The sequence below is a fragment of the Mixophyes fleayi genome, chromosome 10 (genome assembly GCF_038048845.1).
Source record: "Mixophyes fleayi isolate aMixFle1 chromosome 10, aMixFle1.hap1, whole genome shotgun sequence".
In the NCBI taxonomy this organism is placed as follows: domain Eukaryota; kingdom Metazoa; phylum Chordata; class Amphibia; order Anura; family Limnodynastidae; genus Mixophyes; species Mixophyes fleayi.
Window position 1 is genome coordinate 62,556,049 of NC_134411.1, and position 576,716 is coordinate 63,132,764.

A 576,716-nucleotide genomic window follows, 5' to 3' on the forward strand; every position below is an offset into this window, starting at 1 on the left:
AGCAGAGGAATGAGCAGTCTAGAAATGTTGACAGGAACACTGCACTTGTAATGCAGTCAGGAACAGTGCACTTTGTAATTCTGACAGGAACACTGCACTTGTAATGCAGTCAGGAACACTGCACTTGTAATGCAGTCAGGAACACTGCACTTGCAATGCAGACAGGAACACTGAAGCCAAGAACTATCCTCTGGAGAGAAGTGTGTTGTTCTGGCAATGAACAGATCACAGCAGCAGGTTTAAATAGGATGTCCCAAACAACTATTGGCTGATCAGATCATGTGATCACAGCTTCTGAATCTGGTTGGTTTGGAATGATCACCTGACTGCATCCAAGATGGCCGCGCCCATGCAGCAGGACAAACAGTATGTGTTTGTTTACAAATGAAGGTGTGGAGAACGGGAATGCTGCAGATGACCAGAAGGGACCCAGGTAGCCGTGATATGACAGCGGCGGATGAGGTAAGTGCGGTTAAGATCCCGATTTGTGACATTAGTAGAGGCAGATTCATCTCTGTCTCTCACCCTCCTTACTCTCTCCTGGTGATCAGTCCTCCCGTTCCAGTAGTGGATGAGTAGATTTTCTTTTTGTTTTGCGATATGCTCCATTTGGGCATTCTGGAGCTGCTGCTGCTGTACTCTTTGTCTATGCAACTCTTTAAAATTAGAGATGATCAGGCTTGGTTCCCCGAGAACCGAACACACCCGAACTTAGCAGATCCGAGTACCGAGCTGAGTACTTTCACGCACCCTCGGAATTGAAAACAAGGCAAAACGTCATTGTTACGTCGTCGGATCTCGGATCTCGCAAACTTTGGACTCTATAAGTACCACCCTCCACGGAGATACAGCGCCATTTCACAGAGGGACACAGAAGGGGTAGCACAGTTCTTGGTAGTCTCTAGTGCAGTTGGGCAGTGTCATAGGTAGAAAAGAAAGAGCAGTGTTCTTTAAAGTCTTCAGTAACATTCAGGAAAGCTCCATTACTAACTGTCATTGCTGAAATACAAATAATAGGTCTGGCAGCTTGGTCTTCTAAATCTGCAGTCTTTGTTTGAAAGTGTATGAAAATAATATTGTGACCATTGAGGTGGTCAAAATTGACTGCAAATGACTTCAAATTAGTGTTATTGAGGTTAATAATAATGTAGGGAATAAAGAGCAAAATTATGTGATTTTAGCAAAAAAAAATAGGGATTTTAGGGAAAAATAGGGATCCAAAACCAAAACAAAAACACGCAAGGACGGTTTTGCCATAACCAAAACACAAAGTTAATCCAGATCCAAAACCAAAACACTGGGGTCAGTGAACATCTCTACTTCTAATTCTTCAGGCAGGACATGACTTGATACCTCATCTGACACCAACTTTTAGTGGGTTAATGACAAGACACCAGACAAAGTCTTAAGTCAGTGTCAAACAGGATGTTTATTGTGAGGATCCACAGCATACACAGCAATACAGATGAATATCATCATCACCATTTATTTATATAGCGCCACTAATTCCTCAGCGCTGTACAGAGAACTCACTCACATCAGTCCCTGCTCCATTGGAGCTTACAGTCTAAATTCCCTAACACATACACACAGACAGACAGACAGACAGACACACAGTCTAGGGTCAATTTTTATAGCAGCCAATTAACCTACCAGTATGTTTTTGGAGTGTGGGAGGAAACCAGAGCACCCGGAGGAAACCCATGCAAACTTGGGAAGAATATACAAACTCCTCACATATAAGGCCATGGTCGGGAATTGAACTCATGACCCCAGTGCTGTAAGGCAGAAGTGCTAACCACTAAGTCACTGTGCCGCCCCATAGCGAACAATAGAAAACCAATGCAGAAAGTACTGTATATATAGGCTCTTTTCAGTAGAGAGGTATCAAAAATCCAATCTTCCCAACTTGGACTGAATTTGAGCCTTTAAATAGGCCCAAACTCCGCTGCTCTGTGGAATGGGTGGGACTTCCTTCTGACTCCCAGGAGGTTAACCCATTCATCAGATGTGGCAGTTTCTCACCCTGCCACAATAAGCTTTAGCATTTAAAATAATAAACAAAGTCTAAAATGAATAAATAAGAAATTAAATCTATAAAATGAATGAATAAAAGTCAAGAAAGAAAGAGGTCGCCCTGAGTGTTGTGTGGGAAGTCCACAAAGCCACTATTCAAGGTCAGCTCATTAGCAAAGCCTCACAGACTAAACGAATGGCTGCCCTAGAAATATCCTCTCTTGAGCAACGCATCTCCTCTAGAGATGGGCGGGCTCGGATCTGAATTCATCCGAATTTAGCCTATCCGAGTACCGAGCCGAGCACGCTCGGTACTCTCCCGCCCATTCGGATTCGAAATGGAGGCAAAACGTCATTGTGACGTATTCGTATTTCTGAGCTAGGTTATCGCGAGATTTGAAAAGCATAAATACCAGCCTCCACAGCAATCCATCGCCATTTGACAGAGGGAGAAAGCAGGGTTAGGTCACACTGGCTATATCAGCGCAGGGACAGAGCATTAATTGGACACATTCTTGTTTGTATGCAATACCATTGTAATCTTAATACCAGTTGTTACAGCAGTAAGAGGAGGATAGAGGAGGGTTTTTTTGTGCAGTTTCTGGCACTCCAAGTGCATTAATATCTCTGGCTGTCAAAAGTCATATCTGTCAGCAGTCTAAAAAAATAATATTTAGCACTCCAAGTGCTTTTGGGGTGTCCCGCAATCTTTTGCATTCATTTTTCTGTCTGTCAAAAGTCATATTTGTCAGCAGTATCTAAAACAATTTGTAGCACTACAAGTGCTTTGGGCTCATAATGGATTCAAAGCAGTCCACATATGAGCAGAATCAGCAACCAGGTTCTGTCACCAGTCCTGATGGTAGTGTTCCCAGTATGTCATCTGGGAAAGGCGATGTCAAACTACACAGTCTTTTGAAATCAGTCAAAAAAACACACACCCCAAAAAAATGTACTGTGCTGAAGCAAAAAAGAAGTGTGAATGAGGAAAAGTTAAGTGCCGATAAAAAAAAATTACCAACATGCCATTCTACACACGCAGTGGCAAAGAGAGAATGAGGCCTTCACCTTTGTCTATTAGTGGCAGATCAAAAAATGTTACCGAGCCTACAAGTGGTGCACAACTACTTTTACGCATCAAAGCCGAGCTGCAAGATAACAGTAAGGCATTAGAGGATAATGTTTGCTCTGAATCACAAATGACACCAATCCCTGTGGAGAGTCCATCCAACAGTGGGATGTCTAATCGTGAGCATTCTGTTAGTGTACCCATAAAGAAGGGCCCTTTCAGCAGTTCTGCTGATGTGTGCCTGGACAGCCCGAGTGTAGCCGGTGATACACCAAGTGAGGATGACACTTTGGAATTAGAAGAGGATGAGGGGGAGATTTGGGTAGCCGACGAGGGCGCTGATGAGGATGCGGTTGATTGTGTAAGTCCTGCGCCAGTGGCAGCAGAATTCTGGCACGTGAGGTTCTGGCACCAATTTGCACTTTCGAAACACAAGCAGAGATGGCGCAGGTGGCAGACCACAACAGTTTGACATATCTGGGCTGGTTTGAAGGATTTGACAATAAAAAGAGTTATTGATTCCTCTGAAGAAAGCGTTAGTCCCACTGCTGCTGCTGTTTCTGTTGCTGTGGGTGAACCGTCCGCCCAGAGGAAGGCCAATAAAAATAGCAGTCCTACATTTCAACAATTAACTGTGAAACAATCATTTGCTAGGGGAAGCAAATTTGACAGTAGTCACCCAGTCGCCAATCGAATCGCAGACGCCATGGCTCCAATGTTAGTGTTAGATCTGCGTCCAATATCCACAATAAACGCTGCTGGTTTTTCACAGTTAATTGAGGTTTTGTGTCCGCGTTACAGATTTCCATAGCGACACCATTTTTCCCATAAAGCTATTCCACAACTCTACCAAAAAGTGTGTACAAATGTAGAGATTGCGCTGAAAAATGCCATTCTGCCTACTGTCCACTTAACCACAGATATGTGGACAAGTGGAAGTGGTCAAACCAAAGACTATATGACTGTGACAGCCCACTGGGTTGGTCATTTACCTTCACCAGCAGGAACAGCAGCAGCATGTACACCACTACGTAACATTTGTCACAGGCAGGCTACTCTTTGTATCACCGGCTTCACTAACAGGCATACAGCTGACAATTTGCTTACGCAAGATGTGATTGATGCATGGCTTATACCACTTGGACTCTCCCCAGGATAAGTAATTTCTGATAACGCCAATAATATAGTGCGAGCATTACAGCTGGGTGATTTCCAGCACATTCCCTGTTTTGCTCACACCATCAACTTGGTGGTGCAGAGCTTCCTACGAAATAACCGTGAGGTGCAGGAGATGCTTTCGGTGGCCCGTAAGATTTCAGGCTATTTCAGGCATTCGGCCACAGCATGTAGGAGATTGCAGCAGCTCTAAGAGCAGTTTAACCTGCTCTGCCATCAACTTAAGCAGGAGGTGGTAACTAGGTGAAATTCCACCCTGTACATGCTGCAGAGGATGGAGGAACAGCGCAAAGCCATCCAAGCGTATTGCACAAGCCATGACATTGGGAAAGGAGGGGGCACGTATTTCACTCTTGCACAGTGGGGAATCTTTTCAGTGCTGTGCAAGGTGCTGAAACCATTTGAAGTTGTGACATGTGAAGTGAGTGCAGATTCTGCTAGTTTGAGCCAAGTCATTCCTTTAATTAGACTATTGGAAAAGCAGCTTGAGAAACTGAAGGAGGAGATGAAAGCAAGCAATTCCGCAAAGTATGTTGGCCTTGTCGATCAAGTACTTAATTCGCTTCACAATGTTCCTTGAGTTATTAAGATCTTGAACTCGGATCAGTACGTTTTGGCCACTGTGCTTTATCCAAGGTTTAAGACCTACATTGAGTCTTTGCTTCAAAATGAACGAGATGTGAACTTTAGCAAGGAGCTATTGCTCAGCAAGTTGTCCGCTGAACTGGGCCTTGGCTTGACAACGTTTCCTCCTTCAGTTTCTCAAGCAGCTGCTGCTCATAAAAAAATTAAATTTTCAAAAAAGAAGCAGGGAGGACGCAGAGGGCAGACCAGAACAGTTTAACATCTGGGCTGGTTTGAAGGATTTTTCAAAAAAATCTGTGACCTTGCCCATAACTCCATCCAATATGATTATTAACATGCAAAGGATGGCAGAGGATTATTTTCAAGAGGTAATTGATATGGAAATGTCAGACAGTCCCTTTCCTTACTGGGAAGAAAAGCAGGCTATTTGGAAAACCATGAACAAACTTGCTTTGCAATACTTAAGCTGCCCACCCTCCAGTGTGTACTCTGAATGAGTGTTCAGCACAGCAGGGAACTTAGTCAGTGATCGCCGTAGAAGGATACTTCCCAAAAAATGTGGAGAAAATGATGTTTATAAAAATGAACTACATCTTCCACGAGGAAGGCCTTCACCATCCAAGACATCCAAGCACTGACTGTTCTCTAGTGGCGGATTCAAGCGGTGATGAATTGATAGTCTGTGATGATGACGTACACACTGATGAGGGTGAGGATGAAGCTGAAGATGATAACGATAACATCTTTTTAAAACTTTCTATGTAAGTGTAGGGTACAATCTACCCCAAAAGAGGAAAGGGACTTGTGGCATTTCCATATCACGTACCGTCTTGAAAGGCTGCTGTTTGGGCAATTTCTCCTTAAGGGTAGGGTGTCATACACAGAGTGACCCCAAACTGTCTTTTTCCATTTCTCTTAATATTGTACAGTCTATAACAGCTGAATTTTTTGGTATTTTATACAAGTGGAGGGGGGCCTAGAGAGCCAGAAAACAAACTGGCTTTGTCCATTTCAATTAATATTGTACAGTCTATAACGGCTGAATTTTTTGGTATTTTATACAAGCGGAGGGGGGCCTAGAGAGACAGAAACCAAACTGCCTTTCTTCATTTCAATTAATATTGTACAGTCTATAACGGCTGAATTTTGTTGTATTTTGTACAAGTGGAGGGGGGCCTAGAGAGACAGAAACCAAACTGGCTTTCTCCATTTCAATTAATATTGTACAGTCTATAACGGCTAAATTTTTTGGTATTTTATACAAGTGGAGGGGGGCCTAGAGTGACAGAAACCAAACATTCTTTCTCCATTTCAATTAATATTGTACAGTCTATAACGGCTGAATTTTTTGGTATTTTATACAAGCGGAGGGGGGCCTAGATTGACAGAAACCAAACTGCCTTTCTCCATTTCAATTAATATTGTACAGTCTAGAACGGCTGAATTTTGTTGTATTTTATACAGGTGGAGGGGGGCCTAGAGAGACAGAAACCAAACTGGCTTTCTCCATTTCAATTAATATTGTACAGTCTATAACGGCTGAATTTTGTTGTATTTTATACAAGTGGAGGGGGGCCTAGAGAGACAGAAACCAAACTGGCTTTCTCCATTTCAATTAATATTGTACAGTCTATAGCGGCTGAATTTTTTGGTATTTTATACAAGCGGAGGGGGGCCTAGAGAGACAGAAACCAAACTGCCTTTCTCCATTTCAATTAATATTGTACAGTCTATAACGGCTGAATTTTTTTGTATTTTCTACAAGTGGAGGGGGGCCTATAGAGACAGAAACCAAACTGCCTTTGTCCATTTCTATTAATATTGTACAGTCTATAACAGCTGAATTTTTTTGTATTTTCTACAACTGGAGGGGGGCCTAGAGAGACAGAAACCAAAAGGCTTTCTCCATTTCAATTAATATTGTACAGTCTATAACGGCTGAATGTTTTTGTATTTTCTACAAGTGGAGGGGGGCCTTTAGAGACAGATACCAAACTGCCTTTGTCCAGTTCTTTGTATAGTTCCACAGTCCGTGCAGGCTGCTTTTTTTATATTCAACTACAAGTGGAGGGCGGGGGGGGGGGCATAGATAGCCACCAAACTACCTTGGTCCATTTAATTTTACTTTCTAGTTCCACAGTCTGTGCAGGCTGCTTTTTTTATATTCAACTACAAGTGGAGGGCGGGGTGGGGGGGGGGGCATAGATAGCCACCAAACTACCGTGGTCCATTTAATTTTACTTTCTAGTTCCACAGTCTGTGCAGGCTGCTTTTTTCATATTCAACTACAAGTGGAGGGCGGGGGGGGCATAGATAGCCACCAAACTACCGTGGTCCATTTAATTTTACTTTCTAGTTCCACAGTCTGTGCAGGCTGCTTTTTTTATATTTAACTACAAGTGGAGGGCGGGGGGGGGGGCATAGATAGCCACCAAACTACCGTGGTCCATTTAATTTTACTTTCTAGTTCCACAGTCTGTGCAGGCTGCTTTTTTCATATTCAACTACAAGTGGAGGGCGGGGGGGGGGGGCATAGATAGCCACCAAACAACCGTGGTCCATTTAATTTTACTTTATAGTTCCACAGTCTGTGCAGGCTGCTTTTTTTAATATTCAACTACAAGTGTAGGGTGTAATATACACCCAAAGACGATGGCTACATTGCCAATAATCAAAGATGGAGGAGGTAGACAACCAGGTTTGTCTGTATAATTTGCAGACAAGTGTTCGAATTAAGAAAGGCCTACCAGGGATTAAACTGTTTTTTTCATAATTTATTAGCTTTAGAATTACCTCACTTATCTAAGAAACTGCTGGAGCACTAAATTAGGTTATTTTAATTTGTATTTTTTTTTTCGAAAATAGCAAAACAAAACCAAATAAAACCAAAACCAAAACCAAAACACGCAAGGGCGGTTTTGCAAAACCAAAACACGCAAGGGCGGTTTTGCAAAACCAAAACACGAAGGTAATCCAGATCTAAAACCGAATACAAAACCAAAACAAGGGGGTCAGTGACCATCTCTAGTTGTTAGTGACATTTTGGGCAATGAGGTCGGTATGGGAGTTGCTGACAGCTGTCTGCTCGCTCCTTCCTCCTTACCCTGCCACCAGCTGGAATAAAAACTGAGAAAAATAAAGTAATTTTTAAAAAATGAATTACCTGGCTGGGGCCTAGGCCCCTGTAATTTGTACATGCCCCCCTCACTCTGCCCCTGGCCCTGCCATAATGACAACCAACCCCAGGCTGGTAAGCACCTGGCTGGATTCCCTAGGTAGATTGGGCCTGCAAAAAAATTAGCTCTAATAAGATCTAAATGATGGTACCTAACTGATCCTTTATCAGCACATGTTCCAAACACCCTAAGCCCCCAGGATATCCTCATTAGTCCATTAACAAGCTAGGACACTTGAAATAAAGGAACAATATATCCATAGATAAACTATTTAAACTGATGCACAACCACTGGAACTAGAAGTAGAAATATTATGAATACAGATATGTTTATGGGATGGGGTACGGTAGAACGGCGATGTCAAACACGACATAATTTTAAACGAGCGGGAGAATAACGATGGGTGTAAGCCCGACAGTAATAAAATCGGATTTTACAGTAGACAGTGATTTAAAACTTCGGAAAAACCTCATGTCTCATATATGGTAAGTAGTGATTTTATTTCTGTCAGGCTTACATCCATCGTTAATCTCCTGTTCTTTAAAGCGATGTCGGGTTTTACATTGCCATGCTAATGACTACTACCGTGTTTATGATATGTAACAAGAGAGCTAAAAATATAAAAATACTCACACAAGAGACTGATAGCCAAAAATTTTAATTATGTGGATAACAAACTATATACATAACTCAACTATCAATACTTATTTATTTAAAGAAAAAGGTATCCTAATACCCACTATGCAGAACTAAGAGAAACAAAGTGCCAAATAGTGAGGCTGACATTAAGCTGCCAAAGTAAACATTCATAAATATTTGTGCTGATATCCATATTGGGGACTATATACAATTCTATCACTTAAATCTACTTAATTCATTGGATATCACTGTAATCAAAGTTTGTTTTTATGTCTATCATATTATATAAAAACAAGATAATTGAGAAATAAGCAATTGTGATAATTATAAGAGATTTAAAGACAATATCTACGATATATTGCACACCCCAAAAAAAACGCTAAATATACAAATCTTTTCTATTTTTCAATACTTTTATGTTTTGGAAGATCCATTCAGGGAAATCTACATTTAAAGAAGGCTATTTGTGCACCCCTACTACAAATATTAGACACACAATACATTGCCAGAGCATTCATTGGTTGCCAAGACCAAGGCTTTCATTACCTTGCTGTAATTTTATAAATAAATGAGGATGCTGAGAGAGGAATGTGGCATAGACCCCAACTACAAAAATGTAAAAAATAGGCACACAATACATTGTCAGACTATTCATTGGTTGTTAAGAGCATGGCTTTTATTACCTTGCCGCTATATAAATAAATGAGGATGCTGAGAGATTAATGTGGCCCACACCCCTACTACAAAAAGTCAAAGATTAAGCATAGAATATATTGCCAGAGTATTCATCGATTGCCAAGAGCATGGCTTTCAATACCTTGTTTTACTTATATGCTCCATGCGATAATGCTGCCCTTCTGAATCAAATCAGGGGACTTATGTGGAGGGAGGAAAAATTATTCCCCCAGGATAAGCTTTGTCCAACCATAGGGTAAACGGGATTGCCGAGACTTGCAGCTGAGGTGGTCCTCAAGACCCATGTATATAAATATGGAATGTATATATATTATATTTATATGTTCTATTAGTAACATGTAAGAAATATGTAAAAGAGACAGCTCAGATAGGCCAATATCGCCCTTCCCACACATGCAAGTTTCATACATTGGTGCAGATTTGGTTGCCCAAACCATGTCTTGACAAAGCAATTGAAAGTCCACAGTCTGAGAAATTAACAGGACAGATGTTGGACCTGCCAAAGAATATATGTATAGATAGAGATATAATGGATGAGGATTTTATGTGATGTGATGGAGTTAGAGAAACATAAATTATGGTTAGTTATTTTTAGACTTGAATTGGAGAAAACAAATGCACTGGTGGCAGATTTATAAAACCTTTCATTAAGACAACAATGGACAACTATGGACAGAGGCATTAGTAGACATTTAAAAGATGATGAGAAGACACAATGTTAAGTGGTGCAAGTAAACATGGCATTGTCCTTGGATTGAGGTACATCTGTGCCATAATGCTGCTCTTCTGAATGAAACCAGGGGAATCCTAAACATTTATGTGGGAGTGAGGAAATATCATTGCCCTGGGATAAGCTTCATCCAACCCGGGGTAACTTGGACTGCCTGAGACTTTCAGCGTGGAGGTCCCCAATAAGGGGTGCAATCACTCCGACACCAGAGCAACCGGGAAGCCTCACACTGCCACTGCATCTTGGCTAGTGTAATTAAATTAACAGGCAGAGGTCATTGGATGGACAGTGGTATGAGTTAGATATTTTGGAAAGTAAATCATCGAAGGTGGCCTGCACCCATAATAAAAATTTCAAAGATCACCTCCTATTCTATCCTGCCCACCTTCTGTGGACTAACTTATCTTCTCTGTTTCTACCCCTTTCTACCTTCAAAGTAAAAATCTGGTCAATGCCTTGATTCGTCTCTATGTTATATACTGAATGTACTAGTCCCTGAATACGCATAGTTTGAATGTATCATAACATGTTTTGGACTATTTGCAAAAATAAAATCTTAAAAAAAAATAAAAAAATTCAAAGATCAGGCACACAATACATTGCCAGAGCTTTCATCGGTAGCCATGAGAAGGCTTATATTTTTACTTATATTATTATCATGTGCTATAAATATAGTGTCCCTAATTCCACAGCACTGTACAGAGAACTCACTCACATTAGTCCCTGCCCCATTGAAGCTCACAGTCTAAATTCCTTATCATAGACACAAACACAGTACGAGACAAACAAAGGTCAATTTAATAGCAGCCTTATATGCTCTGTGCCATAATGCTGCCCTTCTGAATTAATCTAGGGGACTCATAAACATTTATGTAGGAGAAAGGGAGGAAGTAAAAAAAATCATTGCCCTCTGGTAAGCTTTGTCTAACCCCGGGGTAACAAGGACTGTCCAAGACTTGCAGCATAGGCAGTCCCCAAGAAGGGGTGTACTCACTGCGACGCCAGGGCAATCGGGACACCTTACATTGCCGATGTGTCCTGGCTAGTGACAGGCAGGAATTAAATTATTGCTGCCTCTTGAGTGGATGTAGGGGACGTGTTCTTAGCCCCATTTCTCCTATCTCCATGCTACCGATTCCTACTCATAAGCTTTTACTACATTGAGTTAAATCCTGGCGGCATCAGAGTACCTGTGAGTGCGCCCAACTCTACAGGAAAGGCAGCTGCTATAGGTAAAGACCTCTCCTGCTAGTACTAAAAGCTTATGATAGTTACTAGGAAGCCGTAATATCGTAAAAGATTATATGCTGGAACCAGTGCTATAATTATTATATTATTATTTTTTCAATTGAATCAGAGAAAGCAAATGCAATGATGGCAAAGTTACAAAGTCCTTCACTAAGACTGCTCACTGCAGACTTTGGCCAATATTGGTGAAATTTGGGACTGTTAGAATGGGATCATTAGAAAATAGACTGGAAATGGCTGGAAATTAATGTTAATGCTATAAATAGTAATATAGGAGAAAAAACAGCTCAAAATTACATTATTTTACCTATTTTTCACAATTTACAATTAAATCCCAAACCAAAACCTTTTGTGTTTGACAAAACCGGTAGCAAAGCGGAAACACAAAGTTGGGTTACACCCGGCACCGTTTTCTAAACTGAAACACGAGAGTCAGCATACATCTCTATATATCAGCACTTAAGAAACCAGAGACACAAGATTTCATCTCCTGACTGTGACCGCTCACATAACAGCCTCCAGGATCCTTAGTGGAATATGCTATATACTCAAAAGATAATACGATAAGGCAATAGAATAAATGGACTCTGACACAAATGTCAAATATCTGAGCTAATATATGAACTTTATTTCTATATGAATTATGACACTTTGACTTAATAATACAGTGTCAATAGTGTTTTAAACGAGATCTGTTAAATTAGATTTTTTAACACACAAAGTGCCTGAACATTACATCAAGCAAAATTCTGCATACACGGTCTCAAAGAACAATGCATAGTGGTAGAGAGAACTGCAAACATCATTCTAGTGTGAGTATAATATTAATTACAAATCACGCAGCCACCTCATAGGGAAAACTAGAGTGCAAATTATATTCCTTTATCTCCCACCTAGGTTCTCAGCCTCATACTGAAAGCACTAGGGCTCTTTCCACACCCCTGGATAGTGGGTATGTTGTAATATTAATTGTATAATGCATAAAAACATTTTGTCCATGGTGCACAGTGTAAGGGATGCTAAAAAGGGAACAAAGCACGCAGAACAATTCCCTATCCCACACTCCAGTTTCTCACTTCATCCTGAGGCAACACTATGGAACACCACCTCCACTGTCTGCGAACCCTGGATCTGAGGCTCGCCTTGCTCCTCCCCCTCCTGCACGCCACCGGTATGACCCCTGCAGGGGAAACAAACATGAAGCTCTGCTACCCTTCGAGGGAAGGGCAGTGTCCAAGGTGACAGCTATGAGGTAGAGACACCCACTCTACCCCGGTGACCAACACCTTATTTTGCTGTGGGCTACTACTTCGGTGACATGAGTACAATCCCACCCAAGTACTCCACCCACCAACAGTTGGGAGCCCGTTCAGACAAATGGGACTTAGTGTTATACTCACCGGATCACTCCTCCCCTCAGCTCCTGCCTCTGTGCGTCTTTTTGTCATCTGTAATGACACTACCAAGCCTCCCACCAACTCTAACCGTGAGGCTATTGTGGGGCACCAGGGACCTGCCCCCAAACCAACTAGGGGTCAGGGAAAGACTACACTAGGGGGGTCTACACTAAACCCAAGTTCCGGGGACTTATCAGGGAGCAGGTCTCCTCTCTAGGGGACCATGCACAGTACCAAGACACATTGGTGGAACCCGCAGAAACCGTGTGCCACCTGGGCAGGCGCCTCCGTGATTGACTTCTCCGTGGCGTCAAAATTCAGATGACTGAGCGGGGAACTCTGATTGATTACTCGTCCCGGTCACCTGCATGTGTGCCGCCGGGACTTTCACTAAAGTGTATGGGCATGCTGGCGTTTGTAGTACTACAAGCATAATCATACCTATGGCTGCAAGGCCATGCTGGGCATGCAGTGTCTCAAATAAACATCTAAATAAAAAACAGACACACGTGTAAACATAATTTTTATTGAAATAAATATACCAATACACAAGCCACATATACCATCTTTATTGCTCACCTTCATCTAGGGTCTTTTATCTGTAATACATTTCAAGATTCTTTGGGTGAGGGGGGGCTGCTAGACGTTGTTAAATCAGCTACTACGAGCTCTGCTGCAAAGTTAGATCAAGCATCAATGTCCCTATTTATAACAGGCTGGCAATACAAATGCATTGTGTACTAAAATGTACGTATGTCCATGATAGAGATGCTCACTGACCCCCCGTGTTTTGGTTTTGGATCTGGATTACCGTCGTGTTTTGGTTTTGGTTTTGCCTAACCGCCATTGCGTATTTTGGTTTTGGTTTTGTTTGGTTTTTTTTTGCAATTTGTTAAAATTTTTACATTTTTTTGGATTAAAATAACATCATTTAGGTATTATTTTGTACCTACATTATTATTAACCTCACTAACACTAATTTCCAGTCATTTCCATTCAATTTTGACCACCTCCTAGGTCACAATATGATTTTCATACATTTTCAAAGAAAAATTGCTGCAGTTCTTGCCAGTGATAAGAAAAAGGGCATTGTCATGCCTGGGCATAAGACCAAAAATCCACCTCTTAAGTGTGGAATTATTTTTACAGAAATCCTGACAACAGTTGTCTAGCCATTTGTAGCGTTTTTAAAGCCACACTCAGTAGAGGTAGGGACCTTAACCATCTGGGATCCTCATCCATGTTGCATCATTTTTCAGCGAGTTCTTGGAAAGCTGTTGGGAAAATCAGAAACTTAGGTTAAAAATAATAACAACAAGCAATCCAGCATCATCTGCCTCCCTTCTCTCATTTACATCCCAGCACCTGCAATCTACCCCCCCCAGCACCTTCATCATCAATATCCCCAGAACCAATAATTTACAGTTAAACAATCCTTTGCAAGAGGGAGCAAGTATGAAATCTGTCACCCAGTCGCAAAGCAGATCACAGACGCCATAAGGACTATGCTAGTATTAAATCTGCGTCCAATGTCGATTATTAATGCAGCTGGTTTTAGACAGTTACTTGAGGTGTTCTGTCCCTATTACCAAATTCCATCATGACACCATTTTACTAGAAAAGCTATTCCTCACCTCTACCAGAAAGTTCTTAAAAATGTAATCATTGGGCTACAAAATGCCATTCTACCCACTGTACACTTAACCACAGATATGTGGGCAAGCGGAATTGGGCAAAATAAAGATTATATGACTGTGACAGCCCACTGGGTTGGTCATTCGCCTTCTCCAGCAGGGACAGCAGCAGCATGTACCCAAGTATGTCACAGTTTTCAGAAGTAGGCTACTCTGTGTATCAGTAGCTTCACTAAGAGGCATACAGCTGACAATCTGTTCCAAAAGCTAAGGGATGTCATTGAAAGATGGCGAATCCTACTTGGACTCTCCTGAGGATATGTCATTTCTGATGACAATCCCAATATTGTTCAAGCATTACAGCGGGGTTGAATTCCATCACATTTCCTGTTTTGCACACACAATCAACTTGGTGTTACAGAGCTTTTAAAAAGTGACATGCAGGAGATGCTGTTTGTGTCCGGAAAAGTTTAGGGGCAATTTCTGTTTTCTGCAACAGCATGTAGGAAAAGGCAGCAGCTGCAAGAAGACTAGCATTTGAGGGGAATGTACTTTAGTCCAGCGAAGTAGTCACCTGTGAAGAGAGTGCAGACACGGTTTGCTTGAGTCAAGTGATTGCCTTAATAATACATTTTGACAAGGAGCTACAGAAATGTAACGTGTGACAAAACAAAGTAAATGTGGGAACTATATTTTAATTGTAGACGAAATACTTAATTTGCTTTGCAGGGATCCAAGACCTATCAACATCTTGTTTAGACGTCTTCTCCTTCAGTTTCTCTGGCAACTGCTTTTTGTACAAAAACATGCTTTCCCAAGACACCTAGTGGTGATGCAGATGATTCTGCACAACATTTTGATATTTGCTCTGCTGTAAAAGAATTGGCCAAAAATCGTGACAGCTCTGGCCTAAAATGAACTACTAATTCCATTTCGAAGGCCATTATTGGCAATTACATCATAGTACACAGACTTCAATGATGGTGGGATGAATTAGTATTGTTTGAGGAAGATTAGCACTGAACCCTGCCACCTCTCCTGTTTCTGAGTGAGCTATGGTACAATAAAATGTAACTGCAGATTTAGACCAAGACTGTCAGCCCTATTATTTCTACTTCAGCAATTACAATTAGCAATGGAGCAATGGAGCTCTTCTCTTTGGGTGTTAACTACATAGCGCAGTAGAATTTGCCTGCAAATTCTACAGACAAGCCTGCTTGTCTTCCTCTTCATCAATGACTCTTAGCAATGGAGCACTCGACTTTGGGTGTATATTACACCCAAACCGTATTAGTGCAAATTAGGAAAAATACAATTTAATCCCTGTTAGGCCCTCCACCATCCTTTGCATGTTAATAGTAGAATTGGTTGGAGTTATGGGCAAGGTCACAAATTTTTTTGTCAAGTCCTTCAAACCAGCCCAGATGTCAAACTGTTGTGGTCTGCCACCTGCGTCATCTCTGCTTGTGTTTGGAAAGTGCAAATTGGTGACAGAACCTCACGTGCCAGAACTGCTGCCACTGGAGCCACCCTGCTGCCACTGGCGCAGGACTTACACAATCACCGCATCCTCATCAGCGACCTCGTCAGCTACCCAAATCTCCCCCTCATCCTCTTCTAATTCCAAAGTGTCATCCTCACTTGGTGTATCACCGGCTACACTCGGGCTGTTCAGGCACACATCAGCAGAACTGCTGAAAGGGCCCTTCTTTATGGGTACATTATCAGAATGCTCATGATTAGACATACCACTGGTGGATAGACTCTCCACAGGGATTGGTGTCATTTCTGATTCTGAGCATACATTATCCTCTAATGCCTTACTGTTTTCTTGCAGCTCGGCTTTGACGCGTAACAATAGTTGAGCACCAATTTTTTTTTGGTGTGTGTTTTTTTCCCTGATTTAAAAAGACTTTGTACTTTGACATCGCCTTTCCTAGATGACGTACTGTGAACACTACCATGAGGACTGGTAACAGAACCGGGTTGCTGATTCTGCTCATATGTGGATTGCTTTGAATCCATTTTAATGAGGCCAAAGCACTTGTAGTGCCAAAACTGTATTAGATAGATACTGATGACAAATATGACTTTTGACAGCCAGAAAAATTACTGTAAAACACTGGGGAATATGGGACACCCCAACAGCACTTGTAGTGCAAAATATTGTTTTAGATACTGCTAACAAATATGTATTTTGGCAGCCAGAAAAATTAGTGTTTCACAATGGGGAATATGGAGACCCCAAAAGCATTTGTAGTGTCAAATATTGTTTTAGATACTGCTGACAAATATGACTTTTGACAGCCAGAAAAATTACTGTAAAACACTGGGGAATATGGGACATATATATATACATATATGTATGTTTTTTAAGTTATTACGATGTTTAATAAACAGATGATATATACACGAATTCATCAATGTGTATGCATATGGATACTGTGATATATCGTATTGTAGTATTTTGTATTCCCTGCTCTAGACACAGTTGTGTCTGTTTTACAAATAATATTCTGAAACAACATGTATATATATGTATTAGTTTTTATTTATTTGTTTTTATATTGAGATTTGGCTCATAGTGACCACAGGTTTTAAATTTTGTCAATTTGAATACTGCATTCTGCATATGGCTGCTAATTACTTAATGAGGTTCCTCCCATTTTCTCTATAAATGACCAAGTGGAGTGAGAGTTAGCTTATAGCTTGAAAAAGTCTGCTTGGACAGACGAAACGCGTCGCTGCTTGTCATTTATCCTATGGAGTATTTACCACTGAATATTGGCTCCGTTTAGCCTCATTGATTGTGAAGAATTTGTTACATCATCTCCAGAGGCATCACGCACATCGTGTCCTCAAGAGGACCCTTTCTTTGCTTTCCGTGTATTAGTCCGGACGTAATTTGGTGGTGCGCACCACACAAGACACATTCTGGAAAACCTCAAGCCGTTCGAGCCGCTCATGCGGCGTTATGGGGATTCGGACATGCATTTCCCTTAACGGGTAAGCTCTGTATGGTTCATTTACTTACCAACTTGACAAATAACATCGGCTGAACTGATACCATATACAGCGGACCAACTTCTTTGCATTTAAGCTCCACTACTAATATTTCACCATACAGCTGATATTATGGAGTTATACATCTGACATCATATACACTTAGTTTGTGGGAATTTGTCATCTGACTCAGTAGCCGGACTCTGGTGAAATAGAGCTCGTTTTTCATCTATATTTCTACAGAGCTACCACTCTTTTGGTCTTAGAGACACTTTGTTGTATGCAAGTATTCATGCTCTTTCCATTGAGATATCTGTTTAAACCTCCACATATATAGGTCCCTATGAGCCTGTGGACCAGTCTATGTGATCATTGATTTTATTTATTTTTATGTACTGCATTTATTTGTTCATTTAGTAAACACTGGTACAAACATATATGAGTCATTTGTATATTCATTTTCTCATGTATTTACCTTGATTAGAACATCTCATGCGCATACTGCCTTTTGGAATATGGGACACCCCAAAAGCACTTGGAGTGCAAAATATTGTTTTAGGGCATAAATAACTGTTTGAACTTAAAACAACCTCACCACAAATACATCTGCATGTGCCTCTGGCTAGTACGGTGTTAACAAGGAGATTATTCTTTAAAAGAATTGTAGAGTTAGTAGGACTTTTTCATAGCTGAAAAAGTCCTCACATAGGGGACGAAATGCGTCGCTATTTGAACAGCTATCTGAACACTGGACGATTAAGATATAATTGTTTCCATACCGATGATTCAGACCGTTCACTAACACCACTTAACTACCGGGTAAAGACTGTCTACTGTTAAAGCGAAACTTATCTGCGAAATCATTAGTACTACACAGAAAGCTGAGAGGAGCGCACCTCACTCCGATCGGGACTTTTGACTGCAGAGATGCCAGAATCGAGAGAGACATCTCCTTCTTATGTGTACACTTCAAAACGGCAAGTAATCTGCTAATATCCACAGTTTGGGGAATGTATCACTTAAATGCAGTTTATCTAATTGGATGAAGAGTTTGCATAATTCATTCCATTTGACAGTCACCAATTGGTAAAAGTACCGGAGTACTACGGGACATATCATCAATTGATAGTTATATGTGGTTATTATTGGACACTTTGATTTTCAAAGGTCTGAGAGTTTCATGAAATCGGTATCTGTATATGAAGCAACAACTATATGGTCCTTGAGTTCTAAATCCCATTGGTTAAATTGGAAAACAGATTTAGGTTGTATGATGATTTAGTGCATATATGACATATTTCGATATTTTATATTTTATACTTGATACAATAAAACAATATGGCTTTATAAATTGTTTTGCAATCGTTGTGGAGTGCATTATATCCCAATATCTGTTTATTTGAACATTCCTTTTGATATCCTCACCCTATGGAGATCTTTTCTTCGCGCTGTCATTTATAGTTTGATCCTTCTTTGAAATACCAAAGCAATCATTCTGCACTCCAGCTTGTACAATTAACATGTGCCATGAATTAATATTGTTTTGTAATAATAATTTGTTGTTACTTAAATGATCAGAGTGTTCAAATTATCGTGTTCATTTTGCATGTTTTGCACATTAACTAATTTCCCAACATTTGACTGATTGATTCTTCTAATGTAATTGATCTATGCATTTTTTCTCACTTGTGAGTATGAATTCTTTGTATGCAGAACAACAATTACTATTGACAGTAATTCAGTCGAAGGATCTGGGCGACCTATACAGGGAGTGTCCTGCACCATGCTGTCATGTAGGATGGTCTAGTGATTAGGGTGTTTCATATACATACCTTTTTTGTTGCAAAAAGGTACCATTGAGATTTCATCTCAGTGATTGAGATATGTACAGGAGCCACAATGAGTGGAAATTTCAAAAATCTGATGGTTTTTAATACTTTGCAAACTAGAGCATAGTTTGTGCACTGTGACACATTTTAATGCAAGCTCTGGGATGTCATGTCAATATTGACTTTTTTCATTGGGGTGTTTGGAAATGATTCACCTGGTTGGCATTACAGAGCATGTTTATGAACATACCCAAGTGAAGCTAAGTTTGCATTAGGATGAAAAATGATGCAATTGTACCAAATAAGACCTGCAACCTTGCCATCTGGTAAAACATAATGCATAATGTTGCAAAAATTGTTACGTCCAACTACAGATTAAAGTTAACCTTTATTTTCATATGTTAACAGTAGAAAACAACAGCCTTATATGCATGTTAATAGGGTAATGTAATGTTTACTTAAATGTGTTTCCTTAAAAAAAATAATTTGTAGCCAACAACATTTGCCATCTGTGTTTGTCCAAAGCAACATTAGTGAAACACAAAGATTATATTCATATTTAATATAGACACATATCTGTTTGTTCCTTGCAGATTATTTTTTCAGCAATGATTAAAGCAATGCTTAAACTCCTTGGTGTGTTTTTAAGGATAGAAGCATATTAAGGTGACCTGCTGTGCCTCTTTTAAGGATGGCATTTTCCTCCCCTTTATTAAAGGTCAACTGACTTTAGATTATCCAGGCAGCTCAAGTGCGAATGCAATCTGTCATAGGGACCAGATATGTATCTCAAATCTAGCAAAATATAATCTTTAGGAATCATATTCTGAATACTGTTTTGATTAAAAATAGGAGCTTGGAATGATTCTAAACTAATATGTTAAGAAATGGCTCCAGGAGATTGAATTAACCCTGTCAAGTCTGGTTACCTAAAAGTAATTATCCAAAAATAGGTAACTAGACAAACAGTTATAAAAAAAAAGTACATAATTACATATATACATATACTCATAAAACAGCTCAACATTTCAGAAGGGACAATTGAGATTTTCTCTAAAAAGGCACTCTTTGATGTGTTCTTAGATATATACATGCACCTTAGTAGATTATTGAAAGCAAATAAATCCCATCTGGATATACACAGCTTCAAATACCACAAAGCACTAAAATATATAAGGGCTCATTTGGATCTGGATGCAATGGCACATCAAGTATTCGTAGGAAAAGGCACACATCATAAAATGCGTATGGTGTATATGTGGACTAGGTCACAACTCAATGTGCCTAGGTCACAAACAGTAACATTTGCACCAGACGTACTCTGGCATATGAGGTGTACATAGTTATGTCTTATGATAGTGTAGAGATGTGTGGCTTAACAGTGTAAGTAGTAAATCCCGAAGTCGCTTTACCATCTTTGTACTCATTATAATAATATATGGAAATGTCATTTACACAAAACATTATCTTGACAGTTTTTAATACATAACATGTAACTAAATACAAACACCTCCACATCTGTTGGTTTCCCATGTAAGAGATCACATGGGAATCTTCTTTACTAAAACTGTCTAAATAGAAATCTAATTTGGTCATGTCTTCATAGAATATAGTCATTACACTTTTGAAATAAGTACCATCAGCTGAAGAGATCAATACATAATCAACCAATTAGAATTAGCTAGATAGCACTGCTGATAGTCATCATCATCATTGCATATCATTGCACCCTCTCTCCAGTACCGGCAAGAGTTACATGTCCTATAAATCATATCTGCTGATCAGAGCCTGATTATCCAATAGGCTGACTAAGCTGCAGCCTAGGATGCAAGGCTTTTGAGGTGCGCAAGATTTTCAAGGGTGCAAAATTGTGACAGAAATTCATTTTAAAATACAGTATAAGAGAATAGTTGATCTCCAAAGAAAAGAGAAAGCATTAAAGAAAAATGTAGTAAAGTTTTAATCTTGACATATTCCAATGGTAAATGCTGAAGAGAATACTCAGCAGGCTTTTAAGAATAAGCAAGTAGGAGAGACAAGGATGGAGATAGACACAGACATAACAGATTCTCTTCCATCACATCTGAACCCTCAGTTGTGCTTTTTCATGTCTCTGTTCTGCTATACAGGTCTGATTTTAATTAAACCAAAATGAGTCCCCAAGAACGCCATGATGTTTTTAAAAAAATTAAATGGAACTGACACAGGAATATAAACATTGGTGTGTGGGGAGGAGGGTGAATGAAGGAAGCTGGATTTTATATTAAGGACAGGCTCGTTTTTACCTACTGCGTATTAGCCTGGTGTGGAAGGCAAGGGGCGCTAGGAGTTTATTAGCCTAGAGTCTTAATCAGGCCATGCTGCTGATGCATCCATGTTTAATTATGAACACACCCTTACTGTACTCAGGCTTAAGGGTTTGCATACACATTTTTGGTATGCAAGCGCAGTACAGAAATGCATATCTTACACAAAAAAAGATGCACATTGAGCTCTAAATGAGCCAATAATAAACAAGGTGGGCAATATTATTAATTGTGGTGCCATTAGACATCCAACTTACTATTCACATTTTTATACAAAATCTAAATGATTGAAAATTTGGTGAATATTCTACATGTATACCAAAATATACAAAAAGTCAATGACACAACTGTGAAGTTGCACTTAACAGCCAATCACGTTTGCTCTTTTATTCTAACATTTACTATATTAATCAAAGGTAATGACTCTTTGATAGCCTTGGGTTTCATAGTCATCATCATCATCTATTTATATACTGCCACTATTTCTGAAGCACTGTACAGTGAACTCATTCACATCAGTCCCTGTTCCATTGGAGCTTACAGTCTAAATTCCGTAACATACAGACAGACATTATGGTAATTTTGATATCAGCAAATTAACCTACTAGTATGTTTTTGGAGTATGGGAGGAAATCGGAGCACCCAGAGGAAACCCACGCAAACACAGGCCATGATCTGGAATCGAACTCATGACCCCAGTGCTGTGAGGCAGAAGTGCTAACCTCTAAGCCACCATGCTGCCCAAGTTTCAGAACATTTACACAATGTTATTAAAACATTTAAACAAGACAAATATTGCAACACAGTCATATATAGACCCCATTAACATTCACTTATTGATCTCAATAGTTGTACATTAGGAGCACCATAATCAAAAATAGTTAATGGAATATCCTTAAAATAAGAATACAAATTCCAATAGCATACATTTAAGAGCATATAGTTATTTTTTTCTAGAGGAATTGTGCAGTAAAAATATTATTAAACAGTTATTATTGCATGGTAGAGGTCAATTCATTATTTCTTTATCTTATACCATCAGCCTCAATGTTTTGTTACTTTTCATTGTCTCATAAATGACAATTAGCAGTATTAAAATAATGAACTAATACAGTTGTCCACAACTCACAGAGCCTAAGGAAGAGCACTGGTATACATACATAGACCATACATACATAGATCACCAAATGAAACTGTTAGAGATTAGCAAATCTACTGAGGCTCTTTTCAGAAGCTGTTTTGGTATTTAGCAACACTTATATAGGTATATTGTGTCATTTCATGTAGAGTGTTTTAATCTGCTGATGAAATTTCTTTTTACCATTGGCATTATTTGCAACAACATTATAGAAGCTGAGCATATGATTTTCTAGTATAGTTACTGAACAATTAAAAAAAAACCATTGACCGAACTCCAGTTGTATCTGTTAAATCAGCAGATTTAATTGCAAAGTTGAAACAATAGTACTAATAGATATTTTGAACATATCAAAAACATTTCTACTACATGGTCATGTAGACGCCGGGGACATGTACAAAGTAACTGCAAATTAATTATTTAAGAAGTATTGATTTTACATTTAGTTTTAGCAACACTAAATGCAGCATGTTGCTCTGTAACAACGTCCAATAAAAATAATATATTTTTGAACATGATACCCTATTGATAATGTATATTTAATGTGATTTACCAATTAATTCATCCTTACAAGTTGATTTCTGCATGTAACACTGTTGATTTATTATTTCATATTGGAAAGTAGGTAACAAGGGCAAGACCTAATCATCCAACTGTCAACAAAATTGCACAGAAGGATCTGATGGCACCAGTAAATGGGTCAACAAGAGGGCAAATTATGTTTTTTGGAAAGGTTTTGTTGTCTTTGTGATGTGAAGTCATTGTTTCCTCCTCATACTATGCAACTCAAAATTATCATTGGCAGCATTAATTAACAGGACATCAATGGTCCAGAAATTACAAAAGTTGTAGAATGATGTTGAACAATGACAAGCACACATTATGTTGCTTGTCAAAGAGATCTAATGAAGTGTGCACATCACCTTACCATTAACATTTGAACTCCAGTCCTCTGGCATATAAAATTGTTTTATAAATTTCCCACCACACCTCTGGATGCCTCAATCATTGGCATAGTTCAAATCTGAATCTTGTTAGTCAAGATAAATAAAATAAATAAGGGGAAAATATGTATTTGTACTAATTGTGACAACAAAATTAATACAATATTGTCACACATAGAACTTCTGAAACTTGAGAATTGCTGAATCCAATCTAGTAGTTTTAAGAGGTAGTGTTATATCTGGGCCCTTTTTTTTCCTAATGACATAGGGAAATAGGATTAGATTACTCCCTATAAGAATGGAAGCTTTCAAATCTTGACAAAACAAAGAGAGCCATCTTGTATTAGTAACATAGTAACATAGTTGATGAGGTTGAAAAAAGACACCAGTCCATCAAGTTCAACCTATTTTGGATCTCCTGCGATCCTGCACTTATATTTGAAATTAATCCAGAGTAAGCAACCGCCAATCTGTTTCAATTGTGAAAATCCCCCCAGACTCAATATTGCAGTCCTATTTTTACCCTATATCCACTACTATCCTTCATTTTAAATTAACGGTCGTATCCCTGGATACACCTTTCCGCTAAAAATTTGTCTAACCCTTTCTTAAACATATCTATTGAATCTGCCATCACAACCTTCCCTGCCAATGAATTCCATATCTTGACTGCCCTTACTGTAAAGAACCCCTTCCTTTGCTGGTTGTGAAATGTCCTCTCCTCTAACCTTAGGGGATGACCACGTGTCCTGTGTATGGTCCTTGGGGTAAAAAGTTCCCATGATAGCTCTCTGTATTGACCCCTAATGTATTTGTACATAGTAATCATATCTCCCCTTAGACACCTCTTTTCTAAAGTAAACATGCTGGCTAACCTTTCCTCATAACTTAATGACTCCATACCCTTTATCAATTTTGTCGCCCTTCTCTGAAGCCTTTCTAGTTCCAAATTATCTTTTTTATAGAGTGGTGCCCAGAACTGTACTGCATATTCAAGATGAGGTCTTACCAACGATTTATACAGTGGCAAAATTACACTGTCTTCTCTTGCATCTATGCCCCTTTTTATGCATGCCACTACTTTGTTTGCCCTTGCAGCTGCTGCTTGACATTGAGCACTATTGCTAAGTCTACTGTCTACGAGCACTCTTAAATCCTTTTCTATTATAGATTCTCCTAAATTAATTCCATTTAATTTATAGATTGCGTTCTTGTTTTTGATCCCTGAATGCATAACCTTACATTTATCTGTGTTAAACCTCATATTCCATTTGGCCACCCAATCCTCCAGTTTATTTAAGTCCCTCTGTAGAGAAGCTACATCTTGCTCTGATCTTATTACCTTACAGAGTTTAGTGTCATCTGCAAAAATAGAAACTTTACTCTCTAAACCATCACCAACGTCATTAATAAATATATTAAAAAGGAGTGGTCCCAGCACGGAACCTTGAGGTACTCCACTTAAGACTTTTGACCAATTAGAAAACGTTCCATTTATCACAACTCTCTGTTATCTATTCTCTAACCAGTTTTCGATCCAAGTACAAATTTTGATGTATAAGTATGATTTCAAAGAACATGTGGAAAACTATCTCGACCTTTTAACCACAGCAAGATAAGAATCAAAATATGAATTCCAAGCAATTTTAATGATATCTTGTTAGTTATCGTATTACGTTTTTTTTACATGTGTTGTTTTTCAAATCCGGGGAGAATAAATGTTGTGACTGTAATAGTAGTATTCCTAATTGATGTGCACAATCACACTGGAATGTAGACAACTAATTTGCAAAGCTATTAATTTTTTTTAAAGAAGACAAATCACTCCTTTACACTCCTGAAAAAAAAACCAAAATAAAAAACAGCAAAACACATTGGTGTCTTTAAACCATTATATATGAATTTACTAAACTGACTTTTTAAAAATAAAAATTGTTCTTTAAAATATGAATTTTCTTCTGGGAAGGTCACCGTTTGCATGCGTTAAGAAATGCCAGCCATAATGAGTTAATGCTAAATTGTAAAATAGAAAAGTGACTTTTTCAAATATTTTTTTATTCATAAATCAATTTTAAATCCTTTTATTTACTATTTAAAGAAAATCCTACTAGTCAAATAAATAAAACAAATAAAGCTGGCTCTATCGGAACTTCAGATTTTTCAGTGACAGTATTCCCTACTCGAGGAGGGGTATCCTCATCCTACCAAGGTTTAAGGAAATTGATATGGTATATTTGTTCCTCCCTTCTCCTTGCAAATTGATGAACCCTGTAATTTACAGGACCAACAGCGTCTTAAAATTCATATGGTCATTACCAGTGTGTGAAAATTTTACTTTTCTTGGTTGAAACCAAGACTAGCATGCTTGAAAGATCGCATTTTTATCATTTACCATTTTAACTTCTCTTTTGCAGTTTGTGAGCCTCTTTTACATGTTGTTGCACAATGGGCCCTATCTTTCCCAGCCTCTCATACATTTGGAACACAAATTATACCAGATTTGGCTCTTTGGGCCCTTGCTGCTCTGACCCTTCCACCAACATATCCAAGATTCCCCTGGCATGTCTCCTAAACAATAACTCAAAGCGACTGAAACCTGTTAAGGCTTGAGGTACCTGAAGGATGGAAAACAACAAATATGGGATAAGAGTGTCCCAAACTTTTTTTTCCTATGCCATGGCTTTCCTCAGCAGCTGCTTCAATGTGTGGCTAAAGTGCTCCACAAGCCATCTACTTGTGGATTGTACACAGAGGTGTGAAGAGTCGTCACTCCTAAAAACTGGAACATGTCCTTCACCAACTTGAACATGAATGGAGTGCCCTTGTCCGTGGGAATTTCCTTGGGAATTCCCAAATTTGTAAACATCAATACAAGCTCCTTAGCTATGGCGCTAGATTTTATTTTATGTAGAGATACTATCTCTGGATATCGGGTCGCATTGTCAAGCACCACAAGTATATATTGGTGCCCATGTGCAGATTTCTACATACAGTGGCCCCAGAAGTTTCATAGCTATACATTCAAAGCAGACTTGTACTATTGGTATGAGAGGGTTTGGGACAGGTTCTCTGACAAATTTGACATGACCGGCAATATCTTTTCCCTTCCAAATGTACAACAGGCCAGAAAAAAACTGAGCAGAACTCCTTCCCGTGTTTTATCTTCCCCCAAGTGTTACAAACAAACATGTGGAAAGCAAAGTGGCTTAGTGGTTAGCACTTTTGCCTCACAGCACTGGGGTCATGAGGTAAACTTCTGACCATGGCCTTATATGTATGGAGTTTGTATGTTCTCCCTATGTTAGTGTAAGTTTCCTCCAGGTGCTCCGATTTCCAACCACTTTCCAAAAACATTCTAGTAGGTTAATTGGCTGGTAGCAAATTGACCCGTGTCTCTCTCTGTCTGTGTGTATATGGACTAGTGTAAGTGAGCTGGCTCGGTACTTTCCCATGCCCTCGGAATTGAAAACGAGGCAAAAAGTCATTGTTACGTCGTCAGATCTTGCGAGTTTTGGATTCTATAAGTACCATACTCCACAGCGATCCAGCGCCATTTCACAGAAGGGGTAGCACTTTTCTTGACAGTCTCTAGAGCAGTTAGGCAGTCTTATAGGTAGAAAAGAAAGAGGAGGGGTAGCAGTGTTCTTCAAAGTCTCCAGTGACATTCAGGAGAGCTCCATTGCTAATTGTCATTGCTGAAATACAAATAATAGGACTGGCAGTCTTGGTGTAAATCTGCAGTCACATTGTACTGTGTTATATAGGTAACACAAAAAGAGGAGAGCTTGTTTGCTCCATTGCTAATTGTCATTGCTGAAATACAAATACTATGGCTGGCAGGCTTGGTCTTCTGAATTTGCAGTCAAAGTATACTGTGTTATATAGGTAGCACAGAAAGAGGAGAGCTCCCTTGCTAATTGCCATTGCTGAAATACAAATAATAGGGCTGGCAGTCTTGGTGTAAATCTGCAGTCACATTGTAATGTGTTATATAGATAACACACAAAGAGGAGAGCTCCATTGCTAATTGTCATTGCTGAAATACAAATAATAGGGCTGGCAGTCTTGGTGTAAATCTACAGTCACATTGTACTGTGTTATATAGGTAACACACAAAGAGGAGAGCTACATTGCTCCATTGCTAATTGTCATTGCTGAAATTGAAATACTAGGGCTGGCAGGCTTGGTCTTATGAATTTGCAGTCAAATTGTACAGTGTTATATAGGTTACACACAAAGAGGAGAGCTCCATTGCTAATTGTAATGGCTGAAATAGAAATAATAGGGCTGGCAGTCTTGGTCTAAATCTGCAGTTACATTTTAATGTACCATAGCTCACTCAGAAACAGGAGAGGTGGCAGGGTTCAGTCTTGAAGCAGAAATTGTAATAATAGGGCTGTCAGTGCTCTTAAAATTCTCCAGTGACATTCTACTGTACCATAGCTCATACAGAAACAGGAGGGATGGCATTGCTCTTGTCACTCCCCAGTCTCAGTCATGATGATACTAATCCCTCTGCCTCATATGCTAAAGTCTATGTTCAAGTGCATAGTGGTTTTAAGTCAGGGAAACAAAAATGTAAATAAAAAGCTTGTAAAGAAAAAAACACTTCTCTAATGAAGGTGAAAGTTCACTGTAGAAAAACATAAAATTGCCAACATGCCATTCTACCCAAAATATTACCAAGCACACCAGCATCAGCTAGCTCCATTCTCTCAGCTAGATCTCAGCACCTGGAATCTACACTGTCATCATATTCACCCTCATCAGTGTGTACCTCATGCTCAAACAATACAAATTCATCCCCGCTGCAATCCACCATCACAGAAGTCTGTGTACTTTGATGTAATTGCTGGTAATGGCCTTCCTCATGGAATTTGTAGTTAATTTTACGGAAGAGCTGTCACAATTTTTGGGAAATTCTTTTAGAGCAGACCAAATGTCAAAATGTTGTGCTGACTCATCTGTGTCATCACTGGGTGTACTGGGAAAGTTTATTTTTTTCCTAGCAGCAATTTCCAGAGAAGATGAGGGAGAAGTCATTGTGTCATTGCATTTCTTGAGATCTGGGTCAGTTGGAAAGAAAGAAAAGACATAGCTCTTAAACCTAGGATCAAACGCAGTTGCCAAAATATAATGATCCAATTTCAAGATGATAACTCTTGGATCCTGGCGAACCGAATAAAGTACTTAATCTTCAAGACCAACATAATTAGCGGAATTGCTTTGTTTCATTTCCTCCTTCAATTTCTCTTGCTGCTTTTCAAAAAATTTAATCACTTGACTCAAGCTAACAGTGTCTGCACTCTCTTCACAGGTGACTACTTCGAGTGGTTTCAGCACCTTGCACAACACGGAAAGTATTCTCCACTGCGCTGGACTAAAGTACATTACCACTAAATTCTATTTTTTTTGCAGCTGCTGCATTCTCCTACATGCTGTTGCAGAATCCCGAAAATGACCCTAAATATTTTGAGACACAGACAGCATCTCCTGCATGTTATTGTCATTTTTTTAAAATTTCTGCACCATCAAGTTGATTGTGTGAGCAAAACAGGAAATGTGATGGAATTCCTCCAGCTGTAATGCTCTAACAATATTGGTGGCGTTATCAGAAATCACATATCCTTAGGAGAGTCAGCAGGATAAGCCATATTGCAATGACATTCCTTAGTTTTTCAAACAGGTTGTCAGCAGTATTACCTCTGACCTGCGCCTTGTCTCGTCTCTGATAACCACCTTTCACTCCCACCTTCAAGACTTCTACCATGTTGCTCACCACTTATGGAATTCCCTAGCACGCTCAATTAGACTTTCCCAAAGCCTTCAAATCTATAAATGCTCTTTGAAAACCCATCTCTTTTTTAGAGGTGACCTTATCCTCGGTAACACTATTTACACTAATGCACTCACAACTATCCTAGTCTTCACTCTGAGCCACACTCGCTCCTCTTGTTTCAGCTGTGCCCTGTTCCCTTTAGAATGTAAGCTCTCTAATGAGCAGGGTCCTCCATATTCTTTGTTTTCATGTGTCCATTCATTTTGTCTGCCTTGTCTGTTCTTGTTTTACGTATGTCTTGTTTTATGTATGTCCTTGTCTTCCCTACTGTATGGTGCTGTCGAGTACTGTGGTGCCTTACAAATCTACGTAATAATAATAATAAATAATAATAATAATAATATGCCTCTTAGTGAAGCAAATGATACACAGAGTAGCCTGCCTCTGAAACTTGCGACATTCTTGGGTACATGCTGCTGCTGTCCCTGCTGGTGAAGGTGAATCACCAACCCAGTGGGCTGTCACAATCATATAATCTTTAGTATGCCCAGTTCCGCTTGTCCACATATCTGTGGTTAAGTGTACAGTGATTAGAATGGCATTTTGTAGCCCAATAATTACATTTTTATGAACCTTCTGGTAGAGATGAGGAATAACTTTTCTAGTAAAGTGGTGTTGTAATGGAATTTGGTAACGGGGACACAGGACCTCAATTAACTGTCTAAAACCAGCTGCATTAATTGTGGATATTGGACGCAGATCTAATACTAGCATGTTTGCCATGGTGTCTGTGATCCGCTTTGCAACTGGGTGACACCTTTCATACTTGCTTCCTCTTGCAAAGGATTGTTTATCAGTCAATTGTTGTAACCTACTAGTTGTCTTCTTTTTGGTCTACTTCAAGAAGCAGCTGTGGTCACAATTGTGTGATGCTGTGAATGCGGTGGACCCCATTATGTGTTCAATAGAAAACTGCCACAAAATAATTAGTGACATCAAGCGCAGAGTGAAAAAAAAGATGCAGAGGGAAGAGCAGCTGCATGAACTGGTGGTGGGCCTGCTCTGGTAAGGAGCTACACATTGTTCAAGGAGGAGATTAAGTAGCTCATCCTATTTGAGCTCCTTTAGGGCATAAATGTGTGGGACACTGGCAGACCGGTGTCACAACTTAAGGCTGGTGAGTAATGTATAATGGTGCAAATGTTTATCTCTTTATGTTGAAACGGTAATACAGCATGTAAATGTTTGATTTTTTCAACATTGCTACAGAAGCCTTAACATTTGTAAAATATGTTTTTATTGGGCTTTTTTGGTGAATGTTTTTTTGCACATGAAAAATATATTAGTATCAAACCTTTGAATTTTTTTATACACAACCTCCAACCAAAATCAGAAACCACCAACACCAGGAGGATGGTGACTCCTTAGAGGTAAATCCACCTACAGTATATTGTAGTTGGGGTAAAAGAAAATGCTATTAACCATTAGACTGTAATGAAAAACACCTGTAACTGCTTTAGCCCTGATAATGGTTATTAATTTATTTTCCCATTTTCTAAGGAACATCACATTGTGCGCGGGAGGTCAATTTGGAGGCACCAGATGTGGAATGTGAGCAGGTCACCACCTTAGAGATTTGCCAACATTCTCTGAAGTTGAGGAGTCTGTGCAGGCTGCACCAACACCCAGTTCACCAACTTCAACACCCACCCAACCTCGACCTGCAGCACTCAAAAATTTGGCTGAATCCATTCAGCATTTTAGTAGGGTTCAAGAAAATTTGGTGGCATTCTATCAAAACTCCGAGAGGAATTCATTGCCAGCTCATCAATGGCTTTAGATGTAAGATTATCAGCAACAGATGTCTACTTCCCTGGAAAGAATTGATGTCAGTCACACCGGACTAATTAATCGCACTGGGGCTGTTCGTGGACTGTCCAGGAATTTGATCTCTGTATGTGGGAGATTATTGGCACGGCTACCGGTGCCATCATCATCAGTTGGCAGCACCGTAAGCACTACCCCATGCCTTTCATTGCCCGTTACTCCAGTGTGTAGCAGTGGAAGGATCAGGGGTGGCAGACGAGCATCCACCAGTCGGGCCAAGTCTTCTGAGGCCGCAGCCAAGGAAAAGAAAAACAATTTAATGTTTTTTTGGTATGCATTTATGACAAAGTGCTTTTTTTGCTCTGTGCAAAACAGACAAGTGACATTGTGCAGACTGTGTTATTTATCTTGATTTTCATTTAGTTAGAAAATGAATTCCTTATGCACATGGTCTTTACAAAGTAGATTGTCCTTAAAATGTTTACATGAGTAACCTGGGTAAACTTATGATATTGTTTTCATCTTTCAATGATGCTTAAATGGTTATTTCAACAAACACATACCCTTAAAATTAGAGATGCTCACTGACCCCCGTGTTTTGGTTTTGGATCTGTATTTTTTGAAAAAATTGCTAAAATATGCTAAAATCAAATTATTTTGATTTTTTTTGTTCCTATAATATTAATAACCTCAATAACACTAATTTCCAGTTATTTCCACTCAATTTTGACCACCTCACAGGTTACAATATTATTTTCATACACTTTTGGACAAAGACTGCAGCGCGCGCAAAAAATGGCAGTTCACAGGACATCTAGGAAACATTGCCACACAGCAGTAGCAGAAAAAAAAGAAAAGTGGTGCAAGATGGAATTGTCCTTAGGCCTTCCCACCCAGTCTTATGTAATTGTCATGCGCCTCCTGGAGCTTCCTATCAGCTGCTTCCTGTATCTATTTAACCCTGGCTCTGGTGCCATTAGGGTGCCAGAGTAACAGGTTCTACCTAGTGTTCCTGGTTCTCCTGTCCCTAGTTTCCTGTTGGTGATTCCTGTTATTGCTCTCCCATTGTGACCCGGCTTGACGACCATTCCTCCATCTGTGTGACCCATATTGTTCCCGCGACTTCGGGTTGTTGATTATTCTTCTGGATTCTCCCTGGTACCTTGCATTCCCAATTGGCTTGACCTGGACCGTCTGACTCTTCTACACTACACCGGTAACTGGCTAGTAGGACCGCGACCTGCGTACCCTGTGCAGCGAAGTCCAAACCTCCTTGCGGGGGTCCCTGGCGAATACCAGGGATACGTTAGACTCCGCACCTGCTGGTTTAGTAGTGCTAATACCGGTTATTGTCCTGCTCTCTGTAGTGCTCTATAGGCCATTGGCCTGACAGTTTACTCTGGCCATTACTGACGGCTCTGGGGAATCCTCTGCTCGAGATCTCCTCCTCCATTTAGGGCAGCAAGTGGAACAACAAGAATCTAACCAGGCTCAACTCCTGCAGTGCATACAAGGAGTAATTTCCCATCTGGATTCCCTGAATCTTCCTTAGGCGGCGGCTCCGGTTCCTCCTTCTCCTCCTAGTGTGAATGTCGCTACCCCTAGGACTCTACGGATCCCCACTCCTGAAAAATATGATGGTAATCCCAACGGATGTCGAGGTTTTCTTAACCAATGCTGCATCCAATTCGAGCTTGCAGCGGAGAATTTCTCTTCTGAAAGAGCTAAAGTAGCCTACATTATTTCTCTTCTCACTGGACAAGCCCTGGCCTGGGCCTCCCCGCTCTAGGAACGAGATGATGCATCCCTCTATAATTCGGCTACTTTTATAGAGAATTTTCGAAAGGTATTTGATGAGCCCGGCCGGGTGTCTTCTACCGCCTCTAGTCTTCTGGCCCTTCGTCAAGGTTCCCTCTCGGCTGGTCAATAAGCTGTACAGTTTCGTACCTTTGCCTCTGAACTAGGGTCGAATGATTAGGCGCTGACAGCTACTTACTGGCAAGGATTGTCTGATCCTATTAAGGACACCCTCGCCTCCCGAGACCTTCCCACCAAACTTGACGAATTGGTATCACTTAGCATCAAAGTGGACATCCGTCATCAAGAACATTCTGCTGAAAGAAATCAGGACCGCCGACTGGTTCGTTTGGCTCCTCGCTTTCAGTCTCCGGCCCCTCCAGCTGGGAAGCCTATGCAGAATGGGCGTTCTCGTTTGTCTTGAGATGAAAGGGAACACCGGCTCAGGAATCGCCTTTGTCTATATTGCAGGGAGTCCGGTCAACTCGCCCAAAGAGGCCGGGAAACTCCACCTCCTAGGCAATGTAAGGGAGGTTGTCCTAGGATCCAGTCTCCATACTCCCTACTCCCCTAAGGATACCAACTTCCTGATGCCCGTTACCCTCAAGTCTACGGATATATCTCTGGAATGCTCCGCCTTTGTGGATTCTGGATCCGCAGCCTTTGGTTCTCACCGCAGTTGACGGTAACCGTGTCAGCAACGGTTCCATCACCTGTATCACCTGTCCAGTTCGGTTGCAGGTAGGGGTTCTTCACAATGAGTGGATTAGGTTCCTGGTAATTTCGCAGTCCGTTAACTCCATCATTTTGGGTTTACCCTGGCTCAGGACGCATTCACCGCAATTCGATTGGCGTCATGCCCAGGTATCCTCCTGGGGTACTTCATGTTTCAACCGGTGCCTTTCTAATGTACTCCCACCCACCCGCTTACCTTGTCTATCTCTTACCTCCCAAGTCAAACTTCCGGAGCCGTACTTAGAGTTTATTGACGTATTTAGCAAGACTGCCGCTGAGAGTCTCCCTCCACATCGTGCGTAGGACTGTCCCATTGAACTCACACCCCGCAAGACTATTCCTAAGGGTAGAGTTTATCCACTTTCTCTACCTGAAACTAAGGCAATGTCTCTGTATGTCTCTGACAATCTTGAAAGAGGATTCATCCGGAAGTCCTCCTCTCCCGCGGGGGCTGGATTCTTTTTCGTGAAGAAGAAGGATGGCTCCTTAAGACCCTGTATAGATTAACGTCGCCTGAATGCAATCACTATCAAAAACCGCTATCCTCTCCCCTCTATTACAGAACTGTTCGATCGCATTCGGGGTGCTAAGATCTTCTCCAAATTGGATCTCAGAGGGGCTTATAATCTGATACGCATTCGGAAGGGTGATGAGTGGAAGACGGCATATAACACCCGCGATGGGCACTACGAGTACCTAGTGATGCCCTTCGAGCTCTGCAATGCTCCTGCTGTTTTCCAGGATTTCGTCAACGAGATCTTCTGTATCAATCTGTGATTGTCTACCTGGACGATATTCTAATATTCTCATCCGATCTGTATTCTCACCGTCTTCATGTAAAGACTGTCCTCTCCCGTCTCAGGAAACATTACCTATTTTGCAAGCTGGAGAAATGCCTCTTTGAATGTTCTCAGTTTTCCTTCCTCGGGTATCTGGTCTCTGGCACTGGTCTCCAAATGGACCCCAAGTGTAACAGATTCTGGATACTTCTACTACTTATCTTGATTAGCGCTGGCTTACCTGAGGTGCGGAGTCTAACGATCTCCCTGGTGTTCACCAAGAACCGCCACAAGGCGGGGTGGGCTTCGCTGCTAGGAGTCGCAGGTCGCGGTCCTCAGGTTCGCCCCAAGATGTAGTACAGCGGAGTGGAGCGGAGGTTGCGGAGTCAGACAAACCAGTTCGGTACACAGGAATGGAGGCAGGCAGAATCAGGAGGCAACTCGGAGTCAACAAGCCAGGTTCGGTACACGGGTCACAAGAACAGAGGAATGGTCAGCAAGCCGGGTCGGTACACAAGGATAGGAAAGCCAGAGTAGTCAAACAGGCAGAAATCAGCACACAGGAAGACACAGGAGACTGGAAGACACAGCAATCCATGAAGCACAGGAGCCAGGAACAGGTAAGTGTTGCTCTGACACTCAGCGAGTGTCAGAGTGAGGTTTTTATCCTGACAGGGATTCAAAATCCCCGCCTCTAGGTTGTGGTCACGTGGTATTGGATGCGGAAGTGCGGCTTCCGGAGCGGCGGAGGTAAGTCCGTTACAACAAGAAGGTAGAAGCCATCATCAACTGGCCACTTCCCGCTGGTCTGAAAGCTACGCAACGCTTCTTCGGGTTTGCCAACTATTATCATCAGTTCATTAAAGGATTCTTGTCTATCATCTCTCCCATCACGGCATTAACTTGCAAAAGAGCCTGCTGCAAACCTTGGCCTACTGAAGCAATTATGGCCTTCAAGACCCTTAAGGAGGCATTTATCGCGGCTCCCATTCTCAAACAACCAGACCAGGGGAGACCCTTTCTTCTTGAGGTTGACGCCTCGTCTGTGGGAATTGGGGCTGTCTTGTCCCAAAGATCTTCTTCCGGTATTCTGGAGACTTGTGGATTCCTTTCTTAAAAAAAATTCCGTTGGTGAATCAAATTATGGGATCGGAGACAAGGAGCTCTTGGCTTTAAAGATGGCCCTAGAACAGGGGTAGGTAACCTGCGGCTCTCCAGGTGTTGTGAAAATACAAGTCCCAGCATGCTTTGCCAGTAGCTAACCAGCAGATAGATGGCAAGGCATGCTGGGATTTGTAGTTTCACAACACCTGGAGAGCCGCAGGTTGCCTACCCCTGCCCTAGAAGAATGGCGCTACCTTCTCAAAGGGGCCTTACACCCCGTAACGGTGATGACGAACCACAAGAACCTTACCTACCTCCAGGAGGCACAACATCAGGCTCGCTGGTCTCTTTTTTTTTTTCCGGGTTTCAACTAATCCTTACTTTTCGTCCTGGTTCCAAGAATTGTAAGGCCGATGCATTATCCAGATCATTTGATAACACGGATTCCCTGGCTTCCTCATGCAACAAAACCATTTTGAACCCTATTCAAGTGGTGGCTATTACCAACTCCTCTTCCGTTTCTTCTCCTCCTGGACGCTCCTTCGCAGAGCCACATCTCCGCCCCAAACTATTGTGTTGGGCACACAAATCTAAATTTGCAGGCCATGCCGGCTTCAAGAGGATGAAAGAATTCCTTTCCAGATACTACTGGAGGCCTTCTCTGGGTTCTGACGTTCGTAAATTCGTCTCAGCATGCTGTATATGTGCGCGCCACAAGACTCCTAGACAAAGCACTTCTGGGGGTAAATGTATTAATGTCCGGATTCTTCAACTCCGGCGTGTTCAGCGTCTTCGGCGATTAAATTTAAAGTGGCGCTGCATTGTAAAGGGAAGTTTCCCTTTACAATGCAGCGCCGCTTTAAATTTAATCGCCGAAGACTCTGAACACGCCGGAATTGAAGAATCCGGACAATAATGCATTTACCCCCTGGTCTTCTCCTTCCCTCAGAATCCACAACACTTTCCACATCTCCCTGCTGAAACCTCTAGTCCTCAACAAATTCTTCAAAGAACCTGTCTCTCCTCAACCCATCAAGACTTCTCTGGGGGACGAATTCGAAGTAGAGAGAATTCTGAAGATCCGCTTTGTCCGAGGCAACCCTCAGTATCTGGTGCATTGGAAAGGCTATGGTCCTGAGGAGAGATCCTGGGTCCCAGAGGATGACCTTCATGCTCCTCGTCTCCTTGCCGAATTCCTGGAGAGAACCAATCCTTCTTTGACAGGGAGGAGGAGAGGGGGGTACATTCACGCGCCATCCCCGCTGATCCCGTCAGTCGGGGACAGACGCCTGCCCCCCGTGCCGCAGCGCTCTGTTGCTAGGCAACAGACACGCTGCAGCTTCCGGCCAGCTCATTGTCGGGCGCATGCGCCCTGCCGCCGTCCCGTTGCCTATCAACGGGACGCTACTTGGTTTCTATGCTTCTGCCTCCTGGAGCTTCCTATCAGCTGCTTCCTGCATCTATTTAACCCTGGCTCTGGCGCCATTAAGGTGCCAGAGTAACAGGTTCTACCTAGTGTTCCTGGTTCTCCTGTCTCTAGTTTCCTGTTGGTGATTCCTGTTATTGCTCTCCCGTTGTGACCCGGCTTGGCGACCATTCCTGCATCTGTGTGACTCATATTGTTCCCGCGACTTCGGCTTGTTGACTACTCTTCTGGATTCTCCCTGGTACCTTGCAGTCCCGATTGGCTCCAGCCAGACTGTCTGACTCTTCTACACTACACCGGTAACTGGCTAGTAGGACCGCGACCTGCGTACCCTGTGCAGCGAAGTCCAAACCTCCTTGCGGGGGTCCCTGGCGATTACCAGGGGTACGTTAGACTCCGCACCTGCTGGTTCAGTAGTGTTAATACCGGTTAGTGTCCTGCTCTCTGTAGTCCTCTATAGGCCATCGGCCTGACAGTAATATATTGAAAAAGACATGTTCAGTTTTACAAACCAAGCACTCTAGCGACAAGGAGTGCCACTTTTGTGTCTGAAGTGCTTGGCTTGTTCAGGCCTCCACAAAACAAGTAAAAATAGCTTAACTAGCTTAAGCCCAACAGAGGGAGGATGATAAATATTTCCAGTTTCCAGAATAGCTAAGACACTTGAGAAAACAAATGGGTGTGTCACCAGCCCCTGCTGACGAAGATTTGGAAGATGAAGATGAGGATTTCGCCGTCACCCAGAGCACACAGTGAAACTGAGAATGGCTCATTAAATCAATTATGGTTCCTTTGATCGCTCCATCCGTTACTTGGATAACTGCAGTAATTCTATGGCTAATACATGGCGACGAGCGCTGACCCCCCTTGGATGCGTGTATTTATCAGACGAAGACCAATCCTGGGTGCCCCGACGGGTTGAAGATGGTGAACCCAGTGAAAAGGGAAGTATGTGGTCACACGTACGAGAGAGAAGCAATTGAAAGGATGATTGAAAACAAACTTTATCATAACATAATATTAATTTAACCCCACAGGAAACTACCATTACAGAAGTCTCTGTAACATAAATGTCAAAAACAAAGATGTAAATAAAAGCTTTACCTTTTTAAAGAAAAAAACACATCTTTAAAAAGGTGAAACTTTGCTGTAAAAATACATAAAATTGCCTACATGTCACTTTACCCAAATATTAATAAGCATTTCAGCATCAGCTAGCTCTCTTCTCTCAGCTAGATCCCAGCACCCGCAATGTACATTGTCATCATCCTCACCCTCATCAGTGTGTACATCATCATCACTCAATACTAATTAATCCCGGCTGGAATCCACCATTACAGAAGTCTCTGTGCTTTGATGTAATTGCCTGTAATGACCTTCCCCGTGGAATTTGTAGTTCATTTTATGACAGAGCTGTCACGATTTTTGCGCAATTCTTTTAAACCAGACCAAATGTCAAAATGTTGTGCTGACTCATCTGGATCAACACTGGCAGTCTTGGGAAAGCTAAGTTTTTTCCTAGCAGCAGTTGTCAAAGAAACTGAGGGAGGATGAGTCATAGTGGTATGTACCACTTGAGCTGTCAGCTTGCTGACCAGGACCTCATTGCATCTCTTGAGATCTGGATCAGCTGGAAAGAAAGAGAAGACATAGCTCTTAACCTAGGAACATGCACAGTTGCCAAAATGTAGTGATCTGATTTCAAGATGTTAATAACTCTCAGATCCTGGCAAAGCGAATAAAGTACTTGATCTACAAGTCCTACATAGTTAGTGGAATTGATTAGTTTTGCCTCCTACTTCAATTTCTCTTGCTGCTTTTCCAAAAGTGTTTTGCGTACGCGCCCGCCTGCCCCTAATTCCGGGATGCAGCGCTGTATACATAGAGCATGAAACAGAAAGTGACGTCCCAGTCATCACGGAAACGGCCGGGACACTTCCTGTCGGGCACAGAGAGTCACGGCGGCCTGAGCCACCGCCGCTACTCATAACAGTACCCCCACTTGAGGAGAGGTCATGGGACCCCGACAGCCAGGTTTTTCAGGGAATTGTTTAAAGTATCTCCTGAGCAGTCTGTCAGCGTGCAGGCATCTCTGAGGAACCCAAGAGCGTTCTTATGGACCGTAGCCCTTCCAATGCACCAGGGAATGGGTTTGCCCCTGGACTTTTTTTAAGTCGAGAATTTTCTCTACAGCAAATTCATGAGACCCATGCACATTGACTGGTCGAGGTTTCGATGGTTCTTGAGTTTCAAACCTGGATGATGAGAGAACAGGTTTCAAGAGGGAACAGTGGAATGTATTAGGGATTCTTAAGGAAGATGGAAGCTTGAGCCTGAAGGCAACAGGGTTAACTTTCTTAATAATAGAGATAGGTCCAATGAACTTAGGTCCCAATTTTTTGCAGGGTTGTTTGATGCTAATATTGCGGGTGGACAGCCATACTTTGTCTCCTACTTTAAGAGATCTGGTCCTGCAGTGACGATCTGCAAAAAATTTTGCTCGAGTGGAGCCAGGGTGGAATACACCTTCTTCCAAATACTTCTAAGACGAGAGACAGTTGGACGTATACCAGTAGAACCAGAAGAATTGATTGCAGAAATGGAATTGGCCCTGGGAGGAAAGCCAAAATTACAAATAGAATGGAGATATGCGGGTGGAAAAATGACAGGAATTGTTGTAAGCAAATTCAGCCCACGAGAGTAATGAAGACCAGTTGCTGTGAAATTTGGAAATTTATAATCGAAGGAATTGTTCCAAAGACTAATTGACTCTTTCTGTCTGACCGTTTGACTGTGGATGGTAGGCAGATTATAGACTGATATTGATGCCCAGGTGAGTGCAGAAGGATCTCTAATATTGAGCGATGAATTGAGACCCGCGGTCCGAGACAATATCCTCCGGCAAGCCGTGGAGACGGAAGACATGGTGGATGAACATTGATGCCATGGTCTGAGCATAGGGTAGCCCTGCCAATGGAATAAAGAGAGCCATTTTGCTAAACCGGTCAACCACCACCCAAATTGTACTGTGACCAGATAATCTGGGTAGATCCACAATGAAGTCCATTGAGAGATGGGACCACAGTTTAGTTGGAGCGGACAAGGGCATGAGTTGACCCGATGGACCACTTCTAGCAGACTTGTTCCTGGCACAATCCTTACAGGATAGAACGAAATCTCTGACATCAGAAGATAAGGTGGGCCACCATACATAACGTGAGAGAATTTTGGTGGTCTTAAAATTCCTGGAGGACCAGCACTTTTATTTTCATGGGCTTCAGACAACACAGCCTTTCTGAGGTGAACTGGTACAAACGACTTGCCTGACGGAGTCTCAGGAGGAGCAATTCTCTGGAACCGGCTGAGAGATGCCCCTAGATCCTGAGTCAACCCTGCATGGATAGAAGCTGGAGGAATGATAGGAAGCGGAACAGTAGGTGGGGCGTGCAAAGAAATTAAACTTCGAGAGAGAGTTTCTGCTTTAGTATTTTTGGAGCCCGGTCTGTAAGTGGTAATGAACTTAAAGCGGTTATAAAACAATGCCCAGCGTGCTTCCTTGGAATTTAAGTGTTTAGCAGATTCAATAAACAGTAGATTCTTGTGATCCGTGAGCACAGAGATGACATGAACAGCCCCTTCTAGCCAGTGTCGCCATTCCTCAAATGCCCATTTGATAGCTAAGAGTTCACGATTGCCCACGTCGTAATTAATCTCAGCAGAAGAGAATTTTCGTGAAAAGTTGGCACATGGGTGTAATTTGTGGTCTCGAGGATCCTTCTGGTCGTCATGGAGATGGTCGGGACACTTCCTGTCGAGCACAGAGAGTCGCGGTGGCCTAAGGCACCGCTGCTGCTCATAACAAAAGGTACAAGCTTTTATTTTACATTTTTACTTCCCTGACTTAAAACCACTGTGCACTTGAACATCATGACTGAGACTGGAGAGTGACAAGAACACTGCTTCCCCTGTTTCTGTGTGACCAACGGCACTGAGACTAGAGAGTGACAAGATTTTGGTTGATAAGCTCAGTTACTCGAAGAAACAATAACTTCCTGATGTGGGAATGTGATAGGATGGACCGCCTATGCCATTCTGTCTGTTGCTGCATTACATGCTGTTTAAAATGTTCAGAAAGGTTTGAACACTCTGGACAAAAGGCCACACAATAAAGCCCCCCTTCTGGACCTTTGGCCAGAGCAGGCATTTGACACTTCATCAAAAAAGTTATTTAGCATTTCCTGCTATCAGACTCCCTCCCCACATATGCCTAATTAGAGATTTCTTCTAGCAACCTTACAAACCCAAACAATGACGCTTCCATACAAAACACATCCCAATGTAACACAATAAGTGCATTTCAAATTATACATTGGTGTCTGCACCTCTGATTGCAACACATTTCTACATGTCTACATGGCTTGTCTTTGTCATAGTGCCAATCGTGATCATTCTGAGTTCGGCCTGGCCCCAAAACCCCAATGTGAACCAATATCTCAGACTTTAAGCAAGGATAGAGGCCCTATCCTCATCCAGATCCATATAAGCTTGCTGAGCTTCGCCAGTTAGATATGATGCCAGCCTCTCAGCCCAAACTTCAAGAGGCCAATTTGCCCTTTTTGCACTCTCTCAAAGGACACCAGATACACTTCTATGTCATCAGCTGGTGACATTTTCTGCAGAGTCGAACCAGGTGTTTCATTTCTGTCATGCCTTACCTGGACTAACTCTTCTCTTATGAGACTGGTGTTTTCCTCCTGTGCCTCTGCAACTTGCTTGCCTCGGCCACATTCACGAGGGCTCTTAAAACTTCCTCCATGTTAATGTCTATGTGGGTTGAGTATCAGAAACTTGCTTGCCTAAGCATCCCATTTCTCACACCACTCGTGACACAGATAGCATACATCTGGTGCTGCACACATGAACACCTTCTTGCTTTTCACTTTGCACTTAATGTCAGGATGACAAAGTAATGCATAACGTAAAGTTGCATGCACTTTCTTGTTACCCTAATTCTAAAATAACAGAGACCAGATACCTAGACACCAGCCACTGTCCGGCATCGGTCTCACTGTACAAAATAAAAAGACAGGTTTAGACTCCTCCCACAGCCTTAACTTGATGGACATATGACACTCTCACCTTTCCTTTAAACAAGGAGTTTTCTGCTGGTGTTCTATTTGATTGAGGACACACTTGCTGCTAGTTATGGAAAAAAGATGCTTTCAAACCGCTTCAAAATATGTAAGGTAAATCAGTCTCTACTATTCTTATTTACAATTATTTTGTCACATATATGCCCTCCACCTGTATCTCTAACCTAAGTGCAATACTATACAAATGCAAAACTCTGTTTACAGCCTTGCTCTGCAGATTGGCAGCTAAATACCTAACTCCTCTCTTAGAAGCCTGTGGCAAACCACTCCCTTTGTCATAATACATATATGTTTCATATGCTCTGCTGCCCATCTATTGGCCATCTGTCTGTAACAAAGTTACTATATGTTTAACAACGCCCTGTAAAGCAACTCATAACTCAAAGTTAAATTCTTGGTATCCCCCCCCCCCCCCACATAGATCTCCTGCATTACTGCAAAAGGAGTACAGCTTACATTTAACCTACTCAAAAGATTAAAAAAAGTGGAGAATTCTGAAATACATTTTTCTCTCAGCAAGACAGACAAACCCCAACTTCTAATTCACCCCCTCACCTTTGCCACATGTAGATCAAGATGATAATTCTGACGAGACGCCAGCTACAAAAGAATACTGTAAATGAATATACTGCCATACTTGCCTTATCTCTTCCAATGTCTCACTATTCCCTTCCCAAAATACATACTTCAGTCCCTGTAGGCACATTATAATAAAATATTCTTATGGGCCAACAAAAAAACTCTCTGTCTGAAGGTCATCTCTATCTAAGTCACCAAACTTTGGAGGTCTCGGTCTACCACTGCTAGACATATACTATTAGGCTTCACAGTTGTCTTCATCAGGAAATACCATCAGCTTTTCATGCCCATGGCGTAATACAGGTATCAAACATTTTCTTAATCTCTTGGGTGACTTTGCCCCCCCCCCACCCCAACCTTTGCCGTTTATTGTGAGAAATATGGGTTAACACAATCATCCGTGTTCCAATAAACACAAATGAAAAATTTCATCCAGTTACAGATAAATCTCCTAAATTGACACAATTAACCCAAATAGAACATACCTGTATTTACTCATGGGTAAATCGCCTGATTTCCATTCTCTTCAATTCCATATTTTGTCAGGGCCAGCAACATTTTGAACCTCATGAAGCCAAATGGGATAAATCTGAACACCACTCTAAAGACGAAGTACTGAAACTGCATCAAACTCAGAATAGCTAACTCCTCAACTACTTTAAGTACTAAGTTCTGAGAAAAAACACATAGAATATATATATCACATGGTACTTTGTTCCTTAAAAATTGCAGAAGATGTATCCCCTGTCCTCTGACCTTTGCTGGAGGTGCTGCATAGGTGTTGGCAGTGGCGGAGCTACCATTTTGCAGCAGGTGCAGTGCACTGGGCCCAAGGAGATAATGTGGTCCACTGCACAAGGAACTAGTGAGCTGTGAGTCCTGGTTCCTTCCACTCTGCTTCCCTGCACCGGGACCCACAGCTCGCTAGTAACACCTCTGTGTGTCGGGACTTTTTTTCAAATATCTGCCCAATTTTGCTAACTTAATCTATCTACCTGCTGAAATACTCTTAAACCAATCGCCTCACTTAACAAACATGGGGACAGGTTCATATCCCACATAAGTCCCCATGTTTGCATGTGTTTTACACGTTACAGATGTTCTCTGTACAGTGCGATGTCTCCTCCATGGAATATATATCCAGCCTACTTAGCCAGTAGGGTTACTGAATTCCATTGAGCTTGGAGCCTTTGATACCAATATCATGCCTCCACATTCCTGGGAACTGTTTCCGTAAATACTACCTCAAGCTTCCTTTCTGCTAAACCCCCCTACCCCCTCCCCTTTTACCTTCCCTAGTCCAACACGTACCTGTTACCTCCCTTAAAAAATTTACAATTATGTGGGTGAATAGTAATTGAGGGATTGTGTCTTTTTTCACTACTCATCGGTTTTCAGTATTCCAATATTTGTGTTATAAATTATTAGTTGTTTTGTTATCTGTTTTTCTACAATGTTTTATTTAATTCTACATTTGTATTATTAGTTTTGTATTCACCTACCTGTCGATTTCTATAAAAAAGAGATTTCTAAAAAAATTGAGAAAATGCTCTATTGTATACCGTTCAACACATACCGTCCAGTATCACTGAGCTAATCAGCCTGAGTTATATCTGTCATTAAATCAACCAACACTGAGAAATACTTGGAAAGTAAAATTTAATTGACAAAATGCTTTCTCACCTGCTTTGCTATGAGTTCAGTAAACTTGCTGTTTCTAAAGACTTGAATATTCTTTCACAAGAAAATTGCCATTAAACTTTGAACCAATAGTTTCATTACTCCTGAAAAAAATAGCCCTCTCTCTGCTAAAAGTTTTAAAACTTCTACAGCTTTACATTGTAGTTCACACCAGTATTATCTTCTCTCCATGATATGACATTTCAAATAAATGTCAGTTTGACCTGAATTTTCACAATGTTCCCGGGCTTGCAAAATGCAGTATTAGTGTGCATCATTATCATCATCATCATAATCATCGTCATGACTTTATTTATGTCTTTTAATCTTTCCTTGTGCTTTTTTCCAATAAGAGAGTTCATCAGCAAGGGAGAACTTGTCCATTTCACTTCCCATCAGCATACAAAAAGGGCAGTAAATTGATATATTTGAAGAACTGTATGATATCCATTTTCTGTGATGGACTAGTTCAGTGTCCATAAAACATGGTTTCTATTATTATTATTATTATTATTATTATTATCCTTTATTTGTTAGGCACCACAAGAGTTCCGAAGCGCCGTACACAGCTCAAACAGTAGACTAACCAAGGTGAAACATTACACACAGTAAACAAAAAATACCAAAACTTCAGAGACTCCAGGCAGGCTAATGCAGTAAAGACGGAGCAGAAGAACAGGTATGGAGAACAAAGGGAAGAGGGCCCTGCTCAAATGAGCTTACATCCTAAGGGAGGGTAGACAGAACACAGGCACACAGGGAGCAAGTTGAAGAAGTGGGGAGAGAACAGGGGGACTGGGAGGAGAGAGGGGGAGAGCAGGCGGAGGAGATAAGATGAGGGGGTTAGGTGTAAGGTTGGTAGGCTTTTAGGAACAGGTAAGTTTTGAGTGCCTTCTTGAAGGAGGACAAATTGGGAGAAAGACGGATGGAGCGAGGGGAGGTCGTTCCAGTGAAGGGGGGCAGCACGGGAGAAGTCTTGGATTCTGGAGTGGGAAGAGGTGATCAGAGTGGAGGAGAGGCGACGGTCATTGGCCGAGCGCAGGGGGCGGGCAGGGGTGTGAATAGAGAGGAGGTTAGAGATATAGGGGGCGGTAGACTGGGAGAGAGCCTTGAAAGTGACGGTAAGGAGTTTGAAAATGATTCTGTAAGGAATGGGGAGCCAGTGTAGGGCAAGGCAGAGAGGGGAGGCAGATGAGGAGCGGCGAGAAAGGAAGATGAGCCTTGCAGCCGCATTGAGTATAGAGCGGAGGGGGGCGAGATGGGAAAGGGGAAGGCCGGTAAGAAGGAGGTTGCAATAATCAAGGCGGGAGATGATGAGTGCGTGGATGATAGTTTTGGTGGCATCTTGGGAGAGGAAAGGCCGGATGCGGGCAATGCTGCGTAGCTGGTAGCGGCAGGCTTGGGCAAGGAATTGGATGTGGGGGGCGAAGGAGAGAGAGGAGTCGAGGGTGACGCCCAGGCAGCGGAGTTAGGTGACAGAGGAGATGGTGGTATTGTTAACAGTGATAGAGCGGATGTGGTGGGAGGGGAGTCTAGGGGGAGGAAAGACAATGAGTTCAGTTTTGGAGATGTTAATTTTGAGAAAGCGCGAGGACATCCAGGAGGAAATGGCAGAGAGGCAGTCAGATACACGAGAGAGGAGGGTGGAGGAGAGATCGGGCGAGGAGATGTAGAGTTGGATGTCGTCAGCGTAAAGGTGACACTGAAGACCGAAGGAGGAGATGAGAGCCCACAGGGAGGAGGTGTAGAGCGAAAAGAGTAGAGGGCCAAAAACAGAACCCTTAGGGACACCAACAGGGAGAGGGGAGGGGGTTGAGGAGGAGCCAGACGTGGATACAGAGAAGGAGCGGTTAGCGAGGTATGAGGTGAACCAGGCGAGGACAGATCCAGAGAGGCCAAGAGAGAGAAGTGTTTGAAGCAGGAGGGGGTGGTCCACGGTGTCGAAGGCCGCAGAGAGGTCAAGGAGGATGAGCAGGGAGAAGTGACCCTTGGATTTGGCTAAAAGTAGATCATTAGTGACTTTGGCCAGGGCAGTTTCGGTGGAGTGGAGGGGGCGGTAACCTGATTGAAGAGGGTCGAGGAGGGAAATGTCCAAGAGGTGTCTAGTGAGGCGGCTACAGACAATCCTCTCAAGTAATTTGGAGGCAAAGGGGAGAAGTGAGATAGGGCGATAGTTAGCAAGAGAGGTAGAGTCAAGATTGGGTTTTTTGAGGATGGGAGAGATAAGAGTGTGTTTGAATGAAGAGGGGACTACACCAGAGGAGAGTGATAGGCTGGAAAGGTGTGCAAGGTAAGAGCAGGCAGTAGGAGAGAGAGAGCGAAGGAGGTGAGAGGGGATAGGGTCGAGAGAACAGGTGGAGGGTGGAGAGGAAAGAATGAGGGAGCGAACTTCTTCACCCGACGTGGGGCAGAAGGAGCACCAGAGTTGTATGTTGGAGGGAAAAGGGATGAGGGCGGGCGAGGGATGGGAGGAGATGTTCAGTCGGATGGTCTCAATTTTGGAAGAGAAAAAAGTGGAGAAGTCGGAAGCGGAGATGGAAGGTGGGACAGGAGGGGGGAGAGAGGAGGGAGTTGAAAGTGGCAAAGAGGCGGCGGGGATTGGAGGACTGAGAGGAAATCAGGGACTTAAAGAAGGATTGTTTAGCCAGGTAGAGGGCGGAGCAGAAAGAGGTGAGTATAAATTTGAAATGAAGGAAGTCGGTCAGGGAGCGAGATTTCCTCCACAGGCGTTTATCAGTGCGAGAGCACTTTTGGATGGAACGGGTGAGTTTGGAGTGTCAGGGTTGGGGAATGAGGCGGCACTGGCGAATAGAAGAGGCCGGGGCAAAAGCGTCCAAGGCACTAGAGAGGGAGAGGTTGTTGAGAGAGGATGCCCGGTCAGGGCAGACCAGGGAGGGAAGAGGTGAAAGGAGAGTGTCAAGAGAGGAGGAGAAAGAGGTAGGGTCAATAGCCTTCAAGGTTGCGCCTAGTGAAGGTAGCTTTAGGCGAAGTGGGAACAGGGGAGGAGGACAGAGTGAAGGAGAGGAGATGGTGGTCAGAGAGAGGCAAGGGAGAGTTGGAGAAGTTGGTGAGATCGCAAAGATGAGAGAAGACAAGGTCCAGGGAGTGACCAAGACAGTGGGTGGGGGAGGAGGTCCACTGAGTGAGGCCTAGGGAGCTGGAAATGGCGAGAAGTTTGATGGTGGCAGGGTCAGAGCAATTGTCAATAGGGATGTTAAAGTCGCCAAGTATGATGGAGGGGAGGTTGGAGGAAAGGTAGTGGGGGAGCCAGGCAGCGAAGTTGTCAAGGAAAAGGGAGGTGGGGTCGGGGGGACGGTAGATGACAGAGATGCGGAGGTGGATGGGGGAGAAGAGACGGATGGCGTGTACTTCGAAGGAGGGGAAAGAGATGGAAGGTTCAGTGGGAATGACCCTGAAAGTGCAGTTAGGGGATAGGAGAAGGCCCACTCCGCCACCCTGGCGCTCATCTGGCCTGGTGGAGTGGGTGAAGGAGAGGCCCCCATAGGAGAGAGCTGCAGGTGAGACGGTGTCAGAAGAGGTGAGCCAGGTTTCAGTGGTTTCTAGTTCAGATGTCCTTGGAACTGCATTTTAATGGTCAATATATATAATAGAAAAGGACAAAGATGGCGCTATTGATATCATCTAATAAAAAACAACAAGTAGGTAAAAGTACCGAATGAATAGTTCAATGAAAAGTCAATAAAAGTCAATGAAAATAAATCTTGATGATGGTTTTCACCTTAGATCAAATCTTCTTGATTCCCACATCCATCCATTGATCATAAAAGGAAGGAAACATCCAAAGAATATGTCTTAGAATGATTTATATCAGACATCCAAGTGCTTAAACTCGTTATGGTCTCTCTATTCACCGGTGAAATCTAACATGTACCATGCAGCACCCCGTGATAAATATTTCAGATGGGGAGAGCATGTAAGAAACATCAGGAAGGGATATGAGCAACACTCCCTGTCCGCCCACTTCAAAGAAGTACATGGATGTAATGTAAATGCCATAAAATTCTTTTGTGGAATTAAAAAAATTATGGGTGATTGGAGAAAAAAAGATTCAAAAATAGAATTGGCCAAGTGTGAAATGAAAATGATTTATTCCATGGGGACCTTAACTCCGAAAGGTCTGAATAAGGACTTTGAAGTCAAATGGTTTTTAGAGGAATGAAGAAGGAAAGGGTTAAGCAAATTAAAAAAAGATATACAGAGTTCTAAGGATGTGATTTAGGTTATGTTTCAATGTTTGATGTTTATATCGATGTCTGTGTGTCTTTCGAGTGATCAATATTATACTTGAGAAGGGGCATATAAAGGAGTCTGAAGCTTTATGACATGGAGTTATGCTTGTTAGACCCAAATGTAAAATTATTGTAATTTATTTCATTTGTTTTATTTTTGATGTAAATAAGAGCCGTTTAGTAGATTATGGGTATTCTCATATCACCATTTGATTGGGTTATGTTATGTGAACAAACGGCTATTATATAGGAAGTCAATTAAGAGGACACTATTTAAGATCGGGAAAATGTTCGCCTACTATGCCTTGATAGAGATTTAATATTCGAAACGCGTTGGCAAGGAGTAGGTGACATCAGAAGTACGTGCAGGGGAACTCCCTTCCACCCAGCAACAGCGGGATCCATGAGTGATCAAGCCGGCGGTCCGGATTCGGACATTAACATCTCCTTACATGCCCGTTATTTTCTGAGTGGGGGTAAGAGTCCACCTTCACCTGATGGTCGTGTGTTATATGTTATCTGTTTTTATGTTTTATCGGGACGTGTGCCCATTGTTTAAATAAATGTACCAATGATTTTACACATGAGGAACTTCCCCTTTTTTTCCATATCGGAGTAATTATTGACTTCAGTAAAGGGGGAGAAACTATCCACTGGATCCAGCAATCCGTCTTTCTGTGTAAGTGCATATTTGAAAAGACATCAAATATTTATCACGGGGTGCTGCATGGTACATGTTAGATTTCACCGGTGAATAGAGAGACTATAACGAGTTTAACCACTTGGATGTCTAATATAAATCATTCTAAGACATATTCTTTGGATGTTTCCTTCCTTTTATGATCAACGGATGGATGTGGGAATCAAGAAGATTTGATCTAAGGTGAAAACCATCATCGAGATTTATTTTCATTGACTTTTATTGACTTTTCATTGAACTGTTCATTCGGGACTTTTACCTACTTGTTGTTTTTTATTAGATGATATCAATAGCGCCATCTTTGTCCTTTTCTATTATATATATTGCTCAAACTTGGAGCACAAAAAGGGGGTTTGTGCTTAAAGGATAAAGAGGCTGCATTTGGTTTTGTGCGCAGGGGTTTCCATAATATTTGATTTTGCATTTTAATGGTGTCTAAAGCATAAAGGTCATTGTAGGCCCTGTATACAATGAGGTGCCCTTAACGCTGGGATACAGGCTTAACTGTTTTGGTCAAAATATGAATTTATACCTCATGTTTTCATTTTGCTAGATACACACAAATATGTAGTGTTAAGGATAAGCGCTGACAACACCTGTCTTTTTGTTTTGTACACATATATGGGCTATTATATTGTCATGCAGCTGGTACCATGTATAATATGGGATATATCGAGGAAGGGATTATTATTTTTTCTTCTTTTTCAAATTGTCTATTGATGGTGCTGCTATTCATCTATTGATTTTTTTTTTATTCCACTGATCTACCTCTCTAGTGTGCCACACATACTGTCTAACATTGAGAATTACAACTAAGCTCATTGTCTTTTTCCCTCAAATGTACTTCTGGGTGGGGCCCATCTTGGTCTAAAATGTCTATTGATGGCACTGCTATCTGTCTAATGAGCTTTTATCACTGGCGCTGGTCTATCTTTCCAATGTGTCACACATTCTGTCTAACTATCGCATAATGCCCCAACACAAGGGGCTCGATACTCCCCGTTTTCAACCTCCTACCGTTCCTGACGAGCCAATGCAAATAGGGAGAACTTGTTTGGCCCCAGAGGAAGGCGAGTGAAGACGAAGGAACAACCTTTGCATCTATTGCGCAGAATCCAGGCATTATCTCAATTCATGTCCAAAGAAGTTGGGAAATGCCAAACCCTAATCTGCTTTCAGGAGGTCAGATTGGGGACATCTAAATATCCCCATATTTCTGGTTCCTGCTCCATTCCTGTTTCCGTACAGTCTGCTTCTATCAAGTTTAACTCTTCAGCCTTATTTGACTCCGGAGCAGCTGGAAACTTCATTTCCCATTCCTTGGTCTCTCGGTGGTCATTGCCTACAGTATCTTTGAAGATTCCTATTATCATAACCGCCATCGATGGTTCTCGGCTCCCCAATGGGACCATTTATATACATGAAACAATACAATGAACATACATACAATGAAACCAGTCACCCTTCAAATTGGAGCACTGCACTCTGAACAGATCTCGTTCCTTGTACTGCCTCAAACTACCACGTAAATTATCTTGGGGTTACCGTGACTTCAACACTCTACAGATATGGATTGGCACTCTTCTCAAGTTCTGGCTTGGGGTCCCTCCTGCCCAGGGCCGGTGCTAGGGTCCTTGGCGCCCTAGGCACACTTTTACAATCCGCGCCCCCCCAGGCACACTTTCACAATCCGCACCCCCCCAGGCACACTTTCACAATCCGCACGCCCCCCCAGGCACACTTTGAGAATCCGCTCCCCCCTCTCCTCACGTCTTTCCTTACCTTTACTTGCCTCCATCAAGCTGCTCCTCTCTGCTCCGTCTCCTCCCCTCCACTCACTGACACTGTCGGGCAGTGATGATGATGTCACGCCCGACAGTCAGTGAGTGGAGGGGAGGAGACGGAGCAGAGAGGCGGCGGTGGTGATCCATAGCCCCTTCCCCCTCCTGTGGATTTATCGAAAGCTGTGCGGCGGCCGTGGAAGGTATGGTCAGCGGTTGCCGCACAGTTTTAAAGTAATTTTAATTCTGTGGTGCCCTCCAGAGCCTGGCGCCCTAAGCAATTGCCTAACCTTGCCTAATGGGAGCGCTGGGCCTGCTCCTGCCACTCTCATTGTCTGGCTCAGATCAAACCACTCCATGTGTCTATGGTGTTAACACGCTCTTCTGCTCCAGAATTACCTCCTCAGTACTCCTCGTTTTGTGACGTCTTTGACGCGCCGAGCTTCTCCTGCCTCATCACCCCTGGGATTGTCCGGTAGATCTCCTTCTGGACAAGCTCCCCCCAAGGGTCATGTTTATCTCAGCTCATGAGACTATTGGTGCCTACCCATCGCTCCAATGTAAAATAATTTGTGGCTGCCTGTACTATCTACGCTCAACATAAATCCTCCCATTCTCTTCCTATTGGTCCTCTTGTGCCTCTACCCTTGCCAACTAGACCGTGGATACAAATCAGCATGGATTTTGTAACAGACCTTCCACCCAGTCAAGGCTTCAGTACTATCTGTGTTATTGTAGACCGCCTATCTAAGATGGTACATTTTGTTCCCTTAGTTGGTTTACCTACTTCTCCAGTTCTGGCACAGCATTTTATAAAGGAAATCTTCTGGCTTCATGCATGCCCTCTAGAAATTGTATCAGAGTCCAATTTGCCTCTCTGGCAAGCACTATGCAAGGTACTCAAGATTCAATTAAATCTCTCCTCAGCATATAACCCGCAATCTAATGGCCAGACAGAGAGTGTGAATCAAGACCTTTCTCAGAATTTTTTCCTCTGCCAATCAAGATAACTGGTCCAAACTCTTCCCCTGCGCTGAGTTTGCCAACAACAATCTGCTTCATGAATCTACATCTGCAACTCCGTTCTTCATTGTCTATGGGTTACACCCCTCTCTACCCAAATTCTCAGACCTCCCTCCCACCCAAGTTCCTGCTGTGGACATCCTTCAGCGTGATTTCTTCTCCATCTGGTCCCAAGTTTTTACCTCACTCAGGAGAACGTCTGAGCGTTACAAACACTTTGCGGGTAAGAGACAACGGGCGGTTCCTGCCATCAAAGTGGGAAACATGGTATGGCTCTCTACTGAGAACATCTGCCTCAAAGCACCGTCCATGAAATAAATACCTAGTGGATTGGAAAGGCTTTGGCCCCAAAGAAAGGTCATGGGTCGATGCTTCAGATATCCATGCCTGGGCTCTTTTACGGAAATTCCACTCTAAAGCTCTTCAGAAGAACTTTAGATGTCCAGCTGCCACCTTTAAAAAAGAGGGTACTATCACATATCGCCCCAACACAAGGGGCTCAATACTTTTGCCTGCTAAATGAGGGGATCCACGCCGGAGCCGGGCGCCACGTCCGTCCGATGGCGGCGGACATCTTGATTCCAGGTCTGCGCATGCGCTGACCAGTCCTGTCAGATAGAACGCCTCCTCTCTGCTTCCATTCGTCCAGCCTGTCATCACCTCACTATTTAAGGCACCTGGGCCAACAACCGGTTGCCTGTTCTTTGTTTGTCAACCCTGACTGTCTTAAGACTTGGCTCCCTGGCTCCAGCTTTCCTGTTCCTGTATCTCTGCATGACTGACTCAGCCCTGCCAACTCCTAGATATCAACTAACCGAGTTACCATCATTCCCAGCACCTCAGCTCAGCTGCTCATTCCTGGATATCAACTCACAGAGTTACCATCCTCTCCAGCACAAATACAAAAGTGGAAGCTGCTCAAATCAATTTATAGGCCATAACAGGTGCTTGAAAGGGTGGGGTTATCCTGCAAGGAACATACACACAACATTTTTTCCCCCAGCACACTGCTATAGCCAGCAACAGATCTGCCATTTCTACTGTAGATAAAAATGCAAAAGTCTTTGTTGCACACATTTGCAAATGTATGTTTAAGCCATCCGCCACGCCAAGGCGCTTTTGCTAATAGGATGGTCCTACTCTAAACAATGAGAGTCCCATATATTTGGGCCATACCTATGTGTTTTTAAATTGAGAGCCAACTTACCAAAGAGGTACCCCAGAAGCCTCCAAACAGCAATTCTTTGTTGCACACGTGTGCAACAAAGACTTTTGCATTTTTATCTACAGTAGAAATGGCAGATCTGTTGCTGGCTATAGCAGTGTGCTGGGGAAAAAATGTTGTGTGTATGTTCCTTGCAGGATAACCCCACCCTTTCAAGCACCTGTTATGGCCTATAAATTGATTTGAGCAGCTTCCACTTTTGTATTTGTCTGAGAGGCATGTTGGTGTCAGTAGCTGAGAGGGGGTACTGGCACTGAATTGCTGTTTGGAGGCTTCTGGGGTACCTCTTTGGTAAGTTGGCTCTCAATTTAAAAACACATATGTATGGCCCAAATATATGGGACTCTCATTGTTTAGAGTAGGACCATCCTATTAGCAAAAGCGCCTTGGCGTGGCGGATGGCTTAAACATACATTTGCAAATGTGTGCAACAAAGACTTTTGCATTTTTATCTACAGTAGAAATGGCAGATCTGTTGCTGGCTATAGCAGTGTGCTGGGAAAAAATGTTGTGTGTACATCCTCTCCAGCACCTCAGCTCAGCTGCACCAGTGTGTCTAATCTGCAGTTCTCAGCTCACAGAGCTCTCTTACCCGTTTCTGTTTTTCCGCATGTTTGACTCAGCTCTGCTTATTCCTGGATATCAGCTCACAGAGTTTAACATACTTTCCAGCATCTCATCTCTGCTGTTCAGTGTGACTAATCTACAGATCTCAGCTTACAGAGCTCTCCTACCAGTTCCTGTATTTCTGCACATCTGACTCAGCTCTGCTTATTCCTGGATATCAGCTCACAAAGCCTACCATCCTTTCCAGCATCTCAGCTCTGCTGTTCAGTGTGACTAATCTACAAGATCTCTGCTCACTGAGTCCCCCTACCTGTACCTGTATTTCTGCATGACAAACCCAGGAACCATATTCCCTGCCGTGACTCATGACACTAACATTGAAAATAACAAATAAGTTCATTGTCTCTCTCCCACCATATCATTTCTGGCTGCAGCCCACTCTGGTTTATTTTTTTTAAATTTCTGTCTAATGAGCTATAATTACTGCTGACCTCTCAAATATGTCACACATGCTGTCTAATTTTGAAAATAAAAAATAAGTATAATGTCTTTCTCCCATTTCACATCTGGGTGAGGCCACCTTGGGGTATTTTCATTTTAAAATGACCATCCTATCAGCCAGTGATCTTTCTGTATGTTATAAAGGTGTTCTTTATTTTATTAAACTGCCATCCTAATGCCTCTGCTGTATCACTATGTTTCATAGTAATCACATATTTTTTTGAAACTGCCATGGATCTGTGCCTCTGCTCTGTCACTTTGTTTATCCAACCAGCTGGCTGCTGACTTTGGCCTATATTAATGAAAATATTGACAATTGTGAGGTGGTCATTAGAAAATAGACTGTAAATGAACATTAATGATATAAATACTATTGTAGAAATAAAAACAACTCAAAATGATATGATTTTACCTGTTTTTCACCATTCTTAATGAAATCCAGGATCAAAACCGAAACACATGAGGTTTTTCTTTGCAAAAAAACCCAAAACACAACATGCGTTTTAGAAATAAAACCAAAACATATGGGTCTGTACACATTTGTAATACATACGCTACATGATCAAAAGTATGTGGACACCAGAACCTTAAATATATATGCGCTTGAAAGACATTTGATTCCAAAACCATGGTCATTAATATGGAGCTAATCCCCTTTGCTATTACAACAGCAGTTACTCTTCTGGGAAGGTTTCCACTAGATTTTGGACCATGGCTGCAGAGATTCACAAGAGCATTAGTGAGGTTGGGGACAGATGTTGGTAGACTAGGCCTGGTGCACATTCAGCAATCTAATTAATTCCAAACACATTTAATGGGGTTGAGGCCAATACTTGGTGCAGGTAATTTAGGTTCTTCCACATCAAACATGGGAAGCACTTTTGTGATGGTCCTCACTTTGTGCATGGGGCATTATCATGCTGAAACAGGAAAGGGCCATTCCCAAACTATTGCCACAAAGTTGGAAGTACACATTCTCTAAAATATCATTGTGTGCTATAGCATTAAGATTTCCCTTTACTTGAACTAAATGGCCCAGGCAACCAAGAAAATCTGCCCCAGTCCTTTATTCCTCCTCATTCAAACTTTACAGTTGGCAGTAGGCATTCAGGTAGGAAGCGTTCTCATGGCATCTGCCAAACCCAGATTTGTCTATGAGACTGCCAGATGGTAAAGCATGATTTGTCACTCCAGAGAACACGTTATCACTGCTCCACAGTTCCAATGGCAGTGTGCTTTACACCACTCCAGTCAAGGTTTGGCATTGCGCATTGTGATCTAAGGCTTGTGTGTGGCTGCTCACTCATGAAAACCTAATTCATGAAGCTGCAACAAAAAGGTTCTTTTAGCTTCCATAGTCAGTTTGGTAGTGAGTGTTGCATCTGAGGACAGACTATTTTTATGTACTATGTGCTTCAGAACTCAATGGTCCAGTTCAGTAAGCTTGTATGGCCTACCGATTCATGGATACAAACACTAGCCCGGCGGATCCCAAACTGTGCGCCGCGGCTCCCTGGGGTGCTGCGTGCCAGACATAGAAAAAAGAAAGAAAACAGGAACTTACCAATCCGCCGGGCACCGAGACCCAGCAGACTCCTCTCTCCCGCAGCTGTCACTGAATATCGACGTCAGTAACAAGCTGCGGGAGAGAGGAGGCTGCTGGGTCCCAGCGCCCGGCGGATTGGTAAGTTCCTGTTTTCTTTCTTTTTTCTATGGCTGGCGCCTGGCGCAGGGCAGAGGAGGGGGACAGATGGCAGAGGAGGGGGACAGATGGCAGAGGAGGGGGACAGATGGCAGAGGAGGGGGACAGAGAGCAGAGGAGGGGGACAGAGAGCAGAGGAGGGGGACAGAGAGCAGAGGAGGGGGACAGAGAGCAGAGGAGGAGGGCAGAGAGCAGAGGACACCAAAAAATAATTATTTGCTGACCGGCGCCAATAAAACTAGCCTATCTACAAAATAACACAATACAGTATCCCAAAAAGGAAAAAAAAAAAAAGGTATAGAAAAAAAAAAAAAGGAAAGAAAAAAAAATATATAATAAATAAAAGAAAAATCCAGAACATAAAATGTACTAAAAATACTGTTGTTTCAAAGAGGTAAACAAGTCCATGAAGTTCATCAATGTCTCTCAAACTTGAAGCGTGGACAACTCTTCAAAAAAGTTCCAAGTACTTCATACTCTTCTCATATGCATGTAACAAAGAAAAAACAAAAACATAGTGCAACCAGATCCTATATATAATCAAGCGTCTATGTCAAACAAGCTGTTCCACATAAAGTAGATCTTCCAAAACGAGATTCCACTTAAACAAAGTTGGTCCCAAAAAGGAAAGAAAATACTTGATAGTATAAAAACATTAGACACTTTTTTGGAAAGATTAAAAAACTTCCTAACATAAAATCGCCAGGTCAAACCCGTCAACGGGGAAAGATGGACTCTTACCGTCCCGACACTTGCAATAAGTGTGATAAATGATGGTATTTGAGTGAACTGTATCCCGGGCAGACACTCATATATGCTCCGCTCAGTAAAACAAGCGACTGGTCAGCTCGAGGAAATCCCCCCGCTGAGAGCGTCTGACGTCACAATCCCCCGTTACCCAACGCGTTTCGGCTCACTCGGAGCCTTTGTCAAGGTGCATGAAGGGGGTTCCAAAACTTGGGCTTCTTATATACAATAGATTGAATTGTCACCACTTAATAAATAATCATCAATAAAAAACTAAATATAAAAACACACAACAACGTATACAACAAATAAATACATAAGAAAATTACAACTAAAATCTCAAATAAACAACTCAAAATAAAAAGCTCATCATAGAAGTCCCCCATCCACTTCTTAACCGCACACATTCCTGCTTAGCTTACCAGAGGTAACTCCTGTCTAACATAGTCAGGTAAACTCATATTCAGAAGAACACAAGGGATTAATCATCCATAAGGAACCACTTGAGTTCAAAGTCTTGATTCAGACCTCCTGGGGCTAAAGTCCCCAGATTATGAATCCATCTCATTTCACATTTAGCAAGGGCTGTGGAAGTATGTTTTTGTCTCCAATTACCTTCTATCTTTTCTATTGCTAAAAAATTGGCCTAGAAGAGGGGGACAGATGGCAGAGGAGGAGAACAGATGGCAGAGAAGGGGGGACAGAGGGCAGAGGAGGGGGGACAGAGGGCAGAGGAGGGGGACAGATGGCAGAGGAGGGGGACAGATGGCAGAGGAGGGGGACAGATGGCAGAGGAGGGGGACAGAGAGCAGAGGAGGGGGACAGAGAGCAGAGGAGGGGGACAGCGTGAGAGAGGAGGGGGACAGCGTGAGAGAGGGCAGAAGAGGGGGGCAGCGTGAGAGAGGGCAGAAGAGGGGGCTAGCATGAGAGAGGGCAGAAGAGGGGGGCAGCGTGAGAGAGGGCAGAAGAGGGGGGCAGCGTGAGAGAGGGAAGAGGAGGGGGCAGCGTGAGAGAGAGGGCAGAGGAGGGGGGCAGCGTGAGAGAGGGCAGAGGAGGGGGACAGCGTGAGAGAGGGCAGAGGAGGGGGACAGCGTGAGAGAGGGCAGAGGGGGCAATGTGAGAAAGGGCAGAGTGCCTGGATGCAGAGGGGGCAGAGTGCCTGGATGCAGAGGGGGCAGAGTGCCTGGATGCAGAGGGGACAGTGAGCCTGGATGCAGAGGGGGCAGTGTGCCTGGATGCAGAGGGGGCAGTGTGCCTGGATGCAGAGGGGGCAGTGTGCCTGGATGCAGAGGGGGCAGAGTGTCTGGATGCAGAGGGGCATTTTTGCATACAAATAAATAAGTATTTCTGTCGTGACCTAAATACTTATTACAATTTTTTGACCCAACTACTTCTAAAACAGGACTGCTCAGTAATTATTTTGGAGGGGTGCCTTGAAAAAATTTGGAGACTCTAAGGGTGCCGCGAACTGAAAAAGTTTGGGAACCACTGCACTAGCCAATGCAAATTGGCGATGATGTCATAGGAGAAAGATAGGGTTGTGATGTAAATGGAGGTCTGCACTTTCCCCACCAGTATTCCAGTATTGCAATTTTGAAGAGGTTCAAAACCAGAAAATATTCAGAGAAGCTGAACTGTGGTCACAGTGATAAAACAAAAACACAGTTACATTACAAAGCAAGTTCTGTGTTAGAATGGAAGTTATCCTTTGCTTTGCCAAATTCACTGTTTAAATTAGTGAATGTTTTCAGAGGGATGTTCAAACAAAATTTAATGCACTTCACCTTCACTTTTTGAGCAATGGGATCATCTTCAGCTGTATGAAGTAGAGTGGGTAGGAAATACTTTATTTTCCAACAGAGCTACTGTGGAATGTCAGGTTAACAAAGAACAATGTATTTTGCCATAAAGGTTCATATCTAAACACTTCAATTTTGGGGCTAGTGGTCCTTAAATCTGAAAAAAAAGATTTCCGCAGTGCCGTACAGTAGACTATATAGGGTGAAACAGTACTGAAAAATAAACAAAAAATACCAATACTACAGAAACTCCAGGCAGGCTAATGCAGTAAAGATGGAGCAGAAGAACAGGTATGGAGACAGGGGGGAAGAGGGCCCTGCTCATATGAGCTTAAATTCTAAGGGAGGGGAAGCAAAATCAGGCACAAAGCGAGAGCCAGTTGAAGCATGGTGGAGATTAAAGGTGGCCTGGAAGGATAGAGGGGAGATGAGGGGGTTAAGTGGATGGTTGGTAGGCTTTGAGGAACAGGTGAGTTTTAAGTGCCGGTTTGAAAGAGCACAGATTAGGAGAGAGATGGATGGAACGAGGGAGGTCGTTCCAGTGAAGGGGGCAGATGAGGGTATTCAAATAATTTGTTTTCCAATAAGCAATGTCTAAGCGATTTGTTTTTCCAAAGCACAAAGTAATTTATTTTGCAGATGCAAAATTTAGCAGTTTAATACATGAATAAAATACAGTACAGCCGATACCAAATATATATATACATACATACCGCCGCGCCCTTCGCTGCGCTAAGCTGCGCTCTGCTGGTACCAGCTTACAGTACTTCAGCCCAGAAGACTGTGGTCAGAGAATGACTGAAACCAGTACCAGCTTAACTGTATTATATACACTCAGTGTTACAGAGAAAACAATGCAGATGACGTGGCTTGCTTCTATAGGTCCAGGCTTCAGGAGGATCCACTGTAAACAGGTCTATAGGCTAGTTCAAACAACTAAGAAAATGTAATAGTACTGTATGTGTGTATTCCAGTGAACACACAAATCTGTGAGTTAGCAGCTCCACCATTTTGTGAGTGACAGCAATCTCACTCCATGATAGTGCTGAATCTGCAGTTAACCACAGGATGTGATGGCATACCATGTCTGTATTGCGCAAGGAACACGTCCATTAAGGTTTCTGCCTTAATCGTCATAATTTCATTGCTTTTTGGAGTTTGAATTCAAGAATTCCAATATCTTTCTTACGTTTTAGATGGTGTGTAAGGAACCTTAATCGGACTTGTTAAACCGAAAGGTTTTTTGTCTATAGAATTTCATTGCTTTTTGTAAAGTTAAAATATTTATTATTTGAAGTTTATGAACCTAGAATTTCACGGCAGTTAAGAACCACTTGGCGCATATAGTTTCTAATATTTTTCTTAATCCCTAATAACCAAACATATTTATATTGGTCTATTATATTAGCCAATATCACCTCTGTTACATGCCCATTCTACCTATCCCCTACTGTTTTGATAAAGTAATTTTCCTTAGATTTTCTCTAAACCTACATTTCCAATGCATGTCTTTTCTCACACACAACCCACTGCCCACTAGCTATGTGATCGCATGCACACATGCCACCAACAAGTGCACCAGTTTTTTTCTGCTGTGTACAAGTCTCTCACATGACACCCCATTCTCACCAGCTTTTCCTTCACATGTAACCACCCTGCGCACCAGCTTTATTTTCACTTGTCTCCTCCTTTGCCACCAACAAGTGCACCAGTTTTTTTCTGCTGTGTACAAGTCTCTCACATGACACCCCATTCTCACCAGCTTTTCTTTCAAATGTCACCCCCTGCGCACCAGCTTTTATTTACATGTCACTCCTGCTTTTCATTACATCGCACTAAAAACACATCACCCACTTTTCCCTCACATCACATGGTACGATTTTTTCTCATGTCACCGCTGCACACCAGATTTTTACACATACCACCCCTATGTGCATCAACTTTTTTTCTCATGTCGCACCCTGTACACCAACTTTTTTCCTATATCAACCCCTGCGCACCAGTTTTTCTTTAACATGTCACCTCCCCTTTCTTCCAGATTTTCTCACACGCCATCATCCCTATGCACAGGTACTACAATCACATGCCACCCCTTTCACACCAGCGTTAGAGTCCCATGTAACCCCCCTGACCACCAGCTTTTCTTTTACATAGCACCCCCTGCGCACCAGCTTTTCTTTCACGTCACCCCCCTACCCACCAGTTTTTCCAGCCTCTGAAGATTTGGGGCACAATGTGGATATCAGTCAAAGAGGGAGCAGATCAATATAGACTGATGCCAGGTCCCACACACCTTCAGCAATACAGTGCTACGCAAGGCGTTAAGAGGAGGATTCCAGTGACAGCAGCCAGAGTGAAGATGATATATCAATAGCAAAGAAATTGCCAACAAGGAACCCATAGACGCATAGAGGGTACACGTTTGCTCTGGATGTGGGAAGTGGTTTTCCTGCAGCCCTCTACCTGTCAGAGACCCATGGAACAGCGAGCAGGTAGACTGAGGATTGTATTAGTGTGCAGTTCAGGAAGAGTAACTGAAACACTCACCGGGGAGAAGTTGTTGGTGGTATCTCACATGCTGTGTGCAGTCCCTCTCACTGTTCTTTGCTCCCGACACTCAACATTGCGACAGTTGACACAGACCCTCAGTCTAGCCGCTCCTCTCTCTCACTGATGCCCCAGGTACATCACCGGAATTCCACGAAACAATAATAAAAAGAAACCAAATCACTTATACTCCGAATACTATATTATATAGGAAATTGTGCACATCTATAAAGCTAGATAGGTGTGCACAATTTCGACTGATGCATGGCAGGGGTGGGGTGATTGATCACCACCGCCCCCCCCCAATCCTGGGACATGCTATCTCCTGCCCCTCACTGACTGTCGGAGAGGAGCAGAGCATGGAGAAAACTCCATGGTAAGTACAGAAGTGAGAGTGTGTGTCAGAGAGTGTGAGTTGGGGTGGAAGAGACAGGACAAGGGTGCTGCAGAGGGGGGGACAGGACATGGGTGCTGCAGGGGGGGAGACAGGACATAGGTGCTGCAGGGGGGGAGACAGGAAATGGGTGCTGCAGGGGGGGAGACAGGACATGGGTGCTGCAGGGGGGGAGACAGGACATGGGTGGTACAGGTGGGGGGGACAGGACATGGGTGCTGCAGGGGGGGGGACAGGACATGGGTGCTGCAGGGGGGAGACAGGACTGTTGAAATATGTACAACAGACTATGGGTTTGTTTATATGCATGTAGTTACCATGGAGGGTCAGCAGATGGCGCTGTATTCATACAGAGGTGTATTGTTTGTCTGCTGTATATGCATGTACTTGTTTGTATATTTCCTGTCTCAACTCTCTGTGTTCTAGAAGAGACTCTCCGGGAAAAGGAGGTGAGCTGAGCAGCTCATGTTACTGATATGTTATGTTTAGAAGCAATTACTGAAAGCTGTTGTTATACTGATCCTGGTACTTAGTACTATATAAAGAAGATATACATCTCAAGACTCGTTCTGTCTGAATATAAGGTAACTCCTGAGGTGATTCTTCATCTATGAGACCTCCTGCTGCACACCTATGGTATCATCCATCGCAGAATGCCAATAGGTTATGGGCCCAGACTGGAGTCTATACAAGATAAAGTTATCAGGAGTGCATCCTAAGCAGCATTCAGATCACGAGCTGCACTGCAAGTCCCAGCAGGCACAGACAGCAGACTGTGTAACGTACACAAGAAACACCCAGGAGAACCTTGGAGAGAAAACTGTGAGTAAAACAAGTTTAATACCACTGAAGAATAGAGAGATGCATACAAGGAAGGGTTATGGCCAATTACACAGATCTCAGACTAGCTGCTAGCAAGCTTTCTAATGAGAACTATCAGACATGGAAGTTTAAAGTAGAAATGCTATTAACCAGAGATGATTTATGGGAAGTCATAAGTGCAGACAGACCTGAAGGGGAGGATCAGCAGTGGATTAAGAAGGACAAACAGGCAAGAGCCACCATAAGTTTACTGGTGGAAGATGATCAGCTTATACACATAAGACAAGAGAGTACAGCTAAAGACATGTGGATTGCATTACAGAGGGTGCATGAAGGATCAAGTTTGAACAGCAAACTATTCCTATTAAGAAAACTATACCAAATGAGATTTAACAAAGGCAAGACAATGTAAGAACACATCAGTGCACTACTAGAGATAACCATACAGCTCAGGTCAATGGGAGAAGAAATCAAAAGCAACCACATAGTAGCTATCCTCCTGTTCAGCTTACCAGATACATACAGTGCACTAATAAATGCACTAGAAATGAGACCTGAAGCAGAAATCACACTAGACTTTGTGAAGAACAGGCTTATAGAGGAGTATCAACGCAGAAAGGAGCTTGCAGAGTGCAATACTGAGAGTGACATAGAGAAAGCACTTAAAATGGTGGACACTAAGCCACACACCAGGGAAACAAGAGCATGTTTCAGATGTAAGAAAATGGGTCACCTGAAAAAAGATTGCACCATATGGAAGACAGAGCAGCACAAACCACCAGAAAGATTACACAAACAAAGAGCCAAAGCCACACTTACAGATACAGGAGCACACAATTGGAATGGAACATTTAAAACGACAGTAACCCAATTGTCGGAAAAGTGGTATGTAGACTCAGGAGCGACTAGTCATATGACAAACAACAAGGACTTCTTTACTGAACGTGATTTGAACCATAAAGAAACAATCTACCTGGCAGATGGAACAAATATCATTGCAGAAGGGAAAGGGAATGGTCAATTCCTATGCTCCAAGGGTAATGGCAGCTATGCAGAGATACCCGTAACAGATGTGCTATATGTTCCCAAGCTTGAAGGAGCACTGCTGTCAGTAAAGAATCTATTAGAAAAAGGACTTACTGTAAAGTTTCAGAATAATAATTGTTTTATCCAAAATGGAAGAGAAACGCTAGCTACAGCCAGAATAAGAGAACATTTATACTGTCTGGATATCGCAGAACAGCAGGCAAAGCTGAGCGCACAGAAACACGCTAACTGTATTCACAAGTGGCATAGAAGATTAGGACATAGACACCCAGATAGCATAAAGGAAATGCAGAGGAGAGACCTAGCCAGGGATCTCACAGTGCCAGACTGTTCGGAAATGATGAAATGCCAATGCTGCATAAAAGCAAAAGCAACAAGGATGACAATTCCTAAGAAAAGTGAAAACAGAGCTTCCAGACCACTAGTTCTGGTACATAGTGATGTATGTGGACCTATGAAAACGCGAACCGTAGGAGACAAAAGGTATATGCTGACATTCATTGACGACTATTCCAGGTTCACAGTCACTTATCTAATAGAAAGTAAAGATGAAGTCTTAGAAAAGCTGCAAGACTATGTGACCATGACCGGAAACAGGTTCAAGAGGAATATGCTCACTCTTCGCAGTGACAATGGAGGCGAGTTCACAGGCCAGAAAATAGAACAGTACTTAAGAGGACTCGGTATTGAGCATCAGAAGACAGTACCATATACACCAGAGCAAAATGGTTTATCTGAGAGGAAAAACAGATCACTAACAGAAATGATAAGGAGCATGCTTACAGATTCAGGACTACCTGACAAATATTGGGGTGAAGCAGCAGCGACAGCCACCTATCTTCAAAATAGACTACTTTCCAAGGCAGTAAGGAAGACACCATACGAGCTGTGGCGTGGTAAGAAACCCAGCTTTAAGCACATTAGAGTTTTTGGATGCAGAGCCTTCGCCTACATTCCCGCTGAAAAACGAAGCAAGTTGCAGAACCGAGCAGTAGAGGGTGTTCTAGTTGGCTATAGTGAACATTCAAAAGGCTACAGAATCTTAAATCCAAAAACTGGAAAAGTAATTATAAGCAACAGTGTGACTGTTATGTACTTGCCCTTAGTTTTGCCCTCATTCAAGATGGCCGTGATTGTATCATGAAGTTTCCATCTTGGATCTCTGTTATGAACTTGCCCTTACAATAGCCCTTATCCAAGATGGCCGGGACTGTCTCATGAAGATTCCATCTTGGATCCCATTTCCTGTTTGGCCTAGAAAAGGCACTTCCTGTTATGAAGCCTTTGCACGAGTATTGTGTTTGTATCTGAACTAGATGCTTCCACAGAACCTTGCCTCCTTGTGATTTGGACTACAAGTACTTGATACTTCCACCAGACCTTTATACTCTTGTTACTTTGGACTTTATTTGTTGGACACTGGAGATTTATTTGTATACCAAAATAAATCCTTTTGAATTCAGAAATACCTGGCTATTGGGTTCGTTTGTGATACCAGAAGTGTGACAGTGACATTCATACAAGAAACACGAAATGATGTCATAATTCCAGTAGACTCTACTGAAGAAGAAAGTACAGAATCCAAATAAACAGATGAAGTAGAGATCACTCAAGAAGTTGAAGTACAACACAAGACAGATACCAGCGACACTCGGGAGTATACATCCGAGGGAGTGAGACGCTCTTCAAGAGAAAATAAGGGAAAACCACCTGCACGTTTATCTTACAAAGCAAAAGCTATTAACATACAAGAACCTACATCATGGGAAGAAATTGCCAATTTTTCAGAAAGAGAAGCACAGAAATGGTTAAGAGCCGCAAAGGAAGAAATGGAATCAATGGAAGACAACCAGACATGGACATTGACCAGACTACCAGTAGACAAAAAGGCCATAGGATGTAAATGGACTTTTAAGGTCAAGTATGATTCTGAAGGAAAAATAGAAAGATACAAGGCAAGACTGGTCGCTAAAGGATATTCACAGAAATTTGGAGAAGATTATGATGAAACGTTTGCTCCAGTTGTGAAGCACACTACCATTAGAACCTTACTCCTAACAGCAGCCATAAAAGGTATGCAAGTGAAACATTTCGATGTAAAGACGGCTTTCCTACATGGTGAACTAAAGGAAGATATATACATGGAACAACCACCAGGCTTTGTGATTTCTCAAAACCCAGATCATGTATATAAGCTTAACAAGAGTATATATGGTCTTAACCAAGCAGCAAGAGCATGGAATACAAAGATAAATGGAGTTCTGACAGAGAAGGGATTTGTCAGTAGTAAAGCAGACCCATGTCTCTATACAAAGTTGGCAGAGGAAAGATGGTTCTATGTATTGATCTATGTGGACGATTTGCTAGTTTGTTTCGAACAAGAAGGGGACGAAATTGAATTGCTACAAGAACTAAACCGTCAGTTTGAAACAAAAGACCTCGGCCACATAACACATTACTTGGGAATGCAAATCTCAAGAGAAGATGATGGAACATTCACACTAAGTCAGAAATACAAGATTCAGGAAACCATTGAGGAATTTGGTATACAGGAAGCAAAGACAGCAAGCACTCCTATGGAGACAAGTTATGTAAAGGAACCAAATGATCAGAGCAACCTGTTACAGGATAACAATCTATACAGAAAGGCCATAGGAAAATTGCTATATATTGCAACCATCACTAGACCAGATATCTCCACAGCAGTCTGGATTTTAAGCAGAAAAGATTCTAAACCAACCAAGATGGATTGGAATGCAGTTAAGAGGGTAATTCGTTACTTAAAGGGAAAGATTAACAAGAAGCTTAAGCTCTCAGCAAGCACAAGTGACAAGTTAACAGGATATGTTGACGCAGATTGGGCTGGAGACACAAGTGACAGAAAATCCACAAGTGGATATCTATTCTGTATCGGAGAAGGATTAATCAGCTGGACAAGCAAGAAGCAGTCTTCCGTGGCACTATCTTCTACAGAGGCTGAATATATCGCGGCAGCTCACGCCAATCAAGAAGTGGTATGGTTAATGCAACTACTATCAGACCTAGGAATGCCTCAAGAAGAACCTATATGAGGATAATCAAGGATGCCTTGCATTAGCACAAACAGAAAGAGTGAACCCAAGAACCAAGCACATTGATGTCAAGCATCACTTCCTGAGGGATCTACAGGAACAAGGTCTTATAGAGTTGAACTATTGCCCAACAGAAGATATGACAGCTGATATCCTGACTAAGCCTCTTGTCAGAGAGAGACATTGGAGACATACGTCAAAGATGGGTCTAACTGAAGAAACCCAGTCTGTTGAGAAGGGGTGTTGAAATATGTACAACAGACTATGGGTTTGTTTATATGCATGTAGTTACCATGGAGGGTCAGCAGATGGCGCTGTATTCATACAGAGGTGTATTGTTTGTCTGCTGTATATGCATGTACTTGTTTGTATATTTCCTGTCTCAACTCTCGGTGTTCTAGAAGAGACTCTCCGGGAAAAGGAGGTGAGCTGAGCAGCTCATATTACTGATATGTTATGTTTAGAAGCAATTACTGAAAGCTGTTGTTATACTGATCCTGGTACTTAGTACTATATAAAGAAGATACACATCTCAAGACTCGTTCTGTCTGAATATAAGGTAACTCCTGAGGTGATTCTTCATCTATGAGACCTCCTGCTGCACACCTATGGTATCATCCATCGCAGAATGCCAATAAGGACATGGGTGCTGCAGGGGCGGGAGACAGGACATGGGTGCTGCAGGGGCGGGAGACAGGACATGGGTGCTGCAGGGGTGGGAGACAGGACATGGGTGCTGCAGGGGCGGGAGACAGGACATGGGGGCTGTAGGGGGGGAGACAGGACATGGGTGCTGCAGGGGGGGAGACAGGACATGGGTGCTGCAGGGGGGGAGACAGGACATGGGTGGTACAGGGGGGGGACAGGACATGGGTGCTGCAGGGGGGGGGACAGGACATGGGTGCTGCAGGGGGGGAGAAAGGACTGTTGAAATATGTACAACAGACTATGGGTTTGTTTATATGCATGTAGTTACCATGGAGGGTCAGCAGATGGCGCTGTATTCATACAGAGGTGTATTGTTTGTCTGCTGTATATGCATGTACTTGTTTCTATATTTCCTGTCTCAACTCTCTGTGTTCTAGAAGAGACTCTCCGGGAAAAGGAGGTGAGCTGAGCAGCTCATGTTACTGATATGTTATGTTAAGAAGCAATTACTGAAAGCTGTTGTTATACTGATCCTGGTACTTAGTACTATATAAAGAAGATATACATCTCAAGACTCGTTCTGTCTGAATATAAGGTAACTCCTGAGGTGATTCTTCATCTATGAGACCTCCTGCTGCACACCTATGGTATCATCCATCGCAGAATGCCAATAAGGACATGGGTGCTGCAGGGGCGGGAGACAGGACATGGGTGCTGCAGGGGCGGGAGACAGGACATGGGGGCTGCAGGGGTGGGAGACAGGACATGGGTGCTGCAGGGGCGGGAGACAGGACATGGGGGCTGTAGGGGGGGAGACAGGACATGGGTGCTGCAGGGGGGGAGACAGGACATGGGTGCTGCATGGGGGGAGACAGGACATGGGTGCTGCAGGGGGGGGTGACAGGACATGGGTGGTGCAGGGGGGGGGTGACAGGACATGGGTGCTGCAGGGGGGGAGACAGGACATGGGTGCTGCAGGAGGGGGAGACAGGACATGGGTGCTGCAGGGGGGGAGACAGGACATGGGTGCTGCAGGGGGCGAGACAGGACATGGGTGCTGCAGAGGGGGGAGACAGGACATGGGTGCTGCAGAGGGGGGGAGACAGGACATGGGTACTGTAGGAGGAGGAGACTGAACATGGGTGTGCAGGGGAGGGGAGACAGGACATGGGTGCTGCAGGGGAGGGGAGACAGGACATGGGTGCTGCAGAGGGGGGGAGACAGGACATGGGTGCTGCAGAGGGAGGTAGACAGGACATGGGTGCTGCAGAGGGGGGAGACAGGACATGGGTGCTGCAGAGGGGGGTAGACAGGGCTGGGGGGAGGACATGGGTGCTGCAGGGCTCGGGGGAGGACATGGGTGCTGCAGGGCTCGGGGGAGGACATGGGTGCTGCAGGGCTCGGGGGAGGATATGGGTGCTGCAAGGCTCGGGGGAGGACATGGGTGCTGCAGGACTCGGGGGAGGATATCGGTGCTGCAGGGCTTGGGGGAGGACATGGGTGCTGCAAGGCTCGGGGGAGGACATGGGTGCTGCAGGGCTCGGGGGAGGACATGGGTGCTGCAGCGGGGGGAGAGGACATGGGTGCTGCAGGGGGGAGAGGACATGGGTGCTGCAGGGGGGGAGGACATGGGTGCTGCAGGGGGGTGAGACAAGGCATGGGTGCTGCAGGGGGGGGAGACAAGGCATGGGTGCTGCAGGGGGGAGGAGACAAGGCATGGGTGCTTCAGGAGGGAGAAGACAAGGCATGGGTGCTTCAGGGGTGAGACGACAAGGCATGGGTACCACAGGGGTGAGACAGGGCATGGGAGCTGCAGGGGGGTGAGACAGGGCATGGGTGCTGCAGTGGGGGGGAGAGGGCATGGGTGCTGCGGGGGGGGGAGAGGGCATGGGTGCTGCGGGGGGGAGAGGGCATGGGTGCTGCGGGGGGGAGAGGGCATGGGTGCTGCAGGGGGGGAGAGGGCATGGGTGCTGCAGGGGGGGGAGAGGGCATGGGTGCTGCAGGGGGAGAGGGCATGGTTGCTGCAGGGGGGGAGGACATGGGTGCTGCAGGGGGGGAGAGGACATGGGTGCTGCAGAGTTCTTTGTAGTTTCAAGAAAAAATGATAATGGCATTTAAAGCAGTATGGGTGGGTAATTTTATATTAACTTCTTTTAAAACACAGAACATACAAATTCGTTACAGAGGAATTAGCATTGTACTGTAAACTGCATTACCATTTTTACAATATACCATATATGGGTTAACACGGCGGTTCCCAAACTGTGCGCCGCGGCTCCCAGGGTCACTGGGGTGCCGCGGGCCAAGCATTGAAAAAAAGAAAAAGCACAGAAACTTACCAATCCGCCGGGCGCCGGGACCCAGAAGACTCCTCTCTCCCGCAGCTGTCACTGAATATCGACGTCAGTAACAAGCTGCTGCGGGAGAGAGGAGGCTGCTGGGTCCCGGCGCCCGGAGGATTGGTAAGTTTCTGTGCTTTTTCTTTTTTTTCTATGGCTGGCGCGCGTCAGAGGAGAGAGGGAGCGTGACAGCTGGGGCAGAGAGGGTGACAGCTGGGGCAGAGAGGGTGACAGCTGGGGCAGAGAGGGTGACAGTGGGGAAGAGAGCGTGACAGCTGGGGCAGAGAGGGTGACAGCTGGGGCAGAGAGGGAGCGTGACATCTGGGGCAGAGAGGGTGACAGCTGGGGCAGAGAGGGTGACAGCGGGGAAGAGAGGGTGACAGCTGGGGCAGAGAGGGTGACAGCTGGGGCAGAGAGGGTGACAGCGGGGAAGAGAGGGTGACAGCTGGGGCAGAGAGGGTGACAGCTGGGGAAGAGAGGGTGACAGCTGGGGCAGAGAAGGTGACAGCTGGGGAAGAGAAGGTGACAGCTGGGGCAGAGAGGGTGACAGCTGGGGCAGAGAGGGTGACAGCTGGGGCACAACGGGGCAGAAGAGTGTAACAGGGGTAGAGAGGGTGACAGCTGGGGCACAATGGGGCATAGGAGTGTAACAGGGGCAGAGAGGGTGACAGCTGGGGCACAATGGGGCAGAGGAGTGTAACAGGGGCAGAGAGGGTGACAGCTGGGGCACAACGGGACAGAGAAGTGTCACAGGGGTAGAGGAGAGTAACAGGGGGCAGAGGAGGGTGACAGCTGGGGCACAACGGGGCAGAGGAGTGTAACAGGGGCAGAGGAGGGGGACATCGTGAGAGAGGGCAGAGGAGGGGGGACATCGTAAGAGAGGGCAGAGGAGGGGGGACATCGTGAGAGAGGGCAGAGGAGGGGGGACATCGTTAGAGAGGGCAGAGGAGGGGGGACATCGTTAGAGAGGGCAGAGGAGGGGGGACATTGTGAGAGAGGGCAGAGGAGGGGGACAGCGTGACAGAGGGCAGAGGGGGCAGTGTGAGAGAGGGCAGTGTGTCTGGATGCAGAGGGGGCAGTGTGTCTGGATGCAGAAGAGGCAGTGTGTCTGGATGCAGAGGAGGCAGTGTGTCTGGATGCAGAGGAGGCAGTGTGTCTGGATGCAGAGGAGGCAGTGTGTCTGGATGCAGAGGGGACAGAGTGCCTGAGGGCAGAGTGTCTGGATGCAGAGGGGGCATTTTTGCATACAACTAAATAAGTATTTCTGTCCTGACCTAAATACTTATTACAATTTTTTGACCCAACTACTTCTAAAACAGGACTGCTCAATAATTATTTTGGAGGGGTGCCTTGAAAAAATTTGGAGACTCTAAGGGTGCCGCGAACAGCAAAAGTTTGGGAACCACTGGGTTAACAGATTGAGACAGGTAGACTATAGTTGCTGTCAAAGATATTGTATCATTTGCTTTACCAGTATCAAATATTATTATATAAAACATCATGCCAAAGTATAATTCTAGAAGGTGTATATATATATATGAACCTGCCTTAAACACCCCAATGTGTTTTGTGCTGTGATAGTGAGAAAACTAACAAGTCCCACTTGTGATTTACCAGGAACCAGCAAGCGAATCATAGCTTGCTCTCAGCAGCCAGACAGGGAAGATACTCTGAAGGAACTTCATCCTCCTTACTGAATTGCAGTCCTCCTCCCCCATCCTTGTGTTAAACAGCAGACAGCATCTGAGGTCACTGCTATTGCCTTACTGTAAGGGCACTTACAAGCCTTCCTGCTCCTTTCCTGAGTCCCCCTCCCCCTCCCTCAGGAACTCCCTGCTCACCTTGTGTATGTATCTGCTCTGCTAAGAGATAACCAGTCAGCTCCATTTCATGTCAAAGGAGGGATGTGAACTTCAATTGTTCTGCTTTCCAGACGGCTCCCAGCATCAAATTGATAAGAGTTGTGGGGATGTCAAACAGCGGTGTTTGAGTAAAAGCACACACACATATATATATATATATATATATATATATATATATATATATATATACCAGTTATAAATCCTCCTGTTTAACACTTCATTATACACGGAGCTCCTAATGTCAAACCCTGGAGGCAAAGCCACAGATATCAACTTAGAAGACAGGAAAGTGTTACCTTTCCCCACTTCCACTACCTCTCTCCCTCCTTTAAATGATGCCTCTCTGCTGATTGAGTGAGGTCCCTGGGACAAGGAGAGTGTGACAGCAGGAGAAGGAGAGGGAGGGATAACAGTGATCAGTGCAGAAACATTAAAGCAGTTTTAAATTTCCCGCCCCCCAACATCAGTGCAGTGAATAATTTAACTGACGTCACTGAGGGGCGGGAAGTTAAATAAACGGGCTCTGTCACACAGCCGTTCTGGCACCAAACTGTGAAATAAGAGTGGTGCTAGGTCCAATAACACTACAGGGTGCCCCCTCTCACTCCCAAAACAGGGCTCTGTCACACAGCCGTTCTGGCACCAAACTGTGAAATAAGAGTGGTGCTAGGTCCAATAAAACTACAGGGTGCCCCCTCTCACTCCCAAATCACCAAACAGCCCCCGTGTACCAGGCAAATATGTCTAATTTCTTCTGCTCACAGAAGAAAGTTTCTAAGCGAGAGGGTCAATCAGCCATGTTTGTGCTCTCAAGTGAAGCCATTTTCAGTACACCCAGCACAGGACTCTATCAGACATGCGCATTGTTATGACATTTTATGAAATCCCCTATCTTTAAAATGGGGCATGTTTTACCAAATTGTAAAAAACCTGTAACTTTCTCAAACTTGTGAACCCTCAAAGGCACTCCTCAGCCCTAATAGCTTTCTAACAAAACTTACCACGTGTCTTTAAACGCCCTGTACACTCAGGGCCCTCTTAAGAACATCTTGGGCCCCCGGGCACAGCAGTGCTCCGGGGCCCCTATATATATATACAAAAAAAAAATAATGATTATATATATGGGCCCTGCAGCCCAGGGGGACCCGCCGGAGGCAGCACAAAAAAAAAAAAACCTGGAAAAAAAAAGAAGAAAATACCTACATATCAGTCAGCTGGCGATCCGGCTCCCTCCCTGGTGGTGACATCACGCCCGACATGCACTGCCAGTGCGACGGAGGAGGAGACCAGGGAGGGAGCCGGATCGCCAGCTGACCGCAAGGTAAGTATTGTCTTTTTTTTTTCCAGGTTTTTTTTTTTTTTTGCTGCCTCCGGCGGGCCCCCCTGGGCTGCAGGGCCCCCGGGCACCTGCCCATTGTGCCCAATGGGAAAGACGGCCCTGTGCACACTGAGTTACGCTCCCCCAATAAAAACAAAAAACTGTGACTTTCACGAAACAGGAAGTGGAAAAAAACTGGACAGATTTTGAACTTTAGATTGTTCCTAAATTGTCATTTTTTATTCTTTTTTTCTGAAATTTCACATGCGGCACCAGTGGACAGTTCTCCATTTGCATGCCAAATTTCAGTCTAATAGCTTTAATACTTTTTAAAATGTAGACCCTCAAACACCATGCCCCCCTCTCACAAATTCCTTATGGCAAAATTACGGTTTTTAGATGTAACCTTAATATAAGGGCACAACTGTGCCCTTATAATATATAACTATAAACTAAATACCATCTGCTCATAAATCACTGTGGAATGGAACCATTATAATATGAAATATATAAATAACTAAATGTTAGAGTGTGAGTGTGTGCGTGCGTATTTTATCGCGTGATCGCGCCATGCCACGTGTTACGTGGCATACTAATTGCAATCGCATGGTAAAACAATATTAACCAATATACTTTCGTTCATCCAATTATACGACTTCGACAAGGGTAACTAAACACGTCATCCCCATTCTGGTGGAATACTCTAAGAAGGCATACTGTGCAATAGTGAAAATGTCAAATAAAAGTCCAACCTCCTACCACTTTAGAACGACCACTTTTATTAAATGAAACTTTACCTACTTTCTACTAATATACTGCCTATTTCACCATTTGGTTTAAAGTAATCCTAAGGCTAAGGGGATATTGTTCTTTCCTTTTGTTACATCTAACACATTTGTGTGTTTACAACTTGTCTGTAAATTGGTCAGAGTATGCCTAGAAAAATGCTTTTCTACAAAAGAGCAGCTGGAAAGTGCATTATGCCTGCTATTAATGTACACAAGCCCCAATTTTCTTCAAATATGATTACATTATTGGAGTGAGAACGTTTGTCTAAAACAAGAAATGCCACTTAAAAAAATGTCACTCTACACTCCTTTGTCTTGTTTTAGTAATCTCACTCTGCAAAATGAAATCATGTTTTTGCAGTACTCTGCAAAATGCTCTCTTGTTTCTCCCAACTCGTCCCACCAACTGATACAAAACTGCGACCATCTTGTACTGCAAATAAATGTACTTAGGTGAAAATTTAGGCCATACACTGCTGGAATTTCCGGGAGGACCCTGAATTTTAGGAAGTCCTCCCAGACTCCCTGAAGAGCAGGCAATCTCCCTTATCCTTGTGGAGGGGTAGTGTGGCGACGTTGTCACGTCCCATAGCCCCACTCCTATGAAATGCCAAAATTCACGGCATTGAAAAGCAGAGGCGAGGCTTAATGGTGCGATCGCTTCATTAATCCCCATCTCCACTATTCAATGACGCAAATTTCTGCATTTTATAGAAGGGGTGGGGCTATGGTTATGCAAATATGTCACCACGCCTCCTCTTACCCCCTGTCACATGACCTGTCCTCCAGTATTACCCGAAGAACAGGTCATAGAAGTCTGATTTAGGTGCATCAGAGCAAACTGAGAGGTGTAAAATTATCAATGAAAATATTTGCTCTACTCCTCAACCATTTGGTACTTTGCAAATGAGTTCCAGAGGATCCCAATAAAGAATCACATTCATCTGAGACAGAATGGAAGATATTTTTAAGTAATTCAGTGCTAAGGACTATTCCTCCACATATAGCTCCTTCTACTCTTGGGCCCAGGCTGCCTGTGCCTTTCTTTTTTGTTATCCTGTGAAAAACACAAATAAAATATTTTAGGAGTTGTTTACTTTGAAATCAGCTGTAAAAAAAAAAAAAAAACAGCAATTCACATGGTGCTTGTTCTTTTATGCTATTTTTAAAGTAGCTGACATTACACCTGGAGCTAACTTTCATAGGAGATAACCATAAATGGGAGGGTGAGAAACTACCACATCTGAGGAAAGGGTTAACCTCCTGGAAGTCAGAAGGAAGTTCAACCCATTCCTCAGAGAGGAGCAGTTTTTAAGAGCTGAATTTCAGTCTAGGCTTGACTGGTGTCTGGGGAGGGTGAAAGTCTCACACCTCTCCACTGAAGGAGCCTATATATCCTGAACTTCCTGCATTGCTGTAAATTGCTGTTCACACGTATTGCTGTCTTATGCTGTGGATAATAAAGCTCCTTTTTGATCCGGAATTAAACTTTTGGCTAGTGATTTTTGTCAACTCACTACTCAATAGTAAATTAGTGACAATTAATAATCCTAAATAATTGTGTCTCCAGTTGTGTCTTTTTTTTTAGTTGACTTACAGATTTTGATCTAAAACTTAACTATTAATAATATACGTATTTTTTTGCATTTTATTTTGGTGAGAGGGGTGGAGGATTGCTATCAATCATAATATATAATTCTAATTACTATTTTCCAGACTACTCTAGGATGTTCTAGTAGGACCTACTTTGCATATTTTAGAAAAAGTGTGTTTTATGTATTAATTAATAATTTACACCTATACCTATTATTTGTAGTTCCCTTAGTGTTGAATGCTGTGAAAAGGTCCAAGATTAGTGTGGAGGGGGGTGGGGGTGAGGGAACAGTGTTTACCAGGACTGAACAGCCTACTGAGTTCCACTTTATGTGGGCAAATATTTACACCCAGGCAGATATCCAACTTAAGCAATGGCAGCTTTTATTATTGGAACAACAACAACAGGCACAAAACCAACATATGTACAGGAGTAATAATTACAGGTATGCTCAATAGACACGATGGTAGTACATACAATATAATACAATATAATACTGGTCCTATTATGGGCAATCCCCCGGGTCTATATTTTAATTCACTTATTTTCCTACTTTTTCACATTTTTTTTAAGATAATTCCCCTATCATCAATGTATTTATGAGTGCTTTTTAAAGGTTACCAATAAAGAATAGTTTTAATTTACATCTTTTGGATAAAGGGGTGGAATGCTTCATTGCTTAACCCTAGCTCTTTCAAACGAATCCATACATGGTGAAAAAAGCACCCCCTCATAACTGGACACATTAATCTGAAAATGTGACCAGTGAGGTTGGTCCATCACCTGGTGCGGAGCCAAGCTCCCCTGTTTCATAAGTACACACTGGCCTGATGATTGCACGAAAATCTCCAATCAGCCGACATCCGACCGTTTGGTCAGATATGGTGTGAGTGTGTATGCACTCATGCTCACAATCTCCAAAGAAATTTACAGAGTCCTGTTCTTTTCAGCCGATGCAAGCAATGAATGTCCCAGTGAATAAATGTAGAGAGTGCTGTAGAAACAGTAATTCGTTAGGACATGTGTATAGCTATAACAAGGCATTTTAATCTGTGTCACAATGTGACAAGAATGAATAAATGAATATTGTGCTGTCATTCTCTGAAGACTAGAGTACCAGATGAAGTACCAGATGAAGAGCACAGATCTGAAAGTAAATAATGTCAGTGTGTATGCATGAATTTCCAGACTGATCAGACTTTCAATCGTAGGTACAATAGTTTGAGATAAGTGGTCGGTCAAAAAATTCCTCAGTGTGTACCTAGCCTTACTTTTTGGGCATAACTAAACAATAGGAAGCCTTAAGACTAACATGAATACCTCACCTACAGTGTGTAGGGGTGAGCACAGACATGCTATGGAAATGAAAACACACATACTGAATACCCAGTCTTGGGGGTATAATTACTAAACTGCGGGTTTGAAAAAGTGGAGATGTTGCCTATAACAACCAAACAGAATTTAGCTATCATTTTGTAGAATGCACTTTACAAATGATGACTAAAATCTGATTGGTTGCTATAGGTAACATCTCCACTTTTTCAAACCCGCAGTTTAGTAAATATACCCCTTAATGTGTGCTAGGGCAGACACTCTAGGGGAACATGGGGATAAAAAATGTTCAACAGTACAGGGTGTACTGATTCTTGATTGTTAATTAATTTAGCCACCAATGCAAGGTCTTAAGGAAATGTCCTTCTTTGCTTTAAGCTCTCCAGAAAAAAGGGGGTCAGGTTCATTGTTCATAATCAGAAAGCAAGTATTTCCTGCACCTCAAGGTCTGAACACTCTGATTAACAATTGATACTCCTTGTGCAGCCCCCTTATTCCCGACTTGGTCTACTCACCTTGGGTTATTGTACATACCATTGCCATTCTTGCTGGTTGTAGGCAAGTGTTCTGGCATGAGATGCACACAAGCTGTTTTGTCCACCAATTGATCACTGGGTTGTGTAAGTAGAATGAGGGATATCTCAGGATTATTGGGGTCTTGGGGGTGTGGATGGTATTCAACGAGATCAGATCCCATTAGTCTCATGTTAAGAAATATGATGATCACTGCAGCACGCTGGATAAGTTGCCTAGCAACAGTAGCCAGAGTTCTTTCTCGGTCAGGCAACAGCGTATTTTACTCTGATGTTCCATGTATGTAGTGATCACCACTGCATACCAGATCTGTTACCACTATCCTATCCCTGTCAGGTGACAGAATGTCAACCGCTACGCTCTGGAATAGTTACCTATCAACAAGAGTAGCATCCTCTCCTTCCATGGAGCTGGTGCCTCATTATTTCAGTTCGTTGTTATGTAAATATCAAGCAGCATCTCTTAATCTTTCAGTCTAGCAGCTCTGCAATCATCTGCTGCACTCATGCAGCTAATCATCCTGCTGCACTCATGCAGCTAATCATCCTGCAATATTTCATTGGTTCTTCTGGCTTTATAAAACTTTTCTTGTTACCATACCAATGCTGGAGCCGGAAGTGACGTCCCAGTTGTCAAGGAGACGGGCAGGACCCAGGGAGAAGAGGAGTTAAGCAACCCAGACACACTGGCTTCCTAGGGAATTGTTTGAAGAACTCCTTGATAAGTCTATCAGCATGTAGATGCCTCTGCGGAACCCAGGAACGCTCCTCCAGACCACGGCCCTTCCACTGGACCAAAAAGTGAATCTGCCCCTGGACTCTCTTTGAATCAAAATATTACAGATTCAACATGCACACCACGAGGATGCAGCCCCTCTTCCTCAATGTGTTTTCACCCAAAAAACACAATATATAATGAAAAATCAATAAAAGGAGGATGAGGTCCGGCACTTCCTTTAAGAGTAAATATGGATATATCACTACTCGCTATTATAAAGCAACAGTTTCCAGATAAGCTTTGCTAATCCCAATCCTAGGTACATACATAAAACCATAAAAATAATAATTTGATCACTAGACCATGAGATGATCTCCTCGTAAAAACATTCTGTAAGTTGTCCACAGAGTATGATTTTTCTTTCGATCTGACATCCAGAGACCTTTATTTATAAGTTGAGTCAACACCTGATTTCAATAATGAAGGACGTTCAATTATCAGGATTTCTTATGTATTCATTTAAAGCAACTGTGAACTCCACTCCATATACGTATGTGATCATGCATAAAAAAGACATAGGGCTAGATTTACTAAGCTGCGGGTTTGAAAAAGTGGGGATGTTGCCTATAGCAACCAATCAGATTCTAGCTATCATTTTGTAGAAGGTACTAAGTAAATGAAAGCTAGAATCTGATTGGTTGCTATAGGCAACATCCCCACTTTTTCAAACCCACAGCTTAGTAAATCTAGCCCATAGTGTAATCCCGTCTTGAAAGCATGAAAAGTGTACTCTATTTAAAATAGACTCTAATTTTATTAATACAAATAAAAACAATGGAATACAACTCTGTGAGATGATAAGCTCATAACAGATGGTAAAGGAAAAAAACATCCAGACATATAAACAGTAAGCACCCAGAATGCTGCCATCCTACTGGACTCCTCTTATGGGAATCAGATCACAGGTTCACAAATTTGCCTGCTGCACACTGACACATTTCAACTTGTAAAATCTTTTTCAAGGTGATGCAGGGGCAGGTTAAAACAGCCTTTATATTCTATTTGTGTTAATAAAATGTGAGTCTAGTTTAAATTAGAGATGCTCACTGACCCCCGTGAACTGGTTTTGGTTTTGGATCTGGATTAGCTTTGTGTTTTGGTTTTGGAAAAAAAACCCTCATGTGTTTTGGTTTTGGTTTTGGATCTGTCTTTTTTAGAAAAATTGCTACAATATGCTAAAATTATATAATTTTGATATTTTTTTGATCCTACATTATTATTAACCTCAATAACACTAATTTCAAGTTATTTGCAGTCAATTTTAAGCAACTCACAGTATATTATTTTCATACACTTTCAGACAAATATTGCAGCGACCTGGCTTGATGCTAAACGACAGAGCAATGACTCAAACATACGGCAGTTCCTAGCACATCCAAAACACATTGGCACACAGCAGTGGCAGAAAAGAAAAGTAGTGCAAGATGGAATTGCCCTTGGGTCTTCCTACCCACCCTTATGTTGGATCTGAAAAAGGACATGCACACTTTAACAAACCAAGCACTTCAGCCACAAACGTGCCACTCCTTGTGGCTGAAATGCTTGGTTTGTTTGGGCCCCCACAAAACAAGCTAACAATGGGCTTAAGGCACCTAAGGTAACAGTGCTGTTAATGAACAATACTGTGGCAATATGTTGTTCTCATCATCCTCAGCCTCATCCTCACCCTCATCAGTGTGTACATCATCCTCACACATTATTTATTAATCACTGCTGGAATCCACCATTACAGAAGTCCAATTCCAAAGTGGCATCCTCAATCAGTGTATCACCAGCTACACTTTGGCTGTTCAGACACACTTCTGCAGAAATGCTGAAAGGGGCCTTCTTTATGGGTACACTATCAGAATGGTCATGATTACACATAGCACTCGTGGATAGACTCTCTTCAGGGATTTGTGTCATTACTGAATCTGAACATACATTTTTCTCTAATGCCTTACTGTTTTCTTCCAGCTCGGCTTTTACATGTAAACATATTTGGACAACACTTTAGAAGTCCAAATGACAAGGTCTTACTTGGTCAAGACTGACCTTACAAGAAGATGCTTCAGTGACAATTGCAGAACTCGCATTCATAGAGAAAGGCAAAGGCCTCATTCTTTCTTTGCCACTGTGTGTGTAGAATGGCATGTTGCCAATTTTATTTTTTTCTGCAGACAACTTTGCCTGGATTACAGGTCTTTTTTCTTGACCAAAGTAGAAGGTGTTTTTATACATTTTTGTTTCCCTGACTTAAAAACACAATGCACTTTTACATAGGCTTTACCAGATGACATAGAGGGATTACTATCATCAAGACTAGTGCCAGCAGCTGCTTGGTGCTCCTGGTCTCCTCTTTGTGTGTTACCTATATAACACAGTAGAATGAGACTGCAGATTTACAGTTTTATACCAAGCCTGACTGCCAGTATTTGTATTTCAGCAATGATAATTAGCAATGGAGCAATAGAGCCCTCATAAATGTCACTGCAGATTTTGTTGAACAATGCTACCCCCTCCTCTTTCTATTCTATCTAGCTTGCTGCCCAACTGATCTACAGACTGCGCTACCTCTTCTGTGTCCCTCTGTGAAATAGCACTAAATCTTAGTGGAGAGCGGTACTTATAGAATATGCTAAGTTCGGGTGTGTTCAGTTCTCGGGGAACCGAGCCTGAGCCTCTCTAGTTTAAATAAAGTACACTTTTCATGCTATCAAGATGGGATTACACTATGTTCCTTGTATCTATTTTTTTTGCATATTCACATACGTATATGGAGTGGAGATCAACATTGCACTAAAAGAATGCCTTTCCCATAGAGCTTTATATGCTCACAGGTACTTGGATGCCCCCAGGTCTTAAGCTCAGTTTAGTAAAAGCTCATCTGTGATGGCCGTAGCGCAGGTGGAAATCATGAAGCCCACAATAAAAACATCTACAAGTCTCTAGACAGCAATCTCACTTATCCATGTGCTACAAAGACCTCCCAAGCCGCATGGGCTGTTCAAATCTATCAGTTGGGGTGGCTGTGATTATCTGTGGCTAGTGAGCTGATGGAAGATAGTGAGTAGATATGTTTTTCTTCTGAAGTTGACGCTGCTTAATTCAGGTGTTACGCAGAATGTACATGGTGGTGGGAAGGTCCCGGCAAGTGAGCTAATCTTTAATGAGATATGCTATTTTTTTTCTGAAAGAAGGTTAGTAGTGCCTCATCTGCTATCTGGTCTGGAATTCGAAGGCATACTGGACAACTGAGCAACCACATTACTCAATCTGGGTCCAAGCATTGGCGCTGTGACCAAGAGAGTCAAAGATCAGTCTCAATGTGGCCAGAAATTCCTTACTGTTTCCAATCAGCAAATCAAATTCATGTATTTCTGAATGGTTTTGCAAAGTGTTACAGTGCAGCTATACCACAATGTAGTCCATGTTTGGAAGGTGTAAAATGTCACAGTGCTGGTAACTCCGAGGTAAGAATCACTTGGCACATCTGGACAAGCTGTTTAGTCCTGAGAGGACAGGGTGTGAGGTACAAGCTGAAGTCAAAGGAATGTAGAAGGTATATAAGTGTTGAATGAAGCCAAATTCAAGGAATTGGAGAAGGTAGACTAGTGGGGGATGAATTTGGGGTCAAAGGATTGGTGTTATGCCTTCAGCAGTTATGTATTTACATATGTATGTATTCTGTGCAAACTCCATCTAGTGGTCAGCCTGGTATTAACTTAAATTGAACTCTCAGAGCCTCTGTAGTTTAGTTACCAATGCACTATGGGTAGCTACAGGTCTCCATTTTAGATATTACATGCTAGAAGCAAGAGGTGCAGTATATCTCTCCCCTTAGCACAGCATCAATGGTAAGATTGCTCCCTAGTTATGCACTTTTGCCATGTGTTTTCATGTTTGCATTATAATACATTTGTTCATGTTGTGAATGTATTTCCTTATTTCTGTATTACAGTTTTACCATTTGAATTATAACATTCTTAACTACTTGAATAAACAACATTGAAGTAGGAGTGGTTATGCTGTCTGTCTGATTAAATTCAGGCTAAAGAGAAGATTATAGTGAAGACAGAACAGTAAAACATTGGCTGTCAGCAAGTGGAACACATATATTCTGATTAACAGACCTGCTACACTGCCAACTCAGTTATCTGCATATGACAACTTAGCAGTTTCTACACAGTCTGCAACACAGTGGCCACTCAGCAAGAGGAGTACAGCCACTTGACTTCACAGAAACCTACAAATTGTCAGTGCAGCCATCCTGATTCAGCAATAAAGCAGTTCCTGCATAGTCAAGCACCTCCTTAAAGGAGCCAACACTCTGACTTCTCAGAAACTGGCACTCAGTATATGCAGTTACCTGTATACTGCAATATAGTGATCTCTATACAGTCAAACACCTACCTCTCAACATCATGTCACAGAAAACGACATCTTCATACAAAACAAGGTCTCAAACCTGTGGTTCCTCAAAACCTTCATCTGTCACCAACGCAGCCATCATTGCCCGCGCAAAAGCTGTAGCCGCGAAAGTACGCTCCAACTTTGCAGAGCAAGAAATGCAATTGAAAATAGAGAGATCACGTCAGGAGGCAGAAATGACAATAGAGAAATCACGTTTGGAGGCAGAGAAATCACGTTTGGAGGCAGAGAAATCACGTCAGGAGGCAGAAATGACAGTAGAGAAATTACGCTTAGAGGCAATTATGGAAAAGCTTGCTGCAGAAAAAGAAGCCACAGCTGCCATTGCTGAAGCAGACTTCTTGGAGACTGCAGATCGCCCTGATATAAAAGGCACCATCAATGTACTTGATTCAGTGCTCGGATCCCAAGATCTACTGCAACGCACATCAGAATATGTTCATCAAGTCTCCAAAATGAGTAGCAACCCTCCAGAAGCACGAGGTATGCAAACAGACTTTATCAGTGAAAAAAGTCTAACACGCTGTACAGTGCAACCACATGTGAACAACAAACCGCAAATTTACAAGCAAGAGAATTCTACACAAGGTGAAACCACGAGGGACATCCCTCCCCCACTCCAAGAGTTTGAGTCTGTAAACTACAACAAAGGCAGCCTACCCTGACACAGCCAGAGGCATTAACCCCATAGTTCAATAGCTACCTTACAATCTGCAGGAACAATGGGTCACCCATGGCTCCAAATACAAACAGCGGAACAATGTGCCATTTCCCCCATTCTCTGTTTTTGTGGACTTTGTACACCAGCTAGCTAAGGTCAGAAACGACCCTAGTTTTGCCTTTACCCTATCAGGTGCTACCACAACGCTACCTAGCCCACGCAAAACACCAGTTGCAGTTCACAAGACTAATGTGTATCCTCCAGATTCCTTCCACAGGTCTTCCAGATATACCAGTCAAGAGACTAAAGACAAGGATCCTAGCAAACAGTATCCTCTACATCGGAGACCACATCCTCTTCTGAAATGCAGAACCTTCAGAGAGAAGTCCCTGGAGAACCGCAAAGCCTTCCTTCGAGAAAACGACATCTGCTACAAGTGGTGCTCTTCAACATCCCACTTCGCCAAGGACTGTAAGGTCAGTGTCAACTGCACAGAGTGCAACAGCACAGATCAAAACACAGCTCTACACCCTGGGCCTCCCCCATGGACTTTATTACACGGTCACAGTGACACCGAGCATGGCGGGGAGCACAGTGGAGAGGGAAGGAACACTACTACAGTCACACCAGAGATCACTTCACAATGTATTTAAGTCTGCAAAGAAGCCATAAGCGGCAGATCTTGTTGCAAAATCTGTTTAGTAAAAGTCTATCCAAAGGGCCAGCCAGACAAAGCTGTCAAACTCTATGCAATCCTAGACGATCAAAGTAACAAGTCTCTAGCCAGATCAACCTTCTTTGAAATCTTTAGTTTTAAAGGCCCCAACACTCCTTACTCCTTAAAGACTTGTGCAGGGAGTTTTGAGACAACAGGGAGGAGAGCAACTGGCTATCAAGTCAAGTCCATAGATGGAAAGACTTGTCTTCCCTTACCAACTATCACTGAGTGCAACCAGATCCCAGATAACAGGTCTGAAATTCCTACACCAGATGCAGCTATTCATCATGCACACTTGAAACGTATAGCACACCTGTTACCAGAACTGGACCGTCAAGCCCAGATAATTCTACTCATAGGGAGAGATATCTTAGGGGTCCACAAAGTCAGAAGCCAGATCAATGGTCCATACAATGCACCTTATGCTCAACGACTAGATCTGGGATGGGTCATAATAGGAGATGTATGTCTGGGAAACGTACACAGACACGATCCACATAGCTCGGTCATTTAAAAACGCCACACCTGTAAATGCAATTGGATGTAAGGGTTGGCATCACTGTCAAAATACTTACATAGTAACAGAGACACAACAATCCAAGAACCTCATTATCCGTGTTGTGCAACATCAAGCCTATACTAGAGAGATTCACTGTATTACCAGTGGAAAATCTATACCTAGAGACAGCGTCCTGAAGAAGCTAGACCCATTCCTCGACAAGCATAATTTGCTGAGAGTAGGAGGTCACCTTGAAGAGGCGAACTTAGAATCCAATGAGAAACATCCATTAATCATTCCTGGAAGTCACCACATTACTTCTTTAATTGTGCAACACTATCACAATGAAGTCAAACATCAGGGGCGATTATTTACCGAAGGGGCTCTACGATCAGCTGGGTTCTGCATTATTGGAGCAAAACGACGTGTAAGTAACATAATCTTCAGATGTATCACTTGTCGCAGACTTCGTGATACTTCTCAAACTCAGAAAATGGCCAATCTTCCAGCAGACAGGCTTAGTACAGAACCTCCCTTTTCTAACGTTGGTCTTGATGTATTTGGTCCCTGGACTGTCATCACCCGACATACAAGAGGGGCGAATGCGAGCAGTAAGCGCTGGGCAGTTGTATTCACCTGTATGGCTATCAGAGCTGTTCATATTGAAGTCATAGAATCAATGGACACTTCAAGCTTTATTAATGCTCTTAGACATTTCATTGCCATCCGTGGTCCTATAAAACACATCCACTTCGACAGAGGTACTAACTTCGTTGGAGCAGCCAAAGAACTACAAATTTGCTCGAACATCGACATGAAAGGTGTGCAGAGATACCTTAGTGAACAGGGTTGTGCATGGACCTTCAACCCACCTCATTCTTCTCATCTGGCGGGGACCTGGGAGAGAATGATCGGCATAATTCGCAGAATCCTTGATTCCATCTTCCTACAAGTAGGAACTGCAAGACTCACTCACGAGTGTTTAACAACCTTCATGGCTGAAGTCTCAGCTATTGTCAATGCTAGACCCCTGACTTCAGTTTCTAATGACCCAGAAGACCCATTCCTGCTTACTCCTGCCACTCTTCTTACCCAGAAAGCTGGGACTATCCATGCTCCTCCTGGAGAGTTCAACACCAAAGACTTATATAAACGTCAATGGAGGCAAGTACAAAGTCTTGCAAACACCTTCTGGGACAGGTGGAAGAGACAGTACATCTCTACGCTGCAATCAAGGAACAAGTGGCAAGTTGCCAAACCTAACTTAAACCTGGTGAAATTGTGCTCGCCAGAGATTGTCAATCACAGCGCAATGAGTGGCCTTTAAGTCTTGTCACTAAAACATTCCCAAGCAAAGATGGGAAGGTCCGTAAGGTCGAGGTCAAGATTGGCAAGCACGGAGAGACTAAGTTATTTCTTAGACCAGTATCTGAGCTGATCTTGTTGTTACCTTCAGAGGACTTAAGTGGTGGCATCAATTGAGACCAGGCGGGGAGTGTTATGCCTTCAGCAGTTATGTATTTACATATGTATGTATTCTGTGTAAACTCCATCTAGTGGTCAGCCTGGTCTTAACTTAAATTGAACTCTCAGAGCCTCTGTAGTTTAGTTACCAATGCACTATGGGTAGCTACAGGTCTTCATTTTAGATATTACATGCTAGAAGCAAGAGGTGCAGTATATCTCTCCCCTTAGCACAGTATCAATGGTAAGACTGCTCCCTAGTTATGCACTTTTGCCATGTGTTTTCATGTTTGCATTACAATACATTTGTTCATGTTGTGGATGTATTTCCTTATTTCTGTATTACAGTTTTACCATTTGAATTATAACATTCTTAACTACTTGAATAAACAACATTGAAGTAGGAGTGGTTATGCTGTCTGTCTGATTAAATTCAGGCTAAAGAGAAGATTATAGTGAAGACAGAACAATTGGAGACGGTAGAATTGTGATGTACAGTCAAACAAAACAAGTCTTATTCAAAGCACAAGCATATAATTCTGAAACCAAACTTTGCTCCTGCAAAGGTTTGGTAAAACTAAGGGACTTTATAAAGGCTGCAAACAGCTGAGTAAAGTATTTAGATTCATTTGATCTTCTCATTGAAGGGCTGATTGCAGAGTAAATTAGCTAAGCAGAAATCCAGGTGAGGAGATTAGCAAGACTTCTGTTCTGAGCAGAGTGCTGATTAGAGAAATTTGAGAGGTGTTGTAGCTAATTACCCATTCTCCTACACAGTTGTACTTGTTCCATACTCATACATTTCAATTTACTGGCATTATGATGTTGTTCAGCAATGTATCTATATAATTAATGTAGTTGTTTACCAATTTTTATATGTCACTAATGTTCTGATATGCACATAAAAAAAAACTTTGAACAAATGGTCAATAAAATGTATATCGTATGGATAGAATAACTTATTGTATACACCACATATTTTTAATTACACAGAATCATTATTATTATTTATTTAGTTATTTATAAGGCGCCACAGATTCCGTAGCGCCGGATACAGAACTAAGTTACAAATAGATGGGGTAATACATGTCAGCAGCACAGATGAGTGTGAGTAATGCTATGGGGACCGACACAGAGTGCAGCACAAGATGTGACAGGATGTACAAGGGACAGGATACAAACATGGGACAATAGGCAGAGAGGACCCTGTCCGCAAGGGCTTACATTCTAAAGGGAGGGGTGGTGAGAGACAGTAGGACCAACTGGGAGAAAACATTTAGATGGGACACGAGGAAGAAAAAGGTGATGGATATAATGGTTAAGAGGTGGTAGGATAGGCAAGCTTAAAAAGGTGAGTTTTGAGTGAGCGTTTCAAGGAGAAGGTTTGGGGAGAGTCGAGTAAGAAGGGGTAGGGAGTTCCAAAAATTAGGGGCAGCACGGCAGAAGTCTTGGAGGCGAGCATGGGAGAAGGTATGGAGGGGTGAATTGACCAGTGAGAAGGAGGCTGCAATAGTCGAGATGAGAAATGATGAGTGAATGGACCAGGATTTTGGTTGTTTCCTGAGAAAGGAAGGGACAGATTTTGTAATTTTATGGAGGCAGAAGTGTCAGGATTTGGTGAGGGACTGGATATGAGGGGTAAAGCTGAGGGCTGAATCAAGGGTGACTTCAAGACAGGAGGTTTGGGTGACAGGAGAGAGAGTGATGTTGAATTTCAGAAAGCTCTGTGACATCTAGGTAGTTACAGCAGAGAGATAGCTAGATACCTGGGTTAGGACAGCGGGAGAGAAGTCAAGGGAGGAAAGATAGATTTGCGTGTCATCTACATAGAGGTGGCATTGGAGGCCAAATGATTGAATGAGTTCACCAATAGAGGTGGTGTAGAGAGAGAAGAGCAGAGGTCCAAGAGCCTTGTGGGACTCCAATAGAAGGGGGAAGAGGGGGGAGAGGAAGAGCCAGAAGCAGAAAAACTAAAAGTGTGGCCAGAGAGGTAGGAGGCAAACCAGGAGAGCGCTGTTTCATGAAGACCTATGGAATGATGGTGTTAAGAAGAAGAGAATGATCAACAGTGTTAAAAGCAGCAGAGAGGTCAAGGAGTACGAGAAGGGAGAAGTGACCATTGGACTTAGCTGTGAGCAAGTCATGTGTTACTTTAGTGAGGCAGTTCCAGTTGAGTGAAGGAAATACGGAAGCCAGACAGGAGAGGGTCAAAAAGGGAGTGGGAAGAGAGAAAGTGGGTCAGACGATTGAAGAGAATTTTAGAAGCAAAAGAAAGCAGAGATATGGGGCGATAAGATGAGTGATAGAGAGGACAGTTGGGGGGAGGCAAGTCTGACAAGAACAGATATCATTGTGCATAGAGTCAATTTTGTCTTTGGAGTAGGTGGCAAAGTCAAGAGTGGTGATGGATGAGGGGAAAGGAGGTGGAGGAGGCTACAGTAGAGAATTAATGGTAGAAAAGAGGGGTCAGGTTTTATTGGACAGGGAGGAGATGAGGGAATTAAATAGGTTTGTTTGGCAAGAGAGGGCAGAATAGTTGGAAGAAACGATGAATTCATAGTGGGTGATTTCAGCAATGGAGCGGGATTTCCTCCATTGGCGTTCAGAGGAGCAGAACACTTTTGGAGGAGACAAGTAAAAGGGGAGTGCCAGGATTGGGGTTTAGATTGGCAGGGATGAAGGGGGTGGCAGGGACTGCTGTATTAAGGGCAACAGAGAGTGTGGTGTTGTAAAGAGAACAGCAGGGTTGGGACATGATAGGGAAGAAATGGTAGCAAGTAAGGGTTCGAGAGAGGACGCAAAGATGATGGGGTCAATGCTGTTGATGAGACGCAGCATGAGAGCAGCTATGGGTGGGAGAGGTGGGGCAAGGGGTAAAGGAATGGAGATTCTGGTCAGCGAAGGGGAAGACAGAATTGGAAACGTTGGAGTTGTCACAGAGATAGGAGTACACTTGGTCCAGGGAGTGACCATCAGAGTGGGTGGCAGAGAGAGTCGGTAGGGATGTTAAAATCCCGAATAATAATAGTGGTAAGGTCAGAAAAAAGGAATGAGAAATCCAGGTGGCAAAGGTATCAAGAAATTGAGAGGATGAGCCAGGGGGACGGATAGATGACTGTAACATGAAGGTGGAGAGGGGAGAAGAGGGGGATGGATTTAGTTTTAAAGTAGGAGAAGGAGAGGGAGGGTTCAGGAAGAATAACACTGAAGGTGTAGCCAGGAAAGAGTAGGACATCTATACTACCTCCATGGCGGTCCCCAAGAACGGGACTATGAGAGAAGGAGAGCCCCCCTTCGGAGAGTGCAGTGGGGGAAGCTGTATCAGAGGGGGAGATCCATGTTTCTGTAAGGGCTAGGAGACCAAAGGAATGGGAGAGGAAGAGGTCATGAATAGGAGTAAGTTTATTGCACACAGATCTTGCATTCCAGAGTGCACAGGACAGGGGAAGGTGAGTAAGAAGAGTGATGGGTATAAGGTTGGCAGGATTAGATATTTGGGGTAGACAGGGTGATATGTGGTGGTAGGGGGAGCGACAGGGGATAGAGGGAATAGGCTTGGGTCTGTAATATGGAGTAGTGATGTGGGGAGCCATGAGGGGGAATGGGTGGAAGTGCTGAATGGAGAGTAATAAGGTACAAAAGATGTAGTAATTGAGACCTTGCAGAGTTATGAAATAGAAGAGAAATATTGCGTGGAAAAGACAAATGAAAGTATGGCAGATAGTAAGGACTGAGTCAGGTTACAAGTGAGGCAAGGAAAGAGAACAGGACAAGTGAGTAAAGTGAGAGACTGTAGAAGTAGTAGGAGAATGAAGAGGAAGAAAAGATGTAAAAGGATCAGCAAGGGAATGGGAAGTAGTTAGGACACTATAGATAAGGGGTGAGTGAGTAAGAAACAGTTAGACAAGACAGTGACATAGGACAGGGGTGGAGAGAGATTATAAAACATTAGCCACAGTGTAAGGTGCACTGAGGTAGCTGTGTATGAACAGTATGCAAGAAGGAGCAGGGGCGCCACTTAGAGAATCTGGGTAAGTGTGTTATGAGCCGCAGCGGTGCCTTAGGCTGCCGCGACTCTCTGTGCCCAACAGGAAGCGTGCCGGCTGTCTCCCTGATGACAGGAACGTAAATTCCTGTTTCACCTCGGCCGTTACCTAGACAATGGTCGTGATGCTCTATATATACAGCGCAACGTCCCGTCATTAGGGGCAGTCGGGCGTGTGTGCAAAACATGGGGAATCACTTATAATATTATTCACCTCCTGGGGATTATTAGTTGGCTGGTTCCCTCCCTGCTTGCCATTGGTCAGTAGTTGTATATAGGGCAGGGAGGGCTTAGCCATCCTGTCGGTTATAGTTCCAGTTTTCTGTGTACCTAGCCTGCTGCTGTGTGTGAACCTATATCTCTATTGGACTTCCGTGTATGACCCCTTGCCTGTTCGTTTGGATTTTAATTCTTGCCTGTTGCCCTGACCTTTTGCCTAGTGACCCGGACCTCCTTTGATTTCTGCCAGCCCTGACATCTTGCCTGTCCCTCACCTTGTTGCCTGCTTCTGACCTACAACCTTGGCCTGTTTCCTGACTATGCTAGATTCTACTCCCTGCTGCCCTGCGCTACGGTACACTCATACACCTGTACTACCTTGTGTATAAGACCAGGGGGCATCCGAGTACCTGTGAGCATAGCAGGCTCTACGGGAAAGGCGACTGCTATAGGTGAAGACCTCTCTACCTGGTTCTACGGGTTTATGTTAAGACCGTTAGCCGTAACAAAGTGGAGCAACAAGTGTGTTTTAAAGGTAGGAATACAAGCAACAGCATAAGTGAAACCAACAAGTCATAATCAAACAGCAGATGCAGGAATTAAGGTTGAGAATCAGATCAACAGGGTGTGCAGGCAGTGCACAATGCAGGTGGTGGTGAATTTCAGAGTTCACAGATGATTGTTGAATGTTTTCCTCATGTAGCAGTCTTTCCAGATAGAATATTCTCCTTTTGTTCAACTCTTGTGTAACTCTTAATATGCTATCTAAATTTGAATACACTTGTAAAAAATCCTTACATAGAAGAAATCCTCACTATCTAATACAGCCTAACAGACTTAAACAGCCTATGACTGCTAGTTAAATAGGGTCACAGAGCCATGTGATCACTTTCTTAAATTAACCCCCACTAATCACACTTACTACAAAGAAAGTACTAAAATTCTAAAAAAAACAAATAGAGGATGAGCATACCATATAGCTAATAAACAATTTTGCACATTTGGTCCTTTACAGATAACGGGTGCAGTGGCTGGTTCAGATATTTACCTGCAGATGAAACAGAGGAATTATGACCCTGATATTACAGCATTTGAATCCCCTACTATGGAAAAAAAATCTCCAGTCTTACTAGGACAAATTTTTACACATGTTACAATTCAGGCATATTGGCATATCATATAATCTTATTTGATACTGTAGCAGTTAGTTGCTGCTTAGGAGTTGTTGTTTTTTTGTATAATTCTTGTATTGTTGGTGGTATTAGCTTTGAGTATTATTTCAGATCGTAAAATTTACAAATCATAGTAGGTCTAGATTTTAGAAGTTGGTATATACCTGTTTGTTTTACTTCATTCTTAAGTTTTTACAAGTTATTTATATTTATAACCTGTATTTCTGAATCTATTGGGGCAAATTTATACATATTACAATTTATGCATATTGACCATCAATGTCTGTAATAATTGTCTGCAAATAGGAAATCTGTGGAGTCCTACAAATAAATAAGGGTGGTTATAATGATGATCTGCTTGTTTGTGAAATCCACCTAGTACAGTTGTGTCTTATTTAATTGTATTGACCTTTTAAATTGACCTCTGGGGATAGTTCTCAGCCATTTTTGACTATGTCCACTTCCTGAATGTAATTATGTGTTCTTATCAATCTTTTTGAAAAAGCAACTAATGTTAATTTTACCTTAATGAGGATTCACCTGTAGTTGAAGATCACTCCCCACTTACCTAAAAATAGGTTGCCCAAAATGGGTTCAAAAGCTGTTTCCATTGCCACACCATTGATCTGTAAATAGTAATCCTCCTCATATTATAAGGGCCATGCCCTTATATTAAGGTTGCATCTAATGAACGACATTCCGCCATATTAAATGTGTGAGAGGGGGTACATTTTAACAAGTATTAAAGCTATTAAACTAAAATTTGGGATGCGAATGAAGAACGTCCATAGGTGCCCCATGCCAAATTTCAGAAAAAAAGAATAAAAAATGACAAATTAGGAATAATCTAAAATTTCAAAATTTCGCCGTCTTTTTCCACTTCCTGTTTTGCAAAAGTCACTGTTTTTCTGGGGAGAGCGTAATTCATTGCACAGGAACTTTAAAGACCTGAAGTTTGTTTTATAAGAAACCTATTAGGGCTGAGGAGTGCCTTTAAGGGTTTCAAATTTTGAGAACGTTTTTTTACAATTTGGTAAAATATGCCCCATTTTAAAGGTAGGAGATTTCCTAACGTTGCACATGTCAGTTAGAGGTGTGTGCTGGGTGTACTCAGACTGGCTTCACTTGAGAGCACAAACATGGCTGAGTCTCTGGCTAAGAGATTTTCATCTCTGAGCTGAAGAAATTACCCCCATTTTCTAGCCACAGAGGTTCTGGTTAGTGTTTTGGGGATATGGGAGGCACACCCTGCAGTACAATTAGCCCAGGCATTGCACTCAATTGAGAGGTTGATCTCTCCCTGAGGTGCCAGAGACAGCTGTTATTGAATCGATTATAAACCTCCCACCCCTCAGTGACATCAGTTAATTTGTTCACTGCACTGAGCTGGGTGCTGGAAATTCAAAAGTGTTTTGTGGTACTTGAACTGATCACACTCAGTGGTGATCACAGCAGGGAGTAGATGTGAGGTATCTGGACATTAGCATCTGACATGTTCCTCTTTACAAGTGACATGTACTGGAGAGAAGCTGCAGATAATCTATACACACCCACTTCTCGTTGCCTGCTTAAGGCTGTGTTTTACTCATTGGTACGTCAGCAGAATGTAGTGTTTTCACGCACAGTGCTCTTTCCCAGTGTTGTGCTGTACTGCTGTGTGAGAACTCTGCTGCTGAAACCATAGAGAGTGTAACTCACAGCTAATCTGACAGTTCATTTCATCACTTCCCATCTTGGAGGACTTTTCTGTGAGAATCTCTATAAAAGTCTGCCTGCTTTCACTGGTGATCAGCATCAACAAGGACTCAAGTTTAACGACTGGGGTAGGTGATTACAGTGCTGCAGGTGTTGGTGGGAAGCTCATAAGCACAATGTGGTATATACTGCACCACATTGCTGACTGCCAGAACATGCATGCATACATACTGCACGCCGCCACTGACTGCCAGAACATGCATGCATACATACTGCACGCCGCCACTGACTGCCAGAACATGCATGCATACATACTGCACGCCGCCACTGACTGCCAGAACATGCATGCATACATACTGCACGCCGCTACTGACTGACAGAACATGCATGCACAGATAGTGCACGCTGCCACTGTCTGCCAGAACATACATGCATACTGCACCCCACCACTGTCTGTCACAACATACATACTACACCCTATCACAGCCTGCCATAACGAACATACGTATATGCTGCACCCCATCACTGCCTGCCAAAACCTACTTACATATATACTGCACCACTTTGCTGCCTACAAGAACATACATTCTGCACCCCATTACTTCCTGCCAGAACATATACATACATATATTCTGTACCCCACCACTGTCTGCCACAACAGACAGACAGACCCTACCAATGTCTGCCAGGACATAGATACTGCATCAAAGGCTGCCAGAACATACATACTTCATTCCATCACTGCCAGCCTGAACATGCATACTGCACCCCACCACTGTCTGCCAGAACATATATATATGTGTACCAAATCCTGCCAGAACATACTGTGGCAAGAGAGCGCTACTGCAGAAGCACACGCGTACAACTTCTTCCTTTTTATGGTTCTTTATTGTCAGAATGGTAATAATGTTTTAACACCGTATACTTGCACAGCAATTATGGAGACCCTCAACGCTTACTATACATAGTCCAGCTCTCTGTCCAGATCAGCCAGCTAGCCCAGCGTTGATCTCCCTGAACAATGAAACAAGCAGGGTTTTATACCTGACACTCCTCGCACAGGCCTAGCTTGATGGACAGGTGACACACCCACCTTCTCTTTAAAAGGAAACGCCCATCCCTGGCTCTGTTTAGACTATCAGACCCACCCTGTCTGTTTGCTGAGAGGAAGCAGCTTTTAAATCATGTAAGTAAACCAATTTTAAACTACACATACAAATAAATAGCAAAGTGGGTGTGGTTGAATTTAGTTACATATCACTCCCCCTAGCGTCTCCAAGTAGGGGGACGCGGACTTCGTGAGAAGCGCATATTTTCGTGACAACGCATCTGCATTTTTGTGTAGAATCCCAGGCCTATGTTCTACTGAGAACTTGAAAGGTTGTAGTGCCAAGAACCAGCGGGTTACCTTGGCATTTACCTCCCGGTTGTTCTGCATCCATCTTAATGGTGCATGGTCTGTTATTAGGGTGAACTCTCTGCCTAGGAGATAATAGCGCAGAGCTTCTGTAGCCCATTTTATGGTGAGACATTCTTTCTCCACAGTGGCATATTTTTGTTCCCTTGGAAGCAACTTACGACTTAGGTGCAGGACAGGATTTTCTACTCCATTCTTCTCCTGTGACAAGACTGCACCTAAGCCAACACCAGAAGCATCAGTTTGGAGGAAGAACCTCCGGGTAAAATCTGGTGCTTGTAGAACTGGAGAGGAACAAAGAGCTAACCGAAGATCAGACCAGGTGGTTTCTGCAGAGTCAGACCAGGTTAATCTATCTGGACAACTTTTTTTTAACATGTCCGTAAGTGGAGCAGCTCTAGTGGCGAAGTGGCGTACAAAACGCCTGTAGGAACCTACTAAGCCTAAAAAGGTTCTTAACTGTGACTTTTTCCCTGGTCTTGTCCAATTTTTGACTGCCTCCACTTTGTCTAGCTGGGGTTTTACATGCCCTCGACCAACAATGTACCCCAAATATTTGGCTTCTCTCATGGCTATGGCATATTTCTCGGGGTTAGCTGTTAACCCTGCGGACCGTAATGAAGCTAAGACCGACTCAACTTTGGCTAAATGTGATCCCCAGTCTGGGTTATAAATCACTATATCGTCCAAGTAAGCAGCTGCATAAGCTGTGTGAGGTCGTAGCAATTTATTCATAGCCCTTTGGAAGGTGGCAGGTGCCCCATGCAACCCAAAGGGTAGGACTTTATATTGATAGAGACCATCAGGGGTGGAAAATGCAGTCTTTGGCTTGGCCGTGGAAGTCAGGGGAACTTGCCAATAACCCTTTGTTAGATCAAGGGTTGTTAAATAATTGCTACCAGCAAGATTTTCCACTGGTTCATCCACACATGGCATCGGATAGGCATCAAACTGCGACATACTGTTTAGGCGCCTAAAGTCATTGCAGAACCTAATTATCCCATTGGGTTTCGGGACAAGCACAATGGGACTATTCCATTCACTAGTGGACTCTTCAATTACATCCAACTGGAGCATCTTCTCGACGTCCTTTCTCACGTCCACCCGTCTGGCTTCTGGAATACGATATGGCTTCTGCTTGACAATGACTCCTGGTGCAGTGACAATGTTGTGTTCGATTAAGGTAGTGCGCCCAGGAATGGAAGAGAAGACATCCCTGTTCCGGCGAATCATTTCTTCAATCTGTTGTCTCTGCTGAATGGACAAGGCTGGCTCTATGGCCACTTCAGACTTTTCAATGGCAGTACTCACTACCTGAGGAGAGGTTTCCTCATCATGCCAGGGTTTAAGGAGGTTGACATGATATATTTGCTCCTCCCTTCTGCTACCTAACTGGTGGACTCTGTAATTGACAGGACCGACAGCCTCTAGAACTTCAGATGGACCCTGCCAATGGGCGAAAAGTTTGCTTTCCTGGGTAGGAACCAGGACTAGGACCTTGTGCCCAGGCTTGAAAGATCGAACAACAGCACTTTTGTCATAACTTTTCTTCTGTCGTTCCTGAGCCTCTTTTACATGTTACTGCACAATGGGCCCTATCTTTTCTAGCCTCTCATACATTTGGGACACAAATTGTACCAGATTTGGCTCCCTGGGAACTTGCTGCTCCCACCCTTCTTTTAACATATCCAAGATACCCCTGGGCTGTCTCCCAAACAATAACTCAAAGGGACTAAACCCTGTTGAAGCTTGAGGTACCTCACGGATGGCAAACATCAAATAGGGAATAAGAGTGTCCCAATCTTTTTTCTCTTGAGCCACTGCTTTCCTGAGCATGTGCTTTAATGCGCGGTTAAAGCGTTCCACCAAGCCATCTGTTTGTGGATGGTATACAGAGGTGTGAAGCGCCGTAACCCCTAGCAACTGGCACATGTCCTTCATCAGTTTAGACATGAATGGAGTACCCTGGTCTGTGAGAATTTCTTTGGGTATTCCCAAGCGTGTAAACATCAATAAAAGTTCTTTAGCTATGGTGCCGGACTTTATGTTTCGTAGGGGAATTGCCTCTGGATACCTGGTTGCATAGTCAAGCACCACTAGTATATATTGGTGCCCACGTGCAGATTTTTCCAGGGGCCCCACAAGGTCCATAGCTATCCATTCAAAGGAAACTCGTACTATTGGTATTGGAATGAGAGGTGCCCTGTACATGGGTTTGGGACAGGTTCTCTGACAAATGGGACAGGACCGGCAATACTTTTTCACTGCCATGTGTACACTGGGCCAGTAAAACCTAAGCAGAACTCGTTCCCGTGTTTTATCCTTCCCTTGGTGTCCCCCACAGACATGTGTATGTGCTGCTTTTAACACTAGGGTTACATGGACCTGAGGAACCATTAATTGTTCTACTTTTTCCCCCTGTACATTAGCAAATCTATACAGGAAATTATTTTTAACAATAAAATATGGTATACCTTCTGCAGCCTGGGCAGCTTTCGCTACCCCATTTACCTCAGTCACACTTTTAAAGGCATGTTCCAAAGTGGCATCATTAAGTTGGTCTCGAGCAAAGTCCTGCAGAGGAAACAAAATTGGTATTGCGGACCAGTCCGTATCCTCACTGACAGGCGGGGTGGGCTCATCTGCGACATCACCGACCAATGCTAGTTTGGACTGTCCATGTTTCCCCACAGTTCGATGCTTTTGTGGAACTCCTGCTGTGACTCCCAGGATGGCATTCCGGTTTGGCGGTTCCCAAAGATCGATGTCCAGATGTTGTGAAATCTTAGGCGGTTCCTTTAGGACTGGACTTCCGACCGTTGCATCAGTTGCCAGCATGTCCGGCCGGATCCGCTCACCGAGGACATCATTAAACAGTGGGAAGTCTCGCCCCAAAATGATTGGATAGGGGAGTTTAGGTGCTATGGCAGCTACCACCATAACAGTTTTGTCTTTGAGTGTGACTGGTAGTATTGTTCTTTCATACTCCTCTGTTGTGCAATGTACGCAAAGAACTTTCACTTTGGGCAACCGAGAAGTTATGGTTTCGGGTAAAGCAGAGCTGGAAACCAATGAGAGTTCACTCCCTGAGTCAACCAAGGCCTGAACAAGGTTTTGGTTGATTAGCACAGTCACCCGGAACAAACAAGGACTTCCTGATGTAGGACTCATGGTAAAACAGCTTGGAAATGCAGGTCCAATATGTGCTACAGAACAGTCCATATCAGTTTTGCCATTGGGCCTTGTGGCAAGGATTGTCTAACCTGGCTTTTGGCGTGGCAGCGGCTTTGGCGCAAATGCAGGTTCTTTAGTCATTTGCTGTAGCGCACAAAACCTTTCTATCACAGTGGCAAGCTCTTCATAAGTTTGTGGGTCTGATTGCAGAACCCACCTTTGCAAATCGCGGTTCAGCCCCCGGATGCGGTGATCTATCGCCAGAACTTCAATAATCCGAGAAGGCGAATTCTCCTCAGGCTGCAGCCATTTCTTTAAAATTTTAGAAAGATCAGCCACTTGCGCTCTGACCGGTTTTTCTTTATCATAGCGCCATTGGTGATAGCGCTGGGTTCGGCCTGGCCTGGAAACTCCAATGCGAGCCAATATCTCAGACTTTAGACACAGATAATCAGAGGCCCGTTCCTCATCTAGATCCATATAAGCTCGCTGAGCTTCACCAGTCAGATGTGGCGCCAGTCTCTCAGCCCAATCTTTAGGTGGCCATTTTGCCCTTTTTGCAAGTCTCTCGAAAGACACCAGATATGCTTCTACGTCATCATCTGGTGACATTTTCTGGAGAACAGGACCAGGTGGTTCATTTCTGTCATGCCTCACCTGGCTTAACTCTTCTCTTAAGAGCCTTGTGTTTTCCACCTGTGCCTCGGCGACTTGTAGCATCTGAGCTTGCTGCTGTTGCTGCGCAGCGGCCACATTCACGAGGGTTCTCAGTACTTCCTCCATGTTGACATCTGCGCGGGTTGGGTAGCGGAAACTTGCTTCCCGGAGCATCCCACTCCTGACACACTTGTGGCAAGAGCACGCTACTGCAGAAGCACACGCGTACAACTTCTTCCTTTTTATGGTTCTTTATTGTCAGGATGGTAATAATGTTTTGACACTGTATACTTGCACAGCAATTATGGAGACCCTCAACGCTTACTATACATAGTCCAGCTCTCTGTCCAGATCAGCCAGATAGCCCAGCGTTGATCTCCCTGAACAATGAAACAAGCAGGGTTTTATACCTGACACTCCTCCCACAGGCCTAGCTTGATGGACATGTGACACACCCACCTTCTCTTTAAAAGGAAACGCCCATCCCTGGCTCTGTTTAGACTATCAGACCCACCCTGTCTGTTTGCTGAGAGGAAGCAGCTTTTAAATCATGTAAGTAAACCAATTTTAAACTACACATATGTTTTTACCTGGTTTAATCTCCACCTAGGTACATAACTGTGCCAATGTTTTACTCTACTTCCTTGCTTTCTCTGCATATTGCCAGCTAAATGCCTCCCTTTGTTACAATACATACTTCATCCCATCACTGCCTGCCTGCACATACATACATGTGTGACATGTGACAAAAGCTGGTGCGCAGGGAGTGACTTTTGAAAGATTTGCTGGTGCAAAGAGGGTGACAAGTGAAAATAGAGCTGGTGAGAATGGGGTGTCAAGTGAGAGACACTGATACACAGGAGGTAACATCATTGATTAAAGCTGGTGCAATCGGCGGTGACGTGTGCATGCGGTTACAAAGCTGGTGAGCAGTTGGGGATATGTGAAAAAAAGACATGCACTGGAAATGGATGGTACTAGGTTCAGAGGAAATCTGAGGACATATTACTTTATCAAAACAGTAGGGGACAAGTGGGATAGGCATCTAACAGAGGTGGTAGAGGCTAATATAGTAGAGCAATGTAAACACTCTTGCTTATTAGGGATTACGAAGAACCACTTGGCCCATCTAGTTTCCACTATTTTTCACTGCTGTGAAATTCTAAGTTCATAAATTTATTATCAATATTTTTACATTTACAAAAAGCCATGAAATTCCATAGACAAAAAACCTTATGGTTTAACATCTCCAATTTAGGTTCCTTATACACAATCTACAATGTAAGTAAATGATTGAAACCCTTCAACTCAAACTGCAAAAAGCAATGAAATTACGACGAATAAGGCAGAAACCTTAATGGACGTGTTCCTTGCGCAATACAGACATGGTATGTCATCACATCCTGTGGTTAGCTGCAGATTCAGCACTATCATAGAGTGAGATTGCTGTCACTCACAAACTGGTGGAGCTGCTAATTCACAGATTTGTGTGTTCACAAATATTATTATTACTAAAGGTAATGTGAAATCATGACTGAAAGTTGTGTTACACTAATTTATGTTATAAATTATTTTTTGTCAATGAAATACAACACTATGTAGGCTTCACATTATTTAAATATAGCTTAATCTAATTAAAGCACTTTGTCACTCAAATAAATAGCAAAGTGGGTGTGGTTGAATTTAGTTTCACAGACTTATCATACCATTGTTTAAAGCTTCTTTTTCAAATATGCAGAAGGTGCAGTTGAAACTATTTCAAAATAATTAATGTACTCAAAATGATAAAATAGTATTTAAAAACTAGATATATAACTAAGAAAGAGAATCTTGTAAGCAATAAAGACAAAGTCTCTGTAATGTAATCAATTATTGTATTTATTAACATAATGTAAATTACTTTCAATCATCAGCATCATCATCATTTATTTATGAGGCACCACAAGTTCTGCAGCACTATACAGTCAGCAATACACAAACAGAACATAGTACAAATAAATAAATGAAAGAGCAAACAATGGCAGAAGAAACAGCTTAGAACATAAAGAAACATTTACAAGAGGACAAGGAATGGAGGGCAGGAGATTGGGCATACAGAGCGCCCTGCTTTTGAGAACTAGCATTCTAGAGAGGTGAAGAAATAAACAGAGACAATAAAGGTGCTGCTAAATGAGTAGAAGTTGGGAAGTATTGTGAAACTAAAACTCAGCAACGGTCATGTGACCACAGCGGAAACTGAAAATACCCGTCTGGAACTTTCACCAAGGACCAATCAGAACAATAGGGAACATCCCTTGGTCTTTATAACCTCATGATTCTTCCTCTGCTGAGCCACTCCGTCAGTCTCTACAGTGATTGCCTCTTTTTCAACGAGTCCAATATAAAATTCTTCTACTAACATACAAGACCATCAACAAAAATGCACCGACATACATCTCCTCACTTGTCTCAAAATATCTCCCAGCTCAACACCTCTGTTCTGCACAATATCTTCGTCTCTCTTCCACTCTTATCACATCCTCCCATTCTCGGTTACAGAACTTTTTGCGGGCTGCACCCACTTTTGTGGAATTCCCTCCCTCGCACAGTAAGACTTTCCTCTAGTCTTCCAACCTTCAAGCATTCTCTGAAAACCCACCTTTTTAGACAAGCTTATGATATTCCTCAACCAGCATCTAAATCTCCCTAGATTACCATATTACCACCCTCTACACATCTAACACAAAACAGCAAACCTCTGACCAACATTGCTATGTGACTGATCATACAGCCCACTCAATACTTATTACTTTTGCATTCTAGCTGGCTCAATGTGCAATGCAGCACGTGCCCTTGTGTTTCAAACTCCCATTGTCCAATAGATTATAAGCTTGCGAGCAGGGCCCTCTTACCTCTCTGTCTGTATGCATTACCCAGTATTGTTTTATTAATGTTTGTTCCCAATTGTAAAGCGCTACGGAATTTGCTGGCACTATATAAATAAATGTTGATGATGATGATGATCCACCATAGAGAACTTCACTTGCACTTGATCCCTGAGGAAGGAATTGTGGTATATTCATCTACAATATTGAAATAAATGAATTGGTTGGAAAGGTGGAACATGTGGCATAAGTATCTACAATATTTATATTGATTAACCAGTTGCTAATTTTCTTTATAAGTTAATAAGTTTTTAACGATCACAGATACCCTTTGCATACCCCTTATAAGGTTATCACAATTAGTTATCTCAACACTACATATGGTAATTTCAAATTTGCATTTGTTTGCATACCCAGATTATGCTGTGGAGATATTAGTAGGTGCAGTGCTATGTAGTTGTGACAAAATTTGATCGAAGAGACTGGGTACTTCTCCACTATAGAGGCTCTTGACTGCACACTAAGAACTAATTTGATAGTGGCAGTGAGTGCCTTCCCTTTTTCTTTTTTGTAATCCCACCAGCAGCTTCATTGTGAGCAGTTATTTTGTGTGCAACCAATTGTTTTATAATTTGATTTTAATAAAATCTTAAATCCACTCAACTTTCTTTTTGTTGCTCTGATGTATCTGCACTTTATACACTTTTTGTTGTTGCACTGCCAAGTTTATTGTATAGTTTTTGTTTCAGTGACTATTGTAATGGGATAGCTAGATTGTAATTTGCGTTGTAGTTTTACTGTTTGAGGTTTTAGTACAAGAATGTTGGGGTTATTCTGTTTCATTCCTCTGAGTAAAAATCGTTTATTGCTGTATTGTTTATCACATAGAACAACAAGACCTTCGTCTGTCTCTCCTGTTTTACACTGTGCCCTTCATGCTACTTTTTCTCCCGTTTCACACTGTGCACTCCATGCTGCTTTTGCTCCCTTTCACTTACCTATATATTGCCTTTTTTCTTCTCTTGTCTTTTCTTTTCTTCTTTTTGTGGCTGCTCTCTTGTGTGCTCCTCACTGCAAATGTTAGGTGGGATGACGTCATTCCCGAAATTCAGTGCGAAAGGAGGAGGGGAGGAGGGATGTCAGATATTTTTATTTTTACTGAGCCCTGTCGGGGCTGCAAAAACTATGTGTTTTGGCCGCATGTGACCCAAAGGGTGCATGTTTGACACCCCTTCTCTATATGATTCATTCAGTGTAATGCACATAATGTATATATGGACTAGGTTGGGTACACATCTATGTAATGTATATGGGAATTCCAATTCTGTATCTTAGTTGGAATTCGACTGCATGTTAGTAATGTCCTTAATTAATCAGTAAAAAACAGCTTAACTTCAAATAGTAAAATACTGCTAAAAGTAATAAACCGGATTGATTGTTCTTTCAGGCAGAAATGCCCGACATATGCTGTCTTTTGACAAACAGGTGCATCTCCCAATATTGCAGATCAGAGGATCATTGATAGAGTATGCAAAAATATGGAAATGTTTGTCACATTCAGTTCAATAGATTGTTGATAAGTATGCTCGTACTTATATCTAGGTTGTTGTAATCCTGATATGTGGGTGTATTAACAGGGAAAGCCATCTCGCTTGTTCGTGGTTTCAAGTGTCCAATTCAAAGTATGTGTCTAGATTTCACTTGTGATTTCAATCTTTCGTTGTATAGTCGATGAGAGTTGTTCTCTCACCCCTGTAGCTGTTATTGGATAACCAGACTCCTTGCTAGATTTGCCTCAGTCATGTGATGTAATCATAAAGAAAATCGTAGCGATGTATGTTAAAACCAGTAGCAATTTTAATGACAAAAAATAATAATTATACACTTACATCCAAGTGTAGATAAATACTCTCAGTCTTTCATTATGGCAGAGCCGATATATATATGTAGTGAGCTCAACGCATTTCCCTCCTTTCCGAACTTTCTCAAGAGCATAGTGAATAACTTGTTTAATGAAGAAGCTCCTTTATAAATGCATGTTGTTAATTGGTGAATAGGCAATATGCCTTATTGCACTTATGTCTGATTAATAAATGTCCAATTCCAAGTTCTAAAGTACTATACTACAAACTTACTAAAATAATCATAATAATAATCATGAAAACATTAAAAACACTTGTACAGAGTGACTCATATTTTATACACATAATATTAATTAATGTACTGAGAGGGGAGTTGAGTTTGTATTAGATGCAAAGCAGAAGGGCTGATAGACTTAAATAAAGAATGAGAAATGAGGGCTGTATTTAAGCTCGAATGAATTTAAAAGCTAAGGCTGGATCATTAAAATATAGTTAGTACTCTGGGGTTAATAGTTTAACTAAAGGGAGTACGTACACCAATCTGTTGTCATATGGGAGGACCAGGCACAGCACATAAGTTAGATGGGTGAAGAGTTAAGCAGTCTCTTGGCTTCTGGACGTTGGCCACCCACCCTCCCTGGTTGCATGACATTAGGGCCTGCTGGGGAATGCAGGCTGTTTCTATAATGATGGATTTTATAGGATATTGTTCCCACATTTCATTAAATGTGTGGATGATGCATAAAACATTATCTAAAAATGACAAGGGTGGGTGGCATTGATGAGACACCCACCTTACTTATTACAGTAATGATTTTATATCAAAATCCCTGTGGGTGCTAATGCCTATAATGTATGAATCCAAAAGCCCTCATTCTTATCTATTTTTTTTATAGAAAATCACCTCCTCTCCAGTTACTCCCTACTTGTTTGATCGCTTAAAATTTAAGTCTTGTTATTTTGCTATTGTGAAACTTTGTAAAATGGTGAGAAATGCTATGTAATTTTAAGTCTTTCTTAATATTTCTTACATGATCACTAATCTTAATCTTGAGTTTATGCGTGGTCCGTCTTACTTATTGAGTTCCACATGGACACTCTAATAGGTAAATGACATGCGTGTATCACATGATAGATGCTGTTTTATCTTAAAAATTTCTTGAGTTTGAGTCTTCTCTGGGTATATTTTTAGCTTCTGTAAAGGCCTTATCTACCATAATTTTATTGTAGTTCTTTTTCTGAAAATTTGTCCTTTAGGGTTTCTCCTTGTTGGATATATTTTGTAATATCTGTACAATTTCTGTGTATTCTTCTAACTTGGCCTGATGGTATATTGGCCAATGAATTAGGACAGTGATGACTCTCTGCCAGAATATACCCGTTTACATCGACTGTTTTGTGGAATGTTTTGGTCTTAATGATATTCTGTTCAATATATATTTCTAAATCCAGATATTCAATTTTTGCTTTACTAAACTTTGATGTAAACACTAAATTATTCGAATTTTTATTAATATATGTTAAGAAATTGAAAAGAGTATCCTGCTCCCCCTTCCAAATTATCAGTACATCATCGATGTACCAACACCAGACCTCTTGCAATGCAAACCTAAACAAAGAGACAGAGCAGGTGATAACCAAGATATCCATTTCATAACACAATACTCTACGACTGCCAAAATTATTAATAACATTTTAAACACGCATTGGCATATATTGCAAAAAGATCATATATTAAGAGATATTATACCCACAAAACCAAAACTCGTTTTCCGAAAAGGCTCTAAATATCAGCAGCAAAATTATTACAAATCACATACCAGTTCAAGCCTCTAAAAAGACTTGGCTCAACAACCATACACGTACACCAGGCTTCTTCTGTTGTGGTGCCTGTAGTAATTGTAAAAATCTTAATTACGCAAGTACTAAGCTAGTGAATACATTCACTTCAAATCAAACTCAAGAAATGTGTAAGATAAAACAGCATCTATCATGTGATACAAGCAATGTAATTTACATATTAGAGTGTCCATGTGGAACTCAATATATAGGACAGACCACGCATAAACTCAAGATTAAGATTAGTGATCATGTAAGGAATATTAAGAAAGACTTTAAATTACATAGCATTTCTCAACATTTTACAAAGTTTCACATTAGCAAAATAAGACTTAATAAGACTTAAATTTTTAGCGATCAAACAAGTAGAGAGTAACTGGAGAGGAGGTGATTTTCTTAATAAAAATATAAGGGGGCCTTTTAGATTTATACATTAAAGACATTAGCACCCACAGGGATGAATATAGATTTTGATATAAAATCATTACTGTAATAAGTAAGGTGAGCATCTCATCCATGCTACCCACCCTCGTCCATTTTAGATAATTGTTTATGCATCATCCACACATATAATGTAATGTGGGAACAATATCCTATAAACACCTAATATTGTATGCTACTAACCTTGCAACTAAATAATATTTATTATAAATATAAAATAAAAAAAGTTTTATTTTATTTATTTATATATATACAAAGTGAAGTGTGCCGACTATACATAATATATGCACTTAAATTCTACTATAGATGCAAATTAACTTTACAGTTATCATTCTTTGACTACATATAGATTGTTTTATTAAATATATTTTTTACATGAAATAGGTATGCTTTTATGGAGCCAATATAAATTGTTTACTTTGCTTTTAATGTGTAACATAAATAATACTAACGGAAGGTGAACGTTATATAATTCATTGTACATTAATCAATATTATGTGTATAAAATATGAGTCACTCTGTACAAGTGTTTTTAATGTTTTTATGATTATTATTATGATTATTTTAGTAAGTTTGCAGTATAGTACTTTAGAACTTGAAATTGGACATTTATTAATCAGACATAACTGCAGTAAGGCATATTGCCTATTTGCCAAATAAAAAAATCAGAAAATGGGCAACAACATGCATTTATAAAGAATCTTCTTCATTAAAGAAATTATTCAGTATGCTCTTGAGAATGTTCCGAAAGTAGGGAAATGCGTTTTTTGTCATTAAAGTTGCTACTTCTTTTAACATACATCGTTACGCTTCATTATGATTACATCACATGAATGAGAAAAATCCAGCAAGGAGTCTGGTTATCCAATAACAGTTTTGGTTATGAAATAACAGCTCTCACTGACTATACAACGGAAGATTGAAATCACAGGTGAAATCTAGACACCATGGAAATACGCTGAATTGGGCGCTTGAAACCACAAACAAGTGAGGCGGCTTTCCCTGTTAATACACCCACATATCAGGATTACAACAACCTAGATATAAGTACGAGCATTCTTTTCATCAATCTATTGAACTGAATGTGACAAACATTTCCATCTTTTTGCATACTCTATCAATGATCTTCTGATCTGCAACATTAGGAGACCCACTTGTTTATCAAAGGACAACATATGCTGGGCTTTTCTATCTGAAAGAACAATCAATCCGGCTTATTACTTTTAGCTACAGGTGTAGAAATTAGGCTTACTTGGGCAATATGAGCTTTCATTTCAATGTTTTCAACATGCGGAGGGAGTGGCAGTGGATTAGCATGAGGAGGAGAGAGACAGTTAATACAAAAGCATAGATGGATATTGTAGTAAGTATTTGGAAATGTGACTGCTGCTTGTGACATCAGCTATAAATGGAAGTGATTTAGTATTGTGCAATGCTGCTCTGTAGCTTGTGGCAGTCATTCACAATTTTGTCTCGCTCTCTCCTTTACTGTAGGAGTGTGTCACTGTAAGTGTAAATTGAAGAGTTTTTAGATCATTGTGGGATTTATTCCAAAGTTATTGCATTCTGCCTTCAGTTACCTTTTGGATCTCAAGTATCATATACTTTTGGCTTTCTAGATGTTGTGAAACTACAAGCCCCAGCATGTTTTACCAGTAGATAGCCAGTTGACAGCTGACAAAGTATGCTGGGACTTGTAGTTTCACATCTAGAGAGCCACAGGTTGACCAAGCATGTTTTTCTAGATCATTTTCTCTTCACCAGAAATTCACTAACTGGTGCACAACTGAAAATAATAATCAACAAAGGCTCAACTCTTCATTAAAGGATATAATTTACTTTTATTATTCAAGATTTACCAAGTGTACAGTACAATGTTTTGGTGTTCTCAGTCCTTCATCAATTGAGCAAAGGAGGGCATACACAATCCCACTAACAAGTGAATAGGAATCCAAAAACCAAAAGGGTGGTTTTAGGGAAAGGGTAAAGGGGTTGATGTTTAAATCAATACATATTTTTCTAAAGAAAAAATTGATAGTACAAATTCACAGATATCCCATACTATTGTATTAATGGTAAAAAATTAACAACTTATATAATTACTAGAGAAACAAAATTGTCTATAATTATTCTCTACAATATGTCACTAAGGCTTAGTACCTAGTTCCTTATTTATAATAAGATAGAAAACAGCAGTATATCAATCTACATTGTAACATTTACACAAATTAAATAAATCAAATAAATCAAAATAGCTGTTACATAATAATAAAACAAACCTAATAACAGTTTATGCCTAAATATATATGTTACCATATAATTTATATTTATTTAATATCTCCAAAATAATAATATTTAAACAGGTAATAAACAATTGTATGAACTAGTTAAAGCTGAACTGTTCATTTAGCCCTTTGAGTTTCCTCATATTCAATTACTATATACATTATTTCTACATTGATGTCATACTGTTTTAAAACCCAAGGTAAAATTAAATGTCAGTAACGCCCATGGAACAGTTTGTGTAATGACCACATTATTATGGAAAATGGTAGAATTCTTGACTAGTTGTACAAAGCAATATATTTGAACATGGCAATTTTCAGACATGCTAGCAACATTGCATTGTCTTTTTATGAGGGACATTCCCACTTTTTGGCACCAATCCTCATATTGCTCCTTACTTCTAAATTGTCCTCTATCAGATATGATGTATGAATCTGTATGGATAAATTCCTCTGGTTAGTTTCAAAATGGTTTCTTGACAGTATGTTAATATAAATATTATGGGCCTGATTCATTAAGGACTTTATATGTCACATATGTATTGGGCATATCTTGCAGTGTATTGTCTGTTAGAGCAGAGAAGATCTAGAACCATATTCATCATGTCAGCTTTACACCTGCTGCTTATAGGGACATGCATTTGGTTGATTTATGTGTGTTTTTAAAAAAACTCACAATACATTAGTTTTGTGTGCCTTAATCATACTTGCCTACTCTCCCGGAATTTCCGGGAGGCACCCGAATTTCGGGGGGACCTCTCTGACTCCCGGGAAAGTAGGCAATCTCCTGGATACTTGTGAAGGGGGGTATGGTGATGTCACTATAGCTACGCCTAAACTTAAAACTCCAAAATTCATGGCATTGACTAGCCGGGGTTGGGGCTTAATGGTGTGATTGCATCATTAAGCCCCACCCCCAGTATAGTCAATGCCATGAATTTCAACATTTTACAGTAGGGGCAGAGCTATAGTGATGTGACAATGTTTCCACACACCCCTACCCTGTCACATGACCTGTCCTCTTGGATCTCCCAGAGGACACGTTGAAAAAGTAGGCAAGTATGGCCTTAATGAATCAGGCACTATTTTTGTTAGTGCTTTATGTTGTTAATAGCTGTAAAGTCTACTGTTACACATTTTCAATATCTCTGACTATGAATCATTGAGTAAAGCCCCTTTTTTTGTTTCTGTGAGTCAATGCGATATTTATGCAAAGGGGAGTTGCTATTCATCTAAATACTGGTAATAAAATAAATATGCTTACATAAATATGCTTACATATATGCTATTTATCAACAAATATCAATTGGTCCATTAAGCAGCAATTAAGCTGAGCTTTGCTTTCAATACATGTATTTACAAACAGGAGGCTACGGAGTAAAGTGGATTGTGCATGGAACTGTGCTTAGATGTGTGCTCCAAGGTGTAAGACTATACATTTTTCACATGATGATGGATGGCTCTGGAGGAATTGGTGGAGTTCATCACTCGTGCAGAATAGGTGTAATTTTGTGACTAACTGTGAAAGAATAAAAGAGAGATGTTTGCAGGGTGAGATATTTAAAATATATGGAGATGTTGGAGAGTTCACAGCTTAGAGGTTGTAGAAATCTGTACTTTTTTCTACTTGATGTGGATGGCTAAATGTGATAGTAAGGAATATTTAGCAGGGGGCGCGTGTACATGTAGATCAATATAGGTAAGCATAATTGTGCAGATATGGATATCTTGCCCCATGTAAACATTGCTCTTTATAAATTACCAGCATTGTTGAATTTTCGCTAGATCCGCCAAAGCTGATTACTGAATAGTTGCTATGGGTGACAGCACATTTTAAATTTTGTACTTTGTTAGTAAAAAATAGTTTGTTGAGAAAAGTACCTGAACCTCTTTATTTAACAATGGATAGCACCAACTACTTTAGCAGCATTCACATGTTTCCTGCATCTGTTTATCAAACCCACACATTGCCTAATTTGACCTATTCCACTATACATATGTGTTTCAAAGTAGATCACGTTAGGTAAATTTTATGGGGATTACCATACATTTTACAGGGATCAAAAACATTTTCTCACCACTGTATGTATAAAGTTTTCCATAAAACATCTACTATGGTGAAAGTAAAGACTGGATGCTGGATGTGTAAAAAACTTCAAGTTTAGTGAATATTTTGAAGCATACAGAAACATGCATAAACAGGGAGTTGCTTGTTCCATCATTTTAAACATATCTCATATGGCCATTGCTAAAATACTATATGCAGTTACTTAGAATATAACATGTCATAACCCTCTCACCTCCTCATAACTGGTCTGAATGCTGTCCTTAGCAAGTCATTGTCATCCATTAAACTGGTTTGCCTGTATTCTGAAACTTCTTTGCTTGTCTTCATAGCCCTTTCAATCCCTGTGAGTAGACACACTCAGAAAATTGTGATTTCATGGCTTGACTTTCATAAAGTAGAAAAAGGCTTAAACACTTGCAAAGTCTCACTGTGGCATATCTTTCCCCTACCAATGAAACATTCATCATTATGATCATTATAGCAACAGATATTTAAAGTTAGAGCCAAAATCGACATTTTCATACAAAATACATTAAAGTGTACTGTCTGATGACTTTCAATTGCAACTTCATTAAACACTAAAATATCTCCTTCCACTAGCAACATTATATCTATCTATCTATCTATCTATCTATCTAGTGAAATCTCAGGACTTTCCATCAATGATTTGATCAAGTTCTTTGGCACTCCGGCATTCTGCATATAGATATATATAGTATAAAGAATTTGTGTACTGATCAAAGGAAAGGAACTAAACAGTAAGGTTCCTATCCTTTACAAATGTATCCATTAATAATGGCTAATTGGTGAGAAAATCATTGGGCATTTAAGACCTAGACCAAACCATGGTCACAAAATCTGTGATTGCTCTAGTTATGCCAATGTCATTTATCTAGCTAAGCTGTTTCAAGTCAAACAGTGTATATATATGAGGGAACATAAATGTTGCATGTTCCTTATCTGCCATTCATTTACACAAACTGTATTGAATATGGTTTATTTGTTTAACATTTGAATCAATATTTCATATTTTAATTTTTATTCAAGCTTTATTCATCATCCATTAACATAGAGCAGTGCGCCACACTTTGGGCACTTATGTTAAAATGCTTCATGACAACAAGCTCTTTGCTGCTTTAGGAAAAAATGTCCAGTGTAAAATATGGTGAAAGTGGTTGCAGGAGCATTTCTGTATGTCATTGCTCTCGATAGATCTGGGTAGCTCTGAAATATGGATGTTTATGTCTAAAAGTGTACTATGTGTGTTTCTGTTTTCATGTATAATATTCCAATATATTTATTCCATCTAACATACAAATGTGTTTTAATCTACGGAATATAGTCTTAAGAAGCACCAACTAGAACTTTTAAAAAGACTTCTGTCAACTAACAAAGTATTACAGGTGGTTTGCTTTAAAATGTCTATTTCCATTTATTTATTTTTAAATCTTTAACTGATGAACTGGTAGATTAATATTTTTGCAGTTGCTACATCCTTGACTGAATGGTGCACAGTATAAGATTCTTTAAATAATTTTAGGATCAGAGTACTAATATTCAACTATGGGGTGCTGTTTACACAAGTCTTCCCTTAGAGCAAACTAATACATAATGTAGGTTGGAAATCACACCCTTGCAACTGCTGCCATATTGCTGTTTGAGCTTCCCATCATATTAATTTATATCAGCTACTTCTGCAGGAGAGCTGATGAAATCACCACAGGAGATCCAAGTAGGAGAGTTATCATTTGACACAATAGTGACAATAACAGCAATAACTGAATGGTATTCAGGTTAGGAAGCATTACACTATACACAGTGCTTATGCTGATCACTGTGTGATGAAGCAGGAGCACCAATTAACTTTCTTTGAATAGGAACAAAATAATGTAATTTTTTTCAGAGTTTGTAATTTTTTCTTAAAATTCATAAGTATAGATTTAAACATTGTCAAAGATTGTTCTTGTCATGGAGTTGAAGACTACGGGCCTGATTTATTAAGAATGCGAATGCCGATACGTGCTGTATTTTGCGTGAAATCACTCTACACATGCCCAGTAACGAACCATACACCAGAGAATGCAGCAATGTCCAATTCATCTTCAAGAGCAAAGGACCCTTACTACAGCCTACAAATTCAGGAACGGAATGGAAAGGGGACTGGTTGTATGCATGTAGTCAATGTAATCTAAGAAATGTGCCAAGCTCGAGAATGCAGCAGTGTCTGGTCCAAGCTTTGGGCATCTCAAAGGTATGTGTTGTTTAGCCATCTCACTTGCACCAGCTACAAGTTTGGTGTAAATGTCAATTGCTAGTGACGACGGTCGCATTTGCAAGCTAGAACATGTGTTTGCAATCAGGACCAACTGTAAAAATGCATTTTATGTACAGTAGACAGTCATAACATCCTCATAAATGTATTTTGTGGAAGAAAACAATATTTTTTATGTTTTACTGTTTTGTTATTAATGACTATATTCTTAACAGGTGATGTTAACTGTAAAAAAAAAAATTCTGTACGTTCTTCTGGAACTTTGTATTCCACATATGTATGTATGTATGTATTGTATCATACAGTGTATTTTCTGTTAGAACAAAAAAAGAGATCAACGATATTAACGCTATTTATGTCACTGGCAGATTAAGAGTCCAGTAAGGGAGCAAAACAAGTCCCACTAATCAAAACAAATTACTTCAAAACAGTTCATTTGAACATTAAATACATATTGCATGTTTCTCTTGCTATGGGGTCAGCTGTAAAATATGTTTTTACAACAATGAATCTTGACTCCAGACATAGTTTATCCATCAGTTTCAATTGCAGTTCACATTCATATGTAAGTGTTCCGGTCACTAAAAATTTACATTTTCTGCATTACTATCTGAAACTATACATTTGTTCACATCATGTTTTGGGTATTTTAAGATGTCTCCTCCATCTTCTTTGCAGCTCCAGCAAACATTTAATATTGAAGCAATTGAAGATGCTCATTACCATTGTTGTGTCAAATACATGAGTAAGGTTATTATACCAAAGTACCTATATGTCTTTAACACCATGAATATGCTTTTCTGTTTTGTATCAACATTTGTGTAATTTTTATGCACAAAAAACAGGTTTGCAATAACCGTTAAAAGAACATAGAAAAATAGATACCTTCCATTCCAGAAGCATATTCACATGTTTCTCCCAGAACAGGGAATGGGCAGCTGAGCTGAAATGACTGTAGGTTGAAGGTTGAAGTTCTAAATACTTTAGCTGATTCAGACATTTCTTCATAAGAACATTCTGTTTGAGTTTGACTCTTTATGCTATGCAAGGACCTCACCTCACTGCATAAGCCATGAGTAGAGTGTCTTCTTCTTACAAAAATACAGTCTGGGCTCACGGATCTGCTATCACCACTTTCAACATCCACAATATTGCTAGCACCCGCTGTATGAGCCAAAGACCAAATTCTGGGCTTTTCAGTCTCACAACTGATTATATGTTCACTGTATCTTTGAAGGCTTTTTTTCCCCACCACTACTCCTAAAAAGTCTTCTGCATTGTCTTTGTTGCATGGAAAGTTGTGAGCATTGTCATTTGGTGTCAAACTGCATTCACTGGTCCCTGATGCATAGGAACTAGATATGGCCCCCGTAGGATGGCATTGTGCATTCGTGCTGTCATTCTCTAAGCCATTAGACTCTTCTTCAAGGTCAACCAAGTCATTATGCTTAAGCTCCTTTTCATTTTTGCATATTTTTTTATCTGAAACATGAGTTTTACAATATAGATAAATAATAATAGTTATTTATTAACCGAATTGTAGGTTTCTGTACAGGAAATAAATTATTTTATGAGTTTTATTTCAAAACACTAAACACACTTAAAACACACTTACAAGTCATTATTTAAATTTAATACTGATTCAGCATTTTTACTGATCGCGACCATATCATAAATGCATAATAAATAAAATTAATTTTACATTTTTCATTTTAAATCATCATAATATAAGCTGGTTGGTTATTGATTTAGCATTTTACATTTGTATTTTAAAGTCTAACAGTTAATAATAATTTTTCTGGTTACCTGGATCATCACTATCTACACTGTATTCCTCTACATCTTGTCGTTCTTCTTTCTTCTCATCTCCAGCTTTGTTTTTTGGAGACCAGGTCATCTTATTCTCCTTTTTCAGCCTCCTCCTTGCATTAGCAAACCAGGTAGACACTTGAGTAAGAGTCATCTTGGTGATAATCGCCAGCATAATCTTTTCTCCTTTTGTTGGGTAAGGATTCTTTCTATGCTCATATAACCAGGTTTTAAGGGTGCTTGTGGTCTCTCTGGTTGCATTTTTACGCCTGGCAGACACTGTAAAATCCAATGCCCCAAACCTTTCAACAGATAATTATTTGAGAAACTTTGTTAGACTTAATATAACTGAATTGGCATCTAAATTCCAGGTGGTAAAACCAATGCACAAGAAATTGGGGGTTAAACACGTTTTACAAAGGAAGACTTAAGAAATGAATTATTATAAATTTATTTTATTTCTAAGAAACCAAACTAAAAGTTGTGAATCATAGCAGTGAGAATATATCTGATTCTACACGCAATCCTGCACACGAATATAGATTAAATATGTATTAATTTGTTCATGCCCAGTACTAACAGAAATTCAATAAAAATTTGTGCCACTGAATTGTTTTTTTTCTCATACACCAAAACTTGCAATTGAGGTTAAAGTACCAACATTTTCAAATTAGTTATTTCTATGGTATAATTTTAGAGAAATTTGCATGTGTCTACAATCCCTCCCTGGAAGCAAATGGTGAAAATGTAAGGCTCTTGCAGTACCATTTGTGGTCATCAGGCAATTTTCCCAAGACTTATTAAAGGACATAAGTAATGTGTTCAACCCAGTAATGATAACGTAAATATGCTGAGATACAGTTTAAAAATTTTCATTTTCAAGCATACACAGAATTATGTTAATTTAGAATTACCATATTGTGAAATTTTGAAATCAACATGACTTGTACACCAAAATATGTTTATAAAATAGATGAACCAAGTTTTTATTTATGTTTAAACCAAAAAAAGTTGTTGATCAGTATCTACACACCCACATCTAAAGTTACAGGACTATAGAATGTGTTAAAAAAAATGCCTGGAGCGTGCCATCTGAAACTGGAGCCGTCAAATTTCTGTTTAAATTTGTTAAGTTCAGCCATAGAGACTTAATCTATGTAATATATATACAGTTGCTTATATATTCAGGCTAATAAGTACAAACCAGCTTTGGTGCCTCTGTGCCTCTTCCCAGTAATCCTCATTCAATGCTCAGTTTCCCTTCTCAACTTTATGGATTCAATCACTGAAAGGATGTGGATAGGAGTAGGCTTGAATATAGTTCAGAACCAAACATTTAGTTCTTGCTCATTGTAAGGGGTGTGAGAGTGGGTGGTCTACAAAACTAAGTGGCCCTGGGTGAACTTCATAGTCACACCTTGCCTCAGGAAATAATGATGATAATGATATACATATACAGTGATTTGAAGTGGCCAGGTCTAAAGTGAAGGAAGCCACCTGTCATGAGTTGGATAGTCACATGGACAAATATTTTTAATATTGCCTTCCTCCACTAGGCCAAATATCAAATATAAAAAGTAATTTCTAGCACACATGCCCAATATAAATAGATTCTTAGCAGTAGTACTCTTGAACAAAACAGAACACTGGAGTCTAGAAACTTTCCATGGCGAATGAACTGCTTGCACAGTAAAACAATGTGTAATTTTAAGTTTCACGTAAAAGTTATATCGAGGGGTGTGCAGCGCATCAGCCTTATTGAATGGGCATGCACACTTAAGTGTGGCATGTCCTAGAAGGTGTGGTCTATTCAGAGTAGGCTACTTCTCCAAGCACGAAGAGGCATAAAGCTTGTGGCTAAAGTCATGTGTTGCTGCTACTGATGCTACATAAGCACATATCTTAGCTAGTGAAGAGAATAATAAATCGATAAATGTAGATTAAAGCATATCTTCATTCTGACATTAACTTTCACAGTATTTCAAGTTGCATGTATTTTAAAATAGGCTTTGTTCAACTCAAAATATGTATGTTAGGATACAATTTTGTGACCATATTTTTTATGGGTTTTTTTGGGTCACAAAATTCTGGCCTACTGAAACATTAGGCCTGAAATGTACTTAGTTTTGAAGCTAAATAAAAGTCTTTTAGTGCAAGAGAAAGGTAAAAAGCTCATTCTTTTAATTTATTATTTTTTTATTTAACAAACTTTGTTGATCTGATGTATTTTTTCAGAAACTAATACTGTAGAATAAAAACATTTTTTAAAGCTTATTGACAAACCTATTGCACAAAATACACATAAACTATTCCAATACCACATTCTCATTAACACAATACCTACCTTACAATCTTCTCAAACACTAAACAAAACAACAACTACAGCAGCCAACTAACTACACATCAACAAAAATAAACTAGAAGCTACTCAACAATAAACTAAAATGACCTAACCACTCACCAACTCTCAAGTGGGAAACCAATATTATGAAAAAGGCAGGAAAAGTTAAATGGTAACTCCTATATACATCCCTGCATATAATATAATATAAATTGGGAACAGATGAGGGTGCTGTCATATGATGTGGGTGCAGATAGATTGGGCTGCTAGTGGTTGGCACTGGTATACTTCAGTTGTGTAATCTAGTGGATAACCGGCTGTACCATAAAGCCCCATTAAGAGGTAATGGAATTTGTGCTGACATACCCACAGTGCACGACCTCCAGCTTTACCTCACTTACAAGGAAAGGAAACGGAAAACACTGACAGGACACAAAAAAGTCAGAGAAAGGCAAGGACATACACCATGGTCATAGTCTGAAAAAGTTCTAAATATCAGACAAGCAGAGCTTTGGAATGCTTAGAGAAGGAGTCGCTTCAGGTGTAAAAAAACCGCATTTAGCACATTGTAATATTCTCTATAGTCCAAACAATGAATAACTCGTTGAGAGATGACACTCTGAGTTTAATATTTTCATTGGAGAGTCATATCTTCTCTAAAGGGTATAAAAAGTATTATATTTATTGGAGTATGTCTGATAACAAACAAAAGACTCATGAAAAGCATTATGAGGAAAGGAAAGCAAATTGCTACTGGACATCTAAGATCTGTACCAGTGTCAATAAAATACAGTTTTCCACTTGTAGATTTATTAATCTGATTGTTGTAAGCAAATTATATCCAAGGGAGTAGATTGTCCAAATTTACTTGCAGAGACAAGAGGAAGTGGTCAAGGATCTAATTGGCACTTCCCGTTTGTCCATTTTTATGGGGATGGAATACAGAAGAATAGTCCAGTGTTATATAAAATTGATTGCAGAAGGCCCTCAAAAATTTGTAAGCAAAGGTCTAGATCACATACCATATGAAAACAGAAGACCTCTGTAACAAAACATTTTGTGAAAATAAATGCAGATGGCAACATCATAAAAGGAATAAATTGGATCATCTTAAAAAATTAGTCAATCAGACCTCTGATGACTATGAAATACTGAGGAGGAAGAAGCCTGGTAATGAAATCCAAAGAAATATAGTGCCACAATTTTACTGGCAGGAAGATGAACAGGAAGACCATGTGGAGCTTGTTGAGGAGTTTTTTATTGTCAAATGCAAAACATGCTAACCCAAAATCAGGCATGTCTTGTTTTGGATTGAACCACCAATAGCTACCAGTAATCAATTCTACAGTTTTTTAATTACAACATGACTCAAAAAATGAAAGAGCAAAGCCGAGATGTTTAGGACAAGATTTGCAGCAATTAGTGTTTTCCCATTAGGAACTGTTAATGTGCCTATGGATAATGGAGCCACAATAGGGAAATGATGGCTCTTGTTCTTAGCTTAGTGGATTGAAGGATTCAGCAAAAGTATAAGGTCAATAAGAAGTCAAACAGGGAGAATGGTACTCATTATTCTTAAACTGTGAGAAGATACTATATGTTTTAGGGTCTGTGAATTCACTTTCATTGCTCCAAGGCAAGCATAGCAATCAAATGTTCACTTTCCTTGATGAAGTTTTTTCTGCAACAGAATATTCATGGGAAACAAGGAGTGAAGTTTAGTATGGTGGAATAATGGTGCCTCAACACCATTTGAAAAGGCATCTACTTCAAGGAACAAAAGTAGAGTTGTACAGTACTTTTAGATGAATTTTACTTAGCCTTGAGACCTATAGGTTCTGAAAATACTTTTCCTTGATCTATTTGTAGACAAGATACAGAAATAATATTCCCTAAAAGCATACTTTGCGAACTTATGGCAAGTATGATCCGGGAGTTGCTGAGGGAAGGTGGGTGTGCGGGGCTCTGAAAATCGCATCATTTTGGTCCACCCCATGACGTAATGATGCAAATGTGTCATTTTACAGCAGGGGCGGGGCCAAATGCCGCAATTCGCCTTGGCATTTTGGACCTAATTCTGCCTACTTCACTAGGAAGTGGGCAGATGCGGGAGATTGCCATACTCTCCTGGGAGTCCGTGAGACTTCCCCGGGCATTCCGGGAGAATTGGCAAGTATGCCTAAGAGTGGAACTTATGATTGCTCAAAACTAGAGATGGTCACTGACCCCGTGTTTTAGTTTTGAATTTGGTTTTGGATCTGGATTACCGTCATGTTTTGGTTTTGGTTTTGCAAAACCGCCATTGCGTGTTTTGGTTTTGGTTTTGGTTTTGTTTGGTTTTGTTTTGCTATTTGTTGGAAAATAAATGTTTTTTGGCCTAAAATAACCAAATTTAGTGCTCCACCTGTTTCATGGATAAGTAATCTAATTGTAAAGCTAATAAATTATAAAAAAAACTGTTTAATTCCTGGTAGGTAGGCCTTCATTAATTCTACACACAAAACAGATTGTCTTCCTCTCCATCTATGCATATTGGCAATGCAGCCATCGTATTTGGATGTATATTACACCCTACACTTATAGTTAAATATGTAAAGAAATGAAAAAAGGCAGTTTGCTTTCTGTCTCTCTAGGCCCCCCTCCACTTGTTGAAAAAAACAAAAAATTCAGCCGTTATAGACTGTACAATATTAATTGAAATGGACAAAGCCAGTTTGGTTTCTGTCTCTATAGGTCCCCCTCCACTTTGAGAAAATACAAAAAAATTCAGCCGTTATAGACTGTACAATATTAATTGAAATGGACAAAGCCAGTTTGGTTTCTGTCTCTATAAGCCCCCCTCCACTTGTTGAAAATACAAAAAAATTCAGCCGTTATAGACTGTACAATTTTAAGAGAAATGGACAAAGCCAGTTTGGGATCACTCTGTGTATGACACCCTACACTTAAGGAGAAATTGCCCAAACAGCAGCCTTTCAAGACGGTACATGATATGGAAATGCCACAAGTCCCTTTCCTCTTTGGGGGTAGATTGCACCCTACACTTACATAGAAAGTTTTAAAAAGATGTTATCGTCATCATTTTCAGCTTCATCCTCACCCTCATCAGTGTGTACGTCATCATCACAGACTATCAATTCATCGCCGCTTGAATCCGCCATTAGAGAACAGTCAGTGCTTGGATGTCTTTGATGGTGAAGGCCTTCCTCGTGGAAGATGTAGTTCATTTTTATAAACATCATTTTCTCCACATTTTTTGGAAGTAACCTTCGACGGCGATCACTGACTAAGTTCCCGGCTGTACTGAATACTCGTTCAGAGTACACACCGGAGGGTGGGCAGCTAGGTATTGCAAAGCAAGTTTGTACATGGGTTTCCAAATGGCCTGCTTTTCCTCCCAGTAAGGAAAGGGACTGTCTGACATTTCCATATCAATAACCTCTTGAAAATAATCCTCCACCATCCTTTGCATGTTTATACTCGTATTGGATGAAGTTATGGGCAAGGTGACATATTTTTTTGAAAAATCCTTCAAACCAGCCCAGATGTTAAATTGTTCTGGTCTGCCCCCTGCGTCTTCCCTGCTTCTTTTTGGGAAATTAATTTTTTTACGAGCAACAGCAGCTTGAGAAAGTGAAGGAGGACACATAGTCAAGCCGAGGCCCAGTTCAGCGGCCAACTTGCTGAGCAATAGCTCCTTGCAAAAGTTCACATCTCGCTCATTTACAAGTAAAGACTCAATGTACGTTTTAAACCTTGGATCAAGCACAGTGGCCAAAACGTACTGATCTGAGTTCAAGATCTTAATAACTCGAGGATCATTGTGAAGCGAATGAAGTACTTGATCAACAAGGCCAATATACTTTGCTGAATTGCTTGCTTTCATCTCCTCCTTCAGTTTCTCAAGCTGCTTTTCCAATAGAATAATTAAAGGAATGACTTGGCTCAAACTAGCAGAGTCTGCACTCACCTCACACGTCACAACTTCAAATGGTTTCAGCACCTTGCACAGCACTGAAAGGATTCCCCATTGTGCAAGAGTGAAATACATCCCCGCTCCTTTCCCAATGTCATGGCTTGTGCAATATGCTTGGATGGCTTTGCGCTGTTCCTCCATCCTCTGAAGCATGTACAGGGTGGAATTCTACCTAGTTGCCACCTCTTGCTTAAGTTGGTGGCAGGGCAAGTTAAACTGCTCTTGGAGCTGCTGTAATCTCCTACATGCTGTGGCTGAATGCCTGAAATGGCCTGAAATTTTACGTGCCACCGAAAACTTCTCCTGCACCTCACGGTTATTTCGTAGGAAGCTCTGCACCACCAAGTTGATGGTGTGAGCAAAACAGGGAATGTGTTGGAAATCACCCAGCTGTAATGCTCGCACTATATTGTTGGCGTTATCAGAAATGACATATCCTGGGGAGAGTCCAAGTGGTATAAGCCATGTATTAATCACAACTCTTAATTTGCGTAACAAATTGTCAGCTGTATGCCTGTTAGTGAAGCCGGTGATACAAAGAGTGGCCTGCCTGTGACAAAAGTTACGTAGTTGTGTACATGCTGCTGCTGTTCCTACTGGTGAAGGTGAATGACCAAGCCAGTGGGCTGTCACAGTCATATAGTCTTTGGTTTGGCCACTTCCACTTGTACACATATCTGTGATTAAGTGGACAGTGGGCAGAATGGCATTTTTCAGCGCAATCTCTACATTTTTACACACTTTTTGGTATAGTTGTGGAATTTCTTTACGAGAGAAATGGTGTTGCGATAGAATTTTGTAACGCGGACACAAAACCTCAATTAACTGTGAAAAACCACCTGCATTTATTGTGGAGATTGGACGCAGATCTAACACTAACATTGCAGCCATGGCGTCGGTGATTAGCTTGGTGACTGGGTGACTGCTGTCATATTTGCTTCCCCTCGCAAATGATTGTTTCACAGTTAATTGCTGAAATGTAGGACTGCTCATTTTCTTGACCTGCCTCTGGGATGACGATTCACCCCCAGCAGCAACAACAGCAGCAGCAGTGGCACTTACACTTTCTTCAGAGGAATCAATAATAGTGCAGGAGTCATCCAGCCTTAATAAGTGGGATGCAGGGCTAACCCCGAGCGCTACTGAGGATATTGATGAGGAGGGTCTGGTGGGTGTGTTTTGTAGCCGTCGGGATGTCGGTGACCGGAGGGTCTTAGCTGATGATGGAGTGCTTGTAATTTTTATGGAAGAACTTTCAGCTTTTCCCAACACTTTGCCGTGAACTCTCGTTAAATGGCATAACATAGACGAGATTCCAAGATGGTTAAGGTCCCTCCCTCGACTGACTGTGGCTTGACATACACTACAAATGGTTATGCAATTGTTGTCTGGATTTGGGTAGAAATAATTCCACACATAAGAAGTGGATTTTATTGTTTTATGCCCAGGCATGACAATGGCCTTTTTCTTGTCACGTGCCAGAACTGCTGCCACTGGTGCAGGACTTACACAAACAACCTCATCCTCATCAACATCCTCATTAGCGCCCTCGTCGCCTACACAAATATTCCCCTCATCCTCTTCTATTTCCAAAGTGGCATCCTCAATTTGTGTATCACCGGCTACACTCAGGCTATTAAGGCACACATCAGCAGAATGCTCATGATTAGACATCCCACTGTTGGATGGACTCTCCACAGGGATTGGTGTCATTTGTGAATCAGAGCAAACATTATCCTCTAATGCCTTACTGTTATCTTGCAGCTCGGCTTTGACGCGTAACAGTAGTTGTGCACCAACTGTAGGCTCTGTAACTTTTTGGGTTCTGCCACTAGTAGAGAAAGGTGAAGGCCTCATTCTCTCTTTGCCACTGCGTGTGTAGAATGGCATGTTGGCAATTTTTTTTTAACGGCACTTAAATTTTGATCATTTACACTTCTTTTTCGCTTCAACACAGTAAAAAAAAATTTGGTGTGTGTTTTTAGGAGTGATTTGGAAACACTGTGTAGTTTGACATTGCCTTGCCTAGATGACGTACTGGGAACACTACCATCAGGACTGGTGACAGAAACTGGTTGCTCATTCTGCTCATATGTGGACTACTTTGAATCCATTCTGAGCCCAAAGCACTGGGGAGTGCTAAAAATATTTGGAATCAGAATATTGTATTCTCTGTCCCTGCTCTAATCAGCCTGTGACTACACCCTGCTCTCTCCCTCTGTCAAATGGCGATGGATTGCTGTGGAGGCGTGTATTTATAATCTTCAAGTATCGCGAGAACCGAGCCCCGAGATCCGACGACGTCACGATGACGTTCGGCCTCGATTTGGATTCCGAGCAGGCGGGAGAGTACCGAGCCTGCTCGGCTCGGTACTCGGATACCCAATGTTCGGGTGGGTTCGGTTCTCGGGGAAACGAGCCCGCCCATCTCTACTCAAAACACACTTTTGCTGAAAACACACTCGTGTATAAACAGTTCTGCAAAAAGTGTTAGGGAGCAGACTTGGTAAGAATTTGGTGAAAACCAGATCTGGAGAGTAATTTAAAATATAATTTACATAGACTAAAGTAAATTGCTAAATATAATGTGAGAATTTTTTGTTGAATAATTGGCAATACATTTTATAATTCAAATCATAATACAAGATATTAATAATAGAAATAAAGTGTGTTAAATAAGGTCCTCCACTCGTCACCTTTTTTAATGCAGATAAGATTTTATGTGTCCCACAAATCAAGTTTTAAAAAAATAGTGGTTTATTCAAAAAAATAACTCCAAGATCAAAGGAGGTTGTTTGTGTTAGTTTTATTAAGGCCCTTGTAGTCACTACAGCATCTGAGAACATGGTATTTTGTCTCATCATAGACACAGTTCCAGTATTGCTTTGGTGTTGTATTGAGTAGCACAATTGAAAAGGCAGTTTGTGGAAAAGTTTCAACTTTGTGCCTACAGAAAATTTCAGCAAACTGTGAATATTTTAAAGGAAGGTTTCACTGAAGAACAAAGAAATAACTTGACTGGACCTCCAAATGTATGCCAGAAATGTACTATTGGAGCCATGGTAGCCCTTGAAGAACCGAATTTAAGGAACTTAAAATTACATCTAAAGAGTTCCATTCCTTGTTTAGGACCTTTTTTGTGAAGGTTGAGGGGAACAGTTTTAAAATACTCTTAACAAAGAGTCAAGAGGAAGGCCTAATATCTGGAACTTTTAAAAACAAAAAACTTACTGGCAGTCCCTGAATTCAGAAAAGCAATAGAATAAAAGGACACCCCAATGATTAGGATCAACACAGGCAGGCTCAGTTTGTATGGTTGTAAAGTTGTTCCTATTGTCCTGAAGGGCCTCACCAGAAATATTTGCTCTGGGGTTTATCATTTTTGGAGAGAACTGGCTGATAAAATGTTCCATGGGGAGGGAACTAGCCCAGAAATGTAGCTTTTTCTTGATGTCTGCCAGAAGGATCATACCCCAGATTAATGTGCCTCATGGTGTTGAATAGAGTGGAATACAATTTGCTTAGAACTTGGGAATACTGTTGTGTGTTCTATTTCTTGGGAGAGGGTTATTGTGGATAATAAGAACATACCCCACTTTCACCTTTTTAAGAAACTAGAGCTCAGGCTCATTAAGAATCCATGAAATTTGTGAAAGAATTGGATTCATTTCTATTGCACTTGTTGCAATTCCTATTTGTATTAGGAAGTCATAACAGTTAATTTGTATGTTATTCTTAGATGAAGGTAATGTTTCAGTTTATTTTAGATATTATGTTGGAAACTCCATTCCACTATCCATCCCTCCATAATCACACCCCTAATGACACTTACAGAGTGCTTTCCAGATCTTTAGCATTAGCTGCATGTCTGGTGTGAATTCATTCTATATTATTTAAAACAACTCATACTACTATAGAACTTTTAATGTATGCATATTTAATAAGATATTTCCTAGTTTATACAAGTATATGTGTCCAAATTATATTGACTTATGGAAAAAGATAGCAGTGGAAGAAGAATACACCAAAATCTTAAAACACAGAAAAAAGTGAATTATATCTACCTTACTGGCTGTAATAAAGTAGGACCTTTAAGGTTCAATTGTGTCATATTGAAATACAGGTGTTGTTTAATACATAGATAGATAGATAGATAAATAGATAGTTTTGAGAGTAATTAGGATTATTTTCAATATTTACATGCTTAACCTGTGCATAGCTTTGACTTAAATTTGCATTAAAAATGAATATTTTTTTTTAATCTTAGTGCATATTCAGTTGATTTAATATTTAGATGGTGAATTTCAAATAAAATAATCAACATTATTTGATTGATACTTGTGGTGCTTAAACAACCAGAAATTCAATCTAACATAGTTCTTAAAAAGCAAATGCATGTAATGTAGATAATTATAAATTAATAACAATGTTTTTATAGATCCTGTCTAATGATATATCTCAATATTGAAGCTCGTACATTTCATGATATCTTAATGAAAGTAATACTGTAGTATTAGTCTGCATTAGCATTCTACAGTGGTGCTTGCTTAGTTGATAAGATTATAAACATCTTTTTTGTTATATGCTTGCTTTGGGATTCATCATATGTAGCGGTAGTCCCTTGGAAATGGTGTGGTTTGATGTCTGTTGAAGCATCACAGACAGAACATTAGTTATTCTTATTGATCAAAGAGAATTTTACCTGTCGTACTGGTACTGCCCCAAGGAGTGATCATATGGGTAGTATGCAGCAGGCTGAGCTATCCCTGGGTGCAAAGAGCTGGTACCATCCTTCATTTCATACTGTGAGGTCTTGCATATATATTAAAAAAAAGTGAGCTATTAAAAATCAACATACAATTCTACACTTAATTCAACAATGAACATGATAAAATAATATGCAGTACTGGAAATTCAAAACATCCAAATGGGCTAATATGCTATTCCATATTTAAGCATTTAGTCATGTGGCTTTAGTGTTGTCTTTCTCACAGAAGTTGTGAAACTGCATTCACAATGGCAGCGCAAGGGTTAATTTGGAAAAGAAAGAGGATTCAGCAACACAAAAACAAGCCAGGAAATAATTATGTCATGACAGCTCCTTTTGATTAAGTAGATGCAACATGTATATATCTGGTTGTCAGTGGTATGTAGCTTTGGGACATGTTATCGAATATTAAAAATCAGGAAAGGGACTTGTGACATTGTTACTCACCAAACTGGGATATAAGGTTGTTGGGTCTGCGCTACAAGGCAGGTAACTGGTATAGCCTGGGCTGGCAGTGGTGTACGGAGAGTTATACACCCCAAGAGCTGCATTGAGATCAGTCCTTGTGCTGACCAGCAGCCTGTTCTCATAGGAAGGACAGCAGATGGCAGGGGTCTGGGCAGACGTGGCAGAGACCTCAGGATGAGATCTGGGTGCAGAAGAATCATAACACATTGTGCTGGGATTTGCGGAAATCAAATACTGCAGACAGAAAAACACAGAATCTGCTGAAACTCATGGAGTAAAAAATGCAAAGTACTGCCCTACAAATTAATTCTGATCATAAAAGACTCATTCAGTGCTCAAACATATTACAGAGCTTAGTATTGTCATTATTGTAATTGAGCAAGCCTTATAAGCATAACATACACTTGAATAACACTATCCATAACTATATACGTTTGACTTAAAAAATGGATTTACAATGCATCTTTGCTATTGACCTATTAGGTATGCCGAGTGTTACTGAGTAGAGCTTTAACACATAGTTAAACATTCATTAGTATTGTAGATAGAAGTGTCTGGAATTTGGTTGCATTTGCAAATGAAATAGATTTACAAATCAAGTGAAATTAAACCACTATAGTGTCTGTAGATTTTACATACGTTCACAATATTCTGCACAGATTTGCAGTATCAGAATCAAGGCACAATTGACATTTAAAAAAGCATTGTGTGTGTGTGTGTGTGTGTCTGTTTGTTTGTGTGTGTGTGTGTGTGTTTCCCCTAAATCTTATGTAACTATTCAAAGGAAGCATTTTTCAGTATATAAGAGCATCCATTAGAACTATTTGATGCTGTTCATAAAACAATTATGAAGTAAAGGAATTAGTCTAGCTATTAACATTCTATATACATATAAAATGATAATTTACAATTTGACTTGCAATCATAGGAAAATTGCTATTTATTACAATTTTTTTTGCATTCAAAACAAAATCACACATAAGATGCCTGCTCATGCAGTGATACTCCTCATGCCTGTGTAATAGGACTGGTGAATAAGAGGAGGGTACTGCCACTTACCTGAGAGTTGCCGTTGTACGGATATCCAAACTGAGAAAATGACATCTCTACTCCTGATTTTTTTATGACCATAGACAATAGATTACTCGCAGATCAGTCGTAACCAAAGCAGAATCAGATGCACATTCCAAGTATAGGCTTTTTACTTAATTATATATGATTGCACTTAACAAGAAAAGCATCTTCAGCTTGCAGGACAATGCTAGAAAGAGGCTACGCTTCCTGTCAGAATAATAAATCAGGAATACTGAGTTTAGCAGGCAAGAGTTTCAAAAAATGAATAAATCTTGCAAGATATGAAGACAGGTTGTTGTATTATTTGCTTATCCATAGTTCTTTAGCATTCATCCATGGAAGAGGAGGAAAATTACGTCACAATAATCCCAAAGCCCAGGACAGGACAGGATCCCAATCATATTCTGCATCTGATACACTGTAATTTGGTTTCATATTGTTTTAACCCCATGAGCTCCAGATGTTGATTGCTATCTAGTTGCAAAGTTTAATTCAGAATTCTTTGACAAAAGATGAGTTAAATATTTTGTCATTCAGTTTCTATTGCCTTATATGCATCAGATGAATAAACATTTTCTGTTGTGTATAATATATACATTTAACACCTTCAAAAGCTGTACCTTTACATGTCAAAATAAACAAGATGTCAGATGTTTCTTTCCCCAAATGTAAAATAGTAATTGCAATGTAAATGTTACACAATGCAAGGAATCTTGTCTGCCCAAATTCAAGATTGAATTTATTTATTTCACAAATTCAGTACATTTTAGTATTCTAGTTTTCTTCTCACTCTTTTTATGATTTTCAATATTGATTATTACATTCATGTTTCAAAACAATGCTTATAATGCTACCTGTTACCTGCCACAAAACAATGCATACAAATGTGCCTGCATTTTCCCTTTGACACAAACCATTTTCCTATTTTGTTTTTAATTCACATTCTGATATTTCATTACATTATTACAGTCTTCATTTTTGGTCTTGGTTTAATAGTACCCAGTAAAGGCAAATAAAGGAGTCTAAAAAAAATGGCATGAACACCAACTAATGACATTTATCTAAATAACCTGCAAAAAGTAGATGTAAATATTACATTGTGAACTAGTTATAATGAGTATTTTAAATTAATATAAATAACCTAGTAGAATAATCAGAGCATTCAGTGTCATTTTCAATCGCAATAATACAATATTAGATAACATTTTTACTCTCCAAAGATGTTCCAATAAGATTTTTTTTTTTTTCATATAAATCAATCAATTTGCAACACCTTTCGTGTAGTGGTTGTCACTAGGATCTATTCTTTTTTTCACTTTCCAACATATAACTTTTTAATTTTCAGCGGTGCATGTAACATTTTATGAATTATTGAATGGCAAAACCTGGAGAAAAATCGGTTGACAGTCTGAAATTAATCTTGTCTATTTCAATATGCACCCAAAAAAATTTCTATAAGAGCTGGAGAATTTTACAAAAGCAATGCCAGTAAATTTCAATTACCTACTAAAAAAAAAAATCTGTTTTAAAATATTTTTATTTTTCTTCCAGCCCCCAAATTCCCTTTGCACATTTATGTGATGCACTATACAGTTTGTCTCAAAACAATGTTCTCTGCGGTATGAGCATGCAGATGACATCTTTGTAGATTATTTGGACAGTGGGTGGAATTAGACATCCATGGGCCTGATTCATTAAGGAACGCAAAGTGAATTCAATTTGCGTGTTTTAAAAATGGACAGGAAATGCATATGTATATATAAAGTCCCATCAGACTGCACAGAAATGAAAAAAAACTTAAATACATTAACATCTGTTAATAATATATTAAGTACTGAAAAACATTAAAAAATATGTAAATATTATTTACATTAAATACATTATCAGGATCTTAGTAATGCTTATTGTACATAAAATACATTTTAATAGTTGCTCTTGATTGCAAACACATGTTCTAGCATAAGCTGCTGTCATCACAATCAAGCGGCACTTACACCTGCCGGCACTTCAAATACCTGAGAGATGCGCAGAGCTGGAACCGGACGGATGTGTGTATGCTCAACCCTGGCACACTCATACTCTATGCATATGCCCTTTCAAGTCATAAGGGGACAAATGGGTTTTGTGCATACTTACCATCATCATCATCACCATTTATTTATATAGCACCACTAATTCCGCAGCGCTGTACAGAGAACTCACTCACATCAGTCCCTGCCCCATTGGAGTTTACAATCTACATTCCCTAACACACACACAGACAGACTAGGGTCAATTTTGTTAGCAGCCAATTAACCTCCCAGTATGTTTTTGGAGTGTGGGAGGAAACCGGAGCACCCAGAGGAAACCCACGCAAACACGGGGAGAACATACAAACTCCTCACAGATAAGTCCGTGGTCGGGAATTGAACTCATGACCCCAGTGCTGTGAGGCAGAAGTGCTAACCACTACGCCACCGTGCTGCTAACAACTATTCACTCTTTCCCTCTGGGAGATCCCTGAGGGAAGGTGAAATGCGAGGGCAGAAGAGGGCAGAAGAGGCCCGGGATTGGCAATTTGCATCATTTTGTCGCAGGGGACCGGGCCAACATGGAGCTATTCATTATGAATCATGTCATGGAGGCTCCTATTCTGCCTACTTCACCTAGAAGGTGGGCAGGATGCTGGAGAATGGCATCCCAGAGATTCCAGGTGAGTGGGTAAGTATGGTTTTGTGTCATTATTGTGTCTGATTTTATATTTTTAGGATTTTAATTTTGATTGTGTTCTCCTATTTTTTTTAGATATTTTACATTGTGTTCTCTATCTTTCCCAAGTGCTGTGATTTATTTGGTCTCAAAATGAAAAAGTAATTTTGTACTACCTAAGAACAAGTATAAAATTATTGGCTGTGTGTGCTCTGACAAACCTTTTTGACAGCTTGCAAACAAAGACTACACAGAATTTATTGACATATCAACTGCCTTTGGATTTTTTAACTACAACTCTTACAAAGCCACCAGTTTGTTTTTGTGCTTTTGCATATGGTCTGCTCCTCTGACCCTCCTATTATCTAACTACATTACATGTGTGACCACAAAACTACTATTTACTTATCCATAGATGCCATCTTTGAATCACAAGCAGATGCTAAATTCAAATGTAGGTACAATGATGTCACAAAAACTTTTTTTTATATTATTTGTTCATACATGTTACCCTGGTCCAGCAAGTTGTTAGGCCCACACTCTTCTCTTATTATCAATATTTACATTCTCCATTTGAAGCTGAATGCATTTAAATCAAGACTAATAGTTTTCATTTTCTTTCGCCACTATGCAATTTTAGAGTTTGGACTGTGCCTCTTTTCGCATATTGTAGACACATGTAACTATAGTGACAGGCACATGAACTTTGGTACATTAATAAAAGTGGTCTATGTAGTTTTCATTATTTTTCTTTTACATCATATTTACCAAGTGTCTGACAACATTTTGTATTCCTTGATCCTCCCCTCGGACAAGTGCTGAAATTCTAATGTAATTGGTGTGAAAGCAGATAGTTATGACATTTACACTGCATGCAAAGAAACATTGCACCCTTAAGTCAAAAAAATTGTTCCTGTAAAAACAGTAGTAGACTTACATAAGTCTCTGAAGGTAATTGTCAATCTATGATGAAGATGTATAACTTTTTTTGTGCCTGGACCCTATGTATTTTTTTGTAAATATGTGTGATTCTGTGACAATTTCAAATTAAATGTTGTTATTATTATTATTATCACTATCATCATTATTATTATAAAGCAGCCATTGGCGACTGGAATTTTTGCTCAGCCATCAGTATCGCGGTACAGTTAGAATGAGGAGAGACAGTGCAAGGTGCAGACATAACCCATGAACTAGTCATTGTAGAAAGCTTAAAACTGTTAGCAGCTGGCAAACTTGACTTTCCTTCAGAGCATCTTTCCTCTTCTGGCTGTCACTTATGTGCTGCATGGGCACTTTTGTGGTTATCTGCCAGGTTGGAGTAGCTGGATGTAGTGTGGATTTTTCTTTAGCATCATACCTGCTACTCTAAACAGGACACTTGTCCCCCCTATTCTGTGACAGCTGCTGCCACCAAGGAGGGAGTGTAGATTATTAAAAGGGGGAACTGAGGTGGCAAGAACATTGATGGTTGAACTCACTGTGTCCAGCAGCTTAACTGAAATGGCATGCAGTACAGGATGAAGTCACCCCCCTGATTTAATTAAAAAATACCACTGAATTTGAGGTACAGGGCATGTTGGCTGTACTTTCCCCAACATTACATTGCTGTAGTAACTAAAATATGATGTCTACCACATTGTGTGCAATACGACAATCCTCGATTGTGCACTGAAATGTGAGAAAACAAATTGGGGGGTTTGCAGTAGACACAGTAAGAACAGTTTCAGATAACGGCACATAGATGTTGTTCTACACAAGTGAGCATCACACAAGACTTATTTGAAATGTATTTAATGCTTTTTGAAGATAGAACTCTTTTCATGGGATGCATATTCAGAAATTATTGGAACAGTGCAACTAGTGGAAAATGATTATGCCCTGTCATAGCCAGTACACACTAAAAAGAATGACATTTTAAACCCAGTTTATTTGAGGCTAGATCTATATACACTGGTCCCAAAACATGCTATGTGAGATTTCTGCATAAGAAACAATAATGGTGGGAAATCAGCTGTTTATGAGTCAAACAGAAGCACCTCATTTTTAAAGCTTCAAAGTACTTATGTCTAAACATGCATTGCCTTGAATGCGCTGAAAAATTAAATAAATGTGTTGGCACTTTTGCCAATACCAAAGAAATAGAGACCACTAGGATGGCATATGCAGGGGTAAGCGATCTCCTAGAGATCCCCTAGTATCACAATCTTACTCAATGTGACCGGTATGAAAAAGATCATCTGGGCCTCCTAAGACGCAGACTAACGCCTAGTGTCAGAGCATGTGTCTACATGTTCAAACATAGGCTGGAGTATTGATGACATCCCAGCCCATGGTATTACAATTTAACACATGCCAGTTATTAGTTAATTAAAATGTAAACTAAAAAAAATGATTAAAGTTAAAAAGTGGGAAACAAACACAGACAAACAATAATATTTTACATGTTACTTTTATTATGGTCTAGAACAGGGGTCAGCAATCCCCGGCACACGTGCCAGACGTGACACACGGAGCCGTTTTCACTGGCACGCTGACCCCCAGTTCACATCCAAACATTAAGGGGGGAACGTATATATACATATCTATACAAAGCTATATATATATATATATATATATATATATATATATGGCACACCTGGGCTTGACAAGTTTTTAGCTGGCACACTGACAGAAAAAGGTTGCCTAGAACATACAGTATACCAAACCTCCTATAAAGTGCAACTATGTTGTGTTCCTGTAACTGTTAGTAAAAGTCACAGAACTTAAAAAGGGGTGCATTTCTTGCTTTATCTTAATTTGGTGACAGAAACTATGGGAAGAATGACAAAAACTCAAGACAGAAAAAGAAATCCTCACTTGTACTACAAGTAACACTATATAATTTGCCTGTATAGAGTAAAACATTAAAACGTAATTCCCCCGAGACTGACACAGTGTGAGGTAGTGAAAGGGTTATGCTGCATTAAAATTCCAATTGCACATCTTCCTCATTGTCCTGATGAATATTTGGATAAAAACACATTTGTACATGTTTCTTCCCATACCAGCAGTAGTGTACATGTCAGTGATTGCACAGCTGTCAACATTAACCCAGTGATAGCAGTTTTCTTTCCCTGCTTGTACTCACTGCTTTACTTAACTGTTATGAGGTATGTGGTGACAGGAGGAAACCAAGCACTTGCTTTCAATATACTATTGCATTGTGCATGACTGGAATGGAAGCCAGGATCAACACAATATGGCTCAGCCTCTATGACAGTAAAAGGCATTATTTCATAGCTAATATCTTGTCCATCTTACAATATAGAAACATTGTTTTGTGTGTCCTTCCATGCAACCTGAACTGAATGATATGTAGCTTAGTAGCACTGAATGTGCTGCTAATAAACACTGTAAAAACTAACAGGTAAATATGAGCTGTGCCTTATTATGACAAAAAATGTGAAGTTCAATTCTTCATACAAGCATCATCAATTTATATGTTCTGTGGCTGGGTCAAATGTTTGAAATCAAAGAGAAATTTTACACCAAACAGAATATGCCAGATGTTACCCATGTTGGCAATGTTTTCAGCCCAGGACAATCCTAAATATATAAACTTACAAAAACAAGACCCATGCCTTCCGTGTCTCCCTTCTACTCCTACTCTGCAATGGAGATAATACAACACAAATATAATTTTAAAATGTCTCAATACCAGGCATATTTGCAAAAAAAACAACCCATAGAAATCTTTAATAGCATCCAGACAAAATTTGTTTTGTAAATCCATCTTATTGGTTAGCATTTACATTCACAGACATAAAGTGCAGATTTCATTGGAACCTGCTACTGTTTGTCAGCATATAAAGGGTTATATAGATCAGGTTTACAAAACAACCTTCTTGTCAAATTATATCCTCCTAAGTAGTGTGGGGAGTGCCCATGATTTTAATTGCATGTAAGTGATGTCTGAAGCATAGATGTGAATGAGAACCTTTGAGCTGTAAGCTTAAATGTTTTAATCAAAATATGAACCAATAACTGACAATTGCAATTATTCTTATTAAAAAAAAGTTTAGCTAAAGGATAGTGCAGATATCAGATGGTCTAACATCACTCTGATGTTCATTAAAAGAAAACCTAGCGTTTCTAGTTGTCTTTTCATTACAAGTCATTACACAGGGACAATTATTGAGATGCTACTCGATGAGGCAATACATAATGTGATGAATTATTAACAAGTGTTTTAATGGAGAATGCTTATAACAGTATATGGGTGTCTAAATAAATACCCTTTTATTTCAAAATTGCACTGGACACAGTGCCCACTTAAAAAACAGTCTTTGTTGAAGATTTGAAAGTCAAGTTGCACCTGTAGTTCAGGCTTAATCTGTGTAGGTTAAGTTGCTCATGCCACCTGATATCTGATAGTCTCATTTTGTGATTGTTATATAAGGTGGATCCTTAGCAACGTAAGCTGACCTACCATCTCTATTTAGAATAGGTCAGTGTTTGAGCATAATGTGCTCCACATAGAATTAAAGAAAACAGCTATGACACAAGGCATTCTATGAGTAGTACTAATAAGTTTATATTTGAGTAAAGTTACTCTCTCTTGATGACATGATTTATCTACCGAGGCTTGGGGATAAATATATCAAGCTGCAAGTTTCTGGCGGGTTCGAAAAGAGGAGATTTTGCTTATAGCAAACAATCAGATGCTAGCATTTATTTTGTAGAATGTACTAAATAAATGATAACTAGAGCCTGATTGGTTGCTATAGGTAACATCTCTACCTTGGGGTGGAAACTGTCTGCTGCTAGGTAAGTGACCCTATCAGTCAGTTTATTAGAAAGATCCATATACAAAAAGTATTTTCAAGTCCAATTTGTGTAATTAAAAAATAGTCATGCTCCTAAAAATGCAATACTGTAAATAACCTTTGTCTGCACTGCTCTGAAGCCCAGATCATTTTAAATCATGCTATAAATATTTAGGATCCCATTTGCTTTAAGTTTTTTTTCAATGTGAAATTAATTAAATGATGAAGTCTGAAGTACTGAAATTCGGAAAATCTGGAAATGTGCCAAAACTTTACTCATCTCTAAATAAATGATTCCACTAATAGGTTAACACTTAAACTGCTAAACTATCCTGTCTAATATAGCTGCATTCATGCAAACACATTCTATTCCATTGTTTGCATCATGATTCTCTTTTGTTTCCTAATTAAATATTTATACATATGTTTTTGGTTCATTCAAACATGTTCCTGAAACCAAAAACACAGAGACTTGCAGAAAATATGTCTCTATACCGTGTACCTGCACAATATAAGTTTATTAATACTTCATAATAATCATTTCTGCTATTTGATGCATTAATATAACCATAAAACCATCTTGTTGTCTTGTGCATGATATGCATCATACAGAATATCCTTACAGATAGTTCAACAAAGTGTATATGAAGTAATAATAATATTTTATATTATCACATATTTCTTTTTAAAATGTTTAAAAAACATTGCTATAGGCATACAATATATATATATTTGTATGTAATGTAAATACACATATGATGTTTAAAAAACTTCTAATTTCAAGTTATACTATTCTTTTCATACCTCCTTGTCATTGTAAGATATATAATATTTTTATCATTGTGTCTAAGTAACTCAATAGTTCCCAAACGGTAACTTAATAAACACTTATCTAATCCTCCTTACATTACATATATTTAATTCTTCCCTCAACTCATGTTTTCCAATGCTAAAAAACCATACTTTTTTAAATAATCCTTTAAAAATCACAAGTATGGTTTATTATTTATGTTTAACTTGAGCAGTGCTATATTTATTAAATGTGCAATATTTTAAGTTGTGAAGTGTTAATCATATGAAATGTTATATGTTATGAAGTTTAACCATGCAGTAGAACTCAAATCAAACACAATTGCTTAAATTATTTCAGTTGCAGTTGGTTACATATTCTGAAGAGGGTAGTAGAGAACTGCAAGTGAAGGATGTGAGAGGACTATGAGGAAACACATACTCTAGAAGAAAGGACAAGTAAATAACGTTAAAATATTTCTTCAGTGGTATTTGAAACACAGCATTGAAAAATGGAAACATTGCAAAGCATGTCTCTTATTCACAACTTACTAATTACAATAGTCAATGATTGCCTTGCAAGATAACAGAAAAATATTTATACATATAAAATAATTTATTTATGAAATGAAAAGCATATTACAGACATTTAGAAAATTGCACATATTATTATAAATTTAGCTACAAAAGTGCTGAAAATATTGATCTTTATGTAAGTTAATACCATAGTCACATTTTATTTTACTGTTTTTTTTACACAGTCAACTTTTCATTATAATTTCACATTTACATTTTAAATGGATTAATTAATTATTTTATTTTAACATAAGTGAAAGCTTGGTACATTTATGCATACCAAGATTAACTCACCCTAAGAAGTTGTAGTCTATGCATATTTTTAAATAGCAATTTAAAACCTAGTCTAATAAGGTAATATTTTTGTTTTAAAGAAATGCTTTCTTTCTGTGAGTGAACAGCTCCAATGTCCCAGGTCTGCCCCGTGGCACAAAGACAGCCTGATATATAATTTATACTGATCAGTCACTAAAGATCCAAGCAAATAAATCCAACCTGAACGTTAATTGTTTTGACAAACTGAGTTTACATTATAGTTGACAAATAACAAGTTCTCCTTACAATGATTTTCCAGTCCGTAAAATAACTATTTTAATTTTGCAAAAATCATCAACCACCCGCAAGGTGCTTCTGCCAATCAAATATGTTGTACTACCTGTCTGATTATTTGGGTTCAACGTCTGTTAAGTTACATGCCAAGTTAATAAATAATGTGTTAGAGTAAGAGTGGCAAAAGGAACTGCAGAGGAATTGGCAGAGAAACATTGAAAGTGGTGGATGGCTAACATATATTTCTATCTTATCAATTTGTTTGTGAAAAATAAATGTTGTATATAGAAGGTACAGTTTAGCATATTTCATATATATTGCAAATTTTCAGGGCACAAAATCTCTTTCTTCAGGCAAAATTTTCTCTGCAAAATTAAACAAATAAAGCTAATATTATTATTTTCTTAATATTAATCTGCCTTTATTGGTCAGAAGAGTGCACAGGAACCTTTTTGTGCACTTATTGTGGATACCTCCTATTTGCATATTTACAAATTACTAATAGAGAATCTTGCCTTTTTTTTACTTTTTTGTACTCTGTAGTTGGTTTCAATTTTGATTTGTTGTCGTTATCTAGGCAACAAGACACCAGTATTGAAATGGGAGGGCTGCAATACACCTATTTAAGAATAAGAGTGTCAATGGGTTTTCAGCCCACATACACTGCCTATTGTGTTATTCTACAGTTGTTATATATGAATTATTGCTTTAATTTTTTTTTATATTCAACAGACAGGTCAGACAGGTACAAAAATTACATGTCAGTTTAGGATAGCTGGCACTCTATAATATAATAATAAATGTTAATGATAATGATGATAGTCTGTTTTCCAGCATAACTGTTTATATGGTAAATAGCTAAGTAGTAATTATAGAATTTAAAAAAAATAAAAAATATTTATATATATATATATATATATATATATATATATGTTTACAATGTGTAATTAGGTGATAACAGTGGTTGGGGGTGATAAGGAAGAAGAGGAATCTACAGAAAAACAAGCATTTTATAAATTTAATGAAACCTTGTAAGAGTGTAATTGTGCGTTGGGTAAGGCCAAACAGAATCACAAAGAGGCTATTTGCAACAGGCAAATGTAGCCACTATGAGAGGGCTGAGTGCAGAGTCTGTTCTTCTATAGATGTCCAAGCTGACCAGACTTCTATAGAAAAGATGAGGTCAGCCATGTAGGTATTATGTGATTTTTGTTCCATGCATATAACATGCCAAATGAGATTTTTACATTTTAATAGAGGAGGAGGAAATTTTTGTTTCCAGTTGGCTGCTATGGCTGATGTTGCTGCTGCTAAAATGTGAGACGTCAGCTTTACAAAGTATTTGTCTAGATATTGTGTAGGGTAGGTGACAAGAAATATCCAAGTATCTTTGTAAGATACTATCTTTATAAGAGAAAGGTGAGTAGCCATGCACTTCATTCTCAAAGAGGCAGGCTTTTTGTGATGTAAACTATATGTGATAAAAAATTTCCCTGTGGCACCAATTCCACCTATAAGCAGAAATGAACATAGATTACATCTTATGTTTATAGACCTACTGTTTAATGTTTTGAATAGACATTGCTTATCGCATATAGCATATAATTTAATTGTTTTTGTCTGTGTTTTGATAAGAAATACTCTAATAATGAATTGGCCTATCATGATGAAATTTAGGGGTATTTAACTGATAACAATAACTGCTTTCGTATTGACTGGCTATACATACAGCCTAAAAAATTAAGGCTAGAACATTCAAAGGGTCTATGGATCAAGCAAAACCTTACTTAAAAGATGCAGAATTGGCTGTATCCGCACCTTTTAAGTAAGTTTGCTATGTATTAACTAATGGAGGAGATTTCATAGAAATCTCCTAAGTTTTTTGCTGACACCATGCAGCATTGCAGTCCCCATAGATTAGTAAGGGGACTGCGATGTTCTGCAATGCATGAAGCTTTGATAGGCTTCGCATTGCACGGACAGGTAACGCCATCTCAGGATGGCATTACTTGTCATTTCCTATGGGATTCTGCTGAAGCCTCTCTGGCTTTGCAGGATCTGGTACAGTGGAAGTGCTGTGTGCATCTTCCTCTTTCACCAGCAGCGCTAAGCTGCTGGTAAGCAGGGGAAAAAAAGACCGCAGGACAGGGGTCACTTCGCTGAGGCTCCTAGAGTAGCCCCGGCATGGTGCATCTTAGCGGTACCTAAATATGCATCACTGTGATGTGCAGCGATGCATATTTAACAGTATCACATCTTAGTGATGCAATGACCCCCTCAGTTGTTTAAGAGATGGAGACTGAGATTTTGAAGATTCCCCTACTAATGCTAAAAGATGAGTACCCCAGTGGTGGAACTACAATTAGTGCAGCAGGTGCAGTGCACTCGGGCCCATGGAGATAATGGAATTTATCTGGCTTCTGAGTTTTAAAGCCACATAATTGATTTTTAGATTTTCTCTTTATACAGTTTTATGTTTTTATATACAGTATGTTGAGCCCAATTAAATGTATCCAATTTAATAATTCTTTAATTATATGTGATATATTGACCAAATACATTTTTATTTTATTTGAGTTTTATTGTATATTCGAATCACACAGTGCTTTATATAAAACTGATATTGGAAAAATTTATTATTTTAAAATAATAATGTGCCTTACTATTAGTATTTTATTTATTAATCATTGGAGGGCTGGAACAAAGGCACTGTCCCATGGTTTAGGCATATGTTTCATATTAGACTAAATTTACCAGTGTTGGTGCTGCATATATGTAAAGGTATAGTAATATATAAAAAGAACAACTTAATGACCCCCACCCAGATATATGACGACATAGTGATTAAACTTTCTGTCCAACAAATGTCATAGAGAGAAATATTTGAAAGAGCTGCATATGCTGAGTTTATCATGTCAGCTATAAGAATAGCCCTGAATACCGATTATGCAATAAAACCCATAACATATACATCATACCTTGCCAAAATCGTTACCTTTTATCACATTGAATCATGGAAACTGAAATAAATTAAATCAAACTTTTTCGAGCTGTATTCATACATTATAACCCTCAACATCAAAGTGAAAATTACATTTACAAATTCTTTTTAAGTAATATAATTTAATTGCTCCTTCCTGCACCCCGTTAGCTTTGCATCCTGGGCAGCTGCCCCTCTCACACAGTCCTAACTATGGCCCTGAACCAATGCATGGTCAGGATGTCAGAAAGCTAACAATAGTAATTAGTACATAACCGGATCAAGACACAGGTAACAGGAATGCTGGACACAGGTCTGAGAGACTGAATCATCTGAGAGACTCAATCATCTGGCAACGGAGCCTTGCACTAGCAGGATCTTATAAGCACAGCTATGACCTCCTGCTCCTGCACATTATCAATCTTCATGAAAACATCATCAAATCAACCCTTCCTGTGTTTCTTTAAGCCCAAACCAACTGCCAATTAAGAAAAGGTCAGTGAATCATAATTCTTAGCACGTCTCTTGTATTGCACTTTTTTTTTATAGCAAACCTTACCCTTGGCATCTTTCAGATGACACCAAGGGGTAAAAAAACGGAGATTGATACATTTACCCCCAAGGCTGAAACAGTTTGTGACACACTCCCCCTGTAGAAGCTTGAAATATGCTACTAAAAATAATGACAAATACTGCCCTGAAACATCTCAACTTCTATCCAAGATACATTGATGATACTAAATTTGTGGCCAACCATATAGGAAGATGACAATATGAGCAAACAACAAATTCCATGACAAACTCATCACCTGGTGCTGCTACATAGATGTTTATTTATTTGGGATGAAGAACAAGAAGAATTCTGCAAGTTTCTAGAATTCATCAACAACAAAAGTCTCAATCTTGAGTTTACCTCTCATATAAATATAAAACAAGTGATCTTTATTGATTTGGATATCTACATCCACAGCGATTCAATAAAGACAAAAACAAAAGTGAAAGACTGCATCAATTTTTTTACTGGCAAGTAGCAATCATCAACCAGATAGATAAAAATTATGAGTGGAGGACAGTTCCAAAGACAAAAAGAACTGGACTAACAGCCACCTTGGAAACTCAAGGAGGGAACAACATATTAATGGGAACAGACTACAAAGAGAGAAAAGTTTCAGAAGGGAAAAGTTGGATTGAAATGAACCAAAATACACAGAAAAACCACAGAATCAAACTATGGAGACCACATTTATTAGACAATATAACAGCAACTCAAACACAATAGGAGATATTGTAAAGAGACATTGGTACATATTATAAATATATGAAGACATCAGAAATGATCTCCCACCATAACTAAACATTGTCTGTTAGAAAGTCAAAAGCCTGAGGAACATCCTCACCAGCCAGTACATCAATTTGCAGAAAGCAAGAGAAAGAAGCCTACCTTTAGAACAGTTCTTTTTTTATTTTAGTAATGTAGTCTATGTACTTTTTTTTATTTAAGCACATTTTTTATTGAAATTTTTTACATTATTAAGAAAAAAGGGTAGTAATAGTGTCATAAAATCAAACGTACAGTATTTAAGCATAGTGTAAGTCAGAAAATATTGGTGGTTAAACATGCAATATAAGAATAAAGAAAACATTTGAATTTTTTTTGTGTGAAATGTCCTTAGTCACAAAAAATGGTCTTTATCATCTCAAAATAAGCATCTATATCTATAATGTCTGGATATTAAAATAGTAGTGGCTAAGCGTCTGTCCAGGGCATAGTACCATCAATTTCCCGAAGTCCCTCCATAACATAAGGAAAAATCCTCCACCGATTCCAAATTTTCTTATCTTTATTAGTCAAGTTACGACTAGTTTACATAAACCATTCATGTCCTACAGTATTATTTACAAGATCAATCCAGTCCTTTAGAATAGGGCCCTCCAGATCAATCTATTTTCTGGAAATGATCACTTTCGCTAACATAAATAGGATATTGACAAGTAACCTAATGAATCTCTGAGTGTGCTTATTTAGACCCAAGCCAAATAAACACAAACTTGGATTAATGGAGGATATTCCCACATCTAATTTTAGCATACATTTTGCCACCTCTTGCCAAAACAATAACACCACTGGGCAGCTCCATATCATATGCCAAAAGTCCTTTCCAGCGCTTCCACATCTGGGGCAAAGAACTAGCTGTTTCCCACCAAATTTGGAGAGTCAGAGGGGAGTGAGGTATGCCCTATGAACCTAGTTGGGTTCTTTTACTGCGGAAACTGAACATAATGCAGAAACAGTATATCAACACCCTCAAACCCATAACAGAAAGTCTAATACAGATGAAAAAAAACTTTAAAATTAGAAATCATATCTCCTGCAATAGTGAAGAATTGATAAACATGCTGGAATATCCATGTGACTTTCAGTATGTCACGGTTGGCTTACAGGAAATTGATCCCTAGGCTCTGCTGAACATAGCTAGGCATACCCACGGGCGCACAGTCTAACAGACAGGTGGTTTTCACCAGGAACCCCTGCAAGGAGGTATGGTCTTGGCTGCACCAAATCTGCAGGTCGTGGTCTCGTGAGTGATTGTACAACAGAAAGATGTGGGGGAGCCAGGTGAAGTGGATGGAGACGATGGAGTCCACAGATGAGTGGTATAAATATAGGCACAACAATAATTTAGACTGATGGTCAGCAGTCAATGAGTCAATAGGAGAATAGGTGCTCTGTGGTATACAATGAAAGGACAGAGGCTGTCACTATGAAGTACTCTGGAGATGGTAATGGAAGTACTGGAACAGCGATAGTTCAACACGGCCACAGGCTGAGAGCAAGCTGGAGTAGTGGAGGTAACTCGTAGTAACAGCTGATGAGTCACAGAGAGAGTAGCGGCTCTGAGCGGTAGCAATGAGAGAACTGAAGCTGTCACAATGAAGTACACTGGAGATGGTAATAGAGGTACTGGAGCAGCGATAGTTCAACACGGCCAGAGACTGAGAGCAGGCTGAAGTAGCGGAGGTAACTCATGATAGCAGCTGAGTAGTCACAGGTGTAATAGCGGCTCTGAGTGGTAGCGATGAGAGAACCGGAGCTGTCACGATGAAATACACTGGAGATGGTAAGTGAGGTACTGTAGCAGCGAAGGTTCAACACGGCCAGAGACTGAGAGTAGGCTGGAGTAGCGGAGGTAACCCATGGTAACAGCTGATGAGTCACAGATGTAGTAGCGGCTCAGAGTAGTAGTGATGAGAGAACCAGAGCTGTCACAATGAAGTACACTGGAGATGGTAAGTGGTAAGTGAGGTACTGGAGCAGCGAAGGTATTTATTGTTCCTACATTATTATTAACCTCAATAACTCTAATTTCCAGTCATTTCTAGTCAATTTTGACCACCTCACAGGTCAAAATATTATTTTCATTCACTTTTGGACAAAGACTACAGCGAGCAGGCTGGATGCTAATCGACAGAGCAACAACACAAACACATGGCAGTTCATAGCACATCCAGGAAACATTTACACACAGCAGTGGCAGAAAAGAAAAGTGGTGTAAGATGGAATTGTTCTTGGGACCTTCCACCCACCCTTATGTAAGATATTGAAAAGGACATGTATAGTTCAACAAAGCTAGCACTCCAGCGACAAGGAGTGCCACTTTTGTGGCTGAAGTGCTTACTTTGCTTGGGCCACCACAAAACAAGCTACAAATAGCTTAGCTGGCTTAAGCCCAACAGTGCTGTCAATGAATTTTACATTATTAAATCATCTCTGCTTGTGCTGCATCTTTAATCTCCTTCTCCTCTCTGGATACCTCCCTTTCATCCCTGAAGAACTGCCAAACTTATGTAGACACGAGAATGGATATTACAACTGTAGTGGCATTTGATCTGCTTCAGACAGGCTTTGACACGAAACATGTGGGCAGCATGGAATCTGTCATGTTGGAAAATGCTGCATTGAAGAGAGATTTAAACCAATATATAGACACAGTTGAGGAGACCGTACTTAAGTTAAAATGTGATTCACCGGATGAGATCCCGGGTTTAAGAGAGCTTGTACATGAGAGATACACTGTGCTTCAGAAGAATAATGCAGAGGAGGCCCTGAGGAAGGACGATAAATGTGTCCAGTATAAAAAAAAGCTAAGAGACCTGAGAAAACAAATGGGTGTGTCACCGGCCCCTGCAGACAAAGCTTTGGAAGTTGAAGACAAAAAGAGCGCCATCACCCAGAGCACTCCTATAACACAGTTGGAAATGGTGAACCCAGTGAAAAACAAAGTATGTGGTCACACGTACAAGAGAGAAGCAATTGAAAGGATGACTGAAATCAAACTTCAGTAGGGTAAATCCGCTAGGTGTCCAAAAATTGCCTGTGATTAGTCAGACATGAGTATATCGGATCTTGTTCCGGATAATGCACTAAAAAGAGCCATTGATATTCACAGCAAAAAATAAGGTCATCACTATACTTCGAATCGTCCCCAATCCCCAAAAAATTTAAATCTTACTAGGTACCTTTCACGCAAAGTACAGATTTCAAACACTTTGTGCAATATTGATGAAACAGCAGCAAAGTGGAACTTTTGAATGATATATATATATATATATATATTGTGGCAAGAGCCCGCTACTGCAGAAGCACACGCGTACAACTTCTTCCTTTTTATGGTTCTTTATTGTCAGGATGGTAATAATGTTTTGACACCGTATACTTGCACAGCAATTATGGAGACCCTCAACGCTTACTATACATAGTCCAGCTCTCTGTCCAGATCAGCCAGCTAGCCCAGCGTTGATCTCCCTGAACAATGAAACAAGCAGGGTTTTATACCTGACACTCCTCCCACAGGCCTAGCTTGATGGACAGGTGACACACCCACCTTCTCTTTAAAAGGAAACGCCCATCCCTGGCTCTGTTTAGACCATCAGACCCACCCTGTCTGTTTGCTGAGAGGAAGCAGCTTTTAAATCATGTAAGTAAACCAATTTTAAACTACACATATGTTTTTACCTTTCTTAATCTCCACCTAGGTACATAACTGTGCCAATGTTTTACTCTACTTCCCTGCTTTCTCTGCATATTGCCAGCTAAATGCCTCCTTTTGTTACAATATATATATACGTCTATTTAGACATCCATGCTTACATTACTTCTGCAAGCAACGTTGTTCTTTGTTAATAAAACTGTTATCTTTATACCATTCTTTTGATGTTAATAGTAGAATCAGGTGGAGTTACGGCAGTGGTGTCACTAATTTTGTCAATTCTTCTACAGTAGACCAGACCAGATGTCAAAATGTTGTGCTGAGTCATCTGCATCATCAATGGGTGTCTTTGAGTTTTGCAAAGCACACAACAGTATATAGCACATGTAGGTATAATTGGCACACAGAGGAAGCTGAAATGAAAAGTGTTGCAAGACGGAATTGTCCTTGGGCCTTCCCAGCCACTCTTATGATGGATCTGAAAAGGGACATGCACACTTTAGCAAGCCGAGCACTTCAGCGACAAAGAGTGCCACTTCTGTGGCTGAAGTGCATGTTTTGTTTGGGCCCCCACAAAACAAACTAACAATGGGCATAAGTCACCTTAGCTAACCATGCTGTTAATCATCATCATCATCATCAACATTTATTTATATAGCGCCAGCAAATTCCGTAGCGCTTTACAATTGGGAACAAACATTAATAAGACAATACTGGGTAATACATACAGACAGAGAGGTAAGAGAACCCTGCTCGAAAGCTTACAGTCTACAATGGGAGTTAGAAACACAGGGGCATGTGCTACATCATATTGCACAATGGACCAGCCAGACTGCAAAGGTAAAAGTACTGAGTGGGCTGTGTGTGTTGCAATGTTGGTCATAAGGTTGTTGTCTTGGGTTAGCAGTGTAGAGGATGGCAATAGGGTAATCTAGGGAAATTAAGATGATGGTTGAGGAATCTCATAACCTTGTCTGAAGAGGTGGGTTTTCAGTGAACGCTTGAAGGTTTGAAGACTAGAGGAAAGTCTTATTGTGCGTGGGAGGGAATTCCACAACGTGGGTGCAGCCCGGAAAAAATCCTGTAACCGAGAATGGGAGGATGTGATGAGAGTGGAGGAGAGACGTAGATCTTGTGCAGAACGGAGGTGTCGAGTAGGGAGATATTTCGAGACAAGTGAGGAAATGTATGTCGGTGCAATTTTGTTGATGGCCTTGTATGTTAGTAGAAGAATTTTATATTGGATTCGTTGAAATACAGGCAGCCAATGTAGAGACTGACAGAGTGGCTCAGCAGTGGAATACTGGTTTGCAAGGAAAATCAGTCTAGCCGCTGTGTGCAAAATAGATTGTAGGGGTTCAAGTCTGACTTTGGGAAGACCAGTAAGGAGGGAATTGCAATAGTCAATGCGGGAGATGATGAGTGCATGAATTAATGTTTTTGCGGTGTCTTGTGTCAGATATGTGCGTATTATGGAAATGTTCTTTAGGTGTATGTAACATGATTTAGATATAGAGTTGATGTGGGGAATAAACAACAGTTGTGAATCAAGGATTACACCTAGGCAACGAGCTTGCGGGGTGGGATTTATGGTCATGTTATCAACAGAAATAGAAATGTCAGGCAGGACATTTAATAAACTGTTAATGAACTCAACTTTGGAAAGATGTTGTTGTCATCATCCTCAGTCTCATCCTCACCCTCATCAGTGTGTACATCATCCTCACACAATATTATTTTATCCCAGCTAGAATCCACCATTACAGAAGTCTCTGTACTGTGATGTGATTGCCAAGAAAGGTCTTCCTCCTGGAAATTGTAGTTAACTTTACTGTACCGTGCTGTCCCACCTTGTATTGTACTTGTTTGTCCCTGTACGGCGCTACGGACACTTTGTGGCGCCCTATAATTAAAAATTAATAATAAAAAATAATAATAACTTTATGAACATCCTCATTTCCACATTTTTAGGAAGTAGCTTCCTACGCTGATTGCTGACAAGGTTCCCGACTGTGCTGAAAACTCTTTCCGAGTACACTCTGGAGGGTGGGCAGCTTAGCTAGTGCAAAGCGAGTTGGTACATGTGTCTCCAAATTCCAAATTCCTCCCAGTATGTAAAGGGACTGTCTAACGTGTCTATTTCTATGCTGGCGTTAAAATAATCCTCCACCATCCTTTGGATGTTGATAGTAGGATCAGGTGGAGTTACGGCAGATGTGTCACAGTTTTTGGTGAATTCTTTTCGACCAGACCAGATGTCCAAATATTATGCAGAGTCACCTGCATCATCCCTGGGTCTCTTGGGAAAGCTACGTTTTTTCCTAACAGAAGTTGAGTGAGAAACTGAAGGAGGAGACACCGTCCTGTCATGTAACATCTTGCTCACCAGGAGCTCCTTGCATCTCTTGAGATCTGGGTCAGTTGAAAACAAAGAGAAAACATAGCTCTTAAACCAAGGATCAAGCACAGTCGCCAAAATGTAGTGATCCGATTTCAAGATTTTGATAACTTTTGGATCCTGACTAAGCAAATAAAGTATTTGATCTACAAGGCCGACATATTTAATGTAATTGCTTTGTTTTAGCTCCTCCTTCAGTTTCTCAAGCTGCTTTTCCAATATTCTAACTAAGGGAATCTCTTTGCTCAAGCTAGCTATGTCTGAGCTCACTTCACAGGTGACTACTTTGCATGTTTTCAGCACCTTGCACAACACGGAAAGTATTCTCCACTGCGCTTGAGTAAAATACATTCCCCCTCCTTTCCCAATGTCATGGCTTGTGGAGTAAGCATGGATGGCTTTGCGCTGTTCATCCATGCTCAGAAGCATATAGAGGGTGGAATTCCACCTTGTTACCTCCCCTTGCTTTAATTGATGGGAGGGCAAATTAAATTGTTCTTGCAGCTGCTGCAATCTTGTCCAGGTATTTTATGAGCCACAGACAGCATATCCTGCACATCCCTGTCATTTTTCAAAAAGCTCTGCAAAGGACGTCATCAATGTATCTGTCCCACCCTAAAATGTGAGAACTGTACGGATTATTATGCCAAATGTTGGTGTTTTCCCAATAGGCCATGAACAGGTTCGCGTAACTAGGCGCAAATTTCCTCAAACATCACAATCATGATCAAACCACCCTTCAGTACATAGAGATTTGCAAAGTCACTAAACCATGGAGAGGTGGTGATTATGTATCACTCATTTCAAAGGTAGGTGGATTTTTAATCTTAAAACTCTAACTCCGAAGGGACTGAACATAGATTTTGATTTGGAGTATTTTCTAAATTCCTAGATTTCCTCAATCTAATGTTCCTATCAGGCTCTTTACCAGTATATATCATCACATACTGAGGTTATTTTGTATTCATCACTGAGCGTATTTGTAGCTTTAGGATTCCACTCTTACACAGTACATAATATGTCTATGTCTGTGTCCTTTGTCTATATTTGATCATTGTTCTTTCTATTCACATATATTTGTAACCAATTGAGTGTCTTAATTGGTCTAATTGATTCAATTGCTACAACTGATTGATTTATGGACATTGTCTGTCTTTACCTAATGCATACATTTATTAGTATATGTTTGCTATGCCCAAACAGCTTTTCATGATACATGCTACTATATATCCAAGACTTCGCCCGTGCTGCCCCCCTCCACCGGATCAAGCTCCCTCCCTCCATCAGAACTTCCCCTAATCTGTCCAGTTTCAAACAGGTTTTAAAAACCCACCTTTTTCTTAAAGCCTTCCAGTCTCCCACTTAACTTCCTACCTTTTCTTCTGCCTCTTCCTCCCCCCTTATCCTTATCCTCCGTTCCTCCATCTGTCCCCCGTGTCTCTCTGTCTGTCTACCGCACCCCTTAGATTGTACGCTCCTTTGAGCAGGGTATTCTCTCCTCCTGTCTTCACCACTGTTAACTCTGCTCTCCAGCTACTTAGCCCTCCTCCTTGAGGACCCTCTTTCCTGCGTCCCCTCTCGCTCCCTCCTCTCCCCTTGGGGGTCTCCCTGTCATCCGTGCCTTCCCTCTTGGACTCCGTCGTTGGCGGACCTTCCCCTCTCCCCTCCTCCGCCCCTCTAGGTGTGCTTTGAGCTCACTGAGTTACTGTGATTATTGTTTACTGTACTGTGCTGTCTCACCTCGTATTGTAATTTCGTTTGTCCCTGTACGGCGCTACGGACACCTAGTGGCGCCCTATAAATAAAATTTAATAATAATAATAATAATATATTAAAATATAATATATTATTATTTACACCAGGTCCTTTTTGATCATATTCTTTTTGATCACATTCACATAATGCCATTCATTGTTATATTGTTATATGGATGAAATCCTATGATGTCCGCTCTTTATTGCTATCACCTGATCCTTAGCCCAATCAGTGAAACTACTGCTGCTTAATTGTAACCATTTGGACTTTATAAACATTGGAAGAAGGATCAGAACTATCATACCAATCCCTGAGGAAGCTCACCGGCATCTAGCCACGAGCTAAACGCGTTGGTAAACCCTGCTATTTTATATCGTACCAGCACTTCCACAGATTGAAGTACCCAATTCTAGCATGCTAGATCTTCACCTACACCACAGTACAACCAGGCACCCATTGTTTGCGAGGTAATACCATTGAGCGTGCGTACGCCACCTCCGTTCCATACACAGGCTGTGAGACTGCGATCATTACAATCACCCGACCAGGAGGTAAGAGTAGCTGCCGCACCCCAGGAGGGATACTTGCTCTTCAGACACATTTCCACTGCTGAACTCCGTTATGTAAGTTATTCTGGACTATGTCTTCTATCATCATTAGCCATTATATTTCACTATTGGATGGCATTTTTTGATATCACATTGGCATGCCGCATACGGGCTTTACGGCTGATTAAATGGAATAGATTTTTGCTGTTTGGACATACTTGCATCTGCAGTACTTTGCCACATCAGTTATTCTGGACTATGCCCAATATCATCTAGGACATTCGCTGCAAACATATTTTCACAGCCCTTTCTGTTACTACATTGGCATACTGCACATGGGCTTTACAGCTGCTCCAGTGGACTAGACCAATGTGCCAGGATTGTCATGCTTATTTTCTGATTTGTGTAATACTTGTTTTATGCACCCATGTATGCTCAACCATTTCCGGCCGGAATGTGCTACAAACCTATTCTTCTATAATAAATATTTTATGCATTTATGTAATAACACTCTGCAGTATACATTCTATATATTAGCGCCCAGAACCTGTCCATACATATTCAGTTCCCTATTGGGAGGTAAGGGATTCCCTCCTACACTCAGGTTCACCTTTGGCTGCTTTACATATTTAGAGGAAGCGCAACCCATTCCCTTGTTTATTTTTATTTAACAGTCAATTGTTGTAAACTACTAGTAGTCTTCTTCTTGGTATTCATCTGGGATTAAGATCCACCCCCAGCAGCAGGAGCAGCAGCAGTGGGACTAACACTAATGAATTCTTCTGAGGAATCCTGGATAGTGGAGGAGTCATCTAGCCTTAGCAACAGGACTAACTCTGATCGCTACCGAGGATATTGATGAGGAAGGTGTTGTGGTTGTAGATTGCAGGTGCTGGGATCTAGCTAAGAAAAGGGACCTAATTGATGCTGGACTGCTTGTTGTTAGTTTTTTAGCATAAGTTTCAGATTTTCTCAACAGCTTGTTTGAATTACTGTTTCAGCACTGAACACTGCCACCTCTCCTGTGTGGGTGAGCTATAACTCTCTAGAATGTCATTGGAGACTTTAAAGTACACTGCCATCCCTCCTCTTTCTGTTCTAGCTATTACAACAACCCTGCTACCCCTTCTGTGTCTCTCTGTGAAATTGTGCTGGATCTCCATGGAGGGCGGTACTTATATAATCCAAAACTTACAAGATCAGACAACGCGAGAATGACGTATTGCCTCGATTGAAGTTCTCAGCTTGCGCAAAAGTACTCGGTACTTGAATCGGCTATGTTCGGGTGGGCTCGGTTTTTCGAAAATCAAGCCCGAGTATATCTAATAAAAAGGGTTTAACCACCCACAGTGTTCCCAACCATTTTCTCACTGCATACGGGAAGAACGTGAAGGGGAAAAACTGGAGGGGAGGAGATTACAATGCAGAAATTTTAAAATAAGAGGCAAAATCAATCTTTAATCTCAAATTTCTTTTCTCCAGAAGACATCAACATTGACTTTGTTCTAGGCTGTTTTCTACAACAATAATTTATCTCAAGATGCAGCAGATCACAAATAGGCTCAAAAGGCCATCAGTAACAACTAAAGCTCCACAACTTATCTGATACACAGTTATTCACAGCCACTCACATGTGTTTAATTTTATAATAACATTTTTACTTATATATTTTATTCCGTTAGGAATCACTGTATTATTTTAGCAATTAATTTATTCAATTTTAGCACCAAGTACATTTCCTACTTCTATTTTATTGATCATTTATCTGTTTGTATTTTTTATTATTTTTTCTTTTCATTTTTATTCTTTATTCTTTTCAAAAAATTTTATAATTTCATACATTTTAATTACTTTTTTTTAAAAAAATATATATTTTCAGTTTTTATTCCCATTTTTATTTTTTAAGCCACTTACTGTCATAGACATTCTTACCTACACATGATTTTCTCAAGGTAAGAATGTCTACCTTACTATACTTCGATAGACTATTTTGTCCCTTTCAAATAAAGTTTTATTATCATCCTTGAAAGGCTACCCTTCAATCATAGAGTCATTCTTGACAAATTCGTAGGACAAAATGCTTTTGAGACCCATTACATCTATTCAGTGTGTCCCCCACCAACCCACATAGATCTGCATTTCATCTGCATTTTCAATATAAGTTCCACCACTACCAGAAGGGACCACTAAATAGAACAGGAGAATTGGCTCTCAAGATACCAAAAAGAAGAACTTGTGACTGATTAGGATATAAGTTTTAGAATAAGAATCAGTTTCCATTTCACAGTTTGTGGGAGACCTTTCTCTCCAAAGCACAATATCAGAAAAGTGCTTACAAACAATGCCTGTTGTGTTCGTTATAATTATATTTGGATTTATTTCCATATTTATTTAATTTTTTACTCTATACTTTATTTTAACCTTTACTTTAGCAATGTTACATTAAATCAATGTATTGCATTCAGAACACTTTCCCTGTTTAATCTTGGATAGAGTGTGATTTTTGAAATGTATTTGCTCCTTCCAATTTCAAGACAATGGTCTGGGAATTAAAAATAAATTTTATGTTCCACTAATGGTTAACTAAATAGTAATTCCTTTCCTAGTCAGTGGCATAACTCTGACCAATAGTAACCATCATTGAAACTAAATGACAAGAAGGTGAGAAATTAAATCAAAAGTGGAACAGGAGATCGATATAAGTGTAGAATTTTTTATTACACTTTAGCACATGCAAACATTGGTTGGGAATCCTTTGTCTGGAGAGCTATATAAGGAAAATACATTGGTAACAGAGAATCTGGAACTTAGGATAGACATGTGGAGCAGAATGTCAGAAACTGGATAACCCACAAGTAGCAGAGGGTCAGGTATTCAGGATTGCACTCAGAAAGCATGGTGTCAGGAACTTAGGTGTTAGGAAATCACAGGAATAATGAGGTTAAGCAATCCATGCATCAAGATGCAAATAAATGCAGAGCCAGAAACAGATGCCAGGTCAGGTATAAATAGAACACAGGTACAGGAAAGAGAAAGCTAGTGTGTCCAAAGCTATCACTGGCAATGAGTGCATGACAGGTGAGGGTTTAAATAATGGAGTTTTCCAATCTGCTCACAAAAGAAGACACAGCTGATGTGCATAGCAGATCTGACTATTCAGCAGAATGCAAGGCTTACTTAACTCTAGCAGCACTCGCCTGAGGAGTGGTCAATGGACCCCTAACGGAGTTTGTTCAGAAACTGATGAGGAAATCTAGTTTTTAATCTATCCACATGGAGATCTCGATAAGGTCCATTGGCCCTCTAATGGACCAGATATTAATATTATTTTCTAATATATATTCAGGAGGTCCATCAACAAGTACTGAAGGTGAATCCTTGGAAGGAGTTCTCTTAAATATGGGCTCTGTATGTATATTTCAGCAAAGAACAATGAATAAATTTAGGTATCTTAAGGGTTCTGGATAATGCCAACTGTACAGTGACTTGGTACATTTTCTTCATAATCTTATATTGAACAATGAACCTAGGTCCCAATTTAGCAGTGCTTTGACGAATATAGATTTTTTTTTGTCGAAAGCCAAATAACGTTCCCAATGTAGAATTTAAGTGGCCTGTGATGTTTAGTAGTTTTTGCGTCTTGAACAACTGCTTGAAACTAGGACTTATGAACTCTCCTCCAGGCTTATTTAATAGTTCTGAATAGAGGGTGTAGTGCAACACAACTGTGGTGTAAAGCAGCCAGAGGGAAATAGGGAACCCCTATCCCTAAACAGATATAGATATCTATTAATAGTTCTGGCAGAATCTCAGATGTGAGAAGAGTATGCATGATCCTGAAGAGAAAATATAAATAGGTGCCTTTAGGATGAACCTCATAAATGGAGCAGAAAGGTGATATTCCAGCAGAGGAGGAATGTGGAGAGTTAGTGTAAGTGAATTCAGCCCATAGTAGCAGTTCCATCCAATCATCCTGCAAAAGAGAAGTATAATATCTTAAATATTGCCCCAAGGTTTGATAAACTCTCTCTCTCACTAGTAGCAGATTCAGCAGGCTGTAGGGAATACCATGTGGAATCATACCGTGGAAATATACTACACAGGAGAGTACAAAGTCACAAATGCATTGTCTCCCTTTGACACCATCCAGATCTGGAAAGGGTTGAAGTGATCTTTCTGGTACCAGGCTGTCTAGATAATATATGATCTTGGAACTCTGACAGGACTTGTTTTCGGGAATTATTAGGAACAAACAAGAGATTCTCATGAGTTGCAGATGGAGCCATGCCTTTGCTCTGTTTCAAAGTCTTAGTCTGGTCAGGAGTCAGAACAACCAGAATTACTTTAGGTGGGAGTATTAAATTGTTATGAGGAATACTCTCATGAGGAAGTTTATAGAGAGTGCATCAGCCTTGATATTTTTTTTAGCCTGATTGGTACATAACAAAATTAAACCTGGTAAAGAAGAGGGCCCATGGAGTTTGTCAAAGTGTGAGTCTCTTTGAAGAACTAATGTATTCCAAGTTTTTATGATCAGTGAAAATTTTCACTTTGTGATTCACACTCTCCAACCAGTGTCACCATTCTTCTAGAGCCCATTTTACATCTAAAATGCCTATGTCATAAGCATTCTCAGTAAATGAAAATATTGTAGGGAACACTGCACAGGAATTATGTTTCTGAGTCTCTCGATCTGCTTGTGAGAGATTTGCTCCAGCTCCCAATTCCGAGGCATCAACCTCAACAAAGAGGTAGTAGTGTCACAAAACTGGTGCAGAAAGCATGCAAGGTCTGACAGGACCAAGAGGGCGGCTTTGCACATTTCTTTGTGACTGCTGTGTTTGGTGCTACTAGAGAGGTGAAAGCTGGAATGAATCTTCTATAGTTAGTGAACCCCAAAAATCTTTGGATGGCCTTGAGAGTAACAAGTGCTGCAGAAATAATAAACCTTCAGCAGATGTGATGTAGCCCAAAATGGAGAGCTGAGGCACGTCAAATTCATATTTTTTTCCTTTTGGTAAACAGCTTATAAAGTCTTAGACCTTCAAGGAATTGGCAAACATGGAACCGATGTTCTGTAAAACTAAAAGAATAAATCAGGAAATCAGCAAGATAAACCACAATGAAATGTCCCAAAAGATCCCAAAGAGTATCATTGATTAGGTCTAGGAACATGGCAGGAGCATTACAAAGTCAAAATGGTATTATCAGATACTTATAATGTCCTGAATTGGTGTTAAACACTGTTTTCCATTCATCACCAGATTTTGTTCTGATCAGATTATAGGCCCCCTCGAAGATCAATCTTAGTAAAAATGGTAGCTCCCCTAAGCTGGTGAAAAATCTCATGAATCAATGGAAGTGGATATTGATGCATTATAGTTTTTTTACTTAGTTCATGGAAGTCTATAGAGTGGCGTAACCCTCCTACTTTCTCAAGCTTTTCTTTCATGTAATCATCTATAGATTTGGCCTCAGTAACAGAGAAGGAAAATAGTCTAGTTTTAGGCAATATATTCCCAGGAACTAGATCAATGGTACAGTCATTCAATGTGTGAGGAGGCAGAGTATCAACAGAACTTTTACTGAAAACATCAGCAAACTTTTGGTAAGATAACAGATAACAGATAAGTCGACAGAGTCAAAGGTGAGTCCAAAGAGAAATACTTAAACTATTGTGTTGACAAGAATCACTCCAGCATATTACCTGTCTTGTTTTCCAATTGATTTCTGAATTGTGTATATGTAATCAACAATATCTGAGGGTGACAGGAAAACTTCATGAGTTGTTGAGTAGAAAAGTAGTCTGTTGAGAGTGAAACATCCCTATGTTCATAGTCAATGGTGAAATAGAAAACTTGATCGGACTTACAGGAAGAGGTGAATCATCCACCCCCTTCAAGGCAATACAGTCCTGTAAAGGAATGAATGGTAATTGCTGGGTTTAAGCCAAGTCAAAGTTCAATAAATTAGTTGCAGTTCCACTTTCGGTAAAGGCTGAAGTGTGGGTGCTAGCGGTAATAGATAATAATTTTATAGTAAGTTTTATGGAGTTGTGTAAGGATTCAGGTTTGAGACCTCCTGATGCGGGATCAGGAGGTTTAATGAAAAAGTCCAGGATTGTGTATCTCCTTGAAGGAATAAGATAATGAGGCTCACTTATTGTGATTCAATACAATTTACAATTGTTCCTGAAGTTACTGAAGTAATGTCTGTCAACATTTGAATGATCTGGAAGGTGCATTTTAGGATCAAAAGGTGCAGTCTGTTTAGCAGCAGTGCTCTTAACTCATTCTTTCTGAGCTGACTGCCTGGCAGCTAAAGTCTGTACTGCTTGATACAATACCATAATTTGATTTGTTAGCAGCACCTGGGCAGGGCTGATTGTAGTAGACGGACTCTCCATTACTAACAACACACCAGTGAAATTTTTGATCAGTGATAATGTTAGGAAATCACAAAAACAACATGTTTATGATGCAGTAAAAATGTAACAGATTTTATTGCAGTTTTAAGAGAAAACAGGAAAAGCACATGCTCTGAGCTAGTGTAGGGATGAGTAATTAGCCACAATGAAATGCAGGAATAATGCAGTAGCATAAGTAGTCTTTTGTTACAACACAGATATAAACATGATCTCTCAATAAATAATGGTACTGGTTTACACAATCTGAGGCAATTCAAGGACAATAAAAAAAAATGTATCTAAAGCAATGCCAGTGCATGGAGTCCAGTAATTACTGTGAGCCCCAAAAGAGAGCAATAGATAGTTGCCATAGTCCATGCCTGGCGGTTCTGAGTAGAGCTATATCTGAATAGTAATCAGACCAGAAAACAGGAGCCAGGAGACAAATATAAGCAGTGCCAGGAACCAGCAGACTTGTATGATGTAAAAGGAATCAAGATACAAATTAATGCAGTGTCATGAACAACAGATGCAAGGCCTGGAACAAACAGAACATAGGGATAGGAAACCGGAAGCTGGTGTGTCAAACACTATCACTGGCAATTTGTGCAAGACAGATGAGGGCAGGGCCGCAATCAGAAATCATGGGGCCCAGTACGCCCCCCCCCCCATGAGCAACAGCGCAACACAAGCTTACCTGGGGTCCCGCTGTCTTGCAGTCCGCTGGTCTCCGCTACTCTGCGCTGATGTCTTCAGCCTGTGTCTGTGACAGCCAGATCACATGATCGCAGGGGAATGATTCCTCCACCCCTGCGATCGCATTCTGGTTCCTGGCTGTCACGGTGCCAGCCAGGCTGAAGACATCAATGCAGAGTAGTGGAGACCAGCGGATGACTGCAAGACAGCGGGCCCCCAGGTAAGTTTGTGTTGTGCTGTTGTACCGGGCCCCTGGCGAGCTCGGGCCTGGTACAACAGTGCCCCCTGTACCCCCCTGATGGCGGCCCCAGATGAGGGTTTAGAAAAGGGAGTTTTCCAATCAGATCACATAAAAAGACAAAGCTGGAGTACATAGCAGATCAGAGAATCTAGTAGAACACAAGACAGTTTTAATCCATCATGACTAGGCATTCAGGTTTGCAGGAACAGGACTGAATCACAGGAACAGAAGACATGTCATAGCATAGGCTCAACAATGATCTCACCATGGTTGCAAAGAGTTTTTAAAGCCCAGCATCAGGTGTGTCTTGTTAACTGCTGAGGAATGCAGCAGCATTGATTAATTGCTGCATTGCTGAAACAACAGAAATCCAGCACTTCTGGTGCTACTATATTACACCTATAAATAATACAGTCAGCAAGGACCAAAGCTTCAAGCCCTCACAAGTATTTGTATCAATTGTACTGCTCCACTTAGTATATAGTACAGTAGTCATTGGATATATTATCTGGGTATCATCTGGTTATTCTAGGCACAAAAGACCTGAAAGCGAAGATTTCATTTTTTGCAATACTTCAGCACTCTCTAGCTGTAGGAGGATGGGCTCTTGCATACTTTATGTTAATTGGAGAGAAGCCTTCCACCTGGGATAATATTGCAAGCTTGCGAGCAGGGCCGTCTCACCTCTTTGTCTGTTTTACCCAGCTTGTAAAGCGCTACGGAATATGTTGAAGCTATATAAATAAACGATGATGATGATTTTGTATATTAATCATTGCCATTTTGTGGGGAAGGATATTTAGAGACCTTTTCTCTGCATACCAGTTGCTATTTTAAGAATTGACAAATTTATTTCTTTGTCAATAGCAGAGGGATATCTGCTGGTGACATCACCCAATTCCTTGACAACTTTGCTGCCTGACTCCGTTATTTTTTGTTCATTTACCTACCTACTATCATACTAGTTGAATTCAATATTCCTATTGACAACCGCCCCACCCCCTGTCACTGCTGCTACAAAACATTTTAGACCAGGAAGGTCTTAAATTCCAGGTAGATTTCTCCAGACAGGGTTGCCGGCTCCCTCTTGCGGAGCAAGTTTTAATCCCACAAGCTCAGCTCTTTTGAATTTTCTTAAAATTAACCGCTACTTGTTTTCCCTCCCAACTCACCTATGTACTCCAAGGCATCACCCCCTAGACAGGGGCACGATCTTCCAACGGAAACATAGCAGGACATGAGTCTGGGGATAGCCAAAAGCATATAAACTAAAATTAAGGAAACTTCCTTAAAAATCTATTATTGCTGGTATTATACTCCCACCCGACTCCATAGAATGTTTCACTCCTGCTTGCCAGATTGCTGGCGGGGCTGTGGCCACGGGGGCATTATGCTTCATATTTTGTGGACATGTCTGGTTATTATTATTCTCTTTTATTTATGAGGCACCACAAAGGGTCCACAGAGCCGTACATTGGGTATGGTATAACAGTACAGAGTAACAATACAAGATAGTACAAAAACAAAGTGCAGTAAGAGCAAAGTGCAATAGGTATAAATAAATACCAATTCAGCAGAGACGGTGCTCAGGACAAAGAGGTAAAAGTGACTTCCAGTGTACAGATAGAGAGGGAAGTGAAGGAGAGAGGTGGGGAGTTAAAAAATGGGTTGCGTTTGTGCCCAGAAGAGTGGATGCTACTTACAGGATCAAGGCAGAGATAAAGAAGAGGAGGCACTAGAGAACAGGAAAGATGGGGGCAGGAGTCAAGTGACAAAATGGAGAGAAGAGGCGGAGAGCTAACGGCAAAGGTAAAAGGTTATTGCCCCTTTTTGGGACTCGGTCCACAGCTTCTTAAATATCCTATTTCAGGTGCTCATGACTAAAGAGCCCTTGGTTTTCCTACTCTACTATCCTTCCCATGAGCTTGACAAATTCTCCAAGAAACAGACTGTGCGCATAGTCGCGACCACCAAGTCCCGCATGGCTATGAACTAGAAAAACACTTACCCCATCTCTTCCTGCCCTTAAAAAGCAGATTTGGAATGTTGCAGCTATGGAAGAAACAAACTATTATCTCACGATAGAGTCAATGTTTTTAACCAAGTCTAGGCCCCTTAGTTCTTCATAGAACATAAATTTCTGTCTTGTACCATTACACCACCCATGTGCGTAAAATGATGCCTCCTCCACCATAATGCACCCACATTTCCTTAAGCTTTCTACACACAGTTTGCCCACTGAGTAACCCTACTTATCTACTTTGTGGTCAACCCCCTTCATTCCTTCCTTGTGGTTCCTTGCCTGCCTCCTGTGTACCAGTGCTGCCTGTTTGACTATTAGGGTTCTTCTATGTTTGTGTACGCGACCCAGCTTGCTGACTATCGGTTGCTGACTCCTGGTGTCCCAGACCCGGCTTGCTGACTATCCATTCCTAACTCCTTGTGTACCAGACCCGGCTTGTCTGACCTTGTTCTCCGCCTCCTGATTTTGCATCTGCTGCCAGATCATGTATTGAACCTGGAACCCACTCACTCTGAGACCGTCTGCTGATTCTGTACCGTGCCTACCAATTGTATTCCAGATCCTGCTTGTCTGATCACGAGATTTCCTTTCCACTACCTACTTCTTCTAGTTGCCTACACTCCGCTAGTGCTACATCTGGAGGCAGGCCAGTGGATCACGACCTGCGAGCTCTCGGCAGTCTTGCGGCGGTTCTTGGTGAATACCAGGGAGTTCAATAGACTCCGCACCTCTGGTCGCCCAGAAAAAATCTAGATTAGCACCAGATCCTATAACCAGCATTACAATTGTGACCTGGTGCTTGGTCACTATGATTTATTACACAACAAATTATTTTCCTTGTGTGATTTTCTGGTACTAGATAATTGTGCAGGTTCTACCCTTGAAATGAAGATGCCACTTTGACATGAACTCCACCAACTGTGTGTCTGTGGAAAAACTAAAATGTAGAATAGCAGTAATGTATCACTAAGGTTATTACATAGAAAAAATGTTTCCAACACGATTGCATCATTGAAATAAATGTGTTTATACATACATAACTGTAGATAGATAGATAGATAGATAGATAGATAGATAGATACTGTAGGTAGACAGACAGGCCAAATATTCATAGTAATCAACAGAGGCCCAAAAGGACCATCAGTGTGTAGTACCTTGATAGACAATATTATTAAAATGTTGATAATAGTAGGAATAATTATAGGTTGTCACTCTAGTGTAGCCCAGACCAGAAGTGCTGTCAGTGTGTCAGACAGAACTCTTACACCCAATTGAGCAGGATCCAGAGAAGAATAAGAGCATGGGAGGGCAATCTATGTGTTTTGTTCATGAACTTCATCAGATGTGAGGCCTCCCAGCCTGACAAGTACATGTATATAGTCTTTAATTACCATAAATCAATACAATATCACCCCTCTGTACTGGCAATGTGCTGACATATCCAATGGGCAGAACAGTCCACTTACCAATCCATAGCAATGGTCTATTGGTATTGAAGGGGTGGAGATAGAGATACCGTCCATCATTCAGAGGGCTAGAAGATAAAAAAAAAAATTGAATCAATGTCTTATATTGGACCATGATAGCTATCTATTAACTGTTGTATAAAGTGTGACCTATAAAGAAAATTTAAAAAAGATATAAAATGTATACTTATTTGTGGAAAACGTATGTCTTATAATCTGTATATCGCTTCCTGTTATCCATTGGGCTTTTTGTCATAACGACAACCGAACCAGCTTTGTACAATATACCTTAAATATATTAAAAAAACCTCAAACTATTTTAAAAAATATTGAAAAAAATCAATTACATGATAAATATAAAACACTATATAAATCCATTTTTAAAAGGTCTTTATTCTTGTCCTACATCAGTTCTAACCAATAAAACATTAGTAGGTGGAGTTATATTATATATAAGAAATATATCAATAAACGTATTTACATGAATTCATATCATTATCTTGTAGGGATTACAGCCCATTTTGAATGGGGACTTAAAATGAGTATGACATATAAATGGCATGTTATATGTTAATATAGCATAACAAGAAAATATTTATATCAGACCTGTAGGTAAAAAAGTTATAGTATATTTTTTTATCCTATTTCCCTATTTTTGATCCTATTTCCCTATTTTCATTCTAAACAAATGTGGAGTAAACTCTACTAAAAAACAGTGAAGGGATCCTGTCTACTGTAAATGGGACTAGTTTAAGACTGTGACTATATGCAGGTGATAAATACACAGTGGAAAGATCGAAACTGTTAAAACACATTTTCCTTCCATATCTATTAACATAATGTTAGAGTGTGATGTCTATTAATGATTATCTGAATGGAGCTTCGTCTGGAGAAAAAACTTGTTTGTGCAAAGGGAAAAAAATAAAAATAAACTCAATTGAGGTTTACTAATAATAAATCCAAATTGGTTTACAAATTAGTTCCACAAGAATCCGACAAAAGAAGATAAAACAAACCCAAATTGAACTACTTGCAATCTGAATAAAGAAATATTCAATAATGTAAAAACTTATACCTCTGAATTTCCTAGAAATGAATCTATATCCATGCAATGTTGAGAGGGATAGAACCCTTTTGGATGAGTTATGGACAGCTAGTTAGAAGATGATGTAGGAGTATTAGTTTGAATACTTTTCAATAAGCTAGGTAATAATTTGAGCTTTTTTTGGCTTTCCTATAAATTACCAGTAAAGATGGTGAATGTGGACCTAAAATTGGATCTTGAGTATCATGAGATTCTGAAATTCTGTTAGCCTATTTTAAAAGCTCTTTCCTGTCTTGTAGGAAAATTCACCTTTATCTGCTGTTTTGATAACTAGCAAAATATTTCAGCTTAAGAAATTCAGCACTTCAGATTTGGCAAAATTATAGTTAGTACAGTACTGTGACCCTGGAAACAATTCAGAAAGTGACCTCACATAGGTTAGCCAAAACATCTGTAGTGGTGGCCAACACAAAGTGGGTGAGTTAGCAATCTCTTGCCATATCAGTGGTAGGCGAGACCAATGCAACATGCAATGGTAGATGGAGTCACAAAAATTCCTGGCAGAGTCTTTCACAGCAGGCAGATCTAACACACAAGTAGGTGAAGATTTTGCTGGTAGTTGGAGCAAAAACATCTAGGCAGAGTCACTTGCAGTCGCATGAAACCCTCTTCACTGTAAGATAGATTAAACTTACTGGGGTCTCATCCACTGTCAATAGCCCAATGGTTTTAAATTCTTCTTAGCAGAGATAAAAGATCTCTAGATTGTATGCTCTTAAGACCCTATGCGTTTTGTCTGCAACTTTTTTATTTCATATGTATTATTCATTATTATAATTTCCATTTCACTTGTACTTGTTCATTTGTATATCTTCTACTTCTACTTTGAATTATGTTTTTATCTTCTACTACTACTTTGCATTATGTTTTTTTGTGTTTTTGCTTCCCATGAATTGTTTGCTATCTATCCAACACTGCAGAATTTGTGGCTCATTACAAACAAACATTGATGGTGATAATGATGCTGATTGTGATAAAAGAAAATATAAATCATGCCTACCTGTACCCACAGTTTCAAGGTGTTCCAGCTATAGTAGTGTCCATGTCCTTGCCCCAAGAAAAGGTTCCACCCTCTGTACTTTTTCTTGAAATAGGGGAGATTTTCGAAGATAAAAAAATACATGCTATTAAATATAACTGTGATTAACTACCTGTAAATATGAGCATCAGCAATTCAGCCAATGTTATAACACAATGATTCAAAGTGAAATGTAGCACGACAAGCATAGAGGGTAGGAACTACATTAAAGTGGGAGATTTAGTTTTCTCTGCTGGCTCCAATGCTCACAATTGAAGCTGCCATAAATAACTCCATTTGATTCTGCCCTGACTTTTTGTTTTTGCTGTGCAAAACGTTTAGTCACTTGGACATACAGAGCCCTTTTACTTGGGTCCAACTTCCCTTTGCAGTGTATAACACTTTTAGGGAGTCCCAGCCATGGTGATTGGAATGCCTCACCACAGGAAGAGGTTACACCCTTTCATTGATCTCTGTACCTCATTTTGGGGCATCCTAGAGCATCACAGTGATCGATATACAATACAGAAGGCATCCTAGTGACCACCATACCGTACAGAGAGCATTGTAGAGAATTATATATAATACAGAGAGCATCAAAGTTACCATAACAAATACAGAGAGCATCCTATTGATCAATATACAATAGACGATCAGAGCTGGATTAAAGGGGGAGGGGGGCACATGCCCTGGGTTCCCGTCTCTCTGAATCCCCCAGATCAGGTACACGTCTCCTGGCATTGGCCGGCATTTCTGGAGGATGGAAATCATGTGCATTCATTTATACAGGAACCTCAGCATGTAGCTTCCGGAAGTGCCTGCCCCACGTCTGCTTCCCCTCTCCTCCTCCACCCCCGGCTTCCTTCATCGTCCGGGCCTGACATAAGGCAAAATTCCTCGCAGTGCACAGTAAAGGAGATGCCTGGAAGAAATATGTTAACTGAATAGCAGTAGCCCACATCTGCTCAAAGTTAGCTCACCCACCTCATTTCCATCCCTTCCTTTCCCTGTCTCCAACACTGTATACTTTTTGAGTGTTAGTCTCTCTATCTTCCCATTTTTGTTTCCCTATGTCCCTCCCCATGTCTGTTTGTGTGCATCTGCATTCAAATTATGCGTGCCTGTCCCTTTCTCTTTCCCTCATTGTGTGACATACTTCTAAAAGATTCTATCTTAGAACATGTGTAATCAAAACCAGGTGTAATTTGCAAGCTGATGGATAAAACTTTTAAGGGCAGGAGAGCAAATGAATACACAATTACCTGTAACTCTACTTATGTTATGTACATGCTAAAATGTCATTGTAATTTGATATAGGAAAAGAATAGATTGCTTAAGTTGAGAATTCAGGAACACATACACAACATTAAGAATGGAGAGGTGATGCATAGTTTTCTAATACATTTTATTTCTAATAACAATTTGGATACTTTAGTATTCAAGCGTATTGAACATGTCAATCTAGCATGCAGAGGTGATAACCATGATTTGACTTTGTCCAAAAGAGAGTTGCATTGGGTATGTGAACTAAACTCCTTGATTCCTTTAGGCCTAAATTAATGTATACCTTACAAATCACAGTGGGCCTGATTATTTAATGAGCGTAAATGGCTATACGTTACAAATAATGCCCACAATTATTCTGCACACGCACAGAACTCTACCATAAGCCAGGGGATGCAGCAGCTTCCAATTCATCTTCAAGTGCAAAGGACACTTACTACAGCTTACGATTTCAGTGGTGGAACAGGGTGAGTAAGGGGCGGATGTACGTAGTGGATGTACAGTAAAGGTGTTCCCCTGCAGATGCTTTTGATTTAAACTCAAACACATGCAGAAGTATGCTGTTTTTCATACGTTACATCTGCTCAATTTCAAGTCTAACTCTCAGATGATAGTGATGACCAAACACAACATTCACATACATCAGCTTGTCTGTTTTCAAATGTTATGTGCGTGTTGTATAGTTCCTACACACTAGCATACATTTGCATTGTGGTTGTGTGATTTAAAAGCTTTAAAAAGTCTTGTCTATGTTGTTTTCTATGTATACCTTACCATACATTGTAATGTTATTTTAATTAATTTAATGACATTGTCATGATTCTTAAAATTCTTACAGTTTCTGTTATGCTTACTTATATTTTTGGACTATTTTACAGAAACTTGGGGATGAGCATTAATATATTAATATATCTATGCTAGTTGTAAGTATGTCTATACTGTATAATGCTGTATAATCTACAAAGAGAATACAAAACCTGCAAGGCATGTGTTGCAGATAGCAACAGAGGCAAGGAGGTGCAAGGCAACATGTTCTTTTTTTTACAGATGTGTGTATATGTTGAAAAATTGTTTTTGAAAAAAATAAACAACAAAACCAGGCATGCAAATATAACTAAATAAGGAGACTATTTCTTTTTACGTCCATGCTTTCGCCCTGCACCAACATTTGGATTGGTGGTCATCTTTCCTTCACTTCTTGTTACCCATGATGTGGATTTCAACAATGATGGAGAAGCAGAGGATATTGGAGCAGCAGAGACTGGAGAGGCAATAGATGGCTATGGGGCAGCAGAGGGTGGTGGGGCAACAGAGAGTGGTGAGGCAACAGAGGGTGGTGAGACAATAGAAGGCAGTGGGGCTACAGAGTAAACCTGAGGAAGATAGTGAGAGCAGTATTGGGGAGAATACTGAGGATAATCTGGGGGAGTATAGTAGGTGCTATCTTGGGGAGGATAAGGAGGGAATACTTGGGGCATAAGGGCCTAGGGATAAGAATTTGTCAGAGAGGCAGGGGTGAGGAAATGTGGCATAGGGGAAGGAGAGATAACATGTGTCTGTTTACGGCTAATGGCTTTATCATAAACTTGCAGAACAAGGAGTAGAGGTCTTCACCTATAGCAGCCACCTTTCCCGTAGAGCTTGTTGTGCTCACAGGTATTCAGATGCCCCCAAGACTTAAACTCTAACATAATGCAAGTTTATGAATTACCGCAGCATGAGACAGAAGGAGAAGGCTGAAGGTCAGAAACAGGCCAGGGTCTAAGGACTGAGGCAATAAGCATATCCAAATAACAAGGCAGAGGTCAGGGCAGTAAGCATACAATTAAAGTCCAATAAACAAGACAATGGTCATGCACAGCAAATTTAATCCAAGAATCAGAAAAACCAGCAGGAGCAGGTCAGCTATCTGGAAAAGAAACTCTATAACCAGCAGGGAGGCTAAGCCCTCCCTGCCTTACATACAGGAGTGGACCAATGGCAGCCTAGGGGCGAGCCCTGACATTCAGCACCAGCAGCTGCCTAATTAATGCAAAAAGCCCCTAAGAGCTAATGAAAATAATTAACTAAACCTGCGCATGCGCCCGGTACTATCTAGGACCGGGACGCAGCGCTACATCTAAGCTGGCGTCCCGACCGTTGTCTAAGAGATGGTCAGGACAACGTCAACAGAAGTGACGTCCCGGTCGTCATGACGATGGGCGGGACGCGACTGTTAAGTGAGTTGCGGCGGGTTGGCAGCGCTGTGACTTGTAACAGTGTCATAGAGGTAGAGTGGTAATATTTGGCATGGGGCAATAGGGGAAACATGTGGCATTGGGGCAAGAAGGTTAGTGGTGACATATTGGGCAACAAGGTCATGAGACTGGTCAGGGTAGTGTCAATGTGTTGGAAATTGTGAATGATTAAGGTTGTGCTGATTTAATGTGTGGTGTTTTCCAAGAATTTTATTACAGAAGATTACAGAAATTTTGGATGTTGTAAGGCTGCCCACTGCCCCCTGCTTCCTCATTCCTCTGTGTCTCTTCCACATTACGAGTGTCCTTTACCAGGTCGTCCTATTTTTCCACTGTATCTGCATTGTTACCTAACATAGTGGATGAAAAAAAAGAAACATAAAGAAACATAAGCTTTGATGTTATACTCAATAACATTCACATTTTCTGCATCATATTCTAAGATTTCATAACTTTGTTTAACCCTGTGTGTATATATGGGGTCATATTTGGTCAGAATTGTTAACATTTATTTCACCATATAAATTTAAAAAACAGCATATCTGTGTCTTGACTGACATTTGACCTAGTCATTCATTTGAAATCTCTAAGTGATCTCTCTGTTAATACTCAGTAATCTCTGTAATTCTACAATAGGCTGGCTAGGTTGCAGCATAAGTGCAAATGATTTAGTAGTTTTAATTGCATTCAAATTGGCAAGTGCTAAAATTTTAATTGTATATTTTTGTGGGAAAAACAGCTATCGTTATTGGGGGCATTTATATTTCTGTAAACAATACATTAGCCATTGGATTTTTTTATGCATATATTGTGATCTGCAATTTACTTCTGGGGGTATAGTGGTGTGATTAAACGGGATCTATCTCTAGTGTCAAACCTCCCCACCTCCTGCACCAACTGATCATCTATGTAGGCTAATGCAGTGGTACCCAGGGCACCAAGGTGCAAGACAGCTGGGGGACGACTGCCTGTCCCCCTAGCATGCCTATGGTGGTCTCAAATGTTGTCTTTAAGCCAATGATAAAAGTCCTGACAATGGTCAGAGATATAAATGTTGCAAAGTATACTATCCAAAATATTTTAAAAAGACTTGTGCAGACACACATATAGATAAAAATGTACTGGGCCTAAAGATTACATACTAATAACAGAAATCTACCCAGCACTAACACTGGTATTAAAAAAAAAGGTGACAAAGTAAGTATGATTATGTACAATTTTTTTAAACTATTAAAGATGTTGGTCTGCTATTCCTTGGACAATGTTTTAAGGTTTATCACATTTACAAAGCACTGTAGTAGGTATGTAGAGCACAATCTAATATTTTTGCAATAAAAACAAACAAAAAAAAAATGCTATCCATTTTTTTTACCACAGTCGCCGATTGTCGAACTGAAGCCATGGCATTGACCTGCACGGTAATCTCCTCCCAGGTTTGTTTAAAGGGCTCACCGTGTATGTTTCGTAAACCTTACATCAACCTTAGAATTCTAAACATTTGCATGCAAATAAACACACAGAGACTTGTATAAGTTATTAAAAATTGCCAGAACTTTTATTAAGATTTTAATTTTAACTAGACCTATGGTGGCGGAAAAAGGGCACTGCGAAACAACTCTCAAGCTGATAACACAATCACGAGTGGACTGGCGCAAACCGCCGTACGTCCACAACCACGGGAGAACAAATCCCAACATAACTTTGCGCTGAGTTAGTGTCAGAGTGACTGCCCCTTTTAAAACTCACGCTGCCCTCCCTCACCGAGCCGGACAGGGACCCTCCTCTCCGAAGGGCCAAAAAGGGAGTTACTGGTGCCTCAACGGGGGGCAGTGACCTACGACAACTACCTGTGCGCCCACAAATCAGCCGCTGAACGCAGTGCCTTCCTACCCCGCTGCGCCCCACAGACACCGCAGCCCGCCACCAACTAATCGAGACATGCCGTCACTCCCCCGCAAATGCTATCTATAAACAACCCCATACCTTCCTCCGTTACGCCATCACGATGTACGCCATCACGTCTAAAAAATTGAGGTGACTCTACCCCTAAGATCGGATGATTGATAACTAAACCTCCCAGGGACCGCACTACTTTCCTAATGGCGCTATTTAGCTTCCTGACCATAACTGTCATCTTTTTTAAGGGGATAGTCGTTCTCCATGCCAGCCAGGGGATTAATGCCGACCAACCAATGATGATATGTGGCCATGCCTCGTGGATGCGCCTAAGGTCTTCCCGAATCGAAATAATGAGCTCAAGTGACTTTCCTTTCCCCAGGTCATTGCCTCCCGCATGCACTACCAAGACATTTGGCGGGCCATGCTGTTTAATGAGCCTCACCAACCATGGAACAAGATCAGGCCAACCTAATCCCCTTCTGCCCAACCATCTTATTACGGTGCCTTCGTGACTCGGTATAACATTAGACCTGGGGTGGCCAGCGGCCCAGAACACAAAGGAATGACCAATGATCCACACCATCTTAGTTGGGACACTATAACCTGGAAGCAGAAAAACATTGTTACAACCATGCCACCATAATTTGGAAGACAGCCAGGCTTAGCATAAAAGCACGAGAAGGATAGTATAGCGGAAATAACTGTACCAAAGAGGGGGATAAGGGAGGAGGGACACAAATGGGGAGCAGGCCACCCAGGTGAAGGTAAACAACACCCGGAAAAACCCCGTCAGCACACCACTAATCAGGACTTACGCCCAGGGAAACCCGGGTGAAAATCCCTTTGCGCCCCCGCTTCAAAGCGACGAGCGGAAAAGCCCAGGGTAGCCCACCAAATGGAGGGAGAAGATGGGGTAGGGGAGGGCAGTGGGGGTGGTTTGGGTAACAAAAAGAGAGTGATAATTCAGAAAAAGAAAAACTGCAAGGCAACATTTTGATTAGTGGAACAAAATTCAAACATCAACATTGTCAATCCTGACATAAGTTTTATAGGCCGTGGATTTCCAGCAGCCCAGGGCTTTTATGGTCTCAGTGGAGGATCCAGCCAAAGCAGCAGAAGTGGCCGTCCCGATCCTGAACGAATGAGTTCCGTACATAGTACTGTCTAGATTTAGTGACTGTAGGGTCTTCTTCATAATGGCCGAAAATTGATATTTCATCATGGGCATGCCGTTATGATGACATAAAAACAAACGAGCCTGAGGTCTCATATTCATGAACCGTGACACTAAGTTAACCGGGCAGATGTTACTCTTAGGCTGCTTAGTTAACTGCACCCATGCTCCCCTGCCACTCTGATCAGTCTTAGAACTAATTATTTTACAGGAAACAACCCCTCCGCATAAGCTGACATGCTCTGCCTTCAAACCAGACTCTTGATGCTCCCTGGATCTAGCTACCAGTTCAGAAACCCGAAAAGCTCCGAAAAAGGCCATGGAGAACGCAGCGCTAAATAAGAGTTTCTCATATTCATCAACCATGACCACACCCAGAGTCCCTATCAACTGGTCCAGAATATTGTTGGTGATTGGCAAGCGCGCATCTGCCTGCGAGGGTCGCGCCCTAGCCCACCCCTTTAGGGCCTTACTGATCATGAACCCTTTGGTGACATCCGTGTAACCTTGCAGCCTGGCCATGAAAGATATCCCCGCCAGAGTAGATGCCATAGAAGCTCTAGATTCCCCTTTGGAGTATCTCTCCCACATAAATGCTAACATAGCGTCACGCTGACCTGCCTCAGATTGATCTTTTTGCCCGCTGAATAGTGACCACCGTCTCCATGCCGCCTGATACATCCTCAGGGTGGAAGAGGCTACCACCTGTTCTACGAGCCCCCTTATGCCGGCTTGATGATCTGCCAAACACAAGAGGGACACGGAATACCAACATTGTCCGCCTGGGGAGCCAGACTACGGAACTTGCTCCACTGGCCTCGGGACAAAGCATCGGCCAAACTATTTTGCACCCCCGGAACATGTCTAGCCCTGAACGAAATATCGTACTGCAGGCAGCGCAAAACTAGGTGACGCAGCAGAGATATTGCATAATGGGAGGATGCGCTTTGTTTATTAATCGACTGGACCACCCCCAAATTGTCGCACCAGAAGACTATGTGCTTCCCCTGCAACGCGGGCGCCCACAGTTCAATTGCCACGACAATCGGGAATAGCTCCAGGACCAACAAGTTCTTGGTAATTCCTACCCTATGCCACTCATCAGGCCAGCTTTCCGCGCACCAATGACCGCGCAGGTAAGCACCGAAGCCGCATGCTCTGGAAGCATCCGTGAACAGGTCGATATTAAAGTTTGTTACAGGTGGTGAAGGCCAGATCTGCGCACCGTTGAAATCCCTGAGGAAGGTGAGCCAAATTTGCAAATCTTCCCTGATAACATTGGATAGACACACAGCCGCGTGCGGCCTACTCCTACCCGCAGTGGCTCTCTGAAGCTTTCTACAGAAAACTCTACCCATGGGAATCACACGGCAGGCAAAGTTGAACCTCCCTAACAGGGACTGAACCTGTCTAAGCGGACTGGAGCTGGACCCCAGCGCTTCTGCAATAGCCTCGCACATCTTGGACACCTTATCAGTTGGGAGCCTGCAGATCCCGGCCACCGTGTCAATCTCAATTCCAAGGAACGAGAGACACGTGGCTGGGCCCTCCGTTTTATCCGCGGCAATGGGAACGCCTAGCACCCTAAAAAGAGCCTCAGTGGAAAACAGCGTATCCCGGCAACAAGTGGAATCAGGTGGCCCGATCACCAAGAAGTCGTCAAGATAGTGTGCGATCCACCGACACCCCGTTCCCGCCTGAATGCACCAATGCAAGAAGCCTCTGAACTTCTCGAATAGCACACAGGATATCGAACAACCCATGGGGAGACAGCGATCGATTAAGTATCCACCACTATGCAGAAAACCCATGAATTGATACGACTCCGGGTGAAGGGGCAGTAACCTAAAAGCCGACTCAATGTCGATCTTAGCTAACAGGGAACCCCTCCCGCATTCCTGCACCAGTGCTAGTGCAGATTCAAACAATTGATAATTTACTGAACTTAGCGTCATTCACGGATAGGCCAGCCGGGTATGACAAATGTTGTATCAATCCGAATTTTCCCGCTGCCTTTTTGGGGACTACCCCTACCGGGGACAAAATAAGATTTTGGATGGGTGGAAGCATGAACGGGCCAACCATGCGACCCAGACCAACCTCCTTCCCAATTTTTTTGTCTAAAACTTCTGGGAGAGCGAGCGCCGATTTCAAATTGACTGCGCCGCCATAGAAATGCTGCCCTGCACTGGGAGTTTAAAACCTAGATGAAATCCGTCGTGTAGGAGAGCAGCGGTGTCTCTATCAGGGAACCAAGCGAGCCATTTGTCCAATTCAGCCAAATTAATTGGTGATGGACCCTTGACTCGGCATAGCTGGGTTTGCACTTCTTCCGCTACCCCCACTTCGTCGGGCCTTTGCACATTCGGCGGCTGGATGCTGACCTCCGCATACCGTGCAATTGTGTTTAAATCTACAAGATGCTCCTCGCTGGCAAGAGCATGCGTTGAAATCAAAGCATCTTACTTTTGTGGGGAGGGTTGCTTGTGCCCTCCCCGGCCCTTGAAACCTCCTGCCCGTGTTACCCTCGGCCCCCTGATTGCTCGGTCTCATGAGTTCCAACCAGGTGTCGATGTCCTTTGACCCCAGCGGGAGCCTCTCGCGCCCGCTCATCCGCTTGCGGAAGAGCTCGTCATATGCTCTCCAGATTAAGGGGCCATCTTTCACTGCCATCCCGCTAATAAGGTGCATATATCTCCACACCTCATCCTGCTCGCTGGGCCTAGTCTCTAGGTAAATGGTGGCAAAAATAGAGAAGGAATTCGACCATCTAGTGAACGATCTGAACCTGTCTTCCCCCATGCCGGACTTTTCACATGCCGCGGTCAGCGCCTTCTTGCCCTCGCCCGTCAGTGCGAACATGTCCACATACTTCCCGCGCCTAATTCTATCCCGTACACTAGGCCTAATACCGTGCGTTATCTCTAGGGTTTCGACCTGCCCTAAGTCACTCCTAGCCACCGTCCGTTCCGCGCCCCCTGCCTGCGGTGCCTGCTTGCTGCGCTTGCCTAGTAATTTTGTTTCCAATAACCTGATGAGTTTTCTGGGCCTATCGTCAGAATATGAGGAACCACTGCTCGTGGAGAGAACTGGTGACCCCAAAATTTGTACATCATGTGTGTTACCAGAAAAAGACTCACCATGAGGAGCAGGGTTCCCGGCGCCGACTGACGCCTCTCCGTCCCTGGCTGACACCGTCTGGGCATCTGCTGGACCCGGGATCGATTCTCCACGGATCCCTGCGGACCTCTGGTCTCGTGACTCGGACCCAGAACGACCTCCATCAGCAACCCTCATATCCTGGTTCGTGACCGCAGGTTCTGAAACACAAAGTGGAGCAGTGAGCTGAGACCTGGGCATGTAGTCCACTCGTCGCCGCGCCGATCCCAAGTCTGGGCCGCAGGGATCTAGTCTTGATGACACTAGGGGACCCGGGCTATAGGCACCCCCCGGTATTACGCGACGCTGAGAGGGGATATTGTCGTAAGGAGCCCGGTATGATTCTTCGCACAAACCGCTTGGTCTGGACTGGTTGCGCCACGGGGGGGACCATTGGGCGTATTACCACCGCTGGAATGATTGTAATCATATACTAAGTTATCTCGCGCGGGACCTTGGCTAAAATGACTGCTGCTGCTGTATGCTCCCACCGGCGAGGGGGCCCGCCGAGACCTGTACGTCCAATCGTCCGTTGCTGGCAGAACGTGTCGTTGAAGGGGGGCCACACAGGCGCCTGATAACTGTCCCCAAAAACTTCCACGTTCCCGCTATTGAACCTATCTGTCCCCACATATCTTTGCCCCTGCCTGTAGCTCTGAACCCTTGTCCGCCCCCTGGGTGGAAGGTCTAAATGAGCCCCTGTCTGACCAAGGTTCCCCCCCAGAATGCATACCCCAAGAAGTACCCCTGCCACTATGAGGTAAAAAGGGGCTGGATGGGAAATGCAGCTGGTGAAGGGCAGGGGGGTTATATGGCTGCCTGTCCCCTCTGCGGGCCTAGATGGGTGGGGTGATGGGGTATTGAATAAAAGTATCCAAGCTGGACCCCCCTTCTCTCCCTTGGGGGCTGCTGACTGCCTCCACTCTATCCCCCCTAGAATTGCCCCTAGAGGGGGAAACATATGCAGCCTGCAAGGATGCAGGATTACTGCAGCTGGGGGAGGCACAGGGGCACTCTCAGGAATCAACCCCCTCCCCCCCCACCGCTGCTGACCACTGATGAGGACTCAGCAGCACGGGATGGCGGCCGGGGTCTGTGCATGCGCGGCCTCGCCGTTGAACCCGGCCGCGCTGCACATCCCAACCGCCCGCTGAATGAAGCCCCGGGGGTGTCAGTACCGGAGGAGAGAGCCCGCTGAGAAGGTGAGAGGGGGTGAACGGCTACCGCGAGGGGAGCAGAGGGAGATGGCGGGGCAACATGGCGCCCGAAACTGCGGGGGGAGGGGGACCTGAAGCGGGCAAGGCGGTTGGAGGGGCGTCTAGGACGGGGCATGACGGCTGGTGGTGTAGGGAGAAGGAGAAAAAGGACAATGGAGGAAACGGACAATGGGGAAACTGTAAGGGAGAGGGGAGAGGTAGATGGTGGATGGGAAGGAGAGGGTAAGAAGCAGCGGAGAGAGGGCTTGAGGGGGACAAGCTGAGAGGAGGCGAATGAATAGCGAGGGAGAACAGGGGAAAAAGATACAGGCAATGAACAATAAGAAACCCAGCAAAAAAGGAAAAGAACAGAAAATAAGCAAACACGGTACTTATCCGGTCTCACTGTCCCTTCCTTCCTGCAGGATCTCGTGCTGTGGAATGAGGCAGAACAGGAAGTACAGCCTACTATATCAATCAAGGTCCCTCCCACTGGAGTACACATTGGTCGGGCCAACCCATGTTAACCCCTTCAGGTAAATGTTCAGCTTACTACAAACCCTGTCGCCCTTTAAGTGCATTCGTCCTATTCAGCTTCACTTGTCATTATTGCTGGGGCAGAGAGCTGGGTGAGCCCCAAGTAGTTGCCTACTGAACTTTAGGAGACTGAGGAGGCAGGGACATCCCAGGGACCTGCAGAAGACTGTAAGTACAGTATCTTGATTGAGTAATCTAGTATAATATAAATAATTTTGTTAGCAGAATAAAAGTGTTGGCTTTAGAAAGCCTTTCTTTGCTAAATGTGCATTTGCCAAGGCAAAGATTGCCATTTCACAGGTGTCTGACATCATGTGCCTAATAAGTACTTTTTGCCAAGCAATCCCCTCCAAAATATCTGTATGTGCCTCTGGCTGTGTTCAGAATAAGATGAACGTTTCAGAGAATTTCTCTTAATGTAGCACCTCTGAACTCTGCTGAGCCAGAACAATGAGAAAACAAACTACAGAGATAACACTAAGATCTGTTTACAAAATATGCTTATAGTATTTTGAATTTACAATATTTTTCCCGCCAAGACCTTATCACAAAATTGAGAAAAAACAAAACAAAGAAATAATCAGGTATATCGACGAATACAAACAAATATTATAATTGTTTTATTTTGTGGTTGCTTACTAAAGTTCATATTATTTTTCATATTTATAAAAAAGTGTAGTTTTAAAAAAAACTGTGCGTGTGTGTTTTATTTGTTATGAACAAATGTATATTAATGTGATAGAGGGAGAGATATGTTCTATATCATGCAATTACACTTTGATGTGATTGTGATTAGAGATGAGCGCACTCGGATTTTGTGAATCCGAGCCCATCCGAACCTTTCCGATCCGAGTCGGATCCCAGACAGATCCGGGTATTGGCGCCAAATGAAAACTTGAAACCGAGGCTCTGAGTCATAATCCCGCTGTTGGATCTCGCGATACTCGGATCCTATAAATTCCCCGCTAGTCGCCGCCATCTTCACTCGGGCATTGATCAGGGTAGAGGGAGGGTGTGTTAGGTGGTCCTCTGTCCTGGTAGATCTCCTGTGCTGTTTAGTTCTGTGCTGTGCTGTTTAGTTCTGTGCTGTGCTGTGTTCTACAGTATCAGTCCAGTGGTGCTGTGTGCTGTGCTCTGTCAATTTTGAGTTCAGTGGTGCTGCTGGGTCCTGTGCTGTGTCCTGTTCAGTCCAGTGGTGCTGTGTCCTGTGCTCTGTGCTTCTAAGGGCATAGTTATTTCCCCATTATTCCCAAGTGTTTTAAAAAATAAAAAAAGGTTATAAAAAAAAATACAAAAAAATTATTTAAAAAAAAATTAATTACAACAAAATTTGCAAAACCAATACTGCAGTATAAGCCCATTGGTACTGCAATATTACCAAGTTCACACATTCAACAGTAAAAGTCCAGTGGTGCTGTGTGCTGTGCTCTGTCAATTTTGAGTTCAGTGGTGCTGCTGGGTCCTGTGCTGTGTCCTGTTCAGTCCAGTGGTCCAGTGATCCTGTGTCCTGTGCTCTGTGCTTCTAAGGGCATAGTTATTTCCCCATTATTCCCAAGTGTTTAAAAAATTAAAAAAAAGTTATAAAAAAAAAATGCAAAATAATAATTAAAAAAATAATTAATTACAACATAATTTGCACAACCAATCCTGCAGTATAAGACCATTGGTACTGCAATATTACCAAGTTCACACATTCAGCAGTAAAAGTCCAGTGGTACTGCAATATTACAAAGTTCACTCATTCTGCAGTATAAGTCCATTGGTACTGCAATATTACAAAGTTCACTCATTCTGCAGTATAAGACTATTAGTACTGCAATATTACCAAGTTCACACATTCTACAATATATCAGTCCAGTCCAGGCGTGCTGTGTCTTGTGCTCTGTCCTGCTGAGTTCAGTGGTGCTGCTGGGTCCTGTGCTATGTCCTGTTCAGTCCAGTAGTGCTGTGTCCTGTGCTCTGTGCTTCTAAGGGCATAGTTATTTACCCATTATTCCCAAGTTTTTAAAAAATAAAAAAAAAGTTATAAAAACACACTAAAAAAATAAATTAAAAAAATAAATAATTATAACTAAATTTGCAAAACCAATCCAGCAGTATAAGTCCATTGGTACTGTCTGCAATATTACCAAGTTCACAGATTCTGCAGTATCTTGTGCTACATATAATGGAGACCAAAAATTTGAAGGATAAAGTAGGGAAAGATCCAGACCCACTTCCTCCTAATGCTGAAGCTGCTGCCACTATGACATAGACAATGAAATGCCATCAACGTCGTCTTCCAAGCCCGATGCCCAATCTCCTAGTACAAGGCATGTAAAATCCAAAAAGCCCAAGTTAAGTGAAAGTAGCAAAAAGAGAAACTTAAAATCATCAGCGGAGAAACGTAAAGTTGCCAATATGCCATTTACGACACGGAGTGGCAAGGAACGGCTTAGGCCCTGGCCCGTGTTCATGACTAGTGGTCCAGCTTCACCCAAGGATCTAAGCCCTCCTCCTCCCCCCCCTACAAAAAATTTAAGAGAGTTATGCTGTCAGCAACAACAACAAAACAGCAAAGAACTCTGCCTTCTAAACAGATGACATCACAAATCCCCAAGGCGAGTCCAAGGGTGTTGTTGGTTGTGAACCCTGACCTTCCCATCACTGTACGGGAAGAGTTGACTCCATCCAGCATTTGCAGCACGCCCTCTGCATATGCTGGAAGGATCACCCACAGTCCAGTTACAGATTTGGCTAATGAAGGTGTGAATGTTGTACACCGGGAGGAGGATATTGATGTAGCTGGCGCTGAGGAGGATGTTGATGATTATGATGCAGACAGATACCAAATTGCCTTTCTCAATTTCTATTTATATTCTAGATTATATAACGGCTGAATAGTTTTCTATTTTACCCCTAGTGGAGAGGGGATCTGATGCAGACAGATACCAAACTCCCTTTGTCCAATTCTTTGTATATTTGAATTTTTAAGTTCTACAGTCTATGCAGGCTGCTTTATTTATATTCAACTACAAGTGTAGGGCGGGGGGGCATAGATAGCCACCAAAGTAACGTGGTCCATTTAATTTCACTTTCTAGCTCCACAGTCTGTGCAGCCTGCTTTTTTTTATCTTCAAAGTATTTACAAGCCTTGCAATCTAAATTAACTAGAGGTAGTGACGTGGTAGAACTCCAAAAGGCAGTTTGGAAGCCCCTGTACAAACTAGCTCTATTTTACCTGAGTTGTCCCCCCTCCAGTGTGTACTCGGAAAGAGTTTTTAGTGCAGCGGGGAACCTGGTCAGTGAGCGGAGAAGGAGGTTGCTTCCTCACAACGTTGAAAAAATGATGTTTATAAAAATGAATAATCAATTCCTCAATGAAGTACAGCACTGCCCTCCAGATAGTACAGAGGGACCTGTGGTTGTGGAGTCCAGCGGGGACGAATTGATAATGTGTGAGGAGGTGGAAGTACACACTGCAGGGGGAGAGGAATCAGAGGTTGAGGATGAGGACGACATCTTTCCTCAGTAGAGTCTGTTTAGTTTGTACAGGGAGAGATGAATTGTTTTTTTGGTGTGGGGGCCCAAACAAACCAATCATTTCAGCCACAGTTGTTTGGTAGGCCCTGTCACTGAAATGATTGGTTTATTAAAGTGTGCATGTCCTATTTCAACAACATAAGGGTGGGTGGGAGGGACAAAGGACAATTCCATCTTGCAACTATTTTTTTGGCATTATGTGACCATTCAACAGTCGTTTGCCATGTTCAAAAAGTAAAAGAAAATGCCAACAAATTCAATAAATTAAATCAAAAGTTAAATGCCCTGTCATTATTTAAAACAAGAGGTTTTGACGTGCTAGAATTAGTGTAGTGTTAAGATGTTATAAACACTACACTTGGAACTTGGAGGAGGTATTGTGGCCCCGGTATCAAATTGGGTACCGGGGCCACCCCACTACGCAGACCAGATACTTGTTTGGTGGAATTCTGACCAGTTAAGGGTGTATTTTAATTTATTGTGGCCCCGGTATCAAATTGGGTACCGGGGCCACCCCACTACGCAGTCCAGATACTTGTTTGGTGGAATTCTGACCAGTTGAGGGTTTTATTATTATATTGTGGGGACCACTCTATACCACACTGCCACTCTATACCACTCTATTTAATACTTTAATTCTATTTAATACTTTAATTCTATTACTAATTCCCATAAAGAGGAACTGCCGCTTCTATTTAATACTTTATTTCTATTAGTAGTTACCATAAAGAGGAACAAATTAAACAAATTTTACCAAAAGTATAATATGACTTAAAAACACTACACTTGAAAGATGGTGCCTTTAAATGAAAAAGTCAGTCTTCATTGCATGACTATGTGCAACAGGGACAGTTTTTTGGTTTACAAAGTCAACCAATAACACTTCGACCCTGTCTGTCTTTAACATACTTGATGGGATCTCAATGATGAATGCTCTGTACCATGGTTGGAGGAGGTATTGTGGCCCCGGTACCAAATTGGGTACCGGGGCCACTCCACTGTGCAGTCCAGATAGAGGTGTATCAGATATTAAACAACGTTGACTGTTGCTGCAAAATTTTTAAATAATATTGTGGGGAACACTACACTATGCAGTCCATAAACTTTATGGGTGGAATTCAGACCCGTGGAGGGTTTTTAATTTATATTGTGGTGACCACTCCTCTACGCAGTCCAGGTACATTTTTTGGTGTGATTCAGACCAGTTGATGGTTTTCTTATTATATATATTGTGGTGACCACTCCTCTACGCAGTCCAGGTACATTATTCGATGCGATTCATACCAGTTGATGGTTTTCTTATTATATATATTGTGGTGACCACTCCTCTACGCAGTCCAGATACATTTATTGGTGCGAATCATACAAGTTCAGGGTTTTTAACTTATATTGTGGTGACCCACTCCTCTACGCAGTCCAGGTACATTTTTTGGTGCGATTCAGGCCAGTTGATGGTTTTCTTATTATATATATTGTGGTGACCACTCCTCTACGCAGTCCAGATACATTTATTGGTGAGATTCATACAAGTTCAGGGTTTTTAATTTATATTGTGGTGACCACTCCTCTACGCAGTCCAGATACATTTATTGGTGCGAATCATACAAGTTCAGGGTTTTTAAATTATATTGTGGTGACCACTCCTCTACGCAGTCCAGGTACATTTTTTGGTGCGATTCAGACCAGTTGATGGTTTTCTTATTATATTGTGGTGACCACTCCTCTACGCAGTCCAGATACATTTATTGGTGCGAATCATACAAGTTCAGGGTTTTTAAATTATATTGTGGTGACCACTCCTCTACGCAGTCCAGGTACATTTTTTGGTGCGATTAAGACCAGTTGATGGTTTTCTTATTATATTGTGGGGACCACTCCACTACGCAGTCCAGAAAGATACCTCGTTGCAACGTTTTGGACTAATAACTATATTGTGAGGTGTTCAGAATACACTGTAAATTAGTGGAAATGCTTGTTATTGAATGTTATTTAGGTTAATAATAGCGTAGGAGTGAAAATAAGCCCAAAAACTTGATTTTTGAACTTTTTATGCTTTTTTCAAAAAAAATCCGAATCCAAAACCTTAAATCCGAACCAAAACCTTTCGGCATGTGTTTTGCGAAACAAATCCGAACCCAAAACATCACTGAAATCCGAATCCAAAACACAAAACACGAGACACCGAAAGTCGCCGGTGCACATCCCTAATTGTGATACAGGTTGATGTGATAATGCATGACACAAAGGGTTAATATGCAGGATGAGTATGAAAATGATGTCATGAAACATGTGTATAGTAGGGTAATATTAATTTAATAAGAGAATAAGGAAGGAATTACACTGTCAATAGGTAATACATGCATGTCTTTCACAAACATACATCTGCCAGTAAATTAGCCGCTATGTGCATCAGTGTTTACTTCACGTAAGTGAATTATCACTGTATACATCAAGGAATATATTGCCTATATATGTTTGAATACATATTCGACAAAAGAAGCTACTTCAGATTTGCTCCTTATTGGACACCAATATGTGTATACCCAATGTACATGCGTTTTTAAAGATACCCACAATTTGTTCGCTTGGATTGATTGATAAAGCAGGCTCAATGTGTTTTTTTCAGCAGGAATCAAATTAGGTGAAAGTACAGTAAAGTTTTTTTTATGATAAACCCACATGATGGCAGTACACCAGATCCCTTGTGTTGGATAGTAACAAACCATAGTGCATAGCAGTCCCTTTCACCAAATAAAAATAATAGCAGCCACAAAAACATAAAAGCTAAAATAACTGAAGTGCAGGTAAACTCAAGTTGAAATCATAATATGGAGCATCAGATTTACAGATTAAATAACTGATGCAATGATGAAAATAATCTAGTGAAATAGAAAGCAGCCAGGAATCTGAAGAGATGCAGGAAAGCAGGAAGAACACTGGAATAAAAGGCAAGATCAAGCTGGACATTGGAACAACAATCTGTACATAGGCGCAAACAAACAATGACCAGCAATGAGCAAGGGGCAGTAATATAAAGCAGGGAGTAGCGTGCAGGTATTCAGGTGAGGGAGGAGATTAACCTCACAGGTAAAAAGTCCACAGGTACACAAAGTCCAGAATAGCAGCCCCTCTGGTGGAGCAGAGAAGCTATATGCAACCTATGTCCAGGACACAGTCTTAGCTGTATGGATACAGTTTATTTTTTAAGGATATTAATCCATGGGGAGTAAGTGGTATAAGTACTTACATCACTAAGTATGGCAAACATTATCCAACAGTTAAAAGGTAACCAAACATTGAGTTGTATTTTTTATCTACTATATATATATATATATATATATATATATATATATATATATATATATATATATATATATATATATATATATATATATATATATATATATATATAGTGAGAGTTACCACAGTCTTAACAGCAAAAGTTCCATTACCCTAATGATGTTTTAACAATGCTCTTTTTTTCTTTAATTTGTAAGGTTTAACCATATAGGTGTATATGTGTGCTTGATATTACAACAAAACAAAGGCAACTCACTCTGTGCTTTAAGAAATGCAGGGTCATAGAGCAAATCTATTATAAATCTTAATAAATCAATAAAAACGGGGGTCATATATTGCTTTAAAGGAAAGCAAAGGCATATGAGATGGGGCTATTAAAGGCTGACCCATGCTAATACCTGTGTGTGGTTAAAACCTATAAATCTACATTGCAGTCTCCGTAAATGCTTTTAACTTTCTTAAAGTACAGCTCACTATCCCAAAATGTGCCAATACCATCACATTGTATTTTACAGACCTATAAATAAATATGGCAATGAATCCATCTCATATTTCTTTCTTATTTGATGACAATTTATAGAGCCACCCATTCATTCAGAGGCGAAAATTCTAATGCACTTAAATTTAGATTTCAAAGCTAATGTTTTATGGAAAATATTGTATTGATCGTCCATTAAAATGGAGCATAAAGGGCGAGAGGAAGGTGATTAATAACAGTCTATAAAAGTCATTCTTGCTGGAGCATTCAAAGTGAGGTGGGTTATTATGAAACTCTTTTTATTAACCCATTTGTTGCCAGAGATTGATAATGCAAACAATACTTCAATGTACAATCAAAATAATCCTAACCTATGACTGCTTTGTTTTACAATTACAATACAGTGGATAATCCTTTCACTGCTTGATGGTTTGGAAAATATACATTGGTTGTCAGTCCATTTTTTAAAATGCTGCTATACATCAGGTTATTGGTTTCCAACGTTTTTGTCACAATCCCTGTTTGCTTGATGACATAACATAGCACATTTCAAACAGTATTACACTATTGATTACTGGAATCACATACAATATCAATAATTACATCATCAGTTATTTCAATTAAATAGTTCACCCCATTGAAATAACCGTCAATAAAAGAAAGGTTACCTACTACCACAGAAAACTGCACATTGATTAATAAACCATGTGCTTTACTGACATTAGTAAAGGTTTGACATTAATGTAATAAATACAGTTGCACCATCCTTCTTGTGTACTGTAGAAAATGTTAAGGCAGGCATGCACAACCTGTGGGTCGAGATCCCATGTGATAACCACAATCTGTTTTGTGGTGTCAGATATGTAATACATTCTGTGATACCCTGCTATGCTGTGTACACTTTGAAGTATCCTAATGCATTAACGATAATGGCGCTTCCACAAATGAATCAGGGCTGCAATGATTAAGAGCTCATGAGTTGATTTAGAGTGTTGAGTCAGTCACTCTGGGGAAGGTTCTAGTGAGTAGATGTGACAGTTGGTTAGTGAGGGAAGTGACAGTTGGAGCTGTGAGTGGTGTAATGGTGGTCAGAAGAATTGAGAGGAGGCAGGAGGAGATTGAGATGCTCGTTAGATGTGGTGAAGTAAGCGTGGAGATCATTGAGAGAGAAACACATAACTGGTGACAAGGAAATAGACAAGGGTCTTATGAAGAAAACAGCAGATTAGAAGTGAAGAACTGATGAGTAATTGCTGAGGGGAATAATTGTTGATGACAGGGCAGCGCATTGGTGATAAATAAGTAGTCTAGTGGCAAAAACATGTCATCTATATAAGAATGAGTGACATACTTCCATGAACATTTACGATGATAAAATTCCTACAGATTTTGTAAAGACTAATTCCATTAGGTGGAGTAATAGAAATTTCCCTCACAAAAGGAGTCAGTGGGACTGATTCATTAAGGAAGTAAATGTCAATACGTGTCTTATTTTGTGTAAAAAAATTGCACTGCACAGAAATAAACTATAAGCCAGAGAACATCTTATTAATCTCCGAGTGCAAAGGACACTTACTACAGCCTACGATTTAACGGGTGTAATGAAGAGGGGAAGGAATGTATGCACATAGTGTATATACAGTAAAGGCATGCCATTGTGTTTTTTTTAGGTTGAATAATATTGGAAGGAGTTGGCACCTCCATCCATAAGGAGCTGACTCTCACTGTTTTTTTTCTCTTTAAACTTAGTGCCTAGGAGATTTAGTTCTTTTGTTTGTCAGTGATATATATACTTGACCTCTCCAGTATTGAGTGCTCCTAGACTCCTTTCCTAAACAGACGAATCTTCAGATCTGCTCCTTGGTCAATACAGGCGTGCATATGCCGATTTATGCATGTTTTTTAAACAATGCACAATGTATTCATTTTGCATGCCTTAATGCATCAGGCCCAGTATTTGTACAACTACTCCCTGAGGAAAATATTTGTTGAAACATTTATATACACAGACTATTGTATCAGTTCCCCCCTCAATAAAATAATAAACAAGCTGAAATATCAACATTATTCAATAAATAAAATAGAGGAATATATTGTGTTCATTGGTTTCAGACAATATACTCAGTGGCGGAACTAGAATTGGTGGAGCAGGTTGCCTCCTCCCCACTTCACTACACCGGTGCCCACAGCTCGCTAGTTCTATCTCTGAATATGCTTGAACATATTTAGCTAAGTGAAAGATCAGAGTGAATTGGAAAAAATTCAGATATTATAGACTGACTATAGTCAGTCTATAATATCTATAGGTACAAAATTGAACACAGTTCATGATAGCTCTAAGATGTTTTATTGAAAAGGAAACAGACATTTATTGACAACTTAGCAACTACAGCAATCTGCTGGACTTGGATTCCAGCTAGTGCAGCGGAGATATTAATGGGCCTGAGTCATTAAGGAGAGCAAAGCAAAAAAAAGGAGTACCTTTGCACTTGAGCACCCCATTGGGAGGCACCTAGCTACCAACAAATCCCTCATCAGTGTGAAGCCCCATGTATTAAAATGATTACAGGTGTAGAGGCAGCAATTGAATGCCTGACTCCATGTCTACCTTTGCCAGCAAAGCTCCCGTTCTGAACCCTCTGACCAACCTCAAGGCAATTTCTAAATCCAGGTAAACTACCCTAGCATGTTGTGGGTCAATAGTGTCATTAACCGAAACTCCGTCAGGAAAAGACAGGTGCTGGATGAGCCAAAACTTATCGGGTGCCTTTTTGGGAACATGCCATAAGACGAGACCACTAACTTGGCTAAGGGAGGCCAAGGGAAATGGCTGCACATGCGGCCCAACTGTATTTCCTTATGTATTTTATCTGCCAGAATCCTTGGGTAAGCAAATGCTGACCGAAGGTTCCTATTAGCTACCGCTTGCAAGGAACTTGTTATGGGCAACTTAAAACCCACTTAAAAACCCCAATAGGGTACCCAACTTCGCGAATAGGGTACCAACAAAGAAATCTTGTCATGGCTGCTAAGGAGACCAGGGAGGGAGCTCTACTTAGGATGAGCCCACTGTAAAACCCTAACCCCAGCCTTGGTGCCTGTTCCCCAATTGCAGTATTTGGCTGGGTGTCTGCCTCCACAACACAAACAAGCATGTTTAAATTGGCATTAAGAACCCCTACCACATTGGGCGTTGTTAAAAGCAAAACATTTCTTTTGCCCAGGAAAGTTGAGCCCGTCCTAAGGGGCATGGGGAGTTTCCGATCTGTAGCGAGTGGGTTGCCGGACATACTGGTATAATTGGATCCCAGCGCAAAGAAAAGAATAAAAGTAAAAAGGTGGAAAGAGATATGAGCCAAAAGATGGTATTAATAACAATATTGTGTATTGGTAAGTAGACACAAAGTGTAAGTTCAAATCACATTAATTTACGGCAAGTTGCTGTTAAAAACAATTTCAATAAACAAACGATGTTGTATAGATATATGTTCTGGAGTTAGGGCAAATAAGACTCAATGCCAAAAGCTTCTGTACCTGGCATAAAAAGATCTTTTGCCAAACAAGGTAAAGAGGTACCAGCTCCATTAGAGTTAAAAAGGTGGAGGATAAACTGGACCAGAGGGTGTGGTGGGAAGTAGCGAGGGATAGGGATATAGGTCTGATGCGGAAGAATGGGGGGTAGTACAAGGAGTGAGATGGGGTTGGCTGTGGCTGGAAACCAGTGTATGGGGGGTATACTAGTAAATGGATGGAAGGATAGAGGAAGAAACCAGTGACTGGGGGATGAAAGCTACTGACCTGTGTAGTGGGGATGGAAACCCCTGCGTGGCTTGGGAGGTGAGGTTCCGGCCAGATGAGCGGGGGAGGGGACAGAGGGGTTACTGGAAAAAAGTATACTTGAAGAAGGAGGAGGGGGTAGGTTGGGGGGCTGGGGCTGTAAAATCTGTGTGTGGAATGTTGCTTGTGGAGGGGGTGTGTGAACTCAGGAGTTGGGGAGGGGGGTGGTGGTAAGGAGCATTGTATTGTGAGGTGGAACTGATGAGGGCATTCTTTGTGTGGGAACAGGTGACACCATTGCCTCAAGTAACCATGGGACTATTGGTGGGAGAGGGTGGGGCTGACTGCCCACGGCCCCTGTCATTGCAGGGCACCATGAATGTAGTGCTTGTGGGGTACAAAGTGGCTGGATGGGTGTTATGGAATGTGAGGGCTCCACTATTACGGGGAGGGAGGAGAATATGAGGGAAGAGGTTAAGTGGGACTAGGGGTTAGAAAAGCAGATAGCGTGCGAGGAGAAAGTATAAGCAGAGAGGGGAAAAGGGCAGGTGAGGCAAAGAGAGCTGGTGAATGAAAGTACAGTAAAGGAGTAGAATAAAAAGGCAATTATAAAACACGATTGTTATTATCTGCTGGGGCTGCTATCCGCTGTAGAAATCCTGCTGGGAAGAGAACCACTTTCTATCTCCCATAACTTATAAAGGCGTGGTTACCCCACCCCTTGGGAACTTATTGAATGCTTCAAACTAGCGGGAAAAAGTTAACCTCTTCAGATTAGTGCATTGGTGGGAATAAGATCCCAGCGTTTAGTTTCATTCCTCCACATACAGATTCTCATTTGTCATTACATTCAGATCTGTGATATTCATCTCATAACCATATGCTGAAAAGCTTGTGACTCTGTACACACTCTGCAGATATTCGCCTATGTTGCTGGTCGTGATATTTAGGGCGTTTAGACAGACAAATCAACAGACGCGATTTGTTTTGGTGTGGTAAAACATAATCGTGTCAGCATACACATTTTTGCAACATTTGAACACATGGTCGTGAATCATGTGATCTGCAGGATAATTGCATAGATGTGTACCCAGCTTTATGGTTAGATTGTATTCATTAAATGAAACAATTGTAAATTTCATTACAACAAGCATTTATGAAATCTGTGGAACATCTGCATTTTTCATTTTTAAATACAGTAAAACCTGTTTAAAATTCAAATATCAGTGTTATTATTTTATAAGGCAACAGCAGTGACAGATTTTGTCTATTGTATTGCATCAATTTTTTGGGGAGAACTGGTACTTCCTTCTGTTGTCACTAGACAGCAGCTGAAATATCCTAACTTTTTTCTCTCTGTTCTTCTCTTTTCCTTTAACTGAGCGCCAATCATGCGTAAATAATTTACAAAACAATTATCTGAATATTTTTGTCAAAAATGCCATTTCTGAAAACAAGATTTTATTTCTATTATTTATTGCAATAACTATTTTAAAAAATCTAAAATACTCTATGGACATGGTCAAAAAGACTTATGACGTCACTGAAGTTTGATATAGCAGCCTGACTTAACAATGAGCACAGATCTCCTTGAGCACTTGTTAGCTTGAACCGACAGACAGCAAGCACCATGTTCAGCGAATGGTAAGTTAATAAAATCAATTTTTGCTTTCAACCTAAAGTGGTGCAGTTACATCACTAGCTGGGCATTCCCCAAAACCTCCAAAAATGTACCCACAAAATTCAGAGAACACATACAGGAATGACCACAAGGCCACCCAGTATACTAATCAGGATATATCCTAACCAGAAAACCTAGATCTAAAAAAAAAATGCAGCTTCATTGGCACCCATTTGTCAACCCAATTCAATTAACAGTGTACCAAAACAAAATTAAATAGTATCAAAATAATGTTAATGTGCAAATGTAACCCTCTGTTCTGCAAATTGTCTGTGATATAATCAGCAGACTATGTAGCTAAATATGGAGAAAGCACATTATTTCAGCAGATTTATGGGCCTGATTCGTTAAGGAAAGTAAAGCAAAAAAAAGGAGTAACTTTGCACCTTGGCAAAACTAAGTTGCATTGGAGGGGGAGGTAAAATTTAAATGTGGGGACAGATTTATAGTTGGGGTAGGACATGTTCTAGATCAGCGTTGGCTGTGACACTCCAGGTGTGAAACTACAAGCATGCTTTACCAATATATAGCAGCTTATTGCTGGAAGGGTATGCTGGAACTTGTAGTTTCACAACACCTGGAGTGTCACAGGTTAGCCAACACTGTCCTAGATCAACTTCAGTGTACAAATAAAGCTATCAAGTATTTGTGCGGTGTATGAAAAAACAGGCAGTATTTTCCTTATGTGCAAAATAATAAACTATTGTGTACCCCTTGCATTGCAACCAGCGCCGGTGCCACCATTAGGCAGTGTTAAGCAGCTGCCCAGGACGCCAGGCTCTGGGGGGGTGGCATGGTGGCCAGGCACCCAACTAACAATGTCTCTGAATGAGACATTGTTAGTTGGGCAGATGGGCAGTGCGGGCGGTGCGATTGCCATGATTACCCGCCCGCCATTTTCCCAGTACTGACATACAAAGAGAGGAGGTGAAAAAAGAAGAAGCGAAGAAGATGAGAAAAGAATAAAAGGTAATTACATTAACATAGGGAAAATGGAAGGAGAGGGTCTGGAGAAAATGGAGCGACAGAGGTAGACTAAAGAAAACAAGGAGGGGAGCTGGAGAAAATGAAGGGGGGTGGAGAGACACAGAGAGAGGAGGCACCAGAAAATATGTGGAGACACAGAGAGAGAGAGGGGGCACCAGAAAATATGGAGAGAGAGAGAGGGGGCAACAGAAAATATGGGGACTCAGAGAGAAAGAGGTGGGGGGGGGGGGGGCACCAGAAATTATGGGGAGAGAAGGGGTTACAGAAAAAGGGGGAAAGGGAGCGGATAAATTCAGAAATCCACACAATTTACATACCATTAATTTAAAGGGACTTAAGGTTTGAGCAACCATGTATTTTATTAGTATTTGCTCACTATTTGGCTCTCCCCTGTTGCTATCTATTAATATAATTAATTTAAGGCTGCAGAATACTTTAACACATAAGCAAAGGTCATCTAAATGTGACAGATACAGCATTAAGCGCATTTGAGAAAAAAACTGGCTAGGGCACCTAGGACAGGGATGCATATGAAAGAAAAGCTAGTGGGCAGGGGGCATGTGAGGAAGCTGGTTGAATGGAGGTAGCATGTGACAAGAGCTGATGGGTATAGTGGCATGTGTGAGAAAAGCTGGTGGGCAGCGGGGGGACATGGTACAGGTTTTTGTTTTGTTTTGTTCTGAAATCTAACATTTGGAGCCTCCCCTCTAGATATCCTGTGTTTGTTCCCGGGCAGCGGTGAAGCCTAGACAGCATTCTGTGTCAGACATCAGTATGCATCGCATCTGGACTGCAGCCTTGCCAGCCATTTTAAAAATATGCGCAGAAAAGATGCGTATGTCCTTCAGTATTCAGACCTGAACATATCTTTAGATGACTTTACCTCTGCATGTAGTAGAATATATGCAAAAGTTATGTTCCATGTAAACAGAGCGTACTTCCACTCATATGCAGAGACACACATACAGGAGGAAGGAGGAAGTCCAAATTGTGAGCAATGGCACCATTATTACTACCAATGTGTTTACAATCAATTCACAGCCGAACACAGAGGACCTGATTCATTAAGGAAAGTAAGGCAAAAAAATTAGTACGGTTTTTCCTGGACAAAACAATGTTACAATGCAAGGGGTGCAAATTAGTATATTATTTTGCTCATAAGATAAATATTGGCTGTTTTTTCATGTAGCACACAAATACTTGATAGATTTACTTGTACACTGAAATTTAAAGTTGATCTAGGACATGTCCTACCCCAACTAAAAATCTGTCCTCACATTTTAAATTTACCTCCCCCTCCAATGCGACATGGTTTTGCCAAGGGACAAAGTTACCCTTTTTTTTGCTTTACTTTCGTTAATGAATCAGGCACAGGCACTCTTATCCACTCAATTACACTCATTAACAATGATTTAATATTAACCATTTCACTGCAGAATTTTTTTTAAATCCACTACAAAATGCAAAAAATTACACCTTTAAACCACTGTTTCTAATAAATACTTATTAATTACATTTAAAATATATTAAATAAAATAATTACACAGATTTTTTTTGTAAAGAGGTTTATATCATATTTTATTGGTGTAATTGGTATAATTAAATCTTAACGGTATATAAATATTTGTAAAAAAAATTATATTATTTGAAACAGTGGCGGAACCGTGGGCCCCAGTGCAGGGAGGCGGGGAGGAGGGAACCAGGGCCTCTGATCCTCTGCATCTGCCATGCAGCAATCCCCATTTTCTCAATGGGCCCCAGTGCAAGGAACTGATTTGAAACATTAATCAATATATTTTTTTAAAAAATAATAACAACAAAAACAAAACAAAAGCAGAACATTTTCGTTAATAATTTTAACTATTTTTGTGACACTTTCCCTCACAAAATGTATTTCGTGTTCCAACGTGGCTAAATATTTCTTGACAAGTTTTGCTGGCCCCGCTAACATATATCCCTTTCCCAAACGTTGCACGTTAAATTGAAACTGTAGAGCATGTTGCTTTATTTATTATTATTATTATTATAATCATTTATTTATAAGGTGCTACAATGGGTCTTAAAGGGTAGAGTAAAACAGTATAAGGCAAAAGGCAAAAACAGGACATTACAATAAAAGTTAAAACACTGAACTACAAAGTAGGTGAAACAGTAAGATACAGAGCAAACAGGTAGCCAAACCAACAGGGTATGAAGTGCTTGGTGGGAAATAGTCCCTTGCAAGGACTAGAGGTGGGAGACCAAATTAGCACAACCTGATCCTGTACCCAGGAGTGTGAGTGTATCAAATAGGATCAGGATCACTGGTTGAGTAGAGAAGGGCAGACACAATTAAGCTGGCTTAAGTAGTAAGAGGAGGAGGACACAAAGGAAGAGAGCCCTGCTTGAGAAAGTTTACAATTTAAGGGGGTGAGGTAGACAAGCAGCATGGCAGAGAAAGAATAGGACAGTGTGAAGAGGGGAGAGGGGGTGGATTAATGGGAGAGCTGGTCGACTTTAGTGACGAAATGTGTTTTTTAAAACTTTTACAAAAGTTAATTTACAAAACAATTATCTGAATATTTTTGTCAAAAATGCCATTTCTGAAAACAAGATTTTATTTCTATTATTTATTGCAATAACTATTTTAAAAAATCTAAAATACTCTATGGACATGGTCAAAAAGACTTATGACGTCACTGAAGTTTGATATAGCAGCCTGACTTAACAATGAGCACAGATCTCCTTGAGCACTTGTTAGCTTGAACCGACAGACAGCAAGCACCATGTTCAGCGAATGGTAAGTTAATAAAATCAATTTTTGCTTTCAACCTAAAGTGGTGCAGTTACATCACTAGCTGGGCATTCCCCAAAACCTCCAAAAATGTACCCACAAAATTCAGAGAACACATACAGGAATGACCACAAGGCCACCCAGTATACTAATCAGGATATATCCTAACCAGAAAACCTAGATCTAAAAAAAAAATGCAGCTTCATTGGCACCCATTTGTCAACCCAATTCAATTAACAGTGTACCAAAACAAAATTAAATAGTATCAAAATAATGTTAATGTGCAAATGTAACCCTCTGTTCTGCAAATTGTCTGTGATATAATCAGCAGACTATGTAGCTAAATATGGAGAAAGCACATTATTTCAGCAGATTTATGGGCCTGATTCGTTAAGGAAAGTAAAGCAAAAAAAAGGAGTAACTTTGCACCTTGGCAAAACTAAGTTGCATTGGAGGGGGAGGTAAAATTTAAATGTGGGGACAGATTTATAGTTGGGGTAGGACATGTTCTAGATCAGCGTTGGCTGTGACACTCCAGGTGTGAAACTACAAGCATGCTTTACCAATATATAGCAGCTTATTGCTGGAAGGGTATGCTGGAACTTGTAGTTTCACAACACCTGGAGTGTCACAGGTTAGCCAACACTGTCCTAGATCAACTTCAGTGTACAAATAAAGCTATCAAGTATTTGTGCGGTGTATAAAAAAACAGGCAGTATTTTCCTTATGTGCAAAATAATAAACTATTGTGTACCCCTTGCATTGCAACCAGCGCCGGTGCCACCATTAGGCAGTGTTAAGCAGCTGCCCAGGACGCCAGGCTCTGGGGGGGTGGCATGGTGGCCAGGCACCCAACTAACAATGTCTCTGAATGAGACATTGTTAGTTGGGCAGATGGGCAGTGCGGGCGGTGCGATTGCCATGATTACCCGCCCGCCATTTTCCCAGTACTGACATACAAAGAGAGGAGGTGAAAAAAGAAGAAGCGAAGAAGATGAGAAAAGAATAAAAGGTAATTACATTAACATAGGGAAAATGGAAGGAGAGGGTCTGGAGAAAATGGAGCGACAGAGGTAGACTAAAGAAAACAAGGAGGGGAGCTGGAGAAAATGAAGGGGGGTGGAGAGACACAGAGAGAGGAGGCACCAGAAAATATGTGGAGACACAGAGAGAGAGAGGGGGCACCAGAAAATATGGAGAGAGAGAGAGGGGGCAACAGAAAATATGGGGACTCAGAGAGAAAGAGGTGGGGGGGGGGGGGGGCACCAGAAATTATGGGGAGAGAAGGGGTTACAGAAAAAGGGGGAAAGGGAGCGGATAAATTCAGAAATCCACACAATTTACATACCATTAATTTAAAGGGACTTAAGGTTTGAGCAACCATGTATTTTATTAGTATTTGCTCACTATTTGGCTCTCCCCTGTTGCTATCTATTAATATAATTAATTTAAGGCTGCAGAATACTTTAACACATAAGCAAAGGTCATCTAAATGTGACAGATACAGCATTAAGCGCATTTGAGAAAAAAACTGGCTAGGGCACCTAGGACAGGGATGCATATGAAAGAAAAGCTAGTGGGCAGGGGGCATGTGAGGAAGCTGGTTGAATGGAGGTAGCATGTGACAAGAGCTGATGGGTATAGTGGCATGTGTGAGAAAAGCTGGTGGGCAGCGGGGGGACATGGTACAGGTTTTTGTTTTGTTTTGTTCTGAAATCTAACATTTGGAGCCTCCCCTCTAGATATCCTGTGTTTGTTCCCGGGCAGCGGTGAAGCCTAGACAGCATTCTGTGTCAGACATCAGTATGCATCGCATCTGGACTGCAGCCTTGCCAGCCATTTTAAAAATATGCGCAGAAAAGATGCGTATGTCCTTCAGTATTCAGACCTGAACATATCTTTAGATGACTTTACCTCTGCATGTAGTAGAATATATGCAAAAGTTATGTTCCATGTAAACAGAGCGTACTTCCACTCATATGCAGAGACACACATACAGGAGGAAGGAGGAAGTCCAAATTGTGAGCAATGGCACCATTATTACTACCAATGTGTTTACAATCAATTCACAGCCGAACACAGAGGACCTGATTCATTAAGGAAAGTAAGGCAAAAAAATTAGTACGGTTTTTCCTGGACAAAACAATGTTACAATGCAAGGGGTGCAAATTAGTATATTATTTTGCTCATAAGATAAATATTGGCTGTTTTTTCATGTAGCACACAAATACTTGATAGATTTACTTGTACACTGAAATTTAAAGTTGATCTAGGACATGTCCTACCCCAACTAAAAATCTGTCCTCACATTTTAAATTTACCTCCCCCTCCAATGCGACATGGTTTTGCCAAGGGACAAAGTTACCCTTTTTTTTGCTTTACTTTCGTTAATGAATCAGGCACAGGCACTCTTATCCACTCAATTACACTCATTAACAATGATTTAATATTAACCATTTCACTGCAGAATTTTTTTTAAATCCACTACAAAATGCAAAAAATTACACCTTTAAACCACTGTTTCTAATAAATACTTATTAATTACATTTAAAATATATTAAATAAAATAATTACACAGATTTTTTTTGTAAAGAGGTTTATATCATATTTTATTGGTGTAATTGGTATAATTAAATCTTAACGGTATATAAATATTTGTAAAAAAAATTATATTATTTGAAACAGTGGCGGAACCGTGGGCCCCAGTGCAGGGAGGCGGGGAGGAGGGAACCAGGGCCTCTGATCCTCTGCATCTGCCATGCAGCAATCCCCATTTTCTCAATGGGCCCCAGTGCAAGGAACTGATTTGAAACATTAATCAATATATTTTTTTAAAAAATAATAACAACAAAAACAAAACAAAAGCAGAACATTTTCGTTAATAATTTTAACTATTTTTGTGACACTTTCCCTCACAAAATGTATTTCGTGTTCCAACGTGGCTAAATATTTCTTGACAAGTTTTGCTGGCCCCGCTAACATATATCCCTTTCCCAAACGTTGCACGTTAAATTGAAACTGTAGAGCATGTTGCTTTATTTATTATTATTATTATTATAATCATTTATTTATAAGGTGCTACAATGGGTCTTAAAGGGTAGAGTAAAACAGTATAAGGCAAAAGGCAAAAACAGGACATTACAATAAAAGTTAAAACACTGAACTACAAAGTAGGTGAAACAGTAAGATACAGAGCAAACAGGTAGCCAAACCAACAGGGTATGAAGTGCTTGGTGGGAAATAGTCCCTTGCAAGGACTAGAGGTGGGAGACCAAATTAGCACAACCTGATCCTGTACCCAGGAGTGTGAGTGTATCAAATAGGATCAGGATCACTGGTTGAGTAGAGAAGGGCAGACACAATTAAGCTGGCTTAAGTAGTAAGAGGAGGAGGACACAAAGGAAGAGAGCCCTGCTTGAGAAAGTTTACAATTTAAGGGGGTGAGGTAGACAAGCAGCATGGCAGAGAAAGAATAGGACAGTGTGAAGAGGGGAGAGGGGGTGGATTAATGGGAGAGCTGGTCGACTTTAGTGACGAAATGTGTTTTTTAAAACTTTTACAAAAGTTAATTTACAAAACAATTATCTGAATATTTTTGTCAAAAATGCCATTTCTGAAAACAAGATTTTATTTCTATTATTTATTGCAATAACTATTTTAAAAAATCTAAAATACTCTATGGACATGGTCAAAAAGACTTATGACGTCACTGAAGTTTGATATAGCAGCCTGACTTAACAATGAGCACAGATCTCCTTGAGCACTTGTTAGCTTGAACCGACAGACAGCAAGCACCATGTTCAGCGAATGGTAAGTTAATAAAATCAATTTTTGCTTTCAACCTAAAGTGGTGCAGTTACATCACTAGCTGGGCATTCCCCAAAACCTCCAAAAATGTACCCACAAAATTCAGAGAACACATACAGGAATGACCACAAGGCCACCCAGTATACTAATCAGGATATATCCTAACCAGAAAACCTAGATCTAAAAAAAAAATGCAGCTTCATTGGCACCCATTTGTCAACCCAATTCAATTAACAGTGTACCAAAACAAAATTAAATAGTATCAAAATAATGTTAATGTGCAAATGTAACCCTCTGTTCTGCAAATTGTCTGTGATATAATCAGCAGACTATGTAGCTAAATATGGAGAAAGCACATTATTTCAGCAGATTTATGGGCCTGATTCGTTAAGGAAAGTAAAGCAAAAAAAAGGAGTAACTTTGCACCTTGGCAAAACTAAGTTGCATTGGAGGGGGAGGTAAAATTTAAATGTGGGGACAGATTTATAGTTGGGGTAGGACATGTTCTAGATCAGCGTTGGCTGTGACACTCCAGGTGTGAAACTACAAGCATGCTTTACCAATATATAGCAGCTTATTGCTGGAAGGGTATGCTGGAACTTGTAGTTTCACAACACCTGGAGTGTCACAGGTTAGCCAACACTGTCCTAGATCAACTTCAGTGTACAAATAAAGCTATCAAGTATTTGTGCGGTGTATGAAAAAACAGGCATTATTATTATTATTATTATAATCATTTATTTATAAGGTGCTACAATGGGTCTTAAAGGGTAGAGTAAAACAGTATAAGGCAAAAGGCAAAAACAGGACATTACAATAAAAGTTAAAACACTGAACTACAAAGTAGGTGAAACAGTAAGATACAGAGCAAACAGGTAGCCAAACCAACAGGGTATGAAGTGCTTGGTGGGAAATAGTCCCTTGCAAGGACTAGAGGTGGGAGACCAAATTAGCACAACCTGATCCTGTACCCAGGAGTGTGAGTGTATCAAATAGGATCAGGATCACTGGTTGAGTAGAGAAGGGCAGACACAATTAAGCTGGCTTAAGTAGTAAGAGGAGGAGGACACAAAGGAAGAGAGCCCTGCTTGAGAAAGTTTACAATTTAAGGGGGTGAGGTAGACAAGCAGCATGGCAGAGAAAGAATAGGACAGTGTGAAGAGGGGAGAGGGGGTGGATTAATGGGAGAGCTGGTCGACTTTAGTGACGAAATGTGTTTTTTAAAACTTTCTTATTTGAGCATTATTATATATAGACAAAATACTTTACAAATTGTAAAAAACCTAAGAGTTTTCCTTTAAAATACATTTTATGCATAATTAACTGACTTCTCTAGCTACTATAATCATTTATTTTAATATCAATCCTGCTCAGTTAGATAATGGATTTGTGTAGAGTGTGAAAGGTGGTAAAAGTTATACCAAAGTATGATAGTAAACTCAGGTACTTATGTTGTGGTTCTGTGAGCTAGTATAGAAATTTAGAGATATGTGTGTTAGACTGATAGGCTGTAAAATTACTTGGCTCTTTTCCTTATTTTGGTAATTTGCATGCATAATTGTATTCTGATTGCTTAACAAGCGTAGGCATGATGTAATAGGTGGATATATCAGTTTTCAATATCGGCCCGTATATGCAAAAGAAATTTCTCTCCGTGATCTGTAATCTGACACATCTAAAATGTATTATATTGCATTACTGAATGTTTTGTTCAATGAAATATCATTCATATTTTGAATCAATACTTTTGTTACTTTGAATATACTTTTTGACCCGATCATGTGATCGGAGGTAACTAAAATAGGAAGGATTTCGTGTTGTGATTTATTTTGTAATTTGAAGTATGCACATCTATTTTATGTATTGTTTATGATTTTTATTTAAGGACAAACATTTATATCTTGTATTGGCTCTTCTATCATTTTCTAATATATGTTTTGGTCCGATCATGTGATTGAAGGTAACTATAAAAGGAAACACTAGGACAGTCTAGCCAATTACCTTGAAAAAGATCCGGTGTTCTGGATCGAAACGCGTCGGTGGCTACATCTGCATCCTTTTAATCCTCGTACCGAAATAGACTCACTCATACCGGGACGTCCGTGGTTGGAGAGTTCGGCGGCCTGTTCTTTCTGTCAACTGCCGTTTGTGTTCGGATTCCGCCGACTCCACCATAAGAACACCCGCGTCTGTCTTACTTTATGTAATTACCCACATGTAATATGCTGATCATCATCTGTCTTGCGGTAGGAGCACCTATGTTTTTATTCAATAAATATTTTTAGTTACTACCTAAAGAGATATTTTTCTTTTTCTTCTCCTCTCTATGACTATTTGCCGAGATGTTTGAAATAAAAAGATTGTTTTTTTTTCAAGTGCCATTATCCAAGAATTTATGGTGTAAGTAGAACTCCCTGCGGGAGATCTCCCACATCGCATGAAAATAAATTACGTCACCTGGTGGGACATCTATCAATTATATTGAGTCAGTTATATTGAATCACTATTGTCGGTGAAAGTTTCATTCCACTCATTCAATATATTGTTGTTGTTTTTTATGACTATATATCTGTGTACCATACAGAACTATACTATTATTTTTTCCGTCCCTTTGCATGTTTTACTGCTATTGAAAAAGAGTACATTTGAAAAGAATTGAATACTACAACATCAGTGAATATAAGTATTCTTCTTTTTACATTTATATATTGTATCTCCATACATTTTTGATTAGTTTTGTAAAGGGAACCACAGCGCAGAAAAGTGATCTACATCCTTTTATGACATTTAACTTAAGTGTACAGTTTACAGTTTACTTATCTGCAGCAGTGGTATATGTAGCGCTGTAAGGACTACCCATTATTTATTTTAAAATAAAACCTGAGGCACATTCTCATATCAATTGTATGTTATCCATTTAAATTCAGTGTGTTAAGTGCAAGGCCAGCGTTTTGATGAAGAGCTGAAACGCTTGTAGCTTTGCAGTAACGCTCTGTTATTTGTTATTGTGTGCTCCACCCTGCTGTATCTTCAACCAAAGTTTTGGTCAGTTATATGATTCTGATGGAGCTTCAAATTGTTTTATAAACAAACTACTTTCAGTCTGATGTACGCATTTAGGGCGTGATTCATGTCCGAATGCAACTTGGATGTAAGAGGTAAATCTGAGAATATTTCCTTCAGTCTATTGTCTTTCTGAAATATGGGTTGAAGGTCAGCAGCAATTTCCCCAAGATGTTCATGTGGGGATTGTAAGTGACCACTAGGGTCACCCTGCTGTTAACCTCCTTCTGTTTGTAATCCAGGAGGCTACTTCTTTTGGCCCTGTGGATCTGTTCACCTATAACTATTGGATGGTGTCCTTGTTGTAGGAATGTATTTCTCACTGAGGTGACATCTTACTAGCCATGGCACTTCCCATGCACTGCAGGTATATGTATTTCCCAAAAGAAGAGTACGAGCCTGATCAGCTGCAGGGTCTGGCTCCGTGGCTAGACTGTTTTTTTTTAAGGTAGTGTTGGCATGCGGCTATGTTGCCTTGTGGGGTATGTTAGAGTACACAGAATCCATATCCATAGTTGCCAGTATTGAGTCTTCTGGTAGTGGACCCACGGCTGAAAGTTTGCAAATAATATCCGTGGAATCCTGGATATAGTTGGGTGTTTGTCTCACCAAGGGGTTTAGAACATTCTCTATCCAGCCAGAAATATTTCCCGTTAAGGCCCCAATACCAGAAATTATTGGTCTCCCTGGATTGCCTTCTTTACGTGTTTTGGGTAACATGTAGAAGGTACCCATTTTGGGATTGTCCGGTATAAGGTCCAGTAGAGAGGATGATACAGGGTTGAAACCATTTATGATTCTTATAAGTGTTTCTGTGTAATGTTTGGTGGGGATTTCCATAATTAGAGTGTAGTATTTTTTAGCCGAGAGCTGGCTGTATGCTTCCTGAATGTAATCTGATGTGTTCATAATTACAATAGCTCCACCTTTATCTGCTGGTTTAATGACAATATTGTTGTTAGATTTTAATGATTTTATAGCATTCCTCTCCTCTCATTGAGATTGTGTGTCACTTTGTGGTGTTTGTCCAAAATCTCAGATTTAAGTTTTTTTCTGAAACAATCTATATAGTGATCCATAGTTTGGTTGTGTCCCGGCTGTGGTGTCCAGTTTGTCATCTTTTTCTTTCTAGGATTTTCTTGTTGCATATCAGTTTGTAATGTGATATCTGTTTTGTCATAAAAGAATTCCTTTAGCCGCAATCTTTGGAAGAATTCTTCCACATCACTGCAAAATGAGCCATGAGGAGTAGTTTTGTGGGACAGAATGTAAGTCCTCTGGATAAAACACTCTTTCACTGTCCTTGGCTCATATTGTGAGAGGTTCACAACAGGTGACGCTGTATCCAAATTGTTACGTGAATTTTGCTTTTTGTCTGGCACACTGAGACCAGATTTCATCCTTAGTCTGTTGCTACACATCTTGAAAGTGGCAATGTCATATGATGCCACCTTTCTAACAAGTCAGTTTGTCAAATTTGTTCCCTGCTAAAGCTGCCCAGGAGTACTGCAAGTGCTGTTATGGTGAAGTGGAAATGCCTAGGAGCAAGCAACATCTCAGCTACAAAGCAGTAGGCAACACAAGACCGCTAGGTGCTGAAGTGTGTAACGTCAGCACAAGTACTGTTAGTTGGATTGGGTTTTCATGGCCGAGCAGCAGCCCAGAAGCATCAGATCACCCTGTGCAATGTCAAACTTTCACTGGTCTCTGGAGTAGTGGTAATGCATTCTCTGGAGTGATGAATCACACTTCACTATCTGGCTTCCACGTGTTTAGGATTCTGCAAAACTGTACATACTTTAATATCTGGGCAGACAAAGACATAACTGCACACTTGCTTGTCATGTTAGTATACATCTGTTGGCAAAACAGATATACCAGGGCACGTAAAAACCTGATATCTATCTTTCCCACTAGATTACAACTGTTCATTACACCCAACCACTGTTTCTATGGTATACAGTTGGTAATAACACCTTTGTGTTATTACCAACTGTATACAGCCATCAGTATAAGTTGTGTCTCCAAGTTGTCTTTACAAAATATGACATAAATCAGGAGAAACATGTCTCACAACACCATCAATAAGCTTCTCTAAACTGACATAGCTAAAAATCCTTTCAGAAATTTTCCTATTCAGCCAAATACAGTAACAACTGTCATAGTTCCCATCTGTAAGTTGCTCATCAAAGTTATTTATCATTAATCATGACTATTACAATCTAAAACTTAAGATTGTGTTTTATGTTTCTCCAAAATAATTTGTTTACCCAATGCAAATTTTTATTTAGAACTATCAATAAAACATTGCACACTTTCAGACCTTTTAATTAGTAATCATGGAAAAGCTCAATTGTTTTCTAAATGTCTTACAAGGCCAATTTTTTCTAGCCATCAGTATAAGTTGTATCTCCAAAGAAAGGCTATACTTAAATGTCTCTGAGGATCCTCTAGAACTTTATTTCTAGTTGTTGGTATCTAGAGACCCCAAGATTACAATTAACAATTGGGATGTTAAATGCCTTAAAGTAATTTTTTTGGCTTCAGATGTCTCAAAGGAACACAGCAGATCTCTTCCAAATGTTTCTGCTCATGTTAAATGTATGGCCAAATGAGAGATAATTATTTTTTAGTTTAATAACTGAAAAAGAACTGCACCATATTGGTTATTTTATAGCACTGATTTACAAAGAAAGCTGTGTGTTGCATTTAGTTCTTTAATTTTTTTTAAAAAATCTGTTTAGGAAATGGCAAAACCATGATGCATTACAGGTTATATTGAAAATAGAACATTTGTACATGATAATGATACAATGATTCTATCTTTGAGGTACAATGTTGATTGTAACCTTTTAAGATTAGTAAAATAAATAAATAGAATAACTAAACTTTTCTGTTATATGGATATGTTCTGTGAATGCATCCAATGTGTGAGAATGTGTAAGAAGAGTTTGAATATTTCTCTACAAATCGGGATGGGATAAGTGATGAGAGATGGGGGGTGGGAAGGTATGATGGGCAAGGACCAAGATTAAGAAGGCTTGAGCATCAAGGGTGGGTGGGAACACCATCCAAAGGTGTTCGTATTGCTGACTATATATGGTTTATTGTAATCCTGGTTTTGATGTGTTATGTGTTAGGCATGCACAGGAATAACAAGACTATCCTTTATTTTATTTAACATCCCTGGATACACTTTTCCGCTAAAAATTTGTCTAACTCTTTCTTAAACATATCTATTGAATCTGCCATCACAACCTTCCCAGGCAGTGAATTCCATATCTTGACTGCCCTGTAAAGAGCCTCTTCCTTTGCTGGTTGTGAAATGTCCTCTCCTCTAACCTTATGGGGGGGACCGCGTTTCCTATGTATACTCATTTGGGTAAAAAGTTCCCATGAAAGTTCTCTGTATTGACCCTGTGTTACCTGTTCCATGATCAAGACCTGTGGTATTATTACAAGAACCTCGTGCCTCATCATTGGTCCCGTCCTCAAGCTATTCGCTTTCCAGGTGTCACACTTCAATGCAGAAATCACAGTTAAGGAGCCAGGAATATGGTGAAACACACAATGTTTATTGCTGGAAGGTACAAACCGGATGGTGTAGGAATGAGGATTGCAGGGAGATGCAGAAAGTAAATACCAGGAACACGGCTGATGCAGGTAAGCAGGTAATATGAAGAGATCCCAGGAAATGGATGAAACAGGAGCTCAGCAGGGAACAACAGGGAACAGCACAGCAACATGGAACAGCAACAACAATGACCAGCAACAGGAGAGGAAGAGAGGCAGGAATTAGTAGGGAACACCCATGTGCAGGAGATAATTACAGAGACTGGTTAACCTAGTAATAACAAAGGAAAATGCACAATGTGCTACATGAAAAAAGTATTTAACTTATGTGCAAAACAGAAAACTAATTTTCACCCCTTGCATTGTAACATGGTTTTGTCCAGGAGACTTAAATAAGGAACTTATTAATTTAAGTTCCTTAATGAATCAGGTCTTAGGCGTCTAATTAATCTAATTGCCGTGCTAGAAGTAGAAATTTGTTGATTGATGGCACAACACCTAAGTTGTTACACCAAAAAATCAAATTCTGGTTCTGAAACCGAGGTGCCCATAACTCCATGGCCACTACAATGGGAAAAGTTCTAAAACCAATAAATTACTATTCAAACCTGACGAAACCCAACTTGCCGGCCACTGTGAAACACACCATGAACCATCGAGATAAGCTCCGAAACCTGTACTGCCTAAACAATTGTACCTTGGGACTGGACTTGGGTAGGCTAGGCCAAATGCAAATTCCATTAAATGTGTCTAAAAAACTTTCCCAAATTACCAAATCATCCTTAATCTCCTGGGAAATTCTGATCTGATAATGAGTCCTAGTAACGCCAACTGTCGCCCTCTGTAATTTTCGTCAAAAAATTCTACCCATAGGAATGATACGGCAAGTCAAATTAAAAGACCACAACAAAGATTGTACTTTCTTAAGAGGAATCTTTAACGCACGACAAATAACCTCTATAAGCTCCTTTAATTTATTAACCTTATCAATTGGAAGACAACAGCAGCCCATCACAGAATCAATTTTGATTCCCAAAAAATAAAGGCAAGTTGAAGTACCCTCTGTTTGTTCATGAGCAACCGGAACGCCAAAACAATGAAAAAGGCCTTTATTAACATACAACAAATTAGCGCAAATGGGCACATTTGGGGGACCGACTAAATTAAAATCATCTAGATAATGAGAAACACCACCTTGATTAGACCCTGCCTCTATACGCCAATGCAAAAAAGAACTGAAACAATCGAAATATGCACAGAAAATAGAACAACCCATGGGTAAACATTCATCAGCAAAAAACCACTGCGTTGTTCTAAAACCCATGAATCTGAAAGATTCAGGATGTAATGGCAAAAGGAGAAAAGCAGACTCAATGTACACTTTTTCCAAATCTTTTCACTAAACCCAGTGCAAGTTCAAAATCTAAATAAATTACATAGGAGTGTAAAGGGTCAATAGCGTTATTAACTGAGCTCCCTTCCAGATAGGATAGGTGCTGTATAAATCAAAATTTACTGGGCACTTTTTAGGAACAACACCAATGGGTGATATAATCAAATTGTCCAAAGGTAACGATGGAAAAGGACTACATATGCATCCTAATTGTACCTCCTTATCAATCTTCTCCGCAAGTATGTCCGGGTGCTCATAAGCAGATTTTAAATTTCTGGTTGCAACCACTTGTAGGGAACCCTCGATTGGAATTTTAAACCCTTCTTAAAAGCTCAGAGACAAAAATTCAGCTATAATCACGATCCGGGTATAAACTTAACCACTTAACCATTGAATTAACTGAAACAGGGGAAGGAGCTCTACTTAGAAGGAGCTGATGAAGGTGCTCTAATGTTGGATTGTGCTCCGGTGACATGAGGGCAATCTTTTGCTGGGTGGCTTCCACCACAACGCAGGCAGGTGTGTTTGAACCTGCATTGGTGTCCTCTGTTGCAATGGGAATTGTTAAAATTGAAACATTTATTCTATCCAAGAAAGGATGTGCCCACTCAATTGAATGTCATATTTCAAGAGGGCCCTTGAGATAATTGGTTGGTCATGCTGGACTGCTCTACCGCCAACTATATTTCTATATTCTTACAACCAAATGGAATACGAAATTCCTCATCGTATAATCTTCATATTCTATTGCAACAAGCTACACGCATCTCGTGAATCATATACATATACTTTAAAATGTCCTGATGTTCATTGGGCCTAGTCAACAAGTATGCAGAATCAAAAACTAGAAATCCTGCTGTCCAGTTGTTATAACACTTAAAAGCCTCGTCACTACCACTGTCCTTCATTTTTGTTGCGCAAGCTTAGCCTTTCTTTGCTTAGTAATGCTAAAGACATCTATAAAAATGCCCTGATCAATCCTCTGTCATGCACTGTCGCGTAGAGCCCTTAATATAGCCGTGTTAGCACATCTGACCATGTCCTCTCCCAGTGGAACCCTTTGTGAATTGTGAACATTTCATCTCTTTTTACCTCGTTTCAAGTCTGTATGCACGAACCGCATGAATTTCCGATGTCTGTGATCCAAATCTGGGGAGTCTTCCTCTGTACTGAAAACCTCTGAGCCGGAGCTCGGTCCATCCACATTTGAGAAGTTCTCATACTCACCATACACCTGAAACTACTGCCACCTCTTCAGAAGCATCTGCTGCCGCAGCATGATCCCTTTCCATCACTAAAGAAGTCTGTCTCCTTGACTCCAAAATGACCCGAATCATCTGTACATCTGGAGATAAGGATATGTTAGATCTAGCCCTTTCGGCAATCTACCAACCGCTGCCTGACCACCACTTAAATTTGCTGTATCAACGCCCACAGATGGGCCTCCCGAATGTCTTTTTCTATTACCCCTCTGATCATTCTGTGCTGTAGTTAATGAAGAACTGGCAGAAGAATAATAAACCAAATTAGAAACAGAGGGCTATGGAACATTCTGACCAAAGATTAATCTATGAGCAAATTGGGGTAGTGTAGATGACTGCATTAAAAGGCATTGTGTGCAGGGCATCTGTCCCATTGGGTAAAATACAGGCAAGTTTTGTGATGGGAAATTAGTGGAATTATATGGAAAAATTGTTTGTCCACCATAGTGCAAACCATGAGTTTGATGCAACAGTTAGAATGGGTAAGAAAGGCAACAGGGGGGAAAGGATATAAAGCAGAAGATGTGGTAGAAAGGGGTTGATTAAACCATTGTTGCTCTGCGGGTTCCCGAAAACCTGGAAAAACAGGTGCTTGCTGTGGAAAAAGAGAAATAGAGCCTGAAGGGTGAGCCTGTGATGAGACATAGTGACTGTACAGAAACAGGGGGTGCTTCTGGACTTTGCAATGTGACCGGCATGATCTCTGGAAAGCTAGATGTGAATAATGAGCTTGTGGATGATTGATTTAAAAAAGGGGGCAATGTCATCATGGACTCCCAGTGTGGACAGTATGGAGCATGGACCAAAACTTGCTGATTTGCAGCCACTGAGGGGTTAAGAGCTTGATCTAGACTACCTCTTGAATCGCCTGTCTGAGATGGTGTATTAGGCAAGTTTGACTAGCTAAATGTGGAGAAAGGATTGTGACCGTGGAAGAAACTGGGGGTGTATGAGGGAGGGGCGCAATGTCTTCCAATTGAGCAGATACAAATTGGGGGGGGTGGGCAGAAGAGCTATGTTGCCTAGGCGTGACAGGTCTGTTTAATGAAGGAGCGCTGGCAATGGAGGAGGTAACCTCCCTGACCCTGAGAGGAGTGGGACGCAGGTCTGACAGGTTCCGCCGCATGCGCAGTTGGTGCCTGTATCCGAGTCACGGAGGCCGGTGCATTGAGGGGCCGGCGTGCAGTGACAGAAACCGAGCCGTCTCTGCCACTGCGCTGTGAAGGGGGCCTGGATCGATGCACTGAGCCTCCAACCACCAGCGGGGATCCTCCAACCGCAAGTGGTGTCCTGATGTCTCCTCATCCGCGTCTAGGGGCAGTAGAAAGAGAAGGTAGGAGGAGCGAGATGCGGAGAGGAGAAGTCTCATGGAGCCTGACAGGAGGGAGAGTGTTACTGCGGGGTGAGGGCATAACGTGTGATGTCTGAAGGACAAATAAGTAGGGGATGATAGAAAATGAAGGGGGAGGAAAAAAGAGGGAAATGACAGGATGGGAAAACTACGAAAGAAAAGTGACAGAAAAATTAAAGAAAGGGGGTTTATAAATGCAAAGAAGGGAAATTGAAAATTTAGAAAAAATTAAGTATAAATAAGATAAAACAGGTAATTAAACGAAACTTAGGCTTTTCTGCGACAGGTGTGTCCTATGGAAATCCTGAAGAGAAAGAGAGGGAGACTGCCAGTGACCTATTCCTTATATAAATTATCTAACCCCTCCCACCAAATCTCATTGGCTAATTCAAACTTCTAGGGAAAAAACTTAATGCTGAAAGGTAAGTGCTATGGTATCAATACAAGCCTGTTGTTTAAAAGCATTCATAGCCATTTGGTTGCTCATTTTTCCAAAATACATACAATGCACATGAGTACCTGGGGATATTGAGTGTTTTTGTGAATTTACAGCATATCTTATTTTTCCATGTCCCTACTAAGCCAGTCTGAAGTCACAATATTGATGTAGGCCAGCTAATTAGAGGAGAGTTATTCATTAGCATTGGGATCTATGTATATATTGTACAGTGTTCCATAGTAATTTTTGTTTTGTTTTTTTTTGCTTTTAGGAAAATCAATCTAGCCGCTGCATGCAAAATAGATTGTAAGGGTTTGAGACTGATTTTGGGAAAACCAGTAAGGAAGGAATTGCAATAGTCAATGTGGGAGATGATGAGTGCATTAATTCAAGTTTTTGCAGTGTTTTGTGTGAGATATGTGCGTATTCTGAAAATGTTTTTAGATGTAAGTAACATGATTTAGAGTCGATGTGGAGAAAAAAGAATAGTTGTAAGTCAAGGATTACACCTAGGTAGCAAGCTTGCGGGGTGGGATTTAAGGTCATGTTATCAACAGAAATAGAAATATCAGACAGAAAGCTTATGTTTTGGGTGGGAATATTATTAATTTTGTTTTTGAAAGATTGAGTTCCAGTTGGCGAGAGGACATTCAAGATGAAATGGCAGAAAGACAGTCAGTAACGTGAGACAACACAAATGGTGAGAGATTAGGAGAGGATAGATACATTTTTGTATCATCTGCAAAGAGATGATACTGCAATCCAAAGGAGCTTATTAGTTTTGCAAGAGAAGTGGTGTAGAATGAGAACAGCAGAGGACCTAGGACTGAGCCTTGTGGTACTCCAGCTGATAAAGGAAGTGGAGCAGAAGTGGATCCAGAGAACTTAATACTGAAAGAGCGATTAGATAGGTAGTATTAGAACCAAGATAGGGCAGTGCCTTCAAGACCTAGGGATTGTAGTGTTTGTGTGAGGCGAGATTGGTCAACAGTGTAGAATGCAACAGAAAGATCCAGGAGAATTAGAAGAGAGTAATGGCCTTTAGTTTTTGCTTTTGTGAATGTATGGTAAACCACCTGTCAAGTCGCTTCTGCTAATAGGATGGTCCTAACGCTAAACAACAAGATTCCGTATATTGGGTCATATATTCATGTGTTTTTAAATTGAAATCTAACTTCTCATATATATATATATCGGTACCAATGAAAAATACACATACAAACAGCCAGTCTTCTGTGCAGTGTAAACATGTGGTTAACTCTGGCAATATTGGTTCTGTTGACTTTTAAATATTGAATTAGTTAGTTCATACTTATAAGAACCCAATAGTGTGAACAAAAAAAATTGCAAATTTGCCTGAAACCAAAAGGCTATTAGTGGGCCTAGTCTCTTATTAGAGCTGTGCATATATAAGTTCAAATGTTTATGGAACGTATTTCTCAACTGAAGCTGGTGAGATTTCCTGGATCAGTAAAATTATACATTGGACCTTATTCAGTAAGAATCGTAAACAACGTTTTTGTTGCATATAATGTGCAGAATTACTCTGCGCATGCCCAGAATAGGACAATATGCTACATAACGCATGTTCAGATTATCTTTGAGAGCAATGGTCAGGGGCAGATGTCAGTAGTCAATGTACGGTAAGGGCGTGCTACATTGAGGTGCATGCAGCAGAGTCTGATTCAAGCTCTGGGCATCTCTCAGGTACTTGTTTTTCAGCCATATCTCTTGCTCCAGCTACAGGTCTAGTCTAAGTGCCGATTACTAGTAATGACGGCTGTATATCATCATCATCAGCAGCAGCAGCTATTTATATAACAACACTAATTCTGCAGCGCTGCACTGGGAACTTACACATATCAGTCACTGTCCCTTTGGAGCTTACAGTCTAAATCCCTAACACACACACACACACACACACAGACCGAGAGAGACTACGGGCAATTTAATAGCAGCCAATTAACCTGCCAGTATGTTTTTTGAATGTTTGAGGAAAGCTGAGCACCCAGAGGACACCTACGCAAACATGGGTAGAACATACAAACTCCACACAGATAACACCATGGTTGGGAATCAAACTCATAACCCCATTGCTTTGAGACACATTTCTCTCCTTCTCTTTCTTAATTTGATCAGGCGTTTAGCAACCAGTTAGAACAAAGCACTGTACTGGTTCCCGTAGGCTCCTCATTATAGCGCTCTCATCAAACAACACTTGTTTCCTGTAGACTGTCATTACTTCACAAAAAGGTGGCCTATACTTTACACTTTTTTTAAATGCTCTTTCCTCTGTACACATTCATGTAGTCACTTTCATAACACAGATTCCTTACCATGTTGATACATGGGCCTTTTCACATACAGTAAATAATAGAAAAACAATTTATGCAACACCTCACCAATATAACTCAGTCTCTTTCCCCTACTTGACTGCCTCTGCAATTCATTCTTGTTATTATATCTCACAATATTCTTCAGGTCTCCACACCTGCTCCCTTCCTTACTAATAAAGAATGACTCAGTCCAGTCAAAAGTGAAATAACGATTCTGGTGGTATTATCTTAAGCCCAATAGCCGAGTAGATATCCAGCGAGTAGTCAGACATTTGCTGGGTCAGTAAACAAGCGGGTAGTGAGACATTTGCTGGGTCCGTACACAAGAGAGTAGTCAGAAGTTTCCCGGGTTGGTACACAAGCAGGTCGTCACAGATGCAAGGTACAGTAGCAAGCAGCAGGTGCTGAGCAAGCAGAATACTCAAGCACATGTCTATACCAGGAATTGCCATTTTTAGGCCTAAACAGGAAGCAGGATCCAAGATGGTTTCCCTCTGATGCCAAAGTGGCTATCTTCAATAAGGGCAAATCTAAGGGCAAGTTTGCAAATACAGAGACCTCTAGTGGTCGGAGGTGCAAATGTCACAGTAATTCCTTACAAAATGTGGGTTACTTATCAATATTGCTCCCAGTCCCTGGATCCCAAAATGATTCCTTTCTACACAGACATCCAGTAACACTTTATCTCTCTCTTCCCAGATCTTCTCTGCTCTCCTCCAGTCCTCTCAGACTTCCCTAAGCTCTTCACTCTGTCTGACATACAGGGGGTCTCTCTGTGCCCTGCTTTCTCCAATCCTCCTCTCTGCTATCCTTGCGGCTCACACTCGCCTCTCATTCCTTTTCCTTCTTTCTCCCAGGATATCTGTCCCTCTGAGTCCCCCTCAGAATTCGAACAGCCTTTTGTAACTGCTCCTTCACAAGCTCCTCTTCCCCACTGCATGCTGGGATATGTAGTTCACTATCTGCATGGGAGGCATCCAAATCACATGTGCGACCTGCTCAGGTCACTGGCACCACATTTATAATATATTTAACTGCCACTTTAATTTATTTACATTATATTTCTATCCATATTTTACATGAAAGATCATAGATGTAAACCTGTGGACATAAAGGAAAGAATGGTATGAAGAACATATTGCTTGCAGCAGGACACCATATGGTACCTTTTGTGGGTTAAATATTAATTGTATCTTTGGTCATGGGAACACATTTATGTATATCCCTCTGATTAGACATTTGTATAGTAGCAGTGGCAATATTTTTGAAAGGACATAAGAATTTTGAATAATATTAATATGAATGTCGAGCCTTTGTAAACAACATGGGGTTACCTTTAAAAGTGACGCATATTCCAACTTTTAATTCTGTAAATGGCTATAGGTACTAATGGTTAGGGTTTTTATGTGCTCTTTAATACATATATAAACCAGTGTTCTAATTAACACCTATTAATAGTGGATTAGTTTACACTAAATATAATTACCCCATGAGTTGAGATAATGACAAGAGAGGCCCCTATAACTGTAGCACTTAAATACAATACGTATTGTATGTGTGCACAATGCACTTCCCTATTAAGGGTTAAAATTTTGTTTACCCATTTTCCAGCAGCAAATGGGATCTGTAGGGCAGGTTCTTCAGGTTCCCTATATAGGTTCCCTCACTTGGAGATTCTGCCTCTTTTGCACAAAATCCTTTAGGGTCTGTAGCGGAAAAGCTCAGTGCCAGTCAATTAAATTTTCTTATTAACTGTTTAGCTTACATTAACTGTTTATCTTATTACATTTCTGATACTTTTCTGTTTGTTTAGTCTTCATCCTTCTCCTTTCTTGTTTTCTTTTTTCTCTCCAATCATTCAGCTTTTTCTCTTCTTTTTTTTCTTATAACTTTCTTTCCCCCCTTTTTCTTCCTTCCTATCTCTGTTCTCCCTTGCCCAACACCTTGTCCCGCCCCATGCGCTCTGTGCCCCAGACGGCGAGGTTCTATAAACTTCAGCTGGCTTTTCTGCAACCTTCAGACTCTGGTTTCAGACAAGAGTATCATGAAGGCAGCATTGTCACCACCATGAGTGTTTTGGCAGTTGCTAGACAACCACCGACAATCTCACGTGGCTGTGAGTGTCATACCATAGAGCGAGCAGTTTCTCTGCACAGCTCTCATGGCCAGTTTAAGTAGTCACTCTGTCACGGTTTGGTACACTGGATTCTTGGATCTGCCCAACTTGGCGCTACTCCCAGCAGGGCGCGGAGTCTAACGGATGGATGGTATTCACAAGTGACCACCACAAGGTGATTTGGACTTAGCGGTGTCCGCCCGCAGGGCGCGGCCCCTACCACGAGTGTCAGGCGAGATCCTAGGGGAGTAAATAATAAGATGCTATGTAGAGACACGATGGAAGTGGATGGAATGTAAGCTCTTCAGTCAAGTAGCGGAGTGAAGACAGGGTGAACAATTCAACTAGTGGGTTAATGCAGGCTAGTGTGGCTTGAGCAATACAGCCTGTAGTGTAGTGGCACAAAAGATAGGTGCAGCGTGAACAGTCCAGCCAGCAGGGTCATAGAGCCAAGTGCAGCTTGAGCAATACAGCCTGTAATATAACGACAAAATGAAGGTAGTTGCAGCATGAACAGTCCAGCCAGCAGAGTAACAGAGACAAGTGCAGCTTAGGCGTTTGGGCCTGTAGTATAGCAGCACAGTGAAGACAGGTGCAGAGTGAACAGTCCAGCCAGCAAGCTAACAGAGACAAGTGCAGCTCGAGTGGTATAGACCATAGTACAGCAACACAGCGGAGACAGGTGCAGCGTGAACAGTCCATCCGGCAAGGTAACGGAGACAGGTGCAGCTTGAGCGGTAAAGCCTGTAGTACAGCAACACAGCGGAGACAGCTGCAGCGTGAACGGTCCAGCCAGCAAGGTAACAGAGACAGGTGCAGCTTGAGCGGTAAAGCCTGTAGTACAGCAACACAGCGGAGACAGGTGCAGCGTGAACGGTCCAGCCAGCAAGGTAACAGAGACAGGTGCAGCTTGAGCGGTGTAGCCTGTAGTACAGCAACACAGCGGAGACAGGTGCAGCGTGAACCGTCCAGCCAGCAAGGTAACAGAGACAGGTGAAGCTTGAGCAGTATAGCCCGTAGTACAGCAGCACAGCAGAGACAGGTCCAGAGTGAACGGTCCAGCCAGCAAAGTAACAGAGACAGGTGCAGCTTGAGCGGTATAGCCCGTAGTACAGCAACACAGCAGAGACAGGTGCAGCGTGATCGGTCCAGCCAGCAAGGTAACAGAGACAGGTGCAGCTTGAGCAGTATAGCCCGTAGTACAGCAGCACAGTGGAGACAGGTGCAGCGTGAACAGTCCAGCCAGCAAGGTATCAGATGCAGGTGCAGCTTGAGCGGTATAGCCCGTAGTACAGCAACACAGCGGAGACAGGTGCAGCATGATCGGTCCAGCCAGCAAGGTAACAGAGACAGGTGCAGCTTGAGCAATATAGCCCGTAGTACAGCAACACAGCAGAGACAGGTGCAGCGTGATCGGTCCAGCCAGCAAGGTAACAGAGACAGGTGCAGCTTGAGCAGTATAGCCCATAGTACAGCAGCACAGTGGAGACAGGTGCAGCGTGAACAGTCCAGCCAGCAAGGTATCAGATGCAGGTGCAGCTTGAGCGGTATAGCCCGTAGTACAGCAACACAGCGGAGACAGGTGCAGCGTGATCGGTCCAGCCAGCAAGGTAACAGAGAGGTGCAGCTTGAGCAATATAGCCTGTAGTACAGCAGCACAGCAGAGACAGGTGCAGCGTGAACAGTCCAGCCAGCAAGGTGACAGAGGCAGGTACAGCTTGAGCAATATAGCCCGTATTACAGCAGCACAGCAGAGACAGGTGCAGCTTGAGCGGTAAAGCCTGTAGTACAGCAACACAGCGGAGACAGGTGCAGCGTGAACGGTCCAGCCAGCAAGGTAACAGAGACAGGTGCAGCTTGAGCAATATAGCCCGTAGTACAGCAGCACAGAAGAGACAGGTGCAGCGTGAACAATCCAGCCAGCAAGATGACAGAGGCAGGTGCAGCTTAAGTAGTATAGCCCGTAGTACAGCAGCACAGTGGAGACAGGTGCAGCGTGAACGGTCCAGCCAGCAAGGTAACAGAGGCAGGTGCAGCTTGAGCAGCATAGCCCGTAGTACAGCAGCACAGTGGAGACAGGTGCAGCGTGGATGATCCAACCAGTAAGGTAACGAGGACAAAGAGGCGCTGAGGATCCAAAGTAAACGTACAGGAGACAGACTAAGTCTAATCAGGCAGGTAACATGATCAACAGGCACTGAGAAGAAAGAGGAAGTGCCTTTTCAAGTTTGGAACCAGAACTGAGAACCAATGGGAAACATGCAGATGACACAAAGGCTTAGGGTCTGTGCATGCGCAGGACCAAAGCCAGGACGCCAGCAGCTGAAGTATGCTTCAATGGGAAACAGGTGAGCGTCTTGGTCCTTGGTTGTGAAAGCCGAATGAGCGCCGTGTGACTATACCCCCCCTTTAAAGGAGGGCACCGCACACCTTGGGTTAGGCTTCAACGGAAATATCTTGTAAAAGTTCTTAACAAGAATCGGAGCATGGACAGCTGCTGCGCGGACCCATGAGAGCTCCTTGGGACCGAAATCCTTCCAGTCTACCAGATACTTCAATCCTCCTTCACCAAATCTTGAATCCAAAATCTGCTTAACTTCGAATTCCTTATCCAGATGAACCTTGGGTACCGTAACCGTAGAAGAAGTACAGGTAGAAGCGAAGCGGTTGATGACTAGTGGTTTCAACAACGAGGCATGAAGGGAATTAGAAATCCGAAGAGTGGCTGGTAGAGATATTTTAATGCTGGATTAATGACTTTGGAAATGGCATAAGAATGTTACGAGTTAGGCTTCCTGTGCAGGCTCAGCGTCCCGGGCTCCCATCATGATGAATGGGACGTCATTTCCTCCTGGTCCCGGACATTGCCTAGGCAACGGTCGGGACGCTCTCAGCCCTCAGCGCTGTGTCCCGGCATCTAGGGCAGCCGGGCGCGTGCGCACAATTAATATAGTTAATATAGTTATAGCCCATGGGCTAATTTTCTCCTTCTGTGCAGTTCTCATTGGCCCCTATCTGTTTATAAGGCAGGAAGGGACAAGCCCTCCCTGCTGGTTATAGTCCCTGCTTCAGTGCATACTATCCTGTTGTCTGTGCTACCTGCTTGCCTTTTGAACCTGATTATTGTTGCCGAACCTCTGCCTGGATTCTGACCTTGTTGATTGCTTGTGACCCTTGACCTTTGCTCGGATACGGACGCTGCCTTATTGCATGTGAGCCTGAAACTTTGCTCGGATACTGATGCTGCCGTATTGCCTGTGACCTGGTTGACCCCTGGCCTGGACCTATGCGCTGCCATTTACTGGCGACCTACAAAACCTCTGCCGGTATCTTCACTTAACTTCTATGTGTGCAAGAGTGCTACGTTCCCAGGCTATCAGCTCCTACTACTAGAGTACAAGACCTGGGGGCATCATACATGTGAGCGCACCTAGCTCTACGGGAAAAACGGTTCCTATAGGTGAAGACCTCTGAAGCGGTTCTAAGAGCTGATACCTGGGGCATGAGTCATAACATTATAACCGGCCCAAATTATACACTAGTAGTGAGTGAATTGTTTTGCATTCGGTCCTATGGAACCAAGTCCGGCGCAAGTTTTGGCAGGACAAATCCAGACCTTGTCCCAAATGGTCCAAGAGTTGTCTCAGCGGCAGACTGCCCAAAAACAGGCGTCAAGAGCTTCGCAAGCCGCTCAGCCTTCTGTGGTAGAGCCAAAGATGAATTTACCAGATGGCTTTTCGGGAGACCGCAGACTCATCCGCAACTTCTGTGAAAGCTGCAAGCTTTATTTCAAATTGAGACAATCCTCGTCCGGATCACCACAAAGAGTGGGGATCTTTATTTCTCTGTTACAAGGGGATTCTCAGTCTTGGGCTTTCAGCTTGGATCCCAATAGTCGCCAATTAGAATCTGTGGACGCATTCTTTTCAGCCCTTGGTTTGATTTATGATAAACCGGACCGAGTGGCTTCTGCAGAAGCACAGCTGCGATCTTTAACATTAGGGCGATGGTCCGCGGAAGAATGTTGCTCCAATTTCAGGCATTGGGCTTGGGATTGTGAGTCGAATGGCCCAGCTCTCCGTAGCCAGTTCCTGTTGGGGCTCTCTGAACAAATTAAAGATTCCCTTGTCCAGTACCCTACTGCGGGATGTCTCAAGGAGCTCATGCAGCTAGCTAATCGGATCAACAGAAGATACAGGGAAAGGAAAGCTAAGAAGGAAAATCCTTCATCTTATTCTCCTATGCCTTCCCAAACTTCATTCGTTGACCAGGTCGAGACAATGCAGCTGGGAGCATATCGGTTGTCATCTGAGAAACGTACCCGGAGACATAATCTGGGCCTCTGCTTATACTGTGGAGAGAAGGGCCACTAGCTTCGTACTTGCCCCATCAAACTGGGAAAAGACCAGGCCAAGAGTCTACACTTGGGCCTACAAGTCATCTCTCCAAAAAATTCTCTACTTGTACCTGCTCAGCTCAGGTACAATGGACGAGATATTTCTGTTCCTGCATTCTTGGACAGTGGAGCTTGTCACTCACCGGACTGTGAGTGCCATTTCTCCTGTGTTCAGGAACCGTGGCCGTCCGCCATCCTGAGGGTCTGCGCATGTGCAGCCCTTATGAAACCTTCAGTACCTGTTGCTTTTAATTGATTGGATGATCAGGCAACCCTCCGTATTTAAACCACCTGTGATCATTACCTGGTTGCCTGATCTTGGAGTCTCATTCCCCATGAACCTCTGAAGGTGTTCCTGTGTTTCCTCGTGTATTCAGCTCCAGCTGATTCCTGTCTACTACGATTGTGGTTCCCAGACCACTTCAACTCTCCTGTGTTCATCGTGTCTGCGCTCAGCTGATTCCTATCTGCTATTGCTGCCGGATTCCAGTCCGCTTTAACTCTCCTGTGTTCAGCGTGTCTGCTCTCCGCTGCCTCCGTTACTCCTGCCGGTTTCCAGACCGTCTCAACTCTCCTGTGTTCATCGTGTCAGCTCTCCACTGATTCCTATCTGCTACTACTGCCGGATTCCAGACCGCCTCTACTCTCCTGTGTTCAGCGTGCCTTCCCTCCGCTGCCTCCGCTGCTTCTGCCGGATACCAGACAGCCTCGACTCTCCCGTGTTCATCATGTTTCCAGTTTTACTTACTACTGCTTCCTGAGTATTGCTCCGTTGATTACCGGCTACCTTCCGTGCGCTGCACCAACCTGATTACCGCTTCCATCCTCCGGTGGTCTCTCCTCCTGCCGGCGTTCAGCCGTTCAGGTATCCCTGCACGTCTCCTTGACAGCCTGCTCTCCTGAACCGCGGTATGCATACTTTCCATTGACTTTGCTATTGTATTGCATATCCGTCTGCACTGTGTTGTGTTCATCTCCGGAGTCTTCCATCTACTGAAGCTATTGTTACTATTGACTTTGTTTCCTATTACCTGGATCTCTATAGTGACTTTGTATACTTCAAGCAGCGCTTGTCAGTTATTATTGTATTGTGGTTATCATCGTGGGATCAAGTTCCGTGTGCCCGTGTATCCTCTGCATTCCATTCCATTTATCTCCTCGTGCCCCTCCTCACATATATATAGCAGTGGTACAACTTGCTGAACGCAGACCACTGACTCCTGTTTCCCTGTGGCACCAGTTTCAAGTATCCTCTCACATAAGCAGTGGTACAACTTGCTGTACGCAGACCACTGACTTCCCCGTTACCTACTTGCACCTGGAATCCATTCCTTCACTATAGACAGTGGTACAACTTGCTATACGCAGACCACTGACTTTCACTACCTCCTCTCTACTCCTGGACATTCCTCCTCACTATAGCAGTGGTACAACTTGCTGTACGCAGACCACTGACTCTCCTCACGTTTACTTGTCCATCTGGTTCCTCGTGTACATACATCTAAGTCATTACCAATTGCTGCTAGTCATAGACTTTCCTTGAGCATTCTCTCACCATCTGCTGATTCTCCTGTTCCGTTGTCACCCTACTACCAGAGGACCATAGTACCAGCTATATTACTCTGCTAAGAACATCATCTGGTGATATCCTGGGCAAAGACTCCTAGTGCCCGTGACAATAAGATCAGGCCATGACAGACCCAGGAGCGGAACCTACAGCTAAAGAGATACTGCAGTATCTGGTTACCCGTATTGAACAACAGGATGTTCGCCAACAACAATTGCTGCAATGTTGCCAGGCGTTAGCCTCCCAAAGAACGTCTGCGCAAAATATCACAGCTATTGTTGATGCTCCTGTGCCTTCCTCTGTTTCCCCAGTGCCATCCCAGGTGTCTAGTGCTTCCACGCTACACCTGCCTACTCCTTCAAAATATGATGGAGACCCCAAAACATGCAGGGGTTTTCTAAATCAATGCTCAGTTCATTTTGAGCTTCAACTTCACAATTTCTCTACTCATCGTTCCAGAGTGGCCTATCTCATTTCCTTGTTTTCCGGACAAGCTCTCGCATGGGCTTCCCCTCTGTGGGAAAGAAATGATCCATTATTATAAGATAGTGCCAAATTTATTTCCACGTTTCGAAGTGTATTTGATGAACCTGGTCGTGTTATTTCCGCTGCATCCAGCATCCTCCGTCTACGTCAGGGTTCTCGTACTGTAGCCCAGTACGTCATTCAATTTCGGATATTAGCCTCTGAACTTCAGTGGAACACTGAAGCTTTAATTGCCGCCTTCTGGCAGGGGCTTTCTGATAAAGTTAAAGATGCATTAACTACTCAAAAATTACCTACTTCTCTAGAAGATTTGATTTCTCTTTGCCATCGAGTAGACATGAGATTTCGCGAAAGAGAGTCTGAAAAAACAACTTCATTTAAAGCACCTCTTCGCTCAAGTCCTCAAGTTCGCCCAGTTTCATCTCCAGTGATACCTATGGAGATAGGTCGCTCCAAATTAACTTCAGAGGAGAGGGACCGAAGAGTAAAAAATAGACTTTGTATCTATTGTGCTGATTCTACTCATATGCTCAGTTCATGCCCTAAAAAATCGGGAAATGCCAGGCCCTAACCAGTTCTGGAGTGGTGAAGTTAGGGTCCCTGGAGTCCTCTCCATGTTCTACGAAATTAAAAGTTTGTGCTTTTGATGTTACGGTTTCCTTTGCTACCAAATCTTTCATGTCCCAAGCACTTATTGACTCTGGAGCTGCAGGAAATTTTATTTCTAAATCCCTCATGAATCAATGGTCCCTACCAGTGATTACTTTGAAAATACCTATTACTGTGACTGCTATCGATGGATCACGCATTATTAATGGTCTCATCACCCAGAGTATTACTCCAGTAACCCTTCAAATTGGTGTATTACACCAGGAAGAAATTTCATTTTTAATTGTTCCTGTTACTACCAGTCCGATTGTATTAGGCCTTCCATTGCTTCAACGTCATTCTCCCCAGATTGACTGGCACACTCCTAAAGTTACGTCTTGGGGCCCTGAATGTCATCATCGTTGCCTCTCTCAAGTTGTTCCTCTCAGGATACAGCAATCCTCCATTTCACCTTGTTCACCGGGACTTCCTCCTCAGTATGCTTCTTTTGCCGATGTATTTGATAAAATTCAGTCTGAACGTCTTCCTCCTCATCGTTCATGGGACTGTCCGATTGATCTTCAACCTGGCAAGACTCCTCCCAGGGGTCGTGTGTATCCACTTTCGTTACCTGAAACTCAAGCCACATCTGAGTACATCAAAGAGAATCTCCAGCGAGGATTTATTCGACCTTCTACCTCTACCGCTGGAGCAGGGTTTTTCTTCGTAAAAAAGAAGGATGGGTCATTACGTCCTTGCATAGATTTCCGTGGACTTAACGCCATAACTATCAAAAATCGGTATCCCATTCCATTAATTACTGAGTTATTTGATTGTATCAAGGGAGCCCGGATCTTTACCAAGTTGGATCTTTGTGGTGCCTATAATTTAATTTGAATCAGGTCCGGTGACGAATGGAAGACAGCTTTCAACACCAGAGACGGGCATTATGAATATTTAGTAATGCCCTTCGGGTTATGTAACGCCCCCGCTGTTTTCCAGGGTTTCATTAATGAGATCTTCCGGGACTTGTTATATGTTTGTGTCGTCGTCTATCTGGACGACATATTAATATTTTCTCAGGACCTGCCTTCTCATCATCAACATGTGGCAGAGGTCCTTTCCAGACTCCGGAAAAATTCATTATTCTGCAAGGTAGAAAAATGTTCATTCGAGTTGCCCCAGATTCCATTTCTGGGATATATTGTCTCCGGAGTTGGTCTTCAGATGGATCCAGAAAACGTGAATGCTGTATTACATTGGCCTCAGCCAACTACTCTTCGTGCAATTCAGCGTTTTTAAGGTTTTGCCAATTACTATAGACGCTTCATTCAAGATTTTTCCTCGATTGCATCTCCTATTGTGGCCCTAACTCGTAAAGGGGCCAATACTAAACAATGGTCCTCTGAGGCCCTTTAAGCCTTCCAGTTTCTCAAAGAGTCCTTCTCCACCGCTCCTGTTCTTCGACAGCCTGATGTGACGCTTCCCTTCTTCCTAGAGGTAGATGCCTCTAATGTTGGCTTAGGAGCCATTCTCTCCCAAAGATCGGAGCAACAAAAATTCCATCCTTGTGCCTTTTACTCTCGGGGTCTTCTGCCTGCGGAGAAGAATTATACCATCGGGGACAAGGAGTTGCTGGCTATAAAAGTAGCATTAGAGGAATGGAGATATTTGTTGGAAGGAGCTCGTCATCCTGTGACAATTTTTACTGATCATAAAAATTTGTCATATTTACAGTCTGCTCAATGTTTGAATCCTCGTCAAGCAAGATGGTCTCTTTTCTTTTATTGTTTTGAACTAATCATAACCTTCAAACCAGCTGCGAAAAATAAAAAAGCAGACGCCTTATCTCGAGCTTTTGTGACGTCCTCAGACGTTGAAGATGGTCCTAACCACTCTATATTAGACCCCAAATGTGTTTCTCTGGCTGCTTCTTCCACTAAGGTGCTACCATTTTGGAGAACCCTCGTGCCTCCTGCTCTTAGGAAGAAAATCCTTTCGTGGTTTCACTCTTCTCGTTTTTCTGGACATTCTGGTGAACGCAAGACTTTTGAAATTCTTTCTCGAAGTTACTGGTGGCCTTCTATGAGGAGAGATGTCAAAGATTTTGTGGCTGCTTGTAAATTGTGTTCCCAGTTTAAGACTCCCCGCAGAACTCCAGCGGGTTTGCTTCAACCACTACCCATTCCTTCCAAGCCGTGGACCCATATTAGTATGGACTTTGTTACTGATCTTCCTCCTAGTAAAAAGTGCAATACTATTTGGGTAGTGGTGGATAGATTTTCGAAGATGGCACATTTCGTTCCTTTGACCGGTTTACCTTCTTCATCTACTCTGGCTGATTATTTCATCAAAGAAATCTTCCGTATTCATGGATGTCCTTCCGAGATTGTTTCAGATAGAGGAGTGCAATTCGTTTCCAGATTCTGGCGGGCCCTTTGTAAGACCTTGGGTATCCGATTATCACTCTCATCCTCCTACCATCCTCAATCAAACGGACAAACTGAAAGGGTCAATCAAGATCTTGAGACTTTTATAAGGATGTTCTCTTCAGCCAACCAAGACAACTGGGTAGATTTGCTTCAATGGTCTGAATTCGCTCATAACAACATGTATCATGAATCATCTTCTAAAACTCCATTCATTGTGGTTTACGGTCACCATTCGTCTTTTCCGGAATTTCCTGCCCTCCCTCACACCCAAGTTCCTGCTGTAGAGACTGTTTGTCAGACCTTCAAAAATATTTAGTCTCAGGTCAAAACCTGTTTAAAGAAGACATCTGCCAGATATAAGTCTTTTGCAGATAAAAAGAGACGGGCTATTCCACCACTTAAAATCGGAGATCGTGTATGGTTATCAACCAAAAATATTCGTTTGAAGGTCCCATCTATGAAGTTCGCTCCTCGTTTTATTGGTCCATATAGGATCATTCAAGTGATAAATCCAGTTTGTTTCAAACTTCTACTACCTAAGAACCTTCGTATTTCCAATGCCTTCCATGTGTCTTTGCTCAAACCTCTTATCATCAACCGTTTCTCGGTCCCTCCTTCAGCACCTTGGCCAGTTCAAGCTCATCAAAAGGAGGACTTTGAGATTACTCACATATTGGATGCAAAAATTTCGCGAGGAGTGCTTCGTTTCCTCGTTCATTGGAAGGGCTTTGGTCCTGAAGAGCGTTCATGGATTAAAGCAGAAGATCTCAACGCTCCAGCTCTTCTTAAGAAGTTTTATTCCAAGTTTCCGGACAAACCCGGTTCCATGTGTTCTGTGCCCACCTTTAAAAGGGGGGGTACTGTCACTCACCGGACTGTGAGTGCCATTTCTCCTGTGTTCAGGAACCGTGGCCGTCCGCCATCCTGAGGGTCTGCGCATGTGCAGCCCTTATGAAACCTTCAGTACCTGTTGCTTTTAATTGATTGGCAACCCTCCCTATTTAAACCACCTGTGATCATTACCTGGTTGCCTGAACTTGGAGTATCATTCCCCATGAGCCTCTGAAGGTGTTCCTGTGTTTCCTCGTGTATTCAGCTCCAGCTGATTCCTGTCTACTACGATTGTGGTTTCCAGACCACTTCAACTCTCCTGTGTTCATCGTGTCTGTACTCAGCTGATTCCTATCTGCTATTGCTGCCGGATTCCAGTCTGCCTTAACTCTCCTGTGTTCAGCGTGTCTGCTCTCCGCTGCCTCTGTTACTCCTGCCGGTTTCCAGACCGTCTCAACTCTCCTGTGTTCATCGTGTCAGCTCTCCATTGATTCCTATCTGCTACTACTGCCGGATTCCAGACCGCCTCTACTCTCCTGTGTTCAGCGTGCCTTCCCTCCGCTGCCTCCGCTGCTTCTGCCGGATACCAGACAGCCTCGACTCTCCCGTGTTCATCATGTTTCCAGTTTTACTTACTACTGCTTCCTGAGTATTGCTCCGTTGATTACCGGTTACCTTCCGTGCGCTGCACCAACCTGATTACCGCTTCCATCCTCCGGTGGTCTCTCCTCCTGCCGGCGTTCAGCCGTTCAGGTATCCCTGCACGTCTCCTTGACAGCCTGCTCTCCTGAACCGCGGTATGCATACTTTCCATTGACTTTGCTATTGTATTGCATATCCGTCTGGACTGTGTTGTGTTCATCTCCGGAGTCTTCCATCTACTGAAGCTATTGTTACTATTGACTTTGTTTCCTATTACCTGGATCTCTATAGTGACTTTGTATACTTCAAGCAGCGCTTGTCAGTTATTATTGTATTGTGGTTATCATCGTGGGATCAAGTTCCGTGTGCCCGTGTATCCTCTGCATTCCATTCCATTCATCTCCTCGTGCCCCTCCTCACATATATATAGCAGTGGTACAACTTGCTGAACGCAGACCACTGACTCCTGTTTCCCTATGGCACCAGTTTCAAGTATCCTCTCACATAAGCAGTGGTACAACTTGCTGTACGCAGACCACTGACTTCCCCGTTACCTACTTGCACCTGGAATCCATTCCTTCACTATAGACAGTGGTACAACTTGCTATACGCAGACCACTGACTTTCACTACCTCCTCTCTACTCCTGGACATTCCTCCTCACTATAGCAGTGGTACAACTTGCTGTACGCAGACCACTGACTCTCCTCACGTTTACTTGTCCATCTGGTTCCTCGTGTACATACATCTAAGTCATTACCAATTGCTGCTAGTCATAGACTTTCCTTGAGCATTCTCTCACCATCTGCTGATTCTCCTGTTCCGTTGTCACCCTGCTACCAGAGGACCATAGTACCAGCTATATTACTCTGCTAAGAACATCATCTGGTGATATCCTGGGCAAAGACTCCTAGTGCCCGTGACAGAGCTGCTGGAAACTTTTTAGATTTGACCCTCGCCCTCTGGGTTTTGCAGCCGTTCCCCTTGAATCTGTCATCGCTGTACATGGCTTGGATGGGAATCACCTGGATAAGGGTGAAATTCATCATCGTTCACCTCCTCTGCAGTTAAAGTTGGGTGCCCTTAACTTCAAGACCATCTCTCTATATCTCAATCACTGTCCTTCAGTTCCTTTGATTTTGGGCCCTCCTTGGTTTGTTCTTCACAATCCCTATATCGACTGGACTAAGGGTGAGATAACCATGTGGGGTCCTCTGTGCTCTTCCTCATGCTTGTCCCTGCCACTCAGGGTTACTCAGATCTGCTCTGAGCAGTTACCCTCTCCCTACTGTGAATTCTGTGATGTTTTTTCGAAAAAAGAAACATATATTCATTCTCCTCACCGGGAATATGACTGTGCTATTGACCATATCCCAGGTTCTAGGTTGTCCAAGGGAAGATTATATGCTTTGTCAATTCCAGAAACCCAAGCCATGGAATTGTATGTAAAGGAGAACCTGCAAAAAGGCTTCATTCCGCCTTCCAACTCACCTACCAGAGCAGGTTTCTTCTTTGTGGCTAAAAAAGATGGCGGGCTTAGGCCTTGTATTGACTACCTAGGGATATATAAAATAACCATTAAAAATACTTATCCTTTGCCACTTATTTCAGTCATCTTCGACCAATAAAAAGGAGCTAAAATCTATTCTAAAATAGACCTTCACGGAGCATACAATCTGATACGTATCCGAAGTGGCGACGAATGGAAAACGGCCTTTAATACTCTGACAGGCCACTATGAATACCTAGTCATGCCTTTCGGTCTCAGCAATGCTAAAGCTGTCTTCCAAGATCTGATTAATGACGTTCTTCGAGAATTCTTGGGCTCCTTTGTAGTAGTCTATTTGAATGACATATTGATTTATTCCCGTTCATTAAAGCAACACCGAGAATATGTATGCCAAGTACTCCTGAAACTCCGTCATCATCACTTGTATGCCAAGTTAGAAAAGTGTGAATTCGAAGTCTCCAAGGTCACGTTTCTGGGATATGTAATTTCTCCTGATGGCTTCGCCGTGGACCCCAGGCTATTCTCGACTGGGTGCAACCCTCTAATTTGAAGGCCATCCAAAGTTTCCTAGGATTCGCTAATTATTACAGGAAGTTTCATCAGTTCTTTTTCTATTCTTATCGCTCCCATCACAGTTTTGACCCGCAAGGGTGCTGATCATAAAGTCTAGCCACCTACTGCAGTTTCTGCCTTCGGAGCCTTGAAATGTGCTTTTGTGTCTGCCCCAGTTCTGAGACATCCAAATTCAGACCTTCCCTTTATTGTCGAAGTCGATGCATCGGATGTAGGAGTTGGAGCCGCATTGTCTCAGAAAGATCTTAAAGACCTTCATTCCTGTGCTTATTTGTCCTGAAAATTCTCTTCCGCTGAAGAACATTATGACGTGGGCAATTGTGAATTACTGGCTATCAAATGTGCATTAGAAGAATGGCGCCACTGGCTTGAAGGAGCAAAACATGCTATCACAATATATACGGACCATAAGAACTTGTCCTACATCGAGTCAGCTAAAAGGTTGAATTCCAGGCAAGCACGTGGTCCCTCTTCTTCTCCCGTTTCCATTTCATTATTACCTTCCAGCCTGCTTCAAAGAACCTTAGAGCGCATGCCCTGTCTCGTAGCTTTATCTCTTCTCCAGCTTCTGAGTCCTGTTCCATTATTCCTGCTTCTTCTATTTTGATTGCCTTCACGCAGGAGCTGGGTGAAACCCTTCAGCAATGTCAACCACAGGCACCTTCTGAAACTCCAGTGGACAAACTTTTCGTGCCTATACACCTCAGGAAATCGGTCCTCTCAGAGTGCCATGAAAACAAGGCTTCTGGACATCCCGGTACTGCCAAGACCATCAAAATTGTCTCTCGTACTGTATGGTGGCCGACATTATCTGCGGATGTAAGAGAGTATGTATCATCCTGTGACCTGTGCTTTCTCAAAGTTTCTCGAAGTTACCCTTGTGGGTTATTACTGCCATTACCTGTCCCGGTCAGACCTTGGACCCACGTGTCCATGGACTTCATTGTTGATTTATCTCCATTTTCCGGGTGCAACACCATCTGGGTAACCGTGGATCGGTTCAGTAAAATGGCCCATTTTATCTCTTTGACCAAGTTACCTTCAGCACGCTCTTTGATCACCTTGTTCGTCAAACATGTATTTCGTTATCATCGTCTACCGGAATATATTGTGTCAGACCGGGGTTCACAATTCATCGCAGTGTTCTGGAAGGCCTTCTTCTCCCTCCTCGGCATCTGTCTCAGTCTATCATCTGCCTACCACCCGCAGTCAAACGGACAGACTGAAATAGTGAATCAATCCTTGGAGCAATATCTTCAATTGTATATACCTAAGCATCATGACGACTGGGCTGACCTCCTTCCCTCGGCGCCGAATTTGCGTACAACAACGCATGTCACACTTCTTCCCAGTACTCTCCCTTTTATTGCAACCTGGGGTACCATCCCAGAGTCAACTCATTATCCTCTCTATCCACTGACAGACCACCTGAGACCAGGGCCACGACCACCCGGCTTAGGGATATCTGGAAATCAGTGCATAAGTCTTTACTCCGAGCTTCCTTTAGGCCTAAGGTGTTTGCCGATCTACATCGTTCCACTTGTTCATTCAAGGTTGGAGTTTCAGTGTGGCTCTCTACTCGGAATATAAGACTCCATCAGCCTTGCAAGAAATTAGGACCTAAATTTATTGGTTTATTTACCACTCTAAAGCAAGTTAACCCAGTGGCCTTCAAACTGAAGCTTCCTGAATCTCTAAAAATTCCCAGTACGCTCTTTGTTTAAACCTGCCCGGTCTTCCAGAAGATTAAAACCTCGACAGTCCTCTAGACCTCATCCAGTTTTGGTGGATGGACATCAAGAATTTGTAGTCGAGAAGATCCTTGATTCAAAAAAGTCCAGGGTCAGTTCCACTACTTAGTTCAGTGGAAAGGGTACGGCCCTGAGGAACTGTCCTGGGTACCACAAAGAAATCTTTACTCAGATAAATTTCTTTTAAAAGTTTCTCATAAAACCTGGGTGTCGGGGTCCCTTGACCCCTCCTCAAGGGGGGGGGGGGTACTGTTATGAGCCGCGGCGGCTCCGGGCACCGGCGTGACTCGCTTCCTGTGCAGGCTCAGCGTCCCGGCCGTCGTCATGACGACCGGGACGTCATTTCCTCCTGGACGCTCTCAGCCCTCAGCGCCGCGTCCCAGCATCTAGGGCAGCTGAGCATGTGTGCACAATTAATATAGTTATAGCCCAGCTGGGCTAATTATCTCAGGACAGTTCTCATTGGCCCCTATCTGTTTATAATGCAGGAAAGAACAAGCCCTCCCTGCTGGTTATAGTCTCTGCTTCAGTGCATACTACCCTGTTGTCTGTGCTACCTGCTTGCCTTTTGAACCTGATAATTGTTGCCGAACCTCTGCCTGGATTCTGACCATGTTGATTGCTTGGTACCCTTGACCTTTGCTCGGATACTGACGCTGCCTTATTGCATGTGAGCCTGAACCTTTGCTCGGATACTGACGCTGCCGTATTGCCTGTGACCTGGTTGACCCCTGGCCTGGACCTAGGTGCTACTGTTTACTGGCGACCTACAAAACCTCTGCCGGTATCTTCACTCAACTTCTACGTGTGCGCCAGTGCTGCGTTCCCAGGCTATCAGCTCCTACTACTAGAGTACAAGACCTGGGGGCATCAGAGTACCTGTGAGCGCACCTAGCTCTATGGGAAAAGCGGCTCCTATAGGTGAAGACCTCTGAAGCGGTTGTAAGAGCTGATACCTGGGGCGTGAGTCATAACAAAGGACCATTAAACCGAGGAGCAAACTTCATACAAGGAGTTTTGAGGCGAATATTCTTTGTAGAAAGCCATACTTTATTACCAATCTTGAAAGCAGTTGCAGCCCGGCGTTTTCTATCCGCCACGAACTTGTAACGTTTAGAAGATTTCCTGAGACAATTCCTTGCTTGATTCCAAATTGACACAAATCTACGCTGAAAGGCATTAACAGCAGGAACCTGGTGGGATGGAGGGAAGTAAACTTAGGAAAGGATGGATGGATGCCATACACAATTGAGAAGCGCGAAGCAGAAGTTGAATCGTGAAGGACGTTGTTATGTACAAATTCAGCCCAAGGTAGGAGATCTACCCAATCATCTTGATTAGAAGCAGAAAACATTCTGAGGAAGGTCTTTAAATCTTGATTAACGCGCTCTGTCTGTCCATTAGACTGAGGGTTATAGGAAGATGAGAAATTTAACTGGATACCGAGAACTTTACACAAGGTTCGCCAGAACTTAGACACCAACTGGACTCCACAATCCAAAATGATTTCAGTGGGGCAAACATGCAACCGGAAAATCTCCTTAATGAGCTGCACAGCAAGGACTGAAGTGGAAGGGAGGTCAATGAGTGGGATGAAATGAGCCATATTTGAAAACTGATCTACCACAACCCAGATAGTGTTATGTTTCTTACTGGGGGTAGGTCGGTGATAAAGACCATGCTAAGGTGAGTCCATGGTTTGTCCGGAATAGGCAGAGGAATTAATTGCCCTGTAGGCAACTGACAAGAAGACTTATGTTGGCAACAAGTATTATACGAGGAAACAAACTCCTTGACATCAAGGTGGAGCTTTGGCCACCAATAGTTCCGAGAAACAAATTCAGTGGTCTTACATACTCTGTTATGACCAGCAAAACGAGTGGAGTGGAACCATGTTAGAAGTTTTCTTCGAAGATTAGCTGGAACAAAAGTCTTCCCAGGTGGTGGTGAACAGACAGAAGTCAAAGTAGATGTGAGTAGACACTTGGGATCCAGAATAGGATGAGATGATGTCTCCTCAGTATTAGCATCAACAGTGATAGGGCGTCAGCACGTTTGTTCTTCTCTCCGGGTTTAAATGTGATTCGGATATCAAAACGGGAAAAGAAAAGAGACCATCTAGCTTGCCAAGGATTTAGACATTGAGCAGGTTGTAAGTACAGAAGATTTTTTATGATCTGTAAAAATAGTGATGGGGTGTCTAGCTCCCTCCAACAGATAACGCCATTCCTCCAGAGCTATTTTGATAGCAAGTAACTCTTTATCTTCAATAGCATAATTTGTCTCTGCCAGTAGAAATTTCCTGGATAAAAATGCACAGGGATGAAATTGAATAAGATGAGATTTTTGGGAAAGAACAGCCCCTACTCCTACATGTGAGGCTTCAATTTCAAGGAAAAATGGTTGAGAAGTATTGGGTTGTTGAAGAATAGGTGCTGAAGAGAATGCTTCTTTAAGAAATTCAAAGGCTTTTAGGGCCTCCGGAGGCCAGGAATTAGGATTGGCACCCTTCCGAGTAAGGGACACAATGGGTGCCACAATGGTAGAATACCCTTTAATAAAGCATCTATAATAATTTGAAAATCCCAGAAAATGCTGTACAGGTTTCAGACACAAGGGAAGGGGCCACTCAATTATGGCTCGTACTTTTTCCGGATCTATCTTTAGTCCCGTGCCAGAGACTATATAGCCAAGAAACGACATCTGTGGTTGTTCAAACAAACATTTTTCAAGTTTACAAAAGAGCCGATTCTTGCGGAGTCGTGAGAGGACCTCTGCCACATGAAGCCGATGTGACTGGATATTTTGAGAAAAAATCAAGATGTCATCTAAATAGACTATAACACAATCATAGAGGAGGTCCCTAAAAATTTCATTAACAAAACTCTGAAACACCGCTGGGGCATTATACAAACCAAAGGGCATCACGAGATATTCATAGTGGCCGTCGCAGGTGTTAAAGGCCGTTTTCCATTCATCGTCTGCTTTGATTCTAATAAGATTATAGGCTCCTCTAAGGTCCAACTAAATATCTTGGCCCCCTTTATACGGTCAAATAGTTCAGTAATGAGTGGAATGGGATATATGTTAATTGTTATAGCATTAAGGCCTCTATAATCAATATACGGTCGGAGAGACCCGTCCTTTTTTTTAACAAAAAAGAATCCGGCCCCGGCAGGAGAAAAATAAGGTCTGATGATGCCACGTTAGAGATTCTCTTGAACATAGTCAGACATAGCTAGAGTCTCTGGCAACGATAAAGGGTACACAAGGCCTCGAGGAGGAATTTGACCAGGTTGAAGGTCAATAGGGCAATTCCAGGCTCAATGAGGAGGAAGGTGTTCGTAACTGGTTTTATCACAAACATCCAAAAATGATGAATATTGCTTTGGAAGGAGATCAAACTTGACTACTAACAAAATGCTAGTAGAGGCCAGGGGATGAACACGAGAAAGACAATTTTGGAAACAGTTTGAACTACAGGATAAGATTTGGGAAGTAGTCCAATCCATCTGAGGTGAATGTTGTTGGAGCCAGGGCAGCCCCAAGATGACTGGACTGGTGGAGGACGGTAACTCATGGAAAGATATCATCTCTTTATGTAGTGCTCCTACTTGCAAAAGGATAGGCTTAGTGCTGATCTTGATAAGACCGTTGGAAATATGGGATCCGTCAATAGCAGTAACAAATACAGGATGTTCTAGGGAAGATGTAGCCAAGGAACTTTGAGACATGAGAGAAAGAGAAATATAATTCTGTCAGAATCACTAGGTGGAATTGATGATACCTGCCAGCAGTTGGCGCTACTGAGTACCGAGGCGCGGAGTCTAACACGCCCCTGGTTTTCACCAGGAACCCCCGCAAGGAGGTATGGACTTTGCTGCAAGGGACGTGCAGGTCACGGCCCTCAGTATCAGTCAGCTGGTGAGGTAACAATTGAGGCAGCGGTGACAGCCCACCAGGAGGCAGGATGGAAGAGTGGTCAGCAAGCCGGGTCAAAACTAGAGGAACGGATATAGCCAAATCAGAAGCAGGAGAATGGTCAGGAAGCCGGGTCAATACCAAATATCACTCTAAGCCAGAATCAGGAACCAAAGGAGAAGCCAGGAACAAGCCGGGGTCAGAATCCAAATAACAGCAACACAGCAACAAACGCTGGAGCAAGGCTAAAGACCAAATACTCTGGCACTAGACATGTGTCAGAGGCTGCTTTATATACCCTAAGGTGCCTCCTGATTGAGTTAAGGAGATTTTGTCGGTAAGACATGCTGGCTGCAGACAGGTGAGCAGAGATAGTGTCCCGCTGCTAGGCAACAGGATGTGGTTGCTGAGAAGGTGCAGGCGTCGGTCTCCTGCACAAGTTGTCAGTGCGGAGACGGCGCCTGACAAATTCCCAGCAGCTCCTGAATCCAATAAGTCATAGGAATGGATGGGAATTGATGGGAATTAAAGGGCCATACAATATAATGGGGAAAGAACAGACCTTAGGTAAACTGGACTGAGGAGAGGATTTAATGTTGCCCAATCTGACCTCTCCGGAACAAATTAGGCTTTGGCATTTCCCTACTTCTAGGGACAGTTGTTAAGCATGTGCCCTGGATCGGCACAATAAATACACAGTTTATTTTTAAATCTTTCGTCGCGCTCAACTGGAGTCAAGCGTGACCGTCCTAGTTGCATAGGTTCATATTTAGAAGTTGAAGAACAGTAACATGGTGTTATCCTAGCCACAGGACGTCGAGAATTAAGAAATGGGACATTTTTACTGAAGCGGTCAACCACTACCCAGATAGTATTGTGGCCTGCTGAGGAAGGGAGCTCCACAATAAAATCCATTGACAAATGTGTCCAAGGTCTAGTAGGAACAGATAAAGTCATAAGCTGACCAGAAGGACGGTTCCTAGGGGTTTTTTTGTAGCACAGATTTCACAGGACATAACAAAGTCTTGAACATCTGAAAACATGGTGGGCCACCAAATCGAGCATGAGAGATTCTCTGTGGTTTTACAGATACCGGGATGTACGGCGGTTTTATGGTCGTGCGCCTCAGTGAAGACAGCCTTTAAAAGGTGGACCGGCACAAATAAGCGGTTTGCGGGTGTCCCAGAGGGAGTCAATTTTTGGAATCTACGAAGGGTTATACCCAAGTCCTGGGCTAAACCAGCATGGATAATTGAAGGTGGTATAATTAGCAGTGGTCTCGGAACTGGTTCACGATGAGAGTTAAAACTTCTGGATAAAGCATCAGCCTTAGTGTTCTTAGATCCTGGTCTATAACTGATAACAAAACGGAAGCGAGTAAAGAACAATGACCAACGGGCTTGCCTTGGATTCAGCCATTTTGCTGATTCAATATATTGGAGGTTCTTATGGTCAGTGATGACTGAGATGACATGGATGGCTCCTTCCTGCCAGTGATGCCATTCTTCAAAAGCCCATTTGATGGCTAAGAGTTCTAGATTACCAACATCATAGTAGGCATCATAGTTGGCCACTGCAGAAGAGAACTTGAAGAAGGCGCAAGGAAACAGTCGGTGACTACCAGGATCTTTTTGAGAGAGTACAGCGCCCACACCAATGTCAGAGGCATCAACCTCCAGAACGAAAGGCAGCTCAGGATTGGGATGTCTTAAGACAGTGACGTAGTCTACCATCCTTCTTGTAGTCAAAGAAACAGCCAGCACCCACTGGAGATTTTGAGGGTCTAATAAAGGCTTTTTGTACATTTTCTTCAACGCATTCCTGCATGGCCTTGGTTTCAGTTCCGAAGAGTGAGTACAGTCTTCACTTTGGTCATTTAGAGCCCGGAATTAATTCAATGGCACAACTGAAATCCCGGTGTGGAGGCAGAGTGTTAGATGCTTTTTTAGAGAATACATCCCAGAATTCACGGTACCGTGGAGGAAGTAAGTCAGAAGCAGGCTGTAACATCCGAAGAGGCAAGTTCAGACAAATCTGAAAGCACGAGGAACTCTACTGGGTAATCTCCCCTTGCGCCCAATCAATTACATGGTTATGAAGCCGCAGCCCGAGATGCCCCAATATCACCGGTACAGACGGGCAATTAATCAGGTAGAAAGCCAGAGTTTCTGAATGGAAGGTTCCCACTGTCAGGTGTAACGGGGGAGTTTCATACAAGACCTTGCCGCCTGGGAGTGATCCTCCATCTAGATCACATACAGTAATAACCGTACTGATACTCTGGAAGGGAATTTCAGAAAATTTAGCAAATCTAATGTCCAGAAAATTTCCTAATGCACCACTATCAATAAAGGCTGAAGTATCAACAGAATAAGTACCATAAGTGATGTGCGCAGGAATCCAAATTGCATTTTTAGGGGAGAGACTTATTTGAGCAGGAACGAGAAAAAATGTCCTTTGATGCCACCATAAAGGCACAGACCTTGGGTCCGTCTTCTGTTTTTTTTCTTCAGCAGAGAGACAGTAGGCTCCTAATTGCATAGGTTCCGCTGAATCCAATGGCACAGAAACAAATGCAGATGATGAACAGGACGGTGCCTCTTTCTCCGCCTTCCTCTCTTTGATCCGTCTGTCGATTTTGATGGCGAGCTGCATAAGACTTTCCAAGGATTTATTCGAGGGGAAAGGTTAGTGTTTCCATTAGGGGGAGGATTCTAAAAAAACTGGATGAATCCAATGGAAAGTTAGTTAGAGAGCTCAGGGGAATGATATGTAAAGACCCCTTGATTACAGTGGACCAGGCTCATTTGTTCAGGCACAAAGGGATTCACCTTACAGATGAGGGGTTGTGACTCTTCATTCATCAGATTTATAGGAAATTGGGGGAGTTTGATTAGTTCACTTGATGACAGGGTGTGTGTTTGTTAAAGGAATACAGAGTGGCAGGAAAACATTGCGGTCAGTGTCTAATACAAGGTGCTTTTGTTGATTGGCCACAGGTTACTTCCCCCCTTTGATATACTTTGGCAAGCTTCTGACTACTCGCTGGATATCTAATTGGCTATTGGGCTTCAGATAATACCACCAGTATCGTCACAGGATACTCAAGCCTTAAAATGGATCCCGCCAAAGATATACCTATTAGGCGGCGCATAGCAAGTTTAACCACTGTGCTAACTGAATACCAGGCAGAACAGTTGATTGGTTCTCGAATCACAGGTTAAGCAAGAAATTCAAGTTGTCTCACAAAAGGCTTGTGACGCACAGAATGGTTTCCGTGAATTTCTAATTAGACTGTCTCAACAAGAGGAATTTATTGTAGAGCTGGAGAACAGGTCAACATAAGTGCCTGTAACATCGCCATCCCCTGCTGCTCTCCCTCTTCCACCAGTTTGGTTTGGAGGGGACCCTTAAAAGTTTTGCGTATTTATCACTCAATGCCAGTTGCATTTCAACTGTATGAGTGCCATTTCCAGTCTGATAAATGAAAGGTCTGGTGTATACTTTTTCTACTTAAGGACACCGCCCTTGCATGGGCTTCACCCTATATCGAGACTTTGTTATGTGCGTATTGTCGCTAACCAATAATGATGGTCGAACCTCGATTTGTGTTTCCAACGCACAAAGATTTATTCGCAAATAGTAGAGTAATATGCTCAAGCGAAGTGATAATAAATACAGCCGTTACTTATCGCAGGCGCTCTGGATCCAGTGTGCAGCATTCAATCCTGAAGTCTGGGGACAAGATGTCTGAACACTAGATGTGAAGCTGCTGCTTATATACACACAAAAATACAGTAACACAATGAAGATGGTATAGCTTGCATCTATTGGTCCAGGTCTCAGGAAGGTCCAAGGGGTTGTCAATCATTGGCTAGTTCATCCTAAGGAATCCAAAGGAGGGGGTCACCTCTCCGGGGGGTATGCTCGGCTCTTCCCGCCAAGATTCCTTAGTCTTAAGTAGTTCATAATTCCCTATCATTCATAACTTGTGTATGCACTCTGCGATTCCCTCGCAGAGTGAACCAAACAGTAGGATATGTAAAGAGGTTTATTATGATACCACTCATGATATGATTCCTTCAACCTGTTCCGTGTATTTCACTAATATGCATGTAACTCTAATATAACATATAAATACTACTATATTTCGACATAACTGACTATGTATTGCAACTACCATTAATGTGTACTATTTTATAAGTATGCTTGTTTTTGCGAATGTATGGTAAAAGACCTATTACTGTTGCTGCCACGTGTAGTGGATGCGTACGCCCTTTCACGCCGTAGCGTGCCCTTGTACGTCGTAGCGTACCGTACGCATCTTTTCAGACAAAGACAACCAAGTTTGCTCGACTTTAATTGAAATGACTTTATCCAATTTGCTGACTTCGACAGCTCCACCCTTTGATAGTGTAATAAACTATCACCCAATCACCGTTTCAAGTTTAGGATTATACAATACTTCTTCACAGACCATGATCTCGGTATCTGGTACCACCCTTTCAGTCTCTTTCTCAGTGTTACTCCTATGAGACCATTTTCCACACTTCAACACAGTAGGAACACATTTGACAACTAAACCAATTGCTAAGATGACACCCAGTATAAGGAGAAGGAGCTTACCTACACTCGCAATCATTTCCTGTACCCACTCCCCCAGACCGGAGAACCATTTTGCTGGGTTCAACCATGAGAACCAACCCGCCACCTTTTCCCCGACCTCATATAACGAAGAATTATGGCTCTTTCGAAATTCCCATTTCAGCTGCAAAATTTCATCCATCTTCCGGTCTATAACCTCTTTAGGGTCGTCCGTATTATTAGTGATGTACGTGCAACATTTGACACCGAACTGGGTGGCCAGTGTCACACAGTACCCACCAGTAATAGAGGTGAGATAATTTAGTACCAGTCTTGTACGCCTGTAGCTCCCTTCCAGTATACCTGAATGTGTCATCATACATCTCGGTGATATTATCTATTAATTTAGCTAGGTCTTGGATATATTTAAAGTTTAATGTTCCCCGAGCGGTCCTGGTGAGGTCTAGAGCAACCAAAACTTGAAAACCAGCAGTTTCACTAATTAATTTTGTAGCTATGGGTTCCTCACCAGGAATTATATTTCTCTTGCCACGGTGTTCATACTGTGTGTGTATGTATGGTGGTGATGTAGTTTTGTGAATACCAACCATTTCTTCATGAGTAATAGTCATGATTTCAGGAACCAGTTTAGCTAAGAAACACAAGCCCTTGGAACTCGGAGTCACCCAGGAATAAGCTTTCCTCCCACAAACAAAATACACATCATCAGGGAGAACATAAGGAACAGTATGCCCATGAATTATATCACACAGAGTTTTGATAAAACTACCCATGCCTAGTGTCTCCATTTGCTCTAGACACATGTCGGCATTAATGACATTTTTACATTTATCTGTAGAGATATTTCCAATGGATACCTTCTTATGTTTGGTTATACGCCCTAATTTGTGACTTCCATCAACATTCCTGCCTATTAGTGACCTTGTGAGTCTCCCTCTAAAATGAGTGTGGCGAGCCATTGTCTGATCTCATGGGTCAGCCTCCCAATTCTCCAGGCGCTTTGCATGAGATATATTTAGGCACAGCAAAGATCTGCCTATGGAGTATTGTCGAAGCGTCAGACTAGGGGACCTAGTGTTATTGTACCTCCCGTCTATGGGCCTCCCACCCCTCAATTCGAGTACTTCAGATATGTTTAGAGGGAATGGCACTAGTCCTATATTATGCTGCCCTTGCGGAACATGAGAGTACACCCAACACTCGGTTTGGTTTAGCACCTTACCCACCAGGGAGTGATAATCCTCCAAAGGATGCCCGCCTATATTCAGAGTACTGGGGGACTGGCATCGTTGGATGCATCTCTCTTCAACTAGGGAGTCGCAGAACTTGCAGATACAATACTCATCAGACAATAGCCCCTCACACTGCCACCGAGTTCCTGAGCTAGCAGACCTTTTCATAACCCCCGGACCAAGTTTGATAATGGGCTGCTCTGAGTGTCCTAACAACTTTTCTTCTGCCTCCATCTCATCCGTATCACTCCCAGAACCTTCCTCCGTCCTCCATCCTCCTTTACAAAAATAGAATGTCCTAGAAAGAGTAAAAACAAGGAAAATCCTGGAACAAAAGAAAAACAAAAACCGCCAATCCATAGCTGGAAAGATAGTTCTGGGGCAACGTCTCTGGTTTAGGTGTCTCGACTGCAGGCTTTAGGTCTCCCGGAACAGACTCACGAGTGACAGATCTATGTCGTTGGTTTTAGCTTTATCTTGCACTTTCTCCAGATTATGGATTCTCCTGCAGTGGGTGGAATAGACCCAAGTGTCTCTCTCTGCAACCTTCAGTGATGTAGTACTGGTCAGCAGCACTTGGTACGGGCCTTCCCATCGGTCTGTTAAACAACCTGAACATAAAAAATTGCGGATCATAACATAGTCTCCAGGTTCAACATCATGATAGTTCGTTTCTGGCATACCAGGTGACAGCATTTTTAGTTTTTGTTGTTGTTACTTTAGCTGTCTACTCATTCTTATAAGATATTGTACAGACACTTCATTATTACACTTCAAGTCGTCTTGTGGACTCACGATCAAATGAGGCTGTCGTCCGAACAGTATCTCAAAGGGGGACAGATTAAGAGGAGGTCTAGGAGTGGTTCGAATGCTATGGAGGACCAACGGCAAAGCCTCAGGCCATGCCAACCCAGTTTCAGCCATTATCTTACCAAGCTTGTTCTTTATAGTACCGTTTACTCTCTCCACCTTACCACTGGCTTGTGGTCGGTAAGGGGTGTGAAGTCTGCTACCGATTCCCATGAGTTTACACATGTTTTGGAAGATATCACCAGTAAAATGGGTACCCCTATCACTTTCAGTGATTCTAGGGATACCGAACCTACACACAAAGTCTAGTACAATTTTCTTTGCAGTGAACACAGCAGTATTAGTGGCTGCCGGATATACTTCTACCCAACCGGAAAACACATCAATACAAACTAACACATACTTTAAATTCCTGCACGGTGGTAATTGGATATAGTCAATTTGTATTACCTGAAAAGGTCCGTCTGTAGGAGGGATGTGGGATGGCTCAGTTGGAATAGTTTTCCCGATATTTTTCCTCAAACAAGTAAGACATGACAATGCCTTCTAACCAGCCTGAGAGGAAAATCCATTAGCACACCAGTATGCTCTCACCAGTTTGCACATACCTTCTTTACCCAGGTGAGTCAGGCCGTGTGCTGCTTCAGCCAGGCTTGGATAGTACGTTAGGGGAGCTGCAGGCTTACCTTGTCCATCCCTCCAGAGTCCTGAGGACTCTTGACCACATCCCTTCGCCTTCCAGACCGCCTTTTCCTGCAGGGAACACAAATCTTGCATTTCAATTAATTTCTGCATGTCTAATGTCTGAAAAACCATCATAGTCTCGGTCGATACAGTCATAGGTTGCCCTGCTGCCCATTTAGCAGCTTCGTCTGCCGTGTTGTTGCCCAATGACACTGGGTCTTCTTCAAAGGTATGGGCTTTGCACTTTATGACGGCTACTGTTCTGGGTAACTGTATCGCTGTCAGAAGTCCTTTTATGTGTTGTGAGTGTGCCACTGGTGTACCTGCTGCTGTCGTAAAGTTTCTAAGACGCCAAAGGGCCCCAAAATCGCGCACTACCCCAAAGGCGTACCTAGAGTCAGTATATATATTGGCTGATTTGCCCTCTGCAAATTCACACGCTCTCCTTAGTGCTACTAGTTCCGCCACCTGGGCTGAGTGAGGTGGACCAAGGGGTTCAGCTTCTTTCACATCCTGATCGTCTACAACAGTGTAACCAGTACATAGCTCTCCCGTCTCTGTCTGTCTATGACAACTTCCGTCTGTATAAAACATATAAAATCTACATTTTCTAAGGGGGTGTCACGTATGTCGGGCCTTGCAGTAAAGGTCTGATTCAGGTGTTCCATACAGTCATGCGTGTCAGTATTCTTGCCTAACTCATCATCAACCAGGGTCTCCTCACCTCCCACCCTTTGTGTCTCTAGAGACACATACGCAAGGTATGTAGCTGGATTTAAGGTGCTACATCGTTTGATGGTGATGTTTGAGGGTGCCATTAGGGCTAGTTCCCACTTTGTGAATCTAGCTGAAGAAACATGTCTGGTTTGGGCTGAATTTAACAGAGCTGATACAGCATGGGGTGTATAGATAGTTGAATTATGTCCTAACACTACGTCCTCGCTCTTACTTACCAGAAGAGCCGTTGCTGCTACACTTCTGAGACATGTTGGGAGTGATCTTGCCACATTGTCTAATTGTGCACTGTAGTTTGCTACCGGTCTGCTAGCATCACCATGTTTCTGTGCAAGGACACCTGCTGCACAACCATCAGCTTCTGTACAGAATAGCTCAAAAGACTTTTCATAATCAGGTATTCCCAATGCAGGTGTTTTAGTCAGACTTTCTTTAAGATTAAAGAATGCTTGCTCTGACTCTTCTGTGTGTACAACACGTTCTGGTTTTGAGGAAGAGACTAGCTCCTGCAATGGTAATGCCAGAATAGAAAAACCTGGGATCCAGGATCTACAGTATCCACACATCCCCAAGAAAGTACGAATCTGCTTCTGGCTCTGCGAGTCATGTGTTGTATGGCTTCAATTCTGTCGGTTGTCAGGTGTCTTAGCCCCTTAGTGAGGCAGTGTCCTAAGTATTTGACCTTAGTCTGACATGGCTGTAATTTATCCTTTGCCACCTTGTGCCCTGTTTGTGAAAGATGAAGCAGCAACAATTTAGTATCATGTAAACATGACATAAAAGAAGAATCAGAGCACAACAACAAATCGTCCACATATTAAATTAGAACAGACCCATTGTGGGGTTGAAAGGATTGCAATCAGTCATGTAAGGCTTGGGAGAAAATACTGGGACTGTCAATGAACCCCTGGGGTAGTCTGGTCCATGTGTATTGTACTCCCCTGTAGGAGAATGCAAAAAGGTATTGGCAGTCAGGGTGAAGAGGGACAGAGAAGAAAGCAGAACATAGATCAATGACAGTAAAGTGACTAGCAGACGGTGGAATCTGCATGAGGATGACAGCTGGATTTGGCACTACGGGGAATTGGCTCTCAACAACTTTGTTAATTCCCCTTAAGTCCTGGACTAATCTATAGCCCCTCCCCCCACTCTTCTTCACAGGGAAAATGGGACTATTTGCTGTGCTGGCTGTACGAATTAAAATCCCTAGTTGTAACAGCCTCTCAATAACAAGATATACCCCTAGTTCCACCTCCGGTTTTAATGGATACTGTGGGATTTTTGGAGCTATCCTACCACTTTTTAGATTGACCATGACAGGGGCTACGTTTGCCATCAGTCCAGTGTCCTGTCCATCTCTGGTCCATAGTGAACCTGGTATTTCCTGCAACATCCCCTTTACTTGAGATGGACTGTGTTCTATAACAGTAGAGTGTAACATTAACCTTTGTGGGGTGTCCAATATTTCCTGTACCTCATGAGCGACATTCTTGGGTATATCTAGGAACACACCATCTGAAGTACAGTATATGACACATCCCATTTTACATAGCAAGTCTCTCCCTAGCAAGTTAGTAGGAGCCGCTGCAGCCAAGAGAAACGAATGCTTAGTATGCAGAGGCCCGATAGTAACTTCAGCGGGTTTAGTTAGAGGATTATGTAACACTTTTCCCGTTACTCACATAGCTGGAATAGTTTTACTGGTCACCTGTAGATTGAAAGGAGAGGTTATCAGATCGGGCCGCCCCTGTATCTACAAGAAAGGTTTGTTTCCTACCACCCATATCAACTATCATTTTTGGTTCTTCGCTCAGTGGGCTTCCTCAGGGATACTATCCCTGAGGAAGCCCACTGGCCATTGCCACTTGGCAAAACGCGTTGGAGACTGTCCCTCAACTCAGTTTTATTCAACTTACTAGCATGCTAGCATCTTACATTACCATATACAGACATCCACATCGGAGACCAGCCTGTAGCGTGTATGCGCTCATCCGCAGCGGCACTACCGCTTCCCCTGTTTAGCCTCAACTTTATGAGAAAGAGAGAGACTACGTTTGGGGATTAGGAGGACTACATCCACATCGGAGACCAGCCTGTAGCGTGTATGCGCTCATCCGCAGCGGCACTACCGCTTCCCCTGTTTAGCCTCAACTTTATGAGAAAGAGAGAGACTACGTTGGGGATTAGGAGGACTACATTTGGATCATCACCACCTATATTCTGCTGGGTACCTGTCCATTATTGGAGGCATTTTGATATCCATACATTTAATCTCAACACTGAGATATCCCGCTGCGTGCACACGCTATTTGAGCGGGATCATTTTTTCTTTCAACAAGAAGGAGAGGATTTCCTTTTAGGAACTAGAAGAACTTTCTTCCTCATTCTTGTTTTAATAATTGGCATTCTGCTGGGTGCTTTTTATCATTGAAATCAACGTTATATCTAACCTCATCAGCACAGACTCTGGGACTGCTACTAAGTGCCTGTCTGCATTATAGACAGCCAGACATCCCTGCTTCATGTGAGTAACGGCTACCAATTTCATTTTTGCTTGCATTTTTCATCCACCAACATTTTTATTTTACAACTCTGGACATTATATTTCCTTACATTTTCTTTTTGCGGTTCATATCAATTGTCATTTCATATTTTAGTAGCTTGCAAGTGCACTCTAACCATATTTGCAATCACACTGAGTTTGTAGTGTTTTTTACCATTATCATTGTTTTTGGCAGTGTCAATTGATGCATGTTAATTGTTTAACACATCTAAGCTGTCTCGTTCCGGCCGGAGCGTATTGACCTATCCATATTAAATTGATATATCTTTCCTTTACAAGCGCCCAGAACCTGACTATTTTTATACGTATCTAACATTGTTGGGAGTTTAGGGTCCCCCATACACTCTCAGGTTCGCATTTGGCTGCATTATATATTTGGAGGAAGCGCAGCCTATCCCTCTTTTTCAATAAATTTTTGTATGTTAGTATTGGGAGGAAGACACGCCCTCAACACTACACGCCAATCCTTATTGGTTGGTTCGTGGGCATTTCCTAAGTCTTTAACAAATTTCTGACACTTTGCCAACTCTTTTCTAGGATCTGGGAATTCAGTCATAATGGAACGTAATTCTGATCTAGTCCAGGGACAATGCATTGTAACATTTCTTAAAGGAACTAACCCATCCTTATCCGGCTTCCCATTGGGAACTGATATTGTGCGGACTGGGTACGCACCCTCTGGTTCACTGACTTCAGGGGACACTACAGGATTTGCTGGTTCAAGATTTAGAACGCTTTCACTCCTAGTGATCACGCTACTCTCACCTATCTCAGGCATTTTTTCATACTTGCTCTGAGCTTCTAGTACACTAACAGCATGGGCAAGGGCCGAAATCACAGTGGGTTCATCTTCATCTTCTGATACACTTGTTTTAAACTGGCTTAAAACAGGATACAACTTAGCAATTTTCTTTTTTTCAGTTTTAATAACAACTGTACTTACCGCTCCCGCCACATAAGGTGGCGGGGGCGCGCTTGCGCTGAGTTCGCTGCGCTTCTCAACGGCTACTTCTGGTGTGCGCGCTCTTCGCCACGCCTACTTCCGCTGTGCATTCACTGCTCTGCCACGTGTTACCTTCCATTTGCCACAATTTTAAACAATCATTATGTCTATTTCTCACTTTTGTTGATTTAATCAACCACACTTTATCTTTTACATTATTTAGTACCTCTGAATAAAAACTTCCTATTGTTGGGAAAGGCCTATCACAATCTTTGGTCATCTTGACCCACGTGTCGCAATACGCAGTTGCGAATGCGCCATATTTCTTAAACATAAGGTACCTAGCTGACCCCAGCGGTCCTTCCTTAAGCAGCACAACATCAACCATCTCTAGAGTTTGCTTTGCACCCATTGTGAAAACAACCTATTTCTCAACGCTACGCAAAAATACTTTTTACCTGTTCTCCTTTCAAACAGAACTTACTAGAGATTTTTTATCCGTGGACGGTTTCACAGGCTATGCCCACACACCTCCTAACACAGAAATATCCCTATGGACAACAGAAGTATCAGCTCCTCGATATCCTGGCTCTCCACAAAATTCTGTTGAGTATTACTGAACTGGTAGTACCGGAGTTTACCCGTTTGTACCAGCGTAATTCCTCCAGTCGTTCAACCCAAGTCACAAGCACGGTTGTAAAACCATGCAGTCCGATCGCACCGCTTAGCAATACTAACTATCGCTAAACCTTGAGCTTGCTCTTGGGGAGAAAGTTTCCAAAAGCTTTTTAACTGTTCTCTTTTCAAACAGGGCTTTTGTTGCCAGTATACCTGCCTTGTATACTACCTCGGTTGCAAGCCCGCCTCGTCAAACGGCAACCGATGTCCCTGTCTTTTTTACAGTAAATCAACTTTCACTTCAAAATCATACAATCACCAAACACATACACCTTAGTTTTCTGCGCAGAAAATCAACAATGTTCCCAACAATAGTGATAATGTTTCAAAGACTTTCACAAGTGATTTTTACTATGCATATATAACTATCAAATCGATTGTTTAACCACGTGGCAAAATCTACCGGAAGTTCGCGTACGCACAGCAGGAAATACACATACGCTAAGCAATGCAATACAGTTAAAAGGCACAATGACAGTAAAAAGAAACAGTTTTCTCTTTTGTCCCTAGATTCTAGTTAGCATGCCCTAGATAATGCAAAACGGACATTCGGTTTCACAACACAGAGTAAAATTCAGGTTTTGAACACATTGTGTTCTTACCCGTATATGACGCGTCTCCACCCTGTTGCGGAACCGAAATCCGTTGGTCTTGCGTATCGTCGGCAACGAAACCTCCAAAGCTCACGAGCCCCCAAATTGTTATGTGCGTATTGTCGCTAACCAATAACGATTGTCGAACCTCGATTTGTGTTTCCAACGCACAAAGATTTATTCGCAAATAGGAGAATAATATGCTCAAGCGAAGTGATAATAAATACAGCCGTTACTTATCGCAGGCGCTCTGGATCCAGTGTGCAGCATTCAATCCTGAAGTCTGGGGACAAGAAGTCTGAACACTAGATGTGAAGCTGCTGCTTATATACACACAAAAATACAGTAACACAATGAAGATGTTATAGCTTGCATCTATTGGTCCAGGTCTCAGGAAGGTCCAAGGGGTTGTCAATCATAGGCTTGTTCATCCTAAGGAATCCAAAGGAGGGGGTCACCTCTCCGGGGGGGTATGCTCGGCTCTTCCCGCCAAGATTCCTTAGTCTTAAGTAGTTCATAATTCCCTATCATTCATAACTTGTGTATGCACTCTGCGATTTCCTCGCAGAGTGAACCAAACAGTAGGATATGTAAAGAGGTTTATTATGATACCACTCATGATATGATTCCTTCAACCTGTTCCGTGTATTTCACTAATATGCATGTAACTTTAATATAACATATAAATACTACTATATTTCGACATAACTGACTATGTGTTGCAACTACCATTAATGTGTACTATTTTATAAGTATGCGTGTTTGTGCGAATGTATGGTAAAAGACCTATTACTGTTGCTGCCACGTGTAGTGGATGCGTACGCCCTTTCACGCTGTAGCGTGCCCTTGTACGCATCTTTTCAGACAAAGACAACCAAGTTTGCTCGACTTTAATTGAAATGACTTTATCCAATTTGCTGACTTCGACAACTTCTAGTCCAATATTAGAGAAATTTGATGACTTCCTCAAAATAATGAAGCAAACCTTTTATGATCTAAAGCGGAAAGATACTGCTGAAAAACATTATACAATTTAGGTCAGGGGAGATGCACTTTTGTGGAATACACTGCAGATTTTCGAAGATGGGTCCTTGACACTACTTGGAATTCTAAAGTGCAGCTGTCTGTCTACTGTAAGGGAATTTCTGAGACTGTTAAAGATGAATTAGCCCGAGCAGAGGCACCAACTGAACTTGAGCTTGTCATCAAACATTGCATTCGTATTGATGCACGATTGAGAGATGACAAGAAAGGAGGGCCTTAGCCTGGACATACCCCAGTTTTCGTGAACCCACAGCTTCAAACTATTATTGGAATCTGAGATCAAATCCACTAAGGAATGTGAGTCTGAGCCCATGCAAGTAGACACACTTCACAAGCATAGTTTCAATGAGAGAAGAGAATAACGAATTTAAAAAAACTTGTGTCTTTAGTGTGGCACATTATGTCTCAATTTGTCTTAGAAGTCCTCAGAAGACAGTGGTCACCATAGCAGAGGCAGACTTCTCAGATCAGTAATATGTGATTTCCGATATTCCTCAGCATTTAAATGCAATCATTGTGTCACAGATCTAAAACAGAAGTACAGCTAGGAGTCACGAATTTGGTGAAAACACTCTGTGTTTATTTGCAGAGAGGTATTAACAACAGGTAATAAGGAGCAGTGATAAATACCAGGTTCCAGCTGATGCAGAAAGTAGAATGAATGTCCAGAAACAATCAGGTAAGGACAACAGGAAATTACATCAGGATTGAACAACAGGAAAGGACATCACAGGATGGGACAACAATAACCAGCAATGACTGCTGGGAGGAACAGGTATATATAAGGGGAATGAGACACACCCAGGTGCATGAGACAATTAGTGAACATACAGGTTAACTCCTTAAGCACAAGAACAATGCACAATAGCAGCACCTCTGGTGAAAAGAGGTACTGCTGGAACACAAAATAGCAATACAAATAATAGAGTCCAAAAGTCCAGGAGGCAGGTTGTTACACATTGCTTTTCTCTCCTCCTTAGCATCAACTAAGAAGAATAAGGGGAATAATAACTTGAATTTCTTAATTACTATTCAATTTCAGATCGGTGCTCACTGGATTTCCAGTACAGCAATGGTGGACTCTGGTGTAAATGGCAATTTTATTGACATTATGATTGCTAAGAGTAACAAATTGAGTTCAGATAAAAACAGATACCTGTGTTAATGGAGACCATGGGCTCACCTTTGACCTCCGTTCCACTTACTAATGAGACTGAACCCATGAGACTCGGACTTTCTTATTGATCTCTTCTCCCCAGTTCCCTATTATTTTGGGAATTCCTTGGTTGACTGTAAATAATCCATCCATTAATTGGGAATCAAAGACCCTTTCATTTTCACAAGAAACTCATGCTTCCAAGACTAAGCCTGAACCTTTTGTTGAAAAAGTGAGCGAGTTATATAATTCTCCTCCTCATGTTTTGGACAAGCTAGCTCCACAATATAAAAACTTTTCTGATGTCTGTAATAAAAAAAAGAATGCTGAGAAATTACCACCTTACAGGCCCTATGATTGTCTGGTTGACTGTGGCTGCCATACCTTTTGGGCGCATTTATCCATTAGCCGAACCTGAGTTAAAAGTCCTTAAGGTTAATATAGATTAAAGTCTAGAAAAGGGTTTTAATTGTCACTCCACGTCTCCAGCAAGTGCACCTTTATTTATTGTGAAAAAGAAGGATGGTTCATTGCGACCATGTATTGGTTATTGAGAGTTGAATAATGTGACAATCCAGAACCGTTTCCCGCTCCCACTTATTTCAGAATTACTGGAGAGGCTTCGCTCAGCAAAGATTTTCACCAAATTAGATCTACAAGGAGCATATAATTTAATTTGCATACGATCTGGTGATGAATGGAAGACTGCCTTTCTAAGTAAATATGGACATTTTGAACATTTGGTGATGCCCATTGGACTGTGCAATGCCCCTGCTAACTTCCAACATTTTATGAATGATGTTTTTAAAGATTTAATTGACCAATTTGTTGTTATATATCTCTATGACATACTAATTTTCTCAAATTCCCAAGAGGAGCATCAACACCAGGATCAAACTGTACTGGAACACCTTCGCAGATACCATTTGTACATCAAGATGAAAAAGTGTGAATTCCACCAAACACAGGTTTAATTCTTGGGCTATTTCATGTCACCTCAAGGTTTGGGAATGGACCCTAGCAAAGTCATGGTAGATTGGCCAGCTCCAAGAAATGTCAAAGAGGTACAAAGGTTCATAGGATTTGCCAATTTCTATAGACATTTCATTAAAAATTTCTCCAAGATTGTGACACCAATCACTCAACTAACTAAGAAAGAATCAACTTTCCTTTGTTCTCCAGAAGCTGAAAGGGCTTTCTCTTTGCTTAAAACAAAGTTTACTACAGATCCCGTATTAATATACCCCAACCCAGAACTTCCTTTTATCATCGAGGCAGATGCACCAGTTTCAGCAGTAGGGGCAATTTTGTCACAGAGAATAGCAGAGAAGATGCTACTACATCCATGTGCTTTTTTCTCTCATCAAATGACTGCTTCAGAAAATAATTATAATGTAGGGAATAAAGAACTAGTAGCCTTTGTTGCTGCATTTAATGAATGGAAACATTTGCTTAAAGGTACTGCACATCAAATTACCATGCTTACTGTCCACCGTAACAGATCGAGTTTGTTCGATCTGCAAAAGACTTTCTCCTCGACAAGCCAGATGGAGTTTATTCCTAAATCGTTTTGAATTTTTTATCTCTTATAGACCTGGATCCTGAAATGGGAAGCTGATGCTCTATCCAGAGCATACATGGATGACTGAAAACAGGTGGAGCCAGAAGAGTCAATCCTCTCTATGTCAAAATTCCTGGGAGCTATTGGCACTGGGGAGCTGCTGTCTGACATCAAGGAGGGTTACCGTACGGATCCGACCCTTTTAAATCACCCTTTAGATTTGCACTTAACGTATCGAGATAACGTATGGAAGCATGAACACCTCTTGTACGTACCAGCAGCAGCAATATTAAAAGTACTGCAATTTGTTCATGACTCTAAATTAGCAGGCCACAAGGGCGTTTGTAAAACTGAGAAATTATTATCTTGTTACTTTTGGTGGATGAAATATAAGAAAGATGTTAAAAAATTTGTATCCTTGTGCCTGATTTAAGACTCCACGCACTGCTCCACTTGGACTTTTTACAACCTTTGCCAGTCCCTTCTCGTCCATGGGGTTCAATATCCATGGATTTTATTGTGGATTTACTATTGTCGAAGGGTATGACTACAATTCTGGTGGTTGTAGATCGAAGTTGTGGACTTTCTTCTGCAAAAGAAACATCACAATTACTAATCAGGGAAGTTTTTCACCTACATGGAGTTCCTGATGATGTAGTTTCCGACCGAGGAGTGCAATTTACTTCATGTTTTTGGAGCATTTTTGCAGTGCTCTTAATATTAATATTAAGTTATGAACTGCCTTCCATCCCCAATCCAATGGACAGACAGAACGCACCAACCAGAATGGAACAATACCTAGGGTGCTACATTTGCCATCTGTAAGATAACTGGATTAATGTACTGCCTATGGCAGAGTTTTCATACAACAACTTGCAAAACTCGTCCACAAGATAAAGTCCTTTTAATGCCAATTTGGGTTATCATCCAAACCTACTACCCAATTTTCCACAGGATTCTTCCATTCCTACTGTTACAGCCAGATTAGAGTTACTATAATATAATCTTGAACTATTAACAAAGACATTACAACATGTTTAAGACAGTTATGAGAGAATTGCAGACAGGCATCGTAAAGCTGCATCAGTTTTAAACATTGGAGACGGTGTCAGGCTTTCCACACGAAATCTAAAAGTAAGCGTGCCTACTTCTAAACTAGGACCAAAATATATAAGATTTTGCCACAAGTCAGTTCATCTGCATTTCGACTTGAACTCCCAGGATCTATGAAGGTTCATCCTGTCTTTCATGTTTCTTTACTGAAGCCAGTAATTTCAAATCTTTTTCCTGGTCGCACCTTGCCTTCTCCGAATCCTGTTCAAATTGATGAACATGAAGAATTTCTAGTAGAGAAAATAATCGATTCATGAATATTTAGAAATAAAGTTCAATATTAGATACAATGGCAGTGATATGGTCCAGAAGACAATTCATGGGAACCAGAAGAGAATGTATGTGAACCTCGATTGTTGTGTGAACTTCATCAAAGATACCCAGAGAAACCTAGCATAGCACCGTCCAGAGGACATTATTGAAAGAGGGGAATACTGTGAGTTACTGTGCTTTTTGTTAACTGTACCATGCTTTCTCACCCTGTATCATGTTTCTGTATGTCCCTGTACGGCACTACGGATACCTAGTGGCGCCTTATAAATAAAAATTAATAATAAATAATTAATAATAATACTGTAAGCAATTACTTTGACCTCCGACCACTAGATGTTTTTGTAACATGCTCTTAGAATTGTCCTTATCCAAGATGGCCAGAATAGCAACAAGGAAAAACCATCTTGGATCCTGTTTCCTGTTTGGTCCTATAGTTGTCACTTCCTGAATCAGACATGTGCTTGAGAATTCTGCTTGCTCAGCTCTTGCTACTTTCTACACTTCCTTGCATCTGCGACTACCTGCTTGTGTACCGACCCGGCAAACGTCTGTCTACCCATTTGTTTTCCGACCCAGCAAACGTCTGACTGCCCACTTGTGTACTGAACCGGCAAATGTCTGAGTACTCTCTGGATATTGGGCTTCAGATAATACCACCAGTATTGTTGCAATCTATTTTTCTTATTTCACAGTTAAGGGGGTTGCATTTAGTATTTTAATGAAACCAATGATGTTTAGATGTTTTAATTGATACGTTTAATTAATTATTTTATTCTTGAGTGTACCATGTTCAGAAAAACTGTGTTTCTTGTTTTGGATATTACTTAGGCACACTGGTTCCAGTTACAGTTAGTCTGTAGCTGTTCTGTGAGTGGTTAAATTAAAGGCGGCCACTTTATTGATCATTATTACAAATAATGTGCACTTTACCCAAGAACATCTTTATTTTGCATACAGCAGTTGTCACTTTCTTTTTTGTGGCCAAAGAGACAATCTAGAGTATATTTAGTGTGAACACTTGTGAGGCTACTGTGCAGCATGACAGAAGCACAGAGATAATGGGCCTGATTCATTAAGGTACGTAATCCATGGATTTTGTGCGTATTATCTGCAAAATCACACTCCGTCTGCCCAGAACCGGACCATATGCCTCAGAACACAACCACTTTCAAATAATCTTAAAATGTAAAGGACAGTTGTCATAGCCTACGAGTTCAGGGAGGGAACTAATTCAATGTTCACAGTGTAGATCCCTTTTGTAGGAAACTTACAGAACACCAACTTGTGAATGTGCCCTCATAGAAATCAGACCAATTCTACACCTTTTAGCACAGTGTTTCCCCTTTAGGCATTATGCTTACTCTGTGAGATCTTGAATTTTGCATATAAAGAGGTTCTTTATGATCTTCATTTAAATAATATCATGAAAACGAGATTTCTCATAAATTGGCAGCAGACTGAAAAATATAAAGAAAAACCATCTAGTGTAATACGTTCAATATAAACAAAAAAATCAAGTGACAGGATCAAGGCACCCAAGGCCCAATGATGTGCTCATGAGGGGGAGGGGGCTGCCAGCCTGTTTCATCATCATCATCATCATCATCATTTATATAGCGCCACTAATTCCACAGCACTGTACAGAGAACCCATTCACATCAGTCCCTGCCCCACTGGAGCTTACAGTCTAAATTCCCTAATATAGACACACACTCACACACAGACAGACACTAGGGTAAATTTTTGGAGTGTGGGAGGAAACCAGAGCACCCGGAGGAAACCCACGCAAACACAGGGAGAACATACAAACTCCACACAGATAAGGCCATGGTTGGAAATTGAACTCATGACCCCAGCACTGTGAGGCAGAAGTGCTAACCACTAGGCCACTGTGCTGCCCATTTTTGGTCCGATCCCACAGAAGAGCTACTGTAGCACAAATTGATGAAAGCAAACTAATGTCGGTTAAGGTACAAAGGTGTCAGGACATATAATTCATCAATGCCTGCTAAGTATGGGGCTACCTAGCTGGTGACCAGTCAGAGTCCATGGCTGAAAGTGCCTGCAAAGGGCGAATGAGCTGTGGAACTGGACCATGGAGCAATTGAACAAGGTGGCCTGGTCTGATGAATCACGTTTTCTATTACATTATGTGGACGGTTGGGTGAGTTGTTTGTGTTGACATGGACTCCAAATTCTTCAGATCTGAATCCGATAGAGCATCTGTTGGATGTGCTAGAAAAACAAGTCAGAGCCATGGAGGCCCCACCTTGAAACTTACAGGACTGCTGCTAACATTTTGGTGCCAGTTACCATAAAACAACCTTAGTGGTCTTGTGGAGTCCATGCATTGCCGGGTCAAAGCTGTTTTTGTGCCAAAAATGGGACCTACACAATATTAAGCAGGTGGTATTAATAGTTTGGCTGATCAGTGTATATATATATATATTGTTGAGTTGTGTTTTGAACTGCAATGTGTCTATTTTTTAGCAAAAAATAAATTAATAAAGAAAAAATTAGGCACTGTCTCTCATAGAATCCATATTGAGTATAAAAAAATATAATATAAATGTGCTGCTAAAATATACTTAAATTTGCTCAACGTTGTTGAAGATCTTTATCTTCTATTTCTGTAATGGATATCCCAAAAGGTGATATAAAAAATAAGCACAATAATAGTGCAGCACTTTTTAAAACAAAACAAACTACTGAATAAATAGTGTCCAAATTCTCAAAATTTAACAGAGTAACTTTTTTTTAATGCTTTTTAAAGTGCTCAGTGAAAAGCAACATTTCAAACATGTTGTCCCTCTAAGGTTGGAAAGCTTACTAGAAGTTTTCTTTAGCTTTTGCCTTAGAGATAATGGTCTTTATAGTGATGTATTAAAAAAACGCTTTACAAACGTGCTGCCCCTTAGTAATGAAAAACTTACTAGAGGTTTTTTCATTCAGCTTCTATATAATAATCTATTTAATAGTCCTTAAATATTGCAGAATTTCTTGTTAATGGATGCTACCTTGAGGGTAAAATTTCTCTTATTTCCTCATCATGAAACATATGTATGAAATATAGAAGACAAGAGGCATCTAGCATAATATAGTTTTAAAATCTTCAGAAGTTTTTAATCATACAATAAATACCCTCACATTTTATAATAACAATAAAAGCATATCATTAGAATTCATATGTGCAGATACGCCTACTGGAAAAATGAGTAGTCAAATGCAGTGTGTCACAGATCTTTAGAATTCCCCAGGGTAAAAGAGACACTGGAAAATACTCCTATTCATAGATGTTTTCAAAAAGCCAGCAGAATAGTCTGTAAAACAAAAATACTCAGCTCTCCTTCAACAACACGTTTCGACCATTACAAACTGTCTTTTACAAGGGCTAGGTGTTCAGAAGTCACTTTATATTCAAGTAGTGTCACACATTGCACCAGCTAAACCTGCACAGCCTTCGTGACTGCTCCACTACCCTGTTGTAACGCTCTCCAGATTATTGCTACCTGTTATCTGAAGTCTGCAGCATATCTATCCGCAGATCATCACAGCCTCTGGGTCTACTCCACTATCCTCGTGGTAAACGCTCTGGCGGTTATTGCTACCATTGCTACCAGCCTCCTGTGTTAATCAGCACACTGCCCTACTGTCTCCTAATCTCACAGTCTTCCTGGTATTCCTCATCCGAAGCATATTCAGCTATAATCCTGGTTCTCTTTACAGTTTCGGTCATCACCTCCTAGGAGAACCGCGTCCTGCGGTCAGGGACCAAACGCCCTTGCAGGAGCCTCTGGCGAAACCCTCACACTCCGTTAGACTCCGGGCCTTCTAGGAGGTAGTACCAACGTGAGCAGGCTGTTCAGGTACTCCTCTGACCCTACTGATTGTGACAATTAGCCAACCAGGAAACAATTATGGATATATCCTGCAAGGTGAAAAACCAGAGCAAAATAGCAATTTCCATTCCTAACTTGTCCAACACATATTTATCAATGTCCATAGTCAACTCCACACAATATATTATCATATATGGAAAATAATGTTTTGCAGCTGTTCTTAATGACTCATGGTAATCATAGCTAGAAAGTAATCAATGCGGCCGCACACTTTCAGTTTCTTGAGCTGTGTGAATCAAGCCTCACTCAGTTCACTGAAACATTATAATTGTTCCTTGAAAAAAAGCTCAGAATCAAGGCTTACATTATAAATAATAGGTTGGAAACTACTAAGTTACATTAAAATTGGTTACTACCTCCCAATTGATGCTATGCAATTTCAATTTTCTAACTTGCGGAGCTTTATCATATATTTTTGAAGTGAAGATAAATAAACACTTAATTACTACATTCTCATAAATCCTTAAAACGATGCAAAATAGAAGTTTAGTGTCAAAATCTTATTATTACCCAGATATTGTCCACAGTGTATTGTAAACATAATCTCAAAATGACTTTCATTTTCATTTTTCATAGTCCTTTTCATAGTTAGCTTTAACTTGCATCATATGGCCAAAGAGACTTTAAACATAGTAAATAAAAATGATAAAAAGGTTATTATTACATATGTGTAACACCACCTTCTGTATTATGCATTGTGAGGGTGTATATATACTGAACAAAGCAGATGCTTCTCACCTCGGTACTTGATTTTCAGTACCTCCACCCGAATCGCTGCTTTCTCTTCTGGGGGGTGTTCAAAAGATACACCAGGGGCAGATTCGGGAAACCCCCTGCCCAGTATTAACACTCTGTGACAAACTGTGTACTGCAAAAGCCATCCAGGCACATTTATTGAAATGGAAACCCTGAATGCAGCTTTGTAATTTTATAGAAAAATATACGTTGGTATAATTTGAAATAATAGTGCAAACAATACAATACAGTAATAAGACAGTGTGGATGAAAGTGCAGCACCACTTCTTACTATGAACACCAAGTTAACAATAATAACTCGCAATAAATCAATAACATTAACAGCATACAATATGAACATTAACTGTCACAGCCTTATACAAAAATATATCAGATACCTTATTTGCTCCTGATACTGGGAATATCTTGCGGGGTGAATGTATATATATTTTCCTTATAGCTCTACAATGTACTGCCAAACACACACACATTAGCAGCATTCAAACATGCCACACAAATGGAGCAGTGCACTGCAAGTCGGGGCCCTTCTGTATGGATGCAGCATGGCATGGAAGCATCATGTGTCCAGATTGCAGCTTTTAGATGTCTTTAAATCACTTGCAGTGAGGTACAGCAGTCACAGTATGCAAACCCTCCTATAGCAACAACTGTAAAATCATTTCTTATCTGTATTCTGGGACTTGTAGTTCCACAAATGCTGATTAGACAAAAACTTGTTGCAATTTTACCTGCCCACCCATCTATCCCTAACTCTTCAGCCCTTGTGGCCAGATATAGTCCAAACCCCACTTGAATAATAACAGATAGGTAAAAATAACCAGTTACTTATCTGCATCAGTGTGTGTCACAGGTCTGAACTTGATTATCTCCAAAACAGGGGTGGATCCAGAACTTAATTGTACCGGGGGTGATTTAGGGGGGGCGATTTAGCCCCGCCCCTTTTTGAAACCTAAGGCTGCCGACGGCTGCACACTATGTGCAGTCCCGTTCGGCAGAGAGAGTTAGGGAGAGAGTCCTGACCGGCTGCTCTGATTATGACAGTTGGGCAGGACTCTCTCCCTAACTCTCTCTGCCGAATGGACCTGCACATAGTGTGCAGCCGCCGGCAGCAATCCGCCACTGCTCCAAAATGGCTGACTTGTAAAATGTTCTTCTTCAGAGGTGCATGCAAACCTCCTCCTACAGCTTCAAACTGTGACTTGCCAGCAGGTTCTGTTCAGGACTGCACTGAGCTCTGATATCTCTGCAGACTGTCTGCTCTCTCTCCTCAGACCACCAATTCAGTGCCCTTTTGCCTAGGGTCACCTATCTGGACTGGTCTCACTTAGCTCAGTCCCTCCCAGGAACTCCTCTCTCTCTCCTTCTCTCCGCCCTCTGGTTTCTCAGTCTTCTTAGGCTCCGCCCCCTTTTCATAATAGCTTTCTGGGAGATGTAGTTCCTCTTCCTGGACTGGTAAATAGTTATATCCATCTCTTTTCTTACTGATGCAATTGTGATTATTAGCCCCTGGGTGCTCAAGTCCAATTGCAACATCCCCAGGGGTTACATATGCACAAACAAAAATATTTTTTTTTAAGATTGATGGGAAAGAGGAAAACCTTACCAATATTTATATACAAGGAAAATACAAATAGAGTATATATAATAAATATAATAAAATAAGTAGGGAAGAGAAAACATAATAGGGCTACTAAACGGATAAAAGAATAATCTATATGAATTGAGAAAACATTTTGATTAGAAGTCTTTATTAAGACCATGTAGGATCAAACAATCTAATTTAAAAATTCAGGACATTTCTGTCCTTGCAAAAAGGTTTTTTATATTTCTATGTTTCCAGTTTCTTTGGATTAAATCTATGCCCATAAATTCTCAAGATCTTTATCTGAACACCCATGCTTCTCTTTAAAGTGTGTTGATACAGAGGGGCATATTAAATTGGCCGCGTTATTGTCAAAAGTAACGCGGCTTGCGCACTATTACGCACTAAATACCGTTATAACGGTACCTTTAACGCCGGGTTTTCTGCTCGCAGCTCAGGGAGCAATCCGGGTTAGAATTACCGCAATAACGGTAATACTTTTAACGCCGCGTTACTTTTGCTAGTAACACGGCCAATTGAATATGCCCCTCTGTATCAACACACTTTAAAGAGAGTGTTATGCTTCCTCTTTTATTATTTCATATGTGTTCCTAAAACACGTTTTCTATACATCCTAGTAGTCTTCCCTATATAAAACAAAGAGATTGTAGAATTCTGGCGCTGAACTTTGTAAAAGCAATTATAAAGTCTAAATATGTTGCAGCTGGAAAGAAACAGGACCTTGCCAATATCCCAACTAGCACTAGAAAAACAAAGAAATCTTAAACAGCGCTAACAAAAGACTTCATTCTATATAAAATATATGAAGATGTAATAGCAAATAACTGATTAATAAGTAGACAGCAAATTAAAAAATTTAGCAACAAATAGGATCCAATTATATGGTATATAAAACAGGATGGCTGTGATGAAACGAGTGTGATAACACTGTAACCACCCTGTTTGTTTTTTTTTTCACATAATGTGGATCATAGAAAGTACTTTTTATTGACCTTGCTTTTGTTCCCCAGCTCAACAGATAACAACTGCAGTGTCTAGTATGTGGATAAGGGGACATTGTAGCTCATTGAAAATATGTATATTGTATATTGTATATTCATGATGTGGCAGTGAGATTGTTATTCATTGTCCGTAAAGGGAAGCTGGGTGGTTTTGATAAAGATAAGGTGGTGTCCAAGATACAAGGGAGGTGGCTGCATCATTCCCCCCCCTCCTTCCTCTACAGAAAGCATGGAACAGCTGGGGACCCTGTGACATCAGGGTAAAGGACCTGTGGTAGCGCCTCACATGCGCACGCTATCCTTTAATTATATTCTTAGATACACTCGCTATAAAACTCGCACCTTTATGCACTTTTCCTTACACAGTGTTGCCTTACTCAGTCTTTTGACCACACTAAATAACACAAGTTTTACCGAACTATTTATCCAATATTCACTGTATCTCAGCAGTACTTCACAGTATATATTCGTTATAAATAATCAATACTCACAACATATGTATGTATTTAAATCAAAGTATTTTACTGTTAACACAGGAAAGCTTGTATTCACAATTCACACATATATCCTAACGTTGTTCAACATAACATAGTATAGAAATATAACATTAACCCTAGGTTCACCACCGTTATTCCTTACACTATCCTAGCTTTGCATATGTATCCTTAATAAGAATCAGTATTTATAATATTGATTTAACTATCACAGATATCAGACAATAGCTACTCAATTATATGTATATAAATAGTTAAATCCACATTACAAATACACATATAGCTCTATGGATATATATACTAATGATACTTATCAAGTCCTTGTATCCTCGGTCCGATTTTTATCTGCAGTGTAGGGAACGTTCCTGTAGTATAGAATCCTTTCTTGTAGCTCAGTGTAATATATATATATATATATATATATATATATATATATATATATCTATTGCTGCAACAGAAGAACAAGCAGGGCGCCTCTAAGTGATATATCAAATATGCAACGTGGAATAGAGCAATAACATGCGTACCGTGAGGTAGACAACAATGGGTCTTTTAGGAGATAGTGGAGTAGTCTTTGCTGTACTTGTAGTCCTCCAGATCTCCACCGATTAGTACAAAAATGCGGAAAAAGCGAACATAGTATAACTCTGTGGTATTCTTAATGAGGGCAATATCACCAAATTCCCCACAATCCTATGGGGTGTGTGGGATTGGTATCCCAAGATTACCAATTAAATGACACCCATATAAGTGCAGAAAAAACATCTAAATCTGCGTACCAGATATCATGAAGTGTCCCACTTCTGGAGAATATTAAAACATGTGCAACACCAATGACTTCACAGTCACAACCTCATCCAGATGGCGAAAATGCATAAGATTGAAAAAAAGGAAGATATTTTGGTATGCATATAAAAGATTTAATAAAATGTAATAAAAGCACTCACTTGAGGTATTGAAAAACACACTGGATATAGCTCAACGCGTTTCGTCTTGCACCACTCAAGACTTCATCAGGAGCCTATATATATATATATATATATATATATATATATATATATAGTATAGTAGATCCTATAGATCTTTTCTGCAGTGTATTGTATCCCTATTTGTATAATGTTCCTAGAATATTTTCTGCAGTGTAGTGTATCCCTAGTGATAGAATCCTTTTTGTAGCTTAGTGTAATATATATATAGTAGTGTGTTGTAATCCTATAGATGTTTTCTGCAGTGTAGTGTATCCCTAGTGTAGTGTATCCCTAGTGTAATGTTTTCCTAGCGTATTTCCTGCAGTGTAGTGTAGAGCTCTTTGTCAAGGGGCAGCAGGCATCCAGAGAGAGAGAGAGAGAGGGTCCCGGGTCTGGACTTTTATAGTCCAAACTTGGAAACTCCCAGCCTCCCAAGTAACAGCATGTGTGTGGTGATTCACCACAAACACATGTAGCTTCTTGGGTCCAGAGATGATGATGTCATCACCACTGTCGGTTCTCCCCACTATGTATGTGTCCAGCAGTAAAAAGCAAGTGACCCTTCCAGTGTCCCAACACCCTCCTTTGTCTCAGGCTTCAAAGCTGTTATCTGAAACTGACCAGAGTTGTGTGGGGGGTTTTACAAACACATGCAAATTAGCTAATCTTGAGGAAACAATTACAGGCCTTGGGTTATAGAGGTCTGATCTCTCGAATGTATTCATGTCTTCTCTATGAATCCACTGCAGATGATTTGGATGGTTTGAGGAATCAGTGGGAAATAGATATTGGCCCTTTATCAGACAAGGAGTGGGAAATGGTTACAGACAGTACTAAAGGTTATACTTCATCATTAAAATTTCAACAAATACAGGTGTTTATCTTACACAGGGCCTACTTTACCCCTATTAGATTGGCAAAATTTCGCCCGGATGCTACCCCTAACTGTCCGAAATGCAATTCGATCAATGCTAACTTTTGGCACCTTCTATGGGAGTGTTCGTGTATACAAATCTTCTGGCGAAGGATCAGGAGATGTATTCAGGTTACTGGAATTGAAGTGTCTCTTAGTTCACCGGCCACTTGTCTCTTTGGGCTCCGATTGAAGGGGAAAGTTAATAAACTGACAAAAATGTACATTTCACAGTTATTGATGTTGGCTAAGGTCTGTATAGCGAGGCTGTGGTTGGCCCCGACGAGTCCCACGGTTAAAAATTGGAAGGCACTGGTCAATACCACCATAAGGCATGAGAGATTTGTTTATACTAGCAGACAGGCTCTGAAGGAATTTGAGAATATATGGTACAGATGGTTAGAGTCTCCATTCTATCCTATGTCATCTAGTACAGATGCTCTATCTACTTAAATGTATGGCTACCGCAGTTCTTATAGTACCCTGCATGTGTAACATACTTATGTATAAGCATTTACGATGTATGATCCTGAATAAATATAGCACATTTATTATTATTATTATTTTTAATGTAATCTTGTAAATTCCGTCATTTAATTCCGATATGTATGCGATTGTTTTTCTTTTCTTTTTGTTGTTTAGTATGTTTATATCTTAAAAAATTTCAATAAAAATACTGGATTTAAAAAAAAAAAAAAGCTAATCTTGCCATGTGGCTGGGAGGATGGGAGATACTTTTGAACAATGCATGAAATGGCTTGAGAATCAAATCATAGGAGAAGGTTCTTCAACACATCACAAAGTAGTGTAAGGGGTTAATTTTAAGAGGGACTGACTGCTACCCTATCTTTGGAGGTGGGGGAAGCCAATTAGTATCCATTGTTCTCCATAGGACTAGTCCAGACATTTTGTCTGCGTTCCAGCAGGGAGGTTCTGTGTAAGCACAGCTCATCTCCCCTCCCCCCTCCAACCCCCTGATCCAGGACCTACCAATGTTTACCCTTATTTGACCCTAGATATAAGGAGCCACTTCAGGTGGGAGGTTATGGTTATTATGGGATTTCATTCATGGAAGCTGCAAGGTCTGGTTTTTGAGTTGTCGTTCTCTACCAGAATCTACATATGCAGCTTAGGGAAATCCATGGGCCGTGAAGTCTGGACAGTCAGGTGACTGTTACTCCTTAAGCTAGTGGGGTAAGGGACAGATGATGTGATAACCTTGCCTGGCATTTATTTACTGTGTGCACATAATAATATAGTGATTGTTTTTATTACAATAAATGTATTGCTTTACTTTTTAAAATGCATTTGCCTGAGTGTCTATATGAACCCTAGAAGGCACTGGGTAGACTTCCCCAGCATAGGAAGGCACCTGTGGGTGGCCAGCCAGCTGGAAGTGGGTAGTATTGGGCCAGATAAACCCGGTATCTTCACAACAGCTCTCTATTCACAACACCTGGAGTGTCACAGACTAGCCAACACTGATCTACAGGAATACTAATGCTAATATAATTATACTGATAAAAATCATATATCTGCCGATCTAAAAGGCTGCTGAAAAATATAATAAAATGTCAACAATTAAAGTCCAGTATAATGTATCTGATGATATATCTGATTTTACCAAGTAGCTACTTGAATAATAAAAAAAAATAGTCTCAAATCAAATATAATTGAGCTCCACTTGGAGACTAGTAAATGATCAATGCGCTTGAATTGAAAGTGTGTATATAAATATATGTAAATTTTCAAAGTTGTAGTGACTTTGGGGAATAGATAATACATACATTGGTTGGGGTACAACGAATGCCTCTGCCTGGATGCTGGAAACAGCCATTGCGCGGTAGAGATAGTAAGTGAGCCGCTTCCTATGTCGAAATTCCCTGATGACTTTCAAGGTAAGTGCTATTGCTCCTTATGCCATGATCAGAAAAAGAGTACATGCAGCGCTGTTTCTCCTGTCAGCTTCATTACATGCTGTTCTTCTCGTGTCATCACTGCACTGGTTGAAAAAAGTGCTATGGCAATGGTTTCTGATTATCTAAATCATCGGATATAAATGTAGACAATCTCCAAACTGGATAAAATGTGGTTCAGTAACAGTTTTCACTGTTGCCCGCATTTTGTCTGAGTCACTCAGACTTTTTCAAAGGCTGTGCAATCATCCCCTAATTGTCTAAATTAAGATCAGCAGAGTCATCACATTCAAAATAACAAAACCTAAACCCAAAAAGTCTTTGATAATAAATATATAAACAAATTAACTTAATTTCAAATAACATTTAAATATACTATAAGAACATATATTATATATATATATATATATATATATATATATATATATATATATATAGAATGATAATAATCAATATTAGAAACAAAAAAAATATATCACTCCTATATAGCACTACAATTCACTCTAAGGGCTAGATTTACTAAGAATTGAGTTTGGTGGTGGTTTGAAACCGCCACCCATCGCCGGGGTTTAGTGGTCCAGACCCCCGCAATTACTATTAGGCGATTTCAGGATTCAATTTGAAATGACTGCCAATGTATGGTGGATTGAAACCGTCATCAAAGCCGCCATCCAAAAGACAGGACAGGACAGTTTCACTACCTGCTTCAGAATGGCTTGATAGCTTAAACATGATGTTTGAGCTATTTTGCTATTCAGGACATACGAGAAAGCACCATTGACATTTAAATTATTTTGGCAATCATTATTTATTGATTTAAGGGAAAAATTATTTAAATATTAACTTATGGGGGGAAAAAACATTTTCATTATAATAAAGGCATAAAATGATTTAATTATTATATTATTTGGACAATATGCAATGACAAATTGTGCAACATAAATAATTATATCCGCCATTAACGATCAGTAAATAATATTATATATTTACATTTCCCACATATTATAATGCTATAATAGTGTCCTCTTAAAAAAAATATAAAAAAAATTCCCTCATAAGTTAATATTAAATTCATTTTGTCCCTTAATCAATAAATAATGATTTTCTAAATATTTACAATGTCAATGGTGCTTTCTTTTATGTTCTGAATGGCAAAATAGTTTAAACAGCATGTAGTTTGAGCAATTTCGCCATTCACAACCACTTCTTTCATTTAGTAAAATGGTGGTTTTGAAAACCGTCAATTCTGGCCGGTTTAACGGTGGTTTGGGCTTTAGCAAATCCGGTGGGTTCAAACCCACCGGAAAAATAGCCAAAAAGCGTTGATTTGAGCCCTTTAGTAAATTGAGCCCTAAGTATATATTCATAAGTAAATATATTCATAAGTAAACTCTGTAAATAAAAACATTAATAATTCATATAATCTATAACAGGCCATAAAATGCTAAAAATATATCTATAATATTAACAAAAATATATCATTTTAATTGAAAAAATATTATTTAATACAAAATGAAATAACTTACATCAGGAATAGGACATTGTCATGAATTCATATAGAACCATCCTATTGTTAAGAGCGTTTTGTCGCTATCCAATAACGATTGTCGAATCTCGATTTGTGTTTCCAACGCACAAAGATTTATTCTCTTAAAGTAGCAGTATATATATGTAAGCAAAATAATAGTAAGTACAGCCGTTACTTATTGCAGGCGCTCTGGATCCAGTGAACAGTCATTCAGTCCTGTAGTCTGTGGTCTAGGTGACTGAACTCTGGATGAGGAGCTGATGCTTATATGCAAACAGAGATACAGTAAAACAATGCAAAGGTGTGGCTTGCTTCTATTGGTCCAGGCATCAGGAGGGTTCAGGGAGTTGCAGATCATAGGCTAGTTGAACCTCAGGAATCCAAAGGAGGGGGTCATCTCTCCAAGGGATGGGTTCTGATCTTCCTGCCAAGAGTTCTCATAGTAATAGTCCATAATGTCATAACATTAATAACTTGCGTATGCACACTGAGATCCCTTCGTAAAGTGAACTGGACAGTGGGAAATGATAAGGGCATTAGTATGATACCACACATGACTTGATTCCTTTAACGTGTACCATATGTTTTACTGATATGCATATAAGTTATACTATTACACATAAATACTACAATATTTCGACATAAATGACTGTGTTGCAACTACTGTTTATGTGTACTATTTTACAAGTGTGCGTGTTAATGCGAAAGTGTGTAAAAGACTGAATACTGTTGTTGCCACGTGTTGCAGCTGCGTACGCCCTTCCACGCCGTAGCGTGCCCTTTCACGCCGTAGCGTACTGTACGCATCTTTTCAAACAAAGACAACCAAGTTTGCTCGATTTTAATTGAAATGACTTTATCCAATTTTCTGACTTCGACAGCTCCACCCTTTGATAGTATAATAAACTATCACCCAATCACTGTTTCAAGTTCAGGGTTATATAACACTTTTTCACATACCATGATCTCGGTGTCTTGCACCACCCTTTCTGTCTCGCTCTCAGTGTTTCTCCTAGAAGATTGTTTTCCACACTTCAACACAGTAGGAACACATTTGACAAATAAACCAATTGCTAAGATAACACCCAGTATAAGGAGAAGGAGCTTACCTACACTAGCAACCATTTCCTGTACCCACTCCCCCAGACCGGAGAACCATTTCACAGGGTTCAACCATGAGAACCAACCTGCCACCTTTTCCCCAACCTCATATGACTACTAAGAATAATGGTTCCTTCGAAATTCCCATTTCAGTTGCAGAATTTCATCCATCTTCCGGTCTATAACCTCTTTAGGGTCATTCGTATTATAGGTGATTTACGTGCAACATTTGACACCGAACTGGGTGGCCAGTGTCACACAGTACCCACCAGTAATAGAGGTGAGATAATTTAGTACCAGTCTATGTTGCACCACCTCCTTCTTGTACGCTTGTAGCTCCCTTCCAGTATACCTGAAAGTGTCATCATACATCTCGGTGATATTATCTATTAATTTAGGTAGGTCTTGGATATATTTAAAGTTTAATGTTCCCCGAGCGGTCCTGGTGAGATCTAGAGCAACCATAACTTGAAACCCAGCGGTTTCACTAATCAATTTTGTAGCTATGGGCTCCTCACCAGGAATCATATTTCTCTTGCCACGGTGTTCATACTGTGTGTGTATGTATGGTGGTGATGTAGTCTTGTGAATACCAACCATTTCTTCATGAGTAATAGTCATGATTTCAGGAACCAGTTTAGCTAAGAAGCACATGCCCTTGGAACTCGCAGTCACCCAGGAATAAGCTTTCCTCCCGCAAACAAAGTACACATCATCGGGGAGAACATAAGGAACAGTATGTCCATTAATTGCATCACACAGAGTTTCGATAAAACTACCCATGCCTAGTGTCTCCATTTGCTCAAGACACGTGTCAGCATGGATGACATTTTTACAATTATCTATAGAGACTTTTCCAATGGATACTTTCCTATGTTTGGTTACAGGCCCTAATTTGTGACTTCCGTCAACATTCCAGCTTATTAGTGGCCTCAGTCTCCCTCCAAAATGAGCGTGGCGAGCCATTGTCTGATCTGATAGGTCAGCTTCCCAATTCTCCAGACGCTTTGCATGAGAGATATTAAGATACAGCAAAGATCTGTCTACAGAGTATTGTCGAAGCGTCAGACTAGGGGACCTAGTGTTATTGTACCTCCCCTCTATGGGCCTCCCACCCCTCAATTCGAGTACTTCGGAGATGTTTAATGGGAATGGCACTAGTCCTATGTTATGCTGCCCCTGAGGCACATGAGAGCACACCCAGAACTCGGTTTGGTTTAGCACCTTACCGACCAGGGAGTGATAATCCTCCAAAGGATGCCCGCCCACATTCAGATTACCGGTGGACTGACATCGCTGGGTGCATCTCACTTCAACTAGGGAGTCACAGAACTTGCAGATACAATACTCATCAGACAATAGCCCCTCACACTGCCTCCGAGTTCCCGAGCTAGCAGACCTTTTCATAACCCTTGGACCAAGCTTGATAATGGACTGTTCTGGGTATTCTAATAACTTTTCCTCAACCTCCATTTCATCCATATCACTGCCAGAACCTTCCTCTATCCTCCATCCTCCTTCACAAAAATAGAATGCCCTAGAAAAAGTAAAAACAAGGAAAATCCTGGAACAAAAGAAAAACAAAAACCGCCACTCCATAGCTGGAAAGATAGTTCTGATGCAACGTCTCTGGCTCAGGTGTCTTGGCTGCGGGCTTTAGGTCTCCCGGAACAGATTTACGAGTGACAGATCGGTGTCGTCGGTCTCAGTTTTATCTCGGACTTTCTCCGGATTATGGACTCTCTTGCAGTGGGTGGAATGGACCCAAGTGTCTCTCTCTGCAACCTTCAGTGATGTAGTACTGGTCAGCAGCACTTGGTACGGGCCTTCCCAATGGTCTGTTAAACAACCTGAACATAAGAAATTACGGATCATGACATAGTCCCCAGGTTCAACATCATGACAATTCATTTCTGGCATACCAGGTGACAGCATTTTGAGTTTTTGTTGTTGTTGTTTCAGCTGTCTGCTCATTTTTATAAGATATTGCACAGACACTTCATTATTACACTTTAAGTCATCTTGCGGACTCACGATCAAATGAGATTGTCGTCCGAACAGTATCTCAAAGGGGGACAGATTAAAAGGAGGTCTAGGAGTGGTTTGAATGCTATGGAGGACTAGTGGCAAAGCTTCAGGCCATGCCAACCCAGTTTCAGCCATTATTTTACCAAGCTTGTTCTTTATAGTACCATTTACTCTTTCCACCTTACCACTGGCTTGTGGTCGGTAAGGGGTGTGAAGTCTGCTACCGATTCCCATGAGTTTACACATATTTTGGAAGATATCACCAGTAAAGTGGGTACCCCTATCACTTTCAATGATTCTAGGGATACCGAACCTACACACAAAATCTTGTACAATTTTCTTTGCAGTGAACACAGCAGTATTAGGGGCTGCTGGATATGCTTCTACCCAACCGGAAAACACATCAATACACACTAACACATACTTTACATTCCTGCACAGTGGTAAATGGATTTAGTCAATTTGTATTACCTGAAAAGGTCCGTCTGTAGGAGGGATGTGGGATGGCTCAGTTGGAATAATTTTCCCGACATTTTTCCTCAAACAAGTAAGACATGACATTGCTTTCTTACCAGCCTGAGAGGAAAATCCAGCTGCACACCAGTATGCTCTCACCAGTTTGCCCATACCTTCTTTACCCAGGTGAGTCAGACCGTGTGCTGCTTCAGCCAGGCTTGGATAGTATGTTCGGGGAGCTACAGGCTTACCTTGTCCATCCCTCCAGAGTCCTGAGGACTCTTGACCACATCCCTTCGCCTTCCAGACCACCTTTTCCTGCAGGGAACACAAATCTTGCATTTCAATAAATTTCTGCATGTCTAATGTCTGAAAAACCATCACAGTCTCAGTCGATACAGTCATAGGTTGCCTTGCTGCCCATTTAGCAGCTTCGTCTGCCCTGTTGTTGCCCAATGACACTGGGTCTTCTTCAAAGGTATGGGCTTTGAACTTTATGACGGCTACCGTTCTGGGTAACTGTATCGCTGTCAGAAGTCCTTTTATGTGTTGTGAGTGTGCCACTGGCGTACCTGCTGCTGTCGTAAGGTTTCTAAGACGCCAAAGGGCCCCAAAATCGGGCACTACCCCGAAGGCGTACCTAGAGTCAGTATATATATTGGCTGATTTACCCTCTGCCAACTCACACGCTCTCCTTAATGCTACTAGTTCCGCCACTTGGGCTGAGTGAGGTGGGCCAAGTGGTTCAGCTTCTACCACATCCTGATCGTCTACCACAGCTTAACCAGTACATAGCTCTCCCGTCTCTGTCTGTCTATGGCAACTTGCATCTGTATAAAACGTAAAATCTACATTTTCTAAGGGGATGTCACGTATGTTGGGCCTTGCAGTAAAGGTCTGATTCAGGTGTTCCATACAGTCATGCGTGTCAGTACTTTTGTCTAACTCATCATCAACCAGGGTCTCCTCACCTCCCACCCTTTGTGTCTCTAGAGACACATATGGAAGGTATGTAGCAGGATTTAAGGTGCTACATCGTTTGATGGTGATGTTTGAGGGTGCCATTAGGGCTAGTTTCCACTTTGTGAATCTAGCTGAAGAAACATGTCTAGTTTGGGCTGATTAACAGAGCTGATACAGCATGGGGCGTATAGACAGTTGAATTATGTCCTAATACTACGTCCTCGCTCTTACTTACCAGAAGAGCCGTTGCTGCTACGCTTCTGAGACATGTTGGGAGTGATCTAGCCACAGTGTCCAATTGTGCACTGTAGTATGCTACCAGTCTGCTAGCGTCACCATGTTTCTGTGTGAGGACACCTGCTGCACAACCATCAGCTTCCGTACAGTATAGCTCAAAAGGTTTTTCATAATCAGGTATTCCCAATGCAGGTGCTTTAGTCAGACTATCTTTAAGATTAGAGAACGCTTGCTCTGTCTCTTCTGTGTGTATGACACGTTCTGGTTTCGAGGAAGAGACTAGTTCCTGCAATGGTAATGCCAGAATAGAAAAACCTGGGATCCTGGATCTACAGTATCCACACATCCCCAGGAAAGTACGAATCTGCTTCTGGCTCTGCGGCAGAGTCATGTGTTGTATGGCCTCAATCCTGTCGGTTGTCAGGTGTCTTAGCCCCTTGGTGAGGCAGTGTCCTAAGTATTTGACCTTAGTCTGACATGGCTGTAATAAATCATTTGACACCTTGTGCCCTGTTTGTGAGAGATGAAGCAACAACATTTTAGTATCATGTAAACATGACATAAAAGAATCAGAGCACAGCAACAAATCGTCCACATATTGAATTAAAAAAGACCCATTGCGGGGTTGAAAGGATTGCAAACAGTCATGTAAGGCTTGGGAGAAAATACTGGGGCTGTCAATGAACCCCTGGGGAAGTCTGGTCCATGTGTATTGCAATCCCCTGTAGGAGAATGCAAATAGATATTGACAGTCAGGGTGAAGAGGGACTGAGAAGAAAGCAGAACCAAGGTCAATGACAGTAAAATGACTAGCAGACGATGGAATCTGCATGAGGATGACAGCTGGATTTGGCACTACGGGGAATTGGCTCTCAACAACTTTATTAATTCCCCTTAAGTCCTGGACTAATCTATAGCCCCTCCCCCCACTCTTCTTCACAGGGAAAATGGGACTATTTGCTGTGCTTGATGTATGAATTAAAATCCCCTGTTGCAACAGCCTTTCAATAACAGGATATACCCCTAGTTCCACCTCTGGTTTTAATGGATACTGTGGGATTTTTGGAGCTATCCTACCACTTTTTTGATTTACCATGACAGGGGCTACGTTTGCCATCAGTCCAGTGTCCTGTCCATCTCTGGTCCATAGTGAACCCGATATTTTCAGCAACATCCCCTTTACTTGAGATGGACTTTGTTCTATAACAGTAGAGTGTAACTTTAACCTTTGAGGGGTGTCCAATATATCCTGTACCCCATGAGCAACCTTCTCGGGTATATCTAGGAACACACCATCTGCTGTACAGTATATGACACATCCCATTTTACATAACAAGTCTCTCCCTAGTAAGTCAGTAGGAGCCGCTGCAGCCAAGAGAAATGAATGCTTGGTATGCAGAGGCCCGATAGTAACTTCAGCGGGTTTAGTTAGAGGATAATGTAACACTCTTCCCGTTACCCCCATAGCTGGAACAGTTTTACTGGTCACCTGTAGATTAAAAGGAGAGGTTATCACAGATCTGTCCGCCCCTGTATCTACAAGAAAAGTTTGTTTCCTACCAGCTATGTCAACTATCATTTTTGGTTCTTCTCTCTGACTCTCAGTTAACCTCACTGGCTGTAGACTACAGGTATGACCTGACCCCTAGCACTGACTATTGCTTTCCCTCGCAGCATTTGCTGCTGTAACATGCGCGGGCAGGTGTGAGTCTTCTAGTCTATGTGAATCCCTCCTTGGAGGATATCTATGTGACCCTTCATTAGGATTATACCTTCCCTTAGTATAATCTTTTCTCATATGTCCTTCTTCTTTGCAATTATAACATCTCAACATTCTGCGTTTCCTGTTATGTGGGTTATATGCTGGTGGTCGTGTATGCATTCCCCCTAATGCTTGTATACTCACCGTCATCAACTTGTCACTCTTTTCTTCCCTTTTCCTAAAAATATTTTTGACATGTTCCACAGCAATTTCTCTAAGAGAATCTACCGTGCTGCCCCTCCAACCAGGGTTGAGGTTTGTACTCTTGTTTTTAGATTTTCCTTTAAACCATCCATCAGTACTGTTACCGCTACTTCCCTATGATGTGGGTTCTCCCTTATATCTGATACCCCAGTGAACTGTGTCATTGATGCAAGAGCTCTACCAAAATAGTCTGCTGCAGTTTCACTATCTTTTTGTTTTATGGTGAAGATCTTACTCTAATTTACCACTACTGGAAAATAGATGGCTAAATGTTTGACAATTTGTTCTATATTCTCTTGGTTAATCTCATCAGTCAAGGTGTCATCTTCATCCAACAAACAATCTTTAATAAATTTTTGTATGTCAGTATTGGGAGGAAGACACGCCCTCAACACTACACGCCAATCCTTATTGGTTGGTTCGTGTGCATTTCCTAAGTCTTTAACAAATTTCTGACACTTTGCCAACTCTTTTCTAGGATCTGGATATTCAGTCATAATGGAACATAATTCTGATCTAGTCCAGGGACAATGCATTGGAACATTCTTTAAAGGAACTACACCATCCTTGTCCGCCTTCCCATTGGGAACTGATATTGTGCAGACTGGATACGCACCCACTGGTTCACTGTCTTCAGAAGACACTACTGGGTTTGCTGTTTCAGTATTTTGAATGCTATCACTTCTAGTGGTCACACTACTCTCACCTTTCTCAGGCATTGCTTCTTTCCCATACTTACGCTGAACCTCTAGCATATTAACAGCATGAGCAATGGCTGAAATTACAGTGGGTTCATTTTCATCTTCTGACACACTTGTTTTAAACTGACTTAAAACAGGATATAACTTGGCAATTTCTCTTTTTTTCAGTTTTAATAACAGCTGTACTTATTCCTCCCGCCACATAAGGTGGCGGGGCGCGCTTGCGCTGAGTTTGCCATGCTTTGCAATGGCTACTTCCGCCGCACGCGCGCTTTTTGCCAGGCCTACTTTCGCTGTGCATTCGCTGCTCTGCCACGTGTTACCTTCCATTTTCCACAATTTCAAACAATCATTATTTTTATTCCTCACTTTCGTTGACTTAATCGACCATACTTTATCTTTTACAGTATTTAGTACCTCTGTGTAACAGATTCTGGATACTTCTACTACTAATCTTGATTAGCGCTGGCTTACCTGAGGTGCGGAGTCTAACGATCTCCCCGGTGTTCACCAAGAACCGCCGCAAGGTGGGGTGGGCTTCGCTGCCAGGAGTCGCAGGTCGCGGTCCTCAGGTTCGCCCCAAGATGTAGTACAGCGGAGTGGAGCGGAGGTAGCGGAGTCAGACAAGCCGGTTCGGTACACAGGAATGGAGTCAGGCAGAATCGGAAGGCAATTCGGAGTCAACAAGCCAGGTTCGGTACACGGGTCACAAGAACAGAAGAATGGTCAGCAATCCGGGTCGGTACACAGGGATAGGAGAGCCAGGGTAGTCAAACAGGCAGAGATCAGCACACAGGAAGACACTGGAGACTGGAAACACAGCAATCCACGAAGTGCAGGAGCCAGGAACAGGTAAGTGTTGCTCTGACACTCAGCGAGTGTCAGAGTGAGGTTTTTATCCTGACAGGGATTCAAAATCCCCGCCTCTAGGTTGTGGTCATGTGACCGCCTCCGGGTGCGGTCACGTGGTCTTGGATGCGGAAGTGCGGCTTCCGGAGCGGCGGAGAGGTAAGTCCGTTACACTCTGCATTAAAACTCCCTATTGTTGGGAAAGGCCTATCACAATCTTTGGTCATCTTGACCCACGTGTCGCAATATGCTGTTGCGTATGCACCATATTTCTTATACATGAGAAATCTCGCTGAATCAATAGGCCCTTCCTTAGGCAGTACCTTGGCCTTCTCTAGCGTTTGCTTAGCTCACATGTTGAACATTAGGGTCCCAGAAATATCACAGTATCCTGCCACACAATAGGGTTCCATCAATAACACAATATCCTGCCACCAATTTCAACACTACCGCTAGAGATATTTTACGGGCCCGTGGACGTATTTGCTACAAGCCGCGTCCACTCGCTTCCTCTCGTATTGAACAAGGACCCCTAATACAGAAATATCAATGCGGACTAAAGGGTTATCAGCTCCCTGATCACCCCTGACTCTCCAACAAAATCTGTTGAGTTTATTACAACTGGTAGCATCCGGTAAAGTCAATTACCAGCCTTACCAACGTAATTCCTCCCCGTTACTCCCAAGTCACAATCACGGCTTTCCTTGCCGTGCGGTGCAATCGCAACGCTTAAAGGTTATCAGTAAGCGATGCGATTACTCTTGGGTGCATGTCGCGAAAACTCGCTTAGTTTCCGCCCCCGGTATACCTGCCTTGTATACCGTACACCAGTTGGGCACCTGCCTCGTCAAACAGCAACTGACACTCTATTTTACTATAGATCAAACCTTAGTGTATTTAAAGTCAACAAATCACACGACATACACCTTTTCTGCGCAGAAAATTAAAAGTTCCCAACAATAGTAATGATGTCCCAGAAGTTTTAACAAGTAATTATACTATGCATGTATAACAACTATCAAAACGATTGTTTAACCACGTGGCAAATCTACCGGAAGTTCACGTACGCAAAGCAGGAAGTACACAGACGCGCAGCAATACAATACATCAAAACGCAATATGACAGTAAAAAGAAACAGTTTTCTCTTTTGTCCCTAGATTCAGTTAGCGTACCTTAGATAATGCAAAACAGACATTCGGTTTCACAACACAGGTTTTGAACACATTGCGTTCTTACCCGTATATGACGCGTATCCACCCTTTGTTGGGGAACCGAAATCCGTTGGTCTTGCGTATTGTCCGGCAACGAAACTTCCAAACTCACGAGCCCCCAAATTGTTAAGAGCGTTTTGTCGCTATCCAATAACGATTGTCGAATCTCGATTTGTGTTTCCAACGCACAAAGATTTATTCTCTTAAAGTAGCAGTATATATATGTAAGCGAAATAATAGTAAGTACAGACGTTACTTATCGCAGGCGCTCTGGATCCAGTGAACAGTCATTCAGTCCTGAAGTCTGTGGTCTAGGTGACTGAACTCTGGATGAGGAGCTGCTGCTTATATGCAAACAGAGATACAGTAAAACAATGCAAAGGTGTGGCTTGCTTCTATTGGTCCAGGCATCAGGAGGGTTCAGGGAGTTGCAGATCATAGGCTAGTTGAACCTCAGGAATCCAAAGGAGGGGGTCATCTCTCCAAGGGATGGGTTCTGATCTTCCTGCCAAGAGTTCTCATAGTAATAGTCCATAATGTCATAACATTAATAACTTGCGTATGCACCCTTTATTACTTTATCCAATTTTCCGACTTCGACATTATTTATATCTAAGCAGACATATTGAAAGTTTCATGTAAATATACACCCAATAACCACACCGAAATACCTAAAACCTATTCCTCTATTAAATCTAATGTTTCGCTAAGACCAACTGGAACTATTATTTGCATCTTAAAGATCCACATTGTATCTGCTTTGCAGAGACGTCGGTACCTATCTAATCTAAGGGTAAGTACATAACATTTACATTCCAATAATTAAACAATATGTTTAGAATTACACATAATAAAATGGTTTATTCTATAGGTCTGATTCTTTACCGCAAATTCTTGGATTTTACTATTATTTCTCTTAATAGATCTACAGGCTGAGCACATCTCACATCTGTGAAACCCCTTAATTTTTATTTGACCTGAAGGTAAATTTTCTGGGAAAGTACCTCTCACCATTTTATCGTTATCATTAGCAGGTTTCCTATAAATAAATGAAGGTTTTTCAGGAAGAAACTGAAACAAAATGTGATCTTTATCCAAAATGTTCCAGTGTTTTCGTATAGTTTTTTCTATATATTTATGAAAGCAGCTATATCTTGTAATAAAGTCTAAATCTTATTTCTTCTGATTATTATGCTCTCGTTATGTTGGAAATAAAAGTTATGTCTATTCCTCCCCTTAGAATGTAAGCTCTTATGAGCAATGCCCTCTTCCCTCTTGTCTGTATACATTTATTCTTCTGCTCCAGCCGCACTATAATTGCTATGCCAGGAGCTCTGGGAATCTTGGTAATACGTTTATTGTTCTGTACTGTTTTACCCTGTATGGTCTACTGTTGTGTATTGTGTGCGACACTGTGGAAATCTTGTGGCGCCTTATAAACAAATGATAATAATAATATTTATTTTAATAGATTTATCTCTTGCTACCTTTAATTGGTCCTCTTTATAATCTTTCATACTAAAATTTTGTTTCATTTCATCCATTTGATTGAAAAACGGACAAATTGACTGAATGGTATACTGTTCAACCAGTTTTCATGGTGTTCACAGGATATATAGTTTGTGTCTTTTGGTTTCTTATAGCATTTAGATTGGATCTTAGCTTCATTAATATATATTTCTAAATCCCAAAAGTTCACTTACCATGTTGACTAACATAGTAAGTGAACTTTATGTGCTAATCATTTTTGTTTAAATACAGACAAAATTTGTTTTAGTGAATCTTCTCCTACCTTTCATATAAACATAACATTGTCTATATATCTGTACCAGGATACCAGGCTTGCCCTGAACTTATTGGAATCACCTAAAGATAGGTGCTCCCAATAAGCCATAAATCAATTGGCCTAGCTCAGGTCAAATTTGGAACCCATAGCTGTTCTTTGAATGGAGTACTCTTCCTTAAAGTAAAAATAATTACCAGATAAAATTAAGTTAATACTCTCTATAAGATATTTCTTTAAATTACTTGTATAATTGGATTAATTGAGGAAAAATTCAATTGCTTTTAAACATTTTGCTCTATAATTGTGTAAAAATCTGCTGATATTAAATAAAGATCTTTCTGCCATTGTATACTATCCAACTTTTTAAAAATATTGGTATCTTTCAGGTAGGAGGGATTTTTAATCACTAATGGTTGTAAATAGTGATCTATTAAAGATGATAGATTAGTTGTTATAGTTTTCAACCCTGGTTCCCGTTGCTGCCTTCACCTCGGCATAAAATTGCCCTGACCCTCTTCTTGCCCCTTCTCTCATTCCCAGTCCCCCCTGTCTCTCACCATGCCGCCCCGCTCCTTTCCTATACCCATCCTGTCCCCTAGCCCCTTTCTCTCGCCCAACTCTCACTGCCCCACCCCTTACTCCCCCCCTCCCCCTCGCTCCATCAACCCTGATAATCTCATCCGCATCTCCCCTCTTTCCTCCCTCTCTTTCTCTTGTGCCCTCTGGAACTCCAGGTCCATCTGCAACAAACTTTCCTCCATCCATGACCTCTTCATCTCCAGCTCTCTTAATCTTCTTGCCATCACTGAAACCTGGCTTACTTCTTCTGATACCGTTTCACCCGCCGTTCTCTCCTATGGGGACCTCTCCTTCACCCACTCCACCAGACCAGGCGAGCGTCCAGGAGGCGGAGTGGGCCTCTTCCTATCCCCTAACTGCACTTTTCGTGTCATTCCTACTTTACCTTCCTTCTCCTTCTCCTCCTTTGAAGTACACTCCATCCGTCTCTTCTCCCCCATCCACCTCCGTGTCTCCGTCATCTACCGTCCCACAGGCCCCTCCTCCATTTTCCTTGACAACTTCGCTACCTGGCTCCCCCACTACCTTTCCTCTGACCTTCCCTCCATCATACTTGGCGACTTTAATATTCCTATTGACAACTGTTCAGACCCCGCCACCATTAAACTTCTCGCCCTTTCCTCCTCCCTAGACTTACTCAGTGGACCTCTTCCCCCACCCACTGTCTTCTCTCATCTCTGTGATCTCTCTGACTTCTCCAACTCTCCCTTCCCACTATCTGACCACCACCTCCTCTCCTTCACTCTGTCCTCCTCCCCTGCTCCTGCCTCGCCCAAAGCCACCCTCACTAGACGTAACCTGGATGCTATTGACCCCACCTCCTTCTCCTCCTCTCTCGAAACTCTCCTTTCACCCCTTCCCTCCCTGGCCTGTCCCGACCAGGCCTCCTCTCTCTACAATCACTCCCTCACCACTGCCCTGGACGCTGTTGCCCCGGCCTCTTCTTTCCGCAGACGCCGCATTATTCCCCAACCCTGGCACTCAAAACTCACCCGCTTCCTCCAAAGATGCTCTCGCACTGCTGAACGCCTCTGGAGGAAATCTCGCTCCCTGGCTGACTTCCTCCACTTTAAATTCATTCTCTCTTCTTTCTCCTCTGCCCTCTCCCTCGCTAAACAATTCTTCTTTAAGTTCCTCATTTCTTCTCAGTCCTCCAATCCCCGCCGCCTCTTTGCCACCTTCAGCTTCCTCCTCTCTCCCCCCCTCTGTCCCGCCTTCCCTCTCCGCTTCTGACTTCGCCAATTTCTTCTCTTCCAAAATTGAGGCCAGCAGACTGAACATCTCCTCCTCCCCTTCTCCCGCCACCCTCATCGCGTCACCTTACCCCATCAACCAACTCTGGTGCTCCTTCAGCCCTACAACCGGTGAAGACGTTCGCTCCCTTATTCTTTCCTCTCCACCCTCTACCTGCCCTCTCGATCCCATCCCCTCCCACCTCCTTCGCTCTCTCTCTCCAATGGCCTGCTCTTACCTAGCACACCTTTTCAACCTATCACTCTCCTCTGGTGTAGTACCCTCCTCTTTTAAACACGCTCTTATCTCTCCTATCCTCAAAAAAACCAATCTTGACCCCACCTCTCTAGCTAATTATCACCCTATCTCTCTTCTCCCCTATGACTCCAAATTACTTGAGCGGATTGTCTGCAGCCGCCTAACCAGGCACCTCATGGACAATTCCTTCCTTGACCCTCTCCAATCTGGCTACTGCCCCCTCCATTCTACCGAAACTGCCCTGTCCAAGGTTACTAATGATCTCCTATCAGCCAAATCCAAGGGTCACTTCTCCGTGCTCATCCTCCTTGACCTCTCTGCAGCCTTTGACACCGTGGACCACCCCCTCCTGCTGCAAACTTTTCTGTCTCTCTGGTTCTGTCCATGCTTGGTTCGCCTCATACCTCGATAATCGCTCCTTCTCTGTATCCACGTCTGGTTCTCCCTCCTCCCCCTACCCTCTCCCCGTAGGAGTCCCGCAGGGCTCTGTTCTTGGCCCTCTACTCTTTTTGCTCTACACTTCCTCCCTTGGTGCTCTCATTTCCTCCTTCGGTCTTCAGTGTCACCTTTATGCTGACGATATTCAACTCTATATCTCCTCTCCTGATCTTTCCTCCACCCTCCTTGCTCAGGTATCCGACTGCCTCTCCGCCATCTCCTCCTGGATGTCCGAGCACTTTCACAAAATCAATATCTCTAAAACTGAATTTATTGTCTTTCCTCCGCCCGGACTCCCATCCCACCATGACCTTTCTATTGTCGTCAATAACACCACCATCTCCTCTGTCACCCAACTTGGCTGCCTGGGTGTCACCCTCAACTCCTCTCTCTCTTTTGCCCCCCACATTCATTCCCTTGTCCAACCCTGTCGCTTCCAACTATGCAACATCGCCCGCATCCATCCTTTTCTCTCTCAGTATGCCACCAAAACTATCATCCACGTACTCATCATTTCCCCCCTCGATTATTGTAACCTCCTCCTCACTGGCCTCCCCCACTCCCGTCTCTCTCCCCTCCACTTTATACTCAATGCGACCGCAAGACTCATCTTCCTCTCACGCCGCATCTCCTCTGCCTCCCCTCTCTGCCTTGCCTTACACTGGCTCCCCTTCCCCTACAGAATCCTTTTCAAACTCCTCACCACCACTTACTAGGCTCTCTCCATCTCTACTGCCCCTTATATCTCTAACCTCCTCTCCATTCACACTCCTGCCCGCTCCCTGCGCTCGGCCAACGACTGTCGCCTCTCCTCCACTCTTATCACCTCTTCCCACTCCAGAATCCAAGACTTTTCCTGTGCAGCTCCCCTTCTCTGGAACGACCTCCCTCATTCCATCCCTCTCTCATCTACTCTGTGCTCCTTCAAACGTGCACTCAAAACTCACCTCTTCCTCAAAGACTACCAACCATCGACTTAACCCCCATCTCCTCCCTTTAGCTCATCCTCCCTTCTCTCCTCTTGCCTCAACTGGCTCCTCTTGTGCCTGGTCTGTTTACCCTCCCTTAGGATTAGGGGTGAGCGGGTTCGGATTTGTGAAATCCGAACACCCCCGAACAGTGCCGATCTGAGCCCGGATCCAAGCACTGTTCAGATATTCCCGCCCGACGCAAAACTCAAAACGAGGCAAAACGTCATCATCCCGCCGTCGGATCTTGCGAGATTCGGATTCATATTATTCCCCGCTTCCCGGCGCCATCTTCACTCGGGCATTGGAGAGGGAAGAGGGAGGGTGTTTGGTGGTGTCCTCTGTCCTGCTCAGTCCAGTGGTGCTGTCCTGCTCAGTCCAGTGGTGCTCTCCTGTGATCTGTCCTGCTGATTCCATTGGTGCTGTCCTGCTCCGTCCAGTGGTGCTGTCCGGTGCTCTGTCCTGCTCAGTCCAGTGGTGCTGTCCTGCTCAGTCCAGTGGTGCTGTCCTGTACCCTGTCCTGTTGATTCCAGTGGTGGTGCTGCCATAATTCCAGTGGTGCTGTCCTGTGTTGTCCTGTGCTGCTTAAGTCCAGTCCAGTGGCACTGCCATATAAGTCCAGTCCAGTGGTGCTGTCCTCTGTCCAGTCCAGTGGTACAGCCATTTAAATCCAGTGGTGCTGTCCTGTGCTGCTTAAGTCCAGTCCAGTGGTACTGCCGTATAAGTCCAGTGGTACTGCTGTATAAGTCCCCTGATCCTGCCATATAAGTCCAGTGGTACTGCCGTATAATTCCAGTGGTACTGCTGTATAAGTTCACTGATCCTGCCGTATAAGTCCAGTGGTACTGCTTTATAAGTCCACTGATCCTGCCATATAAGTCAGGTGGTACTGCTTTATAAGTCCACTGATCCTGCTGTATAAGTCCAGTGCTACTGCTGTATAAGTCCACTGATCCTGCCGTATAAGTCCAGTGGTACTGCTGTATAAGTCCACTGATCCTGCCATATAAGTGTCACGGATCTCAAACAAAAGTACAGCTAGGAGTCACGAATTTGGTGAAAACACTCTGTGTTTATTTGCAGAGAGGTATTAACAACAGGTAATAAGGAGCAGTGATAAATACCAGGTTCCAGCTGATGCAGAAAGTAGCATTAATGTCCAGGAGCAGACGGTAAGGGCAGCGCCCCCTCTGGAGCAGACTGGAAGGGCAGCGCCCCCTCTGGAGCAGACTGGAAGGGCAGCGCCCCCTCTGGAGAAGACTGGAAGGGCAGCGCCCCCTCTGGAGAAGACTGGAAGGGCAGCGCCCCCTCTGGAGAAGACTGGAAGGGCAGTGCCCCCTCAGGAGCAGACTGGAAGGGCAGCGCCCCCTCTGGAGCAGACTGGAAGGGCAGCGCCCCCTCTGGAGCAGACTGGAAGGGCAGCGCCCCCTCTGGAGCAGACTGGAAGGGCAGCGCCCCCTCTGGAGCAGACTGGAAGGGCAGCGCCCCCTCTGGAGCAGACTGGAAGGGCAGCGCCCCCTCTGGAGCAGACTGGAAGGGCAGCGCCCCCTCTGGAGCAGACTGGAGCTCAGGAACAGAGACAGCGGCTGAAGACTCTGAACTGGAGACAGTGGCAGGAGACTCGGAACTGGACACAGTGGCAGGAGACTCGGAACTGGACACAGTGGCAGGAGACTCGGAACTGGACACAGTGGCAGGAGACTCGGAACTGGACACAGTGGCAGGAGACTCGGAACTGGACACAGTGGCAGGAGACTCGGAACCGGACACAGTGGCAGCAGGCTCAGGACCGGACACAGTGGCAGCAGGCTCAGGACCGGACACAGTGGCAGCAGGCTCAGGACCGGACACAGTGGCAGCAGGCTCAGGACCGGACACAGTGGCAGCAGGCTCAGGACCGGACACAGTGGCAGCAGGCTCAGGACCGGACACAGTGGCAGCAGGCTCAGGACCGGACACAGTGGCAGCAGGCTCAGGACCGGACACAGTGGCAGCAGGCTCAGGACCGGACACAGTGGCAGCAGGCTCAGGACCGGACACAGTGGCAGCAGGCTCAGGACCGGACTCAGTGGCAGCAGGCTCAGAACCGGACACAGTGGCAGCAGGCTCCAAGCTGGAGGCAGATGATGTGACCTCAGAGCTGGAGGCAGATGATGTGACCTCAGAGCTGGAGGCAGATGATGTGACCTCAGAGCTGGAGGCAGATGATGTGACCTCAGAGCTGGAGGCAGATGATGTGACCTCAGAGCTGGAGGCAGATGATGTGACCTCAGAGCTGGAGGCAGATGATGTGACCTCAGAGCTGGAGGCAGACGATGTGACCCCAGAGCTGGAGGCAGACGATGTGACCCCAGAGCTGGAGGCAGATGATGTGACCTCAGAGCTGGAGGCAGATGATGTGACCTCAGAGCTGGAGGCAGATGATGTGACCCCAGAGCTGGAGGCAGATGATGTGACCCCAGAGCTGGAGGCAGATGCTGGCACCTCGGTACAGGAGACAGAGGCTGGCACCTCGGCACAGGAGACAGAGGCTGGCACCTCAGCACAGGAGACAGAGGCTGGCACCTCGGCACAGGAGAGAGAGGCTGGCACCTCGGCACAGGAGACAGAGGCTGGCACCTCGGCACAGGAGACAGAGGCTGGCACCTCGGCACAGGAGACAGAGGCTGGCACCTCAACACAGGAGACAGAGGCTGGCACCTCGGCACAGGAGACAGAGGCTGGCACCTCGGCACAGGAGATCATGACAATAAGTCAACTGATCCTGCCGTATAAGTCCAGTGGTACTGCTGTATAAGTCCACTGTTCCTGCCGTATAAGTCCACTGATCCTGCCGTATAAGTCCAGTGGTACTGCTGTATAAGTCCACTGATCCTGCCGTATAAGTCCAATGGTACTGCCGTATAAGTCCAGTGGTACAGCCGTATAACTCCAGTCCAGTGGTACCCTCCTGTGCCGCATATAATTTTTAAAGGCTTTGCCGAGTATGTGTGGGTTAGGGGTACGCTCTCTTGTGCTGCATATAATGGAGAACAAAAATTTGGAGGATAAAGTAGGGAAAGATCAAGAATCACTATCCCCTAATGCTGAAGCTGCTGCCACTAGTCATGACATAGACGATGAAATGCCATCAACGTCGTCTGCCAAGGCCGATGCCCAATGTCATAGTAGAGGGCATGTTAAATCCAAAAAGCCAAAGTTCACTAAAATGATCCAAAAAAAGAAATTAAAATCATCTGAGGAGAAACTTGCCAATATGCCATTTACAACACAGAGTGGCAAGGAACGGCTTAGGCCCTGGCCCGTGTTCATGACTAGTGGTTCAGCTTCACCCAAGGATCTAAGCCCTCCTCCTCCCCACCCCTCTAAAAAATTTAAGAGACTTAAGCTGTCATCAACAACACAGCAAACAACTCTGCCTTCTAAAGACATGGCATCACAAATCCCCAAGGAGAGTCCAAGGGTGTTGGTGGTTGCAATGCCTGACCTTCCCATCACTGTACAGGAAGAGGTGGCTCCTTCCACCATTTGCAGCACGCCCTCTGCATATGCTGGAAGGATCACCCACAGTGCAGTTCCAGATGTTGATAATGAAGGTGTCAATGTTGTACACCAGGAGGAGGATATTGATGTAGCTGGCGCTGAGGAGGAAGTTGACAAGGAGGATGCTGATGTGGTTTGCTTAAATGAGGCACCAGGGGGTGAAACAGTTGTTGTGCATGGGATGAAAAAGCCCATCATCATGCCTGGACAGAAGAACAATAAATCCACCTCTTCGGTCTGGAATTATTTCTATCCCAATCCGGACAACAAATGTATTGCCATATGTAGCTTATGTAAAGCTGCAATAAGCAGGCGTAAGGATCTTGGCCACCAAGGGACATCCTTCCTTATACGTCACCTGAAGACCCTTCATAAATCTGTGTTTAGTTCAGGAACTGTGGCTAGGACCGTCAGCAGTTCAGGGACACCTAAATCCCTTGGTCCTGTTGTATCCACACCAGCAACACCCTCCACGTCAATTTCCTCCTCAATCGGGATCGGAGGTAGTCCTGCAGGCCATGTCACCGGCATGACTGAGTCCTCTTCAATCCGGGATTCTTCTGGAGGATCCTGCAGCGCTACACCTACTACTGCTTCTTCTGCTGTTGCTGCTGGGAGTCGATCATCTTCCCAGAGGGGAAGTCGTAAGACCGCTAGGTCTTTCACTAAGCAATTGACCGTACAACAGTCGTTTGCCATGGGGACGAACTACGACAGCAGTCATCCTATGGCAAAGTGGATAACTGCGGCCATGACAGCTATGTTGGTGTTAGACGTGCGTCCGCTGTTCGCCATCAGTGGAGTGGGATTTAGACGGTTGATGGAGGTATTGTGTCCCCGGTACCAAATCCCGTCTAGATTCCACTTCACTAGGCAGGCGATACCCGGGATGTACAGAGAATTATGAAAAAGTGTCCTCAGTGCTCTGAAAAATGCGGTTGTACCCACTGTCCACTTAACCACGGACATGTGGACAAGTGGTTCAGGGCAAACTAAGGACTATATGACTGTGACAGGCCACTGGGTAGATGCATCGCCTTCCGCAGCAACAGCAGCAGCAGCATCAGTAGCAGCATCTCCGAAACGCCTGCTCGTTCCAAGGCAGGCAACGTTGTGTATCACCAGTTTCAGTAAGAGGCACAACGCCGACAACCTCTTAGAGAAACTGAGGGAAATCTCCTGGGGATTTGTGGTGTCAGACAACGCCAGTAACATTGTGCGGGCATTACACATGGGCAATTTCCAGCACGTGCCATGTTTTGCCCACACAATAAATTTGGTAGTGCAGCATTATCTTAAAAGTGGCAGGGGTGTGCAGGATATGCTTGCGGTGGCCCGCAAAGTTTTACAACTAGCTTTCTAACACAATAATAGCACACAAAGCTGTGATGACACTGTCAGATACCTTTCCTACACCAGGACTGCATTTTGACAATATCCAAAACCATAAAAGTGCCTAAATGGTATTTTTGGGGAATGGATGTAACACAGTTAAAGCGGCACCAACGTTTGGACTCTAGGTGCACAAGTCCTGGTTCTGTTTCATTAGCAGTGTCAGATCTTATTATTAATTTGTAAAGAATAATAATAACAATTGAGAAACAGAAACAGTGTTTCCCTCATACAAATCTGACTAAACCAGGGTTTCCCAAACCCAATCCTCAGGGCTCCCTAACAGCGCAGTTTTTCCATATCTCCTTGCCGGAGCACAGGTGTATTCATTACTGACTGACACATTGTAACAGATCCACAGGTTATCCTAATTATGTCACATGTGATCCAGAAAACCTGCGCTGTTAGGGAGCCCTGAGGACTGGGTTTGGGAAACCCTGGACTAAACAGTGTGGGATCAGAACAGTCTTAGGCTGGGAACACACTACAGGCTTTTCAGCAATTATCGTGCCAACCATACAATGGATATCGTCGACTTGCAGTTTAAGACATTTACTTCCAGGACTACAAATGCTCCAAACTTAGCTTGTACATTGAAGTGCATGTACTCACAAACAGGATCTCCATAGCGTTTACAGAGTCATGATCTTTTCAGCAGAAGGTTATGACAGATGAAGAGCACAGATCTGAGGTTAAATCTTTTAAGACATGTATAGTGTGTACCCATGAATTTGCATGCTGATCTGGACTTTTTTTTGAGTTGTTGGTAAAATCGTTAGTGATATGACATCTGGAGAAATTTTCTGTAGTGTGTACCCAGCCTTAGTTGCTTTCAGTAGTCCAATATGTAATGGCTCTCTCTACTAGATATAACCAGCTGGATGATAAAAAGGTTCAGAGAGACTAAGTGATAAGCAAATGGAATATCAGAATTGGCAGCTATGTCACTCTCAGTACAGTAAAAGTGGTGAAAAGGGCATCAAATAATGGAGAACATAATGTAATAATTTATCTTTGAAGTGGTTGATTTACATGGCAGGGTAAGGTGCTATAAAAGTTATGATCTAACAGTTGTCCGTGGGAGGGGACTCAGTCAATGTATGTTTTTCTGTCATAGTGTAACAGTATTTATGCAACTCTACCAAACCACTGGTGTGCTGTATATTTTAGTGCTGCTGGCAGGATGTCATTTCTTTACTGATCAATTTCAAAGTTTGACTTAGCTCTTAATTAATCAGTGGATGTATGTATACACACACACATTATATATATATATATATATATATATATATATATATATATTTAAATTGTGGCAAGAGCCCGCTACTGCTGAAGCACACGCTGTAGTTTTATTGTCAGGATGGTAAATGTTTTGACACCGTACAGATTTCACAGCAATACTTTGAGACCCTATACGCTAGCTAGACATAGCTCAGCTCTCTCAAGACCAGCCAGCTTACCCAGCGTTGATCTCTCTGAACAAATGGCACAAACAAGTTTTTATACATGTTACTTCTCCCCCAGCCTTAGCTTGATGGACAGGTGACACACCCACCTTCTCTTTAAAAGAAAAACCCATCAGTGGCTCTGTTTGCCCATATACACCCTGTCTGTTTGCTGAGAGGAAATCATGTAAGTTAACAAACTTTAAACTACACATACGTTTTTACCTGGTTTAATCTCAACCTAGGTGCATAACTGTGTTAATGTTTTATTCTGTTTGTATACTTTCTCTGCCTCTTGTCAGAAAAATGCCTCCCTTTGTTACACATCCCCACCCCCTAGCGTCTCCAAGTAGGGGGACGCGGACTTCGCTAGGAGCGCATATTTTCGTGACAATGCATCTGCATTCTTGTGCAGAATCCCAGGTCTATGTTCTACTGAGAACTTGAAAGGTTGCAGTGCAAAGAACCAGCGGGTTACCTTGGCATTTACCTCCCGGTTGTTCTGCATCCATCTTAATGGTGCATGGTCTGTTATTAAGGTGAACTCTCTGCCTAGGAGATAAACAGCGCAGAGCTTCTGTAGCCCATTTTATGGCGAGACATTCTTTCTCCACAGTGGCATATTTTTGTTCCCTTGGAAGCAATTTCCGACTTAGGTACAGGACAGGGTTTTCTACTCCATTCTTCTCCTGTGACAAGACTGCACCTAAGCCAACACCAGAAGCATCAGTTTGGAGGAAGAACCTCCGGGTAAAATCTGGTGCTTGTAGAACTGGAGAGGAACAAAGAGCTAACCGAAGATCAGACCAGGCGGTTTCTGCAGAATCAGACCAGATTAATCTATCTGGACAACTTTTTTTTAACATTTCCGTAAGTGGAGCAGCTCTAGTGGCGAAGTGGCTTACAAACCACCTGTAGTAACCTACTAAGCCTAAAAAGGTTCTTAACTGCGACTTTTTCTCTGGTCTTGCCCAATTTTTGACTGCCTCCACTTTGTCTAGCTGGGGTTTTACAGGAATGGAAGAGAAGACATCCCTGTTCTGGCGAATCATTTCTTCAGTCTGTTGTCTCTGCTGAATGGACAAAGCTGGCTCTATGGGCACTTCAGACTTTTCAATTGCAGTACTCACTACCTGAGGAGAGGTTTCCTCATGCCAAGGTTTAAGGAGGTTAACATGGTATATTTGCTCCTCCCTTCTCCTACCTAACTGGTGGACTCTGTAATTGACAGGACCGACAGCCTCTAGAACTTCATATGGACCCTGCCAATGGGCAAAAAGTTTGCTTTCCTGGGTGGGAACCAGGACTAGGACCTTGTCCCCAGGTTTGAAAGATCGAACAACAGCACTTTTATCATAACTTTTCCTCTGTCGTTCCTGAGCCTCTTTAACATGTTGCTGCAAAATGGGCCCTATCTTTCCTAGCCTCTCATACATTTGTGAAACAAATTGTACCAGATTTGGCTCCCTGGGACCTTGCTGCTCCCACCCTTCTTTTAACATATCCAAGATACCCCTGGGCTGTCTCCCAAACAATAACTCAAAGGGACTAAACCCTGTTGAAGCTTGAGGTACCTCACGGATGGCAAACATCAAATAGGGAATAAGAGTGTCCCAATCTTTTTTTTCTTGAGCCACTGCTTTCCTGAGCATGTGCTTTAATGTGCGGTTAAAGCGTTCCACAAAGCCATCTGTTTGTGGATGGTATACAGAGGTGTAAAGTGCCGTAACCCCTAGCAACTGTCACATGTCCTTCATCAGTTTAGACATGAATAGAGTACCCTGATCTGTGAGAATTTCTTTGGGTATTCCCAAGCGTGTAAACATCAATACAAGTTCCTTAGCTATGGTGCTGGACTTTATGTTTCGTAGGGGAATTGCCTCTGGATACCTGGTTGCATAGTCAAGCACCACTGGTATATATTGGTGCCCACATGCAGATTTTTCCAGTGGCCCCACAAGGTCCATAGCTATCCGTTCAAAGGGAACTTGTACTATTGGAATTGGAATGAGAGGTGCCCTGTACATGGGTTTGGGACAGGTTCTCTGACAAATGGGAGAGGACTGGCAACACTTTTTCACTGCCATGTGTACACCGGGCCAGTAAAACCTAAGCAGAACTCGTTCCCGTGTTTTATCCTCCCCTTGGTGTCCCCCACAGACATGTGTATGTGCTGCTTTTAACACTAGGGTTACATGGACCTGAGGAACCATTAATTGTTCTACTTTATCCCCCTGTACAGTAGCAACTCTATACAGAAAATTATTTTTTACAATAAAATATGGTATACCTTCTGCAGGCTGGGTGACTTTTGCTACCCCATTTACCTCAGTCACACTTTTGAAGGCATGTTCCAAAGTGGCATCATTAAGTTGGTCTCGAGCAAAGTCCTGAAAAGGAAACAAAATTGGTATTGCGGACCAGTCCGTATCCTCACTGACAGGCGGGGTGGGCTCATCTGCGACATCACCGACCAATGCTAGTTTGGACTGTCCATGTTTCCCCGCAGGTGGATGCTTTTGTGGAACTCCTGCTGTGACTCCCAGGATGGCATTCCGGTTTGGCGGTTCCCAAAGATCGATGCCCAGATGTTGTGAATTCTTAGGCGATTCCTTTAAGACCGGGCTTCCGACCGTTGCATCAATTGCCGGCATATCCGGCCGGATCCGCTCACCAAGCACATCATTAAACAGTGGGAAGTCTCGCCCCAAAATAAGGGGATATGGGAGTTTAGGTGCTATGGCAGCTACCACCATAACTGTCTTGTCTTTGAGTGTGACTGGTAGTATTGTTCTTTCATACTCCTCTGTCGTGCCATGTACGCAAAAGAACCTTCACCTTGGGCAAGCGAGAAGTTATGGTTTCGGGTAAGGCAGAGCTGGAAACCAATGAGAGTTCCCTCCCCGAGTCAACCAAGGCCAGAACAAGGTTTTGGTGGATTAGCACAGTCACCTGGAACAAACAAGGACTTCCTGATGTGGGACTCATGGTAAAACAGCTTGGAAATGCAGGCCCAATATGTGCCACGGAACAGTCCATGTGTTCTGGTAGTTTAGGACACTCTGCCTTAAAGTGGCCTGGCTCACCAAATTCAAAACACTTCAGATTAGACAGCTTTGCACCTGGCCATCTGTCCGTAGCAGTTTTGCCATTGGGCCGTGTAGCAAAGATTGTCAAACCTGGCTTTTGGCGTGGCAGCGGCTTTGGCACAAATGCAGGTTCTTTAGTCATTTGCTGTAGCGCACAAAACCTTTCTACCACGGTGGCAAGCTCTTCATAAAATTTGTGGGTCTGATTGCAGAACCCACCTTTGCAAATCGTGGTTCAGCCCCCAGATGCAGTGATCTATCGCCAGAACTTCAATAATCCGAGAAGGCGAATTCTCCTCAGGCTGCAGCCATTTCTTTAAAATTTTAGAAAGCTCAGCCACTTGCGCTCTGACCTGTTTTTCTTTAACATAGCACCATTGGTGATAGCGCTGGGCTCGGCCTGGCCCGGAAACTCCAATGCAAGCCAATATCTCAGTCTTTAGGCACAGATAGTCAGAGGCCCGTTCCTCATCTAGATCCATATAAGCTCGCTGAGCTTCACCAGTCAGATATGGCGCCAGCCTCTCAGCCCAATCTTTAGGAGGCCATTTTGCCCTTTTTGCAAGTCTCACAAAGGACACCAGATATGCTTCTATGTCATCACCTGGCGACATTTTCTGGAGAACAGCACCAAGTGGTTCATTTCTGTCATGTCTCACCAGGCTTAACTCTTCTCTTAAGAGCCTTGTGTTTTCCACATGTGCCTCGGCAACTCGTAGCATCTGAGCTTGCTGCTGTTGCTGCGCAGCGGCCACATTCACGAGGGTTCTCAGTACTTCCTCCATGTTGACGTCTGCGCGGGTTGGGTAGCGGAAACTTGCTTCCCGGAGTATCCTACTTCTGACACCACTTGTGGCAAGAGCCCGCTACTGCTGAAGCACATGCGAACAACTTCTTCCTTTTTATGTAGTTTTAGTGTCAGGATGGTAAATGTTTTGACACCGTACAGATTTCACAGCAATACTTGGAGACCCTATACGCTAGCTAGACATAGCTCAGCTCTCTCAAGACCAGCCAGCTTACCCAGTGTTGATCTCTCTGAACAAATGGCACAAACAAGCTTTTATACATGTTACTCCTCCCCCAGCCTTAGCTTGATGGACAGGTCACACACCTACCTTCTCTTTAAAAGAAAACACCCATCAGTGGCTCTGTTTGCCCAGACACACCCTGTCTGTTTGCTGAGAGGAAATCATGTAAGTTAACAAACTTTAAACTACACATACGTTTTTACCTGGTTTAATCTCAAACTAGGTGCATAACTATGCCAATGTTTTATTCTGTTTGTATACTTTCTCTGCCTCTTGTCAGAAAAATGCCTCCCTTTGTTACACATCCCTCCCCCTAGCGTCTCCAAGTAGGGGGACGCGGACTTCGCGAGGAGCGCATATTTTTGTGACAATGCATCTGCATTCTTGTGCAGTATAACAGGTCTATGTTCTACTGAGAACTTGAAAGGTTGCAGTGCCAAGAACCAGCGGGTTACCTTGGCATTTACCTCCCGGTTGTTCTGCATCCATCTTAATGGTGCATGGTCTGTTATTAAGGTGAACTCTCTGCCTAGGAGATAATAGCGCAGAGCTTCTGTAGCCCATTTTATGGCGAGACATTCTTTCTCCACAGCGGCATATTTTTGCTCCCTTGGAAGCAACTTCCGACTTAGGTACAGGACAGGGTTTTCTACTCCATTCTTCTTCTGTGACAAGACTGCACCTAAGCCAACACCAGAAGCATCAGTTTGGAGGAAGAACCTCCGGGTAAAATCTGGTGCTTGTAGAACTGGAGAGGAACAAAGAGCTAACCGAAGATCAGACCAGGTGGTTTCTGCAGAATCAGACCAGATTAATCTATCTGGACAACTTTTTTTTAACATTTCCGTAAGTGGAGCAGCTCTAGTGGCGAAGTGGCTTACAAACCACCTGTAGTAACCTACTAAGCCTAAAAAGGTTCTTAACTGCGACTTTTTCTCTGGTCTTGCCCAATTTTTGACTGCCTCCACTTTGTCTAGCTGGGAGGAAATCATGTAAGTTAACAAACTTTAAACTACACATACGTTTTTACCTGGTTTAACTGTGCCAATGTTTTATACTGTTTTTATACTGTTTGTATACTTTCTTTGCCTCTTGTCAGAAAAATGCCTCCCTTTGTTACAATATATATATATATATATATTTATATATATATATATATATATATATATATATAATTATTTATTTCAATATATTCACTTATTAGCCACAACATTAAAACCACTGTCAAGTGACGTGAATGACATTGATTATCTAGTTACAATGGTGCCTGTTGCATGGATGAGATATACTGGACAGCAGATGAGCAGTCACTTTTTGAATTAGATGTGTTGCAAACAGTAAAAATGGGCAAACCTAAGAATCTGAGCAACATTGACAAGGGCCAAATTGTGATAGCTAGATGACTGGATCAGAGTATCTCCAAAGCAGCAGGTATTCTGGGGTGTTCCCTGTATGCCGTGGTTAGTAGCTACCAAAAATGGCCCAAAGAAGGACAACTGATTAACTGGCAACAGGGTCAGGGCGACCAAGACTCATTGAAGCGCAGGGAGTGAAGGCCAGCTAGCCATCTGGCCCAATCCCACAGAAGAGCTACTGTAGCACACATTACTTAGAAAGTAAATGCTGGCTATATTACAAGGTGCCAGAACACAGTGCATCATAGCCTGCTGTGTATGGTGCTGCATAGCTGCAGACCGATTAGAAGGCCGATGCTGAAACCTGTCCGCCATCGAAAGTGCCTACAATGGGCACGTGTGAGGCAGAACTGGACCATGGAGCAATGAAAGAAGGTGCCCTAGTGGGGATTCACATTTTGTTTTATGAAAAAAATCAATAATTTACCTTGATGGGCGCTACACAATATCACCATATCAAATAAACAATAACACTAACTATATACACAAACTAGAAAAATATATATCACTTAAAATCATCAAATGAAGTCCATATGCCATTTCGCAATCTCCAGAACGAAAGAAAGAAATGGAATACAAAATAGATATAGTGTAACATGTCAAAACAAATAAATATTACTTCAAACAGTGTTATTCAAATCATATATAAAACATAAAATGTGAAAACAAACAGAATAATGTTCAAGTTTCACCTTGTGTTATAGATGTATATGAACCACAAAGGAAAATAAAAACTACCCAGTGATGTAAATAAAAAATTTTAAGCACCAGATATGTAGAAGTCTTCTCTGGGATTTACCCTTCTATAAATGTGCTTACTTGACTCCTAAAGTAATAGGCAAGTGTAAATCCAATACTAATCTTCTTAAAGGACTGGAGACTTCCCACTATTCATGTATCAATCTTATATATAATGATCTTCAGTCTAAGTTAAACTTAGAATGCATTTAATGGACCTTGAATAGCTCCAGCCATTTGCAGAAATTAAACAAATCTTTGTTTTAAAATCTATGCTTTATTCACAGTTTATTTTACACCATGTAGATAGCTTTGGCCATGAACAATGTGTAGCTGGGGAAGAGATGGCACACGGAAGAATTGTGGGAACAAAGCTAGCTGGCGAAGGCATTGTAATGGTCTTGCAAATTTTCTGCAGGGAATCCTTGGGTCCTGGCATTCATGTGGATGTTACTTTGACACGTACCACCTGCTTAAGCATTAGTTCAGACCAAGTACACCCCTTCATGGCAAGAGTATTCCCTGATGGCAGTGGTCTCTTTCAGCCACACTGCAAAAAAAATTCCGGATCGGTTTGAGGGACATGTCAAAGAGTTCAATGTGTTTAATTGGCCTCCTAATTCCCCAGATCTCAATCCGATCAAACATCTATGGGATGTTCTGGAAAAACAAGCAATGGAGGTTCCAACTTGCAACCTACAGGACTTAATGGATCTGCTGCTACCGTCTTGATACAGAATACTACAGGACCCCACAGGACAGCAGTGTAAGGCATGTGTGACATGACAAAGTAAAAGTATAACATTTGATTTAACTTAACTTCTTTGAAAGTGTCATTCCACAGCTAATAACAAGGCTGCAAAAGTTTTTTCAGAAAAATTAATAATTATTAAAGAGCACCTGAGGAGACTTCCTTCTAAAGAAAAGGTGGGTGTGTCATCTGTCTGTCAAGCCACGGCTGTGGCAGGAGTGTCATGTTTGTAAACCTGAATAAGCTACTGTGCTTTGCAACCGATGCCAAACAGTGTGTGGAGTCTAGACAGGAGGATTATGTGTAGCTAGTGATAGGTTGCCTAGTGTCATCCTGATGGAAGAGGAAACGTATGATGCTGCTGGGTCCTGTGCTGTGTCCTGTTCAGTCCAGTGGTGCTGTGTCCTGTGCTCTGTCCTTCTAAGGGCATTGTTATTTCCCCATTATTCCCAAGTTATAAAAAATAAAAAAAAAAGTTATAAAAAAAAAAATAATAATAATTATAAAAAAAAGAAATAAAAAAAAAATATCCAAAAACAATCCTGCAGTATAAGTCCATTGGTACTGCAATATTACAAAGTTTACTGATTCTGCAGTATAAGTCCACCAGTGGTACTGCAATATTACAAAGTTCACTGATTCTGCAGTATAAGTCCAGTGGTACTGCAATATTACAAAGTTCACTGATTCTGCAGTATAAGTCCAGTGGTACTCTCCTGTGCCGCATATAATTTTTAAAGGCTTTGCCGAGTGTGTGTGGTTTAGGGGTACGCTCTCTTGTGCTACATATAATAGAAAATAAAAATTTGGAGGATAAAGCTGCGAGGAAAAAGCTCAGTTTTCCTAAAAGACCCGCTGGCAGGGATGCTGATAACATCTGGTCTGGACTGAAGGACCTGCCAATCATTGCAGACATGTCTACTGTTGCTGTATTGGATGCTGTCACAATAAAAAAAAATGGTGGAGGATTATTTTGCTGACACCATCCAAATAGACATGTCAGACAGTCCATATTGTAACTGGCAGGAAAAAAAAGGCAGTTTGGAAGCCCCTGTACAAACTGGCTCTATTTTACCTGAGTTGTCCCCCCTCCAGTGTGTACTCGAAAAGAGTTTTTAGTGCAGCGGGGAACCTGGTCAGTGAGCGGCGAAGGAGGTTGCTTCCTCACAACGTTGAAAAAATGATGTTTATAAAAATGAATAATCAATTCCTCAATGAAGTACAGCACTGCCCTCCAGATAGTACAGAGGGACCTGTGGTTGTGGAGTCCAGCGGGAACGAATTGATAATGTGTGAGGAGGAGGAAGTACACACTGTAGGGGGAGAGGAATCAGAGGTTGAGGATGAGGACGACATCTTTCCTCAGTAGAGCCTGTTTAGTTTGTACAGGGAGAGATGAATTGTTTTTTTGGTGTGGGGGCCCAAACAAACCAATCATTTCAGCCACAGTTGTTTGGTAGGCCCTGTCGCTGAAATGATTGGTTTGTTAAAGTGTGCATGTCCTATTTCAACAACATAAGGGTGGGTGGGAGGGCCCAAGGACAATTCCATCTTGCAACTCTTTTTTTGGCATTATGTGACCATTCAACAGTCGTTTGCCATGTTCAAAAAGTAAAACAAAATGTCTACAAATTCTAAAAATTAAACCAAAAGTAAAATGCCCTGTCATAATTTAAAACAAGAGGTATTGACGTGCTAGAACTACTGTAGTGTTTATATGTTATAAACACTACACTTGGAAGTTGGAGGAGGTATTGTGGCCCCGGTACCAAATTTAGTACTGGGGCCACTCCACTATGCAGTCCAGATAGAGGTGTATCAGATATTAAACAACGTTGACTGTTGCTGCAAAATTTTTAAATAATATTGTGGGGAACACTACACTATGCAGTCCATAAACTTTTTTGGTAGAATTCAGACCCGTGGAGGGTTTTTTAATTATATTGTGGCCCCGGTAAAAAGTTGTGTACCGGGGCCACCCCACTACGCAGTCAAGAAACTTTTTTTTGGAATTCAGACCCGTGGAGGGTTTTTAAATTATATTGTAGTGACCACTCCTCTACGCAGTCCAGGTACAATTTTTGGTGGGATTCAGATCATTTGAGGGTTTTTAAATTATATTGTGGTGACCACTCCTCTACGCAGTCCAGGTACATTTTTTGGTGCGATTCATACCAGTTGATGGTTTTCTTATTATATTGTGGTGACCACTCCTCTACGCAGTCCAGATACATTTATTGGTGCGAATCATACAAGTTCAGGGTTCTTAAATTATATTGTGGTGACCACTCCTCTACGCAGTCCAGGTACATTTTTTGGTGCGATTCAGACCAGTTGATGGTTTTCTTATTATATTGTGGTGACCACTCCTCTACGCAGTCCAGATACATTTATTGGTGCGAATCATACAAGTTTAGGGTTTTTAAATTATATTGTGGTGACCACTCCTCTATGCAGTCCAGGTACATTTTTTGGTGCGATTAAGACCAGTTGATGGTTTTCTTATTATATTGTGGGGACCACTCCACTACGCAGTCCAGAAAGATACCTCGTTGCAACGTTTTGGACTAATAACAATATTGTGAGGTGTTCAGAATACACTGTAAATTAGTGGAAATGATTGTTATTGAATGCTATTGAGGTTAATAATAGCGTAGGAGTGAAAATAAGCCCAAAAACTTGATTTTTATGCTTTTTTCAAAAAAAGTCCGAATCCAAAACCTTAAATCCGAACCAAAACCTTTTGGCAGGTGTTTTGCAAAACAAATCCGAACCCAAAACATCGAGAAAATCCGAATACAAAACACAAAACACGAGACACCAAAAGTCGCCGGTGCACATCCCTAATTTTTTACCACACAAGGGAAATAAACTTGCAACCTTATCACTGACTAACACAGCACCCACTAGTTAGGCCCCGCTCCCAACAAAGGCACACACTTAAAAACCTAACTTCCACCCAAGCACTAATCTAATCACCCATTAATCATAGGTCTTAAACCTGTATGAGTTCACATTCTGGGTCTTATTCGTTAACAAATGCAAAACTAACATGAGATATACACATGTCCGTATTCAACAAGGAGTGGATCTGAAGATATGTCTGTTGATGAATACAGGTGTAGATCTGCTCTGCTCTAACAGAAAACTCACTGAATATAAAGACACAAAAGAATGCACAGAAAAAAACAAAACAATTAATGTTGCCTGTTAAAAATATAGTGATAAATGAAAGAACATTAAAAAAAACAAAACATTTTTTTTATTTTTGACATGTAATATATTTATTAGGATTTATTTAATATCGAGTGTACACACAATAAACTATATGGACAAAAGTATTTGGCCACACCTGTTATTTATTGAATTGAGGTGTTTCATTTAAACCCATTGCCAAAGGTGTGTACAATCAAGCACCTAGCCACGCATTCTCCATTTGCAAACATTTGTGATACAAAATGGGTTGTTCAGAAGAGCTCAGAGACTTCAAGTGTGGTACTGTGATAGGATGCCACCTTTGCAATAAGACTGTTCATGAAATTTCATCCCTGCCAATCAACTGTAAGTGATATTATTAGAAAGTGGAAGCATTTAGGAACAAACAGAAACTTAGCCATGAAGTGGAAAATCACAGAGTGGAGTCAACAACTGCTAAGGCTCATGGTGTGTAATAGTCGCCACCACACTGCTGATTCCATAGCTGAAGAGTTCCAAACTTCCACTGGCATTAATGTATGCACAAAATATGTGCAGCGGTAGCTTAATGGAATGGTTTCTGCGGCCGAACAGCTGCATGCAAGCCTAACATCACCAAGACCAATGCCAAGCGTCAGATTGTGTCTTGTAAAGCACACCAACACTGGACTGTGGAACAGTGGAAACGTTCTGTGGAGTGACAAATCACGCTTCTCTGTTTGGCAGTCAGATGGGCGAGTCTGAGTTTGGTGGTTGCCGGGAGAACGTTACCTGCCTGACTGCATAATGCCAACTGTGAAGTTTGGTGGAGAAGGGATAATGGTATGTGGCTGTTATTCAGGGTTTGGGCTAGGCCCCTTATCTCCAGTGAAAGGCATTCTTAATGCTTCAGCATACCAAGTCATTTTGGACAATGCTATGCTTCCAACTTTGTGGCTACAGTTTGAGGAATGCCCTTTTCTATTCCAACATGACTGTGTCCCAGTTCACAAAGCAAGGACTACACAGACATGGTTTGATGAGTCTGGTGTTGAAGAACTTGACTGGCCCGGACAGACCCTGACCACAATCCCATTGAAGACACCTTTGGGATGAACTGTAATGGAGATTGCGACCAGGCCTTCTTGTCCAACACCAGTGTCTGACCTCATAAATGCGCTACAGAATGAATGGTCCCAATTTTTCACAGAAACATTCCAACATCTTTTGGAAAGCCCTCCAAGAAGAGTGGAAGCTCTAATTGCTGCAAAAGGGGGACCAACTCCATATTAAGGTATCTGTATTTAAATACATTGTCATTACAGTCTCTGTTGGTGTAATGGTCAAGTGTACGAATAAATATATATATATATATATATATATATATTTATACAGTAACAAAGGGAGTGATTAGCCGCAGGCCTCTAAGAGAGAAATCAGCAATTTAACTGACAATCTGCAGGTAAACTCACATGTATAGCAGTGCACCTGTTAGAATCTGCCTCTGGCTGCATAGTAATATTTTCCATTGAGATACTGCTTGCCTTCTGCAGCTCCTGTCTGCTAAGAACTTTGCTTGCACTTAGGCTTTCTGTGTATCTGGCCTGCAGTACCCCTCTACCACCAGAGGTGCTGCTGTCTCACCATTATATACACCACCTCACTAGCAGGAGTAACCTCATTCCCTCTGCAGCACCCACACCTGTTCGCTGCCTTTACTGCCTTTATAAGCCTTCCTCTCCCAGTAATCTATTGTAGTTTGTTGATGTCTTGCTGTTGTTGATGATTCATCTGAGTACCCTGTGTCTGACTTTCTGGTATTGACCCTAGCTTGTTACTCGGCTTCACTGCATATTTCCTGACCCAGACCCTGGCTCCATGCTTAACAATACCTCAGCTCATTTTCTGGTACATTTGTGGCTTTCCTGGCTTTGACTCCTAGCCTGTTTGACTCTCCTCTATTTTGTCTCCCACGGATCGATCTAGGACCTCATACCTCCTGGCAAGACCTCCAGCTCTTCTTATCGTAGTTTATCCTGCACCTTGTGCCTTTTACCTCCTAAAAAAGACCTCCAGCTCTGCTTATCGTGGTTTATCCAGTACCTCGTGCCTTGCAACTTCTGGCAAAATGTCAAGCTTTGCTTATCGTAGTTTATACAGTACCTTGTGCCTCGCGTCTCCTCGCAAATCCTCAAGCTCTGCTTATTGTGGTTTATCCAATACCTTCTGCCTCATGCCTCCTGGCAAGAACTCGAGGATTGATTATCATTGTTTATCCAGTACCTCTTGTGCCTCCTGACTAAGCCAGACTTCTCTGCTCCTCTAGCCTCTGAGTTAGGTCTGCTATCCAGCTTATCTCTACTACCTCTACAAGCTGTATTCCCATCTGTGACTCTCAGAATAATTCAACCGTATTACCAGTACATTTTGCACTGCTATCCCAGTGGCTACCTGTTCGCAGTACATCGCACCCTCTGATCCAGTTTCCTACTGTTGCTACCTGGACTCAACTGTCTACCGGCTGCAGATTATCTTCCTGCCTGATCCAGTATCCTGCTTGCTGCTATCTGGACCTCTGTGTACAAGTCCCGCAGATCTTCCTTTCTGCACTCTCTACTGGGCCTTGCTGAATATCTAACTGGAGGACCGCAATTTGCGGGGCAGAAGGCGCTAAGTCCAAACTCCCTTTGGGGGGGTCACTGGTGAAAACCTTCTGTCCAGTTAGACTCTGCACCTTCCTGTAGGTGGCGCTGAACCTAGCAGGCTCTAGGATCCCACAGATTCCTGTTGACCGTGACAGCAGCTAGTTAAAGTATACCGGTGTAAGACATATGGGACAAAGTAAAAGTATGAAGTGTGATTTAACTGACATGTTTTGAAAATGGTTTGAAAGTGTGTTTTCCACAGCTAACAGCAAAGCTGATAGGGTCTGCATAAAGTAAAAACCAATTACAAAACACCTGCAAAAATTACCCTTTTAAAAAGACAAGATGGGAGTGTAACCTGTCCATCAAGCTAAGGCTGTGGGAGCAGTCTCAATTATAAAGATCTGTATTGGGCGACTATGAATTTTGAGCGATGCCAGACAGTATAATAAGGTCACAAAAAAGAGTGTGGAACTCTATGATGTCAATTGTCTTTACCATCCTGACAAATATATGCAATATGCAATTTATTTATATATGCAACACATATATATGCAATATATATATATATATATATATATATATATATATATATGCAATATATATATATATATATATATATATATATATATATATATATATACACAAGAAAACAGTGATACTCTGCTCTCCAAACACATAATTAATGCTATACCAAGTACTGTTCTAATATGTCTGTTTTTATTTACATATATATACATATATATATATATTTATATATATATATATATATATATATATATATACAGGGTGATTCAAAAGTCGCAGTACACCCTTTTATTTCAAAAACTCTACAGGAATTGGGCCGATTGGCCGATTTCAAGATGGCGCCCATGTTTGGTACATACCGTAAAAGATAGACCACGTCACCCATACCTTACTGGATTCAGGTTTCCCAATTTCTATATATAGAATACTATATATAGTATTTACACAGTATGTATACCAACAAGTATTATAAGGACACATTTCTTGTCTTATATTGCGGGTGATACTTGTAAATGGTAAATGGCATTTCACCATATTAATTTTCTGAGAGGAGCACATGGTATTTAAGAAGCTACATCTCTAAAAGTATTAGGGCTATTAGACTCCAAAAAGTTAGCATTTTTTCCACTTCCTGTTTTGCAAGACAGCACAGTTTGGCTGATTTTTTGGGGATCTCAGTGTACCGAGTGTTTTAAAACTGGGGGTATATTTACTATACAGCAGGTTTGAAAAAGTGGAGATGTTGCCTATAGCAGCGAATTAGATTTTAGCTGTCATTTTGTAGAATATACTTAAAAAATGATAACTGGGGGCCCGATTCATCAAGGTACGCAAACGCATACGCATCTGCGAATTTGTTCTGCGCACGCGCGAAACGGCACTTGAGATGCGTAAAACGCCACTTAAGAGACGCAAAACGCCAGTTACGCTACGCAATCACGGCAGATACTACTCTCAAAGTCAACATAATCTCAAAGGACAACGCAAATAGATTTGAGATGGCTGCTGACCACTTGAGAACAAAGGGGTGGGAATGGGCGGAGAGTAGGCGCGGACTGGGCGGAGATGAGACACCATTTGAGTAAAGTAGGCGTTATGCATTTTCACTTGAGAACAGTAGGCGTTCCCTCTTTCCAGTTGAGTGAAACTGACGTCACTCCTGTTTTAAATCTTTCCCAAACGTTAATAACGGCCAGGGTCATGTTTAAATCCAAAAAACCTAGCGCAAACAACTGTTAAAAGCCTTTAGAAGCATACTCTGCATATGAACAAAATAATAAAAAATTATGCTAAACAAACACACGTATTAATATTAGGATTTTAATTAAAAAAATATATATATATATTTATTTTTTTATTATAGTGCACTATGCTGCTTGCTGCCTCTTCAGTAAAGAGGCCTGGCTTTTATGGGCCCTCTACACTGCAGTTTGGTATGCTAGGCAGATATATTTTCTACTATCACTCCCTATCCATTCTGGCTGCAAAATGGAGTGCACACTCCATTCCACATGCATTGTGGCTTCCGGAATGGAGTGCACACTCCATTCCACATTCATGACAGTTTCCAAAATGGAGTGCACACTCCATTCCACATTCATGACAGTTTCCAAAATGGAGTGCACACTCCATTCCACATTCATTGTTGCTTCCGGAATGGAGTGCACACTCCATTCCACATTCATGACAGTTTCCAAAATGGAGTGCACACTCCATTCCACATTTATGACAGTTTCCAAAATGGAGTGCACACTCCATTCCACATTCATTGTGGCTTCCGGAATGGAGTGCACACTCCATTCCACATTCATGACAGTTTCCAAAATGGAGTGCACACTCAATTCCACATTCATGACAGTTTCCAAAATGGAGTGCACACTCCATTCCACATTCATGACAGTTTCCAAAATGGAGTGCACACTCCATTCCACATTCATGACAGTTTCCAAAATGGAGTGCACACTCAATTCCACATTCATGACAGTTTCCAAAATGGAGTGCACACTCCATTCCACATTCATTGTGGCTTCCGGAATGGAGTGCACACTCCATTCCACATTCATTGTGACTTCCGGAATGGAGTGCACACTCCATTCCACATTCATGACAGTTTCCAAAATGGAGTGCACACTCCATTCCACATTCATGACAGTTTCCAAAATGGAGTGCACACTCCATTCCACATTCATTGTGGCTTTTGGAATGGAGTGCACACTCCATTCCACATTCATGACAGTTTCCAAAATGGAGTGCACACTCCATTCCACATTCATGTCGGCTGCTGGAATCGAGTGCAAAGTGCATGGCTAATTTGATAAATTGTGTTAAACTGTTAGGCAAACATTCTGCTTTATCATAAATATTGATTACAAATCTCTTTTGATTCTCAGCAACTAACAATTAACATTAGTCTCAATATGCAACATGGATGATTTGACACTTGTTGATGGTGGCTTTTCAATATATTTAAAAATAAATACACATAGAATAACTCTACACTTTTTCAAGGAATTTACACCCATTTTATTAGCTATTGTAAACAAAGTGTTCGATTACCACAGGCTAAGTTTTATCACCAACACAAATATTGTAAGGAAATATCCTTAATCCCTAATTAAGGATCCCTAAGACACAAGTGAATTAGTGAGGTCTTGAACACATGTTTGCAAGCTTCAAAGGTGCCTTGGCTATCTGCTACGCCACTGTACAAGTAGTGATGAGAACAGAATAGAATAACAATGAAAGATGAGCATCTTTTAGGGACAACAATTTATTATATACGTAGGGTATATAATAAGTTGGGTGTCCTTAAAAGATGTTTAAAACTCCAAATATTTTCACATATTATACATGGTAGGAACTGGTATATGGTGAGTTAAAATGTATGCATATGGAATTATATCCATGTTCATTAATACAAATCAAAAGTATAATAATATTGCTACCATTTTTGTGTTCTCTTTTTCTACTTCTGAGAGTATAGATTTACTATGTCTTTGCAATAAAGTCTTTTGCTACAACTCCTTTCATCTCTTGTAAGTGATCACAATGTTCAACATGACAGATAGGCAGATTAAACATCAAACCATATACAAAAGCACTCTTACATAAGTCACAGAGTAGAGTAAATGCGCTCAAACATTCACATAAACAAAGGTAAGCCACATACATGCATGAATCGGGGGTCAAACTCATTACCTTATCATTGCAAGGTTAGTTCTTTATCCACTAAGGTATACTTCAGATAGAAAAACACACACCAAACTGCACAATAACTTTTTCGGCCAGCTGAATCGCTGTCTTAGGTCTGTCAAATCAGGCCGGTTGCATTTATTGTTAACGGAATGACGGATAAGGCGCTATAAAAACCATACCCCTACATACACACACATAAAATAAAAAAATGCTTGTCAAACGCATCAGGACCTTGAAAGACTTGACCATGTTAAGAATTGAGGGGGAATAAAAATAGGAAAAAATTGCGTGTCTTGCGCTATGTTACAAGCATTTGCGTATTTTTATTCCTATTATACTTTACTGAGTATGCTTAATGGAGCCTCGTAAATGGCTCTGTGCTTATGGTTGACCTGTGGGCTCGAACTCCTGCACTAAGTACGGGTGGGAGGAATACATAACCACTACACTATAGTGTCACACATTAAGTTTACACATGTTAATTCAATACATGTAAATAATTTTTAGGGAATATGATTATAGCCCAATCAATTTATTCTTTATTATTGGCACAGTAATAAAAGCTAAGCGCATTATTGACATCTGTAATAATAGTTTAAAAATCGACTCACCGTACAATGAAAAACCTTAGGTTACATGCCAGCACGACTTTTAGTCAAAAACAAAATTGTTTCATTGGTACGCAACTGTCAGCTCTTAATGATTTCTGTTTACCATACTCTCCGGCGTGCGCACCGGCATTTAATTACCTAATTAGAGTGGTAGTTAAAAATACCTTGCTACCACTTCTGTGTTGTTGTGAGTTTGACAAATCAGGGTAAGTAGACTGTAGATGGGCAAATGTTTTTTTAATCAGATGTTTATTGCTGTACCTTGCTCAGTACTCTGTATGTTTAAAGATGTGTGTGTGTGTGTTGGTGAGCAAGAAATCTCTGTTGCTGCAGAAAGGGCTTAATATACTGTGCTGGTGGTTTTTATGTTGAATGTTAGTGTAATAGTGTTTGGTTAGCTGTGGAGTTTTAATATTTAGTCCACTGTGTATACTTAGAGGCGGAACTGCATACAGTCCTCTAGAATGTAGTGAAATGTTTCAATATTATCCCTATTATTTATTTTTTATATTTTTTCTTTCTTGTTTACCCTCCCCCACAGCTATTTGGGTCTGCTGGGATTTTGACTAATCTTGTTGTGTGCCATTTTAAGACGATCTTGTGTGTGTTGTAAGTATAAAACAAATATAGTTTCTTGCATACCCCTTGTTACAACACCTTGCAGTAATAATGGCCATGGTTTTTGGAATTTTCTTGTGCTATAATAATTTTTTTTTAAGTGGTGTTTTTTGCCCCTACCTTAAACACATTAGCACTCTGTGTTAAGTGTTTCATTCCCTTCACATTTCTATGGCACATAAAGGTCAATATAACTAATCTGATTTGTGAAAGGGTCTGTGGTGATGGTAAGTATCACGTTTGCAAGCACTTTGGTGGTGGTTCTATATGACTATATGGTGTTTGGTTATGTAAATTGTTTTTTTTTTGTTTTTTCCAAACTCGCCTTAAACATTACTTTCATCTTCTTATGGAGTGGGGCACCAGGGGTCATGGATGAGGTTGCTGGGGTGGAGGAGGAGGAAGATCAAGTTCCCCCTCCCCCCCCTCGTGAAGCAGTGCGTGGCTCAAACTTCAGGAGCTATGTTGTCTGTCAGTATATTTGAGGTAATAATTTTTAATGCACTTTTTAAGCCTTAGCATTTCAAAGCTGTGTGTTAAAATCAGCGGCAAGCTTATTCAAGGACAGATGATCTAAGGTATGTTAAGTTCAAATGGCAATATAATTCTACATGGACTGGTGTGATAGAGAAATGTATAAAATGTGGGAAAATTTGTATTTCCAATCATTGCTACCTTTTTGTAACCTTTACAATGTGTATAGAAAGTATAGATTCATGTCTGTAGGTTTTGCCTCAATGTCTTTAGCTAAATGCACCTTAGTGTGTTAGATTTAATCTACATGCTTTTTTTTTGGGTTGTACAAACAAACTGTTTAATGTTTCATACACTTTGGCCAGTCCAGACTTTGCACACCTGATGCTTGTATTTGCTAAGTCTCAAAAGGCATTAATGCTGTAGTATGTAGATGTCCCCTACTGTCATAATGTGTTTGCTAAATTGTGACCATGTAAATGTGGCCTAACTCTGGTTATTTATCCATGTGAGGTTTATAGGTAATTGTTTGGCACATATAGTGTGCTGTAGTGGTAATTTTTCTAACTGTTTTTTAATTTTCTTATATCTACAGCCTGTATATAACACCTGGCCTGGAGTGGTGGTCTTTGTGGCATTAAACTTTTTAAATTGTTTGCTTTTTGGAGTGGTGCAATTCGTGTCTCACTACATGTTGAAGTATTTCTCCAGAGCTCCAAGGCTGCTTATGTCTCTCTTCAGTCTGGCCAAATTGGCATCTCTTTATCCAAGGATCTTTGCCACAATACAGACTATTAACTTCTTTGCTATGTTTTTGTTCAGCCGTTTGGATTCATATATGTAATAAATATATCTTATCCTGCAAATGACTCTGCAATCAGTTGTCATGCCATTTTGTACCATTACTATAGTGCTGTGATTTCTCTTTGCATACACACACATTCTTGTGAATTGCTTTCCTAACTATTGTGTAACAGGTATACTTAGAAAATATAATATTATTATGTGTGGTTCTTTCTTTTGTCCTTTGCCACAGACACACCATAGGCTACAAACACACTCTATGCTGTTTATGTTCAGTTATAGGAAATGAGTTTAGTTTGGAGGTTTGTATGTGTGTTTGGTTGCTTAGTAGGTAATTTCTTGTACACTCTACAGCTTTTAGAGGGAACATGGTAGGTGCATAGCAATATAGGCATTATAAAATGTGTAACTCATACAAATAATGAAAAAATGTTACCGGTCTTACGTCCAACACTATAAACTGTTGTCCGTTGCACAAACAGGATAACTATCTTTCGCCTGTGCTAGTGGCACTTTGTTTCAAAGTGACATCCACATGGCACACACAAAACCGACACTAACAATGATGGTAAATGCGTTAGTGTCCTAAGTTAGTGTAGTGTTGCTACAAGGGCAGATTAACATTATGTGTAACCCGCCTTTGGAACGGCTAATAATACAGTAAACACAATTTTCATGGTGTTTTTACAAAGTTTCTATGTTGTGATAAGGAATACTTCACCTAGTTTGGTAATAGTCTGCAAAATGTCAGATTACGGCCAACACACGTATACAAATTTAGCACTAGTTACATTTGTCTGATGACACACATTGTTTGGCAGCTGTCACATTACATGTTTGGTGGCCCTGTCAATGTTATTTATTGTGGTGTATAAATGTGTAATTATTAGACTATCCAAATATCTGTTAAATTGTCCTCTGAAAATATAACATCTCGACAAAAGCCACATTCCAGCTTGGTTGTACTACAAATCCTATGTCAGTGTGTGTCACTAGTAAATTATGTTAGTTTGGCCCTGATTAGAAGCTATGACTGTTTAAACATGCTAGTACATGTGAAGAGTCGTTTGCGCCTCTTGCATTGTAACATGGTTTTCTCTAGGAGACTGAAATAAGGATACAAAGCTTTGGACCTCTTTATTCATTCTGGGCCAGTGATCATGTTCAATGGGTACCTGTGTCTGTCTATACACAAAATCTCCACCTACTAAACGACTCAGAATTATAATTTGCACGTCATGTCAACTAGCTTGCCCTTGCCTAAATAAAATCCACCACTGGAAGGGAGCAAAAATGTATTGTCATGGCCAGCATAGCAATGAATGAATGAGTTTTCATAACTAAATAAACAATAAGGTCTGTTTAGCCAAAAAAGGTATTAAGGCATCCAAATTGTTTAGAACTGTCATGCAATTGTGGAATGATACCATAGAGTTTAGTACAGTAAGGACTGTATAAATAAAATTGGTAGAAAAACTACCTCTTGGATATCCATCACGGCCAGCACAGTGGCGTAGTGGTCAGCACTTTTGCCTCCCAACACTGGCCTAATGAGTTAAATTTCTGACCATGGCGTTATCTTGTGGATTTCTCCCTGTGTTTGCATGGGTTTCCTACAGGTCCTCTGATTTTCACCCACACTCCAACAACATACTAGTAGGGTAACTGGCTGCTATCAAAATTAACCCTAGTCTCTCTCTCTCTGTGTGAGTGTGTGTGTATGATAGGGAATTTAGACTGTAAGCTCCAATGGGGCAGGGACTGGTGTCAATGAGTTCTCTGTAAAGTGCTGCAGAATCGGTGGATAGAAATAAATGATGATCACTAGGTGATGTAGATAATGTTGTGTATACTTAATTGAATAAGAGGGTATGTTTCTTTGGCAGAGTAAACCATAATCAAACTGCGATGTTTTTAGTGTCCTTATGACATGATTAGCCAGACACACAGCAAGCAGCTCACACAACACAACATACACCCTTATCTAGTGTACACATGTCATGGCCATCTGTATTTCTTGGTCCGATTATGGGCCCTTGGGACGAGCTGGACTCAATAAGAACCTAGCACACTGGATCATCTTCCTGCTCATGTTCTTGATTATTGTTTAATATAGCACTTGAATGAGCAGTCAGCAAATGTGGACAAAAACTCTGCTTTTGTAATGCAGGCCAGACCACTGGAGGCAAGACCTATCCTCTGGAGAGAAGTGTGTTGTTCGGCCAATGAACAGATCACAGCAGCAGATCTAAATAGGGTGTCCCAAGCAGCTATTATCTGATCAGGTAATGTGATCTGAGCTGGTGATTCTTGTTGGTCTGTAATGATTACCTGACTGCATCCAAGCTGACCACGCCCATGCAGCAGAACAAACAGTGTGTGTTTTCCAATGGTGGTGTGGTTGACGGGAATGTTGCAGACTAACAGAAGAGGCCAGGGTAGATGTGATATGACAGAGGTGGAATGGGGTAAGTGCACCTAGGAACCCAAATTGACTCCATAACTATATGTGCTTAGTGCAATAAGGACATTAAGTAACATTTAAACAAGCGTTAGACTAAAGGATGATTGGTGTACCATACACTGTGCATTAGTACTATTCTTAAAGACAAATGCCTTATTAGATGTGTTTAAATTTTCTACAGTCATAAAGGTTCAGAATAGTAGCTACAATACTTGACCTGTGCCATGATGGGAAATAATCTTAGAAGTATTTAGGCGCTATTTGCACCTTTCTTTTCCGGCTACTTTGTGTCAACTTACAGTTTACAAAAACAAAACTTTCTTTACAGGATCATTTTTTCTACCTATAAAGGCCCACTGTAGTAGTGGCACGCTTGATGTCAAAACATTTACTCACACAAACAAAGAAATACTGTGGCAAAAGCATTCTGAAGCTTAGCTTGATAAACTTCTTGTTTAAGTCTTCTTGACCAAACCAGGGGCCTGAATCATTCTAGAAAGTTAAGGCAAAGTAACTAAGTCAGGCCAAACCATGTGGCATTGGAGGGGTATGTTTTAAAAATGGAGCTTGCTGATTTTTATGGGGGGGTAGGAGAGGTCCTAGATTAACTTTTAATTACTGTCTTCAAATAAGCTAACAAGTAGTTTGGAACAATATCAAGATACAGACAGTATGTAAGTTTTTAAACAAAAAGGGTGATATTTTATTACACTGACATTAATTCATGGTTTATAGAAGATTATTGTAATAAGGATCCTTTCCATTTATGACCCTGAATCAATCTGCCACTTCCTTTTGGACACCACACTGAAATTAGATACCTATTCCTTAAAGAACCTTCATGATTCGGGACGTTTTTTGGGAGGTAATCTTTTGCTGATACTTGATAACAAGTATTGCGTACAAATAACCATCATAGATAATGTAATAATAAATCAATAAACACATACTTAGTAATAAAAAATAAAACATTTATTAAACAATACATATTTTGTTATCCAAATATGAGATAATGTTTTAAAACAAACACTATTATTTATTTTTTGGTTGGTTTTTTGTAAGGAGTCTGAATGGGCTGGCTCCGACTCCTACTTCTTGTCACCCGTTATGTAGAGGCCTCAGATTAAGCAGCCAAACCTGCATGGGAAACGGTTTGTGTCCGACGAGCTGAAGGCTCATGGACAGGGGTTTGGGAAGGGACCACGACAGGGGTTTGGGAAGGGACCACGATAGGAGTTTGGGAAGGGACCACGACAGGGGATTGGGCTAAGCCACAGGCAAAAGCTAAACACATAAGACGACAGAGGGCTGGGTCAGGGAGGGTGGACGCAACAGACCCAATAGGGAGGGGGGACGCAACAGACCCAACAGGGAGAGGGGAGCCACCAGCCAACTGTGTATGGGGGCTAGTGAACACAAAATCTGAGCTGGGTGAAGGGAATGTGGCGGAGGTGCGTTGGGAGTGGACATGCAAGAGTTCACCCAGGAGTGTTTCGATATGTGACATAGATTGAGTTAAATTTGACATTTGGGTGTTGTGTGTGGCTATTAAAGAGTTGTGTGAGGTCATTAAAGAGGTGTGTGTGCTCATGAAAGTGGAGAGTGTGCTTATGAGACTTGTAATTTGCTGATCCGTGTGTTGGACAGTGCTCGCTATAAGTGCCAGGTGATCATTCTGTGAATCTGTGGCACAGTAAAGTCTTTGTGATGCGTCCGAGAGTGCCCTCTCCCATGAATTGTCACCTGGATCCACCTGATCCCCCTCCACATCACGGGCAACTTCAGAAACTGCTTCAGTGGCCTGCTGCTGGGAATCTGTAGAGAGATTTAAAACAAACACTAAGATATTTGATAAAAAAATTTGCCAACAATGATATTGTTAAAAAACCTATTGAGGTACGCCTGAAGTAGCATTGGTCAAGTGTAAAATCACTTTTAATGTGCTTCCTGCCCTTTACAGTCACCCAAATGAGACTTTAGAATCTTTAATTTATTCAAATTATGCACAAAACTGTATATATAGAGAATTTTTAGCTTCACAGTCTACATGACATTTCCTCAAATGTGATAGGCTAAAATATAGTGCAATCAAAGTAATCCTTCAGACACACCCAGAGAGTTTACACATTTGCTCAGACATATAGAAACATTTACAGTCAGTAACTAAACACACTCATCATTGTACCTAGTGGAGCGGAATCTCCTCTTCGGGGTGGGCTATAGCCAGTGTCTATGTCGCCCACCCCAACAATCTCAACAAGAGAAATAGCGGCCCTCGCACGCTCTTCAAGCTGGGTCAAGGAAATGTCCATTGGTGGCCCAACCCCAGTCCCATGCGCATGGCGGTGTTGCCGTGCTAGTTTGCTTTTCAGCCTAGCTTTATAGTCTGCCCAGCTGCGGAATAGACAAATATTAGGGTGTTAATTTTTTCTATTTTTTAAAGGTTAAAATCAATATACTCATCCAACCACATTTATTAATGCCACATTGTACACTAATGTATTGGACTTTACAATTGCGGTTAATGTGCACAACTCATTATGTAAATGTGGCCAAGGCCCATGCTGCTTGGAACCATCACCTAAGGGCCTGATAGAAGAAAAGATTATACACACAAGGCTGCTTGTACATCACAGCTGCCTAAGTAATACTAACACACAATGTACATACATATCTATATATATATATATATATATATATATATATATATATATATATATAGCGAGAGAGAGAGAGAGAGAGAGAGAAACAAAAGCAAATAAATACTACTCCACAGAGTTAGTCACATTCTATAGGCATTTTTTCTAAACAGGGGCTTTGTACCGATTCTGAACCTCATGCACTTTTCGTCCATGGGGCGATATTTCATTAATCTCTAACGTAATTTGCTCCCAATGGCGGTGACGCTTCGGGCCCGTAATCTGGCGGTCCCCCGAATGGAATCGCTGTAAAACCTCTCCCACTAAAACCTCTAATTCCTCATTAGAAAAAATTTTTTTACGCATAGCTGGGCGCCCGGGTGGCTGCTCCCCACTGGGGCCTGGGTCACACATATTCCTATTGGAAAGAAAATAAAATTAGGTTTTGGCAATGCAAACAATCAGGTGCCAATACAGATTTTATGGCCATCCACCCCCTTAAAAGGTTTAATTTGGGAAAGTACTACCTAGGTATAAAACACATGGACCTTATTCAAATCAACATTGTTGCTTCTATATTGATCCAACATTTACTTTGTCCACTGTATTTTAACATTAATGGTGTACAAATACTAGTTCAACATTCAGCTACTACCACCAGTTTCCATTTTTAAAAGCCTAACCTTGGTTAACACGTTTAGCCACATACATAAATTCACGATATCACATTACGTTTTTTGGAGAAGCAAGCCCTATATATCGTGCTTCCAATATTACTTTGGTAAATAAAATCAGCCAGCAACACACTTAAATTTGTGCACTACAAATGCTATTTGTTAAGTAAGCGTCCCAATACATTTAAACATTTGGATGCATGTGTCCCTCAATGCAATAAGTCAGTTATTAGTGTGTGGGATATGGATAATCTAACAGTACTTAGCATTGTGTAAGCTACTAATGCATTCTTTTACAGTTAAATGTGAGGGCTAGGCCACTTCTGGTCACACTATCATTACAGCTAGGACACACATTTTTGTGCATACACAGATGGTTAAATGAGCAGGTACAAACGATTGGTATATAATACAATATATCTGACCTATTTATACTTACTTTTATATATTTGCACAAAAAGAAAAAAAAATTAGATTAGAACAGTGTGTAATGTTTGGAGTTGCCTGCAAAACAAAAAATTACGTTGATTAAAATGCAAGTTAATGTGATGTTATCAACAATGCTAACATCTAAATATTATTGAGTGCAAGATTGATCAGATAAAAATTAGCTTGTTGTAGGCTAATATACCATTAGTGCCATGTTAAAATGTGATGCCAAGGCCCCTTTTTATAGCAGGTTTATGTCAACTAGGACACACATATTTAATTAAAAAAAAAAAAAACTACATTAGAAGAGACAAGCACATTGTATATATTACAATAATTTCCTTACTTTTGTTGTTACTGTTTGTTGTTTGCTTATTAGGCAAAGTATGTAAATGTTTTCACAGTTCAATGTGTCCTGTTCAGTCAAATCAGCTACTGAACAGGCAGTAAGGCAAAGCACAGGTGGGTTTAAATGGAGGTTTGGATTAATTAATAAACCAGGTGTACACTCTTCCTCCTAATTGCAATGCACAGAGTACTCGTCTCATCGTAGGGGGCCGCCATGTTCTTGGTGGGAGAAACACAGGTGTGTGAAAGATCCGCATGTGACGTGAGTTACACCCATACGTGCTCTGAGAACCAATCGGAGCTCAGAATACTGCTGAGTTGGTTTCTGTGAGGAAAAATGAGGGCTTGTATTTTCGCGAGGCGTGAGCTCTGTGTCCTCACAGAGGCCATGGACAATGTGCCCTCTGGGCGATATGTGTCCAATGAGGGTAAACTGCGGGCATATCAAAGGGTCCGCAGACATTTACGCCTGCGGTATGGGATACGCAGGAGCGTCGTCCAGCTCCAGAGGCGCTGGAGTGATCTCCGGCGCCGTCAGCCCAGGCTCCTTGATGACCTCTGGCAGGAGATAGTAAGAAGTGAGTTCTGTATTAATCGCAAAAACCATCACATGTGTACATATATATTTGCTATATGTTTGTAAATAAGTTCCCCCTAATCACCTGACATGGCCTACATAACAATGTGCAAGCACACTCTAAAGGACATGCCCCTTCCAGTGCACCCAAAATGCTTTGCCACCTGTCTCCTACATTTGTCTGCTGAGAATTTAATGACCTAAATGTTTGATTGTGAAAAATCTGACCATTAAGGGTGGGTTTTGGAATCGGCCATTGTAACTCTTGACCCGTGTGCTGTAGCTTGCTGGTCTAACCTTAAAATTTTTTTGTAGGGGCAGATGTGTTGTCATTATTTGGCAAAGATGTAAAAGCCAGGTTTCAAATTCCAAACACCTTAGTGTATAGACTAATTTTTAAAAACTCCCATAAGATGCAAACAGATTACAGAGTGTACTAGATATAGCTAATCAATCATTACTGTCACTCACCGGACCGTGAGTGCCTCTTCCCGGACATTTAGGAACCGTGGCCGTCCACCATCCTGAGGGTCTGCGCATGCGCAGCCCTTTTCTATACTTCAGTGTATACCCCTTTAACTCAATTGGCAGATCAGGCAACACTCCCTATATTAAGCACCTGTGGTCAACTCCACGTTGCCTGATCTTGGAGTCTCATTCCTCATGAGTCTCTGAAGGTGTTCCTGTATTACTCGTGTATTCAGCGCTGCTGATTCCTGTGGTTTCCAAACCACTTCTACTACTGTGGTTCCATACCACTTCTACCATCAACTGTATCATCATGACTGTTTGCTGATTCCTATCCGCTGCCTCCGTGCACTACAGTCTTCTAAACCACTTCAACGTTATTTTATATCAATGTGACTGTTTGCTCATTGCTATCCGCTGCCTCCGTGCACTCCAGCTTTTACTTCACTCACCTGCTTCTCATCAAGTCCGTTTGCTGATTTCTATCCGCTGCCTCCGTGCACTACAGTCTCCTGCTGGCAACTCTCCTGTGTTCAACATCGTGACTGCCAGCTGAATACTATCCGCTGCCTCCGAGCACTACAGTCTCCTGCTTTCAACTCGCCTGTGTTCAACATCGTGACTGCCAGCTGAATACTATCCGCTGCCTCCGTGCACTACAGTCTCCTGCTTTCAACTCGCCTGTGTTCAACATCGTGACTGCCAGCTGAATACTATCCGCTGCCTCCGTGCACTACAGTCTCCTGCTTTCAACTCGCCTGTGTTCAACATCGTGACTGCCAGCTGAATACTATCCGCTGCCTCCGTGCACTTCAGTTTCATCTCATCTTTGCTGTGACTTCCTCGAGCCTGCCGCTTTCATTACCATCTGCTGCACTTCGTGATCAACAGCTCCTGCCCTGCGCTGCACTCCTGTTTCCTATCGCTGTTGGTTCCTGTGGTTGCTACTGGTTACCTCCGTGTGCCGCTGAGTCCCGCTGCTGTGGTCAGCGCTATCGTCCATCTCCTGCTGATCCACTCTCCACGCCTTCACGTGTTCCACTGGTCTCTACCCTCCTGTCAGCATTGGATTTGTTTCTCATCTACTACCCTCTGCTGGATCATCTCCATTCTCCTGGGTCTCCTATGAGTCCAGTTCCACGTGTTGCTGACTCCTGTGAATTCGTGTCCCTGTTGGTCTACTCACCTGTGCGCTGCACCTGCTAGACCGCTGCCTCACCTATCCAGGGACTTCCTATCCAGTCGGCCTCCCGCCGCTCAGGTACCGCTGCTATCCCATCTGACTGCTACTGCTGAACCTCGGTATGCATACTTCTCATTGACTGTGCTGTGTATTGCATATCTTGCTGGACTGTGTTTGGTTCTCTCTGGAGTCTGCTATCCGCTGAGTCTATTGCCATCATTGACTGTGTTATAATTGTGCTGGACTACTTCAAGAGACTTTCTAGATTGCAGACCTGCTCAGTCATTTATATCCATATATATATCTATATTGTGCATATTACTGTGGATCGTGTATAAGGTGCCTGTGTATATCCTGTGTTGCAGCCTTCCCCTGTGCACCTCCTCACATATATATTCAGTGGTACAACTTGCTGATGTCAGACCACTGATCCCTGTTTCCGGTATCACCTGTTCCATCATCCTCTCACATAGCAGTGGTACAACTTGCTACCGCAGACCACTGACTACCCGGATACCTCCACTTGGATTCCATTCCTTCACTCAGACAGCGGTACAACTTGCTACCCGCAGACCGCTGACTCTCATCACCTCCTTGTTTCTGTTGGACATTCCTCCTCTCTATAGCAGTGGTACAACTTGCTATCGCAGACCACTGACTGCCTTCACGTGTCCTTGTCCATACAGTTCCTTGTGTATTATTACCTCATTATTACCAGTGTTGCTAGTCATAGACTTTCCTGAGCATCTCATCGGCCATCATTTCATGTTCCGTGATCACCCAGCTACCAGAGTACTCGATTACCATCTACATTGCTCTGGTAAGCCTACCATCTGGTGATCCCTGGGTAAAGACTCCTAGTGCCCGTGACAGTAAGATCAGGCCATGACAGACCCAGATGTGGAACCTACCGCCAAAGAGATGCTGCAACATCTGGTTAGCCGTGTGGAGCAACAGGATGCCCGCCAACAGCTGTTACTTCAGTGTTATCAGTCATTAACCTCCCAAGGAACATCTGGACAGACTGTGACAGCTACTACTGAAGCTCCTGTGCTTTCCTCCATTTCCCCATTGCCATCCCAGGTGTCTACAGCTTCCACGCTTCACCTGCCTACTCCGTCAAAGTACGATGGAGACCCCAAAACTTGTAGGGGTTTCCTTAACCAATGTTCAGTCCATTTTGAGCTCCAACCTCAAAATTTTTCTACCCATCGTTCCAGAGTGGCCTATCTTATCTCTTTGTTTTCAGGACAAGCCCTGGCTTGGGCCTCCCCTCTGTGGGAGAGGAACGATCCAATATTACAAGATAGTGCCAAATTCATTTCTACATTCCGAAGTGTGTTCGATGAACCAGGTCGTGTGACCTCCGCTGCTTCTAGCATCCTCCGTCTGCGACAAGGATCTCATACTGTAGGCCAGTACGTCATTCAATTTAGGATCTTAGCCTCTGAACTTCAGTGGAACACTGAAGCCCTAGTTGCCGCCTTCTGGCAGGGGCTTTCCGATAAAATTAAAGATGCACTGACTACCCAAGAGCTTCCTTCGTCACTTGAAGATTTGATCTCTCTATGCCATCGTGTTGATATGAGATTTCGTGAAAGAGAGGCTGAGAAAACGACTTCTGCTAAAGCACCTCTTCGCTCTAACCCTCAATTTCGTCCAGTGTCACCCGCAGTGATTCCCATGGAGATAGGACGTTCCAAGTTATCTTCTGAGGAGAGGAAACGAAGAGTCAAGAATAGACTCTGTATCTATTGTGCTGATTCCACTCATGTCCTCAGCTCCTGCCCTAAGAGATCGGGAAATGCCAGGCCCTAACTAGTTCTGGAGAGGTGAAGTTAGGGTCCCTGGAGTCCTCTCCATCGTCTATGAAATCTAAAGTCTGCGCTTTTGATGTGACTATTTCCTTTGCTACCAAAACCTTTGAGTCACAGGCATTGATTGATTCCGGAGCAGCAGGAAATTTTATTTCCAATTCGTTAGTAAATCAATGGTCTCTACCAGTGATTACCTTAAAAACTCCCATTACTGTGACGGCTATCGATGGATCACGTCTCATCAACGGTCTCATCACCCAGAGTACGTCTCCAGTAACCCTTCAGATTGGTGCTCTGCATCATGAAGAGATATCGTTTTTAATTCTTCCTGTTACGACAAGTCCGATTGTCCTAGGCCTTCCATGGCTTCAGTGTCACTCTCCCCAGATTGACTGGCGCACCCCTCAAGTCACGTCTTGGGGGTCTGAATGTCACCATCATTGCCTTTCCCAAGTCATTCCTCTCAAGGTACAGCAAGCTTCCATCTCAGCTATTTCACCGGGACTCCCTCCTCAATATGCTTCTTTTACCGATGTTTTTGATAAAGCTCAGTCTGAACGTCTTCCTCCTCATCGTTCTTGGGATTGTCCGATTGACCTTCTTCCTGGCAAGACTCCTCCCAGGGGCCGGGTCTATCCACTCTCGTTACCTGAAACTCAAGCTACATCTGAATATATACGGGAGAACCTCCAGCGTGGGTTCATTCGACCTTCCACCTCGCCCGCTGGAGCTGGGTTCTTCTTCGTCAAAAAGAAGGATGGATCATTACGCCCTTGTATAGATTTTCGTGGACTCAATGCCATTACTATCAAGAATCGGTATCCCATTCCGTTGATCACTGAGCTATTTGACCGCATCAAGGGAGCCCGTATTTTTACTAAGTTGGATCTTCGTGGTGCCTACAATTTAATCAGAATCCGTTCCGGTGACGAATGGAAGACAGCGTTTAACACCAGAGACGGGCATTACGAATATCTGGTAATGCCTTTCGGGCTATGTAATGCCCCCGCTGTTTTTCAGGGCTTCATCAATGAGATTTTTCGGGACTTATTATATGTATGTGTCGTCGTCTACCTGGACGACATATTGATTTTTTCACAGGACCTGCCCTCTCACCACCAACATGTGGCAGAAGTCCTCTCCAGGCTACGGAAAAATTCATTGTTCTGTAAATTAGAAAAATGTTCATTCGAATTACCCCAGATTCCATTCTTGGGGTATATAGTTTCCGGAGTTGGCCTGAAGATGGATCCTGACAAAGTAAATGCTGTACTACATTGGCCCCAGCCAACTACTCTTCGTGCGATCCAGCGTTTTTTAGGTTTTGCCAATTACTATAGACGCTTCATTCAAGACTTTTCTTCCATTGCATCTCCTATTGTGGCCCTGACTCGAAAAGGGGCTAATCCTAAGCAATGGTCAACTGAGGCTATTCAAGCCTTTCAAACATTAAAAGAGTCCTTCTCTTCGGCTCCAATCCTTTGACAGCCTGATGTGACACTCCCCTTCTTCCTAGAAGTAGATGCCTCTAATGTGGGCTTAGGAGCTATTCTCTCCCAACGCTCGGAACAGCAAAAATTCCACCCTTGTGCCTTCTATTCTCGGGGTCTCCTACCCGCAGAGAAGAATTATACCATCGGGGACAAGGAATTACTGGCTATCAAAGCCGCACTAGAGGAATGGAGATACTTGTTGGAGGGAGCTCGCCATCCGGTGACGATCTTCACGGATCATAAGAACTTGTCATATCTCCAGTCTGCCCAATGCTTGAACCCTCGTCAAGCAAGATGGTCTCTTTTCTTTTCCCGTTTTGAATTAATAATTACCTTCAAACCAGCTGCCAAGAACAAAAAAGCTGATGCCTTATCTAGAGCCTTTGTTACGTCCTCTGATATAGAAGAGGTTTCCAACCATACCATTCTAGACCCCAAATGTATCTCACTGGCTGCTTCATCCACCAGAACGCTACCATTTGGGAAGACCCTTGTGCCTCCTATACTAAGGAGGAAAATCCTTTCGTGGTTCCATGCCTCTCGTTTTTCTGGACACGCCGGTGAACACAAGACTTTTGAGATCCTCTCTCGAAGTTACTGGTGGCCTTCAATGAGGAGAGACGTCAAAGAGTTCATTGCTTCCTGTGAATTATGTTCGCAATTCAAATCCTCTCGCAGAACCCCAGCAGGGTTGCTGCGACCACTACCCATTCCGTCCAAACCATGGACCCATATTAGTATGGATTTCGTTACTGACTTACCACCTAGTAAGAACCATAACACTATTTGGGTGGTAGTGGATAGATTTTCGAAGATGGCTCATTTCATCCCTCTGTCTGGTTTGCCTTCCTCGTCTATCCTGGCTGAACATTTCATTAAAGAGATCTTCCGTATCCATGGATGTCCATCTGAGATTGTGTCTGATAGAGGAGTACAATTCGTGTCCAGATTCTGGCGAGCCCTTTGTAAAACCTTGGGCATACGATTAGCACTCTCATCTTCTTACCATCCGCAATCCAATGGACAAACCGAACGTGTCAATCAAGATCTTGAGACTTTTATAAGGATATTTTCATAAGCCAATCAAGACAACTGGGTAGAGTTACTCCCTTGGGCTGAGTTCGCCCATAACAACATGTACCATGAGTCATCATCCAAAACTCCATTTTTTGTGGTCTACGGTCACCATCCGTCTTTTCCGGAATTTCCTGCCCTCCCGCCCACCCAAGTTCCTGCGGTGGAAACTGTTTGTCAGACCTTTAAAAATATCTGGTCTCAGGTCAGAACCTGTTTAAAGAAGACATCTGTCAAATATAAATCTTTCGCTGATAAGAAGAGGCGGGCTATTCCACCACTAAAAATTGGAGATCGTGTCTGGTTATCCACAAAAAATATTCGTTTGAAGGTTCCATCCATGAAATTCGCCCCTCGTTTTATTGGTCCATATAGGATCATTCAAGTTATCAATCCAGTATGTGTGAAACTCCTTCTTCCTAAGAGTCTTCGGATTTCTAATGCCTTCCATGTATCCTTGCTCAAACCTCTTATTATCAACCGTTTCTCAACTCCTCCCTCAGCTCCGCAGCCAGTTCAAGTTCATCAGGAGGAGGATTTTGAGATTACCGAGGTACTAGATGCAAAAATTTCGCGAGGAGTCCTCCACTTCCTCGTTCATTGGAAGGGCTTTGGTCCTGAGGAGCGCTCTTGGATCAAAGCTGAAGATCTTAATGCTCCTGCCCTTTTGAAGAAGTTTTACTCCAAAAATCCGGACAAGCCCGGTTCCAGGCGTTCTGTGCCCACCTTTAAAAGGGGGGGTACTGTCACTCACCGGACCGTGAGTGCCTCTTCCCGGACATTTAGGAACCGTGGCCGTCCACCATCCTGAGGGTCTGCGCATGCGCAGCCCTTTTCTATACTTCAGTGTATACCCCTTTAACTCAATTGGCAGATCAGGCAACACTCCCTATATTAAGCACCTGTGGTCAACTCCACGTTGCCTGATCTTGGAGTCTCATTCCTCATGAGTCTCTGAAGGTGTTCCTGTATTACTCGTGTATTCAGTGCTGCTGATTCCTGTGGTTTCCAAACCACTTCTACTACTGTGGTTCCATACCACTTCTACCATCAACTGTATCATCATGACTGTTTGCTGATTCCTATCCGCTGCCTCCGTGCACTACAGTCTTCTAAACCACTTCAACGTTATTTTATATCAATGTGACTGTTTGCTCATTGCTATCCGCTGCCTCCGTGCACTCCAGCTTTTACTTCACTCACCTGCTTCTCATCAAGTCCGTTTGCTGATTTCTATCCGCTGCCTCCGTGCACTACAGTCTCCTGCTGGCAACTCGCCTGTGTTCAACATCGTGACTGCCAGCTGAATACTATCCGCTGCCTCCGTGCACTACAGTCTCCTGCTTTCAACTCGCCTGTGTTCAACATCGTGACTGCCAGCTGAATACTATCCGCTGCCTCCGTGCACTACAGTCTCCTGCTTTCAACTCGCCTGTGTTCAACATCGTGACTGCCAGCTGAATACTATCCGCTGCCTCCGTGCACTACAGTCTCCTGCTTTCAACTCGCCTGTGTTCAACATCGTGACTGCCAGCTGAATACTATCCGCTGCCTCCGTGCACTTCAGTTTCATCTCATCTTTGCTGTGACTTCCTCGAGCCTGCCGCTTTCATTACCATCTGCTGCACTTCGTGATCAACAGCTCCTGCCCTGCGCTGCACTCCTGTTTCCTATCGCTGTTGGTTCCTGTGGTTGCTACTGGTTACCTCCGTGTGCCGCTGAGTCCCGCTGCTGTGGTCAGCGCTATCGTCCATCTCCTGCTGATCCACTCTCCACGCCTTCACGTGTTCCACTGGTCTCTACCCTCCTGTCAGCATTGGATTTGTTTCTCATCTACTACCCTCTGCTGGATCATCTCCATTCTCCTGGGTCTCCTATGAGTCCAGTTCCACGTGTTGCTGACTCCTGTGAATTCGTGTCCCTGTTGGTCTACTCACCTGTGCGCTGCACCTGCTAGACCGCTGCCTCACCTATCCAGGGACTTCCTATCCAGTCGGCCTCCCGCCGCTCAGGTACCGCTGCTATCCCATCTGACTGCTACTGCTGAACCTCGGTATGCATACTTCTCATTGACTGTGCTGTGTATTGCATATCTTGCTGGACTGTGTTTGGTTCTCTCTGGAGTCTGCTATCCGCTGAGTCTATTGCCATCATTGACTGTGTTATAATTGTGCTGGACTACTTCAAGAGACTTTCTAGATTGCAGACCTGCTCAGTCATTTATATCCATATATATATCTATATTGTGCATATTACTGTGGATCGTGTATAAGGTGCCTGTGTATATCCTGTGTTGCAGCCTTCCCCTGTGCACCTCCTCACATATATATTCAGTGGTACAACTTGCTGATGTCAGACCACTGATCCCTGTTTCCGGTATCACCTGTTCCATCATCCTCTCACATAGCAGTGGTACAACTTGCTACCGCAGACCACTGACTACCCGGATACCTCCACTTGGATTCCATTCCTTCACTCAGACAGCGGTACAACTTGCTACCCGCAGACCGCTGACTCTCATCACCTCCTTGTTTCTGTTGGACATTCCTCCTCTCTATAGCAGTGGTACAACTTGCTATCGCAGACCACTGACTGCCTTCACGTGTCCTTGTCCATACAGTTCCTTGTGTATTATTACCTCATTATTACCAGTGTTGCTAGTCATAGACTTTCCTGAGCATCTCATCGGCCATCATTTCATGTTCCGTGATCACCCAGCTACCAGAGTACTCGATTACCATCTACATTGCTCTGGTAAGCCTACCATCTGGTGATCCCTGGGTAAAGACTCCTAGTGCCCGTGACAATTACTTAACTGCCTATTTTGACTATTGTAGACTGTGAGGTAGTCCCAACAAAGGGTGATTTCCAAAATATACTCAACATTCTAAGATTTGGAGCTCCATCCACTAATTCTGTGATCATGTAAAGAGAGAACTAATTGACATCATTACCAGGGCCATGGGAGTTTGCTGACTTAAATTCACCTACATGAAAAAACATACTAGGGCCAAATTTATTCAAAACCTAATTAGGCGGCCAGTAGTATGTTTAGGGAGTGTGGTAGACAACACATGCAAATATGGAGCAAGCCTCCAAACTCCACACATATGAAACAATAATCAGGGAGTTGAATTCCTGACCCCAGTGCTGTGAGAGCAAAGTGCTGACCACTAGGCCACTGAGATATTCCACAACTCTATGTAAAATACCAAAAATTGTGCAAGGTCATCATCATAATCATTTATTTATATAGCGCCACTAAATCCGCAGCAATGTACAGAGATTCCATTCACATCAGTCCCTGCCCCATTGTACCGGGCCGACATGTCATGTGAAATGCTTTGTGTTCATCATGTTTAGCTCCTTGCATTGTTAGTAGCTAATATTTCTGGCTGCTGACAATGTAAAGATTATTAAATATGTATGATCACCTGATTGTCATAATACTATCAGTTCTTTCAAATGGTGATTGTGTTAACATGTCCTTTTGTTTATATTTCCTTTTCTCAAACAGACCGGGCACGCTGGGAACACCGGCAACGCGGGTGGGCTGTGGTGGAGGCGCAGGCGGAAGAGGGGGAGGAGGAAGAGGAGGAAGGGGACGACCAGCAGCGCCAGCCGCAGCCACAGGAGGAGGAGGAGGAGGAGCAGCCGGTGGCAGTGTCATCGGAGGAGGAGGAGCCTGTGCCGGTGCTAGTGGCAGTGGCAGCAGCTGCAGTGGGGGAGGAGGAGGCTGACCCGGAGGACCAACGATTGGAGGAGGCAGCATCGGGCAGCCAAGAGGCAGTGGCCTTTGATGATAGTAAGTATTTTTGAAAAATGATGGACCTAATTTGATAAGATTGAGGATGTCCATTAAACTTGTACATAATCCCTGCTGTGACACATGTTGATCAAATGGTGACATAAATGCCACAGGTTTTACACATAATATCTGGCTACAAATTTGATGTACATTAAACACTCAAACCACAGCCAGAGCCATCTTAACACATGGCCACGCAGGGCAGGGCCCTAAAAAATGTTGCCGCTATGCTGGTGAATTTGTCAGCATATTAATCACTTGATTTTAAATTCCAATATCAACCAACATATTTTGACTTCCTGTGAGTTATTGTGTAGGTAGTGGCCCATGGTAGTGCTTTGCCCTGGGGCCTATAATGCTGGATAAGACAACCCTGTCCATGGCCCTCTCCCCGTGGCTCACCAGAATGTAGGACATTTATCCAAATGCCTTAGCAATGTCTAATGTCTAATGTGCGTCCAAATGGTTTTGTTGGCAGAAGCCTAACATTTGAAAGTAATGTAACAGTACACATCTCTAGTAAGTCCAGTCTGTTTGCCAAATTAGGTAGAGCTGTATATTTATTGTTTTCGTTTGGTTCCTTTCAGCACCTGAGGAGGAAGGTCAGAGATTGGTCACACCACCACCCACTCCGGCCCAATTGTTGGCCCAAATGGGCCACTTACTCGCCAATCTCGAGGCCACCTGCCAGCAACTGGTGCGATTGGTTGCCGACTGGAAGGCCACATTGGACTACTGGTCCTCTTTATTTTAATTTCTGTATTAGATGTAAATATTATAGTTTTTCCTTGTAAATATGTTGTTAATTTTGAGCCCTTGCCACATTATATAACTAATTTTCCCAAAAACCTTGGTGTGTGTGTCTTTATTCATCTCATTACACAACATGTGGGTGTAAGGCTACAAGAGAGTGTATTTAAAATCCTAAATGTGCTACATTTCAGCAAGATAGATTGTTTCTAAAATCATTGCTGTAGCATAAAAGGTTTAGATTTGCTGTTTGCATGTCATCCAAAAGGAACGTGTGCCCTCCACCAACAAGCCACCCCAGTAAGAGGTATGCCATCTGTAGGCCCTGTGTGCAAGACATTCCAAAAGATCAAATGCCCTAGCTATTTCACAACTTCCCCAAATCATGTGTCATTGTAGTGATAGTCCAAGGTTACGTTCCAGTGTCAGAGCAAAGCCAGTCACACATTGAAGAGAACATGGAAACATGGAAAGTGTACCCAGGAGTGGCGTAAGTGGTGTAAGGCAGAAGTGCAAGCGATGCAAAGCTCCATGGTACTGGAGTGTGGAGATCGGCCTATTTGGATAAAGCTGAGTACATGACATATTGTGTACACCGTGGATCCAGAGGAAAGTCTGTTTGCTGACAATGCTGCATGTAACTCCAAGGAGGCTGACCCCTACAATCCCCCCCCCCCCCCCCCATCCCCCATCTGAGTCCGTTTGGAGTAAAAAAATGTAAGCATGGACACAATAATGTGCATGTGTGAAGTGTTAGCCCTGTGGCTTGTATAAAGTACACCCCCAAAAATGTAAATCTTACCATACAGGAACAATATGAGGGCTTATTTTACAATGTGGGTGAGCACTTAAAACAAAACCCATTTCAAAAATGAAACCATTATGTCAAGTTGTTGTAAGCGTCATGATTCCAGTCCACACAATAGTTGGGGGTATGCTTGGTATTTGAACTCATGTCTGCTGTGTTGTGAGTCCAAAGTGCTAACCAGTGAGCTACCTGTGAGATTGGTATTTTGTGAGTAATTTGTGAGTAATTTGTGAGTAATTTGTGTGAATAATGAGGAGTAGTATTAAGTGTGAGTTGCCTGTGTAGCACGCATGCTGTATTGTTGGTGTTGTCTGTGTATTTTCATGTCTCAGGTTGGGGTAGTGGGTAGCTGTCCCCATTTGCATACAGTCATTCCTAAATTCTAATCCAGACAGAAACCCTTCCTCTGTGTGGAGGTTGTATACACTCTTGTGTGTATCCTTTATGGAAGAGTATGCTGTGCATTTTGCTGAAAAGGCAAGATTTATTTACACCACATACATTTTGATACATTCGTTATTCATGTGTTTTTAATGTAGCCATTGTCCATGCATTTTGCGCACTATACGGCGACTTGAAATCCTAAACACAGAAAGATCGTGAAGAATGTGTTTGTTAACAGTGTGTATTGCACTAATTATTCGCAAAGGAAAAACAAGGTTGAGAGTGTTCCAGATTATTGTTAATTGACAGTGATTAATGAGTAAAGAGCTATCTCGTTAAAATAAGCCCCAGGTATGTTTGTTGTGTTGTATATAAATAAACTGTTGGCCCCTCCCACAGTGGGCGTGAAGTATGCATTGTTTAGCTTGCCGTCAATTAGTTGAGAGCTTATGCGTGTAGCATGTTTAAAAATATGCAGGTGGGTGTGTTTTCTAACGTTCGCAGTACTTATTTGCGTCACTTAGTTGTAATGGACCACAAGGGGGTGTGTTTTTGCTGTTTGAGGTGCTTATTTCACGCGCAAATCGGGTTGCGTCACTCAACGTATGCGTACCTTGATGAATCGGGCCCTGGAATCTGATTGTTTGCTATAGGCAACATATACTCTTTTTCAAAACCACAGTTTAGAAAATATATTCACCGGGGTTTGTTCAAGTAGAAAGATAATGTTTCAGTGGTGTGCCTTAGATAGGTGAGATTTTTGAGAAAGTTAAAGGTTTTTTTTGAGCTTTGTGAAGTCTGTGCTATTTTAAATATAGGGCATTTCATGTCAGACTGAAGCCTGCTGTGGGTACGTTTTTTTATTGAAAAATTTTGCAAACATACATAAATCAAGAATACAACTTTTCAAATAATTGCATTTAAAAAATTCCCTTTTTTCACACATAAACTTCACACAACTTTTTACACACAAGCAGAAAGGAGATAAATAAATTCCACACCTACACCAAAACTTTCACACAAAATCTGAGGGGATGAGTCAACAGAATAGAACGTCCAAAGATGTAGACTTCCTCCATTCACTAAGAGGGTTTCAGGTTACACCAGGGTCTAGCACACCTGACGACGTCCATTCAACACCTCTCCATGTCCCTAATTTTCCATATTTTGTGAAGAATTTCACCACATCACAAGGAAGGATCTTTTGTAGTATTGATATATGACAACATGCATTCCACTTGAAATACCTAAACACTACTGTAAATAAAGACACAGTACTCAAATCAAAGTTCTTCCATCTCTTGCTTTCCCCATAAACCCACTGAAGGTAACTAAGCTCCAAATGGCAAAGGATACCTAAGGCACCTGAAACACTATGGTAAACCTCTACATTGAATGGACACTTGATTAAATGGTTTATTGTCCCTACATACCTATGACATTCCTCCCATGGGCGGCCACAATCTTGGTGTCACGGGCACTAGGAGTCTTTACCCAGTATCACCCGCTGATGGACTTATCAGAGCAGTAGAGTTGATATATGATACTCTGATGGCAGGGTGATAATGGAACTGGAAACAGCAGATGGTTAGAGAATGCTCAGAAAGTCTATGACTAGCAGCACTGGTAAACAATAGGTAACTGAACACGAGGATCTGGATGGACAAGGACACGTGAGGGTAGTCAGTGGTCTGCGCACGGCAAGTTGTACCACTGCTATAGTGAGAAGAATGTCCAGGAGTAATAAGGAGGTGGAAGTCAGCGGTCTGCATATAGCAAGTGGTACCACTGTCTGTAGTGAAGGAATGGAATCCAGGTGAAGGTAACAGGGAAGTCAGTGGTCTGCGAGTAGCAAGTTGTACCACTGCTTATGTGAGAGGATATATGCAATTGGTGACACAGGGAAACAGGAATCAGTGGTCTGCCTCTAGCAAGTTGTACCACTGAATATATATGTGAGGAAGGACACGAGGAGATAAATGCTATGCAGAGTCTACACGGGTACACTAAACTTGATCCCACGTTGAACTGCACACAATAATAATAATGAATGAACAGCACTGCACAGATAAACAAAGTCACTCAAATAGTCCAGCAAAAGGAAACACAGTCAATGATAGCAATAGTCTCAGAGGATGGAAACTCCGGAGGAGAACAACTCAGTCCAGATGGGTATGCAATACACCAGCACAGTCAATGAGAAGTATGCATACCGTGGTTCAGATGAGCAGGCTGTTAGAGATAGCTGCAGGGATACCTGAGCGGCCGGGAACAGACGAGATGAGAAGTCCTTGCAGAATGGAAGCGGCAGGTAGGTGCAGCGCACTGTAGGTAGGCCAGCAAGGATGACAAATACTCAGGAAGCAGTAGTATATCGAATAGAACAGCAGGAGACCACGGGAGAGTTGAAGCGATGTAGCAAAGCTGGAGGCCGAGGAGCGTAGACTCGATGCAACAGGCAAGTTGACACAAATGGACACACTGTAGAAGCAGTAGGCAGCGGGTCAGCTGACGGTAGGTAGAATGCAGACTGGAGCGCTGAGACGAGCAGACTCTGTAGACATGCTGAAGTAGCGAACAGGAATCAGCTGCTGGAGTCACGATGAAACACAGGAGAGTTTGCAGTAATCTGTAACTGTAGATACACGGAGGCAGCGGATAGGAATCAGCTGCTGGAGTCACGATGAAACACAGGAGAGTTTGCAGTAATCTGTAACTGTAGATATACGGAGGCAGCGGATAGGAATCAGCTGCTGGAGTCACGATGAAACACAGGAGAGTTTGCAGTAATCTGTAACTGTAGATACACGGAGGCAGCGGATAGGAATCAGCTGCTGGAGTCACGATGAAACACAGGAGAGTTTGCAGTAATCTGTAACTGTAGATACACGGAGGCAGCGGATAGGAATCAGCTGCTGGACTCACGATGAAACACAGTAGAGTTTGCAGTAATCTGTAACTGTAGACATACGGAGGCAGCGGATAGGAATCAGCTGCTGAAGGCACTAGGAACACGAGGAATAGAAGTGGTCTGGAAACCACAAACGGCAAACAGGAATCAGCATAAGCTGAACACACGAGCAGGCACTGGAACACCTTCAGAGACTCATGAGGAATGAGACTCCAAGATCAGGCAACGTGGTATTGACCACAGGTGCTTAATATAGGGAGTGTTGCCTGATCAGCCAATTAAGTTAAAGGAACAGAACTGAAGGTTAAAAGGGACTGCACATGCGCAGTACCTCATTATAATGGACAGACACGGTTCCTAGCTACCTTAGAAGTAGCACTCACAGTCCGGTGAGTGACACTTGGGCATCTCTATACTTAAAGTTTCCTCTCACATAAAATCTCCCATAGAAGGAGAGGCAGAAAATGTCCCTGAACTTCAAAAGTATTCTCTGTTAATTGACCAAAGCTATACCCTCTGAGCAGACATCATTCGGGTAATCTTTTAGTGACAAAAATGAGAGTGCAAAATTCTTCTCTCTCCTGCACTCTTTTAGAGGAGGTTTTTTAATTCACTCACCATCTTCTTGTCACCTTCAATCCCAGGAGACCATAGGAGGGAAGATGTCCATGTGGATCTCTGACGCTCTTCATCACACCTCCACTTATCCATTTATTGGGAAACAGAGTAAGCCATATTTGGAAACCCTCTATCCACTGAGGATGGAGTCTCCAAGAACAGAAGTGAAAGGAAAGAAAGATGATCAAATATAAAAGCACTGGGTTCACCATACCCTAGTCTTCTTTCTTCCTCAGTCTGCACTTGACTGTGTGCTTGATTAGGTTCAGCCTATACCCCTAGCAAAATGTGCACGTTCTTTCTGATAAAAGTGTGGGGCACACAGAAGAGCGTCAAGCAGTATAATAGAGGACACCAAACAATCTGTATAGTGCATTAAATCACAGCAGCTTCATTCGAACTTGCCATCTATAGTTGGATCATAGTCAGTGCACAGAATACTGCTGAGGATCAATTAGAGAACAAGTTTCCAGCAGCGATCGTGCTATGCTGGTAACACAGACCATATTTCTATCTGCACAGCTGGACATTGGAGGCTCTGAGATAATAGTGTGCTGGCTGACCTACCTCTTGGTAGCAGTGTGTTGGAGATACTGACACAGAAGCGTTGGTTAATTAATGCCAGAAGGTGTCCCCACAATGTGTACATGATTTCTGCCTTGCAAGGCTCATATACATCTGACGGCTATTGAAACTACCATTGTGCCAGAAAGGCTGACAGAGAAAGATTTGCTAGCTACCACTTATTTGCACTCTTATGACGTGCTTATCCATTTATATATATATTATTTGTCTGTTGCTGACTAAGAACTATTGCTTTGGATAATACCACATTATCTAAGACTGGTGGACAAAAATTAAAATTCTAAACATCCACAATACAAGGAACTCGTGTGTGTTAACTATATTATTGTTTGTATTACTGTATATCCACCGAAAGTCTCAATGAATATATCCATACATGCCGGTGATGATATCATAAGGCAAAATTTTTCTTACATTATTTAATGTAATTAGGAATAATAGATTTTGCTTTAGACCCTATTATTTTTTTTGCCTTTTTAATGAATTTCAAACAGTTACTGTTTATTCACATAATGTCAGGATCTGTCTGCAGCCCTCTGAATTGCATGCTGCTTGCTTTGGCAGCTCCTGCCTCCTGGACTGTGGACTTGTGATTTTGTTTATCATCTGTAGTATCTCTGTTCACCAGAGGTGCTGTTGTTGTGCCTTTGCTTTCATCAGTAGGGGTTGCACCAATTATCTCTTGTACCTGGATGTCTTTCTACTTATACCTGACCCTCCCAGTATGCCTTGCTGGTTATTGTTGTTTCTTTGCATTCCTTATGGTTTGTTCTCCCTGCTGCTTCGGACTCCACATCCTGCTTCTACACAATTGCTCCGGATATCGCTCTACCTTCCATTCTACCTGCGTCTGCAGTATTCACTGTGCCGTTTTCAGCTATATTAGGTTCGTACCATTTACTTGTATTTTCTGATCAATAAACTCCTTTATACTTCAACACATCCCAGGCTCCATTGCTGTAATTTACTTTGAAGCATTGACAGTATGACCAGCCAAAAAGACAGCTTTGGAGCCGTGTGAAAGATCCTGCTTCAAATGTTCTGCAGTTGTTTTTCATTTATTTCCTCTTGCAACATGTCTGCTTCACAAATTACTGAAGTAACTTTGATCCAGGCTCTATAAGCAGACATAAATTTACTATTCTCTCAGTTGGCTCAATTTTCTGCCTTACTTATGGACCCACTCCTGAGACTGTTAGATTTTGTCTATCCCAGTTCTGATGCTGTCTCATCTAACCTTCTCTGTTGCTGATTCAGTGTAAACAGCCACCTCTTAATAGTGCTACTCCAAAATTTACTGTTTACCAAAAACTATGGTGTAATAAACTCCAGGTTCACAGGTGGTCCACTTCTCCATCTGACTGAAGAGGAACAGTGTCGCAGAAGAACTAATAAATTATGTCTCTGCTCTGTCAGAAATATACACTTTTTACAAGACTGTCCTATCCGCAGATCATGACAGCCTACAGCACCATCTACTGTTTTTTCCCCTCCTCATTCTGGATTTGTTTGTGCCTCACTTCCCATTCCCACATTACAGCCTGTTCCGTCCCTGAGGCTCAATACACCAACTCTAGTTTCTGTCGCCAGTCCTGAGGTGACAGTTTCTGCTGTCAGTCCAGAGGTGCCAGTTTTAGCCACCAGTCCTAAAACTGCAAATCCTGAGGCACCAGTTCCAGCCGCTTGCCCCAAGGTGCTAGCTCCAGCTGCTTGCCCCAAGGCAAGCGGGTGGCAGCTTCAGCCACCTGTCCTGTGGTACTAGCTCCAGTTGCCTTTTCTGAGGTGCCATCTTCGGCCTCCTGTTCTGAGGTGCCATCCTCTCACTCCTGTTCCAAGCTGTCAGACTTTGTCTATGTTCCTGAGCTACAGCCTACTTCAGAAAGAGCACAGTCTCTACAGCCTGCTTCACTTTGGGCTCTGCCCCTCCAGTCTGCTCCAGAGACATAACCATTCCATGAGGTCCAGCCCGAGTTGCCACTTGATACGGTCCGGCCAGAGTCGCCACTTGATATGGTTATTATTATTATTATTATTATCCTTTGTTTCAAGGCGCCACAAGGTATCCGCAGCGCCATACATAGTAGAAACAGTAGACCATTCAGGGTGAAACAGTACAGAACAGTAAACATAAAGTACCAATGCTTTAGAAGCTCTGGGCAGACAAATGGAGTAAATACGGAGCATAAAAATGGGTATGGAGTATGGAGGGGCCCTGCTCATTCGAGCTTACATCCTAAGGGAGGGTGGACGAAACAGGCATGAAAAGGGAGGCAGTGATGCAAGGGGTAGAGAAAAGGGGACCAGGGGAGAGAGGGGAGAACAAGCGGAGGAGATGAGGGGGTAAGGTGGAAGGTTGGTAGGCTTTGAGGAACAAGTGAGTTTTGAGTGCTCGTTTGAAGGAGCACAGATTGAGAGCGAGACGGATGGAGCGAGGGAGGTCATACTAGTGCAGAGGGGCAGCAATGGTGAAGTCTTGGATTCTGGAGTGGGAAGAGGTAATTAGAGTTGAGGAGAGGCGACGATTATTTGCCGAGCGTAGGGAGCAGGCAGGAGTGTAAATGGTGAGAAGGTTAGAGATATAGGGGGCAGTAGACTGGGAGAGAGCTTTGTAGGTGGTGGTAAGGAGTTTACAGAGGATTCTGTAGGGGAAAGGGAGCCATTGTAAGGTATGGCAGAGAGGGGAGGCAGAGGAGGAGCGGCATGAGAGAAAGATGCGTCTAGCAACCGCATTGAGAACATAGCGGAGGGTGGCGGGATGGGAAAGGGGAAGGCCAGTGAGGAGAAGGTTGCAGTAGTCAAGGCGGGAGATGATGAGTGCATGGATGATGGTTTTGGTGGCATCTTGTGAGAGGAAGGGTCGGATGCGGACGATGTTGCGCAGTTGGAAGCAAGAGACTTTGGCAAGGGAGTGGACATGGGGGGGTCAAGAGGAGTCAAGGGTGACACCCAGGAAATGGAGTTGGGTGAAAGAGGAGATGGTTGTGTTATTAACGATAGAGAGATTGTGGTGGGAGGGGAGTCTGGAGTGAGGAAAGACAATAAATTCAGTTTTAGAGATGTTAATTTTGAGAAAGAGTGAAGACATCCAGGAGGAGATGGCAGAGAGGCAGTCAGATGCACGAGAGAGGAGGGTGGAGGAGATATCAGGAGAAGAGATGTAGAGTTGAATGTCCTCAGCATAAAGGTGATACTGAAGACCAAAGGAGGAGTAGAGCACACCGAGGGAGGAAGTGTAGAGCGAAAAGAGAAGGGGGCCAAGGACAGAGCCCTGGGGGACTCCTACCGGGAAGGGTGGAGGAAGGGCCAGACGTGGAGACAGAGAAGGTGCGGTTGGCGAGGTAAGAGCAGAACCAGGCGTGGACAGAACCAGAGAGGCCCGTGAGAGAGAAGAGTTTGCAGAAGGAGGGGTGGTCTACGGTGTCAAAGGCAGTGGAGAGGTCAAGGAGGATGAGCGAGGAGAAGTGCCCCCTGGATTTTGCTGTTAGGAGGTCATTGGTGACTTTGGCCAGGGCAGTTTCAGTGGAGTGGAGGGGGAGAGGGTCGAGGAGGGAGTTGCCTGAGAGGTATCTGGTGAGATGACAGCAGACTAACCGCTCCAGTAGTTTGGAGGCGTAGGGGAGAAGTGATATGGGGCGGTAATTGGCTACGGAGGTGGGGTCAAGATTGGGTTTTTTGAAGATGGGAGAGATAAGAGCGTGTTTGAATGAGGAGGGAACAACACCAGTGGAGAGTGATAGGTTAAAGAGGTGTGCCAGGTAGGAGCAGGCATAGGGAGAGAGAGAGAGCGAAGGAAGTTAGAGGGGATGGGGTCAAGAGGACAGGTGGAGGGTGGAGAGGAAAAAATAAGGGAGCAAATTTCTTTGCCTGATGTGGGGGAGAATGAGCCCTAGAGCTGTTTGTTAGAGGGGGGTGGAGTGATAAGGGCAGTGGGAGAGGTGTTAGACTTAGGCTGAACTGTATCAAATGGCGACTCGCTTCACCTAGTGCTGTATGGTCTGAGGCTTCTCCCAGTTCTGTCCGGTTTGAGGCTTCTCCCAATGCTGTCTGGCCTGAGGCTTCTCCCAGTGCTGTCTGGCCTGAGGCTTCTCCCAGTGCTGTCCGGCCCCGAGGCTTCTCTTAGTGCCATCTTTCCAAGTATGCCCTGTCTGAGCCGTCCTCCAAGTGTGCCCAATCCATGCCTTCCCCCAAGTGTGCCCAGTCCAAGCTGTCTCTTGCTGAGGGCGTCCACTCCGAGTTGTCTCCTGCCGAGGGCGTCCAGTCCGAATGGACTTCTGCCGAGGTTATCCAGTTCAAGACGGTACACACCTTTGAAGGGTACCTTTCTCAACTTAGTGCCCTTCTGAGGTATTGTGCTTCACATACTGCCTCCGTACTTAGCCTCGTTAATGACCTAAAGAGACAGGTACTGTTTATGATATCTCAATATAGAGGGGAAATCTTGGAATGGGCAAACCCACTTATTGAGACTAATCATCCTATCCTATCAGACTTGCAAATCTTTATTTAGGCAGTAATCAGCAAGTTTGAAACATCTGCGGCAGTGCCATCTTGCGGGTCATCTGTGCATCCGGCAATACCTGTCATGGGCACTAAGAGTTTTATCCAGAATTCACCAGGTGGAATTTCACTTTACCAGAGGCGCGCAGTCTAACACAGTGGCTGGTGTTCTCCAGGAACTCCCGCAAGGTAGTATGGTTTTAGCGGCTGCCACTGTGCAGGTCGCGGCCCTCTGGGAAGTGTGGTGAATATACTGAACTGTACAACTGAATAGGAAAGGGAATGTCAATGATATAAATGCAGAGTCTCTGAACAATGGAAACAATGGTAACACGGGAGACTGATGAGAAGTAATAAAAGGAGGAGAAAATTCCAAAGTGCATTAGCACACATGTAGCATACAGCAGACCAATATATGACAACTGGATAAAGTCTATGGAAGGACCAATCAATAATGCAGCAGGAGAGTCAGTGACTCGCTGCTATACTTCAGAGACACTATAGGCTTTAGTCCTAATAACAGGTACCATGCAAAATAGTAGGGTAAGCTGCTCCTGACATATGTTCCCGCTGGTAATTGTAAAGACTTGTGCAGATGCTGGTATAATACTTGATAGCATGGAGCGGTCTGTGACCGGTAAGTCTCACCACTGATGTGGAGAGAAGACTTGTCCAGGTGCAGGTATATTACCAGGTAGCGTAGAGTGGTCTGCGACTGGCAAGTTGTACCACTGATATGGAGAGGAGACTTGTCTGGGTGCAGGTATGTTACCAGGTAGCGTAGAGTGGTCTGCGACTAGCAAGTTGTACCACTGATATGGAGAGACGACTTGTCCAGGTGCAGGTATGTTACCAGGTAGCGTAGAGTGGTCTGTGACTATTAAGTTGTACCACTGATATGGAGAGACGACTTGGCCAGGTGCAGGTATGTTACCAGGTAGCGTAGAGTGGTCTGCGACTAGAAAAATGTACCACTATATGGAGAGAAGGCTTGTCCAGGTGCAGGTATGTAACAAGGTAGCGTGGAGTGGTCTGCGGCTGGAAAGTTGTACCAAGATATGGAGAGAAGGTTTGTCCAGGTGCAGGTATGCAACAAGGTAGCGTGAAGTGGTCTGCGGCTGGCAAATTGTACCACTGATATGGAGCGTAGACTTGTCCAGGTGCAGGTATGTTACCAGGTAGCGTAGAGTGGTCTGCGACTGGCAAGTTGTACCACTGATATGGAGAGGCGACTTGTCCAGGTGCAGGTATGTTACCAGGTAGCGTAGAGTGGTCTGCGACTAGCAAGTTGTACCACTGATATGGAGAGAAGGCTTGTCCAGGTGCAGGTATGTTCCACAGCAAACAGAGAGCACGAGTAGAAACCGGAAACACCTCGGAGTCACAAGGGAATGAGAACCAAAGAACAGGCAACGGTCATAGAGTAACAGGTGCCTTAAGTAGTGAGAGGTGATTGATTGACCAATTAGACTATGAGCAAGGTTTTAACAGTACATGGTTTCTGCACATGCGCAATACTTGGTCAAGATGGCGGACGGCCGCGGCGCAGAACAGGCGCCGGCAAGAGAGAGAGAGACCCATGTCCCAAACCAGAGGCACTAACCGTCCGGTGAGTGACAGTACCCCCCTTTTAAAGGTGGGCACAGAACACTTGGAACCGGGTTTGCCCGGATATTTGGTATAAAACTTTTTTAGAAGTGCTGGAGCATTAAAGTCATCCGCACGGATCCAAGAGCGCTCCTCCGGACCAAAGCCTTTCTAATGCCCCAAAACACGAAGAACTCCTCTAGAAATTTTAGAATCAAGTATATGAGTAATCTCAAACTCCTCCTCTTGTTGAACTTGAACTGGGCGAGGTGCAGAAGGTGGAACAGAAAATCGGTTGATGATAAGAGGCTTGAGTAATGAAACGTGGAAAGAGTAGGAGATACGAAGGTTCTTAGGCAATAACAGCTTAAAACAAACAGGATTTATCACCTGAATGATTTTATATGGACCAATAAAACATGGAGCAAACTTCATAGAAGGAACCTTCAGGCGAATATTCTTGGTAGAGAGCCATACACGATCTCCAATTTTGAGTGCTGGAATTGCTCGCCTCTTTTTATCAACAAAGAATTTATATCTCGAAGATGCCTTCTTCAAAGAGGATTTAACCTGAGCCCAAATGGATTTAAACTTTTGACATAATACATTTACAGCAGAAACTTGGGTGGGAGGGAGGGAAGGAAATTCTGGGAGAGATGGATGGTGACCGTATAACACAAAGAATGGTGTTTTAGAAGATGATTCATGATACATGTTATTATGGGCAAATTCAGCCCATGGAAGCAAGTCTACCCAATTGTCCTGATTGGCTGAAGAAAAAATTCTAATGAAGTCTCTAGGTCTTGGTTGACTCTCTCGGTCTGTCCATTCGATTGAGGATGGTATGAGGATGATAATGACAATCGAATACCTAAGGTCTTGCAAAGGGCTCGCCAAAATCTGGAGACAAACTGTACTCCTCTATCCGAAACAATTTCAGACGGACATCCATGAATTTGAAATATTTCTTTGATAAAATGATCAGCCAAAGTAGAGGAAGAAGGTAACCCTATCAAAGGGAAGAAATGAGCCATCTTAGAGAATCTATCGACTACCACCCAAATGGTATTACATTTTTTGCTTAGAGGAAGATCAGTAACAAAATCCATACTTATATGGGTCCATGGTTTGGAAGGAATAGGTAGTGGTTGAAGTAATCCCACCGGTGTTATACGGGAAGACTTAAATTGGGAACAAACATCACAAGCGGCCACAAACTCCTTGACATCTTTCCTAATAGATGGCCACCAGTAACTCCGAGAGAGAATCTCTAATGTTTTTCGTACTCCAGAATGCTCAGCAAAACGAGAGGAATGATACCATGACAGAATCTTCTTTCGAAGAAGTGGTGGCACACAAGTTTTTCGGTAGAACATTGGTGGAAGAAGCAGCTAAACTCACACATTTAGGATCAAGTATAGGACGATCAAAACAATCTTCAATATCGGAGGAAGGAGCAACCGCCCGTGACAATCTATCCGCTTTTTTATTCTTGGAAGCAGGTTTGAAGGTTATAATTAAATCAAAGTGAGAGAAAAAAAGTGACCATCTTGCTTGTCGGGGGTTCATACATTGAGCTGACTGCAGATAGAGAAGATTTTTGTGGTCAGTAAATATAGTCAATGGGTGACGAGCACCCTCCAGCAGGTATCTCCATTCCTCCAAAGCCACTTTAATGGCCAATAGCTCCTTATCCCAGATAGTATAATTCTTCTCAGCAGGTAATAGACTTCGAGAATAGAAAGAACAAGGATGGAATTTCTTTTGTACCGATCTCTGAGATAGAATGGCCCCTAGTCCAACATTAGAGGCATCCACCTCCAGGAGTCACATCAGGTTGTCGAAGAATAGGAGCAGTTGAGAACGCCTTCTTGAGGAACTGAAATGCTTAAAGAGCCTCAGGAGGCCATTGCTTGGTATTAGCACTCTTACGGGTAAGAGCCACTATAGAAGAGACAATGGAAGAAAATCCTTGAATGAAACGTCGATAATAGTTAGCAAATCCTGAAAAGCGTTGAATAGCTCTGAGTGTAGTTGGCTGGGGCCAATGTAAAACTGCATTCACTTTCTCCGGATCCATTTCTAGGCCTACTCCAGACACAATATATCCTAAGAAAGGAATCTGGGATAATTCAAAGGAACATTTCTCCAACTTACAAAATAGTAAATTTCTCCGAAGTCTAGAAAGAACCTCTGCCACGTGCTGTCGATGAGATGAAATATCAAAATGTCGTCTAGGTAGACAACGACACAAACATATAACAAGTCCCGGAAAATCTCATTCACAAATCCCTGGAAGACAGCTGGGGCATTACATAACCCAAATGGCATGACAAGATATTCATAGTGTCCATCCCTGGTGTTAAAAGCTGTCCTCCATTCATCTCCGGCCTTAATCCAAATTAAGTTGTAAGCACCACGAAGATCCAGCTTGGTGAATATCCGAGCTCCCTTGATGCGGTCAAAAAGTTCAGTAATTAACGGAATAGGGTAACGATTTTTGATGGTTATGGCATTGAGACCTCGATAATCTATACAAGGCCTTAATAACCCGTCCTTCTTCTTAACGAAAAAGAAACCCGCTCCAGCGGGGGAAATGGACGGCCGAATAAACCCACGATGGAGACTTTCCTTGACATAGTCGGACATCGCTTGAGACTCTGGTAACGAGAGAGGGTAAACACGACCCCTTGGAGGATTCTTACCAGGTTGTAAGTCTATTGGACAATCCCAAGCCCGATGAGGCGGAAGACGTTCTGACTGGGCTTTATCAAATACATCAGCAAATGAAGCATACTGTGGAGGAAGACCAGGCAAACAAGGTGCTATAGAGGATTTATTTATTTTCACAGGAACAACTTGAGTCAGACATCTATGATGACAAGCTGGACCCCAGGAAATAACTTGCGGAATGTTCCAATCAATTTGTGGAAAATGGAGTTGAAGCCACAGAAGGCCAAGTACAATAGGACTGGTGGTAACAGGGAGAATCAAAAAAGAAATTTGCTCTTGGTGTAAGACCCCGATTTGAAGGGTTAAAGGAATAGTACGTTGAGTAATAATTCCATTGATAATTCGTGAACCATCTATGGCCATAACGGCAATAGCTGTTTTTAAAGGAATTACTGGTAAGGACCACTGACACACTAGGGAACTTGAAACAAAACTTCTAGCAGCTCCAGAGTCCAGAAGTGCTTGAGTTGTAAAAGACCTAGTGGAAGTAGAAACAGTGACAGCAAACGAACAAGTTTGAGAATCCATATGACATGGAGAGGATTCCAGGGACCCCAACCTTACCTCTCCAGAACAGGTTAGGGCAGTGGTTCCCAAACTTTTGCAGTTTGCGGCACCCTTAGAGTCTCCAAATTTTTTCAAGGCACCCCTCCAAAATAATTATTGAGCAGTCCTGTTTTAGAAGTAGTTGGGTCAAAAAAATGTAATAAGTATTTAAGTCAGGACAGAAATACTTATTTAGTTGTATGCAAAAATGCCCCCTCTGCATCCAGACACTCTGCCCTCAGGCACTCTGCCCCCTCTGCATCCAGAGACACTGCCCCCTCTGCATCCAGACACACTGCCCCCTCTGCATCCAGACACACTGCCCTCTCTCACACTGCCCCCTTGTCACGATCTGCCTGCAGCATACTGCTTTGCCTGGCAGCTCCTAACCTGGACTATCAGACTTTGCTATTTTTGTTAATTCTATGTGTTACAGCAGTACCTCCATTCACCAGAGGTGCTGCTATTGTGCTTTATTCTTGTGCTTGAGGAGTTTACCTCTCTGTTCACTAATTATCTCATGCACCTGGGTGTGTCTTATTCCCCTTATATATACCTGTCACTCCCAGCACACAGGGCTGGTTATTGTTGTTACACCCTGTGTTTCTTCCTCCTGCCTTGTTCCTGTGATTATACTGCATTAGGATCTCAACATTCATTCTGCTGACCTGTTGTCCCATCCTGTTGTTCCTTTGCTCTGCTGTGCTTATGGTTTCATGCTGCCTGGATCTCTCCATATTACCACTTACCTTCATCAGCCATCTACCCGGTATTTATTCCTGCATGTTCCTGTATATTCAGCAATAAACTTCATGTGCTTTCACTTCATTCCTGGTTCCTGAGCTGTACTTGCATTTGAACCGTGACAGTATAACCAGCCCAAAAAGAAAAAACAGCTTAGGAGTCGTGTGGAAGATTTTTATTCTGGGACCTTTTTCTGCAATCAATTTTTCATTTGTTTTCTGCAAGATGTCTGTCTCAGCAATCTTGGAATTGCCACTGCTACAAACTTTACAGATGGACATTATCTTGCTACGTTCTCAGCTTGCTAGATTTTCCTCTTTACTTGTGGACCCTCTCAGGAGACTGTCTGATTATGTCTCTTCTAATACAGAAGCTGCTGGTCTGTCTCAATCCACCTTTACTGCTGGTGAACCTGTGCAAACAGCACCTCTTAATTGTACTTCTACAAATTTACTGTTTGGTAAGAACTATGGGGTGGCTAATTCCCGGTTCACAGGTGGTCCACGCCCTCATCTGACCGAAGAGGAGCGACAACACAGAATAACAAACAAGTTGTGTCTCTACTGTGTCAGCAATGCACATTTCTTGCAGGACTGTCCTATCCGTAAACCACGTCAGCTTACTGAACCATCCCCTGTTGTTTCCACTCGGCATTCCAAATTTGTTTATGCTCCACCATTTCTGTTCTCTGGGAAGAGACCCAATCTGCCAGCTCCAGCCGCCTGTCCTGAGGAGCCAGCTCCAGCCGAATGTCCTGAGGCGCCAGTTCCAGCCGCCTGTCCTGAGGCGCCAGCTCCAGCCGCCTGTCCTGAGGCGCCAGGTCCATCTGTCTCCTGTGCGAGGTCCCAGCCTCTGTCTCCTGTGCCGAGGTCCCAGCCTCTGTCTCCAGTTCCGAGTCTTCAGCCTCTGTCTCCAGTTCCGAGTCTTCAACCTCTGTCTCCAGTTCCGAGTCTTCAGCCGCTGTCTCCAGTTCCGAGTCTTCAGCCGCTGTCTCCAGTTCCGAGTCTTCAGCCGCTGTCTCCAGTTCCGAATCTTCAGCCTCTGTCTCCAGTTCCGAGTCTTCAGCTGCTGTCTCCAGTTCCGAGTCTTCAGCCGCTGTCTCCAGTTCCGAGTCTTCAGCCGCTGTCTCCAGTTCCGAGTCTTCAGCCGCTGTCTCCAGTTCCGAGTCTTCAGCCGCTGTCTCCAGTTCCGAGTCTTCAGCCGCTGTCTCCAGTTCCGAGTCTTCAGCCGCTGTCTCCAGTTCCGAGTCTTCAGCCGCTGTCTCTGTTCCTAAGCTACAGCCTACTCCAGAGGGGGCGCTGCCCTTTAAGTCTGCTCCAGAGGGGGCGCTGCCCTTAAAGTCTGCTCCAGAGGGGGCGCTGCCCTTAAAGTCTGCTTCAGAGGGGGCGCTACCATTAAAGTCTGCTCCAGAGAGAGCGCTGCCCTTAAAGACTCCTCCAGAGGGGGCGCTGCCCTTAAAGACTTCTCCAGAGGGGGCGCTGCCCTTAAAGACTGCTTCAGAGGGGGCGCTACCATTAAAGTCTGCTCCAGAGAGGGAGCTGCCCTTAAAGACTCCTCCAGAGGCGGCGCTGCCCTTAAAGACTTCTCCAGAGGGGGCGCTGCCCTTACAGTCCTCTCCAGAGGGGGCGCTGCCCTTACAGTATTCTCCACAGGGGGCGCTGCCCTTACAGTCTGCTCCAGAGGGGGCGCTGCCCTTACAGTCTGCTCCTGAGGGGGCGCTGCCCTTACATACTCCTCCAGAGGGGGCGCTGCCCTTACAACCTTCTCCAGAGGGGGCGCTGCCCTTAAAGTCCACTCCAGAGTTGCCTGTCCATGCGGTTCAGCCCGAGTTGCCTGTCCATGCGGTTCAGCCTGAGTTGCCTGTCCATGCGGTTCAGCCCGAGTTGCCACTCTATGCGGTTCAGCCTGAGTTACCACTTAGTGCTGTCTACCCTGAGGCTTCTCACAGTGCTGTTTACCCTGAGGCTTCTCACAGTGCTGTCTACCCTGAGGCTTCTCACAGTGCTGTCTACCCTGAGGCTTCTCACAGTGCTGTCCACCCTGAGGCTTCTTACAGCGCTGTCCCTTCCGAGGCTTCTCACAGCACTGTCCCCTCCAAGTCTGCCGCCCAGTTCGGTCCTGCCTCCAAGTCTACCGCCCAGTCCGGGCCTGCCGCCAAGTCTGCCGCCCATTCCGGGCCTGCTGCCAAGTCTGCCGCCCAGTCCGGGCCTGCGGCCAAGTCTGCCGCCCAGTTCGGGCCTGCTGCCAAGTCTGCCACCCAGTCCGGGCCTGCTGCCAAGTCTACCGCCCTGTCCGGGCCTGCTGCAAAGCCTGCCGCCCAGTCCGGGTCTCCTGTCAAGTCTGTTGCCAAGTCTGAGTCATCCTGTGCTGAGGGTGCCAAGTCTGAGCCGTTGCCTTTCTTTGAGGGGCACATTTCCCAACTTTGTGCCCTTCTGAAATTCGCTGCCTCTTATATTCCCTCCATTCCAGAGCTTGTTAACAACCCTAAGGGACGGGTACTGTTCCTTATTTCGTATTTTAAAGGAGAAGCTTTGGAATGGGCAAATCCATTTGTTGAAACCCAAGATCCCATCCTGTTTCACTTACAACTGTTTGTTGAGGAAGTAATCAAAAAGTTTTCTCCAACCCCTGCAGTGCCATCCTGTGGGTCACCTGTGCTTTCAGCAACACTACCCGGCACTACAGTCCGAGAACTATCTTTGTGCTCCACCCAGTTGGCTCAGGGTCCAATTCCGAAGAAGTCCTGTAAGAGAGGAGGACGTAAGAAGAGAGGTGGTTCTGCAGTGCTTGAACTGGCAGCTGGCATGGCCTCCTTTGCTCTTTTGCCCATGGACGAGGACTTTTCTGCCGGGCCCCCTATTGTGGACTATGATTCCGACGAATTTAGACATTTTTGGTAATTGGGCGTCTGGAATCCGCCCTTTAAAGGGGGGGTACTGTCCTGATCTGCCTGCAGCATACTGCTTTGCCTGGCAGCTCATAACCTGGACTATCAGACTTTGCTATTTTTGTTAATTCTATGTGTTACATCAGTACCTCCATTCACCAGAGGTGCTGCTATTGTGCTTTATTCTTGTGCTTGAGGAGTTTACCTCTCTGTTCACTAATTATCTCATGCACCTGGGTGTGTCTCATACCCCTTATATATACCTGTCACTCCCAGCACACAGGGCTGGTTATTGTTGTTACACCCTGTGTTTCTTCCTCCTGCCTTGTTCCTGTGATTATACTGCATTAGGATCTCAACATTCATTCTGCTGACCTGTTGTCCCATCCTGTTGTTCCTTTGCTCTGCTGTGCTTATGGTTTCATGCTGCCTGGATCTCTCCATATTACCACTTACCTTCATCAGCCATCTACCCGGTATTTATTCCTGCATGTTCCTGTATATTCAGCAATAAACTTCATGTGCTTTCACTTCATTCCTGGTTCCTGAGCTGTACTTGTATTTGAACCGTGACACCCCTCTGCCCCCCTCCTCTGCTCTCTGTCACGCTGTCCCACATCCTCTGCTCTCTCTCACGATGTCCCCCTGCTCTGCCCTCTCTCACGATGTCCCCCCCTACTCTGCACTGTCACGCTGTCCCGCTCCTCTGCCCTCTCTCACGCTGTCCCGCTCCTCTGCCCTCTCTCACGCTGTCCCCTCCTCTGCCCTCTGTCACGCTGACCCTCCTCTGCCCCTCTCATGCTGTCCCCCCCTCCACTGCCCCTCTCACGCTGTGTCCCCCTCCACTGCCCCTCTCATGCTGTCGTCCTCCTCTGCCTCTGTCATGCTGTGTCCCCCTCCACTGCCCCTGTCACGCTGTGTCCCCCTCCACTGCCCCTCTCACAATGTCCCCCCTCCACTGCCCCTCTCACGATGTCCCCCCTCCACTGCCCCTCTCACGATGTCCCCCTTCTCTGCCCCACTGTCACACTCCTCTGCCCCTCTGTCTGCCCCGCTGCTGCCCTTCTGTCACACTCCTCTGCCCCTCTGTCTGCCCTGCTGTCTGCCCCTCTGTCACACTCCTCTGCCCCTCTGTCTGCCCCACTGTCACACTCCTCTGCCCCTTTGTCTGCCCCTCTGTCACACTCCTCTGCCCCTCTGTCTGCCCCACTGTCACACTCCTCTGCCCCTCTGTCTGCCCCGCTGTCTGCCCCTCTGTCACACTCCTCTGCCCCTCTGTCTGCGCCTCTGTCACACTCCTCTGCCCCTCTGTCTGCCCCGCTGTCTGCCCCTCTGTCACACTCCTCTGCCCCTCTGTCTGCCCCGCTGTCTGCCCCTCTGTCATACTCCTCTGACCCTCTGTCTGCCCCGCTGTCACACTCCTCTGTTCCTCTGTCTGCCCCACTGTCACATTCCCTCTCACTCCTCTGCCGTGAGCCAGCCATAGGAAAAAACAAAGAGCACATAAACTTACCAATCCGCGCGGCGCCGGAACCCAGCAGACTCCTCTCTCCCGCAGCTGTCACTGAATATCGGCGTCAGTGACAGCTGCGGGAGAGAGGAGTCTGCTGGGTCCCGGCGCCGTGCGGATTGGTAAGTTTATGTGCTCTTTGTTTTTTCCTATGGCTGGCTCGCAGCACCCCAGTGACAGCGCTGCGGCACCCCTGGGAGCCGCGGCGCACACTTTGGGAACCGCCGGGTTAGGGCCTCGCATTTCCCGACTTTTTAGGACAAGAGTTCAGCATATGATTAGGATCAGCACAATAGATAGAGAGTTTATTCTTTAACCGTCGATCCCTCTCCTCTGGAGTCAATCTAGAACGTCCCACCTCCATGGGTTCTATTGGTGGTGAGGAATGACGAAATCGGGATGCCAAGCGAACAGGAATTTTAGATGAAGACTCCCTTTTAGAATTTCTTTCTCGGAATCTCATGTCCACTCGGTTACACACAGATATCAAAGCATCCAAAGAAGAAGGTAACTCTTGTGAGGCCAATACATCTTTAATCTTGTCAGCAAGACCCTGCCAGAAGGCAGTGATCAACGCCTAATTGTTCCATTGGAGTTCAGAGGCAAGTGTGCGGAATTGAATTACATACTGTGCTACTGAACGTGATCCTTGGCGTAATCGAAGAATGCTAGAGGCAGCAGAAATAACACGACCAGGTTCATCAAAAATTCTTCGGAAAGTAGAAATAAACATGGCACTATCCTCCAATAGAGGGTCATCTCTTTCCCACAGAGGGGAGGCCCATGCCAGAGCAGATATTAGATAGGCCACTTTAGAGCGATGAGTAGGGAAATTTTGAGGTTGAAGCTCGAAATGAATGAAGCACTGATTGAGAAAGCCCCTGCAAGCATTCGGGTCTCCATCAAATTTTGAAGGAGTAGGCAGGTGTAGAGCAGAAGCAGGAGACGCCTGGGATGGCACTGGGAGCGAAGAAGACACTGGAGGATTAAAAGTAGAGGATACATTTTGCACAGGGTCTCCCCGAGAGACTAGAGACTGGAAACATTGAAGTAATTGTTGCTGACGAACATCTTGTTGTTCAATCCGAGTAACCAGATGCTGCAACATGTCCTTAGCTGTTGGTTCCGATCCTGGGTCTGTCATGGCCTGTTCTTACTGTCACGGGCACTAGGAGTTTTACCCAGAATTCACCAGGTGGAATTTCACTTTACCAGAGGCGCGGAGTCTAACACAGTGGCTGGTCTTCTCCAGGAACTCCCGCAAGGGAGTATGGTTTTAGCGGCTGCCACTGTGCAGGTCGCGGCCCTCTGGGAAGTGTGGTGAATATACTGAACTGTACAACTGAATAGGAAAGGGAATGTCAATGATATAAATGCAGAGTCTCTGAACAATGGAAACAATGGTAACACGGGAGACTGATGAGCAGTAATAAAAGGAGGAGAAAGTTCCAAAGTGCATTAGCACACAGGTAGCATACAGCAGACCAATATATGACAACTGGATAAAGTCTATGGAAGGACCAATCAATAATGCAGCAGGAGAGTCAGCGACTCGCAGCTATACTTCAGAGGCACTATAGGCTTTAGTCCTAATAACAGGTACCATGCAAAATAGTAGGGTAAGCTGCTCCTGACATATGTTCCTGCTGGTAAATGTAAAGACTTGAGCAAATGCTGGTAAAATACTAGATAGCGTGGAGCGGTCTGTGACCGGTAAGTCTCACCACTGATGTGGAGAGAAGACTTGTCCAGGTGCAGGTATATTACCAGGTAGCGTAGAGTGGTCTGCGGCTGGCAAGTTGTACCACTGATATGGAGAGACGACTTGGCCAGGTGCAGGTATGTTACCAGGTAGCGTAGAGTGGTCTGCGACTAGCAAGTTGTACCACTATATGGAGAGAAGACTTGTCCAGGTGCAGGTATGTAACAAGGTAGCGTGAAGTGGTCTGCGGCTGGCAAGTTCTACCACGATATGGAGAGAAGGCTTGTCCAGGTGCAGGTATGTAACAAGGTAGCGTGAAGTGGTCTGCGGCTGGCAAGTTGTACCCTTGATATGGAGAGAAGGCTTGTCCAGGTGCAGGTATGTAACAAGGTAGCATGGAGTGGTCTGCGGCTGGCAAGTTGTACCACGATATGGAGAGAAGGTTTGTCCAGGTGCAGGTATGTAACAAGGTAGCGTGAAGTGGTCTGCGGCTGCCAAGTTGTACCCTTGATATGGAGAGAAGGTTTGTCCAGGTGCAGGTATGTAACAAGGTAGCGTGAAGTGGTCTGTGGCTGGCAAGTTGTACCACTGATATGGAGAGAAGACTTGTCCGGGTGCAGGTATGTTACCAGGTAGCGTAGAGTGGTCTGCGACTAGCAAGTTGTACCACTGATATGGAGAGAAGGCTTGTCCAGGTGCAGGTATGTAACAAGGTAGCGTGAAGTGGTCTGCGGCTGGCAAGTTGTACCACGATATGGAGAGAAGGCTTGTCCAGGCGCAGGTATGTTCCACAGCAAACAGAGAGCACGAGTAGAAACCGGAAACACCTCGGAGTCACAAAGGAATGAGAACCAAAGAACAGGCAACGGTCATAGAGTAACAGGTACCTTAAGTAGTGAGAGGTGATTGATTGACCAATGAGACTATGAGCAAGGTTTTAACAGTCCGTGGTTTCTGCACATGCGCAATCCTTGGTCAAGATGGTGGACGGCCGCGGCGCAGAACAGGCGCCGGCAGGAGAGAGAGAGACCCATGTCCCAAACCAGAGGCACTCACCATCCGGTGAGTGACAATACCACTTATCACCTCAGATCAAGAATTACCACTGTGCTCCACCCAATTAGTTCAGGCTTCCATTTCTGAGGAATTCTTGCAAGAAGAAAAGGTGAAAGAAGTGAGGCTTGTCTGCAGTGCCTCAAATTACCTGTGGCATGATCTCCATCTCCTTCTCCTTTCCTTCCTTCGTAGAGGACTTTTATTATGGGCCCTTTATAGTGGACTATAATTCAGACTCTTTTAATCACTTGTGGTAATTAGAGGTCTAGAATCCGCCTTAAGGGGTGGGGATACGGTCAGGATCTGCCTCACTTCCTCTGCAGCATCTCCTCAGGATTCTGCTTCAATTCAGCAGCTCCTGCCTCTGGGTTTAGATTGGACTTTATTATTGTGTTTTATTGTATGTATATTCTTGCAATACCTTTAATTCATCAGAGGTGCTGCTATTGTGCTTTTATCCTTCTCATTACTTGGAGTTACGCTGTTGCACTAATTATCTTCTGCACTTGTGGTTCCTTACTTACAGCTGCCTCTCTCTATTACCTGTGCTGGTCATTGTTGTTTTGTTACCTTTCCATATGGTTGTGTTCTCCTGCTTCTCCTGTGCTCTGGGACTTTCACATGCAGCCTCTGACATCACTACACTTGATTTCTCTCCACTCAGCCATTCTACCTGCATCTGCTGTGTTCATTGCTACCAATATTTAGCCTTACTCAGAAATCCCTCTGCAGTATCATCAATATTTGATTCATACTATTTTCCGTATTTTCTGATTAACACCTGCTCAATAAACACCTTATGCTTTCATCCATAGCTTTGATTTCCACTGAAGCCTGACAGTTACTTACCTGGATGACATGTTAATATTCTTAGATATTCATTACACATTTTCCAAAGAGCTCTGTACAGTAAATAATCATAATCATATTTAGTAAATAATCATATTCAAAATAATAATTGTTTACTTATAGCACATCACAAACCTCTACAGCACTGAACACTCAGAGTTACAGTACATATCATTGATAGTACAAAAGTTTATATAACAAAAACCAGTACAGATCATGATGATAAAGGATTTGCAGATGTATGACAAAGGGTAGAGAGTGCCCTGCTCATTAGAGTTTACAATCTAGAGGAAAAGGAAAATAGGAGTGGGACATGAAATGAGCAAGGGACTGGGACTGGTAAAACAGGCAGAGGATATTGTATCAGGTGAAGGTTGGATAAGCTATAGTAAAAAGGTGGGATTTGAGAGAGTGCTTCAAAGATTGAATGTTGGAGAGAGTCTGGCCAGGTGTGGTTGGGAGATCCATAAATCGGGAGCAGCATGGGAGGCAGGATTGAAAAAGTGGATACCAGAGAGCAATAGAAGTCAGAAGCTGAATGAAGAAGGCAAGATGAAGTGTAGAGTTGTGGTAAGGTCACAAATGTCTGAAGGGAGATAACAAGAGAATGCATAAGAGTTTAGCAACATCCTGAGTGAGAAAGTGGAATATTTTGGCAATTTTCTTGGTGCTACAGTCTGTTGCACAGAGATGCAAAGTTCTTGCAAAACAATTTTCTTTTCTAAACAGCCACATACAGCTTCACTGAGTCCTCTACCTCTACACCCATCAAAAGTACTTTGGTTCCATTTCTTATATTACATACAGTCAGACTGTTTTCATTTAATTCAGTGGAACACAAAGTTAACTAGAGACTACACCTATTGCACTCTTCTAATAATAGTGTACCACACTTTGCCTATTTAGTAATTTCACTTATTCTACACTATCTTTAACTATCCTAAACACTACTACTTGTTTGAGACAAATCCAGCCACTGGGATATGGTCTGAAATGCAAATTATTACATTTCTGTTTCACAGCTATCCTGTTATTTTGCATTTTATAGATCTATTGTAGTGGAACTTTGATCCTGAAAAAGTCCAGAGAAGGGACTTCCCTTATTTACTAAACAAGGAACCAGTTGAGATGGGAGAATCTAAAACTGTGTGTATATTTGCAATACTACTGCACTACTGTTTTTAATTGGCTTTATATTTTCAATAGATTGTGACCTGCAAGCAGTGATTTATAAGGCATTTGTGAACTTGCCTACAAAAATGATAACCTGATCTAAGATAATTGATTAATTTATATGTTCAATGTTATATGTTATATGTTTTATGGGGCAGCACAGTGGCCTAGTGGTTAGCACTTCTGCCTCACAGATCTGGGGTCATGAGTTCAATTCCCGACCATGGCCTTATCTGTGTGGAGTTTGTATGTTCTCCGTGTGTTTGCGAGGGTTGCCTCCGGGTGCTCCGGTTTCCTCCCACACTCCAAAAACATGCTAGTAGGTTAATTGGCTGCTATCAAAAATTTACCCTAGTCCCTCTCTCTCTGTCTGTCTGTGTGTGAGTGTCTATATTAGGGAATTTAGACTGTAAGTTCCAATGGAGCAGGGACTGATGTGAATGAGTTCTCTGTACAGCGCTGCGGAATTAGTGGCGCTATATAAATAAATGATGATGATGATGATATGTTCTATATATTGCTTGATTTGTGCTCTTTCTCTTAAAATATTATGTCATGTGCGGTTCAGTAGGTAGGTGATCATCTAGGGCCTGATTCATCAAGGTACGCAAACTCATGTTTCATACTTTGAGCGACGCAAACCCTTATATTTGCGTTGGAGTTTGAGATTGAGTTGACTTTGAGTGCCGTATCTGCTCTGTTTGCGCTGCGTATGTGGTGTTTTACGTAGCTCAAGTCCCATTTAGCAGATGAGTATGCGTTTGCGTACCTTGATGAATCAGGCCCCTCTAGTGATGAGAGTTAATTTTCTGTGTTATATTTCACCATCAAGTACAGGTGTTGAGTGTAAGGTCATCAAGTATCCAACTGTAGCTAATATGGAGATCACAACTCTAGCATCATTGTGGAAATTAATTATATTATAATTGTTAATGCATCAAACATGTGCTCACAAATTCTACTATTTATAAGTTGCCTCATATCTGCAGTATTTTATTAACAATAAACAATTTATTTGTTATCGTAATTGAGCTAAACTTTGAATAAATAACTTTTGGATTTCGATTCTAACGTGCAGAAGTTAAGTAACTGTTTTTCATTTCTAATCTCTTTCCAGAAATATCAGAACACAAAAGGTTAACTCAATATGGAGTTTTTACTTTGCTTAAAGGGCATTTGCATCAAAGCATCCGTGAATGCAATTCTCTAGTTTAATGAATTTTTTATGCTTATTTAATGAATTTCACCAAGGCTTCATGTTTTTTTTTTTTTTTTTCATAGAATGGATAAGGACTTCCAGTTTTATTAAATGATAAAAATGGCAGTGAATTTATGAAGTGAGCACACTCATTAGGTGTGATACATCCTTATAAAAATCTTCACAACCGGAAATATTACAAAGGAGCTTTGCAAATCTGCCACTTGCTATAAATACTGTTTTAAATGCGCTGTCAGATGAGATATCATGAAATGACTAAATTAAATTACAATGTGCAGAGTTTAATTATTATCCAATTAAGTGCTATTTTAATAAGTTCCTCTGGCATAACTTTTGTATATTATATTTAAATGTTTAAACAGTGTATCTGGTCACTTTATTGTATGAAAGGAGATTTTTGGATTAAGAATAATGCTCCTCTCCCAAATTATTTATCTTATTATATTGGTAATACAACTATGATGAAAACAATGATACATTAAGTTTTATAGTACAGTATAATGTTAGATATTTAGGCTATTTTAGAAGGTCTACTGGGAAATACAGGGCTGGTAGATATATGTGTAGGTGTAGACTGCATCTATACAAATTGTGTAATTTTGCAGATATAATAATGTTTTACAAAAATAGTATAACTTTTTTGTATCCTAATATGAACGGAAACATCCCCACCCCTCATCTGGTTACAATCTGGGGAAATCTGTCATATTTCATGTAGATCATTCTGGAAATGAACAGGGAGTTAACAAAGTGAGGCTGGGAACAATTTCCTATGCTATGAATAATGTTAGCATGCTATGCTACACATCACATATTACAATATGTTTTTATATACGCTAAAACTGTAAAATTTTAAAAACTAGTGCTGGTAAGTCAGGTAGACCTAGGCACAGACACAGATAACCGACAGAAGGAGTATTTCTTGTAGGTGCTGGAGTGCTGGTGCAAAGATACGAAATGATAAGTATGTCTATGAGCAGCAATAACTTATCAATATCAATATCACTTTGGATTGGCTGAATGCGTATTGACCCGTTTGGCTTATTGTCTCACAAATCATTATAATTTAAGTTATATTATATAAAGTCACGGCCATCTATTTGCATCACTTAATTGACATTTCCATTTGAACTACCGCAGACCTGAGCGCCCCAAACATAAAAGGCCAGGATATGCGGTTGAATGCTTTTCTAGCGATGAGTGCTAGTATTAAGGGGCATTTTTGTTTATGTATAGTGGGAATTAGGCCAATGGTAAGCTTGGAATTATCCAAAACCTGCCAGCCAGGTGGACCAAGGAGGATTAAGGTGATTAAATCTATTCGCCAACACCTTGGCATAGATTTTTAAATCAACGTTTAGTAATGATATAGGTCTGCAGCTTGCACAAATGTCTGGGTGTGTTCATTCTCTTCTTTACCACAGAAAGCTTGATTTAAAATATACAATGATTGAGAATAATATCGAAAGATGTCAGATAAAAGACCTAAAAGACCAAGACAATATATATAAAAGTGAATGACATGCTCACATTCAGAATAACTTCTCAGGGCTAGAGCTCTGCTGCAGCACTATTCACTTACATCCGAAGATGAATCCGGGTCCGTATGTGCACAGCAGACTTAAACATATTTTTCACCTGCTGAAAACCTAATTGCTTCCTTTAATATACTGTGCACATTCTGGACCTGATTCATTTTTAAGTTCATTTGCGTGCCGTATGTTGCGTGAAAAAGCCCTGCACATGCTCAGAAACAGACCTTATACCAATGAACGAAATTGCATGCAATTTATGTCGAATATTAAAAAATAACTTACGACTGTCTACGACTTGAAGGGCGGACGGGGTTGGAAAGGAGTGGTTGAACGTAGGCAATCTATAGCAATGGCTTGTCATGGGCCAAAGCATATGCTGCTGATTCAAGGCTTGGGTTTCTCTAAAGTACATATTTTTTAGTCTTATCAGCTACAGGGCAGATGTAAGTGCCAACTGATAATGATGACTGTAACAGCATCATCTTTGTATTAAAAACTCATGCATTCACTCTGTACTGTAAAACCTTTTCTTAACAGACCATGTATATTTCTTGTTCAAAAAACATTGTGCACCCCCTCCTTACTTCTACAAAAAACTCAATAATATTTTTAAGAAATAGAAACTCATATATTCATGTAACTAGGGAGCAAAGAAAATTTTACAGCCAAGTGTTATGGCTCCCTGCAATAAAACATTGGAAATAATTGGTAAATGCTGCCAACAGAGTGTCTTTATTTTGAACACAGGCCACACAAGTAATATCAAAATGCAGTTAATGCCAATACAGGTATCACAAGTCCATAGGCACAACTGGTTATACTGGTAAAATGTATTGCAGAACTCAGAGTCAGACAGGCAGGGGTTAATACAGAATAGTTTGGCACTTGTTGGATTGAGTGAACAGCTCACAGTAGCAGTTAGTGAGCAACCAGAATGTATTTGGCAGAATTAGTTCACGATACAAAGGCACTCTGGATCAAATATGAACTAAAATCTTGGTAATGCTGGTATCCGGGTATAAAAGAGGGAGTGCAGGTACAAGGAGACTGGATTGCCTACTTTAGATACTGGAGCAGGAGATACTGGTGTCCAGGTATAGTAGAGTGCAGGTACAAGGAGATCTGGATTGCCAAGTTAAGCTGGAAAGTTGCAAAACTGTGGTTTTCAAAATCTGACAGGCGACTGCAGGTATTGGATGTCTGGATTGCCAAATAAAGCTGAGAAGCTGGAGACTCTGGTTTTTCAAGATAGACAGTTAACTGCAGATATTGGATGTCTGGAGGCACTGGAGGATTCACAGAAGAATCAAGCAAAAGGAGAGTCAGGCAAGCCAGGGTCTGAAGTCGAGAGAAACCCAAACAATACCAGGGAGTAGACCGGATCAAAGTAAAATGAAGCCAGGGTCTGGGTCATACACAAAGGGTTAAAATGGTGGAACAGGCAGAAGTCAGATAATCAGGGAAACAACACAATTCACAGGAGTTCAGGGACCACAATCCGTAAACAATTTATAAACTGCATTAGTAATGTTTGGAGTGGGTATATAAGGCAGTGAAACAGGTGCAGGTGATGATTAGGAAAGGAGGTTAACTCCTGAAGGCAAGGTGGGAGTGTTCAATGGTAAAACAACAGCACCTCTGGTAGCATAGAGGTACAGCAGGCCAGATACAAATTAGGATCAACAGCTAACAGCAAGAAAGAAAGAATATAAAAAATGCATTATATGCTCTGTACATATACGAACATCCTGATTCATGTATTTAATATTACAAAAAAAATATATATATATATTTTTTAAAACACATTTTTATTAATCATTATAGTGTTATGAGTTGTTAATTTATTTTATAGAATTTCTTTTGCATGCGTTCTGATGGGACTTTATATATTTCATATATGCATGTGCACAACCTGCACTGTGTTCTGTCTATTAACATATGGCAAGTCATGTTTAGGCTGAGAGTACTTATTCTGAGATTCAAATTGAATTGTATTTTCAGATCCGCTTGTATGTGAATATGGTCATAACTATGCTCAAGTTCTGTGCTCATTTTTAAACGCAAGTTGCATGCAGGTTGCTTCCGAACATGAATCAGGCCCTCTATGTTTACATCTTAAAAAAGTATAGGAAAATTTCCACATGAAATGTGCTTGGAAGAAGATGGGTGGAGACAGTAAATGTAGACTTAGGGATGTGTGAGAAGATTTAAAAGGGCCCTCTGGTGGGGCAAAGCACAACATGGTTTCCATTTGGCTCAATTAATATGCTAGCCAGAGCCAATACAAGCAAGATCAATTAGTGGAGAAAGGGACTAAATATTTAATGCCAGTCGAGCTGTCATCTTTAATATTTGATGTGCATTAAGACATCTTGTGTAAAACATTAATATACTATTTAAATTGTGTACTTATACATTTTTTTGACTTGAAACAAATTATGGACCTCAAATAATGTGGTATCTAAACCTTTGCTCTGTGGGATAGGTAAATCATATATTCATAATATTCTAAATAATCTGGCCCAATCATTGTGTGTTAGTTTAAAGTGCCAGGACACATAGTGGCGATTTAATATCAGGTGAATTTTTAGTTGAAAGACACGTTTGACAAGGATTAGGCAATGGATTCCTGAAATAGTAAATTTGAATAAATCTGTTCTCACTGTGGTTACTGTTTGTGTGTGAAGAAAATACATAGCGGGCAGTGAGCGCTCAGTCTTTTAATTCACCTCTCCTGTCTATATAGGAAAGGAAACATAGTGGCTTGCAGTGTCTAATACCTGAAGGAATGTAAGATATCAATTTTCACTTTAGTAAATTTCTTGTAGAAAAAAATGGAAAAATAACATAACAGAAATCTTATATTTATTTTTACACTACCATGGAGCTAAGTGCTTAAATAAGCTTGTTTAAGTATGGAGTAGCAACTTTGTTACATAGTTGTTTAGGTTGAAAAAATACATACGTCCATCAGGGGTGGATCTAGGAAATTTCTATACCCGGGGCGATTTAGGCGGGGCGATTTAGGCCCCGCCCCTTTCCGATATCTAAGGCTGCCGGTGGCTGCACAGTATGTGCAGGTCCGCTCGGCAGTGACAGTGGGCTGCCCGGCTGCTCTGATTGTGTTTAAAACACAATCAGAGCAGCCGGGCAGCACACTGTCACTGCTGGATGGACCTGCACAGTGTGCAGCTGTCAGCAGCAAGCCCCTGGTAGGGGGGGCGATCTTCCCGATCGCCCCCCCCTGGATCCGCCACTGACGTCCATCAAGTTCAACCACTCATCTTTAAAATAGCCTATTTGATCCAAAGTAAGGCACTTAATGCTTATTACCCAACACTGCCAATTCCAAGGATAAACAATCTATCAATTGTTTGCTAATGCCAACTGTCATGTATGTTCTCTTTAATCTGAAAGATGTCCAACATATTTTTGATTCTATCTACAGTGGTGTTTGCCATTAAATTGCTTTAAAGATAAAAAGTAAACTCCATTAACATATTCAGCTAAAGGACGACAATATAGGTTCAATGCATCATTTAACAATTGAATGGTCTAAATTAAACTCTTGAAATTGAAGGTTAAAAACACTGTGCAGAATGTTGCAACTTGATTGTCATGGCAGAGACCAGGATCAAAAGCTGAATTAGGCACAGTTAATTTTCAGATTTGGTAAATAACAAATAAAAAAATGAAAATTACCTCTCAAAAATAAAATCAATTAATCAATCACACTGCAGTTATAGATAAGCAAACCTCTCAAGCTTAATTTCATTGCTGCGTTTAGCAGATCATTTAGACTTTTCAGTTTTCATCTTTAATACTTTGCATTCACACATAATGTATAGTGCTGTTCATTTGTTAATGTTTGTACCATTGGTATTTTAATAAGTTGGAAAGGTATCATAAAGGAGAAACCCATTCCCTAATCCAAAACAGTTGAATACAATATCCAACTAGTCTACTGTGCAAAAATGTCACTCACTCCATTCTACTTTTCAGCCAAGCGTCAAGTTAAATGAATAGTCACAATTTACAAATGAACACAGACACTGCTCTTCTCAACACAATTATCTGTGCTACACACTCCACCACCAGAATCAATCAGATGCACCCAATATCTAAAACCACCAAAATATGCGGTGTTGATGTCGATATGTAGTGAACCAATGGTAGCAATACTATGTTTTATAGGATTACCTTAATCTCAGCATTGATACATTTAATCTGAGATCAGGAACCTGCAAGTTTTAAGATTTTCTAGGTCTCTTCTTTTTTGTTACGTTAAACTTGTATTTACTTATTGGTTGTGTATATTGTTATTTTTGCTACTTTGCTTGTATGTGTTTTGAAAATCCAAGAAAATATGTATGTTAAAAACCGCTATGTCTGGATCATGTACATAGTCTAATATGTCCATATTTACATATCTCTATATTTCAAAATAACAGAGTAGAATCTTGTGCAGCTGATCACTACTACACTACACTACACACAAATCAAAAATTTGCTATGGGATCTGCCAATTTAGTATTGCTCCTATGCAGTGTGGATTGTCAAACAAAAATGGATTTTATGGGAAGTCCATTACACCACAAGATTTACAATTCAGCAATTCATTAAAGTTTAGAAAGTTTAAAGTAATTAGTAGAAATGTTGTTGTCTACATTTGTTTAGCCTTATGTTTTGTTCAGAGGAAAACACCCCATTTAAGTCTGTTAATTGTTTACTTAATACTTGCATTTGGTGTTGTGTTCTCTCCGCCTTTTGATATACACAATTTAATTAAATTGGATTCTAGCATAAACATTATTTTTATATTTAGGATATTATTAATATTACAGTTATTTTTTATTTATATGTTGGACCATGAGTTTGAAACATAAATGAGAGCAGCACTAAGCAATAATGATGGTATTACCTTCCAGAGCCCTTTGGGTGACTTAGCTGAATTATTTAAGGTCCATAAACAAAGAACTGTTACACATCTGCATAGAAAATTGGATATTATCAGTTTAGTATATATAAAAGCTAAGCTATTCTCAAGTGGTTTCAAGAAAAATATGATACCAGCCAATCACTTATGCAATTAGAGATGTCTATCTAAGTGGAATAATGAATGAATCTTACATGCTATATGTTTGTAGAGGATAATTGTTGATGAGGAGAAAATGCAAATGATGAGATCTCAGTAGAAATTTCAGAAAGGGCTAATGAAAATGAAAATGATCAAGGATTGTGTAGATAATAGTAAAAATAATTAGCTCAAATTAAAATGAAGTTTGTAAACTACAGAAAATATCATGGAGATAAAATGAAAGATTTTTCAGTGAAATCTTACAGATTTTGAAAGTGTCTCTATATTCAGCAATCTATGATTTGACTGGAGAGATAGAAGTAAATCAAGGATGAGACAGGGTATCCTGATCGAAAAATATTGTGAGTATTTATGTACTGAGATGTATGAATCTGGGCATGGTAATAGAACCAAATTTAAAAATAATAAAGAAGGGTGATGTTTCCCAGTAGACCTGGACAAAATAAATAGACTATGGATATGCTTCACTTTGTACAAAAAGACAATTGTATTTTCTTTTATTGAACTCATTATAGGTGGCGGTGGTAGTCGTTATACCAGTGCTTGGAATCCCAACAACCAGTGTAACGACCAAATAATTCTGATTGCACTAATTCTGATACATATAAAATGGAGACTTACTATAATGAAGACAGAGCACATGTCCGATAACACTCCTGCACAGTTGTTATACATTCTGATACCAGTAAATGGCGGTGCATCAAACTGACGTCACATCTAATGCAGACAGTCATATTTTCATTTTTTTAAAGCAGCACTGCAAGGACCCGCCACCAGATAAACTAATCGAAGGGTTAGGGTTAGGGTCCTGCCATTGCTGCTTTAAAACAAAAAAAACCCCAGCTGTCTGCATTAGAAGTGACATCAATTTGGAATGTATAGCAGTCGTGTAGGAGTATTATCGGACATGTGCTCTGTCTTCATTATAGCAAGTCTGCATTTTATATATATTGGCATTAGTGCAATTGGAATAATTTTGTCGTTATACCGGTTGTCGGGATTCCAAAATGTGCACCTAAGGACACTCTCAGAGCAGGTGCACTTATTTAGGACAAAGTAGACTCCTCTTCCCCTGAGCTAACCTTATAGATATAATTTAAGCCCTATGAATAATATAAAATTTAATTTGCTTGAGCCTAGTAGATAAGGTAGACTAACCATGGCTGTACAATATAATGACCCACTCCTTAACCTGTAAGTTTCCTAGTTCCACCTCCCACTTAGCTCAGAGGTCCACTAAAATATCCCTATTTAATTCTACCAACAAAGAAGAATACAAAAACAAGATTTGTTTCCTTGAGCCCAAAGAATAAAAAGTGCCTTACCAGGGGCTTTGTTTATAGTTACATTTGCTAAATCAAGGGTGTCATAAAGCCCAATCTCTTTTCTCCTAGCAAAGCATGTAGTGGAGAATGATCATATCCCTCCTGTTTAAACAAAATGGTGTGAAGCCCATGGCTGCCACTATCCATGACCCATTGCTGCATTTGCGCCAGTTAGGTGTCATATTAATATATCTTAAAATTAGTAAGACCTTACCCGCCTGACTGCTTTGTTCTTGAAAACCTGTTGAATTTCAAGCCTTTTCTCCACCCAGATGAAACCAGAAATAGAATGGACAGTTTTAAAAATAACTTGTGGTTGAATAGACACGGGAAACTTGTAATACATAAGGAATTTTAGGTTGGATTATCATTTTAATTTGGCTTATTCTGTCTGACACAGACAAAGGCTGTCTTTTGCAAATATTAGATCTATTCTTAAAATATTCAATTTGTGGTTGAACATTAAGTTATATATATTGTGACATATTGTCTGTAACCCATTTACCCAAATATTTAAACATAGATGTCATTTGGAGGGGTAACTGTCTGAGTTTATCGAGTCCAAGATTTTTTTAAAGAAAGAATAATGGATTTGTTTCATTTGATTTTAAGGCCTCAAAAAGAACCAAATCCATCAACCACTTACAGGAAAAAAATCTATCAGCCACAGACAGAAACAGCAGCATATTATCTGCATACAATGTTATTGTCTCAGTCCGCTGCCCTACCTCAAGATCTTGAAAAGTGGGATGTTTTCTAATTTTGCAGATGATCAGTTCAATGGCCATTGCAAGCAAAAGACATGCGAGGGAGCATCCGTGCCGAGAACACCTACCCAGATCGGAAACAGAATATACATCATTTCAGGTCCAGGGTTGCCGACACAACATCAACTAAGATTGATATAGTGTTCTGAACCCCTCAATCAACAATAATAACCCCTGATAACCCCTGAACAGAATCTATGGCATGAGATGTCCACCAATTGCTTCCGCCTTTCCTGAAACCATACTATTCCCTGGTACTCAGATGCCCCTGGACTTGATCCTAGTAGTGTATAGTTGTTATCAGCCGTGAGTGAGGTAGAGTCAGTGAAACTTGCAGCTATGAAGCCACACAAGACAGACAGGACACAAAAGAGAAAAGTCAATTGGCAGGCTGGGTCAGAGGGCACGATGGGTACATGAGGTCAATAAACAAGCAGCGAGTTCAATGGAAGTCAGAGATCCAACAGCAAGGTTCAATAAGCATAGTCAAGATCAAACACACTGAATCCAGCAGCAGAAATATAGCTATCTATACAGAACAAAGGTACAGGAATTAGTCTATGAAAACCTAACACCAGCAAGGCAATAATTGCAATGAATGTATTTATGTAGGTCCTGGACAATCAGCAGCTACATAGAACTCATGTGAGCAGGAAGCATTGACTGATCAGCTGCTGAGTAGAAATCATGTGAGCAGAGAGTGTTGCTAATCAGCTGATAGGTAGTTAGCAATAATGAGTCTTGCAAGAGCTGATAAATCTGAAATTCTCTTTAGCAGCTCAGAAAGCAAGGTGAGTATGGTTGCTTATCAACCTAGAGCAACCACAGAGACACAACAACTCTGACATATGGTGGAATCTGAAATGGATTCTGAGACAAAAGAGGAGCAAAAACATAAAACAGTCAGAGAGAGGTGTAGCGGGGTCTAAATTACTACTGGGATTCATCAGAGCCACTGAACTGGCTCTTAGCATGGTAGGAGGAGCACTACAAATATATTGATATTGAGGAAGAATAGACAAACAAGCTAAAGCTAGAAGGATGCAGGTAAACCAAGCAGAATCAGCAAGCAGAGGAATAGAAAGGAAAAAGTCAGTATCCAAGTATCACAAGGTCAGGAACAATAATCAGGAATCAAACAGTAAACAGAATAACATGCTCAGTAGCTCAGAACAGCACAGGTGATACTCTGGCAAATGACAGGCAGATCATGTTTATATGCTGTTTAGAAGTTCAATTCCCCACATCTGGGATTTCAGCAATCACCTTATTGCAACTTAGTAAACTTGCATCAGCTGTGATTGCCATGGTATGCAGTGAGCATTGAATAGTGAGTTATGCATCTTCCATTTAGGGTAAGCTCTAAACACCAAATAAAAGCTTTCCTGGATATTTCTTAAGAAGTTTTCAAAGCTCTAGGTGAATGCGTGTCCAAAGCCTTAACTCAGAAACAATTCTAACGACTGTATGCTTTGCAATCTAACTACAGCTACATTATACTATCTTGAAGTCTTTTCCAATTCCTTTCTGATCTGAGCCCAAATATCTGCAAATTTGTGTTAAGCATAAATCACTGCAGGAACCTCGATGCTAGGAGGGAAGACAGCAGGATGATATAGATAGAGTAAAGAAAGGGGACATCGCGGTACTTTCATAGGTATGAAAATGATGAACAAACTATGTGCATGACACAATTTCTACACATTTTTCTTAAGGAGTGGAGACCTACATCCTATGGTTTTTCTCAAGGTCTTGGTTTACTCTCTTGATTTGTCCATTGGTCTGGGTGATAGGCCGAAGACAATATGAGATTAATACCCATATTTCTCCATAAAGATGACTAAAACTTAGATGTAAATTGTGTACCACAGTCTGAAATTATCTCATCCATACATCCATGAAGTTGAATAGAGCTGCTAGAGAAATATAGGGAGGTAAACCCTTGAAGAGCACAAAATGGGCAATTTTACATAATTGATCTACCACAATCCATTTGCCATTTGCAAACCATTTTGCATCATGCTGACAATGGGAGCTGAACCACAAAGTCCATAAAGATGTTAGTCCATAGCCAAATCGGTCTCGGTAAAGGTTACAATACTCCTGTAGTTTTTTTATTTATGTTGAGCACAAGTATCGCAGTAAGCCACAAACCCTAGGATATCTTTGCAGAAACTAGGCGATCAGTACCTTCTAGAAACATATGATAGCATCTTCCTGACACAAGGATGACTGTAAAATTTAGACTGATACACCCATTGTAATATCCTAGCTCTTGATTCTGGCATAACAAGGTTCTTCCCCTGTGGAGGTTCTTTGGAAACCATAGTAGTAATTTCCACAATGCAAGCTGGATTGAGTACAAGCTTGGGTTTGTTAGACTTGTCAACATCATCTGAATCATCGAAGGATCTAGAGAGGGTTTTGTGTTTAGTGTTTTGAGAAACATGGCATAAGGCAATCTCAAAGTTAAATCAAGAGTAATAGAGTGGCCACCTAGCCTCTCTTGGATTCTTTGTGCAGATAATTAAAATTTTTATGATCAGTATATATTGTGAAATTATGATTAGCAGATGTTCCCTCTAGCAGATGAAGCAACTCTTCTAATGCAAATTTCATGGCATATAGCTCTCTTCTATGTATGAAGCAGTTTGAAGAATTGCAGATATATTTTTCAGGCCTGTTTATCTAAGTAGGTTTAATGATCATGAATTTAGAGGGGATGCACATATTTGGCCCATCTCTCTTTTTAACTGTGATAACCCCATTATCCGTAATACCATGGATTTTGTTAATGCCATATGTCAGAAATACACTCCATCAAGAGTTAAAATTGAATCTGTGGAGAGTCTGAAATTTGCTCCTTAAAGGGGGTGCTATGTTAGGACTCTGTCCTTATTCTGAATTTGGGCTGCAGTACATCTGTGACACCAGAGGTGCTGATTTTATACCTGTACAGGTATAAATGATATTAATTACTTGCCTGCAAGGAATTAAGCCCTCATCATTTGGATTGTGATCACTTGCGTCTGGCCTTTTTAAGACTACCTTTTCCTGCAGACTAGTGCCAATTTATTTGTCACTGCTGCTGGTTTCTGTGATACTCCAGTTTGGAGCCTGACTTCTCCCTGGCATTTGACAACTGCTTTGTTACATCGTCCTTCACCTCCTCTTGTGACCCAGACCCCGGCTTTGTTTGACCTTGTTCCTGCTTACTCCCTGGTATATTGTAGATACAAAATGCAAACTATTCTAATGCCAACATTCTAGTCAAGTGACAGCCCTTGAGCCAGTACACAGCATCCTTAGGAGTAGCAAATAAATATGTTCTTCAGTCTGCAACAATGTGAAGATGCTTAACATCTTTCTAAGTTATAGATATTTTATTTTATTTTGTGATCATGGTGGTTTATTTTTTGAAAGCTTGTAAGACCTTGGAAATATTTTATTTTATTGTTTTGGACAAGCATGGATAATTTGAATTATTACAGATGAAGACCCTGGAAATTGGTGAGTACAACATTGGGTGTTTTTATTTATTTCAAATAAAGTCATTTTTAAAACGGGGGTGTGTGTTTTATTTACATTTTGTCTTGGTGCACTACAGGTCCCATCAGGGTCTGGGTGTGAGGGCATGCTGGTACTTGTGTTTTCCCAAGTGCCAGCATGCCCTGGCAGTCATGGGTATGCTTTTTCTTGTAGTACTACAAGCACCAGAATGCCCAAACAATTGAAGCCAGCCTGGGCTTTCTAGGACCTGTAGTGCACCAGGGAGAAAATGTTGTTTTACTATTAAAACTTTCTTATTACCCTACACCCACCATCCAGGGTGTGTGAAGAGCCCTGGTGCATTCAAGGTACCCCTAGGGTAGGGTCCACTTTTTTTGTGTACCCGATCTCCCTATGGAATCCAGGCACTTGCTGACTGGCCTGGGACGGGTTTCATTATAGCAGAGAAACCGTATGCTGCGAGTTCCCCTGTTGTAGTACCACTAGCACTGGCTAGCAAAACCTAGTACTGATACTAAAATCGAAAATCAGGGGACCCCATGCAGATTTTTTTATTTATTTAATGATGTTTTAATTTTTTCAATGTAGTGCCGACATTGCCGCTTGCTTATTTCTTCACTTGTTCAGTAGTGCTGTCGGTAGTGCCGGTGATAATGCTGCCATTTCACTTTAAATTTAATGCTTTCTGTCGACATTGTGACTGTTGACATCACAATCTGTCGACAGTCACAATGTTGACATTTTAACTGTGGCGACTTTCTGATTGTTGACAGTATGGTGTCAACATTCCTCAATGTAGACATTTTCATTGTCGCCGTATCATACCCAACTCAGTATGACCCATAAACTGATCCATTAATTGCAGAAAAGTTATTACATGGCCCTATGACAATGCTGACAAGCTGTTAATTACTATTATTTAGATATATATTATTATATATATAAACACTTTGCGAGCAACTCCACAATGTACTAAGGCTACTGCTTCAGACTGGTGGCGAAGCTGGGCCACTTATAGAACAGTTCTTTAAGCGCATACAGTCATGTATTAAGTACAGTATATTACAGCAATGTGTACTGTCATTGCAGCACTTCCACAAATTAATGACGTGCCACCTTCAGAATGATGACCAATCTGGGTCAGTTTAAAGTCACTTACAGTTCTTTTACACACACAAGTATAAATAATATATAAAAATGTGCAGGTATTAGAAAATTGGACTGTGTTTATTTAACTGTTCCTTCCATTAAAATCACTGGCAGTGCCTTCTTACCCCTAAAACAGTCATAGTTCACTGTGAGACCTAGTCATATACACATCAAATGGTACAATTTTTTTGGAACAGCAACTGGCCAGTGTGGTTCATTAAGAACAATTCTTTGTTGAAAATTAAGCTTGTAGAGTCCAGGAAATGAAGTGCTATGTTACACATTTGGGGCCTGATTCATTAAGGAAAGTAAAGCAAAAAATTAGTAACATTGAACCTTGGCAAAGCCATGTCACATTGGAGGGGGAGTTAAATTCAAAATGTGGGGACAGATTTATAGGTGGGGTAGGGCATGCCCTAGATCAACTTTAAATGTCAGTCAAAATATAATGCTATCAAGTATTTGTGTGCTACATGAAAAAACAGACTGTATTCAACTTATGTGCAAAATAATAAACTAATTTGCACCCTTTGCATTGCAACATGGTTTTGCCCATGTTCAAAGTTACTCATTGTGAGGATACCACCCTTAGCTGGAATGGCAGTTACCCTCTGTGGATTTCAACTCTTTATTACGACAGCACAACACCACAAGACATTCACAAGATACATGTTAAATGGTAGCATATATCCTCCAACAACCTCTTGCTGTCAGCACTCCAAAATAATAATATCAGTCTCTTTTACAGTCATATCCTCCCACAATATTACCACTATCTAGACAGTTACGGTCTAGGAAGTGGGTTACTGGCTCACACAGACCCTGTCCTGGTAGGGTTTCCTCCAGCGGCACCATGATGCCTGGCCCAGAGTCCTTTTCGCTGATGTCTTGTACACAAGGATCCTCCAAGCTAGAATAGCTCTCTTGGCATTCTCCTCTCCCTATATTCTTGGTTGTTTACACAGGGAGTAGGGTTGAATGTCTCAAACCCCCCCCCCCTCTTACAGCAGGTGTCTTTCAGTGGATACTTTAACTGTTAGACATTCTGTCTCTGTTATCTTGATTATACAATGTAATGGCTTGACTCAATTAGTTGTTTGGCTGGATACACTAAATATGGGGTTACAATATTACATCAGGGAATGACACTTACATAAAACAATAAGACTTTTGACACATGGTATCAGCAGTGTTACACAATCTGAGTCTGTGATACATTTTGATACAGTAACAATTATAATGATACAATTAATACATTTCCCAATAACTATCTCAGCCAGTATATTACTGTGGAGGAATATTGCATATCATCTAAAAGTTGTAAACTAATTACCTCTCAGATTACCTGTTGACCAAGCTAATTAATGTGACTGCCAGCTAGCTATGTCAAGTCACTCAGCCATTGTTTTGATTACAAACCAGATTTAAGCCACGCCACAAGCAAAATGACTTCTGCTGTCAGAACCGCCTTAATATGAGGCAGAACCACCTTATTATGAGGCACCCACAAACAATGGTAAAGGTTTGCATCAACCATGTTGCATTTAAAGAAATTGCCCCACCAAAAATCTTCTATGGTGGTAAGGTAGGCTTTGTGAAAAATGTTCAGAAACAATTTGGTATAGGTACTGGCTTGGTAAAAGCCTACATTAATTTGAAAGTATGTGTACCTATATAGTAGTAGAAGGAAGTAGGATAACCACTGTGGCTGAACAGTCTAAATTTTGGAGTGGTCAATCACCTCATGCAACAAATTGTAGTAGGAGGTAATGGCCTTGTGTTTAGTGGCAGAAAGAAAGAGAATTTGATCAATACGATTATGCCAGTCTGATTCCGACAATGCCCTTATGACCCCACTTACACAATGATGTTCTTGTAAAAATTCAGGAAGCTATGCTCTTATTGTCTCAATCTATTTGAATGTTTCTTTAAATGTTAAGCACTTTCTGGATAATTTGTTTACTAAATTGATAATTGTGGATATGTTCCCCTCAATCCAAATTGTGAAGGGGTAGGTTGCCATGCCATCCTGAAAGTCAGGATAGTGTAGAACTAGTAAATGAATAGATTTGTGAGTATTAAGACTATGTTTGTGTCTGCGTATATGCCAAAGTTTGTGTTTGTTTCAGAGAAAAGGATTATTAACAGTTAAATTGCATTTTCATGTAGGGTTTAGATCTAGGTTTGTTAGCAAAAACTCTTTTATTGGAGGCATATACATAAATATCCTGATCATGTAGCCAGTCCTTGTGATATCTCAATATAGATGCATGACGTGTATCCATTTTAGATCAATACAGGGGCTATGTTCTGTCTAGTACATTAGCAGTTGCAGTAATTGCAATGTCCTGAGTTGACTTAGAATCATTCTCTATTTTATAGCTTAATCTAAGTGACTTCTTATTGGCTTAAGCTTGGCCTTTAGTTTAGTGGTCTCGGGTGTGCTTCATTTTGTAGAAGTTGCTGAAAAATATAATGTCATAAATTTGTGGGAAAATCAATTCTGTTCATGCCCTTTAAATAGCAAAAGTACTTGTGTGAATACTGAGAACTAGGGTGGGCATCATGTTCATGTCCAGAAGTCAAGAAATCACAAGTTGTTTGAAACTGTATTTATTTTGTCTAATAGGATAATTGGATTAACAACACATGGAGACCCTTTTCACATCACAAATCTTTAACAGAGACAATATATAACCATATAAAATGTGTGGCATTACTCCGATACATATCAAAACCACACCACTCCAACAGAAGCAGATCAGCAACAGCAATGACTTTGTCATGAAGCTGCTGGATCCCGGTAAGCAAGAATAGACGGAGAAGGCAGAGGCATAAAGGCATTCCAAAAACATTGAAATGTACCCTATAAGTCAGAGCAAGATCAGGTAATAATATGTGCCAGGGGGGTCAGAGCCAAGAGGACTGTTATACAAAACCAATACTGGTGAACTGGAGTTCAAATAGACAATTGTTAGGAATAAACTGGGCACACTCCAGCTAAATTCAAATGGTGCTATTTCTCATATCTACAACTGCAATTCTCTCTCCTTGTGCATATGCATAGAGATTAGATCCTAACAGAGTCACTTTCTTTTTGCCACTGTCTGTACAAGATTGGGGACTGTCTGAGAACTATATTTCCTTGTGAAGCAGTGAAATTTGCCAACTTTGACCATAAACGAATTACAGAGAGGACTTATAAAAAATAGACACAAGGGTCGCTATAGCAGCAGACAGAAACAGGTTTCAAACTAAACTGTGTACTTAAATCTAGAAAGATTATTAGTAAAAAAAAATGAAAACAACATATGTAGATATTTCTAAGTACAGTAAATACATTTTTAAAGTTACTAATTTGGTAGTTGAACTACCATGAGCAGTTTAATAGCTCCACTCCTGGAGTCCCAGAGTCCGTTCAGTATAGACACTTTTAGTGTCACAGTATCAGCTGAATATCGTGGCTATGTGATGCTTTGAAAAGGGTTGTGATTGGGTGAAATACTCCTATTTGTATGGCTAACAGTGTACTTCCATATCATCTTCCAAAAAATAGAGCAAATTGTAGCAAAATAGTTTCTTCACAGATTGTATCATGACTTTAGGTGATAATGCATCTTACTGTGGGAGGGAAGCACACAGAAACAGATTATCAACATGAATGACCACTTTCAAATGAATGTGACGATTTGAATAATATGACTACACTATATATCTTATGTCAATGTTTAATTTAGTTACTTATTATTATATATTTGTAAAGTGGGGGATGGATAATCCCATCATCGTCATCATCATTGTTTTGTAAGTCAACTCAACACTCTGAATCCTACTGGATCACAAGAATGTCAAAGTTACCACAACAGAGTATTAGGTTCTATCCTGGAACCCATAGACCAGGAGCTGAAGAGGCTGATGCTGGATCACATTGCTGTATAACAGGGAAACTAAATACATTAACACACTAAATAAATAAATAAATAAATACATAAATAATCAATTCTGACTGGCTGCTTAATCAAACATGCATAGATGCTCTATTTAACATGTGACTGTATTTCTAGAATATTTTAAAAATATATATATATATAAGTAAATACATTTTTATGGTACAATCAAACAGGGGATTATCAACTAAAGGACATAACGCTAATGTTGCATAACATGGTTATACAAGAACTCTATTTAACATGTGACTGTATTTCCAGAATATTTTATTAATATATAGATAAGTAAATACATTTTTATGGTACAACCAAACAGGGGATTATCAACTAAAGGACATTACGCTAATGTTGCATAACATGGTTATACAAGAACAGTGCATAAAAAGTTAAAATCGTGACACACTAGAGGTCATGCTAAAGCTAACTACTTATGTACTCCAAACTACAGCAAATAGAGTGATAATAGGTTCATAGCTATATTACATGAGACTTTGATTCTCTATACCAGTAATCCTCATTACTAAAGAATTGAGGCAATTAAATATTTTATTGCTCAAGATTCCTTTATAGAAACTAAACAGCAAGAACTTATTTTGTCTGCCTTTTATTCTATATTTCAATTAGGATGATTTTGCAATCAGATTCTTGGGACTGTAAAGGGGAACAGGTTTGTCCCAAATTAGGGCAATTTTTATTTGGGTTATTGGGCCTAGGTTTAAGTTGACAATAAATAAATGATATCTTTATCCTCTAGTTAGTGATTTGAATGATATCTTTATCCTCTAGTTAGTGATTTGAATTTTGCTAGCTTTCGTGGATCACAGTAATTCTAATACTGTAAATCTCTACTTCACTTCTTCATATGATATAATGATTTATTAGATTTGTGTTTTGACCCATATCAAATTTAAAAAAACAGCGAAGTCTAACAGTTAGATGTGTTAAATTATAACAGCTACCACTATAATAAATACAAATGTAACATTCCTTTTGGACAAGTTAAGCACATTTGCAAAAACTGTTCTCAGATTGATGATTATCACGTCCATGCTGTTACTTTTTTTTCAGGCATTCAGGCAGCATATTTAAAAGTTTGTGATTTATATTATACTGCATCCTCATAAGAAAAGTACTCAAATATGAATCCTATAGTTTTTCTTATTTCATTTATCAATAACTATTATCATGCTTTTGCAACAAAAAATGCATAATTCAAATTAATTGGCATATCATTAATACAAATGCCATGTTGAAACAATACACAAATATCCATCCAGTTTTTAGAAAGACTAGTTTATATAAGATTTTTAGCTCCATTTTTTCTTACTGAAAACCATTATATCACTTATTTTTGTTTCTGTTTTAAAACGTCCATAGATTGGTGCATAAATCAGTTATTAGATATTTCACTTCTCATTTGTAAACAACTAGACTAAAATGTTCATTTCATGTCTCAGAAAATATTTTCATATTACATAATATAATAAAAATATGTCACGAACACACTCCCAGCTGCCATGACTTTGGATGTTCTCTGTATGAGGTTACACATGATTACAGCCCGCAGTCTCTCTCGATCTATCATACAGGTTAAAGACCTACTGAATAGCCCCCCACACAGTGTTCTCACACCCCCTCACACTTCAGGTTTGCCACCACCTATTGAAAGCGGGCAAAAGGACCTCAATATACTGTCCTACACTGGCACACAAGGCTTCTGGCTACCCACAGGCTAGCAAAGCCAAAACCAGCAAGCAAAGGGTTAACTCTTCACACCTCCAGACTATTACACAAATGTAAATGCAAGCACACACTAGGCTTGTTAGTCACATGTATCAACAAATCACACACTGGCATTCAAAGTAGGGATGTGCACCGGCGGCTTTTGGTGTCTGCGTGTTTTGTGTTTTGGATTCGGATTTGCTTGAGGTTTTGGGTTCGGATTTGTTTCGCAAATCACCTGACGAAAGGTTTTGGTTCGGATTTAAGGTTTTGAAATCGGATTTATTTTGAAAAAAACATAAAAAGTGTTAAAATCAAGTTTTTTTGGTTTATTTTCACTCCTACGCTATTATTAACCTCAATAACATTCATTAGCAATCATTTCCCCTAATTCCCAGTCTATTCTGAACACCTCACACCTCACAATATTGTTTTTAGTCCAAAACGTTTCACCGAGGTAGCTTTCTGGACTGCAAAGTGCAGTGGTCCCGGTACACAATTTGGTGCCGGGGCCACAATATAATAAAAGAACCCTCAACTGGTCTGAATTCCACCAAAAAAGTATCTGGACTGCGTAGTGGAGTGGTCCGGTACCCAATTTGATACCGGGGCCACAATATAATAAAAAAACTCTCAACTAGTCTGAATTTTACTAAAAAAGTATCTGGACTGCGTAGTGGAGTGGTCCCCACAATATAATAAAAGAAACCTCAACTGGTCTGAATTCCATCAAAAAAGTATCTGGACTGCGTAGTGGAGTGGTCCCCACAATATAATAAAAAAACCCTCAACTGGTCTGAATCGCACCAAAAAAGTATCTGGACTGCGTAGTGGAGTGGTCCCCACAATATAATAAAAAAACCCTCAACTGGTCTGAATTCCACCAAACAAGTATCTGGACTGTGTAGTGGAGTGGCCCCGGTACCCAATTTGATACCGGGGCCACAATATAATAAAAAAAACCTCAACTGGTCTGAATTTCACCAAAAAAGTATCTGGACTGCGTAGTGGAGTGGTCCCCACAATATAATAAAAAAAACCTGAACTGGTCTGAATTCCAGGGAACAGATGGCGGACACCGGATGGACATCTAAAACCAACATAGCAGTTAAGGGCGCAGTTCCTCTTTTTTGTGACTGCACAAACAATTAACGTCGTAATAGAAATGACAGGTTTGTTTTTTTTTTAAATAGAGAAAGAAAGAAGGTAGTACTAGAAATGGAAGTTATTTAGTTTCTTTTAAATAGAGAAAGAAAGAAGGTAGTAATAGAAATGGCAGTTATTCGAATCCCCAGGAGAGTCTAAGTGGGGTGAGCCACAGAGAGATTATTTCCCTCAGATTCTCTAACAGGTTGTCAGTGTTGTGCCTCTTCTTAAAACCTGTGATACATAACTACACATACTCGGCAAAGCTTTTACAAATTATCTGCGGCACAGGAGAGTACCACTGGACTGTACTTTAATAGCAGTACCTATTATTTTTGGGTACAGCAACACTGAATGATCGTAGTTAGACTTTTAAATAGCAGTACAAGCTAGATTTTTTAAAATTTTGTAATATTTTTTTCCACTTAATTTTGGAAAAAAAATTATTTTTTTTTTTTAAATTAATTTTTTATAATTTTTTTTATAAAAATATATATATATATTTTTTTAACTTTTGGATAACTTGGAAATAACAATGCCCTTAGCAGAACAGACCACAAGACACAGGAAATACAGAAAGAAAGAGGGTAGCAATAGAAATGGCAGATCCTCTTTTTTGGACCTGCACAAACAGTGATGAAAATGAAGGTGGAGCTGGTGGCATGTCACGGTCCTCTTCAGAGGACAATCTCCTGACCAGCAGGTCTTTGCACCGCTGTAGACTTGTGTCCGCCGGAAACAGAGACACAACATACGCTTTAAACCGAGGATCGATAACGGTGGGCAGAATGTATTCCTCTGACTTTAAAAGACTGACCACCCTCGGATCCTGGCAAAGCGTACGAAGGGCTTCATCCACAAGAGCTACATGCTTGGTGGAATGGCAATGGTGTACCAGCTCCTCCCTCACTTTCTCCAGCTGCTTCTGCAAAAGCCTGATCAGGGGAATCGCCTGACTCAAGCTGGGAGTGTCGGAACTGACTTCTCGTGTGGCAAGTTCAAATGGCTGCAGAACCTTGCACAACACGGAAATCATTCTCCAGTGCGCTTGACTCAGGCGCATCCCCACTCCTTTTCCTATGTCGTAGGTGGCTGTGTAGGCTTGAATGGCCTTTTGATGCTCCTCCATCCTCTGCAGCATATAGAGGGTGGAGTTCTAGCACGTCACTACCTCTAGTTAATTTAGATTGCAAGGCTTGTAAATACTTTGAAGATAAAAAAAGCAGGCTGCACAGACTGTGGAGCTAGAAAGTGAAATTAAATGGACCACGTTTCTTTGGTGGCTATCTATGCCCCCCCCCCCCCCCCCCGCCCTACACTTGTAGTTGAATATAAAAAAAGCAACCTGCATAGACTGTAGAACTAGAAATTCAAATATACAAAGAAATGGACAAAGGCAGTTTGGTATCTGTCTGCATCAGATCCCCTCTTCACTAGGTGCAAAATAGAAAACTATTCAGCCGTTATATAATCTAGAATATGAATAAAAATTGAGAAAGGCAATTTGGTATCTGTCTGCATCATAATAATCAACATCCTCCTCAGCGCCAGCTACATCAATATCCTCCTCCCAGTGTACAACATTCACACCTTCATTAGCCAAATCTGTAACTGGACTGTGGGTGATCCTTCCAGCATATGCCGAGGGCGTGCTGCAAATGCTGGATGGAGTCACCTCTTCCCGTATAGTGATGGGAAGGTCAGGATTCACAACCACCAACACCCTTGGACTCGGGATTTGTGATGTCATCTGTTTAGAAGGCAGAGTTCTTTGCTGTTTTGTTGTTGTTGCTGACAGCATAACTCTCTTAAATTTTTTGTAGGGGGGGGGGAGGAGGGCTTAGATCCTTGGGTAAAGCTGGACCACTAGTCATGAACACGGGCCAGGGCCTAAGCCGTTCCTTGCCACTACGTGTCGTAAATGGCATATTGCCAACTTTACGTTTCTCCTCAGATGATTTTAAGTTTTTTTTTTGCTACTTTTTGAGAACTTGGGCTTTTTGGATTTTACATGCCCTGTACTAGGAGATTGGGCATCGGGCTTGCCAGACGACGTTGCATTTCATCGTCTATGTCATGACTAGTGGCAGCAGCTTCAGCATTAGGAGTAAGTGGGTCTTGATCTTTCCCTACTTTATCCTCCAAATTTTTGTTTTCCATTATATGTAGCACAAGAGAGCGTACCCCTAAGCCACACACACTCGGCAAAGCCTTTAAAAATTATATGCGGCACAGGAGAGTACCACTGGACTTATACTGCTGAATCAGTGAACTTTGTAATAGCAGTACCACTGGACTTATACTGCTGAATCTGTGAACTTTGTAGAATAGCAGTACCACTGGACTTATACTGCTGAATCAGTAAACTTTGTAATATATCAGTACCACTGTATTTATACTGCTGAATCAGTGAACTTTGTAATATAGCAGTACCACTTGACTTATACTGCTGAATCAGTGAACTTTGTAATATAGCAGTAACACTTGACTTATACTGCTGAATCAGTGAACTTTGTAATAGCAGTACCACTGGACTTATACTGCTGAATCAGTGAACTTTGTAATATAGCAGTACCACTTGACTTATACTGCTGAATCAGTAATCTTTGTAATAGCAGTACCACTGGACTTATACTGCTGAATCAGTGAACTTTGTAATATAGCAGTACCACTTGACTTATACTGCTGAATCAGTGAACTTTGTAATAGCAGTACCACTGGACTTATACTGCTGAATCAGTGAACTTTGTAAAATATCAGTACCACTGGACTTATACTGCTGAATCAGTGAACTTTGTAATATAGCAGTACCACTGGACTTATACTGCTGAATCAGTGAACTTTGTAAAATATCAGTACCACTGGACTTATACTGCTGAATCAGTGAACTTTGTAATATAGCAGTACCACTGGACTTATACTGTAGAATCAGTGAACTTTGTAATATAGCAGTACCAATGGACTTATACTGCAGGATTGTTTTGGGATATTATTTTTTTTTTTTTTATAATTACTTTTTTTGTAATTTTTTTTATAACTTTTTTTGAAATTTTTTATAATTTCGGAATAATGGGGAAATAACAATGCCCTTAGAAGGACAGAGCACAGGACACAGCACCACTGGACTGAACAGGACACAGCACAGGACCCAGCAGCACCACTGAACTCAGAAGGACAGAGCACAGGACACAGCACCACTGGACTGAGCATAACACAGCACAGCACAGCACAGAACTGAACAGCACAACACAGCACAGCACAGCACAGAACTGAACAGCACAGCACAGCACAGCACGAGATATAGCAGGACAGAGGACCACCTAACACAACCTCCCTCTACCCTGATCAATGCCCGAGTGAAGATGGCGGCGACTAGCGTTGAATTTATAGGATCCAAGTATTGCGAGATCCGACAGCGGGATTATGACTCAGAGTCTCGGTTTCAGTTTTGCAATTGGCGGGAATACCCGGATCTGTCTCGGATCCGGCTCGGATTGGCAACGTTCGGGTGGGCTCGGATTTCAGATATCCAAGCCCGGTCATCTCTAATTCAAAGGGTTAACTTGGTTGTGCTATATTCTTCTTAACAGGCTAATGGATTCGTTAGAGTATCAAGAACACCACTTATTCATTTTATAGATTAAATATGCAAAGGTACAGGGCATTCAGATATAAAAACAATTAGTAAATAATTGACATAACATACACAAGAAAAAGTTTAAAATAAAAGGGGTTATATATAGGGATGTGCACCGGCAACTTTTGGTGTCTCGTGTTTTGTGTTTTGGATTCAGATTTTCTTGAGGTTTTGGGTTCGGAGTTGTTTCGCAAAACACCTGCCGAAAGGTTTTGGTTCGGATTTAAGGTTTTGGATTCGGATTTTTTGGGAAAAAAGCATAAAAAGTTCAAAAATCAAGTTTTTGGGCTTATTTTTACTCCTACGCTATTATTAACCTCAATAACATTCAATAACAATCATTTCCACTAATTTACAGTGTATTCTGAACACCTCACAATATTGTTATTAGTCCAAAACGTTGCAACGAGGTATCTTTCTGGACTGCGTAGTAGAGTGGTCCCCACAATATAATAAGAAAACCATCATCTGGTCTTAATTACACCAAAAATTGTTTTTGGACTGCGTAGAGGAGTGGTCACCACAATATAATTTAAAAACCCTAAACTGGTCTAAATCGCGCCAAAAAATGTACCTGGACTGTGTAGAGGAGTGGTCACCACAATATAATAAGAAAACCATCAACTGGTCTTAATTACACCAAAAAATGTACCTGGACTGCGTAGAGGAGTGGTCACCACAATATAATAAGAAAACCATCAACTGGTCTTAATTACACCAAAAATTGTATCTGGACTGCGTAGAGGAGTGGTCACCACAATATAATTTAAAAACCCTCAACTGGTCTGAATCACACCAAAAAATGTACCTGGACTGCGTAGAGGAGTGGTCACCACAATATAATAAGGAAACCATCAACTGGTCTTAATTACACCAAAAATTGTACCTGGACTACGTAGAGGAGTGGTCACCACAATATAATAAGAAAACCATCAACTGGTCTTAATTACACCAAAATTTGTATCTGGACTGCGTAGAGGAGTGGTCACCACAATATAATTTAAAAACACTCAACCGGTCTGAATCGCACCAAAAAATGTACCTGGACTGCGTAGAGGAGTGATCACCACAATATAATAAGAAAACCATCAACTGGTCTTAATTACACCAAAAATTGTATCTGGACTGTGTAGAGGAGTGGGTCACCACAATATAATTTAAAAACCCTCAACTGGTCTGAATCACACCAAAAAATGTACCTGGACTGCGTAGAGGAGTGGTCACCACAATATAGTAAGAAAACCATCAACTGGTCTTAATTACACCAAAAATTGTTTCTGGACTGCGTAGAGGAGTGGTCACCACAATATAATTAAAAAACCCTCCACGGGTCTGAATTCCAAAAAAAAAGTTTATGGACTGCGTAGTGGGGTGGCCCCGGTACACAATTTTTAACCGGGGCCACAATATAATTAAAAAACCCTCCACGGGTCTGAATACCAAAAAAAAAGTTTATTGACTGCATAGTGTAGTGTTCCCCACAATATTATTTAAAAATTTTGCAGCAACAGTCAACGTTGTTTAATATCTGATACACCTCTATCTGGACTGCAAAGTGCAGTGGCCCCGGTACTAAATTTGGTACCGGGGCCACAATACCTCCTCCAACTTCCAAGTGTAGTGTTTATAGCATATAAACACTACAGTAGTTCTAGCACATCAATACCTCTTGTTTTAAATTATGACAGGGCATTTTACTTTTGGTTTAATTTTTTGAATTTGTTGACATTTTGTTTTACTTTTTGAACATGGCAAACGACTGTTGAATGGTCACATAATGCCAAAAAAAGAGATGCAATATGGAAGTGTCCTTGGGCCCTCCCACCCACCCTTATGTTGTTGAAATAGAACATGCACACTTTAACAAACCAATCATTTCAGCGACAGGGCCTACCAAACAACTGTGGCTGAAATGATTGGTTTGTTTGGGCCCCCACACCAAAAAAACAATTCATCTCTCCCTGTACAAACTAAACAGACTCTACTGAGGAAAGATGTCGTCCTCATCCTTAACCTCTGATTCCTCTCCCCCTACAGTGTGTACTTCCACCTCCTCACACATTATCAATTCGTCCCCGCTGGACTCCACAACCACAGGTCCCTCTGTACTATCTGGAGGGCAGTGCTGTACTTCATTGAGGAATTGATTATTCATTTTTATGAACATCATTTTTTCAACGTTGTGAGGAAGCAACCTCCTTCGCCGCTCACTGACCAGGTTCCCCGCTGCACTAAAAACTCTTTCCGAGTACACACTGGAGGGGGGACAACTCAGGTAAAATAGAGCCAGTTTGTACAGGGGCTTCCAAACTGCCTTTTTTTCCTGCCAGTAACGATATGGACTGTCTGACATGTCCATTTGGATGGTGTCAGCAAAATAATCCTCCACCATTTGTTCAATTGTGACAGCATCCAATGCAGCGACAGTAGACATGTCTGCAATGGTTGGCAGGTCCTTCAGTCCGGACCAGATGTTATGAGCATCCCCGCCACCGGGTCTTTTAGGAAAACTGAGCTTTTTCCTCGCAGCCATAGTTGTGGAAGAAAATGAGGGTGGAGCTGTTGGCTTTTCACGGTCCTCTTCAGAGGACAATATCCTGACCAGCAGGTCTTTGCACCGCTGTAGACTTGTGTCCGCCGGAAACAGAGACACAACATACGCTTTAAACCGAGGATCGAGCACGGTGGCCAGAATGTATTCCTCTGACTTTAAAAGAGTGAGCACCCTCGGATCCTGGCAAAGCGTACGAAGGGCTACATCCACAAGAGCTACATGCTTGCTGTAATCTCAATGGTTTACCAGCTCCTCCCTCCCTTTCTCCAGCTGCTTCTGCAAAAGCCTGATCAGGGGAATGACCTGACTCAAGCCGGCAGTGTCGGAACTGACTTCTCGTGTGGCAAGTTCAAACGGCTGGAGAACCTTGCACAACACGGAAATCAGTCTCCACTGCACTTGACTCAGGCGCATCTCCACTCCTTTGCCTATGTCGTAGGTGGCTGTGTAGGCCTGAATGGCCTTTTGCTGCTCCTCCATCCTCTGCAGCATATAGAGGGTGGAGTTCCAGCGCGTCACAGCCTCTTGTTTGAGGTGATGGCAGGTCAGGTTCATGGTTTTTTGATGAGCCTCTAGTCTGCGGTAGGCACTGGCTGGATGCCGAAAGTGTCCAGCAATTTTGCGGGCCACCGCAAGCATCTCCTGCACACCCCTGTCACTCTTGAGGTAATGCTGCACCACCAAATTAATGGTGTGGGCAAATCATGGGACGTGCTGGAAATTGCCCATATTTAATGCCCGCACAATGTTACTGGCATTGTCTGACACCACAAATCCCCATGAGAGTCTAAGTGGGGTAAGCCACTGGGAGATAATTTCCGTCAGTTTCTCTAAGATGTTGTCAGCGTTATGCCTCTTATTAAAGCCTGTAATACACAATGTTGCCTGCCTTTGCACGAGCAGCCGTTTTGTAGATGCTGCTACTGATGCAGCTGTTGCTGATGCTGCGGAAGGGGATGCATCTACCCAGTGGGCTGTCACAGTCATATAGTCTTCTTTTGCCCAGAACCACTTGTCCAAATGTCCGTGGTTAAGTGGACAGTGGGTACAACCGCATTTTTTAGAGCACTGAGGACACTTGATCGTACTTCTCTGTACATTTTTGGTATCGCCTGCCTAGTGAAGTGGAATCTCGACGGGATTTGGTACCGGGGGCACAATACCTCCATCATCCCCCTAAATCCCACTCCACTGATGGCGGACACCGGGCGCACGTCTAACACCATCATAGCAGTTACAGCTGCAGTTATACGCTTTGCAATAGGGTGACTACTATCGTATTTTGTGGTCATGGCAAATGACTGTTGGAGGGTCAATTGTTTTGTGAAAGACTTAGTGGTCTTACGACTTCCCCTCTGGGAAGATGACCGACTAACAGCAGCAACAGCAGCAGTGGCAGTAGTAGGCGTACCGCTGCAGGATTCCTCGGATGAATCCCGTATTGAAGAGGACTCAGTCTGGCTGCTGACTTGGGCTGCAGGACTGAATCTGAAGGAGATTGTGGAGGAAGTTGACGAGGAGGGTGTTGCTGGTGTGTATCCAACTGGACAACGGGATTTAGGTGTCCCTGTACCGATGACGGTCCTAGCCCCAGTTCCTGAACTAACCACTGAACTATGAAGGTTATTCAGGTGACGTATAAGGGAGGATGTCCCTAGGTGGGCAAGATCCTTACCCCTGCTTATTTGAGCTTTACATAAGCTACATATGGCCATACATTGGTTGTCCGGATTTGGATAAAAATAACTCCAGACCGAAGAGGTGCATTTTTTGGTCTTCTGACCAGGCATGACGATGGGCTTTTTCATCCCATGGACATCAGCTGTTTCCCCCCCGGTGCCTCATTTACAATAACCACATCACCATCCTCATCATCAAGTTGCTCCACAGCGCCAGCTACATCATCAATAGCCTCCTCCCGAGCCACCTCTTCCCGTACAGTAATAGCAAGGTCAGGCTTGACAACCACCAACACCCTTGGACTCGCCTTGGGGATTTGTGATAATTTCTCTTTTGAAGGCAGAGTTGTTTGCCGTTTTGTTGCTGACAGCATAACTCTCTTCAATTTTTTGTAGGGGGGGGGAGGAGGAGGAGGGCTAAGATCCTTGGGTGAAGCTGAACCACTAGTCATGAACACGGGCCAGGGCCTAAGCCGTTCCTTGCCACTCCGTGTCGTAAATGGCATATTGGCAACTTTACGTTTCTCCGCAGATGATTTTAAGTTTCCCTTTTTGCTACTTTTACTTAACTTGGGCTTTTTGGATTTTACATGCCCTGTACTAGGAGATTGGGCATCGGGCTTGGAAGACGACGTTGATGGCATTTCATCGTCTATGTCATGACTAGTGGCAGCAGCTTCAGCATTAGGAGGAAGTGGGTCTTGATCTTTCCCTACTTTATCCTCCAAATTTTTGGTCTCCATTATATGTAGCACAAGATACTGCAGAATGTGTGAACTTGGTAATATTGCAGTACCAATGGGCTTATACTGCAGGATTGGTTTTGCAAATTTTGTTGTAATTAATTTTTTTTAAATTATTTTTTTTTTATTTTTTTTTATAAGTTTTTTTTAATTTTTTAAACACTTGGGAATAATGGGGAAATAACTACAGGATACAGCACAGGACCCAGCAGCACCACTGAACTCAGAAGGACAGAGCACAGGACACAGCACCACTGGACTGATACTGCAGAATGTGTGAACTTTGTAATATTGCAGTACCAATGGGCTTATACTGCAGGATTGGTTTTGCAAATTTTGTTGTAATTAATTTTTTTTTTAATTATTTTTTTGTATTTTTTTTTATAAGTTTTTTTAAATTTTTTAAACACTTGGGAATAATGGGGAAATAACTATGCCCTTAGAAGCACAGAGCACAGGACGCAGCACCACTGGACTGAACAGGACACAGCACAGGACCCAGCAGCACCACTGAACTCAAAATTGACAGAGCACAGCACACAGCACCACTGGACTGATACTGCAGAACACAGCACAGCACAGCACAGAACTAAACAGCACAGCACGAGATCTACCAGGACAGAGGACCACCTAACACACCCTCTCTCTACCCCGATCAATGCCCGAGTGAAGATAGCGGCGACTAGCGGGGAATTTATAGGATCCGAGTATCGCGAGATCCGAGAGCGGGATTATGACTCCGAGCCTCGGTTTCAGGTTTTCATTTGGCGCCAATACCCGGATCTGTCTCGGATCCGACTCGGATCGGCAACGTTTGGGTGGGCTCGGATTCACGAAATCCGAGTGCGCTCATCTCTAGTTATATACAGAGTATAACTTACATGAGTTGTATAATCTGTACAATTGGAAATTGGCTAGGAAGATGGACAGCTTATCATAATCATTAACATTAAGTATAATCGAACAGACCTTATGGGCGCTTCACTAAGGTGTGCAGCCGTGTACCCACCCCAGAGCTTCCACCAAAAACTCAATAATAAATACACAGTAACACACAAATGGGTACGTACACTGGCGCTACCGTCTTAGACTCACAGGGAACCTCTGAAAAGAGGACTGTATCTCCTCAATCCTCTCGTCATGCGAGGTACATAATACAAGAAGAAACAAAGAAAAAACATGGCATAATAACGTACAACACTCGATAAAGTCCACCACCACTATGGGGTATAAGGTGATCCTCAAAAATAGGTGATGTCAATGAAAACTTCCAGTAAGCACCCGTGGTTTATTCTTCAATTCTCTCCCCCTTAGGGTATATGCTTACACAACAGAAGATCAATATGCGCCTGTAGGGTTGTGCTCTGCTCCCTTAACAGTGTTGCAGTGTCAACTCAAAAGAGACGAAACCATTGGGAGCTTAATTCCAGAGAAACCCATGTTTATTTTCAAAAAGGCACCTAATATTAAGGATAGCTTAGTGAGAAGCTGCCTAGATGAAGACAACAGAAAATCCATTAGAACAGTGGGATTCCATAGGTGTGGGTTATGTATAGGTTGCCAGACATGTAAATCGTCTATCTCTAAGACCACAGAGCTTACCATTAATGGGTATGAATTTAAAATTAACCAATTCATTACTTGTAATACGAGAAATGTTGTATATCTGTTAAGGTGTACTTGCGGCAAGATATATGTTGGCAAAACTACCCGCCCACTTAAAATCAGGATGCGGGAACATATATATAACATCAGAAAAGGTATGGAGACCCACTCCGTTTCACAGCATTTTAAACAGCATCATTCATGTGAACCCCATCACATAGAACAGTTTTGGGGCATTCAATTGTTAGAGACTTCATGGAAGAATAGGGATCTAGCTGGGAATCTAGCGAGGGCAGAGATGCGCTGGATTTTCAATTTACAAGCATTAGCTCCCACAGGTTTAAATGCGGAGTTCAAGATCAAATGGTTTCTGTAACCCACCATGTTTCATATATTTTTATATATTTTATATATATTATATATATTTTTATATATTCTGATATACATGTGGATATCTGCCATGTGTGTCACATTGTGTGGTTCACATCTGACCCATGATTTTATATCCTTTTTGCACATCCAGGGGGTGCTTCATGACACCTACTAGTTATGAATAGCATCTCATGTTTCATGGATTAGGTTGTATTGCGCATTGTCCTGTGGCTAGTTTCCTTTACAGTGTATATTCATCATGGGTGCATTTGTATCCATTGTATTGTTGATAGTGTTACCTTATTTGCACTGTATTTTCATTTTATTTATTAGCCTCACTTCCTTGGGACATATTATATGTGATGTGTGGTTCAGGTTTTTTGCAATGTGTAGGTCACCATTTATCATCTGACCCATGTTGCTATTGTGCATATACATGTTTTTATATTGCCCGTTGTAGATATTGCTTTTTATTTATGTGCAGATGTATTTACTTTTTAACAGAATGATTATAATACTTTGTTTATTTTCATCCCTCCATATCTGTGACATCGTTTTTTTGGTTTTTTTTTAATATGCTATGATGCCCGCTGTTGAAGGAGATCTCATGCATTAGATCTCAGTCTGAAAAAAGAACAGACAGACGATGTGATCTCCGTATGAACAGTGTGATGTTCAGATGTCTGGGATGTATAAAGTTATTCTCAACCAGACCTCGTTTTGGAGGGGGGGCGTGGTCGCTGGGTGAGTCACGCTGTGAACACTCCGTCAGCGCCTCTGCGTGATCAGCGGGGAATGAAGAGTATTTAAACTGGGACTTGGATTGCGAGAGACATATCTTGAGAAAGACCCTGGACTGTGGGTTGAAACGCGTCGGCGGCTGGTGACCCGGTTATCGTGTGTACAGGTGACAGTGCTGTTTATATTGAAACTGAGCTGCAGCAGTGAATATTTATACGCATGCACTTTTATGCTTTACACTTGGTACGGGTCCACACTATTGACTCTAATCATTCAGATTGTTTTTATGGAAAATAAATGTGCTTTGTGATAATGCACTATTGTGGTTGCTTTGCTTCTTCTTCTCTTTATGTCTACATGTTGGAGTTGAGTGAAAGAAAACATACACTGCAACACTGTTAAGGGAGCAGAGCACAACCCTACAGGCGCATATTGATCTTCTGTTATGTAAGCATATACCCTAAGGGGGAGAGAATTGAAGAATAAACCACGGGTGCTTACTGGAAGTTTTCATTGACATCACCTATTTTTGAGGATCACCTTATACCCCATAGTGGTGGTGGACTTTATCGAGTGTTGTACGTTATTATGCCATGTTTTTTCTTTGTTTCTTCTTGTATTATGTACCTCGCATGACGAGAGGATTGAGGAGATACAGTCCTCTTTTCAGAGGTTCCCTGTGAGTCTAAGACGGTAGCGCCAGTGTACGTACCCATTTGTGTGTTACTGTATAATCATTAACATATTTATCTAGCACCACTAATTCCACAGCGCTGTACAGAGAACTCATTCACATCAGTCCCTGCCACATTGGAGCTTACAGTCTAAATTCCCTAACATACACACATAGAGAGAGACTAGGGTCAATTTAATAGCAGCCAATTAACCTACTAGTGTGTTTTTGGAGTGTGGGATGAAACCCATGCAAACACAGGGAGAACATACAAACTCCACACAGATAAGGCCATGGTCAGGAATTAAACTCATGACCCCAATGATGTGAGGCAGAAGTGCTAACCACTAAGCCACCATGCTGCCCACTGTGGGTTGATTTTCCCAATAGACTAACAATTTTCCTCCTCCCAACACAGGTTTTTTAACCAGAATGAAATGGAACGGTGTTCACAGGGGCAGTGTTAATGCTAATAGGGGGGCGGGGATGTCACCTGGGTGTCACTATAGTTTACTCACAAATTTTCCCAAAGTTTTTAAATAAATCCCAGAGACATAACTCCCCCTTCGATAATCCGGTCATAATCTCCTGCACATTTAAATACCAAACATGATGGAATTATGACAATGTGACATACCTTTCCCAAAGATATGCGATTATAGCTGTTTCCGGATACCGCCAGTACCTGTCATTCACAACCCTGGTGTGATATCTGCTCCTCAGTATGGAGTACAACCCAGATTTCCCAAAATATGAACTATGAAGACATTTTCCTTTTGGAGCTCATATTTCTATATACCTGTATAGGCTTTCAAATTCTGCTTTTGGTTGCAAGGATGTCCAGCTGTGATCGGCCCCACAAAGTCTATTCAGATGTCTAAAAACGAACTTGTGTCAGGATATAACTCACAACAGGGGCTGTTTGAAGCTTCTACAGGTGACACCACTATCTTCTAACACTGAGATGTGCAGAGCCACCGAATACACAGCCACACAAACTTCTGGCTTTACATTTTACAATTTAGTAGCTCAACTTATCAATGGATTCATTTGATATATCATATTTACACTGCAGTTATGATTCAGGCCTTATTCCCCACAATTATGTGATGGGTTAACCCTTATAAATAACTGAAAGATCTCTGTGTTCACGACAAAATGATATATGAATTGTAATACTGTTTACTTGACATGCAAAGTGGATAAGAATATTTGGGCTATTCCAAAAAACATCTAAACAACAGGTTCCACAAGAACCTAAGAAACATCTTAAATGCTTTTAAAAAATAATATTTTTTCACAGAATATATATATATATATATATATATATATATATATATATATATATATATATGTATATATATATATATATATATACATACACACACAATACTGTGCACAAGCTTTAGGCAGGTGTGGACAAATTGTTGCAAAATAAGAATGCTTTCAAAAATAGAAGTGTTAATAATTTATTTTTATCTATTAACAAAATGCAAAAGTGAATGAAGTGAGTGACCACCCGTTGCCTTCAAAACAGCATCAGTGCACCCATTTTTCTAGGTAAACTTGCACACAGTTTTTGAAGAAACTTGGCAGTGAGGTTGTTCCAAATGTCTTGGAGAACTAACCACAGATCTTCTATGAATAAAGGCATGCTCAAATTCTTCTGTCTCTTCATGTAATCCCAGACAGAATTGATGATGTTGAGATAAGGGCTCTATGGGGGTACATGTCATCACTTCCAGTACGCTTTGCTCTCTTTACGCTGAAGATAGTTCTTAATGACATTGGCTATATGTTTGGGGTCCTTGTCTTGCTGCAGAATAAATTTGGAGCCAATCAGACGCCTCACTGTTTGTATTGCATGATGGATACCTACCTGCCGGTATTTCTGAGCATTGAAGACACCACTGTTCCCATTTGGTATTCCAAATGCACTCTCTAACCGCAGTAGGAGGGGTTTACAAATTCTGTCACCACTGGACTCCTTACTGGCATCCAGAACTGGGTTTCTTCTAGGTAACTGATGCTGCTAAAGAAAACTGTTACTGGTGTGCCTGGGCTCTAACCTCTGACCTCTTCCTATGGATCAGGATTGCTGTGGATGGATCCCTGCTGGGTCCAAATCTCAGAACAGACAGGAACGGATTAGAGTTGGGTATAATCTGTAGGTCACAGGGATTGACAAGTTTACAAGCAGGTCTTTGAAGCAAGTGAGATTTATTTGTTTACCCTGGTCGAAGGTAACAGTGAGCAGGTCAGATGAAACAGGAAGAATAATTTTCAATACAAAACAGTGCTTTTTATACAGTTTTGGACACAGCCTCACAGGGTAAGCCAGACCCCTGAGGTCTGAGATATTTTTAGAATCAGTATGCCATATGTTAACCCAAACATGGATTTACATGCAATGCAAAGCTAACAATATTTTTACTTATCTGTGATATCCTAAAACTTGCTGTGATTTCATGCATCTTGTTTTAGACACAGGAAATCTAAGAGCGAGTCTAATTAAACCTTTCTGTATCTTCAGGTGATGGACCCTCACACATCAAAAGGTCTAATTAACATGAGATTAACATGGGTCCTTTCTTCAGATAGTTGCAGAATACACATTCCCAAAGAAAAGTTATAAAATCCCAAACAAGTAATTTACCTACCAAAATACACAAAAACCTTCCTCAACAAAGGCTTATTGCATCATGTATATACCTCAGAAATAATGCATTTCCACTAGTTAAAGCAAAAAGCTAATTTCTTTCCCTGGTCTCAGAATTAAAGATATTTCCTTTACCAAAATACACACAATATAAAAAATAAGTACATTTTGAATCATATAAATAAGCACCCTGCGCTATTTCCTTTAAGTACATTTATACAATAAGTTATTTATAAGTGATCCAGTCACGATTATATATATATATACACATATATATATATATATATATATATATATATATATATTGTCGAAGTCAGCAAATTGGATAAAGTCATTTCAATTAAAGTCTAGCAAACTTGAAAAGATGCGTACGGTATGCATCGACGTACAAGGGCACGCTACGGCGTGAAAGGGCGTACGCATCCACTACAAGTGGCAGCAACAGTAATTGGTCTTTTACCATACATTCGCACAAACATGCATACTTATAAAATAGTACACATTAATGGTAGTTGCAACACATAGTCAGTTATGTCGAAATATAGTAGTATTTATATGTTATATCAGAGTTACATGCATATTAGTGAAATACACGGAACGGGTTGAAGGAATAACATCATTAGTGGTATCATAATGAACCTTGTTACATATCCTACTGTTTGGTTCACTCTGTGAGGGAATCGCAGAGTGCATACGCAAGTTATGAATGATAGGGAATTATGAACTACTTAAGACTAAGGAATCCTGGCGGGAAGAGCAGAGCATACCCCCTGCAGAGATGACCCCCTCCTTTGGATTCCTTAGGATGAACCAGCCAATGATTGACAACCCCTTGGACATTCCTTAGACCCAGACCAATAGATGCATGCAAGCTATACCATCTTCATTGTATTACTGTATTTGATTGTGTATATAAGCAGCAGCTTGTGATCCAGAGTGCAGACATCTTGTCCCCAGACTTCAGGATTGAATGACTGCACTGATCCAGAGCGCCTGCGATAAGTAACGGCTGTATTTACTATTACTTCGCTTGAGCATTTTATTCTACTTATTGCGAATAAATCTTTGTGCTTTGGAAACACAAATCGAGGTTCGACAATTGTTATTGGTTAGCGATAGAACGCACATAACAATTTGGGGGCTCGTGAGCTTTGGAGGTTTCGTTGCCGATGATACGCAAGACCAACGGATTTCGGTTCCTCAACAAAGGGTGGAGACGCGTCATAAACGGGTAAGAACGCATGGTGTTCAAAACCTGAATTTTACTCTGTGTTGTGAAACCGAATGTCCGTTTTGCATTATCTAGGGCACGCTAACTAGAACCTAGGGACAAAAGAGAAAACTGTTTCTTTTTTCTGTCATTGTGCGTTTTAACTACATTACATTGCTTAGCGTATGTGTATTTCCTGCTGTGCATACGCGAACTTCCGGTAGATTTGCCACGTGGTTAAACAATCGTCTTTATAGTTATTATATGTGCATAATATATTTACTTGTGAAAGCCTCTGAGATATCATTACTGTTGTTGGGAACTTTTGATTTTCTGCGCAGAAAAGGTGTATAGTGTGTGATGTTGTAACGAAGATACACTGTTCATTATTCATTGTGCTCAGTTGCTGTCTGACGAGGCGGATTGCCCAACTGAAGGACGGTATACAGGGCAGGTATACCGAATGCGAAAACCGGGCTTTCGCAAAGCGCTACCAATAGATCGCAAGGTTTGCTAATAATTAGTATTTGTAGGCAGTGCGATCTAACCGCATCTTGAGTGCGAATTGGTGAAGCAGCTAGGAGGAATTATATTGGAAAGGCTGGTTGATTGTATTGACTTTGTTCTCCCAGTTATAATAAACTCAGCAGATTTTGTGGTTGAGCCAGAGTATCGAGGAGCAGATAGCCCTTGGGGCCCACAGTGATATTTCTGTATTAGGGATCCTCGCCAGGGGCGAGAAAAGCGAATGAACGCGGCTAAAGGAAATACGTTCACCGAGCATTAGAGATCTCTAGGTGTGATTGTAGCAAAAGAGTTGGTATATTGTTCAACATGGGTGCTAAACATACGCTAGAGATGGTCAGTGTACTGACTAAGGAAGGCCCTATTGGTTCAGTGAGGTTTCTCATGTGTAAGAAATATGGTGCATACGCAACTGTGTATTGTGACACGTGGGTCAAGATGACCAAAACTTGTGATAGGCCTTTCCCAACAATAGGAAGTTTTAATGCAGAGGTACTAAATACTGTAAAAGATAAAGTATGGTTGATTACCTCAACGAAAGTGAGGAATAAACATAATGATTGTTTAAAATTGTGGCAAATGGAAGGTAACACGTGGCAGAGCAGCGAATGGACTGATGGCAAACGTAGCCCCTGTCATGGTCAATCAAAAAAGTGGTAGGATAGCTCCAAAAATCCCACAGTATCCATTAAAACCAGAGGTGGAACTAGGGGTATATCCTGTTATTGAGAGGCTGATACAACAAGGGATTTTAATCCGTACAGCCAGTATAGCAAATAGTCCCATCTTCCCTGTGAAGAAGAGTGGGGGGAGGGGCTATAGATTAGTCCAGGACTTAAGGGGAATTAACAAAGTTGTTGAGAGCCAATTCCCCGTAGTGCCAAATCCAGCTGTCATCCTCATGCAGATTCCACCGTCTGCCAGTCATTTTACTGTCATTGATCTATGTTCTGCTTTCTTCTCAATCACTCTTCACCCTGACTGCCAATACCTTTTTGCATTCTCCTACAGGGGAGTGCAATATACATGGACCAGACTACCCCAGGGGTTCATTGACAGCCCCAGTATTTTCTCCCAAGCCTTACATGACTGTTTGCAATCCTTTCAACCCCACAATGGGTCTGTTCTAATTCAATATGTGGACGATTTGTTGTTGTGCTCTGATTCTTTTATGTCATGTTTGCATGATACTAAACTGTTGTTGCTTCATCTTTCACAAACAGGGCACAAGGTGGCAAAGGATAAATTACAGCCATGTCAGACTAAGGTCAAATACTTAGGACATTGCCTCACTAAGGGGCTAAGACACCTGACAACCGACAGAATTGAGGCCATACAACACATGACTCTGCCGCAGAGCCAGAAGCAGATTCGTACTTTCTTGGGGATGTGTGGATACTGTAGATCCTGGATCCCAGGTTTTTCTATTCTGGCATTACCATTGCAGGAGCTAGTCTCTTCCTCAAAACCAGAACGTGTTGTACACACAGAAGAGTCAGAGCAAGCGTTCTTTAATCTTAAAGATAGTCTGACTAAGGCACCTGCATTGGGAATACCCGATTATGAAAAGCCTTTTGAGCTATTTTGTACAGAAGCTGATGGCTGTGCAGCAGGTGTCCTCGCACAGAAACATGGTGACGCTAGCAGACCGGTAGCATACTACAGTGCACAATTAGACAATGTGGCAAGATCACTCCCAACATGTCTTAGAAGTGTAGCAGCAATGGCCCTTCTAGTAAGTAAGAGTGAGGATGTAGTATTAGGTCACAATTCAACTATCTATACACCCCATGCTGTATCAGCTCTGTTAAATTCAGCCCAAACCAGACATGTTTCTTCAGCTAGATTCACAAAATGGGAACTAGCCCTGATGGCACCCTCAAACATCACCATCAAACGATGTAACACCTTAAATCCAGCTACATACCTTCCATATGTGTCTCAAGAGACACAAAGGGTGGGAGGTGAGGAGACCCTGGTTGATGATGAGTTAGGCAAGAATACTGACACGCATGACTGTATGGAACACCTGAATCAGACCTTTACTGCAAGGCCCGACATACGTGACACCCCCTTAGAAAATGTAGATTTTACGTTTTATACAGACGGAAGTTGCCATAGACAGATAGAGACAGGAGAGCTATGTACTGGTTACGCTGTTGTAGACGATCAGGATGTGGTAGAAGCTGAACCCCTTGGTCCACCTCACTCAGCCAGGTGGCGGAACTAGTAGCACTAAGGAGAGCGTGTGAATTGGCAGAGGGTAAATCAGCCAATATATATACTGACTCTAGGTACGCTTTCGGGGTGTCACTCACCGGACCGTGAGTGCCTCTTCCCGGACATTTAGGAACCGTGGCCGTCCACCATCCTGAGGGTCTGCACATGCGCAGCCCTTTTCTATACTTCAGTGTATACCCCTTTAACTCAATTGGCAGATCAGGCAACACTCCCTATATTAAGCACCTGTGGTCAACACCACGTTGCCTGATCTTGGAGTCTCATTCCTCATGAGTCTCTGAAGGTGTTCCTATATTACTCGTGTATTCAGCGCTGCTGATTCCTGTGGTTTCCAAACCACTTCTACTACTGTGGTTCCATACCACTTCTACCATCAACTGTATCATCTTGACTGTTTGCTGATTCCTATCCGCTGCCTCCGTGCACTACAGTCTTTTAAACCACTTCTACGTTATTTTACATCTATGTGACTGTTTGCTCATTGCTATCCGCTGCCTCCGTGCACTCCAGCTTTTACTTCACTCACCTGCTTCTCATCAAGTCTGTTTGCTGATTCCTATCCGCTGCCCGTGCACTACAGTCTCCTGCTGGCAACTCGCCTGTGTTCAACATCGTGACTGCCAGCTGAATACTATCCGCTGCCTCCGTGCACTACAGTCTCCTGCTTTCAACTCGCCTGTGTTCAACATCGTGACTGCCAGCTGATTACTATCCGCTGCCTCCGTGCACTACAGTCTCATCTCATCTTTGCTGTGACTTCCTCGAGCCTGCCGCTTTCATTACCATCTGCTACACTTCGTGATCAACAGCTCCTGCCCTGCGCTGCACTCCTGTTTCCCATCGCTGTTGGTTCCTGTGGTTGCTACTGGTTACCTCCGTGTGCCGCTGAGTCCTGCTGCTGTGGTCAGCGCTATCCTCCATCTCCTGCTGATCCACTCTCCACGCCTTCACGTGTTCCACTGGTCTCTACCCTCCTGTCAGCATTTGATTTGTATCTCATCTACTACCCTCTGCTGGATCATCTCCATTCTCCTGGGTCTCCTATGAGTCCAGTTCCACGTGTTGCTGACTCCTGTGAATTCGTGTCCCTGTTGGTCTACTCACCTGTGCGCTGCACCTGCTAGACCGCTGCCTCACCTATCCAGGGACTTCCTATTCAGGCGGCCTCCCGCCGCTCAGGTACCGCTGCTATCCCATCTGACTGCTACGGCTGAACCACGGTATGCATACTTCTCATTGACTGTGCTGTGTATTGCATATCTTGCTGGACTGTGTTTGGTTCTCTCTGGAGTCTGCTATCCGCTGAGTCTATTGCCATCATTGACTGTGCTGTGTATTGCATATCTTGCTGGACTGTGTTTGGTTCTCTCTGGAGTCTGCTATCCGCTGAGTCTATTGCCATCATTGACTGTGTTATAATTGTGCTGGACTACTTCAAGAGACTCTCTAGATTGCAGACCTGCTCAGTCATTTATATCTATATGTATATCTATATTGTGCATATTTCTGTGGATCGTGTATTAGGTGCCTGTGTATATCCTGTGTTGCAGTCTTCCCCTGTGCACCTCCTCACATATTTATTCAGTGGTACAACTTGCTGATGTCAGACCACTGATCCCTGTTTCCAGTATCACCTGTTCCAGCATCCTCTCACATAGCAGTGGTACAACTTGCTGCCGCAGACCACTGACTACCCGGATACCTCCACTTGGATTTCATTCCTTCACTCAGACAGCGGTACAACTTGCTACCCGCAGACCGCTGACTCTCATCACCTCCTTGTTTCTGTTGGACATTCCTCCTCCCTATAGCAGTGGTACAACTTGCTATCGCAGACCACTGACTATCTTCACGTGTCCTTGTCCATACAGTTCCTTGTGTATTATTACCTCATTATTACCAGTGTTGCTAGTCATAGACTTTCCTGAGCATCTCATCGGTCATCATTTCATGTTCCGTGATCACCTAGCTACCAGAGTATTCGATTACCATCTACATTGCTCTGGTAAGCCTACCATCTGGTGATCCCTGGGTAAAGACTCCTAGTGCCCGTGACAGTAAGATCAGGCCATGACAGACCCAGATGTGGAACCTACCGCCAAAGAGATGCTGCAACATCTGGTTAGCCGTGTGGAGCAACAGGATGCCCGCCAACAGCTGCTACTTCAGTGTTATCAGTCATTAACCTCCCAAGGAACATCTGGACAGACTGTGACAGCTACTACTGAAGCTCCTGTGCTTTCCTCCGTTTCCCTATTGCCATCCCAGGTGTCTACAGCTTCCACGCTTCACCTGCCTACTCCGTCAAAGTACGATGGAGACCCTAAAACTTGTAGGGGTTTCCTTAACCAATGTTCAGTCCATTTTGAGCTCCAACCTCAAAATTTTTCTACCCATCGTTCCAGAGTGGCCTATCTTATCTCTTTGTTTTCAGGACAAGCCCTGGCTTGGGCCTCCCCTCTGTGGGAGAGGAACGATCCAATATTACAAGATAGTGCCAAATTCATTTCTACATTCCGAAGTGTGTTCGATGAACCAGGTCGTGTGACCTCCGCTGCTTCCAGCATCCTCCGTCTGCGACAAGGATCTCATACTGTAGGCCAGTACGTCATTCAATTTAGGATCTTAGCCTCTGAACTTCAGTGGAACACTGAAGCCCTAGTTGCCGCCTTCTGGCAGGGGCTTTCCGATAAAATTAAAGATGCACTGACTACCCAAGAGCTTCCTTCGTCACTTGAAGATTTGATCTCTCTATGCCATCGTGTTGATATGAGATTTCGTGAAAGAGAGGCTGAGAAAACGACTTCTGCTAAAGCACCTCTTCGCTCTAACCCTCAATTTCGTCCAGTGTCACCCGCTGTGATTCCCATGGAGATAGGACGTTCCAAGTTATCTTTTGAGGAGAGGAAACGAAGAGTCAAGAATAGACTCTGTATCTATTGTGCTGATTCCACTCATGTCCTCAGCTCCTGCCCTAAGAGATCGGGAAATGCCAGGCCCTAACTAGTTCTGGAGAGGTGAAGTTAGGGTCCCTGGAGTCCTCTCCATCGTCTATGAAATCTAAAGTCTGCGCTTTTGATGTGACTATTTCCTTTGCTACCAAAACCTTTGAGTCACAGGCATTGATTGATTCCGGAGCAGCAGGAAATTTTATTTCCAAATCGTTAGTAAATCAATGGTCTCTACCAGTGATTACCTTAAAAACTCCCATTACTGTGACGGCTATCGATGGATCACGTCTCATCAACGGTCTCATCACCCAGAGTACGTCTCCAGTAACCCTTCAGATTGGTGCTCTGCATCATGAAGAGATATCGTTTTTAATTCTTCCTGTTACGACAAGTCCGATTGTCCTAGGCCTTCCATGGCTTCAGTGTCACTCTCCCCAGATTGACTGGCGCACCCCTCAAGTCACGTCTTGGGGGTCTGAATGTCACCATCATTGCCTTTCCCAAGTCATTCCTCTCAAGGTACAGCAAGCTTCCATCTCAGCTATTTCACCAGGACTCCCTCCTCAATATGCTTCATTTACCGATGTTTTTGATAAAGCTCAGTCTGAACGTCTTCCTCCTCATCGTTCTTGGGATTGTCCGATTGACCTTCTTCCTGGCAAGACTCCTCCCAGGGGCCGGGTCTATCCACTCTCGTTACCTGAAACTCAAGCTACATCTGAATATATACGGGAGAACCTCCAGCGTGGGTTCATTCGACCTTCCACCTCGCCCGCTGGAGCTGGGTTCTTCTTTGTCAAAAAGAAGGATGGATCATTACGCCCTTGTATAGATTTTCGTGGACTCAATGCCATTACTATCAAGAATCGGTATCCCATTCCGTTGATCACTGAGCTATTCGACCGCATCAAGGGAGCCCGTATTTTTACTAAGTTGGATCTTCGTGGTGCCTACAATTTAATCAGAATTCGTTCCGGTGACGAATGGAAGACAGCGTTTAACACCAGAGACGGGCATTACGAATATCTGGTAATGCCTTTCGGGCTATGTAATGCCCCCGCTGTTTTTCAGGGCTTCATCAATGAGATTTTTCGGGACTTATTATATGTATGTGTCGTCGTCTACCTGGACGACATATTGATTTTTTCACAGGACCTGCCCTCTCACCACCAACATGTGGCAGAAGTCCTCTCCAGGCTACGGAAAAATTCATTGTTCTGTAAATTAGAAAAATGTTCATTCGAATTACCCCAGATTCCATTCTTGGGGTATATAGTTTCCGGAGTTGGCCTGAAGATGGATCCTGACAAAGTAAATGCTGTACTACATTGGCCCCAGCCAACTACTCTTCGTGCGATCCAGCGTTTTTTAGGTTTTGCCAATTACTATAGACGCTTCATTCAAGACTTTTCTTCCATTGCATCTCCTATTGTGGCCCTGACTCGAAAAGGGGCTAATCCTAAGCAATGGTCAACTGAGGCTATTCAAGCCTTTCAAACATTAAAAGAGTCCTTCTCTTCGGCTCCAATCCTTCGTCAGCCTGATGTGACACTCCCCTTCTTCCTAGAAGTAGATGCCTCTAAGGTGGGCTTAGGAGCTATTCTCTCCCAACGCTCGGAACAGCAAAAATTCCACCCTTGTGCCTTCTATTCTCGGGGTCTCCTACCCGCAGAGAAAAATTATACCATCGGGGACAAGGAATTACTGGCTATCAAAGTCGCACTAGAGGAATGGAGATACTTGTTGGAGGGAGCTCACCATCCGGTGACGATCTTCACGGATCATAAGAACTTGTCATATCTCCAGTCTGCCCAATGCTTGAACCCTCGTCAAGCAAGATGGTCTCTTTTCTTTTCCCGTTTTGAATTAATAATTACCTTCAAACCAGCTGCCAAGAACAAAAAAGCTGATGCCTTATCTAGAGCCTTTGTTACGTCCTCTGATATAGAAGAGGTTTCCAACCATACCATTCTAGACCCCAAATGTATCTCACTGGCTGCTTCATCCACCAGAACGCTACCATTTGGGAAGACCCTTGTGCCTCCTATACTAAGGAGGAAAATCCTTTCGTGGTTCCATGCCTCTCGCTTTTCTGGACACGCCGGTGGACACAAGACTTTTGAGATCCTCTCTCGAAGTTACTGGTGGCCTTCAATGAGGAGAGACGTCAAAGAGTTCATTGCTTCCTGTGAATTATGTTCGCAATTCAAATCCTCTCGCAGAACCCCAGCAGGGTTGCTGCGACCACTACCCATTCCGTCCAAACCATGGACCCATATTAGTATGGATTTCGTTACTGACTTACCACCTAGTAAGAACCATAACACTATTTGGGTGGTAGTGGACAGATTTTCGAAGATGGCTCATTTCATCCCTCTGTCTGGTTTGCCTTCCTCGTCTATTCTGGCTGAACATTTCATTAAAGAGATCTTCCGTATCCATGGATGTCCATCTGAGATTGTGTCTGATAGAGGAGTACAATTCGTGTCCAGATTCTGGCGAGCCCTTTGTAAAACCTTGGGCATACGATTAGCACTCTCATCTTCTTACCATCCGCAATCCAATGGACAAACCGAACGTGTCAATCAAGATCTTGAGACTTTTATAAGGATATTTTCATCAGCCAATCAAGACAACTGGGTAGAGTTACTCCCTTGGGCTGAGTTCGCCCATAACAACATGTACCATGAGTCATCATCCAAAACTCCATTTTTTGTGGTCTACGGTCACCATCCGTCTTTTCCGGAATTTCCTGCCCTCCCGCCCACCCAAGTTCCTGCGGTGGAAACTGTTTGTCAGACTTTTAAAAATATCTGGTCTCAGGTCAGAACCTGTTTAAAGAAGACATCTGTCAAATATAAATCTTTCGCTGATAAGAAGAGGCGGGCCATTCCACCACTAAAAATTGGAGATCGTGTCTGGTTATCCACAAAAAATATTCGTTTGAAGGTTCCATCCATGAAATTCGCCCCTCGTTTTATTGGTCCATATAGGATCATTCAAGTTATCAATCCAGTATGTGTGAAACTCCTTCTTCCTAAGAATCTTCGGATTTCTAATGCCTTCCATGTATCCTTGCTCAAACCTCTTATTATCAACCGTTTCTCAACTCCTCCCTCAGCTCCGCAGCCAGTTCAAGTTCATCAGGAGGAGGATTTTGAGATTACCGAGGTACTAGATGCAAAAATTTCGCGAGGAGTCCTCCACTTCCTCGTTCATTGGAAGGGCTTTGGTCCTGAGGAGCGCTCTTGGATCAAAGCTGAAGATCTTAATGCTCCTGCCCTTTTGAAGAAGTTTTACTCCAAAAATCCGGACAAGCCCGGTTCCAGGCGTTCTGTGCCCACCTTTAAAAGGGGGGGTACTGTCACTCACCGGACCGTGAGTGCCTCTTCCCGGACATTTAGGAACCGTGGCCGTCCACCATCCTGAGGGTCTGCACATGCGCAGCCCTTTGCTATACTTCAGTGTATACCCCTTTAACTCAATTGGCAGATCAGGCAACACTCCCTATATTAAGCACCTGTGGTCAACACCACGTTGCCTGATCTTGGAGTCTCATTCCTCATGAGTCTCTGAAGGTGTTCCTGTATTACTCGTGTATTCAGCGCTGCTGATTCCTGTGGTTTCCAAACCACTTCTACTACTGTGGTTCCATACCACTTCTACCATCAACTGTATCATCTTGACTGTTTGCTGATTCCTATCCGCTGCCTCCGTGCACTACAGTCTTTTAAACCACTTCTACGTTATTTTACATCTATGTGACTGTTTGCTCATTGCTATCCGCTGCCTCCGTGCACTCCAGCTTTTACTTCACTCACCTGCTTCTCATCAAGTCTGTTTGCTGATTCCTATCCGCTGCCCGTGCACTACAGTCTCCTGCTGGCAACTCGCCTGTGTTCAACATCGTGACTGCCAGCTGAATACTATCCGCTGCCTCCGTGCACTACAGTCTCCTGCTTTCAACTCGCCTGTGTTCAACATCGTGACTGCCAGCTGATTACTATCCGCTGCCTCCGTGCACTACAGTCTCATCTCATCTTTGCTGTGACTTCCTCGAGCCTGCCGCTTTCATTACCATCTGCTACACTTCGTGATCAACAGCTCCTGCCCTGCGCTGCACTCCTGTTTCCCATCGCTGTTGGTTCCTGTGGTTGCTACTGGTTACCTCCGTGTGCCGCTGAGTCCTGCTGCTGTGGTCAGCGCTATCCTCCATCTCCTGCTGATCCACTCTCCACGCCTTCACGTGTTCCACTGGTCTCTACCCTCCTGTCAGCATTTGATTTGTATCTCATCTACTACCCTCTGCTGGATCATCTCCATTCTCCTGGGTCTCCTATGAGTCCAGTTCCACGTGTTGCTGACTCCTGTGAATTCGTGTCCCTGTTGGTCTACTCACCTGTGCGCTGCACCTGCTAGACCGCTGCCTCACCTATCCAGGGACTTCCTATTCAGGCGGCCTCCCGCCGCTCAGGTACCGCTGCTATCCCATCTGACTGCTACTGCTGAACCACGGTATGCATATTTCTCATTGACTGTGCTGTGTATTGCATATCTTGCTGGACTGTGTTTGGTTCTCTCTGGAGTCTGCTATCCGCTGAGTCTATTGCCATCATTGACTGTGCTGTGTATTGCATATCTTGCTGGACTGTGTTTGGTTCTCTCTGGAGTCTGCTATCCGCTGAGTCTATTGCCATCATTGACTGTGTTATAATTGTGCTGGACTACTTCAAGAGACTCTCTAGATTGCAGACCTGCTCAGTCATTTATATCTATATGTATATCTATATTGTGCATATTTCTGTGGATCGTGTATTAGGTGCCTGTGTATATCCTGTGTTGCAGTCTTCCCCTGTGCACCTCCTCACATATTTATTCAGTGGTACAACTTGCTGATGTCAGACCACTGATCCCTGTTTCCAGTATCACCTGTTCCAGCATCCTCTCACATAGCAGTGGTACAACTTGCTGCCGCAGACCACTGACTACCCGGATACCTCCACTTGGATTTCATTCCTTCACTCAGACAGCGGTACAACTTGCTACCCGCAGACCGCTGACTCTCATCACCTCCTTGTTTCTGTTGGACATTCCTCCTCCCTATAGCAGTGGTACAACTTGCTATCGCAGACCACTGACTATCTTCACGTGTCCTTGTCCATACAGTTCCTTGTGTATTATTACCTCATTATTACCAGTGTTGCTAGTCATAGACTTTCCTGAGCATCTCATCGGTCATCATTTCATGTTCCGTGATCACCTAGCTACCAGAGTATTCGATTACCATCTACATTGCTCTGGTAAGCCTACCATCTGGTGATCCCTGGGTAAAGACTCCTAGTGCCCGTGACACGGGGTAGTGCACGATTTTGGGGCCCTTTGGCATCTTAGAAACTTTACGACAGCAGCAGGTACACCAGTGGCACACTCACAACACATAAAAGGACTTCTGACAGCGATACAGTTACCCAGAACAGTAGCCGTTATAAAGTGCAAAGCCCATACCTTTGAAGAAGACCCAGTGTCATTGGGCAACAACAGGACAGACAAAGCGGCTAAATGGGCAGCAGGGCAACCTATGACTGTATCGACTGAGACTATGATGGTTTTTCAGACATTAGACATGCTGAAATTAATTGAAATGCAAGATTTGTGTTCCCTGCAGGAAAAGGCGGTCTGGAAGGCGAAGGGATGTGGTCAAGAGTCCTCAGGACTCTGGAGGGATGGACAAGGTAAGCCTGTAGCTCCCCGAACATACTATCCAAGCCTGGCTGAAGCAGCACACGGCCTGACTCACCTGGGTAAAGAAGGTATGTGCAAACTGGTGAGAGCATACTGGTGTGCTCCCGGATTTTCCTCTCAAGCTGGTAAGAAAGCAATGTCATGTCTTACTTGTTTGAGGAAAAATGTTGGGAAAACTATTCCAACTGAGCCATCCCACATCCCTCCTACAGACGGACCTTTTCAGGTAATACAAATTGACTATATCCAATTACCACCGTGCAGGAATCTAAAGTATGTGTTAGTGTGTATTGATGTGTTTTACTATATGGGAAAATGTATATGGCCAAACCTGTTAATTATTTGTTTTAATCAGACCCGTTGCCAAAGGTGTATAAAATCAAGCACCTAGCCATGTAGTCTCCATTTGCCAACGTTTGTAATACAAAATGGGTTGCTCTGAAGAACTCAGTGACTTCAAGAGTGGTACTGTGATAGGATGCCAAATATGCAAAAGATGGTTCATGAAATTTCATCCCTGCTGTATATTCCACGGTCACAAAGTGGAAGACCACGTAAAATCACATAATGTGGTCACCGACTGCTAAGGCTCATGTTGCGTAAAAGACTGCCGATTCCATAGCTATAGAGTTCCGAACTTCCACTGGCATAAATGTAAGCACAAAAATTGTCTGGCTGAGCTTAATGGAATAGGTTTCCATGGCCGAGAAGCTGCATGCAAGTCTCACATCCCCCAAAACAATGCCAAGCGGTGGATGGAGTATTGTAAACTACACCAACACAGGACTGTGGAGCAGTGGAAACATGTTCTGTGGAGTGACGAATCACGCTGCTCTGTTTGGCATTAAGATGGGCGAGTCTGGGTTTGGCGGTTGCCAAAAGAATGTTACCTGCCTGACTGCATTATGCCAACTGTATAGTTTGGTGGTAGAGGAATAATGGTATGGGGCTGTTTTTCAGGGTTAGGCTAGGACCCTTATCTCCAGTGAAGGGCAATCTCAATGCTTCAGCATACCAAGTCATTTTGGGCAATGCTATCCTTCCAACTTTGTGGAAACAGTGGAAGGCCCTTTTCTATTCCTACATGACTGTGCTCCAGTGCACAAAGCAAGGACTACAAAGATATGGTTTGATGAGTTTGGTGTGGAAGGAACTGGAACGGAGAATGCGAGCCAAGCCTTCTCATCCAACATCAATGCCTGACCCCATCAATGCTCTACAGAATGAATGGTCACAAAGTTTCACAGAAACACTCCAGCATCTTGTGAAAAGCCATCTAAGAAGAGTGTAAGCTGTTATTGCTGCAACTCCACACTAAAGTTTATGTATTGGAATGCAATGTCAGTACAGCCCCTGTTGGTGTAATTGTCACGCATGGATATATATATATATATATATATATATATATATATATATTTATATTAATTATATATACACACACACACATATATATACATACATACATATATATTAACATTATATATATATATATATATATATATATATACACATACACACACACACACACACTATATATGTGTATATATATATATATATATATATATATATACATACACACAAGTTAACCCGTGCATGATACTCATGCATTTTTTTGTCAAATAATGTCAGTATACCAAATTTCAGGTCATTCGGATGAGCCCTTTCTGAGAAAATAGTTTTTTCCACAGACACATACACACTAACACACGCCGCTACACATGCAGGGGCGGATCTAGAAAATGTTTGTTCCCCGGGGAGATGTTAGGGCGGGGCGCTGCAGGCTTTATAAGATGGAGGTTCAGGGGAAGGTTTTAAATGGAACACCCTGAATGTAAATTTGTATCACTAGCTTAGGGACTCACCTACAGGAGATGCCTTGACGTCCGGCAGGTGAGCTTAACCCCAATATAGCTATATTGTGCACAAAATTCTCCTTTATGTTTTTGCTGACACAGTGATTTTTAAATTCTGTTTGTTTCTGAGCGCCGGACAACCTTTTTTCTTTTATTTGCACTTGCACATTGGTCCTATTTGTCCTTGGCTGCCGTTTCAAATGATTTTATACACTTGTACACATTTCATTAATTTAAAGAAGCGCCCTTTTTTCCTTTCACTATTTTCTAGTTTTTTGGGAGTTGACCACTCCCTACAAAGGTGCTGCAGGCTTTATAAGATGGAGGTTCAGGGGAAGGTTTTAAATGGAACACCCTGAATGTAAATTTGTATCACTAGCTTAGGGACTCACCTACAGGAGATGCCTTGACGTCCGGCAGGTGAGCTTAACCCCAATATAGCTATATTGTGCACAAAATTCTCCTTTATGTTTATGCTGACACAGTGATTTTTAAATTCTGTTTGTTTCTGAGCGCCGGACAACCTTTTTTCTTTTATTTGCACTTGCACATTGGTCCTATTTGTCCTTGGCTGCCGTTTCAAATGATTTTATACACTTGTACACATTTCATTAATTTAAAGAAGCGCCCTTTTTTCCTTTCACTATTTTCTAGTTTTTTGGGAGTTGACCACTCCCTACAAAGGTGCTGCAGGCTTTATAAGATGGAGGTTCAGGGGAAGGTTTTAAATGGAACACCCTGAATGTAAATTTGTATCACTAGCTTAGGGACTCACCTACAGGAGATGCCTTGACGTCCGGCAGGTGAGCTTAACCCCAATATAGCTATATTGTGCACAAAATTCTCCTTTATGTTTATGCTGACACAGTGATTTTTAAATTCTGTTTGTTTCTGAGCGCTGGACAACATTTTTCTTATAAATTAAATACTCTTTTATCCGGGGCTCTAATTTAGAAAATTGAACTGATTTTTTTTTTTTTTACTTTTGTTATATTATTATACGGCAGTAGGCATAAAAACAGCAACCAGCAAAGTGCTGGGGGCCCTAGTAACTGCTGCTTGTTGTGGACTAGACTACTGAGGCCCATTTCCTATGGTGTGAGGCAAGAGATAAATAATCTACCATTTGTATGATTAGGAGAAGTTCCCCAGCCCACCACATGTTGTGTGAGGATACGGTTAATACAAAACACCTCCATGTCCTTGTGACGGCTTATTTTAGTTCTGACAAATGCAGAATACAACTTGGTCTGAACATTGTTTTTTCCTCATGTATTTTACTGGACATCTGCAATTAATGGGATTAGTAAGAATAAGAGTTGATCCTTGTGGAGAGTCAATGTTTTGTGGTTTTAATAATTTTACTTATTAAGACGTGTTGGGAATACACAAGGCCTGACTTTTGGCTTTATTTGGAGGGAACGGATTTATTATTTCCAGGGAATTTAATGAATGGGACGTAGATTGAAATGTGAAAGATAAACTGTATCTATTGATTACCTTGTATAATAGAGATGACGGAGGGGTTACTAGTAGTTTTGGTTGAAGTACATGAGGGAGCTCTGTAAAACAGTTAGAGCATCTGAAAATGGGCTGTGAATTCCTGTGAAATAATGTTATTCGTGGACATATAAATTACTTGCTGTATTGATTAGGATTAGTAACTGTAATGTAAATGATTAAACTCATGTTGGGGAAAAATTATTTATTAAGCCTGCAGACTTGAAATTATTCAAACCTGTGTATTATACATTCATTCCATTAGCTTGGGACATAACTGCTTTGTTTTTTTATACTACAAATGACTGCCACTGATTATAGAACTGTTACATATAAATGACAACCTAGTTTCTGCACAATGCTTTTATTGTAGAGACTTTCCAGCAACATACCTATAATATATCATGTGTGACAAGTCTGTTGTGATATTAAGCTAAGGAAAATGGTGTACAGTATTTCAACAATATACTTGTCTGCTAATCATACTCAATCACAGTCTTTTCTGTGACACTGTCCCCACCTTGTATAATGGCCAGGAGGGGATTAAAAAAAAACCTGACGCCCTTTAGGGCCATATTCTTAGCCAATATTAGTACAGTATGGTTAGGGTACACAAGTCGCATGCTGGGGACAACACTTTCTAGGAGCCAGTATGAAGTAGGGTGAAAAGGATAAACAGAGCCTAATGCTAGGAAAACTGATTAAAAAAATCAGACAAGGGTGAGTGGCAGTATCTATTCCAGTTTCACTGGGTCATGTTAGTGTGATTACAAGTTTACAGCCTAAATGGTAATAGCAGTCAACTTTTAAGCACATTTACAATAATAATCAAATTCAATTGGATGATTATTGGGTATCATATACTGCCCTTTTGGTGATACATGCTCCAACAGTTGCCCAATAGCAAGAATAAGCTGCATTTGTGGTTATCGCTAACCTGAAAATAAATCAAAAACATAAGTACATAAATGTATTTACAAAATAAATGTTGTTAAGGGTTTGTTTACATCGATGCTTTCAAAGTGCATTGAATGTGCTATTTAGAAACTGCTTTGCAGTTACAATAAATCGAGTCTGATTCAGAGTGGAATGCAAGCGTAAGTGTAACTTGCAATGAAAAAAGTGACACACAGGAGTATATTTATGTACATTGTATACAGAGTAAAAGATGCATCCAAGTAAACTATTCCTTGTTTGGCTACAAACGTCTGGCGTTTCTGTCCTCCTTGTTCATTGTGGTACACTTAGTGACACAAACAAGCTTGTTGAATGAGTGATTGCTATATTGCAGGCACATGTTACTCACTGCAGGTGAGTTCAGTTCCAAAGTGAAGGATAATCACTGGATTAAAATCTAATTATTAGTGCTGTGTTGCAGCACTGCTGATTGAATTTCACTCTTTCCCAGTGGTAGCATCATTCAGAGATGGCATGAACTTTGAGAGAGAAAATAATTATCACCATTCACTACTAAATAATTTATTTTCATAACCCCCATAGAGGTCTATGGGGATGGCTGTAGACAGCAAAAATTGTGCTATTGTCAGCAATAGCAGTGTTATCACTGGTGGTAACCTGTGTCATGTATTGGGCAAAGCAAAAAACTGCCCTATCTTTGGCAAAAACTCAATTGTAATGTCAATAGGGCTTTTTTTTCCTTTGAAAAGTTTGCCCCTCAATTACACATATTCCTATACAGTGCTCACATTAATTGTATGCAATATAATATGCAATGCAAAGTGATTGTACACAGATAAGACCAGTAGTGCAGATCAACTCTGTAAGCATTAGATTGCCTTAACAGAAAATAACAACAATCTACTTATTGTATTAATATATGTCCACACTGTACTTTGTCTTGTACAATGTAATTATAAAATGTATTACAGTGATTTCAAGGCATGCTGGTATTTCCATGACAGCTGGAGAGTTACATGTTGCCTCTATCTCGGTTAATTAATAGTATTAGAGTCAGCGCAACTCCTGACCGTTACACAAAAACCACAATCAAGAAAAAAAAACATCACTGAAAAATATTTTGGACCACTTTCAAAAACAGAGGTTTAGAATTTTTTTTTATTTGCAAAGTCCACAGGTAAATTGTGGCTCTCCAGTTCAAGATGGTTGAGAAATGCAAATCCTGTGCCAATGTTTATTTTCTTTTGCTAGTTTATCTTAAATATATTCTGATCCCATAAATGGAAGCATCACATATTAATCACAGGTTAATGGAAATACATTTAATGGCATGGGGTTGGCATTTTGAGGATTAATTTCCTGTATAATGTTATTCATTGTGCCACTGCAGCTTACACAAGAGGAATGAAAACAAACAAAGAAATCACTTTATGTAAAGCAGGTATCAATCATTATTTGAAGCCAAAGTCAAGCATACATAGCTAGAGTACACCATCACCATGCCTTTATCACCTCGTTCAACCCCTTCAGGCAAATGTGCACATTTACAAGGAGTTGTGTCTTTAATAGCCATGAACCAAAGTAGCATATTTATTTCACTCATTTTCTCACATAATTACTAGATTGAGCCTAATTGTCTAGAAAATGAATGATTTGCTTATGCAGCATGCACAAATAGTGCATCAGGGGTTAAGCAAGAGAAAAAAAAGCTTCCATTTAAAGGGATCATAATAAATAGTTTCATCTCAGAATTTAGCTGTTCTCTCTAATGCAGACATGGGTGTTACAGTGGTTCTCCTTGTGATAGGGTTACGGGGTAATGAAATGTATTTTTCTGTTGATTATTTTGCTCTCTTCTGCGCTGAGTGATAAGTAGCTAACCAACGAAGCTTGTAATTACAGTCTTACAGAAATGGCTCTGATCTGTATATAAATCTCACCATCCAATTACAAGATGTAATAATTTTGCACTCAAGCTGGTAATGAGGTCTAATACGCGAGCATTTGATAATCCTCTCTGGATGCTGCCTTGATCAGATGTTGGCTTTGTAATTAGACTGGCAGAAAATCATTATTTCATGTTCAGAAAAAAAATTAGGTTTGTGGGAAGTTAATTTTCTCTCTGGTCTCTGAAGCGTATACACCAATTTAATGATTTTAATCGTGATTGTTAGCTCTTTTGCAATCGATTTGTAATGACGGTGTATAGGGAACTCCATCAGCCAATGTACAAATAATTGTGTATGATGAATGGCAAAATCCTGTCATGTGATTAGAGAAATCATTAGTGTAATATTCAGACCTTTAGTATATATTTATATTTTTTAACCTGTGTCATGACATGTCATATCCCTTTAGCTATTTGTATAGGTTACCCCTTGTGCCTCTGCAGAGGGCTTTCCCAAGTGCACTGATCAGGCTAACCCTATCTGGTTCAATACTCTGCTATGATGGATCAAACTTCCTTTTGAGTTGGATCAATGCACTGGTGGGACAATATAGGTGCTACAAATACTGAACTAGAAACTAGATAGAAAAGTCCAATCTTTATGTTGCAGCAATGGGCCCCTTCACACTTGACACACACACATAATGTCCCTGACATTTCAATGGGTGCATCAGACCTTCTGGTATTGCAAACAGGCAAATCTGCAAGCCTTTTTGTAAACAATCAGTTTTAGATGCCATAAATATTAGAGGAAATGCCTCTCCTTTTTTCCTGAATATAAGTCTACTGGATATACCATATGCTGATTTTGGATCTGTATAACACTCTTCAGACATAGCTTTATGTCAGATCCAGAGAGACATATTTACCCCAATGCTGCTTATCACTTCATACTTTTCATTTTCTGCAACCATTCATGGCTTGACCTACAATAAATTCATCAAATCTTTTACCACTTGATATTAAATACTAATGCTAGTCCCACAAGACTGGTTTACTGAAGCGAGGGCCATGCCCTTGGGAAAAAGTTCTCCCAAATATGAGAGCAATATCTTTAAGTGTTTTGATCATTGGCATAGTCACCCACCTGTGACACACAGATTTGCCACTCATTCCATAATGTACCATACACTGCCTATGTATTGCCTGCCACAGTGACAGTCCCACTCAGGGGCATATTGGGAACTTAAAGTGGCCCTGTAAAAAATTCTTGAAGTGGCCTCATGTGGGCAGGACCAAATCAACTGTAGGTGGGGCCAACACAAAGTAGGCAGGATTTAGAATTACTGGAATTTGGTTGTAGTAACATTTAGGAAAACCTAGATGTGATAATACACAATGGGTCATTTCTAAAGCAATGCAGAGTGAAAGTTGCCAGTACTGTGTTATAAAATTACATCAATCCTTTTGCATTATCTGCGACTGGTTTATGGCTCTGTGTTCCAACTTGTTTAGTTGCCTACTAACACATCCTTAAAATATTTCCTCCATAGAAGCTTATCTGACTTTGTTTAATACTTTTAAATATTATGAAACATATTGGCACATCATATCTGATCAGTCTCCCAGAGCATCATATGGGAACCTCACAGCACTGTTGCATCTTCTCCTGATGTCATGTGATGAAAACTACCAGTTAAATCTTTCGCTTTAATATATAAAAATATATACTGTGTGTTTCAAAAAATGCATTCAAAATAATCCTTATAATAAATGACTATCTCGTGGGATTCCAACAAAGGAAAAATGCTTCAAGCATCTACAAGAAAACATTTCTTTTGTAGCAATTGTGTATAAACCCTAAATGTGCCAAATGATTGGTGGTGGTTTGAATGAATAACACTGCAGGGAGTGTTGGCAAAAAATGGCATAAGTGAAGGGGATAGCTATTACAAGGGTTTGGTGTTGATATGCTAAGTGCAAAGGAGGTAGGATTAATTATATTGTCAGTGGAATAGGGTCTGGCTATATGTTCAACTAAGTGATCTGAGAATGGGATCAGTGCGACGTGTAAGGCAGACAATGGGATTAATGCAAGAACCACTAAAATATCACCAGAGCTGGAATAAGACTCTGGGGGTCTGGGGCATTTAAAACAGAGGGGTTATCATATTAGATACATTTTAGACAAATACACAGGCAAAACTGTGTGTACTATTATTAGGTGCACACAGGTCTGCCTTCACTAGCAGTACAGTGTGAAATGGGACATACCTCCGAACTGTTCTTGCAGTCAAACCAAATCCTGACTATGCAAGACAGTCACCAAAATTCGTGACTGCTCGACCAGATTCAGGAAAGTTGACAGACTGTCCTGCTCTCTCCTACCTCTACTTGTCACTTTCATCTCCTGTGGCTACTGATTTCTTCAGATCAGTTGCTGCTTGTCTGAATCCTGGAATGTTGGAGGCACTATTTGAAAAAAAAATGGGTACATGAAATTTAGAAAAATATTTTGATGTTGGGGCTGGAGGTAGGACTAACTAATAGTACTCACATTTGATAAATAGATCTATTTCCCTCCAACCACCCCTGACATTAAATTAATAGTATACACATTTAATAAATAGACCTATTTCCCTCCAACCAACCCCAACATTAAATTAATAGTAATCCCGTTTGATAAAAAACCTATTTCCCTACCTCCAAAAAGCTTCAACAATAAATTAATAGCATTTATATTGAATATAACCATTTCCCACAACCATTCTTTCCATTAAATAATTAATATTTACATTTAATAAATAGCCTACCTCCTCAAACTCAGCCCCCAAGGTCTGGTAGCTAACCGAACTGTGCATCAGGGATATAGTGGCCTTAACTGATGCCTCAGGTGGATGAGACAAGTGCTGAATCAGCCTAAACTTACCAGCAGTTTTCTTCAGATTGATGCCAACTGGGGAAATAACTAAATCCGGAATGGAAGGGCAAGGGAAAGGGCCTAACATTTGCTCTTAACAAACTTTTTTGCAAACCTGCTCTGCCAGCACAGAGAGTTGTGCGGAATGCAAATTCCTCCTTACCACGGACCAAATCGTACCGCAAATAGGACGGTGAAAAACTAAATGAAATCTTCAAGAAGATTTTGCCAGCTCAGGATGATTGATCAGGGAATGGGTCTTAAGCAGAACCTCTGTCCAGAAGCACCTGGGGCAATCACGTGTGGGGTGTGGATGAGAGTAATGCATGCAGGCATGACAATACTTGCATGCCACTCCTCAAGCACACGCCGAATCATTGAAAGTAAAGCACTGGTTCCTTAATTGATAAGGAAGTGTTATGTCTCCCATGAACTGGAAATCTTGTGTTCCTGCTAACCTGTGCTTAGAAACCAGCAGGCCACCACATGTTCTTCCAGAACTCACTATCTATGAAACCAAATGGTATGGTATCTTGCTCACTGATCTTATGCGTAAAAGTGCTTGTCTTAGGTGCGCCAGATGGAGGCCCCATCACTGGCTTGAATCCCGTTAATCAAATGGAGGTAGTGGCTTATGTCAATGAGGACAGCTGGCCTAGTCTTAAGGTAGGTGGCCGTGAAAACACAGACACCTGTCAACCAGTTAGAGAATGTCCAGTACGCATCCACCCCCACACCACCTCTACCCCAGATGCAAACAGGTCTCTCTTGCCCATGTCCATGCAGGAAAACATGTCTACATGCACGCCTAATTTTGTCCCTAGTGCTGGCCCTAATGCTGCTCAGCAGCACATTGTTGGAACATTAATTACTTTGTCACTAGGCTGCAACTGCCAAACAGACATGGGAGTAGCAACCCCAGAGGTCTTATTACCCTCAAATTGCGCATGTAAACTCTTCAAAATCTTGTGCCATCCTCTATCCTGATCTGATGAATCCTCATTTATGCTTGACAGTGGTGGGTTATGTGTATATGCTGCAGACTTGCTGTGCCGTTTATATACACTGGCCGAGAGTGCTGCTGCCCCATCCACATGTCAAGCCCCGGGGTTGAGTGGATCCCCTTTGATGACACAGAGATCGTGGGATTGCAATCCTTTTCTTCTGAGCCATGCAACTGGGTGGCACTGCATAAAAAGGTAGGTTACTGTCAAGAGCCCAGTAGGTTACCCAAGAAGGACCAGGGGACCCGTGGGATGCCCCAGCCTGGGGACGGGGTGGGGAACTAGATGCCCAAGATGAAATCTGGGATCCGGGGGGGGGGGGGGGGGCTGTGGCAGATGCTGCAGCCATGAAAGGTCCCCTGTAAACTCCCAGCTGTGCTGTGGGATGAAACATTTTGAAAGAAGAGCCCAGAGGCAGAAGGGGGTGACCACTAAGAACATGGGGCTGTGGGTAAGTTAACAGACCAGGGTACTGGGCCTGGGTGTATTGGGAAAAGAGGTAGGGTGGGGGGGCAAAGCAAAAAGAGGGAGGTGGGCTTAAATGAGCGTCCAATGTGTGGGGGTGGACTAGAGGGGGGGGGGGCAAAGGGGCAGAGGATGAGGACTCACTGAGTAGGTGCTTGGGGGGTTGTGAGCTGGACACTATTATCCTGCTGCCTGCTATTCCTGAAGAAGGGTGGGGAGGGGGAGGGGGACTAAAACCCACTTTGAGGCAACTGGTGGGCAGTGAGGGAGTCCCCTGCCTGCCTCCTTATACTAAGTGACCTGAAGGAGTGATCACATGGGGGCCTCCAGACTAATGTCCAGGGCCAGCCCTGGAGTCTGCTGGGAACACGGAGAAGGAGAGGCTACCAGCAAACTCCATGTTTCTGCCCACCAGTTTCTGTTGACACCCATGTCAACCTACATTTTGCACACAAGTCCTCCTGCCCATCCTTTCTCTGTCTTGCTCCCCCCTACCCACCAGCCTTTCTCTGGTGTGCTTCTGCCCATCAGTTTTTCTCTCACATGTCCCCATGACTACTAGCTTTTCTCATAAATGAGCTTCTGCCTTCTCTAATATAGAGTATTTGCTATTAACATTTTCCTCACATGACACCCTTTACTTATCAGTACTTCTCTCACATACCCATCTGACCGCCACCTTTTATCATACTTGCTCAACTGCTCACCAGATTTTCTCACACTTTCCACCCCTACCTACCAGCTTTTCTCTCACATGTTCATGGCCCACCATTTATTTATCTGACATGTCCCTCTGCCCAAGAATTTTTCTCTCAGAATTCACCCCTGCTCATCAGCTTCTCTCACATGAAACTCATGCCAACCAGGTTTTCTTAACATGCATCCATACCCCACCATCTATTCTCTCACATGACTCCCTCTGTCCACCAGATTTTCTCTAATATACACATCTTCCACCAACTTTTCTCTCATGTACCCTGAACACTAGCTTTTATATCATATTTCCCCTGACTACCACCTTTTCTCACAAATATGCTTCTGCTATTCTCTCATGGATCTGGCTTTTCCTCACATGACAACCACTTTCTCATCATCATCATCATCATCATCATCAACATTTATTTATATAGCGCCAGCAAATTCCGTAGCGCCTTACAGTTGGGGACAAACATTAATAAAACATTACTGGGTAAGACATACAGACAGAGAGGTAAGAGGGCCCTGCTCACAAGCTTACAATCTATGGGACAATGGGAGTTTGAAACACAAGGGCACGTGCTACCTGTTAGGAACCCCTCCAGCCAGTACAGCAAAACCCGGAGTCTGCTCTGAAATCTGGTGTTCACTGTTGGCCCTTGTGGTGGGGACAGACTTGGCTCTAGACAAACAGAGGGTTGTGAGATGTGTAATGGCCAAGGAGAACCCAGGAAGAGAGTGCTATGGCAGACAGCAGTGTGGGGTCCAGGCAAGGGTCAGCCGACAGCAGACAACGTATCCAAGGAACAAACCAAGGTCAGGGGCCACAGGCACAGGTTCTGAGTCCAGAGACAGGCGTAAGATCTGGGTCACAAGCAGAGGTTCAAAATCCAGGTTTAAGCAATAGGTTGGGGTCAGAAGCAGAGGTTCAAGGTCCAGAAACAGGCAAAGGTTATACACAATAGTTCAATCCAGGAGGTTACACCAAACAGCACAGGAGCAGGTTATCAGACAGGGAACTGGAAGCTATAACCGGCAGTGAAGCTCAGACCTCACTGCCTTAAATAGTACTGAGAGCTAATCAGGACAGAGGAGAACAGGGCTGACAATCAGCCTCAGGAGGCTGCTAATTAATTACTAGCTAGAACTGGCATAGGTAATAACATAACTAGGAAGCATGTATAAAAATATAAATGAACCAGTTTAAATCACATGAGAGCTCCCCCTGGAGTTGGAGGATGTCCCTACACCCTCCTACATCTATGCAACAAGGATAATCCCAAAGAATAAAAACAGAGCATAGAAACTAGAGCACGTGCCCAGCTGCTAGATCACGCCAGGTTGCGGCATACAGCCGCGGCTCATGACACTATCTCATATTGCACACTGAACCAGCTAGAATGCCAAGGTAAAAGTATTGAGTGGGCTGTGTGATCAGTCACAGAGCAATGTTGGTAAGAGGGTTGTTGTCTTGTGTTAGTTGTGTAGAGGATGGTAATAAATTAATCTAGGGAGATTAAGATGCTGGTTGAGGAATATCATAAGCTTGTCTGAAGAGGTGGGTTTTCAGAGAACGCTTGAAGGTTTTAAGACTAGAGGAAAGTCTTATTGTGCGAGGGCGGGAATTCCAAAAAGTGGGTGCAGCCTGAAAAAAGTCCTTTCTCTCAGATCTTCTTTCACATACCCATCGGCCCATTTGATTTTCTCTCATGCACCCTGCTCACCAGTTTTTCTATCACATGCCCCCTGCCCACTAGCTTCTTCCTCATGACACCTGTGCCCACTAGCTTTTCTGCAACATGCCATCTGCCCACCAGCTATTTTCACATGTCCACTGCACACAAGCTTTTCTTGCAAAAGCTCATAACCCACCATCTTTTATCCTACATGACCCCCTGTCCACCAGATTTTCTTTCAGATGATACTCGTGTTAGCTAGGTTTTCACACATACGCTCAATGTTCACCAGCTTTTTACTCACATGTCCCCCTGCCCCATTCTTTCTTTGTTGTGCCACTGCCCACCAGCAGTTCTCTGCTGTGCACCTGCTCACCAGTTTTTTTATCTCACATGTCATCCTTGCACACCAGCTTTTCTCTCATTTTCCCCATGACTACTAGATTTTCTCACAAACGAACTTCTGCCTTTCTCGAATACATCTGGCCATCACATGACACCCTTTACCTATCAGATATTCTCTCCCATATCTGCCCACCACCTTTTCTCACACATGCCCAACTGCCCACCACCTTTTCTCACACATGCCCATAGGCCACCATCTTTTAATCTGACATGACACTCTCTGCCTACAAGATTTACTCTAATATGCCCATCTTCCACCAACTTTTCTCTCATGTAGCCTGAACACAAGCTTTTCTCTCACATGCCTCTCTGTCCACCAGATTTTTCCTCACATTGCCCCCTGCCCAATAGCTTTTCTTTCAGAACACTCTTTGCCATCATATTTTCTTTCCATGACAGCTGTGCCAAACTTCTTTTCTGTAACATGCCCATCTACCTGCCATCATTTCTCTCATGTCCCATGCCCACCAGTATTTCTCTCATGCATCCTGTGCACCAGCTTTTCTCTTGCAAGTCACCCACTGCCACCAGCTTTTCACTTACATGCCCTCTGCACACCAGCTCTTCTCACATGCCCATGACTATCAAGCTTTTCTCTCATATGCCCCTTGCATACCAGATTCTCTCACATGACACCCATGCCAACTAGGTTTTCTCGAATATGCTCATCTACCCACCAGCTTTTCTTTAATACCCTTTGTTTCTACCATCACCCACTACCCAACAACTTTTCCCTTTCATGTCCCCACATCAGTCAGCTTTTCTCTCACATGCTCAGATCTCTCTCTGACCCTCATATATATAATTAACCACTCATTACATTGCCATCCCCTTCCCTCGGTTGCTATTGTAATGCTCATGACACACCCTTGCACTCTGTGGTCCTGATTCTCTAAAGAAAGTAAGTAAAAAAAATGAGTATGTTTTCTCCTGGACAAAACCATGCTACAATACAAGGGTGCATATTAGTGTTACGCTGACAGTCAGCACACAAACTCACAGAACTAGTAGGCGGAGTTCTTCACCTTTAGCAGCCGCCTTTCCCATAGAGCTTTATACACTCACTGGTTCTCAGATGCCCCCAGGAGTTATCTCCAGATGTGGTGTGAGTTTGTGATACTAAACTGTAGCGGCAGGCCAGGAGGCAGCGTAGAAGGCAGCGAATGGTCAAAAAAAAGCCAAGGTCAGGGGTAACTTGCAAGCAGGAATAAACGGGAAACACGCCAAAGGTCGGGGTCACGAGCAATATAGTGGGGTCGAAGGCACAAGGAAAATGAATCAGGGTCACAGGCAAAGAGGCAAATCCAAAGTTTAGGCAGGGGTCATACACGGCAAACACAATCCAAACAGGTATACACCAACAACACAGAGCAGGTAGCAGGCAGAAAAACTGGAAGCTATAACCGGAAGGGAGGCTAAGCCCTCCCTGCCTTAAATATTAAAAGCAGCCAATCAGAGCTTGGCTCTGAAGTATCCACAGCCCCCTGCATATGTTAAATTACTACTCATTATTTAGCCCGCAGGCGATTGGGGAGGATTTGCGCACGCACCCGGCTTTCTTTCATTGCCGGGACGCGGCGCTGAGGAGGAAGGGTCCGACCGTTGCCTTTCCGGGAGTGACGTCCCGGTTGTAAAGGTGACGGCCGGGACGCAGGGAAGCCCAGGATACAAGACGCGGCAGCTGTGAGTACTGCCGCAGTTCGTAACAATTAGTTTATTATTTTGCACATAAGTTAAGTACTGGCTGTTTTTTCATGTAGCACAATACTTGATAGCTTTAGATTTACACTGAAATTTAAAGTTGATCTAGGACATGCCCTACACTCACTCCAAACCTGTCCCACATTTAAATTTACACCCCCTCCTCCAATGCAACATGGTTTTGCCAAGGTGCAAAGTTACTAATTTTTTTGCTTTATTTTCCTTAATGAATCAGGTCCAGTGTGTTCATCACGACTTGCCACCCGTTTGTGGCCCCCACACACACACCCTTCATGTCAAGATCTTTCTTCTTCCCCTTCTCCCTCTTCTTTCCACCTTTCCACTGGGAGACATCTCTCCTCTCCATTCAACTTGCTGCAATCATCTCCTGTGGATTCCCTGTCTCCTGAGGCTTATATCACTGTGTTGACTGCTGAATCCACATCATTCCCTTTGTAGGCTGGGGATCCTACCTGCAAATAGGGCACACAGAAAGCAATAAGTTTACCTATTTCCTATCCCTTGCACTGATCATTGCTCTGTATGATCAGTGCAGGAACCAGAGCACAGAGCACTACACATTTTCTGTAGGCACGCACTACAGACGATCACTACAATTAGTGAGCTAGGTTTGGTTCAGTGTGCAGTGAGATAATAAATGGCTACCAGTGAACGAGTCACCTAATCACCTCCATACCCAGCTAAGGCATACAGAAACATACTGGCAGACATTTACCCCCCTCCTACAACCTGAACTGATCACCCCTATGTACCTTAAATGCATGAACCACATTTAAAAAGGATTCTGTAACAGCCGACTATCACCAGAGGGATTAAACTTTGTAAAGAGAGCTGTTCCATGGCTAACAATGTGCCCCACTCCCTCAGCTCCAAACCACAAACCAACTCAAGTAAAGACGCTCAGAGAACACCCAGGAAAGACTCCTATTTGACATGTGCACTGTTATGAAACCCCATATCTATAGAATGGAGGTGGACTTTACCAAATTGTAAAAGAAATCTATTGCTTTCTAAACAATCCAACCCTCAAAGGCACTCCACTGAAACAATAGCTTTCTAACAAATTAAACAGCTAGTCTTGAAAATCTCTTTACACTAAGTTATAATTTCCCCAAACATGGGAAAACTGAGTTTTCGTAAAACAAGAAGTGGAAAAAACAGGCAAGATTTTCAACTTTAGAATATTCCAAATTTGTCATTGTCATTTTTTCCCCCTGGAACTTGGGAAGCAAGCATAGTTTACAATTGGCATGCTAAATTTCAGCTTAATAGCTCTAACACTTTTTAAGATGCAGCCCCTCAAACACCATGCCTGCCTCACAAAAATAACAAACTGGATTATTGGTGTCAAAATTAATATAGAGATGCGACTGTGCCCTTATTATATATATATATATATATATATATATATATATATATATATATATATATATATATATATATATATATATATATATGAAAATTGTGACACAATTCTATAATTCCATCCTTGTATATCTGGTAGTACATGCGTCTTGCATTATAGTAGTGGCAGTGCTATGTGCTATTACAGCAGACTAATTTGAAAAGCAACACGCTGTATCAGTGATACAAGCTTTTATAGAATTGTTTCATCTTTTGGATCCTTCCCATCTTTAATATCTACAATCAACTCTGAAGATGACTCTTCAACAAGATAGATTGGCACTATTCTTGTCTCTGTGTGACTTGATACTCACCTAGCTCCAAGGTTCAAAAACAACTATGCTGAGCCCCTCCCTTGACCTTTCAATCCTTAAGGCTAAGGTAATTCATACAAGCCTTCTAATGTTCTTGATCAAATTTCATCTACATCTATCAATCTCTCTAAAACAGGAGTGGCCAACCAGTCAGAGCCTGAGCCAAAAAATACCCATAGATATGGCAAAGAGCAGAGTATACCTTTTATATATGTGTGCATATACATATACACAGTATAAACATGAGCATACATAATGCGCACATACTCATTCAGACATTCATTGGAAATAAAACATAATTTACTAATATCTTCACAAGTGAAAAAGAAGATTTCCAACATTGCCAATGGAGTAGTATTATATATGAATGTGTTTATTGTATTGTACAGATGGGGGCCAGTGTGTGGTGGGCGAGAGGGGTGCCAGCGTGTGGAGGAGGAGAGGGGGGGGCCAGCACGTGGATGAGGAGAGGGGGGCAGCAATGTGGATGAGGACAGGGGAGCAGCGTGTGGTGAAGGAGAGGAGGGCAGCGTGTGGTGGAAGAGAGGAGAGGGGGGATGATTGTAATGGAGGAGAGGGGGGACTGCATGTGATAAGGGGGCATCATGTGATAAATGATGGGGCACCGTGTGATGAAGGGGGGCACAACCAAACTAACTTGCCAAAAATGTAAAATCTTATTACAAAGAATACATATTCTTCATTTATATTATTCATAAAGCAATTCATGTTTGCTGTTTAATGTATTTATTTGTATTATTCTCTTTATTAAAATGTTTTATATGATTTGTATTAAAAGAAAAAGCATTATTGAATGAACAAATAAATCAAATCAAACCTCTACAAATGCCCTATATATGCCAATCAAACCTCCACACATGCACCATATATGCCAATCAAACCTCCACACATGCACCATACATACCAATCAGCTTCACCACATGCCCCAAACAAGCCAGTCAAACCTTCACACATTCCAACAGTTATCCACACGCGCCTTACTTACCTGTCACACAGATGCTGGAGCCTGCGCAGATGAAGGAGGTATAGCAGACTACTGTCACGGATCAATGTAGAAATACTGCTAAGAAGCCATGAATAATGGTGAAAAACATACAAGTTTATTGCTGAACAGATGATGTAATCATAAGCTTGCAGAAATACCAGATATTCAGCAGTTGCAGGTAAATGGGAGGTAAGGACAGATTCCAGGCAGCATATACAGGGAAATGCACAGGTAAGTCCCAGGTTTACATATGAAACAGGTCAGCAGAATGTATGTTGAAATAGATCTCACCCAGCATAGATCCAGGAGCACAACAGAAGGAAGTGACCTCAGAGTATAACATCAGGATGACAACAGGATGGAACAACAGGTCAGCAGAATGAATGTTGAGATCCTAATGCAGCATAGTCACAGGAGCGAAGCAAGAGGAAGAATCACAGGGTGTAACAACAATAACCAGCCCTGTGTGCTGGGAGTGACAGGTATATATGGAACACACCCAGGTGCATGGGATAATGAGTGAGGCAGGGTTAACTCTTAAGGAACTAGGAACAGGCACAATAGCAGCACCTCTGGTGAGCAGAGGTACTGCTGCTAAGACACAAAATGAACACAAACAGTAAAGTCTGATAGTCCAGGTTAGGAGCTGCCAGGCAAAGCAGTATGCTGCAGGCAGATCCGGACAGTACCCCCTCCCTTAAGGGCAGATTCCAGATGCCCAATTACCAAAAATGTCTGAATTCATCGGAATCATAGTCCAGAATTGGGGGCCCGGCAGAAAAGTCCTCGTCCATGGGTGGAGAGGCAAAGGAGACCATGCCAGATGGAAGTTGAAGCACTGTAGAACCTCCTTTCTTTTTACGTCCTCCCCTTTTATGGGATTTCCTTGGAGTTGGGACCTGAACCAAGTGGGTGGAACACAAAGGTAGTTCTCGGACTGTTGTGCTGGGTAGTGTTGACAAAAGCACAGGTGACCCACAAGATGGCACTGCAGGGGTTGGAGAAAACTTTTTGATTACTGCCTCAACAAACAGTTGTAATTCCGACTGCATGGAATGATCCGTTTCAATAAATGGATTTGCCCATTCCAAAGCTTCTCGTTTAAAATACGAAATAAGGAACAGTATCCGTCCCTTAGGGTTGTTAACAAGCTCTGGTATGGAGGGAATATAAGAAGCAGCAAATTTCAGAAGGGCACAAAGTTGGGAAATGTGCCCCTCAAAGAAAGGCAACGGCTCAGACTTAGCACCCTCAGCACAGGATGACTCGGACTTGGCAACAGACTTGACAGGGGACCCAGACTGGGCGGCAGACTTGGCACAGGCCCGGACTGGGCGGCAGACTTGGCAACAGGCCCGGACTGGGCGGCAGACTTGGCAGCAGGCCCGGGCTGGGCGGCAGACTTTGTAGCAGGCTCGGGCTGGGCGGCAGACTTGGCAGCAGGCCCTCTCTGGGCGGCAGACTTGGCAGCAGGCCCTCTCTGGGCGGCAGACTTGGCAGCAGGCCCTCTCTGGGCGGCAGACTTGGAGGGGACAGCGCTGTGAGAAGCCTCGGAGGGCACAGTGCTGTGAGAAGCCTCAGAGCAGACAGCACCAAGTGGTAACTCGGGCTGAACCGCATAGAGTAGCAACTCGGGCTGAACCGCATAGAGTAGCAACTCTGGCTGAACCGCATAGAGTAGCAACTCAGGCTGAACCGCATGGACAGGCAACTCGGGCTGAACCGCATGGACAGGCAACTCGGGCTGAACCGCATGGACAGGCAACTCGGGCTGAACCGCATGGACAGGAAACTCGGGCTGAACCGCATGGACAGGCAACTCGGGCTGAACCGCATGGACAGGCAACTCTGGAGCGGACTGTAAGGGCAGCGCCCCCTCTGGAGGAGTCTGTAAGGGCAGCGCCCCCTCTGGAGCAGACTGTAAGGGCAGCGCCCCCTCTGGAGAAGAATGTAAGGGCAGCGCCCCCTCTGGAGAAGACTTTAAGGGCAACGCTTCCTCTGGAGTAGGCTGTAGCTCAGGAACAGAGACAGCGGCTGAAGACTCGGAACTGGATACAGCGTCTGAAGACTCGGGACTGGAGACAGCGGCTGAAGACTCGGGACTGGAGACAGCGGCTGAAGACTCGGGACTGGAGACAGCGGCTGAAGACTCGGGACCGGAGACAGCGGCTGAAGACTCGGAACTGGATACAGCGTCTGAAGACTCGGGACTGGAGACAGCGGCTGAAGACTCGGGACTGGAGACAGCGGCTGAAGACTCGGGACCGGAGACAGCGGCTGAAGACTCGGGACCGGAGACAGCGGCTGAAGACTCGGGACCGGAGACAGCGGCTGAAGACTCGGGACCGGAGACAGCGGCTGAAGACTCGGGACCGGAGACAGCGGCTGAAGACTCGGGGCCGGAGACAGCGGCTGAAGACTCGGGACCGGAGACAGCGGCTGGAGACTCGGGACCGGAGACAGCGGCAGGAGACTCGGGACCGGAGACAGCGGCAGGAGACTCGGGACCGGACACAGCGGCAGGAGACTCGGGACCGGACACAGCGGCAGGAGACTCGGGACCGGACACAGCGGCAGGAGACTCGGGACCGGACACAGCGGCAGGAGACTCGGGACCGGACACAGCGGCAGGAGACTCGGGACCGGACACAGCGGCAGGAGACTCGGGACCGGACACAGCGGCAGGAGACTCGGGACCGGACACAGCGGCAGGAGACTCGGGACCGGACACAGCGGCAGGAGACTCGGGACCGGACACAGCGGCAGGAGACTCGGGACCGGACACAGTGGCAGGAGACTCAGACCAAGAGGCAGATGATGGCACCTCGCAACAGGAGAGAGGCTGGCACCTCGCGACAGGAGACAGAGGCTGGCACCTCGCGACAGGAGACAGAGGCTGGCACCTCGCGACAGGAGACAGAGGCTGGCACCTCGCGACAGGAGACAGAGGCTGGCACCTCGCGACAGGAGACAGAGGCTGGCACCTCGCAACAGGAGACAGAGGAAGTTGGTGCCTCAGGACAGGCGGCTGGAGCTGGCGCCTCAGGACAGGCGGCTGGAGCTGGCAGATTGGGTCTCTTCCCAGAGAACAGAAATGGTGGAGCATAAACAAATTTGGAATGCCGAGAGGAAACAACAGGAGATGGTTCAGTAAGCTGACGTGGTCTACGGATGGGACAGTCTTGCAAGAAATGTGCATTGCTGGCGCAGTAGAGACACAACTTGTTTGTTATTCTGCAAGACGTTCCTCTTCGGTCAGATGGGGGCGTGGACCACTTGTGAACTGGGAATTTGTTACCCCATAGTTCTTAGAAAACAGCAAATTTGTAGAAGCACTTTTAAGAGGTGCTGTTTGCACAGGTTCATCAGCAGAGAAGGTGGATTGAGACAGATCAGCAGCTTCTGAATTAGTAAGGACAGAATCTGACAGTCTCCTGAGTGGGTCCAAAAGCAAAGTAGAAATTTTAGCCAGCTGGGAGTGTAACAGGATTATGTCCATTTGTAAAGCCTGTAGCTGTGGCAATTCAAAAGCTGGTAAAGCAGACATGTTCCAAAAGTAAATGAAAAATGAATTGCAGAACAAAAAAGGTCCCAGAATAAAAAACTTTCACCTGACTCCTAAGCTGTTTTTTTGGGCTGGTTATACTGTCACGGATCAATGTAGAAATACAGCTAAGGAGCCATGAATAATGGTGAAAAACATACAAGTTTATTGCTGAAGAGACTGAACAGATGATGTAATCATAAGCTTGCAGAAATACCAGATATTCAGCAGTTGCAGGTAAATGGGAGGTGAGGACAGATTCAAGGCAGCATATACAGGGAAATGCACAGGTAAGTCCCAGGTTTACATATGAAACAGGTCAGCAGAATGTATGTTGAAATAGATCTCACCCAGCATAGATCCAGGAGCACAACAGAAGGAAGTGACCTCAGAGTATAACATCAGGATGACAACAGGATGGGACAACAGGTCAGCAGAATGAATGTTGAGATCCTAATGCAGCATATTCACAGGAGCGAAGCAAGAGGAAGAATCACAGGGTGTAACAACAATAACCAGCCATGTGTGCTGGGAGTGACAGGTATATATGGAACACACCCAGGTGCATGGGATAATGAGTGAGGCAGGGTTAACTCTTAAGGAACTAGGAACAGGCACAATAGCAGCACCTCTGGTGAGCAGAGGTACTGCTGCTAAGACCCAAAATGAACACAAATAGTAAAGTCTGATAGTCCAGGTTAGGAGCTGCCAGGCAAAGCAGTATGCTGCAGGCAGATCTTGACAACTACACACTCTCCTCCTCCTTCCCTGGTTCGTTACCAGTGATAATGTGACCTCCCTGCGTTACGCAGAGGAGGTTACATGACGCAGGCTGCTGTCAGACACGATGAGGTTCCTGGCTGGCTGATTCTCTGTGGCTGTCAGCAGTGCTCTGGGTGCACAGAGCACAGAGGATCACCCAGCCAGGAGTCTGATAATACATTTGATATTGCCAATCTTCATACTAAGCTTCTCACTTGTGCTCATGACTCAAAAAGTTATCATATCCAGGCATCAAAAAATCATTGAACCTTATTTTCAAAAGTTATTGGTGGCTTGTTATCTGTGTCCGATAACATTCTAGTCTATTTTGTATGTGCCCAAAAGAAACTCCTGGGTGTAAATGTATTAAAATAAGGACTTTGCAAGTTGCCGATATTCTGTGACTTTGTAGAGAAAATTTAAAATGGCAATGGCTTTAAAGGCAAATTTTGAATGTCGGCAACTTACAAAATCTGCACTTTAATACATATACCCCCTAGTGGCATCTTCTTTCTCATCATGTGCCCAAAACAAACTCCTGGTGGAAAATTTTCTGCAAGTCGCCGGAAATTTTCACTGCTACCGCGACGATTTCTGTCGACTTGCAGAAATCGGCACTTAATACATTTATTCCCTAGTATCATCATCTTCCTCATCTTCTTACAATAACCCCAGCATCCATGTTTCTTTTTACTTTATTACCAAAATTCTACCCTCTAAGGATTTCCCGGTCATCTGAGCTTTGGTAGACCACTTTATCTTCTAAGATACCTAATTTTATCCAATTCAAGTGTTTGGCATTTGCAGTTAACCTTGTATAAATATTCCAAATAAAGTCAGTTTTTATTGTACAACACTTCACATCAAATCTTAAGCAGGCGTGTAATTTATTTACAAATTTTGGAGTGTGTTTTACAAAAAAATTAGATGTTAAATTAGACTTTGCTATCTGTGTACATTCTCCAATTTAATAGACATACAGAAAGGGTCAGTATATTTTTTCAACATTATCTTCAAACATATGTTTTCACACAGCAAAACAACTGGGCACATTTGCTCCCGTGGGCAAAATTTGCAATTCTATACACAAGACACTATTCTTTATTGTCTGTGGTTCCCATTACAAAACATGTTCCAATTTCAACACCTTCTAGGATTCTTGTTGTTAGTCCCACCATCTCAAAATTTTAGAATAAGTCTAGCAATGCTTTACTTATTGCCTGTACATGCCTCCTGCGCTGATTCCTAGCCATACCTCATCAATAGTTACATTCTTAGTAAGGTTGAAAAAAGACACAGGTCCATCAAGCTGCACCTGAACATGAACTTGAATTTAACTCACTCACTCACTAGTGTACATATGCTGTCTTTCGATTAGGTACACTTTATCATGGGTAATGGATGCATGCATTCATTTGCATGCACAATATGTCATCTTGTCTATATTTTAGCTACTCTGTCCTTTCACCAGTGCCTAAGCAACAAGTTATGTACCTTAGTGTCTGAACTGCCTTACTTTCTACTGAATTACTGTGTACCTACTGCGTTGTTTGATTATGTTTGTTTGTTGTGACCTTGGTCCTCTGCCTTATCATTTAATTTTGTTCATATGCTGTTTGCCCCTCACTTTGGATTGAATTCTGATTTTCTGACTGTGCTGCCTGCTTTGACCTAAGCCTGTAATCTCAAGTCCTCTGCATTGCAGCCAATACTTGGTGAGTGTTGCCTGGGAGTCACAAAATGTCTGTACCCTGCATTGAAATCTCTCTCCTTCTCTATCTCCCTCTTCCTCTCCCCCTCTCTCCCTCTCTCCCTCTCTCCCTCTTTCCCTACCTCCCTCCCTCCCTATCTTCCTCTCTCTATTTAGATTCCTTCTCCTTGGTTTAGATAGCATCAATTACTAGTGGAATAGTGGGTTCTCGTCTGGACTGACACTAGAATGCATATTTACTAAACTGAGGGTTTGTAAAAGTGGAGATTTTGCCTATAGCAACCATTCAGATTCTAGCTGTCATTTTGTAGAATGTACTAAATAGATGCTAACTAAAATCTAATTGGTTGCTTTAGGCAACATCTCCTCTTTTTTAAACCAGCAGTTTAGTAAATATACCCCTTAGATGTTCTAACATAAGTTTAACATGATTAAGGTCAATACTTTATTATGGAATGCTTGCGAGTTGAAATTTAAGTAAATAGTGATTAGGGCAAAAATACATTTATAGCATCTTGGGATGTCATTATTTTTTAAATCCTCTATGTTTCTAAATTAGATTTATGTTGACCATCTAGACAATTCTTACATAGTAAAGCTGTAAATAGAAGAGTATATTATTGCAGTGTAATATAGCAAGATTGATTTTAAATGGGGACCAGGGTAAACCCTAATACAGGGTTCCCTTTTAAGCTGTCCTTTGTGTCATGTCCTAAAACCAGCCCTTTGCAGCCCTCTTCAAGCTGCAAACATCACTTATGGTCAAATAAAAATGTCCTCTGAATGCACCATAAGAAGCACCCGTAAGATTAATAATATCACAATGTTTCATACTAGTAGCATAATGTATAATATTGTTTGCCTTAACACATGATAGCAAGTTTGGCTGGTCCTGCATAAACAATATTTATAAACATGTATCTGTATTTTTAACATCAAATACAATGCCTAATAATATGTAACTGTGGAAAATGTTATTTTAATAAAAATCGAGCAATAGATCTGCTTTAGCTTTTAGATGCATTTTAAATATAACAGGCATAGTTTCTTGTTCCAAACACAATGAAACCCTTGAAACTGTGAAATATATTATTTCTGAGAGCCATGAATCTCTATTAAGTCTGCTAAACTAACTTATTCAGACACAGCTGTTGAATGCATTAGCTTTCCAAGATACTAAAGCAAAATTAATGCTTCTCCTCTGCACTGAAGTGTTATTAGCTATTCATCAAACATATTACTTTTGTGCATTTTTCATTATAAGAATCAACATTAAGAACTTTAATAAAGCCAGAGTGTTAGAGCATCTCTTTCCTCTTTGCTCAGATAGAATATGTGAAGACATTGTGGCTTTGATGTTTCCTGGCCAATACAATATAAATCTAAGTAGTGAAGAGAGAGATATTTTTAACAATTGAGGCAACTGGTCATCCTCAATGAATCTCAGTATTTGGAAAGGTGTAATTATTATCAATATTAGTGGCTTTGTAATGCATAGTAAACTTTAACCAATTTTTCACAAGGTAGCTTCTTTAAAATGATTATGATAATAATAATATTTTCAAATTAAAAAATTTAAACCAGAGGAAATAAATTGTTAACCTGTCAATGTGATCTAAACCTGGTTAATACAAATGTATATGTAATTTGTATGTATCTGAAAATACCAAGTATTTGCAAATTAATTCTTACTAACCTTACTCAAGCAGTAAGTAATCATGTACCTCCTAGGGCAACACTCTCCAATTTAGCCTCACAGGCAGAAATAAATTTCCTTCAGACAAATTCCACCTGTCCTTTATTACTTACAGCTACATATAGAAGTCCTTGTGATCCTTAAAAATGTGTTTTCCTAGCTTTAATGAATGTAATTTAAAGTGCACCCATCAACCTGCATTTGAAATTGCCAGAGTTCCCAGGACAATGATGGCAATTTTAATAGGGGTTGAAAGGAGTTCAAAGAGATCACTGAGAGTTGTCTTTTGTGTACCTGTTTAGTTATCTGTTGGTTGTCTATGTTGATTGTACTTGCCTCTGTGTAATAAGTGTGTGAGTACGGTGTGTATATGTGTTTTTTTGTGTGTTTTTCCCCTTGTCTTAGATCTTTCTGTGTTATTTGTGATGCTGAGAGCAAGGAAAGGGGAGCAGATTAGAGCAGGTGGGCATGAGGAGAGAGAGATAGAGGAGCAAGTAGGAAGGCCATGCGTTTAATTAAGAGACAGGGCCTTCTACCGCTAGTGGGAAGGCCAACCCGAGGTGCTTCAGCTGTGAGAAGAATTGTGTCCTTGTGACAAATATAGTGCCAGGATATGACAGATTTTTGTTCATCCAAGCTGCAAAAACTCCATTTGCCAAGGAGAAATAACTGTGGCTTCTGTTTGTGCTGCTGTGAATGTGGTTGGCCCTATTAACTGATCCTTTGAGAATTGCTGCAGCAGCATTTCAGATAAAAAAAGGATCAAAGAAAAAATGTCAGAAGAGAGGAGATCAGCAGAGGAACTGAAGGTGGACCTTCCCTAGTCATTGGCAATACTTAATGTGAGGTCTAAGCTAACTTTTAAGGATACATAAAGCTGTTGGGGTATCGGGGTTCACCGATACTTCTATCAAGCACCTTCAATGTCAGTCAGATCTTTCTTTGTTTTCAGTCGACTGGTGAACAGAAAATACTCAACACCTGTATGATGTAATGCTGAGCAGCTTTATTCTGTTCCAATTTGAGACCACTTCAGCGCTTATTTTTATACATGTAAGTCTAGGGGTATAGATTCTGAACAACCAATTATAAGACATTAAAATAATGAGAGAAAATCAATTAACAATATATATATTTCAGTTTTACATCAAAGATCAAACAACTCTTTCTTCTTTGTGTGTTATCTCTTTCCAGGCTTTTTGCCAATATCCTTGTGCTGCCCCCATCTTTGAGTCCTTGGGTTTTATCTTATCAAGAACTTTACTACATGTTCTTGGAATGTTTTCGTTGATGGGAACATGGCGCTGCGTGGCCAACCTTGAATAATTTGTCTTTTTAAACTGAAAATAATATCTGCTTAATTTCCCTTAAAGTCATAGCATCACATATTAGCATCTAAAGCTTAGCACATGATAGATATTAAATCAATAATCATACAATTGCACTCTAACATTCCCCTCTTTGATTAAATATCAACTATTAACCTCTACCTATCAGTCATGGCGATACTCAGCAGAAGACAGTTAGTACCTACATTTAAACATATGGTATCATAAGGACCCCATATGATTAGAACAAGAATTCATTAAGCACATATCTCTGGTACTTTATCACCATAACTTTTCTTTCCCTACTTAATGTTTTATCTCGGTGCATAGAGGGGAATACTTTGCTGATATCTATTCAAAAGCTTTCTTGTATTACATGTTAAGTAGCAGTTCCATATAATCATTATAGTTAGTACAAGAAGAATTAGTATCAATGGATGAATCAAAATATTCATTGCTTTCTATATGGAATAAGATTCATTAACAAATATGTCCCACTAATGAATAGGACATCAATTTTCATTCTGGTTTCTCGATGGTCACTGTCAATCTCTTGTTGCAGACTGTGCAGGTTTTTGGTTTGATTGTTGACCATTGCTGATAATGTTCACTGTTTGTCTCAGACATTAAACTTGTAGAAATTTCTGTGATCATTACTGGTTCTGGAAGCTCATTATTTTTCCTGCAGGAACAACAATCAAGTGTCAGTAATTTCTTAATCAGCCATATAACAATTTTCTCTACCACATATACAATGAGCTGGATTGCCAAACCCTTTGCTACTAATGGCAATATTTCCAATATTCAAAATGAATCATTGCTGACAACTTTGGCAATGAGGTTAAGTATTTACAAAGGCATTTTAAAAGTTTATTCTCCTATGAGTGCAAATTGTTGAGCACTCCTTCCCATCTGTTTCTCACAGTGACATAGGCAATTTGTCACTTATCTGTCTGTTTCACACTGGGTTAGGGAGGCATTGACCCCTACTTCAGGCAGAAATATTCTGGTAAGACATATCAATACCATAAGACAGTCATTTCTATTTATCAGAACAAGACTCCCCTGATTTGAAGACTCTGCAGTGTGATGCGTGAATCCAGGTGTCATTTCCCTGTACTTTCACTGCCATGGGAGTCATCAACAGGACTTGATAAGGACCCTTATATCTGGGTTCAAGACGTCTCCTGATGTGCTTTCTTATGACCACCCAGTTCCCCAGATAGCAGTTTATGGGTACCTGTATCAAAATTAGGGTCTGGAATGGAGGAGAACATTTGACCATATATTTCAGTTAGTTGTTTCTGTAATAAAGCAACATAATTCAACAAATCACCACGTACATGCTGTAGTTGCTATGGAAAATAACAGCCTGTTCTGTGTGCTGTGCCAAACAGTATCTCATTTGGTGCTAAACCTGTGTCTCTTCATAAGTGTAGTTCTAATGTTAAACAGAACTATTGATAAATATTCTAACCAAGTCTTTTTGGTTTCTTGCATAATTTTCTGTAGTTTCAATTTAATGTCACCTGCTGGTGGCCTATAAGGAGTGTGAAAAGCTTGTGATACTCCCAAGTTCTTCATTACATGCTTCATTATCTCTTCTGTAAAGGTTGTACCTCTATCTGATTCAATAACTTCAGGTATGCCATATCTATAGATGACTTCTGAGATTAATTTCTTTGCTGTGTTTTTAGCAGTAGCTTTTCCTTCTAACACATACTCGTAGGTACCACATTTAGGAAGTTGTATATAGTCGATCTGAAGTCTCTGAAAGGGATAGAAAGCCTTTGGGGTCTTTACTCTTTGCCCTGGATTGTGTATTCCACATATCCAGCAAGCTGCCACATAGTTTGTGTCCGCACAGTTAAATCCAGGGGCAATCCAATTTTTCCATACCATATTAGTCATTGCCTCTTTGGAATGATGTACTTGTCCATGTGCAATCTGAGTCATTACTGGGTATAAGGCTCTTGGTAGGCACCATTTATTTTCTTTTGACTATATTCCTTGCTCATCAAGCTGTGCACCTTCTTTTTCCCACTTATTCTTTTCTTCCTTTGTTGCTTGTTTCTGAAAGTCTTTAAGGCTTTGTAGGTCTGGGAATTGAAATTTGTCTGTGTCACCTTCTGTTGAGTCTACAAGAAATGTAGTATTCTTTGGTTGGAGGGCTGCCTTTTTTTGCTGCCTGATCTGCAAAGTTATTTCCTCTTGCTTCTGGAGTTTGTTCTCTAGTGTGAGCTTGAACCTTTATAATTCCCACTTGTTTAGGGAGTTCCAATGCTCTAAACAGTTCATTAATCAAGTTTGCATGTTTGATGGGTTTTCCATTTGATCCTTGGAAATCTCTGCTTTTCCAAATGGGACCGAAGTCATGCGCCACTCCCCAGGCATAACGTGAATCTGTATATACATTGGCTTTTTGTCCTTCTGCATATACACAAGCTTTAGTTAGAGCTAATAATTCTGCTTCTTGTGCTGATGCTCCATTAGACAGTGTTCCTGAGTCAAGCACCTCTTCCTCAGTTGTGATGGCATAACCTGTATATGGAACTCCATCCACATAGTATCTAGATCCATCTACATAAAGAGTTAGGGTTGCAACTGAAAGTGGTGTGTCAGTAACATTATGCAAAGCTCAAGTTTCTAATTTCATAAGTTCCAAACAATCATGTGAAAATTTTTGTGTGTGTATTTCTTCAGTTTCTTCTTCAGACACTTCACTCAGGTCCTCATATCCCCTGTCTGATGATTCATCTTCTTTGCGACTCCCCTTACTCCCCTCTTCTGAATCATCAATGGGGAGCAAGGTTGCTGGATTGAGGATTGTGCATCTGCTAATTGTTACATGTGAGGCGCTGAGCAAGGCTACCTCATATTTAGTTAGTCTAGCTGCAGACAAATGTTTTGTTTTTGCTTGATTAAGAATTTCTGTGACTGCATGTGGAACTTGAATAATAAGTGCATGGTCCAATACCATATCTGCTACCTTTTCTTTCAGTATTGCTGCTGCTACTGCTTGTATACATAATGGAGAACCTCTTATAACTGGATCGAGTTGTGCAGAATAATAGGCCAGTGGCCTTTGCTTCGTTCCATGTTTCTGTGTGAGGACTCCTAGAGCATGTCCTGACTGCTCATGGCAGAACAATGTGAAAGGCTTCAGATAGTCTGGTAGTCCAAGTGCTGGTGCAGTAGAGATAGCATGTTTCAGGGCTTGCACTGCATTCTCTATTTCAGTTATATTGAGTGGTTCTGTTCCCTGTTGTTTCCTCAAGCATTCATACAGTGGTTGCATAAGAATTGAAGCTGAAGGAATCCACTCTCTGCAATATCCGAGGAGTCCCAAAAAGGCTCTGATTTCTTTGACTGTTTTTGGTGTCTTCATGTCTCATATAACTTTAACTCTTTCAGTTGTAAGATGTCTGGTTCCTGCAGAGATACAATGTCCTAAGAATATTACTTTTTCCTGTACTAGTTGCAACTTGCTTGGTGATATTCTGCAGTCTTGTTCGGTCAGAAAACAAAGTAATGACAGTGTTTCTGCTTTGCATTCTTCTTCAGCTTCCGCAGCCACCATGAGATCATCTACATATTGAATGAGTTGAGTAGTTGGATTGATAGGCCTCCATCCTTGGAGAATTAGTGCCATTGCTTCTGAAAATTCTGATAGGCTGGTGGCTCCTCCTTGAGAGAGTCTTGTCCAACAAAATTGGTTTCCATCATGGGTGAAGGCTAGAAGGAGTTGACTATCTTCTGTGATTGGGACTGAGAAGAAAGCATTTGCCAAGTCAATTACTGAAAACCATTTTGCATTTGGCGGTATCTGATTAAGCAAAGTGTGGGAGTTGGGTACAATGGGAGTGTTGATCAGAAGTCTTTTGTTGACCTCCTTAGGTCATAAACCATCCAGTATTGCACCCCCTTGTCCGACATCTTGTTTCTTTACTGGGAATAGGGGTGTAGAATAAGGAGAGCAACATTTTCTTAACACCCCTATTTGTAGATATTCTTGTATTTGTTCTGAGATTGCTTTGGTTTGAGCTGCTGCAAGTGGGTACTATTTAATTGAGACAGGATGTGTTCCTGGCTTTAGTGTCAGTTTTACAGGACTTACTTTAGGTGTACCCACATCCTGTTTTCCTTTGGACGATAACTTGTCTGGTACTATGTTCAGCCAATCTGGTAGATTAACAGTCTTATCCTTGTGACATGTGCTAATCTGCTCCAGCATGTAGATTGCTGCTGTAAGCTCTTCTTGGACTGGAGATAGGAGTTGACTTGTGAGTTTTACTCCAGTTGGGGTGTATTTGATACTGGCTTGTATCTTTGAAAGTACATCTGCTCCCAATAGATTATAGGGACAAGATGAGGAAGTGAGAAATTGTATTGGTACTTCAATTTTCTCTTCACCTACTAAAAGTGTGACTGGTTTACTTTCTGTTAGTTTTACTTATTTTCTTGCTAGGCCTATAGCAGGTAAACCAATTTCTGTTAATAGTTGTTGAGGTACCTCCTGTTTTCTTAATACAGTGCGGCTTGCTCCAGTATCAATTAGACACTCACATTCTAGACCATTAGGTAATATGATATTCACTAGGCCTTTAGTCAAGTTGTCTTTCAGAGTTTGGTTATTTGTGAGCCGGAGGTACGTTGGAGTGCCAATTTCCTATGCCAGTTGTTGGTCTGTAGCTTGTTGATTTCTTCTTTCCAGCCATTTCTTATGCTTATTGCAATCTCTTTTCATGTTTCCTCTCTGTTTGCAAAAGAAACAAACTCCTTGCTTTTTCATTTCTTCCAGAGTCATGTTTTCTTTTTCCTTTATTTATTGCTCAGGTGCACCTCTTGTGTCTGTACGAACCTTCAGTCTTGATTTTCTTGAACCACATGAACGGTTTGGGACTTGTCTTTGACTTTCCTCTGCTTCTCCTTTTCCCGGTCTTCTATACCTTCTAGGACTTGGAGCATGGATTGCATTTCCATTGTTGCTGCTTCTGGTCTTATAAGGAACAATTGTTGATGATATGTTTCAGAAAGGTCATTAAGGAATATGGTCTTAAACAGTCTGCGATGTTGGGCTTTATCTCGAGTAAAACCTTCAACTTCGTGTGCTTGAGTAGCGCTGTCACAATCTGGCAAAGCCAGTGCTGGTGCTGAAGTTGCTTTAGCTTAAAACTGGTTAAACATTTGGTTTTGCTCAGTGGAGAGTGTAAATGTCTTACTATCACCTAGAAATGCTAATGCAAAAACACAGATAATAGCTCATAAAGTCTTAAATCTTTTTCATTTCCGTACAAATATTGAATTCCCATCAATGCATTACCATACCCACGATACAAAGAAGGACTTGCAGTATATTACTATTATAGCACAGTAAATAAGGGCAGTGAATGCGTTTACAACACTGATTGACTCAAAATTGTTATGAGGATAAAAATAAAAACCTTTTGCTTTCTGCACATACAGAAAAACCATCTGGTTCATGCATTTGCTATGCGAATAGCACATAAACTCTAATATCTCTTTCCAAAACAAGGTAATCATTACTCAGCAGAGTCTACGGTTTTTAAATTCTTGATTAGTTTTTACTTATGTTTGTTGTAGCTGTGGATCAAAACATTGCAAACTTCTATTCATTGGTAGTTGGATAAATTCAATCTGGATTGAAAGGGTGCTTTGTAGCTGGAGAGCTTCTGTGAAGAAAAAAACTTTTGCATAGAGATTAACATTTATTCACTAGAAATTACAGTAACTGTTATTAATTCACATTGAACAGCTGCTAATACGACACTTGTTTAAAAGTTTCTCTTTGTAGCTTAACTGTGACGCTATGCGTTCCATACAATGAAAAACTGATTTCCTCAAAGGGCAGTCCCTAATCTCACAAACAGGAAATGTCAAAGTGACGAGACCTGGGCGAGTGTTCAAAGCCACTCCTTTCTCATCATCTCTTTGTAAACCAAATATTCACACATATTTCCAGATTCTGTGATTTCCATGTTTAAAGTACAAATATATATTCACAATTCTCGCTCACAGACGACATTTTATCTCGTAACATTTCTTTATGGGCATAACAAACCCTCCTGATTTCTGAGAACATTTATCAGCGCCATTTTCACACAGATAAAAACAGCTTGTAATATATATCTTCATGTAAAGCTCACTCCCACAATTCTCAACTTCATTAAAGAGAAAGCTATTTTTCTCAAATTTCAGAAACAAAATTATTTTGTTCAAATACAGAAACGGCTTGTTGGACCCCAGCCAACTTGTCCGTCCACTGAATCGTGTAATGACGGACCAAAACATTTCAACACTTGTTATGCATCTCTTTAAAAGCTTAGAATTAAGCAGGCAGGCATTATATTATTTACAAATGTACAACTTCTTTAACCTTGAAACATGTCTTTTGTAAAAAAAAACAAAAAACAGACAAGACAGACAAACACAGATCTCCCTCACACGAAGTAAGACGGAGACAAAACTCACATACAGAGAAAGAAAAATCAGCTGATACCTTCCAGCCTACTGCTGTGGAACTACAAGTCCCAGCATTAGACTAAATACAAGTTAGCCTCAACATGTTATTATCACTCAGCACTCCGGACATATTTTATCAGCATTACATACATTGTCAGATAACAACACACTGAAATCTTTTACACAGAATAAGGGAGGGGCACATCTCACTCATTCAGCTGCGCAGGATCAAACATACATTTAGCATATCCACACATTGACCTGATCTTCATAGCCAAGCCTTTTTATCCATTCTTTATTATTCAAATAAAACCCATACCATTTCTCTAAGTCTAATGTCCCTTCTGGGGGAAATCCTGCTCTCTTGAGTACTTTATGAATTCTTTTAAGAGCTTTACTACCTTCTCTCTTTTTCATTATATCCATAGGCTTGCCTATAGTAGGCATCTTACTGTTCTGTGCCCCCATTTACTGGGTTACTGGTCACAGTACTGTCAGTATCTGGGATACAATGTCTTATAAGTGGAATAAGGTAATACAATTTTCCCCTTTGTACAGACTATAAGTATCTTTAATCCTTTACCTCCTAGTCTGCCATAGGAACACCAGATGTGAGTTTTATCGGCTGTAGATTAAAAGGCTGGCACTTATGGCTGATCCGATTCTTCCCCTCAAGTCAGTGTATGGACATATAGGTTTATAATCTGGTAACATATGATTTTGTGGCCAGTATGTAGTATTTCTTCATTCAAATGCACCCGAACGTAAAATATAGTTCTTTTTCATTACTTACAAAACCGTAATATGCATTTGTAGTTGTAACATACTCTAGTCTAGGTCCCTTGCAACCTGAATATTTTCTCAGAACAATGCAGCAGGTACAATTCTTACATACACCTCTCTTATTATCTTCTAACTAAAATTGTCTACATCCATCATAATCTACAGTATCCATACATTTATCATTTCATTATCCTTTCCTTTGACTGTACATTGGGTTCATAGAATACCCTCTAATCACCTCAACTGACTTTCCTTAGACATACAAAGAAATACTGAACAGAGTAAGAAGGTAGAAATCTACACTTTTCTTACTCACCGGATTTAGTTCAGCAGTTCTCTGGACATCAGTGGAGTTTGGCGTCAGGTGTGGAGATATTGGAGCATCCCGGATCTAGCCCCCAGAAATGTTGGGGTATCGGGGTTCACCGATACTTCTATCAAGCACCTTCAATGTCAGTCAGATCTTTCTTTGTTTTCAGTCGACTGGTGAACAGAAAATACTCAACACCTGTATGATGTAATGCTGAGCAGCTTTATTCTGTTCCAATTTGAGACCACTTCAGCGCTTATTTTTATACATGTAAGTCTAGGGGTATAGATTCTGAACAACCAATTATAAGACATTAAAATAATGAGAGAAAATCAATTAACAATATATATATTTCAGTTTTACATCAAAGATCAAACAACTCTTTCTTCTTTGTGTGTTATCTCTTTCCAGGCTTTTTGCCAATATCCTTGTGCTGCCCCCATCTTTGAGTCCTTGGGTTTTATCTTATCAAGAACTTTACTACATGTTCTTGGAATGTTTTCGTTGATGGGAACATGGCGCTGCGTGGCCAACCTTGAATAATTTGTCTTTTTAAACTGAAAATAATATCTGCTTAATTTCCCTTAAAGTCATAGCATCACATATTAGCATCTAAAGCTTAGCACATGATAGATATTAAATCAATAATCATACAATTGCACTCTAACAAAGCCAACAAGACTTTATCGGAAAATATTTTTGCAAACTGCAAAATAGTGTAATCCAAATGCACAGAGAGATTCTCTGCAGGGATCTGTCAGCTACAGGAACCATATTTGGTGAGGAGGCGTGTATTGCAGCTATCTAGGAGCAGGCACAATATTGGAGGGAGGATTGCTCTACAAGGATCTGTCAGGAGGGGTTAGTATGTTGAATGGAGGGATCCTCTGCAGGGGTCTGTCAGCTGCAGGGAGTGTTTTGGGTGGAGGAATGCTCTGCAGGATTCTTTCGGGAGCAGATACTGTTTGGTGATGAGCTATGTTCTGCAGGTATCTTCTTGGTGCAGGCACAGTCTTGGAGGGAGGAATTCTCTGCAGGGGTATGTCAGGAGCAAGTATTGTGTTTCGGGAGGAGGGATATTCTGCAGATACAGTGTTGGTGGGAGGAATGCTCTGCAGGGATCTGTCAGGAGGGGGTAGTATGTTGAGTGTAAGGATACTCTGCAGGGGTTTGTCGGCAGCAGGGAATGTTTTTGGTGGAGGAATGCTCTGCAGGGATCTTTCGGGAACAAATACTGTTTGGTGATGAGCTATGTTCTGCAGGTATATTTTATGAACAGGCACAGTCTTGGAGGGAGGAATGCTCTGCAGGGTTTTTGTAGTTCTGCTTTTTTTATTGCTCTAATGTCTCTTTCTAAGACATGCTGGCCCTAAACTACGATAAAGCTAAACACAATAAAATATTGGGGTGATCCGTGCAATCTAATCAATTGCAGCCCTTCAACTCACAGTGCACAACCCCCTAAACGTGCCTGGTATACATGTGGTCTAAACAAAAATGTGAGAAGAAATGGCGCTATTGATAAACAATCCAAATACTAATAAAGATAATATTAAATGTTCATATATTTTCAGTCTTTGATGAATTTCATATGCTTGATGTATTCACTCCTCTTTATCCGATATAATCCTCTGTGTTCGCTCATCCGATGGATATGTAAAAATTTTTTAAAACAAACATAGTGCAACCTGTCTCTGCCATATGATAATAAAGGAATAGCACTATCCTTTTAAACCCTTGTGAGAATATAATTATAAGAACACCTCGTGAAGGGGAAGTATTCCTGAACCCCTTAAGGGTATACAGTTACTAAAATCAACTGTGAATAAAGCAAAAATGGCACCAATGACATCATTTTCCTTATATGCCCTTGTGCTCAGAAAATGTTATATAGACACCTCGTGTGAAAAAACAATTCTTCCTTTACCCCTTAAGGGTGTACACTCACTAGAGCCAACTGTCAATCAAGCGTATCACGGAATATCTATATCTTCTTTTCCAGTCTTGATATGGAACACCAGGTTCCACTCGTCCGTTATAGAAATAGGGAGAAAAAACAATGCTCCATAGTGTAAAATCCTCAGACAATTTATTGACATATAAAAATATAAAAACAAGGCCGTCATATACAGGAAACTCCCCGCATATAATCCTAGTAATACACAAGCTCCTCCACCGAGGATGGGTGGCCTCTTACCCCTTTCCGGAAACCAGTGAGCGTGATGATATATCCCTCAGCATGGAGTGTCCCGGGCAGCACCCCTGCAATAACTGACTTCCGAAAGAGTAGAGTCCTCACACCCTAGGAATCCCCGTTGGAGCGTCTGACGTCACTCACTGTCGATGCGTTTCGATTCAAAAATCTTTATCCATCTTTTACAATAAAGCTAAACTAGCAGCTCCACCATTATGTGAGTGACAGCAATCTCACTCCATGATAGTGCTGAATCTGCAGCTAACCACAGTATGTGATGGCATACCATGTCTGTATTGCGCAAGTAACACGTCCATTAAGGTTTCGGCCTTAATCGTCGTAATTTCATTGCTTTTTGGAGTTTGAGTGGAAGAGTTTCGATAGTTTTCTTTCATTTTAGATGGTGTGTTAGGAACCTTAATCGGACATGTTAAACTGTCAGGATTTTTGTCAATGGAATTTCATGGCTTTTTCTACAGTAAAAATATTGATAATAAATATATAAGCCTAAAATTTTACGGCCTTTAAAAATAACTTGGCCGGACGTGGCCAGGACGCCATCTCGAGAGGCTGCTTTCTGTGTGAGCTCCTTCAGGCTGGCCGGATTTTACCTCTTTTACCCTTGAAATTGGGTCTTTCTGCCCCTTAAAAAGCCTTTCTGTCTGCCCTCACTACAGTCGAGAAGCGAGTGCTAGTGCGGAGACTACCGCGTTCACACCTGCTCCAGTTGCCTGACTTCACCACCAACTCTCGCTACTACCTGGTCCCCCCGCTCTCCCCGTGGCCACCGACGATCGGGGACCAACTTCAGAGGCCTCGTTCCGGTTTTGACACCAGACCTCGAGTCCCAGCTTTGCCGCGGGTCTTTCACATCCGAGGGGCGTGGCCTCGTTCGCGGAGCTCAGGACCGCCGGGACTATGCCCGCTGATATATACACCCGGGACATCCTTCCTTAAGCCTGGAGGCACCTGAATCTGTGGCCACTGACGGCGGGAGCTGCGGACTATTGGCGAATCTCTGGGGGTGCTGAGGAGGAGGAACGCTGCCCATCTGACAGGAGGCTGTCGCAAGTGAGTCACTCTGCCCAGAGCTATCCCCTATATACCCGTGGCAGCGCACAGTTAAATCACTGCAGCGATCTATTTCCCCATCTTTTCAAGCCCTTCTCACCAGCCTGTGTGTCACACGCCGGACTCCCGCTGTCTCCCCGGGAGTCGGCGCCTGTCCCCGCTGATTCCTGAGGCCTCCTCCACCAGGATCCCTCCTGTTAAGCACAACTCACTTACCTGGTTCCACGCCGCTGCCACCGTCCAGCGCTGTCTGTTCCCTTCTTCCGTTCGGCGCTCAGTGTTCTGCGCATGCGCAGAGCTGTCTAGCCCTTTTCTGTGCTCTCACTGCCCTCTATTGGCTGCCTAATAGGAACTGCACTATATCTAACCCCTATGACCAGAACTCAATGCTGGTTCTTTCAGTCAATCCCTGACTCTAGTATTGGATACAGCTCCCGTGCTTTTGCTCCTCTCCGGGTTTCCAAGCCGCTATCCCTCCGGGAACACCACCTCTAGGTGGCTATGCTACCAAAGCTCCGGTCAGCACCGCCAAGTGGCAACTATATTCCGCTTCTGCAAACCAACTTCCGAGTATCTACGTTGCAGTACCTTCCTGCTATTTCCACTCCCAAGTTGCAACGTCACTGAACATTACCGGCATCTTCATATCAAGTGGCAAGTTTATTCCTAATTGATTCTATGCTCTCTCTATTGTGGTTCACTGGGAACTTTCTTAGGGGACCGCGACCTGCAAGTGGAAGCCGCAAAAGCCCATATTCCCTTGCGGGAATCACTGGTGAACACCTTTCACTTGTTAGACTCCGCGCCCCTAGCGAGAGTAACGCCAATCCCGGCTGAACTACTAGGATCCGGTTTTAACCCTACTGGTACGTGACACTCTGCCTGCAAGACCCGGCGGGAATAGCCACACTCCCACATTTGGCTGCCAATCCCAGGCTACTTACCTGACTGACCTGTGCTTCCTGTGGGCAAGCTCTGTGGAGGCTGGTCTCTGGAGGATACCTGGCACTGGGGTCCCTTTGCTGTCCACTGGCTGCCCTCACTTTACAATACAGCTTACAGGCTTCATATAGCCTGCTGGCCTCTAGTGGTCAGGTGTCTACATTACCATTCCTGTGTCTATACACACAGTGCTCACACTGATATCAAGACTAAATTTTCAGACCTCCCTTATAAAGGCCACTCAGGGTTGCTATCCCACCTACTCTTTATTTTACCTGTGACCAGATCCCATCACGTTCTCTCGGGGCTCTCAATGACTTTATAACCCTCTACATGCTGGCAGGGGGGAGTATTTTCTACAATGCTATTTAACTCCAGATTCATGTGAGTCCTCCTTCCTACATGGGCCCGTTCATTGTATTTTACTCTACTAATCTGCTTGGGCATATCATCTCTCCAACGATTCCTGCTTAAATCTCCAGCTCTCTGTACTCTTTCACAATGCCTAAGGGAAGTAAGAAATCTCATCCTAAAGGACTTCCTCAATATTTCTCGAAACAATCGACTTCAACTCCACATAAGGGAATAGACTCTCCACACACTTCTGCTGACTCTGACTCAGACGAGGATGATGCTGCCTCGATAACCAGACGGGACTTTCTAATGCTAATTAAAGAAATGAAAGAGCTTAAATCTTCCGTTCACTCAGAGGTGCAAACTGCCCTGCACTCGATACGTGCGGAGATGACTTCAATAGGTAACCGCACCGACCAAGTTGAGCGGGGCCTAGAGACGGTAGTGTCCTCCCAGAAAGGAATGGAGAACCAGCCTAGGGATGTCATCATACGGCTTCATTTCTATACTGCCAAGGAGATGATCCTACGCGGGGCCAGAAAACGACATACCCTAACTTACGAAGGTCACAATATACAGATTTTCCTGGACTTGTCACCAACCACCCTGGCTAGACGTCGGGAGTTTGCCCCAGTAACGCAAGTTCAACGAGATCACAATGTGCGATATCGATGGGGATTCCCCTTCCGCCTCTTCCTTTGGCATCAGAAGCGCCAGATTTCCGATCGCACACTACCGGAGGCTCAAGCTCTTTTTCATCGACTGGGCCTTGCTCCTGGATCCCCCTCATGCTCTTCTCAACCATCTGTTTCGGGTACTCAGGATACCAACCCACAACCTCAAAGAGCACCGCGGGGCGAATGGTCCACAGTCCAGAAATCTTCACTCCTCACAAGACTTCGTAATCTAACTCCCTGTCAGCCTTCCAAGTTCAGGAAGCTCCTCACTCAAAGTGGGTGCATCTGAGACAGGGTTAATAGTAGCTGTTTCTGTTCACTCACTGACTATCACCAATGGAGGCATTCCAAGAAGATGAGGTTCTTTGGATACATGCCTTTTGTGATGCACAAACATTGTTTTGTTTTTACTGTAATGTTTACATGCTCTAGGTCTGCTGTTGTTTTCTCTTTCTTTGTTTGCTTTCCCGTTTCTGCTCTCTCTCCTATTGCAGGTTGGCCTTCACGTCCGCTCCTTCCTCAGTGCCATAACGTATTGCCTGCATGGATCCCTCCGGGAATGCCACTCCTCTCCCTCTTCCATCAGCAGGCCTTTTTGTTCTTGTTTATTTTTCATCTGGTGTTCTGTTCTGGGTTTCTGTTTTGTTGCTCTTCTCATACTTACACTGATACTTACTTGCATATGTAAAATTTGTCTGTTACCATTGATACCTCTAGTCAGACAATGTACCACGGTTTTTGTATATGTTTTCATTATGTGGACCTATGTTGCAGATATGCCCTAATCCACCACTCCCCATCCCCCCCCCCCCACGGGCTTACTGGGGGACTGGTACTCACCCCCCCTCCCTGTCAGCCCTCTACCTGTCGTCCTCTCGATTGGTAACTGCCTGTCATTTCCCCCATAGAGCTTGCTAGCTCTCAGCTGATCCCGGGTACCCAGAGTACCTCTCCATTTGCCCCACCAGCACTTTGGACGGGTGGTTGGCACCACACCCGCCCTCTTGCCCCTACCCCCCTACACTTCTACAATGTTTTCCCACTCCTGGTCGTCCTGTGTTTCTACCCCCTCAGCTAGCCAGAATTACAATTTACTACACATATCTCCGTCTCCAGATTCCTCTCCCCTGACTTTCTCATGACCCTTCGCCTGGTATCTTATAATGTTAAAGGTCTCAACTCTTCCCAAAAGAGGGGCAAACTCTATGCTTCATTAAAGGCCCTTAAAGGCGCTCTAGTATTCCTACAGGAAACCCACTTTATTAAACACCTTCATCCAGATTTCAAGTCCAAATGATTCCCCCTTACCTATCATGCTTTTGATTCAACCCAGAAGAGACGTGGGGTGGCAATCCTTTTCTCTCGTAACCTTGTTTTTGATCTCACAGATACACATAGAGACAAGGAAGGTAGATTCCTTATTCTGGTGGGTAAATTGAATAACCTCCCGTGCACGTTAGTGAATATCTACCCCCCGAACCAAGACCAGCATAAATTCTTTAAACGTCTAGGAACTACACTTTCTCAGGTTCGTAAGACAGAACTGATAGTAGGTGGAGACTTCAACGCTGTTCTTACCCCCCACCTAGACAGGTCTGCCCCCTCGACTGCTCTTTCCGATGGGAGGGATGGGAGGAATTTCAAGGCTTTGCAGGACTTTATGAAGTTGCATAATCTGTACGACACATGGAGAGTTTCTGACCCTTTGGCTCGAGATTATTCCTTTTACTCCCCAGTCCACAACACATATTCCCGAATCGACATGATTCTGCTCAGCCACGATCTGACCCTTAAACTCACTAACTCTAATATCCACTCAATTACATGGTCTGACCATGCCCCAATTTCGGCAGACCTCTCCTCTCTAGTCTTTCGCCCCTCTTCCTTCTCCTGGTTACTCAATGAATCTCTCCTCCATGACCGCAATACGGTAGCCCACCTTAAATCCCTAATATCCGAATATTTTGAAATAAATGAGTCCCCAGATACCTCACCCTCTACCCTCTTGAACGCCCATAAGGCGGTCATTAGGGGCCACCTTTTGGCCTTGGCAGCAAACGCCAAGAAGGTGAGACTAGCCGAAACCATGCATCTCTCCACCTCCCTCCAGCAGCTGGAGCTACAGCATAGATCCAACCCTGACCCTGCTGTATTTGAACAGATAGTCTCAGTGAGGGGTGAGCTCAACCTGCTCCTCTCCCAGCGAGTGGCCAACAAGCTGAAATGGCTGAACCAGCGCTTTTATGAAAAGGGTGATAAGGCGGATAAGCTCTTGGCCACCCGGCTGCGGACTAAAATTTTGGCTCGCAATCTAATGGCCGTCAGTGATTCCTCGGGGGTTCTAGTCTACGATCCAAAATTAATCCGTTTGGAATTCCAGAACTACTATTTAAAGCTGTATAACCTCCCTCAACCACCCAACGCTCTGGCCCACCAAAAACAGGCGGAGTGTATAGATAAATTCCTGGAGGGCGCTCGTCTTCCGAAGCTGACTCGCCAGGCCGGAGACCGTCTGAGTGAACCCGTTTCCTTGGAGGAGGTGGATCAGGTTATTAAGGCTCAGAAAGCTGGTAAGGCACCTGGCCCTGAATGGTTTTCGGCAGCTTACTATAAAAGGTTTGCAGCTCTCCTGGCCCCTCGCCTCTCCACACTTTTTAATTCGATCCTGAAGGGCAGCCCTTGGCCCAAAGAATCTCTGGAGGCTCAGATAACCCTGATCCACAAAAAGGGAAAAGATGCCCATAATTGTGCCAGCTACCATCCAATATCCTTGCTTAACAATGACCTGAAATTATATGCTAAGATTCTTGCCAATCGCTTAAACACTGTACTCCCCGGGTTAGTTCACTATGATCAGGTGGGTTTTGTCCCCGGTAGGCAGGCCAGGGATAACACAAGGAGAACTATTGACCTTATCCACATACTCAACACCAGGAAAACTCCCTCCGTTATTTTATCCTTAGATGCCGAAAAGGCCTTCGACAGGATCTCCTGGCAGACCCTTACACTCAAGCACTTTGGTCTGTCTGGAGACTTCCTGTGGGGAGTACAGGCCTTATATTCCCATCCCTCCGCTAAGGTTATGGTTAATGGCTCTCTTTCTGACCCATTCCCAATTAGAAATGGTACCCGCCAGGGATGCCCACTCTCCCCTTTAATCTTCGCCCTGGTCATCGAACCTTTGGCAGCTACTATTCGAGCCTCCCCAGATATAAAGGGGGTGGTGACAGGGTCTCTGGAGAGTAAGCTCTCTCTTTTTGCTGACGATATACTCCTCACGCTCCAGCAGCCAAGAACATCCCTGCCTAACCTGTTCTGCCTCCTCACGAGATATGGCAGTCTATCCGGGTATAAAATTAACATAACAAAATCTGAAGCCCTATTTCTTAATCTGCCTTCCCAGGTTTGCTGTGATCTCACGTCCCATTTTCACTTTAGATGGCAGAAGAAAAAATTAAAGTATCTGGGGGTCTACATCGCCACCTCATATGAGTCCCTGTATCAGGAGAATTATCCAGCCCTTTTTCTTAAACTTAAATCTGACATTTTCTCCTGGAGGACCCTAATCATTTCGTGGCTGGGCAGGATCATTGCAGTAAAAATGACTATCCTCCCTCAACTCCTTTACCTTTTTCAGACATTGCCTGTGAAAATACCGCTAGTAGAATTATATTCTATGCAGCGACACCTATCTAAATTTGTTTGGCGGGGCAGGTCCCCCAGGCTCCGACTGGCAATACTTAAAAAACCTACCAGCCGTGGAGGCAGGGGCTTTCCCGACCTCAAGGCTTATTACTGAGCGGCCCAGCTTAGCGCAATAGTTTCCTCATTTGCACCACCCGCATCTCAAGCATGGGCAGACTTAGAAGCTGCCTGCCTCTCCTTGCCTGACCTATCTAGCCTTTGGGGAATTCCTCCTGATACTAGGAGGACACTAATCAAACATTTCCCAACCTTGGAATTCGCTGCTCAGACCTGGTAGACCTGCAAGAGCCATCTCTCTGTCTTCCCTAGCCCCCTCCACATTACGCCCCTGTGGCATAACCCTGCGTTTCCTCCAGGTATGTCCCAATCTTTTTCTCGGATATGGACCACAGCGGGTATCCGGTTTGCAGGAAGCCTCTTTGAACGAGGAAGGCCCATGCCCTATGACGTTCTCTGCTCCAAAGTTCCTAACTTTCATCCACCTTTTTACCAATATCTACAAGTTCGGCATATCCTCCTGTCTCTCTTGTCGGATAGCTCGTCCCACCTCCCCTCCCCATTTGAATCTCTATGCCTTTCTTCCCCCTTGCAGCGAGGTATGATCTCCTCCCTGTATAACCTTCTACTGGAGAAAATGTTGCCCTCTGGGAATACACATGAGAGGGAATGGGAGAGGGACCTGGGCCCACCCCCGGAGGAGGACTGCTGGGAGACCATCAGACTGAATGTAGCCTCTAGTTCCATATCCACACTAATTAAGGAAAACGCCTACAAAGTTTACCATAGGTGGTATCTTACACCTGATAGGCTCGCTAAGATGTATCAGTCGACTTATCCTGACTGTTGGAGAAATTGTGGTCACCGAGGCACTCTTGTGCATATCTGGTGGTCGTGCCTGGTCATTTCCTCCTTCTGGGACAGGGTTGCGGGTCTCCTTTCCTCCCTTTTCCAATGCCCCATTAGGAAGAATCCGTGGTCCTTCCTACTCTGCTACCCTTTACAGGACCTTCATACTCACTCTGCAAAACTAGCCTCACATGTTCTGGCAGCCGCCAGATGCCTGATAGCTAAATTGTGGAAGCGTGCAGAGCCTCCCCACATCTCTTCTTTAAGATCTTATGTATGGTTCATCGCCAACATGGAAAAAGTCACTTCACTACTACGAGACAAAGAAGACAAATTCCATCAGATTTGGGCCGTAGCAGCGTCCCCCCCCTATAGGAGAACATGCTCCTCTTAGCTCATCTCACTCAACGAACACTTCCTCCCCTCCTCTCCTTTGCCCTTACCCTGTCCTATATCCCTTCAATGTCCATAACCTTACCCTCCCCTCCCTTGCTTATTACTACCTTGTTTTACTGTAATACATATTTCTGTTTATATTATAGAAAGTGATGTTGATGGATACATGTATTTTGAATGTTTCAGTCAAGTTTCTTATCTCTTTCTGTATGTGTCACTTATGCTTGCATATAATAAAAATTTTGAGTTAAAAAAAAATAACTTGGCCAATCTAATTTCCACTATTTTTCTTAATTCCTAAAAAACAAGAATTTTAATATTGCTCTACTCTTGGATGACTGTCCCACCTATCCACTACAGTTTTGATAAAGTAATTTTTCCTAAGATTTCCTCTAAACCTAGCACCTTCCATTTCCAGTGCATGGCTTTCTCTCACACATACCCCAATGCCCACCAGCTTTGTGATCACATGCACACATGCCATTGCCAAGTGCACCAGCTTTATTCTCACATCACCCCCTGCGCACCAACTTTTCTCTCACGTCACCCCCATTCACACTAGCTTTTCTCTTACTTGTCACTGCCTATGCACCAGATTTTATCTTACATCACCACTTCTGCACCAGCTTTTCATTCACATATCATACCTTGCGCACCAGCTTTTCTTTCACGTCACCCCTGTGCACCAAATTTGCTGTGGGGGGAGGGGGGATCGGGATCACAAACACAGTGCTGGGGGGAAAGGGATCACAAATACACTGCTGTGGGGAGGGAGAGGGGATCGGGATCGCAAACACAGTGCTGGGGGAAAGGATCACAAATACACTGCTGTGAGGAGGGAGGGGGGGATCGGATGACAGGCAGAGGAGAAGGGGATCAGATGACAGGCAGAGGTGTAGGTGATCGGATGACAGGCAGAGGAGTAGGGGATCGGATTACAGGCAGAGGAGAAGAGGATCAGATGACAGGCAGAGGAGAAGGGGATTGGATGACAGGCAGAGGAGAAGGGGATCGGATGACCGGCAGAGGAGAAGGGGATCGGATGCATTCAATATGATTATATCATCCTGCTGCTAGATCCAATTTTGGAGTTCATCAGTTGCTGTCATGTACATATCTCTGTTAAATCAGAGGGTTTTAAATGTCCGATCTTATTATCCTGACATTTATGTTCTTCATAAGTCATCTAGTAATATTTAATGCGCTATTAATTCTACATGTTAATTCAAAAGAGCATCAATGTTGTATTATGTTATATTAAGTATACATTACTTAACACAGGAGCATGAATAGTAATTGGTCAATCAATCAATCCTTTGTTTTACACATACATCAGAGATAGTCACGGGAAGCAGAGCATAAGCATCCGAGACCATATCAAATGTACCAAAACAGACCAGACAAAATAGAATGAGTTTCTTTTACAGTAATAATACTCTGGCATTCCAAATAACAGTTGATTTCCAATTAGAAAATTGCTAGCATGCTGACACATTAAATTATAAACTCCCATCGCCTGTCATACTGGAGTCCTGGGCGTAAATGTATCAAAGTGCGATTTTGCAAACCCAGCGATTTTCTCGGGAGAGTTGAAACTCCCGGATGTATGAAGCTGAGATTTCATGTAAAATCGCCAGAGTTGTGCTTCTGTCAAAATCGCTATTTGCAAAATTGATAGAGTTCAAACTCCCGACTGTTTGCCACTGCAGCCATACTCAAATGTCTCAAGTCTCAAATGTATGAAGCTGCGATTAAGCAAACTCAGGAGAGTTTGATTTCCAACACGCCAGATACAACCAGGGCTGGATTTACCGCTAGGCAACCTAGGCAACTGCCTAGGGCCTAGCTGCTCTCAGGGGCCCCTCCCCCGACTCGCGGCTCCCCCCTCCCCGTGCGACTCGTGCAGGGGAGGGGGGTTTTCCGCGAGTCGGGGGGGGGGGGGAGGGTGCCGCGAAAGGGGGGAGGGGCTAATGTGGTGGCTGGTCTCCTCCCTCCCTTCTGTGTCATATGGGACGTGCACCACATGACAGGTGCCGTCCCATGTCAGAAGACTGCAGAGCGCGGCGCGGATTGAACAAGGTAAGTGCGGGGGGGTTGGAATATTGTGTGTGTGTTTGTCAGTCAGTGTCCGCATATTGTGTGTGTCAGTGTCTGCATATTGTGTGTGTCAGTGTCCGCATATTGTGTGTGTCAGTGTCTGCATATTGTGTGTGTCAGTGTCCGCATATTGTGTGTGTGTCAGTGTCCGCATATTGTGTGTGTGTGTCAGTATCTGCACATTGTGTGTGTGTCAGTGTCTGCATATTGTGTGTGTCAGTGTCCGCATATTGTGTGTGTGTCAGTCAGCATATTGTGTATATAAGTATGGGGCGAATATATTGTGTGAGTGAGGGGCCAATATATTGTGTGAGTGTCAGTGTCTGCATATTGTGTATATATATATATGTATGGGGCCAATAAATTGTGTGAGTGAGGGGCCAATATATTGTGTGAGTGTCAGCCAGCATATTGTGTATATATATACAAGTATGGGGCCAATATATTGTGAGAGTGAGGGGCCAATATATTGTGTGAGTGAGGGGCCAATATATTGTGTATGTGAATGAGGGGTCAATATATTGTGTGTGTGTGAGTGAGGGGCCAAAATATTGAGGGTAGTGAAGCGCCAATATATTATGTGAGTGAGGGGCCAGTATATTGTGTGTGTGGGTGAGGGGCCAACATATTGAGTGAGTGAGGGGCCAATATATTGTGTGTGAGTGAGGGGCCAGTAAATGAATGTAGTGTGTGTGTGTGTGTGGGGGGGGGGTGGTGGCAGTAAATGAATGTAGTGTGTGGGGAGGCAGTAAATGAATGTAGTTAGTGTGTTTGGGGAGGTTCTTAATATAATGTGGGAGGTAGGCTATTAATTTAATTGTGGAGAGCAGGTGGGGACTAATTATTGGGTGCTATTCTATTTGTGGGGTAATGGTGAGGCAATTTAATTTAATAGTGGGGCCTATGAATTTATATTGGGGTAATTAGACCTTTAATTTAATGCTGGGGTGGTTTGGAAGCTATTTATTGATTGTGGGGATGTCTGTGGAAAATGAGGTCTATTTATTAAATGTGATTATGTATTTTTAATACCTGTGATTGTTGTGGGAAATGGTAATATTTGTTAAATGTAATTGCTATTTAAATTATTGCTGGGTCTGTTTGGAGGGAGGGAAATAGGCTTATATATTAAATGTGTGTGCTATCTAATGTCAGGGTTGGTCGGAGGGAAAGAGATCTATTTAGCAAATGTGAATATTATTTTAATGTTGTGGCTGGAGGGAGGCCTAATTATAAAATGTGGGTGCTATTACTTTAACACTGGGACTAGTTGGAGTTTTCTAAATTTTATGTACCTATTTTTTTCCGAATAGGGCCTCCAATATTCCAGGATCCAGACAACCAGCAAATGAGCTAAAGTAACCAGCAGCCACAAGTGATGACCGTGACAAGAACAGGTAGGAGAGAGCAGGACAGTCTGCCAACTGTCCTGAATCTGGTGGGACCTTCCTGAATTTGGGTGACTGTTTCACTTAGGAGAGTTGGGAGGTATGTCCCGCTTCATCGTGTACTGCTTGTGAAGGCAGAACTGTGTACACCTAACAGTAGTGCACACAGTATTGCCTGTGTATGTGTCTAAAATGATAACCATGCTACATCATAGGGGGTTAACCTATGTGCAGCCATCCCCTGCGTGTGGCCACTGTGTGTGTGTGTGTGTGTGTGTGTATTATGTGTGTGTGTGTGTGTGTGTGTGTGGCCACTGTGTGTGTGTATTATGTGTGTGTGAGGGGCCACTGTGTGTGTGTATTATGTGTGTGTGAGGGGCCACTATGTGTGTATTATGCATGTGTGAGGGGGTCCCTGTGTGTGTATTATGTGTGTGTGACGGGCCACTGTGTGTGTATTATGTGTGTGTGAGGGGTCACTGTGTATGTGTATTATGTGTGTGTGAGGGGCCACTGTGTGTGTATTATGTGTGTGTGTATTATGTGTGTGTTAAGGGGCCACTGTGTGTAAGAAGGAATGGGCCCAAACCAATATCTTGCCCAGAGCCCCATGAGGTCTAAATCCGGCTCTGGATACAACATGCTAGCAGCATGTTGTATAAACACATCACTGTTACACTGTTCTGCAATAGATCTGGAGCTCCTGCAGCTGTCAAAAGTGTTAAAAATAGATCAAAGTAAAAAAAAAAGCGTGGGGTCCCCCCTCTATTTAGTCTTAACCCTAGTGCTGCCAGACTACTGCTGGTTCCGTGAAAATCGGGGGAAAAATTTGCGTGGGGTCCCCCCTATTTTCATGGAACCAGCACTAGACAACTCAGCCGGGGTTGGAGGCACTATAGCAGGGGGACACGCAGCACGGGTCCCCCTGCCATAATGACTAACCAACCCCAGGTTGTTCAGCGCTGGGCTGGATTCCAAAGGGAGTGAGGTCACCGAAAAAGCAAGCGGGCCCCCCCTAGGGACACCCAGCCCAGAGCTGATAGCACTAGGGCTCTTCCTACACCCCTGGGCGGTGGGTGTAGGGTAATAACGGTGATATAGGTCATAAAAAAACAAACAGATGCCATTTTGCTTTGTGGAACTACAAGTCCCAGCCAGGTTGCCCTAAATAGTGTGGGCATGCTGCTACTTGTATAACTACAAGCACCAGCATACCCACGGTAGCCAGGGCATGTTGGCACTTGTCCACAGCTTTCAATCCAAAAATGGCTGTAAACAAATTCAAAAATACATTTGTATCCAAATGTCCATGCTTGCCCCTGTCCCAAAAAAGTTTGTACTTCCAAATGTCCATGCTTGAAATCTCTTCAGTTCTTCTGCACAGGGGGGTCCCATTGTTGATTGCAGTCTTCTGTTATTCGGCCAGGGAGGCCACATATTAGTAAGATCCACAAATCTTAAAAAATCTTAAAAATAAAAAAAAGGGAGGAGCCGCCGCAAACAGCTCCTACCTAGTAGGAGCCCAGATACGCAATGAGCTTATCTCATTGCGCTAGGTCTATTTATAGCATTCCGGCTGCCGGAATGGAGTGCTGAGTACATTCCCCATCCATTCCGGCTGCCGCTGAGTGCATTCCTCATCCATTCCGGCTGCCGGAATGGATGGCTGAGTGCATTCACCATCCATTCCGGTTGCTGGAATACATGGCTGAGTGCATTCCATTACCGGAATGGAGTGCTGAGTGCATTCCCCATCCATTCCGGCTGCCGGAATGGAGTGCTGAGTGCATTCTCCATCCATTCCGATTGTCGGAATGGTGTGCTGAGTGCATTCCCCATCCATTCCAGCTGTCGGAATGTATGGCTGAGTGCATTCCCCGTCTATTCCGGCAGCCGGAATTGAGTGCTGAGTGCATTCCCCATTCATTCCTTTGGCATCGCACTGAGGTATAAACTTTGAAATAAATACGGTGCCAGGGCTAAAAATTATACAGTGTGCCCCCTCAGACCCAAAACACTTACCAGCCCACCTACAACCAGTAAATATCTGTAATTTACCTGTAGTTTACAAATCAAAATCGGTATGCGGGCGAACACACAGCCATATTTGTGCTCCCAAGTGAAGCCACATATACTACACCCAGCACAAGACTCTATCTACATGTGCAACGTTATGAAGTTTTCTGAAATCCCCTATCTTTAAAATGGGACATGTTTTACCAAATTGTAAAAAAACGGTAACTTTCTCAAACTTGTGAACCCTCAAAGGCACTCCTCAGCCCTAATAGCTTTTTAGCAAAACTTACAGCGTGTCTTTAAACGCCCTGTACACCGAGTTACGCTCTGCGAAACAGGAAGTGGAAAAAAAAAGTCTGGATTTTGAACTTTAGATCCTAAATTGTCATTTTTTATTCTTTTTTTCTGAAATTTCACATGCGGCACCTGTGGACCGTTCTCCATTCGCATGCCAAATTTCAGTTTAATAGCTTTTATACATTTAAGATGTAGATCCTCAAACACCATGCCCCCCGTCTCACAGATTCCCTATGGCTGTGCCCTTCTAATATATATATATATATATATATATGTCTATCAACAACAGTCCACCTTGATAGACTAGATAGGCACTTTTCATGTTGGTAAAGATGATAGGTTGCTTTAACTGAACAAGTCCGGGACTTACAATTCATGCCCATCTTTCAAGTGTATTCCTTTGCCAGAATTCATTGTCCCAAAATATATAGTATATAAATCACACATGAGGATGACCCCATTTTTCTTTACTGCCCTCAATTTATTAAAGTAATTGATTTTCTGTGCAAATATTTATGCTAAGGTGTTTATACAAGGAATACATGGATGTGCAGATAACAATACTTTATGTTTCTACAGGAAGTGTTTTGGACCCTTAACAGAGTCAGAGAGTAAGAGTGGAAGAATTGGAGCATTTTGTTTCTCCTGTATATTTTACTGTTTCAGTCTGCACCCAAAATAACTTTTTAGCATGGCAGTTTGAATTTGGAATTCCTCATCTCTCTTGTCAGTTATTTTTTTTTCCGTGGACAACACTTAAAGTAGCACGGACAGCTATAGCGTCAACCGCAACAGCTCCTGTCTTGATATACTGATATAGGTGCAGGCACATTGGGAGCTGAAGCAGTTTTGAAAGAACAGTAATACCATATAAAGACACTTAAGCTGTTTCTTTACTGTAACAGGCTGAAAACCTGCTTCTGACACCAGAAATACATCCAGTGCTAGTATGAATATGTTTTATGCCTGCTATGTCCTTGTTTTTCTATGAGGATGAGAAAGAGGACCTGGTAGATTGGACGACTGGCAGCCAACTCCAGAACAGCAGATCAGAGACAGAATCAGTAATTAAAATCATCATGCAGGCAACAGTCTCCTGTATATGAAGAATATGGATACTCTTCCTTTACATGAACTGCTTAATTGGTCATTTTAAGGTTTCAAGGAAATTCTTCCAACAAGCATCATGATGTGATGGACATCATCATCATCATTTAAGGAATTTAGCAACACCAGTCATTGACCGTTAAAAATCATGCAAAATACAAACTGCACATAAAAATAGAACAAGTACATACAAGTTATATGAAGGATGTGTAGAGAGGAGACAGAGGATAGAGAGGGCCCTACAAATGAGAGCTTACAGTCTGAAAGGAGAGGAGGACAATGCTGAGACAATAGGAGCTGGTGGGACTGAGTTTATTCTTTTCACTCAATGATATTTCTATTTTTATAGCTTTTATTACATTAAAGTGTGTGGGAGGCAGCTTGCACCTCTTGTAGCAATGTTGAATAAGTAGTAGCTTGTGACAGTTTTGTATATTAGTGCTGTTCTCCTCTTTCTGTTAAATATATATAATGAAATGCTCTTATCCTGTGCAGCTTTTAAAATGTTTTACTGTATGCCAATCATGTGCATTTTAAGTGAAACTTATTTGCCTTTTGTCAATAAAATGCATTTTGATTTGGCTAGGATGAAAGAACTATGCATAGGGAAGGCTACGGGACAGCAGATTATAGAGTGACTCTTGGATCACACAGATCACAGGGCTTGGAGTATTCAAACAGAGAGCATAGGGAAAGTGCATGAAGTCACTTCCGTTACACATTTTCATCTCCACAAATCCTTTTCAATAGGTGCCAGCAAAGAAGTTTCATGTAAATAAACTACTGATAATGTATTTATTTTATTGTTTTTTTATGTTCATCAATATTCAACAATATAGAGGAAGGGATTACCTCTACACCCCAACTGCAGCAACAACTCATTAACAACTCTTATATTAGCAGAGCAGTTTTAGCGAACTCCTACTTCATGTTTATTTTTTCTGTTTTGGTTTTGTTTTTTTACTTGTTTTTCTAGTTTTATGTTGAAATGTAATGTATATTAAGTGCCATTTCTGACTTGGCAAAAAGGGGCAAGCTTGCATGAATCTCACTTCTAACTTCCATCTAAAACATTATCTAAATGTTAGGCTGCTAGTGGTCAGATAACGAACCTGCAGAACAGACTGGCGGAGGTCTTCGCCTATAGCAGCCGCCTTTCCCGTAGAGCTAGACGCGCTCACAGGTACTCGGATGCCCCCAGGACTTAACTCCAAAGTAGTGTAGGTTCGTTATACTAACCGCAGTGCAGGCCGGGAGACAGTACAGTTGGTAATGGATGATCAGACGAAAGCCAAGGTTAGGGGTCACTTGCGAAATAGAATAGTCAGAAAACACGCCAAGGGTCGGGGTCATGAGCAGATCAGCAGAGTCCAAGGAAGAGGCCAATAATGACCTTAATGGCCTCTTCCTTGCCTTATTGCCACAAGCAATAAGGCAAGGACCAGCAAACAGGCAAAAGGGTAACAACAGAAATCCAGCAGAGTAATAAGCAGGTCGGCACAAGTATCAAACTAGGACGCTATAACCGGCAGGGAGGCTAACTCCTCCCTGCCTTAAATAGTGCCGTGGACCAATCAGGGCTTTGCCTTGTAACAGAGCACAGGATTGGAACCTTAATTAATTAACTTAATCAGCCCACAGGCTGTACTTGGTGCAGCTCATGTGCCCGGCTGCACTGTAATGCCGGGGCGCGCTGTTTAAAAGATTACGCGTCAGACCGTTGCCTTAGCAACGGTCGGGCCGCAAAAACGGAAGTGACTCCCCGGTCGTCATGGAGACGACCAGGACGTCAGAACAGCGGGGAGAAGAGTCGCGGTGGTGCCAGTGGCCGCCGTGGCTCCTGACACTAACGTTGTTTAATTTATTACTTTTGCATGTATTTGTGTTTCTTTTTAACTTTAACTGTCTGCATTATATTTTTCTTTTTATTCCCTAATAACAAAGTATTTTTTATATAGTTTACTTAAAGGTGCCAAAATAAGTGCATTAAATGTAAAACTTAGTGGAATACATTACTAATAAAATTGTTTTAGCTTTTAATATCAGATTGCTTTACAGAAATAACTTGTCTACGAGTCACTTTGACTATTTTTTATAATGGTAATAGTAATTTTAATAGTTAGAGATGATCACAGCATTAAGTACATCTTTCCGACTAATAGCTGTTCAGCTATTCCTTTATTTTCAACCCTCTGCAGGATCGGTGCTGAAGGGTTCATGAAAATGGGAAAACTTTATGCTTTAAAGAGTACAGCAGCATTCAGATATGTAATATATCATTTTTTCATTTGATACTATATGGAATGAAAATTCTTTGCATTAGAGGGGCATTTTCACTTCAGTCTTAGATTTCAGGAAAAATATATTACATGTGGCTATTCACTGGATCAAAACTCAATGTGATTTAAAAAGGCATGTGACCTCACCACATCATTTTCAGGCAAAAGTTGAAACCTTTTTAATGTTTCATAAAACACTTATGACTAAGACAAATGTGTCTGTATCTAGGTATTTTGTGTCATTTAAGGGATGTCAAACAGTTTTTTTGCTAAAAAATTGTTTTTACAATGTATAATATTATATACATTTTTAAATCTATTTGATTTGATTACTTCTTGAAACAATGTTTACTCCTTAATTGGATTATACAGAATAAGTTGTAATATGATCTTTCTATCTAGATACTGTTACGAGCGCGCTATGACGACCGGGACGTCACTTCCGGGGCTCGTCTCGGCCGTTGCCTAGGCAACGGTCGGGACGCTGAAAGAGATAGCGGCGCGTCCCAGCAAAGAAGAACTGCTAGGCGCGTGCGCAATTAAGTAACTATCCTGCGGGCTAATTTTGTATGATTTATCCATTAGGCATAGGCTAGGGCAGTTTCAGAGCTAGGCTCTGATTGGTCACACTGTGTATTTAAGGCAGGGAGGGCTTAGCCTCCCTGCCGGCTATAGCTTTCAGTTCTCTGTGTTGCTGCCTGCTGCTGTACTCCTGGTGTTAAGCCTTTGGATCTCTGTTTGCCGTGTATAACCTCTGCCTGTCCTCTGGATTTGTCTTTTGCCTGTGCCCTTGACCTTTTGGCTTATATCTTCGTTTTTGCTGATTTGCTCGTGACCTCGACCCCTGGCGTGTTTTCTGACAATTCTTCCTAGCAAGTGACCCCTGACCTCGGCCTGTTATTTGGATTTGCTGTCTGCTATTACCCTCTGCTCCTGGGTTCCCCGCAGCTGGTACACATCACACGACCCTCTGTAGTCTGTGGCCAAGTCTGTCCCCACCACTAGGAGCTCCAGTGAACCCCAGACTGTCAGAGCAGACTCCGGGTGCTGTTGTACTAGCTGGAGGGGTTCCTGACATTATAACCGGCCATAAATCTTTGGAGAGTTCGCTTCCATGGATGATAACGGGGCGTACCTTTCTCCAGCCCAAGTTCTGGCAGGACAGATCCAGTCCATCTCACAAGTGGTCCAGAATCTGGTTCAATGCCTGTCTCCTCAGGAAGAGGCCACCAGAGCCGCGCAAGTCCAAGTCCAGCAAAACCCGTCAGCTCCTGCTGTGGAACCCAAGCTAAACTTGCCGGATCGATTCTCTGGGGACAGAAGTCTCTTCCGTAACTTTAAGGAGAGTTGTAAACTTTACTTCCATCTCCGACCCGACTCCTCCGGCTCTGAACAGCAAAGAGTGGGTATAGTGATTTCTTTGCTTCACGGGGACCCGCAGTCCTGGGCCTTCAGCTTCCCTTCTGACAGTCCTTCCTTGAGGTCTGTGGATTCTTTTTTCAAAGACCTAGGCCTCCTGTATGATGACTAGGATCGGGTAGCTTCCGCTGAGGCCCACCTCAGATCCCTAAAACAAGGCCAACGTTCTGCAGAAGAATACGCTGCCGAATTCCGTCACTGGTCCACTGACAGTGAGTGGAATGACCTAGCTTTACGCAGCCAGTTCCGTTTGGGGTTATCAGAGCAAATAAAGAATTCCCTGGTACAGTATCCTTCACCTACTTCCCTGGAGGGACTTATGCAGCTCAGAATCAAAATTGATAGACGCCTCAAGGAAAGAAGAACTGAGAAGGAAGCATCCACTCCCAGTGCATTCCTTTCTGTGCCTCCTTCTAATATGGAAGCTGCGGAACCTATGCAGCTAGGCACCTATCGCCACTCCCAGGAAGAGAGAACTAGAAGATGCACCCTAGGCCTCTGACTATATTGTGGAACCAAAGGTCACCTTCTGCGCTCCTGTCCCAACAAGTCAGGAAAAGATCAGGCCTAGAGAAGGTGGAAGAGATTCATCTAGGTCTGCAGTTCATTTCTTCCAAAAATGCATTAATAGTTCCCACTCATCTTTCCTGTGGATCACACTCCTCTGTTACTTCAGCATTTATTGATAGTGGTGCCGCAGGCAACTTTCTGGATATCCGTTTTGCCAAGTCCATTGGAATTCCGTTCATAAAAATGAATTCCGTTATCACTGTCTACGGTTTGGATGGGGGTCCCTTACCTGGAGGCAGGATTTCCTTCACGACTCTGCCCTTACGTCTTACAGTTGGGTCTCTTCATTCCGAAACCCTGTCTCTTCTCCTCATTAATTGCCCTTCCGTTCCGCTAATTCTGGGTCATCCATGGCTTCACCTCCATAATCCTGTGATCGACTGGAATCTTGGAGAAATTACTCGTTGGAGTACTCACTGTTCTCAAAATTGTTTGGCCATGTCTCTTCGGCTCCTGCAGCCGCTACCGGATCAACTGCCTTCTGCGTATCGTCGATTCCAGGACGTGTTTTCCAAGAAGGCGGCTGATTCTATACCTCCACATAGAGACTTCGATTGTGCCATTGATCTACTTCCAGGATCCAGGTTGCCCAAAGGAAGGTTATACTCCTTTTCTGGCCCTGAGACTAAGGCAATGCAAGATTATGTGGAGGAAAACTTGCAGAAAGGGTTCATCAGACCTTCAAAGTCTCCTGCAGGAGCAGGGTGTTTTTTCGTGTCCAAAAAGGATGGTAGTCTACGCCCGTGCATCGACTATCGTGGCCTGAACAAGATCACCAGCAAAAACACATATCCGCTTCCGCTCATCTCTGTCCTGCTTGACCAGTTGAGGGATGCTACCATATACACCAAGATTGATCTCCATTCATATGAATCCAGGAGGGCGATGAGTGGAAGACGGCCTTCAACACTCAATCTGGCCATTATGAGTATTTGGTCATGCCCTTCGGCCTGTGTAATGCGACTGCAGTCTTCCAGGATCTCATTAACGAGGTTCTCCACGAGTTCCTGGGTCGCTTTGTGGTGGTATATCTGGATGACATCCTGATTTATTCCCAGTCTCTCGCTCAACACCGGAGTCATGTCAAACAGGTTCTGTTTAAACTCAGAAAACATCATCTCTTCGCCAAGCTTGAGAAGTGTGAATTTGATGTCAAGACAGTGTCATTCCTTGGATATGTAATTTCTCCTGATGGATTCTCTATGGTTCCTAGTAAAGTCCAAGCCATCCTGTACTGGGTACGTCCCACAAATTTAAAAGCGATCCAAAGATTCCTGGGCTTTGCAAACTACTATCGGAGATTCATTCGGGCTCTCTCTGATCTTGTGGCTCCCATCACTGCTTTTACCCGCAAAGGGGCAGATCCCTGTAATTGGTCACCGGAGGCCATTGCATCTTTTGAAGCTCTTAAGAAAGAGTTCACTACTGCTCCGGTCCTCAAGCATCCTAATCCGCAGTTGCCATTTATCCTGGAGGTGGATGCCTCGGAAGTAGGCGCTGGTGCTCTCCTATCTCAGAGGGACCCCGATGATCATAAAGTGCATCCATGTGCATTCATTTCACGTAAATTTTCGGCTGCCGAAGTCAACTACGATATGGGCAATCGGGAACTCCTGGCAAACAAGTGGGCATTCGAGGAGTGGCGTCACTGGTTTGAGGGAGCAGTTCATACGATTTCAGTCATCACTGATCATAAAAACCTATTATACATTGAGTCTGCCAAACGGTTAAACTCCAGACAAGCTCGATGGGCCCTATTCTTTACCCGTTTCAATTTTGTCCTAACTTACAGACCTGGTTCTAAGAATACTAAGGCGGATGCTTTGTCCAGGAGCTTTCTACCTCATCAATAACCCACGGGTGAACCACCACCTCTAATTCCGGCTTCTATCATTCACGCTGGGTTGACCCAGGTTTTAGGAAACACCATACGTCAATTTCAGAAGATTGCCCCTGCTGAAACACCTGCGGGGCGTCTTTTTGTGCCAGTGCATCTACGTAGAGCTGTCCTCTCTGAGGTCCATGAGAACAAATCGGCTGGGCACCCGGGAATCTCTAGAACCCTTGAGATCCTTACACGTTCTGTATGGTGGCCTTCACTGTCTTCAGATGTTGAGAGCTTTGTCCGCACTTGTGAAACCTGTGCAAGGAACAAAACCTCCAGAATCTCACCTACAGGTTTGCTTATGCCTTTGTCTACACCTATGAAACCCTGGACACATCTGTCAATGGATTTTATTGTGGATCTGCCACACTCTTCAGGACACAACACTATATGGGTGATAATGGACCGTTTCAGTAAAATGTCCGATTTTGTTCCTCTGACCAAGCTCCCTAGCGCTCAGGATCTGGCTGTGTTATTCGTACAGCATGTGTTTCGTATTCATGGTCTACCCATTGACATCGTTTCGGACCAGGGGCTCCCAATTTGTTGCTCAGTTCTGGAGGTCCTTCTGTAGCATCCTTGGGATTAACATCAGTCTTTCTTTAGCCTATCACCCTCAATCCAATGGACAGACGGAAAGAGTGAACCAATCGTTGGAATAGTTTCTACGTTTCTACATTGCTGAGTTCCAAGACAATTGGTTATCATTGCTTCTGTGGGCTGAGTTCGCATATAATAACGTCTCTCATTCTTCCACTCAAACCTCTCCTTTTTTCTGTAATTTTGGATTCCATCCGAGATCAAATTCTTTGTCCTTGCTCAATTCTTCTGGCCTTCCGGAGATCCGTTCCACGGCTTCATACCTCAAGTCTGTTTGGAAAAAAGTGCATGCTGCATTAGTACAGTCTAAAAAATTTGCACACCGTCATCAGGAGGACTGTTTATTTAAGGTGGGGCAAAAAGTCTGGTTATCCACCCGCAATATTAAGCTCAGACAGCCCTGCAAAAAACTGGGCCCTAGATTTATTGCCCTATTAAAGTACTTCTATCATTTTCAAATCAGCATTGCATAGGCGATTGTATTGTGTTTCTAATGCACAAAGTGATTTATTTTAGCAGATGTAACTAGTCAACAGTTCAATACATTATTATATTATGATACAGTACAGTACAGCCAATACCAAAAGATACATACATACCGCTGCGCTAACCACGGGCACCTGTGAACAGTAATTCACCCTTGAATACTGTGATCAGAGTAGACTGAGGCTAGTGGGGGTGCAGCTATGATTATATATACAGTCAGTGTTACAGAGTGAACAATAGAGATGACGTGGCTTGCTTCTATAGGTCCAGACATCAGATGGGTCCAGGGTAAACAGGTCATAGGCTGGTTCAATCTAAGGAATCCAAAGTGGGGGTCATCTCTCCTGGGGATGAGCTCTGTTCTTCCCCGCCTGACTCTCCAGTTACAATTAGTCTATTAGCAATTTATGGTTAGTATCATATTAAAGGTTTATTCCCTAACATCAATAACTAGAGTATGCAATGTTCGCCAAATGCACCGGACAGCTGCTGGTGAAAAGAGGTTTAATATAATACTAGACATGATACCTTTCTTATAACCTGAAGCTTAAATAACACTGAAGTGTACATATAATCATATTATATAAACTAATAATAAACTGACCCCTCCCCATACTTGATTAGGGGGTCTTACGTCAACCGTGCAATCCAGTGTCGTCCATCATTTGTTCATTAAGAATTCGGTATCACATTAATTACATACCTTTTAAACGGACTTTCTGACTTATGACAGAGAAATGTAAACATTAACTCGTGATGACTCATCTGAGATACATAAAACGATATTTTGGAGCAAAGTATGTACATTTTTAGATAATGATTCTCAGCCAAACAAATTATCATGAGTCCCTGCAGCCTAAAATAAAGAGTGTTCCAATAATCCATTGTTAATTAGTCTTTCAAGAGTAATCTTTCTATTTCTCTATCCCACACCTTTAAACACTAAGTCTATATTTCTTCTGTGTACCCTTATCTGTGAGAAGAAAAAACAAGATAGTTATCTTTAAGCAACAAACGAAACAAACATTTTCATTCTTTACCATCGGCCAGCGATCAGAAAAGTAAGCATGTGACAACATAAAACAAACCAGCAAAATCAACAAAGATTACCTTTTAAATCAGTTTCTTTCTAAACTTTCACATTAATACTTACCACAGTTTTAACCTTTACCTTGCCTGGTTGTAGGACTACAGATATAACCTGATCTTTTTTTAGTTGACTATGGTTCTCCCTCAAACATTTACTGTTGTGAGTTGTGCAGATGCCTGTTGGAAAACCTCTGTGGGTGTCTACGTAATTCCCCCTTAGGTGGCCCAAGTCTATTTGCTTCCGATCTTGTCATAGTACAGTCTCTGGCTTGTTGTCCTGTTTTATGGCATCTAAAACACTTCCTCAACTCATGTTGTTTCTGTTCCTTAAAGTAGGTGTTATACTGTGGTCATGTGTGCAGTCCCTCTAGTGCTTGGATACTCTCCCTAATTAGCCTATCACTCTGCGCTTTTTCCTTTTTACATCTATTTTTATCATGTTCTATGGCATGTTCTTTAATGGCATTTACCGTGAGACCCCTCCAATTAGGAAAAGAGGTTTGTATCCAAATCCTTAGATCCTCCCGGAGACCGTCCATTAATACTGCAACAGCTACCTCCCTGTAATGTGGATTCTCCCTTATATCTGGTATCTTTGTGTACTTAGTCATGGCTGCTAGAGCCCTGACGAAATAGTCAGTTGTAATCTCACTATCTTTTTGTTTGATGGCGAAAATCTTTTTCCATTCCACTATCACTGGAAAATATATGGCCAACTGTGTGATTATACGTCTAATATTGTCCTGATTATCATCCTCGGTTAAGGATTTATCCTCCTCCAACATACAATCCTTAATGAACTTTTGTATATCAATATCGAGAGGAAGACAGGCTCTAAGCACCATTCGCCAATCTTTATTAATAGGCTCATGTGCGTTACCTAAATGTCTAATACATTTCTGACTCTTGGCCACATCTTTTCTAGGATCTGGGAAATCAGACATAATTAAAAACATTTCAGACCTAGTCCATGGATCATGTTTTACTACTTGTTTTAAGGGAACTTCACCATCCTTGTCCACCTTCCCATTGGGAACTGCTGTTGTGTGAACAGGATGTAAGCCTACCAAATCACTATGTTCTGAACTAGTCACTTAAATTGCTGCTGCAGTACAATGGATGTCTCCCCCTGTGTAAACCTTTACATTATTCTCACCACTTTCAGCCGCTGCCCCTGCTGATGGGATCGTTCCTTTTCTTTGTCCTGAAACATTACTTTTAACATTACTTAAAACAACATACAAGTTACTAGTTACAGTTTTTACACTTTTGGTATTGGCTGTACTTTCCGCCCCGACCGAATTTGTTTGGGGCGTGCTTGCGCTCAGTTCTCCACACTTTGCAACGCACACTTCCGGAACGCTCATTTCCGGTACGCTCACTTCCGCTGAACCAGTGCTTCCTTGCCACGTGTACCCTTCTTGTTGCCACAATTTTAAACATTCATCATGTTCAATTCTCGTTTTTGTTGATTTAATCAACCGCACTTTATCTCTAACATTATTTAACACCTCTGAGTCAAGACTACCTATGTTTGGGAAAGGTTTCACACACTCCCGAGTCATCTTGACCCATTTGTCGCAGTATGCCGTTGCATACGCACCGTATTTATTGTGCATAACATACTTTGCTGAACCAACCGGCCATTCATTAGGCAGCACACTACAGGCCATGACTTCTTGGCCCTGGACGATTTCAACAGGTACGTCCCCTTAATGATATCAATGCCCTTCCTAGTTTGAGTACTTTACTACTGTTAGCAACTGATATCAATCAAGAATATCAGTGGTTGCAGAGTATTTCCTCCCACATCTCCCAATTCACAATCACGGCTGCACTAAATCAACCATGCGGTCCGATCGCACCGCTTACAGATACTTACTATCAGTAAGCTTTGCGATTACTATTGGGAATGCAGCGAAAACCTGTTATTTTCGCTTCGAGTATACCTGCCATGTATAAATAATATTCACATACACACACATAACCTTTGTTTTCTGTACAGAAAATGAATTTCCCAAACAATGTGTTACGGACTTACCTTATCCCCGCCGCTCCGTCCAGCCGCACTTCCGCATTCTGGACCATGTGACCGCACCCGGAGGCGGTCACATGACCACAACCTAGAGGCGGGGATTTTGAATCCCCGTCTGTATAAAAACCTCACTCTGACACTCGCTGAGTGTCAGAGCAACACTTACCTGTTCCTGGCTCCTGCTCTTCGTGATTGCAGTGTCTTCCTGTTCCTGTGTCTCCTGTGTGCTGATCTCTGCCTGTTTGACTTCCCTGGCTCTCTATTCCCTGTGTACCGACCCGGCTTGCTGACCATTCTCCTATTCTTGTGACCCGTGTACCGAACCTGGCTTGTTGACTCCGAGTTGCCTTCTGATTCTGCCTGACTCCATTCCTGTGTACCGAACCGGCTCGTTGACTCCGCTACCACCGCTTCACTCCGCTGTACTACATCTTGAGGCGAACCTGGGGACCGCGACCTGCGACTCCTGGCAGCGAAGCCCACCCCGCCTTGTGGCGGTTCTTGGTGAACACCGGGGAGATCGTTAGACTCCGCACCTCAGGTAAGCCAGCGCTAATCAAGATTAGTAATATAGTATCCAGAATCTGTTACAGTTTGCTCTGACCATGGATACCACAGCTAAAGATCTGTTGGAGCATTTAGTAGGAAGGATGGATAAACAAGAAACTAACCAAGAGCAACTTTTAAAATTCCTCAATAGTCTATCCACTCGCTTGGATGTTGTCCAGAACACCCTAGTGGCTGGTGGATCACCTGGGCCGGCAGTGGCCCCTGTACCTCAGGCCGCAGCAGCAGCTTCTCCCTCGCAGCTACGGTTGCCTAACCCACCTAAGTTCGATGGAGACCCTAAAAATTGCAGAGGTTTTTTAAATCAATGCTCCATACAATTCGAGCTTCTACCTGGGAACTTCCCCGCCGAAAAAACGAAAGTGGCCTATGTGATTTCGTTATTGTCCGGTCAAGCTTTAGCATGGGCTTCCCCCTTATGGGAGAGGGACGACCCCATTCTACATAACTTCAACCTCTTCTTGTCCACCTTCAAGAAAATATTTGATGAGCCAGGAAGGGTGTCCAATGCCGCTTCCGGCTTACTACGTCTCCGCCAGGGAAACCAGTCTGTGGGGCAGTATGCGGTCCTCTTCAGAACCATGGCCTCTGAACTTCGCTGGAACGATGAGGCTCTAGTAGCTACATTCTGGCAGGGCCTTTCAGACCGAATCAAAGACGAGTTGGTATCCCAGGAACTCCCTACGTCTTTGGACGACATTATCTCCCTCTGTGTCAAAGTTGATTTGCGTTTCAAGGAACGTAATTCTGAGAAGGAACAGTCGCGGCGTAGCATGATTCGCTTGGCCCCCAACTTCCAAACCCCTGTTCTTCCCCCTGAAGAGCCCATGCAACTTGGGAGGACCCGCTTATCAGCCGAAGAGAGGGAGAGGAGATTTCGGAACAAGCTGTGTTTATATTGTGGAGAGAGTGGCCATCTTCTGAGTTCTTGTCCCAAACGCTCGGGAAACGACAGGGCCTAACGAGTTCTGGAGCTGTGTCGTTGGGCCTCTTTTCTCAGTGTCAGTCAGTTCCCAATAGTAATGATTGCCTGTCTATTCCCATTTCCCTTCAGTTAGGACAAAAGACCTTCCCACAGTCGGCTCTTCTAGATTCCGGAGCCGCAGGAAATTTCATTTCCGCCACAGTAGTTAAACAATTCGCTATTCCCACACAAGCCTTGGAACAACCCATCTCTCTGATGGCCATTGATGGGGGAAGAATCCCTGAGGGGTCCATCCTGGTACGCACTATTCCTCTTCTACTTCAGATAGGAGCACTTCATCGGGAGAAGATTTCTTTTTTAGTAATACAAAGATCTACCAACCCAGTCATCCTAGGACTTCCTTGGTTTCGTGCCCACTCTCCCACCTTGGACTGGAAATCTGGTCACATATTGTCCTGGGGACAGTCCTGCTTCTCTCGCTGCCTACAGAGAGTGGTTCCCCCGAATAGTCCCAGACGTACCCAAGAATTTCCTGTGACTCTCCTGCCCGAGCCATACCAAACCTTCTCTGATGTTTTCTGTCAACAAGAGGCCACTAGACTTCCCCCTCACAGAATCTGGGACTGTGGCATTGATCTGATACCTGGTAAACCCATTCCCAGGGGCCGTGTTTACCCCCTTTCCCTCCCGGAATCTAAGGCTATGGAGGAGTACATCCAAGAAAATCTAAGCAGGGGCTTCATCCGCAAGTCTGCCTCCCCAGCTGGGGCTGGCTTCTTCTTCGTAAAAAAGAAAGATGGGGGCCTCCGCCCTTGCATTGATTACAGAGGCCTGAATGCCATTACCGTTAAAAATCGGTATCCACTGCCACTGATTTCTGAACTATTTGACCGGATCAAGGGTGCCACCATCTTTTCTAAACTTGACCTCAGAGGAGCGTATAACCTTATACGCATTAAGGAGGGGGATGAATGGAAGACGGCGTTTAACACCCGAGACGGCCACTTTGAATATCTAGTCATGCCTTTCGGGCTATGCAATGCCCCAGCCATATTTCAGAGCTTTATGAATGAGCTGTTTCAAGACCTCTTGTACCAATCTGTAGTCATCTACTTGGACGACATTCTCATCTTTTCTCAAGATCTAGCATCTCATCGTACTCATGTATTGGAGGTCCTCTCTCGTATCCGAAAAAATCAGTTATTTTGCAAATTGGAGAAATGCACCTTCGAGCAGAGACAAATTCCCTTCCTGGGATATATTATTTCGGGCACCGGTCTACAGATGGATCCCACAAAATTGAAAGCCATACTTGACTGGCCCCAACCTTCAGGCCTTAAAGCCACTCAACGCTTCCTAGGATTCTCCAACTATTATCGTCAATTTATCAAGGGGTACTCCTCTCTCGTGGCTCCCATCACAGCATTGACCCGCAAATCTGCTGATGCTGGTATTTGGTCCTCTGAGGCTATCCAAGCCTTTATATTATTAAAGTCTCTCTTTTCATCCGCACCCATTCTTCAACAGCCAGATTGTTCTCGTCCCTTTGTCCTGGAGGTAGATGCCTCTTCTGTTGGCACAGGAGCCGTACTATCACAGCGAGGTCCTTCTGGAAAACTTCATCCCTGCGGATTCTTTTCCCGTCGCTTTTTACCTGCTGAGAGGAATTATGGGATTGGCGATAAAGAGCTCCTGGCCATCAAATTGGCTCTCTCCGAATGGAGACATTTACTAGAAGGAGCACAATTCCCTATCACCATATATACCGACCATAAGAATTTGCTGTACTTACGCACTGCCCGATGTCTAAATCCTCGACAAGCAAGGTGGTCCTTATTCTTCTCACGCTTTGATTTCAACATCACTTTTCACTCAGGATCTAAGAACACGAAGGCAGACGCCTTATCTCGCTCTTTTGATCCAGCTGACATGGAATCCTCGGAGGATAAGAAATTCATTGTAAATCCATGTCAAGTATTGGCAGCTACACACCTGAAAAAGGGCTGCCCTCCAGGCAAAACATTCATCTTGCCACATCTACGTACCCGGCTCCTTCACTGGGCTCATCACTCACTCTTCTCTGGGCATGCCGGCATTCGCAAGACCTGGGACTTATTGTCCCGAAGCTACTGGTGGCCTTCCTTGCTGGAGGATGTGAAGAAATTTGTTGCTGCTTGTTCCAAATGTGCTCAACACAAGACCTCTAGGAAGAAGCCTTATGGATGCTTGCTCCCATTACCCATTCCTGATTACCCTTGGTCACAGATCTCCATGGATTTTATCACGGACCTTCCCCCTTCCAAATCCTGTACTGTAGTGCTTGTGGTCACGGATCGCTTCTCTAAAACAGCTCACTTTATTGCTCTCAAAGGCCTTCCTTCTTCCTCCTCCTTAGCCGATATTTTTATTAAAGAAATATTTCGCCTCCATGGCTGTCCTCAACATATTGTCTCCGATAGGGGATCACAATTCATATCAAAATTTTGGCGGTCTTTTTGCAATAAATCCGGGATTAAGCTTGACTTCTCTTCCGCATATCATCCCCAGTCCAATGGGGCTACTGAGAGAACCAACCAAGAATTAGAGAAGTTTCTAAGAATATTTATCTCTAGTAACCAAGACAACTGGGTGGACCTTCTCCCTTGGGCCGAGTTCGCCCATAACAACCATTTTCATGAGGCCATCTCTAACTCCCCCTTTTTTGTTCTGTATGGCTGCCATCCTAGACTACCCACCTTCTCTCAAGTCTCATCTTCTGAAGTTCCAGCAGTGGACTCTCTGGTTCGTAACTTCTCTGATATTTGGGAACAAACCAAGACAAACTTAAAACAAGCAACTACTCGTTCCAAAAAATTCTACGATAAAAGGAGAAGAATGACTCCAAGTTTTGCAGTTGGTGACAGGGTATGGCTATCCACCCAGAACATTCGTTTAAAGGTTCCCAGTAAAAAATTTGCTCCCAAGTTTATTGGCCCATTTGCTATATCTGAGATTATTAATCCCGTAGCCTTTAGATTGAGTCTGCCTCCCTCCTTACGCATACCCAATGTCTTCCATGTCTCCTTGTTAAAACCGATGGTAACCAACAGATTCTCCACCTCATCCAGAACTCCTCCTCCTGCTGTGGATCGGGATCAAGTTGAATACGAGATTAAAACTATCCTAGATTCTCGTAAAGTTCAAGGTGCCATACAGTTCTTGGTGGATTGGAAGGGTTACGGTCCTGAGGAGCGCTCATGGGTAAGAGCCATTGACCTACATGCTCCCCGTCTACTTAGATCCTTCCATAAAAAATTTCCTTTGAAACCCTATTAGGTGTTCGGAGTCCACCTTTATGGCAGGGGGTACTGTTACGGACTTACCTTATCCCCGCCGCTCCGTCCAGCCGCACTTCCACATTCTGGACCATGTGACCGCACCCGGAGGCGGTCACATGACCACAACCTAGAGGCGGGGATTTTGAATCCCCGTCTGTATAAAAACCTCACTCTGACACTCGCTGAGTGTCAGAGCAACACTTACCTGTTCCTGGCTCCTGCTCTTCGTGATTGCAGTGTCTTCCTGTTCCTGTGTCTCCTGTGTGGGTATAGTGATTTCTTTGCTTCACGGGGACCCGCAGTCCTGGGCCTTCAGCTTCCCTTCTGACAGTCCTTCCTTGAGGTCTGTGGATTCTTTTTTCAAAGACCTAGGCCTCCTGTATGATGACTAGGATCGGGTAGCTTCCGCTGAGGCCCACCTCAGATCCCTAAAACAAGGCCAACGTTCTGCAGAAGAATACGCTGCCGAATTCCGTCACTGGTCCACTGACAGTGAGTGGAATGACCTAGCTTTACGCAGCCAGTTCCGTTTGGGGTTATCAGAGCAAATAAAGAATTCCCTGGTACAGTATCCTTCACCTACTTCCCTGGAGGGACTTATGCAGCTCAGAATCAAAATTGATAGACGCCTCAAGGAAAGAAGAACTGAGAAGGAAGCATCCACTCCCAGTGCATTCCTTTCTGTGCCTCCTTCTAATATGGAAGCTGCGGAACCTATGCAGCTAGGCACCTATCGCCACTCCCAGGAAGAGAGAACTAGAAGATGCACCCTAGGCCTCTGACTATATTGTGGAACCAAAGGTCACCTTCTGCGCTCCTGTCCCAACAAGTCAGGAAAAGATCAGGCCTAGAGAAGGTGGAAGAGATTCATCTAGGTCTGCAGTTCATTTCTTCCAAAAATGCATTAATAGTTCCCACTCATCTTTCCTGTGGATCACACTCCTCTGTTACTTCAGCATTTATTGATAGTGGTGCCGCAGGCAACTTTCTGGATATCCGTTTTGCCAAGTCCATTGGAATTCCGTTCATAAAAATGAATTCCGTTATCACTGTCTACGGTTTGGATGGGGGTCCCTTACCTGGAGGCAGGATTTCCTTCACGACTCTGCCCTTACGTCTTACAGTTGGGTCTCTTCATTCCGAAACCCTGTCTCTTCTCCTCATTAATTGCCCTTCCGTTCCGCTAATTCTGGGTCATCCATGGCTTCACCTCCATAATCCTGTGATCGACTGGAATCTTGGAGAAATTACTCGTTGGAGTACTCACTGTTCTCAAAATTGTTTGGCCATGTCTCTTCGGCTCCTGCAGCCGCTACCGGATCAACTGCCTTCTGCGTATCGTCGATTCCAGGACGTGTTTTCCAAGAAGGCGGCTGATTCTATACCTCCACATAGAGACTTCGATTGTGCCATTGATCTACTTCCAGGATCCAGGTTGCCCAAAGGAAGGTTATACTCCTTTTCTGGCCCTGAGACTAAGGCAATGCAAGATTATGTGGAGGAAAACTTGCAGAAAGGGTTCATCAGACCTTCAAAGTCTCCTGCAGGAGCAGGGTGTTTTTTCGTGTCCAAAAAGGATGGTAGTCTACGCCCGTGCATCGACTATCGTGGCCTGAACAAGATCACCAGCAAAAACACATATCCGCTTCCGCTCATCTCTGTCCTGCTTGACCAGTTGAGGGATGCTACCATATACACCAAGATTGATCTCCATTCATATGAATCCAGGAGGGCGATGAGTGGAAGACGGCCTTCAACACTCAATCTGGCCATTATGAGTATTTGGTCATGCCCTTCGGCCTGTGTAATGCGACTGCAGTCTTCCAGGATCTCATTAACGAGGTTCTCCACGAGTTCCTGGGTCGCTTTGTGGTGGTATATCTGGATGACATCCTGATTTATTCCCAGTCTCTCGCTCAACACCGGAGTCATGTCAAACAGGTTCTGTTTAAACTCAGAAAACATCATCTCTTCGCCAAGCTTGAGAAGTGTGAATTTGATGTCAAGACAGTGTCATTCCTTGGATATGTAATTTCTCCTGATGGATTCTCTATGGTTCCTAGTAAAGTCCAAGCCATCCTGTACTGGGTACGTCCCACAAATTTAAAAGCGATCCAAAGATTCCTGGGCTTTGCAAACTACTATCGGAGATTCATTCGGGCTCTCTCTGATCTTGTGGCTCCCATCACTGCTTTTACCCGCAAAGGGGCAGATCCCTGTAATTGGTCACCGGAGGCCATTGCATCTTTTGAAGCTCTTAAGAAAGAGTTCACTACTGCTCCGGTCCTCAAGCATCCTAATCCGCAGTTGCCATTTATCCTGGAGGTGGATGCCTCGGAAGTAGGCGCTGGTGCTCTCCTATCTCAGAGGGACCCCGATGATCATAAAGTGCATCCATGTGCATTCATTTCACGTAAATTTTCGGCTGCCGAAGTCAACTACGATATGGGCAATCGGGAACTCCTGGCAAACAAGTGGGCATTCGAGGAGTGGCGTCACTGGTTTGAGGGAGCAGTTCATACGATTTCAGTCATCACTGATCATAAAAACCTATTATACATTGAGTCTGCCAAACGGTTAAACTCCAGACAAGCTCGATGGGCCCTATTCTTTACCCGTTTCAATTTTGTCCTAACTTACAGACCTGGTTCTAAGAATACTAAGGCGGATGCTTTGTCCAGGAGCTTTCTACCTCATCAATAACCCACGGGTGAACCACCACCTCTAATTCCGGCTTCTATCATTCACGCTGGGTTGACCCAGGTTTTAGGAAACACCATACGTCAATTTCAGAAGATTGCCCCTGCTGAAACACCTGCGGGGCGTCTTTTTGTGCCAGTGCATCTACGTAGAGCTGTCCTCTCTGAGGTCCATGAGAACAAATCGGCTGGGCACCCGGGAATCTCTAGAACCCTTGAGATCCTTACACGTTCTGTATGGTGGCCTTCACTGTCTTCAGATGTTGAGAGCTTTGTCCGCACTTGTGAAACCTGTGCAAGGAACAAAACCTCCAGAATCTCACCTACAGGTTTGCTTATGCCTTTGTCTACACCTATGAAACCCTGGACACATCTGTCAATGGATTTTATTGTGGATCTGCCACACTCTTCAGGACACAACACTATATGGATGATAATGGACCGTTTCAGTAAAATGTCCGATTTTGTTCCTCTGACCAAGCTCCCTAGCGCTCAGGATCTGGCTGTGTTATTCGTACAGCATGTGTTTCGTATTCATGGTCTACCCATTGACATCGTTTCGGACCAGGGGCTCCCAATTTGTTGCTCAGTTCTGGAGGTCCTTCTGTAGCATCCTTGGGATTAACATCAGTCTTTCTTTAGCCTATCACCCTCAATCCAATGGACAGACGGAAAGAGTGAACCAATCGTTGGAATAGTTTCTACGTTTCTACATTGCTGAGTTCCAAGACAATTGGTTATCATTGCTTCTGTGGGCTGAGTTCGCATATAATAACGTCTCTCATTCTTCCACTCAAACCTCTCCTTTTTTCTGTAATTTTGGATTCCATCCGAGATCAAATTCTTTGTCCTTGCTCAATTCTTCTGGCCTTCCGGAGATCCGTTCCACGGCTTCATACCTCAAGTCTGTTTGGAAAAAAGTGCATGCTGCATTAGTACAGTCTAAAAAATTTGCACACCGTCATCAGGAGGACTGTTTATTTAAGGTGGGGCAAAAAGTCTGGTTATCCACCCGCAATATTAAGCTCAGACAGCCCTGCAAAAAACTGGGCCCTAGATTTATTGCCCTATTAAAGTACTTCTATCATTTTCAAATCAGCATTGCATAGGCGATTGTATTGTGTTTCTAATGCACAAAGTGATTTATTTTAGCAGATGTAACTAGTCAACAGTTCAATACATTATTATATTATGATACAGTACAGTACAGCCAATACCAAAAGATACATACATACCGCTGCGCTAACCACGGGCACCTGTGAACAGTAATTCACCCTTGAATACTGTGATCAGAGTAGACTGAGGCTAGTGGGGGTGCAGCTATGATTATATATACAGTCAGTGTTACAGAGTGAACAATAGAGATGACGTGGCTTGCTTCTATAGGTCCAGACATCAGATGGGTCCAGGGTAAACAGGTCATAGGCTGGTTCAATCTAAGGAATCCAAGGTGGGGGTCATCTCTCCTGGGGATGAGCTCTGTTCTTCCCCGCCTGACTCTCCAGTTACAATTAGTCTATTAGCAATTTATGGTTAGTATCATATTAAAGGTTTATTCCCTAACATCAATAACTAGAGTATGCAATGTTCGCCAAATGCACCGGACAGCTGCTGGTGAAAAGAGGTTTAATATAATACTAGACATGATACCTTTCTTATAACCTGAAGCTTAAATAACACTGAAGTGTACATATAATCATATTATATAAACTAATAATAAACTGACCCCTCCCCATACTTGATTAGGGGGTCTTACGTCAACCGTGCAATCCAGTGTCGTCCATCATTTGTTCATTAAGAATTCGGTATCACATTAATTACATACCTTTTAAACGGACTTTCTGACTTATGACAGAGAAATGTAAACATTAACTCGTGATGACTCATCTGAGATACATAAAACGATATTTTGGAGCAAAGTATGTACATTTTTAGATAATGATTCTCAGCCAAACAAATTATCATGAGTCCCTGCAGCCTAAAATAAAGAGTGTTCCAATAATCCATTGTTAATTAGTCTTTCAAGAGTAATCTTTCTATTTCTCTATCCCACACCTTTAAACACTAAGTCTATATTTCTTCTGTGTACCCTTATCTGTGAGAAGAAAAAACAAGATAGTTATCTTTAAGCAACAAACGAAACAAACATTTTCATTCTTTACCATCGGCCAGCGATCAGAAAAGTAAGCATGTGACAACATAAAACAAACCAGCAAAATCAACAAAGATTACCTTTTAAATCAGTTTCTTTCTAAACTTTCACATTAATACTTACCACAGTTTTAACCTTTACCTTGCCTGGTTGTAGGACTACAGATATAACCTGATCTTTTTTTAGTTGACTATGGTTCTCCCTCAAACATTTACTGTTGTGAGTTGTGCAGATGCCTGTTGGAAAACCTCTGTGGGTGTCTACGTAATTCCCCCTTAGGTGGCCCAAGTCTATTTGCTTCCGATCTTGTCATAGTACAGTCTCTGGCTTGTTGTCCTGTTTTATGGCATCTAAAACACTTCCTCAACTCATGTTGTTTCTGTTCCTTAAAGTAGGTGTTATACTGTGGTCATGTGTGCAGTCCCTCTAGTGCTTGGATACTCTCCCTAATTAGCCTATCACTCTGCGCTTTTTCCTTTTTACATCTATTTTTATCATGTTCTATGGCATGTTCTTTAATGGCATTTACCGTGAGACCCCTCCAATTAGGAAAAGAGGTTTGTATCCAAATCCTTAGATCCTCCCGGAGACCGTCCATTAATACTGCAACAGCTACCTCCCTGTAATGTGGATTCTCCCTTATATCTGGTATCTTTGTGTACTTAGTCATGGCTGCTAGAGCCCTGACGAAATAGTCAGTTGTAATCTCACTATCTTTTTGTTTGATGGCGAAAATCTTTTTCCATTCCACTATCACTGGAAAATATATGGCCAACTGTGTGATTATACGTCTAATATTGTCCTGATTATCATCCTCGGTTAAGGATTTATCCTCCTCCAACATACAATCCTTAATGAACTTTTGTATATCAATATCGAGAGGAAGACAGGCTCTAAGCACCATTCGCCAATCTTTATTAATAGGCTCATGTGCGTTACCTAAATGTCTAATACATTTCTGACTCTTGGCCACATCTTTTCTAGGATCTGGGAAATCAGACATAATTAAAAACATTTCAGACCTAGTCCATGGATCATGTTTTACTACTTGTTTTAAGGGAACTTCACCATCCTTGTCCACCTTCCCATTGGGAACTGCTGTTGTGTGAACAGGATGTAAGCCTACCAAATCACTATGTTCTGAACTAGTCACTTAAATTGCTGCTGCAGTACAATGGATGTCTCCCCCTGTGTAAACCTTTACATTATTCTCACCACTTTCAGCCGCTGCCCCTGCTGATGGGATCGTTCCTTTTCTTTGTCCTGAAACATTACTTTTAACATTACTTAAAACAACATACAAGTTACTAGTTACAGTTTTTACATTTTTGGTATTGGCTGTACTTTCCGCCCCGACCGAATTTGTTTGGGGCGTGCTTGCGCTCAGTTCTCCACACTTTGCAACGCACACTTCCGGAACGCTCATTTCCGGTACGCTCACTTCCGCTGAACCAGTGCTTCCTTGCCACGTGTACCCTTCTTGTTGCCACAATTTTAAACATTCATCATGTTCAATTCTCGTTTTTGTTGATTTAATCAACCGCACTTTATCTCTAACATTATTTAACACCTCTGAGTCAAGACTACCTATGTTTGGGAAAGGTTTCACACACTCCCGAGTCATCTTGACCCATTTGTCGCAGTATGCCGTTGCATACGCACCGTATTTATTGTGCATAACATACTTTGCTGAACCAACCGGCCATTCATTAGGCAGCACACTACAGGCCATGACTTCTTGGCCCTGGACGATTTCAACAGGTACGTCCCCTTAATGATATCAATGCCCTTCCTAGTTTGAGTACTTTACTACTGTTAGCAACTGATATCAATCAAGAATATCAGTGGTTGCAGAGTATTTCCTCCCACATCTCCCAATTCACAATCACGGCTGCACTAAATCAACCATGCGGTCCGATCGCACCGCTTACAGATACTTACTATCAGTAAGCTTTGCGATTACTATTGGGAATGCAGCGAAAACCTGTTATTTTCGCTTCGAGTATACCTGCCATGTATAAATAATATTCACATACACACACATAACCTTTGTTTTCTGTACAGAAAATGAATTTCCCAAACAATGTGTTACGGACTTACCTTATCCCCGCCGCTCCGTCCAGCCGCACTTCCGCATTCTGGACCATGTGACCGCACCCGGAGGCGGTCACATGACCACAACCTAGAGGCGGGGATTTTGAATCCCCGTCTGTATAAAAACCTCACTCTGACACTCGCTGAGTGTCAGAGCAACACTTACCTGTTCCTGGCTCCTGCTCTTCGTGATTGCAGTGTCTTCCTGTTCCTGTGTCTCCTGTGTGCTGATCTCTGCCTGTTTGACTTCCCTGGCTCTCTATTCCCTGTGTACCGACCCGGCTTGCTGACCATTCTCCTATTCTTGTGACCCGTGTACCGAACCTGGCTTGTTGACTCCGAGTTGCCTTCTGATTCTGCCTGACTCCATTCCTGTGTACCGAACCGGCTCGTTGACTCCGCTACCACCGCTTCACTCCGCTGTACTACATCTTGAGGCGAACCTGGGGACCGCGACCTGCGACTCCTGGCAGCGAAGCCCACCCCGCCTTGTGGCGGTTCTTGGTGAACACCGGGGAGATCGTTAGACTCCGCACCTCAGGTAAGCCAGCGCTAATCAAGATTAGTAATATAGTATCCAGAATCTGTTACAGTTTGCTCTGACCATGGATACCACAGCTAAAGATCTGTTGGAGCATTTAGTAGGAAGGATGGATAAACAAGAAACTAACCAAGAGCAACTTTTAAAATTCCTCAATAGTCTATCCACTCGCTTGGATGTTGTCCAGAACACCCTAGTGGCTGGTGGATCACCTGGGCCGGCAGTGGCCCCTGTACCTCAGGCCGCAGCAGCAGCTTCTCCCTCGCAGCTACGGTTGCCTAACCCACCTAAGTTCGATGGAGACCCTAAAAATTGCAGAGGTTTTTTAAATCAATGCTCCATACAATTCGAGCTTCTACCTGGGAACTTCCCCGCCGAAAAAACGAAAGTGGCCTATGTGATTTCGTTATTGTCCGGTCAAGCTTTAGCATGGGCTTCCCCCTTATGGGAGAGGGACGACCCCATTCTACATAACTTCAACCTCTTCTTGTCCACCTTCAAGAAAATATTTGATGAGCCAGGAAGGGTGTCCAATGCCGCTTCCGGCTTACTACGTCTCCGCCAGGGAAACCAGTCTGTGGGGCAGTATGCGGTCCTCTTCAGAACCATGGCCTCTGAACTTCGCTGGAACGATGAGGCTCTAGTAGCTACATTCTGGCAGGGCCTTTCAGACCGAATCAAAGACGAGTTGGTATCCCAGGAACTCCCTACGTCTTTGGACGACATTATCTCCCTCTGTGTCAAAGTTGATTTGCGTTTCAAGGAACGTAATTCTGAGAAGGAACAGTCGCGGCGTAGCATGATTCGCTTGGCCCCCAACTTCCAAACCCCTGTTCTTCCCCCTGAAGAGCCCATGCAACTTGGGAGGACCCGCTTATCAGCCGAAGAGAGGGAGAGGAGATTTCGGAACAAGCTGTGTTTATATTGTGGAGAGAGTGGCCATCTTCTGAGTTCTTGTCCCAAACGCTCGGGAAACGACAGGGCCTAACGAGTTCTGGAGCTGTGTCGTTGGGCCTCTTTTCTCAGTGTCAGTCAGTTCCCAATAGTAATGATTGCCTGTCTATTCCCATTTCCCTTCAGTTAGGACAAAAGACCTTCCCGCAGTCGGCTCTTCTAGATTCCGGAGCCGCAGGAAATTTCATTTCCGCCACAGTAGTTAAACAATTCGCTATTCCCACACAAGCCTTGGAACAACCCATCTCTCTGATGGCCATTGATGGGGGAAGAATCCCTGAGGGGTCCATCCTGGTACGCACTATTCCTCTTCTACTTCAGATAGGAGCACTTCATCGGGAGAAGATTTCTTTTTTAGTAATACAAAGATCTACCAACCCAGTCATCCTAGGACTTCCTTGGTTTCGTGCCCACTCTCCCACCTTGGACTGGAAATCTGGTCACATATTGTCCTGGGGACAGTCCTGCTTCTCTCGCTGCCTACAGAGAGTGGTTCCCCCGAATAGTCCCAGACGTACCCAAGAATTTCCTGTGACTCTCCTGCCCGAGCCATACCAAACCTTCTCTGATGTTTTCTGTCAACAAGAGGCCACTAGACTTCCCCCTCACAGAATCTGGGACTGTGGCATTGATCTGATACCTGGTAAACCCATTCCCAGGGGCCGTGTTTACCCCCTTTCCCTCCCGGAATCTAAGGCTATGGAGGAGTACATCCAAGAAAATCTAAGCAGGGGCTTCATCCGCAAGTCTGCCTCCCCAGCTGGGGCTGGCTTCTTCTTCGTAAAAAAGAAAGATGGGGGCCTCCGCCCTTGCATTGATTACAGAGGCCTGAATGCCATTACCGTTAAAAATCGGTATCCACTGCCACTGATTTCTGAACTATTTGACCGGATCAAGGGTGCCACCATCTTTTCTAAACTTGACCTCAGAGGAGCGTATAACCTTATACGCATTAAGGAGGGGGATGAATGGAAGACGGCGTTTAACACCCGAGACGGCCACTTTGAATATCTAGTCATGCCTTTCGGGCTATGCAATGCCCCAGCCATATTTCAGAGCTTTATGAATGAGCTGTTTCAAGACCTCTTGTACCAATCTGTAGTCATCTACTTGGACGACATTCTCATCTTTTCTCAAGATCTAGCATCTCATCGTACTCATGTATTGGAGGTCCTCTCTCGTATCCGAAAAAATCAGTTATTTTGCAAATTGGAGAAATGCACCTTCGAGCAGAGACAAATTCCCTTCCTGGGATATATTATTTCGGGCACCGGTCTACAGATGGATCCCACAAAATTGAAAGCCATACTTGACTGGCCCCAACCTTCAGGCCTTAAAGCCACTCAACGCTTCCTAGGATTCTCCAACTATTATCGTCAATTTATCAAGGGGTACTCCTCTCTCGTGGCTCCCATCACAGCATTGACCCGCAAATCTGCTGATGCTGGTATTTGGTCCTCTGAGGCTATCCAAGCCTTTATATTATTAAAGTCTCTCTTTTCATCCGCACCCATTCTTCAACAGCCAGATTGTTCTCGTCCCTTTGTCCTGGAGGTAGATGCCTCTTCTGTTGGCACAGGAGCCGTACTATCACAGCGAGGTCCTTCTGGAAAACTTCATCCCTGCGGATTCTTTTCCCGTCGCTTTTTACCTGCTGAGAGGAATTATGGGATTGGCGATAAAGAGCTCCTGGCCATCAAATTGGCTCTCTCCGAATGGAGACATTTACTAGAAGGAGCACAATTCCCTATCACCATATATACCGACCATAAGAATTTGCTGTACTTACGCACTGCCCGATGTCTAAATCCTCGACAAGCAAGGTGGTCCTTATTCTTCTCACGCTTTGATTTCAACATCACTTTTCACTCAGGATCTAAGAACACAAAGGCAGACGCCTTATCTCGCTCTTTTGATCCAGCTGACATGGAATCCTCGGAGGATAAGAAATTCATTGTAAATCCATGTCAAGTATTGGCAGCTACACACCTGAAAAAGGGCTGCCCTCCAGGCAAAACATTCATCTTGCCACATCTACGTACCCGGCTCCTTCACTGGGCTCATCACTCACTCTTCTCTGGGCATGCCGGCATTCGCAAGACCTGGGACTTATTGTCCCGAAGCTACTGGTGGCCTTCCTTGCTGGAGGATGTGAAGAAATTTGTTGCTGCTTGTTCCAAATGTGCTCAACACAAGACCTCTAGGAAGAAGCCTTATGGATGCTTGCTCCCATTACCCATTCCTGATTACCCTTGGTCACAGATCTCCATGGATTTTATCACGGACCTTCCCCCTTCCAAATCCTGTACTGTAGTGCTTGTGGTCACGGATCGCTTCTCTAAAACAGCTCACTTTATTGCTCTCAAAGGCCTTCCTTCTTCCTCCTCCTTAGCCGATATTTTTATTAAAGAAATATTTCGCCTCCATGGCTGTCCTCAACATATTGTCTCCGATAGGGGATCACAATTCATATCAAAATTTTGGCGGTCTTTTTGCAATAAATCCGGGATTAAGCTTGACTTCTCTTCCGCATATCATCCCCAGTCCAATGGGGCTACTGAGAGAACCAACCAAGAATTAGAGAAGTTTCTAAGAATATTTATCTCTAGTAACCAAGACAACTGGGTGGACCTTCTCCCTTGGGCCGAGTTCGCCCATAACAACCATTTTCATGAGGCCATCTCTAACTCTCCCTTTTTTGTTCTGTATGGCTGCCATCCTAGACTACCCACCTTCTCTCAAGTCTCATCTTCTGAAGTTCCAGCAGTGGACTCTCTGGTTCGTAACTTCTCTGATATTTGGGAACAAACCAAGACAAACTTAAAACAAGCAACTACTCGTTCCAAAAAATTCTACGATAAAAGGAGAAGAATGACTCCAAGTTTTGCAGTTGGTGACAGGGTATGGCTATCCACCCAGAACATTCGTTTAAAGGTTCCCAGTAAAAAATTTGCTCCCAAGTTTATTGGCCCATTTGCTATATCTGAGATTATTAATCCCGTTGTCACTCACCGGACTGTGAGTGCTTCTTCCCGGACTATTAGGAACCGTGGACGTCCTCTATCCTGAGGGACTGCGCATGCGCAGCCCTTTCCAAACCTTCAGTGTATGTTCCTTTAACTTAATTGGCAGATCAGGCAACCTCCCTATATTAAGCACCTGTGGTCAACACCACGTTGCCTGATCTTGGAGTCTCATTCCCCATGAGTCTCTGAAGGTGTTCCTGTGTTTCCTCGTTTATTCAGCCCAGCTGATTCCTGTGGTTTCCAAACCACTTCTACCTCTGTGGTTTCCAAACCACTTCTACTACTGTGGTTCCCATACCACTTCTACCATCTACTGTATCATCGTGACTGTGAGCTGATTCCTATCCGCTGCCTCCGTGCACTACAGTCTTCAAACCACTTCTCCTACTGTGGTTCCCATACCACTTCTACCATCTACTGTATCATCGTGACTGTGAGCTGATTCCTATCCGCTGCCTCCGTGCACTACAGTCTTCTAACCACTTCTACTCTACCATTTATTATTGGGACTGTTAGCTGATGCCTATCCGCTGCCTCCGTGCACTTCAGTCTTCAACCTGCAACTCGTCTGTGTTTCATCATCGTGACTGCTAGCTGATTCCTATCCGCTGCCTCCGTGCACTACAGTCTTCAACCTGCAACTCGTCTGTGTTTCATCATCGTGACTGCTAGCTGATTCCTATCCGCTGCCTCCGTGCACTACAGTCTTCAACCTGCAACCCGTCTGTGTTTCATCGTGACTGTTTGGCTGATTCCTATCCGCTGCCTCTGTGCGCTTCAGTCTTCAGTCCTTGTCAACTCTCCCGTGTTTCCTTGAGTCTGCTGCCACTATTGCTACCCGCTATTCTCCGTGATCAACAGTTCCAGTTTAACTCTGCTCTCCCGTGTCCCATCGTTACTGCACCTGCTGGTTGCTATTGGCTACCTCCGTGTTCCCGCAGAGACCCGCTGCTGTTACTCCTCAGCGCTACTCATCCATCTACTGCTGATCCGCTCTCCACGCCTTCCTGTGTTCCCTGCTGGTCTACCTACCTGTGCGCTGCACCTGCTAGACCACCGCTTCACCCATCCAGGGACTTTGCATCCTGCCGGCCTCCTGCCGTTCAGGTATCTCTGCACTCCTGTCTGACTGCCTTCTCCTGAACCACGGTATGCATACTTCCCATTGACTGTGCTGTGTATTGCATACCTTGCTGGACTGTGTTGGTTCTTCTCTGGAGTGTGCTATCCGCTGAGTCTATTGCCATCATTGACTGTGTTATCTCGTGCTGGATTCCGTCTAGAGACTTTCCATATTGGCAGTGTTGTTCAGTCATCTATACATTTATATTGTGCATATTACTGTGGATCAAAGTCAAGGTGCCCGTGTATATCTTGTGTTGCAGTCTCTCCCCGTGCACCTCCTCACATATATATTCAGTGGTACAACTTGCTGGTGGCAGACCACTGACCCCTGTTTCCAGTTTCACCTATTCCAGTATCCTCTCAAATAGCAGTGGTACAACTTGCTAACGCAGACCACTGACTCCCCGGATACCTCCACTTGGATTCTATTTCTTCACCCGGACAGCGGTACAACTTGCTATCCGCAGACCGCTGACTCTCATCACCCCCTCGTTTCTGTTGGACATTCCTCCTCACTATAGCAGTGGTACAACTTGCTACCGCAGACCACTGACTACCTTCACGTGTCCTTTGTCCATACAGTTCCTCGTGTATTACTACTTCCATATTGCCAGTGCTGCTAGTCATAGACTTTCCTGAGCATCTCATCATCTGCTATTTCCTGTTCCGTGATCACCCTGCTACCAGAGTACCATATTACCACCTATACTGCTCTGGTAAGCCTATCACCTGGTGATCCCTGGGTAAAGACTCCTAGTGCCCGTGACAGTAAGATCAGGCCATGACAGACCCAGATACGGAACCTACCGCTAAAGAGATGCTGCAGCATCTGGTCAGCCGTGTGGAGCAACAGGATGCTTGCCAACAGCTGTTACTTCAATGTTACCAATCATTAACCTCCCAAGGAACATCTGGACAGACTGTTACAGCTAATATTGAAGCTCCTGTGCTTTCCTCCGTTTCCCCAGTGCCATCCCAGGTGTCTACAGCTCCTACGCTTCACCTGCCTACTCCGTCAAAATATGACGGGGACCCCAAAACTTGTAGAGGTTTCCTTAACCAATGTTCAGTCCATTTTGAACTCCAACCTCAAAATTTTTCTACCCATCGTTCCAGAGTGGCCTATCTTATCTCATTGTTTTCGGGTCAAGCCCTGGCTTGGGCCTCCCCCCTGTGGGAAAGAAACGATCCAATTCTACAAGATAGTGCCAAATTCATTTCCACGTTCCGAAGTGTGTTCGATGAACCAGGTCGTGTGACCTTCGCTGCTTCCAGCATTCTTCGTTTGCGACAAGGCTCCCATACTGTAGGACAGTATGTCATTCAATTTAGGATCTTAGCCTCTGAACTTCAGTGGAACACTGAAGCATTAGTTGCCGCCTTCTGGCAGGGGCTCTCCGATAAAATTAAAGATGCACTGACTACCCAAGAGCTTCCTTCGTCACTAGAAGATTTGATCTCTCTTTGCCATCGTGTAGATATGAGATTTCGTGAAAGAGAGTCTGAGAAAACAACAGCTGTCAAAGCACCTCTTCGTTTAAACCCTCAATTTCGTCCAGCTCCATCCTCTGTGATTCCCATGGAGATAGGACGTTCCAAATTATCTTCAGAGGAAAGGAAACGAAGAGTAAAGAATAGACTCTGTATCTATTGTGCTGATTCCACGCATATGCTCAGCTCTTGCCCTAAGAGATCGGGAAATGCCAGGCCCTAACTAGTTCTGGAGAGGTGAAGTTAGGGTCCCTGGAGTCCTCTCCATTGTCTATGAAACTTAAAGTCTGCGCTTTTGATGTTACGATTTCCTTTGCTACCAAATCCTTTGAGTCACAGGCATTGATTGATTCCGGAGCAGCAGGAAATTTCATTTCTAAATCACTAGTGAATCAATGGTCCCTACCAGTGATCACTTTAAAAACACCCATTACTGTGACGGCTATAGATGGATCACGCCTCATCAATGGTCTCATCACCCAGAGTACGTCTCCAGTAACCCTTCAGATTGGTGTACTACACCATGAAGAAATTTCGTTTTTAATTCTTCCAGTTACGACAAGTCCGATTGTCTTAGGCCTTCCATGGCTTCAGTGTCACTCTCCCCAGATTGACTGGCGCACCCCTCAAGTTACGTCTTGGGGGTCTGAATGTCACCATCGTTGTCTCTCTCAAGTTATTCCTCTTAAAGTACAGCGATCTTCCATCTCATCTTCCTCCCCGGGACTCCCTCCTCAGTATGCTTCATTTGCCGATGTGTTTGATAAAGCTCAGTCTGAACGTCTTCCTCCTCATCGTTCTTGGGATTGTCCGATCGACCTTCTACCTGGCAAGACTCCTCCCAGGGGTCGGGTCTATCCTCTCTCGTTACCTGAAACTCAAGCCACATCTGAGTACATACAGGAGAATCTCCAGCGTGGGTTCATTCGACCTTCCACCTCTCCCGCTGGAGCTGGGTTCTTCTTCGTCAAAAAGAAGGATGGATCATTACGCCCTTGTATAGATTTTCGTGGACTCAACGCCATTACTATCAAGAATCGGTATCCCATTCCGCTGATCACTGAGCTATTTGATCGCATCAAGGGAGCTCGGATATTTACTAAGTTGGATCTTCGTGGTGCCTACAATTTAATTAGAATCCGTTCCGGTGACGAATGGAAGACCGCGTTTAACACCAGAGATGGGCATTACGAATATTTAGTAATGCCCTTCGGGCTGTGTAATGCCCCCGCTGTTTTCCAGGGTTTCATCAATGAGATCTTTCGGGACTTATTATATGTATGTGTCGTTGTCTACCTAGACGACATATTGATCTTCTCACAGGACCTGCCTTCTCATCACCAACATGTGGCAGAGGTCCTCTCCAGACTACGGAAAAACTCGTTGTTCTGTAAATTGGAAAAATGTTCATTCGAGTTACCCCAGATTCCCTTCTTGGGGTATATAGTTTCCGGAGTTGGCCTGAAGATGGATCCAGACAAAGTAAATGCTGTACTACATTGGCCTCAGCCAACTACTCTTCGTGCCATCCAGCGTTTTTTAGGTTTTGCCAATTACTATAGACGCTTCATTCAAGACTTTTCATCCATTGCATCTCCTATTGTGGCCCTAACTCGGAAAGGGGCTAATACTAAGCAATGGTCATCTGAGGCTCTCCAAGCCTTTCAAATTCTCAAAGAGTCCTTCTCGTCTGCTCCCATTCTTCGACAGCCTGATGTGACACTTCCCTTCTTCCTAGAAGTAGATGCCTCTAATGTGGGCTTAGGAGCCATTCTCTCCCAACGCTCGGAGCAACAAAAATTACATCCTTGTGCCTTCTATTCTCGGGGTCTTCTGCCCGCAGAGAAAAACTATACTATCGGGGACAAGGAGTTGCTGGCCATCAAAGCTGCATTGGAGGAATGGAGATACTTGTTGGAAGGAGCTCGCCATCCGGTGACGATCTTCACGGATCATAAGAACTTGTCATATTTGCAATCTGCTCAATGCTTGAACCCTCGTCAAGCAAGATGGTCTCTTTTCTTTTCCCGTTTTGAATTAATTATAACCTTCAAACCAGCCGCTAAGAACAAGAAAGCTGACGCTCTATCTCGAGCTTTTGTGACGTCCTCTGATGTGGAAGAGGTTCCCAACCATGCTATTCTAGACCCCAAATGTATTTCTCTGGCTGCTTCATCCACCAAAATGCTACCATTTGGGAAGACCCTTGTGCCTCCTACTCTGAGGAGGAAAATCCTTTCGTGGTTCCATGCCTCTCGTTTTTCTGGACACGCCGGTGAACACAAGACCTTTGAGATTCTCTCTCGTAGTTACTGGTGGCCTTCAATGAGGAGAGACGTCAAAGAGTTTATTGCTTCCTGTGATTTATGTTCTCAGTTCAAATCCTCCCGCAGAACTCCAGCAGGGTTGCTGCGACCACTACCCATTCCGTCCAAGCCTTGGACCCATATTAGTATGGATTTCGTTACTGATTTGCCACCAAGTAAGAATCACAATACTATTTGGGTAGTGGTAGACAGATTTTCGAAGATGGCCCATTTCGTCCCTCTGTCCGGTTTACCTTCCTCGTCTACTCTGGCTGAACATTTCATTAAAGAAATCTTCCGCATCCATGGATGTCCGTCTGAGATTGTGTCGGATAGAGGAGTACAATTCGTTTCCAGATTCTGGCGGGCCCTTTGTAAAACCTTGGGCATACGATTAGCACTCTCATCGTCTTACCATCCGCAATCTAACGGACAAACGGAACGAGTCAATCAAGATCTTGAGACTTTTATTAGGATGTTCTCTTCAGCCAACCAAGACAACTGGGTAGAATTGCTCCCTTGGGCTGAATTCGCCCATAACAACATGTACCATGAGTCATCATCCAAAACTCCATTCTTTGTGGTCTACGGTCACCATCCGTCTTTTCCGGAATTTCCTGCCCTCCCGCCCACCCAAGTTCCTGCTGTGGAGACTGCTTGTCAAACCTTCAAAAATATCTGGTCTCAGGTCAAAACCTGTTTAAAGAAGACATCTAATAAATATAAGTCTTTCGCAGATAAGAAGAGGCGGGCTATTCCACCACTAAAAATTGGAGATCGTGTCTGGTTATCTACCAAAAATATTCGTTTGAAGGTTCCATCTATGAAATTCGCCCCTCGTTTTATTGGTCCATATAGGATCATTCAAATTATCAATCCAGTATGTGTTAAACTTCTTCTTCCTAAGAATCTTCGGATTTCCAATGCCTTCCATGTGTCCTTGCTCAAACCTCTCATCATCAACCGTTTCTCGACTCCTCCCTCAGCACCGCAGCCAGTTCAAGTTCATCAGGAGGAGGATTTCGAGATTACTGAGGTATTGGATGCAAAAATTTCGCGAGGAGTCCTCCGTTTCCTCGTTCATTGGAAGGGCTTTGGTCCTGAAGAGCGTTCATGGATCAAAGCTGAAGATCTTAATGCTCCTGCCCTTCTGAAGAAGTTTTATTCCAAAAATCCGGACAAGCCCGGTTCCAGGCGTTCTGTGCCCACCTTTAAAAGGGGGGGTACTGTCACTCACCGGACTGTGAGTGCTTCTTCCCGGACTATTAGGAACCGTGGACGTCCTCTATCCTGAGGGACTGCGCATGCGCAGCCCTTTCCAAACCTTCAGTGTATGTTCCTTTAACTTAATTGGCAGATCAGGCAACCTCCCTATATTAAGCACCTGTGGTCAACACCACGTTGCCTGATCTTGGAGTCTCATTCCCCATGAGTCTCTGAAGGTGTTCCTGTGTTTCCTCGTTTATTCAGCCCAGCTGATTCCTGTGGTTTCCAAACCACTTCTACCTCTGTGGTTTCCAAACCACTTCTACTACTGTGGTTCCCATACCACTTCTACCATCTACTGTATCATCGTGACTGTGAGCTGATTCCTATCCGCTGCCTCCGTGCACTACAGTCTTCAAACCACTTCTCCTACTGTGGTTCCCATACCACTTCTACCATCTACTGTATCATCGTGACTGTGAGCTGATTCCTATCCGCTGCCTCCGTGCACTACAGTCTTCTAACCACTTCTACTCTACCATTTATTATTGGGACTGTTAGCTGATGCCTATCCGCTGCCTCCGTGCACTTCAGTCTTCAACCTGCAACTCGTCTGTGTTTCATCATCGTGACTGCTAGCTGATTCCTATCCGCTGCCTCCGTGCACTACAGTCTTCAACCTGCAACTCGTCTGTGTTTCATCATCGTGACTGCTAGCTGATTCCTATCCGCTGCCTCCGTGCACTACAGTCTTCAACCTGCAACCCGTCTGTGTTTCATCGTGACTGTTTGGCTGATTCCTATCCGCTGCCTCTGTGCGCTTCAGTCTTCAGTCCTTGTCAACTCTCCCGTGTTTCTTTGAGTCTGCTGCCACTATTGCTACCCGCTATTCTCCGTGATCAACAGTTCCAGTTTAACTCTGCTCTCCCGTGTCCCATCGTTACTGCACCTGCTGGTTGCTATTGGCTACCTCCGTGTTCCCGCAGAGACCCGCTGCTGTTACTCCTCAGCGCTACTCATCCATCTACTGCTGATCCGCTCTCCACGCCTTCCTGTGTTCCCTGCTGGTCTACCTACCTGTGCGCTGCACCTGCTAGACCACCGCTTCACCCATCCAGGGACTTTGCATCCTGCCGGCCTCCTGCCGTTCAGGTATCTCTGCACTCCTGTCTGACTGCCTTCTCCTGAACCACGGTATGCATACTTCCCATTGACTGTGCTGTGTATTGCATACCTTGCTGGACTGTGTTGGTTCTTCTCTGGAGTGTGCTATCCGCTGAGTCTATTGCCATCATTGACTGTGTTATCTCGTGCTGGATTCCGTCTAGAGACTTTCCATATTGGCAGTGTTGTTCAGTCATCTATACATTTATATTGTGCATATTACTGTGGATCAAAGTCAAGGTGCCCGTGTATATCTTGTGTTGCAGTCTCTCCCCGTGCACCTCCTCACATATATATTCAGTGGTACAACTTGCTGGTGGCAGACCACTGACCCCTGTTTCCAGTTTCACCTATTCCAGTATCCTCTCACATAGCAGTGGTACAACTTGCTAACGCAGACCACTGACTCCCCGGATACCTCCACTTGGATTCTATTTCTTCACCCGGACAGCGGTACAACTTGCTATCCGCAGACCGCTGACTCTCATCACCCCCTCGTTTCTGTTGGACATTCCTCCTCACTATAGCAGTGGTACAACTTGCTACCGCAGACCACTGACTACCTTCACGTGTCCTTTGTCCATACAGTTCCTCGTGTATTACTACTTCCATATTGCCAGTGCTGCTAGTCATAGACTTTCCTGAGCATCTCATCATCTGCTATTTCCTGTTCCGTGATCACCCTGCTACCAGAGTACCATATTACCACCTATACTGCTCTGGTAAGCCTATCACCTGGTGATCCCTGGGTAAAGACTCCTAGTGCCCGTGACACCCGTAGCCTTTAGATTGAGTCTGCCTCCCTCCTTACGCATACCCAATGTCTTCCATGTCTCCTTGTTAAAACCGATGGTAACCAACAGATTCTCCACCTCATCCAGAACTCCTCCTCCTGCTGTGGATCGGGATCAAGTTGAATACGAGATTAAAACTATCCTAGATTCTCGTAAAGTTCAAGGTGCCATACAGGTCTTGGTGGATTGGAAGGGTTACGGTCCTGAGGAGCGCTCATGGGTAAGAGCCATTGACCTACATGCTCCCCGTCTACTTAGATCCTTCCATAAAAAATTTCCTTTGAAACCCTATTAGGTGTTCGGAGTCCACCTTTATGGCAGGGGGTACTGTTACGGACTTACCTTATCCCCGCCGCTCCGTCCAGCCGCACTTCCGCATTCTGGACCATGTGACCGCACCCGGAGGCGGTCACATGACCACAACCTAGAGGCGGGGATTTTGAATCCCCGTCTGTATAAAAACCTCACTCTGACACTCGCTGAGTGTCAGAGCAACACTTACCTGTTCCTGGCTCCTGCTCTTCGTGATTGCAGTGTCTTCCTGTTCCTGTGTCTCCTGTGTGCTGATCTCTGCCTGTTTGACTTCCCTGGCTCTCTATTCCCTGTGTACCGACCCGGCTTGCTGACCATTCTCCTATTCTTGTGACCCGTGTACCGAACCTGGCTTGTTGACTCCGAGTTGCCTTCTGATTCTGCCTGACTCCATTCCTGTGTACCGAACCGGTTCGTTGACTCCGCTACCACCGCTTCACTCCGCTGTACTACATCTTGAGGCGAACCTGGGGACCGCAACCTGCGACTCCTGGCAGCGAAGCCCACCCCGCCTTGCGGCGGTTCTTGGTGAACACCGGGGAGATCGTTAGACTCCGCACCTCAGGTAAGCCAGCGCTAATCAAGATTAGTAATATAGTATCCAGAATCTGTTACACAATGGCACTATCTTTTCAGAGATTTTACCAAGTGATTACACTATGCATAGATAACAGACTATGATCATGACTGTTTACACACGTGGCGACAATACCGGAAGTACACATACTCAATGCAGGAAGTACATATACCCTATGCAATGCAATACCCTTTAAAACGCAAAACGACAAAAAAAAGAAACATTTTTCTTTCTTGTCCCTAGATTCTAGTTAGCATTCCTTCAGACTATGCAACAACGGACATTCGGTTTCACAACACAAAGTGGACCACAGGTCTTAAACACATTGCGTTCTTTCCCGTATGAGACGCGTCCGTCAATCCACCCTTTGTTGAGGAACCGAAAATCGTAAGCGTTGCATACCTGCCGATAATGTAACCTCCAAACTCAGAGCCCCCAAATTATTAAAGTGATTCTATCGTTTTCAAATAAGCATTGCATATTCGATTGTATTGTGTTTCTAACGCACAAAGTGATTTATTTTAGCAGATGTAACTAGTCAACAGTTCAATACATTATTATATTATGATACAGTACAGTACAGCCAATACCAAAAGATACATACATACCGCTGTTATGACCACGGGCACCAGTGAACAGTAATTCACCCTTGAATACTGTGATCAGAGAAGACTGAGGCTAGTGGGGGTGCAGCTATGATTATATATACAGTCAGTGTTACAGAGTAAACAATAGAGATGACGTGGCTTGCTTCTATAGGTCCAGACATCAGATGGGTCCAGGGTAAAGAGGTCATAGGCTGGTTCAATCTAAGGAATCCAAAGGTGGGGGTCATCTCTCCAGGGGATGAGCTCTGTTCTTCCCGCCTGACTCTCCAGTTACAATTAGTCTATTAGCATTTTATGGTCAGTATCATATTAAAGGTTTATTCCCTAACATTAATAACTAGAGTATGCAATGTGCGATCTCTTCGCCAAATGCACCAGACAGCTGCTGGTGAAAAGGGTTAAAATGATACTGGACATAACACCTTTCTTATAACCTGAAGCTTAAATAACACTGAAGTGTACATATAATCATATTATATAAACTAATAATAAACTAAATACTATCTGCTCATAAATTACAGTGTAACGGAACCGATATGAATATGAATTACATAAATAACTAAATGTTGTAATGCGAGTGTGTACGTGCGTATTTTACCGTGCGATCGCAATATGCCACGTGTAGCGTGGCATACTGAGTGCAATCGACCAATAAAACAATATCAACCAATATACTTTCGTTCATCCAATTATACGACTTTGACGGGTCCATTCCTGATCATCAAACAGGTTAATCCTGTCGTCTTCAGGCTAAAGCTTCCTCAGTCTGTTAGGATGCCGAATACTTTTCATTGTTCTCTCCTAAAGCCTGCTATCCCTGCATGTAAGTCTAGGCTCCGTTACTTACAGAAATGTCAGCCTGTCATTCTGGAAGGTCACAAGAAATTATTGGTGGAGAAGATTCTGGACTCCAAAAAGGTCCAGGGGCAAATCCATTTCTTAGTTCAGTGGAAAAATCGTGGCCCGGAGGAAAGATCTTGGATTCCGTGAAGACGCCTGCACGCCCGCAAACTCATTGAGGAATTCTTCAAGCAATTCCCTGGAAAGCCTGGATGTCGGGGTGCCTTGACCCCTCCTCAAGGGGGGGTACTGTTACGAGCCGCGGAGGTGCCCAGCCGCCGCGACTCTCTCACAGGTGTCCCGGCTGTCGCTATGAACTGCTGGGCGCATGCACAATTAAGTAACTAGCCTGCGGGCTAATTTTGTATGATTTATCCATTAAGCATAGGCTGGGGGCAGTTTCAAAGCTAGGCTCTGATTGGTCACACTGTGTATTTAAGGCAGGGAGGGCTTAGCCTCCCTGCCGGTTATAGCTTCCAGTTCTTTATGTTGCTGCCTGATGTTGTACTCCTGGTGTTAAGCCTTTAAATCTCTGTTTGCTGTGTATGACCCCTGCCTGTCCTCTGGATTTATCTTTTGCCTGTGCCCTTGACCTTTTGGCTTATATCTTTGTTTCTGCTGATTTGCTTGTGACCTCGACCCCTGGCGTGTTTTCTGACGATTCTTGCTAACAAGTGACCCTGACCTCGGCCTGTTCTTTGGATTTGCTGTCTGCCACTACCCTCTGCTCCTGGGTTCCCCGCAGCTGGTACACATCACACAACCCTCTGTAGTCTGCAGCCAAGCCTGTCCCCACCACTAGGGCCTCCAGTGAACACCAGACTGTCAGAGCAGACTCCGAGTGTTGTTGTACTCGCTGGAGGGGTTCCTGTCAGATACATATATAGTTATAAAAAGCATTGTCTGATTTAGTACTTTATAATTATGGTAACATAATTTGGAGTGCTTCAGTAGATGTCATTTTTTTATGTGAAAAAAAGTTTTATCATGTTTAGTACTAGAAAGATTGAACTAAATATCGTGAAATGAGCTTTATTTTAATGCATGTAACACCTCTTGTACATATTAGTGTTTTAGGTGATCTCAGCTGTAAATTATGGACTTTACTAGCAGGAGCTGATTAATGTTGTGAGGTGTGTTTTAATATACAAGTCCAAACATTTTTAAAAAAGACAAATATCAGATCATCATCAGTTTAAGATGGGACTTTCACTTTAGAGAAATCAGTTGACAGGGGTATATCTAGAGCAATACAGAGATTAGAGTCCAGCGAAAGTCCGTGATTTGTGAACTGCCCACTTCTTGTCTTTTATAATAAGTGGGACTATGCAAAACTATCAACAATATTGCTGGCTTTTAAACCAAATTGTACGCAACTTAACAGTTTAGTCGATAAACTGTGTTGCTAACAGATTTTGAAAACTAATGCTGCGCTAATAAGAAATATTGGGGTAAAACTTTTAACAAACTTGCCTGCTATCAACTGTTTGCTAAGGGGAGCTGTGAAGACACCGGGTGTATCTGGCCCAATGCTACCCACTTCACGCTGGCTGGCCACCCACGGGTGCCTTCCTATGCCAGGGAAGTCTACCCATTACCTTCTAGGGTATGGTCACTCAGGCAAAATGCAGTTATAAAAATACAACAGCATATTGTTGTCATACAAACAACACTAGAATATTATGTACACACAGTAAATAAATGCCAGGCAGATTTACCACATTATCTGTCCCTTACCCCAATAACTTAAGGAGATATAGTCACCTGCCTTCCAGACTTCACAACCCATGGATCCCTCTCAGCTGCATATATAGACTCCCGTTAGAAAACGACAATTCAAAACTAAATCTTGCAGTCTTCATGAATGAAATCTCAGAATGAACACCCTTCCCCCCTGGAGTCGCTCCTTATATCTCAGGTCTAATTTCCACAGTCTTTCTCCTCCCTATGCAACCTCCTGGGTCTATTCTTCTAAACCATTGGTCAGTGCTGGACTAGGGGGGGTTGAAGAGGGCAGTGAAGATGAGCTGTCCTTCCAGAGAACCTCCCCTGTTAGAAGGCCTGTCTGTACTAGCCTGGTGTGAACAATGGACACTAGTTAGTTTTCCTACTCCAGCACATGGCAACCTGATCCCTACCCATAATCCCCCTGGCTTCACTTTACAGACAATGAATAGCAACCTTACTGCAAGTCATCAATATACAATACACAATATACATATGTACACTGAACTACAATGTCCCCTTAGCCACATGTAATTGGACAATGCAGTTGTAGTCTGGTGAGCTTGGGAACAAAAGCATGGGCTATATAATCCACATTATGTGAGAAATGAGAAACTAAATGCTCACAGGGTTACCACACTCATTTCGTCACATATACCTCCCCTACTTTTTTAGCCCTTGTTCCCCAGTGGCTCCGTAGCCCCAAGTAAACCTTTCTTCCAAGTCCAAAGTCTCTGGCCTACTGTGGTTTCTCCTGGGTCTGATGGCAAGGTAGACAGCAGTACACAGTTCCTCAATCTCCCACCAGGGTCCCATGGCTGCAGACATATCATCCCACCCTGCTGGAGTGGGGGTCTATGCTGCCCTGTGTCATAAGATGAGACAACAATAAAACTGGGCCACTCCTGTGCACACAACCATGGTAGGAGAGTTGTAGTCAAACATCCCTTGTCGACCCTTAATTGCCAAACTGCAAATAGTTCCTTGGCCTGTTCTCTGTTTCTGGAGGCCTTGCTCTCCTCCCCCACATATTCGAGTGAAAACTGCCAAGTGGCAGGCAAACTTTCTGGCTCCTTGTCCGTTTGTTTCTGGCAAAGATCCAATCCCTCATCCCCCAAACACTCAAGGGACAACTGCCCAGTGACAGGCAAGCGTGGGCGCTCCATTAATTCTTTGCTTATGGAGAATCCTCTGTTCCCTTCCCAAACCACTTGTGGGTGCCCTTGTAAGTATGTTGGTGTGCATCTCCCCCTCCCCCGCTACAACATCCAACTGTTGCACTACTTCCCTCGCCACTGGCGCATCGTGGTAGTGTGAATCCTCATTGGACACAGACTTGTCCTCCTGGCAGCAAAACAAAATGGATGGTCCAGTGCAGGCCTCTGGTATCGGGTCCTGGATTCCCAGATTTGGGGCTGAAGTGCGATGCTTCAAAGCTTGTGGGGCTGGTGAATCTTGCTGTGCTGGTGCCCTCTCAGACACCCACTCAGTCAACATCTCCTCATCTGCCAATTCTGCATAGGGAAAGGCATAAGTGTAGTTTTTCCAGGGCCCCATGATAGTGGCCTCTGACATGACAATTCCTTTATCCTCTCCCATTAATTCTGTCATACAGTCTGTAATCATGATTTCTGCTGAGATCATATATTGAGCAAGTGTATGATTCTCTTCTGCCACAATTGGGTACAGCTGTACATCAATTGCCCCGGAGAGCACACATACGGTATCCTGCGTTACTTCATTAAACAAAACAGTTTCAGGCACAACAGGGCTGGATAACTGGTCTTTTCTGTAATTCTGTTCTAACTCAGACACAGTCTCAGGTTCCAATAACACTGGCAAATTATCAGAAGATGCTACTACATGGTACTTACTTGGTAGCTTTTTTCCGTCCAAGTCACCAAATGGGAGGATTTCTAATACTTTCTGAGTAGTCAGAGGTACAACATCCTCACCAAGCAGTTCTTCTCTATTCTCCCCCAAGATAGTAGCTTGGGCAACTGTGTATAATCCACTGGGATGGACCTCCCCCTGATTAACAGACTGAGCAGCCATTTTTTTAGAGTGTGACAAAAGATATTGCAATTGACATTTTTCAGTATTCACTCGATAACACTGATCCTGCCACATTTCAGTGTCTGTAAGTCCTTGTCGCCATACCTCATCCTCTGCTTCTTCAAAACTCTGTTGCAGACATTGCATTTGTTCCCAGAGAGGTATGTGGAGACCCAAATTGAGCATCCATTTCCTATAGACACTGAAGGCATTGATGGGATTCTCCTGATCTTTTAAAAGACGTTTGAGGAAATCCCTGTGCGTGCAGTACAGGTAAGGTACACCCCGGATCTGGCATTCCACTATCAGCTCCTCCATACTCACTGTCTCTAGTGGATCTGTAGAATCTGCTAATGGGACAGATTCTATTAGTACATTTGCAGGGGATTCATCAGGCATGTCCCTGTGCTATAACAGTCCATTTACGTCTTGTTTGTACTGCTGATTATTGTTGTATCTGGATTCTCCCTTGGCCAGATTCTGCATAGTACAAATAACTTCATGTGTAAAATCATCCCATTCTGGTTTATCCCGAAAATTACAGGCACTTGCCTCCTCTTTCAACATTAGGAACACATCCAACAGGTTCTCCAATTTCTCCTGTAGACTGGCTCCATCCCACATAATAATCTTTGGGCACTCCTCATCCCAATAATCCAAAATGTGCTCATTTTGTGGTGGGGTGGTGCAACATATCCATATCCGTATCCTGCAGGCACTCCCACAGTCCTTTATCCCAGTACACATTTCTCCTGGGTGTACTGGACTGCTTCATCCCTTCCTTTGGGAACTTTTTCAACACTGGGCTGTGATCTGCTCTCTTGTTCCTAGAGCTCACAGCCATTTTACTTCAAGGGATCACCTCACTGTGATTTCCCCTCTTTGAGACACGGTACCATCTTCCACTCTCCTCTGGCGGGGTGCGCTTCCCCTTATCAAATTGGCACTTAGGCGGCATCTTCCCTCGCCTAAAGCCCACAATGCTTTCCGTGACACTTTCTGCCTCAAAGCCTTTAGGAGTAAGTTCAGGATAATGTGGCAATTGGTTTCTAGTGCTAACTGCTTTGCAGAGCCATGGAATGTATCACAATACAGTTCTCCTGCAGCTCTACCAGAGAGGACCTGGGACTGAGTGACCCCACTGCTTGCCACCAAAAATGTGAAGATACCATGTGTATCTGGCCCAATGCTACCCACTTCACACTGGCTGGCCACCCACGGGTGCCTTCCTATGCCAGGGAAGTCTACCCAGTACCTTCTAGGATTCGTATGGTCACTCAGGCAAAATGCAGTTATAAAAATACTACAGTATATTTATTGTCATACAAACAACACTAGAATATAATGTACACACAGTAAATAAATGCCAGGCAGATTTACCACATTATCTGTCCCTTACCCCGATAACTTAAGGAGATATAGTCACCTGCTGTCCAGACTTCACGACCCATGGATCCCTCTCAGCTGCATATATAGACTCCCGTTAGAAAACAAACAACAATTGAAAACTAAATCTTGCAGTCTTCATGAATGAAATCCCAGAATGAACACCCTTCCCCCCCCTGGAGTCGCTCCTTATATCTCAGGTCTAATTTCCACAGTCTTTCTCCTCCCTATGCAACCCCCTGGGTCTATTCTTCTAAACCATTGGTCAGTGCTGGACTAGGGGGGGTTGGAGAGGTCAGTGAAGATGAGCTGTCCTTCCAAAGAACCTCCCCTGTTAGAAGGCCTGTCTGTACTAGCCTGGTGTGAACAATGGACACTAATTCATTTTCCTACTCCAGCACATGGCAACCTGATCCCTACCCATAATCCCCCTGGCTTCCCTTTACAGACAATGAATAGCAACCTTACTGCAAGTCATCAATATACAATACACAATATACATATGTACACTGAACTACAATGTCCCCTTAGCCACATGTAATTGGACAATGCAGTTGTAGTCTGGTGAGCTTGGGAACAAAAGCATGGGCTATAAAAAGTACATGCGATAATCCACATTATGTGAGAAATGAGAAACTAAATGCTCACAGGGTTATCACACTCATTTCGTCACAGGAGCTATCTATGTAAGCCAAACAAGTGAAGCTACAAACTTGGGACTTATACAGCTCTATATTAATTTAAGCATGGCAAATTAATATTACTTGTAGCAGCTAAGATTATCAAAGTTCTCATGCTTATGGTGGAGCATCATGTATGCTCTTGTTTCATGCTTTGGTAATATAATTCTTATTGTTCTATTATTTTGTAATGTTAGTTTTACTTATCATAAATGTTAAATTTAAACCCAAAGTAAATTACAGGAGTGATCTTTTAATTATTTTTCTTTTATTGTCCTTAAATTCTGACAGAGGCTTAATGTAGGCTTAATGATGCAGCATGATCTGGTTGTTGCATGTTGGATTAATCTAAATAGAGGGAGAGGCAAAATTCCTGTGTTGACGGCAGCTTTCTTTAAACCATTTTGTCCTTATTGCTAAACATTTCTGAGTTTGCGCCTTTGAAAGAACAAAATCGAATGTGTTTTAACTCAAAATTTTCTTGACTTTCTTAATTACTTATTTATGTAAAATGTTTTAATTGAAATATCAAATACAACCACCAGAGAGCATTGTAAAGTATAGATATCAAACTTATAATTTTTTACTATTTAAAAAAACAGTAAAGGAGGGGGAAAACTTGAAGGGAGTAATAAGATAGGAAAAGACAGGGAGCAGGGGAAGGAAGGGGGGTATACTGTGCTCCTGTTATACAAGAAAAGTCAATATGGTATCCACTGATGGCCCGAGGAAATATTAAAATAACCCCATATAGATATAGTAAACTCTATAGGTATCTGATTCTGATCTTATTCAACAGTTATTGCTGATGGATCAACTGTAGTCATTTATTTAAATTAATTTTTTTCTCAACATCTGGGGGTAAATGTATGAACATGCGGGTTCTTCAACACCCGCGTGTTCAGCGTGTTCGGCGATTAAATTTCAAGCGGCGCTGCATTGTAAAGGGAAACTTCCCTTTACAATGCAGCGCCGCTTGCAATTTAATCGCCGAACACGTTGAACACGCGGGTGTTGAAGAACCCGCATGTTCATACATTTACCCCCTGGTCTGAAGTCTCTGAAGTCATAACCAGCATTCTCATTAAAAGAGAATGACAATGAAGTTTTGTCCCACAACTAAAAATGCATCAGGTTTTCTACTTGAAACATTAGATGAAGAGTACTCTCCTTGAAATTTGTTCCATGAATTATTGCCCATATGAAATAATTTAACAATTAAATTCTGTGTCTTTCTAACTTAAATTATACTTATCTAATCCTACCACCCATAAGATGCACTGTCCCAAATCTGTCTTTACAATCGCACTGTCTCTTATCCATGTTTTTTTTATTTCTATTCTGATTGTATAACTAAGCTGTCAGCCCTGACCTAATCATGTCCTGACATTTGCTTGCCTGTCAGCAGCAACATAACAAGATTGTTTGGGCTTTGTAGCTTGTTGGTATCCAACAGTGAAATCCAGTACTCCCTTCCTTGAGTACTTGGTGACCAGTGCTACTATTAGACTAGAATACCTGTGTTAACCAGTGCCTGTTAGGGCATAATGGATCCACATCTGGTTGTGTCAAAACAGCTGTATCACATGTTTAATATTTTGTTCTGAATTCGGAAACAAAATGATTGTCTTAGTTTGCCACAGAATACTCTTGAATAAGCTGTACCTAGTTTGATATTTAGTAGAATCTTAACTGAGTCCACTGAAAATTGTGGCAATCCCCCAAAACACACCTTGTGATCCTAATAAAGAACTGACATATAAACAAATTTTGGTTAAAATATTTTGTGCTTTTAGTAAGTTTGTTATATTCTGGTTTTATTGAAGCTTGAATAATGTTTTAATGTAAACATGGGTTACCCATTAGGTCTTCCACGCTATGAAATGTAGCTTATCACCTGTGGGTAGAAATGCTATATATATATATATATATATATATATATATTACTAGAACAAAGCACAGGCGGGGCGCCTCATAGTGTTATACCAGGACAACAAAAAACAAAATATGTATATATATGCGTACCGTCAGGTAAAGATGTATAATCTAGACTTGAGTGGATCCTCTTAGGAAGTTGTAACACTGGATCTCAACTCAGGAACAATCCAAGGGCGTGGAGAAAGGCAAACATAGTATAATATTGTAATGCAAAGGATAATGCACCACGTGAAACACCACAGAATATTCAAAAGGGTGTAATGTTCAAAAATGCACCAGGGTATATATATAGAACAACGTAGCCCAGAAAAACACACACCACTTTATGTGTAGGTAATAATTCATATGCGTACCAGAAATATGAGCATAATAGCCACAATATGTTTCCTTTATAAGCAGCTGAATCTTGTGCAATGGACACCCTTCCAGCGGCGGTATAATAAATGGAAGGGGATACAATTGTAAAGAGCAATAAAAATGTAATAAACAAAGTAATACTGAACTCACATATAGTTCACCAGGTACAGCTGATCAACAGTAAGGCTCGATGCGTTTCGTCTTGATAGTCACAAGACTTCCTCAGGAGCACAGAGATGTGTAACACCGGATTAACCGGCTTTTTATCGAGTCCGCCCGCCATTTTGGCGCATGCGCACAGTCCGCCACAGTGTGCGCAGGCGCGGGATCGAGAATTCAAAAAACTTTATTGTAAACAAATTCTATGTGCAATCACAACAATAACAATGAACCTACATGTTAGATGTGATCCGTACACAGCGCCAGAGTATAAACTTTTAAACATCTTCTGGCTATTATGCCCATATTCCTGGGTGTCCATTGTATGAGATACAGCTGCTTTTAAAGAAAACATCTTCTGGCTATTATGCTCATATTTCTGGTACGCATATAAATTATTACCTACACATAAAGTGGTGTGTGTTTTTCTGGGCTACGTTGTTCTATATATATACCCTGGTGCATTTTTGAACATTACACCCTTTTGAATATTCTGTGGTGTTTCACGTGGTGCATTATCCTTTGCATTACAATATTATACTATGTTTGCCTTTCTCCACGCCCTTGGATTGTTCCTGAGTTGAGATCCAGTGTTACAACTCCCTAAGAGGATCCACTCAAGTCTAGATTATACATCTTTACCTGACGGTACGCATATATATACATATTTTGTTTTTTGTTGTCCTGGTATAACACTATGAGGCGCCCCGCCTGTGCTTTGTTCTAGTGACTATTTTTTTCTGGATTGACCATCTGGATACAGGCTTATACGTGGCTGCCACTCACACATGAGTGAAGTGATCGTGGACTATTAATTATTATATCTGATACTATATAGTATTGTGAACCTCTATATATAATATTAACTGATGTGGTAGATAGCGCCAGTGTATATCTATTGTTGTGGTTATAGTATTGGTTTATGATATAGGCAGCTCCTACACACGGTTTTTTATCTATTGATTATGTGGAAATCTGCAAATAGAATTAATTCTAGAAATGACTTTTGTCATAAAATCTTTGACGATAATCCTAGTTAAAACAGATCATAATAATGATCTTGATCAACTCTTTTGGGATATTGAAAAACTTTTGATCAAAGAAACAAAAGCTTGGTGGGACATAAAATGTCTTGAGTCCTACATAGACGTTAATAGAATTCCTAGAGGTCTTAGATTAAACAAAACACCTACTTTTGGCCATGATAATCCAACCTTTATTTCAGAATGGAATAACATTTTACATGAATGTTCATTGAGGTTAATAAAACTAATTATAATTGAAAAAACAAATATCTTTAAGAATATTGAAAAAGAACTAGAGGCTAAGGAAACACTCCTACAGCCCTTTAAGGATAAAGAAAATGAAGATTTTAAGGCCAATGAGGTTGTGTTAAATAAAAAGTTGGATAGAGTAGAGACTGAGGTCATTAAAACCAAAGAACGGAAATTTAATAGGGATAAGAAAGATTACCAACATGCTAATGTTAAAAAGTGGTCCAAAAATAGGATCCAATACAAACCTACATATGAGGAACATTCTGAGAGAACCTCCAATAATGGTAACAAATGGAGGAAAGTCCCTACAAAAAGAACCTTTGCACAATCTAGTCCAAAATCGAATAAGCAGGTACATTTTGAGCCTATTCTGAAAAACAGATTTTCCACTCTATCGGTATCAGATAGTGATACGGATGATTTTTTTATCTCCAGGACCATCCAATCGAGAGAGGTTATTACATCGCAAAAAACAATTCAAAGAAAATATAAAAATAGCGTCACCCCTAAAAAGGAGATTAGTAGACGACGAGGAAAGCGAGGGGGAGCCCAAAGTATACAAAAGACGCTATCTGTAATATCTAATGAGGATTTAAAATTAAAGGGTATTTTTAATTTGTCTAAACACACATTGTCCAAACCTGAAATTCCAGTCTTAGATAGGGGTTTATCGTTTGCTCCAACCAAACAGCCCAATAAGTTTCAACTTTACGTAGATGTACACAAATTCATCCGGAAATTGACCTTAAAAAGGCATTTTGTTAAAAAAGACTCAGCGTGTATTAGTAACTATGAGTCTTCTAAATCAGGGTTAAAATTACCATCGAAATTTTACCCACTCGAATCCAAAAGTAATCATCTACATATCTTTCAAGATTTAGTTATACCGGACTTATGTCACTCGAATGACAAGCATAAGACACATATGAACCTTACACCTTGTGAAAAATCTGCCCTTAAGGGACTACAAACTAATAATGATATTGTAATCAAACAAGCAGATAAGGGAGGGGGTATTGTGATTTTGAATCGCCTAGACTATATATTAGAAGCTGACAGACTTCTGGGCGATAACACATTCTATATTAAATTGCCATCGGATCCTACTCAAGAGTATATCTTAATACTCCGTGAGTTATTAACTCAAGGTTTACGTGATAACATTATAAACAAAGAGGAATTTCAGTTTCTATATACCACTTACCCCACTGTTCCGATTTTTTACTACCTCCCTAAAATCCATAAGGATATGACCAGACCTCCAGGGAGGCCTATAATCGCTGGGATAGACTCCCTGACGTCCCATTTATCAAAATATGTGGACTTTTTTCTCAATAAATATGTGGTGAATTTAGACTCGTATCTGAAAGACACAAATAATATTCTTCAAATTTTGAATGAATTTGTATGGGACCCCAAGTTTTATTTGGTTACTATTGATGTACAATCCCTCTATACATCTATTCAGCATGATAAGGGGATTAGTTCTTGTAAGGAGTACCTAGATGGGGACTCAAGTATTTCGGTTGAACATGGCAATTTTATTTGCAAATTGATGGATTTTATTTTGTCTCATAATTATTTTAATTTCTTAGAAGTGTTCTATCTTCAAATATGCGGTACAGCCATGGGCACAACATTTGCTCCGAGTTTTGCTAATTTACATATGGGCAGTTGGGAAACAAAATGTATATACCATAATAATCTCTTCATTGATAAAATTAAACTTTTTAAACGTTATATAGATGACATACTAATCATCTGGAGTGGCACTCTAGATGAGTTCAGCAGCTTCTTGGAACTTATTAGCGTTAACGATTATAATCTAACATTTACCGCTTCCATTAGTCAAACGCAGGTTGAATATTTGGACTTAATCCTAACATCGGATAATGATAAGGTTATCACTAGAAACTATATTAAACAAGTTGATACGAACAGTTATCTTCACTATAGGAGTTGCCACCAGAAACGGTGGAAAAACAACATACCCTTTTCCCAATTTAACAGAATTAAAATGAACTGTAGTAGGGAGACAGATTTTGAAGAACAACTATCATTATACTCAGATCGTTTTAGAAAAAGAGGTTATCCGGCCTCTTTGTTAGATGAGGCTACTCAGAAAATTAAGAACAAAAATAGAACTGAGATCCTAAAGTATTCAATTAAAAGTGAAAAGAAGGATATGATACCGTTTATTACAGAATACAGTAGTGGGGAAAACCTCATAAGGTCGACCCTAATTAAACACTGGAATATCCTGAAAAGGGATCCAGTCTTATCTGAAATACTCCCGGAAAGACCAGTGGTAGTTTTCAGAAAAAAACAATGTTTGAAAGGTATGATAGCTCCAAGTTTATTGGAGAAAACAACAATAAGTCATAAACCACCTGTATTAAATACTAAAGGTTCAGTAAGATGTAATCACTGCAACATTTGCAAGTTCATGGACCCCACTAAAACACATTTTTTCAACTCTGATAATAGTAAAAAATTTTTTATTAAGGATAGGATGGATTGTTTTAACAACCTCTGTGATATACATGTTGGTCTGTCCATGCAAATTGAAATATATTGGCAAAACAAAACGTACTCTTAAATTACGTATACAAGAACACATTCGTAATATTAGAATTAAAAAATTAAAATTAAAAGCCATTCTGTATCTAGACACTTTAATTTGATACACAATGGAGATCCGCATGGTCTTAAATTTATAGCTTTAGAGCATGTTACATTGGGTAAAAGGGGAGGTGATCTGCAAAGGAAACTTTCACAACGTGAAATGTATTGGATATTTGAATTGGATACCTTATCCCCTACTGGTCTTAATGAAAACTATGAACTAGCCCCTTTTTTATAAATTTTCCCTTAAGGTTCCCCCCCTCCCCCCCCTCCCCCTCTACTCCCCCCCCACATTTTTATAATTGTTATTAGAGCTATACTTATGTGAGCTATTTTCCATAGTTTGGTTATCTATGGATTATATATTAGTTGCATATCATATAGATATGGGTCTATGATATTGAATGTCTTTTTAGGCATGAAGTATGTTATATGCATTTGCACTTTATAAATATGTCTTCCAGTAATATAATGTGTGGGCAGTCTATAGTTTTTATACACATGTATTTTACACTGTATTAGAATTTTTATACCTCATTAATATTGTATATCATGTTACATGGATTATATGAGATGGTTACCATCTAGTTTTGCACTATTGTTTATATAAATATAATTTTTTTTTATAGCATTATTTGTTAACTCTAGCGGTACATGAGGGATTAACTATCTGTGCCGCCTATGTGGTGATGTAATGTTTCTGTTTATAAGTATATACTCTGGCGCTGTGTACGGATTACATCTAACATGTAGGTTCATTGTTATTGTTGTGATTGCACATAGAATTTGTTTACAATAAAGTTTTTTGAATTCTCGATCCCGCGCCTGCGCACACTGTGGCGGACTGTGCGCATGCGCCAAAATGGCGCGCGGACTCGATAAAAAGCCGGTTAATCCGGTGTTACACATCTCTGTGCTCCTGAGGAAGTCTTGTGACTATCAAGACGAAACGCGTCGAGCCTTACTGTTGATCAGCTGTACCTGGTGAACTATATGTGAGTTCAGTATTACTTTGTTTATTAAATTTTTATTGCTCTTTACAATTGTATCCCCTTCCATTTATTATACCGCCGCTGGAAGGGTGTCCATTGCACAAGATTCAGCTGCTTATAAAGGAAACATATTGTGGCTATTATGCTCATATTTCTGGTACGCATATGAATTATTACCTACACATAAAGTGGTGTGTGTTTTTCTGGGCTACGTTGTTCTATATATATATATATACCCTGGTGCATTTTTGAACATTACACCCTTTTGAATATTCTTTGGTGTTTCACGTGGTGCATTATCCTTTGCATTACAATATTATACTATGTTTGCCTTTCTCCACGCCCTTGGATTGTTCCTGAGTTGAGATCCAGTGTTACAACTCCCTAAGAGGATCCACTCAAGTCTAGATTATACATCTTTACCTGACGGTACGCATATATATACATATTTTGTTTTTTGTTGTCCTGGTATAACACTATGAGGCGCCCCGCCTGTGCTTTGTTCTAGTGACTATTTTCTTCTGGATTAACCATCTGGATACAGGCTTATACGTGGCTGCCACTCACACATGAGTGAAGTGATCGTGGACTATTAATTATTATATCTGATACTATATAGTATTGTGAACCTCTATATATAATATTAACTGATGTGGTAGATAGCGCCAGTGTATATCTATTGTTGTGGTTATATATATATATATATATATATATATATATATATATATATATATATATATATATATATATATATATATATATATATATATATGTGTGTCCAACCATTTAGAGTCTACCACACTAGACTCTAGCGAACACATTGGTAATACAAACAGGAGGTATATAGAAACACTTCTGAATGTATTTAAAGCAAGCATAATCAAGCACATGGCTTATTAAATTGTTTTTCGTTTTAATATAATTGTACAGTGCTTATAAAAAAGAAAAAAATTACATACTTCCAAACACTCAAAAAAAGTCACATAGTGAAAGAGAAAAAAAATAACAGAGTAACTCACATGAACAGAAGTAATTGTATGCTACATCCTTAGAACTAGGTAGAGCGATATTGTCTCATATACTTTCAAATTGTTCATAAAAATATAAAAAAATGGTTGCTTCTCAAATTCCCAGACTCACAGAGTCAATTTTATGCTAGGCCATACATTCACTATGTGATAGGTTTATGAAATATTAAATAACATTCCCATGCCATGTATACAGATTTGAGCATGATTATGTTGACCCTCAAATGAGATGCACGTAAAATCTGGATTAGTTATCTTATACAGGGCACCTCTTATAGATATTCTTTCAATTGTATGTTGTAATACAGAATTACGCCATAGCACTGTGACCCATATTATATGTTAATCACAAATACCACTAATTCAAACAGAAATAATTATTTTATTTTCTTTCATAGGAAATTATGCACTTTTAAGTGGCCTATTGTGTACGATACTGGACTGTACTATTTAAAGTCTGTCTGTGCTGCTACGCATAGTTTGATTTCCAGATTTTATTTATGGGCAAATGAAAACCCTAATAGGCACTATTTAAAATAATAATAATTATTAATTCATACATTAGACATTTTAATCCAATCTAAAAAAAAACAATCAAAACAAATAAAAAAAGAAATTTAAGAGTAGAAAAGTTGTACACTTGTACACTCTGAGAAATGTTGCTTTTTGCAGTGAAACAATAGCAGGGTCAGTACAGGAAAAGTTATTTTTATGCTGTTTGTTATGACATTGTCTTATCAAAGTTGGGCTCAGTCATCCTCGGGTAAACAATAAGAGCAGCTTAAAGATTAAACACATTGTTACTGGTTGTTCGGGCTGGACTTAAACAGAGAAATCTATAAGTACAGCAGACCAGGAAAGGGCAAATAAGGAAAATCCGTAAAAGAGGTCTGTTGTCAAGTGATGAATCCGTTTGTAAAATTGCCATAAGGTACAAAACACAATAGGCTCTTATTTGTCAGACAAGCAGTATAACCCTGAGGTTATCATCATGGGCCCAGCAGATACAGAGAAACCTCTTAACACTTTTACCTTGTAATCATATCTGCTACAGGCTTAAATCTCAGCTGGGAGCATGGTTACTTCAAGATGTGCCAGTATCTGAGTATGGATTTTGTCTAGAAAAGCTCCTGCAAAATGGAAATTTCTGCTGAAGCAAAAGATACATAATAGAATGACCCTGTAAGCTTTTTAAATTAAACATGTGCTCTGAACTGAGATGTCTCAGGTTTTCTAATAGAAGTAAATTGGAAATTAATTTATTATATGCTTAATTTTGTATAAGAGTTGAGCAGCTGAAGCAATCTAATAAAACCTAACTGCTATTGTTTATCTTTGGATAAAGAGTTGGCAAATCAGCACTGGCAGGTTTGTGGACTAACAAAGTAGGTGCTAATTGAAATATATGTCAGGGATCATATAGACAATGTAATAAAAAATTAATTCTGAGATGTATCCTCTCTTTAATTGTGAAAATACTTAAACTTTGAAACACAATTATTAAATTTCCTAAAAAAATATACATTTCTATTGTACTTCAGCATCGGTGCCTGGTTAAAAGGCTGTGTACAGTTTTATTTTTGGTAGATTGAATGAATCAATGGATGAACAAGGCATGAGAATGATTCAATAAAGGTACTACTGCCTTTCACTAAATGACTTAAATGATAATCAGCTACATTTTAAATGCACATTTGTAAACATTATTGATAAATACAATAAAAATATAGGACTATTTTTGAGAGAATGCTTGATATATGATTTATTTTAGTATAAAGATAGGCGACTAATAATAAAATGTAATAGCAACTTTGTAAATAAATTGTGTGTTTTCACTCATTATTTCCCGATTCACCATAAGCTCACACTTCTGCTAATTTACTATACCTCTCTGACTGCTATTTACTATTATACACTTACCCACTATTCAGAACACAGTTGCTCTATAGTCATAAATTTAAGCCACATTCATTTTACCCTATTTTCTGTCCATCCAATTGCTCAGAAACCAAATGTAGCTGTTTCACCTCAGCCATCATTTGTGTTAAATATGATTTTTTGCTAAGGCCTCATAAAGCCTTTGTTCAGCCATTTATTGTAACTTGCATAGAAATATTATTTGCTAAAAGAGATTATTAATTTTTCTGCTAATATGCAGCTTTACAAGATGTAAGCCCTTGGCCTTGAGGTTAAGCTGACATAGAGAACACCTGAAAAATGTATCAAGATATGAGAACAATAAGTAGCTTCATGTTCAGCTCGTAGTGTGGGAGCTATGCCCATGACGTTGGACATGGCGGACAGGAGATAAACCTCCAGCTCCCCTGAGATAAGAATAATAGGCTCATCTGTCCTTAGAAGGGGGAGAAAGTAAACACCTCAAGAATACGTGAGATAGTTAATTAGTAACGCTTCTCATAGACTTAGTACGCTTATGACGTAGGATTCATTTATTCAGTAGGCTATAAGAACTTGTATCTTTGTATCAATCAATCAGAGAATACTCCTTGCATACAGAACATGGTCTGCGTCAATTCTCTCCAGCTGATTGAAGCGCTTCCAGATATACTTGACACCACAGGCAAACTTGGATCAGAATTTTACATCTAACATTTGCTTATCGCCATCTAATACCCACATTCCAACCCTCATCTATCCATTCCTCTTTTATCTTAATGCTTATCATTATTCCTTCTTCTCTGTTGGTCTATTCTCTTCTAACTCCCATTTGCACATCTCTTTCATTTTATTATGAGCCACATATCATGTCCTTCTACAGCATTCCACTTTACTTCATTCACACTGTAGCCTTTTCATATTTGATTTCCCTTATCACTTATACTCTGTCTCTTCAGCTCCGTCTATTTTCCCCAAATATCTACTCTATTTGTATCCTGACTCTCTTCTCATTTGCCCCTTACCTCTCCAATTCTTCATGTATATTATATCTATCCCAGTATAAATTATTTTTATACTGTGCTTAATATCTGTGTTTTTTTTAAGTCTATGTGTGTGCCAATGTCTCTGTGGCTGTGGAAATACCTGTGGGTGTGCAAGAATATATGTATGGGTGCTAATGTCTGTCTTGAGTTTCATAGAGGAACACTACTGGACTCACTAGAGATAATATGTAATCATTCACCTCAGTCACTTCCCCATCGGGACATACAATATAACTTCCCTATCATACAAACACACATACATTTTGTCAGTAGCTAATTAACTTGCAAGTATGTTTTTGAACAGTGAAAGGAATAGGAACACCCGTGCCCACTACAAACATATTTCTTTGCCTCAGTTGGTTAGTTTTCTTATATTTTTCCTGTTTTACTGGTTTATGATAACTTTGAGTTGGAGTCTTTAGTATGAATTATATTACAAATTGTTAAATGGTTATATTGATAACGAAACATTTTTTAGCTTTGAAGGAATTTATACCTTGGAATGCATATGTAATGTTTGTTCATGAAACACATTTTAAGGCACATTGCAATCCTAGATTCAATGAGAAATATCTCCCTGTTTCAAGTTATTAAATAAAAAGGTGTAGCTATCTTTATTGTGATAAATTGCTCATTTTTAGGAGATTCTTTCCTTTCCTATAAACAAGAGTGCCAGTATTTGCTACAGTGCTCTCTTAAAGGCTGCCAATTGCACTAATAAATGTGTAGGGCCTGATTTACAGCTAGGAGCAAATACAGCTAAAAGATGTAAATTTGTACCATGGCAAACTCTGTCGGCATACAAGGTGGTGCTAATGAAATGTTCTTTTTCATGCAGGTAAATACTGGCTGCTTTTGCATGTAGCATAAAAAATAATGGGCAGCTCTATTTTAATATTGCAATTTAGAGTTGAGCTGCACACTCCCTTCTCCAAACTCTAAATCAGCAACCAACACATTTTCCCATTCTGTTGCCACAAATTCTGAATTTGAAATAGATTGATTTTTGGCACTGATCCACAATGTATGAAATACAAATCAAATCAAAATAAATATATAATTTCCAAATTACCAAAAGCTAAAAATCAAAATTTGAAATTCTAAAACATTCATAAAATAATTTATGCTGGTGCAATACATTACCCCAAAAGTCACTCAGTTTGTTTATTGACTTCACCTATCTACAAAAAGGGCGGATTACAAATTATAACTTCTTTTGTAAATATAAATATTCAAAATTAAGATAAACTAACAATTAAAGGAAGTTAGAAATATGACAATAAAGAGTAAAATATCTAGGAAAGGATACAAAACTATTTCAAAGGCATAGAACATTAATTGTACAGAAGTGCAATCCACTCTACATGGATTCCACACACCATGATGAAATTTGTAGTATGATACTAGAGCCATACTGCCTATATCAGACCACAATGGTTAGCTTCCAGACCTTCGGACAAGAAGTGCACCTGTCAATAAAGATACTTTGTGAATAATTGTGATATTGAACAAACTACAAAAGTCAATGGAAGACAATCCATATGAGTTAACAATCTCCAAGGCATTCCAAAAAAATGGCTTTTTGAGAGGGTTGAAAAAAAAGCAGGGACTGAAAACACAACATGCTTGCCCGTAAAGAGTTTGCTAAATTACATTAAAAAAACATACTACAGAGATACAGCAGAGATACAGAAGTCTTGTGGTCTGACAAGTTTTATACTTGGCTTGTCATGCTTTTTGGCCTGAATTCTAAGACGTATGCATGGCACAAGTTAAGCACTACACACCAGCCAGGTATCTCCATCCCCACAGCTAACCATGGTGGTGGTAGCAGCATGTTATAGGGATACTTCTCAACAACAGGTACTACCAATGTTGTCGCAATCAATTGGAAGATGAATGCTGCATATTGCACACAAATCTTATCCAAAACACCTGCTACCCTTATCAAAAAAGTTGCTTTAACTGGGCTGAAAGTTTGCCTTTGAACAGGGCAAGTGCAAGAACAATACTAAAAGCTTAAATTGAAGAAAACATATGTTCTTGAGTTCTAACCTTATTTTGAAATTTGGGATACAATCTCAAAGCTTCTCCAACTAACCTGATCCCGCTTGAGCAATTTTGTAAGAAGGAATTGGCTCAGTTGCAAAATGTCCTAAAGATTATAAAGCTAAAACAAAAAAATAAACTGTATTAATTTAAATTAGTTGAAAAAACATTATATACAATCTATATAATATATGTTAAATATTCTGTAGCTGAAAGGTTATTTGTATACAGTAAAAACAGTGGTCGAAGTTGGCTAATATATGGTGGCATGCCACACAGTCACTGCTATTATTTCTTTGATTATAAAACTACCAATATCCACTTAGTTACATTTTCCCTACCGTCACTTCTAAATTTCCACTTTGACCATTGAGTAAAAATAAATATAAAAATAGATTGAAATACTGAACAGAAACTTTCCTAGATAAAAGTGAATCTAATTTATTTCTCTCTCTCTTCTCTTTGAATCTTGAATCTGGGATATTTCAAGCAGCAGATATTGATTTGCAACAAAATTATTGCAGTCTGTTAATAAAGTTTTTAATTTTTCCTTCTGCTGTACTTGTAAGAAGCAATGCAGTTAGATTTGCAACAACTGCTTATTTTAATGTGCCATATGATAAGGAATGTCTGACATAAGTGCATTGTCTGATTCAGATGCAGTGATTGCTGATGAGATTGGCTTTAAAATCTTAAGAAATTTTGCAGCTGATCCCAGAAGATGTCCACATTGAGTAATATTTTCATTACCCATCTAAGTACTCTAAAATCCTCAATTACTAACATTTATGAAGCTATTTCTTGTTTTAGTACAGCTTCAAATTAGATCACCGCTGTACCCCATTCAATTTTATTATTTTGGGATTGATATTTTATTCTTTGCCTGCCTTTTTCTAGTACTTTTTATATATTTACACAATCTTTACAGAAGAGCAACAGATAGAGTATGCAACTTCATGATATTAAAAAAGCAGTTTTAGTTGATGAGATATACATAAGATTGCTGTAAAACATGGCTATTCAAAACTTTACCACTCCCAATCTTTTCATTACATATTTTACTATGGATACATTTTGTAGTATAATACAAAAGTGGAAGTATGTTTCTTTTCTCCTGTTTAAGTTCCTCTGTAAAAAAAAAATGCCCATGGCAACCAATCAGATTCTAGCTGTCATTTTGTAGAAGGTACTAAATAAATGAAAGCTAGAATATGATTGGTTGCTATAGGCAACATCCCCACTTTTTCAAACCTGCAGCTTAGTAAATCTAGCCCAGAGAGTTAATGGCAGAAATCCATAGAACAGCAAACAGGGTGAAGCTGAATTTACACAAAGGATGATGGTTGAGATCTGTATGCAGCAGTTAGGATTGAAGCAGCAATACTTCCCAGCAGCTTCTGACACCTTCTGGTGCTGTATTGCCATTTGGAGGCTTTTGGGGTACCTCTTGGTAAGTTAGCTCTCAATTTAAAAACACATATATGCATGACCCAATATAGGGACTTTCACTGTTTAGAGTTAGGACCACCCTATTAGCAGAATCGCCATGGAAAGGCGGTTGGCTTTCCAAACATTTGCAAATGTGTGCGACTGAGACTTATGCATTTTTATGTACAAGTATAAATGGCAGCTCCTTTGCTGGTTATAACAATGTGCTGGGGGATTTTCTCTGTATTTGTTCCTTTCAGGATACCCCACCCTTCAAGCACCTGCTATGAACCTATAAATTGATTGAGCAACTACCATTTCTGTATGGCCTATACTTATAACAAGAAACATTTTAAATCACTATTTACACAATTTACAAATATTGTATCATCGTAGCAGCCGAGTAAATTAGTAAAACCAAACCAGACCAATAAAAGATATCTGTTGCTCTTGCAGTTAAATTCTACTGAACATGTCCAGGGGCCTCCAGGGCATCTGTGGAAATTAAAGCCCAGTTTAAGCATCAAGCTCCAGTGCTGCTACAAGAAAAGTAAATTAAAAAAAACATAAAAAACTGTCATATAAAAATATAGCAGTATATAATGTATACTTTTTGTAACAGCTACCTTTTTGTTTTAATACTAATTATTGTCCAAGAAAAGTTTATTTTATTTAAATCAGTAGTTTATTTTTTTCTTAGGACTCCTCATCCTGAGGTGGCATTAACAGAACAGGTAACTGAGCAGTACATGTACTTGATACTTGATAAATAGGCTTCTTCATGCAAAAGCATGGTTGCAACTAGCAGTAATGCTCCTCAAATTTAGGTCGAAGCAGAAGAAATCCTTATTGTGGGCAAAAAATAGGGTGTTTTCGACCTTTGATAACTCATCCCACAATTCTTTGCTGAGATATCCTTGGATTGATTACATTAAACATCCATATTGTGAACACCACTATCTACTCTTAAAGAGGCTTGCTCAGCTGGGTGTCAGCTGGGAAATGCAGTATAGTGGTTTTAGAAATGTAACAGTGTCCTACCAATATACATTTTAAGTTATATGACAATGACATTCCAGAAAAATGCATTGCTCTTGCAAGAGCTTGCTCAATCTTTTCCTGATATTCATGTGTCTGTGTACTAAACTGTGTACTTGTAATGATTGCTGAGTAGTCAGGTGTAAGTGAAAGATTATGATATTTATTTGTGCACAAACACACAGTTGCAAGGAAATAGTGGAGCCCTGAGGCAAAGACTGGAGCACGATTAAAAGCAAAAACAGTGTCAAGTCTAGGATAAAGTCTTAGCTAGCAGGACACAAAAACACAATGATGGTATGGCAGGATTTATATTACGGATGAGCGGGCTCGGATTTTAGAAATCAGAACAGTGCCGATCTGAGCCTAATCCGAGCACTGTTCGGGTATTCCCACCGATCGCAAAACTCAAAACGAGGCAAAACGTCATAATCCCGCCGTCGGATCTAGCGAGATCCGAATTCCTATTAGTCCCCGCTTGCCCCCGCCATCTTCACTCGGGCATTGATCAGGGAAGAGGGAGGGTGTGTTGGTGGTGTCCTCTCTCCTGCTCATTCCAGTGGTGCTGTCCTGTGCTCTGTCTTGCTCAGTCCAGTGGTGGTGTCCTGTGCTCTGTCCTGCTCAGTCCAGTGGTGCTGTCCTGTACTCTGTCCTGCTCAGTCCAGTGGTGGTGGTGTCCTGTGCATTGTCCTGCTCAGTCCAGTGGTGGTGCTGCCATAATTCCAGTGGTGCTGTCCTGTGTCCAGTCCAGTGGTACTGCTATATAAGTTCACTGATCCTGCAGTATAAGTCCAGTGGTACTGCTATATAACTAAGTTCACTGATCCTGCAGTATAAGTCCAGTGGTACTGCTATATAACTAAGTTCACTGATCCTGCAGGATAAGTCCAGTGGTACTGCTATATAACTAAGTTCACTGATCCTGCAGTATAAGTCCAGTGGTACTGCTATATAACTCTTTTTTTCTTTGCCAGCTCATTTTGTGGGGGTCCAAACGAACCAATCATTTAATCCACAGTTTTGTAGGCCCTGTCGCTGAAATGATTGGTTTGTTAAAGTGTGCATGTCCTATTTCACCAACATAAGGGTTTGTGGAAGGGCCCAAGGACAATTCCATCTTGCACCTCTTTTTTTGGCATTTTGTGCTCTTTGGGGCCTAGTTTTTCAAACTGCCATCCTGTCTGCCACTGCAGTGCCACTCCTAGATGGGCCACGTGTTTGTGCCGCCCACTTGTGTCGCTTAGCTTAGTCATCCAGCTACCTCGGTGCAACCTTTTGGCCTAAAAACAATATTGTGAGGTGTGAGGTGTTCAGAATAGACTGGAAATGAGTGAAAATGAATGTTATTGAGGTTAATAATAGCGTAGGAGTGAAAACAAACAAAAAAACAGGATTTTAGTAGTTTTTATGCTTTTTTAAAAAAAATCAGAACCCAAAACCCAAAACCTTGAGGGGGTGTTTTGGCAAAACCCATTAGAACCCAAAACCTTAAGGTAATCAGAACCCAAAACCCAAAACACGAAAAGTGGCCGGTGCACATCCCTAATTTATATGAATTCAGTTTATGAAAAGCACACTAATCAGCACCTCAAATTACAGGAGGAATTGGAACACTTACAATGCAAGAGATGTGTAGACAGGTGAATAGTGAGATTTTAATGCTGGAAGATGGAGACAAACTGTGAGCTTGAAAAATGGTAAACAGCAAGGACCAAGGATACACAGGAACAAAACACTGGGTTGCATGAAGTCTAAAGCACAGGAACATAGGTTCAGGACAGCTGGAACATACAGACCACTGTTCATGGGGAAGCAATCAATGACAGACCAGATACAGAGTGCGGTGTAGGAATATAAGGTCAGGAAAGCACGTGAAGGTGATCAAACAAGGAAGGGAGATTAACTCCTACAGGTAAGGAACAAATGTCCAAAGTTCACAACAGCAGCCCCTCTGGTAGAACAGAGTTACTGCAGAACTAATTCAAAATAAAAGAGTCCTGACACAGATTCATCATCATCATCATCATCATCACCATTTATTTATATCACACCACTGATTCCACAGCACTGTACAGAGAACTCATTCACATCAGTCCCTGCTCCATTGGCATACAGTCTAAATGCCATAACATACACACAGAGAGAGACTAGGGTCAATTTTAATAGCAGTCAAACAACCTACTAGTATGTTTTGGAGTGTGAGAGGAAACTGGAGCACCCGGAGGAAACCAGTGCAAACACGGGGAGAATATATAAATTCAACACAGATAAGGTCATGGCTGGGAATCAAACTCATGACCCCAGTGCTGTGAGGCAGAAGTGCTAACCACTGATCCACCGTACTGCCCACTTCTCCTCTCTCATCTATATTTATTCCAACTTTAAAATCTCATTTATGTACATATTTTTACTACAGAAAACTGCTTTACTATAAAAACATGCTATTCTAAAAACCAACATGAAACATGTATGTTTTAACTTTCCAAAATTAAAGGTTTTTGTTTTTAAATTTTTTTCTCCCCCCTTCAAAAAGATCTATAATGAGCCTCATGATGCCAGAAGTCGGTGTAAGTATGTTTTAGCTCTTTAGTATACACACAAACAACAAAGATGGAAAGGCATGACATAATTTATGTATTTGCAACCTTCATCCTTCTTTCTCACATATAACCAAACTGTGATGTGGGGGAAATACTGTACCAGGTGGCCGCTCAAGAGGAGGGTGATAGGCATCCACCCCTCCCAAACTAGCCACTGGTCCAAAGTTTCCAGCCCAAGAAGTTTATCTTCAGGCTATGTTTCAGTCTTTGTCACGACCTGCATCCTGCAGCTTCTGCAGCTCCTGTCTTATTTTTAGCTTTTTACTGATGCAGTGATCAAATAATTTGCCCCAGCACTTGTCAATTCCACTCCCAGTCCTTCATCTATGCCATTTTCTTTCTCCAGCTACTCCAACTCTGAGGCTATCTTTTTCTTCGCCCCATTTCCAGCAACCTTCTAAAAGCCATAAAAAGAAAGGTAAAACGAAGAGAAGTGTGACTTCGGGATCCCTTGCATTCCTTGGACATGGTTTCCGTACCTTCTCTGCCCATGGATGATGATTTCCCTACTACATACCCAATTCTGGACTATGACTCTGATATTTTTGACCATTCCTGGTAATTTGGGCATCTGGAATCTGCCCCATCCTGCAGCTCCTGTCTGCAGGTACTTTGTTGGACCTTTGTATATATTTGTATCTTGCCTGTAGTACCATTGTCCAGCAAAGGGACCACTGTGGTACTCAGACTGCTCTTATCTGCCTCGTTATTCCTGGAACCTTTCCCTGATCTTCTGTTGCATTTACCTGTGTTTCTGTTCCTGTTCCATGGCTCCTGTTCTCTGAGTTTCCAGTACATCTATCCGCAGATCATCTCAGCCACTGTGCTTACTCCAGTATCCTGTGGGAACGCTCTGCAGATTATTGCTACCTGTTGTCTGAAGTCCCCAGCACATCTATCCGCAGATTATCACAGCCACTGTGTCTACCTTACTATCCATATTCTTTGCATATTATTGCTACCTGTTCTCTGAATCTTCTGTGCCTTGCTCCGCAGACCGTCGCATCTTGTGTGCCATCTCCACAACTTTGTAGTAAAGTCCTGCGGACCACCACATTCTGCATCTGTTATCCACTGTGTTCTTTAGCTATTTCTGCCATACTCTACCATACTGCAACTTGAAACTTGTGTAACCGGTGTTATTAAAAACAACTTCATTTCACTACATACTCTCTGTGGTTTTTATTGGAAATCCTGACCATCTCTTTGGGATGTCAGATGCTGAGGTGGTCCATTGCTATCTGCTCACTCCTTGTGGACACCCTGAGCATTCTGCAGAGTGACCAATAGCCAATGCGCCACATCTTGACAGCAGTACCGAAATTGACCAAGCTATTGGCAGTATATGTGTCTCTTGTTCATTCCAGATGACAGTGGAAGCCGCAGCAGGGATGTCTCAAGTCCCCTTCAGTTGTGTACTGAGGGTTGTGCTGCGGGTGTGCCTTTAGCGGCTCAGGCAATGTATTCATTTGTCACTCAATGAGGAGTCCCAGTTTGCCACCATAGCCGTCTTTCCTCATAGTAAACGTGTCTGGGGGCCATCACCTAACGAATTAGGATAAGATGAGGGTTTATTTATCAGTTCGGCTGCAAATTAATCTGCAGTGAATCAGGAGGCATTCTGTTGAGCAGCTGCAGCATCACTGAAGCACTTTGCGGAGGCAGCCACAGTTATTAGAGGATCTAAGGGCTGAGATCCAAAGAAGTGAGTTCTGTAGTAATCACAATTCTAAATAGAGGAGATAGCTTAACGGTTAGATTATTTTTATGCAATGCTCTAACTGGTAATAGGCTTAATTTGACAAAGTACAAGACATTAGACAAATACCATCTGTAATATGTCTGGCTCACCAGTCAATTATTCTGTCTTCAACCGCATCCTGTAATAATGATGTTTCTGAATCACTATGTGATTGAGATAACTCAAGTCTATCCATTGGGAAAGTCCATCAGTAAGTGGTGTAGATTTCTTACATTTTTAAGAAACTCAATTTTCTATGTGTGGAAATTTATATTTCACAAGGTAACCTAACATTATCTGGCTATCTCTATATTTATTCCATCTGACCCTGCTCCGCCACAGGAACCTGTGATGTTGGAAAAGAAAAGGGTCTTCCCCAAACTGTTGTCACAAAATTGGAAGCACAGCACTGTCCAAAATTACTTAGTATACCGAAGCATTAAGATTGCCTTTCATTGGAGATAAGGGGTCTAGGCCAAAACCTGAAAAACAGCCCCATTCCATTATCCCTTCTACACCAAACTTCACATTTGGCAAAATGCAGTAAGACAGATAATGTTCTCCCGGCATCCACCAAACCCAGTCTTGCGCATCTGACTGCCAAACAAATAAGCATGATTCGTCCTACCACAGAACACGTTTCCACTGCTCCACAGTTCAGTGTAGGTGTGCTTTACACCACTCCATCCGACGCTTGGCATTGGTCTTGGTGATGTGAGTCTTGCATGCAGCTGCTCGGCTATGTATACCCATTCCATTAAACTCCCGCCAAACAGTTTTTTAACATACATTAATGCCAGTGGAAGTTCAGAACTCTTCAGCTATGTAGTAAGCAGAGTATTGGCGACTTTTACGCACCATGTGCCTTAGCAGTCATTGACCCTGCTCTGTGATTTTATGTGGTCTTCCACTTTGTGACTGAGTTGCTGTTGTTCTTAAATGCTTCCATTTTCTTATAATATCACTTATAGCTGACCGTGGAATATCCAGCAGGGATGAAATTTCATGAACTGCATATTGCAAAGGTGGCATCCTATCACAATACCATGCTAGAAGTCAATGAGATCTTCAGAACTACCCATTTTATATCACAAATGTTTGCAAATGGAGACTGCATGGCTAGGTGCTTGATTTTATACACCTCTGGCAATGGGTCTGATTGAAACACCTCAATTCAATAATTAACAGGTGTGGTTAAATGCTTTTGTTGGCATAGTGTATATACACAGGTGCCACCAAAAAGTATTAGTCCCCTTACTACTACTGTGTTTAGCATAACATGACCCTTTGCAGAGAATTGCAAGTTATGTAACACCTCACACAACTGCTGATCCCGGGAAATGGGTATGCAAAGTACACACAGAGGAGTAATAAATGTTGGCTAAAGACTTAAGCTTGCTTATTTTTTTTTTAACAGCTCAATAAGACAGCCATATTGGGTTCCAGCCTGACGTGGATTCCCACAACTCTACCCCAGCTAATATTCCTCCATTCTTGCCTTTGATAATTTCTAAAATTAAATATCAAAAATAAATTAAAAAGCAATTAGAAATATTAGAAATATTTAATTCTAGTGAATTTTTTTGTCCAGTTTATTTGTTTGTTTGCTTGAGTAGTTAGTTAAAAAAAAATGGTGTGTGACCCTATTGTTATTCTTTTTAAAAATAGTGTTCTGTAAATTTGAAGAATAAGGAAGGAATATTTTTAACATAAACTAGTATTTAATTTATATTGGATCCTTCCTACTAGACATTAACTCCCATATATTTTTAGTCATAAGGAAGATTGTGATTAGGGTAACAGGTATCCAAAAACTTTAACAGCATCCCCTATGACTGTAATGAATGTGGTTATTGTTTTCTTTTCACATGCATTATGGCCACAAAGTCATTATGTCATTATCATCATATGATCCCCCCCCCCCCCCCCCCCCCCCAGACAGTTTAAACAACTGTACTGCTGGCAGCTTAGAAATGAAGTAGCAAAACATGTTGGGCCAAACATCGTGGGTTGACCCCAATTTCACTATTACTAGCAGTAGGCTTTGCCTCTAGCAGCATAGAGTCCCCCTGCCATAACAGGAACTAACTCTAGACTAGACAGTTGTGGGCTGCATTCCTTAGGGAAAAGTGGTCCTCCATCCCAACCCTTCCTCTCAAGGGGTACTCACCTCTGTGATGAAAGCACTATAGCCCCTCCTGACCAGTGTGTGGGGGTAATAATAATAATAATAATACATTAAAGTAATTTGTCCCTGGTACACTACAGGTCCCAGGATGGCCAGGCTGCCATTAAGTAACACTAATGCAACAAACACAAGCATACTCCATGGCTGCAAAGCCATGCTGGGACCTGTAATATCCCAAAGAAACATGTAATTACAACACAGAAACAAGTGTAAACATAATTTTTAATGCCAAAAATAGCACACACATTATTGGTCACCCACATTAAGGGTCTGTCATGTGTAATACATAGTATAATTCAAATAAAACAAAATACCTGGTAGAGAATGCAAAATCAACTCTCCTGTAAATTAAGTTGAGGTGACACTATATTAATAAGCATTGAGTTTACAGTGCAGGGCAGTTATATTTGATATATGTTTTTATATATTATATAATGTAAAACCAAATTTTTAAGATAAGTAATGTGGTATTTACCTAAGAACTATTCTGCACAGTACACTCAAGACTAATTATTATAAAATCAATTCAAATCATCTCAGCACAACACAACTCAACTGAACTGATCTATTGTATTACTGCCATTACATAGTGTACTTTAATGTTCGTATCCTGTACAGTCGAAGCGACTTGATTCCATATTCGGTCGCAGGTGTACACCATGTCACTTTTACGTCACGTAAACAAATTGTGACCAAAAGCATCTTAATACATATCTTGAGATCTGTTAATTGATGAATTTGAAAGTATATGTGTTGAACATACGTGTGTAGAATACGTAGCACAAGTTACGCTAAAAATGCGCACCCTAATTAATCAGGCCAATTATGTCTCCTCACTCCTGAGGTTTTTTTGAACAAGTAGGGACATAAGCACCTTGTTTCCTATAAAATAGGTGTAAGATAATAAGTCTATAGAAAATGTAATAATTTCTGAATCAATATTAAAGATAGTTTTTTTTTTTATAGAAGTGTGTCTATTACACAGCTGTTTTTCAGAAAACAAATACTTTCCATAGTTGCCAGTAGCCAAATTTCCACAAATGTTCTGCATCATTCTTTTTGTCCTTTGTTAAGTGCTAACAATGCCCTGGAAGGTTTATTTTCTCTCAGTCTCTTGGTGCTCTCTCTCATTATGCATATACTGCAAAGGTCTCTGGTCTCATTAGGATCCAAAATTGTAGCCTTCTTACCATTAGCAATTGATCCTTCATTTGGTAACTATCTTCAGTTCAGAAATCTTAGCTCTAGATCTTGTCCGATTTGTTTGTGCTTTGTAAGTGTGGACTAGAGGTTGTGCGCTTAATTTTACATTGTTTTTATGTCATGTCAACATCAGGCTTAAGGGAGTTGCTTTAAAAGTAAGTGTTCCAATGGCTTGTGGTATATTTTAACCAGTTTCCCCCCTGTACAAATTGCTTGATGTAACATATCTTAAATGTTGTGCCCTTTTCTCAGTCATTCATTTGTAAACTTGCCTGATGAAGGGGCCTCTGTGTTCTGAAAGCTAGCAAATATAACAATTTCTTTTGGTTAGCCAATAAAGGTATCAATCCTATAATACCTTTGTCTTTTTTGACACAAAAGTATTCAACATCACAAAAAATATTTATTGATGGTATTTCCCACATTCCACTACAAAGGGCAACATTTATTTCTTAAGCTGTGCATACTTATTCTGTTTTGGTGTCATGGCACATATCACATAGGCTTCTGGCTTTTCTTCTGGAGTATGTATAGAATCTAATCACATTACTTTTGTATATAAAAAAAAACTCCATAAACTATGTTTATTTGTCCTTGGATATGAGGCCTTTGGCAATCTCAAAAGCTTCCTAAGTGTTAGAATCCCATATCCAGTCTGTGACTTTTTGAGTAAGATTTATAAAAGGTATATAAGAATTACCTTAATCTCTTAGAATAAACAAATAATTGAACATGCATATCATGATGACCACCTCCATTTTCCTTGAATCTGGTTTTATTCTTTCACTGCTTATTTTGTGTCAAAATCTGACCTTTGGGAGCATATTCAATTAGCCGCAAGGTGCCTACGTAATGGTTGCGAAGGCACTCTGTGGTGATGTAACATCGCGGATCCCTCTTTGCCCCCCATACGGGAGCAAGGAGAAAGCCACCACGTTGAGATACTGTAGTACTGGAAAAAATGTGCAGCCATGATGTTTGGAGGAACATTGCAGCTAATGGAATATGTCCCATACTTTACTATTTACTTTTTAGTCATTTGTAATTTGAATTGATTTTCTCTCCAGCATTCTAGCAGTATATGCAGATTGGCAACATATTGAGGCTATGGTTTCAAATACTAAGTGCAGATGTGATTCCAAATGATATGCATGTAAATCTGTACCTGGGGGTATATTTACTAAGCTGCAGGTTTGAAAAAGTGGAGATGTTGCCTATAGCAACCAATCAGATTATAGTTATCATTTATTTAGTAAACAAAATGACAGTTATAATCTGATTGCTATAGGCAACATCTCCACTTTTTTAAACCCGCAGTTTAGTAAATATACCCCTTGGTGTTTGAAAGTAGTTAATTTACTGTTCAATTCATCCAGCACTAGTTAACTAGTTATTTTTCAGAATGAAATTCCTGAAAAATAATAAAAAAGATTTTATACCAAAAGTAAAGAAATAAAAGTGTGTGCTAAGGGTAGTTAATAGTTCAGTAGTAGTAAGAAATACAATTGAGTAAGATAGTGACGGTGGTATGAGTCTAATAATGGTGGGTAATGATTGCATTGGTTGTATATGAAATTGTGATAAATAGGAGAGAATAAATAATCAGGAGATTGTAAACAATACAAATAATAAATATATATAAAAAAAAGTTGAAAAATAAAATGTAAAATATAAAAAAAATAAATAAATAAAGGATCGTCAACAATATATAAAAATAGAGAAGAAATAAACCTGCACTCGATACATGCCATTTTATTTATGGTACCAGCTGCATGCCAATATAAATGCCCATACATGTGTACAAACCAAAAAGTCAGTTACTGTCAGAGCTTATCCTTAACACTGTAAAGAAGAGAAGACCCCCATCTCCATTAGAATTCTATTTAGCAAAACCAGTTTGATTGGCTTTGATATATGATCTATACAGACCTAGTGTAGCTGGGCTTCCTCCCAGTCACTCACTTGCAGGAAATAGAGGGGGGATATCTGTTGTTGGATGCTCCAACGATAAGCAAGTATTTATGGAATATAGATAGAATTGTTGTTTGAAGACAACATGAATGAATGATTTGGGTGGTACCTGGATAAGATAACATAAATATGTGCTTGGAAAAGTTTGTGTTAACTTAGGTAATTGTATGGTGTTAGTTAAGTATGGTTTTAAATGTAAGATGTTAGAATGGAAAGTGCTGTGTAATGGAAGTGTATGGTTATAGTTAATGCAGTTTAGTGTAAATGTATAGTGAATGCATGGAAATGGTAGTGCATAGTTTGTGTGCTCGATTAAAATGGTTGATTTATCTGCAACGTTTTAATGGAACTCTGTTCGTGAGCTGTTTTCAGTTGATTGAAAAGGTTAATGGAGACTACAAATCAGATTGTTAGTGTATTTAGAAAGTGACTTGGAAAGATTTAGAAAAACATTGTGAATATGTGATGTTTGTTACATAGTTATTTATATGAGATATTGTTAGAAAGTGAAATGTAAGCATAGATAATTTGGGAAGGTTTTGCAGTTCTGCATATACTGTTTGTTACATGCAGTCTAGTGCTGGATATATATACGGAAAAGAAAATAAATTAAAGAAAGGAGTTTTGTATTGTGTTGTACATGCAGTATTTTAATGGAAAGATTTAATGGACAACATGGCTCCTGTGTAAGCCATGTGGGAGACATGTTCTAAGGCCTGAGACAAATGGTCTGGACTCCAATTTGCAAGGCCGTCTTTGTCTATCTACCATGTGGACTGATCAATCCTCAATATCCCCCCATTTACAATTAACATATGCATACACGCACATTGTCTGTCTTACACACACACACACACATACATGTTTTTATTGCATCGTAAGGACTCATGTCTGGAACATGGTGTATAGGGACACCCCTTTCCTAATGCACTGCGACAGAATAATCATGGGGGTATGTGTAGGAGCGGTTTGTCACCAGAGTTACCACATGAGGTTTACACTTTGACTTTGCATAAAGTACTGACACGAACTGCAAGATGTGGAAAGTGTCATATATTTTGGTTGTTTGAGGACATCCACATGCCCGCTTACACCAACTGACCATGGAGGCTACAGCCCTGTTCAACCACTTTGCATCATTTCAGCAAGTTTGACCCGTCTTTAAAGCTGTTATGTGGTTCTTTATGTAGAATTTCACCCCAGACCAGTTCCGATCTTTCAGTATGGATCGTTCAGCCATGAGGCATGCAACACAGTCTCGCTTTCCGTGCACCTGGCATGTCTGTATAAACCTTATCAGGTGTTTCTCCACAGCCTGGACCTCCTCTCTATCTCAGTATTTCTCCACACTTCTTTGCAATCTGAAAGGTAGTAGAGTGGTCCTTTTATGGCTGCGCAAAATACAGAGAAGGCAAAGTTATTCTGCCTAGCAAAATTGTGTGCTACACCTACCTGTGGAAGCCATGGCTGGCCATGTTGCGTGGTCCATACACCACTTCTCTTCTGATGTGGAAGTGTCGACTAAACGCTTGTCCACTTGTCCATTTATCACGGGGGATTTCTCATCATCCGACATATCGCTCTGTAGCTGGACTGGTTCTGAAATGAAACAGATATGTAAATGACCGAGGTAAAAGTCAAAAGCGTACATCAGAAAACAGATTTTACACTTACTGTCCAGATCAATGTGCATCTCGTTCAAATTCTTGCCTTTGAATTCGGCCAGTGTGCCACTTTCGAGAGCCATTAACAGTTTGCTGATCTTGATGTGTTGGAGGGTAACTTCTGGGAGGCAGTAATACTGCTGGTTCACCCTGATGTCATACCCAAGGAAGTCTGTCAACTGATCCAGTTCTGTGTCGTTTAGGTTGAGCAACTTCGACAGAGTGGCAACGTGCTTTCGAAGCTTCGTGGGGATTCTTAGCCCCACACTCTTGGGCAAACAGTTGTATTCAATCGGAGCCTCTGAAGTGTGACAAGGCAGCTGGCCTGGCAAACATGTAGACATTTTGGCCACTGCACATTTGTCACTCTTTTCTGCAAGAAGTTTCATTGCAGCTTGTATGGCTTGTGTCAGCAAGATGGGGACTTTTCTCCCTCGTTTTTCTCGGATTTAAATGTGAGTGAAGTGCCGGCAGAGCTTTCTCTCAACTTTTCTCCCTCGTTTTTCTCGGATTTCAATGCTAGTGAGGTGCCCTCAGACCTTCCATTCAACCTCAGAAAGTGCTAGGAACACATCTTCATGGAGATCTGAGGTATCTCTTGAGGAGAAGGTATTCAGCAACATTTTTGAAACTTCCCCTTCCCTTCTTCGATTGAACAAGATCACCTGTGCCAGGGTGACTTTTGCAAGCAGCACCCAGTGGTTAACCGTAAGCTCGGTGGATAGCGCACTTCGGTAGGCTTGCTGCTTCTCATTGAGGTGCATCTTTTTCACATCTTCTGTGAAGGGTAAGAGCTGAGGGATGTTCCATTTGGACTCCTTAAGAGCTTTCAAGACAGCCGATGAGATCAACTCGTTCCATCTCGCCTCATATAGTTTCCTGAAATTTTGTGTGCTTTCAACCGCAGCAGTGCAGCCCTCCATCATGGCTCGGCACTCCACAATGCTTGCTATCTTTTGTGCCAGCAAGGGCGTCTTAAATGTACCTGTCTCCTTGTCATATCCAGCTACCAGCTTCACAGCGTCTACTACGTGCATAAAGTTCAATGGGGCGGTAAAGTCTTCCATCCTCTCTAAAGGGGTAGTTCTTCTGGCCTGTAGCAAAAGCCTGCCCATTTCTCTAAGCTTCTGATGGATGTACTCGTGCCTCCCAACATCTGATCCGACCCAGCTTACAGATGCTGTCCCCTTTGCATGATGCATTGATCATTTTTGACTGCGAATAAGACTTCACCCTCGGTCATGTCGCTCAAGAACTTCCAAAAGCCATCAATGATGTCAGGTGGAATAGGCTGGTCAAAGGCGCACAGTGACTGGACTCTGTTCTTGCCAGGTGCCAGCTTGTTGCCCTTTCGGTTTAGCTTACATCTCTTCATGTGTTTCCACAGGTATTTAATTGCAAACAAGCCCTGGCAGGCTACACAGTGCATGAAGCCTTCAGCATCCATCTCTTTGTCTGGAAGTTTGCACGGGACCAGAACGCCATGTCCTGCCCTCATTGCCTCAGCATTGTGTACAAAGTTTCCCCTATTGCGAAAATGTGCCATTTGCATGCACCTTCTTTAGAGTGTTTGGGGAATTTCAGGGCCCAGGCTACTTCAGTCTCATTGCGGTGAACATGCTTCATGTGTCGGGCAATTTTTAAGAGGGGCTTCTCACAGTACAGGCAGCACTGCTTTTTGTTATACGTCCTGGAGTCATCACTGTTTCTGGATAGTGTTTGGACAAACATTGCATTGTCTCTCCGACCCTCTATGTTTAAAACACGGCTAGCAATAGATCAAGAATGGTCGTACATAGAACTTATCTCTGGGTACCTGCACTCTGATGCGCTTGTGGGCAACGGGGCATCACCACTGGTGTCTGAACCTCTCTCCTCCAAAGTGTCAGGGGCATACTCATCTCCACTGCTCTCTGGGCTATAGTTGGAGCTAGCAGTGGGCTCTGTCATGCTTCACTATCCCTGCTTTACCTTCAGTAGCAGACAGATTCGATTGTGTCTTTACACACTTGCTGTACAAAGCGCCGGCAGGATGCAGTTATTTTCTTTTCCTGCTCCTGCTATACATTTGGATGGAATACTGGCCTCTAGTGGTGGGATGCACACACACTTTCTCCCCTCCACATTGGACACACGCACACTTTGGTTCCGACAAATGTGACTCACGGGGACATAACGCATTTTTATGCTGAGCATATCAGCAAGGTCCCCTGCATTGATTAGCCATGAGAAGCTTTGTGGAGACCTCAATTTTTGTCCCCACTATGACTCAGGTCCCCACAGTGTTGGTGTGTAAACAGGTCAATGGCCCCACAAGCATTTGAATGCAAGTACACGCACGCACGCACAACACACACACACACACACACACACACACACACACACACACACACACACACTATAATACAATCTGTCTTGCACACACATGCACTGTTTTACAATCTGTCTTACACACACAAACACATACTTTGGGGTATATTTGCTAAACTGCAGGTTTGAAAAAATGGAGATGTTGCCTCTATAGCAACCAATCAGATTCTAGCTGTCATTTTGTAGAATGCACTAAATAAATGATAACTAGAATCGTATTGGTTGCTATAGGCATCATCTCCACTTTTTCAAACCCGCAGTTTAGTAAATAAACCCCATTATCTTGCAATCTGAATGCACACATACACACACATTGTCTTACAATCTGTCTCACGCACACAAACATGCACATTGTCTGACAATCTGTCTTACACACACATTGTCTTACAATCTGATATATACACACACATATACATATATATGTTTACTTAGTAACATAGATAAATGTGTAAATACCATTACTGAAAATATCTATTGTTAATAAGAATACATATTATCTTTAATGAGACTTTGTGGAATCCTTTCTTGAATATGATATGTAAATATTTCTTCTATTAAGCTGTGGTAAACAGAGTAAATAGAGCAGACATTGAAACAGAAATATCTTTCTAAGAACTGGGTTCCAATTGGAATCAACCCTGTATGGTAATGAAGGTAGTTTATTAAATGGTTATACGATATTAGCATTAATAGTATATTTGCCACATCATTGGATTAGCACAGTAAGAAACACCTAAAATAATCGTCCTTTTACACACTGCATATCTGTGTGTATCTAGCAAACTGAAAACATGAGATATTAGTTCATATTTTGATCAAAACATTTAAGCCTGAATCAAGGGCACCTCATTGTATGCAGGTCCTACACGGACCTATATGCTTCAAACACCATTAAATGCAGTTAAAATCAGATGTACTCACCACCCAAGTAGAGGGACTTACATCTAAAAAAGGCTGACTTGTAAGCCACACCCAAATGAGCCTTAAATGTTACTAGGGCAACATAAGGCAATATTTTGAGACAAAACCAGATAAGAAATAAGCCTGCGCTCTGTATATCCGTCAAGGTGCCCTTGACGCTGGGGTGCAAGGTTATATGTTTTGATCAAAATGTGAACTAATACCTCATGTTTTCATTTTGCTAAATACACACAAATATGCAATGTTAAGCGATGACAACAACTGTCTTTTCGGTTTGAATACATATATGGGCATTTATATTGCCATGCAGCTGGTTCTATATATAAAATGGGATATACTGAGTGCAGGCACCATGACTCCATTAGAAAATAAAAATAACCCCCACCATGAAATTAATAGACTCAACCAACAGCCCACCAATAAATGAATAGTTCTCACTAACATTAAATCATTAAATAGCACCCCAAACCTCACGCCAAAAAAAAATAAGGTCAACCCTTGCTATGTGTGTGCCAAGGGGAATAATTGAATCCCCCTTGTAAAGTGGTTAAATGCCTCTTTTCCTTTATTTATTGATCTTGAAGGAAAAAGTATGGGTCCCAAAAGTTGTGGTACCTACAAACCTTTCCATGTAAATTATAATATATTATAGAAGAGAGTTGTGTTTACGCACGACTACTGGTGCAGAAATACCACAAAATCTGCACACCTTCATAGGCACACCTACAGACTCAGATATTGCATGCATGCACATACTCAAATGAGCATTAGACACCCACCTTTGGATTTTTAACCACCACTCAACCAAATAAATTATTAACCCAAGGCTCTACCTACATTACATTAACCCCTATTCCATCTACATTTATCTTATTATATTCTGAATTTAAATGTCAGACTCTTCAAGTGGCGTGTGCCCCATGTGTGACATCAGGTCACACGGGAGTAAGAGATGGGCACAAACAGAGAGAAACAGGGGAGGGAAACGGATCTGTATGCTTCACAATGGGTGCTGTATGGTTGACAGACAATTCCCTCAATTCCAGACCGGAGGGAAGTTTCCGAGCAACTGGAAATCCCCCTAGGTATGCACCAAACCTGGAATGCCTTGAAATGTTTAGGGAGACATAAGTTTGGGGCATGCCAAAAGGGCGATAAGGGGTGGGTCATTTTATATGTGTATGGTGGATGTGTGTATTGGAGACTGAGTGTTATAACATGTTATTAGGGGATGGGGAAGGGTGACAGATAAAATTTTGAGGCAATGGGATTAACATGGGACATGTGAAATACCTAGATGGCAGATTTGGAAATAACTCAATGGACATGGAATGATTAAGGAGATAAGCATGGGAAGTGTGAATAATCTTATTGTTGAATTGAGTCAAAGGTAAATGGACAGTTGATAATGGGAACTTAAGTGGGAATGGATGTGCAAGTGTAGCTATTTCAATAGGGGGTGCCTAGTGGTAATGGGGTGGGGTGGATATTTCAATATAGAATGGCGGCCAGATATGTAACAGGATGCTGTAGAATGTATGTACAAAAGAGGAAAGGAGATGCAGTGGGTTAGATAGTTTGCTGCAGATATATTGTGATATGTATCTATACAGAAGGTTTTTGAGTTGAACAAGAGGGGAGGAGGGTTGCGCTGTGTGTGTGCGTGTGCACGTATAGTAGTCCACGCACAGAAATATAGCATACAACGCACACATACATCCACACACACAGACAGGGGTCAACACCCTAAGCAAACAAAGGAAGTTGGGTATAATACATGCAAAATATTAATAATGATAATAGGAATAATGACAATACCAATGACTACCTCAATTCAAACACTGACAGGACCATCAGTGTTTGGATTGAGGTAGTCATTGGTATTGTCATTACCTGTCTGTGAGTGTGGATGTATGTGTGCGTTGAATGCTATATTTCTGTGCATGGACTACTATACGCGCACACACACACACACACACATACACACACACACACATTCATCTGTAGATATATGTTTGGGGCTAGTTCCTGCACTGAATGACTTAGGGTTGTATTTGTAGGCCTAGGGGTTCTTTTGGGGTGATTATTGGTGTCTATGTGCTTATTGATGCATTAGATTTAGGAGTAACGATAAAATGTTTTTTCTTTCAGCTAAAATTTAAAGCGGCGCTGCCTTGTAAAGGGAAACTTGCCTTTACAAGGCAGCGCCGCTTTGAATTTTAGCTGTCATCTCGCCGAATTCCCGCGAGTTTAAGAAACCGGAGATTGATACATTTACCCCCGTGTTTAGAAGGTTATTTCAAAATACAGGATGATCTCCTTTTTCAACACTATCTGTGGTACCGTACCTGTCGGTTTTTCCATGAGACCTATTGTGGTTGGATTTGTGCACATTAAGAACGGTATTTTTTCTTAAGTGGCCAGAAAGCATTTTTACACTTGGTATGAAATAATTAATCTATGGCTGCTTAGTTTAACCACCTCAGTACTGAAGGTTTAATTGATACAATTTATATGAGAGACTTAGGGTTGTTGTTTGACTTCTAATGGATGAGTTTATTAAGCTGTCTATTTGCATGTTTTTATAAATGTTGTTTTAATAAATGATTAATTTTATTACTGATTATTGAAGAAGCTCTCTTCCTGTTCTTCCGGACAATCACTCCAGCAATACATTATGTGTGCATATTTACAATCTTTATCACGTTTAGTATTAGACCAGGTGTCTCTGCAGCGCAACCCTCCTCCCCTCTTTGAATGTGGTTGCATGCAATTAACCACGGGTTTGCAGCAGTGGAGAACCTTGCTTATATAGGGTGTCTCTTCTTTCATATTAGTATATTTTATGATTATTTTTTAGTTCTATTTTCCTCATTTCTCTCTAGTGTGCTCCTCAACCCCTAGTGGGTACTGTGTTTCTTTTTGAGTTGAACAAAACTAATTTGTGAAACCTCCTCCTCACTGGCCTCCCCCACTCTCATCTCGCTCCCCTTCGATCTGTTCTTAATGCTGCTGCTAGACTTATTTTCCTTTCTCGCCGCTCCTCTTTTGTCTCCCCCCTCTACCTAGCCCTTCACTGGCTCCCATTCCCCTTCAGAATCCTCTTTAAACTCCTCACACTCACATACAAGGCCCTCGCCAACTCCACTGCGCCCTACATCTCTACCCTCCTCTCTATTCACACTCCATCCCGTCCTCTCCGTTCTGCCTCTGACCGTCGCCTCTTTTCCCCCCTTATTACCTCCTCCCATGCGCGTATCCAAGACTTCGCCCGCGCTGCCCCCCTACACTGGAACAAGCTCCCTCCCTCCATCAGAACTTCCCCCAATCTGTCCAGTTTCAAACGGGCTTTAAAAACTCACCTTTTTCTTAAAGCCTTTCAGTCTCCCACTTAACTTCCTACCTTATCTTCTGCCTCCGTCCCCCTTCTCTCCCTCTCTCCCCTCTGTCTCTCTGTCTGTCCACCCCTCCCCTTAGATTGTACGCTCCTCTGAGCAGGGCCATCTCTCCTCCTGTTTCCACCACTCCTAACTCTCCAGCTACTTAGCCCTCCTCCTCGAGGACCCTCCAACCCCGTCCCCTCTGGGGGTCTCCCTGTCTTCCACGCCCTCCTTCTTGGGCTCTGTTGTTTGCGGATCCTCCCTCCCCCTTCCCCGCCCTCTCTAGCTGTGCTTTGAGCTTACTGAGTTACTGTGCTTACTGTTTACTGTACTGTGCTGTCTCAACTTGTACTGTAACTCGTTTGTCCCTGTACAGCGCTACGGACACCTTGTGGCGCCTTATAAATAAAAATTAATAATAATAAGTAATTAATAGTAATAATTTGTTAATGTCAGGCTTATTTTGTGACTGAGGATGATGTTTTCAGCTTGTTAGTGGTTTGGGTGTTAAAAATGATAATGGAGGGGCGTGGCTAGGACACCATCTCGAATGGCAGCATCTGCCTGAGCTCCCCTGATCTCGAGACCCTTATCCCTCTATATTTTGGGACATCCCTGCCACAGAACCTTCATAAACACGGTCCTCTATTTGTGGAGTCCTCCAGCAGCCATCCAATAATGGATTTACCGCTGGACCCTCTGAGATACCTGCTCTGAGTCCTTCTGTGGCTAGCTGGGCATCCTGTGTCAGTGGACACCTTGAGAGACAGATCCGTTGCTTCACCTCTGGCTGCCCTGCATCCAGACCCCCCAGCCTCCTGTGGTTCACCGCTGGCTCCATCGGCTGCACGCCTCGTGATTTACCCGGGACGAGTTCGGCGGCCTACTTCCGGTTGAAGCCCCGGCCTAAAGTTTCAGCCTCTCTGCGGACCCCTCACTTCCGGTTTCACTGCGACACTTCCGGTTTTGCCGCGGCACTTCCGGTTTGCCTGGAAAGGAGTCAGTGACCCTGCTGAGAGGTACAAACATCCTCCTCTGTTCCCCCCACCCCTATTGGCAACACTAGGGGAGTACCTGGAGGTCACCCCTGCCGCACTCCTGTCCCACCTGTGGGAGATCCGGGCAGAGTCTTCAGACTACCAGCACTACAGCTCCCCTCCATCTCCTCCCACCTTTTGGATGTAAGATGAGGATAGCGGGGTATCCCCCCTGCTGAGATAAGAACAACAGTCTAATTAGCAGCACATTGACTTTACTCCTGCCAGCTCTGACTCTCTTGCAGTGGACACACAGCTGTCCTCGTTCACCCCCCTGCTTCCTCATTGCACCCATTGCATTGCTTCGGGGTACCCCCACAAGCTGGATCACCTCCACTACGGTCTATAAAGATTATCATTGGTTCTCCAATTGAACAAACACCAATACTTCTGCTACGAGGATTCTCTCATATCACAATCCAGACCACTTCGTTTTTAGTACACTAGGCTTCCACAAGCTCAACATCACTATACCACCAAGCTTGGGCACCAGCCACTGAGGTTTGTACCTGTGGACAGAAATCCTGAGTTCTTTGTCTCCCTCTGCCACCTCCTCTCCTCTCAGGCTGGGGATGACTTGATGCAGAGTGTGCCCATGCACCCCTCCTAGCACTGAGATCTACACTACGGAGCAGCCGACCTCCATCCTCAACGCTTTTCTCCCTTTCTGTTAATCCCCACCTTTACTACGATGCCAAGAGGGGGGAAGAAACCCCCAGGGGGCGACCTCCTTCCCTACCTCTCCAGAAACAAGACGCCTGCCAAACAAAGCAATGACATACCTGAATCATCTCCTGGACACTCTGATTCAGATCCCGACGATGACGATCAGTCACCTATCACCCGTTGGGATTTTTTATCCCTCCTCAAAGAGGTAAGGGACGTCAAAACATCTGTACAGGCTCTCCATTCCCTGAAAGCCGACGTTGTTGAAATTGGGGATAGAACAAATCACCTGGAGCATCGGGTTGAAGAAGTGGTGACCTGCCAACAGTCGTTTCAAACTAATCTCCATGAAATGCGAAATGACATCACCCAGCTACAAGATGGCCAGGAAGATCAGGACAACCGTGCTCGACGTAACAACCTGAGAATTCGGGGGATCCCAGAACAGGTTGAACCCACCCACCTGGAACTCTACCTTAAGAAACTTTTTACCAAGCTCTCCCCCTCAACTCCTGAAGATCAACTTCTTCTCAATCGAGCCCATCGAGCACTGAGACCTCGCTCCCAAGATCCATCTCAACCTAGGGATGTTATCCTCAGATTACATTACTTTACAACAAAAGAAGCCATCATGAAAGAGGTCCGCCGGCTTCAGATGATCACTTTCGACAACTCCAACTTACAAATCTTGCAGGATTTATCCCCCCTTAGCCTGGCCAAACGGAGAGACCTCAAGCCCTTTACTACACTTCTCCGGAAACGAAACATCAAATACCGCTGGGGGTTCCCCTTTTGTATTCTAGTATGGCACCAGGGATCAATGCTTACGGCCAGGACTCTTCCTGAAGCTCAATCTCTAATTCCCAAACTTGGCATCACCACCGATAATGCTGACCTTCCCGTGGACTCTCCTCTTCCCCAGAGATCACAAAGACCGTCCACACGTGAACCCCCCCGTTCAGAGTGGACCACAGTTCCTGGGACCTCGGCATCGCCAACTGGATCTTCAGGGACTTGACTCGGCTTATCAGGTTTTATCTTTTTGTCTCTTTCTCCCTCTCATTCCCCTTCTTCACTGTTTGGATCCAGGGCTGATCACGGAAGAAAGACTGTCTACACGCCACTTAGGAATCCCCGCCTTCTGTGGGATCCCACTTGTGCCTTAAGCTCATAACCCTATGTTGACTATTTTGCTATAGGAGGCCTCCTATTTATCAGTTTGGTTTGATTTACTGTTGTTATGCCTGTTACACATGTTTTCACCATTATTATGTTGTTTTATATGTTTCTATATGTTGGGCCTCAACATCTGTTAGCCCCCCCCCTAGGAAGTCTACATACTGTTTAAGGGCTCCCGACTTTTGCGGGACCTCACCCGTGCTTTTTGATGTTTCTATTATGCTACTATGTAGCTTTTGTAAGATTCTATCTGTTGGGGTCCATTATAGCTTATCTGTCCCCCCATACTGAAGGCTCGTATCCCATACTACATATCACCTAAGGGTTCCCGCCTTTCACGGGACCCCACCCGCTCTTTAGGCCTAGAGCTCTTCCCTGCCAGTTTTGACTCTGAAAGCCCTCCACCTACCTGCTTGGTTTAATACACTGTCGACAGGCCTGATTTACATGCTCGCACTATATTACAATGTTTTGATTGTGTGTTATTACCTGTCGGGCCTTAGATTCTGTTTGAGGCTCCCCCTTCTATTAAGGGTTGGTCTCCCAGACTCTCAGTGCTCAACAGTCCCTATTTTCTCCTGTGCCTCTGGCGGTGTCCTCTCTTTGCGCCTCCCTGTTATACTTGCCGTTTGGCCCACCACCGTGACGCCCACATGGTCAATTGGCATCCTTTCTATTTTATTCCGGATGCCCCTGGGTAGGTGTGATGGGAGAGCGCCAGAGGCTACAATGTTGTTTAGTTCATTACGAGTTAATGTAATATAAGTCCATTCTGTATAGTTTAAATAACTGGTTGTATTACTGTGTTATGCTACATACATTCCTTTGTTCCTCACCATCTCTCCCCCTCTTATCTCCCATTACTCCCCCTTTCTACTACCCCCCTACCATAAGTTCCCCCTTCTATCTTCCCTCTCCATACTACCCGGCTGCTCCGCACATCACTTCATTATTCTTTCATTTCCAGCGCCCCATCTCAAAACCCTAGGAGGGTGCGCACTTCGCCCCCACTATTTGGACCCTCCTGATGCATCCTTTGGATGTTCTGCCACTCCCCCCGGGAGTTTTAGGCTCCCTTGCTGACCTATGTGCCTTATTGGCTCATAGCCTCCCTTCCCAATGTCGGCACCACAGGTCCCGGCCTATTCCGCCGTGTGACCACCTCCCTCCACCCTCCCTTTGTCCCCTTCTCCCCGCCCCCTTCCTTACTCAAATAGACCACAATAAGGTAAGGATCTTTTTTGCTCCATTCTCCACTATATGTGCCCCAAGAACCACTCAGATACCACGTTAGGTTTACTCAGATCTCCCACCTTACCCTTTCATCTCTTGTTCTCATTTTATCTTCCTCTCTCTCATCGCACATGGGTCTTAGGGTCCTTTCCCTTAATGTAAAAGGGTTAAATAGTCCCCAGAAACGAAGTAAACTTCACATGACCCTTAAATATCATAGGGGAGACCTAATTTTCATACAGGAGACTCACTTTCTACGTGACTCTCACCCCGAACTCCGCTCTAAATTATATCCCGACTCATACCATGCCTGTGATCACTCAGCTAAAAAACGGGGGGTCTCGATCTTACTGGCACGTCACCTCACGTTTGAGCTTAACAATTCTCTCGCTGACAAAGACGGACGTTATCTCATTCTGATAGGTAAGCTAAACAACAAGCTCTGTACACTAGTAAACGTTTATGCCCCTAACCAACACCAACACCGCTTCTTCACCAAACTAGATTCCTTATTGACTCGTTTTAGGCAGGGGGATCTTATTGTAGCGGGCGACTTCAACACTGTTCTGAACACCACCATCGACCGTTCTGCCCCGGTGGCCGCTGTTCCGCTCTCAGCAGACCCACAATCCACTAAATCCCTCCTCAGTCTCATAAAAATCTCAGCTTCTATATGACTCCTGGAGAGTGAAGGAGCCGACTACATGCGATTACACATTTTATTCTTCACCCCATGGCTCATACTCCCGTATAGATACGATCCTGCTCAACCATGATTTGGCCCTAAACCTCCAGGCGGTCCAGATACACCCATTGACTTGGTCTGACCATGCCCCTTTTACAATTGACATCTCTGACCTCCTACCCCGACCTCGCCCAATGACTCCCTTCTTCACAATACGAATAAAGTATCTCAGATTAGGACTAGACTGGAGGACTACTTTGAGCTAAATGATATTCCAGAAGTCTCCAAAGCCACCTTATGGACTGCGCACAAAGCGGTCTTGAGGGGACACTTGATCAGCATGGCCTCCAGACACAAAAAAGAATACCTCACCCGAACCAATGAGCTCTCCATCCAACTTCAAACCCTGGAAGCCCAGCACAAAGCAACCCCTGATCCCGCAAACCTGACAGCCCTCCAGGAAACCAAAGCCAAACTAAACCTCCTTCTCTCTAAACAAGCGGCCACACGCCTTAAATGGCTCCGTCAGACTTTTTATGAAAAAGGAGACAAAGCTGACAAAATTCTTGCATCACGGCTGCGTACAGCTAGAACTCATAGAAATATTATTGCTATCCGTGATTTACATAACCAGTTAACTCACGATCCAGCAGATATCAGGTCAGCATTTCAACATTTTTACACTGCTCTTTATAACCTCCCGGCTCCCGCTTCCTCCCCAACACTGAAAACCCCCTCCGCCCTGATCACTGACTTTCTTGCCAAAGGCAGGCTACCTAAATTATCCCACCAAGCCCTTTCACTTCTCAATGAAGAGATCTCGACAGACGAGTTCCATCAAGCCATCAAGAGACAAAAAAGTGGTAAATCCCCAGGCCCTGACGGCTTCACGGCCGCATACTACAAGAAATTTTCTGATTTGTTGGCCCCTCATCTCCAATCCCTTTATAACAACACTCTCCAAGGTGACCCTCTCCCATCAGAGATGCTGGAGGCCAAAATTGTAGTTATCCCTAAAGACGGTAAAGACCCGCTACACTGTGCTAGCTACAGGCCAATCTCTCTCCTCAATCTCGATTTGAAAATGTATGCCAAAATCCTAGCAAACCGTCTGAATGCCTTCCTCCCTTTTCTGGTCCAGTATGACCAAGTAGGGTTTATCCCGGGACGCCAGGCGAGGGACAATACCAGACGTGCCATTGACATCATCCATATTACAAATTCCAGGAGATCCCCAACTATTATGCTCTCTCTGGATGCTGAAAAAGCATTTGACAGGATCTCTTGGGACTTTATGAAAGCGGCTCTTGAGTCGTTCGGCTTCGCTGGCGACTTCCTCACTGGCGTCCTAGCATTATACACCACCCCTACTGCTAAAGTCCTGGTTAATGGCACTCCCTCAGAATCATTCTCCATTCAAAATGGAACATGACAGGGTTGCCCCCTTTCCCCTCTGATATTTGCTCTTATAATTGAACCTCTAGCTTCCCAAATTAGGTCTAATCCTAGCATACAGGGGGCAAGGTGGGTAATACGAACTTCAAGATCTCACTCTTTGCAGACGATATCCTCCTATCACTTACCCAACCGGGGATCTCCTTGCCCAACCTATATGCCATCCTTCAGAACTACAGCGATGTTTCGGGCTATAAGATAAACTACACCAAGTCAGAGGCCATGCTGCTTCACGTTTCTCCTCGGGATACCAAGCTCCTCCGGGCTAACTTTAATTTCAAATGGCAGAACAGGAAGATCAAATACCTGGGGGTTTTCCTCACTTCTCGCTATGACCTCCTCTTTCGTGAGAATTTCCTACCCCTTTTCTCCAAGACGCAATCAGACCTGACCTCCTGGAACCGCCTTATTATTTCGTGGCTGGGCAGGATCATAGCTGTCAAAATTAACATACTCCCCAAATGGCTGTACCTCTTCCAAACCCTTCCGGTAGCTGTCCCTGCCTCTTTCCTTGCCAACATCCAGAAGGCCCTCACCCGCTTTATTTGGAACCATAGACCTCCTAGAGTCTCATCCAATATCTTAAAATGACCAATCCCTGGAGGAGGAAGAGGCCTTCCCGACATCAAATTATACTACTTGGCATCCCACCTTTCGCAAATCGTTGCCTCCTACGCTCCCTCTGGCTCCAGTGCATGGCTTGATATAGAATCGGCCCATCTAACCCTGCCCGATCTCTTCTCTCTCTGGGGCGTATCTCCCGCCCATCGCCCCCCTGCTGTTAGAGCACTGCCTTCTATCAAATTTAATGCTATGCTCTGGGACTCCAACTCCTTCAAACTAAAACTTTCAACTGCAATATCTCCTTTAACCCCCATCTGGCATAACCCGGTGTTCCCTCCCGGATCTGCCTCTACAATCCACCGTAACTGGTCTCGTGCAGGGCTTAAATTTCCAGTAGATTTTTCCAAACAGGGCCGCTGGCTTTCGCTAGCGGATCTCCAACCCCAATCCCCGTCCCAAATCCTCAGCCCCTTTGAATTCTTCCAAATTAATAATTTCTTGCGATCCCTGCCACCAACCTATGTTCTTAGGGACCTTACTCAATTTGAATCTCTTTGTAGAAAACATCCCTTGGACAAGGGCATGATTTCTCAAATATATAGCATTCTTCTCACTTCTGCCCTTTCCTCTCCAAACCCTCATGAAGACGAGTGGGAAAAGGACCTTGGTCCTCCCCCGGATGAAGAGGCTTGGGAGGACATGAGGCTGGGGATAGCTAAATGCTCTATATCAACTAAACTCAAGGAAACCTCTTACAAAATTTATTACCGTTGGTATTACACTCCCACAAGACTCCATAGAATGTTTCCCTCTTCCTCGCCCTGCTGTTGGCGGGACTGTGGCCAAAGGGGTACGATGTTTCATATTTGGTGGTCTTGCCCGATTATCACCACCTTCTGGGATTCAGTCCATAGTTTCCTAAATACCCTTTTTTAAGCCCCTATCCCGAAAGATCCCTGGATATTTCTTTTATGTTACCCTCCCCAAGACCTGGATAAATTCTCCAAGAAATTAACTGCCCACATCCTGACAGCAGCCAAATCACTCATAGCCCTTAATTGGAAAAAGACCTCACCTCCATCCCTTTTGGCTCTCAAGAAGCAGATTTGGCACGTGGCTGCTATGGAGGAGATTACGTACTACCTCCACGATAGAGGCCACGTCTTCAGTCAAGTCTGGGCTCCATGGCTAGCCGTGGAACACACCTTCCCCCCTCAACGCTACACGTCCTCCAACCTGACCCATGTGCGATGACCCTAACTGTTCCCGACACATATCTCCCCCTCTGCTATAGGCTCAACACACCCTAGTTATCCTCTAAATACTTACAGTGCTTATCTTTGTGGTCCTACCCCCCTCACCCCTCCCCCACAATCCATTTTGTTCCTACACCCATTTTATATTACTCTTTAAAAATGTAAAAACCGGTCATTTTTGTCTAAAGGTTTCCTAATATGCGATACACCACAATAACTGTTGTGATTTTACAGTGCATGCTACACAGTGTTATCGTTTTGCTGTCTGTATTTTCTTGATTGACCACTGAAAATAAAAAATTATAAAAAATAAATAAAAGTGATAATGGAGACTAATAGATCAGTGAAATCTCTACAGGTCTATATCTTTGTCAAGACTGTTTGGGTTGAGTATCTTGAGTTTATATATCCTTAGTTTTTTTAGTTTAGAGAGTGCTTTTCGTATGTTGCCATTGTGTTATGGGGTGGCAAGTCTACCTATACTTTTTACGTTAAAGTAGTTTATTTTGCTGTTATGTGTTGTTTTAAATTGTTCTACTAGGTTCTGTGATATCTTTTTTGCTTTGCATGTTGTTCATGTGTCCCAGTATTCTTGTGCTTAGAGCTTTGGCTACATGACCTGCATTTTATAGGTTGCATGGGAAGTCAAAAGATATAGTACATTAGTGGATTTCAAGTTAAGCTTTTGACATTTTCTATTATGTCTCCTGTAATGGAGGATGAGATAATTTTTGCATTTATTAATGGTGGTTTGTGCAAGCTTTGATCTGTATTTTTGTTGACATTGAGGGTCTCGAGAAGTCTTGTATGAGGAAATTGGGTGTTTGCTTTTCTTTGTGTAATGTGTGGTCTGTAGAATAGTAGAGAGCGTAAATACTCATCACTTTTTAGGATGGCTTGGTGTTTTTCTAGTATTTTCTTTAAATTAAAACTGTTTTTGTTATATTATGTAATAAAGCATATGTATTTTGGAAGTGTGTGCCACTTTAAGTTTAAGGCTGATAAGTGTGGACCTGTCTATTTGTTCCGGTGGTAAACGTATTAACTGTGATATAAACACTGACAGTTTTACACCTACATAATTAATACAATAGTGAAGAAAGCGACTTGTAAAAAATAACTACTTACCTATAAACAGACACATTGGAAATCCTATGTAAGGAGAGGGCGACACTTCCAAATTACGTCACTTGCAAGCGCAACTTGAACATTTCGGATTTTAAAGTGGAAACGCACGGGCCCATGTAAGTATTACCTTTACATTAGGGGTTAGGTTTAGGGTTAGGAATACAATTAATATTACCATAATTAAATGTGTTCATGTGTTGCTGCTTTAAAAAAAAAAATGCAAGTTGCACTTGCAAGTTACATCATTTGATAATGTAGCCCTCTCCTCACATCGGATTTCCAGTGTGTCTATTTACAGGTAAGTAGTTGTTTTTTACATGTCGCTTTCTTCACTATCGTAATAATTATGTAGGTGTAAACAATGTCTGTGTTTACAGTATCGTTAACTTGTACTACACCCATTTGTTCTACTTTGGTGCCGACATCTTGTAGTGTGGGAAAGTTGTTTTCTCTTTCTTTGAATCTATTTGTCATATCTTTGGCTTAGTTAAGCTAAATGCATTTCCCCTTTATGCATTTTATTGGTTAAAAGTTGTGTTTTTGTGGCAGTTCTTGAGACGTAATTGTTGCTTTTCATGGGTTTGTAGTATGTTTTGAAATGGATCTTTCAGTGTACATATAGTGTTAGGTCTAGGAAATTGATGCTATTGATGCAGTGAATAACATAAGGTTGTCACCCAAAACACAGTTGGAAAATAAAGTTTCCAGTGAGCTCTTGGGTTTAGCAGCTACATTTTCTCCTTGGGACTGTACTCTTGTACTTAGATGCCCCAAAGAACTAGAATAGCACACGATGAGCATACCAACAGCAGGGTAAACACTTTTTTTTTACCCTAGAGTGTGATACATGCATTGATTGTCAGCTTTGTGTTATTACCAGTGCAATGCAAAACAAGGTGGAGTAAGTTCTATTTGAGCAAACATTTTTTTTAAAAATAAAGAATTAGTAAGCAGTGGCTCCTGTGCTGGTTACTCTTTACCTTTTCCCTAGATCAGCTAGAAAAAGGGATAGTGGTCCTGATTCCAGTTCAGTGCTGGTTTAATCTAACTGTTGTCCAAGGAGGACTCCTAGGTCCAGAGTACATAGTGTCTTTTAAAGTACACTGTTTTGCTCTTTGCAGACATTGGTCCAATGAACCAATGTGATCCTTGTCTCAAATGTGTAACCCAAATATGTTTCTCTGCAAGCATCCAGTTTCCTCGGTGGGTGATTGTTATTGTATTAGGAGTTGTGCTTCCTTTTTTCACCTTTTCATAACCTGACACGATTTTGGTTAGAGATGCTCACTGACCCCTGTATTTTGGTTTTGGTTTTGGTTTTGGATCACCTTCGTGTTTTGGTTTTGGTTTTAGTTTTGCCAAAACCGCCCTTGCGTGTTTTGGTTTTGGTTTTGTTTGGTTTTGTTTTGGTATTTTTTACAAAATTCAATTTTTTGGGCTAAAATAGCATAATTTAGGGATTATTTTGTACCTACATTGTTATTAACCTCACTAACACTAATTTCCAGTGATTTCTATTTTATTTTGGCCACCTCATAGGTCACAATATTATTTTCATACACTTTCAAACAAAGATTGCAGCAGTTCTTGCCAGTGATAAGAAAAAGGCCATTGTCATGCCTGGGCATAAGACCAAAAATCCACCTCTTAAGTGTGGAATTATTTTTACACAAATCCTGACAACAATTGTCTAGCCATTTGTAGAGTTTTTAAAGCCACACTCAATTGAGGTAGAGACAGGGCCACCATCAGAGGGGTACGGGGGGTACTGTTGTACCGGGCCCGGGCTCACCAGGGGGCCCGGTACAACAGCTCAGCACAGACTTACCTGGGGCCCGCCGCTGGTCACCGCTATTCTGTCTTCAGCCTGGCTGTCACCGTGACAGCCAGGCACCAGGATCCGATCGCAGGGGTGGAGGATTCATTCCCCCTGCGATCATGTGCTCTTACTGTGACAGATCACATGATAGCAGGGGGAATGATTCCTCCACCCCTGCGATCAGATCCTGGTGCCTGGCTGTCATGGTGACAGCCAGGCTGAAGACAGAATAGCGGAGACCAGCGGCGGGCCCCAGGTTAGTATGTGTTGCTCATGGGGGGGCCAGTTCATGGGGGGGTGGCCCGGGTGGCACGGGGGGCCCGTACTGGGCCCGATTTTTTCTGAAGGCGGCCCTGAGTAGAGACCTTAACCATCAAGGATCCTCATCCATGTTACGGCATTTAAGGTGAGTTCATGGAAAGCTATTGGGAAAATCAGAAACTTATGTTAAAAATATAACAACAAGCAGTCCAGCATCATCTACCTCCCTTCTCTCATCTAGATCCCAGCACCTGCAATCTACACCCCCAACACCTTCATCATCAATATCCCCAGAAGTGATGGGAGTTAGTCTTGCATCCAAGTTCCTTATTCAAGATGACTCTTCCACTAACCATGATTCCTCTGAAGAATTATTGAGCGTTAGTCCCACTGCTGCTGCTGGGGGTGGATCTTCAACCCAGATGAAGACTAGTAGTAGTTTACAACAATTGACTGTTAAACAATCCTTTGCTAAGAAATTAAGAAATCTGTCACCCAGTCACAAAGCGGATCACAGATGCCATGGGGACTATGCTAGCATTAGATCTGCGTCCAATGTCCACTATTAATGCAGCTGGTTTTAGACAGTTATTTGAGGTCTTCTGTCCCTATTACCAAATTCCATCATGACACCCTTTTACTAGAAAAGCTATTCCTCACCTCTACCAGAAGGTTCAGAAAAATGTAATTTTTGGGATACAAAATGCCATTCTACCCACTGTACACTTAACCACAGATATGTGGACAAGCGGAACTGGGTAAACTAAAGATTATATGACTGTGACAGCCCACTGGGTTGGTGATTCGCCTTCACCAGCAGGAACAACAGCAGCGTGTACCCAAGAACTTCACAGTTTTCAGAGGCAGGCTACTCTGTGTATCAGCGGCTTCACTAAGAGGCATACAGCTGACAATCTGTTACAAGGACTAAGGGATTTCATTGAAATATGGCTAATCCTGCTTGGACTCTCCTGAGGATATGTGATTTTTTTATAACGACACCAATATTGTTAGAGCATTACAGCGGGGGGGGGCGTGTGGGAAGTTCCTTCACATTTCTTGTTTTGCTCACAAAATCAACTTGGTGTTACAGAACTCTTGTTTTGCCTTCTCAGCTCATCCTCCCTGAGGCCTATTAAGAATTTTTGGACGTCTTCAGCAAAATTGCTGCAGATTCACTAGTGCCTCATCGCCCTTGGAACTCTCCCATCAATCTCATCCCTGGCAAAAGGATTCCCTCCGGCAGAGGGTTTCCGTTATCTTTACCTGAGACTCAGGCTATGGCGGCCTACATTACCGAAAACCTTGAACGTGGGTTTATCCGCAAATCTCTTTGACCTTGTATCGATTATCGCAAACTGAACGCTATTACTATCAGGAACCGCTATCCCCTTCCTCTCATTTCGGATTTGTTCGATCGTATTCCTGGGGCTCAAATTTTCCCAAAACTAGATCTCAGGGAAGCTTACAATTTGGTTCGGATTCATCAAGGCGATGAATGGAACACAGCTTTCAATACCAGGGATGGGCACTATGAGTACTTGGTTATGCCCTTTGGGCTTTGCAATGCCCAGGCAGTCTTTCAGTAATTTGTCAACCCCCAGCCGCTGCGACTACTACAGGCCACAGCTCGGGCCTACGTTATGGTACTACCGGCCTTACTGTCTCCTTTTCCGGATGTTTAACCGCCTCCTAACCGATGCTTCACTGCCTTTCTACTGCCTGACTGCCTGTTGCCTTGTGCCTGATGCCCCACTGCCGCCTGCTGCTCCGGTCCATGGCGTCGCTGCTGACTGCTACTCCATGACATGGTTTGGGCCTTCTCTCCATTGTTGCCTTCTGGACCTGCTGTCTCCCACTCCGATTCCAGATGCCCTCTCCCACCCTCTCTCCCACCTCTCCATGATCGACCTGACCTAACGCTCTCTGTAAATTCAGGCCGCGGTTTGAGCCTTCCTCCACTATTTCTCCTCAGCCTTATCTCTGCCCTGGATCCCCTCCTTGCATGTTGTGACTCCATTGTCACGGGCACTAGGAGTCTTTACCCAGGGATCACCAGGTGATAGGCTTACCAGAGCAGTATAGGTGGTAATATGGTACTCTGGTAGCAGGGTGATCACGGAACAGGAAATAGCAGATGATGAGATGCTCAGGAAAGTCTATGACTAGCAGCACTGGCAATATGGAAGTAGTAATACACGAGGAACTGTATGGACAAAGGACACGTGAAGGTAGTCAGTGGTCTGCGGTAGCAAGTTGTACCACTGCTATAGTGAGGAGGAATGTCCAACAGAAACGAGGGGGTGATGAGAGTCAGCGGTCTGCGGATAGCAAGTTGTACCGCTGTCCGGGTGAAGAAATAGAATCCAAGTGGAGGTATCCGGGGAGTCAGTGGTCTGCGTTAGCAAGTTGTACCACTGCTATGTGAGAGGATACTGGAATAGGTGAAACTGGAAACAGGGGTCAGTGGTCTGCCACCAGCAAGTTGTACCACTGAATATATATGTGAGGAGGTGCACGGGGAGAGACTGCAACACAAGATATACACGGGCACCTTGACTTTGATCCACAGTAATATGCACAATATAAATGTATAGATGACTGAACAACACTGCCAATATGGAAAGTCTCTAGACGGAATCCAGCACGAGATAACACAGTCAATGATGGCAATAGACTCAGCGGATAGCACACTCCAGAGAAGAACCAACACAGTCCAGCAAGGTATGCAATACACAGCACAGTCAATGGGAAGTATGCATACCGTGGTTCAGGAGAAGGCAGTCAGACAGGAGTGCAGAGATACCTGAACGGCAGGAGGCCGGCAGGATGCAAAGTCCCTGGATGGGTGAAGCGGTGGTCTAGCAGGTGCAGCGCACAGGTAGGTAGACCAGCAGGGAACACAGGAAGGCGTGGAGAGCGGATCAGCAGTAGATGGATGAGTAGCGCTGAGGAGTAACAGCAGCGGGTCTCTGCGGGAACACGGAGGTAGCCAATAGCAACCAGCAGGTGCAGTAACGATGGGACACGGGAGAGCAGAGTTAAACTGGAACTGTTGATCACGGAGAATAGCGGGTAGCAATAGTGGCAGCAGACTCAAGGAAACACGGGAGAGTTGACAAGGACTGAAGACTGAAGCGCACAGAGGCGGCGGATAGGAATCAGCCAAACAGTCACGATGAAACACAGACGGGTTGCAGGTTGCAGACTGTAGAGCACGGAGGCAGCGGATAGGAATCAGCTAGCAGTCACGATGATGAAACACAGACGAGTTGCAGGTTGAAGACTGTAGTGCACGGAGGCAGCGGATAGGAATCAGCTGGCAGTCACAATCATGAACAGGTGAGTGGATGTGAATGAAAGACTGTAGTGCACGGAGGCAGCGGATAGGCATCAGCTAACAGTCCCAATAATACATGGTAGAGTTGAAGTGGTTAGAAGACTGTAGTGCACGGAGGCAGCGGATAGGAATCAGCTCACAGTCACGATGATACAGTAGATGGTAGAAGTGGTATGGGAACCACAGTAGTAGAAGTGGTTTGGAAACCACAGAGGTAGAAGTGGTTTGGAAACCACAGGAATCAGCTGGGCTGAATAAACGAGGAAAACACAGGAACACCTTCAGAGACTCATGGGGAATGAGACTCCAAGATCAGGCAACGTGGTGATGACCACAGGTGCTTAATATAGGGAGGTTGCCTGATCTGCCAATTAAGTTAAAGGAACATACACTGGAGGTATAGAAAGGGCTGCGCATGCGCAGTCCCTCAGGATGGAGGACGGCCACGGTTCCTAAATGTCCGGGAAGAAGCACTCACAGTCCGGTGAGTGACAGTACCCCCCCTTTTAAAGGTGGGCACAGAACGCCTGGAACCGGGCTTGTCCGGATTTTTGGAATAAAACTTCTTCAGAAGGGCAGGAGCATTAAGATCTTCAGCTTTGATCCATGAACGCTCTTCAGGACCAAAGCCCTTCCAATGAACGAGGAAACGGAGGACTCCTCGCGAAATTTTTGCATCCAATACCTCAGTAATCTCGAAATCCTCCTCCTGATGAACTTGAACTGGCTGCGGTGCTGAGGGAGGAGTCGAGAAACGGTTGATGATGAGAGGTTTGAGCAAGGACACATGGAAGGCATTGGAAATCCGAAGATTCTTAGGAAGAAGAAGTTTAACACATACTGGATTGATAATTTGAATGATCCTATATGGACCAATAAAACGAGGGGCGAATTTCATAGATGGAACCTTCAAACGAATATTTTTGGTAGATAACCAGACACGATCTCCAATTTTTAGTGGTGGAATAGCCCGCCTCTTCTTATCTGCGAAAGACTTATATTTATTAGATGTCTTCTTTAAACAGGTTTTGACCTGAGACCAGATATTTTTGAAGGTTTGACAAGCAGTCTCCACAGCAGGAACTTGGGTGGGCGGGAGGGCAGGAAATTCCGGAAAAGACGGATGGTGACCGTAGACCACAAAGAATGGAGTTTTGGATGATGACTCATGGTACATGTTGTTATGGGCGAATTCAGCCCAAGGGAGCAATTCTACCCAGTTGTCTTGGTTGGCTGAAGAGAACATCCTAATAAAAGTCTCAAGATCTTGATTGACTCGTTCCGTTTGTCCGTTAGATTGCGGATGGTAAGACGATGAGAGTGCTAATCGTATGCCCAAGGTTTTACAAAGGGCCCGCCAGAATCTGGAAACGAATTGTACTCCTCTATCCGACACAATCTCAGACGGACATCCATGGATGCGGAAGATTTCTTTAATGAAATGTTCAGCCAGAGTAGACGAGGAAGGTAAACCGGACAGAGGGACGAAATGGGCCATCTTCGAAAATCTGTCTACCACTACCCAAATAGTATTGTGATTCTTACTTGGTGGCAAATCAGTAACGAAATCCATACTAATATGGGTCCAAGGCTTGGACGGAATGGGTAGTGGTCGCAGCAACCCTGCTGGAGTTCTGCGGGAGGATTTGAACTGAGAACATAAATCACAGGAAGCAATAAACTCTTTGACGTCTCTCCTCATTGAAGGCCACCAGTAACTACGAGAGAGAATCTCAAAGGTCTTGTGTTCACCGGCGTGTCCAGAAAAACGAGAGGCATGGAACCACGAAAGGATTTTCCTCCTCAGAGTAGGAGGCACAAGGGTCTTCCCAAATGGTAGCATTTTGGTGGATGAAGCAGCCAGAGAAATACATTTGGGGTCTAGAATAGCATGGTTGGGAACCTCTTCCACATCAGAGGACGTCACAAAAGCTCGAGATAGAGCGTCAGCTTTCTTGTTCTTAGCGGCTGGTTTGAAGGTTATAATTAATTCAAAACGGGAAAAGAAAAGAGACCATCTTGCTTGACGAGGGTTCAAGCATTGAGCAGATTGCAAATATGACAAGTTCTTATGATCCGTGAAGATCGTCACCGGATGGCGAGCTCCTTCCAACAAGTATCTCCATTCCTCCAATGCAGCTTTGATGGCCAGCAACTCCTTGTCCCCGATAGTATAGTTTTTCTCTGCGGGCAGAAGACCCCGAGAATAGAAGGCACAAGGATGTAATTTTTGTTGCTCCGAGCGTTGGGAGAGAATGGCTCCTAAGCCCACATTAGAGGCATCTACTTCTAGGAAGAAGGGAAGTGTCACATCAGGCTGTCGAAGAATGGGAGCAGACGAGAAGGACTCTTTGAGAATTTGAAAGGCTTGGAGAGCCTCAGATGACCATTGCTTAGTATTAGCCCCTTTCCGAGTTAGGGCCACAATAGGAGATGCAATGGATGAAAAGTCTTGAATGAAGCGTCTATAGTAATTGGCAAAACCTAAAAAACGCTGGATGGCACGAAGAGTAGTTGGCTGAGGCCAATGTAGTACAGCATTTACTTTGTCTGGATCCATCTTCAGGCCAACTCCGGAAACTATATACCCCAAGAAGGGAATCTGGGGTAACTCGAATGAACATTTTTCCAATTTACAGAACAACGAGTTTTTCCGTAGTCTGGAGAGGACCTCTGCCACATGTTGGTGATGAGAAGGCAGGTCCTGTGAGAAGATCAATATGTCGTCTAGGTAGACAACGACACATACATATAATAAGTCCCGAAAGATCTCATTGATGAAACCCTGGAAAACAGCGGGGGCATTACACAGCCCGAAGGGCATTACTAAATATTCGTAATGCCCATCTCTGGTGTTAAACGCGGTCTTCCATTCGTCACCGGAACGGATTCTAATTAAATTGTAGGCACCACGAAGATCCAACTTAGTAAATATCCGAGCTCCCTTGATGCGATCAAATAGCTCAGTGATCAGCGGAATGGGATACCGATTCTTGATAGTAATGGCGTTGAGTCCACGAAAATCTATACAAGGGCGTAATGATCCATCCTTCTTTTTGACGAAGAAGAACCCAGCTCCAGCGGGAGAGGTGGAAGGTCGAATGAACCCACGCTGGAGATTCTCCTGTATGTACTCAGATGTGGCTTGAGTTTCAGGTAACGAGAGAGGATAGACCCGACCCCTGGGAGGAGTCTTGCCAGGTAGAAGGTCGATCGGACAATCCCAAGAACGATGAGGAGGAAGACGTTCAGACTGAGCTTTATCAAACACATCGGCAAATGAAGCATACTGAGGAGGGAGTCCCGGGGAGGAAGATGAGATGGAAGATCGCTGTACTTTAAGAGGAATAACTTGAGAGAGACAACGATGGTGACATTCAGACCCCCAAGACGTAACTTGAGGGGTGCGCCAGTCAATCTGGGGAGAGTGACACTGAAGCCATGGAAGGCCTAAGACAATCGGACTTGTCGTAACTGGAAGAATTAAAAACGAAATTTCTTCATGGTGTAGTACACCAATCTGAAGGGTTACTGGAGACGTACTCTGGGTGATGAGACCATTGATGAGGCGTGATCCATCTATAGCCGTCACAGTAATGGGTGTTTTTAAAGTGATCACTGGAGATAAACAAGGGGGTGGGTTGCGCTATCTTGATATGTGTAAAGCAGCCAAAGATTAGAACCTGCAAATGGACAGGAGGGAATCCCTACCCTCCCAAAAAAGGGTTATTACGTGGTATATCAGGTTCTGGGCGCTAGAAGTAAACTTGTGTGGCGAAAAGAAGAGTTATTGTTATTTATTAGACATTATAAAAAGTGATTGCTCCGGCCGGAGCCAATGTTGTTGCAGCAAAGACAATATGATACCAGTACAGAGATCAAAGAGGTACATACATGTATGGATAAATGGTGAAATGAAATCAGTCCATGCACATAAATGTCCGCTCGGTTTGTGAACCAGTGTTGCAGATTCTCCAATTTATCAGTAAACAGATGTCCTTTCAGCCCTGTTAGAGGTGATATTGAGTCAATTGTCCCAAAAAGGTACTCACATTAATGGAGTGCACTGAGCGGACCTGGAGGTCATATCCATGAAGGTTTGAATGAAAAGGAAAAAAGAAAAAAAGAAAAAAGAGGAAAAAAGAAAAATGTCCCAAAAACAATATATATGTGTAAATCCAGGGTAACTTACTTGATGTCGCTCGGTGGAAGGTGAACGCTGAGCGGGGGTCCCTCCTATGGACTTGAAGTGTCTCCTGTCTAGAGTATGTACAGCAGTACAAAGTGCAGACACAAGCCCTGTGTTTGTCCGGAGGTAGCGTATACCCGCTGGATGTGTCCCTCGTAGACAGCTGTTCTGCGGGTTGGGGTTGATGTTACTTGGTAGTCGATGTGCGCTGAGCGGGGGTCCCTCCTGCAGACTGATAGCGTCTCCTGCCTTAAGTTTGTATGATGATGCAGGGCACAAGCACACAGCCTGTGTGTAACGGAGGTGGCGTGTAAACGCTCTATATATCCCTCGCGAGCAGCAATTCGGCAAAGTGAAATAAGCAGTCCAGGGTGCTGGAATGTGAAGATTGAAAAGGTAGGCACTTAACAGTGCTATGTGGTTCCGTGTGAGTGTAAATACCAACGCGTTTCGCTCGTAGCCAGAAAGGCAGTGAGCTTCCTCAGGGTTTGTTACTTTTTATAATGTCTAATAAATAACAATAACTCTTCTTTTCGCCACACAAGTTTACTTCTACCGTTTAAAGTGATCACTGGTAGGGACCATTGATTCACTAGTGATTTAGAAATGAAATTTCCTGCTGCTCCGGAATCAATCAATGCCTGTGACTCAAAGGATTTGGTAGCAAAGGAAATCGTAACATCAAAAGCGCAGACTTTAAGTTTCATAGACAATGGAGAGGACTCCAGGGACCCTAACTTCACCTCTCCAGAACTAGTTAGGGCCTGGCATTTCCCGATCTCTTAGGGCAAGAGCTGAGCATATGCGTGGAATCAGCACAATAGATACAGAGTCTATTCTTTACTCTTCGTTTCCTTTCCTCTGAAGATAATTTGGAACGTCCTATCTCCATGGGAATCACAGAGGATGGAGCTGGACGAAATTGAGGGTTTAAACGAAGAGGTGCTTTGACAGCTGTTGTTTTCTCAGACTCTCTTTCACGAAATCTCATATCTACACGATGGCAAAGAGAGATCAAATCTTCTAGTGACGAAGGAAGCTCTTGGGTAGTCAGTGCATCTTTAATTTTATCGGAGAGCCCCTGCCAGAAGGCGGCAACTAATGCTTCAGTGTTCCACTGAAGTTCAGAGGCTAAGATCCTAAATTGAATGACATACTGTCCTACAGTATGGGAGCCTTGTCGCAAACGAAGAATGCTGGAAGCAGCGAAGGTCACACGACCTGGTTCATCGAACACACTTCGGAACGTGGAAATGAATTTGGCACTATCTTGTAGAATTGGATCGTTTCTTTCCCACAGGGGGGAGGCCCAAGCCAGGGCTTGACCCGAAAACAATGAGATAAGATAGGCCACTCTGGAACGATGGGTAGAAAAATTTTGAGGTTGGAGTTCAAAATGGACTGAACATTGGTTAAGGAAACCTCTACAAGTTTTGGGGTCCCCGTCATATTTTGACGGAGTAGGCAGGTGAAGCGTAGGAGCTGTAGACACCTGGGATGGCACTGGGGAAACGGAGGAAAGCACAGGAGCTTCAATATTAGCTGTAACAGTCTGTCCAGATGTTCCTTGGGAGGTTAATGATTGGTAACATTGAAGTAACAGCTGTTGGCAAGCATCCTGTTGCTCCACACGGCTGACCAGATGCTGCAGCATCTCTTTAGCGGTAGGTTCCGTATCTGGGTCTGTCATGGCCTGATCTTACTGTCACGGGCACTAGGAGTCTTTACCCAGGGATCACCAGGTGATAGGCTTACCAGAGCAGTATAGGTGGTAATATGGTACTCTGGTAGCAGGGTGATCACGGAACAGGAAATAGCAGATGATGAGATGCTCAGGAAAGTCTATGACTAGCAGCACTGGCAATATGGAAGTAGTAATACACGAGGAACTGTATGGACAAAGGACACGTGAAGGTAGTCAGTGGTCTGCGGTAGCAAGTTGTACCACTGCTATAGTGAGGAGGAATGTCCAACAGAAACGAGGGGGTGATGAGAGTCAGCGGTCTGCGGATAGCAAGTTGTACCGCTGTCCGGGTGAAGAAATAGAATCCAAGTGGAGGTATCCGGGGAGTCAGTGGTCTGCGTTAGCAAGTTGTACCACTGCTATGTGAGAGGATACTGGAATAGGTGAAACTGGAAACAGGGGTCAGTGGTCTGCCACCAGCAAGTTGTACCACTGAATATATATGTGAGGAGGTGCACGGGGAGAGACTGCAACACAAGATATACACGGGCACCTTGACTTTGATCCACAGTAATATGCACAATATAAATGTATAGATGACTGAACAACACTGCCAATATGGAAAGTCTCTAGACGGAATCCAGCACGAGATAACACAGTCAATGATGGCAATAGACTCAGCGGATAGCACACTCCAGAGAAGAACCAACACAGTCCAGCAAGGTATGCAATACACAGCACAGTCAATGGGAAGTATGCATACCGTGGTTCAGGAGAAGGCAGTCAGACAGGAGTGCAGAGATACCTGAACGGCAGGAGGCCGGCAGGATGCAAAGTCCCTGGATGGGTGAAGCGGTGGTCTAGCAGGTGCAGCGCACAGGTAGGTAGACCAGCAGGGAACACAGGAAGGCGTGGAGAGCGGATCAGCAGTAGATGGATGAGTAGCGCTGAGGAGTAACAGCAGCGGGTCTCTGCGGGAACACGGAGGTAGCCAATAGCAACCAGCAGGTGCAGTAACGATGGGACACGGGAGAGCAGAGTTAAACTGGAACTGTTGATCACGGAGAATAGCGGGTAGCAATAGTGGCAGCAGACTCAAGGAAACACGGGAGAGTTGACAAGGACTGAAGACTGAAGCGCACAGAGGCGGCGGATAGGAATCAGCCAAACAGTCACGATGAAACACAGACGGGTTGCAGGTTGCAGACTGTAGAGCACGGAGGCAGCGGATAGGAATCAGCTAGCAGTCACGATGATGAAACACAGACGAGTTGCAGGTTGAAGACTGTAGTGCACGGAGGCAGCGGATAGGAATCAGCTGGCAGTCACAATCATGAACAGGTGAGTGGATGTGAATGAAAGACTGTAGTGCACGGAGGCAGCGGATAGGCATCAGCTAACAGTCCCAATAATACATGGTAGAGTTGAAGTGGTTAGAAGACTGTAGTGCACGGAGGCAGCGGATAGGAATCAGCTCACAGTCACGATGATACAGTAGATGGTAGAAGTGGTATGGGAACCACAGTAGTAGAAGTGGTTTGGAAACCACAGAGGTAGAAGTGGTTTGGAAACCACAGGAATCAGCTGGGCTGAATAAACGAGGAAAACACAGGAACACCTTCAGAGACTCATGGGGAATGAGACTCCAAGATCAGGCAACGTGGTGATGACCACAGGTGCTTAATATAGGGAGGTTGCCTGATCTGCCAATTAAGTTAAAGGAACATACACTGGAGGTATAGAAAGGGCTGCGCATGCGCAGTCCCTCAGGATGGAGGACGGCCACGGTTCCTAAATGTCCGGGAAGAAGCACTCACAGTCCGGTGAGTGACATCCATCCATCTGTCACTGACTCCTGGATGCCTCTGTGTCCTCCCCACTAGTTTTTCTTATCATCTCTGCACTCTGGCCTCCATCACTGGTCACCTCTGTTCCCCCTCACCCACTCCTACCTCCCGCATTGCTTCACTGAGTTCCTGTGCTTTGGAGTTTCGATTCTAGATCACAAAAAATCGAGACCTCCCCACAATTTGCAATCTCTCACTACAATATTTTCTCTTGTGTTCTGTGATTCAGTGGACTACATCCATTCATCCATCCACCACTAACACACTAGTAACACGTTTTGACCCACTACTGATTGTCCTCTAATTGTTCTGCTACCAGCCTTCCTCACCTATAGGCCCTCCTACGTGGTCAACCTCAGTCACCCCTCCTGGATATACTACCTATATTCCCGGCCTTTCTCAACTACCCCTGGATCCTGCTATCTCCCTAATACCTTTAACTCATGGTGGTAAATGTATCAAGCTGTGATTTTCGATTTTCATTGATTTTCTCAGGCGAGTTTTAAGTCGCTGATGTATCAAATGGCAATTTGATGTAAAATTGCCAGTAAAGTGTTTCCTTCAAAATCGCCAATCCCAAAATTACTACAAATCGCAGTCCTGGCTTTTTGCTACTCTAGCTAAACTAATCACCAAATTTATGAAGCTGCAACTTTGCAAACTCGCCCGAGTTTGAATTGAAAATCACCCGAAACAACATGCTGCTTTCTATCATCATCATCACCATTTATTTATATTGCGCCACTTATTCCACAGCGCTGTACAGAGAACTCACATCAGTCCCTGTCCCATTGGGGCTTACAATCTAAATTTCTTAACACACACACACACAGAAAGAGACACAGACTAGGGTCAATTTGTTAGCAGCCAATTAACCTATCAGTATGTTTTGGAATGTGGGAGGAAACCGGAGCACCCGGAGGAAACCCAAGCAAACGCGGGGAGAACATACAAACTCAACACAGATAAGGCCATAGTTGGGAATTGAACTCATGACATCAGTGCTGTAAGGCAGAAGTGCTAATCACTTAGCCACCGTGCTGCCTATAGGCAAGATTGCCAAACACATCACTGTTATATTGCTGGGCAATTTTAATATAAGAGGAGACACAATGGGAGTTTAAGTAAATCATTATTTATGTTTTAGAGGGGCAAACAAGTTTATAAATTAGCTTACTGGGAGTCAATTATGCTAACTTATGTATGGAAAGGTAAACCCCCTCGTATAGCTGGTTCTCGAAAGTGCCTGCCCAAGCAACATGGTGGTTAAGCGTTACCAGATTTACATAAATACCATCACGCCTGTGTATTATCCCAAATAAGAGACTGGTCTTTACCTCCAAATCAGAAACCATGGGTTGATTTAGAAAGGGCATTGTGTTTGAGGTTCCCACTAGAGGACTTGATCTGGGTCCCTAAATCCTGGCGGCCGGTAGGTGCTCTCCTCCCCAAGATGATTAAAGACTCCCTGGCGGTGTGGGATAGGTTTACTTCTAATAGCCAAAATCTCACTGTCCCTACTACAAATATCTCACTGGTAACTGTAGCAAAACTTATTCCAGAGTTAAACCTAAATCGCTGGATTGAGAATGGGGCTAAATTTTGGTCAGATCTACTTGAGGAGCAGAAGCTTTTGTAGTTTACGCAAATACGGGATAAATTTCGCCTCCCCGCCCAGGAATTTTATAAATATTTGCAGATTAGACATTGGTTTTCTACCCTCCCTGGACAAGGACTGTAAATGTCTCGTGCCCCAGCCCTAATATATGCGAGGTTGACGAAGGGTTCTAATAGGGCAGGTATTAGCTTTTGGTATAAATTTATCTGTTCTCCCACATTGGATATTAAGTCCAGATACCAGCTACAATGGGAAATAGACCTTGATATTACGCTCACCACTGGTCAATGGAAGAAAATATTTGTTAACTCTTTTCAAATGTCTAAATGTGTGAATCACTCGGAAATTATGGTGAAGTTAATTAATAGACTCTACATTACGCCGACTCGTCTACACAAAATGTGGCCTGCTCAGTCCAAGGGCTAGATTTACTAAGCTGCGGGTTTGAAAAAGTGGGGAAGTTGCCTATAGCAACCAATCAGATTCTAGCTGTCATTTTGTAGAAAGCACTAAATAAATGAAAGCTAGAATCTGATTGGTTGCTATAGGCAACATCCCCACTTTTTCAAACCCGCAGCTTAGTAAATCTAGCCCCAAGTTTTGTTAGAGATAATGCGGCTCAATAGGGGATATTATGCACATATTTTGGGGCTGCCCCCTCCTTCTTTCATTTTGGGAGCAGGTGTTTGAGTTTTGCCAATAAGATTACCTCTCAAAAAGTAGATCTCACCCCGGAGTGGCTTTACTACAGCACTTTCCACCACAATTCCCTCTTCATGCTAGATATGTGTTTTTCCACATTTTGATAGCTGCTAGAGCAGCGTTGGCTCAAAACTGGAAAACCCCCAACCTGCCCGCGTTAAGCAAAGTGATTGCCAAAGTACAGTTTAGCTTCAAGATGGAGACGTGGGGGATGTCATATTCTTCATCCCCCTCGTCTCCCCTAATAAAGTGTTTTTCCTGGCACGTGTCTACTACAGAGGGTGATGGGGGCATCTATTGCTCATGCTTGTTCGTTGCTACCCCTTTCACAGTTCACCCTGAATGAATTCTTGCCAGAAACCTCATAGTTTTACTGATGGGATTATCCCTTTGGGAGTTTGACCTCCTTGTTGCTGCAGGTTTTTTGGGTTTTTTTGCGGTGTTACTGACCTACTGACCTTTTAGTCTCATTATATTAAGTAAAGTAAATTTTGATGTCATGTAATGTGTTTACCCTACTATGTACCCCCCCTTCCCTTCTCTTTCTTCTGGTCTTCCCTTCCCCCCTCCCCTTCATTTTTTTTCCTGTATCCCTTAAATTTGGAAGAAAAATAAAAATACTATTGAAGTTAAATTAGCTTACTGGGGACAAATAATTTTACGAATAAATTAGTTGTGCACATTTTTGTAATGTTTGTTTTCAGTCTACAGTATGTGCTACGTTAATAATATTAATAATAATAATAATAATAATAATAATAATATTATCTTTTAGTTTATAAAGCACCAACATATTACATATTAATATACATTGAGAGGATCATGAGACAAAAAAATTAATTGCAATGAAATGGTACAGAAGGCAAAGTTGGGCCTGGCCAAATTTTTACTATTAAAAAGAGGTGTGGGGAACAGTTGATACTTACGGTAGCAGAATAACTATTGTAGCTGCTGGTGAGTAAAGTGCTTGTGGCTATTCTTAGCCATCTGCATTATCATCCTCTGACAAAAACAGGCATTGGTGGCTGGATTTTCTTACAACATCTGTGTGCATCTACCTATTTGCTTTTGTTTAATTTAGAGTTGGATGTAAATGCTTTAGAATGTTGTAATTTTGTATATTATGTAAAATGTATTGCACTGCCCATATGCCCAAATTGTACCATTATTTTAAGATGTGTGCATCTAACACCTGCAGCCTCTTGCACTTCTAGAGGCATATAAGGGGCACTCAGGTGCAAATACATTATAGTATAGTAAGGGGCCTTAGATGCACGTTAAGCAAGACTTTCCCTTGAGATGCATCTTATTTTGCGATTTAGTTATCTTTGATAAATGTCCCTTTGCAAAAGAAAATTCAACACCTACACATAATTGGCGCAAATTTCTATAAAGAATACATGTATTGTTATTTTATTTTTATTATATTGACTTACTGTCTAATTACCATTGGGACAATATTTTTTTTAATAATCCTTTTTTAAGTCCTTCATTTCTTCTTAGTCCTCCAATCCCAGCTGTCTCTTTACCATTTTCAACTCTCACCCCCTTCCTATCCCTCTGTCCCCCTCTGCCACTGACTTTGCCTCCTTTACCTGCCCCAAAATTGAGGCTATCAGACTCTCCTCCTCACATAATTCTTCCACCACCCTCATCAATCTTGTGCTCCTTCCGCCCTACCTCAGGTGAAGACATCCACTCCCTCATCCATTCCTCTTCCCCATCTACCTGCAATCTGGATCCCATCCCCGCTTACCTCTTTCTCGCCCTCTCCCCCACTGCTTGTTCCAACCTTGCACAACCCTTCGATCTGTCAATCTCCACTAGCATCATCCCCTCTTTCTTTAAACATGCCTTTATCTCTCCCATTCTAAAAAAAAAAGCCAAACTTGACCCCATCTCACTAATTAACCACCACCCCATTTCACTTCTGCCCTATGCCTTTAAATTACTCGAAAGGGTTGTCTGCAAGCACCTCACCAGGCACTTCTTGGACAACTCCCTCCTAGACCCACTCCACCCCTCCACTAAACTGAAACAGCCCTGGCCAAAGTCACCCACGACCTTTTCTCTGCTAAATCTAGGGGTCACTTCTCCCTGCTCATCCTCCTTGACCTCTCCGTGGCCTTTGCCTCCATGGACCACCCACTCCTGTTGCAGACCCTTCTCTCTCTCAGCCTCTCCGGCTCTGTCCTCGTCTGGTTCACCTCATACCTTGTCAACCACTCCTTTTCTGTATCCATTTCTAGTTAATCCCCCCTCCTCTGCCCTCCCTGTTGAAGTCCCTCAGGGCTCTGTTCTTGGCCTACTCTTTTTGCTGTACACTCCCTCCCTGGATGATCTCATAACTTCTTTCAGTCTCCAGTATCACCTTTATTCTGATGACATTCAACTCTAGATCTATTCTCCTGATTGTTCCCGCACATTCCTCTCTCGTGTATCAGACTGCCTTTCCGCCATCTCCTCTTGGATGTCCTCACTTTTCTCAAAAGCAACATTGACAAAACCAAACTCATTGTTTTCCCTCTTTCTAGATCTTCAACACTTCTTGATCTCTCTATCACTGTCAACAAAACTACCATCTCATATGTTCCCCAACTCTGCTGCCTGGGCGTCACTCTCGACGCCTCACTCTCTCTTGCCCCCCATATTTAATCTCTCGCCCAATCCTGTCACTTCCAACTCCATAATATCGCCGCCATCCAGCCCTTTCTATGGCAGAATGCCACCAAAACCATTATCCATGCTGTCATAATTTTCCATCTTGATTACTGTAATCTTCTCACCGGCCCCCCCTCTCACATCTCACCCCCCTTCGTTCTATACTTAACATGGTTGCGAGACTTATCTTTCTTTCACGCCACTCTTCTTCTGCCTTCCCTCTCTTCATTGTCTTACACTGGCTCCCCTTTCTCTACAGAATCCGTTTCAAACTCCTCACCCTTACCAACAAGACCCTCTCCCACTCCACTGCCCCATACATCTCTAACCTCCTCTCCATTCACACTCTATCCCATTCCCTGTGATCTGCCAATGACCTTCGCCTCTTCTCCACCCTGATCATCTTATCTCACTTCAGAATCCACAATTTGTCTCAGACTGCCTCTCTCCACTGGCACGACCTCCCGGAAGCATGGCAAGGGTAACGATCTGAGCAACTTTGACAAGGGCCAAATTGTGATGGCTAGACGATTGGGTTGGAGCATCTCCAAAAAGTCAGGTCTTGTGGGGTGTTCTGGTATGCAGTGGCTAGTACCTACCAAAAGTGGTCCAAAGAAGGATGACTGGTGAACCGGCGACAGAGTCATTGTCACCCAAAGTTCATTGGTGCGCATGGGAAGCAAAGGCTAAGCTGTCTGGTCCAATCCCACAGAAGAGTTAATGTGGCACATCATCATCATCATCATCACCATACTAAAAAAGTTAGTGCTGGCTATGATATATAGGTGTAAGAACACACAGTGCATCGCAACTTGCTGCATATGGGACTGTGTAGCCACAGACCGGCTAGAGTGCCCATGTTGACCCCTGTTCACCTGTAAAAGCACCTATAATGAACACGTGAGCACCAGAATAGGATCGTGGATCCATGGAAGAAGGTTGCCTTGTCTGATGAATCATGTTTTCTTTTTCATCATGTGGATGATACATGTGCGTCGTTAACCTGGTTAAGAGATGGCACCAGAATGCACTATGAGAAGAAGGCAAACCAGTAACAGCAGTGTTATGCTCTGGGCAATGTTCTCCTGAGCAATCTTGGGTCCTGGCATTCATGTGGCTGTTGCTTTGACATGTACCACCCACCTAAGCATTATTGCAGACCAAGTACACTCCTTCAGGCCAAAGAGTTCAGGGTGTTGACTTGGCCTCTTAAAACCCCAGATCTCAATTCTATTGAACATTTGTGGCATGTGCTGAAAAAACAAGTCTAAGCCCTGGAGGCCCAACATCTGCTGCTAACATCAGAGGTCTTTTGGAGTTCATGCCTCAATAGGTCAAAGCTGTTTTGATGGCCTGAGGGGACCCTACACAAAAATGTTGTGGGTAATGTCAGTGTATGTATCATATATATATATATATATATATTATTATTATTATTATTATTATTATTAAAGTAATTTTATCATTTTCCAATAAGCGGTTTCTTGCGTTTCCAAAGCCTTAACAATTTATTTAGCAGATGCCAAAGTTTTAGCAGCTCAATACATAATTATAGTACAGCCGATACCAAAGATACATACATACCGCTGTGCCAGCCTGTGCCAGCCTGCGCTAGCTGCGCTCCGCTGGTACCAGCTGATTCACTTCACTCCAGAATACTGTGGTCAGAGAATGACTGGGGTAGCTGGTCCCAGGGAGCTTGTATGTATATATATATATATATATATATATATATATACACCCAGTGCTACAGAGAAAACAATACAGATGATATGGCTTGCTTCTATAGGTTCAGGCTTCAGAAGGGTCCAGTGTAAACACGTCATAGGCCAGTTCAAACAACCCCCTCCAGGGGTGAGGGTCAACATTACAGATGATTCTCCTGCCCAGAAACCAGTTTAAGCTAGTCTATTCACAATATACAGTCAGTAACATTTTAAACATTTATTCCCTAACATTGCTAACTAGAGTATGCAATGTGCGATCCCTTCGGCAAATGAACCAGACAACTGCGGATGAATAGAGGATTAAAATGATACTAAACATTACATGTTTCCTGTAACCTGAACCTTAAGTATCACTAAAGTCTACATATATAAACTTAATATATATATATAACTATAAACTATATACCATCTGCTCATAAATCACTGTGGAATGGAACCATTATAAATATGAAATATATAAATAACTAAATGTGAGAGAGCGAATGTATGCGTGCGTATTTTACCATGTGATCACGCCGTGCCACGTGTTACGTGGCATACTGATCGCAATCGCACGGTAAAACAATATTAACCAATATACTTTTGTTCATCCAATTATACGACTTTGACAGTTCCACCCTTTGATAGTTTAATAAACTATCACCTTAAAGATTATATGCAGGATCTCAGTACCACGCTTCATTTCTCTGTAATGTAAGTCCCCCTTGGTGTATGTCCACGCTGTCTGTAGATCTAAACACGTTACCATAAGAGAGAGTCTTAATCCTCAAAACAATTTTTTCTTTTACAATAGACTGTATACCTCTGGAGCTTGCAGATAACCTTTTGTATGCCATTCAAGGGTACAAAAAAACATGTAATGCATTATTTGGAATGGTATAGGGTACGAAAGAACATATCAACTGTAACAAAGGGAGGCATTTATCTGACAAGATGCAAAGAAAACATACAAGCAGAGTAAGACATTGGCGATGTTATGCACCTAGATTCAGGTTAAACCAAGTAAAGACTTATGTGTAGTTGGATAACTTACATGATTTGAAAGCTGCTTCCTCTCAGCAAACTGAAAGGGTGTGTCTGTAAGTTCAAACAGAGCCAGTGATGGGTGTTTTCTCTTAAAGAGAAGGTGGGGTGTCACCTGTCCATCAAGCTAAGGCTGGGGGAGGAGTATAGTGTATAAAAGCTTGTTTGTGTCATTTGTTCACTGAGACCAACGCTGGGGAAGCTGGCTGATCTTGAGAGAGAGAGCTGGTCTATGTATAGCTAGCGTTTAGGGTCTCCATAACTGCTGTGAAAGTATACAGTGTCAAAACATTTACCATCCTGACAATAAAGCTACATAAAAAGGAAGAAGTTGTTCGCGTGTGCTTCAGCAGTAGCGGGCTCTTGCCACACAACAATGTAGAATATTCTACTACAGTTCTGCAAGTCTAACAGGTTCATTCGTCCAATGCATGTCTTTTAGCTCAGACAACATTTAAATAGAACATGTTCATCAATAACATCATCCTATGTCTATCAACAATGTCATATACGATCTCCTTAGTATGCGCTCTAATAATGTCATCAGTTCTTTTCATCAACACTTGTGGGGCGGGCTATTGTCTGTTCGATCTTCCCAATCTCCCAATGCTCAATTTTCTTTGTATGTGAAACAGTGATCGGCTTTCCAAATATTACGAGACTCCAAACTAAGGGACCTAGCTGTCTTACCTTTCCCCTAGTGACCTCCCACCCCATAATTCAGGTACCTCAGGAATATTTAGTGGAAAGAGAACTAATCCTACTCGATTTAATCTCTGAGGCACGTGAGAGCACACCCAGCACTTTTTGGTCTACAACCTTACCCACCCAAGAATGATAATCATCCTTCAAGGATGCCTGCTGATGTCCGAATATTACTGGACTGGCATCGCTGGATGTACCTCTCTTCAACTATGGGGTCAACGTACTTATGGACACAATACTCCTCAGACAATAGCCCCTCGCACTTTCTCCAAGCTCCAAGGTTTCCCAATTTTCCTTTACCCCTGAATTGAATATAGTAATTGGCTGGACCGTTTGTGCTACCAACTTCTCCTTCATCCCCAACTCTTTAATATCACTACCTGAACCAGCCTCTGTCACCTGTCTACCATTAAAAGAATTGAGTGTCCTGAAAAGAGAATGAGATGAGAAAAACACAGAACAGGAAAAACTACCACTTCATGCTGGACAACTGTCTTTGCAAAGTCTTTGGCTCAGGTGTCGCTAACTGCATTCAGGACCTCCCAGAATAGATTCTTGAGTGTAATTGGAACCTTCTCTGGGTGTTGGCTCCTCTGCAGTGGATGGAATGGGTACCAGTGTCTCTCTGCTACCCCTAAAGACGTGATGCTGGTAGCCAACACTTGGTACCGGTCCAACATCCTGACAGTTAGTGTAACACCTTAGGAGACAGTGTTTTGAACGTTCTCGGTTGCTGTCTCACTATTTACTTTTGCTCATAAGGTCTAGACCAGTCTCTCCATTACAAACTCATCACAAGAAAAGTCAAAAACATTTCAAAAGACAACAACTTAAGAGGCAGCTCAGGTGGAATCTTGATAGTGGGGAGGACTAGTGGCCAAAGCTACCAGCCACTTCAATCAAGTTTCAACCCTCATTCTATTCAATTCGTTTTTAGCTAGTACCATTACTTTATTTTCACACTGGTTTGTGGCTAATAAAAAAGTATGTAAAAGTGTGTGTACTCAGTTTGTCAGCTGTCACATAAAACCCTGCTGTCTATTTGACAGCCATGTACAGTCGTGTTTGTAAGTGCGGACTTTACTAGCAGCTACTTCATTTGGTAACTGTGTCACTGTATCAAGTCCTCCATGTAATGTTCTACTTATGTGCTACTATTTCTACAAAAAGTTTTTTCAATCACCTCAACGTCGCCCCCTAGACTAGAAAAATGCTGAAGACCAACGTATGTCAATTGATTTTCCCTCCGTCAGCTCACATGCCATTTTCAATCCCACACGCTCAGCTACTTGGCTAAGTGAGAAGGGCAAAGAGGTCTATCTCTATAACACTTTCTTCAAATATAACAGTATCCAGTACATGTCTGTCTAACAGTGAAAAAAATATAAAACATGAAAATTTTACATTTTCTAGGGTTTCACATTATGTTATGTCTTGTGGCAAAAATCATACTCCAATGTTCTACACAGAGATGCATATCTGTATGTCTAACCTCCAGCGATCTCCTGTCCCACCCGTTGTGCATATATATAAAGGCACACTTTGCACAAGAGACAAAAAGGCAGATATGCGATCTATAAAACATGAATCCTATTTCCACAACAAAAACCTTTCTGCTTAAAATCAGTAGCTTCTATACACATAAAACAAACCCCTAGCTGCTTCTGTGACTTATGTCAATCTAGTGTGTGTATCCCTGAGTCCGTCTGATGTCACAAACGTCTTAGCCCCATGAATGAGACCGTGTCTACGTCTTATTGTATCTCTATACAAGAGAAGAGAGAGATACTAACAGAAATGTAAAGAAATGAGAAATAGGAGAGCAACGAATAATAAGAATACAAGGATTTGAATACAAGGATTTGAAAACAAACAAAGGCAGAAAGGGAGATTTTACAGCAAGCATGACAGCTGGGGACACTATGGGAAAATGGCTGTATTTATTCCACTAATCCCCTTAGCTATTCGCTAAACTATGACCCGTCCCCATACTTAACTAGGGGGATTTACATCAACCGTGCAATCCAGTGTCGTCCGTCATTAGTTCATATGGAACTCGGTATCACCATAACTATATACCTTTGTGACAGACTTCCTAGCTTATAATAGAGAAGTGAAAAATTAACTCTCAGTTACTCATACATAGTATCTCACATGTGTTTCTATCTGAAATACATAAAACGACATTTAGAGCAAAGTATGTACATACTTCATTTTTGAATAATGACTGTCAGCCAAACAAATTATCATGAGCCACTGCAGCCTAAAACAAAGAGTGTTACAATGATCCATTGTTAATTAGTCTTTAATTTTTCCACTTCTCCATCCCACCCTTTAATCATTAAGCCCAGTGGTTCCCAAACTTTCTCAGCTCGAGGCACCCTTAGGGTCACCATCATTTTTCCAAGGCACCCCTAAGCAAAAATAATTTTTAAGTAGTTGGGTCAAAATGATGTAAGATGTATTTAGACCCCTTCACCATCACATTGTGCCCCTTCACCATATCACTCTGTATCCCCTTCGCCATCTCACACCGTGTCCCCCTCTTCGCCATTTCACACCCTGTGTTCCCCTCTTTGCCATCTCACACCCTGTGTCCCCCTCTTCGCCATCTCACACCCTGTGTCCCCCTTTTCCCCATCTCACACCCTGTGTCCCTCTTCATCAGCTCCCCCCTTCAGCATCTCTCTCTATCCCCCTCCTTCAGTGTCTCTCTGTCCCCCATCAGCATCTCTGTGTCCCCTTCAGTGTCTCTCTGTCCCCTTCAGTGTCTCCCTTCAGCGTCTCTCTTTCCCCTTCAGCGTCTCTCTGTCCCCTTCAGCGTCTCTCTGTGTCCCTCTTCAGTGTCTCTCTGTCCCCTTCAGTGTCTCTCTGTCCCCTTCAGTGTCTCTCAGTGTCCCCCTTCAGCATCTCTCTGCCTCCTTTAGCCTCTCTCTGCCTTCTTCAGCCTCTCTGTGTCCCCCATCAGCCTCTCTCTGTCCCCCATCAGTGTCTCTCTGTCCCCTTCAGTGTCTCTCTGTGTCTCCCTTCAGTGTCTCTGTGTCTCTTCAGTGTCTCTGTGTCTCTTCAGCCTCTCTCTGTCCCCCTTCAGCCTGTCTGTGTCCCCCTTCAGCGTCTCTCTGTCCCCTTCAGGCTGTCTGTGTCTCCCTTCAGCGTCTCTCTGTCCCCTTCAGCCTGTCTGTGTCTCTCTTCAGCGTCTCTCAGTGCCCCCTTCACTTCCTTTACTTACCTTCTTCCCTGAAGTCTTCTCTGCTGCTGCTCCTCACTGAGGCTGCCAGACATGATGATGTCACGCCCAGCAGTCAGTGGGGAGGAGTATCCGGCGCTGGATGATGGGTAAGGTTTTTTTTTGTAAGTTTTTTTTTTATTGTTTCTTTTTTTTTCTAGGGCGATCGCGGCGCCCCAGTGACAGCTCCCTGGGGTGCCGCGGCGCACAGTTTGGGAACCACCGATTAAGCCTATATTTCTTTTGTTTATCCTTATCTATGTTTATCCTTATCAAGAAAAGACAAGATAGTTATTTTTCAACAATAAAGGAAGCAAACATTTTCATTCCTTACCATCGGCCAGCGATCAGGAAAGCAAATGTACGACAACATAAAACAAGCAATAACAACAAAGTATACTTTTAAATCAGTTTCTTTCTAAACCTGCACACTGGTACTTACCATTGATTACAATTTGCCTTGCCTGGTCCTAATTTTCTAGCTTTCGCTCTAATATTTTCTTTGCAATCTTTCCCCAAGTGTCCCTTCTTAAGGCAGTTAAAACACTTCAAAGATTTCTGTTTCTTTTGTCCCTTATAGTGGTTTTTATAAATCTGAGGTTGTGAATGTATTCTTTCTAAAGCCTGGATTCTCACCATCATTAGCCTATCACTTTGCGCTTTTTCCCTTTTACATATGTTTTTATCATGTTCCATGGCAGACTCTCTAATTTCATTTACTGTGAGACCTCTCCAATTAGGAAAAGAGGTTTGTACCCTGGTCTTTAGATCCTCCCTGAGACCATCCATTAGTACTGCAACAGCTATTTCCCTGTGTTCCACATTTTCCTTTATATCTGGTATCCCTGTGTACTTAGTCATGGCTGCTAGAGCCCTAGCAAAATAATCAGCTGTAGTCCCGCTACCTTTTTGTTTGATAGTGAAAATTTTTCCCCATTCCAATGTCACTGGAAAATATATGGCCAACTGTGAGATTATACGTCTACTATTTTCCTGATTATCATCCTCGTTTAAGGATTTATCCTCCTCCAACATACAATCCTTAATGAACTTTTGTATATCAGTATCGAGAGGAAGACAGGCCCTAAACACCACTCGCCAATCTTTATTAGTAGGCTCATGTGCATTACTTAAATGTCTAATAAATTTCTGACACTTGGCCAAATCTTTTCTAGGATCAGGGAAATCAGACATAATTGAAAACAGTTCCGTCCTAGTCCATGCCAAATACATTGCTACATGTTTTATGGGAAATACGCCATCTCTGTCCACCTTCCCATTGGAAACTGTTATTGTGCGGACAGGATGCAAACCTATCAAATCACTATATTCTGAATTAGTTGCTGAAATTGCTGTTGCAGTATAATGGATGTCTCCCCCTCTGTTAACCTCAACATTATTCTCATCATAACTTAATACATCATACAAATTACTCAGTACATATTTAACATTTTTGGTATCGGCTGTACTTACCACCCCAACCGCATTTGGTGGAAAGGGCGCGCATTCGCTCAGTTCTCCACGCTTTTCAATGCTCACTTCCATTGTGTGCGCCACACTTACTTCTGCTGAGCATTCACGCTCCCTTGCCAAGTGTACCCTTCTTGTTGCCACAATTTTAAACAGTCATCATATTCTATTCTTATTTTTGTTGATTTAATCAACCATACTTTATCTCTAACATTATTTAACACCTCTTACTCGAAACTACCGATGTTTGGGAAAGGTTTCACACACTCCCGGGTCATCTTGACCCATTTGTGGCAGTACACCGTTGCGTACGCACCATATTTATTATGCATAACATACTTTGCCGAACCAATCGGCCATTCCTTAAGCAGCACACAATTGGCCATCTCTTCTTGGCCGTGGACGATTTCAACAGGTACGTCCCCTCAACTCCACGTTACTGAGCACCACTGAACAATAACACGTGATTGTCAACATACTTACTGGAGAAACAACCTAACACAACTGGGATCAGACAAGTACCAACTTTGCAATACCCTGCCTTTCCTAGTTTGAGTGCTTTACAACTGTTAGCACCCGATACTTATTATGAATATCAGTGGTTGCAGCGTATATCCTCCCACATCTCCCAAGTCACAATCACGGCTGCACAATCAACCATACGGTCCGATCGCAGCACTTACAAATACTAACTATCAGTAAGCTTTGCGATTACTATTGGGAATGCCGCGAAAACCTGTTATTTTTGCTTTGAGTACACCTGCCATATATACTTTGTGGCGTCTCTTTTTCCCCTGCTCTTTGTTAGAACAGAACGCCACTCACACAAAGGTTTCATTTTATCCCGTTCACCCTTAGAACAGAACCTTTGTTTTCAGATCACCCTTTTTACCCTGTCTGGTCAAACACATAAACTCTTGTCTTTATGCATACCATTCACGCAACCTTTTGTTTTCTGCACAGAAAATAAATTTCCCAAGCAATAGTAATATCTTTTCAGAGGCTTTAGCAAGTCATTATACTATACATATAACAAACTATCAAAAACGACTGTTTAAATACGTGGCAACATCACCGGAAGTGCGCATACTCAATGCAGGAAGTACACATAAGCTATGCAATGCAATACATTTTAAAATGCAAAACGACAATAAAAAGAAACCGTTTTCTTTCTTGTCCCTAGATTCAAGTTAGCGTTCCTTTAGATTATGCAACAACAGACATTCGGTTTCTCAAAACAGAATGAACAACAGGTTTTGAACACATTGTGTTCTTTCCCGTATGTGATGCGTCTTCCACCCTTTTTTGAGGAACGAAATCCATATGCGTTGCATATCATCCGGTATCGTAACCACCACCGCGAGCCCCCAAATTATTAAAGTAATTTTATCGTTTTTCCAATAAGCATTGTCTAAGCGATTTCTTGTGTTCCCAAAGCACAAACTATTTATTTAGCAGATGCCAATGTTTTAGCAGTTCAATACATAATTATAATACCGTACAGCCAATACCAAAGATACATACATACCGCTGCGCCCGCCTGCGCTAGCTGCGCTCCGCTTGTACCAGCTACAGTACTTCACTCCAGAATACTGTGGTCAGAGAATGACTGGGGTAGCTGGTTCCAGGGAGCTTGTATATATACACCCAGTGCTACAGAGAAAACAATACAGATGATATGGCTTGCTACTATAGATTCAGGCTTCAGGAGGGTCCAGTGTAAACACGTCATAGGCCAGTTCAAACAACCCCCTCCAGGGGTGAGGGTCAACATTACAGATGATTCTCCTGCCCAGAACCCAGTTTAAGCTAGTCTATTCACAATACACAGTCAGTAACATTTTAAACATTTATTCCCTAACATCGCTAACTAGAGTATGCAATGTTCGATCCCTTCGGCGAATGAACCGGACAACTGCGGATAAATAGGGTATTAAAATGATACTAAACATGACATGTTTCCTGTAACCTGAACCTTAAGTATCACTAAAGTGTACATATAACCTTAATATATGTATATAACTATAAACTAAATACCATCTGCTCATAAATCACTGTGCAATGGAACCATTATAAATATGAAATATATAAATAACTAAATGTGAGTGTGCGAATGTACGTGTGCATATTTTACTGTGTGATCGCGCCGTGCCACGTGTTACGTGGCATACTGATCGCAATCGCATGGTAAAACAATATTAATCAATACACTTTCGTTCATCCAATTATACGACTTTGACAATATATATTGCGCATACACTGACATTACCCACAGCTGTAACTATATAACTATAACTATATATATATATATATATATATATATATATATATATATATATATATATATATATACAAAATATAAAGATATATAATGGCGTTTATTCAAAAATCAAGTCCAATTCTAGTCTTTAGAAAACAACATGTTCACTCTCTTATTTGCAAGCGGCAGCAACGTTGTGGAGTAACCAGATGGTAAGTCTAGAAGAACAAATTTAGAAGAAAGAAAAGGCAGTGGGCCTCATAGTGCAATATTATAGGGACAATGCCTTTAAATATGGTGGTAAGTAATATGCCTACCAAATAGTTTCTTGTTGTTGAGCTTATCAACAAGTAAGTTTTAGTCTTCATAATTTGAATTTAGTAGGTCATCAGGATCCCAAACCATAAACCAGGAATAACAAAATATCGAAAAAGCAGCAATAGTGTATCATCTTTTTAAAAAACATACACCTTGCACCTAGTGGTTGTGCTTAGATGTACCAAACATTTAAAATATAATACTCATGGGTGTCCACCTGTGTCAAACATCAATGTATAAAGGTCCACAACTCTTCAAACATATATATCACAGCAAGAAACACAGAAACTGATCATAGTGCAATATTTTCAATATATAATAGTAAATACTCCTTTTCACCCAATACCCAATGGTAATGTGCGTACCAATAGTCTAAATAAAGAATGATTATCTATATATATGTTTATAGAGACATAGAAATATATATATATGTTTGTAAATATAAATATATATATACAAGTTAACCTGTGCATGATACTCATGCATTCTAGTCAAATCAAGCTACTTAAGGTGTTAAAAAGGTTCTTGTCATGCATTTGGGGCTAGGCCAGGCCTCCTCAGGGGAAGAGCGTTACTTCCCCACGTAAGCGCCCTGTTTTAATGTGGTTTAGTCTACATGTCACCACCTCATCATTCTTCTCCATCACCTCATCCTTCATCTTCATCGCCACATCCTTAATCTCCATCGTCTTACTGTTCTAAAACCTCTCGATACACAACGTTTCTGCTAAACACCTTATCGCTGTGCTCAATCAGTCTTCCTTGAAGGGCAGTATTCATAACCTGCACTTTCACATCACTGCTTCTCCGTATTCGTGAAAATGCGACATACAATTGTCCATGACCAAACACAGGCTCTGGTAAATAAATACCCACACGGTCAAGAGTTTGAGCCCTCAACTGGTAAATTTAGCCTTTACTACCCCTCCCACGGGGGGAAGGGGGATGATGGAAGTTTACTGACATCACTATTATCATTTTTTTGTCAAATAATGTCAGTATACCAAATTTCAGGTCAATTGGATGAGCCCTTTCTGAGAAAATAGTTTTTTCCACACACACTAACAGACGCCGCTAGGCTTATATATATTATATATATATATATATATATATATATATATATATATATATATATATATATATATATATATATATATATATATATTTATTTATATTTATAAACAATGATATATATACTCGATTATATGTGTATATACATCATCGTTAACTCAATCATTGCTTATTGAATATCAATTATGTTTGACTGTAAATATTTATTTTTTATGGTTGCCCCACTTTAATTTTGCTTATGGCATACCTTCCCAGCCAGGATATAATATTGTAACCTGCAAGAAGACAAAGGCTTTGCATTTAAAAGTTCAGACATTTTTAAACAAGTACTTGAACTTCATTTAATAAGAATATAATTTTAATTTGCAGTGGAAAAGTTACTGAAACAAGCATGTAATACAATCATTGTGGGAGCTGCTACTAATGAAGTTGAATTGAGTATTTTCAGCCTTTGGCAGTGCCTGCAGGCAGCTTAGGAGCCTTGTCTATGAAGGAACAGAAGAGTGAATATCAGTGTGCATAAGAGGGAGGCGCAGACAGTGAGAGCCAGGGCAGATTGCAAGGTTTCACATATATCATTCTTCCCCTATTAACAATAGTCACATGCCATAATATTCAAAGCAGCTGCAGTCCTATATTATTCCTATCTGTTTATGAAAAGATGATATATTTCATGGGAGTGACAATATCGTACAAATGTAGATCCAGATTAATGTACATGCAGTACATGTTTAAAAGTCATGATGGAAAAGTGAAACATGCAAAATGTGGATATAGTGTTAATCCTTTTTATTTAAATGAATAATTACATTACTACCAAAGCATTAGCACTTCTACACACTTTAGCAGTATTCCATATACCAAATATACCAAAATATACCAAAAAATAGCAGATAGCATGAAATATCAGCCATTATTTACTTTATGTGCAAAATAGAAAACTAATTTGCACCCCTTGCATTGTAACATGGTTTTGTACAGGAGACTACGTACTCAATTATTTTCTTAACTTTCCTTAATAAATGAGGCCCATCATGTTAATCTTATACAGTATCCACCAATGTCCACACATTTCGTCTCTAAATTCTAATTATTTAGTCAATTTAATTATTTTAAAATTCAATGGCCACAGCTAGTTAAAGTCCAGCTAAACACTTGTTACTAAAGAGAGTTTTATGAACAACAAAACATAGATCACTATTTCAGTATGTGACAATAAAACAATGTTAATAAGGACAGCGGGTAAAACTGTCACTTTTCTTTCAATTGTCAGTCCCCTAAACCTCATTGCATCCTTTTCTACATGTAGAAGAGAACAATGGAAAACTCCAAGGATCGTTCTGGTGGGATGAACAGAACAACAAAACAATATTAACATGATTCAGGTGTCAACATGGGTATTGCCTGATATTACCTGCACTATGAATATGTAAATTGGTGAAATTGGTTCCTCCATCTCCTGTACTTTTCTAACATATATCGTAAATGTATTTAAAAAAAGCCTCTTTCTCCATTCAATTCCATCTCCATAAATATGAGAAATACAGCTCCTTCAATCTAGTACAGTAGGTTCACCCCTCACTGTTCTTAAAAGATACCAATTTTATTTGCGAAGCAGTGTATCATTTTTTTTATTTAATTTCATTAGATAATGAATCAATAAAATGATAAATATCAAGAAAAACTTTCCAATGTGTTTTTCTTTGACGGGGTGGACGTAGATTTTTTTTTTTGGCGGGGACGGGAGGGGGGGCAATTTAGTGCCTTCCTCCCTTTTCCACTAATAGCAGTAATGGGCAGGTGCAATTGTGCTTCTATGAGTTCTATGTTAAACACATGATGTTGGATGTTTCTATGTTTGTAAGGCTGTCACTTGAGTCCAATGATACAATTATGGCCCAATTAGGAGAAATTGGGGACTAACCAAATGAGTCGTGCTGTGTTGCTTTTTTAGCCTTGAAAAGTATTACATTTCATCTGCAGACCCTAACCAAAAATCCTCTGTGCTGCTCTGGCTTCTAATTGGCCTCTGACTGGTACTCAATTACAAGTTATCACTGAGCACTGTCAGAATATTTTATTGGGCACTACTATTGGTGTATAATTATTTTTGGCATTTTACTGAGTATGACTACTAGTGGCATTATGACTACTGTGCGTGTTACTGGCATATTACTGCCACTATGGGCATATTACTTGGTATTAATGCCACTAATAACATAACTAACAATGACAGGAGAGGCCCCTAAAGCTGAACGTACTTAAACTTTACATGTTTGTGTGTGTGTACAAGGTACTTACCTCTTAAGGGTAAAAGTTTTGTTAGGCCAATTTTCGCTTTTATACTCATCTTTCACTTTCACTTTCCACCCCATCTTTTCACTTTGTCTCTCTTTTCCCCCTTGCCCAGCACCATGTCCACTCCAGGTGCTCTCTTTACCATTCGGTGAGTTTCTTTGAACCTTAGCAGACATTGTCTGCTCCTCAGCAGCCCACCCCTATCCAGCCCCAACACCTTCTACACCCAGCCCCCTTACACCCACATACCCCCACCCCCAAATTCAATGTAGCCTTTTCCCCGTGATGCATTTTTCACTGTGGGCCTTTCATACACTTTCCACCTACCCCGTGGCGCACCACACTTGGCCCAGTTACCCACCATACTGGAATGATACCTACCCCTCGTACCTTGGCTTCCTTCCTCAGAACCCGGGTTTGATTTTCCCTTCCATTCCTCTGCCCTAGGGTCAAGGTCAGTCAAGCACCCAACCCGAGTCTGGTGTCCTTAGACAAACCCAAGCCCCTGGGGCTTCATGGCCCACTTCCTTGAGTTTTTACAATAGGATGTTCTGCCCCCAGGCATCACCAGTAGTACACATTAACATGTACTAAATGTTTTCTCCAAAGATAAAGTCCTGGTGCTGTAGAAACTAGAAAATGTACACTAATCACTGAAGAAATAAGAAATGTTATTAAAGGCTTTTTAAATATATATATATGCAACAGGATGGACCTCCTATGCCACCCTGTCTGTTGTGTTGCTTGGAACCGGTTGGGCTTGCCATGCCATCGTTCTCTTTTTTATCCCAAATGCGCCCTCTAACTGCAGTAGGAGGGGCTTTTGCTGGTACCACCACTAGGCTCTTTAGTGGCATCTAGAACCACTTCCTTCTGGGTAACTCCCGATGCTCGAGTACCCCCTTGCTGGTACACCTGGCTGGTATCCCTGACCTCTTGCAATCAGATCAGGGTTGCTGTGGATGATTCCATTTGGCCTATCACACTGGGCAGAGCTGCAGGGTAGCGGGCTGAGCATTGGTACTAGATGCTGGGTCTCAACCTCAGAACAGCTGGATAACAGATTAGATTAGGTCTGTAGGTCCCAGGAATTACAGCTAGCAAGTATGCATCAAAGCGGGTCCTTAAGCAGTGATGTTTATTTGTTCAGGAAGTACAGTTACACTAGTTTGAAGTGCTAGTGATATCCAGAAAGTACAAATGGTATAATGATAATACATGGTCAAACAGTGTGCTTTTTATAGCGTTTTACACAGATAACCTGGCAGGAGGTAATCCAGCCTCCTGCCCCTCTAATCTATTGAGGTGTTTTATGTAGCCTGCCCATAAATCAGCTTTAAGGGGTTTAGCACCTTCTTATATTGCTGCTAGCGACCCCACAGCGGCTGAGGTTTTTTATTGAATGTTTACCATCAAAATATAACATTTTCTCTAATCTCGCAAATTTAACTTGCAAAATTCACATTAATTTGTGATCACTTGCAGACTGAGGGGTAAATGTATCAAGGTCCATTTATTTCAGCGTGTTAAAATCGCGGCAATTAGTGAAAAAAGTATCAAATTTATTAAGCTGCGATTTTTACCCTGATCGTCAAAATCTCTGGTCATCTCTGGCGCTTTGCTGCGATGACAAACACTCCCGTGTCTAGCAAACTCTCCTGTGTTGTCCTTATCTAGCTGCAAGATTATTAAACATATCACTGTTACACTGTCCCTGCCTATACAGCCGGATGTCCCGGCAGCTGTCAGTACTGTTAAAAATAGATAACAGTTAAAAAAAACAATGTGTGGTCTCCACGCCCAAGCACGCTTAACCCTAGTGCTGCCAGCCTACTGCTGGTTATGTGAAAATCGGGGGGGGGGGGAGAATTTGCATGTGGTCCCCCCGGTTTTCACTGAACCAGCACTAGGCAAACCAGCCAGGGGTGGGTGGCACTATAGCAGTGGGACAATCGGTAGGGCTCCCCCTGCCATAATGAAAACCAACCCCAGGCTGTTCAGTGCTGGGTTAGATTCCCTAGGGAGTGGGGTCCGTCAAAAAAAACCAAGTGGGCCCCCCCTCTAAGGACAACCAACCCAGTGCTGAAAGCACTAGGGCTCTTCATACACCCCTGGGCAGTGGGTGTAGGGTAATAACGGCAATAGATATAAATGTAAAAAAATAAACAGACACCATTTTGTTTTGTGGAACTACAAGTCCCAGCCAACCAGGGTGCCATAAACAGTGTGGGCATGCTGATACTTGTATAACTAGAAGCACCAACATACCCATAGCAGCCAGGGCTTGTGGTTCTCCAAGTGCCAACATGCCCTGACACCCACGGCTGGCTTGGACTTGTAGTTCAACAAAAGAAAATGTTAAATAAACCACCACACCCTGTTTACAACCACATACATTTAATAGAAATAATAAAACCCCAATAAAGACACAAAACACCCTCATTTATACCACATACTTTTATTAAAAATAATAAATCCTTAAAATACTCACCACTGATATATTCATCTGTCGTCAGCAGCTTTTAATCCTAAAATGTTTGTAAACCAAGTTCCAAATAAATTTTTATCCAATAGTCCGGCTTGACCAAGTCCAAAATAAATTTGCATTTCCCAAAGTCCATGCTTGACCAAGTCCAAAACAAATTTGTAAGTCCATTCTTGGCAAATTCTTCATTTCTGGTAGCCAGGAGGACCCCCTTGTCGATTGAAGTCTTCTTATCTTTAGCCAGAAGGGCCCCATGTTTGTAATATCCCATCCGGAACATGCTTACTTACAAAAAACAAAAATGATGAGAGACGCCACAAATAGCTTCTACACTGTAGAAGCTCCGATACACAATAACCTTAGTTCATGCACTAGGTCTATTTATAGTAATAGGCGTTTCCCACAACAGCGTGGGATAATCTGTGCGGCCTGAGCTTAATGGAATGGGTTTCCATGACCGAGCAGTTGCATGCAAGTTTCACATCATCAAGATCAATGCCAAGCGTAGGATGGAATGGTGTGAAGCACACCAACAATGGACTGTGGAGCAGTGGAAATGTGTTTTGTGGAGTGATGAATCACTGTTTGGCATTCAGATGGTCGAGTCTGGGTTTGGCGGATGCTGGGAGATCGTTACCTGTCTGACTACATTATGCCAACTGTGAAGTTTGGTGGAGGAGGGATAATGGTATGGGGCTGTTTTTCAGGGTTTGGGCTAGGCCCCTTATCTCCAGTGAAGGGCAATCATAATGCTTCAGCATACCAAGTAATTTTGGACAATGCTGTGCTTCCAACTTCCAACTTTGTGGCAACACTTTGGAGAAGATCATCATTATCATCATCAACATTTATTTATATAGCGCCAGCAAATTCCGTAGCGCTTTACAATTGGGAACAAACATTGATAAAGACAATACTGGGTAATACATACAGAGAGAGAGGTAAGAGAACCCTGCTCGAAAGCTTACAATCTATGGGACAATGGGAGTTAGAAACACAAGGGCATGTGCTACATCATATTGCACAATGGACCAGCTAGACTGCAAAGGTAAAAGTATTGAGTGTGCTGTGTGTGTGGCAATGTTGATCAGAGGGTTGTTGTCTTGCGTTAGCAGTATAGAGGATGGTAATAGGGTAATCTAGAGAAATTAAGATGATGGTTGAGGAATATCATAACCTTGTCTGAAGAGGTGGGTTTTCAGTGAACGCTTGAAGGTTTGAAGACTAGAGGAAAGTCTTACTGTGCGTGGGAGGGAATTCCACAAAGTGGGTGCAGCCCGGAAAAAATCCTGTAACCGAGAATGGGAGGATGTGATGAGAGTGGAGGAGAGACGTAGATCTTGTGCAGAACGGAGGTGTCGAGTAGGGAGATATTTCGAGACAAGTGAGGAAATGTATGTCGGGGCAATTTTGTTGATGGCCTTGTATGTTAGTAGAAGAATTTTATATTGGATTCGTTGAAATACAGGCAGCCAATGTAGAGACTGACAGAGTGGCTCAGCAGAGGAATAACGGTTTGCAAGGAAAATCAATCTAGCCGCTGCGTGCAAAATAGATTGTAGGGGTTCAATTCTGACTTTGGGAAGACCAGTAAGGAGGGAATTGCAATAGTCGATGCGGGAAATGATGAGTGCATGAATTAATGTTTTTGCGGTGTCTTGTGTCAGATCTGTGCGTATTCTGGAAATGTTTTTTAGGTGTATGTAACATGATTTAGATATAGAGTTGATGTGGGGAATAAACGAGCTTGCGGGGTGGGATTTATGGTCATGTTATCAACAGAAATAGAAATGTCAGGCAGGAAGCTTCCGTTTTTGGGTGGGAATATTATTAATTCAGTTTTTGAGAGATTGAGTTTGAGTTGGCGAGAAGACATCCAAGATGAAATGGCAGAAAGACAGTCAGTAACGCGAGACAACACAAATGGTGAAAGATCAGGAGAGGATAGATAAATTTGTGTATCATCCGCATAGAGATGATACTGAAATCCAAAGGAGCTTATTAGTTTTCCAATAGAAGTGGTGTAGATAGAGAATAGCAGAGGACCTAGGACTGAGCCTTGTGGTACTCCAACTGATAAAGGAAGCGGAGCAGAGGTGGATCCAGAGAAATTAACACTGAAAGAGCGATTAGATAGGTAGGATGAGAACCAGGATAGGACAGAGCTTTCAAGACCTAGGGATTGTAGCGTTTGTATGAAGAGAGAGTGGTCAACAGTGTCAAATGCAGCAAAGAGATCAAGGAGAATTAGAAGAGAGTATTGGTTATTATTTTTTGCTGTGATCAAATCATTGACAACTTTGGTCAGCGCAGTCTCTGTGGAGTGTTGAGAGCGAAAGCCTGACTGAAGAGGATCCAATAGGTTGTTTGCTGTAAGAAAGTGTGTGAGGCGAGTGTAGGCAATTCTCTCGAGAAGCTTGGAGGGGCATGGGAGCTGGGAGATGGGGCGGTAATTTACGAGAGAGTTAGGGTCAGAATTCTGTTTTTTTAAAATGGGAGTAATCACTGCATGCTTGAATAGTGATGGAAAAATACAAGTAGAAAGAGATAGATTACAGATTTAAGTTAGAGGGGGGATGAGAACAGGAGACAGGGACATACCAATTTGTGAGGGAATGGGATCAAGAGGACAGGAGGTAGAGTAAGACGATGAGAAGAGAGTTGAAACTTCCTCTTGATTTGTGGGATTAAATGAAGAGAGAGTGTCAGAGGGTGCTACAAAGGAATTGAGTCGATTGCTTGTCAAGGGAGATGATACCATTTCAAGCCTGATCATATCAATTTTGTCCTTGAAATAGGAAGCAAGATCCTGTGCACTGATGTTAGTTGGAGGATTTGGAGCAGGAGGATTCAGAAGAGAGTTAAATGTGTTAAAAAGAGGCGTTTGGGATTAGAAGCCTGAGCATTGATGAGAGATTGGAAGTAGGTTTGTTTAGCAGTGTCCAGAGCATTTCTATAGGAGTGGTAGATATCAGTATATGTGATATAATCATTAGAGGTGCAAGATTTACGCCAGTGACGTTCTGCTTTACGAGAAAGTTTTTGTAGAGTTCGTGTTACTGTAGTGTGCCACGGTTGGCAACGAATTCTACGCGAAGTATGTAGTGTCGCTGGAGCCACTTGATCCAGGGCAGTTGCTAGGGTTTGATGAAAATGGGGTACTGCCCGATCAGGGGAGGAGAATGTAGAAATTGGGGAAAGAAGGTTTTGGAGAGAGGTGGAAAACTGTTGAAAATCAATAGAGTTGAAATTCCTGCGGTTGTGAGGAGGTGTGGAAGAGTTTGACACTAGGGAGAGTAAAGAACTGGGGGTGAGCGAGTAGCTAATAAGGTGATGATCTGAGAGGGGGAAAGGAGTGTTAACGAAACCAGAAACTGAGCATAGTCTAGAGAAAACAAGATCAAGACAGTGGCTATCCTGATGAGTAGCGGGTTCAATCCACTGGGAGAGGTCAATTGAGGAAGTTAGAGAGAGTAGTTTGGAAGCAGCATTGGAACGTGGATTAGAAATAGGGATGTTGAAATCACCCATGATGATGGTGGGGATATCAGTAGATAAGAAGTGAGGGAGCCATGCAGAGAAGTGTTCAAGAAAGTGTTGGTGTGGACCAGGGGGGCGATAGATGACAGCAACATGCATAGAGAATGGGTTAAAAATCCTAACAGTGTGTACTTCAAAAGATGTGAACGTGAGTGATGGGACACTTGGTAGAACTGTGAATGTGCACTGTGGGGAGAGAAGTAGTCCAACCCCCCCTCCTTGTCTGCCTCCTGGTCTGGGGGTGTGGGTGAAATGAAGACCACCATGTGAAAGGGCTGTAGGTGAGGCAGTGTCTGAATGCGTGAGCCATGTTTCTGTTATTGCTAGAAGGTTGAGGTTGTTTGAGATAAAGAGATCATGTACGGAGGTAAGTTTGTTGCAAACAGAGCGTGCATTCCAAAGGGCACATTTAAAGGACTTTGGAAGAGAGGAGAGACAGGTTATGTGTTTGAGGTTTGCCGGATTTCTGTAGTGTTCAGATATATGCGTGTGGGAGAATTGAGGGGGACCTGGATTAGGTTATATATTACCAGCTAATAGAAGCAGGGAGGAAGAAAGGTAGGAAAGATGATTGTAAGATGTGTGTCTTTTTAGTTTCTGGCAGCAGGGTGAGGCTGTTAAAGTTATTAAATTTAAATAGGAAAAGAGTTCATGAGTGTTCACTAGAGGTGAGTGAAGTAATGAAGTGGCAATGTGGACAGAGGTGTGTGTTGCAGGATGGGTGAGGGATGATATAGTCCTAAAGATAATGCCATGAAAAGAGAAAAAGAAAAATATTTTGGCAAGCATTGGGATTATGAGTCAAATAGCAAAATGAGGAATTAAAGGAATTGCCTAATTGCAATGTCCAGTGTAATCAGATAAGTAGTGCATAGCTATGCTGCAGCAAATGTAGTGTATTCCTGGATGTCTGGATAGTATAAAGTAATGATGTGGGAGCCATATGGGGGAGTGGGTGGAAGTGTTGAACGGAGAGTAATAAAGAGCAGGTAGTTGAGTAGCTGAGATTTTGCAGAGTCATGAGAGAGGAGAGTGGTTGAAAGACAGTATAATTTCTTCCTACTTGTGATGGGAGAAAAAGCTTAAATAGAATTGAAGTACAGTGAACTAGACACACACTACCTATGCAGCCATCACTCAAGATCCTTTCTATTTCAATATGACTGTGCCCTGGTGCACAAAGCAAGGACTATAAATACATGGTTTGATGAGTTCAGTGTTGAAGAATATTACTGGCCCACACAGAGCCCTGGCCTCAACCCCATCGAACACATGTGGGATGAACTGGAACGGAGATTGCAAGCGATGCCTTCTCGTCATCAGTGCCTGACCTCATAAATGCTCTACAGAATTAATGAGCACAAATTCCCAAGGAGACACTCCAGCATCTTGTGGAAAGCCTTCTAAGAAGAGTGGAGGCTGTTATCGCTGCAAAAGGGGGACCATCTTCATAATAAAGTATATGTATTTGAATACAATTTCAATACAGTCCCTGTTGGTGTAATAGTCAAGCGTCCAAATACTTTTGTCCATATAGTATCTTTTATTTTATAGCATTTAGACCAATACACTGATCAGATTTTATTTTTATTAATTGAGAATTCAAATGTTTGAGATGTTTTTAATATAATTAGAAATAAAAGTTTGCTATTCTGATATTTCCACAAATTCATTTCAGGATTGCGGTGTATCAGCACCCAGCATTACGTTTTTTTAGATTACTGAATATTTTCCACTTTGTTACAGAAGAATCCATTGGCACAGGAAGAATTTCAGGTAAAACAATAGAGCTTGACAGCGGAAGGAACTAAACTTTTAATAAGACATATAGAAGCTGGAGGAACCGCTGGAGGTGAGACCAACAACATGTACCTCCAGTGAATATGATGCTCCCACTGCATATTCTCTACACAACAAGGAACAGGTCATAATTAGCAACAGTGACGACTCTTAAGACTCTGACCCGGCTTCTCAAAAACTGATAAATTTATTACACATTCACCATTAGGCGGGAAAACAGCAAACCTAGCTAAACATACAGCCACACAGCTTGAGGGACAGGGTGCTGACATGGTTAGGTGTGCTAATAGATCCCTAATGAGGGGGATTAGGGCTAACTCTACAGAGAGGGCTTTATGTAGATGCTTTCACTAATACAGACATGGCAAAGAAGGTGGCAAAAGTTGCCTTGATAAAGCCTCTAATAGCGAAACGCGCATTGGATACACACGTGCTGCAGGCTTTGTTTCCAGATATATAGTTAGTCTAGGGATTTGGTGCTCTTAATTATCTAGATATTAATTAGATAGATTGCTGTGCTTTGCTCTATTTGCTGTGCTTTGCTCTATTTCAGACCTCTAATGTTACTAGTAGCGCTTGTTATGCACGTTTTGTTGCTATCCAATAACGATTGTCGAATCTCAATTTGTTTCCAAAGCACAAAGATATTTATTATCCAAAAGTAGTAGAATAATTCAAGCAAAATAAAAATAAGTACAGCCGTTACTTATCGCAGGCACCCTGGATCCAGTGAGCAGTCATTCAGGTCTGAAGTCTGTGGTCAAAGAAGACTGGTCACTAGCTCCAGAGCCACTGCTTATATGCAGTCCGTGAATACAGTAAAACAATACAGATGATGTTTTTTTTGTTTTTTCCGTGGCGCGACCTGTGGGGAGATAAAATGGGGATATGGAGGGAGAGAGGGGGGGGGGGAAAGGGAGAGAGGCGAGACAGTATACACGATATCGGCCGTCAGGTGGCTCTTTTAGAGTGGGAGATGTTTATAGCTCCTTTTGCAGTTTTGTTTATAGCTGTTTTGCCTAGTTTATAGCTCTTTTGCCGTGTATACTGGGGCGACTATATGGGTATGCAGAGTAGTGGACTCTTGGGGGGGGCCGGGCAGTGGGATTACGGTGCCCGGTTTAAGCCTCTAGGGTGAGAGCTTTGCAGTAAATCTGCTAATTATTTGCTTGCTTCTCTGGAATAGTATATTGTGTTACTGGAGGGTGAGGGGGTAGTGCAAGCTTTATTTAAAAGGAAATTTGGATGTGTTCCCTTTTTAAAGGGAGATATGGTTTGTGTGTATTAGGTATAAAGATGTATATGTGGATGAGGGGAGGATATGTGGGGAGTTAATGCTAACAGGACAGATTATGTGGTTGTTGCTATGAGTGTATATGTGACAGTTAGCGTTTTTGCTGAAATGCTCTAAAAAGAGCAGTTATGTGAACAGGGTACCTGGGGTGGGCGGGTTGGCTCCTGCTCCAGATTCTGGATCGTAGCGCTCGTGGTGGCTGCGGCCCAGCGGCTTTCTCCTCGTGCTCTTGGAACGCAGGAGCGCTCCAGACGCCTCACTTCCTGTTTTCTTCTGGAACGCACAGGCGCCTATGCGTTCCACTGCAGGGATCAGTTCTCCGCTCGTTACTCTCCTTCTTGCGGTATGGAGTTACTTTCTCCTGGGGTCTTGATGCTTGGAGGATCTTTTGTGCGGGTGAGTGTTTTCAGGGTATTGAACCAACGCGTTTCGTCCGGGCGGACTTCGTCAGGGATATGCCTTGTCTTTGTCAGTGGGTCTTTTTATGTGTGTCCTTCAGTGTTTCAACCAATGGGATTTGTGATGGGAGTCGGAGGGAGGGATTGTGGAGGTGGATAATGAATTGTGAGTTGCTGTGTATTGTGTATAATAATTATGGAGGTGTTATATTTTAATGATATATACTTATGTGTTGCTCTTTATTTTTAATTTGATGTGTACTTGGGTAGCGGGTGGGACACGGGGACGGGGGTTATATGTTTTGCGGGGCGGGACTGGTTTCTGGACTCGGTGCTTATGTGTCATTACAGACTTATGGGACTAATTTAAATGTGTGGGGATAATGGATTTTTAGTAGGATGTTATGTGGACTTACTCTGCTTACCCATATAGTCGCCCCAGTATACACGGCAAAAGAGCTATAAACTAGGCAAAACAGCTATAAACAAAACTGCAAAAGGAGCTATAAACATCTCCCACTCTAAAAGAGCCACCTGACGGCCGATATTGTGTATACTGTCTCGCCTCTCTCCCTTTCCCCCCCCCCCCTTTCTCCCTCCATATCCCCATTTTATCTCCCCACAGGTCGCGCCACGGAAAAAACAAAAAAGCAATCAACAAAAACCGGAACTGGAACATCCGGAACATCCGTCAAGGCAGCACCAACCCTCACAAAAACGAAACAAAGCGCAGACGTCCCAGGTAAGCCCTCCCAAAAGGGTCCCTACCACCCACTCCAATACAGATGATGTGGCTTGCTTCTATTGGTCCAGGTTTCAGGAAGGTCCAGTGTACTGCAGATCATAGGCCAGTTCAAACCAAAATATCCAAAGGTGGGGGTCATCTCTCCAGGGTCAAGAATCCAGTTTCAACTAGTCTATTAGCATTTTATAGTCAGTATCACTTTAAACATTTATTCCCTAACATCGCTAACTAGAGTATGTAATGTGCGGTTTCTTCGGCGAATGAACCGGACAACTCCTGATGAATAGGGGATTAAAATGATTCCAAACATGACACATTTCCTATAACCTGAACCTTTTGTTTCACCAACATGCATATAACTTATAATACAAAAAAATAAATATTGCTCTATTCTGACATATATAACTGTGTTGCAACTACAATTAATGTGTACTAATTACACATGTGTGTGTTCATGTGACAGTTTCAAGTTCAGGATTATACAATACTTCTTCACAGACCATGATCTCAGTATCCCTTACCACCATTTCAGTCTCGGTTTCACTAGGCTGCTTTCCACACTTCCACACAATAGGAAGACATCTGACACATAAGCCAATTACTTGGATGACACTAAGTATAAGGAGAAGGAGCTTACCTACGCTTGCAACCATTTCCTGCACCCACTCCCCTAGACCGGAGAACCATTTAACAGGGTTCAACCATGAGAACCAACCTGCCACCTTTTCCCCGACCTCATACAACGAAGAATTATGGTTCATTCGGAATTCCCATTTAAGTTGCAGAATTTCATCCATCATCCGGTCTATAACTTCCTTGGGGTCATCTGTATTATTGGTGATGTACGTGCAGCATTTGACACCAAACTGGGTGGCCAACGTCACACAATATTTACCAGTAATAGAGGTGAGATAATTTAGTTCTAGTCTATGCTGCACCAACTCCTTCTTATACGCTTGTAACTCTCTTCCCGTGTACCTGAAAGTGTCATTGTACATCTTGGTGATATTATCTATTAATTTAGCTAGGTCTTGAATATATTTAAAGTTTAAAGTTCCCCGAGCAGTCCTGGTGAGCTCTATAGCGACCATAACTTGAAAGCCATAGTGTCACTCACCGGACTGTGGGTGCCATTTCTCCTGTGTTCAGGAACCGTGGCCGTCCGCCATCCTGAGGGTCTGCGCATGTGCAGCCCTTATGAAACCTTCAGTTCCTGTTGCTTTTAATTGATTGCATGATCAGGCAACCCTCCCTATTTAAACCACCTGTGATCATTACCTGGTTGCCTGATCTTGGAGTCTCATTCCCCATGAGCCTCTGAAGGTGTTCCTGTGTTTCCTCGTGTATTCTGCTCCAGCTGATTCCTGTCTACTACGATTGTGGTTTCCAGACCACTTCAACTCTCCTGTGTTCATCGTGTCTGCACTCAGCAGATTCCTATCTGCTATTGCTGCCGGATTCCAGTTTGCCTCAACTCTCCTGTGTTCAGCGTGTCTGCTCTCCGCTGTCTCCGTTACTCCTGCCGGTTTCCAGACCGTCTCAACTCTCCTGTGTTCATTGTGTCAGCTCTCCACTGATTCCTTCGCTACTACTGCCGGATTCCAGACCGCCTCTACTCTCCTGTGTTCAGCATGCCTTCCCTCCGCTGCCACCGCTGCTACTGCCGGATACCAGACAGCCTCAACTCTCCCGTGTTCATCATGTTTCCAGTTTTACTTACTACTGCTTCCTGAGTATTGCTCCGTTGATTACCGGTTACCTTCCGTGCGCTGCACCAACCTGATTACCGCTTACATCCTCCAGTGGTCTCTCCTACTGCCGGCGTTCAGCCGTTCAGGTATCCCTGCACGTCTCCCTGACAGCCTGCTCTCCTGAACCGCGGTATGCATACTTTCCACTGACTTTGCTATTGTATTGCATATCCGTCTGGACTGTGTTGTGTTCATCTCCGGAGTCTTCCATCTACTGAAGCTATAGTTACTATTGACTTTGTTTCCTATTACCTGGATCTCTATAGTGACTTTGTATACTTCAAGCAGCGCTTGTCAGTTATTATTGTTTTGTGGTTATCATCGTGGGATCAAGTTCCGTGTGCCCCGTGTATCCTCTGCATTCCATTCATCTCCTCGTGCCCCTCCTCACATATATATAGCAGTGGTACAACTTGCTGAACGCAGACCACTGACTTCTGTTTCCCATTGGCACCAGTTTCAAGTATCCTCTCACATAAGCAGTGGTACAACTTGCTGTACGCAGACCACTGACTTCCCCGTTACCTACTTGCACCTGGAATCCATTCCTTCACTATAGACAGTGGGACAACTTGCTATACGCAGACCACTGACTTTCACTACCTCCTCTCTACTCCTGGACATTCCTCCTCACTATAGCAGTGGTACAACTTGCTGTACGCAGACCTCCTCACGTTTACTTGTCCATCTGGTTCCTCGTGTATATACATCTAAGTCATTACCAGTTGCTGTTAGTCATAGACTTTCCTTGAGCATCCTCTCACCATCTGCTGATTCTCCTGTTCCGTTGTCACCCTGCTACCAGAGGACCATAGTACCAGCTATATTACTCTGGTAAGAACATCATCTGGTGATATCCTGGGCAAAGACTCCTAGTGCCCGTGACAGTAAGATCAGGCCATGACAGACCCAGGAGCGGAACCTACAGCTAAAGAGATGCTGCAGTATCTTGTTACCCGTATTGAACAACAGGATGTTCGCCAACAACAATTGCTGCAATGTTGCCAGGCGTTAGCCTCCCAAAGAACGTCTGCGCAAAATATCACAGCTTCTGTTGATGCTCCTGTGCCTTCCTCCGTTTCCTCAGTGCTATCCCAGGTGTCTACTGTTTCCACGCTACACCTGCCTACTCCTTCAAAATATGATGGAGACCCCAAAACATGCAGGGGTTTTCTAAATCAATGCTCAGTTCATTTTGAGCTTCAACCTCACAATTTCTCTACTCATCGTTCCAGAGTGGCCTATCTCATTTCCTTGTTTTCTGGTCAAGCGCTCGCATGGGCTTCCCCTCTGTGGGAAAGAAATGATCCATTATTACAAGATAGTGCCAAATTTATTTCCACGTTTCGAAGTGTATTTGATGAACCTGGTCGTGTTATTTCCGCTGCATCCAGCATCCTCCGTCTACGTCAGGGTTCTCGTACTGTAGCCCAGTACGTCATTCAATTTCGGATATTAGCCTCTGAACTTCAGTGGAACACTGAAGCTTTAATTGCTGCCTTCTGGCAGGGGTTTTCTTATAAAATTAAAGATGCACTGACTACTCAAGAATTACCTACTTCTCTAGAAGATTTGATTTCTCTTTGCCATCGTGTAGACATGAGATTTCGTGAAAGAGAGTCTGAAAAAACAACTTCATTTAAAGCACCTCTTCGCTCAAGTCCTCAAGTTCGCCAAGTTTCATCTCCGGTGATACCTATGGAGATAGGTCGCTCCAAATTAACTTCAGAGGAGAGGGACCGAAGAGTAAAAAATAGACTTTGTGTCTATTGTGCTGATTCTACTCATATGCTCAATTCATGCCCTAAAAAATCGGGAAATGGCAGGCCCTAACCAGTTCTGGAGAGGTGAAGTTAGGGTCCCTGGAGTCCTCTCCATGTTCTAGGAAATTAAAAGTTTGTGCTTTTGATGTTACAGTTTCCTTTGCTACTAAATCTTTCATGTCCCAAGCACTTATTGACTCTGGAGCTGCAGGAAATTTTATTTCTAAATCCCTCGTGAATCAAGTGATTACTTTGAAAATACCTATTACTGTGACTGCTATCGATGGATCACGCATTATTAATGGTCTCATCACCCAGAGTACATCTCCAGTAACCCTTCAAATTGGTGTATTACACCAGGAAGAAATTTCATTTTTAATTCTTCCTGTTACTACCAGTCCTATTGTATTAGGCCTTCCATGGCTTCAACGTCATTCTCCCCAGATTGACTGGCACACTCCTCAAGTTATGTCTTGGGGGCCTGAATGTCATCATCATTGCCTCTCTCAAGTCGTTCCTCTCAAAATACAGCAATCCTCCATTTCACCTTGTTCACCGGGGCTTCCTCCTCAGTATACTTCTTTTGCCGATGTATTTGATAAAATTCAGTCTTAACGTCTTCCTCCTCATCATTCGTGGGACTGTCCGATTGATCTTTAACCTGGCAAGACTCCTCCCAGGGGTCGTGTGTATCCACTTTCGTTACCCGAAACTCAAGCCACATCTGAGTACATCAAAAAGAATCTCCAGCGAGGATTTATTCGACCTTCTACCTCTCCCGCTGGAGCAGGGTTTTTCTTCGTAAAAAAGAAGGATGGGTCATTACGTCCTTGCATAGATTTCCGTGGACTTAACGCCATAACTATCAAAAATCGGTATCCCATTCCATTAATTACTGAGTTATTTGATCGTATCAAGGGTGCCCGGATCTTTACCAAGTTGGATCTTCATGGTGCCTATAATTTAATTCGAATCAGGTCCGGTGACGAATGAAAGACGGCTTTCAACACCAGAGACGGGCATTATGAATATTTAGTAATGCCCTTCGGGTTATGTAACGCCCCCGCTGTTTTCCAGGGTTTCATTAATGAGATTTTCCGGGACTTATTATATGTTTGTGTCGTCATCTATCTGGACGACATATTAATCTTTTCTCAGGACCTGCCTTCTCATCATCAACATGTGGCAGAGGTCCTTTCCAGACTCCGGAAAAATTCATTATTCTGCAAGTTAGAAAAATGTTCATTCGAGTTGCCCCAGATTCCATTTCTGGGATATATTGTCTCCGGAGTTGGTCTTCAGATGGATCCAGAAAAGGTGAATGCTGTATTACATTGGCCTCAGCCAACTACTCTTTGTGCAATTTAGCGTTTTTTAGGTTTTGCCAATTAATATAGACGCTTCATTCAAGATTTTTCCTCGATTGCATCTCCTATTGTGGCCCTAACTCGTAAAGGGGCTAATACTAAACAATGGTCCTCTGAGGCCCTTCAAGCCTTCCAGTTTCTCAAAGAGTCCTTCTCCTCCGCTCCTGTTCTTTGACAGCCTGATGTGACGCTTCCCTTCTTCCTAGAAGTAGATGCCTCTAATGTTGGCTTAGGAGCCATTCTCTCCCAAAGATCGGAGCAACAAAAATTCCATCCTTGTGCCTTTTACTCTCAGGGTCTTCTGCCTGCGGAGAAGAATTATACCATCGGGGACAAGGAGTTGCTGGCTATAAAAGTAGCATTAGAGGAATGGTGATATTTGTTGGAAGAAGCTCGTCATCCTGTGACAATTTTTACTGATCATAAAAATTTGTCATATTTACAGTCTGCTCAATGTTTGAATCCTCATCAAGCAAGATGGTCTCTTTTCTCGTTTTGAACTAATCATAACCTTCAAACCAGCTGCGAAAAATAAAAAAGCAGACGCCCTATCTCGAGCTTTTGTGACGTCCTCAGACGTTGAAGATGGTCCTAACCACTCTATATTAGACCCCAAATGTGTTTCTCTGGCTGCTTCTTCCACTAAGGTGCTACCATTTGGGAGAACCCTCGTGCCTCCTGCTCTTAGGAAGAAAATCCTTTCGTGGTTTCACTCTTCTCGTTTTTCTGGACATGCTGGTGAACGCAAGACTTTTGAAATTCTTTCTCGAAGTTACTGGTGGCCTTCTATGAGGAGAGATGCCAAAGATTTTGTGGCTGCTTGTGAATTGTGTTCCCAGTTTAAGACTCCCCGCAGAACTCCAGCGGGTTTGCTTCAACCACTACCCATTCCTTCCAAGCCGTGGACCCATATTAGTATGGACTTTGCTACTGATCTTCCCCCTAGTAAAAAGTGCAATACTATTTGGGTAGTGGTGGATAGATTTTCGAAGATGGCACATTTCGTTCCTTTGACCGGTTTACCTTCTTCATCTACTGTGGCTGATTATTTCATCAAAGAAATCTTCCGTATTCATGGATGTCCTTCCGAGATTGTTTCAGATAGAGGAGTGCAATTTGTTTCCAGATTCTGGTGGGCCCTTTGTAAGACCTTGGGTATCCGATTATCACTCTCATCCTCCTACCATCCTCAATCAAACGGACAAACCGAAAGGGTCAATCAAGATCTTGAGACTTTTATAAGGATGTTCTCTTCAGCCAACCAAGACAACTGGGTAGATTTGCTTCAATGGGCTGAATTCGCTCATAACAACATGTATCATGAATCATCTTCTAAAACTCCATTCTTTGTGGTTTACGGTCACCATCCGTCTTTTCCGGAATTTCCTGCCCTCCCTCCCACCCAAGTTCCTGCTGTAGAGACTGTTTGTCAGACCTTCAAAAATATTTGGTCTCAGGTCAAAACCTGTTTAAAGAAGACATCTGCCAGATATAAGTCTTTTGCAGATAAAAAGAGACGGGCTATTCCACCACTTAAAATTGGAGATCGTGTATGGTTATCAACCAAAAATATTCGTTTGAAGGTCCCATCTATGAAGTTCGCTCCTCGTTTTATTGGTCCATATAGGATCATTCAAGTGATAAATCTAGTTTGTTTCAAACTTCTACTACCTAAGAACCTTCGTATTTCCAATGCCTTCCATGTGGATTTGCTCAAACCTCTTATCATCAACCGTTTCTCGGTCCCTCCTTCAGCACCTCGGCCAGTTCAAGCTCATCAAGAGGAGGACTTTGAGATTATTCACACATTGGATGCAAAAATTTCGCGAGGAGTGCTTCGTTTCCTCGTTCATTGGAAGGGCTTTGGTCCTGAAGAGCGTTCATGGATTAAAGCAGAAGATTTCAACGCTCCAGCTCTTCTTAAGAAGTTTTATTCAAAGTTTCCAGACAAACCCGGTTCCATGTGTTCTGTGCCCACCTTTAAAAGGGGGGGTACTGTCACTCACCGGACTGTGAGTGGCATTTCTCCTGTGTTCAGGAACCGTGGCCGTCCGCCATCCTGAGGGTCTGCGCATGTGCAGCCCTTATGAAACCTTCAGTTCCTGTTGCTTTTAATTGATTGGATGATCAGACAACCCTCCCTATTTAAACCACCTGTGATCATTACCTGGTTGCCTGATCTTGGAGTCTCATTCCCCATGAGCCTCTGAAGGTGTTCCTGTGTTTCCTCGTGTATTCAGCTCCAGCTGATTCCTGTCTACTACGATTGTGGTTTCCAGACCACTTCAACTCTCCTGTGTTCATCGTGTCTGCACTCAGCTGATTCCTATCTGCTATTGCTGCCGGATTCCAGTCCGCCTCAACTCTCCTGTGTTCAGCGTGTCTGCTCTCCGCTGCCTCCATTACTCCTGCCGGTTTCCAGACCGTCTCAACTCTCCTGTGTTCATCGT

The 576,716-nt window shown here is 42.3% G+C and overlaps 1 protein-coding gene and 2 long non-coding RNA genes across 4 annotated transcripts; all 3 read right to left on the reverse strand.

Moving 5' to 3' along the window:
• Nucleotides 1-107,252: 107,252 nt before the first annotated feature.
• IRX6 (iroquois homeobox 6) lies at nucleotides 107,253-113,701 on the reverse strand. The gene is made up of 4 exons (XM_075187532.1): nucleotides 113,382-113,701; nucleotides 112,461-113,057; nucleotides 109,536-109,644; nucleotides 107,253-107,670 (listed from the first exon to the last, which is right to left on the reverse strand). The coding sequence occupies exons 1-4, from the start codon at nucleotides 113,557-113,559 to the stop codon at nucleotides 107,652-107,654; spliced, it is 903 nt and encodes a 300-aa protein (XP_075043633.1). The 5' UTR covers nucleotides 113,560-113,701; the 3' UTR covers nucleotides 107,253-107,651.
• Nucleotides 113,702-124,414: 10,713 nt separating this feature from the next.
• LOC142103491 (uncharacterized) lies at nucleotides 124,415-126,143 on the reverse strand. Its single transcript, XR_012679374.1, has 3 exons — nucleotides 125,997-126,143; nucleotides 124,917-125,171; nucleotides 124,415-124,513 (listed from the first exon to the last, which is right to left on the reverse strand). It is a non-coding gene; the product is annotated as an uncharacterized LOC142103491 (long non-coding RNA).
• Nucleotides 126,144-415,920: 289,777 nt separating this feature from the next.
• On the reverse strand, nucleotides 415,921-424,438 carry LOC142104260 (uncharacterized). Of its 2 annotated transcripts, none has more exons than XR_012679545.1 (2): nucleotides 423,840-424,438; nucleotides 415,921-417,515 (listed from the first exon to the last, which is right to left on the reverse strand). It is a non-coding gene; the product is annotated as an uncharacterized LOC142104260 (long non-coding RNA). The 2 variants fall into 2 exon arrangements; XR_012679546.1 differs by lacking the exon at nucleotides 423,840-424,438 and adding an exon at nucleotides 418,157-419,055.
• Nucleotides 424,439-576,716: the final 152,278 nt, after the last annotated feature.

Excerpts from the sequence above, each read along its gene's own strand:
- IRX6 (XM_075187532.1), bottom strand. The coding sequence starts at position 113,559 with ATGCTGGCGATTATCACCAAGATGACTCTTACTCAAGTGTCTACCTGG. Across the intron at positions 113,058-113,381 it reads TGTAGATAGTGATGATCCAG|ATAAAAAAATATGCAAAAAT; the intron begins GTAACCAGAAAA and ends CTCATGTTTCAG. Across the intron at positions 109,645-112,460 it reads ATATGCTTCTGGAATGGAAG|GGATTGAAAGGGCTATGAAG; the intron begins GTATCTATTTTT and ends GTCTACTCACAG.